General features: G+C 41.6%; 5 protein-coding genes, 1 non-coding gene and 1 pseudogene across 8 annotated transcripts; 3 read left to right on the top strand and 4 right to left on the bottom strand.

Annotated features, from left to right (window-relative positions):
- Positions 1–28,866: 28,866 nt before the first annotated feature.
- Abcb11 (ATP binding cassette subfamily B member 11) lies at positions 28,867–113,892 on the top strand. The gene is made up of 28 exons (XM_028882008.2): positions 28,867–29,172; positions 39,419–39,521; positions 40,854–40,875; positions 43,109–43,160; positions 43,880–44,118; positions 53,418–53,505; positions 54,660–54,793; positions 57,169–57,340; positions 60,256–60,380; positions 63,378–63,552; positions 68,728–68,841; positions 71,117–71,227; positions 72,564–72,689; positions 73,270–73,473; positions 75,891–76,061; positions 76,475–76,676; positions 77,535–77,604; positions 81,690–81,789; positions 86,608–86,769; positions 93,074–93,178; positions 93,267–93,428; positions 98,732–98,935; positions 100,989–101,230; positions 103,044–103,200; positions 106,131–106,328; positions 108,881–109,087; positions 111,464–111,610; positions 112,442–113,892. Exons 2-28 carry the CDS (start codon positions 39,446–39,448, stop codon positions 112,640–112,642), a joined length of 3,966 nt encoding a protein of 1,321 aa, XP_028737841.2. The 5' UTR covers positions 28,867–29,172; positions 39,419–39,445; the 3' UTR covers positions 112,643–113,892.
- On the top strand, positions 35,201–35,307 carry LOC114701826. The gene has a single exon (XR_003735879.1). It is a non-coding gene; the product is annotated as a U6 spliceosomal RNA (small nuclear RNA).
- Positions 38,553–39,115, bottom strand: LOC114701821 (annotated as a pseudogene).
- Positions 113,893–124,914: 11,022 nt separating the features above from the next.
- G6pc2 (glucose-6-phosphatase catalytic subunit 2) lies at positions 124,915–133,492 on the bottom strand. Its single transcript, XM_028881960.2, has 5 exons — positions 133,267–133,492; positions 132,619–132,728; positions 130,176–130,287; positions 127,548–127,663; positions 124,915–126,906 (listed from the first exon to the last, which is right to left on the bottom strand). The coding sequence occupies exons 1-5, from the start codon at positions 133,482–133,484 to the stop codon at positions 126,395–126,397; spliced, it is 1,068 nt and encodes a 355-aa protein (XP_028737793.1). The 5' UTR covers positions 133,485–133,492; the 3' UTR covers positions 124,915–126,394.
- Positions 133,493–143,758: 10,266 nt separating this feature from the next.
- Positions 143,759–156,484, top strand: Spc25 (SPC25 component of NDC80 kinetochore complex). 2 transcript variants are annotated; one of them, XM_037204853.1, is made up of 7 exons: positions 143,759–143,888; positions 144,742–144,891; positions 144,993–145,058; positions 149,205–149,351; positions 151,394–151,498; positions 153,578–153,676; positions 155,797–156,484. In XM_037204853.1, exons 2-7 carry the CDS (start codon positions 144,753–144,755, stop codon positions 155,919–155,921), a joined length of 681 nt encoding a protein of 226 aa, XP_037060748.1. In that variant the 5' UTR covers positions 143,759–143,888; positions 144,742–144,752; the 3' UTR covers positions 155,922–156,484. The 2 variants fall into 2 exon arrangements, with proteins under 2 accessions (XP_037060748.1, XP_028737795.1); XM_028881962.2 differs by having other exon boundaries at positions 143,759–143,935.
- Positions 156,485–163,159: 6,675 nt separating this feature from the next.
- On the bottom strand, positions 163,160–219,324 carry Nostrin (nitric oxide synthase trafficking). Its single transcript, XM_028882010.2, is given in 18 exon segments — positions 163,160–163,379; positions 166,002–166,091; positions 167,083–167,197; positions 168,099–168,124; positions 168,127–168,223; positions 170,984–171,072; positions 172,475–172,583; positions 174,024–174,149; positions 174,235–174,333; positions 185,443–185,568; positions 189,778–189,876; positions 191,933–191,995; positions 193,656–193,737; positions 194,492–194,547; positions 195,806–195,812; positions 197,417–197,500; positions 210,060–210,145; positions 219,187–219,324. Coding segments are annotated over 18 exon segments (1,518 nt in total). The 5' UTR covers positions 219,214–219,324; the 3' UTR covers positions 163,160–163,242.
- Positions 219,325–241,405: 22,081 nt separating this feature from the next.
- On the bottom strand, positions 241,406–492,917 carry Cers6 (ceramide synthase 6). Of its 2 annotated transcripts, XM_028882011.2 has the most exons (11): positions 492,583–492,917; positions 425,242–425,347; positions 417,238–417,368; positions 352,740–352,797; positions 304,367–304,417; positions 300,976–301,068; positions 284,468–284,596; positions 282,568–282,674; positions 250,298–250,454; positions 249,703–249,726; positions 241,406–247,068 (listed from the first exon to the last, which is right to left on the bottom strand). In XM_028882011.2, exons 1-11 carry the CDS (start codon positions 492,750–492,752, stop codon positions 246,919–246,921), a joined length of 1,176 nt encoding a protein of 391 aa, XP_028737844.1. In that variant the 5' UTR covers positions 492,753–492,917; the 3' UTR covers positions 241,406–246,918. The 2 variants fall into 2 exon arrangements, with proteins under 2 accessions (XP_028737844.1, XP_028737845.1); XM_028882012.2 differs by lacking the exon at positions 249,703–249,726.
- Between the last annotated feature and the right edge of the window lie 64,661 nt (positions 492,918–557,578).

Raw genomic sequence — 557,578 nt, 5'->3', positions numbered from 1 at the left:
AAGGGCACCTGTCTTTTGCTCTCCCTTTGTACACCAACAATGCCTTTTGTTTGTGAGAAGCCCGAGTACCATGGCTGGACCCAAACTAGGAGCTTCGTTGCTCGTTTGTTTTTCCCTGACTCTCCCAGTTGTAAAATGAAGCTGGACTAATCTTTTGCTCCCCTATAATGGTGAGGCACTCACTGAGTCACCGCAACATTCAGTGAATTCTTTGAAGCAAGGTTTTCCATATTTGCGGAGCACACATCCTTTTAGCTACACGTAAGACGTCTGTCTGGCTTGAACAAGTCGGGTGAGGGAGATTCCATGGGGTGACCGTTGTCCAGGAAAAAGAAAGGTGACAGTGGAGATGATGACCCACCAGAGAGAGTAGGACTTCCTTGTGAGAAACAAGGATGGCGCTTAATAAGAAAAATGTGACTCTTGAGAGGGGAGGAGGAGGGGTCTCCTTCCAGCGTAACCTCTGCAGTAAGAAAGTGTTCCGGAAGCATCCATATCACCCACTGACCTGAAGAAGAGAAGAATCCAGCCTACCCTGGGAAGGAAGGAGTGTTTCATCAGGATTAATCTGAAGGAAACTCAGGATATCATAGACGGAAGGTCTGGGTCTGGTTCTTTCCTGCCTCCCCCGCCCCATCCTGACCGGAAAAAGAATTCTTTGACCTACTTTCCTGAAAGTAGATCTTCAGATCCTCATTCCAGAGGATATCCTGAGCCCTTCGCCCAAAGGCCAAGAAGAACCTGGAGGAACAGCCTTGCTACACAGTCCCTCAGCTCAGACCTTCTTATTTTCCATTCACGCGTCTGTATGACAGTCCATAGAAATTGTTTCCCCAAGTCTTTGGGTTTTCATTTTTGAAGGCTCCCGGGCCACCTGTTTTTCTTGTCCTAATCTTTCTTTTGCTGTAAGGGTTTTAGCCAGGCACCTTGTGATAGGTGAGGAAAAGATATTACCTTTTCTCTCACTCATCAGCAAACTCAATGGTACTGTTAGGACACCAATTTTGGGAGCAATGGTTATGTAGAGTCAGGGGATGCAAGCCCAGGCTTCTTCTTCTTATGAAAGACTAGACCCCTCCACCCTTAAGAGCCTTACTTTAACTTAATTATGCTTTAAAAACCCTGTGCCCTTTGCACCCCCGTTCTGATACTTAAGACTTCAACATATGAACTTGAGTTACGCACAGCAATGCCTGTCTGTACGGATGGTTTTCTTTCTCACCATTGAGCACCTTGCACCCGGGTAGCACCAGGGCAGAGTGGGGGAGGGTGGGGGAGGTTTTGGGGCAGGGGTTGGTGACAGTGGCAGTTTTCCTCTATCACTGTTTAGTGCACCAGTTGAAGTGGGAAGTTTCCAAACAGCGTTTACCGACTAGATAAAGATTGCAGCTTTGTCTTAGAAGTACTTTCTGTTCACTTAATCTTAGAGAGTGTTGGCTTTCTCTTTTCATTTTCTTCCTTCCTTCCTTCCTTCCTTCCTTCCTTCCTTCCTTCCTTCCTTCCTTCCTTCCTTCTTCCTTCCTTCCTTCCTTCCTTCCCTTCCCTCCTCCTTCCTCCTTCCTTCTGTCTCTCGTGGTTGTGAAAATAAAAGGAAAACCAAAAAAAAGAAGGTCATCATGGAATCCGGAGTAAGCCTGATGGAAGCTGCTGCCTGGAACATGAATTTGGTCACCTATGCCCTGTGGCCTCAGGCTGCAGGAACAACCCCAAGTGATTGGTCGTTGATTTTGTGCCCAGAGGCTCCAGATACCTATCAGACACATATTTCCTTTCCGTTCTCTCCGAGTGCTGGATTAAAGGCGTGCGCCACCACCGCCCGGCGCGTTCTTCTCCTTTTAAACAATATTCTCTATTGATCACATAAGCCCTGTTGTTTCTTAACCTTTTTCTTACCCATTTTTTCCCCCATCCTTCAGCGCTTTATATGCCATCTCAGTTCATTCTGGCTTCCACCACTTCTTCCGAGAAACCAGCTGGTAATCTTGCAGACAATCATCTGTTTTTCTCTTGGTACTGTGTGTGTATATAGATGTCCAAGTGTGTGTGTGTGTGTGTGTGTGTGTGTGTGTGTGTGTGTGTGTGTGTGTTTGCAGGTATATATGCATGTGGAAGCCAGAAGCTGAAGTTGTATTTAATCACTCTCCCCTAATTCTTGAGACCGGGCCCCTCGCTGAACCTGGAGCTTATAAGTTCGGCTGCACTGGCTGACCAGCAAGGCCCAGGGAGCCTCCTGCATCCTTGGTGCTGGGGTTGGTTGCAGCTTGCTCTGTAGTGTTGGCTTTTTTACATGGATGCTGGCGATCCAAACTGTCAATGTGAAAACACAACTCCCACCTCCAAAGGGATAAGAGAGAGTTTACTCGTGAGCCAAATACCAGTGGCCACACACCGGGAACACAGATATATATACCAGGCAAAGGTCCTCCACTGATGTCTCAGGGGATGCCATCATTGGTTCCTGTCCCCTGCCCTGAAAAGTCCCACAGGAAAGCACCAAACCCTGTTCTAGAAACTCGGGTCGAAATGCCCCAGCTAACTGCGGACTCTTGGCTCTTGTTCAACTACTTGCTTGCTTCCCCCTGCGACTGCCAATTGTGATGCAGTTTTCCCGTGTTCATAGTCTTTAAAAATTCCCTGTAATATACCTTTGTGGCTGTGAGAAGTGTTCTCCAGGCAGTCTCTGGTGGCTCAGTACAGACTTTCAATTCGAACTTTGGCCCTGCTGAGTGAGTGGTCTTTGGGTCTTTACCCCGCTGTATGGATTTAGGTTACTCCAAATCCCATGTTCCAGTGTGGTAACGACTTAATGAGGTTTTTATAGTAACAAAACCAAGAAAGTCAAATACATTGTGGAAAGTTTAGGTAGGTGGGTTAAAGTGGGGAAATGACTGCTATGGGCCTCGGGATATATCTATATCTATATCTATCTATCTATCTATCTATCTATCTACCTGACAACCTTAGTCTTCTCCTTGGTAGAAGCTAGTGGTCTGCTAAGTTAATGCAATTTAAAAAGTTTTGCTTGTGAGTCACAGGGCATAAGATCAGATATAGAGTTGGGCAAGGAATGGCTGTTAAGGGGGATAAATAGAGTCCATGATAAATGATAATTAGTCTCTGACCTGCGACATTAGAAACTCCAAAGTCCCTGACGATCTCATCAATTAATCAACCTTGCAGAAGATTTGGCCAAAACTTTTTCCCAGGAGTTCTGGTCCATACTTCCTCCCATTGGCCAAGCATCAGCATATTCTGAGCACCCAAGGACCATGTGTTATTATTAAATTAACGTCTCACATTGCTAGGGAATGCTCCCAAGGATCTGATGTGGATGAGGCAGGACAATCTTCCAAAGACAGGAATACTAGTAAAGCCTTTAAGAGACATCATATCATTAAAATCTATTAGACTTTGTGATTTTGGACTGGATTTTTTGTATTTAATCCTCTGTATTTGACATATTTTAAGAGTAATATATCAAAACTTAAAATAATGAAGACCATCAGCCTAATGGAGCGAAGGTAACAGATGAAGAAAACACAAGGATATATATATATATATATATATATATATATATTTTTTTTATTTTTATTTTTTATTTTATTTTATTTTTTTTTTTTTTGAGACAGGGTTTCTCTGTGTAGCCCTGGCTCATCCTGGATCTCACTCTGTAGACCACACTGGCCTTGAACTCAGAGATCTGCCTGTCTCTGCCTCCAGAGTGCTGGGATTGAAGGCATGTGCCACCACTGTCTGGCAAAGACATAAGTTTTTAACTAACCAAAAATACACATTAAAATAAAAGGCTATATTGATTATATGTTTCTCCCTGTATTTGCAGTTTTTGTATTTTATGAATGAGCTCAACTGTAGTTGGAGTAAACAGACCTCTTAGCTTGCCACTTTTCTCTTTTGTCTACCTTAATTTCGTAGCTGTAGACTCATGTGAAGCAGCTAGCTCCAAATGTTAAGATAGTTGATATCTAATATCTAAATTTTCGTGATTCTTACCAGTGGTTATTGACTTGACCTATTTTATCATATTGATATCATCCAAGATTTAGTTTGGAGGCCAGTTAACAGTGTATGCTTTAATCCTAACACTGAGGAGGTTGAGGTAGGAGGATCTCTGTGATTTTTGAGGCCAGCCTGGTCTACACAGTGAATTAAATTCTAGCCAGGACTACATATAAAGACCTTGTCTCAAAAAAAAAAAAAAAAAGTTTTAGTTTGGAAAAGTCAATGGAGAGCCATGTTACAGAAAAAATTAGATAACAATATAGTTAGTATTTCTTTAATTTTTTAAAAACATGATTATATTTTTAAGTTTTATCAAATATTAATAACAGTGATAGGAACAAGAGGTGAGATCTTGTTAGAAATGAGAATTTTATAGGTCATGGAGGATGAGCCAAATCTTATTTTTTATTTTAATGGTTAGAAATGGAAATAGATTCTGGAAGGAGTCACTGTAGTATTGTCCATTTCTTTTTTATTAGCAAAATACAAATATTGCTTAACTTTTCTTCAATGCTGGGAATTGTATTCTAGGAAATCCAATGCTCATTTAATCGAGAAACATCAGCACTTAAGGTGTGAAACATCAGGAGTGCTGTTCTTAGCAATGGCTGGCTTTGTATAATTTGGTTAGGAAGAATTAACACTAATCTTTGGGTAGCCCCAGATCTAGTATATTGAGTTCAAGTTACAGTCACAGTCTTTATTTTTTGTATCTTAACATTTTTAACATCAATAGAAACATCGTGATCTAATTGACTGGATCCAGTTGCTATATAGAGAGAGATAGATAATTTTTTTGTCTTAATACAAAAATGTTTATTTGTTTTGACTCTAAGAGCTTGGATTTAAAATATAGATATCCTATAAATGGAATTTCTTGTAGAAGATTTAAAAAATAAGCTTTTATCACTTTAAAAAATTAGATTTTAAAATTCAAATTATAATGAATAATGAGAAAAATTTTTTTACAGTGAATACACTTGAATCTCTTAGATATGAATATAATATAGTCAAATTAATTATAAGTAAGGTAGGAGCTTGGGGTAAACAAACAGTCATAATAAAAACATGATTAATAAAAGGAAGTAATGTTCTCATTTGTAACCATTAAAATCAAGATTGTCATTATTTTGCTGTTTAGGAATATACTGAGTAAAACTTTAAATATAATAAACCACTAAAGAATCTAATTATAAAATATTGAAGTCCACATGGATGTGTTCTCAGATGAAGCTGGCACATGACAGATGAGAGAAAGGAGATCTAAATATTCACCTCTGTGGGAGTTTAAATGTAATTGGCCCCCATAGTCTCATAGGGAGTGGCACTGTGAGGAGGTGTGGCTTTGTCGGAGTGGGTGTGGCCTTGTTAGAGGAAGTGTGTCACTGTGGGGTAGGCTTTGAGGTTTTTTTATGCTCAGGATACTGCCCAGTGTCTCAGTTGACTTCCTGTTTCCAGCAAGCCAAGATGTAGCCAGCACCATGTCTACCTGCACACCACCATGATGATAATGGACTGAACCTCTGAAACTCTAAGTGAGCTCCCAAATTAAATGTTTTCTTTTGAGAGTTGCCATGGCCATGGTGTCTCTGCTCAGCAATAGAACACTGACTAAGGCAATCTCCTTGAATTTCACAGTACAGCCCTCAGTCAGGGGCACCTGATGCAGTCCTTTGCCTTCAGTCAGAACAGAGTCTTTGATGTGAAGTTATTTTAAATCTCTTCTTTGATGAAATCATTTGATTTTCTTTATCCATTAAGGAAGACTAACATTCTTAATTTTTAGTTATTTTATTTAAAAGTCCTTGTTTTTCTAAGCCGTTTCCATAAACATTATTGAAAATCCATCAACAAGTAAGAAAAATTAATATTTCACAATTTGTGACATATTTATTTTGGTATAAACAACACATGAAAAAAAATGATCATATGCATACATGACACAATTACATTAAATCTAAATGCACCCCGAAAAATAAAAAGATGAGAAGTGTAAATCCCCATCTCTGTAAGGCATGAAAAAGACTTAGTGGTGTAAATGATCAAAAGGCAAAATTTGTCATGTAGACATAAGGCGATATCATTTTTCCTTCTATGAGTTAAGTAGCTGAGGGGAGATGTCTTTACTGATGAAAACATTCTCAGTGCTACTTTCTGTTTGTCTGTTTGTTTCTTTGTTTACTTTTTTAATTTGTGGTGAGGCTAAGATGTATCTTTCATATCTGAAAGATAAAGGAAAGGAAAGAAATAAAAGTGTAGTTTTATGAATCAGGGTTCTTCTCCCAGTCCAGTGTCAGTCTGGAGTAGAGTTCCCTTTTTGGAGCTGGCCTGCTTCTTATCTTGGGTGAGGAGGCAACACAGGCCTGTCCCATGTAGCCATTTACCTATCATCTAGTCATCACCAATAATTGTGTGGTGACTTCTTCCCATGGCTATTCCTGGAGGCCCTTTGATCAGAAATGCTTCTGTCCGGTGTAAAAGTTTAACGACACAGATACACACAATAGCTGCTTTTTTTTTTTTTTTTAAGAAAACCTCTCATAAAGTGAGAACACATGGAATATAAATTGATCTATTTAGACCCTAAGAGTTGCATCATAGGAGTTGGTGATCATCAGTAGGCTCCCCTTGTCTAAGCTCTTAGCTTTACAGAAAGCAGAGGAGACAGGCAGGGCAACAGAGAAGCAGAGATAGAGATGGCTAAGACTTCCGTTTAACAGGAAGTACAGAGGCAGTTATTCCTAAGGTACTGCTATGGTGGCGTAGCTCTCCATTGTGTCTCCAGCTTTCTTTAAAAGCAAGGGAGTGGCTTATGACACCTGGGGGAACCAGTGCTTCTGCTGTCCCTTGGAAAAGCCATGTACTGTTCCATCTGACCCAGGAGCAGAGTATGGCTGAATCTAGGGGATTTCTGTTGATATCAATGGTACTTACCAAATACTTAATGGGTCTTAGGCCAGAAAAATAGAAGGAAAGTAACCCAAGGTGCCATGTAAGCCATACTCAGTAGGCTAGACTAGCCAAGGGAATCTCACCAATGATGCTTCAAGATGGATTGCAACATGGGCCTCCAGAAATATTAGAAATGAGAGGACAGGGACATACCTGCATGTGGCCACCTTTAGCAGACTAAGGAGTTTTTCTAAGATTTTGGGGACTTTCACCCAGGCCAAACTTAGATTTATGGCTTCAACACTGAAATAAATTTTTGGACTGGTTAGAATAGTATATTTTTGATATAGCCTTAAGCATGAGGGATAGAAAAAGAATAGGTCTCAAGAAAAAAATTATGAGACATATCCAAGTGAGAATATTGCTTTTCAGTGGAAAACGGAGGAGGATGTTGTGTCCTTTGGACATATGCCAAGCGGTGATATAGCTGGGCCACATGGTAAGTTTTAGCTTTTGGAGGATTCTCTAAACTGTTTTCCAGAATGACCAGATCGGTTCGCAATCCTACCATTCCCCACATCCCCTCCAGCACTTGTTGCTGGTTTGAATTTTGCTATGCCATCTGGGGTAAGATGAAATCTCAAAGCTGTTTTGTTTTGCATTTCCCTAATTGCTAGAAATGACAAACTTTTTTTTAGATATTTTTTTAGCCACTTTTCTTCTCATGAGAACTTTCTTTAGATCCCAAGCCTGTGTTTTGAGTGGCTCATTTGTGGTTTTGTTTGTTTGTTTGTTTATTTTGTTTTGTTTTTTCGAGACAGGGTTTCTCTGTATAGCTTTGGAGCCTGTCCTGGATCTCACTTTGTAGACCAGGCTGGACTCGAACTCACAAAGATTCGTCTGCCTCTGCCTCCCAAGTGGTGGGATTAAAGGCATGGGACATCACCGTCCGGCTCATTTGTGTTTTTGACTCTTTGTTTTTCTTTATTAACCCTGGACATTAGTCTTCCATTAGATGAATAGTTAGCGAAGATTCACCCTCATTCTTTGGCCTTCCTCTTCAATCAATTGATTGCTTTTTTAGCTGTACAAAAGCTTTTGAATTTTATAAAGTTCCACCTGTCAATTGTCAGCCTTAATTCTTGGTCAAATGGAATCCTATTCAGAAAGTCCTCTCCTATATCTGTATCATGCAGGGTACTGCCTATGTTTTCTTCCAGCAGTTTCAGTGTTTCAAGGTTTCATATTAAGGTCTTTGATTTATTTGGAGTTAGTTTTTGTGTGAGGTGATCGATACAAAACTAACTTCATTCTTCTACATGTTGACATCCAGTTTTCCCAGCACCATTTGTTGAAGATGCTTTCTATTCTCCAGCCTATGTTTTTGGCATCTTTGTCAAATATTAAATGGCTGAAGTTACAGGTACTCATGTTTGGGTCTTCAATTTTCTTCCATTTGTCTACATGTCTATTTTTGTGCCAGTACCATATTGTTTTTATTACTATGGCTCTGTAACATAACCTGTCTGGAATGGTAATTCCCCCAGCACTTTTTGCACAAAATTGTTTGGGCTATTTGGGGGTCTTTTGTAGTTCCATATAAATTTTAGGATAATGGTTTTTGGTTTTGTGTTTTTGTTGTTTTGGGGTTTTTTTTGTTTTTGTTTTTTATTTCTGTGAAGAATGAAATGGGGATTTTGATTGGGATTACATTGAATCTATATATGGCTTTTGGTAGGATGGTCATTTTCGTACTATTATGTTTACCAGTTTATAAGCATGCCATGTCTTCCTATTTTCTAGTGAGATCTGCATGCAAACAGATGAAACTAGAAAAGGCCATCCTGAGTGAGGTGACCCAGGTCCAGAAAGACAAATGCTGAATCTTATCTCTCCCCTGAGGTTGATAGCTCCAAGTCTTTGATGTGAGTATATAGTCTGGACTAACTTCAGAAATCAGCAAAGCAAAAGGGGACCACTGCAGGGAGCAATAAAGAGAGGATTATCAGTATCCAAGTGGTCTAAAGGGGGAAGAGGGAAAAATTGGGGGGTGGCTTTAGACAGGTGGGGGGAGGGATATAAATATGGAAGAAGGAAGGAGGAGGGTAAAGAAACAGTAAGGATGCTTAAAAAAGTCATAAGGAATCATACTATTAACTACTTAAAAATTCCTATAATACAGGTAAGTCTGCACATGCATATCTATATATAGTGCAAATGAAAATTTTCTCATCTGGGCTGACAATGCTATCCCAAGAGCTATACTATAGAGTAACTTACAAAACCCCCAACTCCAGGTGTGATATGCCCTCTTTTGAATTGTTGCTCAGGGTTGTCCAAGATACTCCCAAACATTATAGACAATAGCTACCGTAGGCAGAGTTTTTCTGTCCCAACCACCTGCTCCCCATCCCAGCAGTTGCTTCCAAATTACCACACAGAGACTTAGTATTATTTATAAATGATCAACCAATAGCTCAGGCTTGTTACTAGCTAACTCTAACATTTAAATAATCCCATTTCTATTAGTCTATGTATTGACACATGGCTCATAACTTTACCTGTCCTCTAGCATGTCTTGCTTCCTGGGCAGCTGGCTGGCATCTCTCCTGACTCTGCCTTCCTTCTTCGTTATTCTCAGTTTGGCTTTCCTGCCTAACTTCCTGCCCAGCTACCGGTCTGCAGCTTTTTATTAACCAGTGAGAGTAATACGTATTCATAGTGTAGAAAAGGATTGTTCCACAGCATGCTATTGCCCTTGGTTGACACCCCACCCTTACTCTCCCAGAGGAAGAAGGTAAGTCACTATTTCTGAAGACATTGTGCACTTTGGACACAGGACCCAGAAGATTAGATCTGGCCTGAAAGCTTCCTTTCTGAGGACTAGCTTATATGGGGACAGAAGGTATCATGTAGGCTTTCAAAGGAGGGAAACAACTAATAGTTTTACCAATCTATGGTGCTTCTGAACCACACAATGACCAGAATGGCAGGTATAACCATGAAGATGAAATGGTGACATACATACCTTGGTGGTAAACAATAGCTTCCCCATTGGACTTAAGACCTGTTCAACAAGAGGGAAGTCATATCTGATACTGGAAACCTATCCAGCTATCTGGGGCTAGTGAGGGTCTTGGAGGAAAACCTACAACCAACACTTTACTAAATCATCAAATATCCCTAATTTCATTTTAAATATTTATCCTAACTCCTACAGATCAGTGTAGTTCTCACTGCTCATTAAGTAAGATGGAAATCAATACAGAAAACTGCAACTCATCAAAATGCAGAATTGTGGAGTCCAGTCCCAACTGATTCATCTACAACACAACTCCTGCACCTAACCTTCAGGGCTCACTGTAGAAGAGGGGGTGTAAAGATTGAAAGAGCCAGAGGAACAGGAAACTTGTGAGACTGTGTCTCCTAGATACACCAGAGGAGCTACACCCATGAAGTCTCACCAACATGGCTGCCTAAACATGAGCTGAACAAGGACAGCACCAACAGACATGTTAATGGGGAAGGGGAAAGCTCACAGGCCTGAGCCCTAGACTAAGAGCTACAGGCGACTAAGGAATGCTGAGAACAGGAGCAATTATCTCCCCGGGGGAAGAACACAACAGTTCATTTTCCAATGCCAAACATGCCCTGAAAACTCGTATGCAAACAACATAATACGGACTATACAAGCTGTGTTTACATATTTATGAATATACACACAGTGAGCGGGTTATATTTACATAGTTATGAACACACACACATATATACAGATAATACATATGTGTGTACCACAACCATTAAAGAAAAAGAGGTCATGAATTTGAGTGAAAGCAAGATGGGGGGGCATGGAAAGGGTTGGGGGGAGGGAAGGAAAGGGAGAAATGGTATAACAGTATTATGATCTCAAAAATGTATGTTCAAAAAGGCCTGTCTAGGAAGAAGGGAAATTGAAGGTTGAGACACGATGGCATTTCTCCGCTGCAAGAAACAGTGACTAGTGGTGCGTATCCACGGAGGGAGCAACAGAAGTTCGTTGTTATTTTCTTTCTTTCTTCTTAGCCATACAGAGCACACGCAGAAGATGGGGGTTGACCAGCGTCAGCACCAGACTCGGGGAAATGGGATGGGAGAAGAGAGAACCGGGAACATTTTACAGAGAAGCTCTCCAAAGGAAGCAGCTGAAGGGAACTCCCTAGCATGTAGCGGAGCGAGGAGCTACCGCCTGTACCAGTGCTTCAGAGCTGGGTCCGAGGAGACAGAGAAGGGGAGCCTGAGCGTAGCATAGCCATTCAGGAGCTGGAGCTGATGTCTGGTCACAGCTGGGACTCTGGCTAGGAAGGGAAGTTACATCCAGCAGGCAGGTAGCATTCCTGTCATCTCCTGCAGAAAAAAAGAGTTGCCCCGACTCTTCAGTCAGCTGGTTCATCTTCAAGGCCTCCGGGCACTGAGGTAAGGAAGAGGGGTGAGGGGGAGAGGGGAAGGAGCTCTTTCCACTGCAGCTGTGAGAGGAAGGAGGCCATAGGGACTGGGCCATAGGCCCAGGAGGGAGCAGCAGGAAAAGGCTCAGGTGGTCTTGGGATGAAGCCGGGAGGAATGGAGTCATCAGTAGTTAGATTCAGCAGAAGTCTTCTAGAGCAAGAGACTATTTTGGAGAAGTGGAGCTTTCGTGTGGTAACATGATTTGGAATGTAGTATGAGATTGGCAGAGAAGGGTGTGATTGCCATTGCCTTCAATAATTAGTAAATGATAACCTCATACATGACTCTTTAAAATGTCCATTTCTTGCCAAGTCCGCTGTAGGAAAACAAGATAAGGCTGCCAGGCCACATTTTCTGAGATCACTCAGATAACCTACCTATTTCTCTGCATTGCAGCTTGCCCAACCCAAACTCCCTGCAATTAGAGTGAATGCAAGTCAGACAACATGCTCTTCGAATGTATCAAATCATCATGTGATTCACAAGGTCTGTGTGATCAGCCTTCTGCCTGAATGAAAATGAGGACATGGCCTCCCCAAGGTGAGGAGGTTTTTATTGTTGATATCAGGCAGAGAACAGCCAGAAGCATCTGGAAGAGTCCAGAGCAGGGAGAGAAAGCAGTGGACTAAACATGGTCAGTAGACTGAACCAGGTTGGAGAGGAGAGAGAGATGGGGAGAATGAGAGAGGAAGAGAAGGGGGGGGGCAAGAGAGAGAGACGCAAGTGGACCAAGAGAGAGCTGAAAACAAAGATGTGGGGGCCCACAGAGACCCCAGTTTGCGGCTTGTTTTCGTCCTGACTCGAGGTCAGAGAGTCTGAACATGTTTCCCCTCTGCAAGGCTGCATAATAGGATGTTTTGGCCAAAGGCATGGTTACCAGGTATCTTATACTTCAAGGCCTGTTTACAGGGTATTTTTTGCCATAAGGTGTCGTCACCAGATGTCTTGAGTACTAAGGAGGTGTTTACACTTGACTATACTTTGTACCTTGAACCATGATGTCCTTGAAAGGGGGACATCTTCTTGTCCCCCTTGCTTCTAGGTACATAAAGGCTATGAGTAATAAACTCAGGGTCTTCGGTATTGACCCAGAATCCTCCTGAAGCTATCCTGTGTCTGTCTTTTTTTTCCATCTACATCTATAGTTCATAGCTATCATTTCCCAGTTCCACACTCCTCCCTTCAGAACCATTCAACAGGCTGAGTGGGACTCAACACAAAGAGAGGAGAGGGCAAAGGGAGCCAAGAGAGCTAATGGCCAAAAGAGCAGGGTTGTATAGGAAGTCAGAAGCTGGGGGAGGAAAGCAGAGCTCATGGACCGGAGAAGTTTAGGGTAGGGTTCAGGGTAAGAAGAGCCAAGAAGAGCCAGGATGCCAGCATGGGACTCTGTAACAGGCACTTGCTAGGAGAACCAAGAGGCCAGCATGTGCTTTGGTATGCTCATAGACACCACAGTTAGACATTTGTCCTGGGGTTTCTTTTGGACCTAACAGTGTCCTCCTCTCTACCCATAGATCACAACATTATTTGCCTTTCTCACTACTTTCTAGCTAAAGTGGATTTCTTCTAGTTACCTTGTTCCATAGTTTTCCCTGCCTTGGGCAGTCCATACAGGCTGTTTTCTCCTTTTCCTTCTATCTTTCTCTTGGCCAATCCTTTTGACACACTTTCCTTAGACCAGTGTTTACTGAGTCCTCAAGCTGTCAGATCCCTTTGCTCAGCTCTGTCTCTTGGACATTTATGAATAGGTCTTATCAGATTTTTATTCACTCGAATGGTTATTTCTATGGTAGTTTATTATTTATTACTGGTTCTCCTTTGGACTGTAAGCTTCATGAGACATACCTGCTTTGCTTATTATCTCTGTCTGCAGTGCCCATCCAAATGTCAGGCTTTTCTTTGTTGACCAATAGTCTTGGGTTAAAAAAGTATTTGTTGAATGAATGAACGAAAGGAAGCCAGGTTAGGGGGAAGACACATCCTAGTGTGGTTCTTCTTAAGGAGCAGTGAGCCATTCAAGGCATGTGGTCATACATCCTAACAGTTAGTTAACCCCTCTGCCCTGGTTCTTTTCTTCCCTATGGGTGTCATGAATGTGGGTTTCCTCCCAGAGTCCATGCTTTGCAATGTAGGAATTGAAGACTGAGGTCAGTCAAGGATAAAAAGCCTTTCTTAGGCTTAAGATGAATCAGGAATTTCCAACAATGGAGAAGAGAAACTAAACCCACTGGATTGTTTAGGGACCTTTTAAGGTCATAGATTAAATAAGAGAAATTCATCAGAAATGTTAGGATAATGAGAATCAAATGAAAGGGACAAAGAATACAAGAAGTAAGACACAACCTGACAGCTTTGACAAAGCTCAGCTGCAGGCCCTTGAGAGGGGAAAATTGTTATTTTTGAAACTTTTTATTTTCACATTTCCCCCTTTATTGAAAATAGATTATTTTCTCATACAATATACCCTGACTATGGTTTCCCCCTCCCTCTACTCCTCTCAGTTCCTCCTCACATCCCCTCCCATCTGGGTCCACTCCTGTTCTGTCTCTCATTAGAAAATAACAGGCTTCTAAGAGATAACAACCAAACATAGCAAAATAAAATATAATAAGATAAAAGATAAACCATCAGTTCCAGACAGCTCAGACTGCTACACAGAGAAACCATGTCTCAAAAACAAACAAACAAACAAACAAAATCCACAAAACAATGACAATAACAAAAAGAAACCAAAATACAAACAAGCAAAAACAAAAAACATAAACAATCATATCAAGTTTGGACAAGGCTAACTAACAGAAGGAAAGAGTCCAAGAGAAGGCACAAGAGTCAGAAACCCACTCATTTACATACTCAGAAACCCCACAAAAGCACTGAACTGGAAGCCATAACATATCCACAGAGGACCTGGTGCAGATCTGCACAGGCCCTGTGTGCACTGCCTCAGTCTCTGTGAGTTCGTATGAACTTTGCTCAGTTGATTGAGAGAGCCTTGTTCTCCTGGTGTCCTCTGGACCCCTCTGGCTGTTATGTTCCTTTTGCCTCCTCTTCTCTGGGATTGTCTGAGCTCTGATGGAGACATCCCACTTAGAGCTGAGTATTCCAAGGTCTCTCTTTATCTCTCTCTGCATGTCTGGTTGTGGGTCTCTGTATTTGTTTGAAAGGGGGAATTTTTTTTTACATGGATTCATTGGGAGTGTGAAGAAAAGGGGATGCATTTCCTCAGAGGTGGAAGTTATAAGGAGTTTAGGGGCTTACATACTTAAAGGTAAGAATTGAGAAACAACATTGGAAATGATAAGGTAGTTGTGCAAACTTATTACACACACACACACACACTCACACACACACACACGCACTCACACGATATAGGCATTTCCCCCACTCATGATCCTATTTTCTGTAAATATCAGTCTGATCACACATGGTTCAACAACATGCAAGCCTAGTCTCAGTGTTAGAGACTAGGCTTCAAGATGGAGTACTTCGCTTATGACCCTGCAGATAAAAAGGCATATCTACACCCCTGCATTCAATAAGCTTCTTTCACTGTCAACTGTTTGGTGCTGTAGGGGTGATCCTTCTGTACACTGTGAATATGTATTACTCTCATTGGTTTATAATAAAGTTCTTTGGCCTATAGCAAGGCAGGATAAAGTTAGGCGGGACAATCAAACTGAGGACTCCCACAAAGAGGGGTGGAGTCGGGGGAGACACAAGCTAGCTGCCAAAGAAGCAAGATGCCAGAGGACCAGTAAAGCCAAGGGCCACATGGCAATACATAGATGAATAGAAATGGGTTCATTTAAAGTAGGAGCTAGTTAATAATAAGGCTGAACTATTGGCCAAGAATTTTGTAATTAATATAAGCTTTTGTGTGTTTATTTGGGACCAGGCGGTCGGGATAGAAAAACTCTGCCTCTGTTTACAGTTTGGAACCACCAGGTGGACCAGGATATCTTTTTTCTGGGCTTGAGGTAGGTGTATAAATCCCCAAGGAATTAGACAATATAATGTTACCTTGGCGGCATTGCCAAAACGTTAGCTCCTACTTTTAGCCCAAACTTAAGCTCATCATCATCATAGTCTTCTCAGTGAAGCTCTAGATAGACCATACTGTGACTTCAGCATGCTGCTAACCAGAATGGCTGGCTGAGCCAGTATAAAATGAGACAGGTAATTAGAAAGAGATTCAGGAAATGGGAGTGAGGAGGACAGAGATGCCTACTGCTTTACTAGTGGCTGTGAATGAGTAGTGGTGACACACCAGGAACTCACTTGAGGGAGACAGAGGAAATTAAACACCATTAAAGCCATGAGTCATTGGATTGGAGATTTGAGATGTGTCATTGAAGGGTCTCTTGGTTGGACTGCTTTGTCCTTCTTCATTTTCTTGCTTTCTTGACCACTTCCTAAATTACCTATGATAAAATCTCCAGAATATATATAATTGCAAGTGTGTGTGTATACATGTATGTGTGTGCTGTATGACAGTATTCTTGAAAAGACACACACACACACACACAAAATGTCTACTCATCTCAGATATGTAGCTAGCTATAGACCAAAGAAAGAATACAACTGAAGTTCAACTTAGTGGAATAATGAGTCTTATTGGGGTTCCTTATGGGAGTATGAGTGAGAAGTTAATTATATAAATGACTCAAAGATGACTACCTCATCAAAAGCCTACCCCAGCATGGAAAAGCTGGAAACACAATTCCTGGAAACCTGGAGCTCAGTGCATACTTGTAGGCAGCTCCACAGGTTGGGGACTGTCTTTTTCAGGAAGCTTAGCTGGTCTCTGCCTCTTTCGGGCAGCTCTACATGTCTGAGAGTATCTCTTTGCAGTTTTTACTGCTTATATAAGCTTGGGGGAGGGGTCTAGTGAATATGGTCAGTTTCAGGGACTTTTTGAAGCTTTTGAGTTGTTTTCTTCCTGAGCTTAGCAAGCTTCCCTTCAAGGTTGAGTATTTTTGCCTCTGAGAATCTCAATGTGTGAGGGATGGGTGTTCGTGAATTTATCCATACCTCTACATGTATGTCTGAAGCCCATGCAGTTACACATGAAGGGATATCCCAATGACAATGGCTTAAATAACAGAGGTGATTACTTCACAAGACATGAAACCTGGACATATTTGGGTTCAGGGTTGGTTTAATGGTTTAATGCTATCATCAAGTCCCAGGTGTCCTTATCCCCCCATCCTCAGTGTGTTACTCTTCATCATTTGCGTGTCACACCATGGTCACCAGGTGGCTACTGTAGCCCTTGGTACATGTTGAAAACAGGAAAAAAAATGTAAGTATAAAATAATCCCTCCTGTTAAAACTCCTAAAGGATATTAGTAATTATCTTTTGCACTGAACAAAACTGGGTCACATGTCTGACTCTATGCCATGGAAAGCAGAAGAGGGATATAATAACCATGTCTGGTTTAACTGGACCTGGGACTTGTCCTGGAGTCAGCTTTCCTTGAATGAATGTTTGCCTTACACTTACATAGACTTGGAAGACTTTTAGTAGAAAGCAATGAATGACATAAAGCAGAGACTTTCCAACAAGGTGAATTAAAGTAAACAGTCAAGTTCTCTAAGGAGCAGCTTGGCTTTGTGGACAGGGTGTGAATTCATGTACAAAAGACTGGACTTCAATTTACACTTGGGTCTCCTTGGGTAGAGCAGTCATTTGACATCTCTGAGTCTCAGTTTTCTCATGAATTGGAAAGGTGAATCTTAACCTTGGAGAGATTAAGCAGTGTGAATCCAGCCCTAGTTTAGAACCTGGAGAGCATAAGTTGTCCCTGAGGTTAGGTGGATGAGGTTAGCGTATCATTGGCAAGCACTGTGTGTTACATGCTCCTTGCCACAGAAACAGAGAACACCGTTCATTGATCTGTTTTGAGAGGGAGTAAGTAATGGAATATAAGGCGTTATGAGTTTTACTTCTGCTTGACAGATGTGCTCATTTCTATATTTACGTACAAGAGATATGAGGAAATGAAGAAGGAGAGCAGGAGGGGAGGAAAGGAAAGGGGGAAGTGGAGTAGTGGGTGATTGCCTTTAATACATACCCGTAAGTCAATATGGATGATACAGAAATGAATTCCTGAGAGCGCAGGAAGTGGCCTTCCACAGCCAATGAGGAATCTTGTTAGGATACGTGAACTCTGGTGTGGGGTTTGGGGAACTCCAGAGAGGGTGTCTGACTGTTACAGCTGTCACCCCACCAGTCCTCTCAGAGTGGATGCAAGTTGGGTTTGGCTTCATGTCTTTTTTCCCCCCATCTTAGTTTGAGGGTTGGTTGGTGCTGAAGACAGGGTCTCCACAGCCAGCTCCTTTGTTTTTGTTTGTTTGTTCATTTCAGGACAGGGTCTTGAACGGAAGCTTCTGCTTCCAGAATGCTGGGACTACAGAAGTGCACCATCACACCTGTTGGTTGACAACTTTCCGTGATTATTTCAACTGTGACTCCTCAATTATGTGGCTTCTGCCAGGGGGCCCCTTAAGCAGATCAAGCTACACAACTGTCTTGCTATGTAGAGGGCCTAGTCCAGTCCCATGGAGGCTCCATAGCTGTTGGTTTAAATTTCATGAGTTCCCACTAGTTTGGTTCAGTTGTCTCTGTAGGTTTCCCCATCATGATCTTGATGCCCCTTGCTCATAGAATCCCTCTTCTCTCTCTTTGACTGGCCTCCTGGAGCTCGGCCTGGTGTTTGGCCATGGATTTCTGCATCTGCTTCCATCAGTTGCTGGAGAAAGGCTCTAAGATGACAGTGAGGGTATCCCTGGTACATGAGCTGGTTTTTTGGAGCTCACTACCTGTGGTGGGACACCTCACACAGCCTTGAGGCAGGGGGAAGGCCTTGGACCTGCCTCTACTGATGTACCAGGCCCTACTGACTCCCCATGGGAGGCCTTCCCTTCTTGTAGGAAGGAATGGGGGCTGGGTTGGGGGGGGAGGCTGAAGGGGCGGGAGGAGGGAAGAGGGGGATCTGTTATTGGTATGTAAAATGAATAAAAAGTTTCTTAATTAAAAATATATGTGGCTTCAAAGGGGAAAGAGAAGCAGTGAATTAGTGAATTGGGTCTAGGAAATTCACTGCTTGACTGATTTTTTTTTTGTAACTTGACGAATTTTCTTTTTTCTAAGATGTATGTGGGATGAGGGACTCTCAACTGAGGGACTGCCTCCATCCTAATAGATTGTAGGCAAGGCTGTAGGGCATTTTCTGAATTAATAGCTGATGTGGGAGGACATTGCTCACTGTGAGCTGTGTCACCTCTAGGATGATGGAAAGCAGACTGAGCAAGCCACTAAGCAGCACCTCTCCAAGGCCTCTGCATCAGCTCCTGCCTCCAGGTTCCTGCTGCTTGAGTTCCTGCTCTGACGTCCCTCAGTGATGAACTGTGACCTGGGAGTTACGTAATGAAATAAACCCTTTCCTTTCTCACGTTGCCTGTGGTCTTTATCAAAACAATAGGAAGCAAACTAAGGCAGAAGCCTGTCAAAGGCCCCAGCTAGCACCTCTATCTCCCACTGACACCATAAGCACCATCAGGTCTGCTGGATCGTATGGTCCGGGTGGTACGGCATTCTGCACACACAGCAGCCTGGACCTGTGGAAAAGCCTCCTCCTGTTCCTGGTCCCACTCATAGCTAGCACTTCCCTGAATGACTTGATATATTGGCCAAAATAACACACCCAAGGGAGGAATGTACTGCTTCCAGAATCCAAATAAGCCTACTAAATGTTGTGCTTTTTTTCTTGGTGATGGGAGTGCCCAGGTGCCTCCTTCATCTTAAAAGGAATGTTTCCACATGCCCCACACCACTGGACTCCTAGAAGTTTCACCAAAGTAGAAGATCTTTGAATTTTGGTTGGATTTATTTCCCATCCTCTGATGCACATATGTGCTACCAGCAAGTTCAAAGTGTTCGCTACCTCCTGCCCACTTAGTCCAATCAGCAGAATGTCGTCAATATAGTGCACCAGTGTGATATTTTGTGGATGAGACCAATGTTCAAGATCCCTTTGAACTAGAGTTCATTTAACCTGGAGGTAAAACTGTAAACATAAACTGCTGGCAACAAATGACTTCAGTGGTCCTTATGCACAGGTACAGGGAAAAGGCATTTGCTGGATCAGCAGCTGCCTTCTAGGTACCAGGAGATGTGTTAGTCTGCTCAAGAAAGGACACCACACCTGGCCCAGCAGCTACATTTGATTGAGTTTGTGACAGTCAACTGCCACTCTCAATGACCCATTTGTCATTGCACAGGTCAATTAGGAGCGTTGAAGGGATTTGCAGTGGGAGCTCCATCTTTTATGTCCTCAATGTGGCACTAATTTCTGAAGGAATTTGGTGTTGTGTTTGGTTGGAGGACACATAGACCAGGTAGCAGAGGACCAGCAACTTTCCAGGGCTCTGCCATTAGCACTGCAGAGACATCCAGTCTCATGGACTGAACAACTACCAGATTCTTAGCCTTTCCATTATGAACCAGACCTTGTTGGACCTGAACCTGGACCACATCCTTAAGCCAGTCTAATAAATCTACTTTTATTGTATGTATTCATTCTATCAGTTTGGTTCCTTAAGAGAACACTGAGTATACTGTTGCAGCAACATTTCACAGGCCAAGGTTCCTGGTTCTTCAGGCGTCACCCAGCATTAATAAAAAAAGGCTTACAAGACTCTAAGCATCTATCTGGAACACAATAAAGACAATGTGCCTATCTTATTTTTCACTGTTTATGTGGTTGGAAAGTTTAAAGAAAGATAGACACAGAGTTCAAGAGTTTACTTGTTTGCTTTTCAAGACGTGCTTGACTAATTTGGCAAAACTGATCCCTGTTACCAGTCTACATTGTATGAAGTATGAACCACCTTGCTCTGAGCTAGGGAGTAGTAGACACCACCCACGCCAAAATTATAATCACTTGGCACACATCTCCGTGACCCATGCTTGCCTGTAAACAAGCGCCAGCAAAGGATCATTTCCAAGACTGATGCATCACAAGAGGGAGGTGCTCTGGATAAAACTCAGACATGAAAACTCATCAGCCAAGGCATCAGGCAGACTGGTGTAAGGGCTCTGGAGAAGTCCCACAAAAGACCACCATTCATGTACACAATCAGCAAAAGCATTTATTATCTCAAGAATAAAGGTACCGGCATGCTGGGACCACACATTCAACACAAAGACAAAATGGTGACCCCAAGAGAGGCTCGCAGGCTCCTTTGTTTGTGGGGGGCCCAAAACAGCTTGACCACACAACTTCCATGACAGGCTTAGAGGCCCAGACACAGCTTCTGTAACAGGCTTACTATCAGGTAACACTTGAATCCAGAAAAAAACCATGAGCTAACCCACCCAGGGAGGGCCTGCATCTAAGGGGAAATATCTGACATTCCAAACATTTCCCATACCTCTAGAAAAATGTCAGCCAATCAGGGTCCTGAACCCTAGAAATCCCCTCACCCCAACCTCTGCTGTGATAAAATGCCCACCATGCCTGGGCTTGGGGCTCTCTGCTCTCACCGCTGAGTCAGACAGATATCCCAAGCTTCGAGCTTAAAATTAAGGCTCTTTGCTTTTATATATGGGATTCTGTCTCCATGGTGGTCTTTTGGGGGTCCCCACAATCTGAGCATAACATGTGGGGGCTTGTTCTGGGATCCCCCAAGCCCCCCGGGACCACTGCCCATAGAGCCTGAAGCTGGCCAGTACGTTTTCTGTGTGTCCGTGTTTACGTTCCTGTTTTCTATGTTTACTTTTGTTTGGAAATCCTTTTGTAAATGGACTTTGGGGATATCCTTTTGTAAGTGAGCCCCAAATTTGTAAGTACCTGCAGAAGATTCTTTGGACGGGTTTGGATCCCTTTGGTAGATTTGTATTTGAATTTGATTTGTATAGATGGGGATGGCATGACGCCAGTGACTTCCTTTTGGGTTTGTCTCCAGGCACCAGGAGAGCTCTTTTGTTGTCTTGTGTGTTGTAATTTTGTTCTCTTCCTGACTTACCAAAACTATAGACTCTTATTTTAGGATTTTTGAGTTGGTCCGCTGACACTGTTTCCTTAGGAAAATGTTCTGTTTGCCTTTCTGGTGGAATGTCCTGCCTATGTGAATGTGTGAGAAATGTGGCCACAAGTATGTGTATTTTATGCCTGGGTTTATGTACGTGCTGTGACTCCAGACAGAAACTGTACATGGACAGCCTTTGGGGCCGGATGGCCAGCAGAAGGGACAGAGGGTCCCTTTGGTTGAACTGGGACAGACTAAGTGTTAGAATTCTGCCCTCACTCCAGCTACATGACTGCACATGCACAGTTCAGGAGTTAAGCTAAGGGTCTTATGTATTACACCATCAGTGTGCGCTGGTGACGTGCGGTGTGGTCACACAATCTGCACCTTAAAAAGCCAGATGGAGACCCCACCATCTCTCTCTCTCTCTCTGCTCTGCTCCCCCCCCATCTTTCTCTCTCTTTCCTCCCCAGGCCTGGTTCTTTTGTCCCTCCTCCTCTCCTCCTGGTAAAGCTCTTTGCTACTAAGCAACCCGGTTCTGTATGACCGTGACCTTTCCGTCAGTAACCAGCACCATTTATCATTCATTTCACTAAGAGTACTCCTACCCCGCATTGCTCCCTTGCTCTCGGACCCAGAGCACATGCAGCAGCAGGCAGAGAAGCACACTGTTGTGGTGCTGCATGTCTGGTGAGCAGTGGCAGCGGCAGGGGCAGGGACTTGGGTCACCACCGAGCCACTGGGCGCCTGGGCAGGCCAAGAGCACTGCAGGGCTGGACACAACAGGTTGGAGACCAGGCCCCTGTGCCGGGAGCCTGGGGGTGGAGACTTTGCAGTGCTGAGCAGGCAGGAGCTGGTGGGGGCCTCACGGAGCTCAGAACTTGCCTGACCCGGGCATACAGTGGGGCTGGCAGAGAACTGCCCCTCTGGGATCACAGTCAAGGAGTAGCCAACAGGAGCCCTCCCCCGGAGGGGCATGGAGTCCCTCCCAGTTTGCCAGTCTTGTGCACTTGAGAATCTGAGGTTAACAACAATCTTTTGTCCCCATGCTGCACGCTGGCTGTCCCCTTTCATGCTGATGGGTAGGGCTCCCAAGACTTGCCCTGGGGGCTGCCTGCCAAACCTGACCATGGTTTGGCTCCAAGAATGGAATGGAGTATCACTGCCTATGGTTGCTAAGCTACGGCTATGTTATAATGCCGCCATCAGGGCTACTTTGATCATTCAGATCCAATAGATTATAAATATTTGTCATCATTTAGAGCGGTTGGCTACAAATTATTATTGGTTAAAAAAAAAAAAGAAGAAGAAAAAAAAACCCTACTACTAGTTTCAGATGCTTCATGTTGGTACAGTGTCCACGTAAATTTAGAGTTATTCTTGTTATGGTATATGCATCTGTTGTGTTTGAAATATTTTAGCCATACAATGTATTCTAGACTACTGAGGGGAACCACAAAAATGACTAAGTTTCTGTGTTTAATAAACAAGAGAGGAAGCAGAAGACTGGAATAATAAAGAGAAGAAAAGGATAAGAGGAATTTGAAGTAAATGTCTGAGGAATCAAAAGAATGGACTGATGGTACATAGAAGGTTGTAGAAGGCCAGAGGGGATGTGAGCTATGTTGAGGTTTCTTGTACCTGCAAATACTGAATTTAAAATTTGACCATATTAGGTTAGTTCTGGTTGGTTTCATTTTAAGAAAAACCAAACAACAACAACAAAAACCCAAAAACAAAAACAAAAACAAAAACCCCTGATGATTCTTCACTGCAAAATGTTTATGTTAAAAATGGAGATATACACAAGTGTATGTGTTGTTTATGCTGTGGCGGTGCTCCTTGTGGCTGGTCGCCGCCCATGCCCATGCCGGTGGAGGAGTGTGCTGATTGAAAGAATCACAGCCATGGTTACCTTTTAGAGCTTTATTGGGAGAGGGGGGGGGAGAGAGTTGAGGGGAGGGGGGCAGAGGGAAAGAGGGAGGGGGAGAGGGAGAGAGGGGTGCTGATGGGAGGAAGGAGCAGAAAGGAGAGGGAGAGAGAGAGAGGAAAGAGAAGGAGGTCCAGATGGAAGGAAGGAGCGGAAAGGAAAGAGACAGAAAACGCACAGAGGGCCCACCCGCTTTTTAGGCTGAGACACCATCGAAGGCTGATGACGTAATTAAGGACCGAATCCTTACAGTATGTATATGGACAAGTATGTGACTTGGATTTAACTCTATATGTGTGAATGTAAGCTAGCTTTAACTCTGTATGTATGTGTATGTAACTTGGATCCAATTGTGGGTATGTGTGCATTTAAGTATTTTAGAAAAAACATGTTTTAAACAGCAACCACATAGCTTTCCTCCATCTTGGCTGGGGACCTCATCATGATGTAGGCAGCCATGTGGCTGACAACCATCTTTTACTAAGGTTATAAAGATCTATTCAGATTAACAAAAGCTAACTTAAGAGATTTACACCTAAGTACTTATGTCTTTGCCAAGTGTTCAACAAGCTTCTAGAAAATTTAAATAGATGGCTACATGTGTTTAATAAATAAGATATTTATTAAATATTAAAGCTGCACCTCAATGCTTTTATACACAAGAATATACCTTGCTCTGGCAGCTAAACTTTGTAGTGTAAGAGTCACCCAGGTGATATATCACCCGAAACTGTGATGCTCATTTCTTGTGATACAGCAAAACAATGACCCGAGCAAAGGGCTTGGAATAGCTTCTGACTCCATGAGTCTAGTTGGGGACTAAAAAAAAAATAAAATAAAATAAAAAAAAAATCAAAAAACCTTTGTACAGGGATAGCCTAGGACCACCTGTGTGTCAGATATTTGCATTGAGATCCATAACAATGGCAAAACTGCAATTGTGAAATAGCAATGGGAAAAATTTTGTAATGAGGGGGTCATCATCACAACATGGGGAACTATATTGAAAGGTCAAAGCATTGGGAAAGTTGAGAACTAGTGGCTTGGAGAATATTTCTCCTTACTCAAGGTCTATTCAGGCTTAAGAATGTATGTCTAGCCTCTTTGTCTTTGCTGAATTTGTTAAGCTTAAGCAATTTGGATAAACTGAGTCATATAAATGTTTTATATTGATTCTAAAAGAAACTTCAATTGAGAAATTGTTTTTAAGGCTCATACTTAACAGAGATAAAAAAAAGTCTCCTCCCCAATATCAGGCTTTTAGATAAAGCTCCCATTCCCTCAGGGGCTTGGAGAAAGTTCCTGCTTGCTAAACAGGGAGCCACCCCCTTTATCTTTGGTAAAAGGAACTTATGGCCCTTCCATTAACATATGGCTATTTTGTTTTGGTTTGTTTACTGAGCCTGTATTTGATACTATAAGAGCTTCAATTCAAAATCATTGTTTTTAAGGCTACCTTTTGTAGACTGTTAGAGAATACAAGTAAATAGTATCTTATAAATAATCAAGTTCTTTAATTGTAGTCATGCTAAGTACTGATATAATTAATTACAGGGATAAGCTTTACTTAGACCCTTGCATATGTTTTCAGGGTTGAGTTTAAAACAAGTAACTAGAATAAAAGTTTGTCTGTTCAGATATCCCTGGACAGCTCTCATACTTCAGAGATCTGCAGAATATGTTGATCTAAAAGCTTATTATATCAGACAGACTCCCAGATCTTAGCAGTGATCCAAGGTCTACAAAGAAGATTACAGGGCACCACAATGTCTCCAGCTGGATTATGGCAATTCTGACCACAGAGTGAGATGCCTTGATACAACACCTGCTGTCAGGACCTGACGAAGACTGTGGACAAGCAGCAGGACACTGGAGAATTGATTGCATTTCTTTTGCCTAGACAAACTAAGATCAGTCTTCCTCATGTCCCTCTTTTATAGGAAAAACTTTCTCCTTATGGGCCTGATGGCCAAAGAAGATTGATGTTGTTCTGATACTTGTGCCTCTAATGCTATGGAGACCTGGGTATGGACTAGTCGCTGTCATTTATAGAATCGGAAGCTGCTTGATCTGCACTCAGGTATAATTTATCCTTCTCAGATCTCTGATAGTACTGACAGCTAGGCTAGCTATAACTTCATCAGCTTGGCAGCATCAGACAACCAGATCCTTCCACAAGGCTATAGCCAGCTTGTTAGCTCATTTTTAAGAAAGTGTTCTAAGATATGAAAGTTTAAATAAGTCATAAAGGTTTAAATATGGATCTGAAAAAAAGGTATGAGGATATGAAAGTCTATACAAGTTTTGAGGGTCTAACAATGTTTTAAGATATATAAAGTTCTGAAGATATAAAAGCTTATAAACTTTGAGGATCTCAAAAAATGACTTAAGATATAAATGCAAGTTGTAAAGATATAAATAAATGATTTAAATTATGAAAAATGTTTCAGATTGCTTTCCCTTTCTATGATATAAAAGTTCAGAGCTTAACATTTAATAGAGTTCTGATAAGCTGGTAGAGCAGTGACTACTTACTGTTCAGACACAAGCTCAACATTTTAGATTTATTTTAGTTGTCATCTAAATATAAACTTAAAAGTGCTTTTCATCAGATCAAAAAAAAAAATAAAATCTCTGTCCAATTTATGCCTGGCTCTCTGCACAGAAGTAAAATGCATGTGCTTTTAACCTAAATCTGTATTTTTTGCTAGGACTCATAAAAGGTATGAGTTTACTTCTGCTGTTTTACAGATACCTATGACTTGCTTTGTCTATGATATGGTTTTCAGTACAGATTGGTAATCTTAATATATCTAAAACTTTTATGTCATTTTGTAAGATAATTTATACAGGCCTCAAGGGATTAAAAGAGTCATAAAACTTGGGTCCACTTCACAGAGGTTAGAAGGACTCCAGAAAAGTACAGCTTAAATTTTGACTACTTGTCTATTCCTAAGGATGACATTTTTTCTCTCTCCTGGTCTTGGGACTCCTGCCTTTCCCAATTACTAAAGACTATGGGCCTAAAAGTTCCAAATAAATTCATAAATTTTGACTTCTGTTCCTAATTTAAAACTGTCTCACCAGGTTTCCACTTGGTTGACAGTCACCTCCAAGCTTCAGCTGCTGATTACACTGCTCTGAACAACTCTAAGCTCGGGATTCACTAAAAGCTGATGTGGACCAGCCCAGCCAACATGATTGTTCCCATCTCTACAGCTAGAACAGATAGCCACATGCTTCTGACAGATGCCCCATTGCCCAGCCTTTGACTAGCTTTTCAGCATTTTTTGGAACCCTGACAACAATGCCCCAAAGTCAACTCAAAGCATTTCTACAAGTGAATGTTGTCCCACATCCCCTGCCAAAAATAGGTTGAAATGCTGGGTCAAAAAGGAAACTCCATGGCATAGGGGACAAAATGGTTAACTATAATGCCCATTGACAGACCAGGAAGACAAGTTCAGAGTTGTCAGTTGATAAATTTATTAACTAAAATGGTTCTGCAATTGGATAAGACACTTGACTCTCTTTGTGAAGAACCAAAGAGGTAATATATGACCTTAAAATATTATTCAAGATTATAATCTGGTTGTACTCAAAGGTCAGTGCTACAGGGCCTTAAGAATAGCAATAGACACAGATGTCCCAGACCTAGAAAAATCTGTGGTTCTTAGGTCCCAATACCCTTGAACCCCTGGGTAGATAGGACTCATGATTGAGTCCTGTCATTGGCACTTGTGAAGGAGAGAATGTGGGGGGGCCCAAAATAGCTTGACCACACAACTGCCATGACAGGCTTAGAGGCCCAGACACAGCTTCTGTAATAGGCTAACTGGTGGGTAACACCGGGATCCAGAAAGAGCCATGAGCTGACCACCCAGGGAGGGCCTGCATCTAAGGGGAAATACCTGCCATTCCAAACATTCCCTATACCCCTAGACAAATGTCAGCCAATCAGGGTCCTGAACCCTAGAAACCCCTTCACCCTAACCTCTGCTATGATAAAATGTCCACCCTGCCTGGACTTGGGGCTCTCTGCTCTTACCACTTCATCAGCAGAGAGTCCAAGCTCCGAGTTTGAAAATAAAGGCTCTTTGCTTTTACATATGGGATTCGGTCTGTGTGATGGTCTTTTGGGGGTCTCCACAACCTGGGCATAACAAGATGACGAGTTCTGAGTTTTTACAACTCATATTGATCTGCAGGGTGATAATAATGAAGCAAAAGAGTTCACAGGTGGCCATCCCCTGTTATTCTGTGCCGCTGGGCTGACATTTCATTCTCAGACTGCAATTCATCTCCCTGCCTCTGAAAGTCATTCTTGGCCTGTCTTCACCCCCTTAGGTAAACATGCATGCCACTGTATTGCAACATCCAGGCTTTTTGCTCAATAGCCATCTGCTGGCATGGTGGGCATGCTTTAGGAAGGTCTTTCTCATGGTCTGGCCTGGAAGAAATGAAGACATTCTAAAGAGCCACTTTGTGTCTCTCGATCTGACCATCAGACTACAGGAGCAGCACACCCCAAAGAAATGGAAATTTCCTTGAGAATCTCCCACTGGGAGAAGGAAGAGATACCAGCAGGGTCGGGCTTGGGGTTGTCTCTTGAGGTTTCAAACAGTTCTAACAACTAGTCAGACTACCTTACAGGAGCAAGACTGAAGCACAGTCAGTGGCGGGGGTGAGGGTGGAGGATGGGGGGGAGGAAGGGGAGAGGGAGGGGGCAGGACCACACCTTGACTGGAGCTGCTTAGATGTGCATTTCATTGGTGCTCTATTCAAACTTTGATCTCACTTCAAGAGCCCAGGGACTGAGTGTTCACTGAATAAAATCTCCTTTTTCTGCTTTCCATTATTAATTTGCATGTTTTTTATTGACTTATAAATGACAGGTGGCCAGCCCTGACTTGGTGTACATGTTGTGACCCCACATTCACAATCTTATTACTAACCCTTTGCAAGAAGGAAGATAAAAAATAAATAGCATTTTGAGTCATATGACTGTACTACTTTTAAAAAATGTAATTCAAATTAATAAGGAAGAAAAATAGTAAAAAAAAAAAAAACTACACTTTTTTCTTTTTTGTTTTTAGAAACAGATGGAGTTAATAGTAAGAAGGCAGAAAAGGAGACCTGGGTAGCTCTAAGCATTTATTTGCCTTGAGTCTTTGTTAATGGAAATGTGTTTTTAAAGTCACGCATTTCTACTGTGGCTGGTGGGTAGAGCTTGTGGTTACTGTCAATAACCAATCAGGCCAGGGTTCAAGGGTCACCTGTGTGCTCAGACCTCTGAGCAAGAAGACAATTGCATGATATCAATTCTCCACAAAGCCAGGTGGGCTGGTTCCAGATCACCAAGGACCCACAACCCCAGGATGTCACAAGGGCCACTTCAAATCGAGGAGAGAAGACTAGCAGAATTTTTGTCTTGTTAGATTTTTAAAGTAAATTTTTAAAATCAAGGGCTTACAAAAGAAGAGTCAGGCCTCTTCCAGGCTCTCTACCATTAGGCCTCATTCTAAGGCAAATAGCTCTTTCTAGAGCTTGTTGATAGCCTTGGAAGGTTCCTAGTACACTCTGGGTTTGGGGGTTACTGCTCTGAGTATGGTTGACCTTTCCTCTCATGGTGCTGAACTGTGCTAGATCTGGACTTTAGGGCATTGACCTATAAGCAAATAGTGTCCTGGAAAAGGCCTGATTTCTGTTCAATGCTTCATTACAATGTAAGCTGAACTTGGAAAGGGGTGTACAACCCTGACTTTCCACAGTGGAGTCTCTTGCTTCTCCTGGCTTCTTCACATTCACAACCATAGGTAAGTGACTTGCATTTGCCTGTAACATTTTAAGTCTATGCTTTCCAAGTCTTTTTTGTTGAAATCTCTGTTTATTGGGGTCGTGCTTCAGATTTACCCAAATCCTAGTGTTGTCTGATGAGGTGTGAAGGTGCATTGTCTGATGAGGTGTGATGAGGTGTGAAGGTGCATGGCTGGTTTCTTGGTACATTCAATGAGGAAGCTTAGTGACTGTCTTACAACAATGCCAGTTTGTACATCAGCTGTCTTGAAAAGTGTGTGTGTTTGTGTGTGTGTGTGTGTGTGTGTGTGTGTGTGTGTGTGTGTGTGAAAAATGGGTAAATAGATTGAAAAAAAAATGTATCACCCAAAGTAAAAATTCCAGAGAGATGCTTTTTAAACTTGATGCTATAAAGTTTGGTGTTATAAAAGCATGATCCTATTTGATCTAATTATCACAAAATCTCAAGCCTTACCAGAGACTTTTAAATACCGGTTAGTCTTTTCTGGCCTGAAGCTCTTCATAAACTTCCATTGTTCCTGGGATAAAGCCCCAAGACCCCAGTGTTTAAAGATCACAGGGAACCAAGGGATCAAGGGCAGCTCCAGAGGTGGCCTGTGCTCCCCTCTCCCCCAGACCCGCGGTATTCTTTAACCTTTGCCCCTGTTCTGTCTCTGGGGTCTGGGCCTTCCATACGCTCCTCCCTTCCCTGTCTAGTTTGAGTTTTTCTCCAGGGCAAATTCTTGGTGGACGTGTTTATTCCAGAGCTTCCCAAGCTCCTGCCCACGCAAGCTGCTGCCCACGCATCCCTTTCACGTACGGTCATCACACTTGCGGTTCTTCCATGAGTCTGTCAGCCGTCTTTTGCTTAGTCCAGAAGCTCCATGAGGGGGAAGCTAGTTAGAAGGCTGGAGCTCTAGGCAATATTTTAGTTGAAAAATCACATCCTTGAGGATTTTCTCACTGTTCTGAACTGACTTCATGGTACTGGAGTGGGAGGATTTTCTGTAAAGAGCCAGAGAGTTAATACAGTGAAGGACATTCAGTTTATGTCAGAGATACTCAGTGATGCAACAAAAGACAATAAAAAAATGGGTGAGTATAATAACAATATTCCAGTAAAACCATGATTCAGAGAGAGAGGGAGAAAGCATGCAAGCAGGTAGTCAGCTGACTGCCTTTATTGCAGTAGGACTATAGGATTCTTTACTCTGAAATCGGTTTCTGAGAGTCTGTTTCTCCTCCCTCCCTCCCTCCCTCCCTCCATTCCCCCTTCCCTTCTGTAATACCAATAGTCAGTTGTTAGTGTGGACCAGGCCTTTTGAGAAGTTCAACCCATTCATCTGCTACTCTAGTCTGGTATTTCCACCACGACACAGTGCATCTTGGCCACCATGAGGTGCACACAAGAAACTGGTGGACATTGACTTTTTTGTGTTCCCAGAATCTTTGCCCTGCACCTGCATGGCTCTGAGGACCCTGTGTCCGTCTCCCTCATCTGGAGTGTCTGCAGGGTCCCTCATTCAGGCTCTTCTCTGGATGCTATCACACCTCAGGTTCTCCCAGACAACCCAGGCAGATGCTTGTCTCTGCCTTTCTGCTCAGCAGTGGACTTCTACAGGCTGGTGCTAATGCTCTAAGATAGAAAGATTGTCGCTGTGCCTGTCAGTTATGACCAGGGTACTGACCTTCAGTGTTTATTCCTGAGTTGATAAGATTCCATCTTTTATCTTTTATCAACAGAAGTTGAACAGAAGCTTATGTAGTAGGCAAGTTAAATATCACATGTCATTGGACGGAGAAAGACACTGAGTTGTGGTCAATTAAGTCTTCTTGAGGGGTTCCTATTTAGGTAGTCAGGTCAGCCAACCACTGCATAAAAATCTTAATTTCTGCTTTTAACTGCTAGATTCTCTGATGTTTCAGAAAATTGATTTTTTTTTCCTGAAAGATCTTGGAAATTCTCGCTCTTTTCCTGAAAGATTTGGGGGAGATGAAAACAATTCAATATATAAAAATTCAAATGAAAAGGAAAAAAAATCTTGAAAGAAAGCATAAAATCTTGTTTTCAGCTCTGAATTTTCTTATGTTTGTTAAAAAAATTATTATTGCAAATTATGAAGACATTCTGATTATGGCTTTTGGCAATGGATAAAATAATTTCGGTTCTAATTAAGCATTAGAAGGAATTAGCTAAGAAAGCATTGTGACTGCTTCTGTTGATAAGGGAGACAAGACAAAAACAAGATAAACTTCTGAAGGAGGGGGCTTATCCTGAAGATCCTGGCAAACAAGTCTGTTTATCATTGAAAACTGGGTTTCTCTACAGCCCTCCAACATCCAGTAGCTGGTCTGCCACTTCAGTTAAGCTCTGTTATTCTCCTAAAACAAGCAACTGCCCAACACTAACCACAGACCTTACTCTGAGAACATACATAATAAAATGAAATAACACAAGAACAGTTAATAGTTCGGCCACAAAATGCAGAGCATGAGTGAGTGCCATTTCTTTACCCATCTTAAAGCATCCCAACTTGTTGACAGCATCTATTTAGAGACTCTCCCTTCTTTAACTGACCTAATGGAAACCCAAGTCCCATAACTGGACCTTTCTGACACTCTCTTACTGAGCTACCTCATGGCCATCAATGTGCTCTCCTCTGTCACTCAACCTGTTGACTCAGAGTTGTGTTCATGGTGGTCTTTGCTGAAGGACATTGATGATGTTATGAATATAGAAATCTATGATGGGAATAAAGCTTTGTCTTTGAGAAAATGTTTCATTTTCATAATAAAATAAAGACCACAGAAATGAATTATAAGGATGTCCAGAAAGACACAAACCATAGGAAACCTCATGTGTGGGATTGCCAAGGGGCTAGGATAGGAGAGTGGACTCAGGTTAGTGGGTTGACCACAATAACCCTGAAAGGCAGAGTTAGGGAAGGAGCGAGGGGATTAGGTGTAGAAGTGTGAAGGGCAGAAGAAACTTATGTTCTCTTCCTTTGTGGATTTTTACCAGTATCAGCTCATGGAGCTGAAGATGGATTAGTCAGGACTCAGAGATATGTAAAAAAAAAAAAAAAAAAAAAAAAAAAAAAAAAAAAAAAAAAAAAAAAGATTGACTTGGTGGTGTTACCTATAATTCCAGCACTAAGGAGGCAAGTTAAAGACCAACCATGGTTTACATAGTGAGTTCCTGGCCAGAGACCTATGTAGTAAGATCTTGTATCAACTCCCATTGTGCCCTCCATCCAAAAACACAGTGGAGCAGCAAGTAACAGCAGGACCTGTGAAACTCCAAACTCTGAGGGAAGGCACTGTACTTTTGGCCTCTTAATACTGCTGAAGATATATATGCACAGCAGCAGACAGAAACTTCTTAAATGACGGAATAAGTTAGGAAAAATAACTGGTGACTGAATGAAAAAGAACATGTCTTGCTGGTCTCGAGGGACCCCACCCTCACTTGCAGGGAGCCATTTAGTCATCATTAATAAACTATGACAGAACAGAGTTATCATTTTCAATCATTTCCCCTCAAGTTTTGACATCATTAATAAACAGAGTTTCTTACTCATAAACCTGTAACCCAATTTTTGAGAATCTAGAGACATATGACAGTCTGTGCTCAGGCTGGTTGTTTTGGTTGCTTCACGGACACCATAACAAAATGTTCAAGTCACCCTGGGCATTTTGCCATGTCTCAGGCAGTGTATCATTAACTCTTAGTGGTCAGAGTGCCCAGGAAAAATCTTCAGGCCCAAACTCTTGCAGTTATTATTCAAATTGTGACATAATACAATCAATGTTTATATTTATATCTTTATAGAATTAGTCTATGTCTAATCCTGGCATTCCATTGTTCCTTGGTCATATGACATTATAGTGGCTCTGCATGAGCTAACTTCTAAGAGAGGGAGGTCCTGACACCTCATACTTTTATCACCTTTCCACTCTGTACTTTGCTTATCAATATGTTTCTATGCGGGGCAGGGTTGTATGCCACGTGATTGTCTGAGTGTACAGTGGGAAGAGGCTTGTAATCTGAGCTGTGGCCAACTCCTCTAGCCCACCGGATCTTGTTGACCTTTTTGAATTTACTTTGTTTTGAATACCTTGTTCCAGTGTAAGTACAGGGACAGATGTTTCAAGAATGTCTCATAGCCTCATGAAGAGACCTCTGAAGGAAGACCTTCAAGTAGATAAGGATATCTCCCTCAAAGTGTGTGTGGGGGAGCCCTGGGTAAGCTTAGAAGCAGCATTCCTGGGAGAAGGCATAAATGACTCATAAAGAATTTTCCATCAATCCAACATCCTCAAATTGTACAAATATTAAAAGTGCCCCAAGTATGTAACAGGTGGATATGAAAACCAAAGGTGGCATGGCAGCCATCATGTGTCTCAGCTCTGCTGGATCTTTGTCAAGCAGCTGTGCTGGCTTTGTGACTTCTGCCATTCCATTGAGATGTGGCTGTGCCACTCACTATTTGCTACTGTGATGCTTCAGGGAGAGGGGGAATCATTGCCTTCTGGATCTACTATGACCCCCACAAGGCTTCAATGGATAGTTCCAGTACAATGCTCACACCAGTGGCTTTGGTTGAACTACATAGGTCACACAATGCAGCACAAAGTTATAAATCTGGGATAGGAAAAGTAGGGGTTAATAGGAATGGGAAGGAGATAAGAGAGGGGACACATAGAGAGAGACAGAGAGAGAAAAAAGAGAGAGAGAGAGAGAAAGACACACACACACACACACAGAGAGAGAGAGAGAGAGAGAGAGAGAGAGAGAGAGAGAGAGAGAGAGAGAGAGAATAAATAAGGACTTATTATATATCTCTCCAATCCATACTTTTCCTGGATTCTCCTCATTATTTCATTTAATCTGAATTACAAAAGACAGTACACTGTGGACTCATTCTCTTCTTATTTTGTATTTTCTTCAAGCTTTGGGTTCCAAAGACATGCTGTAGTAAATATGTTATTACGTGTCTCAGCATGGATCTCATATGATGTGAGCTTGAATCTAGGCTCCACCAGTTACTAAGCAGTAACTAACATGTCCTTGGGCATGTAGTTTAATCCCTTCATGCCTTAGAGCCAGTGTCTGGAATATATGGAAAGAGCTAGTTTCCATTTTAGGAGACAAGGATTTAGTGATTTTTTTGTTTGTTTGTTTGCCTTTATTCCCGAGCACCCCCTTCCTGTGTGTGTGTGTGTGTGTGTGTGTGCGCGTGCGTGTGCATTCACCCCATAGCATACATGTAGAAGTCACAGGACAATTTGTGGGATTCATTCTAACATTCTTCTACCGTTTGGACATTTAGGGTCTGGGGATTAAACTAGGGTAGTCAGTCTTGGTGGCAAGTACCTTTAGCTGCTGAGCCATCCCACTAGCCCCTGTTGAAGGGTTTAAAGTCAAGACATAATTTAGTTGTTTTTTAAATTATTAGGGAAAATTATAGAATTGTATATTCTACAACCTATCATCAACATTTTTAGGCTTGCTTGTCTTTCTGATTTGCTTGCTCTCCAAAGCTATTCAGTCATCTTATGTTTTCATTACCTGTAGAAAGAGAACTCTCCCTCCGCCCTCACAGCACTTTGTACTGTTGGAGTTCAGTCCACGCCTGTATTTTGGCCAATGGTTTTAGTACCTATTCCTGACCATGACCTAGAATTTCTTTGTTATGTTTGCAAAACCTTATTTTTTTCCCAACTTTATAGGTCTTCTAAAACCAGGAATGGATATTAATTGTATCAAATACTTTTTTGAATCTGTTAAACTGATCATTTGTCTTACTAAAACTGATCATTTGTCTTACTAAATAACCATCCTATGCTCCAAATCAACCTCATTTCACTGTATTTTGTAAGCTACTGAGTTACATTTAGTATATCTTGCTTAGCTTTTTAAAATCAATTTTCGGAGAAGTCTATTTTTTACCCTTAAAACATTCTTTGTCCGATGTCAATATTAAAGTTGCCTTATGAAATGAGTTGAGTATGTATCCTACTTTGTTATTTAAAAAACAATTGATAATGCTCACTTCAGCAGCACATGTGCTAAAATGGGATCAGCATAGAGAGCTTTAGAATGGCCCCTGAACAAGAATGACATGCAAATTTGTGAAGCATTCCATATTTTTGATGACTTTCTTCTTTGATTCGTCTATTTTTGTTTCATATAATGCACAAGTTAACTAAAACAGAAAGCTTCTTTCAAAAACCTAGAAAAAAAAATCTAATTTGTATGTAATTGTTATCACTCAGTCTTTGAAGTTTGATAAAACTTGTCCATGTCGTTAATCTAACCCTGTGTTTTTGGGGGGGTAGTGGTGGTTTTTTGAATATTAAATAAATGTCCTTAATAATTATTAGTTTTACATTTTAAAGTTTTCTTCTAAACAAAATGTGATCATTCATATCTTTTCCAGAAAATCAGTTTTATCCTGGTTTTCAAGTTTATTACTGTAAAGTCACTTATAGTATTTGATTATGATTTTCAGTTTTTCTGCCTGGTCTTCTGCCTACTTGTTTTCTGTTGTTTAGTTGTGACTTACATATATTTTCTTTGCATGTGTTGTTGAGTTCTGCCTGGTCATTGGCTATCTGAAAAGAACAGCTTTTAAATTGCTCTGTCTTCTCTATTGTTTTAAACCTTATTAATTTTGAAATCTCCCCTTTTCCCTTTGTTATGCTGAGGCTTGAACCCAGGGCCTCTATATGCTCTGCTACAGGGTGTCATGCCCAGGCTTGTTTTGGAAAGCTTCTTGAGAAGAATGGCATTCATTCGTTAACCTTTTAAAAGATTAAGTGCATTTAAGTTACAACCAAATCTTTGAGTGTCTTTTTATCAGGATCCCACAGCTCTTTTGTCTTTATTTTCATGTTCCAAGTATTTCCTAATTTTCACTGTGAGTTTATCTTTAGCATGCATGCATTTTGAGGTTATAACATATACAATTTTATTGGATACAAATGTGTACAGACCGGGAAATGACCCTGGACTCAGGTGGCTAGCAGGCCATTCGCATTAACCTGTTCCTCACCACCCTCATCTCCTCAGATCTGGCTCTCTTCCCAGCCCATGAACTTCTCTACCCCCGCCTCTCTCCCCTTCGCCTCCCCAGCTTCTACCTGCTCACCACAATGGCATTTGACTGTCTAATGCCGTAGGAACCGGGAGGTACGTGGTTGAGACCTGCCCTCACCAGTCTCATAACATGGCGGAGAGCTTTGCTGTGTCGGGCCAGGGGCTGGAGTCCCAGGATCCTGCTCTGTAGCCCAGGCTGGCCTCCAGTTTACAGAGATCCGCCTGGCTCTGCCTTCCGAGTGCTGGGATTAAAGGCGTGCACCACCGCCCCCGGCTCAATAACATTTTTAATCAACGGCCATAGATACCTCTGGGAATGAGCTTAACACATTTCATCTACACATTGGGCATCTTATTATTTCATAGTTTTACTTTTTGTCCCTTTGATATATAACAGGTTAAAGTCCATATCATGACTTGACAAACCATACGGAGGTATTTTGTTAGTTCTTGTGTTCATGCTTGGTTCTTTTTCATGGTTCTTTCTGGATAATCTTTTCTGACAAGGTACATCCTGTAACAGGTGCTTGGGTTTGTGAACTGAAACTCTCTTGGTTTTCAATGTCAGGATATCGGACAAAATGATCTCCCCCTCCCCAGGATAAATCATTAGGTTAAAAGTTATTTTTTTCCTCAGCACTTTGACAATGTTTATCTGCTGTCTTCCAGTGTTGGTTATTGATAAGAAAGTATCTGTCAGTCTGTTTCCATTGAGTAATGTATTTAATAGATTTGAGGACAGGGTGTAGTTATTCTTCCTGCTCTACTCTTTTGATTTAAATTGTCTATTGATTGATTTTTGTTTATGCTGATCAGCTCTTGGAGTGTTCACCAACTATTGCTCCTGGAACAAAACACCTTCCACAAACAACTTAAAAAGAGGGAAGATTAGTTTTGGCTCATGGTTTTGGCTAAACTCTGTTACTGGAGGCCGGAGGCAAGGCTGAATCTCATGACCATGATGGTAGAAATGAGTGAAGGGTGAGATCCCTCACTCTGTAGTGACCAAGAAACAAAGAGAGAGATGTGAAGGAGCTAGGACATGCTCCCAGTGACTCACCGTTCACAATCCCACCATCTTCTAACAGTATATTCAAATTCTGGATTTGGAAATGGATGAATGCATTTATGAAGATAGAATCCTTATTATCTAATCATCTCCCCAAAGCCCCATCTCTTGCACTGGGGACCAGGCCTTCAAGGCACACATGACATAACATAGGCTACTGTTAATCATGTCACTGCTTTTAGAAAATTGCTAGTAATTATTTCTTTAGTTATTGTATCTATCATTTCCATCCTCTGTGATTCCAACTAGATGAAGTTGGAAGCTTTTCACAAGTCTACCTTCAACTCTTTTATCTGTATAATATGCATATATATAATGCATGTATAATATATATCATTATCTCCTTATATAACCTTTATAGATGTGCATTTCATCGTGAGATATAACTCCATAGGCAATGATCGGCAGCGAATTTTCAGGGGCCTCCCAGCAGGGCAGAAGGTCCATAATAGAGCGACTCCACCTAGAGAGGGTCTCTTTACTCCCCTGTCTGGTGTGGGAAGCTTCTAGTCCTCTCGGGATCTAAACTCTCACACTCGTGTTTGTGTCCAGAGCCCATAGTGAAAACACCAGCTGCCGTGCCCTCCTTCTGCTTATGGTGCATGGAGATGCTTATTTTTATTGTCTTGAGCCTGGTCGCAATTTTTAAAATATTGCCCATCGTTGCTATATATCCGAAGCAGAGAAAACTCACAAAGAGAGCTGTGATTAAAACTTCTCCTAACCTGACGTTTTCTCCAGTACTTCCTGGGCTCCGGTTGGACTCCCCTTCCTTTGGGGCTCTGCTCACCAAAGTCCGCTGGTACTGCTTGAAGGACTTGGGTGTCATTGCACCAACTACGCTTAAGATGTCATCAGTCACTTTGTTCTCTACTTAGTACCTGGATGAGAATTTGTTAAAAACAAATAAAGCACGGATAAACAGAAAGAACAAATAAATTTAAAAGCAATCATCTACCCATCAACTAAAAAAACCTTTTTTTCTTTTTCTTTCTTTCTTTCTTTCTTTCTTTCTTTCTTTCTTTCTTTCTTTCTTTCTTTCTTTCTTTCTTTCTTCCTTCCTTCCTTCCTTCCTTCCTTCCTTCCTTCCTCCCTCCCTCCCTCCTCCCTCCCTCCCTCCCTCCTTCCCTCCCTCCCTCCCTTCCTTCCTTTCTTTCTCTCTCTGTCTCTGTCTCTTTCTTCCTTTCTTTCATCAGATAGTCATTTATTGAAATATTTTCTCTGGTTGTTTTTTAATGAGCTGAGCATTCCACTGCATCACTCCTGATGTCATCGATGATGTCATGAAGATGGAGGTCATCCACATTGCTGCCCACAGACTGTGCAGTACCCAGGGTCTCCTTAATATTTCCAGACAGTTCTCTGGCTAAACACAAGTGCTGCATCTGCTGGGCAATGTTGACAATCTGATCAAAAGTGGTATTTCCACTGTGTTTAATGTTCTTCTGCTTCTTTCTGTCTCTTGGTGGCTCTTTGAGGACCAGGCAGAGGCAGAGGGCACCACCTCATGTGGGAACAGGTAGAGGCAGAGGGTACCACCTCATGTGGGAACAAGTAGAGGCAGAGGGCACCACCTCATCCCGGCCTGTCTTTTCTGAATGATCAACTTCACCATAATCCTCAGACCTTTCCATTCACTGGATGCTTTGGCAATGTCATTACCAATTTTTTTTTTTAGAGACAGACCCAGGGAACTGATCTTGGGGGCCAAGGCAGATGTGGTGCCCACCTCACCCCCGGTGAACCTCAAGTTCACAACTTTGAACTTGGGTGGCATGGTGCAGGCGGCTGGTGTTTGATGAACCCGGATTCTGGATGACTGAAGAAAGTTGTAGTCTCCTCTGAGCCAAAAGCTGAAAAGCAAGAAAACCATTTTCAACTGGGTTAACTTTTGAAAAGTTGGCAAAGGTCATTTGAGTAGCAATGAAATCATGACTTTAACCCAGTTTTTTTTTAGTTTATCTTTCCTAGTATTTATTCTCTTTCACTGAAATGTTATTGAATTGAAAGATCTGCTTTTGTTTGAGATTGTTTACAGAAGCCTGTTTATTTGGCTACTTTGTTAAATAATTGCAGTAACTGTTTTATTTTACAGGGTTGTTGAGGACAGATCACAAATACCATGTCCGACTCGGTAATTCTTCGAAGTGTAAAGAAATTCGGAGAGGAGAATCATGCTTTTGAATCAGATGGATCACGTAAGTGGCCTTTGAATTCCCTTGAGTCTTATGCAAAGAAAAGTAAAGACAAAATGAGACTAACCCATCGACATTTCAAGATGCAGAGAAAAATCAGCTTCAACATGTGGAGCTATTATGGGCATCCACCTGACATGCAGCCTGTGGGGTTTCTCTAGAATCCATGTCACGTCCCACCTGAAAGCTCTATGTTGGGATGCACAACGTGTGAGTACGTGGAAGCATCTCCCATGAGAACCTCCTTCCCAGGTAGAGTGGGTTGTTCAGCCCTGGCCATTATGGTAACTTTATCCCTGCATCATTGCTGATCACTATGGCAACAGTAATAAGAGTTTCTGCTCCTGGTAAGAGAGACTGTGTGGGAGGGGCCCCACAGCATTAGTCCCTGGCATGTTGTCAGCACAGACTCTAACTGCCATTCACTGATTAAATCATACACTTCTGTATTTTACAGATAGAGAAAGTAAGACTTTGCTAACTTTTTAAAAGTTGGTAAAAATCACGAGTTATGATTCATGGAACCATGATTCTAATCCAGCTTTCCAATTCTCAAACCCTGTATCTACACTGTAATGTCTCTTCAGTCTTACTGCAATTGTATTAAAAATGTCAGTGGAACCAAGAAATGATGGCCACGGTAACAGATATTCCTTAGGGTTCTGTTCTCTGTGGCTTCCTTATGGCCCTGATACCCACTTCCATTTCCTACCGACATTTGCTCCACATATGCTGACAAAAATTACATGTAGCTCCATCTTATGGATTCTGATAGTGATGAAGTGTTGAAGACATCTTACGGCCAATTTGTGATATATTAAGTAGAAAGATTTTGATGTTTCTAAGGAAACAACCAACAAATTAATCCCCATTTCAATAGATAATTTTAAATAGTCATATTCACTTCAGCTAATTTAGAAACGGTAACTTCCATCAGGCATGGAGGCTCACATCTGTAATTCTAGCCCTTGGGAGTCTGAAGCAGGAGAATTGCCATGGGTCTGAGTTTGAGGCCACTCTGGACTACACAGTTCCCAGGCTAGCTGGCATTACAGAGTGAGAGACTCTGTCTCAAAAAGAAAAAAAATTCCTTTTGATATTCAGAAAATATCAATATTTTATGATCTGGAGAAAAATCCAAATATGTACTCAAAGCAGCAGGAGGGAGAGGGGGAGAGATAGAGAAAAAGAGAGATGGAGAGAGGTAATTATTTTATAGTATTCCTGAGTAAAAGTACTTCATAGACATGCTTTTGATTGACTAATGATTACGATTGTGTTGCATTTGGACATGATTTTTATTAACCTCTTTATACATTGTTTTCATCTTGACAGATAACAATGATAAGAAACCAAGGTGAGTGGCCATTTCAACAGCACAGCATCTTCTTTAGAATGATTTCAGAATATTCCTATAAATGCAGAGCGGAGTATTTTCATACACATCACTTCCCTTGTTTGGTGTGCACAATGCTTTCTTCCCTTCGAAGCCTCGTGGGATGTGCATTCCTTCCTGATTATTCCAGTCTTCTTCCCGTGCATCCCAGTCTACCAGAGAACTGCTAGTCCAAACAAGCAGGAAAGAGTTGAACAATAAGTGTGAGCTCATGAGTGCAAAGAGGTCCTCCAACTTCGTTTCTATTCACCCAGTGGAGACTATATAAACCTGAAATTGAATTCTTCAAGTTTTCTCTTCAGCATTTTGAGTTGTAAACAAGTGTGTGGGGCAGGATGGGGTCTGCATCAGAACAGAGTTCCTCACATGAGGGATGGTAGAAAATTAGTTTAAGAAGTGTGAAGTATTTCACGACAGAAGAAGATGGGAGCAGTGGTTAATTAACAGTGGGCTAGAGGGACTCAGGTGGCCCTGGTCCTCTGGAAGTCCCATTGGGAGGGCAAAAAAGAAACAGAGTCACTTTCTCACCTAGAGAAGGTCATTTTATTTTATTTTTCACACAACGTATTTTGATCATGTTTTCCCCCTCCAACTCCTACCACATCTTCCTCATCTCCCGAAACCACACAACTTTATCTCTCATCTCAAAAAAAAAAAAAAAAAAAAAAAGAAAACCTCACAAAAATGAAAATCAAGACAAACAAACAAAAAGCCCCAATAAGGCAAAGAATGTCAATAAACAAATAAATAAAAGGAATAAAAACAGGCCCACAACAAACTAGTATGGAATTCGTTTTGTGTCAGTCAGCTACTCCTGGGCACAGGGCCTGCCCTGGAATATATGCCTATCGACTCCATATACCCAGGGATACACACCCAGCGACACACAATTGGAGAAAATGGGTTTTCCCTCTGCTAAAAGGTATCAATTGCAATAGCTTTTCTGTTAAGGGTGACTTCCTGTGTCCTCTTCTTCCTCTCAGTGCTGGGACCCTATCTGGCTTGAACCAGTGCACGTCTTGTGTGTGCTGGCACAGTCTCTGTGGATTCACACATACATCAGTCCTGCTGTGTTTCTTAGAGTCCTCCATCTCCTCTGGCTCTTACCATCTTTCTGCTTTCTCTTCTGAACACATCCCTGAGCCTTGAGGGGAGGGCCTTGAATGAAGACATCCCATGTAGGGTCGAGTGCTCCAAAGCCTCTTCCTCTTTGAGGGTTGTCCACTTGTGGGTCTGTGTTAATCTCCATCTACTGCAAGAGGAAGCTTCTCTGATGAGAGTTGAGTGTTGCTCTGATCTATGGGGATAACACCACATCATTAGGAGTCATTAATGCTATGCTCTGTTAGCAGAATCATAATAGTACATTCCCCCCAGGCTCATGAACAGGGTATATTAATGAGGAGACAGAATAAATGGTATAAATTTAGAAAACATATTGCACGGTAGCTACTGAGAATGTATAACTTTTTTTTTCTAATAAAAAGAGTGGGTTGGAAATGAAGATTTGAGATGGAATGTGTGTGGCAGGGCAGATGTTATTGAAATCTCAATCATCTTGGCTAGGGAATGCCTTACTGGGAATGAGGAGACTCGGAGTGAAAATCCAAACTTTAGAGTAACTGTCCACGTGAGTGTCTAAGAAAGGTCATTTTGGGAGGGAGCACATTTGGCAAAGGCAAATGGGTAGGTGACTGGCTTCAGAAGAACTAAGATTATGTATATTTTATATCTCCTGCTGATTCCAGTTAGTGTTGCCTATACACACATAAGTCTATGGCTGACCACTGGAGTATGGTCAGCCATCTACTAAGGGTCTCATTCCTGAAGAAAAAGGATGCCCCCTCCCCCCCGCCACACACACACACACACACACACACACACACACACACACACACACACACCTTCAGATGCCACTGGCTGCCTGTAGCTCTTCAACTAGGTGTGGGGCCTTGTGACCCCCCCCCCATGCTGTAATGTTAGCTGGTGTAGCCCTGTGCAAGTCTTGTCCAGTTACCCACAGCTGTTGAGAATTCACGTGTGCAGACTACATTAAAGTACTGGCTTTGGCCAGAATTTCCCAGCCACAGGGGAAATTCTTTCTTATTAAAGAATGACCCAGGAAGTACTGAGTAGGGAGAATTTCTCACCAATTTTAGCAAAAAGACCTTTAAATACCTGTTTTTCTCCTCAGGTCACAAGAAAAAAAGAAAGGTGAAGATGTTCAAGTTGGCTTCTTTGAACTGGTAATACAACCACGCTGATTTATTTGGTTGATTTTGCAGCTGTGAGTTAGTTTGCACACTGGAGAAAGTGCCAGTTCCGTAGTCATCTTGGTGGTGATTCTAGTCATTAGCCATGCAGTCATGAGCTTTACCTGTGTGGTAACATGCTGATAGTGATTACAAGTTCAATGCCCACAAATCATGTTTAGTATCAGCAATGCTATTTGGAATAGAATCCGTGGACTCACAATTATAATTTGAATAAGGAAAACCATCACAATAACTCCCAAAGCAATAGATCATATATAGACATTCTTATTGGAAGTCTTTAGAAACTCTATAGCTTAGGGATTTACCCCAAATTTGTGTAGGATGGAGGCATTTCAAAGCAAATGGGTTTTCCAAGCTGAGAGCCAACTTATTGCATTGTTGAATGCTCACAAGGTATATCTACCTGGTAATGAATGGCATCTATGATGATGACTTGCAAGGTAGCAAAGTCAGTTCCCGACCTGAGGAGAACAGATTCAAAGATTTGGATGTAATGCAAGAGTCTAACGTTTTAGACAATTGATGGTTAATACTTCTGCATAACTGGTGTGAAGACAGCTGCTCAACCATGACTCCCACAAGTACCAGGTGTTGAGTGCTACTTACCAAAATCTAAGTGAAATTAAATAGGCCTCCTACCTCCCCTGCTTTTCTTATATAGATAATCTCTGAACCCTTTGTTTTTCAAGTTTCGATTTTCTTCATCGGTTGACACTTGGCTGATGTTAATGGGAAGTCTGTGTGCAGTGCTCCATGGAATGGCCCAGCCAGGCATACTTCTTGTTTTTGGTATAATGATAGATATTTTTATTGAGTATGACATTGAAAGACAAGAACTCGAGATTCCGGGAAAAGTGTGTATAAATAACACCATTGTGTGGATCAACAGCTCCTTCAACCAGAACATGACAAATGGAACACGCTGTGGGTAGGCGATTTTCCTTTTTCTTTTTGTTATATCTTAAATTATAATTCAAAACACCCAAAGACAATATTGACTGAGTGAAATGGCATTGAATAGAAAAGAGCAGAAAAGCAAACTTACTCATGTTGATAGAAATTCTTTAACCTTGAAGCTATTTCCATCCTTCCAGGTCTCAAAATATCAACAGACATCGCTGGTCAAATACTACAGAAACAATCACTTGGTTTACTATAAGCCTGAGCATGACACTGTCCGTACTTATTGCCACTAAGGAGATAATTGTATTCCTCTTGAGTCCCCTGGACAGAAGCTCCTTCCCCATTTGCCCATTTTTGCTCCTTAGCTTTGTCCCCTCTCCATGTGTCCATCTCCATAGGAATCAGTAGTTACAGCCAGCATTTCAGTTTCCACCACAGAAGAGTGGTTGGTACTGTGACAAGAAGGTGGCCCTGAAGCAGTAGCCAGAACGCAGACTAGCCCAGTCTCTGAGATACGCCCCACAGACCACTTGGTAATGAGCGAGTCTGTAGTACATGTGTGTCGACTCACTGTTGTGGCATGGACGTTGCACTCGCCTTGTGCTACCTCAGATGCAGAACAAGTTCATTGGCATGTATGAATCCATATGCTCAGGTCCATGAGTCAAAGGAAGGGCATATCCTTCCCAGAAAGGCACTTGGGATGGCTTCCTCAAATAAAATTTTGTTTCTCAAATTAATTTTTGAAAATGTTGACAGGGTTTATTTAAATTATGGGTCTTTCTAAATCATTAAAATTCTTCCATAATGTCATCTACTTTGAGGGTTTTTCATTCCTTCAATAAAAAACAAAAAACAAAAAAACCTTTGAATGTCAATTAAGTAACATGAACTTGTAGAAGCATCAGGGACACACTGTCCTGGGAGTCATATCTTTACTTTTGCAGAGCTTTGGTCTAGTCATTCTTAAAATATTAGTTGTAAACTAGGGGGTGCTAGATGATGAAAAAGCACAAGATTCTATGCACTGCATAAAATTATCCTTTAAAAATTAGTAAGCAGAGACTGGGGAGATCACTTATTGGGTATAGTGCTCTCTATGTAAACACGAAGACCTGAGTTCAGATCCCTGGCACCCACATAAAAATCAGGAATGGCATATCAAGTTGAGGTAGGACTAAGCTCCTCCCCTTGTATTAAGTCTGGGCAAGGCATCCCAGTATGAGGAGTAGGTTCCGAAAGTCAGCCAAAGCATTAGGGACAGACCCTGCTCCCACCACCAGGAGTCCCACAAGTAGAGGGAAACAGAACAGAAGCAGAGAAAGAGTGGATTGGGAAGAGGGTAAGGGGAGGTGGGCTGTTGCTGGAGGGCCTCTCTCCAGGTTCCACCAAGCCCCACAGTCCCACAATCCACGTATAAAATAATCACTCAGACAGTTATATTACTTATAAATTGTATGGCCGCGGCAGGCTTCTTGCTAACTGTTCTTATATCTTAAATTAATCCATTTCTATAAATCTATACCTTGCCACATGGCTGGTGGCTTACCGGCGTCTTTACATGCTGCTTGTCCTGGCGGTGGCTGCAGTGTCTCTCCCCCTTTCTTCCTGTTTTCCCAATTCTCCTCTCTCTTTGTCCTGCCTATACTTCCTGCCTGGTCACTGGCCATCAGTGTTTTATTTATATAGAGTGATATCCACAGCAGTGGGCGAAGAGGATAGGAGGAGAGGAGGGAGGGGAAACTGCGGTTGGGATATAAAATAAATGAACAAATTTAATTAATAATAATAATAATAATAATAATAAAATATTTTGAAAATTCAGGAATGAGAGTGTCTGCATCTGTAACCCCAGAACTGAATGAAAAGGCAGGAAGAGACGAGAGGTTCCCAAAGCTTGCTGACCAGTCAGCCTGGTCCATCAGTGAGCTCCAGGGGTGGTGAGAGACCCTGCCTCAAAGATAAGGTGAAAACGTATGTGTGCATCCCTCACACACATATGAACATATAGACTTGCATATATTGCACATACACATTTTACAAGGCAAATTTAAAAGTTAGCAAGCCAACTCAATTGGAAATAAATTTGCTGGCATCTGAATTTGTATGTTTTTCTAAGCTTGCAAGGATATTTTCTTCTGAGAGACTCAGCAGTTCCTATAAAGAGAGATTTCAATGAGCCCTTTAAAACTCTTCATTTCTTTTGAAGGGCAGAAATGAACTACTTTTTTGAGAATGATATCACCACAGCCATTGAGAACATTGGGCCACCAAATCATGAAAATAAATGTTAGGTCAAAATGCAAGACATTTCCAGCGCATCGGCTGCCCATAGAGATTTGTTAGGTGAACTGAAGAAGGAACCTAGCTTTGATGTTTACACCACAGGCATGGATAAGCAAGGAATCTCCTGTCTCTACCACCACTCAGTCGTTCATCTTACCAGGCTTTATACCTGGAATCAATAAATGTTGCAAACTGGAGCTTTCAGAAGAACGTTGGCCTCAGCTGAATTACCATGATACAAGTATTTAATTGACCATCTGATAAAGTATAATAAAAAGATGAAGCATTAAGAATGGTCATTTGTCTTTCCCTTTTAAAATAATCACATGGCTAAGCTAGAATGGTTTAAGGTATACCTTTCTTAGATTGTTCCTTTACCAGGAACTCTTTGACAAGTTAAATCTTTTATTATGAGTTATTATAGTCATCACTGTGAGTACTGTTTGTTTATCTTTTGTGGGGTAAGAACATTTTGAAAATGGAGTTGGGCGTATCCCAGGATAAGGGAGAGAACATTTTCTCATATATCAGTGGTTAAATGCCTTCCCAGTTACCTAACACTTTTAAGATCCTTTCTCAGAAAAACTCATTGTTAAGGATACACTATTGCATAATATAGCGTAATATATGTGTTGCTCTGGTATCTGTAAGACAAGGCAATAACTTTAGGGAAGTACATTTGCGGCCGGTGGCCTGAGCTGTTTCTGAACGTTTGCTCTCTTGAATTTTACATAGCTCTTTATTGGGTGGGATGTTAAAGCTAAAGTCCTGCAAGCAGTTCTTAGTAACACTGATAAGGGTTAAAGACTATCAGGTCTCCAAGTTACCAGAATTTCTGCTCAGAATAGTAAAATAGAAAGAAAGAAATCTGATGAGTGAGAAAATATCACAGTGTAATTTTCTTTTTTTTTTCCACATTAGAGTCTAAAAAAGATAGAAGTCATAAAATCTTTTTAACTGAATCATAGAAGAGATATTCTGTAACTTCTAGCACATTCTTTTGGCCACATAGACCCTGGTACAGTTTGGGAAGCACTATCTATATGAGGCTGAGGATACTGGGTGATGGAAACCTTTGTAGCCCTGTGACAGCTACCACCACTGGAAATCTGTCCATACCCACATATGGACACACTCGGTTGAAGTCTGAGTCTGAATCTTCGGTCAGATTTCAGCCTATTTTCTTGATAATGTGCACTGAATGTATGCATACAAGAACAACTTTCAAATTTGATACTTAAGGCAGTATATTTCTTCAAAACAACTTTATTTTAAAACAGTTACTATACCATGAATCCATCTGCTTAAAATGTGCCATGCAGGGGTTTGTTTTGTTTGTTTTTTGTTTTGTTTTGTTTTGTTTTGTTTTGGATTCTCAGAGTTCTTCATCTACCACTTCAACCAGTGTCAGGACATTTGCAACAAGAAGGAAAAAAGAAAATGTACACCCTAACTATTGCTCCCCAACTTCCCATCTGTTATGATCTGTTATGTGTCTGTAACAGCAATTGATTTCCTGTGTCTGTGTATTAGCTTATTCTTGAGATATCATAGAAATGGGCTCATGCAACATATGACCTTTTTAAGACTGGCTTTTAAAAAATTAGCATCATGTTTTTGAAGTTTTCCATGTTGTAGCATGAATTAGTATTCTATTTCTTTTTGTAAGTATTTTGCTATATAGATATAGTGTTTTATTTCATTGGTGGTAATTTGATTTTTTCTGCTTTTTTGCTATTATAAGTAATGCTGTTTTTGACATTTGTGTACATTGTGTGTGTGTGTGTGTGTGTGTGTGTGTGTGTGTGTGTGTATGTATGACTTCATTTCTTGTAGTTACATAGCTCAGAACAGAGTTCTGAGATCACTCATGTGTAATGCTTTGAGGAACTGTCAGGCCATTTTCCAAGTGTCTGTAACATTTTGCATTCTTCCTAATGGTGCATGAGATTATAATTTTTCTACACCTTCACTAGCAATTGTTCATTATTATCTTTATTTTGAAAGTGGTTATAGTAGGTTTAATGACTCCCTGTGATGTCTGGGTCCTAATCCCTGTAACCTATGAATATTACCTTAGATGGAAAAAGGGTCTAAGCAGGTATGACTAAATTAAGGATCTAGGCTAGGCCTGGTGGGACATGCCTGTAATCTCAACACTTGGGAGGCTGAGGTTGGAGGATTGCTATAAGTTCAAAGCCATTTGGTCTTCACAGGAGTACCAGGCCAACCAAGATTCCACCTCAACCTCCTCCTACCATACATACACAAATAAAAAAGATTCAGAATTTGGGGGTGGGAAAGAGTATACAGGTGTACTCTAAATACAACCACTGTTTTTAACAGAAGGAAACAGCAAGACTTGACTATTGAGAGGAGAGGTAAGGTGACAGGAGGAAGTTGGGACCAGGTTGTCATGTTCAATGAATGTCAACACATTCCAGTAGCAGAAGAAGCAAGTGAGATTCTGCTGTAGAACCATTGGACATAGTTTGTGGTACAGCTTGTGGTACAACTTTCTTTACACGATGATGTAGGTCCAGGGAAGCTTTCAGACTTCTGGTCTTTAAAAGGAGTTGAGTTACCAAGTTTGTGGGACTCTGTTATGGCAGCGATAGGAAACTCATCCAATACCCATCCTAGTGAGTGGGAAGTAGTATCTCACTGTCATCGTGACCCTTACCCATATAACGTTGGACATCTTCTGGGGACTCATTGGCCATTTACATATGTTCTTTAGAAAGAGTGTCTATTTAAATTGCCCTTTACTGAATTGGGTTAGGTGTCCTTTTATTATTGAGTTACAAGAGTTTATTTTCTAGTTATAAGTCCTTTACCAAATGTATGACTTACAGGAAAGTTTCTCATTCTTTAGTTGTCTTTTCAATCTGTTGATGGTGATTTTTCAAGTCCTAGATTTTTAATTTTGGTGACCTCTACTTTATTTTTTTTTCTTGTTTTGTTTTGATTTTGGCGATACATCTAAGAAACCATCCAAGGTCATGAAAACTCAAACCTGTTTTGTTTTTGTTTGTCTGATTGATTGATTTTTTTTAGAATATTGTGTTTCTGCTTATGTATTTATGTCTGTGGTTCATTCTGAGTAAATTTTTCCCTGTGATAGAAGAAAGGGCTTTGATTTGATTCCTTTCTTTACATAGTTAATTACTTAATAGTATTTGCTAGCAAGACTATGTCAACTTAATTTTTTTTCACATTGCATAATCTCAGAACCCTTGTCAAAATCAATTTAGTAAGCATTAGAGTTTATTTGTGGGCTCTCAATTCCTTCCCATTCATATACGCCCTTCTCCTTGTGCCAACAGTGCCTTTTAACTGCTGCGGCTTTATAGTAGACTCTGAGATCAGGAAGCATGAGTCTGCCAACTTGGTTCTTTTCCACTACTGTCTATTCTGGGTCTTTAGAATTTTTTTTAATATATATAATTTTGAGGCTTAGTGTATTTAACTTCGGGAAAGAAATAAGCCAGAATACTAGGGGTTGAATGGAATCTGTAAATCAATCTGGGAGAATATTGTTCTCTCAATAGTAAGCCTGGGATCCATTTATTTAAGTTATTTTTAATCCCAACAAGGTATTTTAATAATATAAATTTTGTACTATTATTAAATTTATTTGCTAAGTACTTTGTCCTTTTTGGTGCTATTACGAGCAGACATTTTCTGAATTCCATGGTGGATTTTTCACTGCTATTATATAGATATACAATTTAGTAGACATGCTAATCTCAACTTCTACAACCCCATTGTCCTGTTTATTAATGTCAATAGGTTTCTAGTGGATTCTTTAGAACTTTCTAGATACGATAATGTCACGTGATAGACAACAGTATTTCATCTCTCACTAGATGTTTTATTTTCTTAATTTTTTCCTGTCTAATTGCTCTGAGCCAGTCTCCCATACAGTGTTCAGTAGGAGCTGTGAAAATGTGCACCTTTGTGTTTGTCTTGACTTTGAGGTGAAGTCCTTCACCACTGAGAATGGTGCTAGTTGTAGGTTTTCACAAGTGCCTTTTATCATATTGAGGGAATTGCCTTCTCTTCCTGGTTTGAGGGCTTTTTAGTCACTAAGGGGTGTTGAGTTTTGTCAAAAATTTCTCTATTAAGGAGAACATATGGGTTTGGGTATTATGATATTCATATGGCCTATATTACTGACTGACTTTTATATGCTGAATCACCAGGAATACCTTGTACTTAGTAATGATGTGTGATCCTGTTAATATGCTCCAAGAATGAATTTGTTAGTATTCAGTTGAGGATGTGTGTGTGTGTGTGTGTGTGTGTGTGTGTGTGTGTGTATACATGCTAGTGTTTGTGAACTTGCATATGCAGATATGTATGGAGACCAAAGGTCATCATTAGATGTTTTCATCAATCGTTCTCCACCTTATTTTTATTTATATTTTAAAATTAATTTATGATTTGTCAGTTTCAGACATGTATATAACACACTCTGGGCACACCCATCCCTCCACCCTCAATTATCCTTCTCACAAGCCCTCTCCTTCCCCTTTCTTCCGATATGTCCCTATCCCTTTTCTGTCTTTTGTTTTGGGATTGGGAGCCACTGGCTTTAACCAGGGCCATCTGTGTGAGCACAGGGGTGAAGGTATCTGCTGGGGCACTGAGAACTCACTAGCTGTTTCATTTGAGTTTGGATCTTTCACTGAACCCAGAGCTTAACTTACATAGTCTGCTAGATGGTTGGCCAGAAAGCCCCCAAGGTCCCGTCTCTGCCTTCCCAGTGCTGGGGTTGCAGATGCATGCGGTGTGGCCAGCTTTTACGTGAATGGTGGGGATCACATTCAGGTTCTTGTACTTACGTGGCAAATGCGTTATCAACTGAGCATTTATTTCTTCAGCTTCCTAAGTGTTGAGGATTACTGTGACTATATTCATTAGACATATCAGCGTGCATGCATGCACTTTTTGATTTTTTTCTTATTCTTTTGGAATCAGGTAACTAACACTGGACTCACAGAGTGAATTTGAAAGTGTTTCTGTCAATTCTACTTTTTTTTAAGCTTTAAAACAAATGGTATTGATATTTAATTATCTGGTAAAATTAATCAGTGAAGTTGTCTAGTCTTTCCCTTGCTGAGTGGTTTGGTTATTGATTCAGTCTCTTTGCTGGATGTAGATCTGTTCTGATTATTTATTCCTTTGATAGAATTTTGAATTAATACATTAAAATTGCATGTATATCTTTGTACAAGGCTTTTTGACATATGTATACATTGTGGGGTGGCTAAATTACCCTAATTAACATATATATCATTGTCTATACTTTTTGTTATGAGAACACTTAAAAGCCCTCCTTCAGCATTCTCACTTATACGAAGACATAGTTACTAACTGTAGTTGTGCTGCACAATAGAACTCTTACACTTGTTCCCTTTGCTACCAAAGTTTCTGTCCTTTGGTAAAATTCTCCTGGTTTCCTCACTCCCAGTTCCTGGATACCACCTTGTTATTCTTTCCTGTGGGTTCCACTTTTTTAGACTCTCTGCATAAGTGAGACTGCATGATGTCACTTCCTGTGTCTGGCAAATTTCATGTCACAAAATGGCTTCCAGCTGACTGGGTGTCCTCTTCCTTTTGAAGGCTGAATAGTATTTTATTGTGTATATATAATATATTTTCTTCATTGAGGAATTGTTGGACACTTACTTTGATTACAATATAGGCAAGATTACTTTAAATCATGTATTGAAAAACAAAAGAACTGGAACTAAATTCATGAAAAATAAAATAAACCTACTAGATTTCAATATTACTTGTAGTTACAGCAATAGTCTAGACTGTGGTATTGGTGAAGGACAGACAGTATTCAGAAATCTGTTTACAAAAATAAGTACGTATATTATTTTTTAAATAAGGATGGAAAGAAATTCAATGGAGGAAAGATAACTTCTTATTATATGATATCGAGGCAACTAGGTGTTCATGGGAATAAAAGTAAGAACTATAAGAAAGTGAACTCAAGAGACCCATTGACTTAGATAGTTTTTAAACTGTCGATTTTTGTAGCTGTGTATGAGATCACTTTCACGTTCTAGGCTAGACAATGAAACTTTAGACTTGAAATCTGAAGCACAGCACATAAAAGAGAAAATGGTCCTTTCTACTAAGGGCAAACTCAGGTTACCAGGGAACAGCTGAAATCAAGCAGAATGGGGGCATGTGCACTAATGAGCCTCTTCTCTCCCCTTTCCTAAATAACCGGATCCGTGCCATTTAACTAGTTCTTAAAGACCAGGATCGCTATCAACAAATACGCTAATTCTCACATTACAAAAATCCCTTAGTTCCTGAACACAGTTTCAGACTGTTGTTTCCTCCTTTGCCTGGTTCTGCCAATCCAAGTCCTTCTGTCACAAGTGTCACGCCGTGACATCTCTGTGGGAGTGACAAGAACTGCTTAGGGATCCCTGCCATTATTTCTTCTTCAACTCACGAACTAATCCTAGTGAGAGAAGCTTCAGGGGCTGTAGTCAGGAGAAAGCTCCAGCCAATGGGAGGGGTTTTCTCTCCCCATAGGAATGTGACCGACACTTTTTAAAATGCCGCTCTGGGATGAAAAGCTGGCTTTCTTTCCTAGAGGTGTGAACAGGGAGCTCTTGACTGACTGACAGCTCACTTCTCTCTAGAATTGTCTTCCCAGGAAGCCCAACTGGCTGTAAAAATCCATCTCTGCATGTGAATAAGGAAAACAGCCAAGGTGAATCCCTGTGGGTCCTCTCTTCTAGAAACTGCCATGTGTTATTGCACAATTCTAGCATCTTTGTGTAAAAAAATGAAGAGGGTGAACATATTTGTGGTGTAATTGGTACTGTAAACTCTATTTAGGGATTTGAGTGGATCCTTTATAATCCTATACTGATGAAACACAATGCCTTTCTCCTGTTTAAGAGAAATGTAGTCAGACTGTGTTAAAGTCCAACAAACCTACCAATGCAACCTTTGATAGCTGGATCCTACTTGTAAATCTCAGCACTTTTCTCTCTCTTTAAGGTTGGTGGACTTCGAAAGTGAAATGATCAAGTACTCTGGCATCTACGCAGGAATCGGCGTGGCTGTACTTATCCTAGGATTCATTCAAGTTAGTCTCACCTCCGTTTTATTTACCGACCAACGTTTGGCCTCGTAGACACCATGATGAAACTGAAAGTGTTGCTTTTAGCTTTTTAGCCATCCAGAAGCCCTAAGAATCGCAGCCCTACTTATGAAGGATGTGAGAGGGCGGGAAGGTTTGTTCAGATGACAGCTGAGAGGGATGCTAGCCGTTGCTTAGGGAAACAGAGCAGCCATAACCAGGCTCGCGCTGCCTCCCTGACCTCCCCTATCTGCCCTGCTCTTCTCAGCCCAGGAATGAAGAGCTACTGTCTATCTGTAGGCTGAAGCTGAGTAGCATAGAGAAAGCCAGGCGTTGAGAGATTAAGAGAGCAAAGAGTATATTCCTTTTTTCTCTTTCTTTGCTGAGGTCTAACCAAATGACATTCCAGCCCCAATTCTGTAATTCTGAATCAGATTTTCTAGTCTTAAGTGATCAAAGGGTTTAAGGTTATTTACATTTATTAAAGAAGAAAAATAGTTCATGTTTTGCCACCTTCTGTAGAAACAAAGATAATGAATTCTCTGCTTCACTTATCGAAGGATTCCAGGTAACATTAGTTGTAAAGAAAAACTGATCCATTTCTCTTACGGTGTCTCCAGTTTTCATGATGCCTATTTTTTTTTTTATTTTTTTAATTAGGGGAAATGTATCAGAAATGAGATTCCCTGGTTGGATCATGATTTTTGGCTTATACTGTCCCAAAATCATTTTTTGAACACTGTGTGTGGATGCCTAGAGGTGCTTATCCACAAGGAGAAAGCTGAGAAGCAGTGTGCAAAAAGAGCAGATGTAGAGCATCTGTGTCTCAGTGTGGATGCCGCGTACCTGTTTCTCTTGATGTAGACAGTGAAACTCCATAGGCAAAACTCAAAGACGGTAGCCTGACCACTTGCCAGAACTGGAGTCCAAGCCGGATCTCTGGTCACCCCTGCAAATGTCCAGCTCACCTCCCCATTAGCAGGGGGGTGTCAGAGCTTATACCTTAGTCCCTAAGAAGAGGCACTTCGGGAATGACATCCCTCTTCTTTTCAGCTATTCCCAGCCATAACCATGGGAAGTGTCATTTGTCAGAAACAGGAGAAAGAATAAACAAATGTGCTTAATGCTGCCATGTTAACGACACCTTTGTCCACTTCCAGATAAAATTTTGGGTCATCACTGGGGCTCGTCAAATAAGGAAAATGAGGAAAATTTACTTCCGGAGAATAATGAGAATGGAAATTGGATGGTTTGACTGCACGTCTGTGGGAGAGCTGAATTCAAGATTCTCCGAGTAAGTAGCTGGTACAACTATGTTATAATGTATCATTTTGATTAAAAACAAAACAAAACCCTATGGTTATAAGTACTTGTTAGCCCAGCAGGTAAAAGGTGGAGGCAAAATAATCAGCAGTTCAAGGCCACTGTTGCCTATACAGGGTATTCAAGGCCAGCCTAGGCAATATGACACCTTGGTTTAAAAATTATCAAATAAATAAATAAATAAACAAATAAATAAATAAAATTAGACTTTCATAGGTGTGGCATTTTCATAAATAATAGCTTACAATACAGTTACTAAAACAGCATGTTACGGCTTTGTAGATCATTGGTCAAATATTAGACATTAATTATTACAGGAGAGAGTTTAGATATATGATGTATTTGAGATAAGGTAAAACTGAGAGACGGCTATGACAACCTACACACATATGGAAAAAATAAACTTGGAAGTAATTTTTTTGCTATGTCTATGGAGGCACAGAAACAAACCCCAAAATAAATTCTAAAAATTGCTTAAGAAAGTTAAAAAAAAAAAAAAATAAAAATAAACAAACAACAGTCTCCAAAACAGCTTACAGTAGTTGGACCCTGTGGAACCGAACTTTGAAGCTTTGCAAAAGTACATAAGTGCACTCTGGAGAGGAAGGAGGCAAGCATGATGAATGCTTAATAACTTGAGACTCTGTTTAGTTTGGGCTATACATACCCTCCCTTGGCAGCCTAGCTATTACACACACACACACACACACACACACACACACACACACACACACATACACACACCTCTGAACAATGCACCTAGCAACCCTGAACCCCACACCTGTATCGACTACATGTACAGATCTTTCTGAACAGCGGGTTAAGTTTCTCCTCTCCTAACAACCATCAAACTTGGGTGGTTTCTAGACAGTTTATCTAGGTACGAAGAAAAGAAGGACCTGATTTGCCTTTGAGAACCTGCTCAGTAAAGCCAAATTGTCCTTGGGTAAACTTTAGGGAAGCTCCTCTATTTACTACCTTATGCCTATGTGTAACTGGGTATGCATGTGATTCAAGTCAGATGCATTATAGGAAGAGACACACACAGTAGGAAGACTTAAACAATGCTCTCATCTATCAGTAAAAATAGGGAACCATCCAAACCATGCCCTTAGTAACCAGCCCCTCTTTTCTTTAGATCCCATAAAAACAGATCCCAGGCCATGTGACATGGGGCCCCTGAGAACTCTCAGCTGTGGCCTGCTGTCAATCTCGACAGTAGATTCTCTATACTTTGTACTGTCATTTAAGTCTGAATAAAACTATCTTGCTTCTTTTGCAAATTTATGTGAGACCTTATTTTCAGTTCTCTGGATAAGAGGCTAAGAACCTGGAAACACCTGGTTCAGATCTGTTTGCCAGTAACAAAGATAAGGGAGAATGGAAACTCGGGCCTCTAGAGTTCAGAACTTACTTTCTCTTGACTTTCTATGACCATCAATAGATGCTTGACATCACTAGAACACAACGGTTAACCTCTGGATAGTGTCTTGCGTTCCTTCTTGCTATTAAACATCAACTCCTATTTGCTCCATCTAGACAAGAGATTAAAGGGATGCTCTCAGGCTTATGAGTTCAGTGCAATTATATTCCACCGATATTCTGGAATACTTCATATCCTTTCTCTGAAGCTCTGGAGTAACTAGAAGCCTGGTAGGAGGCACAAGATGAGCAAGCTAAGAAGTGACCCAAAGTAACACATGTTGGGTGCTCATCACACTGAGTATTTATTGTTCTACATGCTTGTACATATCAATTAGTTTGATTCTCATTATTGGACACTAAGGTGACTTCTGCTATTATAGATAAGGAAACTGATGCACAAAAATTGAATAATTTTCCCAAGAAGAGCTTGTATTCAAATTCAGAGTGTGGTCCCAGAGTCTGTGTTCTTAGCAACTAGTTTTTAATGCCTACAAATAGAATGTAATAAAAGTAGACAAAGTTATAGACAGACAGACAGACACATATAATATATATACATACATATATATGAGACAGCTATAGAGAAAGACATATATAGACAGACGGACAGGCAGACGGACATATCCAGATTAATTACTTTGCTATGGAGACAGGAAGGCAGTACGAGTTTTTCCCAGTGGTGATCCAGAGTTTCGGAATCCATACCAGCTTGAAAGTTAAGACATACACAGCTGACTATAAGGAGAGCGGTTGTAATGTTCCAAGGTGTGAGAAATTTTCGAAGGTTTGGAAGTATTCCTCACTTCTCATTAAAGAGCAACAGTGGACAAAGACATAAGAGAAAGAGAGAGTGAACTGTTTCAACAAACACTTGAACTGACGGAATTCACTTGTATTGCTCTGCCTCTCTCTTGCTTCTAGTGATGTTAATAAAATCAATGAAGCCATTGCTGATCAGATGGCCCTTTTCATTCAGCGCATGACAACAGCCATCTGCGGATTCCTGATAGGGTTCTACAGGGGCTGGAAACTGACCTTGGTTATTCTTTCTGTCAGCCCTCTCATTGGGATCGGAGCAGCCATCATAGGTCTGGTAAGAATGTTTGTACTTTATTTTCTTTTGTTTTTATTTTTCTCCATGGAAGATTTACATTTGCAGTTTGGCAAAAGGCGAAAACATGATGCTTGGGTTCCTTCCCCAAGTGTTGTCAATGTGATTATCACTATATTGATTTCTAATGTTTGATTATTCCTTAGTATTAAATAATGCTCCACAGATGACGAATTAATGATGTTTTAGTAAAGTTATTATTTGACTATCAGCAATCTACTGCATTTATTAAGTGTCTTCTATTTTCTCAGGTACTTTTTAAGGGGTTCCGCACTCAGTATCTCTCATTCTTACTCAGAAGGAAAGCGCTAACACCATTTAGGATTGAATAAATGGAGGTCAGAGAAGCAAAGGGAGATATCTAGGACTTCACAGCTAGAAGTTCGAGGGAGCCTGATGCTGAATCCCACCCGGTCTCCAGCAGCCCTGTTTCTCCCCAAGCTCAGATGCCCGAAATGATATAACAAGTACACATAGATCAGCAATAAGTACTCCAAAAAGATTTCGGCCTCCACAGCTCGGCCTCCAGTTCACCTGAGCAGTTTCAGGGGTGGGGTCTGTGGACTCATCCTGAGTGTCTGTTCCTCACTTCTGTTATTCCAAGTGTAGGAATAGGGGTCACTGCAGTTAAAAGTCTTCCCTGGTTTGAGGAATTATTATTATTTTTTTAATCTATAGAACACATTAAAAAAAATCTTTAGATCACAAGTCATGGTATGAGACGTGCTGAGAGTTTACTATAAATAGAATTCAAAGGGAACTCTCGAGCAATACTTAGACATCGTTGAACAGCAGCTGTCAATCACCATAGTGATAGTTTCTAGTAAAGCCCTCACACAGCCACTGATGATGCTCAGACTTCCCGGGCAATGTAAGAAAGGGCTGAAAGTGACCGTAGCAGAGAGCTCACTTCACAAAGCCCTCTGCCCCGACCACTCACAAGTGAAGTTGACTGAAGAATAACACGTTTAACCCTTCAGAACCTCAGTTCCATCGTCCTTAAAACAAGGATAACAGCCTAAGTCACATGATTATTCGGGGTACCACCCATGGTATTCGTTAAGTACAGTGCCTGGCACAAAAACCTATTGTTAAAGAGATATTTTACTATTTCTAAAAACCCACAAGACCTTGCAAGCTTTACAACTACCTTTTTTCTACAAACCTCTTTCCTGACTTGCTTCAGAGAACCTCAAATTCCACTGAAGACCCTGATGGGCTCTGAAAAATGTTGTTCAGCTTTTATTTTTTTCTGTACTATTCTTTTTTCTTCACACCTGTGATAAATTGATATCCACATCCCCGTGGGTCACACACTGTGTTTTCACACCATAGAGATGGAATGATTGCCCAATCACCTCATTTTGAACCAGACTTCACAGTACAGTTTCTTGTGTCACCTAATTGCCTAAAAGTCTAGCTTCTTGATTTGGAATGTTCTAGCTCTGCACCTACCTTCCTTTGCAGACATGTCCTGATTGTCCCTGTAAAATGATACCAGCAACTTTGTTGCATGTAAGTCAAAGATAGGACCCACACACATACACACACACATACACATACGCACATACACACACACAGAAGTGATGGGCAGGCAGCATATGACACACTAACACTGGTTGTGAGTTTGTATGTTTTTGTCACACCTTTCTCTTTAGGATGAGAAACACAAGCAACTCTCAGATATTACAAAATGTATGCTCCTTAAAATCCCAATGTGTCTTATTATTGAGTAATGTGACTTTATAATAAAATTGATATCATTTATAACTCTTTAATGCTCTTACTACTTTGCAAAAGTGTATTTATTTTAGGAATAAATTAGATAAAGATGGCACAAAAGGTGTAATGTTATCCATTGAACTTGAACGTAAGTAAATGTCAGTGTAGGTGAAAACAGTCTTTTCAATGTACATATTTTAGAAAATGTGGACTGAGGAAATAATAAACATATTATTAAAGTTATCTTTATTATTTTATATTTTAGAACTCCGTATAATATTTTGCTAGTAACAGTTCTCCCAAAAGTCTAGGGGAAAAACCTGTTAGAATACACACTTTCATTATCTAAGTACTGTATATATTTTAGTTTTCTGAGTTAGGTGAGTTTCCACAATATTATCTCCCCCCCCCCTTTGTTTCTTATTGTTGTCTGGTTGGTTTTGCTTCTGACAGGATCTCTAGTATCTCAGACTGGCTTCGAACTCATTGTGTGGATGGGACTGACCTTGAATCCCAAATTCTCCTGCATCCACTTTGCACATGCTATGATTACAGGCATATGTCGCCATGCCCGGCTACCTTTCAACAGGACTCAGTCCAAATCCAATTTTAGAAAAATGACTTTTTAAAAACTACTAAACACAGTTGTCTTTCTCTTTTGTAAAAGTTAAAAATTTAGTAAACACTTTATATTTGAGTCAAAATATTAACTTGATGCTTTCTCCTTTGGAATTACCCCTGTAATGCTGTGTCACTGTGTACTGTGATTCTGTCATTCTCTACTCTGGATAACCATGTGCCTACATAGGCCTCCAGTCTTTGCCTCTGATGTTTGTAAATTCTACAATGGTTTCTCTCCAACAGCAATGGAATATATCATAGTTTGACTTAGGAACCTTATGAACATAACAACCTAAACGCTAGTTTTACCAGACTTGAGGGCACTTAACTCCATGAGAACACTTTCATTGAGATAGATTTTTAATGTCATTTTGGTATATCAAACTCCAAACACAATGGATGATGTTTAACACAAGCTAATCTTGGACAAGCTTTTTTCTTGATTTGTTACAGTGAAAATCCAATGTTTTGTTAAATCATGCCACTTGTTCATTTTGTTGAATGAACCATTGATGGACAGGCTATTTCTTTTTTTCTCCCCCTTTGGGCTTCAGAGTGTGGCCAAGTTCACAGAGCTTGAGCTGAAGGCTTATGCCAAAGCAGGATCTGTTGCTGATGAAGTTATTTCATCGATTCGAACAGTGGCTGCTTTTGGTGGTGAGAATAAAGAGGTTGAAAGGTTGGTTGTTTTGAACATCTGTTTGCTTCTTGAATTTCATAAATCAATCAGTTCCCTGATTTTCTTCTTCTTGTACAAAGCGGCAGATCTGCAACCATATAGAGCAACGTGAGAGAACATTTTTTCAAGAGGCGAATCAGCAAAAATTCATTGCCAGCGTGCTTTAAAAAGTCTGAAACATTGTTTTGAGTTCTCGTTTTCCCCTGTGGACCTTGCTATATAGACCAGGGTGGTCCCGAGCTCATGGTCACCTGCTGCCATCACCCAAGTACTAGAAGGAAAGGTGTATGCTACCACACCCAGTACAATGTATTTCTGGAGATGGTTTCTAGAGAGCTGAGATAGGCAAGAAAATTGTTTCAGATTCAGATGATAGAGAGAGAAGTGTACATATTATACTTCATGTCAGCTTTCAGCAGCATTTTCTGTCATTTAAGAAAAGCCTACCTGGCACAGAAATGCAAAGGACAAGAAAAGAAAACCCCAAAAACCTCATTAAAAAAATAAACAAATGATACTACACCACACTGAAAAGTTCCCCGGCACGAAGGGAAAGACAGTCATCAGAGAGGGAGAAACTGTGCATATACCATGCATCTGACCAGGGACTGATGAGGAGAACTGTAAGAAACTTTAAAAACCTCACTAGTAAGGTAACGGTTACTCCAACCTGAAAATGAGCAACGGAGTTAAGTGGACAGTTTGCAGGATGACACACAAACAGTCAGTTCTGTGAGAAGAGTGCCATCACCCCGGGTAGTCATCAGAGAAACACAACTCAAAACTAACCCGCAATTCTACCTCACACTAGCAAAAATAACTGTTGGCAAAATGGCCAAATATAATAAGGCCATAGAGGATATGGGGCAAAAGGAACCCTTGCCCACTGTGGGTAAAAATACACACTAGTGGATCTATTCTGTAAAACAGCAAGGACGTTCCTCAATAAATTAAAATGAGAAGTATACGACCCAACAGTCCCACTGCTGGGGACATACCCAAAGGAAATGAAATCAGCATGTGTAACAGATATCTGCATAGCGTATTTATTGTGGTGGTGTTCATAAGAGCTGAGGAATAAAAACAACCTTAGTGTCTATTCATTGATCAACAGATAAAGGAAATGCAGTACATACATACAGCAAGATACAGTTTGAGCATAATAAAACACAAAATGGTGTTATTTGTAACAACGTGCTCAGTCAAGTGAGAGGTTTACACAATTGCACTTATATATGTGGAATCTAGAAACGTTGCTAGCATAGGAGTTAAGAGGAGACTGATGGACGTCAGAGAGTGGGCGGGGCAACAGGGGGAAAGAGTGACCAACGGGTGTGAAGTTGGGAGCAAGTTCTGATACGCTAATGCACAGTGCAACAACATAGAGAGCAGTGTGCTGCATAGTTCCAAAAGAAAGAAGGATTTTGAAAGTTTGTCCTTGGGGTTTTTGTTTGTTTTTTCAATCTGTAGCCCATGCTGACTTTGACTTGCTATGTAGCCAAGGCTGTCCCTAAACTTGGAATCTTCCCCCTCTGACTATCTAGTCCTAGGATCACTAGTTTACTCCCACACCCAGTTGGTAATATATATAATATATATATATATATATATATATATATATATATATATATAAACATTTAACATTACTTGATTTAAACATTACCTGATGTGTACATGCATCAAAGCATCACATTTTTTCCCATCACTACATATGATGCTCTGTTTTTATATGTCAGTAAAAAAACTAATTTAATTTACATTTTCAAAGACTAAGGGAGCCTGGCACAATGACTCATGCCTTTCATCCCAGCACAAAGGAAGCTGAGGCAGGAAGATGTTTGCACCTATTAAAATTGGTTGTTCATCTGTTGGGGGGAAAGAAAAGAAAGAAGAAAAGAAAGAAAGAGAAAGAAAGAAAAAGAAAGAAAGAGAAAGAAAGAAAGAAAGAAAGAAAGAAAGAAAGAAAGAAAGAAAGAAAGAAAGAAAGGGAAATGGCAGCATGATTCAAACTGCGATTCCACTTTTTTCATTTTCCTAAGATTATATTTCATTTATTTTACAGGGAAGAAGGGTGGTGTGTGGGCTCAGGGCAGGTGAAGGTCAGAGGATCACTGCAGGAATCAGATCTGCCTTTCCACTATGTGGGTCCTGGAGATCAAACTTGGGTCCTTGGGCTAGCTGCCTTTACTCACTGGGTCATCTGGACAGCCTCAGAACATTTTTTTTAATTGAACATTTTTTATGAAACTACTGTGCTGTTAAATGCATTTAATAAATCCTATAATTTTTCATTTAACCAAACAAAAATTAGCACTGATAAATTATGACAAATCATTATAGAGACAAATTTTTAATGAAAGTAAAAACTTAATTTGCAAAAATGATGTAGTTATCAAAAATATTTTTTTAGCGGGTGGTGATGGCACACACCTTCAATTCCAGCACTCGGTAGACAGAACCAGGTATGTATCTTGAGTTCGAGGCCAGCTTGGTCTACTCAGCAAGTTCCAGAGCAGCCAGAGCTACACAGAGAAATTCTGTCTTGGAAAAAAAAAATGAAAAAGAAAAAAAAGATTTTATTTATTCTTGTAATTTAGTTAATATATTTTGAGCTTTTTGATTTGTTTGTTGGTTGTTTTTTGAGACACAGTCTCACTATGTAGTCCTGGCTGGTCTGGAACTCACCATGTGACTAGTCTAATCTGTTGATTTGGAGATAATTGATTATTTTCTGACAGAAAACCTGATATATATTCCAAGGAAACACTTTAAATGTAAGTAGTAATAGATCCCAAGCAAAGACAGTTGTCTTAAAACATTGTTTTGTCTTGGGGCCAAGGCTATCTCACTGTTCCCCATCCAAGCTGTGACCGACTTAAGTAGGGGTGTTTAGGGGTGACTATAATCCCTGAATAAAATTCTGCATCATGACCCATCTTAAATGTGATACCCTGAGCTGCTCCAGCTGGCATTGACTCAGACCTTTTCTGTTTACAGGTATGAGAAAAATCTTGTGTTCGCCCAGCGCTGGGGAATTAGAAAAGGAATGGTGATGGGCTTCTTTACCGGATACATGTGGTGTCTCATCTTTCTGTGTTATGCACTGGCCTTCTGGTACGGCTCCTCGCTAGTCCTGGATGAAGAGGAGTATACACCAGGGACACTGGTCCAGGTATTATTTGGTCTTATTTCCTATCTATGGTATTTCTTGCTAGTTTATCAGAAAAGTCATAGTAGCCATAAGGATTATTGCTTTAGTGTCCTAGGCAGGGAAGCCTCCATGGTTTGCTGACGTCCATCTGCAGGACCAGCAATATCAGGACCCCTTAGTGAAGAAAGCCTGAACATGTGGGCTGATGACCAGCCAGTTAATGATTTCCAGTTAACTGAAGATTTTACGGCTGTACAACAATGATCCTCCAGCTGATCCCAAAAGACAATATACCACAGAAATGGAAAAATCATTGACCTCTCAGCCAAGAATGAACAGGTCATAAAACTGAAGTTAGTAATAGTACAAGATATGTGCCTAAATCCTATGCTTGTGATAGGTGATGAGTTATTAACATGCCAAGTCAGTAACATCTTCAACTGAGTAAGTGATACAAGCATCTTTCCTAATTCATTTGTGGGATGTCATGCCATCAAGAATGTTATAGCTACTTTAATTCACAGTGTCCCTTTCAGTTAGTTACACCATAAGCATTTGCTGGGCATCTGCTGCATGCCAGATCCACCCAAAGCACAGTGGACAGGAAAAAGAATGTGGTTCTTTTTGTCCCATTGGGAAAGATAAGGAATAATTAACCAATCATGTAAGTGTATGATGGCAAACGGTGATGTGGGCTATAACATAGAGGACAGGGAACATTGATAGTAAATAACAGGGTCACCAAATGTGTCTGGGACAGAAAAGAATGTTCTTGTCGCCTCTGCCAATGCCTTTCTTCCTTAGTTTACCATTCCTTAGTTTACCATTTCTGAAGGTGGCCGCTGACTGCCTGCACTTTCCCAGCCACTCCTTGCACACTCATCTAGTCTTGCACACTCATCTAGTCTTGAGTTCTCTTTACAGCCCTGTTCTTTTCCTTCGGGACACTTGTGTCTTGGGAAACTTCTGCATCTATTTGCATTTATCCTTACCCCTTTCTGTCCTCAGACAGTAAGGCCCGTGAGGTCCATTGAGGAGGGAGGATGCTCTTTTTTTCATTGCTGTGGTGATGGAAATAGCTTCATGGAAGAGTTTTAAATAAAATGTTTTGGCTGCAGATTCTGGATGGTACAGGCACCAGTTGAACAATGAAAAGTATCAGGAGTTCACTACAAGAAAGTTTATCATTCAAAATCTACAGTTTATTACAAACACATCCCTAGGGAAACAGGAGCATTTGCATTGGCAATAGAAATGATTATCCAATGCCAGTCATTCTGAGCAAGATGACAAAGCAAAAGAATGTCCTAAAGTTTTTGTGTTTGAAGAACGGACAGCTGGCATAGCTTTGAACTTTGTTTAAAAATATTGAATCCGATAACACATGTTCAAGTGTCACATAACTTTCGAAAGACATATGGAAAGTGTTAATACTATCATCATTTGCCATTCTCCCTGCAACTTAGATCTGTTTTTGTACAGCAGAAAAGTTAAAGTATTGTAGGTCTAAAATCTGACTACAAAGTTTCGTCTCCTTCTTCCAGCTGCTTCTGAAAGCTTTAGACATTTGGGCTGGTGGGATGGCTCAGTGGGCAAAGGCTCTTTCTACTAAGCATGGTGATGTGAGTTCGATCCCCAAGACTCACAAGGGAGGAGGTAAATGGACTCAGGCAAGTCATCCTATGATCCCCACACCTGCACTGTGGCACACATGCAGCCCCCAACGAACAAATAAATCAGTGTAATTAAAACAATTGAAAAGCTTTATACTATACATTTATCAACCAAAGGTGCTAAGAGCCAAACTCAGCGTGGGCTGTTCACTTTGCAGAAACACACCCACTGGGTAAAGTTGTTCTTTTATTCTGTGCCTATGAGAAGAGAGGAACTCATGAATAAAAGTTCAGAGGAGAAATGAATTAGGAAATTGAAAGTTAAATATCCACAAATTCACCTGAAAGCTCTGAAGAGAAGTCCCTGTGTGTCACAGCTTCGATTGTCAGCTTTACATACCTGGAAAAGGTGCCTCAACTGAGAAACTGCACTCATTAGATTGGCCTGGGGGTATGTGTGTAGGACGTGGTTTTGACTCATGTCTTTGATTGCTGATTGGTATCTGAGGGTCCAGACCACTGTGGGCGGTGCCATTCCAAGGCAGGTGGTCCCGGGCTGTGTAAGAAAGCAAGCTAAGTAAGTCAGAGGAAGCAAGTCAGTGAGCAGTTCTGCTGTGGTCTCTGTTTCAGTTTCTGTCTTCAGGTTCCTGCCTTGGCTCCCCTCAATAATAGACTCTGACTTGTAAATCAAGGAAAGCCTTTCCTCCTCAGATTGCTTTTGGTCATGGTGTTTATCACAACAACAGAAAATCCAACAGTACACCTTGGTAACTGTCTTAACTACTCTTCAATTTTTGTGAAGAGGCACCATGACTAAGGCAACTTACAAAAGAAAGAGTTTATTGGGGGATTTCAGTTTCAGAGATTGAGTCCATGACTGTCATGATGGGGAACATGGCGGCAGGCAGGCACTGGAGTGGTAGCTGAGAGCTTACATCTTGTTCTGCAAGCATGAGGTAGAGAGAGAGAGAGAGAGAGAGAAAGAGAGACAGAGACAGAGACAGAGACACAGAGACAGAGGACAGAGGACTAATTGGAAAATAACACGGGCTTTTGAAACTTCAAAGGCCACTCCCAATGACACACCTCCTTCAACAAGGCCATACCTCCTAATCCTTTCCAAACAGTTCCACCAACTGAGGAGCAAGCATTCAAATATAGGAGCTTATGGAGCCATTCTGTAGCACGAATTCTTAGAAGTTCCTATTAATAAAATCAAATCTGGAGCCAGTATTGGGGTGAATGCCGGAAGATCAGAGAAGCAGAACAAGCCACAGCCACCTCACCTCGCCAATTCCTCAGCTGATCCTTTTTCCTCAGAATGGAAGCCTCTGAGTCCTCATCCGAATGGATCTCAGCTGAACTGCTGCTCAAAAGCCTAAAAGCTTAACCAGGCCTAGTTCCTGGTTTTCACGCCTTATATCTCTTCCTGCTTTCTGCCATCACTTCCTGGGATTAAAGGTGTGAGTCACCATGCCTGGCTGTTTCCAGTGTGGCTTTGAACTCTCAGAGATCCGGATGGATCTCTGCCTTTGGAATGCTAGGATTAAAGGTGTGTGTGCCACCATATTTTGGCCTCTGTATCTAGTGGCTGTTCTGTTCTCTGACCCCAGATAAGTTTATTAGGGTGCACAATATTTTGGGAAACACAATATCACCACATCATTCTTATTCAATCCACAGGAACTAGTTTCTAATTTTGTGGTTCTCATCTTTAAGTCCTGGCAATTCGACCATGAAATCACCTATCATGTGTGTTCATTCTGCGACCCATATGTTATAAGAAGCCAAGGGAAGCTATGAACATGGCCCAACAAAATATCTAAACTTACTTAAAACATTGAGATGGGGGGGCACCTTTTTTGTTGTGTTTTGAAACTTGATTGTATGACTTTCAGATGACAGTGCTGGTTGGACATACCTGCTAGACCTTCTCTGGGAAATTCGCCATTTCAGTAGATGTTTTTTATATATGGACATGGCATAATGTATGTCTCTAACATTTTAATCATCAGTTATTATCTTCCTATTCTCAACTTCTTCCTATAGTCCTCTGCTTACACCTTGCCTTGATAAGTGTTTCTTTTGTAAAGAAAAAAGACTTCCTTTAATGATGTTATGTGTGTGTGGCAGGGAGAGAGAGAGAGAGAGAGAGAGAGAGAGAGAGAGAGAGAGAGAGAGAGAAAGAGAGAGAGAGGGTTCTTGGCTATACTTCTATACACAGCAAATATGAAAGTTGAGTACTCTTGAGTTGAGTTAAATGTTTTAACCCACTAAACTAATTAACAATTAGATTAATCTAGCACAATTTGTGGTGCACAAAATTATTATGGCTTCATTGGGTGTAAATGGGAAGCAGTTCACACAGATGACTGCAATTAGTATCACTTGTGTACAGACAAAAACATGCTCTCTGGTCTGTTAGGGAAAGATGAAGAGGAACTGAAGGAGGCTGAAGTCTTTGGCTTTTCATTTAGGTTTCAGGTTTCTACAATAAATAATAATTATGTAATAGAGTAATACAAAATAATATTCACTCAGTGTATATAAAGCAACAGACACTGAGTGAGGTGTTTTATGTAATTACCATAAATTATATGCACAACTTCATTCTGTGATTGGCATTATGATTCTACCACTACAAAAATGAAAGGTGACCATGAGGTTAAGAAATAGGTGCCAAGTGGCATAGAGTATGACCTGAGCTCACGTCTCAGTGACTATAGGCCTGGCCCAGTAGCCAGTTTACCTTCCTCCAGACCTACGTTGTAAGGAACACAGACTCCAATTCCCTAGAAGAGTGCCCCATGCACTGCCCGCTCCCTGTTGTCTCTCTTCTTCCTTCCTACACACATGGCGAAAGCTATGATATTTCTAATGAAAACTTCAGCCTGGGATGTGTGCTGTCTACTACATGGACATGTGTCTGTCTTCTCTCATTCATGGCTTCTCTGAGAATCTCCATGGAGAAAACTAGGGATCAAACCCTTGTTTAGCCTGGCATTATAAGCTGTTTTGCCTGAAACAGTTTTCTCCATGGAGGTTCTTAGAAAGGCCATGACTCAGTAAAATAGTCATTGGGCCAAATACAGTCCCTATCCATCTTTTATACTTTATTGGGGCATAGCCATGGCCATTTATTTACACACTGCTAAGCTTGCTTTTGTACTATATAGTGTGTGTACACATGGGTTCAAAACCCATATGGCCTGAAGAACCTGAACTATTTACCTTGTGGGCATTTACAGAATGTGTTTGCTGGCCCCGGATCTAGGGTCCTTGATGAGGTGGAGGGGTCTCTGGAGAGGGTGGTCTTAAAACAGATAAGAACTATTCTTGTTAGCCTGTTTACACCACTCACTCAATTCTACTCTGTAGAAGAGTGATGCTCAGTTAAAAAGTATATTTTAAAATATAACTATGGAGAAATGCTTTACAAAGCAAAAGATATTCTATATAGTTCTGAAAGTCTGTAAACTACTTTAAATATTTCTGAGAATTCACACGGATGCTCCAATGATAAATGGCCTTGTTTACAAACTGGCAAAAATGTATGAAAACTATGTTTTTCTTTTCATTTCAGATTTTCCTCTGTGTCATAGTAGCAGCTATGAACTTTGGCCATGCATCTTCTTCCTTGGAAATCTTTGCCACTGGGCGGTCAGCAGCTACCAGCATTTTCCAAACAATAGACAGGGTGCGTAAAAGCCAAAAGAAATAGGTGGTGGGATGTGTGCTGCACGGGTTCTAAGAGCTGGGAACCCATCTGTGAGTTAGAACAAATTATGTTCCTACTCTCATACTCTTGCTGGGAGATAACTGCAAAGAAATACAGTTTGTTTGAGACAGGTTTTTACCACGTTGTCCTGGCTGGTCTGGTACTAGCAACATAGACCTGTCCATAAGATCCACCTGCCTCAGGCTTGTGTGTGCTGGGATTAAAGGTGTGAGCCACCACACCCAGCAAGAAATAAACATTTAAAGATAACATCAGGTAGTGCTAAATCCAGTAAGAAAGATAAAATAGGACTAAGTGTTTTGACTAGCTAGTGGGAGGAATCTTTAAATGGGGTTCATGGGAAGTCAGAGCAAAGAAAGACTTCCTGGTTGAGAAACTTGCAGGTTTGGAAAGAGCGTGGTGAGCTCAGGGAGTTAAGAAAGTCCAATATGAATGAACGAAGTGATCCAGGGCAAAGGCTAGAGGGATGCCTGGGAAAGGCCTTAAGGTCACGTTTATGAGCCTGGATTTTCATCTGGCAGGAAGTCTCTTTAAGTTTTTAAAGGACTTTGGTAGCCCTGGGTGGATTTTGCTGGTTAATTTATGGAAGTAGATTGAAAAACATGTCAGGTAACCACAGACCAAGAACAGAAGGAAAAATAGCACTGTGCTATTTTTCCATTTGAGAAAATGCCATGGAACAAGATCCATGGGTCACCTGAACCATGCTTATTTTTTGGCCAACAATGAGGTTGTCATCTACCTAAAGAAACTGTTTGGTGTTGTGAGTTTCGTAACCTGGAATACGCTGATATTTTCCTTTTGAAAAAGTTTGATTTTGTTGTTTTTAATAGTGTCTGTGTCTATCTGTCTGTCTGCCTGTGCATGTGTATGCAGATGCTGGTGGAGGGCAGAGATGTTAAGATTCCCTGGAGCTGGAATTAAAAGTGGCTATGAGCTTCCCATGGTAGGAGCTGGGGACTGAACTTGTGTCCTCTAAAGAGCAGTGTGTGCTTGTCACCACCGAGTCATCTCTCCAGCCCTTTGACCTTTTCTAATGCTAACTTCTTCTTAGGGCTGTCATAGTCTCAGATGACTGCAAAGGGTCCCTATGAAAACAACTGAAAATTCGGGCATTTACATTTGTTTTATTCTCCTTGGTAGACACTTGAGAAGAAGAAAATAGATTCCAGTATATCCTCTGATAGGGCTGTGGTCAGCAATTCCTGTTACCAGTGTGGAAGATGGAAAAAGTTGAACCTGGAGTGTTCCAAGAGGAAGAGGTGGCCCTTAGCCTTTCTCTGGCTAGCTAGAATGGTTGTTTTAAGTTGGTCTCACTGGTAATAGAAGAGTGAATTCAGGGTAGAGTTGGAATTTGGTAATATTTGAGAACATTTTGTGGACACTTAATTTTGCTCATTATCTGCATTGGCTACCAAATGTAGAGTGCTGCTAACCCCAGCCTAGCTGACCAGCTCTGTTATCCTGGGCAAGAAGCACTCTCAGAGGTTCCTCCCTGTCTAACAAGAGCATAACAATATAAATGGAAAGGGTACATTAAAACACCTTGTACTTTGCCTCCCATCATTTCAGTAATATAAATGTGTGTAGTATAGTACACAACAATAAATATTAACTATATTAACATCATATATTATGTATCAATAAGCATTTTTAACACATTGTATAACATTAATAATATATAAGCTTACAGTAGTAATTTAGCAAGTAATAGTAATTAAATAAATACAACTTACTCTCCGCTATTCTGTCAATGTCATATTCAACAATAATATATAGTAATATAATAATAATTCAGCAATCTCAACAGTAGTGATTAGTATCATCATTCTTATAAATATGGAATACGGAAGCAACTTATCTTTAGCATATCTTTGCAATATTTTATCCAGATACAATTCTGCTTTTTAAAAAGTTTTTATTAGATTTATTCATTTTAATTTTTCTGTGTATTTTGCCTGCATGTATGTATGTACACCACATGCATGCCTGGTGCCTGTGGAAGTCAAAAGAGAACATCAGATCTCCTGGAAATGGAGTTACAGATGATTGTGAACTACCTTCCACGGGGGCGCTGGTAATTGAACCAGGGTCCTTTGTAAGAGCAACAAGTGCTCTTAACCACTGAGCCATGTCTCCAGCCCCCGTTTTACTTTGTGAGTTAACTAATACTAAGACAGACACAAAATGCACTTGGCATGCATTGTCATTATATCTTTGTATTGCACTCCAGCAACCCATCATTGACTGCATGTCAGAAGATGGATACAAGCTAGATCGGATCAAGGGTGAAATTGAATTCCATAATGTGACCTTCCACTATCCTTCTAGACCAGAAGTGAAGGTGAGTGTTCACCTTTTGTCTGATGGTTTTATTATTATTATTATTATTATTATTATTATCATCATCATTATTCTTGAGTAACTCATTTCCAGAACCACACACTGATTTCTTAGTGCTGACTCAGTTCCCAGGAACAGAGGACAGAGATCTGTTTCTCTGGAAGTGTCTTTGTGTACTGTGCCAACTTAGGGACACCCTGCATTTCTAAGTGATGAGTGTATTGTGCAAATCCCTCTGGTTGGAACACAGTCTAGTACAATACAAGACTCAGGCTAAATCAACCATGTCATCCTCTGTTGAAACGAGTGGCAGATCCTGTCATTCTAGGTATGTTCTAGACAATCCAAACAATCAAGCAGGACAACTTCCAATCACTCCCTTCTTGGAAGCCACAGAAGGTGGAGCATAGTGAGGCAGGAAGCGTGACTGGCCCGGCTAGCAGCTGGGAGCAGCTTTGCCTCCCAACGGTAGGTTCTCCAGGCCGCTCACTGCATTAGTCCTTACAGAAGGTCACCTGGTGCTGTTGCTCTCCTGTATCTTGTGCTTAGCGATCACGCAGGGCACACAGTGAGGGAAATGTACTGTTTTCCAGAACCTACAGAACAAGACTGTTAGAGGTAACCCCACTCTAAAGGAAACTTCCATCCGCTCTCTTGAATGAACTGGCTTTGAAACGATGCTTTGTTTTCATTCAGAATTTAGCATCTCTGGTTTCCTTTTATTAATAATATTTCTGTTATTCTCACAGAACTGAATCCTAACACTGGCATTTAGTCCTTGCCCTTCACAGAGTTTTAGACCCAGAAACACAACACGCACATTTATTAGTCAAAGCTATTCAAGTCATATACTCATATACCATTCAAGCATATCATCTGCAAATTGGTTTATTTCTGATCCTTGGTCTATGAATTATCATTACACTTGTGACTTATAGGAGCTTCTTATTTAACTAGTTGAGATTGGCTCCTTGAGGTATCCTAGTATGTCAGATGTATTTTAAATTAGATTTCAAGGCATAATTTTAAAGGTGACCCTTGCTTATTTACCAGTGTTAATACATGGTCATTTTATTGTTGGTAAAAAGCTTTTTTCCAGACAGTCTTCTTTTATTGTTGATTGATGGATATATATGGATAGTACCATGGGGCATAAGTAAACACACACACACACACACACACACACACACACACACACACACACTCATACTGACACATATGCAGGAGGTATGGATACAATACACAAGTCCTCACAGAGCGTCCTCCTCATGCTCTAACTGCTTGGTTAAGGGCCCAGTGCCATTTTGAACTTAAAAAACAAGTTCTCTCCTTTGCAGATTTTAAACAACCTCAGCATGGTCATCAAGCCGGGGGAGATGACAGCGCTGGTGGGATCCAGTGGATCTGGAAAGAGCACAGCACTGCAGCTCATCCAGAGGTTCTACGACCCCTGTGAAGGCATGGTGCGTGTCTTCCAGAAACTTCTCAACACGCAGGGGCAGGCAGGGCAATGCAAGTGGTGATGTCATCAAATTGATTTCTTTTTTTAATTTAATATCATTTTACCTTTTTTTTTCTTCACATTTTTAATTTCAGCTTCTTTAAGCAGCACAGTTTTTTTTGTTTGTTTGTTTGTTTGTTTTGATGAATCAGATTTAGGAGTCAAGCTTTACTATAAAGCACACCTACAAGACAGGAGTAGTTGCTTACTTTGATTGTATCATTGGAAGTCCCTTTTTGGTCACAAGCCAAAAGACAGTAAATGTATTCAGAGGATGGTGAACTACTCATGAGACAAATTAAAAATGTGCCCATTCTGAGGTTAGCAATGAGAAATGAAGTGATCTGTACATCACCCGTGTTTCTGCAATGAATTTTTTATTTCTATTGCGTCCTTGTATAAACAGCCACGTTTCCATGGGAATTGTTTCTACTACAGCCTTGTTAGTCTCTGGTTATTCTCCCAGTGGCTAAGAATCATCTAACATTATGACTCAGAAGCTCAAAGGACTCCAAGCTATGTGACGCTCTTCTGCTCTCTAGGTGACTCTGGATGGCCACGACATTCGCTCTCTTAACACGCGGTGGCTGAGGGATCAGATTGGGGTAGTGGAACAGGAGCCAGTTCTGTTCTCTACCACTATCGCAGAAAATATCCGTTATGGCAGAGAAGACGCAACAATGGAAGAAATAGTCCAAGCTGCCAAGGAGGCCAATGCCTACAACTTCATTATGACCCTGCCTCAGGTACCTTCGCTACAGTCCAGGGGAACGCAGAAGGCATCAAAGGAACAATATGTCCTTTTCATTTGAATCCTTGGTCCTTAAATTCTTAATGGCATGCTCTAGATTTAGGCCTGGAAATGTACCGTGTTTTCCTTTTGAAAAATATGTTGTTTATATACTTGACATCTATCAAACTGAAGATCAGCCTTTCAAGAAAGATCCCTTTGGTGTATATATAATTTCCTTGTCTCCCTATTAAGCATGTGTTGGAAATTTTGCAATATTTGTCATGAAACAATTCTTGAGAAATGTTTTCTTACTTGTTAGTCACCTTTCAGTTACTGTGACAAAATACCCAAGATAAGGAAGTTATAAGGAAGAAAATGTATTTGGACATACGGTTTCAGTCAAAGGTCAGCTGTTTCCTTGGCTTGTGGTAAGATAGAACATAATTGAGGGGAGTGTGTAGTAGAGCGTAACAGCTCACCTCTTAGAAGACAGACAGAGAGAGAGAGAGAGACAGACAGACGGAAGGAAGGAAGGCAGGCAGGCAAGAGTCCTGATGCCTCTTTCAAGGGTATAGCCCCCTCCTGCTCAGTGGACTTCCTTTCACAGAGTTACTTCCTAAAGGTTCTGCTGTCTCCCGGTAATGCTACAAGGAGGGACCAAATACTTGATCAGAAGCAAGTGCAGAGAGGAGGGATTCATTCTAACAGTTGAGGATGAGGTCCAGCCATGGCAGGGATGATGTGGTGGCCTGAGCATGACACAGCTGGTCACACACATTTGTGAGCAGGAAGCTGAGGAAGGTGGATGCTGGGGCAGAGCTAGATTTCTATTTGCCTTTTCAATCCTAACCATTGGATAGTGGTCATCTGTATTCAGGGTGGGTCTACTCTTCGCCGATTACCACTTCTGGAAATGCCCTCAAAATGCATGCAGAGGTGTGCCTCCTAGGTGATTTCAAATCCCACCAAGTTTGCAACGATCATTAGCCATTACAGGGAACATTTAAGATCTAAATCATAACTACCACCGTCCCTATGATTCAGTTTTCTTGTGCTTACATGGTTTAACTATTATGCTTAGACCTGAATCTCATAAATTCTAAAGTTCATCACTACATCTCCATTCTGTATGCTCACCATGTCTACAAAGAGTAGCTCTGTAACATATCTACTGTATTCGCTATGGTGGTCTGCCAAGTCACAGGACAATTACTAATAGTATATACATGGCTTTTACTACATTGCAAGCTTTGTTCTAGCACTTCACATCTATTAACTCTAAACCCTCACAACCACCTTGCCAGGTAGCAACTCCTATTGTGTCCATCTGCAGATGAATAATGATGTTCTGTGAGGTCAATAGCTGCCCCAATTTCTTTGTTCAGCCATTAAGACAAATAGCAGTATTTGCCTCCTGGGGTTCTGTGAGGATTCCGTGAGACAACAGCTGTAGAATTTCAACACCATGCTTTATCTGTGGTAAGGAGCCCAACCCTTGGCTGATACTAAGAAAGTCAAGAATCTGACGTCTAATGCTCCATTGTTAAATTTCAGCATGGACTTAATCCTGTGGGATACTCAGTCAGGACTGGCTGGGACATTAAGGAGTATGAAATTAGTTTGATCTTTCATTCACAATATAAAAACAGCTTTGGCATTGTGTTTTGCTGTATGTTCAGCAGGAGAAAGGAGACAAAAATGTGATATGTGACTTAGTCTCCAATGTTGGATTTTTCAAGACTGATCAATTTTCATTCTGGTTGAAAATTTTTATTTGAACATAAACTAAAAAGGAACATCCACACAGTTCAATGTATTAACTATCTCACATGCAAATATATTGATTAGTTAATTCATTTTGGAAAGGGATATTTTATAGACAAATTTCTAAACAGTATTATTAAATAAGAAACACAGAACCAAATACAGAGGTAATAGCCAAAGAGATCAGAGCAATAGCCACTACTAGCCTAGCTTACCACCAGAAGTTGCTTCCACAGAGAGAGCTTCTTCCCATCTGACCTGTGTTTTTATTGCCTTCCTGTTCTGCCTTCTCATTGGCTTTAAGCCCAGCCACATGACTTCCTCATCACTGCCTGCCTATACAGACCTCCAGGTCTCTATGGCTGGTACTAGGATTAAAGGCTTGGCTGTGTCCTTGACCACACAGAGACTCTGCCTGCCGTGTGATTGGATGAAGGGCATGTGCTCCCACTGCCTGACTTCTGTTTATGGCTATGACCTCTGATCTCCAGGCAAACTTCATTAACATGCAAATAAAATATCACATTTCAGCACAAATAAAATATCACCACAATATTTCTTTCAATAAAAGTGGGATCTGTAATAATTCACACTTGAGAAAAAAGTTAGAAGGGGTACTGGATCACTGTCAGGAGCCATCAAATTCTTCTCCCTCATAATTCCTAGCAATTTGACACCCTTGTTGGAGAAGGAGGAGGCCAGATGAGCGGTGGTCAGAAACAAAGAGTAGCCATTGCTCGAGCTCTCATACGGAATCCCAAGATCCTGCTTTTGGACATGGCTACCTCAGCACTGGACAATGAGAGTGAAGCCAGGGTACAAGGAGCACTGAATAAGGTTTGTGGAGAGTCAGTTCGTTTTACAGACCCTTCAGGGAGGGAATGATACTAACAGGTCAGTACATCCAGTCTGAAAATTTATAAAATATTGGTCAATTACTATCTATTTTGAGTTGAACAGAACATAGCTGTGATTTTTCCCTCAAGTTGCAATATTAAATCATATAAAGTGTAACATGATTTGAATATCCTCTCCCCAAGTAAGCTATTGATTAATCGCCATAATCAGGCCAACCTATGATGTGATTTATGACTAAAAGAAACTGTTGGCTATTTCTGAAATATGCACAGCCTGTTTAGGCTGTTCCTAGGGTCTAAAACTGACTTCCTTGTGGACTCAGGGATGGTGTGAAGGTTGGTGTTGGTTCTGTCTTACAGTCTTGTTTAAGGGTACACCATGTCCTCTTACAGATTCAGCATGAGCACACGATTGTCTCAGTTGCCCATCGCCTATCAACAGTCAGAGCTGCAGACGTGATCATTGGTTTGGAACATGGAGCAGCTGTGGAAAGAGGCACCCATGAAGAACTGTTAGAAAGGAAAGGCGTCTACTTCATGCTTGTGACCCTGCAAAGCCAGGGAGATGAAGCCATCAAAGAAAAGGGTGTAAAGGGCAAGTACCTTTTCCCTTTGGCCTTATAGTATACTAAATAATTGACATCTCTGGTACTGGATGAATTTATACACTTGTGGGTATGCATTGCTTATTCTCCCAAGGCCCTGCAGACATTATGCAGTTGATAAGGGAACTAGATAAAACACAGAAGGCTAAGTTATCTGATCAAGTTACAGAGCTAAAGCCAAGGTCCTTTGCTTTTCAACTCTACCATTTTTCAAGTAGGATAGACAGGCTTCCTGGATAAGTCAAGCATATGGAGGATTGTCATTACTATTGTGTGAATTAAACAATGACTAAATATTTTGCACTTGTTTTCAAATGGAGATAGACACTTCAAACCCTACTATGCCTTCTTTTCCTCAATCTGAATAACCAGACCTGGGGGTTATCATGAGCTAATTGATCAACCACTCTTGACTTTCTCTGCCGCCTCCCATGTGGACTCATGAACAACGTTAGGCATAACTATTGCATATGTTTGACACCCATGAAGTCTGTAAACTTTGAAAGTTTGCTGGTTGTATCAATGTTTTTTTTTTTTAATTTTCCCAACTCTAGTGAGTTTTTATTAAGTTTTAAAATTCATACTGAAAGATACTCATGTCTATAGAGGGAACAGCCAGCACCCATTTCATACAAGTCAGTCTTGCTGAGTACTTTGAATTTTTTTTTGTTGTTGTTATTGTTAGAATGTGTTGGACAAGTTTCAAGTTTTATTTATTGCAATAAGTTAATAGGATGTTTGGGTATCCCATGTAGTAATTACCTTCTGAGCCAACAGTAAACTATTCTGTGTAAATACAGCCATGCTTATTGTGTGCTCTAAGGAATGCCTCATTTTGTGTTAAACAGGAAACGATACAAGCAAAGGTGGTCCCCTTGAGAGGACGTTCATCAGAGGGAGCTATCGAGATAGTTTAAGGTAAGCACAAGCCATGTGATTTTCAAGTTTTCTGATGTTTATGAGCCTTCTACAGTTGTAGTCCTTAGGCAATATCTCAGGTCCAAGAAGGAACCTTACGCAGACTCCAGGTCTTGTGATGTAAGAGTATGACAATTTATTTAACTTTGTCATTTCAATCTGTTGAGAGGAGGGCCATGATGGAGGGCTCTCTGATTAAAATGTTTATTGAGCTTAGAATAGAGATTTTTATATTATCATTGGTTTTAATTTTAGTTTTATGTGCATGGATGTTTCGCCTGTATGCATTTTTGTTCACCATGTATGTGCCTAATGCCTACAGAGGCCAGAAGAGGGAATTGGATTTCCTGGGACTGGAGTTACAGCTGGTTGTGACCTCCATGTGGATGCTGGGAAGTGAGACCTGGAGAGCAGCCTGTGCGTTCCCTTACTCACTGAGCCATCTCTCCCACCCCTAGAATAGGGATTTTTAAAACTACTGTGGCAGCCTGGTACTGATATCCATATACTTAGGAGGCTGAAGCAGGAAGATCACAAGTTCAAGGCTAGCTTGGACTACATCATGAGATCCTATCTCAGGAGAAAACATACAAATAATTACAAACAAACAAACAAACTGCCAGGCACCTAATCTTTCCCCACCAAACTTAACCACTGTTTGAAACACTCTCGTATGAAGGTCATCTTTACCCATTTAGCTCTGTTCTTTATCCTGAGTGAGAGGCAACTGAATTACTAACACTTCTGCTCTCAGAGTAAAGCATTTGGACTCAAATCATTCCTTATCGAGATGGAATAAAATGTGTCTTTTAACTTTTAAACAAGATGTCCCCAGAATGAGATATTCATTTTCCTGTGTTTATGTATAAAACTATTCATTTTCAAAACATAGTTTTGGAGCGTGCTGTTAGTGAGACTGTAAATAGTCATTTTTACATTGATTTAAGAATTTTATTTAAAAATTTTCTGATGTTAAAAGTTATGTATTAAGAATTCTATCCAGAAATAAAATATTCTGTAGTTCAATAAAAAAAAAAAAAAAAAAAAAAAAAAAAAAAAAAAAAAGAATTCTATCCAGAAATATTTGTCTGTGTTCATAAAAATATTGTTAAAACATTTTCTCCTTCAGTCAGAAAACAAGTAACAAGTTATGGTTGATACATCTCTCTGCCACTGGCCTCACCATTTCCAAGACAGTAAATGAAAGACTGCTCAGAACAAAGACTCAGTGTAGGTCTTTCGTGCTCAAGATGGCTACTTGTTTACTAAAAAGGAGTTAAAGCTGCTTAAAATAGAACATTCTGATAAGAGCTTCACATAGTCAAAACGATTTTATTTATTGTTAATTTTTAAGGAATAATTTACTAAATTATTTGTACCTATTTCAAATATAGATAGATTTTTTTTATACTAATGTATCTTTTCTTTATCTAAATTCTCAGACTTGGTTTTTTTTTTTTTCTCTCTTTAGAACAAATCTACTGAAGAAAAAGAAAAAATTTTAAAGTGTTAGTATTATTGAGCTGGAAAACAAAGCATTATCTTCAAATTACTCTATATAGTAGAAGATTTGTTAGGTACATTTTGTTACAGAATTGTTAGGTACATTTTGTAGACATGTGGCACTATGTTTGACCATGGCAGTATTTTTCATAGTGAGTAAAATACAAGAATCACAACTTAAAGAGCAACTACTTTCTTGAACACAATGACTGGGCACCTCGCTCCATCACTGGGTTAAAATGACATGTATCTTGTGGTCATGTCAACAAGAAAGTAAATGCTTTATTTATTTTGAAGAACAAAATTCTGTTCATTCTAAGTAGTCTATGATGAGAAACAGATAACTATTTTCACACAAGTATCTCTTATTTGGCTATATTTTCCACAAATCCTACATTTTAATGACTAGGACTAAAAAGCCAGAAAGACAATCTACATACAAAAAGTAGCTATTAACCTCCTGCAGAGAAAGATTTCTAACTTTGAATAAGGAGTTCTATTAAAAATATCTCATTGTAAAGGGTGACAAGATTTTCTTCTGGAAGAGGACTAAATGAAATGTTAATTTGTATCTTGTTTCTTGGGCTATAGTCTTTCTGATAGCTGAGTCTTACTTCAAATATATTTTAGGTTCAAAAACAAGTTAGTTGGCAAAAGAAAATAATTTCCTAAATAATAATGTTGAGAAAGAGAGAAAGAGCATTTATTTCCCCAAATTAGCTGTTTCTCTTTGCAGTGAAAAGTGGTAAACAACTTTTGACAAAGTGAGGATTTCTTAAAGAGAGTGTTGCATCATTTCTGAAAAGGGGTGTGAAGGAGTCTTACCATAGAGCTTCTGATAAGGCAGACTGGGGACCAGCTGGTAGGCAGAGCCCTTCCCCTGCCCACTTAGTGCTCATGGTCTCCTAACAGCCTATTGTGCTAGAGAGGCGGAAGGGTGCGAGGACCAGGAGAGAGGGCGATTTAAGAAGTACAAGATTAAGGCAGTAGAAACCTGAAGGAACTCACAGAAAGGTCTTCCTACATCCGGAACTGGGTATTAAACACAATTAAATATTGACATTCTCTCCTTTCTCATTTACTCCTATGTTGGTGTCAACTGCTGTGAGTTTGATTAGATCTATGGCTTTGAGTTTCACTCATCTCATATGCCCCATGACACCCTATGGCCACCCTGTGATCTCCAGGCGACACGGCCTTCTTCATAATCTGGAGATGTCCCAGCATTAGTTACCTAACCCAAAGAAATAACTCTATATGCATCCTCGACATACCACACCGAGGCAGAGTAAGGTCAATATCCCAGACATTAGGTTGGGGACAGTGAATCAGGCTTCAGGAATGCTTTTGTTCTTGATCATCATGGGGCTTGGCCAGAGTTTGAATGTACAGGATTAAAGAAGAGAGGTGACTTCTGTGAAATGTATGGTGTTGAACCCAGATGACTAAGAGGGAGACCATTCATGTAGTGTGGAAAGAGATTATCATAATGAAGTTGACATGTTACTGATTTCTTGGGAAGCAGATGGTGACAGGCACCATCTTGGCATTGTTTTAGTCTAATCTCCCCTACATACAAATAACAGAGGCCATATAAATTTTTCTAGAGTTGGAAGAGTTGACATGGTCCCCTCACCTCTATCGTCTCTCTTCTTACACTGTACTGCTTCAAATTAAGTCTTCAAAAACACAGACTTAACTATTCAAAATTTCTGCACAGCAACCCCCAGATTTTTTCCTTACACTAGCTGTAATTATATGCATTGCCCTCCTCTGGGATTTAAACTCCTTGAGAAAGACATCTGTGATTTGGCTCGTCTTTATGTCCCCTCTAGCACCAACGTTGGATTTTTACATGCTGTAGGGACCCAATAAACTGCAGATGAATGAACAAATACATTAAGCTAAATTGTATTTCAATAATTTTTTTTTTCCCTGTAGGCAGTCGAAATAAGCTTCGTCACACCTAACTTGGAAGCTCTTTGGCCTGGTTGCCGTGTGACCTACAAAACCTGGAGAGAGTCTCACTGGGGACCCTATTTTTCTTTGTTATGTCACTTATATCCAGGCGGCAGCACCCTTAAGGGGAGAAGGACAGAAGAGGAAGAGGGGGAGGAAGAAGGAGAGGTGGGAGAGGGAGAGAAATAGAGACACAGAGACACACAGACAGAGACACACAAACTAGACAGAGACTAAGAAGCTGTCCCCTAAACCAGAAGGAAAGACCAGTGATAAACCATCACCTTTGCCATGCAGCAGCTGGTAGAACCACGTGGTCTCCGAACACACTTGAGACTTGGGCAGTTTTTAGTAGGTCAATGGGAAGCTTTGCTCCCTTCCTGGTATACACTGAATCTGGACCCAATAGTGACAGAGCTTGGGTTTGAGAGAAATCTACCCGATTTACTCTGACTGCAGATAAACTTCACCAAACCTTACCTGGAAGCTCGCTGCCCTGGTTGTCGTGTGATCCACCAAACATTTCTGCTGATTTGATGTGTGCTGTAAACCGGGACACCCGTTGAGTCCCATTGTAACCTGTTTGCCATCTACAGCCTGTCTTGTCTTGCTGTTTTTTCCAGAGCTTCCATCCGGCAACGTTCCAAATCTCAGCTTTCTCATCTGACACATGAACCCCCGACGGCGATTGGTGATCACAAATCTACTTATGAAGACAGCAAGGTCAGACACCATTGTTCCGGGGAGGGTCGGGGCATGGAGGAGTCTTTCCCGGGTGCCCCATCTATCTTTAGGTATATATGCTCCTAGGTGTATAGTCATGGCTTACTAAATCAGACCAAAGAGGGGGACATTAGGACCTAGTTAAAACTCCATATTTTACATACACCCCTCCCCTGCAAAGAACACAGATTCACTAGTTAATTTCTTTGGAGAACATATATTAAGTTAAACTGAATTGTTAAGGGATAGCTACCAATTTTTAGATGAATAATTATTATAAATACAAAAAATATGTTTCTTAAACATACATAGCAAATTATTTTTTTTTTTTAAACTGTCGTGCGCTGACTTTTTAAAGTTCTTAAGAGATATATTCTCCAAATCCATTTTTTTTTTCTTTTTTTGTATCTCAAAATTTAAAATTTCTTTTTAATTGGTGAAGGTATTTGATAAAACTAGACCTTATACAAATTGTCACAAGTTTTAAATACAAAGGTACACTCATGAGAATGGAGGTATTCTGCTGTTGTAGACATTATCTTTTTTATAAGGGACCACGTGTCAAACCCCAAGTCTTTCCCCCCCTGGATGGACTCCCTTTTGACCCCTCTGTGCCCTTCATTAGAACTTCATCATGGGACTCTTTGTTTCTGAAGCCAATCTCTGTTCTCTTACTAAATTTCAGGCTTCTTAGACGTCCTTCCCCATTACGTCTCTGTTGACTCACCACAGGCCCTTTGTCCAGCACCTAGTATCAACAGGTTTTTGTTTGTTTTTGTTTTTAACTGGAATGAAAAAATTGAGTTTCTCTGACTAAAATGAAGCCCAAACTCATCTATGTATCAAGTTAAATAAGCCAGGGGATATTGTAATTACAAGTACATCCATCCATTATGTGTGATGTAATTTCAAAATGCCTTCAATAAAACCCCAGCTTGTGAATCCATTAAGATATCATTACAAACACTGGCTCACAGAGGAAAAATTTGGGATAAATTCTTGACTGACAGCCTTTAAGACCTTATGGAAGATGGGTTATTAAGGCTCTCTCCTGTCTTGCTCTATTAACATTGAATAGTGGTCTCAGTGTTGAATAAATTTGCTTCAATAAATTCCATAGACCCTTCTTTCTCAGGAGTTGGCAAGATGAATCACAATGAGGAACACACATTTGTAAGGATGATTTCTGGCCACAGAGAAATTAACTATTTCGTTTATGTTCATGGCACTGGGAATAAAAACAATTAAAATCCTTTGGATGGCGCTAGAACAACTTTTAAAAGATGCCATTTTATATTTCTCTTGTAAAGGAGATGAAAATGAATAGCAGGAAAAAAAGATGTTGAGAAGTTGGTATTATGTTGTTCAAGCTCCAAAAGGAAACTATCTGTTGTTCCCTGATATTGCTTGTGGGTACAGTAACTGTATCAGAGTCCTTTCGACTTGAAGAAAAATTTAAAGGAAACAACGTAATATAATTTGGCTAATGGAATTTCCATTTCTTTCTTTTTGGACTAATCGATTTTTAATCCTAAGGAGCCACTGTATGAGAAGGTGTGGTTTTATTTTAGTATTTCAAAGTATTTTAATACTTCTTTAAAGTCTTCAAGGCCAAGCAGGATTCTTGCTCGCCCTCATAATGAGGGCGAAGGCGGGCCTCACCTTCTGTGGCATGGGAAACGGTCTGTTGTGTTGCTAAAGGTCCTGCTTCCACAGAGCAATTACCGCCACCTTGTGGTCTCTCAGGGTATTTACAGAACACATAGCTGGGTTAAGGCTTCTTTTAAGTCTGCTGTTCAAAACTCTTAAGTGAGTGACTCGTCCAAAGAAAGGGTCAACTAGTGACAGGACTAAGCCAGTTCTCCTTCTCCAAGCTGTATCTTTAGCTTCCATAAATGGGACCAGTTGGTAGATATCCTGATCAGGGTAAGTTTAAGATTAAAGGACGTCAACAGAGTAGAGATTTCAGTCTCTGATATTTATGAATCTTCTTCAGTAAAACTAATATAAATGATATAGATAGATAGATAGATAGATAGATAGATAGATAGATAGATAGATAGATAGATAGATAGATAGATAAGAAGGAAGGAAGGAAAAGTGGAATATATATGAATCAATCTGGATGAGCTGTATTAGACACTTGTAGCTTCATCACTGTTGACTTAGGGGGTTTAGTCCTAGTTTAAGAGATAGGACAGAGATAAGACTCAAAAATGGCTCTCCATGCTCGCTTATCTAGGAAATCATGGCTTCTTTGTTATATGTACCATGTTATCATTAAATCTTAAAGTCATTATCCATGTAGGAGTCTCCTATTGTTAGGATACAGAAATGAGCATAAAAAAGGATAAAAAGAAGGACACAAAATTCCAGTAGGAACTTTTATTTTCCCCTGGATCACGTGGGAGATCTAAGAAAGAAAACTAGGGAAGCCCCGTTGAGCATGGAACCATCTATACATTAGGTAGGAGACCACTGTATCTTCTGGAATGACTCTAATTATTATTTATAAAGTATAAAAGTCTTTATATTAGTTTTTATTCTTCTATTGTTCATTTAGTTATAACAAATAAAATTCAATAACATAAGACATTGTCTGGGGATTGGCTTTCTAGTTTATGTACTGCTCAAGTTGGATATAACTTTCTTATTCTTTTTTTTTTTATTTAGGTTTTGGTTTTGTTTTGTTTTTTTTGAGACAGGGTTTCTCTGTGTAACCACTTTGGCTGCCTTGGAACTTGCTCTGTAGAACAGGCTGGCCTCGAACTCACAGAGATTTGCCTGCCTCTGTCTCCCAAGTGCTGAGATTAAGGGCATTTGCAACCATGCCTAGCAGATATAACTCTCTTTAAGATCAATTCTGTGGTGTGTGTGTGTGTGTGTGTGTGTGTGTGTGTGTGTGTGTGTGTGTCCAGTAACAAAAATTATTCACATTAACTAGTTTTGTTTATTAGTTTATTTTGAAATGAATACTACAAGGCAAAAATATTTCATATTGCCCTTCACTATCTCATTGCTTAAGGCGAGGGATACTTTGCTATAAGCACACCAGGAAAGGTTCCATTTAGTTAGGCTATGAGTATATGGGAAGAGGGAAGAATTCAGAGAATGTTAGCATGACATTTATGAGTCTGTGAGCATCCGGATCTGGACCATCAAAACCTACAAAGGTCAGTTTTGCCATATTGAAAGGCATCTAGTTAGCCTGACAGAATCCCAAGGGTGCAGGCAGAATCCACCACAGCCAGAGATAAATACTGAACTGCTCAGAGCAATAACAGTATCTACAGCCTGGCATTTTTGCACTGGTTCCCCAGCTCAATTCCCAGTTCCCAAAAGGAGATGAAAGGGGTCCAGATAATACCACCTTGAAGTAAGTTATGTCATGGGAGAGGACTTATGGGCTTAGGGAGCCTGTCTTCTCTCTAGTGGGCAGATGGGCTGAATGCTTGGGGTAAAGGGAATAGTTCTGTCTTCCCAGGTTGTTGGCCAGGAAATATCCTCAAAAAGCAATCTAAACAAAGCTAGTTACTGTCTGTGTGCAAAAATATGATTTATCCAACGCTCTCATTTTAATGAAATAGCTGAGGCCCAGAAGGTTGAGTGATTGGCTGTATATTCTGCAGGTGGCCAGACAGGGTTCTCCCAAGAACTCCATGCTTCCTCGGCCTGCTGCACAGGTCCTATCTCAGGCACCCGTCTCTGTGGCATTGATGGCCTGATCAGTAGGCTGAGATGAACGACTGAGCCAGAGGATCTGCTGCCTGAGCGAGCAGCAGTGTTGAAGGCAGCCAAGAGAGAACACAAAAGGGAGATGATGACAAATTCATTATCAGCCCCAGCGGCAGCGGTAATGAACCGGTCATCACTCCAGCCTTTCATTTAAACTCGGCTGGTAATGTGGTCCATGACTTTGGAAGAGAAGGGAAATTTTTTTTGAATCTTTGTGCCGTTTTCTGTTCCTGATATTTAGCTATCTGGAGGATAAATTAACTTGTACTAGTAAAGAAGGACATCCATTAACTATTTTGTAGAAGTATTTTTGTAGTCAATTTTGTATATTTTCAGTAGAAAAAGTTTAAAAATCAATATAAAGCAGTATATGCCATCTAGCATCATTTCTCAGAGTGGGTATTCAGTTTAACAAATCACTGAATTACACAGGCAAAAAGGTGAAAAATAAAATAAGGTTATTTTTCTTAAATAATACAGAATACTTGCCCTCAAGGGGATGAGAGTTACAAGCTGTGATATTTTAATACCAACTAAAAAAACCATCAGAATGGGGAAATCCTGATTAATTTTCATTCTCTGTGGGGGAAATGTGCAATTTAGAAATCCAGATCCAGTCTTGCTGGCTGGGAAGCACCCACGAAGGAAAAGCTTATTAACACAAGCGCTCCACCACTGTGAACTAAACATGTCTCGCCTCAGATACACTGGCCTGTCCCAGAGCTTCAGCCAGCTACTAGTTTGAAGAGTAGCTTGATATGTATGGAAAACATACCTCAACCCCCGCCCAAAGTTCTTAATGGGTAAATACTCTTAGCAACGTTGTTTTTAAAGTGAGGAGCTACTTTCAAAGATGCAAACACACTCTTTACTGCTTGAGAGTTAGTCAATGTGCTACCTTGAGTGCTATCAACTCGTGAGAAGCCCCGCCCCAGCCAGGCCACAGTCCCAACCAATGCCAGCGACATCTCAGGAGTCTTTGGAGTCACTCCTACTGAGCCAGCCTGTTCCTCTTAACCCCCTGCGAGCGCCAAGGGGTCTGAACATGTTTGGGTAACTGATGTAACCTTCTCTTTCCCCAAGGACAAAGACGTGCTTGAGGAAGAAGTTGAGCCTGCTCCTGTTAGAAGGATTCTGAAATTCAATGTTCCAGAGTGGCACTACATGCTGGTGGGAGCTTTGAGTGCATCTATCAATGGGGCAGTCACACCCATCTACTGCTTTATATTCAGCCAGATCCTCGGAGTAAGCAAGCACCTGGGCTAACTTCATCGTTCTGTTCATACCTTCTATTTTTAAATCACTGGGAAATGCCGTCTCTGATCTAATATCTCTTTGCTTTAACACACTTAGCTTTTTATTTTTTATTTTTTTGCTAGCTCTCCTGCCCAACCCCAGCTCTAAAGAATGAGAAATTCATACTCTTCATACTCTCCACCATGCAGAAGATAGGAAGGTGACACTCTCGTTTGGGCTGGCAAGGGCTCTCAGTCTCTACATCTATGGAAAATAAATATAGCTACAGATTGAGGCCTGAAAGAGGGCAGCTTTCCTGCATGGAAGGCATGTTTGTTGAATAATAATACAGAAGGATTTTAGGGCAGTTTTTAATCCCGCTGGTCCACTGAGGTACAAAGCTTGACTTAAAGAACAGGTGACTGACCATGTGTCGTGTGCAAGCCTCTGTTCTGCTACTGATTGCATTCGAATGGGGATGTGGGAGGAAGTGAGAGGGAAAAAAAAACAATAAAGAAGTAAAAATACAGCAGGGAGAAAGAATAAACTTATTTTAATTTTTCACTTCCTTGGAGTTCTGCTATTCTCCATTTGACTGTTGCTATAGCAACAGTGGCAAACACACATTCGGCATCATCTAAACACTTTGTGTGCATTGTATTTCCTAATAACTACTGGATGCCCAGATTCTTCTCATTGCTATTTTATAGAGGAGCAAACGAAGGCTCAGAGAATTTAGGGGATGGAGCACATGGTGGAGCTGGGATTCACATCCAGCCAGGGTGATGCAGAGGCAGGCTCTGTTTACCCCTTAGTACCATGAAATTAGTCATTAAAAGGCTGTTACATTTTCATAGTTCTCTCTCTCTCTCTCTCTCTCTCTCTCTCTCTCTCTCTCTCTCTCTCTCTCTCTCTCTCTCACACACACACACACACACACACACACACACACAGAGAGAAAAAAAGAAAAGAGAAGAAGAGATCAACAAAAAAGGAAAACCACATCCTTAAGAACATTATCAACTTTCTCAAGGACTTGCCAGCACACCACATTGTCAGAATAACTGAAAAACTCGCATTTTGTTCCCATTTCTACATCCCTCTCTGATAGAAATTAGGACCACAGAAAATAATGGATGTGACTTGTACAGAAAGACCTTAATAATCCACTAGTAGGACCTCCTGGGTAGAAATGTCCCTGGCCATTTTTTTTAATCACATGACTTTCAGGAAGTCAGGCAATTGGAAACACAGCTAGAATGAATTGAGTTTCTGGTTACATGGTACCACAATCTTTCATGTTGAAAAATCTTTTTTTTTTTTTTTTTTTTTTTTTTTTTTTTTTTTTCAGAGCTGAGGACTGAACCCAGGGCCTTGCGCTTGCTAGGCAAACGCTCTACCACTGAGCTAAATCCCCAACCTGAAAATCTTTTAAAATAATTAAATATATTTCTTAATTTCCTAGTAGATACAGTATCCAAATATAAACACATGTTCTTTTATTCGCCCAACAAGCATTTATTGAGAGTCTCCCTTAGCATCCTGCTAGTGACTTGAGAATACCATCACATTTACGATAGAGGACAAGATCAGGCCTAGCCTCTCTAGCTACCATTCCAGAAGGGAGAGGCTCTAGGTGGACCCACTGAGCCAGAGAAACATATATTAGTAGGAAGAGTACAGATGAGTCTGAAATATAGAAACCTATGCCTTGATGTTGGCTGGTATAAAGAAAACCTGGATGATTAGCTTCTTTACTACTTTTCTCTTTCTAAAAGTGTTTATTTATTGACAATTTCATGCACACATATAGTTTAATTCGGTCATGATCTCCCCTTTGCCCCCCTTTAGCCTCCTCCCATGTACTTCAGACTCCTTCTCAACAATACCCCTCCTACCTTCATGGTCTGTTAAATGATCCACTGAATTCAATTAGGGTTGCTTGCATGAACAGGAGTCAGTGTGTGTGGTGGGGGGTGCTGTTTACTGAAGCCTGGGTGGCCTTCCCAGAAGCTGTAACACTAAGAAAAATGGCTGCCCCTTCCCCAGCAGCCATTGACTCTACTAGTTCCTCACTTAAAAGTGAGATTTCATGAACCTTTCCCTAGTCCATACTGGAATGTTGATAAGCTTGATTTGTTCAGGTCAACATAGCTGCTGTGAGCTCATGACCATGATGGCCATGTCCATTCAGGAGATAGCATTTCACAGCTCTCCTTCCTACTGATCCTGCAGCTCTTACGTTCTTCTTTCTGTTACCTCTTCTATGATGTACTCTGAGCTTTATGTGTGTGTGTAGGCGGGGGTTGGTGACATAGCTGAATAAAATCCCATTGTGTCCACAAACCACATTTTCATTATCCAGGTCTCAGTCGATAGACATCTAGGCTGATTCCATTTCCTAGCTATTGAAAACAGAGCTGCAGTGAGCACAAGTACACAAGTGTGTCTGCAGTAGGAAGTCATCCCTTTGAGTACATGCGACAGCAGTGTGTCTAGGCCTGCTTAAGGTACAAACCTTAACAAAAGTGAGAGAAAGAGCTATATTAGCCACTATAGAAAGTGCCTTGAGTTCCAGGAGACTCTTTTTCCTAAAATTGGCTCTGCTACTTACTGACCATGTCCTCAGCATCCTGGAGTCACATCCCATTTCTCTGGAACTCAGTTTCATTACAAAAGCGGGCATTGACAAAGATGACCTTGAAGACATGTTCTAGCTCTAGTAACTGAATTGGCTAAATCAGGAAAAGTTAACGATTCAGCAAGAAGGTCTGCCCTCCTTGAGTGCCCCCTCTGTCACTGATAAAGACTTCATTCCCCATGACTCTTCCAGGCAGCCTTGAAAGTCCTGGGATGGCATTAGACTGGGCAATCAAACTTTTGGTTAAAGGTTCTACAACCAGAAAAGCAGGGTCTAGTTGCTGGAACCCAATGCCGGCTTGCCATTGATGTTCTTGTGGGGGTAACATTCACTAAGAGAATGAGGCTGAACAAATCAGTCTCTCCTCTCTGCTAGAGAAGATTATTTCTAATTTGTCTTAGCACAATCATCACACACTCATCATTAGACTCAAGATGCTTTCATCTCACAGGGTGTCATGAGTCTGTTGCTAGTCATCTTGTTTTTATCTTGACATACTTCAAGGATATATTAGTGTGTGGCACATGAGACCACACTAAGAGACGAGTGCCCATTAAATTATTGTGCACAAATAGAAACCTGGTTGCTAACCTACCTAAGCCTCCATATACAGCTAAAATACAATATATCTGTTTCTTTCCCTGGATCTGTTTGGAATGGAAAATTGCCAAGTGTTCAAGCCACTGTAGGTCAGATACAGCATTCTGGACGTGCATAGACACAAAAATCAGCCAGCCCTGAAATGGTTTGATGTCTCTGTATGAAACAAGAAGCCTACCTCCTGGGTTGCTGAGAGAATCCTAAATTAAATGAGGATTTAAGGAAATCCTAATTTAAGATTGGTTAAGCCATGCATTTGACCTAGCAAGAAGTTAATGACTCCTTTCCTCCTTAAACAAATGTCACCATGACAAAAATAGGAAGATGTGCTTCTGAACCACAGCCTGTCTAGAGACAGAGGGTTCTTTCTAGTGGGACAGTGCCTGTTGGGCTGCATGTCAAAACTAAGAATGTACAAAGAGCTCACAGAACAGGATTTTGTGGCAAAAAGACTATGGGTAAAATTCAAATTTTTGAACTGAACAGTCATGTAGGTTTTCAGCATTAGTTACTCTTTCTGGATTCTGAGAACATAGATAATCCCATAAACCAAAGGGCACAACCAGAAGAAACCACTGTACCTGAAGCTGGAAATGGGGATTTCCTCAATCACAAATAACTCCTAGATGCATGGACTCAGGCAAATGTCTTGGTCTTTGTGGCCCCAGTTTTCTATGACTTAAGGAGGCTCATCTGTAATCTACAGGGACAGTGGGTGGCTTTTGTGGGGAGAAGTCATTGGCACATAATAGTTGGAGGTTCCAAGAATATCTGTGTAGCTACTTTTTAAAAAAAATCTCAAATTTGTAAATTCTTTGAACTGGTTAGTTGCATAAGTCTGGTAGGAACTACTATGGTATTTTAGAACCCATTTTCTAGAAAGTATACAGGCTGTAGAAACTGTCCTAGAAATAGTAAAGTCTCACTAATCTAGAACCCCCTCCTCTCTCTAATCTCACTAATCTAGAACCCCATCCTCTCTCTAATCTCATTAATCTAGAACCCCCTCCTCTCTCTGCTTTGCAGTTTGTGTTCAGTCCTCAAACAGCTTTCTTTTTTTTTTTCAATTTTATTTTTTACCTTTTTCTCATTTTACAATATATTTCAAAAAATGTCATTATAGCTGCCTTAGCGGTAAGACCTGGAATTAAAAACAAACAAAAACCAAACCCTTTGAGCACACAAATGTCAGGTTGAAATAATGACCTGTACTGAATCATTACTACCAAAGTGTTATAGGTTTTAAGATAAGATGGATGATGATGCAAAATAAAATGAAAATGTGTTAAATTTGTAAACTGTGCATTGATGGTGAAGAAAGCGAGATGGTTTTGTTTCCTGGTTTCAGTACATCGGGTTCTGGCATCAAGTACTATTATTCGTTAAAGCATTATGTGTCCTGAAACCTATTTTTTTGGTTTCTGTGTATCACTTGAATCAGAGATCAGACATAGAGAAAAAAAATAGAAACAGATTATTTTTGCTTCACAGAAAAGATTTATTAATGCAATATTGTACATATTGTTTTTGAGATTTATTTGGCACATAGTAGGTATTCAGCAAATATGCATTGAATAAATTGTTTTCTTTGAGAAACTCTGTGCTGGCATTGTTCTAGCTACTCAAATTATTTCAGAACTGTTGGATTGGAGTACTATAAAGTACTTACCATGCAATCATGAGGACCCGAGTCCAATGCCCAGAATCCACACAAAAAGCTAGATGTTGTGGCACACACGTGTAATCCCAGCAGTGGGGAGACCAGAGGATCCTCTCTGGGACTCACTGGCAAAACTGACTAGTTCCAGGTCAGTGAGAGAGCCTCTAGAGGGAGATGAGGACACAGACACACAGACACACAGACACACACACACAGACACACAGAGAGAGAGAGAGAGAGAGAGAGAGAGAGAGAGAGAGAGAGAGAGAGAGAGAGAGAGAAAGAGAGAAAGAAAGAGAGAGAGAGAGAGTTCTTCCAGTGACTTCATTTGGTCTGAATTACAAAGATTCCTTGTGACTAAAATCCATTTCACTGAAGAGCTTTGCCATTACAGGACACTGTTTTCTTATCGCAACAGCTTGATTCTCTGCTAGGTGCTGAAGTAACTATCAGTTAAATCTTCACAGATTTAAAAATACCATTTACTGATCAAAATAGACCTTAAAGACTCAAGTCACAATTTCCACGGCCTTTGAGGAGAGAATAGTTCCAGTTTCCTGTAGGACAACATCAGGCTCAGATTTCACTTTTTTTCTTTCCTAGGCTAACATCAGTCAGTTGTGCAAGAGCTGGTTGCTTTAGAAATGAATATATATATAATATTTTATACTTATAAACTAGTTTATATGTTGAAGACTAGTAAAATATAGGATACCTGAGTCTAAAAAATTATCTTTCTTGTGTCCATTATAAGCAAAATAAGAGTTGAAATAATAACCATGTTTTCCCGCAGCCTGACATCCTCAAATTCTCAATAATGTCCTTCTGTCCCCTTTTGCTCTTTTTCCTCTTCTTTCCCTTCTTCCCCTCTTTTTTTGCCCCTTATTTCTTATTTATTTGGCCGTCTTTTCTTTTGTCATCGATGTCAGAAAAAAAAAAAAAAAAAGCTAACACCACTGCTTAAATCAACACAACGGGGGCTGGGGAGGACTTCTGTAATTGTTGCCATTGGTTTAAACTTCCCAGGGACCCTGCCACACGGGAGATTAAAAACAGTGCATCATAATGCTCATCACTAACTTTGGTTTGAAAACTAGTAGTGTGTTTAAAGTGAAGCCATTTTTTAAGTTTCACAGCAAGATTAAGAGGCAGTTCAGAGATTTCCCATATACCCTCTGCCTTCCTCAGCACCAGCACCCGAGGCCACAGTGGTCCATTCATTACAGTTGGCGCCCTGCACTGACATGTCACAGTCCTCTCACCTTTAGTATATATTGATATTGAGGTTCACTCTTACTGGACATTCTATGGGATTGAACAAATGTGAAAATTTAGTTGAACATATTCAAATGTATTTATTTTGTTATTAATTATAACAACAAACTTTCTTCCCTATTTATTGTCTTCTGCAGATTTTTTCACTCCCTGATAAAGAAGAACAAAGGTCAGAGATTTATCACATGTGTCTATTTTTTGTCGTCCTGGGCTGTGTGTCCATATTCACACAGTTTCTGCAGGTAGTTTTATTTTTCATCAAGTGATTTGCCTCTTTCTCCCTATTTTCATGTAAAAAATTTCATCAGAGACTGCTTCTTTATGTTTCAGGGTTATACTTTTGCCAAATCTGGGGAGCTCCTTACAAAGAGGCTACGCAAATTTGGTTTCAAAGCAATTTTAGGACAAGACATTGGCTGGTTTGATGACCTCAGGAACAACCCTGGAGTGCTGACAACCAGACTTGCTACAGATGCCTCCCAAGTTCAAGGGGTAAGCCTTGGGGGCGTCTGCAATGGATGCCATAACAAAATGACTTAGATGAGGCAATTTACAAATAACAGACCCATTTTTCTCATGGTTCTGTAGGTCGGGAAGTTTAAGATCAAGGCTGGGTAGGTTACATCTGGTAAGGGTATGTTCTCTCTTATTTGAAGATGGCACCTTCTTGCTCCATCTTCCTGTGGCAGAAGGCTAGAGGGGCTGGAATTCTGTGATCACCTTCTTTTATTCTGGCTTTATTGACTCTGTTTGGGAAGACAGAATTTTACAATCCAATCATGCCCAAAGGCTCCAACAATAATACCCTGCCGTGGGAATTAGATTTCAACATGAATCCTAGAGAAACACAATCAGCTATAGTATGTAAGTGTGAAGAGTAAGGGTCTATTACATAGATGTTCTGACCATAGAACATTCTGGGAATTATCCGTGTTTCCTCTGGAATGAACTGGTAGGGCTGGATAACCCAGAGCTTTGTGACAACAGCTAATGCAGTGTCCCTTAGCCAGTGCCTAGAATCAGTGTTCTGGCACACATCGGTATGCTAGGATTTGGGATTTCATCTTCTCAGTCTAGCTGCTGAGACATTTTCTCAGACATTTCTAAGACCCAGAAGTCGATTTCACCAGACTCAAGTGCGCCCCCTAGAAGTGGAAGAAAAAGGTGCATGGCTACGTCTTCACTTGAGTGTCCAGAGTGATGTTGTCTTTGAAAGATCCCCCTTGGGAAATGGGGAAAGAAGAGGCGGTTTCTGTCTAGACTTTCTCTCTCTCTCTCTCTCTCTCTCTCTCTCTCTCTCTTCTCTTCTCTCTCTCTCTCTCCCCCTCCTCCCTCCTCCCTCCTCCCTCCCTCTCCTCCCTCCTCCCTCCTCTCTCTCTCTCTCTCTCTCTCTCTCTCTCTCTCTCTCTCTCAAAGACTTCAAAGAGCAATATTTTCTGACCTAGGGACCCACAGAGACAAAGCTGTAGTTTCCAAATCCCACAACCTTGTTAAGAGATGTAACACACCTGAGTAAGATCAGTCTGGACCTTTATAAAGCCAGGATTTGGGATTAAAGTGATGAGAGCCAAATTTACCTCTCAAATCTCTGCCCACTTTTAAATGAGAAGAAAATGAGCATGATTTATGAAGCTTGGGAGAAAAACAAAAAACAAAAAATCTTCCTGTATTAGGAGTGCTGTCTGTAGTATGCCTCAACTAGCCAGTTTAACCAAAATACAAAAATGTTGTGTTTCAATGACCCTGAAATCATCTTAAAGGAAGGTTCCTAGAAACACATTACTTTTGATTCTCTTATCTTTTCTATACAGGCATGTTTTCTGTAGACCTAGAAGCACTCTACACAGGTTGTTTCTGCCTTTCTTTATTCCCCTAAAAAATTCTAATGGGAGCATATTTTCAGTCATGTATTCTTCTGCAAGGGAGTTTTAAAACAATGTAATACATAATTTTAATGAATGATGACTTTCATTGTTATTTTTGAACGCACATTAATTGTACAAATCAATGGGGTTCTTATGCATATATCATGCATTGATTATGTCCTTCCACCTTGCATCTCCCATCACTCACAACCCTCAACAATTTTCCCATTCCTTTGCAATGCAAATTGTGTGTGTGCATGTGTATATGTGTATACACACACACTAACAGGGACTACAGAAGGTCCAGTCCCTTGATAGCCCTTTCCCAGAGTCCGGGAAGAATCTATGACCAGCTGATAATCTAATCTTTGGTGATATTAAATGAATCTATGTACAGGAAACTCTTTAGTTCATATGCTTTATTTTTCTGAGTCAGTTTTCTCTCTACACAGCTTTTTTTTTTCCTGTTCTTATACTTAGCTCCTCTGTCCCTTCTCCGCCAGTCCTCTCGTAACTCTAATTTTGTCTCCGTCCTCAGCTTCATCCTGGTTCTTCTCCATCTTGGTTCCTTCCCCTTCCTCTTCTGGAACCAGTCTCCCCCTACCAGCAGCCTGACTCTTACTCATCCAAAGCAAAACTTCCAAGGTCCCCACAAGAGCCAACTTCATTTGCAACCCAAAAAGGGGAGTGAATAGAGGAGGTGGGTCAGGTAAGGCTTGGAAAAGTCAGAAAGGGAATTTATGTGCTCAAAATATATTCTTTTTTTTTTTTTTTTTAAAGATTTATTTATTTATTATGTATACAGTGTTCTGTCTGCATGTATGCCTGCAGGCCCAAAGAAGGAACCAGATCTCATTACAGATGGTTTTCAGCCACCATGTGGTTGCTGGGAATTAAACTCAGAACCTCTGGAAGAGCAGTCAGTGCTCTTAACCTCTGAGCCATCTCTCCAGCCCTCAAAATATATTCTTACAAGTGGTTATGTGAAACATTACAAGTCTATCATAAATGTGCTCGAACTACAATCTTACAGGTGGTTAGGTAAAAGAGTCTATAAGTCACTAAAATAAAACTGCCTTTATTTCCCTATGCCGCCATTTACTGGCATATATGCGGAGCTGGGAAGTCTGCCTCATAGCTACTTGCACCTGGCATGAAAAAACCCTTTTGTTCTGAGTCAATTGTTCTGGAATGCCATTTGGGCTGTGAGAGAAAGGAGGGTCTGAGCTCATTTGCACAAGAAACAAAGCTATGCCTAGGATGCTAGGAAGAATTGCAGGTAAATGCGCTGCTAGGAGTTCTTGGAAGCATACACAGCATACAAGAAAATCCTTGCCGGAACCAGCTAATATATACACAAAAGCTAAAATATCACCAAGACTCCTTAAGCCATGGCTTGACCTTCAGAAAAGTCCTTAATCTTTCCAAGTAGTAGCTTTTGTCATAGTAGCTGAATTCCATTATATTTCCCTGTAGCTTGCAGCAACACACCTTTCTTAGCTTCCACGTATGAGAAAGGACATGCAAGTACATCTAATGTCTGGTTTATTACACTTAGCACGATGCTGTAGCTCCAAGTGTTTTGCTGCAGATGACAGGATTTTATTCTTCTTTATGTGTGAATAATATTCTGTTTCATGTATATACCATGCTTTATTTATTTGTAGGTCTACTGATAAGTACCTAATCTAATACCACATTTTAACTATTGTGACTATTCTTCAGTAAGCATAGACATGCAGATTTAGATATATACCCAAGTGTGATGACTGGATCCTGTGAGACAGCAATTTTTAGTTTTTTGTTTTGTTTTTTGTTTTTTGTTTTGAACTTTCAGCTGTTTTCCATAATAGATCTTTTTGTTTGTTTGTTTGTATTTTTGAAACAGGAGCTTATGTTAAGCTGGTTACTGGAGCTGGTTAGCACAAAGAAAAGTCACAAGCCATGACAAAACCCAGTATCAGAGCTTTATTAGGAGGAGTAGGGGCAGAAGAACCAGGCCTAAGGGAGACACACATATAGCGAGCAAAGAGAGTGAGAGAGAAAGAGAGAGAGTGGGGGGAAGAGAGAACAGAGAAGGGAGGGGGAGGAGTCTGTGTCCAGCTTTTTGAGGGTTCCCATGAACATGTGCAGGCAGGCTTACAGAGCTACATCATGCATGTGCTGATTGTGTGACCATGCCACATGCACGTAATCACCAGCACACACTGATAACTTAAGATACAGACTCCTTGCTTAGCTCCTGAACTGCGCATGTGTGGTCATGCAGCTGGAGTGGCAGCAGAATCCTAACAGCTTACTATGTAGTTCTGGCTGTCCTGGAACTCACTCTGTAGACCAGGCTGGCCTTGAACTCACAGAGATCTGTCTGCCTCTGTCTCCCAAGTGCTGAGATTAAAGGGATATCACTCTTCAAATACAGCTTATACTTTTACATGCTGGCTGGCTAATTTTCTTTCTTCCACTTCTGGATATAAAACTCCATTAAACATCTTTTGTTAGGCTGATCTGGTAGCCATAAGGTCCCTTAGTTCTTGTTTTTTTTTTCTTTTAATTATGATATTTTCCTTTATTTGTATTCATGTGTTTATGCATGTGTGTACACATATATGGAAGTCAAAGGACAACTTTTAGGAGCTGGTTCTCTCCCTTCCACCATAAGAGTCCTGGGGATCGAACTCAAGGTGACATGCTTGGCAGCAAGTGCTTTTTCCAGCAGAACCATTTTGACAGCCCAAAATACCTTTAGTTTTTGACTAAAGTAGAAGGTCTTCATTTTGCCGTTGATTATGAAGGATTGTCTTCTTGGGCATGGTTGTCTGTATGGGCAGTAATTTTCTTCTAGGAGTTAAAGTACGCCATCCTGTGCTCCCCTAGCCTATGAGTTTCTGCTGTGAGTCTGATATCATTGTCTTTAACTATGATTTGGTGCTTTTCTTTTGAAGAGTTTAAAATTCTATTTTTGTACTCATTTTTTTTTTCTGCCAGACTTACTATGTTGGGGTGAGAATCTTTTCTGGCTGTATCTCTCTGGGCCTCTATAGGTAGGCATCCTGTTATGGGATGTTCATGCCTTCCCCAAGATGAAGGAAGCTGTCTGCTTTTGTTTTGTTGATAAGTTTTTATATCTTTAACCTTTATTTTTACTTCCTATCAATCAGTGATGTAGACCTTTGATCTTTTAATCCCAAAGATTGTGTAGTCTCTCTTCATTTTCTTTTTTTCCTTGTTTTTGTTTGAATATGATATTTTAAGAGAAACTTTACTCAATCTTTGATATTCTTTCTTCTACTTGGTGTAGTCTGTTGGTAAATTTCCAACCATATTTTAATTTAACTTATTGACTCTTCATTTTCAGAATTTTTGATGACCATTTTTCAAAATTATTATTCACAACAGTTAAAATGACTCAACATCTCATTGGTGAATGAATAGATAAACAAAATGTTGTCTATACATGAACCAAATGTTTATACCTTCAACAGGAATGAAATTGTAATGTGTAGCACAATGTAGATGAGTCTTAGATAAATATTATATAACCCTACTATATGAGGTACCTAAAATAGACAATTCATACAGACAGAGAGTACAATAACAATTACCAGTGGCTCAGGGGAGGAAGGTGAAGTAATCGTTTGATAGGTAAAGAACTTTAAAGATGGAGAGGATGAGAAAGATTGAGTATGGATGTGATGGCCACATACCATTGTGGTTTTTGTTTATTTGTTTTTGTTGGGGAAGTTGTTTATTTGTTTTGCTTTTATGTCCCTGAGTTATACACTTATGAATGTTTAAAAAGCTAAATATTGTCATATATATTTTATCACAACAAAAAAATCTATCTTTCAGTATAAAATAGCTTTTCACATCATAGTGTCTGGTAAAAGAGACCATATCTGAGATGGGCTGGTTGCTTTTGATTTGCAGGCTGCTGGCTCTCAAATTGGGACAATGGTCAATTCCTTCACTAACATCATTGTGGCCGTGATCATTGCCTTCCTCTTTAGCTGGAAGCTCAGTCTGGTCATATCATGCTTCTTCCCCTTCTTGGCTTTATCAGGAGCCTTGCAAACGAAAATGTTGACAGGATTTGCATCTCAAGACAAGCAAGCTCTGGAGAAGGCTGGCCAGGTAATCTTATGGACTTAATTTTCCTACTTATGGCTGAGTGGTTGTCAAGTAAACCATGTGAAATAATAAGTACAAAGAGACACATGTGCCTCTGCCTGAAAACTATGACAATAAGGCTTGACACATGAGTTTGATCAGAAAAGGAGAAAGTGTGGTAAGCATAGAAACTTATATGTTTGATTTCTTCTTAGTTATTTGTCCTACATTTTCTGTATTCTCACTTGCAGAGGTGGACAGTTCTATTAGAGTTGTTGTTGTTTTCTTAGCTTAATAATTACCCTGTAGATGAAGTTTTTCTGTGTCCTGCCTAGTCCTGCAGTTGCTCAGATCCAAGTAAACACACAGAGGCTTAAATTAGTTAAAACTGCTTGGCCATTAGCTTAGGCTTACTACTGACTAGCTCTTACACTTAAACTCAGCCCATTTCTGTTAATCTATATGTCACCACATTTTCCGTAGCTTTACCTGTGTGCCATTACATGCTGCTCCTTGGATGGCAGGCTGGTATCTCCTGGCTCAGTCTTCCTCTTCCCAGAATTCTCCTTGTCCGTTTATCCCACCTATACTTCCTGCCTGACTACTGACCAATCAGTGTTTTATTAAACCAGTATACAAAAGCATTATCCCATAGCATTACCCTGAGTCCTTGCAATCCACACAGAAGACATATATTTTCAACTTTAGCATTTGCTAGACTAGTGGCAAATGTCTTTCTCAAATACAATCATGAGCTACAGAGTAGAATTTAAGTACATTCCGATTTTAGGTATTCGAATTATTCTAATTAATATCTGAATGCAAGGAATAAATGAAAGGACGATGGCATAAGCATTTGTCAATTGAAAAAAAAAAAACCCACACATGCTGGGCATGGTAACATAGCCTGCAATGATTCCAGAACTTAGGAGTGAAGACAAAAGGATCAGAAGTTCAAGGCTATCCTCAGCTACACAGGAAGTTAGAGTTCAGCCTGGTTACTAGAGACGCTATCTCAAACAACAATAACACACTGGAAAGGAAGAAGGGAAGGAAGGAGGGAGATAGGGACTGAGGGATTAATCAGTCACAGATAACATGCATTCCTTTTGTTTTTTCTTTCTGATACTAGAGCTTGAGCATGGGGACTAGAGCTTACTATGCAAAGTAAGCACTTTAGAACGGAGCTATACCCCAATCCTTTTATTTACTATCTTTTTAATCTTTAATTTTTATACCTATCATCTATCTATCTATCTATCTATCTATCTATCTATCTATCTATCTATCTATAATATATACATATCATATATCTATAATGTATGTAGACATATTATTTTGAGACAGTGTCTTGTCAGGTTGCCAAGATGGCCTTGAATTCACACTGGAGACCAAGCAGGTCTTGAACTTAGGATCCTCCTACCTTAGCCTCCAAGCGTTGGTGTTCTGGGCTTTTACTACCAGGCCTGAGCCACACACTCATGCTTCGTAAACTCACTCTCTGTCTTTTGAGACAGAGAATACGATGCTGTCCAAGGAGACAAAAGCATTTAGATGCCAGTGTAGAAAACAGCATCTCCAGTGAGAGAGACCCCAGTTCATTAACAGTGGCCCTTAAACCGCATTTGACCACATGCTCACATGTAGACTGCAGAGTAACTCATATTTAACTTCAGTAATATTTAGTTAGCTGTTTTTAGAGAGTATGGTTTGCTCGACAGTCACTTTTTAGAAAGTAGTCTCTAGTAACTTAGGTTTGTATTAAGTGGATGTTTTGTTCCAGAAGACATTCAAAGACAGGGTTTTAGATATTTCAGATGAATCAGCAGAAAAAATTTAAAGCTTGTCCAGCACGAGCATCGGAGACCTTGTAAGTGGAGGCAACAAAGTCACGCTAGAACTAGACAGAGACTGGGTGTAAGTGACAGATGATCCCCATGGTCCAGTTGAGTTGACCCCCAGTAACTTCTCTGAGAGACTTTCTGCCATCTGTGACAAATCTAATCTGGGCAACGACTGAAATGTCGTGAAAAGAGATATTCCTTCTTGGTGATTCCTTGGACTCTTTGCTTTTCAGATCACCAGCGAAGCCCTCAGCAGTATCCGCACTGTGGCGGGCATTGGCGTGGAGAGGAGGTTTATCAAAGCGTTTGAAGCTGAGCTGGAAAAGTCATACAAAACAGCTGTCAGGAAGGCGAACATCTATGGCCTCTGCTTTGCCTTTTCGCAGGCCGTATCATTTTTTGCAAGTTCCTCCGGCTATAGATATGGAAGTTATTTAATCGCTGAGGAAGGGCTGCATTTCAGCTTTGTTTTCAGGTGAGGCCTTATGAGAGTGACGCTCCGGGGGACTTCCTGGATCTGTCACTTAACTTCCTTGCTGCCCAGCAAACCACTCCCTGAAAGCAGCTGGGTTTGTTCTCTTTCAAAGTTCCACGGGATGTGAGCTAACTCTTCTGGACTTGGCTGCCTCACAGACTTCTGTGTGTCTGTCTGTCTCCAGGAGGCCTTTGGCAGCAATCGAGCTCATTTCCTTCATGAATTATCTTAGAGGTTCATATTCAACAGAAAAAGCATGTCCTACACTGTGAGCATGTTCAAGTCTCTCCATATTTCCTCTACTGAGGTCTCTTTGGCAAAAACAAACAAACAAACAAAAAAAAAAAAACATAAACAAAAAACAAACATCTCACGAAATGAAGCCTAGGTTTAAGGATTTGAGAAATGAAATCACATTTGAACTGGAGGAATGAAAAAAAAAAAAAGATGACCATAAGCAGATGAATCATAAGATGAATTGTTGTAATTATATTTCTACTTGTCAGAGCTGACTGTCGAGGCCTAGAACAGGATGGGTCCCAGGGCTGTTGTATTTGAACTCTGCTCCTCCATTGCAAAGACAACTGATTTCTAGCCCTTCCTCTGAATGGAGACAGGGTAGGCTAGAGGAGGGTGTCTTTGTTCTTCCAGTCAGGGTCTGCTTACTTCCAGAGCGAGGGCCTGAGCACACGTGAGGGTGATAGTGGAGGGTAGTGAGGGCAGAGACAATCTAAGTCTGCAGGGCATGGAGGCATGATCCTCTCACCTGATATCATTCTTCCAGTACTTCCCTGCTAGCCCACTATACCCACATCAACCAGAAAAGTCTCTTCTCTCAACCCTTGCGAATTTAAAGTTACCAGCCCAGACCAGGGAACAGCAACTCTCGAGTTCTTTCTGTCCGTTTGTATGAGTATATAACAAGTTATTGGCCAGCATGTGAGAACCAAAAGCCTATAGAAAAATTCGGACTTTTGTTTTTGCTTTAAGAACCAGAAAGTCGTCTTTCATCATTTCCTACCTTCTCCCCAAAGCTTTCGTTCTCGGAAGCCTTGTCCTGGGCTCCTGGAGAACGCGGGTTTCCGACCCTGGCCTGGAAACAATCACTGATTACAAGCCGAGCAGTAAGAAAGATGCTTATACATCCCCACCTATCATCCCACCCACGAAGATCCCTGTGAAAGATAGCACTGATGGGCAGCCTCACGGGCTCCTGTGCACAACAATGACCGGCATGCACAGCACCACGGTTGTCTCGCATAACGAAGTTATTCCTTTGTTCATTCATTCCTGAAGTCCGTGTTGATCTAGTTAGCGGCTGGGACAAGCAGAAGGATACAGGCAACTGCATTTTCCTTACCCCGTCTGATGCCCGGCTTCTATGGGTGCTCGGCATAGAATAGGTACTTTCATTGCCTGCCCTTGTCACTATCTTTTACACACCTGTCAGTGACTCCTGGAATGTAAAATGGGAAGAAAAGCCAACTTAATCTGATCATCTTTCAAATTCCTCTCTAAGATAATTATTTTCAAAAGTCTCCTCCATTCCACTCCTCCCCACCCCACCCCCACCAAAAAAAAAAAAAGTTTTTAATGTGGTAGATCTAGGACTTGGAGGTCTGAGCCCCACCCCATTCAGTCTACTCCTTGACCCTTTTACAGAGAGCACAGTTTAAAAACTACTGATGTTTCTAACTCCCACAAGACCAGGCATGTCCAAAATGACTTGCTTAAGCTGCACCCAATACTTTTTCCTCTTAGGCCTTCATACTACCCACACCCCACCTCTCACTCTCTGGGTGTTTGATTGCAGGACGATCTCTTCAGTTATGATGAGTGCAACAGCTGTTGGAAGAACCTTCTCTTATACCCCAAGTTTTGCCAAAGCAAAAATATCAGCTGCACGCTTTTTTCAGCTGCTAGACCGAAAGCCTCCAATTAGTGTATACAGTGGAGCAGGTGAAAAGTGGGTAAGTACTGGGCTGGAAGAGGTGAATGGATGTGTGTGCATGTGTTTGTGTGCACGCGCGTGCGCATGTACATGTGTTCATGAGTGTGCATGTGTTTGTATACAAAAAAAAGCCATTGAAGATGGTCAGATGATGTCACTTTAGATTCTAAATTTTAGCAGCCTGTGTTCATCCATATGATCCCAGAATGGACAAACAATGGATTTATAAAGGTAAAGGAAGGAAATAATTGACATGAAAAATCAGGTATTGCATTGACATTTGGATAATACAACACGTAATTCTATCAGTTCGTTTTCCATTACCACAACTCAAGGATGTGTAATGTATACAGAAGAAGTTTGCTGGGCATGTTGGTATACCCCTGAGCTCAGAAGGCTGAGGCAGGATGATTGCAAGTTTGAGGCCAACCTGACTTTCATAGCAGAAAAGAGGTTTATTTAGTGCACAGTTTGGAGGCTGAAAGTATACGATCTGGTGGTTCCATCATTCAGTCCTTTAGAACCTCAGAACTACAATATATCATAGTGAGTGGTGTCCCTGCCCATTAAAAAAAAAAAACTCCATATGTTCAAGAGAGTAAAACACCAGTAAAACTAAGCTAAATTATGAAATTTTTGGTCAAGTGAGTTATTTTTCCTTTAGTTTGATAGAATTATTTTCTGCGAATGTTTACCCATTTCTAGAGTTCATAATTCAGATAGTGTTTTAAATTAATGTTTTATGTTATCATATACAATAATAGGGTTTGTCACGGTATTTACATACATGTGCATCATTATACTTTATGATGGTTTGTTCCTCTCTCTGACTTCCTACTTCCGAAGCCCCCTTCAAGTTGATTCCCTTCCTCTACCCAAACTGCTCCTCCTTCTGCTTTCTGGTTACACGTGTGATATTGCTCTCTCCCCACACTCTGCCTTCAGAGCTCTTCCTCCATTCTCCTTTGTAGTTTCATGAGCTACACACAGATACATATAAGTACACACCCACATATACATACATATATGATTTTATTTGTTTTTAATTATGTGTATAAATGTGTATTTGTATGTGGGTTTGTGCATATGAGTGCAGTACCTACAGAGTCCAGAAGAGGGTGGTGGATCTCCTGAAGCTGGAGTTACAAGCAGTGAGGTACCCAGCACGAGTGCTGGAATCAAATTCAGGTCGTCTGGAAGAGTAGTCATGCTCTTATACTCTGAGCCATCTCTCTGGCCCCCATAAATTTGGGTTTTGCATATAACAAAAAACCCCACAGTGTTACTCTCTCTGAATCTGACTTATTTTGTTCAATGAATGATTTATAGTTCCCTCTACTTTCCTGAGAATGTCATGATTTCATTTTTCAGGGCTATGTAAAATTCCATTATGTATATACTCTAAATGAAGTTATTTGTTGATGGATCTCTAGGCTGGCAAAGTAATCCAAGAACTGAAAAATAGAATTACATGAAATTGAAAAGCTTCTGCATGAAAAGAAAGAATCCCAGAGTGAAGGAACTACAGAGTGGGCAGGAAAAATTTCCCAAGTATACATCAAATAAAGGATTAATATTTAGGATATAAAAAGAACTATAAAAATTAAACTCCTTAAACCAAATTATCCAAACAATAAATGAGCTAAGGAGCTGAATTAACAGTTCCCAAAAGAAGAAATACAAATGGCAAAACATACTTGAAAAAATATTTGACATCCTTAGCCATTAGAGAAATGCAAATTAAAGCTGCTTTGAAAGACCGTATAACCCCAGTCAGAATGACCATCGTCAAGAAAACAAATGATAACAAATGCTGTCAAGGTTGTAGGGAAAGAGGAGCCCTTCTCCACTGCTGATAAGAATGTGAACTTGTGCAGCCACTATGGAAATCAGCATGGAAAACTGAATAGACTGTAGCAGGCTTTTTTTGGACTGCCAACCCCCAAATCATGACACAGAGACTTATTATTAATTATGAAAGCTCGGCCTATAGCTTAGGCTTGTTTCTAACTAGTTCTTACAACTTGAATTAACCCATTTCTATTCATCTAAGTGCTGTCATGTGGCTCGTGGCATTTACCTCTCCTCCTGCATGTCTTGCTTCCTTTGTATCAGGCTGGAGACTCCACCTTCCTTTCTTCCCTGAGACCTCTCTGTCCCCAGAAGTCCTGCCTAACCTCTTCCAGCCTAGCTACTAGCCATTCAGCTCTTCATTAAACCAATCACAGTGACACATTTTCACACAATGTAAAAGGAATATTCGCAACAGTAGACCTGCCGTGTGACTCAGCTATACCATTCTAGGATATATTCTTGAAGTCAACATACTACAGAGACATTTTCACATGTATGTTAATGTGGCACTAGTCACAATAACCAGGAAATGGAACCGACTTAGTTTTCCACCAGACAGTTTGAAACACACTAAAATATTCATCTCTGTGGCACAGACTCCAAAGAACTTTGTTTTTAATTCATTATTTTAAAGAACAGGGTTATAACAGTTCAAAGAATTGCTGGCTTCCTTGATGCATTAACTTTGCTATTCTCTTCCTCTTTTTACTATAAAGGAATAGGTGATAAGGAACTGCCCTTAGTTCAGAATGAGGTTAAGAGGTCAATTGCCTTTAATTTTTTCGTCTCTCTTTATGCTGCACCTGCCAGCATTGGGAAGAAAATGTCATTTTGTAGAGGTGTTCACTTGGTTGCTTGTTTTGAAGCAGAATGTAGCCTATAGAGCCCAGGCTAGCCTCCGGCAAACTCACTATCTTCCTCCCTCAACTTTCTGAGTTCTGGGGTTACCGTTGTGTACCACTATCCTGACTAGAATGTCTCCCACTGAGTTGCTGTTTCATAATGCATAGTTTCACACCGTTGTGTACACCGAGGAATCTTACGTATTCCAGGCTCCAGCAGCAGTACATGTAATTCCAGTCCTCTCATTCACAGGGCAACTTCCAAGGGAAGATCGACTTTATTGACTGCAAATTTACGTATCCTTCTCGACCCGATATCCAAGTTCTGAATGGTCTCTCCGTGTCTGTGGATCCAGGGCAGACCCTGGCTTTTGTGGGAAGCAGTGGGTGTGGCAAAAGCACCAGCATTCAGCTGTTGGAACGGTTCTATGACCCTGATCAGGGAAAGGTGGTAAGTGGTGCACACGCTTTGGGGGATTTCGCTTTCTGGGTAAGATCTGCCTGCCCCCAAGCGGTCTCCGAGGCTGCGCCTTGCCAGGTTAAACTGTTTGTCTTGGACACCCCCCCACCCCAGATGTTTCCATTTCCATCATTTGCTGGTTGGTTGACCTGACTCTGCCCCACAGCTTCTAACATCAGACTCTTTCCAGTTCCAGACGGCCTGCTGACCAGTTAGCAAAGAAAGCTGGACACTCTGCAAAGCTAGAGATGAGTGTATTTGAAAGACATTTACTTACCTGTAAATGGAGCAGAAAGTGCAGACTAATCAAGAAACTAATAGCTGGGGATGGAAAAAGTGCGCGCGGGGGCGGGGGGGGGGGTGAGGTGGGGGGTGAGTTGGGGGGGACAAGGGATACAATGATAAGTAAGCAAGACAGGCAAGCAAGCGTGAAAAACCTGAGACAATCCTGGTCCAAGAAGCTTAAGCCTAATAACAGATAAACTCACATTGACAAAGCCTTGGCAAGGATGGTTGAAACACTGTCAACTGCTTTATTACTTATTCTTCTAAGTACTTCTTCCTCTCGTTTCCTCTCTTTTCTCCCCTTTCTTCTCAGGTAATATACTCACCAGACGATAGAATCAGATAATAAAGATTTTTAATAAAAAGTAACACTCCCCTGTGTTTCTTTGATCAACTTCCTTCACCACTTTATTCTTTGAGTTCTAGTGATGATTACCTCTGTGTCTCTAGTTGCTCTGATTTCTGTCTTCATGATTTAACTAACTTAGACTCTCTGCTGATTTCTTTCTTTTTCCCCAACATAGCCCAGTACTTTTAAAAATGCTCCTTCTGATCTCCCTGAATAGTTTGATCTTCACTGCAACGGGGGCAGGTAACGTTCTGAAGAGAAACACCGAGAGAAAAGAGAGGCTCTCTTGCATAGAGCAAAGAAAAGGAGCGAGCAGATGTTAGCAGATGTTAGCCAGGAGGGTATGCAAATAAGGAGTAGGAATGATTGCTTGTGGTTCATGACCCTTGCCGTTAACTGATTTTAGATGTAAAGATTTTACTGTATTGGCAAGTATTTGGTGACTGACGAACCTAAGAAATGCATTGCCCTAGAGATCTCATCTCTACAAGGGAAAGAACTCCCTTTTCTAAAATGTCAGCTTTGTCATGTGTATGTCCAGGCAGATGTGAACTGCTGCAGCCTGACTCCACCATGTATGACCTCTCCAACATTAGCATGTACACTAAGCATGTTTCTCTTTTGCACACATTGAATTCTCTAGTCACTGGAAGGAAGCAATCATTTTTATGATTTCTTGTATTTAAGAGGCACAGTACATTTTGTAAGCTCATTGTAAAATGTATCTATGAACACTATAAGTAGGAAAATACTGCTTTAATCAATTTAAAAGAATCCTCTTTGCTTTTAGACAAGCTACCAAACACAGGTACAGTATGTTCAATATTTAATTAGGCATCTATGATATGTCCAACACTGTCTGTGGGAGATTCTTCAGGAACATGGAACATATCTTCTGTCTCCTAGGTGGTCATAATAGAGCACAAATACAGCAATTAGCAAAAAGCTCAATTTCTGACTCAGTATTAAATTGTTCTTACAGAAATAGATCCTATGGGAAATACCTCAGACTGAGCAAAGACTACTTCTTATTGAGGGCTGCTGTACTCATCTTTTTCTTTTTAAATAGGGTTTAATTTTCCATTGCTTAGAAGTTACCTAAAATATATCCTGCTCACATTTTTTGAAATAACCTTTTCCCCTTGAAATCATACAGTCAAATACTTTACAATTAATATGTTAGATTTACTCTAACTTTGGGGTAGAATATTTGGAATCTTAACTGAACCAACTTAAATAGCACATATTTTTGTGGTTGAACTTCCCTGACTTCTGGACTGTGAGTTCCCAGGAAACAGACATTGTGTTCTTACATAGCACACAGAGACTGTTTATATGGTGCCTCCTGGCTGATGGCTCTGTATGTGAGTGTGACTAAGTGAACAATTATATTTTCCCCTGGACTTATTATCTCAGCTGTCCAGAGAATAATGTCAATAGAGCCAAGGACACAGGTTTGATCTTCATGTCATCTAATAGCGTCTGTCTGTCTCTCTCCCTGGTCCCACCCCCTACCCCTCTCCCTTTCTTTCAGGAGACTCCCAAAGTCTCAGAATACAGTAAGTGTACATATCTGAACAGACTAGGCTATGCCAAACTATAAGGAGAATTTTTTCTCAACTAATGCTATTCTGAGATCCTTTCTCATTTATATAATACCTGTGGAGCCAGAGCTTGGAAAAAACAACATCCCAAGAGCAGAGTAATCAGGGTCAACTTTGAAAGCATATGCCTGTCAGAAACAAGTTCCCGAGGCCACAGGCAATGAGATGTATTCCCCCAGGTCTCTGGGGGTGTTCACTCGAAAGAAGGACAAATGCAATGTCCAGCACCGGACTCCACCATGGGGACTTCCCTCACGGCTGGCACTCTGAGACTTCTTGTCCTTTGCCGTCCTCTCTTCTGGCAGATGATAGATGGCCGCGACAGCAAAAACGTCAATGTTCAGTTCCTCCGTTCAAACATTGGAATCGTTTCCCAGGAACCAGTGTTGTTCGACTGCAGCATAATGGACAACATCAAGTATGGGGACAACACCAAAGAGATCTCCATGGAGAGAGTCCTAGCTGCCGCGAAGCAGGCTCAGCTGCACGACTTCGTCATGTCCCTCCCGGAGGTAAGCCCCAAGTCTGCCGTTCCTACAGGAACACAGTGCCGTGGAGAGGTAGGGTACCCAGAAAGGAGCCTCAGTTTTATAATGTGCAAATTCAAAATAGTATCATTTCTGTGACTATGAAATGATACTCAGAATAATTATCAGGTAGAGGGTCAAAGGCAACACAGTGTGTTTCCCAGTGTCTTGCATTGTCTTGGTCTTTTAAGTAAAACAAATGCCCTCCATCACCACATGCTAGAAAGTGTTATAATGTCAAACAAAATGGATGTCGTAGAGTTTGCTGCATATAAAACAATACCCATAGAACATGATGTAGCCTGGTAGAAAGAAATCCAGAGGTTCAACATGGGTTTGAACGCAAGCTTTCTCATTTACTGCCTGAGTGTGAAAATTTGGGATGCCTACCTATCCAATCTGATATTGCCTATTCCATCTGCCAAATGCAAAGAAACCCCAAAATATTAAAATGAGGGCATAGAGGTCAAAGGTCAAGGACATAGCTTGCTGGTAGAGCTCATGCATGATACCCTGGGTTCCAAAATCAGCCACACAAAGAAAGCCACAGCAGCAATTGATGGCCATCCTGTACTGGAAGCATGGGGATGGTGGGGTAAGTTGCATCTGTCTTGGTGCCTTTTGCTTTCCCAGAGCCAAGTCTGAATTTGGCAGTCTCTGCCATGTGGTTTTCCCTTCACCAGGCACCTCTCTTGGTGACTGTTTAATTACAAGAACCAAAGACAAGAAATGTAACATCTAAGTCCTAGGCTGCAGCCTTCCGCACTCCGGTTTTTACAGTACGCTTGGAAACTCCTTTTCTTCTTGGACTGTTGCATCTGTAAACTGTCTACTTGTGGTGTGCTTCCTTCTTTCTTTCTTTCTTTCTTTCTTTCTTTCTTTCTTTCTTTCTTTCTTTCTTTCTTTCTTTCTTTCTTTCTTTCTTTCCTTCCTTCCTTCCTTCCTTCCTTCCTTCCTTCTTTCTTTCTTTCTTTGCTTGCCCTTTCCCCGGTTTTCTCCAGTCCTAGGCTCCTGCCCTTCTTCTTGGCTGGGCAGCCTAACAAGCAAGCGTATTGAAATTCCTGAATTGAAAAGCAAAGGAACATTTCAAATACCCGTGTTTGCTAGTGTGCCTAAAAGTAGAGATTTTTTAAAAAAATTTATTAAAGCAGTATTTTCCTACTAAAAGTGCTTGTAGACATTTTACAGTGTGATAACAAAATATACCGTGCCTATGAAATGCAAGAAATCATAATGATTTTTCTTGGGTCTCTCCTGGCTTAGTTGAACTTTTTCCAGAGACAAGGAAGGGAAACATAGTTAGGCAGGTTAGAGTAGTGGACAAGGCAGAGGACCAGAAACTAGGTGAGTCAAGACTTAACCTCACATTTGCTGTTCATTGCTTATTTGTCTTTGTATAATTGTCTTGCTTCTCTACGCCTCAGTTTTATAATGTGTAAATTCAAAATAATATCATTTCTGTGACTATGAAATGGTACTCAGAATAATTATCCAGCACACCTTTAATCCTAGCACTTAGGAGGCAGAGGCAGAAGTATGTGAGTTTGAGGCCAGCCTGGTCTATGTAAAGAGTTGTAGGACAGCCTGGACTACACAGTGAGACCTCGTCACCCTGTCAAAAAAAAAAAAAAAAGGAGGAGGTAGGGGAGGAGGAAGAGGAAGAAGAAGAGCAGCAGCAGCAGCAGCAACAACCACCACACAATCCTTGATGCAAACTAAATACTGTATGAATGTTAACTATTTTTAACTTTGCCATGCTGGGCATCTAGCTAGACATTTCCTTTCCTAATTTCATAAAAAGTTCACAGCACACACGTATGCGAGGCCCTCACCCTGCATTTTGCAGGTGAGTTTGTGGCTCAAAGACATTTAAACAAGTTGTTGATGTTCACTAGGCTAGTAAGCAACAGAGTCTAACTTCCAACCAAGGCCTGTGTCCCAGAATGCTCTCCCAAGGGAAGGAGTCAACCAGAAAGCCTTTAAGGGCTTCTCTGTTGCTGGGATTAGCCTATCTTGCAAAACATCTTTGGATGAAAGTCTAGAAATCAGAGAATCTCAAACCAAAGAAGATCTCTTATGTGGAATCTTAGCTGGACATAGCAAGAGATCAAAAGTATAACCTTAAAGAAACGAAGAGACGGAAATCACTCCTCTCATTTTCCAGCCCGAACTTCATATATTTAATATTTCTAGCTAGATTTTATATATTTCATTACGTTCATTCACTGTTTCTAAGTTAAAAAAAAAGATGAAGAAAAAAATTAAACTCACAGAAGAGTCGTTGATGTGGGCTCCAAACCGCACAGGAGAAATGACTGTGTCCTCTAGTTTTCAAACTTGCTATGTTCTTTTTTTTTCTAGAAATATGAAACTAATGTTGGGAGCCAGGGCTCTCAGCTGTCTCGAGGGGAGAAACAGCGCATTGCTATTGCTCGGGCCATTGTCCGAGATCCTAAAATCTTGCTGCTAGATGAAGCCACATCTGCCCTAGATACAGAAAGTGAAAAGGTACGTGTTAGTTTTCTTAACTCTTAGGTCACTAGAGATGAGTCTTTGCTGGAAAATTTGTACACATAAAATGACACTATTTTCAGTTGTCTTATTCATTTGTAGTAGAAACTGACAATATTTTTCTTTGGAAGCAAAAGACAGTAATTTATAAATAACAGTCTAACAGGGCTATTGCCATTAAAAAGAACTGTACTTCAAAATAATTGTTCTATAAGGTACGTTAGGTTAAATGACATTTTTTCCAAAGGCAAACAGTTTTCTTACATAAATTGAAACAATTTATGTAATTTGTGAAACATAACATATTTTTATAGTTTTTAAATTATGTGACAGAGTAAGTAGGCTGTACACAACACCTAAAAGGAGGTGGTAGCCATGTGGAGTTTCCATAGTAGAACATGTAGCTGAGAGAAGAACATCCGTGAATTCAGAGTTTATGATCTACGTCTTTAAAATCGAGATTCTACTTAGGAATGCACTAAAGTGTCCTCCGTGAAGGGAGTGTCAGAAACCATTAACTGCCCCATGCTTTGCTCTTTGGTTTTATCTTAGTAAATTGGACAATTCAGTATTGTGAAATCACACAATGACATAGTATTTAGCTCATTCTTGCTTCACTGAACTTTCTCAGTGCGTGGGCTGCAATTTAAATAAAGCATAGATGCATTGTCTGTACAGCCATTTGCTTACTTCCCCTTAGTGCTCAGTCTTTGGGGTCACCCCTAAGCACAGAGCTGTTGCTCAGGTGGTATTTGAGATGGACCCTCACAGTAGTGGACGGGGAACAACGCTGCGTCTTTGCATTGACTCTCCATCTTCTTTTTGTAGACTGTGCAGGTTGCTCTGGACAAAGCCAGAGAGGGTCGGACCTGTATTGTCATTGCCCATCGCTTGTCTACCATCCAGAACTCAGACATCATTGCCGTCATGTCACAAGGGGTGGTGGTTGAAAAAGGGACCCATGAAGAACTGATGGCCCAGAAGGGAGCATACTACAAGCTGGTCAGCACCGGAGCCCCCCTCAGTTGACCCGACTCAGGACCCTCACACACAGATAATAAAGGATCAAGTCCAGGAGGGCTGCAGGTTGTGGTACTTCTACAGAGAATCATTAATGTTTTACAGATATCATCATGCACTGGGATCTAAGCTAATTTCGAGTGACCTTCAGTAATAATTCAGTTTGAAATGTCTATGTAGAAAAGAGAGAACCTAGGGTCAGAGGGAGTGAAAATCCAAGGTCAGGCAGCCGCTCACCTACTACCCAGTGCTGCTCTGGGTGGGAGCTGATTGTTGTCATCATCAGGACTTAGTGAGAGGACATGGAGTCCTCCTCTGGGACAGAGAACTAGCTTTTGACTTGTGAAAGCTCCTTGTGCACTGAGCCTGCTGAGTGATCCGCACTCAACAGTTGTTGGAAACAGATCAAGGTCAAGAACAGAGGACATAAGGCTATTGGTATTTCTTGATTAAGTTTTATTTGTTTTCTATATGGAAGCAAATCCATTTGCCTCTGATCCCATGGGTACAGAAAGGAGCACTTTCACATTCTGGAATCTCTCAGGCTGGAGGAGGGAGGGCAAAAATGAGCTAAGGAATAGAAGAGGTTATTAGTCAGGTGTACTGACCTAGACTGGAGACTCAGGGTGTTGGTGTCATCACACACTACAGCTGGATCTGCCAGTGTGGAGCAGGACTGTCTTCCCGGACTTCTACTCTTCATTCCCTGCCTCTGTATCGCCTGATGTCCCTTATTCCTATGAAATCCTAGTCATGGAGTGGAAATGCATCAGCTTCCGAAGTTGTTACATAATAATCTAGTTAAACATTGTAGAGAAACATCCACGTTTGTCATTTTCTTCAGAATACCACTAAATACCACTTCTTATGGTATCAAAGAAGGCGTGTAGCCTCAGGAATAAAGAAAATTTCAAAATCATACCAGGAAAGAAAAAAAATGTGTGAGCTAAATTTGTGACAATGGATTTCAAAGACAAGAGAAAACTGACATGTCACCTGTTAGCTAGGCAAAGACTGTAGGCACTTTCCTACCACAGGCCCCTGGGAAAGGCTAGGATAAAAAATTTTAAGGTTCCTTCTGGAAGGAGGAGGCAGAGAGACAGATGAGCCCAAAGTTAGACTTCTTACACAGGCTGAAAATTTGTGTAAATTTTGTGAAGCAGGCTGACAGTCCTTGTCCAGTTAGTTCCAGACGAACACCAGCTCCTGCCTCCCTTGCCCACAGGCAGGCTTGAGTGCAGGGACATAAACTACAGCTGGAGGGGTGAGTCATCTGCAAGAGATGAGGGACTGGGTAGAAGATTTCAGATGAACAGAAAATCGTGCAGCTGCCCTGTCTGGCAGGGCATCAAAGAATTACTCTCTGGCTGGAGCAATTGGTCAGTATAAAAAATGAAAGGTCTATGGTCTGGTGCTAGGGAGACAGCAAGGAAAATTCCCTGTCCACCCGCCACCCTACCCTGAAGTCCAACAACATGCTGCCACTGAGGCTGCTCTTCTCTGGCTGTTCAGTGTGTGTCTCTCTCTCAGGAGGAAACAGACAGGCTAGGGTCAGCAGGATACACTTTAACACGTAAAGCAAAAGCTACCACAACAGAGCACCAGAGGGAAGGAAGTGATAGGTAAGAGACAAAGCAGAGCTTAGGAAAACACTGAGGTGAGACAAGACAGTTCCGTCTGTTCAAATAAAAATAGGGGTCTATGAAAATGACTACACACACACACACACACACACACACACACACACACACGCATGCATGACACTCACATGCATGCACACACACACATGAATACATTATACATACACACACATTAAATATGTAGAAAACAGCTCGTGATAAAGAAATGAAAAATTAAATAACAGGACAGCTCAAGGCCTGGGCCATACTGTCTGTCATGGCAACACCTCCTCTTTTCCATCTTCCTCCCAAGTCCATCCTGCTTGTAATTTCATCTGCCCATGCCCCCAAATGAACATCTGCAGACAGAGGAAGACTGAGCTGGGATGTTTTGAAATGGACGATTATTGTCGCTGCTGTTATTTGTCATTTGGTGCTTCCTGGCAAATAACCGCAAAGGTGGGTTAGCAGGTTAACCTGAAAGGTCAGAATTGCTGAAAGTGCCACGCCGGGGAGGCAGAGGGTGGAGGAACGCCTCGAGTTATGGAAAAGAACCCGGACAAGTATGTTTCAGAATAATTGACTGCAAGGAACTAAGCCCTGTAGTAAACACAGGCCCCTCCTCAACTCTTGAATAAGGAAGACTACAACTCACTTGTTTAAGTTTGCAGAGAGGAGGCTGGGGTGTTTTCTGGGAGGTTGCCTGATTCCTGGGAAGGCATCTGTGGGGTGTGCAAGAGGAATGAATGAAGTTGTCCTGTTAAATAAAGTAATTCTAAGTAATTGATGAGAGGGAGCGGACTGACCGGACAAGTTGCTTCTGGTTGTGGTGTTTATTGCAGCAACAGAAGCCTGACGGATACAACTGATCCCCTGATTCTTTGTCCAAAGCTCTGTCAACTTTAATTGCTCTGCATCTGCTCTGCGTGCACATAGAATAAAGCATCTCAGCGACAGGAGACTTAGAGCTGCATGCAAACACGCATCTTTGGCAATGGGAGTATTCATTTAGAAATGGGGGGCCTGGAATATTTGATATTGTGTCCTAGTAGAGAAAAAGGCATGGGATTTCAGTTAAGAGTATTTTGTCATATATTAGTCAAGAGCTAAATTTCACATTTCTGTGTTAAATATCGGCAGATCTGTGAGGTGGCTCAGTGGGTGAAGACACTTGCTGCCAAGCTAATGACCTGAGTTTGATCTTCAGGCCCCTCATAGTGGAAGAAGAGAACCATAATAGACTCCTACAAGTTGTCCTTTGACCCACATACACATACCATGGTGCATGCATGTGTGCACAAAGGCATTCATGTGTATGTGTGCACACACACACAGAGGGAGAGAGATATATGTGCATATGCACAGTAAATACATAAATATAGTTTTTAAAGCTATTTACCTTTTAAAAAAAGAAGAAATGGTCAGAACATTTTCACAGGGCTGGCTTTGGGTCTAATCTCATTCATTTACCTAAGGGTTTGGTTGATTATATATTTCTTATGCATGCAAATCTCTCTGTAATCAGGCCACAGAAAGATGTCAGTAGAGAATTTTAAAAGAACTGCAAATTTCATTGCTGTTTCCTCGCATACTTAGAGAGCAATTTGCATACACACAGGCACCATTGTAAAATAGGCATTATGTTCATTTGTATTTTTCTGAATTTCAAGAGCAAGTGAATAATCTCACCTGCATATGAGATGACGAGTGAAAGGAACTTCAATAAACAACTAAACTCAATTGCAATTTCTTTCAAACTGTGTTCAATTAAATGCCCAATTAATTTAAATGGATAGACTGTAAATAAAATAATGCACATGATTATCATCTAATTAGCACTGGCCAGCATTAAAATGTGCTCATTAGTGAGTTGTATAGTATCCTAAGGCTCATAATTAGTAATCAGGGTGTACGTGATTGGCATGGGTAGCTGCTGGGATGTAGCTACTCAACCCAATAAATCAGAGTTAGGATGAAATGTGCCTTATAAAAGAAAAGAGGGATGCATAGTCAGCTGGTGAATCGACAGTTTTCTCCTCTCTATAATTCAGGTGCAATTCCTACTCTCAGACACAAAGAGATAAATCTAAGCACAACAGAACCTCTATAGAAAAAGAAAAATGTGCACTCAAGATGAAACAAGAGTCCCAGTAATTACCATGGAAGAATACAAAAAGGGGGAAAATGTACAAAAATACCCCTTTGTGTTCATTCGCTGGGTGTACGGAGTTCTATTATACGAAGTACAGACTCAAAGTAAAGATAAGCAAGGTCTTAAACTTTCATGAAAGTTGAAAATTCTAATAATCATTTCAACATGACTGTAAAGCATTTTGTAATTTAGAGAGTATACCTTGCCTTTACAATTTCAATATGTTAGTGTGAAATCATCAGGCTGCAGGGGACAGACACAATGGAAGTTTTATTTGTTGTTTTTATATACGTGAAGCCATCATGGCAGGTGCTGTTGATTGGCTACACTGTTTCCCTTTGTTTTCTCTATTACAAGGGCTGGAATTTCTACACCTTTTCAGAATCTCATGCAGCTAGCGGTCAGGTGATCCTGTCAGGCTTATAAAACACAGGCACTAGGCTCTGTGTGGGTTTTTCCTTCCTAAATAAAGCCTGGACAGGGAAAACAGCCGTTTCCCTTCTTGTCTGGATGCAAGCAGCCACACCGTGGTCATTTGGAGAAAGACTATGGCACACTATGGTAGCAGAGGAAAAAAGACAAAGCCTGGTTCCTGTTTCCCCTAACTGGTCACCAGCCTTGGCTGCTTACCTCAACCACCTTGATAAAAGACAAAAAGGCACATTTTGCTTGCATAAGGCCCTGGAATAGTTTGTTGTGGTTGTTGACTGTGAATAAACACAGCTTTAAAACAGGTTCTTATTTATGAGAATATTGAAAAATAAGTATATGGAAAACTAAGCTATACTATGCTTAAATGACCCTCAGATATGACTGATTTTTGCTTATTTTTTTTTTTTTTGTGTTTTTGGAGGCAGATTCTTGTGATTTAACTAAGTCTAGCCCAGAATGGTCTATATATCTCAGATTACCTAGAACTCATGTTTCTCCTGCCTTAATCTCCAAGTGCTAGGATGACTAGCATGTGCTATCATGTCTGACTTTTAGAATGATCTCAAAGTTACTAATTTAAAGGAGGAACCAGCTCATCTTCTTGTAAGTTACCATTGTGGAAAGGATGGTGGATGTTCCTGTAGCTTATTTTAGTGGCTTTTCAAAAATATTTCACCTCCCCTGCTTTAAATAAAGGAAGTTGTTAATTGGGTACTTCATATGACATGTTGGAACTATGATGGTTATATTCTCTATCCCTCATTAAGTGTATTGGGCTTACACTGGGAACATCTATGTTGTTTGAATCTTAAATGGTCTTATAATAAAAAACCCAGAGCCAGATATCAGGGTGAAAACTGAAAGATCAGAGAAGCAGAGCAAGCCACAGCCACTACATATTACCTCACCAACTCCACGAATCCTCTGAATGAAGTCCTCTGAGTCCTTACCCGAATGGGTCTCAGCTGAGCTGCTTTAGTTCCTGTTTCCTCACACCTTATATACCTTTCTCCACCCTGCTGTCACTTCCTGGGATTAAAGGCGAGTGTGCTTCCCAGTACTGGGATTAAAGGTGTGTGCCACCACTGTCTGGCCTCTCTGTCTAATCTAGTGGCTGGCTCTGTCCTCTGATCCTCAGGCAAGTTTTATTAGGGTACACAATGTGTCACCATACATCTGGGTTCCATCTAAAGGTTATAAACAATTGGAAAGAAAGTATATGAAGGAGAGGGCAGATTTGAAAGGATAGGCTAGAAAGACAGGAAGTCACATTACCAATCAACTCATAGCCAGTTATGGTCTCCATTCAGTTTTCTCAAGTCTCCAAGCTAGGAGTATTCCAAGGATCTATTAGGGCTACAGCAGATGTCTGGGAGCCAATGGACTCCTCAGGGTAAAGGCTATGGTGCTCTATGATCGCTGTGTATGACCCCAGGGCATGACTTCATCACTACACCTCCAGTACCCAAGGGCACTTGATTAATACTAACTGAATGATTGGAAAGTTTGAAAAGAAAAGCCCAATTTGACCCTGAGGTGATCTTTGAACAGTTTTTGTTTGCTTGCTTGTTTGTTTGTTTGTTGGTTTTTAGAGACAGGGTTTCTCTATGTAGTTTTGCGCCTTTCCTGGATCTCGCTCTGTAGACCAGGCTGGCCTCGAACTCACAGAGATCCACCTGCCTCTGCCTCCCGAGTGCTGGGATTAAAGGCATGAGCTACCACCACCCAGCCCTTTGAACAGTTTTTGAAATTGTTTTCTAATATTTCTTTTTCATGGTCATTCTCAAATGCCTTGGTATCATAACATTAACTGATAGAGTTTTGTTACATTCAAGAAGCACTTTTCAACAGCTTGAAAAATTAAAATATTACTTTATCTTTATATTTTTTAATTAAAATAATTACATCATTTCCCTCCTCTCTTTCCTCCATCCAAACCCTCCATATCTCTTTCAAATTTTTGGTGTTTTTTCTCAATAATTGTTGCTACATACACAAGTTTATATTTGTATATATTCCTAAATACATAAATGTACCTTGCACAGTCTATATATTGTTACTTGCATGTCGGTTTTCAGGGCTGATCATTTGATACTGGATAGCCAGTTGGTTGAGAGATGCATAATCAGTAAACTTATGAAAACACTAGTTCAAACAGAGTCACTTTCCTCCCACAGCAAACATCTCCAACCCACAAAAAAGTCCCCTTTTACTCATCCTAGTATTTTTTTTATATCTGCTAAGTATCTTGCTCTTCTAGCAAGAATTCCCATCTTAAGGTGTTGAGGAAGAATGGAATTGGTAATTTAATTATAAGAACAATCAGTGGGCATGAAGTCTATGAATATTCTCATGTTAATAATCTTGCCTCATTATATCAGTTGAATTATTTCACATCTTCATGTATTTCCTCTCATAGCCATAAAACTTGAATTTTAATTGGTATAGAATGTTTTAAAGACCAAAATGCATTTTATAGATCCAAAATTATTTAACAAAAGAGCAAATTTCAAATCAGATTATAGCCCTTTTAAGAATTGATAGCCTTGTTCCTTTCATTAAGAAAAATTAAAACAGTGTCTATGAAACACATTTGCCACAGCCTTTCCTATCATCTTTCTTGCTCCATTTTATAGAGAAATGGCAACAATATCCCTATAAGTCTTCCACCAGCACAGTGCTTCACTAGAGCAAACAAAAGAGGAATTTGAGGAAGCATTACAGTTTGAATCTAAAATGTCCCTCATAAGCTCAGTTTGTAGATTTTTGGGGTGTTGTTGGGGGTGGCTATAGAACCTTTAAGAGACAGGCTGTGGCTGGAGAAAGTGGGTGGTGGGTAGGGGTGGTCCTTAAAGTTGATAAACATTTCCTGTCACCACACTGCTTCTTGATTCATGGAAAGGTAAGCAAGCAGCTGCCACCAGCTCTTGCCACCATGGATCCACGTGCTGCCACGCCTTCCCCACAGAGACGCACTGTGTCCCCTCAAACCAGGAGGGCAAAGTAAGTCTTTCCTCCCTTAAGTTGGTTCTCGTTGGGCTTTTGGTGGCAGTGACGAGAAGTGACTGATATAGGGAGCCAGAGAATATTATATTTGGTTGAATGTGAACCCGAATCACAGCTGGAATGAACTTTCCAATCTTAGACTGTGCTCTACTCCACACGTTAGTTAAGGCTTCAGGAAATTATTATTCCGCTTAATGGATGATGTATCAAATCGCCTTCTCAATTCATACCTCTCTATCCGTAGATGAGTGTACTTCTCAGACTTCGTCAGAGAAGTTTCTTGGTGTGGTGGATGGTGGTTAATGTAGAAACTCACAACTGCTCCAAGAGAACCAGTGACTCTGGAATGCCCAGCCACAAATGGGACATCTATAGCAAACTGCCCCTCTCCCAAAGCCCAGGGGCCACAGAGGAAGATGAGGTGGATGGACTGGAAGAGCCAGAGACTGAGGAGGATTGGGGCAAAAAGCTGTTTTCTGACCTGTATTCATGAGCTTGCAGCAGGCGTAGTTGTCTGCACGTGATCAAACCAGTCATTCTAGTATGGAGGAGAATGGGGTGTTGTTCATAGTCCTCCCGTCCACAGCTGAGGCTCTATGGACAGTTTATTCCTTCTGAGTGAGGGAGAGTCACTTTTCTTTAAGACCGTGGCCCCTGGTGAGTTGACCAGGCTCCTCATACTCAGGAGTCCAGGGTCATACAAACCGGACTCACTCAATGCCCTAGTTTGTTTCCTGTCTTTGTATAAACCAGTAACCAGAAACGACTTGGGGTTGGAAGAGGGTTTATTTGAGTTGCAGGTTATAGGCCATCATTGCGGAAGCCAGAGCAGAAGGTGAAGGCAGGCAGGGGTAGATCTGGAAGAGCTTGGGGGAGGTGTGAATATAGGCTCAAATTTGAATGCTTGCTCTGAAGTTGAAGTGGACGTGATTGGGGAGGATTGGGCGTGGCCTTGTTGGAGGTATATTACTGGGGGTGGGCTTTGAAGTATCCAAAGCCTAAGCCATTCCCAGTTAGGATGTTCTCTCTCTCTCTCTCTCTCTCTCTCTCTCTCTCTCTCTCTCTCTCTCTCTCTCTCTCTCTTTCTCTCTCTCTCGCCTGTGGATCAGATATAAGTTCTCAGCTACTGCTCCAGTACTATGTCTGTCTGCTGCTGCCACACTCCCCATCATGATGGCCACAGACTCTTGCCCTCTGGAACCATGAGCCCCTAAATTAAATGCTTTATTTCATACATTGCCTTGGTCATAGTGTCTCTTCAAAGCAAGAGAAAAATAACTGAGAAGTATGATAATACATCATATGAAGCTCTCAAAGAATAAGTTTTTTTTTTTTTAAATATTTAGTAAACTTATACTACCTTTTAAATGGCCTCAGAATGACAGTCTAGAGCTACACTGGAATGTAAGACGATGGTGCTTGTCCAAAGTGATGACTGATAAACTCCATGAAGTCCTTTGTACATTTACTGCCTTTGAATTTGCTGGCATCTACCCACTGCATTCTAATGCTGTCTGGTATACACAAATTGAGCTATAACTGTGCCTCCTGGTTGGCCAGGATGGGAAAGGCATGACCACACGAAAACTAAGAGAATAAGATGCGCGGTAACACCTCAGGACAGGCAGAAGACTTGCGTCTCCTTGTTAAGTCAACTCAGTCTTTGGATAAAAAAGCATTGACAGCTCCGCTATTCTTTCACCCACCCAAAAGTTTAATGGCAGAGCTAGGAGTAATTGTGAAGAAAAAGTATCTCAAGGACTACATGTTTTTACTGTAGAATTGCTAAACTTAGAGATGTCAGCATCTGTCACAGGCAGTGGTGAGTAAAACACCATCCAGTAAAAGCAGGATGCCTGGTCATGGAAGACAGCCTGGGCAATGCCGTTTACAAAACAAAGCCTGGGGCTTGGAAAGTTGATTTTAGAACGAGAGTCAGAATGTGACTGAGCCAAAATGTGTGCTACAGTAGATAAGAGCTGGGAGAGGAACCGTGCTTTTCATTCAGGGGCGGGCTCTTTCTCAGGTACACATGTGTCCTGCTCTTCCTACGTGGTTCCCAGATGATCCCAGGGAAGGGGTTCAGCCCTCATCTGGCCCAGCACCGTTAATGAGATGCTGGGTTTTGGCAGTCAATGTAACCCCTGGGTTGTGCCACAAACCTAAGCCAGCAGGACCCCAACCACCACTTTCTTTCATTTCCCAGGCCTGTCCTGGCAGCCTCTCAGAGGAAGCAACAGTCGTTGAACTCAAGGCAGACTAGCTTCAGAAATCACGTGGCAAAATGTTGGAGGAAAAGAAAAGACCCTAAGAAATTCAAAATTTGTAACAGAACAGAATTAATTGGTTTTGCGCTAACCTTTACAACCTCAATCTTAGAGTTTTCTCCCTACTTCAGGGAGCTCACTTCTGTGCTGTCTAAAGAAATGAGTCGTGGTTCCTTTTAAATTATTATTGCGATCTTCATCAAAGGACAGCAGAGACAGTAATTAGTACTCTTCACAAACCAGCCTCACATTTGACATAAACTGCATTTGTCCTTTGCAGAGCCCCAAATGAAGCACTTATTCTTAGAATTTTCTCATGAGTTGCCACTGGAGTTGCTTCTGGATCTTTCTACCACTCGAGTTCATTTCAAGGAAACAGGAAGAGGACTTTAAAGCATTGATCAAGTAGCATCACCCGACCTTCATGGGGGAATCATCAGATGGCACATTAAAGATAAGGGGATGCTTAGGAATGGCTCCTTAGTTGCTTAGCAACATTAGATTCAGGTATTTATTCAAAAATGCTGCCTACAATTTACAAAGAGACCAAGACTATGAACCAGGGCAAAGTCTTCAGAGCAACTGGATACCTGGAGAGCTTTTGGAAACAGTTTCTGAATGACCATATAAGCACTGGTATCAGACATAAATGTATGCCAAACTTGGAAAACTTGGTCAGAAGGTCCTCCAGTTATCCAGAATATGGCCATGAATTATGGGTAAAACACATAGTTTTGTTGCCATTAGGTTCCCAAGACAAGGTGCAGGGAGGATGAAGCCAGGCTCCTCAATGACAAAGCTGAGTTCAGGGAGACCAAGGCGGCCAAAGCTCACAGGATGGAGTCACCGAGAATGGGGTCCAGCCTCTGCAGAGATACATCTGGAAAATGCTGCAGAGCCCAATATTAACCTGCTACAGATTCCCTACCTCACCTTAATGTAGTTTGGGGATAGGAGACAATATGAATTTTGTTTTGCTTTGTTTTCAAGGAAAAGCACCGTGGAGTTGGACTTGTAATACCCACTTCGGTAGGTACTAGACACACATTTAAATTAACTAAGAATAACATTTTATAATATCTGTGTTAGCTGTTCTTACGTCAACTTGACACACAAACTAGAGTTATCTGAAAGGTGAGAAACTTAGTTGAGAAAATGCCTCCATAAGATCTGGCTGTCATGCATTTTCTTAATTAGTGATTGATGGGAGAGGGCCCAGCTCATTGTGGGTGGTGCCATCCCTGGGCTGGTGCTCCTAGGTTCTATAAGAAAGCAAACTGAACAATCCATGAGGAACAAGCCAGTAAGCAGCACCTCTCCATGGCTTCTGCATCAGCTCCTGCTTCTAGGATCCTGTCCTTTTTGAGTTCCTGTCCTGACTTCCTTCAATGATGAACAGCAATGTTGAAGTGTAAACTGAACAAACCCTTTTCTCCCCAACTTGCTTTTGGTCATGGTGTTTCACTGTAGCAATAGAAACCCTAACTAAGACAGTAACCTTCCTCGGTTGTATTACCTGCGTTTTAAGAGCTTAGTAGCCACATGAGCCAGTAACTGCAATATTATACAGAAGCAAATACCTTTATCATTCTAAAAAATTTGATTAAAAACTTCTGGGGAAAGTAGTTTGAAGATATTTAATGAATCAAAACTTTTTAAATGATTTTTTTTTTTACTTTTTTTTACCAAGAGTTTTGTGTGTGTGTGTGTGTCCATTTAGTCTCAAATTTTATGTTAAAATTTTGGACCTGTAAAAACTTAAGAGTCTTGAATTTCAAGAATGTCTTATGATGTTTGTAAGCCCTCTGTTGTAGGGACATGCACACAGAGATGGCACCAACTTGACCTTCTAAGGGAGAAGCCCAGTCAATAGCCTATCAAAAGAAAGTGACTAAACACTCTTCTTGGTAGCTACTTTTAACAATGATAAATTCTCTTGCACTTCTCCTCAAATGCATGTTTGATTGGGACAGCTTCTTAAGCCACTTGTCTAGATTGTATCATCCTGACAGCTCATGATATTGACATTTTTCTCTTGAATATGCAGATGTGTAGACACCGTGAATAGATGGATATGGTGAGTCAAGTGAGCTCAATTTTTGCTTATTTCTTGTGAATAAATTGAAATCCGAAGTCTTCTCCATCATGATTAAAATCAGGCATTTTCTCCAAGGCTGTGCAGAGCTGTTCCTCTTGCTGCCTAAGTAATTTCAATCACAAAAGCAAATTGCCTCCATATGGATTCCTCCAGGAGATTTCAACTAGATGGAAAGGAAAAAAATCTCCTCACTGGGGAACTCAAAGGCTTCATGGTAGACGAGGGTCGAGTTGTTGGAGATTAATTATTGAAAATAAGCCGTGCCCCATCCCATTTCCCCTCTGAGCGTCACCCATCATCTAGCAGACAGCTGCGTAGATGATGTAGCAGCGTAGGGTAGCTGGAGAAAGCTCCTCTCTGGGAACCCACAGGGAATGCCCTGCCTATTGCTGCCCCAGTCCCCTCAGGCCCAGGTGAGAGCAGCTCCGAGTGTGCTGGGATGGAGGATTCAAGATGAACAGTCCTGACTCTACAGGAAACTTCAAAAGAAGGCTCAGAGGGAAGCAGACCTCTTCCATTTGCAGAAGATGTGGTGGGGCAGACAAAACGAAATGAGGACTATGGTACTAGGGTAGCCTCGTGCAGGGACAGTGGCAAGGAATGCGGAAAAATGAACAAGAACAACTCTCTCCCACTTCTTTCTCCCCAGTTCCCCAATCAACAGCAGGTGGATTTATTCTCAAGTAAAAGCTTCTTTTGCCCTGGGGTTTTCCCCCCTAAGGAATCAATTGCCTTTTAAAAAAGGACGCTAGTTAATCTGTCTTGTAAAACCAACAGTACATTTTCTATAAATACACTTGGAAAACAGTCAATTATTAGGTGTTAGAGATGTTATTTTCCATGATTACTATCAAATAACCTTCCCTTCAACTGGTATGTTTTCATACATATTTATGACCTATTTAATATATCATCACCTGAAGTAATTCATGTATAACACCCTTGAGAAGAGTTGCAGAGTATGTTGTAGGAGACCACAGGCTGTCAACATGTAGCAAAGACAGACTCACAATCTTTGAACTTGATCAGAAAGTCATAGTTAATCAACTTAAAGTCTAGAATTCAATGAGGAAGAAAAAAAAATATTGCTTAGAGTCAGTATAATACTACTAGCCCATAATTAACTTTCTAAAGTAAAGCACAGAGATCAGTCCAAATGAGCCACTGTGCAAGTATTTAATGGTTTTTCTGAGGTAGAAGAACTTGATCTTCCTGATTTTGAAAGACTGGACTCCTAGAAGTAAAATATGGGATGCCACAACAAAGAAAGGAGGTTTTTCCGGTAGATAGCAGTCCAGGGGCTAGCCTTCAGCAGGGTTCATTGAAACATTAAGAGGCCCTACCACGAAACAGAGAGCAGCAGGTAAGGGTTAACAGAGGCAGGCGCTTGCTCCGCTCATTTGCTCTGGCTACTCTTGTGTGTCACATACACAGTCATTGCTGGCCTGGAAAAGACTATTCTGGACCTAAGTCAAATAGATGTATAGGACTCTTGTACGGCAATCATGGACTCCAAATACATCTACCTGCTCTTACCGACTTTTTAAAATTTCTTCAAAATAAAGAAATAAATCATGGTCATAGAGATATGTATCAGAAGTCTTGGGTTCTATCGCTTCTCGGCCTTTTGGCTAAGATCAAGTGCAGAAGTCGGGTTCTAATTACGGTTCTAACATGACATCATTACAGGCAAGCTTCTTGATCTGAATGGACCTCCGTTTCTTTATCTGACACACTAGGAGATAGGATTTGACTGTGGACACTTCTAAAAGGCCCATGGGAGCCAGAAGCAACTAGGTCTTTATGTGATAGAGGCATCAGATACTGGAGGGTCTGTGGAATGCTACCGAGTATGATATATACTCGGGGGGGGGGGGGGGGGGGGGTAGTCATCATGCTTACTAGGACAGTCAGAATTCAGTCCCTGTCAATTGTCTACATGGGTGATGCCATATTGTCAGTTTTGTCAAGAAAAAAAATGGATGTGATTATTTCTGGTCAAATACTGTTATTTTAAATGCCACCAGGAAAACAGACTAAATCGATGTCTGTGGGTGGGGCGGGACCTGTAGCCACCATGTTGTGACCTCCGCAGAGATGTTTCCAGCATTTCTGCTGTGTGGTTCTACTGAGGAATGCAGGCAGTAGGTGATCCTAGGAGTCCAGAGCGCTGCAGGCACCTTTGCTCTATTTAATCTTCTTCTCCCTGGCTCTCATTAACATATGGACACCATAAGGGATTAGAGCCACCACAATCAGTGGGATGGATGCACTTTTACAGAAAGACAGCAGGTAAAATAAAGGTTCCGTGTGAGTCGGGATCTTGATGAAGTGATAAAGTTGTAATGTGGCCAGTGAGGTCACGGCACAGAGCAACCGGAAGCTCGGCCTGCAGCCATTTTCTCCCCGGCAGCTCATAAGGAACATTTTTGAGTTGATGGCAAAACCCAAGCCAAAGAGAACCCCAAGGTTTCTCACAAGTCCAGCAAAAGGCGTGCTGTCCATGTGGATCCAGTCTGGGTTGGCACACCACTTTTTGGCTATAGGCACAGACCACAGCAGGTCAATGTCGAGCAGTCTGAGAAGCAGGTAAAAGCCAAGTGCAAATAGGAAGAGGAAGATGTTGGTCTTCAGGTACATATTCAAGCTGGCCATGTGGATTCCTGGAGTGTGTTCAAAGGCTTCTGCTACTAGCATCCCTAGGGATTGCAAAGAGATACTGCCATGAGTGTGTGACCCTGAGCCCTTCAGAAATCTCTCCCCTCTGCACTGGGAGGGCTTTAGACACCCAGGTTCTAACAATTTCTTAAAGTGTTTTCAGACATTAATTGAAAACAGGATAGTCCTATAGTCTTTCCACTACCTACACTGCCAAGATGGATCAGTTAGAAGTCAGTAGCATTGAATGACAACCCATTTTACAGGCAGACCTCTAAGCAATACGAAGCAGCCACTAAGTGAAGTTAAGCCACGCAATAAGAACTTAGATAACTCAGAGTGTCTTGGCTGTGGGTTGCAGGGTTGTTATCAAGTCCCCCCAAAGCATGGTACATGACGAGATGGCTTGGAAGATGGACTTCACTTCAGTTACACCTCTTAGCAAAGCTCATCTCACTATGTAGTTATCCATTCCACCCGTGAGAGAGACTGTGTCAGCATGTGCACAGAGGCTCAGTGGAGAGAGATTAAATCACCTAAGCTCCCAATGGTAACATTTGTGTTAGTGGCTTGATAGAACTACCTCTGACACCAGCAAACTGATGACCAGGGAGCATCTGACACCACAGTGCACCAAACAAAGCAAAGGTGTTAGCAACTAAATATAAAAGACCATACTTACCACCAATGACTCCAAGAATGACCTGATGAGGGAAATGTGTTGCTATGAATACTCTGGAGATGCAGACGCTGATTTGAATCAACCAGAAAACACTCCAAAGGAAGGACCAGGCCAGTCTGTGATGGAAGAATAGACACAAGTGTGAATAGCAAAGAAAACATAACACCTATAAAATTAGGTGTGTGACACCTGATAGTCCTTACAGGAATCTTCCAGATATGACATAACACAATTCTAGAGTCTCTTTTTCAACAAGCCTTCACGTCTTCCATAGGATTCAAAAGCTTTAGCACAGGACCTCACATTGCTCAATGCTATCTTCCTAAGACTTTAATAAATGTTTAAAAGGAAGGCGTGTAGTCAAACTTCCAGCATGGGGGAAAGGTATGTGGGCATGAAGTCCTATTCCAACAGAGGAGCTACTGGCATTTGGTAGCCATGGAGAGGGGGAGAGTTAGGTTATTTTTTAAGAGTGTGACATCTGGTAGGTCCACCATGCTCCAGTCAGGCTCCACACCCAAGAATAGTTGAGTAACACAATTTGCTCTTGATGAGTTTAAGAGACAGACAGACAGAGACAGAGACCCAAATTGGGTTGCTAAGGAGGTAGGGGTGGATCTGGGAGAAGCTGGATGAGAGGAGATTTATATCAAGATACATTGTATACAATTCTCAAGAATTATTATAATAATATTATTCTTAAAGAGGAAGGCATTTTAATGACTTTGAAATAAGGGAAAAGGAACAAGGACGGTTCAAGTGTCTATGTGTGTGTGTGTGTGGGGGGGTTATTAGTGTCCAGAATAATCAAGGATAAACCATATAGATTTTTGTCCCCTGTCATTTGTGCTTCCTCTCTGCCCTGCACTCTCAGCTTTTCTTTGTTTGAAGAAAACACTGGAGAGGCAGCGTCCATTTAGGTGAAAAGCTCGTGAATGTTCCACTGAGCCCATGGCATCACTGTGTGTAATCTCACAGACTCTCAGGGGCCCTGATCATTGTATGATATATAGAAAAATAAAAAAGCAAGAAGATATACCATATCCATTCAATTAGAAACAGAAATGTACAGAAAAAAACAGTGTAGAATAGTAAAATACAATTAAAAGAAAGCTGTATTTAGTGCTAGGCATCATCAAATGGCTTATTGTTTACAACTAGACCAAAATGTAGTTGTAGCAAGACTGAAGATTAAAAAGAAGAAATGAGTCTGTCAAAGAAGAGGTACCAAGTGTTTCTCCAAAGGGAAGAAGAATTAACAAGTATTTGAAAATGTCAAGGCAAAGTGTAGGCACTCACTACATTTTCTTTTAAAGATTTAATTTATTTTTATTTTATGTGTATAAATGTTTTGCCTGCATGTACGTATAAAGTACCATGTGTATGTCCCTGGTGCCCCTAGAGGCCAGAAGAGGATGTCAGATCCTCTGGAACTGCTTTTATGGATAGTTGTGAGTCATCATGTGGGTTCTGGGAACCAAACCTGGGTCCCTTGCAAAATCAGCAAGTGCTTTTCACCACTGGGCTCTTCATCTCTTCATCTCTTCAGCACCCCCCCACTAAATTTTTATAGATGAAGAAAATATTGCCATTACAAATGTCAAAAAGGAATAGGAATATTTGTTAGAACAAACATATTTTTCTAGGATGGTTAATTCGAGGGAAGAATGACCCACATAGACTTATTTCTTACATTATTCAGCACTACTCTTAAGAAGTAGAATAATTCTTCATTTTAGAAGAAATTTTATATACTGGTAATGGTTGTATGCCAGATTTTTTAAAAAGGTTGACACATTTTCTTTCTATAACTAAATTTTGGTCTGCTTGTCAACAACATAACGTTTGAGGATTCCTGGTACCCAATACAGTTTTTTTTTTTAAATGGGTGGATTTTAATATTTGATTTCCCTTGTATGTTTCTTCTTCTAATCAAAATTGTACAATTTATGACTAAAGTGGTGCTTGTGATTGCTTTGATTACAAAGAATTTCAGAAGGGGAACAGAAGAAAAAGGCCAATTTCTACAATGGTATGTTATCTTAAAGTTCTATATGGGTCTACACATTAAGAAATCTGTTGGCAGTAAATCTAACATGTGAACTTAATTTTGCCTCTAGAATGTTTTAATTAAAAAGACTGCACAGATTTTAACAGCTAGAATATATTTTAGTGATCTTAAAAACACTGGGTGTTCAAAGTAGGAAGCATAATTTCACTAGATAAATCAATGCATTCAAGAGCAACGATGATTCTTAAAATTTTAAGTTAATCTTAAGGCAAGAGAACATGCATGCAAAAATGTTTCCTTGTGCAATTTTAGATGACTTGTTTAGGAAGCATCAAAATAATAATTGAATTTCAGAATCCCAAAGGCGTATTTAACAAGTCATTAATCAGATAAACATTTCCAACTCAATTATAAAAGTGGTAATAGCTGTGAGCTAATTAGGACATTATCTTAAAGCAGAATATTCATTTCCCACTCATTCTGCTACATGGGCTGTGAAAGAATAAAATAAGCACATTTCACTGAATGACTAAAAATGTATTAAAATGAATATTTGGAAAGGACTTCACATATTCGATACTGTCTTGTTAATGCTACAGAAGCTGGAGCAAGCTGACCTGTGCAGAGTGACAGAGGACTTCTCCAGCTGGCTGACAGTGAAGCTCAGGGCAGCTGTTACCATGACATACCAAACACACGATGAGCCCATTGCGTGACCAGATGGACTTCCTGTAATGAGCATTGTTTGTTCAAAAAGTGGTTAATTAGGTATCAGGAATGAAACAACAGGACGTCATATTTCCCATGAAAATTTCAATAAAATAAGATAAAAGAGAAGCCTTGTTGGTTATGGGTTAATATATACTGTATAGAAGTAGATAAAGCTTGAGTCAATTTGAGACTCAAATTCACCATTTCAAAAACTTTTTTTTTTCTTTAACAAAAGGAAGGAACAAGAGAAAATTGCTAGAAATGACAGATTTTTCCTCTTGGTCCCTAGAGTAGCCCACACTTGACCATTATATGGACAATAATCGTTAGAGTTAAAAATTGCTGTGTCAAATATAGGGAATGTGACTTCTCCAGACAATTCCACATGACATGGATATAAGAGGGCCATGAGAAGTCCTGACATGAACCTACAACATACATAATCAGCCATAACTTTGTGTAGTTCTACCTTAACTTTCTTTAATGAAAGTGCTTTACGTTTTAACTCTCTTCCTCTTCCAGATTTTCAAGGGGACTGAATGCTGCAAATCAACATATCCAAGTATAACTAAGAGCATGGCCAGTTGCACTCAAATCTAACACAATCTTATTCATTCTTTGTATGTTGTTTTCAAAATTGACAAGACAATTAAAGTACTTCTACTGGATCTTCAGTCGATTTATTTTCCTTCAGCTATCAGACTATTGTTGGTCTGCTGTGGTTTACCGATTGACTTACAAACAACTGTGGTGTGTACGCCGAAACCAGAATGTGCATATTGTGGCCATTGCACTGAGAATCTTTGCTAAACAACGAAGAATCCACTCCACACAGACACTAAAGGGGGGTGTGAATCTTGACAGAAAACACCTGCCATCAGGCCTTTCCTTATTACCAGACCGGATGCCTTTCCTACACTGCTAGTTTTACTTTTAACCATTTTACTTAGGTGCCAGACATAACTTTTCACCCAGCAGAAAGCCACTCAGGTTCAATACCAAACTATCTTGGAAAAACAAAGCACCAGGCACTTTTTTTTTTGTTGTTAAACATAGATGCACCTATTTTTCTCTGTAGGAATTCTTTTTCTCTCACCCCATATCCTGTGAAAAGAAAGAAAGAGATGCCAGGAAGTTTTAGGATAAATGAAAAGAGCATTTTAGTCACTCCAAAAGCTATCCATCAATCCATCTACCTACTCATCACATATTGAATACACAAATATACACAAAAATGAAATATATTTAATCCTTGGCTAATGGGGCATACAGTTGGAGCAGCCAGATAGCTAAAGAATTAATTATGATATTTAAAATGCTGTAATATATTATTATATATAATATATAATATAGTATTATATATCATATATATACTTTTATGAAAGCAAAGGAAGATATTCAGAAATTCATTAGGAGCTCATGCATTTAGGGTTTGTTTCAAAGGACTGTCCAATGGCAAGAATTTTATGCTGTTCAACAAACTATGATATGGCACAATACAACACTTTCACAAAAGCTAAGGCAATGTATATTATATACATATGACATATATAAACTTTTTACTCTCTTAAATTCAACTTCTACATATAGATGTCATACTTAATACAGACTCTTGTAAGTTAAAAACAGCCTAAGAAGCCTGCTAACATGCTACACAGTCAAGAGCAAAAAAGGAAAAAAAAAAAAAGGTAGAGACACTGTGTACTGGCTGCAGGAATACTAGGCAGTCCTCATCTTTCTTATAAAACATGTCTTTCCCTCATTCATGAGATTCTCGGAAGACCTGTAGCCATAAAGCCACTGAACAGCAGACAAATCAACATTTCTAGACCTTTTTTTTTTTTTTTTTGGTTTGGTTTGGTTCTTCTAGACAGGGTTTCTCTGTGTAACAGAACAAAGCCCTGGCTGTCCTGGAACTCGCTCTGTAGACCAGGCTGGCATCGAACTCACAGAGATTCACTTGCCTCTGTCTCCTGAGTTCTGGGATTGAAGGTATATGCTACCATATCCAGCCATTTCTAGACTCTTAATGTAGTTCTATGGGACTTTGTTCTACTTACTGTTTTTTCATTAATTTTCATACCAAACCATTACTTCAAAAAGTAAATACCCAAGTATAAAATTATTTGGGAAGTATTCTCCCCACATAATCTTTCATAAATAACAATATAGAATTTGACTATTCATAAAATTCTTTCCTCCCTCATTAGCAATTTTTACAATAAATGTTAAGCATCCCCACTGGTGATATTTTCTTTGAGATCCTAGATATCATATGATTATAGGATGCTAATCATGCATAAAGACTTAGAATAGCATCCATGAAGTGAGGTTTCTTTAATTGCTTACCTGGGCCTGTTTCACATGTAGTAGGAAACTGTTCAAGACATGGGCTTGAGTGATTTGGGTAAATCTGAGTTTCTTGGATCCACCAGTAAGGACGATGCCCAAATAATATCCTGTAATTAAATGCATACGAATTTCACATGTACTTATATACAGCAGTTAACTAAGTGGAGACTTGCGATTCTTGTAACAAATGACTCAAATAAAGAGTCAAGGGGAAAAGCTCATAATTTAAACACCCTGAAATAACTTGGGTTTATCATATAGCTATCATCACAGAGGATGGTAGTATCTGGAGTTTGGGCACCCTTGTCTCCCATAAACAGGGAAGTCCTGTGGGTGTTTTTGGGTGCTTAGAGTGGGACTCTCAAAATGTCCTTAGAATCATCAATTTCATCACTCTACTGTAACTTCTTGGCTAATCATAGTATATGTGTTACTGGGTCTTGGAATCACTTATAATTCAGTCAAAGTAAATATTTCTATACTTTTGGTAAGTTCTACTTATGAATCCTGGTGTTTCAAAATAACCAATTTGTTTGAAGTATATTCCAAGTCAAACTACATGTGCCTGAAACTTGATCGTTAAGCTAAAATTACAAATGTAAGAATACATTTTAGGAAAAAAATCAAACAAATCAGTAGTCTTACCACTTGAATATAAGATTGAACCAGTCCCCTATGACGGCCACCCATATCATCTTGGTTCCAACGGTCTGATTCAGTTGAAACCAAAGTGGGAAGTAGACAGAAAAGATATTCCAGGGGTCTCCAACATCGGACATAAAGTTTAGAAAATCGTAGTAAGCCCTGTAGTCTCTCTGTAGATGCTGAATAATGAGCACTCCACTCCTGTGAAGGAAATCCATCTTGAGAAGATGCGGGTCTAAACCTGAAGCCACTGGAACTGCGGAGCTCTGGGTCCGCCCATCTTTATATAGCACCCTTGTGATGTGCTGAGCCATTACTGTGACATGTGATGCTGACCATCTGTGGAGAGGGCATGATGGTCCTCCTCCCCCGAAAAGTTCATCTGTTTGTGACTTTAATTGGTGGAAAAGGTGCAGTACATGCTGATCCGGGCCATTTGGAGGGAAGCACAGTGGACTTCTGCCTCCTTCTTTTCTGTGAACAGCTGGATCGTGTTTGCTTGAAATTTTTCACACAGTTCATTTCCCTCAAGGGCAGACATTAGCAATCTCTATGCTTGGCTAGCAGACTACATAAATAATTATTCCGTGTCAAATAAGCCTCAAAGCTGTGCATTTTAATTTCAGATAGACTGGCTTTCTGTCTGTTCTACTACATCTTTTGGGAAAATGGAAGGGTCAACTTTTTATTTGAGAATTTTTATGATTCAACAGATTAATTTCTGATGATAGGTTTGAAAAAATGATTGGGTAGGTCTTCACGATCTAAGATGACAGGATATGTATGGAACAAAGAAGAGGCTACAGGGGTACATGAACTCAGGGGGGAAATGTGTTGTTTACATGTTTGATTGTGAGGCCAAAAAAAAAAAAAAAAAAAAAAAAAGCAGACTTCCTTGGGTAATAGAAATGTGTTAGGACTAAACTATTATTATTATTACAATGTTATGTATGTCTGTGTGTCTGTCTATGGGTGCACACATAGCACGGCGTATTCACCGAGGGTCCCAGGGCGTGAACCCAGGCAATCAGGCTTGTGGAGCAAACTCTTACTACCGAGGCTCTCCTCGGCTCTACATTGCTTTTAACTGACGAGAGAATGCAGTTGCGAGGTTTGGAACACGGCACTTGTGACAAAGATAGAAATCGACCACCGAGGGCTTCCCACCCATCAGGGACTTTCAACCATTTGGTTCATTGAAAATTGCTCGTTAGAAGTAAACGAGAAGCACCCAAACAAACGCATAAACTGGGGTGAAGAGAGTGGAGCGCGGCATGGAGACCAAGTCAGAGTGCAGTTCTGTTTCTGTCTAGTGGGGCTGGTGAGGGGTCCACTAAACCCTTCCAGGCGCTGAAGGTGTGGCCAGCAATGAGCTACTCATCCCTTCATTCAGTGGTCTTTGTGAATCAGCGTCTCCTCTGCCGGAAACCGTCTTCACTGGCTACAGCTGTCGCAGTGATGATCATCTAGAGCTATCCCATCATTCTACAGGATCAGTGTTATGAGCAGGCTGTCCCTATGGGTACCTTGCTGACCTCTGTTGCCTCCCCTGGAAGAAATGGATTGACTGGCCATTAAAATGTTTGGGGGCACTTTACAGTGAGCATAGTTCTTTTGATAAGAGGAAAATGGGGTGGGGGAAGGACTGGCCTGTTTCTAACATACATTGATTTAGTAGAATTATTCTTTTTTTGTTATTTAAAAAATGTGTTTTTTTTATTCATTTTACATACCAATCACAGATCCCCCTCTCGTCCCTCCTCCCATTCCCCCTCAGTCTTCCCCCTCAACTCACCTCCCAACCCTTCCTCCAAAAGGGTAAGTAAGGCCTCCCGTGGGGAGTCAACAAAGCCTGGTACATTCAGTTGAGGCAGGACCAAGCCCCTCCCCACTGCATCTAGGCTGAGCAAGGTGTCCCACCATAGGTAATGGGCTCCAAAAAGCCACTTCATGTACCCAGGATAGATCCTGATCCCACTGCCAGGGGCCTCTCAAACAGACCAAGCTACACAACTGTCTCCCATATGCAGAGGGCCTAGTCCAGTCCCATACAGGTTCCACAGTTATCGGTCTAAAGTTTGTGAGTTCCTACAAGCTTGGAACTGTAGATTTCCCCATCATGATCTTGACCCCCTTGCTCATATAATCTTTCTTCCCTCTCTTTGACTGAACTCCCAGAGCTCATCCTGGTGCTTGGTTGTGAATCTCTCCATCTGCTTCCATCAGTTACTGGATGAAGGCTCTATGATGACAGAGTATTCACCAATCTGATTACCAGGGTAGGCCAGTTCAGGCACCCTCTCCACTATTGCTAGTAGTCTAATGTGGGGTCATCCTTGTGGATTCCTGGGAATTTCATAATAGCCAGAACCTAGAAACAACCTAGATGCCCCTCAACCGAAGAATGGATAAAGAAAATATGGGGACCCACAGAGGCTCCTACTAAGACCTTACTCAAGGTCAGAAAGTCTGAGCTTGCTTTACTCAACAGGGCAGCATAATAGAATGATCTGACCAGGGGCATGGTTACCAGGTGTTTTGGTACATTGTGCTTTGATCTTGAAATGGGGAGGTCTTTTGCCTCTCCCCTTGCTGACGTATAAAAGGCCCATTATGAATAAAGTTGGGGCGGCTGGGTATTAACCCAGGACCTTCCAGAAGTTATCCTGTGTCTAAATATATATTTCTTCCTATTATTTCCCAATTCCTCACTCCTCCCCTCAAGAACCCTTAGACAGGTCGGGGCTGGCCCCTGACAGGTGCATATACACAATGGAGTATTACTCAGCTGTAAAAAACAATGACATCATGAAATTTGCAGGCAAATGGATAAAACTAGAAAATATCATCCTGAGTGAGATAACCCAGACTCAGAAAGACAAACATGGTATGTACTCACTCATAAGTGGATACTAGATGTAAAGCAAAGACTACAACCCCCAGCTCTAGAGAAGCTAGGAAACAAGGAGGACCCTAAGAGGGATATATGGATCACCTTGGGAAGGGGAAACAGAGGAGAGCTCCATGAGTAAACCAGAGATGAGGGGGGGGCAACAGAGGGTAGGGGATGGGGGATGAGAACATGAGGGAAAGGGATTGTTGATCTGGGGGAGGGATGGAGTGGGAGAGCAATGAAAGAGATATCTTGATAGAGGGAGACATTATAGGGTAAGGGGGAAACCTGGTGCTAGGGAAATTGCCAGGAATCCATCCAAAGGATTATTCTTAACTGGCAAGTATATACCTCAGGCTATCATGGGCAATGACCTTGTCTCATCCCAGATCCACTGAATGCTTGGTGGTTGGATCTCAGCGTTGGTCATATAAAAATACTCTGATTCCAGTGTAGAACCTGGGCTTAGAATGACTGAGCTCAGACAAGCCATATGCAGCATTTGCCTTGACCAACCCACGTCTATCCTTCAGGCCTTTTTGTTTTATATATTCAGGTCCTTTAATTTCCATAATTTCTTTAATGAGCCACGAGGAAAGACATAACTTCCCTTTATTCTTTTTCTAAGCAGTTTTTGAGTTACATAATTCATGATATTCATTTTCTTCAGAAGTGCCTCGTCCTTAAATCAGGGTACAAATGATATCAAATGCATTTTGTCTTACAATTAAAAATTAAACTTGGTGCTCATTCGACATTTTGGAGTCTATGGACTGGGATGAAGGTGACTGCCCATTTGCTCTTCATCTTGGGTATTAATGTAGACAGTCTCTGTGTCTCCAGAGAGCTCCAGTTCTGCAGATCGTAGGATAACTAACAGAAGGAAAAGTATCTCAATGTCCTTTTCCCTGTAATGCAATTTGCTAAATCTTTTGACTCTATCATGGTTCGCTGAGTCTTTTCCTGTCTTTGCTCGATGCACATTCTCAGCACCGCCTTCTCTGAACATCGCTCGCTCTCAGGTGTTCTTTCTAGGGCAACATATTCCTCTGCTAAGGCCGCCTGCAGAGAGAGAGTATCAGTCTGGGGGGCTAACATGAACACACATTGGATTTCTCATGCTCATGGGCAGTAGAAGTTGACGATGAAGGGGGTCACCATTGTTACAGTTTCCTCCATGGCCCCTCCTTGGCCTTTGGATGGCTGCCACCATCTCCGTGTATCTTTACACGGTGTCCCCACCGTCCCCATCTCTCCTTCCCTTTCCTGTCTTCGTGTTCCTCTCTTACTCTTTCACCCTTCCACCTCACCCCCTTTCACACAATTTGTGAGGTTTAATTATCTAGACTTACCACTGTTACTGTTGTTTGAGACAGGGGATCAAGGTTGACCTTGAATGACTTCTGGCATTATCTGTGTCTCCAAATGGGTCACTATCTTTACCCTTTCCAGCCAAAGTGCAAAGGCATCTCTAAAACAGCCATAACGAAGTTGAATTGCCCAGTACTGCATTTAAAAATGAAACCAAGGCCTGTGAGATAGCTCAACAGCTATGAACACTTGCTGCCAAGCCTGGCAACCGGAACTCAAGCTCAGGAACACACCTGGCTGGAGAGAAGTGAGACTCCGCCCACCTGGATATGCATACCCACCCACATACGTATAACACAAAACTCTCCTACACAAAGCAAGGGGTCCTCAAAAGTACACCATCCCTTCAGGATCAGTTGATTCTCTTGCTGTAGGGTCGTTCTTCACTTGATTTCTCTAGGCTTCCAACAATTAGAATTCTGCTATGCCAAAAAAGCACTTTCTGTGTGGAAAAAGAGAAAAAAAAATCGTTCTTAGTATATGATTTGGGTCCAGTCTTGGCCAAATCTTTTCAGTTCCTGGGCAACCTGTCACCTGCAATGTATTTAGTGGTCAGTGAACTTCCTGTAATCACATGCAAAATGTTTGTCCTTACTCACATTTCTTTGAAGAAGGTCACAGCTTTCAGCAGATTACCAATGGAACCCTGACCCAAACAAATTAAGTACAACATGAAGTTCACTGTCACCCCCGTACTGTCCGTGCGCCTGCTCCCAGGATCTCACCTTCCTGTTTCCTTGGAGACTTCAATACTCCATTCTCCCCAGCATGACTGGCTTGTGCTAATGATTTCCTTACTTTTAATGACTGTGTGGATGTGTTTTCTCTCACTAATGTAGCCAGTCTCAAAACCCGATACTGTTGCCCTGGTTTGAAGGTAGTTCTAGTAGCTCTCTCCACAATGTTCTCATTCTGGTTTATTTAAACGGTCCCTGGGTTTTAAGTAAACCCTGCTAGTTTCAGACTGCAACATGGAGGCCTTAGAGCAGACTTTTTTTTTCCCCAGTATGTTTTGCCATAGAAAATATTAAAACAAAACAAAACAAACACACAAGCTATGTTCTTGTCAGAAAATGAACTATTTGTCTCTGAGTTATAGTGCCCGCTGCAATTCAGCACCATTCAGACACGTTTGGCTTTGGCTGGCGCTGCTCATGTGTTGGCAGCAAAACAAAAATAGGCCTTTAATGTCTTCATGGCCATTATCCTTTTCTAACAAACTTATCTGCCTTTTCTGAAATAAATCATATTTGAGAACTCTCCAGTGTCACCTTGCAGAGTAAGTGGATTTATTTCAGACTCTAGAGTTGAGACTCTAGTGACTTTTAGAAAATAATTACCTCCATTCTGGCTAGCATCCCAGGAACCCTGGCATTCCATAATGACACTATTATAAATGATCTTGCCACAGCTTTCAGGTATCCCTTCCATTAGTCTCATTATGAACTACTCTCTAGAACTAATCATGACCCATACATCCATGAGCTGAGGCTTGGATCACAGGAGAAACCAACAGAATGGCCCATGGAAGAGTACTGTTCATTTTCTTCCTGGTGGAGCTAAGGTGTTATGTAGATGAACTGATGTCAGGTGGCCGAGGGAGCACTTACTCTGAAACACATCCTGCTCACCTGGAGGGCTTGTTCAAACCAAGGTCCCAGGAACCTGGTTCCAGAGTCTCAGATTTAGTAGTAATCGAGCAGGGCCGAGAGTTTGCATGTCTACTGAACTCCCAGACAGTGGGGTGTTATTGGGGGTTGAACCTTAGTTTTGAGAAGCACTGACAGGTTTTGAGTTTTACGTGTCCTGGGTAGGACAGAAGTAGGTCATGCAGCAAGAATCCTGTAGTCTCGTAGAGGCTGTGAGATAGCTGTATAAATACCAACGCTATGCCCTCAGACGTGAACAGAGGAGGAGAAACAGAACAGGGCGATGTAACTTTCAGTCAGTGCGACGGAGCTTTGTGGAAGAGGAAGCATGCGACTGGGCCTTGGACAGGAAGATGACATTTCAGAATACAGTGGAGATAATACTATTGTGCTAACATATTTGCATTAATTAATTAGTAGAGTGCATTTAAAAGCTGTAAGATAAACCACCCTGTTTCTTTTTTCCCCTCCCTCCCTCTCTCCCTCCCTTCCTCCTCTCCTTCTGTTATTTTGAGACTGGGTCTCGAGTTACAGCTCAGACTGGACTGGAACTCACTATGTAGCCCCTGCTGGCCTCCAATTCAGGGCAGCCCTCTTTCATCAGCCTCATGAATACTGAGGTTAAAGAAAAAAACCACCATGCCTGGCTTCAAGTGACCGCTTTTTACATTTAGGAGACAATTAAAAACTTTATCGGCGATTGAAGCCACGACCTCACACATGCTAGGCACTCTACCACTGAATTGCACTCTTAATTCTTCTCTTCCTTCTCTTCCAGGAGACAGGGTTGCATGCTGGCCTCAAACTCAAAGCAATTCTCCTGCCTCAGTCTCCTTAGTACTGGTATCAGCAAACCATCATGCCTGACTAGCAACCAGCTTCTTAGAGAGAGAAAGTAGAATAGTGGCTGCCAGTGCCCAGGAGACGGAGAATGGAATGCACTCTTCAGTGGACACGGAGCTATGAGAAACAGCAGTGGTGGTACAATGGTGTTCATGCAGCATCGATGCTACTACGCTTAAAAAGAGTTGAGGGTGTAAATAATACGTCATGTGCATTTTCCAAAAACTGAGTAGTTTTCTTTTGGCATTGAACATTTTCTCAGTATTGAAAAATGTCCTGTCTTTCCCCACTCTGACACTTGATATCATTCATCCTTCTTTCTAATTGAGTAATTTATTAGTGTAATTGTTTTAAATACACAATTCAATAGTTTTTAGCAAATTTATAGAGTTGTAATCAATCACCATAACCTAGATTTACTGCATCTCTGTCACCTAGAAGGCTCCTGTGTGTCCTCTGGCAGCCAATAGCTGCTGCTGCTGGTCCCCACAGCCACCCAACTGTCTTCTGGGTGGATCTTCATTTTCTGATAATGTCATATAAGTTCAACCACATAATATATATTCCTTCGCATCTAGCTTCTTTCATGTAGCATGTATTTTAGGAAGCTCCCTCCCCCCACCCCATGAATAAAGTTTGCTGTGAGCCTTTCACTCAATTTCCAGGGCCCTGAAATGATTGCTATTTTTTATAACTTTCAATGTTTCTTTTGTAGGGGAGAATTCTTAGTGACTTCATCAAACCACCATGCTGGGGGCTCAGGAAATCCTTTTTTTTTTTTTTCACTTTTAAACATAGAAGATGAAAGAGTCTAGTGAAATCGTGTGTGTGTGTGTGTGTGTGTGTGTGTGGTGTGTGTGTGTGTGTGTGTGTTGAGAAAGAATCTCACCATGTAACACTGGCTGGCCTGGAATTCATGTAGACCAGGCTGAGCTTAAACTCACAGAGATCACCTTGCCTCTGCCTCCCAAGTGCTAGATTACAGGCATGTGACATGATGCCTGGCCATTACTCCACTTTCATGGCTGTATTTCTATGCTGTTGGTTCTAATCCTCTGGAGAACCCTGACTAATCTGCTGAACAAGGCTCTGTCAAACTGACCCATAGGAACATTTCCACACTGGAAGATGTAATATCTTTTTCTCACCATCCTGAAGAAACCACCTGGGTCCCAGACCATATCTATTCCAGAGAAGGCAGCACTCAGTTCAACTCATGACTTAAGAGATTCACAATAAATCCTGCTTGGGTTGAAATGAATGGTATATAAATACAGTGATGGGGATGATGACAGTGTTCATGGGAAGTGACAGAAGTGTTCTGCTTTTCTCCTTTCAAAGACTCAGAAAGCTAGTCCCTGGGATGAGCGGCGGGGATGGAGGGATATTTTTCTCTATCCAGTCTTCCTGATATGAAAAATTTGACAAATGATAGCAATTTCTTTCTCATACTTTAGTTGAAAAGGAGCCTTGACAAAACATCAGTGGTTATGGCTAGGCATGATGATGTACACACACACATCTCAAGCACTCAGGAGGCTAAGGCAAAGGAAGAACAGAGATCAAGGTCAGAAGCCCGGGCTACTCAGGAGGCTGAGGCAGGAGGATTACAAGATCAGCCTGAGCAACATAGTAAGACTGTCTTTAAATAAAAAAGGAGGAGGAGGAGGAGAAGAGGAGGAGGAGGACTGGAGATATAGAGTAGAGTGCTTGCCTGAAATGGGCCAGGCTACAGGTCCAAAATTGAGTAAGGTAAAAACATAAAGAGAGGGAGTGAGAGGTCGTGGGGCAGGGGGTGGGGTGGGGGTGGAAGGGAGAGTTACCAAAGCTAGCCTGGACTACACAGTATGATCAAATAAAGAAACAACTCAACCTCCCTAATTCCCACAAAGAAACAGTGGTCATCCTAGAGTAAGTCACTCCAAGACCTTACATTGCTAAAGGCAATCTCTTTCTCAGTCCAGATTCCTCGGACATGGAGAATCTCATCACTCAACGGTCAACTGAAGAGTGGTGAAAGGTGAGCAGGCCCAGGGCTCCAGTAAGCACCGTCCTTGAATCTCCATTGTCAGCACAAAGCCCAGTGCAAGCATTATCGCTCCTTCAGCTGAAGACCCAAGACACCCAAGATGTAAAATGTAAGGTAAATGTTGCCACATATCTAAAACCAGATGTTATTGCAGCAGCATTCAAAATTAAAGGCCTTTCACAGCACTCTATCGATCTAATTTTTAAAATCTTTAAGATAATTTATAATTTAAAAAAAATTGTGTTTGTGGGGTTGGAGAGATAGTTCAGTGGTTAAGAGCGCTGGCTGCATTTCCAGAGGACCTGGGTTCAATTTCTAGCTCCCACATGGTAACTCACTGTCTGTAACTGCAGAACCAGGGATCTGATGCTCTCTTCTGACCTCCAAGGGCACTATGTACTCACATGGCACAGTCATACATGCAGGCAAAACACCCGTACACATCAAACAAACAATCAAAATTGTGTTTCTGGGGGAGCCATATGTACACGTGAGTGTCAGTGTCCATGGAGACACTTGGGTGCTGGGAACGCAACCCAGGTCCTCAGCAAAGTGACCAAATTGTTAATAACCGGTCCCAGGCAAGAAACTGACTTTCAGAGACACACTGTGTTGTGCTAAATGATGATAACTTGCCATGATTTCTAAGTCTTGATTTTCAGTTCTTGAGTTTAAATGGCCCAAATCTGGAATTCCTGAGATACCATAATCTTGTAGCTGGTGTTTGGATGCTTAAAGGAAACAGCAGTGTGGTGAAGACCTCTTAAATTCAAGCAGGGAGTTATTTTCAAAAACAATGTCAGAATATAAGATGAAAAAATTAATAAATTAATTTTTCAATATTGACCATCTCTAGTTCCCTGTCTTTAGAGGATGTATTCTCAATTCCCTATTTTTCTCAGTTTTACAAAGAGGGATGCAAATAGCAAGTCTGTTTCATCTGTAAAGTTCGCGTCCCCGTGGAAGTTTGCTTCCAACAAATCCTAGTTTACAATCTTTATTATTGTTATTATATTTAAAGTATGTGTTTTAAAATATCTTGGTGTCTTCTACCTGTCTATTTTCAAGGAGCACGGGTTACTTTGGTAGTGTTCTGGTCCCATTCAGTTTGAAGTTCTGCAAGATCCGGGAGCATATTGTTCTTGTGACCAGTAGGTTTTAAAAAAATCAACATCTGACTGGCCTTGATGGCTCAGGGTGAAGGGTGCCTGCTGTTCCTGTAGACTAGTGGAGTTTGATTGCCAGTGGCTCACAACTGTTCCAGAGGATCCGATGCCCTCTTACGTAAACACACACAAACAGAGAAATTAAATAAGTAAAATACTCAAGATAAAGCAATGTTAGAGAAGCTTGGGAAGTTCAAAGAGTAAGTTTTGGTAAATAGTTTGGTAACTTTCAGGATGTTGCTGCCTAATCAATCATAACTGGAGTCAGTTCAGGAATATTTTGTCATTTCCAAAATTAAATGAGTACAAAAAGTGGGGTATATATTCCATAAAAGAATGCAGTTCGATTTCAATTTTTACATTTTTCTTCCTCCTGTGGCAAGTCCCTCTTGCTGTCTCAGGACAGACCCAGTCCCGAGTCTGTCTAAGACAAAAACTACGAACCCCAGAATGCCCTGCTCCATAGTTGTCCGCGAGAATCCCCCAGGTCGATATCAACCAATCGTTGCAAGGGGAGCCTGTGCTGCCAGCCAATCAGAAGGCAAGTAGACTGGCGGGTAGCAGCGGTCCAGAGTTTGAAATCGAAAGTCTGCGCGACTGAGGAGCGGCTGGCTGGTTCCTGCCGGACCGTCGGGTCTGGGGTGAAGACGGTGGCGTTCCTGGCCGCCCAGGTCGGGGAGCCTTTCCGAAGGGCTGTGGGGCTCGCCGCTGGCGTGCGGTGAGGGAAAGGGGGCCTGGGCCTGCCGCCGTGTGTTGGAACGTGGGCCTCCGCTGTTGGCCGCGGGGTTCGGGTTGCGTCATCCGTCCGTCTGGTCCCCGCCTCCCCGCCCCCTCCCACCTCATCCGCCAGGGGTCTAGTGCAAAAAAAAAAAAAAAAAAAAAAGGAGACGGTGGGTCCCCCAACTTCTTAGGGTCTCCTTGCTTGCGATTAGATGCTTACAAGTTGACTGACACCAGGTCCTGTTAAAAATGACTTGGAAGGGTCACACAACGTATTTTGATACTGTTTTTCCCTTCCTCACCTCCCTTCATGCTACGCTCAGAATAGACTGATGCTCTTTCACCACACTTAAGCCCAAGTGGCTGGAGTTATCCTGTTGCTAACTACCGGACTGTTGATGGGTTTTGTTGTTTAATTTTTTTTTTTTTTTTTTAAAGACAGGGTCTGTCCTGGAGCTCTCTATATTGACCAGGCTAACCTTGAACTCAGATACCCTCCTGCCTCTGCCTCTTTAGTGCTGGGACGAAAGGTGTGCGCCACCATGCCCTGCTGTTTTTAATTTATTTAAACAAGCTCTCAGGTATTTCAGGCTGGGCGTGGATTTTGCTGAAGATGACCTTTAACTCCTGATCCTCCTGCCCCAGCTTCTAAATGCTGGAATTATTGTCTGCCATTATGCTGACTGAACTGTAGAATCACTAACCGTTCGTTCCGTAGCAAAGCCAAACTGTGGGCATATACTCGATTAGAATATGTGGCTTGTTTGGTGTCAGTAACAATTCTGTGTGTGCTCTGTTTTGCAGTGCCTTGCACAATGTTGGAAGACGAACTGGCACTCTTCGAGAAAAGCATAAATGAATTTGGAGATAAGTTCAGAAACGGCCTCAGTGATAATCCTAGTCAGGTGCTGGGTCTTAGGGATGCCTTCAAGGACTCCATTAGAGCGCTTTCAGGTACCGCACTTAACTCCCAACCGGCTCATTTTGCCGTTCTTATTTACTTTCTACTGTCACTTCAGTGGAGTTGAAATTTCCTATTGTAATTTGCCTTGCAGAAAAGCTGTCTTTGAAACTGAAGGAAGAAGAAAAGATGGTCGAGACGTTTCTGGAATATCAAAATCGTATGTGAAAAACTACTAGATCAGTTTTTAGATTGAATGTCCTTATCGTGAAACCTTCACACAAATGAGACAGTGTAGTAAGTGTTCATACATTCACATACATGCATACACACATGCATCAAAATCCTATTCTCGTCACCAGCTTAAAGTTGAATATCTTTACACCTTCCAGTACCATGAATTTTTTCAGTATTATATTTGAATGCTATATGAATGACATCATTGTATAATGTATTCTGTCTTTTTTTAATTAAGCAGTGTATGTGTATGCTTATGTGTAAAGGCTAGCCTTTAAAAAAAAGTTTGTTTTCACATTGGAAATCCCAGCCAAGGAACCTGGAGTTTCTTGGGACTTTGGGGTCTGGTTAATGTTCTAATAACCACCACTCTTTACCTCTCATTTCTATAGCTCTCCAGATATTTCAATACTGGATCTGTATCTTTTATTGAATCCTCATACATAAGCCATAAACCTGGGACCATGGGTCAGACTTCCATAGAGACATTTGGTTTAGGGACACCATGTTTTAAACACTTAAACTGGAAAACCCTTGCAAAACACACAGTGTGAATACAGACACACACACACACACACACACACACACACACACACACACTGTGGTTGAACAGAAATAACAGTTTATCTAAGGTCAAAGAACATTTTGAATATTTGATTGCTCTTGCCCTGGATTAAGGAAACTGCATAAGGTATACTCTTAGATTTTAGTAGAGATAAAGACAGGGAGACCATAGTTAAAATGTTAAAATATATTGTAATACTTGCAGTGATAATGGAATGCATGCCATGTGGGTATAGGCTCTGAAGAGCGTGATTTAATAAGTTGCAGAATATTTAATAACTAACCCTTAGTTCCCACAGTCTAAGCTGTTTGCACATTTTAACTCAGTCCTCACAACTTTAAGACATGTAGGTTCTCTTACTGGGTTTTTGTGAGAGGTTTTCTTTGGTGGTTTGGTTGATTGAGATGGGACATCACTTTCTTTATAGCCCAGACTGGCCTAGGACTTGTGGTCTTCCTTCTTAGTCTTGTAGCCTCACCTTGCTGAGTGCTAGGATTACAGGCACTGCCACACTCTCCTTACCCTTGTTTTTAAAAGAGAGAGACTTCTGTAATAGTACCCTAGCCTTGAATAAATTATATAACTATGAGGTATTTAGCAAGGGACATAGCATTCAGTACTTTTATATTCATTTGAGTCAGATGTGAATTATTTTACCTGTATGTTGAATTTTGTAGCCTTTCTCTTTGATTTGTTTTAAAATCAGATCTTTTGCCCTCATAGTTAATTTTGTAATTTTGTACCTATAGACGCTACTTTTCTGATTTTATAAGATTTCATTTTGTCTTTTAAGTATTTAGTAAGTTCAGGATTTATTTCGACTCCAGCACTGCTTAAAGAGAGTAATCTATCCTCTTGATGCTGGGTTTATATTTTTCTTGTCATACTAACTTCCTAAATACACCACAATTGCTTCCAGGGTCCTTGTTTCTCTGAGTTGCATATTAGTTCTTTAGTACTTTAGTACTGGGGTCAGGTGTATCTATCCACTGGGAGTACTGTGTCTTACAGGGCAGTTCTGTTCCTTGTTAGTTTAATAAGGTCTGTCACAGCTCCTTATTCTCACCTGTGTATTGTCAGATGGATTTACTGGCTATTCTTGTCAGATGGTCTGAGCCCGCAGTAATGTCTAGACTCTGGGAAGTTCTGATACCTTAGTAGTGTTTAGAAGAACAGTGTCATCTAGAATCCAGCTCAGCTATGTGTTTGAAACAAGTTGTAGTTCTTTCTCTACAGAGACTGTTTTCTTCATGTGGATTATTGTGTAGTTGTAGATGATAATTTGTTTTTGCCATGTTAAAAATGTGGACCCCTGTGGTGGTATTGTGTTCCCCAAAATATTGTGCACCCTAATAAACTTATCTTGGGTCAGAGACAGAACAGCCACTAGATACAGAGGCTAGAAAATGGTGTCACTCACGCCTTTAATTCTAGCATTCCAGAGGCAGAAATCCCTCTGGATCTCTGTGAGTTCAAGGCCACATTGGAAACAGCAAAGTGCGGTGACACACACCTTTAATCCCAAGAAGTGAGCTTTTAATCCCAGGGAGTGATGGCAGAAAGCAGAAAGGTATATAAGGCGTGAGGACCAGAAACTAGAAGCTTTTTGGCTGGTTAAGCTTTCAGGCTTTGAGCAGCACAGTTCAGCTGAGATCCATTTGGATGAGGACTCAGAAGCTTCCAGTCCGAGGAAACAGGATCAGCTGAGGAATTGGCCAGGTGAGGAAGCTGTGGCTTGTTCTGCTTCTCTGATCTTCCAGCATTCACCCCAATAACTGGCCTCAGGTTTGATTTTATTAATAAGACCTTTTAAGATTCATGCTACAGACCCCTCTATATAGTTTAAGAAATAGTGGCAGAGTTGGCACAGAGGCACCTACCTATACTACTTGGAAGGCTGTCACAGGAGCATTGAAAGTTCAAGGCCAGTTTGAGCAACTCAGTAAGACCCTGTCACAGGATAAAAATTTTAAAAGGGCTTGGGGGTGTAGTTTGGGGGTATGGAGTGTTTGGTTAGCATTTTTGAGAGCCTGGGTTTAACTCTAGTACAATAAAAAAAATTCAGTAGGAAGAGTAGGTACTTCATTTATATATAACATGTTTTCCCAGTACCTGCTTATATGATACATTTTGCTAATATTTTATCTTCATTGTATCTAACCATATTTACTTTTAGTGGATTGTTTATATATATATTTGTTTTTGTTTTACGTGTATGGGTATATTTCCTGCAAGTATTATGTGTGTAATACATTCATTCAGTGCCCTTGTGGGCCCAAAGAGGGCATCAGATCCCTTGGAAATAAAGTTACAAATGGTTGTTAGCCTCCATGTTGGTCCTAGGAACTGAATTCAGGTCTTCTACAAGAACACAAGTGCCCTTAACCGCTGGGCCATCTTTCTAAGTCCCTGAATTTTTTTTTCCCTCGAGAGTTTTGTATAATAGTTTGGGGTCATACTTACCCCCTCCCCCAGCTCTCCTCAGATTCACACCTGCTTCTCTCCCCAACTTTTCTTTTTTCCAAACCTTCAAGACTGATTTGTACTACCCAAATATTTGTGGATGTGTAACTTTCTGTGTAGTGGAGGATGACCTCCTGCCTCTCCCTCGAGTGCTGGGGTTACAAGTGTGCACCATCATACCCAGTTTATGGGGTGCTAGGGATCAAATCCAAGGCTTCCTACATGGTAGGCAAGAGCTCTACCACCTGAGTTATACCCCAAGTCCCATATGTTAGTAGTTATTAGGCTTTATGACACCTTTTTGTGTACAGCTGTTTGTGTGTGTATACATGTGTGCATACACATTTATAAGTGCCGTGGTGCATGTCGGAGGTAAACAGACAATTTACAGGAATTAGTTCCCTTTTCACCATGTGGGATTGAACTCAGTGGGCTTGGCAGTGAACACCATTCCCTCCCGAGTCATCTCTTGGGTGCTGTCACTGTATTTTAAATAAAACTAGCTGTGAGTGGAGACATGGTAATGTCTGCTGTGTTTTAGTTTCAGGATTATGCTAACCTTGTAAGATTTGCTGATCTTATCACCATTTTCTTCTGTCTTTAGTAAATTCCAGAAAAACTTTCAAGGCATTAGAATTAGCTCTTTCTGCAAAGTACCATGAAAAGCTTTCTTGTAGAGTTGGGCTATCTTCTGTGGTTGGCTTTACTTATACACTTATTTGGAACTACAGGGGTCATGGTCTTCTCATTTCCTATTTTGTCAATTAATTTGGTTTTCTTAATTTTAGAATCATTTTTTATTTTAAAGACAACAAATAAAGCAGATTCTCTTTTAACATTTATTTTTTTGAGTCATTCAATATATTTATCAATCAAAGTACTCTTTATGCTAGGGAGATAGAGGCCGAGGGATTATGAGTCTGAGGCCAGCCTTTGCTACATAGTGAGTTGGAGGCCAGCCTAGGTTTACACAGGCTCTGTCTTCAAAACAAAATAGAAAAAGAATCTGTTAGTCTTAGGAAAGGCAGTGCTTTTTGTGTTTTTCTTAGTTATAGGTCAGAGTAGGCCGTATGTATTTTTAATGCCATTTGTTTCTTACAGAGCTCTGTAAGCAGAATAAGCTTATTCAAGAAAAGAAAGATAACCTGTTAAAGATGATTGATGAAGTAAAAGACAAGAAGCAGGAATTGGAAGTGCTGACAGCAAATATCCAGGACCTCAAGGAAGAATATTCTAGGAAGAAGGAAAGTGAGTTTGTGGTTACATTTAAAATAGTTGGCTGAATTTCAAAGGCAGGATGGTTCACGGCTGTATGCATCTTGCTGGCTCTACTTCATGTCTAAATAAATGGATAACACTTGAGGGCACAGCCAGCCCAGCATCTCTGCTAGGTGTCACTTAATCAACCAAGTGGCCTTGGTTTTCTTTTTGAGACGATTGTTTTACTTAAAAGGCTTTGTTGAATTTCAGTTACAACCCAACCCTCATGTCATTATTACTCTGGTTGTAACTGAAATTGGACAAAGCCATTTAGTATCTTATGTAGTCTGGACAGGCCTCAAGTTTGTAATGAAGGATGCCTTTGGACAATCCTCCTGCTTCCACCTCCTGAGTGCTGGGATTATAGGCATGCTTACCATGCTGTACCTGTATTGAAGAATCCTTTGAAGGACTTAAAAGGATTCAACAAACGGCCCATAAAATCTCTGCCAGGCAGTTAGTGCGCAGACTCACAACTGGTGAGAGTACAGAGACTGTGTGGCTGCAGTGCTTGTCCCTAAAAGGGTCGTCTAATCCCACATACCCTCCTCCTGCCGAGGCTCAGGGAGCATCACAAGGAATGGAAGACCCAGAGCTTGGGGAGGAGTACTGTGAAACAGTTTCCTGGACATGACATGGCCAGGGCATGGACATGACATGGCCAGGGCATGGACATGACATGGCCAGGGCGCTCTGAATTCTCAGCAGCCGTGGTTCCCTGCGTAAGCTGGGTCAGTCAACATATGAGAGGACGAAGAGCCCGTGAGACCCCGCCCTCACAGGACTGCTGACAGTGTGGGCTGGGGAGACCCCGCCCTCACAGGACTGCTGACAGTGTTGGCTGGGGAGACCCCGCCCTCACAGGACTGCTGACAGTGTTGGCTGGGGAGACCCCGCCCTCACAGGACTGTTGACAGTGTTGGGGAGACTCTGCCCTCACAGGACTACTGACAGTGTTGGCTGGGGAGACCCCGCCCTCACAGGACTACTGTTGACAGTGTTGGCTAGGGAGACCCCGCCCTCACAGGACTACTGTTGACAGTGTTGGCTAGGGAGACCCCGCCCTCACAGAACTGCTAACAGTGTTGGCTGGGGAGACCCCGCCCTCACAGGACTGCTGACAGTGTTGGCTAGGGAGACCCTGCCCTCACAGAACTGCTAACAGTGTTGGCTGTCTCAGTGGAGTAACTGCTGATAACTCAGCCCTTGCTCCTGCAGGAAACTCCCTTAACCTTGGCAAGTGGCAAATGCAGGACGTGAAAGTGGGGGGGGGGGGGAAAAGGGAGGGCCCTGTTGGGAAGAAGCAGGGTTTCAGTAGGAGAAAGATAAGACAGGGTAATAGGAGGTAAAAAGAAGGAAAATCCATGTGGGGTGTGTGTGTATGTGTAAAACTGAAAGTATAAAAAAGATTCTTAATCTCTGTCTGGTTTATAAACACTCATACTACAAAGACCCTTTCTGTAAAAACTTTCATATTCAAATAAATGCTTTATTGAGAAAGGAAATTTACTGGCCTACAAACTCTTCAGATCTCTTGGAAATAGCAGTTTGGTTAGTGCTTTCTTTTACAGAGTTCTCATCCAAGACTAAATTGTGCACTTATACTTCTCATCTGCCATCTATTAGTTAGACTTACTTGTTAACTTTAAAATAATTGTAAACCAGCATGAAATAAGGCTGAATTCTCATGGGAAGCAGTTATGCCTAGAGTAAAATATCTTTCCCATGAAGCAATTAGTATTTATTTGTCTAGCTAGCAAACATCCACAACAAGCAACAATAATAATAGTGAAATCTTTTTTTAGGCTAGTTATACAAGTCCCTGGCCTGATTTCTGTATCTCAAGCTATATTTTTTCTTTCATCTTGAACAGAAACCCCTTTTGTTATTTGTTAGTTAGAAACTGAATAAATATAAACAGATGGATATGCCTGGCATAGTTTTTTAGTAGTTTTCAAGTTTCTTAAAATTAATTCAATAAGCCTTAAACTGAGAGTTACCTGAGATATCTAACGCTTTTTAAATTGTAGCCATTTCTACTGCTAACAAAGCTAATGAAGAGAGATTGAAACGGCTGCAGAAGTCAGCGGACATGTATAGAGATTGCCTTGGACTAGAAATTAGAAAGATTCATGGTAAGTTTTTTGCTGTAACTGGTATATAGATGATTAGAAAAGGGGGTATCTAGAGAAGAGAAGAATCTAAGAGGTATTTTCAGCTAAACTAGTAAAGACAAAGTTAGGTTTCTAGAAAATAGGCCATTTTTAATCATCTAAATATAAGTTTTGGTTCATTTATCTAGGATTCTAATGAAAGTGGTTGACATGGTTGTCAAAACACCACCACCAAACCATACAAATATGTCTTGTTTCACTGGCATTTATATCAGCTCCAGTTGCCTTAAGAATGGTGATTTGTGAATGCTGGTGTAATTACTCCTTCTATTAATGTAGTGTGATTTATTCTATCTTTTATCAATTGGATTGCTATGAGCAATTGAATTATTTTTCTAGCTTTAGAAATAGTGCATATACTTTGTCACTTGGGAGGATCCTTTCTCAGAGGGGATTTACTCTGTTAAAAAGCACATGAATATTTTTATAGCTATTATATACGTACGTATATGTTAATTGGTTATAATGGGTAGTATTTGGGGGCTTCCCAAGATCACCATCAGGCTTGGTGAGTCACTGAGGGGACTTAGTGTATGTACTGGCCTTCCATAATTCATGGGGAATGTATTTTAAGACATGTAGTAGATGCCGAACGAGTTAGTTGTGAATCCTATGTATATTTCCTCTGCGTGTGCATATTTAAGATAGCTAAGTTTTTACATTTTATGTATTTATTGTATTTTTGAAGTCATTTGTTGTGTGTGTACATGTGTGCCATTTGTGTGAGTGCGTGTGTGCTATTGCACTCTTTGGAGGTCAGAGAACAGCGTGGCAGAATCAGTTCTTCCTGGGTTCTGGGGATTGAATTCAGGTCACCAGGCTTAGTGGCAAGTGCCCTTCCCTGCTGAGCCATCTCAACACCATCCTTCCCCCCTTAGCTGTGTATTTATTGTTATTGTGTGTTTATGATGGCAGGAAGGGCTCAGTGTGTGTTTGGAACCAAGTAGCATTCTTTATCATAAACTGGCATATGTAAAGTGTTTCCCTGACCTGTGAAAGCTGGTCAAGCAGAGCAGTTGACCAGAGGAATGGATGACAACAACCTGCTGTCTTTAAGAAGAGAGTATCAGACGTGAAGGAAATAAAACTGACAAGCTGGTGTCCACTGAAGATCGATATCTTGCTTGGTGGCCTGGCAGGGGGAGGTGCCAACTCACAAATGGTCACAAAAGTACTCTTTGCCTATTGGAGACTAAGAGAAGTGCCCTCTTCTGTGTACTCGGGCAGAGAAAACCCCAAAATGAACCCTTTGTTTTGTTTAACTGAGTATATTACCAAATCTTCCCTTGGCATGCACATCCTTCCCAGTACTATTAACAGTCTAAATCTGGTGTACTGACAGTTACTTCATTTTGAAGTTGCATGTAAGATAAGTCTTTCCTAGGTTTCTGACGATTCCTTTTATAACTAAGAATTTTAAATAAGATTGCTTAACTTTTTATGCTATAGAAGAACTAAAATGTGTATGAATTTATATGTTGTGGCAGCCAGGAATATACTTCTTTGGCAGCATTTCAAGGTTTTTCGTTTTGGTTTGGTTTTTTTTTTTTTTTTTTTTTTTTTTTTTTGTCATAAAGTAACTAGAAAAATATAAAATGAATTCATTTCACAATATGGGTTTTATTATAGTAAGACACATAGAATGTAAAACTAAGCTGTTTTAACCATCTTAAAGTGTATAATTCATACATTAATTACATCTAAAGTGTTGTATGACCATCACCAACCACTATGGATTTCTATATTTTTTTTTATCACCCCAAACATAAATTTTTTTAAAAGCTCCCAGTAGCCTTTATTTTTTTTTGTTTCTGGGAGTTTATCTTATCTGTTCTAGCTGTTTTATAGAGTTGAATCGTGTAGTATTTGTTTTTCTGCTTCTTAGCATTGTAGTTCCAAGGTTTGTCCATACTGTAGTTATGTAGAAGAAGTTCGTTCCTTTTTATGTCTGGGCAGTGTGTGTGTGTGTGTGTGTATCTCCACTGAGAGCTTTGGTATTCTAAGTATTCTCATATTAAATGGTTTACTCTCTTTCTTCAGGTGATAAACTGCAGTTTATATTCACTAGTATTGACCCCAAGAATCCCGAGAGCCCATATATGTTTTCCCTGAGCCTAAATGAAGCTAGGGATTATGAAGGTATGTCTTCCTGTCTCTTGCTTGTGTTTAGGACCACTGCCCTCACTGTCATTTGACTCATAATATTATAAAATAAGGAAAGCAGTGTTTGCACATGCTGTTTCCTTTTCAGCATTTCTTCTTGGGGTACCGTTCGCTACAGGGTGTGAGAGTAGTTTGGCCATGTAGATTTATTTAGGGGTCCTAAAAAGTAACACCTCTCCAGAATGACACAGTGTCATGGGGACTGAAAACTTGAGACCAAAGTTCATTGTATTTCATATGTAAATTTGATGACCTTTGCAGAGAACTTTAACACTGTGAGTGGTAGTATGAATAGTTTAGTCATTGTCACTTTGTGTAAAATAATCAAAATATGGTAGTTTATTTTTCTCAAAATATTTTTAAAGGCTGTTTCATCCTGAAAAGTTTTACACATTCACAGTGTAGGTTAGTTACTGGTTCTGCAGCAGGTCAGAGAGTCATTCGTTTATAGGGAATGTATGTGATTGCTAACAATGTGAACACTAAGCAGGTAGAAGTATGTCTGTACCTTTTTAATTCTTCTAGTCCTTATATTAATACACTTTAATTTGTTGGTGTTCATAAAAATGATTCTCACCTGTGATATCATTTCATAGCTTGTATAGCTGGCAGATAGATAGTACCCAGGGTGCTGCTTGGCTCTGGGGCCCTGGTGATTCACTGTCATCTCATAGGATTCAGATTTTGAGGATCATCATTCACAAACTATTTGAGGATTTTCTCTTTAGTAATTGTCTTTTAATCAAATGAATACCGACTGTCAAAGAGCAAACCCCAAGAACCTGTTCCCTAGTTTCCACTTTTCTCTAAGTTGTGTATTAGTACATAGTCTGTTGGTGATGGCTAGTGTGAATTGTCCACCTGACAGAGTCTAGAGTTACCCGCCTGCTGTGAGTCATTATCATGACTGTGTTAACTGGGGTAGGAGGACCCTATGGTAAGTGATGCCGTTTCCTGGCTGGGAACCTGAGCTGGAGAAATAGAGAAAGGGAGCTGAGCATGTGTGCATTGCTCTCCACTTCCTGATCACCAAGAGACCAGCTGCTTCCAGCTTCTGCTGCCTTGACTTCCCCATGCTTGATTGACCTTTGAACTGAGGGCTGGAATAAGGCCTCTCTCTTGTAAGTTGCTTTTATCAGGTATCATATCCATTGTAAAGAAAACTTAAAGATACTCAGAATGTTTGATAGTGTATTAAAATGATACTCAAGAATACATTTTGAACCAAGTACTCTATTTCTCAGTTGTGGTCCTATCCAAGCAAACTCTACCAAAGCCAGAAAGCTAATGTGGTCAAGTTCTTCCTCCTGAACAAAGGAGGTGATTGATGTCGAAAGACGGGATCATTCCTGGGCAACTCTCACTGGAGATTTGCTCTGTTCTACCAGTGTGTGCAGCTGACATGAGGATCACTGTAACTTGTGACTTTTGTCTCTTTTAATTAGTGGACTAACTACCACTCTTGGAACAATAACCTTGTTTCCTACTGACTTCCATTGTACTTGTAAAAGTCTTAGATATTTCTTTCAAAAATCATAAATTACTAAGAATTGGCATTGAGGCTGGATGTGTTTGCTCTTGCCTTCAATCCCAGCACTTAAGAGGCAGAAGCAGATGGATCTCTGTGAGTTTATGGTCTAAGTAGAATTCCAGGCCAACCACACCTATATAGTGAGACCCTGTCTCCAAAAAAGAAAGGAAAAAGAAAAAAAGGATTGTCATTGAAAATTGTGCTTTTTTTCATATTGTGGCAAGAAACTTAGAAGTCAGACTACAGTTTTACACAGAAAATGACTTCTGATAGTTAAAATGTATATATGAAAGACAGTGGAAAGAGCTCAGTGTCACTCAGCGCTCAGTCTCTTGGATTCCATGCTTAGATTTAAGGTGGGACTGTAGTACTGACAGTTTGAGTACTTAGGGATTAAGCAAAGGAAAGGGCTAAAAGATAACTATAAAATTCAAGTGTATTAGTTTATGCTCAGAGCATTTTAGTAAAGTGTAATTATCATTCAGACAGCTTAAAGCCTATGTTAGAAACACTTCGACACACGTACAGAGAGCCCTCATTTAAAGCATCTTCTCTTTTCTTCCAGTGTCCGACTGCTCGCCTCATCTTGAGTGCCTCGCAGAATTTCAGGAGAAAGTCAGGAAGACCAACAATTTTTCAGCGTTTCTTGCTAATGTTCGGAAAGCTTTTATAGCTACGGTTTATAACTGATGTAGAAATAGTAGGTGACAGTTTGTTCTACTTTGTTATTGTATATATCCTAAAATAATTTTCACCTCTTGCCCCTCTGTGGTTCTTCAGTGTTTTTGTATGGTATGAAGGAAACTAGAGTACGTCATTCCAAAACATGCCCCTTTGGCTTAACACTTTTGAGCTAAAAACAGTTAAACAGCAACAGAGTTGGAAAACTGCTGCGCTCAATTTTCCTAAACACAGGACCTAAAATGATAAAGGTGTCTGGCTTCATACCCACAAAGAAAGATGGAAGTTAACTGCTAAAGAGGGCTCTTACTACTTCAGACATGACACCGGAAATGGACAAGCTTGCTTCATTAACTTATTCCTGTAAATGTAGTCTCCATAATTCCCCATCTGTGGAAGCCAAAAGCCAAACCTGCTGTCTGTCTTGTCACTTTGTCTGTAAAATCGAACTGTTCTCTGTTGAAGATGCTCTGTAAATGTGAGTTCTAAGCCTGTTTGGAGTTTTTTGTTTGGGCTCTCCTGTCCAGTGTGCATGCACATGTTAATAAACTTGATCAGTTTTCTCTTGTGAACCACTTTGTAACCATCTCTTCAGTATGAATATATGAGGATTGAAGGGAAATGGTTTCCTCCCTCACAGGTATGTATCTGTAATTATTTTCATTAAAGTCTTAGAGGGAAATTGATAAAGTAAAACATGCCCTTTAAAAACTAAAGCAAAAACTCATGAGATAACTTTGGTACAAGTACCTGCCTCCAAGCCTGATGACACAGGTTTAATCCCCATGACCCACATATTAGGAGGGAGCTGACCCCCCAAAATTGCTACTTCTGTCTGTGTCATGGCATGTGTGTCTGCATGCATGCACACAACTTAAAAAATTGTAAATGAAATATATATCCGTAGAATTCATTAATCTTTGTTAAGTTAAACACAGTAAGAGGTTAACAACAATAACTACATTTTGGTCCTTTAGAAGGATAAAGGATACAATACATAATTATACAATACATTACATAATTATAAAAGGAGATTTGCTTGGTTGACTTACATGATTAGAGATGGAGTAGTCCATCGAGCTGTGTGCATACCGGAAATGCCAAGAACTCAGTGGCTCCTCAATCCATGAAACTTGAAGCCCCAGAAAAAGGAAGACCAGTGACATAATAGCAGTCTAAGGCTGAATGAAGGGGTAACTAGAGTCACTGATGTCAGAGTCTCCATTGAGAGGTTAGTGTCCTTGAGCTGTGATAGCAGCAGCATTAGATGCACTAAGCACCTTCCCATGTATTAAGGCTGGCCAAGGTGACCTAGGGTCCCAAAGGTGTGTACAAGAGTCAGAGACAGCCCCTGTTCCTACTGTTAGGAGTCCCATAAGAAGACCAAGCTATACAACTGTAACATATATGCAGAGTACTTAGGTCAGTCCCGTACAGGCTCCCTGGTTGTTGGTTCAGACTCTGAGCTCCTGTGAGCTCAGGTTAGTTGATTCTGTGGGTTTTCTTGTGGTGTCCTTGACCCCTCTGGTTCCTACAATCCTTCCTCTCCCTCTTCTGCATTTGTTTCCATCGGTTGCTGGATAAAGCCTCTCTGATGACAATTGGCCTATGTCACACAAGATGGCCAGTTCAGGCTGTGCATCTGCTATTCCTAGGAGGCTTAGCAGGGGTCATCTTGGGAGATTCCCTAGCATCAGGTTTTTTCCTGACCTCGAAATGCACCCCCCTTTCCAGTAGTCTCATTCAGTACCCTCCCCCTTTATCTTTCCCAACCTGATTCCTCAAGTTCATAGCCCTACCTGCCCCAAATCCACTCATGAAATCTCTCCTATTTCCTTTTTCCAGGGAGATCGAGGCATCCCCCATCATGAACCCTCCTTGTTACCTAGTCTTTCTGGGTCTGGATTGTAGCATAGTTATCCTTTTATTTTATGGCTAATATCCACTTATGAGTGAGTATATACCATGTTTGTCTTTCTCAGTCTGGGTTACCTCACTCGGGATGATTTTTTTTTTTTTTTTTTTTTAGTTCCATCCCTTTTCCTGCAAATTTCATGATGTCATTGTTTTTTAACAGCTGATTAATGCTCTATTGTGTAAATGTACCATATTTCCTTTATCCATTCCTCAGTTGAGGAACATCTAGGTTGTTTCCAGGCTCTGGCTTTTTACAAATAAAGCTGCTATAAACATAACTTTGAGCAAGTGTCCTTGTGGTATGCTTGAGCATCCTTTGGATATATGCCCAAGAGTGGTATAGCTGGGTCTTGTGGTAGATTGATTCCCAGTTTTCTGAGGAAGTGCCACACTGATTTACAAGTTTGCACTCCCACCAGCAATGGAAGAGTGTTCCCCTTGCTCCTCATCCTCACCACTATTCTGACAGGCTTAAGATGGAATCTCAGGGGCTGGAGAGATGGCTCAGCCGTTAAAGGCTAGGCTCACAACCAAAAATATAAGATGGAATCTCAGAGTTATTTTGATTTGCATTTCTCTGATGGCTAAGGATGTTAAATATCTCCTTAAGTGTTTCTCTCCCATTCGAGATTCTTCTGTTGAGAATTCTGTTTAGATCTGTATGCCATTTTTTAGTTGAATTATTTGGTTGGTTGATGTCTGGTTTCTTGAGTTCTTTATGTATTTTAGAAGTCAGCCCTCTAATTTCCAAAATATATGAAATCTCAGAGCCAACCCTGAGTGACAGACACCTTTAACAAGGCCACACCACCTAATCCTTCCTCAGTAGTCTACCAACTGGAAAGCAAACATTCAAGTCTACAAGCCTGTGGGGACCATTCTCATTCAAACCAGCACAGGCGGGAAAATTAGTGTTCTCTGAACAGAAAAAAAGCTTAGGTATTTGGCATAACAAATACCAGTTGACTATAAAGCAAGTGAATACTTTTTATAGCAATTGCTATGAGGCCAATATTTCTAAGCCCTTCCTGTACATCTGCTCATTAGTATTCTCTCAACTTGTGAAATAGATGCCATTAACAACCTTATTCTGCAGATAAGAAATCAAATGTAACATTTACATAGCTTCAAGCACACAGCTCTTAAGTATTAGAACGGGGATTCAAACTCAGGTGACACCCGAGTCTGCAAGCTGTGCTTAGACTGCACCACCTGGTTTATGTGACCACAAAGTTGTCAACAGATGCAAACAAATTTGGAGTTACAGTTCAGCTTTTGTGTTTCTGTAGCTATATAGCAGTTAAGAAAATGAGCACTGGGTGGTGGTGGCACACACTTTTAATGCCACCAGTTGGGTGGCAGAGGCAGGCAGATCTCTTAGTTTGAGGCCAGCCTGGGTACATAACAAGTTCCTGAAGAGTTAGGACTAGGCAAAGAAACCTTGTCTCGAAAAACCAAACCCGGTAACCAAACAACAAAAACAGTAAACTGGTGAATATGTCTAGATTCTCTGGAAATAGTATTCAAATGGTAAAGCTGCTGGCTTCAGAACCTGGCTGCCCGAGAAGTCTCCAGGCTATCAAATGAGAAGCGTCCACTCGGGCTCTACAGAGAATGAAGATGTGATACAAAACAACCCCGCCCTCTGCTGTCTCTGTTCCCACACTCTGGTCCGAGTCCGCCTTCTTGTCCCTCTCCCCCTGACTTGTACATTCCTTCTACATGAATTGCAGAAAGACAGGAGGGCGTGCTGCTTTGATCCAGTGCTCTCTTATTCCTCTCAAGCCTGTTATCTATCCCCCTAGATCATCAAGGTACGGAGGAGTGAGTTCATGTCAGTGAAGAATATAACTAAGCTGTCTTTAAGTTATTAGTTAAAGGCTTGTAATCCTGTACAATAAAATGGCGACATTTTTTGATGGATCATAAAGCATTTTAAGTGATTAAAATTCCTTTTGCCATTATGAATATTAATTATGTGTCATGGAAAATGTGAGAAAGAAACAAATTGCTGTATCTTTGTGTTTGGACATGATGGACACATCAGCTTTCGCTCTGTTAATAAGGAAAGCACATAAAATGAAATCTTGATGATCAGCAAAGAGCTGGCTCTGGTTTCTGTGGCCTCTATTTCAGGTTATTAGCAGTACTAAAAACTGCTGACATGAGATATGTGCATATATTCCACTAATAAAAGCCTAGTTCATAGTTTAAGAGCATTAATATTAAAAATATTGTATTCTATGCAAAAGGCTTGAATGTATTATTAATTTTCACCCAATGCACTTTTAACTTCATCCTAAATCTAAGTCCACCCAATCTTGTCTAACTGGAAATTCCTGCCCTGTTAAAAGTATATTGAAATAGATGTACCCTAGCAAACTATATTTGCATTTTATTTAATTTACAGCTACAGTATTTGGAAGGAACAGCTTAAACCCAGACTCCTGCACAAGCTCTTTAAAGTATTTCCTTGAAACTTACACACGTTTCATCTGTCACATTCTGTAACCGTGACATGAATCTCAGATCACTAGATTTGAAACGAGAAGTTGTGACATTAGATCGGAGCACCTATCTTTCCTGCTACACATCGATGGGGAAGCTGAGCCCAGAGAGGTGTAGGGCCCGACCAGTGAGGTGCCATGGAAAAAGGAACTGAGCTTGGAACTTAGTCTCTTCACTCTGGGTTCCAGGTCACTACCCTTCATCAGGCTGTCTGCAGGACACTCTTGAAAAAGCCAGAGGAAAGGGAGTATACTAAGGGGGGTGGAGGGGACTTAAAAAATTATATATCCCAGATGCAGAAATGTTTTTCAGCAGCATCCCCAAACAAGGAGACTCTGCATTCTCACAAAACAGCACATATATAAAGGTCCCTTTCTGAAAATTTCATCCCAAACCATTATCTCACTTCCTATGTACAAAACAGTCTAGTCTGCAGTCATTTTCTACACTTTTTTTTTTTTTTTTTTTTTTTTAGCTCACTAGAGTGAAGCAGTAGTATACAAAAGGAACGAAATTCAAGCTCTGTTCGTTGTCTGGTGGACTGCCAACACTCTAAGTGCTGAGAGCTGCCACTAACGTGCCATTCAGGATGAGAAGTTTGGACAGTTTCTTCTCTTCGCATTATACTATCAGAAGGGCTAAATACGAGGGGGTGGGGAGGACTGAATACAGGGAATGGACATGAGTCGGGACACAGGACAGAAAGCTGATCGTTCACTCGCCTCTGTCACGGGCTTTTTGTTTGGGGAGGTGGATAAGTGCATAAAGCGTGTCTGATAGTGAAAGTGTAAAATGTAGCACGAAGCTTCACCACTCCCATTCAGAATGCCTCGTCTAGCTGTGGAGTTGTGTGGACTTTGGGTCTGGTTAATTTGGTGTTATGTTATTATTTACTTGCACATTTTTTTTTAATAAAATAAGGTTTATTTTAAAAAACCGAGTAATGAACAAAAAACAGTTTTGGGCTGCTTTTCTAGGTTTTATGTTCTGTTTCATATAATTAATTTTACTTGAATTCCTTGAGGTTTGCTTTCTGTATCAAATATTGTTGCGTTAGTTATGTGCTAGATAGGAATGTATTTTTTTTTGTTTTTGTGTTTTTGTTTTTCAAGACAGGGTTTCTCTGTGTAGCTTTGTGCCTTTCCTGGAACTCACTTTGTAGACAGCTGGCTTGAACTCACAGAGATCCGCCTGGCTCTGCCTCCCAAGTGCTGGGATTAAAGGCGTGCGCCACCACCGCCGGGCTAGATAGGAATGTAATAACACATTCACAATTGATGTTCCCCAATTTGAAAATTTCCCTTAGAAAGATGGTGAATTAAAGAGAAAATGAGGGCTCAGGAAAATAATGAGAGGATTTTAATGAATGCAAATATGGATGCTTTAAAAGGAAACTCTATTTGGCAGAGAAGTAAGATGTGTGGGTATCTCCATCGGCATCATGATTCTCATTCACTGGAGTGTGTGATCTCCACTTTCGGCAAGCTGCTGCCATAATGTGTCCATTATGCACTGCCACCCTTGGGGGAGTTGGCTTTCATTCTCAAGCTTTTAAAGGACATTTGAGGAAGCTGCATGAATGTCCCTTTTGGGCCTGTAATCTCAGAACTTGGGAGTTGGAGTCAGAGGTGGCAGATCTCTACAAGTTCAAGGCCAGCCTGGTCTGCATAGTGAGTTCCAGATAGTCCAGGGCTACATAGTGAGATCCTGTTTCAACACACACACACACACACACACAGCTGCTGTCGCCACTGCCACAACACACCAAACAACAGCAAAAGTTCCATTTTGACGGGGAATGGTGAGTCCCACTTTCTACTCCAACTAAGTTCTTACTGGTATTAAAGTTCCTTTCAGTAGGAAGCCACTTAGGATGTTCCTTCCACAATGACCTAGTTTCCCAATTGGCGAAAGAAGTTTCCATACAGGAAAGGAGGAGGCGTGAAATGTCACACACCACCTCTTCCTTGCCCTTCCTTTTTGTTTTTCCTCAGATCCCAAGCCATTTTTGGCTTGCATTTGACCTCACTCTAAGAGCTGGTGGTGGTGGGTGGGGCCTGAGAAGTCACTACCTCAGAAGGTTGCGGGCTCTGGTTAAAATTTCACTCTGCTCTGAGATTCTCTGCTGAGAGTCTAGACTTACTGTCTCACCCTCACTCCCAACCCGGTGAACTTTGTGGCCTGATCCTCATCCTTTATTCTGCTTCTCAACCCAGGTCTATCATATATGTATTCTGCTTGTCTGTCACTACTAGTTTTGGCTTTGGTCTGTATTTCTTTCTTCTTTCTTTCTTTCTTTCTTTTTTCTTTTTTCTTTTTTCTTTTTTTTTGCTTTTGAGACAGGTTTCTCTGTGTAGCTTTGTGCCTTTCCTGGATCTCGCTCTGTAGACCAGGCTAGCCTAGAACTCACAAAGATCCACCTGTCTCTGTTCCGAGTGCTGGGATTAAAGGCGTGCGCCACAACCGCCCGGCCTGTATTCTTTCTTATTTCTCAGGCTTTGCTTGACCCCTCATAGGCCTGCTGTATCTTGTTGCCACCCAAAACTAAAGAAAAATAGAAACCTAAAGCTTCATTATTGTGTGCTTCCAGATAATGACATGACTTCGGGCAAGTGGCTGAAGTCACTCTGGATAACCATCTCCATTTTGTCATGAGTGGATCATCTCTAGGGTTTTAAATTTTAGGAATTCTAGGAACCCATAAACTCCTGTGCTTTATTCAATCCAACTGCCTTTTATTTGACTGTTTCAAGCTAATAACCCTGAGTACCAAGCACTGGGACATGCAGGTAGGTCTCTACCACCCACAGCATAAGAAAAACTTGCAAAGCTGATAACTCGTCCTCTTTATTTGCACCACATCGTTTACAGACCATGTAAGGTCACCCATGTGTCCGGTCCTGTGTTATGACTTCGTAGCTGTGTTTCCAGCCTTTGGAGGCAGCTCCTCCACATAGGCAGCAGGAAAGTGGCCTTTCTTCCCATTCAAAGAGCCGAACCACCATCCTTCCCCTTTCTTCTCATGTAGGGTCACAATGTCTCCTGTGGGGACACACGCCGAGTCAGACAGACGGTTCTGTGCAACTTGAGCCCATGTCAAGCAAAAGTTGGTGAGGGTTTGGAGGAACATTCTGTATCCAAGAAATGACTTGGTAACCTCACTTGCTGCATTTGATTCAGATGGAGCAAAATTTACTGAGTGCTTTGCATAACACAGCCGCAATACAGAGAACGCTAAAGAGTGAAATAATGAACTACGGAGCTAGGCTGCGGGTTTGCATAAAATCAGAATCATGGTGGAGTTGTGCAGCTGGCTCACTTCGTGTACAGTGCATGGGGTGTCAGCAAACTCTTTCTTGCTGTCCATACCTTAAGGGTTATCCATGTTGGTGGCCATGAGAGTTTAGACTATTGGAAGTGTGTCTCTACGAATAGTTTTTTCTTAAAATTGCCTGTGCCACATTTGGATTCAGTCTTTTGGCAATTTCACATAGGAATCTAGCCTCTGTTCATTAATTTAGATAACTTTAGTAATAACACACCAATTTGGACATAATAATTTTAAGGAAATGAGTAAAAGCTCAAGTCCTAATACAGTTCTTATCTAATTTTCTATTGCCTTAAAAAAAAGTCACCATGGTCTTAGTAACTGTAAACTTGATGGGTGGCCCAGCATACTTTAGTTAAGCCTCAGGCATATTATTATCTGTATCTGAAGTGTCCCCTAAAGGCCTGTGTGTTGAAGGTTTACTCCCCAGACAGTGGTGGTGTTGAGAGATAACTGGATGACGAGGGTGCTGACTTCATTAGTGCATTCATATTGAATGGCCTACTCAAAGATCTGTTTGCAGGAAGGCCACTGAAGGGCTTGCATTGGAAGGTTATCTCATGTTCCTGGCCCTTCCCCTCCTTCCCCCCTCCATCTCACCCCCCCCCCCCAGCTCGTTGCTGGTTATCAAGGACTGAGTGGTTTTTCTCCCTTGTTGCAACCTTCAACTGTAAACTTCTCAGCCTCTCCACAGACCTGAAAGACAGCCAACAAAACCGAAACCTGGAAAGCCAGGAGCCAAAAAAAAACCCCATTTCTCTTCATCTGCTGTTTTCCTCAAGTATTTTGTCAGAGCATTGAAAAGCTGACTAGCAGGCTGCTTCCCATCCGTCAAAGTAGAACCCCCACCTCAGGACCCAGCAGCCGCTTTTCTTCAGCACCATTCCCAGGTTTGTCTTGGTCACTCTTCCCTGCTCAGTCACGCTCTGAAGGGACCCGAAACGGTCACAGTCTGATCTTCCCAATCACATTTATCTCCTTCTTCCCACGGGAGCTCGTTCTGATTTTGAATTCTCTCTCTCTCTCTCTCTCTCTCTCTCTCTCTCTCTCTCTCTCTCTCGATGAAATTTAAATAAATTCCAACAAACAACTTGCAATATTATTGTCAGCTTCCCCAGCCTCTGGTGCTATGTTTTGTTGAAAAGCACTACTTAGAATATAAAACATAGGTGGACTTTGCAACCAATAGAGAACTGATACAAACAATTGCTTAATGTAAACTTTGAAAGTTAAACTCCAGACCCTTGATTTCTTGAGTAGTCACTGAGAAATGTATTTTTATACTCATAGAAAAGGAAAAGTAATTGCCAGAAGAAATCTGACTAGCCTGTGGTAATTAGAAGATTCCCTCTAAGCAAGCATGCCAGATTCTCAGTACCCTGTTCTTCTCAGCTATAAAACAGGATTAACAATATCTGTCTTAGACGGTTCTGCAAATGAACTTGTCTTGAACAACCAAAAAAAGAAAAGAAAAAAAAAAAAGAGACAACGCATGACTGTTAGCTGTCCTTTGCTACAATATCCATCTTGATTTTCTATTGTTCTGGAAGCTATATCCTGGTCATGGATAGTAAACTTTCTCTTATGGCATAATCCTTTTTCATGGGCACATTCCTAGGTCTGTGTCTTAGCTTGGACATCCATCTATAGAGACATGCAGAAAGTGGAGGCTGGACATTTGTACTTATTTAAGAATGTCAGTTTATACAGTCTACCAGAAAACACTTCCCTGGGAAATATTCTGATGCAAACAAAGGGGCCTGATCCTTTAGAGTGGCTCAAGGTTCTTTTCCAAGATATAGGGGAACAAACATTAATCTGTGCATCAATGGACTCAGTTTCGAGAACTTTCTGTCATACTAAGGGAGACATTACTTCATGTTTCTGCAACTCTACCATCTAAATAACAAGAAGGCAGGGCTATATCTCCAATGAATTCCCATTAGTGGCTTTCTGCCCCAGTGTAGCAGTGTGGTTAAGGGCATGACTGAGTTCTGAGTTCAAATCCTGCACTGCCCCTGCTTGTGATTTTAGTCAAAGTACTGAACTTTTCTATGTGTCATTCTTCTCAGCTATGAAACCGGAATAAATAGTCTGTCTCAGGGAGTCTGTGAATAATAATTGAATGATATGCTTCAACAGTGCCTGACACATAGAAACATGGACTGACCGTTAGCTATCGTTACACGAGCCTTAGTTTAGTACACTTTATATTCCAAGAAAAATGACTGTAAGCCTCAGCCAGGAACAACTTGCTGCTGTCCCAGTAAGACAAGATTGTATTCAAAGGAAGCGTATCAACATGAAAACACAAAATATTTGAGAACAAGTCTTACCTTTTTCTAAATTCAACTCATCATCTTGCCTGGCTTGGAAAGTATACAAGGCCTTGCAAAGATGGTTGCTGCCTTGGGACACACCAGGCCCTGGAGTTGGGGATGAAAATGTAGTTACCATGTGGACTCAATAGGCAAAATGGACACAATCAGAAATTCTTGGTTTAACAATATGGTACATAGTTTAAATTTTCTCTAAAATTTTATAATTTTTATCTAATATTTATTCCTTGGTTCAATAAGCATCTATAATATACCCAACATGTGTATAAAGTATGCATATTATGTAACCAAGACCCAGACTATAACACAGGAAATAATAATTCTGGAGGGGAAATTACTATTACTATAGTAATAACAACAATGGCAATTTAAAATTATTTGCTTCTTTCCACATGAGCAACCAGGTGATCTGTGAGTCGAGCAGCTGTACATGAGTCAGAGAGTGAAAGTAACAAAAATGTCAAAAAAAAAAAAAAAAAAAAAAAAAAAAAAAAAAAAAAAAAATTATTTGCTTTCCACGTGAACATGGTCGATGTCATTAGGTGATGAGTGTGGTAGCTGCAGTTTTCTTTTTAAAACACAGCAGCTTTGCCATTCAGTAGAGACGGGGAACATTTGGAGTGCATGTGTGTATCATCCGTTGTTGACTAGGGAACTGTTTCTCAAAAACTCACTGGTGACTTTTGAGTAGATTGTGTGGACCTCAATGCCTTGGGTTTTGTTAAAAACTCTTTTGTCCATTTTTAATTAAAAAAAAAAAGCTGGAGAGCTGAGATTAAGGTATGTAGTTGCGGGACAATGACATGTGTGTATGTATTTATGTGTGGGCACACATGTATGCATAACTTCTCATGTTATAAAATGATTTTCCCAGCTTGCATTTTTCATGATTCCTTTCTGCCTTCTTTTCTACATTTGTACACAAAACTACAGACTCTAACAAATTCATCACTCTCAACTGAGAGGTAGATTTCCTTTTAGTAAATATAGGTAATTGTGGCTTAGAAATCCTATTTAAATATAGCAATGAACTTTACCCAGAGGACACAGTCTACAATTATTTCGGGCGCTGGATTACCTGAAGGTGAAGCGCTAGGGCTGCTCTGCCCGCCAGAAGGTGCCTCGCTCACAGCTTTCTCTAATCTCTTCGTCAAAAGAGGCCGGGATATTTTTACATAAGTGTGAGAGTGCTCCTGTGCAAATAGTTTTTTATAAAAAGAAAAGTAATTTTAAACAACTGTGTTATAAATATTCATAAAACACTGTTTTTTGTATGTCAATTCCTTGGTGTGTGTGTGTGTGTGTTTATTGGGGATGATGCATAAATAATCAAAATATTTCTAAGACCTTCTGTGTTTAAGTTTTTTTATTCCAGAGGCAAAATATCTTCAGAATGAGATGATTACTCTGTTTCATAGCCTGCATTCCAATTTGGAATGGGTCATTCACAGCAATACCTCTGGAAATCCAAGTTTAACAGGCCTCCAGTAAAATGACTGAGACCATTTTAGAGCTTCTGACTCTTCTTAGAAAGAGTACTGTCCCTTGGTCACTGGATGTTCGTTATACTTCTCCCTTCTGAATGTAATGAAACTAGCTACAAGCAATAGCTGTCCACATAACAATTCCCAGAGTGTAGCTCTGCACAGTCACCTGTGTGTGCGGTGGCCTTCAAAACCGTGCTCATACTATCCACCTTATATACTGTGTTAAACTGTGTACCATGGAGTACATTTACACTGTGCTAAGACGAACCTGATGCTTAGCGTAAGATCTCACAGTTTATATCTGTAGGGATACCAACCTTTCAAGTTAGTAGAAATTTTTACAATAGCACATTGTAAAGCTAAAGGTAAGGTATGAAGAGAGAGGAGAACACCTAAGTTTTTCGCTTGAGTGATTTAGTCTCATTCCAAAGGATGTGTTTAGTTGGGTTTGGCTGTCAATGTGCTCAAGAGGGTAAAAGTAAGTTTATCTTAATCACCTCAGTGAGAACCTCAGGTACACATACAGCCCGGAAGTCATGGTGGGCTTTCTTGTAAGCCCCTCCACCTGGCAAGCCCATTAAGATGTTCCAAGTGATCTCAGCGTTACCTTTTCTTTCCACTTGAAAATGCAGTGCTGCAGGGATGGCTGGGTTTCGGCCTTTGCTCCAGGTCTGCTAGCACTGATGACAGCTTGTAGGAGTTCGCTTGCAAAAGGTCCAGTTTCAAACTGTGCTGTGGACACATCATATGGCCATGTGAGGAAGTTTCGAGAGAACGAGGCACAGCTGGGTGAATAAAGGAATCTCAGGATACCTTTCAAAGGAGAGTTCTAGAAGCATACACACCCAGTTCATACGAATACACATAAAACACACTGAAAAGATAAGCCCTTTAACACAAGGTAGAGGGAAAGACTTGGTGTGTCTTGCTCAGTCTTTACTCCTGTAGCTAGGGCAAAGGAAACTAGTTAGATAAGTTTCTAGGTAGTCTGTGATGATGAACAACTTTGGACATTTTTTCCCCTGAGGATCAAGAAAGAAATAAGTGTTGATTACTCTCAGAATCATGAGGCAGAGTTTGAAAGAACTGAGCATGTCCCACCACAATATACGGGAGTTGTGTTTGCTTTTATTTAAAGAGGCACATCTTATATTGTCCAGAAGAGTTTTAGTAACATTGCTCCTCAAAACTGGAAACAACATTCCAGTAATAATCCGGGGTGTTTGAGCAGAAAGACAAGGAGTGACTTAAATTCCTAGTCTCTTCCTGTTCTGGCTTTGACCTTGAACTAAAGCATCCTAATTACTTCTTTGTAGGCAAAGGTCAGTCAGGAGCAATCAAATTACAGAATGAACACTGGAAGGGCCTTCTGCAACCCCCTCCTTCTCTCTTTTCCATTACTCCGGCATAGTATTCCTAAGTGTCATGGTCCAACTAGAAAGTGACTTTCTGAAGGAACGGCCTCTAAGCCTCGGCACAGTTTGCTTAGCAACGGGTTCACCTAAGATGAAAGCCAAAGTCCCCATGCCTCTGGGGTTAGGTCCCAGCTATGGCACATCCGAAAACATCAGAGAAGCACCAAGCTCTTAGGAGCAGCACTCTCCCAGCGTCTACAGATATCATCCACTCTGAATGCTTCTTTGCCAACGTTCTTGAATCAAACATGGCACTTCCAGGAGACCCTGCAACAAGTCAAGCTTCCTCTCTGAGGACCTGTCCCTGAATACTACGAAATACTACGGCATCTGTTCACACCACCAGTGTCCCTCTCCCCCGAGGGGAAGCTTGTCTAAGGGAGTTCTGTGGCATGTGGCGTCCACCACTCAAAGCTTCGAGCTTGCACACAGACATCACAAGCTCGGGGAATGACTCTTCTCTTCACTTCCACGTGAGTTAGGTTAGTTTGTGGGCAAATGATGCTAATGCATGCCTGATGCTGACCATGACAGCAAGACTCTGTGCGAAGACAAGCGAGGACACTGGTGCCGTGCTTTTTATGACTTCATTTTGGTAAATGCCATTTGCATTGAATTCGTTCATTGAACATTTTGTGCCATAACAAAAAAAATGTCCTACAGTGGGTTTTATGATTTCCTGTAAATCATACCCACATGTCATTGCAGCAGTATTTCATATCTCCGTTCCCAAGCAAACAGGTTTAGAGCTTTCTTTTCACAGAAAGTGTTTGGGTCATTTCTGTATCAGCCTTCCCACTAAAGGAAATCTATCGTGTGTGTGTGTGTGTGTGTGTGTGTGTGTGTGTGTGTGTGTGTGTTTGTGTACATGGATGCATGTGCCGGCTCTCACCAAACCGCTACTGAAACTCCCAAGTTGGGTAGAATTGTTAGATATCTACTTCCTCAAGAGAGTTAGGTTAGGTAAGAAAGTTCTCCAGATTTCTGTATCCTACAAGACATTACTAAAAATGTCTGCTCTCCCTGGATTCTTCTTGTATTAACAGGAGCCCACTTCTCACCACTCAAACCACAGCACCAGCCCTCTTCCAGCTCCTTCCCACTCCCACCCAATTCCTCCAAACATTTGCTTCTAAAATAGTTCCCTGTTTCCTCAGAGGCCTTTGCCACCCCCCCCACGCCCTCCTCCTGATTATAGGCCTATCTTTTTGTTTTCGAAGGACTCTGATGTCATCTGAAGGAAAAATGGAAAGTAGAATAGTATTAACAACTCCAGCTGCACCTCCACTCATGGTGAGGTAGCATCCCGATATGCCCAACGTTAGCTGAGAACTGAGGTAATACTTCTTCAACCCACCCGCTGAACAGCCCCACTCAGGTTGGCAGACCTAAGACGTGCTCAGAATTATTAGATACTGATATTAGCTTACATTGGGCAAAATCACCTGGTGCAAAGACCATTTCATAACAGAGGGAGAATATTCCCTCATAATTTACTGGACATTATACTGAAAGTGAAAAACAAAACAGCTGTGTGTGTTATACTATCCCACCACTGTAAAAGACAAATAAGTAGAACAAGATGTCCATCAGATTTTGAACTCCTCTGAGTACTGCAGTAGCATTTTCTGGGTAACAACGCATCCTCAAAGAGCTCTATGGTAGAGTATCCATATTCCCATTTGGCAGATGGGAACAGTAGCATTCCAGGTTTTTATGACCAGCAGCGCCAACTCCAAGGATCAGCTTCTGTGACTGGCAAGCCAGTGATTTGGGGACTGTGGTCACTCGTCAGGGTCAAACTGCCTATGGTTCCACTAAAGAATGCATCTAATTTGGAGACTTCTATTTAGAACCCAATGGTGTCTCTGTTTTACAGAAAGGAGAGCAAACACTTCTGGGTGGCAGGAGTTTTCCACATCCCTCCACCAACCCGCGCGAGGAGCTGGCTGTCTCAGTTCTCCCACTCAATTGTTCTGATTCAGGAGGAAGGAGCGGCAAGCATAAGAAGTGGGTTGAAAAACAAATATTCTAAAAATAACCCTTTCATCAGGAAATGCGCTCCGCAAATATTTACCTCGTCCATTAAGGCCGCTGCATCCTTCTGGCTCTTGGCATCAGAGAAGGAGGAGTTGCTGGAGAGTGCATTAAGCTTCTGTTCCAGGCCTGGAAATGAAACCACATTCTAGGTCATCTTTCACCCAGTCCTAGTGGGGCATAGCAGGGAACAGTACCTTTAAAGAGATCCTGAAGGCTAGAAGCCATATACGTGGGACTTCCTACACAACAGTGGGGGTGGGGGGTGGAGGAGGGGCTTCCCTGTGTAGCCGTCATGGGGCTTTCTTTACTCAATGGAGATGATAAGTGAACATACAGTTCATTTATTGCTACCCTTATTAGATGAAATCTGAGAAATGCTGGTGCTTAAAGAATCTGACTGGATTTTTCAAGACAAGATTTTGAGTTTCCTTTGACCCATTCCAGTATTCCCCACATTTACAGGATCCTGCTAGGTTCTTCCTCCTTGTTGGTTTTTTTTTTTTTTTAACATCTGCAGCGTCTATCTTGGGTTTCCCAGTTACATCAAAAGAAATCTTGTGGTCTATGCCAAGAAGCTGCACTATAAATGTGGGCTTGTTTTGTTGTGTGTCCTGCCTTTGAATTATTTCACATGCTAACTCCTCTGACTCCTGAGTATGGGATTTAACGTGAGTGATTGTCATAACATTTCAAACGTTAGAAAGAAGACAGAAATAAAATGCCCAAGTCATGTTTATATCACACAAGTTGTTTCTCATCCCAGCCACTTTGAGAGAAATAAAATTGTGCATTTCTAAAGCATAGCAGTGAACTACTTACATAGTTCTCACAAACGGACCAAAGTGTCTTTGTATACTTTTTTGTTTTCTTTATTTTAGTTTTTGAGATGGGGGTCTCACTCTATGCCAGGCTGGCCTTTAAGTCACTATGAAGCCCAGCCTGGATTCCAGCCCACAGCAGTCTTTCTGTCTCGGCTTCCTGAGTGCAGAGATTACAGGTGTGCACCCACACCCGACTCTAAATGTTTTATTAATGATGTGTATGTATATGTGTGCATGTGTGTGTAAGACATGTGGACATGTGTGCCATAGAGCATACGTGGAAATCAGAGGACAGCTTGGCACCCGTTCACCTTTACATGCGTTCCAGGGATCACCTCACATTGTCATGTTTTCAAGGCAAGTGCCCTTACCCACTGAGCAATTCCACCAGCCTCACAGGTGACTTTAAATTTTTTTTTTACTTTTATTCAACATACCTTAAATTTACTATGCAGTTCTTAGAAGAGAGGACCCCCACCCTACTCCACAAAAGCAGATGAACCCTAACTCCAAGTAAAGCTTCTGAGTGTGACAGAATACTTTCCTTTGTCCTGCATCTAAGGACATGGTCACAAGCCAGGAATGGTACAAGCTTGTATCCCGGTGCAGGAGGGGCAGAGACAGGAAACAAGTGCGAGGCCGGCCTGGTCTGCTCTATGTCGTGAGTTCGAGGCCAGCCCTGGGTCTGTGGAATGAAAATCACACACCTTCTTTTTCTCTCGAGGCCTTCTCAATGTCTCTTTGCAGTCTCAACAGTTTTGGTTTTATCAACAATTTCCGTCTCTCTTTATCCATTGTGTTCTTTGGATCCTCTTCCTTTAGAAGGGAAAAAAAAAAGATATTTAATAACTTAAAAGAAAAAATGAGAGTCACTACTCCTAGTTTTTCTGAGACTCTCCCTCATTACATTTGACGGTTTTTACCTCACCAGAGGGGGTGAGATTGAAAAATGAAGATAATCTTTGGTTCACACATTGTTCCACCTGTTTTAGGCCTGATTAATAAGGTCGCATCCTGTTCACAACTCATCAGTACACAGCTGAGCATCTTATTTAATAAAACAAATTACTCCTGGAGGAAGAGATTTTCCACGGTGACCTCAGCATCTTGATAAATAACTCTTTGCGGGATACTTCACGTTTCACGACATCATTGGCATTGATTCAAGCTCAAGTCCTCTAGTCATCCACTGCAGGACTCTGTGCACGCCTCAGGTTAGGACTGCCTCAGGAGTGGAACGAGTGTTTGTTGAATGCTGTGTCGGCTTGCTAGCCGGACGACTAGAGCCAGAACGCACGCTGAGCCCCGAACGGTGCTCGACCGTCAGTTCCCCAAACATCGTCAGGAGAACCAGCGAGTCACGGCCACACGTGTGCAGCAACAGCACAGGCACCCAGGCTGTAGACTTACCCGGAAGTGAAGTGGACGGAGGCCAAAGGGCGTTCTGCAGGAGAAAGGGTGCAGAGAAAGGAAAGGGGGTTCTCTGGAGAGTCTACCGGGAGCAGTAAGGACAATTGGCTTGAGCAAAAATGGTGGAAGAGAAAGAACGTGGCCTGTGTCGGTTAGGCCAGAGGTTACGGCTGAAGCCGCCAAGGTTTTGTGTTTTCGTTTTGCTTTGTTTTATTTTGACACAGGGTCTCACTATTTAGTTCGGTCTGTTGGGCTTGAGCTTACAGCAATCCTCCTGCCTCAGCCTCTCAAGTGCCGGTATTACAGGCATGAGTCACAGTACCGGGCGGTATGTGAGTTCTCATATTATTCAGTCAGGAGGTGGCTGAACACAAGTGGACAGCCACCCACAGAGGAAGGGAGGAGTTGTTAGGGGAGGGAAAAAAACCAGGCTTGTGGGTGCTGGGAAAGGGCAGTTCTAAGAGCATGCAAAGCTATAATCCTTTGAAGATGGAACTTGCAGAATTTACAGTTAGCTCCACACTGGTCACTGGCCCTCCACCTTAGGAGCTCAGATCACTCTCCTTGTCTCACGTGTCCCTGTCTGAGTAAACGTCACCGCACTGGATAACAGTCAGTTCATACTTACTGCCACTTACTGCCGAGGACTGTGAAGTCAGATGCCGGCATGCTGAGCTTTAAGGACATCATGACAGTCCTAGCCAGTCATTTGAGATAGATTTAGTTATACAGTTGAATTCTAGGGCAGTCAAGGGCAGGGTGGGGATTAGCATTGTTTTCAGCTTGATCTCTCAATACATGGCCAAGGTGCCCGCTTAAGGTTGACTTCTGCCACTCCATACTTACAAAGTAGTCGGTCAGTAGGAACTCAGATTTGTTTTCTGTGGACAGGATTGCGGTTTCTTCCATTAGAGCCTGGATGTCTTTCTCAACATCAACCTTGCTGATGGCACAGTGGATCTGTGTGTGGCTCTGCAAAGGAGAGCAGGCTGGGGAAGAACTGTTTCCTGTTACCCTTACCATGCACACCGGAAATGGATCAGTCTCCACTACTCACTGTGGTCAGCGTTTGTCCAAAAAGAGAAATATGTTGGCTGTACTGGTTTAAGTTATTGCATAAAAGTTGAATTCTTTCCTTCTCCAGCTCCAGCATGCTCTGAAGAGAAGAGGGGGAAAAAAATGAGGGAAGATCAAGCATGTGTTCTGCAAAGCTGGTCACCCTTCCCACACAGTCACCCCTCCCACACAGTCACCTACCCCACTGTGAGATAGCCTGAGCAAACTCTCCTGATTTGCCTCTCACTATGGTATATCCAAACTGCAGTAGAAGGAGATTCCCAGCACAGGGATATGACTTGCTGTCTGACTTAATACCCCCATTTAGGATGGATTTAACTCATGAGCTTCCCTGTGATCCTCTGCCTGCACACAGCATGTGGGCAGACCCTACAAGTTACCTGCTGTTTACAAAAAAGAAGAAAAAGATAAATGAAGGCATTAAGATGTATCTTTGATGTTTTAGAAGAGACTAAAACCTAAGAAAACCCATCTTCATATCTCAGAAATGGTGTTAGACACCAAATACTTTGAAAATTGTTGACAATACAAGCAAGGCACATTCTCCTGCCTGTCTCTGTACGAGTGCAGATAATATAATGAATGATCCATGGTTCATTAGATGATTCCTCAAAAGGATTGGAGATAGGAACTGATTAAAAAAAAAAAAAAGAGGGCCAGTGAGATGGTCTGACCTCTGTTACATGATGGAAGGAGAAAACCAAGTCCTAGAAATGTTCTGTGACTGCCACACATGCTTGGTGGAAAAAAAATCATGGTTGTGCTGCGTGCATTTGCATGCATGCACATATGTGTGCTTGCGCGCACGCGTGTGCGCGTGCGCACACACCCAAATATTTTTTAAAATTGATGTTAAGAAACAGGTTTATTTCTTAGCATCTTCTTAGCCTTGTTTGCATTTTGTAGAAAAACTAAAAGAAGGGGCTGGAGAGATTATTCAGTGCTTAAGAATATACGCTGCTCTTCCAGAGGACCTGAGTTCCGTTCAGAGGACCCACACCAGGCAGACCACACATACACACATAACATAAACAGAAATAAAATGAATCATTTTTAAAAAGGAAGAAAAAATGCACCTACAAGCCATCTGTTAGGTAGCTACCAGAACAGCTATAGCAAGTCTTCTTGGGCAGAATTCTTCTACTGGCAATTCCCCCATTTAGTGCCAGGCACTCAACCCATTTTTGTTCCTAGCATGGGATTTCTTCTAGAAATTTTAATTGGTTGTGACTCTATTACATGTTAGAATAAGCAGTAACAATAATAAAGAAAAAGAGGGCGTGCATTTGAGACAAAGTCAGCGGAGAGTTAACATAGGAGGGGGTTGGAGGGAGAAGAGGGAGAAAATGGTATTGTGTTTTAAGTTTTTCATTGCAAAAACATCTATAAATTAAATAAATAGATGGACAAACAACCAAAGGTTACACATTCTCCTGTCATGTTTTTCCTTTTTGAGACAAGGTCTCATGTAGCCAAGGCTAGCCTCAAACTTGCTATGAGTGACACCTATAGGATGACTTTGAACTTTTGATCCTCTTACCTCTACATGCTGCATACAAGAATTACAGGTGGGATTATAGGCATGTACCACCATCCAGTGTGTGTGTGTGTGTGTGTATGTGTGTGTGTGTGTGTGTGTGTGTGTGTGTGTGTGTGTGTATGGGGATTGAACCTATAGCCTTGTGCTGGCTAAACGAATGAGTGAGCTACATCTCAGCCCCAATATTCTCAGCATTTTTAAGTTAAGAGTTATTATTATTTTTATTTATGTATATATGTGTGTACCTGCATGAGTTTATGTATACCACATACATGCAGGTGCCTACAGAGACCAGAAGGTGTTGGATCCCCTGGAACTAAATTTATAGGAGGTACTGGGGACTGGATGCAGGTCCTCTGTAAGAGCAGCAAGTGCTCTTTTTATTATTATTATTATTATTATTATTATTAATTTTTTTATTTATATATATTATTTTACAATACCATTCAGTTCTACATATCAGCCATGGGTTCCCCTATTCTCCCCCTCCCACCCCCTCCCCTTACTCCCAGCCTACCCCCCATTCCCACCTCCTCCAGGGCAAAGCCTCCCCCAAGGACTGCGATCAACCTGGTAGACTCAGTCCAGGCAGGTCCAGTCCCTTCCTCCCAGACTGAGCCAAGTGTCCCTGCATAAGCTCCAGGTTTCAAACAGCCAACTCAGCAGTAAGTGCTCTTAACCACTAAGCCGTCTCTCCAGCCCTCAGAGTCTTTTTTTTTCTTTTGAGAAAATTGCTTTAATTGTTTGAGAATTTCACACATGCGTTTAATGTGTTTTGCTCAAATCCACTTTGTTTCCCTCTCCTCCCATCCCCTCCTCATTCCCTCCACCACTTTCCCCTCCCAACTTTATGTGCTCTGCTTTTAAGCCCACTGAGTCAAATCAGCGCTGCCTGCGTGAGCCTGGGTGTAGGACAATGTGCTGGAGAGTGAGTAGTCTTGCAGACACTGCATCCCTGAAGAAAACTGACTCTCCGGCAACCAGAAGACATCAGTTGTCAGTAGCTCTTCAGTTGGGGCGGGGCTTCATGAGCCCCTGCTCCATCCACGATGAACATTGCCTGGCTTGATCAGGTGTAAGTCCTACATGCACAGCCACAGCTGTTGTGAGTCCGTGTGTGCAACAGTGCTGTCTTTTCCAGCGGGTACTTTTGGGTGCGCATGTCCGTTTCCTCTTCACTTACAGCCATTCTGGCCCTCTTCCACGATGACCCCTGATTATTGTGTGTGCCATAAATGTCCCATTTAGGGCTGAGCACTCCACAATCCAATTCTCTGCACTTCGACCAGTTTTGAGTTTCTGCTTTAGCTATCTATTGCAAGAATAACCTTCTCTGATGGAAGTCACGAGATGAACTAATCTAATGGATATAAAGATGAAAACTCCAGCAGCAGTTTATGGCTGGGTTCATTTAGCAGAATATTAGGGTTTCCCCTAGGGCCTATGACCTAGCTAGCCCTGGGATTTTGACCTTGTTAGCAATATCATGGATGAGTTCTGTCTGGCAGAGCAGGCTTTAAATCCAGTTAGAAAGCATTTGATTACTCCCATAACATCCATGCTACTCCCACACCAGTGATATATCAATTAACAAGCTAATTTTTACTGTAACTTATAGCATTCGTAGTTGGATAAGACTGTTGACTACTTTTCTCCCCTAGTACCTTTGTGTAGAACATTCCAGCACTATGAAAGATAGCTAGCTGGGCAGTGGTGGCACATGTCTTTAACCTCAGCACTTGGGAGGCAGAGGCCGGCGGATCTTTGTGAGTAGGCCAGCCTGGCCTACAGAGAGAGATCCAGGAAAGGCTCAAAGCTACACAGAAGAACCTTGTCTCGAAAAACCAAAAAAAAAAAAAAAAAAAAAAAAAGAAAAGAAAGAAAGATAGCTAGTAGGGAACATTCTTTGGTATTATAAGCATATTTATTTGTCTTATTTTATGTGTATGAGTGTTTTGCCTGTACATATGTTTTTGTGTCACATGTGTGCCTGGTGTCTGAGGGTCTCTTTAACCAATGAGCCATCTCTCCAGCCCCCATTCTCTAGTTTTCAAATAACTATCTGGTAAGAGTGGAATCTCTAATTATAATCAGTTCTTGTTTTTTTTTGGGGGGGGTAGGGGACAATTTATTTGGTTTACACTTTCAGATCATAGTCCATCATTGGAAGATGTCAGAATAGAAACTCAAGCAGGGCTAGGCAGGAGCTGGTGCAGAGACCATGGACGGGGGCTGCTTATTGGCTTGAAGGCTTCCTGTGGCTTGCTATGCCTGCTTTTTTATAGAACCCAGGACCACCAACCTATGAATGGCAGCACCCACAATGGCCTGGGTCCTTCCCCATTAATAACAGATTAAGAAAATGCCTTACATCTGGATCTTATGAAGGCAGTTTCTCAACTACCCCCTTTCAGATAAATCTAGTTTGTGTCAAGTTGACGTAAGAATAGCCAGCACATATATCCACATATTTCTTCTGCAGAAATCTTTCCCGCCAATTGCCCAACCATGCTCTTTCCCTGACCATCCAGCCAATCCATTGGCTACAGCCCATGAACCAGTTAACAAGCATACATCAGCCCATTTCTCCTTCCAAAAAATGTCATGAGCATGTGTGCCGCCAGAAGTTCTGCCTACTGTGAAGATTTGTTTTCTCTGACAGTGCCTTTCAGGCTTGTTCCAGAAAGGAGCTGTACTGCTGCTACTGTCCACTTCTGGGTGGGTGGTGCCTAAATAATGTGCAGACCCACCAGTAAACCAGTCCCTAGGCTTCTCTTCCTCAGTTAACCAATCATGGGGCATGCCCTCGAGGCTACAGAGGCATGCTTGGCAGCAGATGGCATGGTATCAGTAGTAGAGACCATAAGCATTTGGGAAACTTCTTTTTTTTTCCTGCATTTTATTTTTTTTATTACATTTTTAAAATTTATTTTACATGCCAACCACAGTTTCCCCTTCCTCCTCTCCTTCCTGGGTAAATTGGGGGTGGAGTGGTGGTGGTAGAGGGGAGGTGATGGGGGATGGGAACATGAGGAATTGAGATGGCCAAGTTAGGGAAGGGATGGAGAGGGAGAGCAATGAAAGAGATACCTTGATAGAGGGGGCCATTATGGGGTTAGGGAGAAACCTGGTACCAGGGAAACTCTCAGGAATCCACAAGGATGACCCCAGCTAAGACTCTTAGCAATAGTGGAGAGGGCACCTGAACTGGCCTTCTCCTATAATCAGATTGGTGACTACCCTAATTGTTATTACAGAGCCTTCATCCAGTAACTGATGGGAGCAGATGCAGGGATCCACAGCCAAGCACTGGGCCCAGCTCTGGGAGTCCAGTCGAAGAGAGGGAGGAGGGATTGTATGAGCAAGGAGGGATCAAGATCATGATGGGGAAACCCACAGAGACAGCTGACCTGAGCTCATGGAAGCTCATGAACTCTAGACCAACAGCTAGGGAGCCTGTGTAGGACTGACCTAGGCCCACTGCCTGTGGGTGACAGTTGTGTAGCTTGGTCTGTTTGTGGGGCCCCTAGCAGAGGGACCAGGATCTGTCCTTAGCACATGAGCTAACTTTTTGGAACCTATTCTCTATGGTGGGATGCCTCACACAGCCTTGATGAGATGGTGAGGGTGGGGGCGTAGAGGGGTGGGAGTGAAGCCTGGTTCTGCCTCAACTTGACAAGCTTTGTTGACTCCCATAGGAGGCCTTACCCCTTCTGCGGAGTGGATGGGGGTGGGTGGGGAGAAAGGAGGTTGGGGGAGTGAACAGGAGGAGAGGAGGGAGAGAAAACTGTGGTTGGTATGTATAGTCAGTTCTTAATGCTAACCTGTATTACATCTGGGGCATCAGAGTCTATTGATTAAAGGTAAGAACATGGTCCCCATGTTTTATGTGGGATAACAAAAATTCCACAACTGGATTTTAATGACTTTTAGCTAACAAGGGTGGATAAGGAAGCAGGGAGCACGCACTGGTTAGGCGAGTTAAGGTTACGTTGATAGCTTTACTGGCTACTGTCATTCTAGAGCAAGGGAGTTCTGGACTCTAGGCACTCATTTGCTGATTTGTGGCTCTTGGAGTGGGTGGAGAAGTTTAACAGCTGAGGCTAGGTGAAGTGTTCAGGGGAGATTTGTAGGCCGTGTTGGAACAGTGCAGGCTGCACTCGAGATGTCCAGAGGACTTTGAGCTTTGACAGAGATGGCAGGTGCCTAAGCCAACATTCTCCACAGGTTGTTTCCATAAGGTCAAAGCTCTGGGGAAATTGGTGGGTACCATTGCTGCAAGGAAGAGGCATGGCTGGGTATCAAGGCTTTGGGTGAACAGGTGGGGTAGCATAAAGTCAAAGGTCAGCCCTGGCCTGATCATTTGATGTCCTCCTCCATCCTTGTGCTATTATTTAATCTGCTGTACACAGCCACCAACATTTGCAATCTGAATTTGAATTTTAAGTATGATAGGATTTACATCATATAAACAACATCATTTTAAAGATACAGTTCACTGTCCTGAAGAACATTTGCATTGCTCTGCATCCCTCACCAGCCCGATCTCCACGCCACTTTTCATCTGGTAAAAAAGGAAACTCTATACCCATGAAGTAATAACGGCCTATCCCTCCTCCTCCCAGCCCTGACAGGTACCATTCTACTTTCTTATTCTCTGAACTTAACTAATGTATGTCCTAAGCAGAAAGAATCATCATCTCTATTTTTAAAGTCCGTCCATGTTGTAGGTGTGTCTTTAAGGCTGAATGATAGATATCCTGGTGTATTATAGTATTGCTATTATTTGTTGGTATAAGATCATTTTAATGTTTCTTCAAATGGAAGCAACCAAACAATCAACAACAACAGAACACATCTGTGCTAACACAAACATAGACTTCCCCTCCCCATACTGACACGTTGATGGGAAGCCCGGAGTTACACACCTGCACAGCCAGCTGATTAGATGGCTGCACCATTTTTGTAAGTCATGGGAGCCAGTGCCTCTGTAACTGCCAGTGTCTCCTGAGACTCTAAAATCACAGGCATCAGCAAATCGAATGTGACCAACTGTCCTTTTGCCTTCCAGATAAAGAATTAAAGACACAGAAGAATAGCCTATCAAACAGATTGATTCCTCGAAGGCAGACTTAAAACTTCTCATAGCAAACATGTCAGACACATGCAGTTCATTGGTTTGGATCACCTCTAAAAGGAAAAAAAGTCCTTATCCTACTTTTAAAAACCCAGAAATCAGTTGTTCCAGTTGAGCAACACAGGCAAAGGACGTGGGGGTGGGGATATGTCAGGCTCCGGACACACTGCATTCTGGGGAAAAGCTGTTTCTTTACATCAATAAGTGCAGGACCACAAGCATCAATCTGAGATTAGAATAACTGGTGTCCTTTTGTAGAGATGGGGATGTTTAACAGCTTTAATTACATTTCAGGGAAATCATTAAAACGATTTGTGTTTGCTCCTGAGAAGAGGCAGAAATGAATTCCACTGTGCAAAGGGGAAAATCCATATCTCATTTAATGAGTTATTGCTGTCTAGTGTCTTGTTCTTTCTGTATAAAAATAGTTGACAGAGAGACAAGACATTCTGGAGGGCCTCCAGCTGTTTGATAGCACCGGCCAAGGAAGCGTGGTCACAGAGTTACCAAGGGATGGCAGATTTAGAGCCTGTCTGGGCTCATGTAATTCATGTTCTTCATTCATTCTCTCCAGCTTCTGCTGCTCTGGCCTCAGGGAACTCATGGAGGATCGTGGAGGGTTGCACTTTCATTTGAAGAGCTTTCAAACAGAAGATGCATCACAGTTTCCACAGCAAGAACTTCAAACTACAGTATGCCTAGAAGTCACCCGGACCCTTCCTAACATCACGCAGAGGTTCCGAGTCACCATGTCTGGGTGAATTTTAACAAGCACCCTGGTGCTTTGGGACACTATCTTAAAGACACACACACACACACACACACACACACACACACACACACACACACATTCTAAAAACCATGCAATGTTCTTCCACTCAGAGATAATCAGCACTGACTTGGTGCATTTGAGTACAGTGTTACATGTCTTCGTGGACTTAACATTCCATGCTTGAATTTATAAATATATGAAAGACATAGAATGTACAGAAACACGTGAGCCGGTGACTTGTGGCTCTAGACTAAGTGTATAGGAGTTAAGGTACTGCCAAGTGAGAACATGGTTATTGAGGGTTGGTGTGCAGCGGGAAGAACACTACAGGCTGTCTCCATTCAGGTCCCGTGAGTGTGGACTGGTGCTCAGGAGACGGAAGACAGCTCAGAGGAAGTTAGGATCACAGGGGCTCTGACAGCTACAGGAGAGGAAGAGCAGACCCCAGTGGCCTACAGCACAGTGGGGCTGGGACACAAGAGCGGTAAAAGAGAATCCTACTCTTCTGAGCATTGTGCACACAACTTCAATTCTGAAAAAACAACAAAAAGCTGAAGCTGAAAGAAGCTCCTTTGGAATGTAAATGAATGTATACCTTGTTACTGTAGCATGACTTTGCAGGGGAAGAAGAGAATTTCCACAATGATGCAATTAACATAAAATAATGAACTACTGAAAGAGGAGAGTGGAGAGAGGGAGGAGGACTCTTATTTTTCTAAGATAGGGTCTTGCTAAATGATATTGGCTGGCCTGGAACTTGCTGTCTAGACCAAACCAGCCTCAAACTTAAGGTAGTCATCCTGCTTCTGCCTTCTGAGCGCTAGGATTATGGGCATGGGACGCTCTTTCCTGGAGTAAAGGGGACAGATTAAGGAGTTAGAGCTAGTAAAATCCTGCGATAGTAACAGTGTCAGCAATATCTCACACCACCGAAGATCAGTCTGACGTCAGCTATGACAAGGAAGACCTGCTGCTGTCATCTACTGCTGTGACATAGGTACAGGGTGAGGAAGATGGAGGAGATACATTTTTTTCTTGTAGCCCTTGAAGGGTACCTAGACATCTGTCACCAGAGCAGTCCTTGGAAGCTGGCCTTCTGGAAAGCTATAGCTTCATTGGAAGTCCTAGGAGCTGAGGAAAGGTCAGAGTCCAGACTTCAGATGGATAGGGTTAGTATTCAAATCCTTCCTCATCTAGATCTGGAATCCACTCAGCATCAACAAGGGAGGTGCCAGGATCCTATGTTCATTGATAGAATTATCCATGCAGAAGTACACACTTATAATCTCAGTACTTGAGAGGCTAGCGCAGGAGGACAGCCAGGAGTTGAAGGCCAGCCTGGGCTACAGAGTTAGACCTTGTCTCAACAACAACAACAACAACATCAAAGCAGTAACTGGAGGAAAGAAGGGCTTCCTCTTGTGTCGTTTCCTTTCCTCTTTGGTCAGAGTTCCCATCTCTTCTCTAACTCTGCATCTACCCCTCCCTGAAAGTGACTGAACTCAGAAGACCATTTGGCCCTCCAGTCCTTGCTTGCTCATAGCCTTCCCTCTCCCAGTTCTCATTGGAGTAAGAGCATACTGAATCTCAAAACTATGTTGGGCAAGCAGCTTTGCCTCTTTAGCCTCACTTTTCTTATATATCAATGGGGAATAAAATTATTATTTTCCTTATAGGGTTGTGAAATAAAATACAATGCACATGAACATACTTAGTTCAACACTGAATGCTACACACTTGATACAGGTTAGTCCCTAGGTTACTTGTTTGTTTGTTTTTTTTCCTTTCAAATGTAACTGTTCTAAACATTAAAGAAAAAAAAACACTTTAGAACACATAGACAAAAATGAAACAAAAATAAATAATCAAGTTCTTACCAACCAGAGTTGATAATTGTTTCATATGGTTATGCTGGTTATTTTTTGTTTTTGTTTTGTTTTGTCAGCTTGCCATAAGCTAGGATCATCTTGGAAGACGGAATCTTAATTGAGAAAATGCCCCCATCCAATTGGCCTAGATGCAAGCCTGTGGGGGATTTTCTTGATTAATGATAAAAGTGGAAAGGTCCAGCCCACTGTAGGTGGTTTTACCCTTGTGGATGTAGTCCTGGTCTATATAAGAAAGGTAGCTGAGCAAGCCCTAGAGAGAAAAACAGTGAGCAGAGCGCCTCCATGGTCTCTGCTTGAGTTCCTGCCTCCAGGTTCCTGCCTGGGTATCCTCCATGATGGACTGTAACCTGTCAGCCAAACACATCCTTTCCTCCTCAAGTTGCTTTTGGCCATCCTGCTTTGTTGTAGCAATAGGAACCTAACGAGGCTGATGATAATGTCTGTGTTGATTTGCAAACAGATCAGCAGAGCTCTTCACACATATTTGAAGTCAATTTTAACCCAGGGAAGTGGCTATATTGGTCATCAGGAGCCATTCACAAGCTGAGTGGCTGTATACTGTAGTCCTGTTGTATGCCCACCAGGACTCCATTTCCCTGGTTCAACACAGGTCTGGACACTATATATCTGTTTACAAACATATCAACTCAATATATGTTAGGTATGAGTTGAAATTTTTCTACATGGATGTATAAATGATTTGTTTTCTGTAATATCATTATTTTGAGGTTAATTCCTATTTAAAGATAGGCTTGGTTTATTTATAGCTGGAAATTGGCCTACTTTATAAATGAGAGCACATTTTAAAAGTGTTCTATTGAAGGGCATGAAGATTGAGTGCAATGATTTCTCACCATCTAATTAGAAACTATCCTGTATTAACCATTATTGTGCCTCACTATTAAAGTATAGGTTAAACCTTTCTTCGGGATGTACCCCTACAAGGGAACTTCCATATTATGGACAAAGCCACATTTCTGTTTTCTAAGATAGTGTTAAGTATCTCATTAAAAAGGTTCAAGAATTCTTATTTTCTAACATCCTTGCTAATACCAGATATTATCACTTCCTAATTTTGACACATGATTATCTTTTCATGTGTTTAGTAGTGATTTTTCTCTTTGTGACCTGTGTATTCACATCTTTGCTTATCTTTGTCAATTTGACATAATTCGTTCTTTTACAAAGATTTTAAAAATTGTATGTGTGTGGGTATGGTGCCTGCACGTTTGTACGTGAACCACACACATGCAATGAGTGCAGAGATGAGAAGAGGTGTCAGTTCTACTGGACCTGGAATTACAGATGATTGTGAACTGACATGTAGGTGCTGAGCACTGAACCAGGATCTTCTGGAGGAGCAGCCAGTACTCTTAACCACAGAGTCATTTCTCCAGCCCCCAGAATTTGTTCTTTGTGTGTTTGTGTTACTAACAACCACTTTTAAGGTTTTGAGTTATTTATTGTTATATATTGCTTGTCCAACAAAAACGTCCAGTGCAGAAAACTTCATCCATGATCACTATTTAAGTCAGCTAACACTCCTTTCTGAATCTCCAGTACCTAAGTCTTAATTTATATTACTGGGATAGAACTTTTTGATGTTAGCATAGTCCCCACTGAGAATTAGGGGCAGAAACTCTGGCTAATGATGCACATGAACTTTCACTGGGGACCATGTTCAAGGAGAAATGGAGACAATGAGAGGGAATGTGGTCTGTCTGGCTCCATACTACAAGTGAGTAGCATAGCTAAGAAAGACATCAGGTCTTGTGACTGTAGATCCAACCTTCACTTCTGAGGTTACACAAAGCCCACCGGAAGAAGAAGACCATAAACATCTAACTTACCTTATAGCAGTTTTCCAGGGTGTTTTCCCACTTCAGTCTAGTAGAATAGCCGGCCATGTTTTTTTGGTAATAATTTTCATCTTCTTTTTCCAATTTTTCAGTTGATTTTTTCAGTTTGTTGAGGAGCTAAAGTAAAATAAAATATCAGTGTCACACAGTCATCCACACATTTACAAGAGGGCTCTTATCATTTCATGAATCGTACATGGCTCAATGTTTCTCACTTTACAGATCTTTATAAGTAATAGCTACTGCAGAAGACAAAACCTAGATTTTTTTAAAAAAAACTATTAATGGGCATTGAATGTCCTCTCAATATACTTCCAGTTTTGTGCTTGAAGAAATCGATTCTCAAACATGAAGTGACTTGTCAACACCCTTCACATCAAGAAGGCCAAATGACTGAATCCGACAATTTACAATGAAGGTCTGGGATCTCCAACAGCAATCTACTGGCACAATCTGTAGGTTTCTCCACTCCTTCCCAGGACAAGTAGAGACTTGTTAACTCATGAATTTTAAACCTGTTTCTACAGTAGGGTGCCAAACTGTCATTGTAAAGCTAGAGGTACAGTTTTGGAATGAGACATCATGGATCAAGCGTCTCATTTCTGCAGCATGAGAAGTTACTTCACTCTCCTAAGGTACAGGATTGTTTTACCTCTCTGATGGGCATGACTGCTCCCACATCACTGAGCTCTTGGGAGGATTCAATAAGGTAATATATGTGAGCTACATATCACACCATGTACCCGACACCTACTACAACACTAAACCTAAGATTCACGCCCATGTTAGCTTCAAGTTAAAGACAGGCAGACACATGGTTTCCTTTCATTTTGCTCTCCAAGGATCTGTCCCTCATAAACAGTACCATCCATGACATTGCTATTCTGATTGCTAAGTCTCTGGGAAATCAAAACTCCCTGGACCACAGTAACTTAAATGGCTAATGAAAGTGTCCAGACAAGCAATTCCATTTCTGAGAAATGAGGATTTGGATTGCACAAGTGATTCTCAGCTTTAATATTCTTAGGTATGAACTGGTATTTGTAAAGTGGCAACTTCTAGGGCCCCCAGTAGAGATATTCAGTCGTTAGCTAGTTCTGTAATGAGTTTGTAGTAGGTCCTCAGATGACTCTTATGCATTTGGTCCTTCAGCTACACTTGAAGGACATGGAGAACCCTCCTGATGTTAGCAGTTTCAAGGACAGAGATAGAGGCTTTTTTTTTTTTTTGGTTATTTTATGAATGACCCTCTTTATGTTTAAGGACATTTTGACTAATGTTACAATAATAGGGAACATTCATTCAAGATGCTGAATATTAATACTATTCACTTTATTATTCCAGTCAATACACTGCTGTTCTGTGATGTATGACCTATACAAGGCACATTCAGTTTTGTATTTCAGGTGTAATGAGCCACAGTATCCGTAGAAACATGAGCTTGTGAATTTTAACCTGATAACGATCCAGTGCCCTGATACGGGAAAGAAATGATGAGCCCAGAGGACATAGGAAGAACAGCCCGAGATAATGGTGGAGCAGGAGACAAGGTGAAGTCAGGGAAGGTCTTACCGGGTCACAGAACAGAGTGAAACCCGTATTCTGAAGGCACTAGAAAGCCTTCGAAGACTTTTCAGAAGAGAATGAATGTACATGACAGTAGTTTCAGGAAAGTCACCCTGAATGTGAGTGACGGCAAGAGCCAACACTACAGGCAAAGCCAGCCCACTTGCTAAGTACATCATTCAAGCAAATGACAGTCATGGCCAGGGTGAATGGTGACAGGGAGACAGGTATATGCCAACAAGTTCAAGAAGCCATTGGCTTAAGGGTTAGAATTGGAAGGCTATGGCAGCTAATGATATCCAGAGACCTGGAAAACATAGGGGAAAAGACTTATCTTAGGTAGAAAGAGATGATTTTTAGAGGTGCCAGGAGACAGTTTAGGAACAGGTATGGCTAGATATATAAATTCAGGCATTGTCAGTGTGGAAAGGAGAGTTGAAGCCTTGGGAGTATAAACATTGAGAACCTATTATTTATTGAGTGCTTGATATTGAGAATCTTTTGTTGGACACTGGAGACACAACAGGGAATTAAATAGAGAGACTCTGGGGAGAAATCCTCAGGTACAGCAATACATAAGGGCCAGGTGGAAAAAATGACATCCATAAAGGAGCCAAAGGTAAAATGTCCAGAGAAGTAAAGGGACCAAGAATGGGACACTGATAAAGTTAAAAGAAGAGATTGTCTCCAGAAGGGGAGATAAATGATGTACAATGCTCCTGAGAAGTTTGTGGGGTAGCTTGAAGAATGACTGGGGAAGTGGAGACAGCACAGATAACCCTTCAAATAGATCTTAGTCCAGTAGAGAGAATGATACAGTTGAATGGATAGGACCATGAAGAGTTGCCTCTGACTCTTCCTGCTTTCCCAAGGTAGGAGGTGCATTGGAATAAGTGGATGAGTGCCCCCAAATTTGTATGTTGAATTCTAACTTCTCTACATCATTGCATTAGAGATGTGAGTCTTCAGGAAGGGTCTCAAGAGTGGAGCATTCATGAATAAGATCAACAACCTTGTGAAATGAACCCAGAGCTCTCTCTTTGCCTTATGAGGCTGTGAAGAGATGCCTGAAGTCTTGGCCGTCATCAGAATCTGGGCCATGCTGGCTCCTGAGCTCCAGGATTCTAGAACTCTGACCACTCTGACTGTATAGAAGTTCAGTAAGATGTATGCACTGGGCAAGTGTTTGGGTGGCTTCCTTAAACTGTGTGACATTTTTATTTGTGGGTTAGTTAAAAGTCATTTTATTTAGGTTTTTGTTTTAAAGGCTATGAGGAATACATTCTGCTGTTCAACCTTCCCAGGCTATTGTAACGTCTTATAGCATCTTAAACAGACCAAGATGGACTTGGGAATTCAGAAGAACCATTGTGGGGCAGGAGGGGCCTGTCTAAGACAGGATGAGGGACGTCATCAGAAGAGGGTCTGAGGGGCCGGGTGACATAGTCTCAGGACACGGGATGAACTGAACTCTCCCTTGCAGATAAAGGTGAGTAGTGAGGTAAGAAACGTGGCAGTCGTCTGCGAGTGGGTGGGAAGGATGGACGTGGGAAGAGGACGGGGATCTAGGCTACCTTCCGGTGAGACCTGGGATTGTTGAGCAGGGAAACAGGAAGAAGTGCCGAGCGGTGCAGAGGGCACTCTGATGGTAAGGCACTTCCGTGTGCGTGAGAAATGGAAGCCAGGTCTGGGGTTCAGTTCTAGGACTTAAAACAAAAACCAAAAGAAACCAACAGAAAACAAACGCTAGTTTAACCAGTGACTGCGGGAGGGATCTGTGATGTCATCAGAGGCAAAGGCCATGGTTACAGACCCACTGTAGGAAGGTGGGTGGGGGTCACTGCCGACTTCCACCTCCCAGGGAAGCTGCTAATGAAGGAAGAGGAAATGCCCCCTCAGCTGCTCCAGCTTTTCTGTGGTTGCTATTGCTCCACACCAAGGAATAACAGCTTCCAATGAGGGCTGGGAAGGCTTGCACATGTCGTGGTCCTGAGAATCTCCACATATTATGAATTAGCTTCCTCCATGGCTGCTCATTATTCAACACTTGTTCTGATCATTTTGAGCTGTGAGGACTGAGACTGATATGTGAAGAAATAAGAACCTTCCAGTTCTTGCTAACAATGAATCTAAGTTACTCACCTAACTGTTTCTTCAGATGAAATGATAGAACCACTTGCAATGGCAATTTTCTTTTCCCTTCTAAGGATCTTTGGGACTGTAATGGTGCTGGCTGCTTTCCTTGGGGAGACTTCATGTTAGAGAAAGTGTGGGATGGTTTAGTTTCCTTTTTTTTTCCCCCTGGAGTTGAGGATCGAACCCACAGCCTTGCGCTTGCTAAGCAAGTGCTCTACCACTGAGCTAAGTTCCCAACCCGGTTTAGTTTCCAATACGGAACACATACTACCACAAGAGTTGGGCTAGATAATCTTATGCGACCACAGGCAAATTTGAAGCCCCTTTTCTTTTTTTTTTTTTTTTTTTTTTTTTTCAAGACAGGGTTTCTCTGTGTAGCTTTGTGCCTTTCCTGGGACTCACTTGTAGCCAGGCTGGCTCGAACTCACAGAGATCCGCCTAGCTCTGCCTCCCGAGTGCTGGGATTAAAGGCGTGCGCCACCAATGCCCGGCTGAAGCCCCTTTTCATGCTTGGTCAACCTACAGACCCCCATGGAGGGAGGGGCCAGCCAGCTCTCTGTATTCTGGCGGAGGGCAGGAAGCCACATCTCTAAGCAGTATGCACCAACTACCATGACGGCTCACCTTCTGCTTCTCCTTCTGGGTCACGGATTGCTTGGAGCTTTCTACAAGGTGGAAAAGTGCTTCATGCTTCTTGGTACTCATCATTAATTTTTTCTTAGCCTAGAGACAGAAACATACAAGCGAGAGAAGGGAAAAGAAAAAAAAAAGAAGCAGAAACTGCTCTTTAGAGAAAAGCTCTTCCATTTTGGAATGAGGTCTGTTGGTGAATAATTGTGAGTTTTTTACTTCTTTGTCCCCATCCTTCACCTCAAAATACGCCCCAGATACTACAGCAGCAAATGCTCTCATAGGAACCACTGTGTATTTTGTCATGATCGTGGGGATCATATGTAAGAGAGTTAGACATTTGCTAACTCGCCTTGAACTCACACTCCTCTGGGACCTTGGCCTCCTGAGCGCTGGAACTGCAGGCTTTACCACCACGTCCAGACTAAGAGTTCAGACTATAAAATGAAACCATGTTGGGCAAAAGTCCAGGACTCCCTGTCCTCGGGAATCAGCGGCGAAGCCTACTGCCTTCCTTGAAACTTGTGAAGCTGCTTCCACAGGGGAGCTCAAGGAACAAGCTGCTCACAGCCCCTTCAGCATCCCAGTCACACGCCTGATGATAAATGAGTGTGAGTCAAGAGTACTCGGTCCTTCAGAATTTGCAAATTTGTCTCTGAAGCAGACGTGTGCTTCACAGCTGACATGTGGAGCCCCTTCTTGCATTGAAATGAGGGAGGAAATGATTACAGCTCAAGAATTCCATGTGATCTATAATGACTTTGTCATTCTTCATAAAACAACAAAATCGTATTATTTGGAAAAACGGCTTATCAGAAACTGGGGAATAATAGGAGGTGTTTTTTTTTTTCTTTGAAGCAAACAGCTATAGAACATTGTCTCTAGCTTTTGATCCATTGTATTGACTTTCCTGTGAGAACTCAGTGTTGACAGATAATTGTTTTTTCAAAACAAACCTCTTCTAAAAAACTGAGAAAATCAAGAGCAAAATTAACAGTAAGTGTTTGGATGCTTTTTTAGACTCTGAGATATGTTCTCAATGTGACTCTCATGAGTCTCTTTTTATCAGTACATCTACCACAAAGGTAGGAATTTGTCTGCCTAGAACAGTTCTCATCTTGGTTTCTGGAGTCTTTGATTTCAGCGGAAGCTTCAGAAACAAGCCTGAAACCAGCTGCTTCCAAGGGCGTCTCTGGTTATTTGGTATAGGTGGCTACTTACTTGCAAAGGTTCTGTTGGGCTATTAACCTTTGGGAAATGAAAAGAAAGAGTTCAACTCTCAGAATGCACCTCTTCTTCAAGGACATGATTGGGGTTTCTTAGCAGATTCCTCAGCCTCTCATCCTTCTTACTCAAGCAACTCCTCCTACACAGGATTATTCTAGAATAATCTTCTGTACAGATGGACCTCATCTGCTGTTTCTGCAGCTTAAAAACCAATAATGGAATTCTCTAGCTTCTCACATCAAATCAAATTTTATCTAGAAGGATTCATGTGCTGTTTCCTGCATTTGTTATTGAGCCAACTAACTTTTGAAGTAACTGAAAACCAGGGGCAGGCCTTAGTGTAGTGTGCACAGAGGTAGACCATGTACACTTGTAGAATCAACACACATGTTCCCTTTGACATCACCACACTCCTTACAATGCCCTCTCCATAGCAAGGGTAAAGATCACTAACACTCTATACCAATGAAAAACCAAAATGGTGTTTGTTACTTCCCCTAAATTTCAAACTTCACAGAGAGACATCCAATATAGTATGATGGAAAAGAGCAGTGACTCTGGAGTCCAAGAACTTCTAAGACTTCTTGGTTTAACCATTAACCAGATTTAAAATCTTGGAAATAACCTTGACATTCCAAAGTCACGTATCACCTTGGCTGGTTAGACGATTGAATATACAAACACACAGCTCTTGGCACATAAGAAATGCCACATAAATATTAATCAGAAACAGTAACCATATTTTGAGTCATCTTCTGCTTTGGATTAGCTGAATGATGTGTCAATATGATAACTCAGGTGAGTTATTTTCTCTTCAGTTGGTGTGTAGAAAAGCATTAGGACACACCAATATGTGTGCACAACAGCAAAAAGTCCCATCCTGAAAACTGAGTTTATGTAAATGCTGTTTGTGTATACTTGCCTTGATTTGCTGATTCCAGTTGTTAATAACAAGATTTGCAGTCTTTTCAACTTCATTATCAAGCTATCAAAAAGAAAAAAAAACAGAAAGAAAAATTGTTGCTTTCTGGCTTAGTCACTGTTATTAATTAAATATCTATGAACACCAAAACTCATAGGTTAAACCCTATTTCTGCAGCGTCATAGCATTTGGAGGTGGGACTCTGGGAAGTGGATGGACCATGAGAGTGGAGCCCTAGTATATGGAGCTGAGCCTGTGGTGGTCTGAATGAGAATGACTCCCAGAGGCTCCTAGATTTGAATGTCTGTCTAGTCCCTGGTTGGTGGAATGTTTGAGTAGGATTAGGAGGTGTGGCCTACAAGCCCAAGCTGGGCCAGTCTCTCTTCTCTCTCTCTCTCTCTCTCTCTCTCTCTCTCTCTCTCTCTTTCCCTTCCTCCCCCCAAACAGGAGATAATAGAGACAAATGATTGGAGGATCAATACATCAACTACTAAATCTGTTGTAATAAATTGTCATAACACTGATTAATTTATAGTATTAAATGTAATTATCACATTACTATATGGTATGTAAAATATTTTATAATTAATAAAATATAGGTTTGCTTTGAGTTTTACTAAAGTTGCTGGCAAAAGCAGACGATTATATTTCTTTCAAGTAATTTTTGTAACTTTCTATCTACTACCTTATCTCTAGATAGGCCATCCATTCTGGTGGAACACATGCATGTGTGTGTGTGTGTGTGTGTGTATGTGTGTGTGTGTGTGTGTGTGTGTGTGTGTGTATACACACAAACACCAACTCTACTTCCTGATTCCACTTAATGCATTTATATTTCATTTATTCCCGTTCCTCTTCCATCTGAGTTTTCCCAATTCCCTTAGTTCTTGTGACTTACAACCAATATGAATAAACCCCTCTAGTGACTATTTTTTCCTTTTGGGTGGACTGCCTGCTAAGACTCAGGCACTTCCACCCTGCATTGACCCCAAACCCACGCATCCATCGGAGCACTGGAGCATTCGTTAACAGGCTCTGCATGCTGCCTGGAAGCGTTGTCTAAAGCGGCTACCCACTGTGGTAGACTGAGGAGGGAAGACACACAGTGAAACTGTCCTGGAAGGAAAGGTGCATGCCCAGAGCAGAAGACATTCTAATGAAGACCAGCTGCTCTGGAGAGGCGTGCCTGATGCGGCCCTTTAGTCTTAAGGATATTCAATTGTTAAAGCTATTACCTAGAAGTAATCTCACATTGGTAAGTAGAAAAGCATCTTTTGAAACAAATTGTGCTTATGGGACTGGGGTGTACTCAGTGATAGAGTTAACAAAGTTGAAAAGACCATTTAAAAAGTACCAAAAGTTTGAAAATAACCTCTAATTTTATCATCTCAGAGTAATTCTTATTAACATTTTGGGAAGGATCTTCCAGCTGAGATTCTATTATTTGATTTCTTTCAGCTTGCTTTTTCATTTAATACCATATGTGAAAGTTGCTGGCCTTGAACATACAGCTTCACCTGCCTCTTCCTCATGAGTTTGTTTCGTTTGTTTGTTTGGAACGTTTTATTATGCTGGGGTTTGAACCTAGGGCCTTGAGCATGCTAAGCAAGTGGTTTTTGGGTTTTTTTGTTGTTGTTGTTGTTTGTTTTGTTTTGTTTTTTTGCCACTGAGTTATACCCAGCCCTGGACATCTTGCTTTGAAGAGATGAAGAAGCTGACTCACTGATTTTCTCTTCTTCTCTTGCATACTCAGAACTTGGTTCGTTGGCTTTATTGCTTCCAACTCAATTGCTTTGCCAAGTTTTCTGGAAATAGAACATAAGGATGCACAACATTGTCTTGGGTTTCCATCTACTGACTGAATACATTTTTGGGGAGATGAGTATTGTGGTGTAGCTTATCTGTTTAGTGCAGGTTTGAAGTGGAATATTGGTACCCATCCACTCTAAATGTGTGACACCTCCCTTAGAGTAGGGGCAAAGGCGTGGGTGAGGGGAATTGCTGTGGGATGTTCTGTATGTCCTGTGGGAGCCCGTTCTTGGGCTCCTTGTGGCTTTACCCAGCAGGTCCTCATAGAGGATGATTAGGACCACAAGCCTGAGTTCAGGTGTCTGAGATGGTCTGCACTTGGCTGTGCTGGGAATGGTCTGTTTGTCAAGTAGCTCTGATTGGTCAATAAATAAAACCTGATTGGCTGTGGCTAGGCAGGAAGTATAGGTGGGACTAACAGAGAGGAGAAAAGAAAGAACAGGAAGGCAGAAGGAGTCACTGCCAGCCGCCCACCAGGACAAGCAATATGTGAAAATGCAGGTAAGCCACAAGCTACGTGGCAAGGTATAGATTTGTGGAAATGGATTAATTTAAGCTATAAGAACAGTTAGCAAGAAGCCTGCCACGGCCATACAGTTTGTAAGCAATATAAGTCTCTGTGTTTACTTGGTTGGGTCTGAGCGGCTGTGGGACTGGCGGGTGACAAAGATTTGTCCTGACTGTGGGCAAGGCAGGAAAACTCTAGCTACAGGGAATGGGTACCGGGACAGTGTTACTGGAAGCACTCACTGATGTAGGTCTGCTGCGGATTTCATGCTCTCTGAGGCCCAGGCCCAGGCCAGGCACTGCTGAGACAGCTAGAGACAAAAATGGGGAGCGGATGTCATTGCCTAGTGAGCACTGAGAAATCAAGCATTACAACCCACGAATTGCCTCCACCCTCATAGTCATCCCCTTGCTGGTGTTTCAATTTCTCCACGAGATTAAACTCAGCCAGTATATTTATTTGCACCACAGACATTATACACACGGCTTTCCCCCAATCCTTTTTTTTTCCATTTAGATTTTCATCTTTTATTTTATGTCTGCAGAAAATTAGGGAAACAAAGTGGCCAAGGAAAGGAGCAAGTGAGGGGGAGGAACTTAGAAGACCCTCACAGAAAATTTTTGCAGGTCCCTCATTTTACAGAAAATAAACCAAGCCTTGGAGGATATAAGGGACACAGGATTTGAGCCCAAGTTCCTGGCACATTGTGCGTGCCGCTCTTGAGGTTGGAGTCCAAATCCTGCACCATTCTGACTTTCAAGACAGCCTCAGATCTTTCCTGGTCCTGTGTCCAATGAACACAAAGAGGGTCAGTGCCATGTTCCTGGAGACATAGCGGGAGGCCTGATGTTATCTTCTCCCATAGCCGGACTCAGCTCTTAGGAGTCTGTTAGGTGTCCTTGGAAGTCAGAACAAATTGTCTTAGTTAACTTCAGGGACAGAGCCCCTGGCACTTTTGATGGAGAGGAAGGGAGGAAGCTGCATCCCGGCCAGAATTGAAATGGAGCAGAGGTGGTCCTCCAGCGGCCGAGTTTGCATCCTGCACTGGGACGATGGGAAAACCAGACCAAAGGCCAGGATTTCTACAATCTAAACCAGCACCAGAGAGTGCCTACTGTGTGTTTCCAATGACAGGAAACCACAGGAAAGATAAAACTAATCTACCTTCACATGAAGGGGGTCGGTGGTTGTTTGGCTCTGGTGAGGGCAGGGATGCAAACAGGAAGTAGCAACTTGGGATGTGTTGAAAATGTCTGACTTTGGTGGATGGTTAGTTACATAGTGTACACATCTGTTAAAATGGACCAAACCCTACACTTAAAATAAGTGCTGCTAGGTGAGGTGACTCATCCCTGTTATCCCAGCAACTGGGAAGTGGAGGCTGGAGGATCAGGCCATCTGAGGTTATGTAAGGAGCCTGCGATCAGCTTCAGCTACACAAGACACTGACTCCAACAACAAGTAAGTGCTGATTATTTCGTGTGAATCAAACCAAATATAATTGTGCTTATTAAGGATATGAGGAACATTTCACCAGAGAGAACCTCCCAGGTGACTGCACAGCTTCTGGACAGCCTGGTGGGAAATCCATCATGTGGGCCTCAGAAAGACCACAACCCAGTTCTGAGAGCAGGTGTCCCTGGCTCTGGTTTCCTTTGTGACCCTAGAAGACTCACTCGGCTTTTCTGAGTCTCACTTAACTGGAATTATAAAATAACACATTGGGATGTGCAAGCATCTCACACAGATTTTGATACTGAGAAACTCAACTAACTTTTATCACTACATACCACACCAGTGCTGGCTCACTGGCCATTCTGAACGTGTCTGCTATTTTGATGCTGTGGTTGCAATGGTGGGATTTAGGTGGTGACTGAATTACTAGAATCAAAATCAAAATGGCCATTCATAGAGTTTTCCTCCTCATTAGATGGTCTGCTAAGCACACTTGCATTATTTCATTTAATTCAGTAACTGCAGGGAATGGGTTTTGTTTCTGTTTTTATGTTAGTATATTTATTATCATTATTTATGTTTCTTTCAGACAGGGTGTCACAGTGTAGCTACACTGGTCTGAAATTCCCTATGTAGCCTAAGCTGACCTCAAATTCATGGCAATCCTCCTGCCTCAGCCGATTTACCTCATTACTACTGCATTCAGCTTCATTTCTGTCATAAAGGGGCATTTAGATAAAAGAGGAATTGTCCCAGGCCACTCACCTGGTGAGTGGTAGAAGTAGAGTTTAAACTGGGCAGTCTAGGCAGAAGTTGGTCTAAACCCAACCACACCACTGTGCTGACCCCTACCAATCAATGATATCCATCAAGATATTACCCTAAAGAGAAATGGAGCAAGAACCAGAGCCGTTTCAAAGCAATTTGCCATCATCACAACGGTGCCCAAGCAGGAGTGAGAAGTGTGGTTCTAGAAGCTTCCTTTCCCTCTCTCTTCATCACCATGGCAAGCCTCAGTAAGAACACGGCATGTTCAGAGTCACATCTGCATGCATTAGTACAGAAGTGCCTTAGCAAGTTATCAATAATGGACCATTTTATTGCTGCAAAATCCTGAGTGTGTGCCTCACATGCTTAAGCCCTTCACACAGTTTACTTCATTTATCATTCAGGCTGCACGTCACGATACAACCCACATACATACTCAAATACCCAGATGAGCGTGTCTGCACCCTGTACAGGAAGAAATGGAGACGCAGGGAGACTGAGACCCTTGTCAAAAATCACGGAGTTGAGATAATACAGAATTCACACTTCCTGCCTCTAAGACCTCTGGCTTAACACTATTTTCTAGATGAAAGAGCATTACCAAGCCAACTGTGGGCTCTGGAGTCACAAAGCTCCAGGAGGAGTCTAGCTGGGCAGTCCGTTAACTGCATCATTGGGGAGGTCTATTTCAATTGTTCAGACTCAAGTCCTCATCTGTGAGAGGGATAAACATAAGAACTTTCAAGGGTTGTTATGAGGATTAAATAGGAACATCCACTAAGCATTTGAGGCAGTGTCTGGCCCAGAATAAATCCCCAAGATCTGGAAGCCATGCTTGTGGGGATTGTACCTGCCATGTGTGTGTGGGAAAGCTGTGAGCAAGAGTTTTTCACTTTTAGTTTTTTAAAACAGGGTTTTTGCCTTAGCTTTGTCACGGTACTTACTTTTTCTTTGTGTTCTGTAGTGCTTTGCTCAACTTCACTGCCAGTTTCTGAAGTCCTTTGGCATAGTTAATCTCCAGGTTTGCCCTGTGAACAAAGGACTTGTTAAGGGGGATGTACTGGTCAGAATTACAAGACCACACATAGACAAAGACACACATGGGCTGGGCAGTGGGGGAGGGAGGTAGAGATGGATGATAGGTAGATAGATAGATAGATAGATAGAGGTGATAGACAGATGATATAGATAGAGATGATAGATAGATAGATAGATAGATAGATAGATGATATATATATAGATAGATAGATATATACATACACTCTCACACACATATATACTCAGCCACAGACAAAGACACAGAGACACAGAGATACAGACAGACACACTGCCACACAAAAGGTCAGGATGAAAATGCAACATCTTTATGAGGAGGAGATATCGATAGGCAGGATTCTCCTGTCTTTCGGCAAACTCTTAAGAATACCAGAGGCTCCCCAAAGTATTCTCCTTAACTGTCTTTCCGCCAGTGTTAAGGGTTGGATGGTGCCTCCCACAAAGCGGTTTGTAGTGCTACACTACAGTGTATTAGTTCTCTCTTCACCGTGTGACCTGACCAATGCAGTGTCAGCGGAGACGGCTTTATTTTAGCCCACAGTTGGAGTATACAGTCCACTGTGGTAGGGACAGCCTGCGGCTGGTCACACAGTGTCCACAGTCACAAAGCAGATAGAGCGGATGCTGGTGCTCAGCTCATGTGCTCCCATTTACTCAGTCCAGAACCCTAGCCCATGAGATCGTGCAACACACCTTGATCTTCTCACCTCGGTTAAACCCCTCTGAAAATGCCTTCATGGACATGCCCAAAGGTACATCTTTTATGTGACTTTAGGTCTTGCCAAGTTGACAATCTCAAGTTCAGAGATGAGGCCCAAACACAGTTTGATGTGTCCTTATGAATGGGGGAGCACTGGACACAGAGACAGGCGTGTGCATGGGAAAAGACGCCACGAACATGAAAGCAGGAGTCAGAGGAAGACCTGTAAGTCAATGTATTGTCAGCAAATCACCGGAAGCTCGGAGGGGACATGAGACAGCATCCCCAAGTCAGTCCACGGCAGGAACCAACAGTCTTAATCTCATCAGACCTCTGGTCTCCAGAACCATCAGTCTTGTCCTTCCAGTCACACAGGTTGTGCCACTTAGTTAGGAGAAGCCCAGAGGGCTGACGCAGCCAGTGAGGAGCATAGTTGTTGCTAATCCCATCAGCTCAAACTCTAAATAGGAGTTGGAAATAAAGTGATAAGTATGATTGAACTAACCATGTGGTAGCTTCAGGGGGATCCTGCTGCCTTGACCCCCCAAGTAGCTGACTGTAGGCAGATGCCCAGCCCAAGTGGCATTATTGTGGTGCTCATCCATTACTTTCTATGCAGAACAAGATAGCAGGAAATCGTTGGTTGTTGGAGAAATCAAATTACTCTTTTTTTAAAATTATTTATCACTTCCTAGTTGTAGGTCCATCTGTAGCTACAATGAAGTTATGTTCCTATTCACTTCATACACATACCGTCTCTCTCTTCTTCCCCCATCCTGGTTTTCTTTTTAAAAGATGACTTCTATCCACTTAAGTTTTTTTAAAAAAAATTAATTTTATTATTTGTTTGTATTTGAGTGTGAACACACCACAGTATACACTCAGAGGTCAGAGGACCCCTCAAAGGAGTCAGTTCTCTCCTTCCACTGTGTAGAGCCTGGGAATCAAACTCAGGTCATCAAGCCTGGTAGTGAGTGCCTTTAACCACTGAGCCTTCCCTATAGAGCACTAAATCTAATGAATGCATAGTTCTTGACTCACAGTACTGGGCACAAAACAATTAGTAAATATTAGTTATTTGATGATGCTGGATCAAAAGGATCTTTAGATATCCAAAGAGAGATAACCCAGGGGGAAGAGCGCAGTCCTCTATGCCGTTGTCTTCCCATAGGGGTGTCTAGGCCAAGAGGGGGATGCTGACAAGAACAGCCTCTCCCTCACAGTTCAATTTCACTTCCAGAATGTTCTCACAGGCTCTACAAAGAGGCTCAGAGACTGAGTGAAGGAGAGACAGCTAGCACAAGGAAATACTGCTTTCCTTAATATTGGTACCTTCATTAGATTCATAGGGAAAGAAGGTAGGTGTCGGGAGGAGGCTCTTGGCTTGCTTTCAGATGATTGGCAGTTTCTGAGTCTGGCCATCTCTGCTCCTGAACACCCACCCATATGCATTCTCTCTCTTCATTCCCCACCCCCTCTCCAAGATCTTAGGTTGACCTTGAACTTGACAGGGAGCTCAGGTTGACTTTGAACTCCTAATTCTCCTGCCTCTACCTCCTGAGTGCTACGATTAAGGGCATGTACCACATTGCCTAACTTTCACAGGCTTTCTCTCAAGAATGTAGAGACCCACCCAAGGAGATTCACTTGCCAAGCCAGACTTTTCTTGCATTGGTATCAATGTCAGGGCAGATTTGTGAGTTTCCAGATTAAAATTCCTGTCACCCTAGCCGGGCGGTGGTGGCGCACGCCTTTAATCCCAGCACTTGGGAGGCAGAGCCAGGCAGATCTCTGTGAGTTCGAGGCCAGTCTGGGCTACCAAGTGAGTTCCAGGAAAGGCGCAAAGCTACACAGAGAAACCCTGTCTCGAAAAAAAAAAAAAAAAAAAAAAAAAAAAAATTCCTGTCACCCACACATGAAGATTATGTATCCCAACAATGCCCTCTGTCCCACAAAGGGTGCCCACTTTGTCACTCTGCAGATACTTGGCCTGTGCTCTGTTTGTCCACAAAATAGCAACACCCAGCCTTTATTGGGCCCTTACACTATGCATGATACTATGGTAAGCATTTTAGCTCTTTCTTTTTAAAAGGTTTTTATTCTCGTTACTTAGCACAGGGAGGGGGCACCACAGCACAGGTTTGGAGGTCAGAGGACCCCTTGATGGAGCTGGTTGTTATTTCGCCATGTGGGTCTGAGACTCAAAGTCGGCTTGTTAGACCTGGCAGCAAGCCCTTGCCGCTGACTCATCTCTCTGGCTCATTTTTGTTTGTGTCGAACCTACAGTGACTTATATGGGGTAGACATGGTTTATCTGTCCATTTCTGGGAGAGAACACCAGGCCCCGAGTTGAGTTGGTCGCTCTACTGAGGGCACATGAGAAGGAGGTGATGCAGTTAGCTTTCAAACCTGGCCGATCTAGCCAGAGAACCTGCTGCTTAACCACGCTGCTCCCTTACTCAAGATGCGGAGAATGGCTGTAGATACCGCAAGGCGGGGAGGGGAATCAGACAAAAGTGCATTTGAAAACTTACAGCGCTGCTCACTTCAATGTTAATCACAGTGTTGTGACACACTGCAGCTCCCACGGTGTGGCCTCTAGACATGCCCCTTCCAGCTGTCCCAGCGCAGATGTAAAGACCCTCTGGACCCCCCAGGGCCTTTCTTGAGGCACCCATGTGTTGTAAATCAGTTGGTGAGTGGGGAATGGAGATGATGGGGATCTGGCTACGAGGCAATGGAGGGGGACTCTGGTCTCAAATGCCATCGGCTTAGCTAGTTGAGGTTAGGCTGAATGGGATCCAGTGTCTCTGACCAGCAAAATTGTGTTCTTTATCTCTACATGCAACTTATTGATGACCCCAGAGGACTTTAGGATCGGCCAAACAGAGCAGGCTGCAGCCGTCCACTTTTGCCTTCTAATTTCTGGTGCCCACCTGTGTCACCCCAACAGAGGAGTGTTCAGCAGAAGGAACTGAAATGACATGAGGAGGGGAAGGAGGAGGTAGTGTGGGACATCGTCCTTCAGGCCCTCAGTGGCTTTTACCTTAGCAGATGCCCATGACTAAATTCCAAGGCAATGACCAATTTCCTGTCCAATGACTCAATTCATCACTCTTATAGGAAGTCATGTTCTGAGAGACAAACACAGTGACATCTGTCACTTTCGTAAGCCTGAATGAGGGTGAGTTTGAAAATTGAAGCAAAGACTACCATGCGGTTTTCTGTGGTGTGTGTGTAAGTGGTGTGTCTGTGTGTGTCTGTGTGTGGTGTGTGTGGTGTGTGTATGTGTATATATAAGTGGTGTGTGTGTGTGTGTGGTGTATGGTATATGTGTGTCTAAGTATGGTGTGTGTGGTATGTGGTGTATGGTGTGTGTGTGTGTGTGATGTGTGTGTAACTGTGGTGTGTATGTGTGTGTGTGTGTGTGTGTGTGTGTGTGTGTGTGTGTATGTGTGTGTGTAGACATCCTAAAAGAATATCTTTCAGTCCTTTCAAGCGACCTACAGAACAGACTGGACCTCTGCATTTTCTTGAGGCAGCACAGGGACTGGTTTCATATTCTTCCTCTCTCTCCCTCTCTCTTTCTCTCTCCCTCTCTCCCTTACCTTTATTTCCCCCCTAAGACAGGGTTTCTCCGTGTAGCCCTGGCTGTCCTGGAACTCACTCTGTAGACCAGGCTGGCCTTGAACTCACAGAGATCTGCCTGCCTCTGCCTCCCTAGTGCTGGGATTAAAGACGCCACCACTGCCTAGCATCATCATCCACTCTCTTGAAGGGAGCTGCTTTATCATGTTTCCCAGTCAAAAAGCAATACTTGTGCGAAAGGAATCCAGAGGGGCAGAGCTTATCTCCAGTCAAGTCATGGGATTCTCTTTCCTTGTTAAAACAACCAGGAAGAAGCCATGAAGCACCCTGGGCTTCCTATTCTCACCCTCTGCCATTGTCTCCTTCCACTCTACAGACACCATTTGTAACATGAGTGAAGAGGTCTTGCCCAAGCAATGGCCTTTTCATGTGTGAAATTGATGGTGGCTAAATTCAGTTCAGAACATTCCAGTGAGTTTTAAAGATTCTGAGCCGGGGAAATGACACTTTGACTTTCCACCCATTTACATTTTAGTTTCCTCTCAGCATGCAAGGCAGGTCAATATATTTTTATTACTAATAATGAGAAGCAACCAATAAGTCAAAAACCAGTGTTGAACCTAGATCTTAAAATAAACCTTGCCTTTGACCCAGAGAAGGCACGTAAAATCTGTGGTTTCAGATTTAGTAGTTTTGATGCAGCAGAAGCTGTAAGAATAAGTGGCTATGTTCATTTCAGAGGATTCTGCTCTAATAAACTTACACAAAATAATTGTTTAAAGTCCTCTGGTTTCCTCTGTGTCTGTGAAAAATTAGTTAACACTGAACAAAGGTCTTCTCATGCTAAAGGAAGCAGGTGACCGTGCCTTCCTCTGAATTAAGGATTTCAGCAATCTCAATAGACTGTGTTCTCCCACACTGCCTTCCACCTCTCAGTTTGAGCCAGAACCAACTTCCAGTTGGGGCTGGGTGTACTGGTGTTTTCCATTCAAGTCTTATCATTTTTCCTTTAGAAAGGCAGCCACAGCTCATAAATCAGCTGTATGACTCCCAGAGGCTGGGAGTCATGGTGCACACCTATAATCCCAGCACTGTGGAGGCTGAGAAAAGAGAATCAAGAGTTCAAGGCCAACCTAGTCTACACAGTGAGTTACAGTCCAGCCTGGGCTATAACAGAGCGGTAGATTCAAGTTCAAATAAATTCTACGCACTTCCTAAAGGTTACCAAAGACGGTCATGGGGGCAAAGTGGGAGGATGGAGACAGTGGTTAACGAGGACCCAGTTGTGAGAGGCAGAAAGACTAGATGTAGATGTTTTGCTGCAGGCTAGACTGACTATAGGCAAGTATGTACACTTCAAAATAGCTAGAAGGGGGGGGGTTCAAAGGATTTCCCCACAAGGAAATGGTAAGCATATGCCATGTCATGCAGATGCTAATTACCCTTATTTATCCATCGCATACTGTATACATAATGTCAAATTATCATGTTGTTCCTAGAAATCTGTGCAATTATTATGTGCCAACTTAAAAGTTAACAGGCAGGGCTGGGGAGAATACTTGCCATCATGCCCAAGGCCCTGGGTTCAGGCCCTCAGCACTACCAAAAGTAAAAATTAGCAACTAACAGGGTAGCTACCGGCGATTAGAATCAGGTCAAAGCTCTGTCCCTCCCGTGACTCGGTGCTCTGACCAGCTATGGGACTGTTATCCATTGTCCTAATTCTGCTTCCGGAGAACAGCTTGTAAGAAGGCAAATGTGTGGCTGGGAGAGCTTCTTGGATGCAGACCTCAAGCTAACCGGCTAGAAGTCTCTGACCCTGAGGCTGCTCACTGCCAAGTTCAGTGTGTCCACTGTGCACAGGAATAGAAAGGAGAACTGTGAGGGAGAAGCAGACAAGACAGGAAATCTTCAGAGACTTTTAGATAGAACCTAAATCTTACTCCAAATGAATACTATCACACACGTAGGTGGAACTGTTCTTAATAACCGAGAGAAGGAGCGGGAGAGCCTCCATTATCAACTAATGGAGGACTGATAAAGATGTGTACACATCACTTTTGAGAGCCAAAGAGACCAAGGTTTGATACATTTAGCGCAGAGCCTGCTGTACAGATTATACTGGATAAACAGTCTCTTCTGTGATTTTACTTTCCTAGCTTTTGTTCAAAAATAACATAAACAGTACCATGTTGGCAAATGTCAAAGATACATCCATGTGTTGATTTTTGTCAGAATCAATGTCAGAATTTGTCCAACATGACTTTCTTAGTTATAACTGCCTGCAGGTACAAACCAACTCAGACTTTGCTACATCCATTCACTGGGGGAGTCTGTTGAACACTTCCTGCTCTGTACCAGGCAGGCCCTTTGGATACAAAGTCTCCCAACGTCTTGGATTTAGGGAGAATGAGGGCCAGTGGAGGGAGAGGGGAAGGAAGGCAGGAAGAGCTGCAGCCGAGGTGCGTGCTGATGCCACACACAGACTGGGAGGAGGCTCGAGACCGTAGACCTGAGTTAAAGACGGCCTTCCATAGTGAAGCGCTGAATGTGGAAGAATAGTTTTACCAGAGCCAGCCACGGAAGGCGAGGCTCTACCCACCGGGCAGCACAACAGCCTGTGATAACATCATGGCCCACTGGGTGGTGGGGATAATGTGGGAGAGGTGTAAGATGGAGAGGGGAAGGACCACAGGGGTGGGGAGAGAGAAGGCCGGAGGCAAAGTCCAAACCTCAAGTTTTTTATAAAACACCGTGGATTCTGAATTTCATCCTAAAGGAGCCCCTGAAGGGTCTTAAGCAGGATCAAGGTCACAGTAGAAAATACTTTGGAGACGAGAAGGCCCCAAATACAAAAGCGGTCCCTCCCTTTCTAGCACTGGAGCGCCCTGCTCAGCCGGCTGCCCCTGTGCACAGTGCGAACTGCGGGGTTTCAGGACAGGAACCCAGGACAAGACTAGGTCAATCAGGCCCCTCGTGCATGGAGCCTGACCTGGTGACGTCATGTTTAATTGGAACCTAACTCTTAACCCACGGTGCCTCACTCTAAATGGCCAGTCTCGGGCAGGGCAAATGAGAGCATGAAAGTTACAACCTAACACGACAGTGGGCGCCCTATGTCCTTGCTGATCACATACAGTCCTACAGATAGGGCCCAGGAGACAAGGCCAGGTAGTTGCTCTCAAGCGTTATAAAAGGTCCCCACTCTCCTCCAACACCCACCAGAATTTGCCTCATATTTTTCTGTCCACTTTTCAAAAAAATCAGTTATGGCCCAATAAATACATTTACCCCCCCCCCATCTTGGACTCCTTGTGCCAAGTTCCCAGCATGACAAGATACATTAGGGATAAGGGCAGGGCCTCAGCCAGCAAGTTGCGACAACCCTGCTTGGATTTGAAACGGGAGTTCCTCTGAGAGGATGCGGCCTTGGGCATCTTAATAAAAATGGATGAGAGTGGATCACACTTCTGCCTCCATCCATGCTACTCCCAGTCAGGCGCTGTTGTAAACAGGGGAGCCACACAGTGGCAAGACAATCTCCAAGATGGAAGACAGATCAAGAGACTTCTTCCAGAACAATAAAGGAAGCCATGGAAGGAAAAAAAATAATTTTCTGGCTAGAAAGGGAGTGTAGAGGAGAGACAGGAAATCTTGGCCATGGGTGAGGATAGAAGGAATGAGGACAGGCTATCTCTGCTACAGGCCTTGGCTGGGTATGGTCTCAGACATCATGGTGACGTCTAGGCATACCTGAGGTTCTTGTTAATACATCTGTCTAAGAGGAGAATCTGCTTCGGAGAAAAGCTGTTTGGACATTCTCACTCTGTGGTTCTAAAAGACATGTAGGAGTGTGTGTACCCAATAGTCTGTCACATATATATTGGAAACTCATTTAAGACTTGTATGGTGGGCTGGAGAGATGGCTCACCTATTAAAGGTGCTAGCAGCTCTTCCAGAGGACCCAGGTTCAATTCTCAGCAACCATATGGTGATGTACAACGATTTATAGTGGGATCTGATGCCCTCTTCCGGAATAAAGGCACACATGCGGATACAGCACTCATACGTAAAAGAAATAAATACATAAATCTTTTAGAAAATGACTTGTATGATAGTAAATGTCTGGAAGTTCAGTAGGCAAGGGAGCTGAGGCTGGAAGAAAATGAGCAGAGTCTAATACTTCCTTTCATGTTTTTAGCCCTTTTGTTGATAACAACTGCGATGAGTCACTCACGGTCTACTGCACGTACCCTTCTGCTTTTAATGTCCATGGTGGTGACTCTTCCATCTGAAAACCTGTTCCCGAGCTTCCTCGCAACGGAACAATTGATTTCCCATCGCAGCTGCTTTAAACATTAGCTATGGTGATGCGGGAAGCCAAACTCTCACACATGGCATCTGAAAATAATGCCCTTGTCCTTTTAAATATGGCCTGCAGTTGTGCTACCGTGAAGCCGAGCACTTTGACTTTAAACATAGTAGGAGCAGTCGAGGGTCTCTGGCTGAACCGGAGTTTGAGACTGCAAACCAGGGAAATGGTAGTAACTCATTGGGCAGAAGAAGCTGAGTGTGACGACCCCCGAGTTGTGGAATGTTCCGGTAAAACGTCATTTCACTAACCTGTGCAGTTCTCTATCACCTCCAATTAGAAGAAAGCAAGAAGGAGCTGAACTAGAGAAGGTGACGGTATCTGGGGTCGTAACTCCACTGTGAGTCCACTTCTGTGCATGCCTGAGTGCAAAACTCTGCTCAGCAGAACTGCATCCAGTCAGGACTCCCAGGCAAGGTGTCTGGAAATGTAACCCTCTAGGGATACTGAAATCCTTATTCTGATAATGTGGGTAGGACATTAAAAAAATCTTCAGTGATTATTTTACATATTTATTCATCCAGTCTGCAAATATTTACCAAGTGCCATGCATGATGTCTACCATCTGCGGGCCACAGGCTTTGCCTTCCTGATCTCCTGTGTCTTCCCCCTCATTTTGCACATCTACTATACTCATTCTGAGAATGCTGTTTCACTTGCCTTAGGAGGCTTTCCCACCTATATCCAATGCAAATGGAATGCATCATTGATTTGTATAAAATAAGCCCGCCCATTTGAGAGGAAACATCCCTGGCCTTGCAGCTGAAGGAAGACACTTAAGGACAGATACATATACCCCTCCTCTTGGGCTAGCAAACTATTGGAACAATGAACCTCAAGAAATTAAAATTTCCCAAAGCCTTAGGCTGGGACCCTGGTACTAACCAGAGTGGGATCTTGTCCCCTTGAAATAGTTTTAGTTCAGACTATCCAGTTTGTAAGCCCACCTTGCAGAACTGACTAGAACTGAGACAGTGCTGGGCCAGGGCTGGGCAAGACACACCTGGACCAGCACTGTTTAGTTATGCATACCTCCTGCCCTCGGCTTCAGCCTCGTCCTCATGTCAGTCCCCCTGGAGGTGGTCTTGTGGGTCACTGGATGTCCTTACTTGTATTTGCTTTCCTCAAAGTGGCCACATGGAATAAATATCCTTTCTTTGCTTTTCATAACCGTTTCTTTTGACACCTCCCCCCCCCCCCCCCCCCCCCCCGTGTGTGTGTGTGTGTGTGTGTGTGTGTGTGTGTGTGTGTGTGTGTTTACGTGTACTCAAGTGTGCCACAGTGTGTGTGCAGGTCAGAGAACAACTTTCAGAAGACAATTCTCTCCTACCATCTGGATTCTAGGGACGGAGTTCAGGTTGTCAGGTTCGGCAGCAAGCGTCTTTACCCCCTGAGCCTCCTGAGCAGCATAGTTTTGTTTTTGTTTTTCTGTCTGTGGTTTTTTTTTTTTTTTTTTTTTTTGGTATGTGTGTGTGTTATTTTGTTGTTGTTATTTTGCTTGAGATACAACCTCACTATATAGCCTGGGCTAACCTTGAACTTGCAATCCTCCTGCCTCAGTCTACCAAGTGCTAGGATTATAGGTAGCCACCCTTGCCTTAAACAAGAACCAGCCTTTTGTGTTCTGTATGATTAGGGAAGTAATTTCTGGAGTCATAGAATGAGGCACGTGAGAGCGAATGTGCCAGGTGCAGTTCAATCACTGGGCCTTGTGGATTAGTTTTGTCCAGTCAGCTCAAGCACAGGAGGAAGAGGTAGTGACCTCCATATTACATCGCTTGGTCTGATCCAGGGGTGTGATGCAGCATCCATCTTTGCTAACCGGCTCATAAGATTGCGGACTAAAAGCACACCATGAGGAAAACATTCATATATTAATAAAGTGCTTCTATCCACTAGAAAACAGTTCTCTGGATATATATCCCTCAGGTTAACTGCATTATCAAACAGTTAAGCATGCCCATGCACCTGGGCATCTTAAGTAGGAAGGGTCACTTCAAACGAACAATTATCAGGAGCCAATATAAAGTACCCCAGCAGTGGCATCCTGGTTGAGGGAAATGATCTGGCTCTTCCAGGTTAGCTTTACAAAACATCTGTCACATGGTTGTTCAGCATTATTCAAGGTCAATTTTATTAAAGCATTATACCCATACTTTGCATTTATGTTGTGCAGTTCTTAAACTCAGAAATGTGCTTGCTACTTTGGCCTACAGCATCCTATAGATTTTCAGATTCTAAATCTGGTCCATAAGGAAGGAAAACCATGAAGGGAGATATCTTTACTGCCCAAGGGTTCCGTGTTTGCTCCTTGAGAATGTGGAGATGGCGGCTTTCACACATTGAGAGGGCGGGTACTGGTCCTGGGAAGGGACTTCAAGAGAAACAAGGTAAGAAGCCAGGACTCTGGCTGTGGAAGAAAGTGAAGCATCAGGTGAACATCTGGATAAGGGAGAAACAAGAAGAGAGTGGAGAAGCAGTGGCTTCTCCAATCCTGGAAATCCACCGTGGAGCCTGCTGTAGTTGGGGCCACTGTTTTAACCTCTGTCACCTGTCTTCATAGCTGTCTATCTGGCACTAATTTTGAACTCTTGGACACTAAATAATCAAGACCAGATGACTACCATCTGGGCCATCTGCCTGGTTAATCAGTATATACTTCTTCCTGCTTTTCAGGGAGAAGAGACTTTTATCTAAGCAAAGAGTTGGATTTATAGGATAGTTAACTGGTCTTATTTAAAAATAATTTCCTTTGAGGCCAATAAAATATTTTCTTATAGATGAAACACTGTCTTGGATTGCACCCTCTCTCTTCTCTTTTGGAAAATTAAGGCAGTTTGACTATTAGAATGGAAATATATCTCACTTTATTTTCTTTTTTATTCCATTTGACAAACTTGTGTTTTTCTTCATAAAAAGTTGTTAGAGCTCTCCCAGTCATTCATTATTCTGATAAAGCTAATGTTTTCTTTTGTTATTGATTTGCTAATGAGGAATGCTCTTAATTCATGGTATCATTTTGTATGGCACATATATAAATTGTGTGTGTGTGTGTGTGTGTGTGTGTGTGTGCAGTGCTCTGGGGTTGAAGTATCACACATGCTACACAAGCACACCATCACAGAGCTTCATTGCCAGCCCTACAATATTTTAAAGTTGAAACAGTTTCCTTTTAAAACACAACAGTCTCTCTTAAAAGTGGCTTTAGAATATTTATCATAGAGATGTCTAGAGTAGAGCAAAGGCCCAGATGACCCTCTTGTAAGCCAACTCCTTTCTGTGGTTCTTTAATTTTAAGCAGACCCCCCCTCTGCCCTTTATTGCCTGAGTGAAATGTGCTCATTTTAGCCCAGTGAACAGCTTTATTCACAGCCATACTTAGTATTAAGAGGAGATATTAATAGTAAAAACAGTGGCTTCGTATCCATCCATTCATTCTTTAGAAAATGACTAAAAAGATTGAAGACCAGGCTCTAAGGCATTCTTATCATACAATGGGTAAGGCATAGCCCCTGCCCTTGGGGTGGAAGGAAAAACATAAACTAATAATCGAGGTCAGTGTGAAAAGCACAGTAATTGGCGTATACATCAGATGTAAGAGTGGGCCCCTGGGAGCATGATAAAGTCAGTTTGAGGCTAAGAGGCTTGGCTGAGTCTTCCTAAGCAGAAGTCCTCTGTGTGGTGTCTGATCTTTATGGCACCAGTTGATAAATGTTCGACGGAGGAGGCTCATTCTTCAACCCAGTTTCTCAAGCACCAGAATAGAACACTGTGTTCTGGAAAGCGGTGCAGCTTCTAATCACCCCTCCAGACATGTCGCTAGCTGCAACTACAGAGGAAGAATAGCTTGTTGCAAATGTGCATTTTGTACCTTTGCTGAAGGACGGATGTGATCTGCTTGCAGAAATTCTCTCCATTTTGAGCAAACTCCTTCAGGCTCTTGTATACTTTATTGTACTGGGGGAAGAAATGACAGGAAAATTATGACCACCTCCATAGATAGCACACCCATAATTCAAAATGCTGTTGTAGGGATGACTGCCATCGTAAAGGCCTGTGTGGCTAAGGGGGGCACACATTTTTGGATGACTGCTTAGCTTAATATTAAGTCTCCTCTGGCTGGCTCTGAAAAAAATCCAGGGAAATTTACCAAAATTGAAGCCGGCCTGTTTATTTCTGTCTATCTTAGTTACTGTTCTATTGCTGTGAAGAAGCACCATGACCAAAGCAACTCAGAGAATAAATCACTTAATTGGGAACTTGCTTCCAGTTTCAGAGGGTGGGTCCATGACCATCATGGTGGGAAGCATGGCATGAGGCAGGCAGGCACAGCATGGCCCTGGAGCAGTAGCTGAGAGCTTACGTCTGGTTCACAAGCAGGAGCCAGAGAACGTGATCCCAAGTGAGACTGGGTCCGAGGTGGGTTTTGAAAGTCAAAACCCACTCCCAGTGACACAGCTCCTCTGACAGGGCCACACTCCTACTCCTTAAATAATCCACCAACTGGGAATCAAACATCAACTCTATGAGTCTATGGGGCCATTCTCATTCAAACCACCGCACAGTCCTAGGTTTGTGTTTCTCAAAGATCACAGTCATACAGGAAGTAATGACGCCTACTCCATGCTTTTCTAAGTTACAGAGACACTAAACTTCTAATGAGCTCTTTCTGAGCAATGTTTTTTTTTTTCATTTTCATAATTTCTTTGGCTATTCATGGACATTTATTCTTCCATATGAATATTTATCTAATTATAAGGTTTTTGGTTTTTTTTTGACATCCCTGTCAGAATCCTAGTCAAAATCATATTATTGTGTGTTTATATGAATTAGAGGAAATTAACATTTTAAAATGGTATTTAGATTTGCCATCCAAGAACACAGTGAAAGTCTTTCCATTTGTTTAAATCTTAGTTCATGTCAATAAAACTTAGTAGGTTCTCTATAGGAGCTTCAGCTTTCTTATTTGATTAATTTAGAAATAACTCCTGGGATTAAGCTGTATTTTCTTATCGTTTCTCCTGTCTGCTTATAGCAAAGCAGAAACAAAGGCTCAACAAGGAAACCAGGGCCCTGGGCAAGCCAGACTTGGCTGCCTACTCGCAGAGTGAGCTTCTCTGCTCTCAACCAAATCTAGGGCTGGGGCTAGAGCTGAGCAGACACAGAAGGGTGAAGGATTGGAGGGACCTGGACTTTCAGAGTGAGAGTGAGGATAAGAGCCCCTTCCCACCAGGAGAACTGGGACTGGAAGGAAAGATTGCCAAGATGGACTGCCCTAAGAAAAGAGCCGACACCAACACACCATACAATCCAATTAAAAAAACGGGGTACAGAGCTAAACAGATAATTTTTTTTTCAAGACAGGGTTTCTCTGTGGAACTCACTCTGAAGATCAGACTGGCCTCAAACTTACAGAGATCCTCCTTTCTCTACCTCCCAAGTGCTAGGATTAAAGGCATGTGCCACCACTGCCTGGCTAAACAGAATTCTTAATACAGGAAACTCAAATGGCTGAGAAACACTTAGAGAAATGTTCAACATCCTTAGCCATCAGGGAAATGCAAATCAAAATGACTCTGAAATTCCATCTCATACCTGTCATAATGGCTAAGATCAATAAAACAAGTGACAGCTCATGCTGGTGAGGACAAGGAGCATTGCTGGTGGGAATGCAAACTTGTACAGCCACTATGGCAATCAATATGGCGGTTCCTTAGAAAATTGTGAATCAATCTATCTCAAGACCCAGCTATACCACTCAGGCATATACCCAATAGATACTCCATCCTACCACAAGGATACTTGCTCTACTATGTTCGTAGTGACTTTATTCTTAATAGCCAGAAACTGGAAACAACCTAGATGTCCCTCAACCGAAGAATGGATAAAGAAAATGTGGTATATTTACACAATGAAGTATTACTCAGCTGTTAAAAAAATGATATCATAAAATGTCATTGCAGGCAAATGGATGGAACCAGAAAAATTCATCCTGATCAATGCAACCCAGGCAGGCCCAGAAAGACAAACATGATATGTACTCATTTATAAGTAGATATTAACTGTAAAGGATAATCATGCTACAATCTACAGGCCCAGAGAGGCTAAGTAACAAGGAGGGCTCTAGGTGGGACATGGATCTCCCTGGGAAGGGAAAACAGATTTTGTGGGTGGATGGGGGTTGAGGGAGCAGGTGGGGATTGGAACAGGAGGGATCAGGCCAGGGAGAAAGGGATGGAAGGAGAGAGTATGGGCAGAAATGACTAGAATAGGTGGACATTTAGGGGGCGAGTGGGAACCTAGTGTAGTGGAAACTTCCTGGAACCTGTGAGGGTGACCCTAGTGAGGACTCCCAGTAATGGGGATATGGAGCCTGAACCAGCCATCCTCTGTAACCAGGCCAGGCTCCCAGTGGGGGGACTGGGACACCAAGCTAGCCACAAAACCTTCCACTCCATCCTGTCCTGCCTGCAACATATAATGGGACACCGATGGCTCAGAGCTTGTGGGAGTGGCCAACCAATGACTGGCCTAACTTGAGGCCCAAGCCAGAGGCAACCCCTGCCTCCATGCCTGATGCTGCCCGGATGACTAGGAACCAGAAACTAGATGGCTCAGAACCAACACAACTAACCCCCCTCTCCCCCCAAAAAAAGTCAATGAAATGCTTCTTAATGATATTCTGCCATTCTCATAGACAGATGGGTAGCCCAATCATCATCAACTTCCTCCAGCAGCTGAAGGGAGCAGATGCAGAGACCCACAGCCAAACACGAGGCAGAGCTTGGGGAACCCTGAGGACACAGAAGAGGGAGAGGAAGAATTGTAGGAGCAAGAGGTGTCAAGGACACCAAGAGAACATGGCCCACAGAATCAACTAAGCAGGGTTCATAGGGGCTCATTGAGACTTAAGTGGCAATCATGGAGCCTACATGGGTGTGTACTAGGCTCTCTGCATACATGCTGTGGTTGTTTAGCTTGGGATTTTGTTGGACTCCTAATAGTGGGAATGGGGGTGTCTCTGACTCCCTTGCCTGCTCATGGAACCCTTTTTCTCCTACTGGGTTGCCTCATCCAGCCTCGATGTGAGGGTTTGTGCCTGGTCTTATCGCATCTTGTTGTGCCATGTTCAGTTCATAGAACTGGGAGGCCTGCTTTTCTCTGAAGGGAAATGGGGGAGCAGGGGATCTGGGGGAGAGCAGAAGTAGGGGGGAGAGGACGTTGCAGGGAGGATATATTGTATAAGGGAAGACTAAAGAAAAGGCCACATCAGATCACCATCACGGCAGCCTTGGGGTGAGAACAGGGGACTGTGGTAAGGAAGGGGAACATGGGAAGAATGGCTTCCCTACGACTTCATCTGACTAAGAATCACTGAAAATGCTTCTACAGAATTGTACACACTGTGCTGTTGGGGTCACTGCAGTTTCCAATTTCTTAGGCCTTCAAAACCCTCTAAGACATCTTTTTATAGTCTTCTTGGGACAAGTTTTGGGAGGCCAGGACATTCTTAAGGGTTAAGACCTCAACTGTCTTCAGTTATGGTGGTGGAGCTATGGCAAGGCAGGTATCAGTCACCTTGTTCCCTCAAAAGCATTTCATCTCAACTTGGAGTTTCTCCTTGGATTTATTTATTGTATTGTTTTAAATGTGTAAGGATTTTGCCTCCAAGTGTGTCCCCCCCATGCCCGGTAGCTGTGCAGGTTAGAAGAGCGTGTTGGATCCTCTGGAACTGGAGTTACAGACAGTTGTGAGTCACCAGGAAGGTGATGGGTTTTGAACCCAGGTCTTCTGGAAGAGCAGCCAGTGCTCTTTACTTCTGAGCTATTTCTCTAGTCCTTAACTCAACTTGTAAAGAAAGGGGTTTTCTCAAGTAAAGCACAGTTCCGGCTTCTGTTGACTCAGGAGCTGTCAGCTGAAGGATTTGGAAGATGGTAAATACACCATATTTTTTTTCACAGAAAGTATTTGTATTGGAACAAAGTGGTGGTGAATGGACAAAGTTCTTCCAGACAGAGAAACGGCCAATGGTTCTGCTGCCTCAGCCACTCTGGTCAGATCATAGGTCGGAGGGATCCACGCCTCAAGTAAACCATTTCCTGAGATCCATTGTACCCAGACAATGCATCATATTGTTCTTAATTTAATGATAAGATAAAGAAGGATGTTCCTTTTATAACAACACGAGGTAGAATCTTTATCTTTGACCTGATGTTCAGTGTGCAGGCAACTCCCCAGAATTCCTGATCCGGACTGAGATAAAGGAGACTTCCTTAAATAAAAGAGATACTAAGACTGTTTCTATCTACTCAGCTGAATTCCTTAGAGTCAATGGTCCTGGACTTTTTATCATGTACCATTTACTCAAACTTGAACAGAAACACAATTTCTTTAAAAGTAGACTTACCTAAATGTTAGAGAAGATCCTGTGACTATCTAGTCCTGTGTGTGTGTGTGTGTGTGTGTGTGTGTGTGTGTGTGTGTGTGTGTGAGATCAGATAACCTCAGACTGTCTCTCATCTGAGGCAGTAAAATCTCTTCACCTTGGCTTTGGCTCCTCTGTCCTGGTCTCACTTCCCCTTCCCACCCACTCCCACAGGTCAGAGGGGACTTTGAAGAGGTTCCATGGGACACAGTATGGAAAGCACAGAAGCCAAATCTCTTACTTAGAGTTAAGACCCAAAGAGCTAAACATGACCTCATTAGACTAAGGACAGGCTTGTGCTTAGAAATGTCAGGCGGTTAAATCAACTAGACTATCCATTACAGCTATATGTCTGCATATAGCTAATAGATATAAGCAAACTAAGCTTACTCAGAGAGCTGATGCCCTGGTACCAGTGGCCCAGATGGCTTCTTAATATCACCAAGAAGCGAAAAAGGATTCATTCTAGTGAGAATCATGTGGAAAGTAAGTTTGAGATGTCTTTTCCTCCTTATTGAGCTTTCATATATCTTGGCCCTACAACATATGTATCCCAGGGAAGAACTCAATGCTGATGCTCTATCTCCACATGAATTTATTCAAGCATGCTCTTTCTCCCCTGGACCCTTAATTCATAAGATAACATATCATGTTTTTTTTTTTTTAAAAAATTCCCTTTATAAAGAATTAATCTGCTGGTAACCAGGATATTTAGGACATTTCTGAAACCTTAAAAGAAATCCTTCACATTTACAGCTGTTCTATACAGGCATGTCCTACCCAGCACGAGGAAAATGTTTCTGATGTACACTTGTAAAGCAAATTCTGTTGTTTAAGTGTTGCTATAACAAAAGAAACAAACAGCAAAGCCAAACATGGTCACCTAGGCCACCAGCATATGGAATGACTAGACAGCTGAGCTGGAAACATGATAAAACACTACTGTTGAACTTGGACCATTTGCTCCTTCTGACTTTACACTGTTTGAATGCTGAAAAAGATTAAATCCAATTGCTCTAGAAAAATACGTTATTGCTGTGGATACTCATATGGACTTTTCAAAAAGCATATAATGGTGATCTTCACAGAGCTCAAGAAGCCATGACACCGGACTTGAATTTAGCTGACCAAGCTTCTTGGTGCTCTTTCCATGCCAAGCCTGTGCACCTGACTCCATGTGAATTCTCACTCACTGGTGCTGATTATTTCAAAACACTGCCCCTCAAATTAAGGGCTTACTTGTACTTATCAGAGATATGTTTGGTATCTGAAGTTTTGTGGTAGGATTTCTTAAATTGTGAAAAACAGAGTACCAAGGAAACAGTACCATCTCCCATCTCCTCCTCTTATTTTCCAGCTGATGAAACAGAGGCCTAAGGAATGGAGGATGCTTATTACACATTTCACTGACACACACTGAAGATGCTTTGGACTTCACAGTATCTGTGCCAGACTCTATTTGCCCTTCCCCATCTCTCAGGGGAGTAGAGGCTCCCAGGAGCCATGGACCACAGCACTGGTGCCTTTGGAGTCCTTGCCAGTCACAGCTGGGGACCCAGGCTGAACCAGCAGGCTAAGACGTTCAAGCTGGCATGTGAGCCAGGTTACCAAGCTGAGGAGCAGCCTGGTCTTTGGGCAGCTGATTTCACAAGCAAACAGGCTGAGGGTGTAGGAAGCAGGGGTGTACTCTAACAGGCTCCTTTCTGGCTTCTTTATGAGTACCTACAATGCAAACATTTGGTGGTAGCTTGTAACTGTCGCTCAGTTTGGTTGTTACAGTCTTCTTTCATAGGAAGGGAGAAAGTGGTACTTTCCTTTCCTTTTCTTTTTTTTTTTTTTTAACATAATTGAGTCATTTCCTCTGGAAAGAATTTGATGCTATCAACTTCCTTGCACATGGAGTTGAGGAAGATTTCTTGTGGCATAGTTTTAGGTGTCAATGATAAGCTCACAGGCATCAAGGCTGGGAGCCAATTCTTTTCCTTTCTAAAATCAGAACTTAAAGAAAAAACGCTTAAAAAATAAGCTCCAGCCCCCTCGTGATTATTTAAAAGCCCCACGCAGGGTCTAGCACTCTTCAGCTTACTCCAGTGACAGTCATTTGAAAGCAGACGCGACTGTCATGACTCCTGGAGGCTGAAGGGCCCAGAGGAGCAGTTCATTCTCTCACGGAAGCATGACCCCAATGGTAGCTTTAAATGTTTTCGTACCAGGCCTGCTTTCAGAGTTCAGTAAAACATGTTTCACTTAGAATATTATTTTTAAATGCATAAAACAAAATACCACAGGGTTATAAGGAAATGGAACCACATTGATTATATATATATATATATATATATATATTTATAAAATATATTTTTAAGCTTATGATATTAGGCTAGATGTTTATATTAATATGCTAAATAACAAGTCTTAAAAATTACCAATATATCTAAATAAGGCTGAGAATAAGCAATAGTTTGTGATATCTACAATAACATGGTTATATTAAAATATCTGTGTTTTTTATTGTTTACACAGTTCTAGACACTGTTAGATTGTCTACTAAAATTGGATACTCAAAGTTGAAGAAAATTCTACATTTCAGTTAGAAACAGTGTAAATATAGATCCTCACCCCATTTCTTTAGTTATTTGACTTTGCTCTTGACCCACTGAGATTGATACACAAATCCATTGGTGTGGACCAAGTTAAGATTACAGCTTAATAAAGATGTTTAATCGTGCTTTGTGCAAAGCTAGGACCTTATAGTGTAGGACATTTGTCAGACAGTAGGAGTTTTTGGTTCTCTATAAAAAACGCTAAGTGTCTTCCGAGGCATTCATCTGAAATTCGTGCCCTTGTTTTAGCATGTTCCCAAACTGTGGAGCATTGTTCCCCCAAGTCCAAGCTGGGATTGTGCCAGGAAGTCAACTTGAACATTTGATAAAGCTGAAACAATTGCAAATAAATAAATAAATACTCTGTGGCTTTACAGAGTTTAGAAGTTCAGGCTGAAGGGATATCCGCCTCCTCTTGACGCCCGGATACCTTTGGTGGCAATGGGCCCATAGACATGGTTTTCAGTCATGGACAAGAACAAACATCCTTGGGGATGTTCAGAATAGGAAAAGGCATCATCTAGCACCCCAGGAAGTAGAGCTTTGAACTGCTATAGAGGTGGGGGGTACATAAGCTTTGCTACCTACAAAAAAAAAAGATTGTAGACTTTCAACCCCCTTCTTTCCTCTTTAAAAAAACTTAGTTGGTGCTCTCTCCCATCTCCCTCTCTTTAGTCTATTATACTGTCTTCGCATTGGCTTTCTTTTTAAATGATGGGTAGTACCAGATTTTTGCCTCAACTTATCCCACCCCTGTCCCACCTTACCACCCTGCACCAGGGGAATAAATCATCAGGTAGCTATGTTGAGACAGGAGATTTTAAAATGTAATAGGGAGCAAGTTCAAAGAGAGAAAACAGATTTCTCTAAAAGGTTACCCATAACCACCCAATGCCGAGGAGACTGAGGATCGGGTGCTAATGGGGTGTGTGGTGGTTCACTCAGTATCATCATCCATCACAGTGTTGGAATACTTCTTCATTGAGCTCATCTCTTTGTGCTTAACGGGGCTAGTGCTACAATATACTGGGCATTTAGGCATTTGCCTCCCTTCAGTCATGTGACTCTGGAACTCACACTAGCAGGTACAATTCCATCTCTCCTAACCCCATGCTTTCCTCGCCCTTGGGATAAACAAAAGGAAAGCGGCAGCCCTCTGCTGGTCTTACGGCTTCTTCACGGACCTCCCTTGCCTGTCCACAGGCTTGTTTTCAGTAAAATATATGAATGACTACATTGACTACAATGGCTGCAATTCCTGGCTTCTGAGCTCACCAAGTTGAGCTTTACAACACTGCTTCCTGGAGTAAGACATTGAAAATCCTCGATTACTTCTGTTTTGGAATAAATAAATCTTCCCTTTATTCCCATTGCTTCTTGTCTCCTAGGTCAAATTTCTGCCACTACTGCTGATGACCCTGCTGTGTTTTTGGACTTTTGATCAATTCTGTGTTTGGAGAATGCTCTCGGGACCGGAGCAATCACATTGGTGAATCGTTCACCAGGCTGACAGAGTGGGAGTTTGTTCTGTGGTCTGTAGTGCTTGGGATCTTGTGGTCTTAAACTATTAAACAATTTGATTAAAAAGTGGGGGCAGAGTAAGGGGTGGGAAACAGGACCTTCTTCCCTGACTTCATCTCTGAGCCAAAATGCACTGCAGACAGTCTGCATGCTTTCATATCTAGTCCACACGCAATGTTGGCACTGTTGGTGTGCGCCTTAATCCTGCTTTTTAAACAGCCCCATCTGGATCCGAGGATGCTGTATACTCATCCAAACCTTTTCCCATCAATTTGAGAATGAAAGACAGCTGTGACTGTCACTTTTTCGAGAGGGCTCTATTTTAAACTAAACCAAAGAAAAACTACAGACTTTTGTACCATAGCCAACATCTAAACATGCCTTCTTTCTGATTGTCTCAAATTTCTGCAGTTAAAAACCCTCCCACACACAGACCACACTGGTCTACTCACCGAACAATTCGTCAGTGGGTCCCTCATGTTGAAATGCTCTTTGCTTCGTCTTTTAGTTACGCTCCAGCATTCTGGACGCTGCTGCAATCAATCAGGTTGGGTGTGTTCTGGACTTCCGGGATTCAAAGGGCTTGGAGTACGTCAGTCCTTGTCAAACACACCAAGGAGGAAGTTCCAGCCCTGGACTTTCATCCAGTTTGTTTCCTGAAAAAGCAAAGAACAGCTCTGGGTCAAAAGAGCCCCTGGGAGATGGTGAGAACCAGTTCAGCAAACACTCACAGGGCAGGACACTGAGGCCTTGAGAAGAGGTCCAGAAGCTGTGTAGAGTTCCCCACAATCTGGATGTCCAGAATGACGGTGGGAGCTCACTTTTTTTTTTTTTCCAGCTTGCCTGTCCAGTCATGGCTTATATTTTCTGTGTTTTATGCTGCTCTGACCTTTGGGAACTATGCATGCTAGAGAGGTGAAAGGTGACTGTCATAGCTGTCTTTCATTCTCTAGTTGATGGGAAAAGGTTTGAGTGAGCATATCGCATCCTACTTGGATCCAGATGGGGCTGTATGATGGTTTACATCGATTGTCATCTTGACAGAGTCTAGAATCACCTTAAGAGACTAACCTCTGAGCATGTCTGTGAAGGAGTGTCTAGATTGAGTTAATTGAAGAGATCTGCCCTAAATGTGGGCAGCATCCTCAGATGAGCTGGGGTCCTAGCCTGGGATAAAATGAGAAAGTGGGTGGAGCACTAGCCTTCATCTCCCTGTGTCGGGCTGCAGAGGCAATGGGACCAGCTGTCCTCAAGCTCCGATGCCCCGCCTTCCCCGCCATGATGGACTGTGCTTCCAACCACAGGGCCAGGGTGGACCCTCCCTCCCTCCCTGCTTTTGTCCAGCACCTTGCTGCAGCCATGAGGACAGTAACTAACACAGCAGGTTAATTCCCAGTGATGACAAATTTGCCTGCAGTCCTGTCCTTGATATGTAAATTAACGGCCCAGACCCACATGGCCTAGCAAACCTGTATTTCTCCTGCCCCAATCCCTCAGAGCTCATACCAAACAGCCTTACAAAACTGTTTAACACTAACGTGTCCAAAAGAGACTGTCAGGAGGCAAGCCATTCAGGAACCACCTCTCGGGCCTAACTGAACCGCGATCCTCACTCACTCTCAGCCCAGCAGAACCAAGAGGCGAGCTATCAATTTAAGCCTGTGCTTGGCCTTATTTTTCTTTACTCAACGTGATGAGCAGAGCTGAAAATCTCTTGTCAGTGACTTATTTTATTATTGCCTTTTCTACACCTTTCCTGGTTGTCAGTCCCGAGATTTCTAATTGCCCATGGACTTGTGACAGTCATTTTGCAAGGCTGTGGACAGCTTTGCTCTGGCTTGTGGGCAAGGAAGCAGGGAACCCCATCTGACAGTAGCTCTGTCCACAGTGTCCCCTCAAACACTTCAGGTCTCCTAGCATCCCATCTACCCCTGCTGACACACCTCCATTCATCTGTCTCCTGGGTCCAGGCTTTCTAGAATGTCCCTGTAAATAGTGTAGGAAGGCACCAATGAGAGAGGAGAGTTCACAGGAGTCGAGAGGTGAAGTCAGGAGCCACCCTTCACATACCAACAAGAGTCTCTCCATTGGCTTAGCCATCACCACTGGACGTTACAGCCCTGGGCAGCCATTTGGAGACTGGAGTTGGATAGAAAATCTCACCATAGTGAAGAGATTCAGCGGTAAGAAACTCACATTCCCTTTAAAGTCTTCCTTAGTTTCAGAGTTATTATTTTTTTTTTTTTATAAATTTGACATGCCAGAGTTCCAGGTTTCTGCTCCATTTTTCCTGCCTTTTTTAAAAATTGAAAATAGATTTTTTTCATAAGATATATTCCGATTTCAGTCTCCTCTCCTTCAATTCCTTTCAGATTCTCTCCACCTCCCTTCCACCCAAATTCAAACCCTTTCTTTCTCTCTCTCATTAGAAAACAAATAAGCATCCAAAAACATAAGCACAAAATAAAATAAGATGAAATAAAAACAAACTGGTAAAGGATAAAACCAAGAAACATAAGATAAAGGACCGAAGGAAAGCAGTTCCTGAGATAGTTGAGACTTTTTCTTATTTATATTTTTCTTTCTTTATACCCACAGGCCCACTGGGTATGTATTATGCCTTTCAGTTTTGTGTTTTTATGGGATTCCTGAGTGTGTGAACAAGTGCGTCTTTGTTTCTTGTGCCTTTTCTTGGCTTTTCCTTCTGTTCTTTGCTTTGTTCTATTACAATGTGTTTGTTTTATCTTATTATATACCCTAGAAGCCTGTTTCTTTCTTTTTTTTTTTTTTTATTTTTGAAACAAGGTTTCTCTGTGTAGCCCTGGCTGTCCTGGAACTCGCTCTGTAGATCAGCAAGTCTTGAACTCAGAGATCCGCCTGCCTCTGCTGCGTGTGCTGCCGCCACCTGGCTCCGATTTGTTTTCTGAGGAGAAACAGAAAGGGAATGGATCCAGACAGGAGAGGAGGTGGTGTGGGTGGTGTGGTGGTGGAGGTGTGGTGGAGGTGAGGTGGTGGTGGTGGTGGAGGTGGAGAGGTGGAGGTGGTGGTGGAGGTGGAGGTGGTCGTGGTGGTGTGGAGGTGTGGTGGTGGAGGTGGAGGTGGAGGTGGAGGTGGTGGTGGTGGTGGTGATTGGGAGGAATATAATGAGGGGAAACCATAATCAGGACTTATTATGTAAGAAAAAAATCTATTTTCAATGAAAGGGGAAAAAGACTCTTGTTGAACATGGGGGAGATTGTCTTGCTCTTGAAGTTTGTATAAGGAATGCCGCCATACCAGAGCGTACTGGTGTATTTGGTATAACTGCAAGGGATAGGACATATCTGCCTCCCATCTGAGTCTTTCCCAGAAACTGGCTAGATTTTCCTTAAGCCTCTGGCCATCTGCTAAAGAAAACTGTCTCTGCCACGCTCCAGTGTCCCGCTCACAGACTCTAGTAAGCTCGGCAGGGTGTCCTGGCTGGATCTAGATTGACAATTAGGGTTTGGCTATTTGTTGGGTCTCTCAAACGGGTATTTGAATTTGCAAAGAGGTCAGAGAGGAGAATACTGTATCTTTTGTTTCTTCTCACAGTAATACTGTAAAATGACCCAGAAGCCATTAGTTTCAAAAGGCACAGAATTTATTTATTGACAGATCCTCATGTCAGCTGGTGGTTCCCAGGCTCTCCCTAGGCCCCCTCACAAGGAACATGGCCTTGAGGCATCTCTGCTGGGCTGGGCAGTGCCTGGGGCATCCGCTTTCCTGGGGTGCTGGGCTGGCGGTTGGCTGAGGCCGTATCTTATTAACCAGTAGCCAGAGCCTGCAGTTCCAGGGTCCATCAGAGGAGTATGGAGTCAGTGGGAACTCAAGGGCTTCTGAAGGGCAGACTCACAACTGACCCTCCAGTCACACTAGCCATGCCCACCTGAGCAAAGCCACCAAGGAGCCCACACAGATTCAAGGGCGGTGAGCTGAAAGTCCCTTGGCTAAAAGGACACAGACGCAGAGGGGGCTGGGAATTGGAACCACCTTGTCATTCAGTCTATCACAATGGCTGGTCAATATTTGTTCCTCAGGGACTTGAGAGATAAAGGAGGAAAAGACAGGAGGGAATGGCTGTTTTCCATCTTCCTTCCCTTCCTGAGCTCAGTGGGGTAGGCTTTGGTCATGGCACAGATTGTGAGTAGGTAGATAAAGGAGAGGGACACATTCACCAGAGGGTCTGCCTGTGGCTTTGGGCGAGGACACTCCTCTCTAACCTCACTCTCCTGTGGAGAGTGTGGAGAGTCCTGCGGGGGGGGGGGGGGGGGGCAATGGCATTGCAGTGTTCTCTCAGGGTTTCCTATCAGCTAGGCCTGAGACTGGCTGGTCAACCTTGACAAGGAGGCCAGGGCAGGTCAACCTGAGTAAGTGTGTTCTGGGGCATACGGGGAAGCCCCACACATTTGGAATTGGAGGCCGCCCCTGAGTCAGCAAGATGGGCAGAGAGCCGTATGGCTTTGGAATCAATGTGAACACGGCGCATTTTGCATTTGTAGCCACAGGGAAGGCCTAACACACTTTTTTTCTGAAGAATTTAGTGCCTTAGTATCCTTTCGGCCTCTCTTTTTTGCCTCTGGCTAGGTGCTTTTGACCTGGATTCATTTCCTGGCTTCTTCCCAGCTCAGGCCTTCAAGTGTGACTTAAGCTTGGCATTCTTCCTCCTTTCTCAGGCTGTGCTCAGCATCCTTGTCTACAGAGAACAAAATAAAACAAAACAAGCTACTGTAAAGGACTCCGTCTGCCACACTATGTGTCACATTCTAAGGGAGTTGACAATAATTTGTACATGTACTAAGTACTCATGAACCAAATGTTGGATATCGGTGAGTTGGGAAAAACAGGAGCCCAGACATAATGGAGGGTAAAGGCAATTCAAATCTGCCCTGAAGTTTCCTTCATAGCCAAAGCATATAATAAATTATGAATGACCTAAACATTTTCAATAGAGACGTAGCTGAACACCTTATGGTAAGAGGAATTCATGTTGAGAGGGTTTACCATGTGTCCCAAGATGCACATAAAAAGCTGGATGTGTCTGTGTGTGCCTGTAACCCCAGAGCCGTGGGGTCAGAGGTAGGAGAACTGATGTGGCTTGCCTTCTGTTAGCATAGTGCCTGGTTCACTGAGAGACCTCCTCAAGAGAGCATGGTGAGAAACTATAGAACAGGTCACCTGCCATTTCCCTCTGGCCTCCTCCAGCACTCACAAGCATGTGCCTCCCAACCTGTACATGTCCTACACATGCATGTCCCATACCGTGCATGCACATCTACACACAAACATACAAAGAAAGGAATATTAACTTTGGTAACAATTCTTTATAACATATGTAGATATGTATTATTTTGATCCTTATAGTATACATAGGGGACTGAGGCCTGGGACAGCTAAGTGACTTACCCAGGGTCACACAGGGAGTGAGACTTCTTTCTCTGCTGCTGGTGCTTCCATGCTCTGTCACCATGTTACGCTGCCACTTACTCTCACAATAGATACTAGCATCCAAAAGATGAGGATATAGTATGACCTACTCAATGTGCTGATTTGAACACACACAAAAAAATGGTTATCATTCTGTGATTCTAGGTTGATCCTTATAGAAGGAAAAAATGATCTAGGCACGTATCAATAGAGAGGTCACAGTACATCTCTGAAGATTTTGGATTATACGACTCTTAACTTGCTAGATCATGCATTTCTGTCTAATTTAGATATATGAAATGACTATGTGTTGCTTTAGAAACAAACAAAACAAGCAAAAAAATTTTTTTTAAAGAATGACAATTATGCTCCTGCCATTAAAGATGTATTTACTTTATGTGTATGCACATATGTCTGAGTGTATGTGTATGTACAGTGTGTGAATGGAGGCCCGCAGACAATGGCTGGTTTATTGGAAGTAGAGTTATAGGTTGTTGTGAAAGACCCTAACCCTTCAGGCTTACACACACACACACACCCAAGCCCCAGGAAAGTAAGGAACTAAAAAGAAAACTAGTTCCAAGGGCAACCTGACTCAGCCATTATTCAACCACCCCTGCCACAATGTAACAATGTAAAGAGATCTCTGTTAAGAGATGCGCTCAACTGTGACTGGGATAGTTGCAAGTGTTCCAGGAAGGACCACTGTGACCTTTGTGTAAACTCCACTCCTGCCCTGATACCCCCCTTGAGGTTTCAGGAAGAATGTACATGTGGATATGACTGTACCCACTCTGTGATCAGACCATGATCTTGTGAAACGAAACTGTATGGGAATTGTAATCTTATGGCTTTTGTGGGTTTGTCCTTTAAAAGTACCTATGTGACTACAGTACGATGCGACTCTTGCTCTCTGGAGCTGAGTCTGCCCGACTGTACAGCTGCAGTAAACACCTCGTGCTGTTGCATCAACCGGGTTGGAGTCTGGGTTCTTGGGGCGCCCCCTCGAGAAGGTAGTACCCTGGGTCTGGGGTCTATCAGTTGTAAGCTGACTGCTGTGGGTACTGAGAACTGAATCTGGGTCCTCTGCAAGAGCATCAAATGCTCTTAGCCATGGAGCCCTCTCGCCAGCTCCTCATTTCAACTTTTAACAAGGGAAAGTTGGTAGGAAGAATTTGTGACCCCATGGGTCGTCACTTCATACTTCTAGGGTTTTACAGCTGCTGCTCCTTCTTCCTGGAGACCCCTCTTTATTTACTACCTTGGGCTGATTAACTTTTACTTATCTTTGTGGAGTCCAGTGTGTGAGACTTTCCCCAGACAGCTCTTTGTAGTACTGGTATTCAATGCATGTACCTCTTTTGATTTGTTTATCCCATTGCATTGGATTACTGGTTTAGTAGTCTCCCCACAATGCTACAAATGAGATCTTTATATCCAAGTACCTGGAGCAAAGTAAATGCTTAAAAAGAATTGCTCATATTTAATTGAATTAAATGCTAAGAAAGTGACCCCCAGGGCCGGTTCCTATTCACTCACAAGGTGGGGGATGTCACTTGTGTATAGGAGTGCATCCTTAGTTATCCGGAAACTGAGGAGTTCAAGACCCTGAAAGGAAAGATAAGTGTGACCTTCTAGTCAGGAAATCTAAAATGAGAAATGGCTAAATGCACTAGGGAGGTTCTGACATGGATTAAAAATGGCCTTGACAAGCAGGAAACTGAGAAGCACTCCACTGGAGTCCCCAGGGGTCACTTAGAGAACTTTCTTGGAGATTTTTCTTTTTTTGCTTAAAAAGCTATAAACAAAGAAGAGAAAGAGTCTCCGGACCAAGCATAAAATCAAAGAGAGACTACGTTGGGGAAGACTGGGAGTCTAAGATGAGCTGTATCCTGGAAACCCAAGAACAGCTAGAATGTTCACTATATTCAGAGCAGGCCAAATGCACAGCGAGCCCTCACCCAGGCTGCTGGCCTGCTGTCACTGATGTCCGAGAGACAGGAGCAGCTGGCCAGGCTGTCAGGGCTCAGTGGTTGGGCTGGGCAGGCCAACTGGCCTTGAGTGGACCACATCCCCAAAAGCACTTTCCAGGACAACTCGGGGAAACATGGGTAGCATGCCTTGACATCTTCCAAGACAGATGACCCTTCTAAATTCCGGTGACACCAGTCCTCGGCCTGTTTGAGCTGCCCAGAAGCAGGACCTTCTCTGCAGCTATTAGGCATGCGCAGAATCATGAGCGGTGTGTGCTCGCTTCCCCAGTCACCTTACAGAGCAGTGTGGAAGCAACGTGATTCGATTAAATTACTTTTTATTTTGGCCTCTGCACAGGTGTGATTAGTTTACTTATTTCCCATATCTTCAAAGTTGAAAGAAGCATTCTAAGCCTTGCCTGAATGCATGATTATAAAACAAATAAATGAAAATGAAAAAAAAAAAAAAAAAAAACAAAGCAAGTGTTCACCCAACACTTATAAGTTTGTGAGAGAAAAACAAAATGAACACCAAAAAAAAAACAAATGGAAAAACCTTCCGTTCAATGAAGAATCACAGATGAGGGCTTTGCGAGGTAGTAGGAGCCTTGGGTTTGTATCATATGGTTGCTGTGAAGTCAGCCTCATTTATAACACAGAAGACAACTGAAAGGTTTATTCTGTTCCCATGGTGTGATGGCTAATCTTGGTTGTCAACTTTGTAAATCTGGGGGAAGGAAATGCCAATGGAAGAATTGCCTCCATCACAGACTGGCCTCTGGGCACGTCTGTGTGGCGTTGCACTGAGGGATGATTGATGGTGGCGGGCTTAGCCCACGCTGGGTGGTGCCATCGCCAGCTGGGCAGGCGGTCCTGGGTTGTATAAGAAAGACGGCTGTGCGCAAGAGGGAGAAACAGTGTACTCAGTAGTATTCCTCCATGGTCACTGCTGCAAGCTCCTGCCTGGGCTTCCTGCTGTGGCTTCCCTTTATGATGGACTGTCAAGTGTGAGAGGAAATCACCCTGTCCATCCCCACATTGCTTTTGATCAGTGTCTTAATCACAGCAGCAGGAAGAAAACTAGACCACACTGTGATTTTAAAAATTGTGTGCACTTATCGGCTGGGCAGCTTTAATCCAGCACTCAGAGAGCAGGCGATCTCTGTGAGGAGCAGCTTACAATAAAAAGCGCAAAGCTACAAAAAAAAAAAAAAAAAAAAAAAAAAAAAAAAAAAAAAAAAAAAAAAATCACCTGATTTCAAGTCTGAGCCCAAATGGTCGCAATGAACTTCATCTACACCAGCCAGGCCTGTATTCAGGGTGCTGATTTTTAACATTCATTTCTCATGCCCACATTTTATGTTCATTTTCAAAGTTCGGGTGTTGACAGGGGAAAAGTGTGAAATTAGATAGATTAATTTGTGCAAAACAAACGGGAGTGTGCTCACTTTTCTCATCCAAGCCCTTGGAAATGAAGATTAATGGAGAGCTAATTAGCAGGCTAGTGGTGCCACGGGGGTGACCTCCAAATCTGACTTTCAAAAGACGAGCACAAGCCATAGGACACAATGCAGATTTGCCCATGTGACTTTATGTCTCTACCTGATCACCTTTTAGTGTCCATGCTATTGCTTCCATTTCCCTAAGCTCTGCCTGGCCAGTCTTATAAATGACAATTAAGATGTATAGTAAAGCTAGACACAGGGGACCACACCTGTATTTGAAGCTCAAGAGAATCTGAGGCAGGAGGATTGCCTAGAGATCAATGCCAGCCTGGACTACACTATCAGACCTCATTTCAAAACCACAAAAATGAAATACAAAAAGTACACTGAGCTATCTATTATGGGGCTGTTAAGTCTCCAAAGAAAAATGAAAATGTTTGAATTTTTGCATATATACCTGAAGTGGATTTATTTGCTTTTCTCCCTCTGTCCTCTCTATACCTTATAAAGCATAAGTTTATTTTTATTTCTTATAAGTCATTGCTGGATTCTTGAGCTAGAAGCTTATAAAAACACAGAAACACTCAGAACTCAGAATGGTTATTTCTTGCGGTTCTTTCTGCAGCAGGAACCAAGGACATGGGGTGGATATTGGAGAGGGGGGGGAATCGTTTATTCTTCATTATTTTCATTTGCACATTTAGCGTTTTATATATTGTGATCTCATTGCCTGTTCAGAAACATACACTAATTCTCTTTCGGACCGTTGTACTCCCTGGGGTCTGAGGGCTCACAATACATGAAGCCTGTTTATCCAGAACTTCAGTTCAAACAGTGCTGTCTGTATTTGCTAAGAATATTCCCATTGGCTGGGCGGTGATGGCTCACATCTTTAATCCCAGCGCTTGGAAGGCAAAGGCAGGTGGATCTCAGAGAAACCCTGTTTCGAAAAAAACCAAAATAAATAAAAATATCTCCATTGTCTTTTCGTTCAAGCTGTTTGCCCTTCTCTCACAACCCTTCTGGGATGGTCCGACTGAAAGATCACTGTCTTTAATTTGCCTCCTTAGTGTTTTGAAGGACTACGACCCATTGGAATGGATTTGCTCATTCACTCATTCCTTGACCTTAGAGTTCCATTTTTTTTTTTTTCACCTCAGGCCTTATAAAGGAGACAGAGAAGATGACACTCTAATTCCTCAGTTCAAAAAACCCAGTCTAAAGGAGGCTATATTAGTTTGCGATAGCTCATAGAAGAAATCTTTCCAGGAATGTGCTGGGAGTTCCAGAAACCTACCCTGCATAGTGTGGCTGAGGACAGGAAGAGGCGGAAGATGGAAATGCTGGGAAGAGACGGTGGGCTTGCAGGTGCTTGGAAGGCACACGTTAATAGTGTCTGCATAACAGGACATGTTTTGTTATCGCTAGAAAAATCACAAACCTGTTGAGAATGCTTTGGGCACAGAGTTTCAAGGGACCTTGGAGAAGTGACGTGCCCTCCTGTCACTATGCAGTCTGCTGTCATAGGATCAGAAACATGTAAGCAGCTCACCACACACTGACACCTGGACCTGGGAGGCAGAATAAACAACTTCAAACCAGCAGCAGCAAACCCACAAACAGGCAAAATCCCAACCAAATCAAAGACCCACAAACCAGAAAGATCACATTCTCATTTTACAATAGAGAAACTGCTGCCTCAAATATCTGTAAACAACACTCAAAACATTAATAGAATTAAAAACCCTTCTATTAATAAATTGATTAAGATAATAATAACATGACAGGCGATCTCAAGTTCAGTAAAATTGTGTGTTCTTTTTTTCTGGAATAAATTGTCAATCAGATGTCTGTAATGAGCTATTATTTTAGTCTGTATTTTCTGCGAGTAAGAGTTTGCCCGGATGCAACCACACAACCACAACAGCCATCTTGAATGGAAAATGAAAACCGATACGTTACCACCATCAGTAGGTTTTTTTTTTTTCCACTAATGTTCTCCATAGCAACAGAGGCCCGTTGGGTACCAAGCCTTGCATCCAGCTGTCCTGCTCCTGTCCTCTCTTCCACGCTGGTCTATTTCTCCAGTTTCTGTAGCTTTTTGCCTTTCGCTGATTTGAAGATTAGCAGCTGGGGCCTAGCATGTGTGAGGCTTGAGTTTGATACTCAGCACACACACATACACACACACAGACACACACACAGACACACACACATGTACATACACGTATATACATACACATACACAAACACAAACAAAAACACATTAAAAAAAAAAAAAAAAACAAAAAACAGAAAAAAAATAACACAAGACAGACAACACGTAAAAATAGAAGATAAACACACGTACATACACACACATACACACACGTACACACAGACACACACACACGTACATACACACACATACACACAGACAGACACAGACGTACATATACACACAGACAGACACACACAAAAAGACACATACACGTACATACACACACACACACATACACACAGACAGACACACATGTACATAAACACACGTACACACAGACAGAAAGACAGACAGACAGACACACACACAGGATGGTGGGGAGGAGGGGAGATTCCCAGTCAATTATTTTATAAAATATCTTTCAAATTGGGTGTATCTGAGGATTACTCCGGGTTAGGAGCCGGCTCTACATGCCTGTCAGCAATGTCACGGAAGCAGTGTTTGCTGATATTGCAGCCATTCACATGACTCGGTGCTATGGCTGACGCTGTTCACCTGACTCAAGGGTGCTAGTCTGGCTTCTTCGTTAAGCTACTGCTTTAATCTTTGAAGTTAGTAAGTATTTTGGTGAGATGTGCCTTGAAATTAGGCAAACACCTTGCCTTTCGTCAAATTTTCAGTTAACTTACTAATTTATATTATGTAAAGCGATACTTTCCTGTTTTAGTCAATGCATCATTAATCTATTTTGTTTCACAAAACATTGTAGGTTGGTTCTACAAAACATTCTCTTCAAGTTGGTTCTGTGTGCTAACAGCATTTTCCCGACCTTCTCTGAATACCTCCTTGGTTTCTGGCTTACAGGTTATTATAAACCCAGTCAGCACTTTCATAGCCCAGCTTGACTCAGTTCCTTCTTTGGGGCTAAATATTAGGGAACACGGAAGGACAGAACGTAAGTAATGGACACAGGCTATGAAGAAAGAAAGCAACTTGCTTTCCTAGTTCTAATTCTGACATGAATTTTCCATGTTGGAGGTGTGGATAAGTGTGTAAAAATGTATTCGACAGTGAAAGTGTAAAATCCAAGGCAAAGTGCCACAGTTGCAAAATGGCTATTCTTTTTTAAAAAAATTTGTTTTAAATCATTCATTTTATGTGTGAATGTTTTGCCTGCTCATATGTGTATGCACTATGTGCTTGGTGCTTGTAGAGGTCAGAAGAGGCCATCAGATGCCCTGGAACTGGGGTTATGGATGCTGTGAACTTGATGTGGGTGCTGGGAATCCAACCTGGGGCCTCTGCAAGGGCAACAAGTGCTCATAACTGCTGAGCCATCTCTCCAGCCTTGCAGAATGCCTACTCTAACTGTATAGACATTTATGGAGATGTAGCAACTATGGGTCTGGTTAATTTTGGTGTGTGATGATTATTTTATTTGCAAGTTTTTTAAAAATCATTAAGTTTATAGTGATGATGATGATGATGATGATGATGATGATAGAATGCTGATTCCTTTTGGTGGAGGATAGATTTATGAGAAGTTAAGTAACTATGTTTTATGAGTGGTGGATTTATTCAGGAGACTCAATGGTTCCAGGTCCTAAGGTGGATAGATATACATACATACATACATACATACATATATACATATATACATACATACACACACATACTTACATATATATATATATATATACACACAAGTGTACAGATGTTTATTCTGACATTGCATCTATTTATTAAAAGCCATAGACAGATACCGACAATTGTAATTCAACTTTATAAGTTCGTTTACTGTGCCCGTCCCCTACACTTGTAACTTCATATTTGGAAGTGAGAACCTCACTTCCCTTAGCCTTAACGCATTTCTGCATTCAATCAGTTCTTCCAAGTGGAACCAGTTCTCCACTGTGCCCATTCTGACATCCGGGCTCTGACCTGGGTTCCAGGCTATTCAGGGACAGCCTCATCATCCGGCCTGGGCTCTGATACCTTGTGAGTGCTCCCCCCGCCCCTCCCCGTGTGGACAGCCCCTTCACTCAGTGAGAGCCTGATTCTCCATACCCATCTTGTCTCACTTGGCCCCAGATAGCCCACATTGCGCCACCATGACTCCATGGCCTGGCACAGAAACAGTGCTCTGTGCTCAGAGGTTTTCAAACGGGACAACTTAGGAAGAAGTAGAATTGGACAGGAGAGGGGAAGAGGAAAAGGGACTGTAATAACTACAGTTAGCATCCTTAAAAAGCCTTTCTTTCTGTTGCTAGAGATTGACCACAGGGCCCTGAACATGCCAGGCAAATTCTCTCCCCCCAATCCCTCTATCGTCCTTATCAAGTTTTCTCGGCTGCTTTGTACAGCCTCCTGTGTCCTCTTATCATGGGACTTTGTAAAAGCCTCTGCCCCAGCAGGCAGCATAGAGGTGACTCAGAACTTGGACAGCTATATACAATCACCACTCTTCAGCGAGAGTGTAAGAGGGCTCTTAAATTCCTATGCTTCATTTTCTTTATTCCCCCCCCCCAAAAGAAATAATAACAGCATCTAGTTTCATTCCCATATTATCAACATTTCATGGATATTTATACATGAATGGATTGTCATTACCTTTAATTAAATCTGTAAAAATCAACTCATTTCCTCCTATGTCACCTTTTCAGAGCTCCCATGTTCAGAAATGCATCTGTTATTTTAAAACATGAATGTTTAATAACATTCATCAATCACCTGTGGTATAATGGGCACTGTGGCTGAGGATGAGGATCCAAGAGCAGAAAGCGACGACACCTTTGCCTTCAAGAGGCTTACAGTCCAGCGGGGGGAGCGGCAGATAAACCGGTTCTGTCTTTGCAAATTCTAAGAGGTTGGAGGCTCAGATAAGAGCTGTAGGAAGGAAGAGCCAGGAAAAGCCTTCCAGGTGGGTCAAAGGGCTGGAGATGTGACTTCTGGCTCATCGTGAGACATCAGGTTGACCACACTGCAGAAGGAGCCTCTGGGGAGGGAAAGGATTGAGGTCAGGTGACTGTCACCTGAGGGACTGGGAGGATGCTGGGGGATTACTCTCTGCATCTCATTCCCTTTGTGTTAACCCCTTCCCAGGCCACTGGACTCACACAAACCCTAACCATTCCTCCTGGCTTCCACTTGTAGCTTTTCCTTACCTCATCCCAAAGCAATCTCTCCTCTGAACTTTTATGTCCATTTCTATCTCACACTGTGACATGAGAGTCACGGCACGTGTTGTATCCATGGAATAATTGCTATTTTAAAAAAGCTATTTACCTTGCCGGGCAGTGGTGGTGGCACACGCGTTTAATCCCAGCACTCGGGAGGCAGAGGCAGGTGGATCTTTGTGAGTTCAAGGCTAGCCTGATCTACAGAGTGAGATCCAGGAAAGGCACAAAGCTACACAGAAAAACCCGTCTCGGAAAAAACAACAACAACAACAACAAAAAAAAAAAAAAAAAAAAAAAAAACGAAAACAAAAACAAAACCCAATCTATTTACTTTTATCACCTAGTTTGGTCTACATAGTAGAATCAGCCTTATTTCTCTCAATGTTATCTTGAGCTGCTGAAATAAGTGCTCTTTGTGCCCCTGTCCCCAATTAGACTGAGGACCTCTTCAACCCAGCAGCTTTGTCCCTCAAGAAGCCCACCATAAGATCTCACCCAGAACTGGTGTTCAATGCATGTAGCAACTAATTTTTCTAGAGATTCATTTCTTTTATTTTATGTGTATGAGTGAACCACATGCATTCTTAGTGCCCATGGATGTCAGAAGAAGGCATCAGATCCCCTGGGTGTAAGCCTCCATGCTGGGGATCAAACCTGGGTCCTCTTCATGAGTAGCAAGTGCTCTAAACCATGAAGTCATCTTTTTGGCCCCCAAAACGTGGTTTCTCTCTTTCTGAAATCATGTGACCTTGCTTAACACTGCACTGACTCCTTTCAGAATATGTGCTGGCATGTTTAATCTTTGTAGGCTTCCAGGGTTAAGCTGAGGAAGGAGATACATATTTTATGGATTAGAATGATGCCTTAGCTTTAAAAAATTGAGTTTAGTCCTCTATATATGGGATTTCTTTTGCAAGTGAAATATTCATTACAGTTCAAGCCATTATTTTAAATATCTATCTTACTTGTCAATGAAAAGTCAACTACTATTGAAAACAAGGTCACTCGTAGTACAAATGAAGCGACAAACTAGAGGAACATTTCACAAATATGTATTCAACTGTAAGAGTTTCTTCATGTCTTCCCACTTTCACATCTGGGCATATGTTGTAGCACCTTGCTTCCTCCACTTGACATACCACGCTTACTCTTCAGTTGAGTTTCTACACACTTAAAAAAAATCTGTTCCAGTGCCCTATTCACTTAGCTATCCAGGCAGGCCAGGGACCCTCTCTCCACAATCCACTGTAGAATTGAATCTGCCACAACTGGCCACCAGATGATCTGCTCTTCAGAGTTACTATTAGTTCTGTGGGTTGTTTTAAACAAACCGAGGAATGAGTTCTAATCCCATCTCTGCTGCTTGATTTGCTGGGTGGCTTGAATAACTAACTCATTTTACCCTTCACAGCCCCTGGCTCCCCACCTTGCAGTTAACATCCAGAACTTCTAACTCCAGGTGCCCCACAAGCCTGGCCTCTTTGGATAATCACAGTAATAACCAACATTCTGAGATACTGGATTTCCTGAAGGTTCTCTTCAAGAAGGGCTTCTGACACAGTTGAGTGCACTAAAGAAGGTTGACTATAGGAGATCAAAAGTACAGGAGGAAAAAAAAAAAGCAAAGATCTGTAAGGAAAACGAAGGACGTGGATATGAGAAAAAGCCGGGGGCAAATTCAAATGCACTGGGAATCTTGGCTTCAGAATCAGACGCAGCCTTTAAAAGCAGTGTACTGAGCCTGGATGGATGTGCATATGCTCTGAAATCACTCAGCTCTAGGATCCAGTCTCTATGGCTTCCTAGCTACAGGGATGCTATTTAACTTCAAGGCATAGTTTCTGCCTGTATAGGTATTGCTGTCTGTGAGTTTGATGTTAATGAACCAAAGATATTTTAATATCCATTAATATTATATGTTTTAATACTACATTTGTTTATCTGGTTGATAAAGATGGGTATCACTCTCACAGGACTGTGCCTAAGTGTGTGTGTTTCCTAGGAACAATAGTTCAGTTTTTACAAGTCAGTGTGGGTGGTAACTTTATGGAACCTAACTAGTTTCAATAACCAGACTCAATCTTTTAGGATGGTTTACTGGAGATAATTTACAACTAGTGGTACCTAATACCTGGCACACAGTGAAAAAACAAACAAAAAACCCCGAAAAACGGGCTGAGTGATTTATTGCCCCCCTTTTCCCCATCCTGTGCAATGTGTGATGCTGACCAGAGCAGGCTCATTTGAATGCAGCCAGCTGTCAGGGAATCCACAACCAGCAAGAATTGTCCTCTTTGGCGGCCTGACTTCTCCAGAGAGGCTTTTTGGAAATTGTTCTCATCCATCAATTCACAGTCCGCTAGGTGTCTGTGAACTGCGCAGAGAAAGGTGTTAAGAACAGTAATGAAGAAGAACTACCTGCAGTCAGGACGTCTGCTCTCCTCCGCCGCCTGCCTGCCTGCCAACCTCTCACATTTTCCAAACTGCTTTTCTTAATGATCTGGAGTTGTTCCTGTCCGGATCTCACTGTCCGGAAAGCCGGACTGTCCAGCCATCGTTCTCCCCATAACTTCCTTTTCTTTGGCTCATTGGAAATACTTCTTATTTACGCCAAGGTCTATGTGTTCATCACTTTGTGTTATCACTGATGTCTCCCCATACATTTGCAGACACCTCTGTGACTTGGGGATTTTGAGGGCTTTTCTGATCATGGCTCTGGTGGGCACTGTTTTATTATTAAAGATGACAACCAACCAGACCATGCTACTCCTCAAATCCCTTAAAGGGTTCCTAGTGTTCTTACCCGAATCCACCCTTCGCATGGGACACAGGTCCCATGTGGTCTCTTCCCCCTAACTGTCCCATCTGTGTTATCTTCCATCCATGCTGGCCTTCCTGCCGGTCCTTGAGCACACAGGCATATCACTACCTTGGAGGTGTTGTGGCTCAGGCTTGTACTGCCTGAACAGCTCCTGCTCAATCAGTTCCAGCTGTTCCTGTCATTAAGATCTTACCTTGACAGGGCTGGGGATTTAGCTCAGTGTTGCCCATGCGACGCCTGTGGCTATTAAGTCTGAAAATCCCTGGGAAGTTACCAAAGAATCACCTGGTTTCTTCATCACTTTTCCTCTCTGCACTGTGAGAAAAGACCTTGTATTAAAGGCTACCACCCAATTTATATTGTGGCTCTCAGGATATGACACATTGGGACATACAGCTTTTAAGATAAATAAGGTCATGTAGTTGAGCACCAGTCAAGTATGAATAGTGTCCTTGTAAAATGGACAAGGGGCTGGGGAAATGGCTCACTGAGTAAGAGCAGGTGTTGAGGAAGGACGAGGATCTGCATCCAGCACCCAGTGTGAAAAGCTGGGTGTGGTGATGTGCATACCTGTTACCCCATCACTATCAGGAGGACCACTGGGGTTTGCTGGCCACAGCAGCCTCGGCCCAGATTCAGTGAGAGACTCTGTCCATGTAGAGAGCAATAGAACAGGACACCAGACATGATGAAATTCTCAATTAATAATAAAAAAAAAATTAAGGGGTACAAGAGAGGAAAGAATAGCCAGGCAGAGCATAGAAGATTTTTAGGACAGTGAAATTCTCTATGTGACTCCATAATGTTGGGCATATGTCATCAGGCATTTCTCTAAACTCATGGAATGCAGAACACTAAGAGAAAACCCTAAACTAATGATGGACTTGGAGTGACAGGGCCAGCAGCTGTAATACATGAAGATGTATTACACTGGTGTGGAGTGTCCCTAACAGGGGAGGCATGAGTAGCCAAGAGTATGTAAGGATATTTCTGTACCTTCCACCTCATTTCTCTGTCAGCCAAACCTGTTTTTAAAATACAGCCCATTAAATAACAGAAAAAGGTCTATTAAATAAAACCAAGGGCTTCTTCAACAAATTAACGAAGACTGGGCAGGCAGAACTTAACAGAGACACAGTTCGTTATCACTTCTCTGACTTCTGGCTAAGATCAAGCGGAGAGATTTATTTTGTCACAATCTGGAGCCTCAGACTCTAAGATCCCGGTGTCATAGGGCTCACTTTCTTCTGAAGCCTCTCATGCTGGCCTTCAGGTGACCTTTTAACTGTGACTTCATCTTTGTATGCGCGTCTGTGTTCCGATCTCTTCTAAATTGTGTGTGTGTGCGTGTGTGTGCATATGAGACTTTCATATATAAATATAATGTTTTGATCAAATTCATCCTCCATTCTCTCCCCTCTAACTCCTCCTAAACCACCACCACCTCTCCTCCTCCACTACCACACCTCCACCACCACCACCACCACCACCACCACCTCCACCACCCCCCCCCCCCCCCCCCCCCCCCCCCCCCCCCCCCCCCCCCCCCCCCCCCCCCCCACCACCCCCCCCACCACCACCACCACCACCACCACCACCACCACCTCCACCGCCACCACCACCTCCACCACCACCTCCACCACCACCACCACCTCCTCCACCACCACCACCACCACCACCACCACCACCACCACCACCTCCACCACCACCTCCACCACCACCACCTCCACCACCACCTCCACCACCACCACCACCCCACCACCACTACCACCTCCACCACCACCACCACCTCCACCACCACCTCCACCACCACCACCACCACCACCACCTCCACCACCACCACCACCACCACCACCACCACCACCACCTCCACCACCACCACCACCACCACCCCCACCACCACCACCACCACTTTTTCTTCCCAGTTTCATGTGCTCTTTTAAAAGTCACTGAGTCCATTCAATGCTGCCAGTATGGGCATGGGTGCAGAACCATCCACTGGAGCAGAGCTACCCAGACAGCAGCCACACCCGGAGAAAACTCGACTCACCCTACCCCAGCAGCCCCCAGCTGCCAAGAGGCCCCCTTTCTTTCATCTCCACAGCTTTGCCTTTCTCCCCAGAGTGTCAGCTACTTTGGGATGATGCAGTATCTAACCTTTTTAGATTGGCAATTTCCATTTAGCAATAGGTAGTTAAGTTACTTCCATTTTTTTTCATGGATGGGCAAATAACTCATTTCTTTATAGCACTGAATAATTTTTCAATAATCTTCTGTATGTAGCAGAATTTATCTGTCTATTCATCCACTAAAGGACACTTTGGTTGTTTCCAAGATTGAGAAGTTGTGAATAAAGCTGCTGTGAACATCTGTCTACAAGATTTTATGTGTCCATATTTTTACCCTTTGGAGCCAATACCAAGGAGAGTGACTGCTGGATTACTCTGGAAAACATGTTAATTTTATTATTATTATTATTGTTGTTGTTCTTTTTTTTGAGACAAGGTTCCTCTGTGTAGCCCTGGCTGTTCTTGAAGTCACTCTAGACCAGGCTGGCCTCAAACTTAGAGATTTGCCTGCCTCTGCCTCTGGAGTGCTGAGATTAAAGGTGTGCACCACCACTTCCTGACCAGAACATGTTAATTTTATAATAAACTCTCAGCTGTCTTCCGAAGCGGCTGCACTGTTTTGCATCCCCCCATTTCTGAGAGTGAGCACTGTTATTACCTCTAGCACTTGGCATTGTCAATATTTCAGTCAACTTACATGTATGGGGAGTAATCTTGCTGTTTTGTTCATTTTGTTTTGTTTTTTTTTCAAACAGGGTTTCTCTGTGTAACAGCTCTGGCTGTCCTGGAACTCACTCTTTAGATCAGGCTGGCCTCAAGCTCACAGAGATTCACCTCCCTTTGCCTCTATGCTAGGATTAAAGACGTACACCACCACCAAGCTGGCATGATCCTGCTGTTTTAAATTGCATTTTCCTGCTGATATTTTAAGTGTAGCTTCTTGTTGCATTATCTGCTTGTCTTTCCTTCCTAGATTGTATGTTCCCTGAAAGGAGACTGTATCTATCTCAGTTACAATTCTATCTTCATTCTCAGGAACAATCTGAGGCATCCTGTGGCTGCCTATAGTTTTGAATGGTCGAATCATACAGTTAGGAACCTGCACATTAGCTTATCAAATCATCTCATGGCTATTTCCCATGATTCATTAAAAAAACCTTGGTCATAGGTATTGGCGCTTAGACCTTCTTGCTGCATTTTCTAGCTCATTAATTCTCTATTATTCAGTGTCCCCTTCTATGGTTCCTCTCAGCTTGGTCCTAGTCATTGCTTTAGGCCCCCATCTTGAATCACCCCAAAGCATTTTTGGTTCTCTACCCACTACACCAGTAAGCAGAGTTGGGCCCACAAAAGGAAAAACCTTGATTCTTTATGTAGTGGGAGTCGACATGCTTTCTCCTTTCTCTTTGCTTTTCTCTAACAGATGGAGTTTTCATTGCTGATAGCTCACGACTTACCCATCTCTATCCCAACGGAGCACATTTTCTTTTTGTACTGAATGATGCTTCTGCAACATTGATTGGGCTGTGGGATGCACCAAGTCCTGGCTGAAGCCAGGGGTCCTGGCCTGATGCTGTGTGCTGTTTGCTGCCCCAGATCTTTGCTCTGCTGGGTGCACTGAGGTACTCAGTCCTGCAGTGTGCAGCTCCTGTGCTCTGCATGGTAGCTCTCTGGTTGAGTTCAGCCAATGGTGGCAGAGACACAAGGACACCAGGATCACAGCCCTCACAGCACAGCCTTTCCTCTACACGATTCCCTCTCATTGGCATCCGTTATCAGCACAGGGGGAGAAAATGTCTTTTCATACGCAGAGAGGTAGGTGCCTTATCTACTCTGATTTCATCTGGTAATCCAGCTTGTACCACTAAAAACATATTTTTCCCTTGCTCTTCAACTTATCTACCTACAGTGACTTGCGGCTTTCACTTCTATCAGCTTTACAGAATTTTAAAGTTTCAATGCTTAGGAACGATCTAATTTGTGTTAATTATGCTAGCATCACTGTGACAAAAATATTGAACAAGCACTTCAAGGGAGAAGAACTTATCTTGGCTCATGGTCTCGGGGGGTTCGGAATGTGCTTGTTTGACATCATGGCCCTGGCCAGAACATCATGGCAGCAGGAACATCCGTGAGGTTTTCACTTCATGGCAAAAAGGAAGCAAAGGAGGGGGCTGGGGACGAGGTGTCACCTTGCAAAGCTTGCTCTTAGAGAGCCACTTCCTTCATCTACATCCCACCCACCAAACGGAACCACTGTAAGGAACCGAGCTTTCAGCCCACGAGCCTGAGGGGGGCATTTCATATCCAAACCATGACTCTTAGTTTTTCTTGTTTTAGTCTTTGGGGATAATCAAAAACTGAGATGCCAAGACTTCAAGCAGCACAATGATCGGTTCTGAGGAACCACCGGAACTCCAGCAGGTCCTGCCAGCCTATTCCCTCTGCTGTGTCTCGTGCCTTCTTGGAGTGATGCTGACATTGTCGCCACTCTCTTGGTTGAAGCAAGGGCAGATTGGTAGATCAAGAATCAGGAGGCAGAAATAACATATATGCTCAGGTTTGATGTGATTGTCCTAGCAGGAAGGGGTCTGGGGAAAAGCAAGTTGCATTTTGGCTACTGGGGAACATGGTCCCAGTATTGGATTAGCCTCCCTAGAACCGGAAGAGTTCATAACGTCCCAAAGGATGTATTTTCTTAGAGTTTGTTTTTTTGTGTTTCAGAGAAATTTCCGTCATTGATGTCACTAGAATAACTTAATGGATTCTATTGCTGTTCAGAATGATCACTACATTTCTAAGATTTTTTTTTTTTTTTAGAAAATTTTGATTTTTTCGATGGTGTCTTGATGCATTTTGGTGCTATTTTATGCCTTTTTTGGTTTTGTTTTGTTTTTTTGTTTTTTGAGACAGGGTTTCTCTGTGTAGCTTTGCGCCTTTCCTGGAGCTCACTTGGTAGCCCAGGCTGGCCTGGAACTCACAGAGATCCGCCTGGCTCTGCCTCCCAAGTGCTGGGATTAAAGGCGTGCGCCACCAACACCCAGCTATTTTATGCCTTTTGAGATACTGCATGATATAAGCACTGATGGGAAGTGCAGTGTGGGAAAGGCAGAATCCCTCAGCAGAGGCAGAGGTGAGGAAAAGGTCTAGTGGTAGGGAGTCCAGATCCCAAGAAGATGTCATTGGCCAAGCTGTTTGAGGCACATGCACAGAAATGGGCCGCTTTGGGTACTGGTTATCAGTGCCTCCTTCACAATTTGGAAAAATCAGCATCATCTGATGTATTTAAATAGCTTTCGCTATAAATCATGATTCCAGGATGGAGGGTTCTATGCGATTTAACGTTGAAGATTTTGCATCCTAAATTTCAAGGAAATATTTTAGCATACGATGATATAACACTAGTTCTCAGTGATCACAATGATTGGGAGAATTGTAAGAGAAGACTGGATGGCAGAGCTCTGACAAAACCCCACCCAGGAATGCTTGATGTGTTCCCAGTTCAGTTGGTCGGGGCTTACAGTAAAGGACACTTTTGCTGTACTCTTAATGCTTATCTTTATTATGAAAGTGTTTCCAAAGTAAAATGATCCTCATAATAATGATTACTTCCAAAGATCAAGAATGAATAATTATATTTCCATATAAAAATCAGCAAAACACGGTAACAGTACACAGAAGAATTCTAATTGGCTAATGGTACACCATTTCACTTCTGACAGATGCTCAAGGACTGAACAGTCTTTAGGGAACAAAGAGCTTCCAGCACCTACCCTAGTTCTCGCTGAAAGTTGGAAAAGAGAAACACATCCCCAAATTAACCACCATCCTTTTCTATGACAGCAAAAGGCCATAAAGGTCACTGAAAATGACTTGGGTGAAGGAGTTATGAAAACTGTGAGCTTAGGGGAAATCAAACTGGAGTGTTTTCCACATTTATGTTAATTAACCTTTGAGCAAGAAGTTCCAGAATCACAACATTATATTCCAGAGTTTTGTAGCTAACATTTAAAAAAAATTCTTCACATTAAGGACAGTTTTACAGATAGCTTATGACATTTACTGTAGGCAAAAAGGATAAGAAATATGAATGAAATCAATTTTTTTTGACTGAACATAGAAACTATGATGACTGCTGCTGTACCTTGGTTCCCAGACAACTCACAATACAGGAAGCTAAGCATTCATGGACCTGGGTTCAGAAAACACATGTACATGGGCACAGGCTTTTTTTTTTTTCCCTCCCAGGAAAATGGGACCAGGCAGAGGAGGAGGTGTGGGAAGAGCCAATCTAAGGGTCACCGGGAAACTGAAAGCAGAGACATGTTAGCATTTGGCTTTCTGTTACCAGAGTTCCAGGAGGCCAAAAGGACTGTAAGTGAATGAGACAAGCAGGACAGACTCTAGGCTAACAGTACCCTCTCATCACTTCCTGGCAATCCTGAAAATGCCCAGTTCCATACAGATGTCATCCGGTGGCAGAGCCTTTTTAATTTGTTAGAGTTGGTGGGGCCTCCATGGACCCATCTGCCAATGGCATTCATTTCAAAGGCTCTTGGTTAAATTCAAGACACAAAATTATGCAAGAGGCTAAGGTTCTCATCGGGGTGTCTCCAGATTCCATTATTTATGATGATTTATGTTCTTCAATACAATTTTCTTTATGAAAAGTAGCTACCTTTAAGTATTGGTTAGAGGAGTTTCAACAGCTGTGACCAGGGCTCCCTCACATCTGCTTGGCGCCCCCTAGGGGCGAGCTGGTGCCATGTACACACAGGTAAACTACAGGGTCCTCCTTTGGCCCATTTGTTTCGTAGATCTAAAACGTGATTGGTAGAATGTAGCTAATTAGTCTATAGCATTTGGAGAATGGCACAATTTCAACTCAGCAAGAGAAACAGATCTTGGAAAGAATACATCTGGAAAAAGCCTTGTTTCACTTTTTAAAAGAACTGTTTGCAATCCTTCCTGCCAGGGACAGCATACTGGAAGGTGAGTGCAGTAAACAGGGCTCTCTCCATTTCTTTCTTTCTACACAACAACCTGAAAGAGCCATGTGATCACGTTCCTTTAAGGCTGACTTTTATCTTACTTGACTTTTTTCTCATTTGGATGTTAGAAACATTTCAGGGCTACAGTTCCTTATTTACTAAGCAGAAATAAGTTAAAGACAAGAAAATAAGCAAGTAAGAGCCTTAAGACCACAAACACCACATAAAATGTGAACACTTAACCTTTTATTTCCAAAGGTGTTGAAGCCTCTCTGGATATAATGACATCATTGCCCATAATGATCAATGGACCTGCATACACCTTTGGAGTAAATTTGTATACTTTTTACACTTCAAATAAAAAAAAATACTCAAATATCCAAGCAACTTTGGCATTAATTTCCACCCAAATGATTACTAATACAAGATGATGAAGGGGTTGGAGATAATCAAGGGTACTCATACATTCTCTCAGAAGAGCTTGTCAGCAAAGACATACGTAAACCACAAAGAAGTCATTTTTAACAGACAAACTACGACCAAGTCCCATCTTTGCTTAGCTCAAATAACAATGAGATTTAAATGCAAGGTGGAAGATTCAGACCCTTTCTATCTAAGATGAAGGAAGGCATTCAGTTTGCTCAAACTCAAACTCTACCAAGTATGTCACGTAACAATAGGGACACGTTCTGAGAAACGTGTCCTGCGCCGATTTTGTTATTCTATGAGCATCACTGAGTGTACTTACACACAAGCAGACAGTATTGCCTCTCAGTGCCTTTGGGACCACAGGAGCACAGGCAGCCCATCCTGGAGTGCAGCACTGTGGCTGAGTATATGGCTGCGTTCAGATGAGAATTTGACATTTGGAGACTCACCCATCAGATGAACTAAAGATCTGATCTAGCCTTGCTTGTTCCCTGGCTTTTCTGCCTTGTTCTTCTCTGTCAGATGCCAGGGGCATGATCAGAGGGGGATTGGGGATGTCCTCTGTTTGGCAATTCAGCAGCATTCGAACCCTGGGGTTAAATGGTAATCACCCTCATTTTTACAACGAACACCCGAATGACCCACAATACTGTCCTTCTGGTTGCTCCTCTCCTCTCATCGTCCACAGGACTAAGTTTGAGAGAGCGAACTGGATTTGGCTTAAGTGTGACAGCAGGTGCTCAGGGCCTGGGTTCTCTCTCAGGGAGCTCTGTGGATAAGAGGCTGGAAGGGTTTGGCTCCTCTCAGCAGGTGGGAGGCAAAACCAAGGAGAAGGGAAGTTTCTACAGTACATGTGAATGTATCTCTTTATGACAGGATGGATGAAGGTGAATCAGTACTAATTTGGTTTTATTGTTTTTTGGAGGAACATACGTATACACACACAAACCACACACGGCTATATCATTTATTGACTCAAGGCCAAATTCTACTTGATTTCCTACTCTCCCCCCACTAAATCTAGGTAAGCTATAACACTGGTGATCAAGTTACTTTTTCTAGAGTCCTTTCTACACACACCTTGGTACCCTGGGAAATGTGAATGCAACCAGGAGGAAGGGGACATCACCACAGACTATGATAATTAATGAGACCACCACTCAGACTAACCTACAACTGGATTTAGAAATCACACTTCTGACGGCTATGGCAGGGCATGGGTGGACAAGATTCCTCACACAGTGTCTGTGCTTAGTCTTATCCAGTCACTATGGGAGAAGAGCAGACAGAGATATATTCTATTCCAGGGAAAGCCTACAAACACCATTTCAATTCACCAAATGGAACTATTTTCTCTAGAATGCAAAAATGAAACAAAAATCTACAGACACAGTAGACGAACCGGTCAAGTTACTGGTGTCAGTCAGAAAGCACATCCCTAACTCTAGCAGGTTCAGAACTGCCTTTGATACGGGCAGAATCAACTTACTTCATTTTTACATACCTCTTCTGAATTTGTACAAATTGATCTTAAAATTCTTCTGTGCAAAAAAGGGTCACTTGGTTCAAATTCAAATATACTGTGGCTCTCAAGTTCATGCCACCCCTGGGAGGAGGAGGAGGAGGAGGAGGAGGGGCCCAGACACTTAAGCAAGATGGGCATGCTCCTTAGCTCAGCTCAGGAAAAGGCTCACCTCCTCAACACTGCTTTGTTTTCTATCTATCTGTATTTGTACAAATGCACTTTGGTGTCTTATCACTGGTCTCATAAACTCAAACACTTCCAAGGTTCACTCCTAGACACACAACTGTTTGGGTTAATAAATCAGCAAGGCTCAAAACACACAGTCAGTTGCCTTGTCTTCTACAGCAACAAGCAGACATGTTTCCAAGCTTTTAAAATTATTATCTGGACCATACCAGAAAATACTGCTTTGTAGTTGGGTGGAGAAAGATCTAACACTGCAGCCGGAGTTCTTTGGAGTCTTCTCTTAACTATTCACCCACAGGCTTCAAAGGATGGGTATGAAGATTTAATTTAAAAAAATCAAGGGAAATGTGGATGGCTCTGGGCAGGACAGACATACACTGCAGCATTTTGCTGTTGGCTGCTCAGTGCCCTGATTACTTTAGATTCCTGTTTTAGGTGATGTTTGACTTAGGAGTATTTGTATTACCATTGGATTCCCTTTTTACTAAAGATGAGATGAGGTAAAGTCCTTGGCTCCCCTGTGTGGTTGCCGTAGCCACACACCAGTGACAATGCCCTGGTTGGGGAGGAGGGGATGCTCTCATGAACTTACTCTTTGGTAATTTTTCTCATGGCTGTCACTGCCATTGTCCAGTAGAAGTTCTGATGTTCTTCTGGAAATAGCTCCACTTGAATAAAAATCCTTAGGGGTCCCCATGAGTCTTCAAAACAGTAAATGAAACAAACTCAACTTGCAGTGCAAGCCTGATGCTTCTAGCAATGAGAAAGTCATTGTGGGATGCATTTAAAGAGAAAGGCCAAGGGTAAATGGTCTTTCTCCCACTGGACTTATTTTTTTCTCAGCAAAATAAAACAAGTCAAATCCTAGATGAGGCTTTCTCTCGAGAGCTGGTGGCAGTAAAGTGCTTCACATGAAGTTAGTCTTTGCCAACTCTTAAAAGATTCCCTCTTTATCTGCCTCAAAACGTTCTTAGCTTCTTTTTCACACGGCAGGACGGAAGACTGTGCTAATAGAGTAGGAACTGAGGCAAGACCTGGTGGAAGTCAGTTGCTAGCCTCCTGTGATTCCCAGAACACAGAGCAAGTCCGCAGTCTGTGGGTCCCTTCCTGTCTGTGAGCTTAAGCTGGCCACACTGTTTCAGAATCAGACCACTGGCCTCACTGGAGAGCAAAGGAACTTTGTTCCCAACAAGGTCAACTCCCAACTATCTACCACGCTAATGAGATCTCAAGTTTGTGCATAAGAGACAAAGCAATTTCCAAAGAGACAAATCTATTCCAAAGCAATTTCATACAAAATCCCAAAGTGCCCTACTAGCTCTCTCTCTCCATTTGAACTGCTAATTGACCACAAAGAGTGACAGCTAAAATGCCTGGTTCATCCTGTTTAGACTCACACGGGACAACAGTCACCAACTACATGGGCAACTATAAAATGGGTGCAGAATGGAAAGAAAGCCAACCTATCGGGAACTGCGTGAGGATATTTCATGGGGTTTTACTTGGTCTAAGTGATAAGGTCAGCTGATGCTCATGGCACACTGGACTACAGCATGAGAAAGGGGTAGAAACAGATGGAGCATCTCCTTCACGGTCAGTCATGAGCCCAGAGTAAAAGGAGCGAGGGAATCCTTGCCTGTCCACAGATTTACAAACAAATCAAAAAAATAAATAATATTCCGAGACAAATGCAAACACTGTTTCCTTGTGTCAGTCACATACAGCATGCCTACATAGAGAGAATGGGATTTCTTCTTCATTCACAGACAGGACACATGGCAGGACACTATTCAGAATGCTTTGAGAATCCTAATTTTTGTCTCTGGTGATGAGATATCATGAAAGGAACCGCATTTGCAACTTATTAAATACTTCCAGGAACGAACAGTTCACTTTGTTGAAGACTTATAGTTTTGGGTAATTAGTCATCCATGGAACATGGACCAGTTATGAGATATCCGTTGGTACCACTGGTTCCGTTGGTTGTCGAAGCGTGTGGTTTCTTCCCTGCAGGTTCTGAGTCCTCATCTTCTGAGCTAGATTCAAGATCGCTCCGGTCATCCTTGGATACCTGCAGAATACAAGAATAGGAGTGTAACCAGCTCCTAGGACCAGCATGGTGCGGCATGCCCAGCAGCACATGCAATCTCGCATGAAGAGGAACTTTCTCACATGTTACAGAGAGGGTGGGGGGAGGGGGGGAGGGAGGGAAGGAGGGAGGGGAGAGAGAGAGAGAGAGAGAGAGAGAGAGAGAGAGAGAGAGAGAGAGAGAGAGAGAGAGAAACACTGCCATGGTAGTATGCTCTCCTCACTGGAGGGATGTAATGTATGCAACAAAGTAGGTTAGGAAGAATGTAAGTGACTTTAGACATCACAGAGCCTGAAGAGTATCCTTCATGATGGAGAATGTCTAGACCTCGAATCCCATCCCTACTCATAGTGATAGTGGCTTCTATGCTACTAGGCTGTCACTTTAGGAACTGGGTGCAAATGAGTCCATTTATGCACTAATAACCACATTCTACTGGACAATTATTTAAGGCTAACTCTCAATTACCATGCTAATAGAGATATTCACATCCTAGCTCAAATCATTAAAGCAAACCATTGCTATTTGGCATTGTAATTCATTGTTTTATATTTAATTTCCTTTTCTTTTTTTTTTTTTGCTAAAATTACTTTGAATTTTTATTTTAGATGTGACATAGTCACACATGGCACCCGAGGGCACTCTAAAGATCCTCTAGATGAGACAGGGCTTCAATATTTGCCTGGAAGAAATCTACTGGCCAGATCCTCAAAAGTCCTTTATTATATGCCAATTTCTTCAGTCTTCCACTTAGTTTCATTAAGTAATGAGGACAGCAAAATAAGACACTAGGATATGTGTCTATATGTTAACATGAAATGTGAAAAAAATCCTACTATGTAGCAAGGAAACATTATATTGATTTTTAAAACTGAAATAATTTGAATGCCCTTCTCTGTAAGTCTAAATTATAGCCATGATTTTAACCTAGAGGGTCTTAAGATCGTCAAGTAAGTGCACTGTTTATTTAATTAGTCCATTTTTATTTCGATACCATGTCCCACTGTGTAGCCCAGACTTGCAGCAATTCTGCTTTAGCCTCCAGAGCGCTGGGATTCTAGGTACCTATCCACATGCTCAGTTCACATAATTATTAAGTTGGATGGCCAGAGGATCTTGTTGGCGTGGCTTCATGGAAATCTTCCCTGCCTGGTCTTCAGTGATTCCCTAGGGGCTGGGCTGAGGGACTGTCAGAGTCTCTGGAAGGTGTTTCAGAATTCCTGGGGGCTTTTCATATCAGATCCTTTCCTCGACACTGTCACATCGACTTGAGAGCTGTGGAATCTACTACCTAGAAGCCATTAGGGAGTGAGTACGGCATCATTTGCAAGTGGGTAGAGATGGGCGAAAGTAAAAGCTGAAAACTATTCTTCCAATCTAACCAGCAATGGATTAAATATTGTACACAGATGATCACCAATTCAAAGCCCTCTGAGGTGAGAGTGAACTCACATAGACCATCTCACTCAAAAACAAAACACAACAACAAACGTAGATACCAAGGCAACAAATGATTGAGGGGATAAGAAAATCCCAACTTCAAAGGCATGAGTCATAAAGACAGTATTACTGTAAAGCTCCACTATATTTATAAGTCTATTTAGTCCCAAAGTAAGGCGCTAAGCAGAGAGCATTAATGTGCATGCCTAGTAGATAATTTTAAATTACATTTGGAAAAATCCATAGCTATGACACTGTCAAAGAAAAATGACAACTTAGAATGTCTCAAAATAATCCCCAGGAAGAGCCCACGGACAGGAGTCATCTGATTGTTAGGTGAGAGCAGCAGCGGCCGAGAAGGCATCCTGAAGCCAAAGCTGCAGGGTGTAATTAGTGATCATTTCTTCACAGAGATGAAGGAATAGCAGTTAGAGGGAAGATGACAGGCCTGGTGGAAATAGCAACCCCAGAAGGACACGAGTAATCGAATCTACCGCATCCTTCATCCTTAGTTATTATCAGACTCCCCGGAGTATGCATGTTGATTTAATTTGTGTCCAAATGAAGACAAGAAAAATCTCAAAAGAAACACGAGTTCATTTCAAAGAGTAAGAAGTCACCGGGAAAAAATGAACTTTCTCTCCGAAGAAATTAGTTGATCAAAATATTTTGGGATTATATAGGTGGTGATGCTGAGGACTGGCTCCATAGACCATGACAAGTTGCCCAGATGTCTCCTGAGGAGGGGCAGATACTGTGGACCTCCCTCGATGAGGTCAGAGGCTCATGTGCTACCCTCTGTTTTCGGACCATCAGGACATGGGTAACCCAGGTCTCCTTTTTGCACCACACAGATCAACTAGTTTCGTCTCTCTCATGTCACAGGGCTCTGTTTCAGTCTCTTAGCCAACATGTTAGGCACCAAGAAAAAAACAAAAAACAAAAAACAAACCAACCTCCCTTCCCATCTGATCAGCAAGATTTACATGCTCACATAAACGGGCCATGGTGGCACTCACTCCCCCGGTGTCTTTTGTAGTTCATGGAAACGACAACTGCCCCAAAGCTTTCCTTAGTGCCAGCGGGTTAGATGTAAGAAAATGACCAGAACAAAGCCCTTCAGCACCCCGCCAGCAGGCAAATGTCACCCAGGAAGAGAGAAGACAAGAAACTTACATGCAAAGGGTTCCACTTCCCAGCCTTCCAGGGTGGCAGGAAGAAGAGAACAAACAGGAAGTAAGAAAACATCCTGGAGAATGAGCTGGAAACGTCACTGCTCTAGGCAAAGGGGCTGGGGCTCAGGAAGGTTTATTTAAGTCAGCCCCATGGTTCCATTAAAAAACAGAGACGAGTCAATTTTATTGGAGAAGTCATGAATGCATTCACTCTTCGATTTGAGAGAAAGGCCAGCTTAAAAATGTGCCCATGACACCAAGCAATCCTTTTCATGAAAACAAATTATTAAATTAAATTTCTGCTCACTAGAAATAATCAGAGAAAGTCCAAGGGAGAAAAAGGAAAAAAAAAATCCACAACAAATAGTATGCCAACATTAAATCTAAAACTGTAGAGGCTGGGTGTCAGCATCCACAAAGTAACAGAGAAACTTTTAAAATGAACCAATAGGAAGAAAATATTTCGACTTGTGTTTCAAGGTGGTTTTGGAAGGAATAACACTGATTTTGATGAAATCAGAAATAAGTGATTTCAAAGGAGCCAAAAATACCCTGACATTTCTGGGACATATTGGAGAGAGTGAGTTTTAGCTTACCTTGCCTTTTGAAACAGCTTTGCAAGCTATTTTTACAATCAAGTAAGACCAGAAGCAGTTCAAGCCTAGTACTAGCATCAGTAGCAGGTTGAAAACCCACCAGGAAGGGAAAGGTCCGACGATCTCCCAACTTTCAAACAGTGTGGTATTTAACACCCTGAGGAGGAGAAGAAAGTCATTATTGAACACAGCATTTCATTTTGTTCTAAAGGAGTCCTAGTGATTTCCAGCGAGCACAAGGTCAATAGTCTCCCCCACCTGCCCCCCCGCCTCCTGGGGAGACAGCCTGGAAGTTAAGCAGGAACTGAGGACTCATCCCTTGCCATGGTGCCCTGATGGTGTGGGACACTGCGATTCGATTCTCTCTCGAGCAGCCTATCTGAAACTACTTGCTGTTTAAAACACTGTCATCATTTCCAGTGCGCACTTTGCTAGCATTGTGCAAATCCACATTCCTGTGTCACAGCCACCACCGCCCACCCTCCTGAAAAACTGAGACTCTGGGCCCGTTGAACAGTACCTCTGTCCCAAGAAACTTCCGTTCTATTTTCTGCCTCCGTGAACTGAGCTATTAAGGTCTGTTTGTGGAATCATGAAACAGTGGTCATTGGCTCCTTCTACCAACACAATAGCCTTAAGGTTTATCCCTTCAGCACCAAGTCTCAGGATTTCTTTCCTATTGGAGTATATGTGCACACCACACTTTTACATGGTCGACCACCAGCAGACACCTGGCTTACTTCCATCCTTTGGCTATTGTAAATACTGCTTCTAGGAGTTTGGGCTCAAACAAGTGTCTGTTCTGGCATACATCTTTCAGCTCTACACATAGGAGCAAAATTCCTGAATCCGTTTGATTTCTCCTTCACTTTCATCATTCATTGCTTCCTCTATGAATTTCACTCATCTTTTGGATTTCATTCTCTACTTAACAACTAATTTAAAAGGCCTGCGTTGTCTTCAATTTTTTTTTTTTTTTTTTTTTTTGGTTTTCTGTGGTGTGAAGAACACCACCCAATATTATACGGCAAGAAAAAAAAAATAAGGTGAACTCTTAAACATGTTCAGTTCAGTGCAGACCTCATTCTGCACACAGCAGCAATTAGAATATGCATGAGAGCCAGCCAGGCTTGCATCTGCTTGGGGCTCCATTAGAGGGCTCTTAATTGTCTAATTCTTCCCCTGGGAAAGAGCTGACAGTTGAAAGACATCATTTGGAAGCGATGCCCTGATGCCAGTATTTGAAAGATTTGTTTTTAACAGAAATTATGAAGGTATAATGAATGTATGTAGTTTTAAAAGTGTGTTGGAGTATGCACTTGAGTTAGGGGAAAAAAAGAGTAATTGGCTCTATACTCTGCCACAAGACCCAGCAGGGGGCAGCCACGAGGAACAGATGCATGCAGCCCGGTTCAGGGGCTCTGCTGTGTTGGCTTCTGCTGCTCTTCAGTCCTTGGAGACTGACTGGTCATCTGGACCCCTGTTACTGTCACATGACACCCCCTCCCCCACGTGACTTTGGGATCACCCCTCCGCCCCTTCTCAGTCCTCACTGGGCTGCATGAGAAGGTACCAGATGGCTATGGGAGTGGACTGCTCTTGGAGTTAAGGTAGGAGCCACTCACACAGGGCCAGAAGGAAAATATACAAAGAATTTAAACCAACAGCATGATGAGTGTTTTTGGAGAGGTTAAAAACGCCCTTTACGTTAGGAGATTTACTGTCACAAGTGGCGGATGAGTTCAAGGGAAAAGAATGCGAAACAGACCGAAGTGTGTTTCCCACTGCAGTTTCGACAACTCATTCAGGACTACAACGTGTCTAACACTCCGTCTTTAATCCTGTCACACTAATTATCTCCACAGAACAATTCAGAACAAACATATATTCAAAAATCCTCACAACAGTAGTATGAGACTGAACTTAGTAACTCAAAGTAGCATTATACTTTATATAGACTATACTGATATATTAATACTGGAATGAATATAAGGAAATCTATTAATATAATGTATCACATCAATAGTCCAAACAGGCACAAACCTAATTATTTCCATGGCACCATAGACATTTGGTAATGTCCAATTTTCCATTGCTGTGTTTTAAAAATGGACTTACTATAATTTTAATGCTCTCATATTAACATTTTAATAAACAACAGCTCCTTCTTTTAAAATCAGGAACACACGTGGAAGTCAGCTTCAGCAGTATTATTAGGGGTTCTAGTGATTCACAATGTCAAGAAATGAAATATTTTTATTTCAAATAGTTTGTGCCAATCTATAAATATTTTAAAAGTAGCAAACAATGAACATATCCTCTGATATAAAATATCTAACAAATTAGTTTCCATCTTTATTTCAGAAATTATGAAGTAAATCAAAGAATTAAATATGTTTTTATTTCTATTCTATGTTTTGTATTTGGGTCTCTCTTGCACACTTTGGGTCAGCAATTATGACTAAGTTACTTCCCTGTCCCTGAATCATATTTCAAAACTTTCTAATGATGGAAGAAAAAGTCATGGGAAAGAGGGAGGAAGGGAGGTAGAGATGGGGGTAGGAAGATTGGGGGAGGGAGGGAGAAGGGAGGGGGATGGGGAAGAGGGAGGGAGAAAGGGAGGGGGGACGGAGGGAGGGGAAAGAGGGAGGGAGGGGAGATGGGGGAGGGGGAAGAGGGAGGGAGGGGAGATGGGGGGACGGAGGGAGGGGGAAGGGGAGGGAGGGTGGGTGGGTGGGTGAAGATTAAAGCTTGTGGAATTTCCTTTGGTGGATCACAGAATTTTGTATTCTTTACATTCTTCTATTTTCCCAAAATTATGTCAAATAACTTAAAAAAATACTACTTGTTTCTGAGAAAGAGTGCATTGAGATAATACCTATATTGCTGCCTTGTTTGTGCTAAGTGGTTCTGGTCTCTTGAAAAGTCACTTTGCAGACCAGGGACCATCAGGTCTAAACAAGGCTCGGTGCCTCGGCCACGGGGGAGGGATCCACACACCTTACATTTTCTATTCCCAGCTGCATTCAGAACTGCATCCCGGCAGTAATATGTTTGCCAGATGTTTGCCGAGCGGCTCTTGGGTTGGTTTATCTGGCAACCACGTAAACAAGCAGAAGCAGTGTCTGGGATGATGACAAGACTTTGACTATAAAGCCGGCTCTGCTTCTTGACATGCACCCTAGACACCCGACACTACGCTTCATCGAGTCTGAACAGAAAGAGGGTCTGGATAGGCAGCCACATCCACTGCATCATTCTGCACAGTGTGAAGTAGCGTCCAGCTGGCTCCAGGTTGGGAGCCTGTCTCACCAACGCCACACACGGCTTAGTTTGAGCAGGGGCTGGTGACAGGGCAGCACTTACATTAATTTCAGAAAAGCTACATTAGAATGCATCAACTCTGCTGTGACAGCCATGGGTGTCTCTGAGATCCCACTCAAAAATAATGTGATTTCTCTGAAAATTGACTTGGCAGCTTGCAGAGACACTTGGGAAAATATAATCAGTATACAGCCCTCCAGGAGCTTGGTAAGGAAAGCTGCAGGAGACACCTAACATATGACACCTGGACTCTGAAAAGCAGCAAACCTACACTGTTCTGAGCAAACTGCCCCTTTTTTGGACAAGCTATTCAAATGGTGATGACAAGATCTTATTCTTTCTGAAAGGTTAGGCCTAGAAATATGTACTGTGATGGTGCCATTATAAACCCATGGTGACGGACTCCGGTGGAGCAGCCTTCTCTCTCTCAGCAAGGACTGGTCAGGGCAGGGGAAGAGGGAAGCTGACCGGAAACGTTCATGTCCTCATCTGGGTAGTGATTGCATGGGTTATAAATGCATAAAACTGTGTACACAGGGCAAGCTGTATCCTCGAGGTCTGTGCACTGTACTATAGATATGAATCCTCTGCCTAAAAGTGAAATGGGAGGAGTCTCTGTGTCAAACAAAACACATATGAAGATTATCAACTTTTAATTCCTGATTTGTGTAATTACTATAGTGGTATCAGGGTGTTGTTCCCCACCTCTCTGTTCAATGTATTAATTCTGGGAAAATAATATTTTTCTTTCCCAAATAATAGTTCTTTCCCAAGTAACAGCAAACCTCTACTGCTGTCTAACAAGAGTTGAGAGTATGGGGAAAAAAGGGTCAAGCACAGACCTCTTCATTCATTCATTCATTCATCATTTTATTTTCATTAAGATTAGGCTCACTTAACCACTAGATGGCACATCAGGCACACACAAAGCATGCTCACGTGGAATTACTCTGCCAAACCCAGGAGAGACAACAGTTGATCTCTAGGTGATACCCTTCCTTCTAAAAGTCTCATCAATCAATGGGATCAAGGGGTTCTTGTGTAAGTCTCTTTCTTACTACATAGGTATGCCTCAACAGATGACTGCAGGGAGCCCACGCAATTCCCTAGAGATAAGGAGACATATTGTTGACCACATAGATCTTGGCTGGGGTGTGTTATTTTTAATAGATTTTAATGAATCATAAGAATATAATTCACTTTGCCTTATGATGATTTCTACTCTGTTTTTACCTCTTATGGCCCCTTTTTCTTAAATTTGACTTTAATAGAAGCACATAGAATGTGGTGGTAGAATGCATATATTCCTGGGGAAAACTTTATAATGTTTTTGTTGTTGAGCAAAGAATCCACAGAGCAATATTATTTTAATAAAACATTTATAGCTGTTTTCATTAGCATCTAGAATACCAATACAACTTAAGGCATTCTGCTTTCTTTCGTTACTTCAGGAGTCTGGGAGACTCAGAGAAATTGCCACAGACATCTCATCTAGAGGATCCACCTCCAATATAAGAATGAAATATATGTGTATATATATATATATATATATATATATATATATGTATCTCATATAGTGACTTACAAAAGTGTGAATTTATGTTTTCTATCTTTTTTACATATAGTTAGGTAAACATTCACATGTTTGGTGCCTTCCATCATGTTTTTTAAGTACTTTAGTGATAGGAGTGCAGGAACACATAATGGTAATTGAGAGATTAAGCCCAGGAGGTCTTACTGTACAAATGTTTCAGGTAGTTACAGGTACTTTGTTTTTCAGTGCTGGGGATTGAACCCAGAACTTCCTATATGCCCAAACAGGCACTCTGCTGCTAAGTTATGTCCCCCATGCTGGGTGGATGTCTTGGGTGAAACTCTGGTTCCTAGCCATGGACAACACCCCCATCCTATCTCTTCTCTGTTCCCAACAAGGAATTCTATGTGGGCTTTGTGTTTTCTGGAATGATCTCTATTGAGAACCATAACAATAATTAGGCCCACACTGAACATCCAAAGAGAGCCAAGATTTATTCTCTAGGAGGCAGAGTCAAAGATTCATCTTGAAGAGTGCCACATGCCAGAGGAGATGCTTTGGAAGGTGAATAGTCAACATTGGGTTTCTCTACTTCAGCACTTCTGTATGGTCTTGACACCAGATTTCCAGAGAGAACTCAGTTTATACCATGCTGTGTTTTATCTCGGGCATAAATGTGAACATCATCTCCCAAAAAAATCTAAATAAGAAGTAGATCCTACCCAAGATTTGCCAATTACCTAACTATGTCATGCTGTGTAGAGCGGATGCTAACAAGCAAGCATTTTAAAATTATATTGAACAGAAACTACAGGTGCTGAAAATTTGAAGGCCAGATACTTAATTGTCTCTGTCTCTCTGTCCCTCACTCCCTCTCTTCCTTCCTCTCTCACCCCCCCCACACACATAATAACTCTGAGCCTAACCTATAACTTAGTTGAATCTTGGACATTCAAGACTTCGACAGGAATGCGTATGATTACTCCCTTTTAACAGGGCACCCCACTCACAGCTTGGACTTCTCCACGTTGCTGGGACAGTCAGCAAGTCTTGGCAGGGTGGCTTGGGAGTCAGATGCCTGATCACCTTGGACAACTGTTCCCCTTGCCTATCAGTCTATGGCAAACATGACTGTGATTTCTTTATCCCTGACAGGAATCTGAACTTGAACCACGGCCAACTACTTCTCTTTCATTTAAAAATGGATGTACTGATTCTATCCCTACCTCTCTACAAATCAGACATTCAGTCAAGTAAGTCTTACTTTTGCCCGGCCCTGGCTGGACTGAAGAGTTGGTCTCTTATCACATCTCAGTGAGTTTGTAACTGGTGACTTCCGGCTAGAGCAGAGGGTTTTCTCAACCCATTCTCCTTCCTGTGTTCCTCATCTCCCAGTCTGAGTCTCCCTGGCCATGCTGGGTCTTTCAGCATGATTGCAATAGGCTTGTGTGTTCAACCGTGTGTAATTTGTTGTTGCTTCTCTGTTGGTAAAGAAGACTTTCGCCCCTTCCCTTTTTTAACAGTTCTTCACTGAGTAATTACTATTGCTAAGTAGTCAAATATGCTATGCACATTACTGGATTTGATCCTTTCAATACCCCCATGAGACTTTTATCCTCATGGGCGCAAGAGTCAATATTTATTGGAAGTTGTATGTTAGAAACCAGGCTCAGGTGTCACAGTGAACTTACTCAATTCTCATAAAAGGTTTTAGGGTAAATCCTCATTTTCTTCCCTTGTAGGTACTGCTATCTCTATTTTTCCAGACAGGACATTGAAACCAAGAGAATGTAAATAACATGCCCAAGGTCTGGTTTGGCAGGTGGAGAGAGCTGAGATCTGAAGGACCTCATGTACTGTACTTGCCCCCAGGCCCCTATTGCTCACCCATGCACCCCAGCTTTCCTAGGGGTTTCTAGTTCCTCACCCTTTGCTTATGCTCAGAGCCAAGCCATCACCATCCCATGGCAGAGGCAGTGCCCACATGGAGCTGCTGCCTGGCATGTGGGCAGAACTTCTCCTTTGCCCGTTATTGCTCTGGCTTCCAGAGAGACAACTCTTGGTCTCATACTCTAGTTTCTAATAGTCATATTCTAGTTTGTTCCTGCCTAAATGACCAGAGTGGGCTTAATTTAATTGATTCCCCCACCTTGACCCATTTATTTAACCTTTAAGTCCCAATGTAATTACCTCTACTACTGAAAATCAAGTGATGCCTTTCACTATCACCTTGACATAGATATGAAATATTAACGATGTAAAAAATCAAAGACCTCTTTCTAAATTCAGCTCAGAAAACAGGCATGTCAGCCCTTGGCTGCTTCCTTTGATTTTCTCTTTGGAAGGGTCAAGACCTATGTATATCTCCAATATCCTTGACTTCAGGGGGTAAAAGCACATAAGGCCGACTCTTGTGGCCATGGGGAAAGCTGGGAGAGCAAAGGCATCGGGGACTCATTCCTTCAGAGACAGGGTCTTGCAGTGTAGTCCAAGCAGGTCTTACATTTATGGTGATCTTTTTGTATCAGCCTGCTGGGATTACAGGCCTATGCCTGCATCCCCAGGTCTCCCCTGTAAGGTCCTGTCTCCAGTATTAGTTGTTCAGAGATCAAATTCTACCTAGTTTTTATTTTTTAAATGCTTAATGAGAATTAGCACTACTTTAGAAACTGTGTGGGTATTGCAGGTATCATGTTGGCCCTAGCATGGGGCTTCACAGAGAGCTGGATGTGAGATGTTCTGGCCCTCTCAAAGAGGGAAACGATTTCCTAAAGCAGTGTATTAACTACATGTTGAGCACCCCTGTTTTGAGTATCTGGAATCCCAAATGCTCAGAAATCAAAACTTTTTGACCACCAACATTATATACAAAAAGTTTCATGTTTTAGGCATCATAAATTTTGAGATTAGAGAGGTTCAGCCATGAAGTTTATGCAAATTTAGAAATCTGAAACATCTGCTTACTAACATTTTCAATAAAAGCTACTAAACCATTACTAGGCTGATGTGAAATCACTAAAAATTTCAAAAAACTGGACAGACTTATCACTCATGAATTACATAATAGATGTAGCATATATTTCCTCTAGTGTACACGACATAGGATCCTGCAAGAAATCTAAATTCACTCAACTTGCATGCTGACAGGTAAGATCACGTGCTGATCCTTGCTCCTCCCTGTCTCATATCACGTGTCCTCTTGGCTCCGAGACTCTGATCCTTGGTACTTTCAGTTTCTGGACTCTACACTTCACACAGCATCTCCAGTGTTTCACTTGGCATCACCCACACAAGAAAACTCTGACCTGTCTGTCGTATGATCCCTTGTGTTAGGGTGTCCATCTGACACGGCCTGACTCCCCAGAACCACACCCAAACCAGGCTATCTCCTCTTGTCTGCAGGTAGTGTGGGCTGGAAAGAGGGAGCCAACTCACTCTAACCTAGACACCCAGACTATAAAGACTCTTTGTAGGCAGTGTTCCCCCACCCAATATATATACACATATGGGAAATATGTATATCCTCCTCTCTGTCTGTCTGTGATACTTCCTCTGTTTTGATTTAAGATTTTGAGGATATAAACTTATACTTTATCTTAGAGGAACGACTGGAAATCTTGGAAGTGCTGCGACAGTGAGTAGCTGTGTCACTGGGCTGCCATCTGGAGGAGTAGATTCTGTCCCTTATTTTCTATTGCATTTTGTTTGGCAAGGGACATATGGTAAACTCTTTAAAAAAACAAAAAACAAAGACTTAACCCCTCAGAGTAAGTCAGAGTTGATAAAATTGAATTGTGAGATGCTCAAAAACCAAGAGGAAACCATAAATCAAACCTCAAACTCTAGAAGAATAAATACAGAGATTTAGATATGAAAAAATTGCCCTTATAGGGTTTACAACTTTGAAAGAAAAATAACACAGGAAAAACTGCATTGAATAATAACAATGCAATTGACGAGCCAAGACAGTACTCTGGAAAAAATAACCGAAATAGTGTTAACTATTAGAATAATTGCTGTAGAGTATAATAGGCGAGTTTGGGAGTGTGGGCAGATGTGGGCTTCCTCAGAAAAGAGCTGACAGTTTGCACATTATGTTTCAACTAGAAGTCAAAACACTGTGTTCTAGGCTCAGGTCTTGCATTTGCCAATCGGGTGCCTTACTATTCTTGAGTACTAACTTGAGTTCTCTCATCTGAAAAGCAAAGGCCTAAGACAACTTAAGTTACAACATAAAAAGGTTCATGACATCTGGTCCCAGGTGTACCTAAAATTACTGATGGTCTGACTGTTTTCTCCATGCGAAAATTCCCCAAATGGACTCATATGGTGACTCACATGATACTCTGAATCCAGCCTAAGGAAGCCTGGAGGAAAGCAAAGGCTTTGTTTTGTGTGAGTAAAAGTAAGAAAGGAAGCAAAGAAAGCAAGTATAAAGACACATTTTCAGGAGGAACTCATGAAACACTCAAGGACTTGAGCAAATGTTCTATTTATGAGAGCGAAGCTTTTCCTACCTCTGGCTCCAGTGTACTCTGACACAGACTGGCTTTCTGCAGGCCACAACAGGATGCTTCAGAAGACCACAGCAGCTACAGGGATTCCTAGCAAACCCTCAGCCTAACCATGGTGCAGCTGCTGGTCCCACCCAGCCCCCTGTCTGGACAGCTCCAGCTTCCATATTAACAAGGCAGGAAGGAATGTAAAAGGCTGGCCAGGCGTGACTTAGCCCCAGAACTCAGTCAGAATCCACAGTCTTCTCCTCATATTGCTGTTCAATCTAACAAAACTTAAGCTTTTAGCAATGGATTTTTTTTTTTATCATGCTACTATTTCTAATTTTAAATCGGTGAGCGAGATTGGGGCATGGAGTCTGTAACCTGATACCACAGGACACAGCCTGGCATAATTCAGTCCAGTCCATCTACACACTTATTTCCAAGCCAATGCAGACTTGTTTGTTTGGTTTTCTCCTATGAGTTCAAACTTCTCACAAGGCAAACCATCCATAAAACGATACCAAACTGCACTCTGCTTCGAATACACGCTTGAGGGTCCCTGTTGAGCAGCTCACAAATCCTTGTGCATACTCTTTGTTCTCCTAGACAGCGAAAGATCTTGCTTATACATCAGGCATTCTACCTCAATATTAATGTGTTTGTCTGGTTGTCCTACATGGATTTGTAAACTCTTGAATGTGGGGCTGTGTCTTAGTCCATCTTAACGTCCTTCTCAGGAGCACAGTAGCACTGTGTGGGCAAAGAGGTGAGTCCATGGTTGCATTAATTTGAAGTAATATCATTTTTTAATAGTCAACATATTGGTCATGAGAAAAGATCTTAAGAATTGTGATTGCATTTGACAGTCGGAATTATAAGACAAGCATTTAGACATAGGATGTATGTTTGCACTGCGCTCTTGCACTGGACCCTCCAACGTCCACATTAAGAGACTAGATTTAGGCATATGACTCATACTCTATAATTATTTTCCTTAAAAAAGTACTTCTTGATTAGTTGATAAATATACATGAGATTTTTTGAAGTCTGTATAATATATCACAGCTTCTCAATATGTGGGTCATGATACCATGTGAGGGCTTGTAACTGACTGTGGAAAGACCCCAAAACAAAACAAAACAACAACAAACCAAATGTGTAGTGAACATGAGATGTTTCTGTCTGTATTTCGGCTGCGTTTCATCACATGACTTTACTGTAGCCTTGCTCGGAGCTCACAACATGTCACCACAAACATGTACACAGTGCTACAGAACATTGTTGCAGCCCCTCAGTTCAGACTGGAGACTACCATACACTATCAACTGCAGTGATTTTACTGTACAAAGAAAGCTCTCTGCTTATGTCTCATTTTATGCTACTATTTAAAAATTTTGAAGATGTATTTGATATGTGTGAGTGTTTGCCTGTATGTATGTATGTGTACCACAGTGTCTGTGGACATCAGAAGAAGGTAGACATTAGATTCCCTGATCTGGTGTTATGTGCAGTTGTGAGCTGCCATGTAGGTCCCGGGACATGAACCTTGGTCCTTGCTCTTAACTGCTGAGCCAACTTTCCAGCCCCCATATAGGTTTGATTTTAAAAGTTGCTGTTTTACTTGCTGACTTGAGCTTTATTGAAAACAAACAAAAAATTAAATGAGTTTGTCTTGGGATCAGAACAGAATTTTTAACTATTTCTAGAATGGCCTTAAACACATTCCTGCCATTTTGTTCTACACATTAAAGTGGTGTTTTCAACATTGTCAATATAAAACCAAGGCATTCATCAAGACTGAGGCACACTGGGGCTTCTCTACAGCCTGCAATACTAAGTGTCTAGCCAAGACTTCATTCTGTACGCAAAAACATACAAGTACATGCATTCCCATTAGTATACAAATTTGTTCTGATCTTTAATAGATGATAAAATCACATGTATTCCAAAGAACTGCTTTAAAATAAACTTCTTTATGCTTTATCATCAGTAAATGTTTGAGATGTATACCTACTTTATACACCTTTAGTCATGCAAAAATTTCCTGGGTTAAAATGGGTTGTTAGTGGGGAAGGTTTAAGATGCCCCAAACTATGAAACGTGTCTACTGAGACAACAAAATCAGCTTTTAATTGTAATGGTGCCTTTCTCTTTAACATTTAATTTTCCTTTCTCTGAAGAAGTCAGAAATTTGGCAATGTGCCTTATTCCTCAAAAGCCTGCTAAACAGGACAGTTTTTTTTTCCCACCCTGCCACTTGAACCACATAGGAGTGTCAAACCCATGATGTCTGGACTGTCTTCAGAGAGTACCCTTTCAGAATCTGGAGTGTAGCCCGGGCATTGGCATTTTAAAACAATTCCCAGACAATTTCAATGTATAAATAGGTTTCAGAATCGCCTCTGTTAAGCAAACCTTTCTTCCTTTTGTTCTCTATTTCCCTTCCACAATTTTTGTTTTTGTTTTTGTTTTTGTTTTTGTTTTTCGAGACAGGGTTTCTCTGTGTAGCTTTACACCTTTCCTGGAACTCACTTGGTAGTCCAGGCTGGCCTTGAACTCACAGAGATCCGCCTGGCTCTGCCTCCTTGAGTGCTGGGATTAAAGGTGTGTGCCACCAACACCCGGCTCCTTCCACATTTTTAAATCTAAAGTTTTATTATATTTTATTTAGTACAGTGGAACATGTGTAAAAGTCAGAGGATAACTTTGTGGAGTTGGTTGTTGTTTACCATAATTGTCACAGAGAATTGAACTCATGTTATCAGGCAAGTGCCTCTTACCTGCTGAGCCAGCTCTCTGGCCCTTAAAACCTGAGTTTGAATAACAGTTCTGAATAACTTTCTACTCATCTACTCCTGCTCTCGCAGTAGAGATCTGGTGATGACACCGGTCTCTTAACGTTTGTGTGTGTGACAGATTCTGTTTAACGTCCTCACTTTTCCGGCAGTGCCTTTGTTTACAGTTTGCTTCCAGCACTTGGCCACCCGCTCTTCCCAGTTTCCTCCTCTACAGGGACACTCCAAGCTCTGGTTTAAACTTCCAGGGTCTTGAAGAAATTGTCTTTTGAAGAAGAGGTCAGAAACCTGAGTCTTTAAACTCATTCAGAGAAGTAAAGCTGGTACAACGGAGGGAGACCCCAAAGCATCAGATCAAGAGGTCCCAAGGCAGGGGAGACTGTGGTGTCCTCACCTCTGCCCACAGGCAACTCATAGTGAAAGTGATTTCTTTTTTAATTAAGGAATTTTTTATTCATTTTACATACCAACCCCAGATCCCCCTCTTTAACCTCCTCCCGTGCCTCCAGCCTCCCCCCGCCCAGCGCCCCCCACTCCCTCCTCCAACAAGGTATCTAAACACCAGTCAGCCTGTGGCAACCCCTATAGGTTTGTGTTTTCCATGCAACAAAATCAATCTCCACGTGAGACAAGGCATTGTAAAGGTATCCCTGGTCCACTCTGGTCCTGAATAACTGACTTAGCCTCTGTTAAATACCTAATGAGTGGGTTCCTCTTTTAAAGACTTGGGCTATTATCAGTCATGTTGCTAAAGAGAGATCAGTGTTCTGTGTAGAGTACTTGCCTGTGCCTGAAGGCAAGTACCCTAGAGCAGCCACATTCTAAACACACCCTCAGTCCTTGTTCTCTTTAAGGAAGCTGGTCAGTTTAACTCAGCACCCAGCTGTTGGCACTCTGACAGATAACCCATAGAAACATAGTTTTCCAGTTACATAGAGTCCCCATTTCGGTTTGTCCAATACCATCAAGTTTTCTAAGTTGTGGAATGGGGCTCGTTATTTTCAAAATACCAGAGAAGGTTATATAAGAATAGATTGTAATGTTTTTTTTTCTCTTTCTTTTTGAGATAGGGTTTCCAATGTAGCCCAGGCTGGCCTCGAACTCAGGATCCTCTGGTCTCAGTCTCTCAACTGCTAAGAATACAGATTTTGCCACCATTCTCTACTCATGTTGATTATTTTATATACAGAATTCTTAGACAGTTCCTAACTCACTGTTAATTTTTCCTTCTCGCATTAAAATAAAAAACCCAGTATAAATCAAGGCCCCTGATGTTCCATATAAATTACTCTCCTTCTCCTGGGAGAGTCAGAGCAGGCCCTACATAGCGTAAGGCTCTTCACCAAGCCATAACTTCATTATCTACAATATTTTCATTCCAGAGAATGTCAACCAAGGTGTCAAGGACAATCATGATGGCTAGAACTAAATCTGCTAATGACTGACAAGCGCAATTAAAATAATCCTCAAACACTTTACACGAAGGTCCTCGGAGGTCCCTAGTCTGCTGCTGTTTTACATCTCAACCCTGGCACCTCTCTTCTTCCTTCTTTCTATAGCAAGGATAGGTGAGGCCACTCCCATTGGCAGGGGTCGGTGGAATTTCACCATCCCGGGTACAGTCTGGGCACTGGCAATTTAAAACAATTCACAGACAGGTCCACCACTCTTCCGACTGGCCTCTTTCTGTGACCTGACTTTCAAGGTATGTCTATTCCACTTTGTGTATCAGTCCAGGATCTCACTGTTAGCACTGGGAAGCATGAATTCTAAGATGGGAATGACTATGTGCCCGGGGAGATCTGTCAAGGCTCTTAAAATACCAGGAGCTGCTAGTTTTCGGTTAGTTTTCACTGTAAGAAAATGGACAGAGGAGACAGACCTTCACAGTGGCCCACAGGACGGCCTTGCTCACACTCAGATGGCTGAACTAAGCAGGCCACTCCTCACACCCGTATGCAGTGTTTCCACCACAGACGTGACCTTTCAGGGCTCTGTGCCACGACAGCGCTCATGCCCGTTTACCTCCACGACTAGTTTTAGGGAGAGCATTAGAGAGGCAACAGAAAAAAAGAAGAATGAGAACGTTAGAATCCTGAAAACAGTTATTAGAATGGTAGGCGATCACGGAGATGGAATTCATGTTGAGGCTAACACAAAGTGACTCTCGAAGCTGTTTAAATCCAACAGCGTAACAGGCAGCAACGTAAATCGCAATACTAACAAAATCCGACCGCGGTGCATTTTTATCATCACCCACCGTGGCTGCTCTTCCTCTGCAGTGTCAGGCAAATGGCAGTCAAATCAAAGCTCACTTTTTCTCTTTCTGACTAAAGTTGAGCCCCGGAGAACCAGAGAGCGGCCAAAATGTGCTCACTCTTGGGAATGAAACCCATTTGATGTTTTCAGAGGTCCATTTCACACCCCGGGTGGGACTTCTGGGTTATTTACATGCCCCTTGCAGCAAAGGCCCGTGCTTAGGATGTTATTGCTGTTTTTCAAATGCAGCACAGAAGGGCACATGACTGGCACAGCCTTGAAGCATGCCTGCCTATGGCACAGAAAAACATTCCCTTTACTTACAGTCTACTGCCTTGTTACTGCCACGCTGAACCCCACAGTCAAGACTGTTTGATGAATCTCCACACTGGTTTTCCATTTTCTTAACGCTGTAAATGCACATATAAACCGCCAACTTTGTACTCCTGGGCACCTCTGAGGCACCTCCACAGTCGAGTCCGTATCTAGCCCTAGTCCTGGTATACCCCCAACTCAGCACCACTGATTCTGCCAGTTCTAGCATTAACACCGAAACTGCAGAGATGCACTTGCAGCCCCAAGTTCTGCAGATAAATAAGGTGAGGCTAGAGTGAGCAGGTGACCCCGGTGCAGAGGGCAGTGAGAGTCAGGACTCAAACACACACCGGCTTTACCCAGAGTCTCCTCTGCTAATCACCGTCCCCTTTACCTCCATCGGTGGCTTCAGTCCTCAGCAAGTCACTTCAGTCATCATCACCCTATATGTCCCCTTTCCACAGCCCCCTCCATTACCGTGGCCACATGCACTAGCACCCTTCCAAAGGCCTCTGGCCCAGGTACTGTCTAGTACCACTCTGCCCTGACCCGTCAACGCCTCCCAAGGCAGGCCCTATAATACACACCAGGTCTCCTATGAGGCCTGGTTCCCAATGACCAGAAACAAGAAGACAATGTCAGCAGCAGAGGCTTGTGCCTGTCACAGTGAGGCTGTTCTGATAATCCACCATGTGTTGAAAACTGGACTACGGCCATGAACAATCTCAGAGTTGTTGCTGAACTCCAAGACGACCCCCAAGGATCCAGTAGGTGGGCAGGCCCAGCCTTCAGACGGTAGCTTCAGAAGCACTCCTCAGGCCAAGTGGCGGCCGGGGCTTGGCACAAGCTGGAGAGATGGATCCCAGTGGCAGGGGGCGGATCTTTACTGCACTGAGGCAAAGTGACTCGTTCCCACCTCCCAAGATGGTAAACTTACAAATAGTTTTAGGACAAAGAGAATTTTTCCATAATTAGGACTCGGTGTTAATATTTTCAGATTCTGCAGGCAACGCAGAATTTCAAGGGTTACAGAAAATACTAAAGCAGCAGAGGCCTCTTTCTGGGTTTTCTTCAAGTTGTGTTTGATTAAGGCTTCCTTTTACCTGCTGAGAGCCAATGCCGGGTGAAGGGTTTTGAAAAACACGTACATCACAAAAAGCCTGCTGAATGTTCTCTCATTGTGTACCCAGCGTACCTAACTTCTGGAAAAGGACAGAACTCATTTTTCCTTGCTCCTCTTCTGACATATTGAACTTTTCAAAATCAGCTCTGACATGGACCGGGAGCTTAAGGCACAGCTCTCCAAAGTTTGGTTCTGTCACTGTTCTCATCTTCAACGTCCTTTTCATACCATGCTGGGCAGTGGCATCATCTGTATCACGTGACATCTAATATCACATGACATCTAATGGAGGATTTCATTATTTATGCTTAGCAGGGATAAAATTTAACAACAGCATAAAATGACAGCAATAAAAAATAAGGTGTGTGTGTGTGTGGGGGGGACTCTATCTGCCCATTTTGCTAACTCCTTTGAGCAAGGGAGTATGAATCTTTTGTTCTCTTGTGCTTTCCTAGTTCTCACTTGCCTTTCAAAGTCAGAGCATCTTGTCACATAGATGGTGATGCAGTCCCTGGCACTGGTGTGTTTAATCTATAAACACTTCAGACTCTTCTGGACTACCTCCCTACCATGTTGTTCACACCTAAAGACACTAGCAGCAGCTCACACTCAACAAGTTGCCCCATTTGGATTGTGCTGTCAAGATGGCACTCACTGAACATCTCTTTACAAACAGCTCAGAGGCCATGTATGGAGTGTGCTTGCACTGACCTGCTACCACAATACCACTTTAAGGACAAAGGAAAATAGTCTGTTCTATGAATGCTGCTTAATGCTGAATTTAGTTGGTATATGGGGGCTTCATATTACAGTCCCTCATGCGCTGAAAAGATAAAGGGCAGAGTCTTTTTTACTACTATATCACACTTACTCGCCATTCATTTCTTTAACCCTGTCAATGGTCACAAGTGCAGATAATTTCATGCAGAATTTTAACTATACATATGAACAATTCATTGGTTTTAGACACTCTAAGAATTTATTTATAATCTCCCATTTCTCCTTAAAACTTTCCTGTGACTGTTGACATTAATGAATTTGAGAGAGGTGTTATATTTTATTACCCCCCCAAAATGACAAATTTTCCAAAGGTTGCTGCAGAATATTTCCCTTCACATGACAGGGGTGGGGGGACGAGTACTTGGGGGAGATGAAGTGTCTTTCAGTGAGCCAATATTGAATTTTCCATTGCTGGCGCTCAGCCACTCTCTCAGGAGGCACTTAATTGAATCAGTCTTGAAAGCTTTCCACTGTGTTTTTCCTCAGACCCTCTTATGGATTGCAGACACATTCACAGTGTGCAGGGCTCTAGTGGAAGATGCTGGCATCCTACTCCTCAGTCTGGCCTCTGTCACAATTGTTCATGCCTCTCTAAGAGGCTGCGTGCTCTCAGGTCAAGAGGAGGTTAAGACAGACAGGCGCATGAAGCAATGGCTCTTCACAAGGAATGGAACAGAAGCGCTTGGGAAGAAAGACACTGGACGGTCTTTAAACTGCAGGGAAACAGTAGACAAACTGCTGAGCATGAGAGCCAGAGCCACACGTCTCCCTGACAAGGACCAGAGGCCAGGCTGCATAACAGACTTCTTGGCAAAGAAGGATTGGAGAAATGGGGACTGATGGGAAAGAGCAGGCACCAGGGGCACTCTTCCAGCGTGTCTGACACCTCCCTGCTGGCTGTGCCCTGCTGTCTTTACATATGGACCCTTTCGATCTAAGACCCCATGAGGAAATGGAAGCTAGCAAGGAAACGTCTCACCACAGTGCTGCATCTGGATTACTTCTAATGTTTCCCATAGTCAGTCTGTGTTGTCCCGCCCTCCACTCCGCTCCACTGCCCTCCTCTGACGCCCACAGGTGTTGACAGGGTCTGCACTGACCCACTGGACACAGTGCTGCAGGGTGTCCGAGACTCTCAAGGCTCTCTCAGTGTGTACTCCTATTTAATACACAGAACGTCCTTGGGAGAGAAGGGCTTTATTTATTAACTTGCTTACAGTGGAGGTCACGAAAGTAGGGAGAAAGATTTATAAGCTAAGTGCACTGAATAAATTAGTATCAAAATTAAAAGCTGAACAGGACTTTTAATTCCTAGTCTAACACTATTTCCTCATTATCTCAATTAAGATACTAAAAAAAAAAAAAAAAAAAAAAAAAAAAAAAAAAAAAACAAACAAAACCAATCACTCCTAAGCTACGAGGAAACAGTTTTCAAATATCCTTGGCCAGTATGCATTCAATGCTGCAGCCTAGCAACCTACAGTATAGACATTTATACACTATATATATATATGTCTGTATGTATGCATGCATATGTATATGTGTGTGTATGCACTATATATAGTGTATATATAGTGTATGTGTGTATGCACTATATATATACTGTATATATATAGTGTATAGTGTATGTGTGTATATATAGTGTATATATACACAGTGCACACACACACATATATACATATGCATGCATACACACAGACACACATACCCATATATATACACACATCACTTCATCACTATTTGATTCACTTGACAGTGATAGGTTTAGTAACTGGACAATAATTAAGATAAATGTACATATGTATCTTCTTTAGTTTTTGTTTTCTGAAAATGAGGATACACCCTATTCAGTTTCACTACAGCATTTCCAAGCACACCTTGGATTTGCTGGTGTTCTACTGTCCCCTCATGCCACCTGATGCTATTTATGACTTATTTTGTCATCTGGATGTGGGGCCAAAGGTTTTTCCTTTTGTCAGCCTTTCTTGCAATGCAGACTTCTCAAACTGCAAGTTCTACAAAGTTGACTGGGTTTCTCGGAGTGAAAACTAGGATATTCTGAAAAAATCGAAGTAGAGAAGTTCCAGTTTCTACGACTTTCCCTTGGGTCTTTGTGAATAATTTCGCCTACCTTTCATTCAACATTAATGTTTTCTTGTTATTGTTTTTGAGACAAGGACTTACTTTGCAGCCCAGGCTGGCTTAGAACTCACTATGTAACTTGAATTGACCTTAAACTCACGATGATCCTCCTGCCTCTGGTTCCCTAGAGCTGGAATTACAGGCACAAGCCACCACATGCAGCTCAAAAATACATTTGCAAGATACTTGAGTGTTCTGTTTTTACAAAACACTGAACTCAGTGTTTACAGTTTACTTTGCTTTCTTATATCAATTTTTTCTTTCCTTTTGAGCTGTCGGCCTAGAAAAATACTTCTCAAGTGGTGTGGTGATAAGATCTCACCAGCACTTGATGCGCTGCACCAGAAATGGCTTTAGTCTGATGCTCACACACTCTTGGAGCCTGAAGTGGTTTGATTATAAATATTTTTCACAAGCTAACTGGAAGAAATGGAATTAGGGTGTCAGCCACCCCCTCCCACCCAGAGAGAACTGTTTCTGTACAGACTTTTAGTAGTTAGGAATGACTAAGGTGGTTTGCTACAGTGCGTGTATCTACATCTACCATGCCATCAACTGGGGGGTGGGAATGGGAGTGGGAAAGGCGTTTGTTAAAAGCATTAGATGACGTTAAACTGCACCAGGATTGACAGCTTTGAAAAAGCCCAGCAGAGCCACCAAGTCCAGTGCTGGCTGAATAATCAAATGCCACACTGTTATGGAAGACACATCGGTCTTGGCAAGCAATGGCGCACCTACACAGCAAGGAACTGGTTTACAGGAGAAAGCATGTGCTGAAGTGCTTTGGTTTGGGGGTAACTGACTCTCAATTTTTATCTGACAAGGCCTAAGCCTTATTTTATTTTTAAAGGACTGCTCTGTCTTTTGCCTAAGAAGCTGAAATTACAGTGTCATTTGCTGGGATAGTAATTACATGTTAAGTGGGAGAACTTTTGAAAGTCAACAATAAATGTCTTACGCTGTGAAAATCGCAGCTTGACTCCCACGTGCATTCTGTAGCAGGAGGCATCAAATGAATCGACCCTTTTGAATTCTTCCAAATGTGCTCCAGATGTGGATAGACAGATCACTAAATATAAACTTAATTGCTTTTTTCATTTCTGTCCTACTGCTAGGCAACTTCCATACCGAAGTGCTTGATACAGGACGAGTTCTTTACCATCACCTCTTCTCAGAATAAAATGCACTGGGTTTCTCTGAGCAGCAACTTGAGGGTATTTGGAAGAAACCTCAGCAAATATGCTCCCAAGTACAAGGTGATTAACCCCGCTGACACCGACAGATGGGCTCGTTTCATTCATGACCAAGTCACTCACTTTTAGAGTGGCACAGGGTAGACCAAGGATAAAGGCCACTGAGACCTCCCCTCATGATGCAGCTTTCCATTTGGCAGTGAGGAAGACAGGTGGCTGGCAGCCTCCTGCTGCAGTACCTAGGACACACCAGTTTTGAGCTGGAGCATGGCCTTCCTGACTGCTGGTCACCATCTTTCTTTGCTTCCATAGGCCCCCAACTTTTAGAACAAGTAGGCCATGATTACTACTTTTCCTTAACTACCCAGTCCCTCCTGCTCTCCAAGTCCCTTGCAGCCGTCACTTCCTAAATATTTCTTACTAGGAGTTCATGATCCCTTCTTAACTGCCAAACTGTAGGATCCAGAAACTTCGGAACCTGAAGGCATCTGACACCTCTTCCAATCCCCCTGTTTGCACATGAAAATGAGCACACACAGCATCAACATCAGCAGGGACTGCGTTGATTCGCCTTGATTTCCCCTAAAGTATTCAAGCTTTCAGTGTGCCTGGATGACCAATATGTATTTGATATCTTTATTTATCAAGCATGCATGTAATCTGTTCATATCATACGCAAACAATACAAACAACAGATCCCCTTTATTTCAACTCATTGTGAGGAAATGTAGGTCACGGACAAAATAAACAATGATCTCAGCTGTGAAGGGAGTTACTTTTAGAATAAGGCAAACTTGCCCAAACTTTTGAAGTATGGGTAGGACGCAAGTTAAAACAAAACAAAGAGACACAGACACAAGTCAGCTGTCTGATATAGGCAACCCCAATTCTAGGCTCCTACACACTACACTAGATACAGAGATACAGCTCATTGGGGACAGCGTGGGGGGGGGAGGCTCAGTCATTGGAGGGGGAGTAAGTAGAAGGTACCGGCTTAGGAGAAGAGAAAAGGGAATTTCTGCTGCCTTCACCATGTTTCTGCCTATCACCCTGAAATGGGGGAGACAACCTTCATCACAATAACTCCCAAATCAAGATGCAGAGTAAAGGGTAGAGCTCGTTGGCAAGATAAATCAGCACCAGGCACTGCACATGGTACTGGGCATATAGAGAGAAGGAGACAGGGTTCCTGCCTTGCTGAAATTTAGCCTTAAGTGTCAAAGGTGAACAAGGAGCTAATGACTATCAGATATCACTAGGACAGTGCTTTAGGCAGATGTCATGCGGCTGCCATAGAGAGCACGGGGCTTCCCTAAGTTTAAATGAGAAGAAATGTAGTCACATATCCAGGAAGAGAAAAGGTGGTGAAGGTCCATGAATAACTCACTACTTAGCCGTCTAAGCTCCATTTTCTCTGTTCCCTTCCCAGCAGCTTTAACCTATTTCTGGGAGCAACTGGAAGCTTAATGCGAAGAGAAGGGTGCCGACCCTTTCTGCAAAGTGCTGACTTTGCAAAAACTGTGTGCCTCATGTAATGTAGGTTTCCGGGAACCGTGGTGATTTAAAGCCTTTCTACACAGAGAAATTTTCAGTCAGAGCTTCACACACTCCGAGAATTGATGGAGTAGGATAAGTTCAAGTGGTACCTTCATGTCAACTTAAAATGTCCTTTGCTGTTTCAGAGGGATTGAGTATGGTAGCAGATAAGATACAAAACACCCTTCTGTTTCTACCAAAGATGAGGAAAATCTGGTGAGCTGAAATCTCAACTAATGGAAATATATTAATTAACGTAAAAAGTAATTAGATCTTTGTTCATTGTTATTGGTTAAAATGCTTAATAATAAAATCATTTAAAATACTTTGCTATTTGATGTTTAACATCCTTAACACTAGTTAGATATTATCATTATTATTTGTGTGTATGTGATACGGTAATATGTGGGCACATGTGCCAAGGCACATGTGTGAAGACCAGCAAACAAATCTGTGGAGTCTGTTCTCTCCTTAAACCAGTGGTTCTCAGCCTTCCTAACACTGTGACCCTTTAACATAGTTCCCTATGTTGTGGTGACCCATAACCATTAAATTATTTTTGTTGTTACTTCATAACTGTATTTGCTACTGTTATGAATAATAATGTACATACCTGTGTTTTCTGATGATCTTAGGCAATCCCTGTGAAAGGGTCATTCACTCCCAAGGGGTTGCAACCCACTGGTTGAAATCGTTGCCTTAAATATTTATGTGGGTTCTGGGGATCAAACTCAGGTTCCTCAGCTTACAAAGCCTGCACCTTGACCTGCTGAGTCATCTTGTTGGCCCCTTTAAAACCAGTTGTGACTGTGGATTTCAACAGGTGTGGATTTCAACAGGTGTGGTAGGTAGGAGACTGTCCTGAAACAGGAGCGACTCAGCACTTCCTAGATGCTATTGATGAACATTCCCACATATTCCTTATTTGATTAATACCCACTGCTAGGCAGTAAAATTACAGTTAGTAGAAATTCTATTTCATTAGCTATCTTCCACAGAATTTATATTGCAATTAAAAAGAAAATAATCTAAAACTCTTCATTAAGACAGTACTTCTTAACTGCTCAGAATTTTAAAACATTTGGGAATGTTTCATAAGATTATTACATGGGCACTAACAAACAACACGGTCAATATCATCTCTCTGGACTTGTTTCTCAGTCTTTTTCAACAAGTTTTAATAAATATTTCAGTGAGTTCTACCCCAAACATTTGCTCATAACTATCAAATACATAATTCAAGGATCACAACATAATGTGTGGGCCACCAACAAATCATTTAAAATGTTCATTTATTTCATGACAATTCATTTTAAGGTATCAGTTAGGACTATGCAGGACACAAAGACCCGGAAGGCACAGGGGTGTGTGAGAATTAACTGAGAGTTCATGGCCTATCCATTAGAAAGAAGAATCAGGACACTTAAGCTGGGTTGACGTGAATTGTGCTGAGAGGTCTGGGAGTCGTAACAGATCTGAAGTTGGGCACCTGCCACGAAGGTAAAGTGACTGGGAAGGATGGAGGAAGGGAACACTTACGTCATTAATTCTGTGTTGGGAGTGTTGTAAAACACACTGCATTTTCTTGTTGACAAAAGTCACTAAAGGACTGGGGAGTAGCCTTCCCTCCCTCCCGCCATAGAATTAAGAACAACACCTACACATATTTCTGCTGAAGTAGATAAAAACACTCCAGAGAACATCTCAAGGCTAAATGCATTTAGCGTCTTACTCCCCCAGCCATCTTATCTTACTTGAATTCTGAATTCTTACTCTAATTCCAAGTCAAATTCTTAAAGGTTTCATCAGAGTTGGCAGAATCCTTCCTTAGAGGACCAGGTAGCAAGTGTCTCATGCTGTGCTGCTGCTGCTGCTGCTGTGGATGCCCTAACCACTCAATAGTGACACTGCAGCAGCAGACGGAGGCCGCGGACAACACATGACAGATGGGTAAGGTTGTGTGCCAACAAAGTTTTATTGATAAAGACGGGCTAGCTGCTGGCTTGTCCTTCAAGCTGTAGTTTGTGGATTCTTGGTTTAGCCTGTCAATTGTGGAGTTCAGTTAAAATTGCAAAGGAGAGAGACAAAGTCTTTCAGCACACAGCATTTGCATACAACTAGCTTACCTTGAGGAGAAACTATTATACGCAACTGCTATTAAAACATGCCAAGTTACCCATCTGCCGAAGCATTTTGAGGTTTCACCCTTATCTTTCTGATCCACTGAGCACAGCACAACAGTAATACAAGTTTGAGAGTACAGTTCCCATGGGCTTTCTGAAGCCAGAGGACAAGTGGTTCCAGATTTGTGAACAGAGACTAATCTGTTTCTTATCAGCTACTCAGAAAAGCATGTAAGCCATGTTACTTTGAAAGATATATTTTCAGAAAGAAACCAAAGAAAAGGCCGATATTCCACTAGGCTTTGGATGAGTTTAAAGCTTGTAAAAGGAAATGGTGAGACCCCCGACAGGAAGTAGCAGTTTGTGAAGGCTAATGTTTCAAATGTTTCTGCTACACTGATACGGACAGTGCAGGGTCTGTGAATGTCCCAGAACTAAGGGTTTGGTATTTGGGATGTGCATCGAGATATAAAACTCCCCTGGGCCTCGCGGAGTTCCAGTAATAGTGTGTGCCCATCCTTGGCTGGATAATGAATCTGGGACTTAACAAGGATAGAAGCAGCCTAGCACACACCTGCTGACTGTGAGATTCTGTGAGCACTGGTGTCTCCGAGGTAGGTCACCTGGGATCCAGAAAAATGAGGCAAAGGGGGTGCATGTTCAATACTAATGCTCACTGAGTACAAAGAGAAGATATGATTGACACAAGACAGTGAGGGTATCAGGACTGGAGAAACAGAAAGTGTTTCAGAAGTTTATTTCAAAGTCACGTATGGTTCATTAGATATAGATAAAATCAAATACAATTAAAAACATACCAAGTTCACATATAACTTGACAACAATAGGACTTTCCATTTTAATAGTAATGATGTTTGAAAACAATATTTAGATGGTACCTTTATAAAGTACTACCACAAACAATATTTCACTTACTCCTTAGCTTTTCTGGTAAGATAGACACAATTATACTGGAGAATCTATGTGCTTGGTCTTTAGACACATAATGGGGATGAACACAACTCAAGGCGAATAGTTTCTGTCTTAGCTGTACCATGTTACTTCTCCTTCCAAGTCCCCCTGGATTTCCCTCTTTTCTTTACTAGATTCTAATTCATGGGTGGGTGGTGGTAATGTTTACAATATGATTTGACGGGAGAGGCAGAATGTCAGGAACTATTTTTAAATGACAGTTTATTTAACAGCTACTCAAAAGGTATGTCTTTCTTGGTGGCCTTAAAGAAGACTGTAATCTACTGTAGAAAGAAAAAAAAAAAAGGAAAACAGTAAGTGTTCGTTGAACTGATATTAGAAGATTAGAGTCAGAGAGCTTGGGTGAATCACTAATGAAACAATTCAAGTTTCTCTGTATAAGAAGGGAGAAATTGTACTCAATGAACTCCACAAAGATTTAGGGAGATCAACTAAGCAGAGATATGAAATCATTTGGAATTAAAGTGTCATTTTGAGCAAGGCATTATGATAGGTGCTGTCATGAGACTGAGCACAGCCTACTCCATGCCAAATTGAAATTACAGCTTCATAAAACACAGGAAATTGTAGGAACTTAAGGGGCTAAACATAAACGGAGTACAGGGAAAAAAAAAACCAGGGATCAATGAAAAGGGTCATTGCTTCCAGTGATGGGTGGGCTTAGTCTGAAAAAGGATCACGTCAGTGAGTGTTCAACTGCAATGGCTAAGATACACATATTTTTGAGCCAAGGGAAACCAAGCAGACATAATTTACTAAACTTTAAATGAAAGAGAAGCTATTAAGTGAATATTTGTTTTTAAATGATGGGCCTATCTATCAAAATGAACATTTGTATCTGGGCCACTGGTAACTGATGGTCTGATGGGAACAGTGCAGGAAGTATTTGATATGTATTCTTCAGGTGTTGGAATATGGATTGCAATGCCAAGTCTTTCAAAGCATATAATTATTAGACCTTGTTTAAATTTGGTCTTGGTTATATACAAAGTCATAAGCATGTACTCGGAAGAGATACAAAAAATGGAAGTCTTTCTGACTGTAGTAATCTTGGAGGTTCCTAAATTTGTACGGTCTTAACATATGGGGTCTCTTGTTGGTTGTTGTGAGATATTTGTTGATCTGTGGTGTAGAACAGGAGTTAGGTTTAGGACCGGGACTGAAACACAGAAAACTCGGGCGGTAAACACTGCAGTGTAGACATGGAGGGCATTGCTTTTAGAGGGTCTCATTTTATTGGAACTATCTATGCAGCAGCTAAATGAATGACAGTATGGTCTCTTGTTAAATTAGACTTCTCTCATTTCTCCATCCTGCAGATTGGAAAAATGCAAGTCTTGCCATGGGCTACTGGAGTGGGACGGTGTGCTCTGTGCAGACAGTCAGGAGGAACAGTGTCACTTTAATAGCCTCTTTCCAAAAGAGACTGGCAGGTGGGCGGGGACAAGGGCTGCACACAGTGCATCCAAAAGTTTCATTGGGGGAGTGAGTCATGTTGAGGGAACAACAGAACAAGGGGCCCATCGACAGTAAAACAACAGCAGACAATGATGTCATCAGGAAGGCAGCGAGTGTGTGGAGAGAGCTCTTCTCCTGACCCACTGGTGTGGGGTGGGGCTGGAATGTGGCCCAGATAGGCTCTGAATAGAAATCATCACCACTTCCTCGGACATTATCTCAGCTTTGAGAGAGGGGGATAGGGTAGTAGAAATGCATCCGTAGTCCTTGGCTCATTAGGCTGAAGAGGTCTCCCACAGGACAGATGAGTCAGTCTGGATAAAAAAGAATGACTCAAAGAGACAGAAATGAAGTCAAGCCAGGAAGGATAAGGGCAAGAAATGAGGACAGTGACAAAAAAATATTTTGTTCCACTGACATGACATGGCATGATGGAGACAATCATTGTAAAGGTAACAGTCTAAGAAATGGCGTGGTTGGTGTAACATCACCAACTCCCACAATGACAGAAATACAACCCAATTAAAAGTGAATAAAAGATGTGGAAGGAAATCAAAGCCATAACAGGGTATCACTTCATTCCCTTCAGAGTAACTATAATAAAAAAGACAAATCCTGGTAAAGGTGGTGGAGAGGGAAGAAACTTCCTCTCCTGCTAGTGAATGTAAAATGGTGCTTCATGTCCAAAGAGAAAACACTAAACACAACACTGGCAGCAAGACCAAAGAGAAGAACAAGACTCTTCAGGAAACTCGAAGAAAACAAATGAGGCTGTAATTTAAGGGAAAACCACAGCTCATTACAACAGATACCAAAGAAATCAGAACGTTAAAAACGTGTACTCCATTCATCAGGAAGATCTAAAGAAATGGATGAACTTCTTGACTCATCCAAATTACCAAAGTTAAACCAAGAGACCAACAACCTAAACAGACCCCTACCAGAGAGGAGACTGAAACAGTAGTCAGAAGTCCCCTCCCTCCCCCGGACAAAATGTCCAGGCCCAGATGGATTCAGAGCAGAATTCTACCAGACTTTCAGAGAAGAACTGTCTTTTTATAATGTAGTCACTTATATTTTCCTCAACTCTTCTCATTAGACGCATTCCCAATATTGCTAATGAGCGAGATGGGGCTTTTTACTTCTAAAAGGTTTTTCTTTTCATATCAAATAAATCATGTGACTCAAAAAAAAAATCTAAGATTTCAAAGCAATGGCTATGAATCTGACATTTCTGTCCTAGCTCTGTAGATAAATTAACTCATTTAGTGCTGCAACATGAAGAGATAGGGATCTTCACTCATAGGAATGAATGATAGGAATGCTCAGCACAATGATGAGAATTAAGCAGTGGAGGCAAGCTTGGAGGCCACACTCGGGTCGAAATGTCCTTACTAACTACGGTATTGTGTGGTTCATATGAGGAGTTGCAGTCAGGGGCTTAAAAACGTAAAGAGAGATGCCATACATCATGTAGCCTGCAGTCACCACCAAAGGCTGTGGTAAAAATCTTTTCTAGAATTGTCCTATCCAGTACGCTAGCTGCACGTTGTGAGCGAGCAGTCTGAATGCAGCTAAACTCAAAACAAACGGCACTGTGAAGTATTAGCTGTCAAAGATGTAACATAAGAGAATACAAATATCTCAATATTTTCAGTGTTGACTAGCTTAACATATTGATGTATGAAATGATTTATTTTGAACATGCCAAGTTACATAAATAAGCTATTTTAATGGATACCACTTCTTAATGTGGCTACTAGGAAACATAAGATTCCTATGAAGACCACCATATCATGGTGCTCTGGAAGGATGCTGGACAGACAAGTGAGGAGCAGAGGAGTTCTAGCACTGTGACATGCCCTGGCACACTATATTATTTAGCCAGCAGAGTCCTTCAGTATGTAACTCTTTAAATACAGAGTGGCAATCCAAAAGCCACAGATGTTACCAGCTAGCCATCTGATGCCTGTATCACAGATGCCTGCTGTAACCTACTTGCCAGATATTTCTACTAATATATGGTTGAAGTGTCTCAATTTTTATTTACTTTTTAAAAAAATTTTTTTTTGTTTTGTTTTTTGAGAGGGTTTCTCTGTGTAGTTTTGGTGCTTGTCCTGGGTCTCATTCTGTAGACCAGGCTGGCCTCGAACTCACAGAGATCCACCTGGCTCTGCCTCCCGAGAGCTGGGATTAAAGGTGTCCGCCACCACCACCCGGCTGAAGTGTCTCAATTTTTAATTTTCCTTGTTCTGTTAATGATAAAAACTTTCATGAAATGTTAGAACATAGTTCAGGGATAACCCAAGTCTGTTCTTGGGCCATGGCAATTCATATTTGGCTTCAGAATAAACTGTCTCTTAGTCTCTTTAAAAAGAAAATTGAGTATCTATTTTTCTGATATATCCTGTCTGATATATGATTTAGCCAATAGAGCTCTTCAGTATATGCAGTAAGATGATTTAAATACGAAATATTTATATTATTGATGTTCCCTAAATGTTTAGAAAATAACATAACTTGTAGCTTCTTCTTTTAAACAATACTGACAGCACGTACAGGAATTTAAACTGCAAGCGCCCTGAGGAAAACCACACCTCTAATTGAATGTTCAGTATATTGCTCATCCCAATTGCTTCATAAATCCTCACCAAATACATTAAAAATGGCAGGACTTGAGTTAAACGTTTACACCACTACAATTAAAACAGGCGAACAGCAGACGTAGGAGATCGGTAAGCCCCTAACGACCGAGCGTTGTAGTTTCACTCTCTCCGCCTTTTTTAAGAGTTGGGGATTGAACTTTGGGCCTCCCACAGCTCTGCAAGCACTGCTCTACCACTAAGCTCTATTCCTAGCTTGTTCCTATTTCTCCTCTGTTTCTCTTCTCTTCTGAGAGCAAGTCTTGGTGTTGCTTCGGGTGGCTCTGAACACGGGAGTCCTATCTCAGTCGCTCTGGCGGTTGGGATTAGAGGAGTACTCCGCCATTCCCACTTTCCTGTCCTCTATAGCCTGGCCTCTCTATGCACAAAACATGCCTAAAGCAAGAATCCTCCTGATTTCCACAGGACTTTCAGCACAGTCTTCTGTATACTGTAGAAAAATACGAGGAAGCAAGAGGCTGTGATAGTGGATCTCAGACGTCTGCCCAGTGAGTAGAAAAGTCACCTAAGCTTAGTTGTTGGGCACTGAGTTGACTGAAATCCTTCGCTAGTCGACACTTGTCTTTGGTGAGTTGGAAGAAGTAACACAAACCTGGAAGGGCAGGCACAGTGTGGCTTATAGTATGGTATCTGAAAACAGCAGGGCAAGCTCTGAGGGGAACAAATGCAGACTGTGTAGTCGAGTATGCAGATTCACCACAGTGAAAAGTGAAATGTACAAAGTGATTTGACCTTAGGAGAGGAAGTGGGACAGCAGCTCCCATGTATACTGGAGCATCAGTAGACAAGGTGGAAGCCACGTTTAAAGCTCATGATGTGGTCTGAGGTGGGTGGGTACCAAATAATACGTGTTGTTATCTCTCATGATGAGATTGGAAGATCCTGTTGGGAGGAATTCTGGGAAACAAATGAAGGGAAAACAACACATAGGAATAGCTGAAGGAATTATAGGTGCTTTCTGCAGAAGACGCACTAGAAACCTGCACATCCTGCAGAGTCTTCTGCTCGAGGTGGAATGCACACTTATTCTGTTTTCCATAGGGCACTTCTCTGAGCAAAGGAAGGAGTCCCAGACATTAGAGATTCTGGTGAAACCACTGGTCCTCCACCCTGGAAGCATGTGCAAGCAATACGCACACACAACATATTTCACACAGAGCTTAGAAGTCCGTGGCTTAGAAGTTATAAAGACCCAGATGTCATTTTATAAAAAAAGCCATTTCCCCCTCCTGGATGTCAAAAGCAATATTCTTGTCCTGGAAAACTGATTGTACTTACTACAAGCAGAGGGATGAGGGAGGAGTCAGCATTTGATAACCTGGAAGGTCTTTCCCCAGGGGAGGAGTCTGCAGTCAATAACCTGGAAGGTCTTTCCCCAAACTGTGTTTGATTCCAAAGGAATTTCAAAATAGTTTCACAATATCAAGTATTTGAAACACACGTTGTTATTGCTCTTTTTGTGAAATAGTGAAATAACAACGTTGCCCATTACACTGTGGCAGCTGATCAGGACCAAAACAGGTCATCAAGGCGCCAACCTGACTTCCTGGATGTATCTGGAAAGATTTCTCTTCACTAACTATACAACGGTCATGGTAGTGAATTTAACATTATTTCTTATATTACAAGAAATAGAAAATTGTTTTCCATAAGTTGCTTTTCAAAAGCTTGGTTACACCCCGGGTACCAGGTGCAGGAGCCCCCAGTGTTTGCAAGACATTTACAGTGGGTTACAGAGACTTTTCGAAGTGGCTCGCAGGCCATCGTAGCAGGTGTACCTGTGAGTATCCTCACTGACTGTGGGATAGGATTTCTTTGTTCTGTGGACCTATGCTCTAGGTAATTCACCAGTGCTTAAACCCCAAGCATGTGCATGTTTACTGGAGGGAAGAAAAGCAGGTGTCCCTCTATTTCCACTCTCTCTCTAGAAGGAAAGCAGGAAATCAAATCACAGGAGTGGTGCCTGTTTCTTCCAGAGTCAGGTTCTTACTCATCTGAAAATGCTTTCCATCTTTCTGAGAAATTATTCCTTACACGTTGTTTGAATTTCTTCTTTAAATTCTTATACCTAGTTATGGTAATAATTTTGAAAGCCCCCCCCCAACCCTGAAATGATTAGACACATAGTATTAAGATTACTTTGGTGTTCCTTACCTACATTCACATTCAACTGTAATAAGGTTTTAGTACATGTCTGTTGCCAACACAAGGCTTTGCTGTTTGAAAATGATTAACCTAAGTGTCCAAAGGGCTGTAAACCTCAAGGAGAAGGCGTATGTGTCTGCCTTGTGGCTGAAATGGTGTGGCTGTGTCAACGATGCATGAATGCAATCCTGATGATACATCTACTCATTAAAGGCCCAACTTTATGGTTGTTAGTCTTCTGTAGGACACTATTGCATCTTCAATGTAGTATCACACCTTCATTTTCCTACTTTATCTACTTCCATGTCTCAAATTTCCCATTCAAATTGATCTTTCAAAATGAAAGGGGGAAAAGAAAATCTACCATCAGTGGTAGATTTAAAGTGACGCAGCAGGTTCGTCTCCCCACGCCCAGATCAAGATTGACAACAAATCTACAGAAATGTCTGTCCAATGCCAACACTCTGCTATGCCTTTTCCTGAGTTCTTAACAAAGCAAAAGCCATCTAGATATTACGGAGCCACAGAGAATATCAGGGTTATTTTTAAATTATACTTTGCATTCCTCGTTATCTATAAACATAAGTGGATGAAGAGACTTATTTGGGTCAGCGTTGTTCAAACTTTAATCTAGCACAACCATCATGAAGACTTAGAATGACAGAGGTAGTCAGGTCTTACCTGTGGAGTTTCTGACTTACTGGACTGAAGCAGTGTCCAGGACTCTGTGAATCTGTTGAGTTCCTGGGCAATGCTGCTTCTGGCTGCAGGACCATATTTCCTTTCTGAACTCAGACCTCCACGGCTGAGGTTCTTAAGTCATATTCTAGACTAGTGTCTAAAAGAACAGTGGGCTTCTGAGGCTTCGTTAAGTCACATCCTGCTCTAACTATGCTGTACAAAGTATTAGTAAAGATGTCCATGGTCAAACCACCTTAAACACACCTGATCCACCAAAATATTAGTAAAGTATATAACTCTCCTCAAAGAAGAGATCAAGTGCTGTGTGTGTGTAAACCATATGACAACCTTGAGTATCATTGTAAAAAATGCCCTCTACAACATTTGAGACAGGGTATCTGGTCTGGAGTTCATCATTTAGGCTATACTGGCTAGTTAGGGAGCCTCAGGGATATTCTGTTTCCACCTCCCTAGTGCTAGAATTAAAAGCATGTGTTACTGGGGTGCTGAGGACTAAGCTCTGGTCCTCATACTTGCAAAACACTGTCCCAACACAACTATTTCCCCAGCACCGTTGAGCTGCTTTTTCAGTGTTCCTCGATGGGCTGGAAACTTCTTAGGAAGGACTTAAGAGTATAATTCAGGAGAAGAATGTTTGCAAAGTTTCCTTGGAGGGGTTGCCTTTATCAGGAAGATCGCCATACTCACCAGACAGGAAATATGCCCAGCCGCGTGGTGATAAAAACCATGGCGAACATGACAAACAGAAGATCACACATCTTTTGAAATTTGGCATAATTTGCCATTTTGGCAGCCTGTAAGAGGAAGGAATGCAACTTACTTAGTAACTGATAAAAGTTTCCTTCAGCATGCATGAGCCCACAATGAGGTATATATATGTATCAATGTTATAAATTAGTCTAGAGGGGCAACCATACGGCTTTCTCCACCATCACTTTGAAATGACTCTAAGTGAGATCAGGTGGGTCTGGAAGTGGACCTTTTTCCTTCCTCACTTCTTGCAGGTTTGCAGAGTCCACAGCACCTAAGCACTACAGTTAGAAACTGCAGATCTCTTCTGCACACACAACACTACTTTCTATGTCTTGGAAAATTAATTACTGGAAAAGACTGTTGATAGCATCCTTGGAGGCAGTCATTTAATGGTGCTAAGCAGTGCACAAAGCTATGAGAGAAATGTGTCTTAGGAGGAATTATCCATCACCCGAATGGAAGTCAAAATTATGAGCTTTTAATTTCATGAATACTTGAAGTATAACACCATGAATTACGTTAAAAGGAAAGTACTTCCAGCCTTCTTCTGGCTAGGTACTGCCAACAAGTCCTTTTCTTTCACATTCACCCATCAGCAGTGACAGCATCTTATTAGCAACAGCATCAACCTGACAGAGATGTGTATGCTATAAAGCCTAGTTTTCAATTTCATTAATTGGACATTTCCAAGCATCATCTATGATGTCAAAAAGAATCCAGGTTAAGAAAACCTTTTGCTTTAAAGCCACATACTTGGATTTCTGGATTAACTATATTTTTTTGGGTAATCACAGCTACAACCAAGCTGCATGCCAGAGATTTGCAGGGGAATTAACATTGGCTGAAGGTCCAGGATTGATTTCTACATGCAGGCTGCTGCATAAATGTCTACTTCTAAGCACACACAGGATAAATCAAATTATAACAGAATTTCAGAAGACTTCCTATCGCATACATTTCTCCTTTTAAAAACACCCTTCAGGTGTTTCAAATCGGGAGACACACAAGTGACCAGTCCATGGAGAACAGATTCATGAGGTTTAGCTTGAATCACTCAATAATCATGGCCACAAACTATCTTCTGACTTATGTGGTTCTTAGTTTCATAACCTTCGGGGGACCAGAATTTTTCATGAGGTTTTATACTCAGTTCAAATCTTAACTTATTGCCTCTATGAAAGATTAAATGTGTACATTTGTGGCTCTTATGGCCATAACAGATCATCAAGGAGACCTCTGTCTTTGAGGCAACAGAACCATGGCCCAGCAGGAAAAAAAAAAAAATGACTCCCAGAGTCACTTCTACATGAACTCTGTACTCTTTTAAGTTAATTTTGACCAGTTAAATAATTTCTTAGCATAAAGTCAAGTGAAAGGACTTATTTATGCATATAACATTACTGAGAATAATTCTGAAAGTAGTAAATTCTTTACAAATCTTCACTATAAAATTTATGATTCATATACCCTTTGCATTGCTCAAACCACTAGGATAATACGTATACTGGTAACAAAAGCACTTAATTTTAGTATGAGTACTAAACTGGGTTATATGCAGTTTGCAGATGAATCAGGGTGACTCTTAGAACAGAAACTCTATTAAAACAATGATTTTCCTGTTATAAAATCAACCATTCAAAGGTTGAGGCTTCCAGCTTCCTATTAGGCAAGGATGTTAACAAAGCTCACTCTGTACACACATTCTCATGCCGGTGTAAGCCATTAACACCCAGCAGTTTCAAACCACCAGCCAACCCAGTACAGGACTGCTGGCTCTGGGGACTTCGTGAGCTCTGGACTTTGTCTTCTTCAAGATGAAAGGGAAAAAATTTACCTCTAGCAGAGCATCGGCTGAGTCGTGAAGACAGAGGACCAGGGTCCCTGCTCGGGCCATGTTGTTGACATATGAAAAGCTTATCAAGAAAATGCTTACAAGGTGGTGCAGGAACATAACGCCAAAGTCCTCAAGGAAGGAAAAACAAAACAAAGTCAGGGTTCAGCAGCATCATGCTTTTTGCACACATCCCTTGGATCTCTAGGCCAACCTATGTGGAGAACCGCCACAGCTGTAACCTGGGGATGGAAGCGGTGAAGATGCAGCTCCTGCCCTTTCGACATTTCCCATCGACGGGGAGACACACAAGTGACCAGTCCATGGAGAACGGATTCAACACTGCAGTGAAAGTCAGATCACAACGGGAGGACTCGCCACAGGATTTCAAGCCGAGAAAAGCACTGCTTACACTCGGTTTTTGCTCTGTCAGGTTTATGTGCCTCACAAAGACCCATGCTCAATGGCTTAGACCCGGTCTATGGTGCTACCAGGAGATGAGCCAGGTGGGATGAAGTTAGGGTACTGAGAGAATGCTCTTGAAGGTGCTGGAACCTGGGCCACTTCCTGTCTCTCTTGTTTTCTGGCTGCCACCGGGTAAGTAGCTTTTAATACTATACGTCCCTTCCTCAATATACTGCATTGCTATAGACCCCAAAACAACCTCTGAAAACATGACCTAAACCAACCTTTTTTCTTACTAATTGATTTGCCTCAGGTATTTTGTCATGGTAACAGAAAACTAACAAACTTGAAAATCTTTGGGACAAGATTACATATCTACTTCTCTGATACTTAGTGTTTGCCGGTTTGGAAGACACACACACACACACACACACACACACACACATCGTAAATGAATCCAGAGCTTTGCATATGCTAGAGAGATATTCTATAACATTCTATATTCCCACCTCTCCATCTACTTCTTTATTTTAAGATAGTTCTTACTAAGTTGTTCAATCTGGCTTTGAACTTGCAATCTTCCACTGTTGGCTATGTGAAACCAAATAAATAACATATTCAGGTTTACAGTAATGTAATGTTCTAATTCTAATTATATAATTATAATTATAATGCTTATGTCTTCTTTGCCCCCAAACTCATGTTAAAATCCTAATGACCAAGATGAACGTGTTAGGGGGTGAGAATTGATTAGGTCATGACAAGTATTGGTGTCTCTACAAGAGAGGCCCAAGACAGCAACATTGTCCCATCCATTATGTAAGGACACAGCTAGAGGCTATGAACCAGGAAACGAGCCCTTACAGGATGCCAAGCCTATCAGTGCGTTAAGAATTACAAGCCTCCAGAACTGGAAGGAATAAATTTGCCTTGTTTTATAAGCTGCCAATATTGCATTTTGTTCTAGAAGTCTAGGCAGATTAAGAGGTAGTGACTGGTTTTGTTATTGCATAAATTTCTTGGAATGTGCATCTCACTGTTAGTGCACTTCACCTAGAGCATGCCTACTTGGTACCAAAGTACATGCTGGGTTTTCTAGTAGGAACAGAGAGGAATAGAAGCAATAGAGGAAACAATAAATATTATCTTTACTGGTTCCTTTTGGCTACTACCATTATTTTTTAGTTTTTTTATTCTTTTTTTTTTTTTTAAGATTTATTTATTAATTATGTATACAGTGTTCTGTTTGCATGTATGCTTGCAGGCCAGAAGAGGGCACCAGATCTCAATGCAGATGGTTGTGAGCCACCATGCGGTGGCTGGGAATTGAACTCAGGACCTCTGGAAGAACAGCCAGTGCTATTAACCTCTGAGCCATCTCTCCAGCCCCAGTTTTTTTTTTTTCTTTTTAAATTTAATTTAATTTTACATATCAGTCACAGATTCCCTTGTTCTCCCCCCCTTCCTCCCAGCCCACCCCCCATTCCCATCTCCTCCAGGGCAAAGACTCCCCTGAGGATTGAGTTCAACCTGGTAGATTCAGTCCAGGCAGGTCCAGTCCCCTCCTCCCAGGCTGAGCCAAGTGTCCCTGTATAAACCCCAGGTTCCAAACAGCTAGTTCATGCACTGAGGACAGGTCCCGGTCCCACTGCCTGGATGCCTCCCAAACAGATGAAGCCAATCAACTGTCTCACTTATCCAGAGGGCCTGATCCAGTTGGGCCAGCCCCAGTTTTTTATTCTTATGTGTTATATAAATAAATGCCCCACATGTGCAGCGCCTACAGAAGCCAGAAGAGGGCATCAGATCCTCTTGGAGCTGGAGTAGCAGCAGTTGTGAACTGCCTGGTATGGGTGCTGGGAACCAAACTTAGCTTAACTTAATCACTGAGCCAGCTCTCCAGCCTCAACTACCATTACTTTAAAAAATAATAATTTATTTGGTGAATAGTAAGTAACCATTCTATTGTTTAATCACTGGTATGAAACTATCCTAGGTAACCAACATCTGTGCTGATAGATTAATGGCAGGTTAAGAAGTCAATGATGAAATTATTTCTGGGGCTTCAAAGGTGATTTTATTTGACACTAGAGTAGCTACAGAGCACTTGTAGGTACTCCTCTCCAACACTCATCCCAGTCCTCACTGTAAGGTAACAAGGCTGCTCGCATTTCACCCCTGCCTTCACCCCTCCTTGGACCTTCTATGGGGCTATTCTCCAGCTTGTTCTGAGAAGGAGTATGGGCAATAGCCCCCGGGCTGTCATTCAGCCAGGCTACACTGACTTTTTTTTTTTTTTTTTTTTTTTTTTTTTTTTTTCCGAGACAGGGTTTCTCTGTGTAGCTTTGCGCCTTTCCTGGGACTCACTTGGTAGCCCAGGCTGGCCTCGAACTCACAGAGATCCGCCTGCCTCTGCCTCCCGAGTGCTGGGATTAAAGGCATGCGCCACCACCGCCCGGCTACACTGACTTTTTCTGACACAGAGGCATGAATAACCAGCTTAGATACCACCCTCAGTTCTCTGTTGATTTAAACTCATCTTTTTCTTTTGCTCCTGTGGAACATGGCAGGCTTGGGGCTTCTCTTCTGAGCCACCTTGCTCCTTCCTCTCTTTAACTACGTTGCAATCAGGGCCACTGTCACTGGTCTCCTACTTACCTGTCCTGGTCCCACAGTCACCTTTCTACAACCCAGAAAAGTATCTCTTCCTGAATTCTAGTCTCTAGTTTAACTCAGTTAAACAATTATTTTTTTAGATAGTCCCAACCCCTGTGGTTAAATCAATTTCTATTTTAACATGAAAGTTCAAGAGAATTATGACCGGGGACTGACAACATGATGACTCCTAAAGACCTCATGAACCTGACTTAGCTTAGTGGACAATTCGGAAGCACATTTGGAATGAGAGGCAACTTGCAATCTAGGCTCCAACTCACTAGCTTTGTGATTTCTGGCAAAGGAATCAACATTTGACAATGAAGATGCTCGATCAGATCTTTTTTAACTGTCAATTCTACAACTCTCGGCTTCACAGCTCCAGTGATTAACGCTCGAAGTCTTTAATCTGCTCATTTCAGACCTGTCTACCTTATAAAGACACCAAGAAAGTATACCCACTCAGGCATGTGTAGGGAAGAGCATGCCGAACCCATTCACTGCCCCCACCTGCCCTCTATTTTATACTCCAGGAGCTGTTGATGTCACTACACTCTGCAGTTTGAAGAGTTCCCCTCTACACCTTTAATGGTTTTAGCTTTGTGTTCACTTTGGTGAAGATGCTCAAGTTACTCTGGTTCCCAGGAAAGTGCCTTGCGTAGATGACAGCACAGAGTGACTAACACCGAGATGTAAACCATGTGCCAGTTTCCTCAATGAGGTCAGATAATAACTAAAACAAAAGGATTTATTTTCAATTAACTCAGCCTCTAAACTGGTGGTATGGTACTGACACCAGTGGCCACCACTGACTTGCCTCCGTGAACACTTTGGCCCACAACAGAACAAATTCATGCCACCTGCTAATCCACAGTCAGTCTCCCTCTTTAGATACAGCGAGGCTTCACATTACTTCTTAGCTCATAGACAGATGAGAAATGATGAGCACACCGAGTTGAATGAGTAACTGCACACAGGCACAACACAGCTGTTTCCGAAGCTACTGAAATCCTGACATTCTTTGCAGTATCCAGGGCTTTTCTGTGTTACTAAAGGCAGATGTTACTAAACTGCCCTGGTGATGTCTTCCAATGGAAGATGCAATCTGCTCCCCATCACCTGGAGGATGGTGTTTTACCAGACACAGTACTTCACAACAATGGCTTACCTAAAGCAGAGTTAACCATCAACTGGTATGTTAAACGCTTCTTATACAGGACCAAACTAAAACACACAGTGTTTGGTTCATGAGCACAGTGAGTTTATATTTGCCGAGGCTTAACAGACAGCGTCGGATACCCCAGCAGCCCAGTGCTCCCCAACAGTGCTCCCGCCTTCCCCACTGCTCAGCCCTGAATGGCTGCTCTCAGCTTACGGAAAGAGAAAAAAGGTTTTCTCTAGTTGATTTAAAAAATGAATACATGCACATTGATTAAAGCACTTATGGAAGGTTAGGGCCACTTACTAATTAAATCTCCTAATTCGTATCTGAGATAAACAGCAGTAACAATGCAATGCCTGTCAATATAACAAGGCACCTTCAGAAACAAAAGCTCTGTTTTTCAGATAAAATTTGCTTTGTGAAGATGATTTCTAACTATAAATCCCCTTGTTCTAAAACAAAAAAAGAAAAAGTCTGTTTTTATTACTGCTGGTGCTCACAGTTGCAGCCACAGCAGAGGATCAATTTCCATTATATACATATCTACACAAATAGGAATAATGGTCTTGCCTTACATTTCTACTTCAGGAAGTCTCAGACACATCAAATTCCTCTAATAACAGCCAGGCAGTGTCTTTTTTTCCTGATGCCATGTTACTCAGGTCCTGTCATCCCAGCACATTTCTTTAGGCAGGCACTGAATTTGATCCACATAACTGTTTTAAACAAATAGTCAATTTGGATTTCCTAGTTGTTACTGCTGGAAATGAGAGTGTGTCTGTAGACACAAGCTTGGCTCAAAGACTACTAGGCTTTAGGTTGACCATGTTTTCTAAAACACCTTGTGCAGGAGGAATTCAGACTGCGATCTATTGTCGGCTTTCAGGTTAGTGTTTGCTTCCAAAGAGACCAGCGCCGCCCCTTGCCTCAGCAATGACCCAAGCTACCTGTTTTGTTATTTTGTTTCTTGACATTATCGTGCTGTCCTCAAGAGTTCCCTCTGTGTGCCCTGACGTTCCCCAGAGCCTCAGCCACTGTGTCAGGGTTTCCTCACATGTTAGTTATCAGAGACGAGAAAAAAGGAATCAGGTGTGGTTTTGATCCAAATTCCATTAGAAAGACTCCAAAATAAAAGAACTGAAGAACAAAGGACAAGTCATCCATCTTTTGTCAAAATTTAGTAAGATAGGGCAGCTACCCCGGCGCCGCGCTCCCCCCCATTATACTTCCAAATAATAAGTATAATGTAGGCAACAAAACAGTGTCCCGGTATGCTTCTGTCGGAGACACCTGGGCACACAGGATCCAGCCGCCTGGGCTCAGTCTCCACCTGGTAAAAAAAGAGCCAGCAACCTCACTGCTCAAGGGAATTATATACACAGCAAAGTATTTTCCACACACAAAGCCAAAGAGACAACCGCTCATCAAGACGTAAGTGCCAGATTCTAGGTGATGCAGCTCCCTCCATGTCTGCTACGCTGGACAGTCTTTGAAATAATATTCTATCTTGGAAAAGGACCACAAATTCATCTGAATGGACCTGTCTTTATTAAGATAAAATTACATCATAAAAAGCTACCTCACACATCCTCTCTCTGTGTAAGACATTTTTTTCCTTAAATTTCCATTTGGGACTAATTGAATGGGAAAAAAAATCATTACTGAGCTGTCTCATAAAAGGAGTGAGGCCTCTGAGATTTTAACTGGGAGCTGCTGTAGACGCTCACGGACAGCGAAGACCGTAAATTCTTCTAAAGAACAAGACAAAGGAAAAGCCTTCTGCTCAGATGTGAGGAAAATATTTACTTTTCTTGAATCAAATAAAGTTAATACATACAACTAACAACTTGTAATTTTGCTCAGAGGGTAGAAATCAGGTACTTAAGACCAGTTACCCATTCAACAGATTCCAAAGGCTCCAGAAGACAGGACAACAGTTTGCAGCTGATGTCATCTGATGATTTCTGTCCTGTCTCTGTTTTCCTGTCTTCCTCTCCTCCTCCTCCTCTTCTCTTTCAAGACTCACTAGTTATTTCACTTCAGATCAGAGGCAGGGACAGTGCCAGAACTGTGCGTGTATTTCCTGGAACACTCATCCCCCCCCTTCTTTCCTCTTTGTCTTAGGTGGCTTTCTCAGTCCTGTAGCACAGCCGAACAACTGCAGCAGAGACCACCCACATTTACAATACTGCCCGGTGCTTGCAAAAAAATTCGATGACTCCCGCCTTAGAGTCATATTAAAGGACATCATATAAGAAACTCAGTTATGTTATACATTGTAGCAATTGCTACAAAGTAGTCTCTGCCTCCCTTTTTTCTGGCAAACAATGTGTAAGGTTATCAATTTTCATAGCTACTCTGAAGCAATCCAAACCCATTTGATATTACTCTTGAAGTTCATCTAAAACTATAAGGAGCTCATCAAAAGTCTACAACTTGAAGACAACGTGAAAGGTCAGCAGTGGCTTCCCGGCTTCTAAAAGCAGGAGCTGTGTGTCCAGATTCAGCAGCGGGTTCTTTGCGGCCGGAAGCACCAGGACTTTATGGCTTCTGGAAACAGATTCAAATGAAACAAGAAACTGCTGTGTAAGCGCTGCTCACTCGATCCGCCTCCTATACAACATTTATGGTGCCCTTTCAAGACTGAGAACTCATAATCTTGTCCACTGTGAATTCGTTAATATTTAATCTTTAATTGATTTTATTACAATAGAAAGGAGCACAATAAAATGTTAATTCGTGCAACAGAAACAGTAGGATAGTGCTACCAGTCATTTCTGGCGGGGTTAGCCAGAGCGTAGTGCTAGCTTGGCAGTGCCCTGAGCACGTCTTCATGCTCCCCCGTCTCTCCTCATCCAATCAAGCCCCTGGACCACTCTGACTGCAAATGACATCCGAGTGTTTGATCGAACACACATGCCGTTTTTCTCACAAGTGGTCAATATGCAAGCACCTGGAGTCACAGGGCTTTATAATGAACCCTCTGGGTTCTGTTTCAACTACCCTTGACCTGGCCATATTAGTTTGCATGAATTTTAATGAGAAAGAGGTCACTTCTGAGACATTAAAAAATATAGTTTATGTAAGTCTGAAGAACTCCATTACAGATACATCTCTCCATTTTCTGCACTGATCCCTAGGAACAAAGGAAACCCCCACCCTAGGAGCTCAATCAATAAAGCCCATCGGAGTTGAAAGCATTCAACACCATCAGTAGGGGGCAGTCTGTGCTCAACTAAAATCAGAGCTACTAGGATGGGACTCCAGCCAGCACCTCCATATGTATTGCCAAGGTCTTGAGGTCCAAATGACAATGAGCAATCAGGGACTCAATTTTGTGTTCCGTGGAGAGGGTGAAAAACATTCCTTCTAGGCTAACCGGTTGGGGATGGTGCTGTAAGCTGGCAGGCAGAGTTAGTGGAGCTCTTACTCTCACCAACTGTATCTGCTCCTTCCCACTCCTCCTCCTCCAGCTGTCCCAGTGCCCGCTCCCATATCCTGAATTCTAGCCGAGGAATTTTCTCAAGACTTCTTTCACCTCCATGTCGATCTCCTAGAGTAGAATGTTCACGCTCCTTCTCTTTCCAAACCCCATTTTCCCACCGACTACCCAATAAAGGCTTAGGCACCTTCTAATTTGCCTACTGCTTTGCCTTGCAATCCGAGGCTGTGATTTCTTGGTGACGGCAGGACCATAAGGGTAGCATTATCTGAGCTCTAGTCCAGAAAGGAACGATGGGAGGCAGAGAGATACCAGTTTCTCCAGTCACGCTGTGACAATGGACTGGAGCCAGATCTAAAGCCAGTGTGCATCCTCCAGAGCTCAGGCAGAGAGTGCCATACCCACAGCTTCCCAGGAACAAATGTGTGTGGAAAGATGACTGTGAGAAGGAGGCAGCAGAGGGGATGCTTAGGGGAGCCCATCTACGAGGGACACAGACACATAGAACAAGGACTGCTCCTGGGAGATGACAAGGCCATCATGAGAGCCAGGCTGCAAGGAGTAGCCTTGGGTGGGAGGCGTAGTTGTGGTCATACACTGTGTACCAAATAAAGCTTAACCGAGGATCAAAGGACAGACCCAGCCACTAGATTAAACATAGAGGCCAGGCAGTGGTGGCACACACCTTTAATCCTAGCACTCAGGATCCGTCTAGATCTCTGTGAATTCAAAGCCACCCTAGACTACATGAGACTGACTCAGTCTAAGAGAGACACAGAGCCAGGCAGTGGTGGCACACTCCTTTAATCCCAGTACTTGACATCTCATGCCTTTGCTACCAGTATTTGGGAAGCACACATGCCATTAATCCCGCCCAGCACTAGGAAGGATGTAATATGGCTGGGCAGAGAAAGGTGTATAAGGTGTGAGGAGGCAGGAACTACGCTTTTCCGCTGAGCACTCAGAGGCTTTTAGTCTGAGGATTCGTGGAGATAGGATCTCGCCTTCTATTTGGCCTGAGAATTCAGTAGTGGTGAGAAGTTTCTCTAGTGGCTTGTTCCTTTGTCTCTCTGATCTTTCAACATTTACCCCAATATCTGGCTCTGGGTTTTTATTATAAGACGATTTAAAATTTGAGCAATATGTAGTGCTTCAAAAATGAACTTCTTGGTACTTATGGAGGCTGGGAGCTTAAGGGGGTCACGACTCCAGGATAGTTAAGAGTTACAGTGAGCCAAAATGGAGGTTTTCCCAGACTTCTCTAGGATGACTTCCGAGGAACTCCCTTAGAGGAGGCTGAATATCAATTTCCCAATTGAAAATGGAGTACCCCAAGGAACCCGAGAGAGGCAGAACTCTTAAGGCCCTAGACTTCAGACACACAGCCTTGGGTTAGCAACACGGCCTGAATCCTGAAGTGTGGGTCCTCCTGGAATGCAGCAACCCTGAGATCCCCTGCAGTCCACAAGCCCTGTATGCAGATGAGTCTGTGACAACCCCAGGGCTGTCCAGCGACCAGTCATCTGACGGAAAGACCCAGAGATAAGATTCATCTTTGCAAAGGCATGCAGATGCTGGGTTGGCAGAAAAAGCCCCAAATCCCACAAACGCAGCACAGAAAACAGTTCTTCTGCAGGTTAGAGGACTGTGTTGTTTTCCCATGACCTTGAATGTAGCTATGGGTTCAGACACGTTTGTGTTTTTAGGCAGGTAGTAGCTTATTCAAATGAGCCACCTTTTTTCTTCCTTATATTTGGAAGGCCAGAGAGAGGGGGCGGGGCAGAAACTCCAGGCTGTCACAGGCCTGTGAAGAGGGCGAGGGGTACATGCTGGTGAGGTTAGTGAGAGAGATCAGTATCATTCCCCACTCATCAGAGCCTGGATGGGTGTCACCAGGCGAGAGCTTAGCCTTTCAGGAAAGCAGAAGGCCACTCAAAACAGTCCGAGGTACCACCTGAAGTCACTTTTAAGAAAGACCAGAATCTAGAGCCGCAACGCTCACACATCAAGAGTCTCAGGACACCTTTATATTCCTAATAAGCTTTGAAGATGTGATGCTCAGCCTGGCAGAAATGAAGTCATGGAGGAAAAGACCCTTCCTTTGGCTAATAACTACTGATGACAATGGTTCCCAGAAATTGAAAATTCCTAGGAATCTCGTGCTGGGAGCAGGAGGCGGCGGAAGCCTGGTGCCAGCAGAAGAGGAACTAGTCTCCTGGAACAAGATTTCACACAGCTGAGGAGAGACTGGAGCTAAGACAATGCTGGACCAATGATGTGTGGACCGCACCTTGACCAGAATGGCTTAGCTATGCAAAATTATGGCCCTTTGTTAAAACCCTAACGATAGGTGTGTGTGTGTGGGGGGGTGTGCACCAGCATGCACAAATGCACGCTTGTGTGATGTCACTAGATCTCTTTGAAAGCATTTCTTTTTGCTGTCACACCCAGCTTTTACGTGAGTACTGGGGATCCATACTCATGCTTGTGCAGCCGAGCACTTTACCAACGGAGCCGTCTCCCAGGCACCCTGCTTTCCTTTATCAATTTGTCTCTGTAATTGGCTTCTCGAAGACAGGCAGCCAAGTTTGGCTCATTAGTGCTGCCGTAGTGCAAGCTTCAACCCTAATAACTCCGGTAACAAAGGATTCCAAGGGGGATTTGTTAATGTAGCTCTATCAGCATCCATCCCATTAGAGGTTAAAACCGAGACGTTGAAGAAACAAAACCAACACACTAATTTTTAATAAATTCCACTACACGTCAACAAATGCTTTTACGGAAGATAACTACAGTCCCTAAACAAAAGTGCAAACAGCTGATGAGGCCAATGGCAGCTCTTTCGCATCACGACAGACCTCTTTGGTATCTGGCTTAATTCAAGAGAGTTGGAGTCGCACAGATGCATATGCTTTTGATCTGCTTTGAGATACTCTGGTTGAAGTAACTGACAAAACTCTAACATCACACAAATACATGGTCAAAAGAAGAGACGCTCTTAATAGTCTTTGGAGAGTTACAGACATTCTTTGATACAATACCACAATTTGACAAGTCTGATATTCTTAGGGCGTCAGTGTGAACCAATACACTTGATAGCCAGCTGCACTAATTGGTCTGTCTTTTGCTTTAAATGCTTGTTTCACTCACATGTGATTTTTACGACACCATGCGTAAGATGTTTGGAAAATGCTAGTTCACCTTGTTAACGACATTTTGTTATATAACATTTTAAAGCCACATTTGTTTATTATTTTAAATAATTTTTAAGTTAGCACACAAAGCAATAGGTGTTCTTCTGGGATTTTCATACACCTGCACCATTACAAATAAAATCTTTAGGTATTGAGAGGGTGTCGGGCTCTCACTGGTGGACCCAGGTTTTCTAGACAAGTAAGTTTTGCTTGAAACCTTAAGTTTTATCATTAATGAATGGTGCCAGTTGCTTTTCTTTCACCAAGTGGACTAGCTCACTCTGCACACTTTTATAAAAATGCTTGCTGACCACACAAGGTAGATCCACATTGTTTGCCAGCTATTTTTTTTTTTTTAAATTAAGAATAGTATTCTATGGGAGGGGGACAGCCAGATTAGCTTACAGTACGAAGAACCACCGGCATGTGATTCTTGAGGTGCCGTTGTGTTACTGCAACAGCTGCTCTCCATGTCGACGTCCTACTTCATGGCACACACACAATTTTACATGCACATCTGAGAACAGAGATCTACTCAAATGAATACTTCTAGTGCCTTATCCATAGTGTTCTCAAGTGAGACATTTCCACTCCAGCCGGTGTGTCGTCCTGGAGAACACAGTGACCACAGGAGCATCCTGGTGCTGCGGCCAGCAGCTTTGCCCACTGCCACCTTTACACATTTCTGTGCACAGAGAAAGAAAAATGGGATCTCAGTGCCCCTGGGAAAATGGCTTTGCCTTTGTGACCTCCTAAAAATGGCTCGGTGACGGCCAAGGACCAAGATGTGCCCCAACCACATCTTGAATCTCGCTGAATTTGATAAATCATCCTCACAGTTCTAGGAAATTATAATTCATCATATTCTTAATAGCTGCTCCCGTCAGGATAAACTAGGTTAGAGGGTAAAAACAAAGCCCCTCAAATCTCAGCGGCTTAGACAAAAGGTTTGTTTCTTACTAATGACATGCTTCCACTGGTAGGTGGGTGGATTAAAGGAAGAAGAAGAAGGGGTCTTCTTGCCAAGCATTCAGGGGCTTAGGCTCATGGAGCAGACCCATCTCAAATTGCACCAATCACCAGGAAAGAAGGAAAGTGAACCCTTCTGAGGGTCTCACCACAGCAGTGAAATAGTGTAGGGGCAATAGAAATCAATTATGTTCAGTCTAGTGGTCAGGCTGTGTGTGTGTGTGTGTGTGTGTGTGTGTGTGTGTGTGTGTGTGTGTGTGTGTGTACAATTCTAGACATGCCCAAGGGATGCAACTGGCAACACAGGAAGCTGCAGGAAAGCAAATGGGAACTGAGCATTGCTGGTGTGCCAGAAACCCGTCCAGGTTTGCATACTGCTTACTTATGCTTGCGACATCCCCACGGGCGGGTTCTAAGACCTCCTTTCTTTGCTCGGAAAACCAAGACACAGAAAGGCGGAGCAGGTCGCACTGGGAATGGGGCTGGGCAGGTGAGGGGCTCTAGCGTCCTTGGTTCTCATTCTAAGTTACACTGCCCTTAATGTTTTGCCTAGTCTAGGACAAACGAGAAAACTAAGAACTTTCTCAAGAAGCTGAATGTAAAGGTTGTCCTTTATTGTAAGATGGCCTTTTCTTATTATTCTAACATAATCCTTTCCCCCTATGAATTAATGGCAGCTGCTTTCCAGATTTTCTATTGGAAAAGGAAAGAACTATTCACGTTAAAGCCCCTCCCTTTTTATGATTAACTGTATTAATTTTGACCGGCTAAAAAATATAAATTTGTGAACTCCAGTTTGGATTACATTACTTCTCGGCTTAGATTTAGCCAAATTTTGGTTATTATGTTTCAGATACTGTTCTTATTTTTATCTGTCAAACACAGTGTTTGTTTAGTGTATATTGCTTCAACTCAATCTATGGCACCCTGAGGCCCTGTAGGAAGATTAAAGCATGCATTTCCTTTTACTCTAAAGGAAAGTTATAGAACATGGTAGCCTCTGTAAGACAGCTAAAAGTCCCACAGTAGTAGACACAAGATAGTTTTTGCAAAAAGTCATAAGAGAACTAAACAAGCCAGTTGCTAAGTTCTTCTTTTGCTCTATTTCATCCCCAAATCTCTCTCTGTCAAGATTGTTTGACAAGATTTAGTGTTCATCCCAGAACAAGAGAAAGCAGCAGGCTGATATCACCAGCCAGGATCTGGAGCTGCGCCTGAACAAGGATGCATGCCTGAACGTGAGCAGGGCCCACTGGCCAAAGGCCCAGACCTTTGAGCCAAACAGCAGCGCCATTAAAAGGGACACACGGTTTAGACATAAGCAAGCTGTTCTGGACTGAATAGAGTATTTATTAGCTTGCCTTGGAAAATGTAGATGTGCAGAAAAATGCTCACTGTGAACAGGTGCCAGAGCACAGAACTGGAACAGACAGCAAGCCTTGAGGAAAGTAAAGTCTTTTAGTGTTGTGAACCAAGAAAGTGCTGGATATTTTTGATGGTATCTTAACTATTTTCCAACAAAAGAAAAATATAAGAAAAAAAAGTAAGGAAAAAAAATCTTCAAGGTTTACACTGTTTTTGTAGCATATATTTAAATTCCAAGTCCACTATATCTTTGCCAGACCCTACCTTCTGCTAAGATTAATAGTAGTTTTCCTCACTGACCAAATAAGCAACAACTTTGAAATTAAGAGGACATATTCTTTTTCAACACATAGAAGGAATGAAAGGGTCTCTCCTCATTTTTAATCTCTAGATTCTTGGTGGAAAAAAATAATGGTGAAAAAACAAGATGACCATTTGACTATTAAGATCATTTTAGAAAGATTCATAAGACAACTCAGTAAAAAAATTGAATTCTAAATCTGAACATGATGACGCAAGCCTGTAATCTTAGTGCCCAGGAGGGAGGTTCAGGCAAGAAGTGTGAACCCAACTTGGGCTGCATAATAAAACTTTTCCTGTCTCAAAATAAACAACAACAAAAGTCGTGTGTGTGTGTGTGTGTGTGTGTGTGTGTGTGTGTGTGTGTGAATGATTTATAAACTGTGTTTATGATACTCAAAGAGCCTAAGTCATGAACTCTTAGCATTTACAAGCCCTGGTCTTTCAAGTGACCACTTGGCTTGCTGTGATTTAACAGGAGGGTCAGAGTATTGCTAATCATCTTTAAGGACCTCACACACAGCCAGTTTCCCAAAGCTGCTTTCACCCTCCACTGCCCGCAGGGCTTCAACAGGTCTGTTCCGAGATTAGGAAAGCAGGGTAATTTCAGACAGCTGAGTTAATACCTCCACACAGAAGGTCGAGAGTGTATCTGGCAGCTGGTACAAACCATCAATCACCAATGGTTGAAGAGCAGGTCTTCCTGGTGGGAGTGGAGTGATGTCAGAGCTGCTGGAGACCCACAGGGGCAATCAGAGGTGAAGGGGCAGATGGAGCTACAGTGTCTAGTGGCGGGCAGCAACAGAAGGAAACGTTTCCACATCAACACCTGTGCCAGCTAATAAACAGGTCTGGTGGTGGCTAAATGCCCATTTTGTGTAGAAACCAGAATAAGCTCGTTGTGCCAGGAAAATACGAAACTACTAGGACCAAGCGAGGAGAGAGTTGCCAAACATTCTAAAAGCTTGGGAAAAAAACAACAACATAAAGTCAAGTTCTAAATACTGACAATACTCAGGCCTAGGCCCAATTCCCAATTCGTGGTCAAATGATCATTTTCTGAAGTGTTTCCTACCTGATCTTTTAGAGATAATCTAAAAAATACAAAAAGCTATATACTTCAATGTTTGAAAGTAATCTGCCTATGAACATGGTTGAGATAATCCTATCTGGCTTACAACAATGTCAATTGCCTGAATACGTCAGCGCACTGAAAAGACAAGTTATATAAACAATGAGGATGCTCAAGCAAGTGGAGGGGGCTTGGGGACTTTTTGGAATAGGAATGTCTTCTAGGACTTGGAAGCAAAAGATGGTTATCCCCTCTCCAATTAATGTGGCCAACTCCATGTAATGGCACTCCTAAGTCTCACTAGGCAAAGGAAGACTCATAAAGCAAGAGGCTGGAAGGGGCTCATGTCGAGAGTACGGCAGGGCAAGGCAGGAGTTGTGGATGTGTCTAATCTACGAGTGAATCTGAAGACCTTGCTTGGCAGCCCTGGATGCTAGTTCATGTCCACACTGCATAGCCTCGGGAGATTTACGACGATTCACTAGGCATTAATTTTCTCCAGTTGAAAGATAAATAAAAGAAAGAATGTTCTGCATCTGTGTGCTATAGAAGCGTGACTTATGTGACTCCCAGGACAAATGAGCTCCTGGAAAAGCAAACACAAAGGGAGCTTAATCTGGAACCTGGCTCAGAGGATCATCAGTCTGCATGTTCTAACAACTGGAATAAGGAACGCTCGTCACATGACCAAAGAGATCCAGTTGGCATATCACCACTGAAGATTCTTTGAATGTTTCCAGAGTGCTTAGTAAAGTGAGTAAGGGAGCCACAAGTGTGTGTGTGGCCTAAGTGTGGCCTAAGTTGGTCTTGATGGGACCATACGTTTCTGATGAGTAGACAACATGTACTGATAAAAGTCAGGGGAGACAATCTTTTTCTTCCTCTTCCCCATCCCCCCTGCCTTTTTTTTGCTAGCTAGGCACATGACTGCTGCTGGAAAGAGAAAGAGTCCCACCCTTCAGGGCACCTGCACCCATGTGCACAAATACACACATAGGCACACACACACAAATAAATACATACATACATACACAGAAATAAATGTTTAAAGTGCAGTAACCTGCCTTTCTCCTTTCCATTGAGATGGATCTTTGAGGAACTGAGAAAAGCATGGGGATAGTGAGAAAATGGCATCATAGAGAAAGTGAGCAGTGGGCAGCCTAGTATCCTGGCCAGGGACCAGAATGAATGGATCCAGTGCTTGGAATTTCACAGGGACAGTCTCGGTAAAAGCAACACTCCAGTGGAGCAGAGGGCCAAAAGCAGAACACAATTCATTTAGGGAAGCTGTTTCTGGGCAATAGTTTGACACGAGAACAGCTGTTCTCAACCTGTGGGCCATGACCCCTTTGGCAAACTTCTAGCTCCAAAGACATTTACATTATGACTTTTAACAGTAGTGAAGTTACAGTTATGAAGTAGCAACAGAAATAATTTTATGGTGGGGGGGGGTCACCACAACATGAGGAACTGTGTTAACAGGTAGAATCGTTAGGAAGGTTGAGAACCACTGCTCTAGATAATTCTTTAATTGGAGAAATCATTCTGCATGTGGAAATACGGAGACTTCACTCTCTTCTCTGAAGCCATGCATTACAATTTTCCTTTTATTTAATCTGGAGACGATAAGAGCTTTGTTGGCATTTCTATACACATGTATTATAGTCATACATATATGTATGTCTAGGAACATGTATACCTATTCATGTATGTGTATTCAGGTGTTTGAGATAGAGTTTTCTGTAGCGCAGGCTGGCCTCAGACTCACCCTCACCCTCACCGTAAACTTGTGATTTCCCATCCCCACCTTACAGATGTGAATTCCTGTGACAATGCAGGAGCCAGTGCTAATCTAGAGCTCCCAGAACTCAGGTGATGCCTTCGAGACTCTTCACCCACAGGGCCCCATATGACAAGTCAAGCCCCATAGGACATCACAACTCTTACCTTCCTTTTGATATCTGTGAACTGGGAAACCATTAAAGACCAATAAAATGACAGCTCCAGGAGATAATAGTAGTGAAGGTCAGCAGTGAGTGGCTGAGGGGAAAAGAAAAAAGGGGAAGATTAATCAGAAACCCACTTTGTATCCCAAAGGCCACAAGCTCACTACTAACTGGCAGGCCAGCCTTATGCTGAATACATGCAATTCCCATCCTTTTCTTGGTAGACAATGGCACTCTCGCGGCTGCCTATAGACCACAGCTTGATACCATTAATTTCATTTCCTCTCAAACTCAGAAAGCATTAGCCAGCGAGGCAGTTTGGGATCCTATTCATTACCAAGTGTAACAACAGCGCCTCTGGTTCTTTTACATACAGCAGCTACAAGATTCCTTAGGCACATGCAGGCACATGGCCTAACACTTGCCCTCATGCACACGTGCATGCGTGTGCACACACACATACACACAATCCATAAAAATAAGTTTTTCCAACACTTTGATTAGCTATTTTTAGCTTTTTATTTTTTTTTTACTTTTATCGAGATATAATAAAGTGTCTTGGTTTATTAGAAAGAATAAAAAAAATCTCTGAAACTCTTCAAACATATTTACATCACTGTTCAGGAGGCAACAGTCTGTAGCGTAAAGGAAATGAATATTGTATGCACCATATGCCAATCATGGCATAATGGATGGCTGTCACAAGATGGCCCTTACTCACTCAGTATAGGCATCAAGGAAAACTCTGTCTGTCTCTTGTATTTCTGACAAGGTACATTACAGGATAAAATATTAGATCGGCAGTTTGAACTCTAAGTGACAAAGAAAATTACTGTAGACTGAACACAGGTGTCTCTACAAACCCAATGCAATGGGATTTGAAAGACAGACTGTTGGGCAGTAATCAGGTCATGAGACGGGGAGTTCTCATGGATGGAGCACAGTTTCTTCTTGCAGAATGACAGAGGCATCAGGGCTCAGGGGTACCTTGAAAAAAATCTATTTCCCACTGACACCCCTTTCAGATGCTGTCGGCAATGCAGTCTGGGAAAACAGGACCCTGGCTGGAGCCTCTGAGTCAAGGTCAATTTTGGTGTTGATGAGATTCTCTGCCTCCTGGCATCCTCATCTGGGAAAACGGCTCAGAGGGGTCACAGGACACGTTAGATCACATTTAGAAGGGTTGAGTTCACGTGAAAGCACCACGGTAATCAGCACTCATCAGGCGCGCTACAGTTGGTGAAACTCACTCACATGACTCACTCTGAGCATCCGAAATCTGTAAAATTACTACTCTCATTCCTCATGTAGATTATAGAGCTGGCAGAAAATTGCTATCAATTAATTCAGGTTTAGAGGCCACATCCAGGTCTAGTGGCTAGTGAGGCCCCTGACCACCACATTAAGGCTTCTCCCGCCCAGTGTGTGTTCTTGTAACAAGCTGTACAAGGGCCAGCTGCATATAAACCTCATCTTACTTTAATCTTTAAAATACACACCCATATAAAACTAATACACATATAACAAATAGGCACATTCACATAAAAGAGGGAATGTGTTTGAAATTGAAGTAGACTACTACTTTTCACCTAAAAATCTATTCAGTTACTTATGTAATATATGTGTTAAAGACATAATAAATATTTCATGAGTATGTTCAATCTTTAAAAGTGCACTGAAGGCTTGAGATAGACTCTGAACTGTCATCTGCTATATATATTTATATACATATGGCTGTATGCAAAGCATTATACTTGCATACATGCTATTTAATTTCCAATGCCCCCTACACAAGGAAAGTCATTAATTTTTATTAGCATATGGCACTTGTCAAGGATAACCACTGTTACCATAAGAGATCATGAATATGTCTAAGATTTGGGGAGCACTGTGCTGAATTACTCAGTATTAGCCTTACCAGTAGAAGATAATTCTCGACACAAATCCCCACAGATGGGATATCTTTCTTTCCATCCTAAGGATATTTTCCACTTTTAAATATAACCTTGTCTCCTAGCCCCTCAGACTTCCATGCTAAATCTATGGTGCTGTCTGAGAAACAGCCCACAGCTACATTCTGGGTCACAGTCCTACGAATTCATCTCAAACCACGCAACCGCACAGCTACAGTTAGAATGTGAAAGTTATTTCGAGCTCCATTACAGTTAAAAACAAGGTTAAGTGTTACATTTTATATGGCATTTGTCTCAATGCCTTTCATGTTGCAGAATTTACCTTTTAAACGTGGGACATTGTAGCAGCTGCCATGCCAACATTCCAATTAAGGTTTCCAGAAGCCCTTAGTACCCTTTTCTGAGGAAACGGAGCTGTGTGTGGACAGTGAAGTGCTGCCGGGGCGGAGACAACTGTGTGTGTGAGGGGAGCGACTGGTTTCCACCCTGCCTCAGTCTCTGTCACCCCAGGAACTCTCAGCTTTCTCTGACCGTATCATGCTGCTTATGCAAATTCTGTTCTAATCTAAATAAATCAAGGGATTCCAATGCAAACTGGAAGTCCATGTCCCTAGCCTTGAAGGACTATCCGGTGTCAGCCTCTACCAGTTGCAGCTCTATGGACAACACAGAAGATGTGGACTGTGTGTTTCCCATTGACCCCTCCGCACACAGTAAGTCCCAATGCCTCTAAAATGCAATCTCGAGCTAAGAAAACCGAAGGTGCTCACTGCAATATCTAGTTCCATTTGCTTCCCTTCTAGGACACATCTTGACAAACTAGAAAATTCCCGGTTCCACCTTTGATCTTTTTTAAGTTCATCCAAATGAACTGATCTAGGGATGGCAAGGACTTGTACTAAGATGACTGAATTCATGAGGAGATGTGAAAGTACAGCAGTGAGCAGAGGTGGACCCCCCACTCCCCACACACACTTCAGGGCTGTGATTTAATTTCAATGCTCATGCAGGTGTAATGGCATTAGAGCATTTTTCTGCATTTGGAGGAAGGCTGCTTGATTTACGTATTTAGAGGCCACTGCTAAGTTACAAAGTCAACAGAGCTCAGCAGGCCAGCTCCAGCGCCACACTTGAATGTTCATGTTTGCTGTGGAGGCAAGCCTGCACAGCTGGCAGACCTTCAACCTTTCCTCTGCACTGAGAAACAGGAACCCGCCACCCACTGAAGTGACTGCATCCTCTTCTTCAACAGAAGAACTCGCCACATTTATTCCACCTGCTAAACCACCAGACTTTGATTCTGCTCTTCTTTAAGAACACACAAAGCCTTGTCTTCACTAGGTTATGGTTGACATTCACGAGCAGGGGCAATACCAAAATGTAAGTGGCTACTCAACCTGCTGCAGCCTGTATGACACCAGGGAGTTAACCTAAGGAAAATCCCCTACATCTGTAAACCCGGAAGTCAGACCTCCTTACCTGGTAGGGGTAGTTATACCAGCAGTGTCTCGTATCCCACAACCAAGGAGTCTGGAAAACAAACAAAGAAATAGACTTTGCATGCTTTAGAACTGTTAAAACAATAGGCATCCCACCACACATGCTCTCTGGAATGGAGTTCTCTCTTACATCTGGAGATCTATAGATTCTGCTGGTCACTCATTGGTGTTCCTGCAATTTACCAACCGCAACAGCTATGTCTCCAGGACCAGATGCAAAAATCATCCACCTCGCTTATGGAAAAGCATTGCCAACAGTTGGTACATTCTATCCTGGAATTCCTAGGCCTCAGTATCTACAAAGCCATTTTCCTTACTCCTTGACCAGGGTTCGCTGACATGCTGCACTTCAGCAGGATGGTTCAGAGGAATCCTCGTGTCACCTTCCACCTCCCAACTTGGAGTCCTAATTTCTAAAACAAATCATTCTTCTTTGATGGCAACTACTTGCCTTATACAAACATTTAATTTAAAAAAAAATTAAGTATTTACGCAAATTCCAGAACCCACAATCACCAGCAATGGATTGATTTGAATTGAATGGACAGAGAGCTGAACCAATCAGTAACATCAGAATCAACATCCTCTCATTTTTCTATTAATGTTACCACTGGCTTTCCTCACCTGCTGTTGGCCATCAACTCTGCAGTACACATCTCTATTCACTTGATAAGCTTGTGTTGTTCTTATGATTCATCTCCCTGATCATCACTCCTGGGCCACAGGGGTGAAAACGGTTTGTTGCTGGCTGCTAATATTTGTTAGGCCTGTCTATGTCTAACACATCACGGTGGTAATTATGCATATTAACTCATTTAATCCTTGCAACAGCTATTGATAACTGTCTTATTTTTTTCAATAGGTGAATGCAGGCCCTGAGTCTGAAAACCCTTCCTAGGTCACATAGTTCAGTAGTTCCTCAACTGTAATAAAATAGAGACTAGTTCCTGTGACATGGAGTCAGCATGTCCCATCTGAGTCTGAAAAAAAAGGGCCATCTCATGGAGTACATTTTAAAATGTCTGCAAGTCTCTGTATTTCCTCTTCATTTACGCACTGTCCACCTTCTTTCTTTTGAGAGTTTTGCTCTGTTTCGGGTTTTCATTTGCCAACACTATCCACACTGTGTAGTCTTGCTGTCCTTGATTTCTTGGGGGTCTGAATTGTGTCTATTTCATTCATCTCTCTTATTTGTACCATTGATGTTTACTATTATGGGGTGTGTGGTAGTCTGAATGAGAATGGCTACTATAAGCACATAGATTTGAATGTTTGGTCCCTAGCTGGTGAAACTGTTTGGGAAGGATGAGGAGGTTAAGGGTGGCATGGCTGGAAAGGCATGTCCCTGGAGATTTGCTGTTTCAGAGGCTTCCACCAGGCCCAGTCTCTCTCAGTCTCTCCTCCCTCGACTCTCTGCCTCCAACTTGTAGACCATGACGGAAACTCTTAGCTACTGCTCCAGCACCATGCCCACCTGCCTGCCACCATGCTTTCCTTCATGATGGGCAGGGAACTCACTCTGAAACTGTAAACAAGCTCCAGTTAAATGCTTTCCTTTCTAAGTTGCCTTGGTGTCTCTTCACAGCAATAGAAAACTAAGACAGGGCAAAAATGCAGACCAAACGAGATGGAGTGTATTAAAAACACAATAGCGGCTTCAAAAGCTTAGCAAGTTATTATATTTTCATATCATATGGATAATATATGTTCATTGGATAAGATCTAGAAAAATGCCTAAATTCTCATTATCATTAACGTTTTTAATTATAGCATGTTTCTGGTCTTTTTTCCACATGTGATATAGATATAAATATAGATTTATTTTGAAATATATGTATATACATATATATACATATATACATGTTTTAAAAGTGTGGGCATAGCATTAAATCTATTTTGAAGTTCAGTACAATGTTATTTACTACCTTTATCACTGATAAAGTTATCTCCATAATTAACTGGAAATCCCCAAGAGAAACGTAGGTCATAAGCACATGCTTACCCCAGCCTTCAGCATGAATGCTCAAGTACACAGATCATCATGTCCTGAGTGTGAATGAAAAGGACTATGAAAGTAAGTGTGAGGCCTATAACAAGCTGGTAGAGCTTTCTGGATATATCAATAAGCCCCCAGGGCATAAGTATCAGCTGCTCCATATGCAGTGGTGATCTTTTCTATTGTAGCCATCCTTTCCTGTCACAGGCAAGACAGCAGACCCAGAACAAAACCCAGCACCCAGGGCTTCTCTTCCTCCCTCAGCTTCTCTATGTATCAGTTTTATTCTAAAACTGAAGATTCTCCCTGGATGCATCAGATGTTCAACATCTAGACCCACATCGTCTGTGGTCCTGCCAATGGACTGCCCTGTGCAGAGAACACATGTCTATCTCACACTGACCTCCTGTCACCTGAAGCACGGGCAAAGGACTAGACACTGTACATACGACAGAGCCACCAGGGCCCCAGCTCAGCCGGCCGGTTGTTTACCTAATGTTGTAACAGTAAGGTCCTTTTGCAAGCAGCGCAATATGAGATAGTAACGTCACACTTCTGCATGCCCAGTAATGTTTTCTAGACCTCCTCATATTATGCCCCTGAACATTGTGAGATCGATCAATCAAATGTCTTTCCCAAGGTATAGGCAGAAAACAAAACAGAACTCCACAGCAAAAGGTGATTCTCTTGTGCTCAGCATCTGTTGTCTTCAAATTTATACCAGAAGTGCTCCAAAATTGAAAACCTTGAAAATTTAACAACTTTACAAACATCACAAAATTCAAAAAGAGCTAAAATCTGGAATAATTCTGGACTCCACTCTTGGAGAATGCATATTCAGCCTATGGCTAGATTCTGGTATAGGAATCTGCAATTTGTAATAAGATTATCTTATACATAATTAAAAAAAGATTTATTTTTATTTTATGTGTATATGTGTTGTACCTCCATGTACGTCTGTGCACCACACACATGCAGTGCCCCTGAAGGCCAGGAGAGGGTGTTGGATCCTCTGAACAGGAGTCACAGACCACTGTTCACATCCAAATGGGTGATAAGGAACTGGATGGTGTCCTCTGCAAGAGCAGCAAGTGGCCTTAACCACTGAGCCATCTCTCCAGCCCCCACATATAACTTTTAATTAAATTTATCCCATGAAATCTTTTTTTTTTTTTTTTATCAATTCCTATAATCAGTTTCTCCATTGTTAAAATTTTAATGCCATTCCCAGGAGCCATGGGTTATTAAACAAAAGTCCAGACCCAGGCTTGTGATACGTCCTTATGAATTGTTCAGCGTCTCTCAAAGCCCATAAAACAGACCAATCTCTTAACATCACTCTTGGTTGCCCACCAGAATTAGATGGTAAGACCCTGTTGCTGAAGATACCACTCATCTTGGTTGCAAGATACAGAGAAACCAAGTTGGGACTAAGATGAAAGCTTTCTCCCCACTGGGTGGCCTTCTTCCTGTGCAGAGGCACTTTGCAGGCTTCTTGGGGAGAAAAAGCATCGGCATTTTCACCCAGCTGTGAACCTTGTGAACTACAATAACCACCTATCAGATAAGATATGCCCACTGCTGCAGTGTGGTCCAACTGTTGTGGGAGCCACTGACAGCTCTCTGATTGGATTTGAGGCCAATTCCACAGGAAGCAATTAATGTCTGGTACTGGAAACCTAGACAAAAACTCGCCAAACCACAACAATGACTAGAATAGCAATATATTCTGAAAAGTGTGATTGTAGCACTTAAATCCTGGGGGTAACCAAGAACCATCATATTTGATGTTAAGGTCCACTTAGTAGGAGAGAACTCATGACTAATACTAAAAAACCTGGCTTACTACCCATGGCTGATGAGGCCATGGACCCTAGAAAACCTAATACTGTCATTTTCTTAAGTGAGTATAATTTCTAAATGCATTCTTATAGCCACAGATAAGTGTGGCTCTTACCCCTCATCAAAGAAGCTTGCTTTTTACATCAGACAGAAACCATTACAGAAATCCACACTCATCAAAATGCAGAAATCAATTAATCATGGGATGCTCAGCCCCAAATGATACATCTACAACACAACTCTTAAACCTCAGTTCAGGGAACATCACAGAAGAGGGCAAAGAAAGGCTGTACACGGCAGAGGGCCAGGACATTCCTGAGAGACAGTTCCTTTCTGTATGACCAGGGGGCTGTACCCCTAAAATCTCAACAATATGGTTGTATAGACAAGACTTATACAATGAGAATACCAGTCAACATCCTAGCACAAATGGGGGGATTTCAAAGGACTCTACACCTAGATAAAGAGCTACAAGCAATTAATGGCTGTTGAGAGAGGGAGAATCAGCCTTCTCCAGGGACAAGTGCCAATCCTAAGTGATCAGCTCTAAACACACATACATAGGAACTACACTAAGGGGACCTGCCAGTTGTGTTTATAAACAAACAAACAAACAAACAAACAAACAGGTATATGTATGTATACAACAATAAAAAAGAATAGGAGCCATAAGAATGGTGGTGTGTGGGATGAGTTAGAGGAAGGGAAAGAAGAGATGATGAATGAAGTACAATATTCATATAAGAAATTATCAATAAATACATTTTAAAGAAGACATGAAGTTAGAAATAAGACTGTGTGGGAGACATTAGGGTGAGTCTGGGGGAGGTAGTGATGGATGAATATGATCAAAATACACTATATTAATGTATGAAGTTTCCAAAGAACAAATAAAGATATTACTTTTAAAAGGTTAAAAAACTTGAGAAGTCCCATAATTCTCAGTTTTTATTGTTTAGGTAGCTCAGGAGCAGCCTCTTCCTGCTTCACACCTGTACGTGTAAATAACATTATGAAGCACTGTGCAGACTTAAGGTTACTTAAACACATTATCTCATTTAATCCACATACAACTTGTCAGTAATAAAAAATGACACAGCTAGCAGGTGCCTGCCTTAAAAGATTTATAAAGAACATGGCGGCTCAGGGCTCATCACATTGCTAAAACACAGCCTGGGATTCAGTACGTCTGGCTGAGGGGTGAAAGTGCATTTCTAAGGCTCCTGAGTGATGCTGGCTTTGTTAGATCATGGTGGTACTTAGTGAGGTGATAGAGGATGTTAAAAAGGCTGATTCTCAACAACTCATTCTTAGTCTCCGATTTAGCGCAGAAGAACTGAATTCGTTCTAATAGCCATTTGCAGCAGGGACTGTTTGCTAGTCAACGACTTCTGGAGGCAGCCATTCTCACCCAACCTCCCTTAAAATAGCTGTGGATCTAACCCCCCAGCAGAAGGGCTGTGAGCAGAATTTCTGTGAGACACTTTGGGATGCTGTTCCTCACAGGGACTGGGAATAAGTGTGCCACACTCCTTCATGGCCATTGGAGGGAGATAATGAAAACTGAGCTTTGAGATGGAGGCTCTCCTGGCACTGGCGTCAGGGGCTCCACCCTACAGTCCTTATTCACTTACTTCTGTACTGTCTGTGCAAGATAAATTCCTATCATATCTCTCATTTCTGAGCCACTGTGATACACACGCACACACCCCAACCACACGCAATGGCACAGTCCAAATTTTAATATATGCACCAAGGTGAAGTATCATTGCAGAATCCACCCTGGAGGGGAGAAGTAGTAAATGGGCAACCTAGCTGGACAGTAGTGAAGGGTGAGTTGCAAACTCAAGCCAGCCAGGCCCTTGCATTGCCCTCCCCTCTAGGTGCTCTGGGTGTATGAACAATAGACAATTAAAGAAAAGCACGGGAAAAGCACCGGGTAGACATTGGGATTTATTCCACATTTTCGTGTATGTGGCTCTTACCCAATAACATTGAGTGCTGTTACATTGAAAAGACCTCTCCAATCCAGTTTAATCTACAGAAAATCCCCAGGCCATTTACATTGAGAGCTCCACATTATCAGTGACCAGTGAGATGCTTGGGCTTGCTGTCTCCATATCTGAACTGGTCAAGAGATATTGAAATTAACACTCTTTTTATTTTTTTAAATCTACCATGGACTGATGTGTGCTTCTGCTCTGAATCGATATGTAGATGCTTCAACACTCAACATCTCTATATTTGAGGTATACCCTTTAAATACTTTTCTTCCTCTCCACACACATGCTCAGAAGAGAGAGCCTGTACAGAATTCAGCAAAAGGTGGCCATCTGCACACCGGGCTGTGGGCCCTCACCAGACAGAACTGCCTGCCAGACATTCATTTGGAGCTTCCTGCCTCCAGAACAGTGAGGAATACATTTCAGCCAGCCAGTGTATTTTGTTACAGCAGTCTAAGCTAACACAGCATTATAAGACCACACTTCTCAAATGATGTTTGCCAGCTACTAAATTACAAGCCAACTGATTTCACTCTAAGCTAATTTACAAAGTCTCTTATTAAGACTAAGGTCACATTATAGTGTATGAAAAATTACCTTTAACACCCTCCATCTAAACCACAATGTACAAAGGGATTTTTCATTACATTATGCACATCTGCTCCCAGACACCGACTCAACAGCAAGCGCATTCATCAATAATACAGAGCCCCAGGGGAGGCATATGTCTTTTCACCCCCAACTAACCAAATCCCAGCAGCAGAATGGAGCCTTGGGTACTGCTGGGGCCCACCCTGAAGTTTTCATTCTCGTATATAAAGACCTGAGTGATATTTATTCTTTTACTTTTTGAAGAGTAAGTAAATCTAGGTTATCAGGTTTCTTTTTATCATTTGTACTATAGAGATCCCATCATGAATCTAACATAAAAACAGATAAGGTCTATTCACTTTACCAGTTTAGGCTAAAGAGAGAAGAGATGTTAAACAACCAGAGAAAAGAATATAGAGTTTACCAGGCAAGTGCTCAATGATTAAATAAAAATATAAACACACACATGTACATATAAGCATACATGCATATGATTCATACATACATATATACATACATTCATACTTTTTAAAGAAGTAGTGACTACCTGAAGCTCAGGGGATAATAGTTTTGTTCAAAGTAATTATTTTAATTTAACAAGAGAACATGAATAATAAGAATTATAATATGTTGCTTTGAATGTGTTGAATATGAATTATATGTGATGCTTTATCAAAGATGGGAAAGGTCTGTGGCATGTACTCAAAGTTAGCATCATAGAGGCAAAAGTTCAGTTTCCTCTTTTTACCAAAACTCCTTTCTGGCTGGGCATAGTGGTGCACGCCTTTGATCCCAGCACTGCAGAGGCAGAGGCAGGCGGATCTCTTAGAATCTGAGGTTAGCCTGGTCTACATAATGAGTTCCAGGACAGCCAGAGCTACATGGTGAGAGTAATAAATGTATGGCTCTTTGGATTATGCATGGGAATGCTAGAAAGGTACTTCTTCTTCTTTTTTTTCTTGGTTTTTCGAGACAGGGTTTCTCTGTGTAGCTTTGCGCCTTTCCTGGAACTCACTTGGTAGCCCAGGCTGGCCTCGAACTCACAGAGATCTGCCTGCCTCTGCCTCCCAAGTGCTGGGATTACAGGTGTGCGCCACCACCGCCCGGCAGAAAGGTACTTCTTGAGTTAAGGAAATATGTATTAATAATGCATAAGTATTGCAAATTCTTTTATAAAATTGCGTTTTTTCCCTGAAAACACTCTAACAAAGCAACATTGCAATATTTCAACATTATATCTGTTGGTTGTATCCAGGCCTTACTGTCAAAAACAGATATAAGGAAAATGCTTCCATGTTGGCAGTGAACCTATACTAGAAAAATCACTCTTTCTTCATGCTGAGTTCCATTGAAAGTTCCACATGATATTTTTCCTTTCAAATTTAGTCCAAAAGAAGAAATTTTTTAGCAAAATTTTATTTTTTAGTAAATTTTATTTTTTGGAAAATTTTAGTCCAAGGGAAAAATATTGTGTGTTTTTCTTTCTGTGAAAGCTTAGCATGTTTCCTCGACACATGAGAATAAGGTCACCTCCTGTGACATTGCATCTTGGCTTTGGGAAGTTGATATCTAACCCTGAAGCTCATTCATACCCACTGTGCCTATCTTTCAACATCTCTATTTATCTCTCCTTGCACCTGTATTTTTAGCAATATTTAATATCTATAAACACTCAACTGTATACTTCATTATAAATCATATCAATTCAGTATAATAATCTATATTTTATTATAAATTAAAACAGAATCAAAAGATACTTTTCATGTTTTGTGATTTTAAAAAAAGGTACAAGGAAACTGTATTTAATTGCCTTTCATCCTAAAGACTATGCTTGTAGGTAGAGCCTGGAATGTTAACAGGCATCCTTTTTCTGAGCCTGGAGACATATGACTATAAATCTACAAAGCAAAGTGGTAACTCCTTCCTGGAGGTGCATGACATCTGTGTTAGCTTTGAAAGTTCTTACAATGTGAAGATATAATTTGGACTTGACCCTGTGATAGCATATAAGGAAAGCAGCCTTTCATATCGATCATGCTTTAACACAGAGGCTGTTCTTCTAGATCTGGTCTTGCATGTATCTTAGCACATTTTGCAATCAATTTTAAAAGTAATCTAAAGATCTGCCAAGCACACATAAGTAGAAGATCCCAAAATGGACCTTGGCCCTGACGTCACAGCGCCTCCATGAAGGTTTTATCAGAAAAACAAAGATGAGGGAATGTGAGTGGTGTTCCTTTCAGCCAGTAGACCTCAGCTTTTCTGCCTCTGTTCAACTGGAGGGCTCCAACACACCTAAACGTCACAGAGTATGACGGCCAAGTTCTCAAGATCAGCATGTCAGGCCGCTTCCATCAGTGCTGATGTGGACACTTCTCCGTGCAACCACCAGTAAAAATCAAGGTGCACTGGTTAATCCCATGTTTAGAAGAGGAAGCTGGGGTAAAAAGACCAGACAAAGGAGAAAGAATATGAAGGATTTCTAGAGAGGAGAAAAACGGTGACAATGTCAACACAAGGGACGGCAGATGTGCAGGCTAATAAAGAATTTGGGAACGATGCCAACATGAGCGGCTATTAAGAAGCATAAATTAGTCAAAAGACAATTTCAGAATAACTTATAACATGTAACAAAGGACTGATAGCTCTAATATGTAAAGGAATTATACATTGACTAAGAGACTTAAACATACAATGGAAAAATGGAGTAAAGATACAAATAGGCAACATTTAAGTAAGACATGTTTATGCTTTAATATTAAAAGTTATAGAACACAATTGGACAGACTTTATTTCATTGCAATGCCTGGCACATATTTAACAAGCTTAATATCAAGGGGTCATGAGTGCAAAGAGAAACCAACACTCTGCAAATTAACATATATCAAGATCCTTTAAAATGTGCATGCCCTTGACCCAGCGTTTATTATATAAAACACACACACACACACACACACACACACACACACACACACACACACACAAAACATCAGGCCTTTTTGTAAAGGCGCTTGGTACATCTATTACAGCTCTTTTTCTAATAATGAAAGATTGGAATAAATATAATAATTACTAATATGAGGTTGAAATTTTCTGAGCCGGGCCTCCTTTGAAAGCAGATGCTGGGATGAAGGACTGGATACTGACTGTTGAGGAGAAAGCAAGATAGATGAGGAGGAAATGTGATGCAGCTTGCAGAAGTGAACCGATTCCTGCTGCAGGTATCACCATCCTTCTCCCACTGGGAAGCCCCTGCAATTCTCCCTCACAGGCATCCTGTAACAGTCCCAACTCAGAGCAGGGATGCCTGCGATGTGCCCACCCCTCCATCCCCTATTGACTGAATGCTGCAGTGTTAACTGCTCCATGTTTCCAGCTTGTACCTTCCTGAGCCTAACTGACCTCCACAGCTCTGGAAAAAGGAGAGTGGGGAGGCAACACAGCTGGAATATCCTGCGGAATGCCGTCAAGGATGCACGGAACTATTTATCCCAGCTGTGCTAACATCATGTGGGCCAAGGAGGATTAACATGACAGGCATGTTTTATGTGAAAATCAGATCACAAGAAGAGTCTGAAACATGCTTATAATACAGAGAAGACACTGTATTTGCTCAATATCCACGAAGGATTGATTCTGTGACCCCCTCAGAGACATTGACATCTGTAGACACTCAGACCTTTGTATAAATTGGTGGAGCATTTGCTTATATACTGCCGTGAATATCCCCACATAGTTTAGAGCCTCTCTAGACTAAGACTAAGCACAATGTCTAATCCAATGAAAGTGCTATAGGCCTAAGTGTTACACTCTAGTGTTCAGAAGACAGCAGATGTTCAGTACATGTGCAATTCTTCCGCATTATTTTTATTAACAGTTGGTTGAATCCCTGATAGTAGCAGCAGTGGATATGGAGAAGGAACTATATCACACACACACACACACACACACACACACACACACACACACACCCTAAAAACTAGCTATTTAGTAATTATCTCTGAGTAATGAGTTTCTCATGTGATTTCTTTTGTTTGTATTATCAATATTAAATTACACAGGTTGTCATATCTTTTTTTTGTAGTGAACAAGTTTTATTTGAATACAGTAAGTCCAGCCTACAAAGTTTCAATAGTCCTATAAAAGACATTTGCTCTCTCTATATAAGCGGCATTAACAGATTACTAATACATTGCCACCCTCAAATTATCTAATAATCATAATTAGCTTTAAATTTAAAGCTAGTGCAGGAAATAGCTGCTTTTGGGGTTCTTTTGTATTTATAGGTTTGTTTCAAGTATAAACATACTATTAATAATTTAATCCTAAATTTTCAATTTGAAATAGAATGTGAGACAACTAATATGAACAACTGATATAACGCAAAGCCTTACATTCATTCTTGTGTGCAAAGATTCCTCACCCTGGAGGCCCTACTGGAAGGGAAGACTCTACTGGAAAGTGTCACATGGTTGGGAGCCGTAAACATATGGAAGATAGTCACTAGATAGAGCAGAGGAATGCCCAGAGAAGATAAAATATATCCTTGTCGGCCGGGCGGTGGTGGCGCATGCCTGTCATCCCAGCACTCGGGAGGCAGAGCCAGGCGGATCTCTGTGAGTTTGAGGCCAGCCTGGGCTACCAAGTGAGTTCCAGGAAAGGCGCAAAGCTACACAGAGAAACCCTGTCTCGAAAAACCAAATACACATATATATATATATATATATATATATATATATATATATATATCCTTGTCTTTTGAAGATGGAGTCATAACTCCAACATTTATTCTATTCCCCCATTTCTGTACTTTATTGCCCAGAGTAGAAAAAACAAAAAACTTAGTTTGTGTCCTCACTTGTGATTAAACAGGCAGAATATACTTCTTGCCATTCTAGACTCTTGCTGGCTTGGTTGTCCACTGTGACCATGTAAGAAAGTCTATTCTTCACTTGTCTACCGATCTCTCCGGGCCATGTTCCTTGCTGTGAGAAGTCCAGCTACACTCACCTCTCTGCCTTATCCACAGAGCCCCCTGGTCTGGCACCTCATAGCTTTCCCAGTCTTCTAAGATCCAGGCTATTGACTTTCTGCCTCCAGAAATCGTTTCCTGTGGCCCTTTGGAGGTCTTCCTCTCTACCAAATTCCAACTTCTTTGAAAAGTTTAATACACACATTACTTTTCAGTTTTAAAAAGTGCCTCTAATATAGGTTTAGAATGTCAGGCTGTCTGGGATCGGTTGTCTCTTTGTCAGTTGCTCTGGAGACTTCTAAGCATATAAAAGCAGCAGGTTAGGAAGCCTTGCTCCTAAGGAACAGCGATGAGAGTAGCAGAGAGAGGCAGGTGACAAGTTAATTGATATTAAGAAACCCCTTCTGGTTGCCAGGCACGAGTGTCACTACTAGCTGTACTGTGTGAGATGCTCATGGGAAACTTCGCGAAAGCTATAAAGACAACAGACCCAAGTGACAGGACTGAAATTCAAGCTTCCCTCAACCATGTCCTAGATTTGTGAGTAAGACTCCCTACACAATACTTTCAAATTAAATAAATACTTCACAGGAAGAGGGAAAATTCTATTTTGGATCCCTTGATAGGCACATTAACACATTTCTACTTTACTAAATTATTCATCTCGGGAGTCTAGATTTCTTCATTTAAATTTCTTCAACTAAGACAATATATCACATCTGACTGATTGTAGGAACAGGAATAAAAATCTAGTTGATCTGCACTAAAGAAGAACACCACAAAACCACTCAAAATTTTTTAATTTTAGAAAACTGTTGTTTTTCTTTAAATGTCATTTGTGTTAAATGTAAAGGATTTATTCATGTTAATTTTAAAGAATTTTTAATTTAAAGACCTTTTTTCAAAAGAAAAATTTAAAAAAGGCCTTCAGTTTTAATTTTCAATAAACAAATATCAATAGATTTAATTACAGTGTCTAATGTCAATAATGTAAACAAGGCTCTTTAAGACTCTATGTAGTCTTGATATTGTTACATAGAAGGGTTCCAAACCTGGAAGACTGTGAACTACTTGCCTTGAGGCTGCCAAATCAACAGACAGAAATGGATTCAAGACTCTGACAGTCACCGGGAACAGACAAGTCTCAGGCCACTCCAAGGGGAGCTTTGACACATGGCAGAGATGATGTATTTCTTTGTCTTTCAAGCCACTGTGCTGCTGGCTTTGCTTGCTACTTTTACCTGACCACACAAAACACATGTGGCACAGATATAGCTATCTGCAAAAGCCCTTGTTCACAACAAAAGAGACCCTTGAGCTATTCAAGTAAATGCCATTCACCATATGGAAGGTCACAGTCAATAGTGTCTGGCACTCAGCTTGATGCATCCCTCCCCCAACCTTCTCAAAGGCCAGAGTCAAGCCAATAAGATTAAATGGAGGCAGATTCTTTGTTGAGGTGGCAGTATAGAATGTGATTAGATGATCTTTAGCTATGAGAGAGAACAAGAATTGGCCTTGGAAGCTGTTCAGATTAAATGTTCATCAGGACTTCTCACAGGTATCATTGTTTTCCTTTACATAAATTTACCTTGAGCTAAGTCCTACATACATAAAAATCACCTTAAGAATACTTCAAAGAGATTGCATTAAAAGGGTGTGAAAAGCCTTTTCTTCCGCTTTCTTCAAAACATAGATCACTCTAAGCTTGACTTTCCATGCATGTGAAATTTCACTTGCTTTGAAAAATATGTTTGTCTTCATGCGTGGGTATCATATCTGGAAACCCACAAGTAGCATGTCACATCTGATGAGCCACAGATTCCAACCTATTAAGAACAAACAGGTCTATAGTCTCTAAATTCATATCCTAGAAGAGACTATTAATGAGTTTGCCTAGAAATGCTCACAATGGCCATGGAAGGAGAGCATTTTATACGAATGGACATGAAGAGACAGCTGTGCCATGACATCATCATTTGAGAATGACCAGCACTTACAGTGTTAATTTATATGAGCAGAGAATATGATGAAGACAGAGAGATGTAAGAGTAAAGGATGGATGCTCCCATCTCTGCAGTCACAGAGAACATATGACAGAGAAGAGGAGCAGGAAAAGTACAGAAACCCTACTTCTTCAGGGTTCAGCCTGTCCTTAGCTAGCCAATGACACTGTCAGTAAATTCACCCATCAGGCTGCTCCTGTGTTGGCTCCAGTCATTTCTAAGATCTTCTCTAACCCTATATTTCACTGCCCCCCACCACCACCTCTGTTTACCGCTTTAGTTGGTGGCATGAACCTGGGAGAGTGGGGCCTAAAAACAAGATGGATTGAAGTCTCACGCAATAGACAACTTTAGTCAGAGTATTAGACATTATACTCTGAGGGTTAAGAAGAGTCACCTGAGTAAGGTGTACAATCACAAGGACAAGCCACATGTGGCAAAAACATGTTTCTCCACAGAGGCGTATATGAATAACAACACTGAAGTCCACTCGCTCCTCTCCGCTACACCTGGGAGATGTACACAAACACATTCCAAGAACAATTCTGTGTTTTGAAGAAACTGAGGTCACAAGACCCTTGTCTTGTTTTCTCACAAGCACGCAGAATTCTCACAGGATTCCATTTTTTTTCTTCCAAAAGACAAACCTGTTTTGCCACACTCTGACTGCACTGCCAACTCTGTCTATCCCCATGGAAAGCAAACCTACTATCTAGGAAGATCTCGGGTTCTTTTGTAGGGACCCTGTTATCTACTGTAACAACATAGAGGTCCTGAAGTACAAAGCTGTCACCTTTATTAAATACAACAGAGAATTATTAGTAATCAAGATAATAAAAAGCTTATTTGGTCTAATTTTATCATTTTGAGGAAAAACTCATGAAGTTGGTAATTGTTTCTCAGTGTGTCATCTTCTGTGAGGTTCCTATTCTATATTAGGCTTATTATTAAAGATTTAAAATTTTAAATTAAATTGTGATGAAAATTTGCAATTTTAATTTAGGAAAATAATTACCTCCCTTTCCTTACAGGCACTTTCATATATTAAAATTCATCAAAGGACTGCAACTTGTTTTTATCATTACTCAATATTAATAAGACAACTGATCAAACCATGCCCATTAAATGAGTGGTAAGTCCTCATATTCTACTTATCTCCTCATTAGTACAGAGAAATTATCTTATAGGTTGCCAAGTTAATTACAAAGAATTGATCTCCAAGCAGTTAAGTTTTGATCATCATTTTTGGATTTTAATCATGCATGTCTTCCTCTTTTCACAGCTTCTGATCTCCCCCAAATGTGTAATCAGTTTTTAGAGGGAGGTGATGCAAGATATAAGTAGACCAGACTGACAACTGAGCCATAGCAAGGGTGCTGAACTGGTACTGCAGTCGAGCTTTTCTGGATGCACAATAAAGCATCAATCAGTGGAGAGAGTTATTAAAATCAATGAGAATGGATGGGTGATGAATGAAACTGGTGTGATATTAATATGTGATTTCTCAAATTATGCTTCTATTTACTGGAAAACAAAAAAACAGGCCAACCAGTCATGCTGCCTCACTGACAAGTCTATATCCCTGTAGGTGAAATGTTTTTCTCTGTCTTTTGAATGCTTCTTTGTTTGGTTTACGCCTAGAGTATCTGTGAGTTTGCTGTCTATAATACGAACCTACCACTGTTTGCTTTCTTGTCATTTGGCTCATTCATGCTCTCAGGGTTGCACTTACTGCTATGTCAGATGTCTGGTTCTCCAAGCACACACGTTATCAATTACAGAACTTCCTTGTGCAAACAAGTGGGAAACAAGGCTATTACTGCAGCAAAAATTGGCAGTGTTTAGCAGTCCATGAAACTGAACCAAGCTGGAGACATCAGGCACCAGGCTAAAGTATACAAATGGCTTCATGGCTTCAGTCTACACTCAAAAGGCCATGCATGGCTCATTGCACGCATGGAGTAACCTTTAAAAGAGAAATGACTATGAGACAATGACATTTTGCAGGCTCCAATATAAACAGCTTTAGCAAATGACCTGAGAAGACACGTTATTTTGTTATCACTGGGAAGTATTACCTAGAAAATTCGTATCAGGCTATCATGCAATTACCACTTTAGAGATGTGGTCACCGAGTCAAACGACAATGCCATCCTAGATTTTCAAATAGTTTCTAAAATTTCATAACTGGATGGTTTTTGATGCCATGACAATATTTTTATCTCCATGAAGATAACTCTGTAATGTTTATTTTACTTTATATTATATTTTCTTTTATTGAAAATAGATTTTTTTCATATAATATATTTTGAATGTTTTTCCATTCCTTCTACTCCTCCCAAATCCTTCCCATCTCCCCTCCCATCTTTCCACTCTTTGTCTCTCATTAGAAAACAAACAGGCTTCTAAGGAACAATAGTAGAGTAGAATAGAATAGAATAGAGTAGAACATGATAACCACCCCCCCACACACACACACAAGAATAGGACAAAATAAACAATCAAAAGGAAAAGAGCTCAAGAAAATGCACAAGGCAGATAAAGATGCCACAAAACAGAAGCAAAGAACCCGTAGGGGGAGGGGGAGAGAAACAGAGAGAAAGAGAGACAGACAGAGACAGACAGACAGACAGACAGACTATAAAATTTTTAAAAAGATAAAGTTAAAAAAGAAAGACAAAGCCCTGGCACAACATTATGAGAAAAGGAGCCCCCAACGATGCCACTGAGTTAATTTTCTGTTGGCCATCTACTGCTGGGCATGTGGTAAACCCTTAAGACTAGCTTGGTCCTCCAGTGAGAGACTCTCTTGGAGAAAACTAAATTTTCATGTGCAAATGGTTATCAATTGGAGATAGCTTCTGGGTTAGGGATGGGGGCTATGTTCACTTCTCCTTTCAGCTCTAGGACCTCATCTGGTGCAGTCCTGCTCAGGCTCCGTGCATGCTGCCTCCGTCTCCATGAGTTCGCGTGTTCATCAGTCCTGTTGTGTTGGAAGGCCTTCTTTCACTGGCACCTTCCCACTCCCTGTGACCCTTACACTCTTTTCACCCCCTCTTCTGTAGCATTCCCTGCACCCCGAGGGAAGGGATTTGATGCAGACATCCCCTTTTGAGCTGAGTGTTCCAAGGTCTCTTACTCTGTGCATATTGTCTGGCTGTGAGTCTCTGTATTTGTTCCCATCTCTGCAGGAGGAAGCTTCTCTGACGATGGCTGAGCAAGGCCCTGATCTATGAGTATAGCAATGGGGAGTCATTTTATCACTCTGTTCCTTAAGTAGAACAGTAGTATTTGGTTTTACCCTTGGTCTATCTAGTCTCAGGTTCTTGGTCAACCAAGCATCGTCAGGTATGGGTCCCACCTTATGGAGTGGGCCTTCAGTCTATGCCACCACTGCACTAGCATGCAGGCAGGACACTCCTGTAGATCAAAAGGTTTGTAGCTGGGTTGTGTTCCTATCTCTCCTTTGGTAGTATGCAGAGTACCTTTTGGTACCAAGAACATAGCCTGTGTGTGTGTGTGTGTGTGTGTGTGTGTGTGTGTGTGTGTGTGTAGGTGAAGAGTCTATGTAGGCAACAGCTCTACTTCTTTGCGTTCACTGGGCTGTGTAGGTGTTGTCTTCAGAAATAGAGCCTGACCACCAGTTTGTGGAGAGCGACCTATTACAGTCTTGGCAACCATCTGGGTTGTCCAGTTGTTCCCATGGGACCCCTTTGGTCAACAGCTCAATTAGATGTAACCCATTCCCAGTACTGGGAGCTTCATTTAGTGATAGACATGTCCAGCTGGGGCTCTGTCTCCCCCTTTACTTGGCGATTTCATTTAGATCACCTTCATATATGTCTGTACTTTAGGAAGTTTCCATTGTATTAAGTTTCCATATTACTCCTCAAAAGGTCCTCCTTAATTTTAGCTATCTCCCTGCCACTCCTTCCCTCATCCCTCTCTTCCCTCTTCCTTGCTTGATCCTGTTCCAGTCCCCCAACCTCTGTCCACCCCTAACTATGTATTCGATTTCCCTTTCCTAGGGAGAGCCGTCCCCCACCTAGTACCTTACTCTATGCCTAACCTCTGTGGTTCTGCAAACTGTAGCTAGTTTATCATTGACTCAGTGGTTAGGAATGTAGCAAACTATACATTTTTAAAAATATGAATTGAGTGATAAGTCACCCAGTTTAGCTTCATCCTGGAAGAATGACTCTCCGTTTTCAAGTACTATTGGCTACAGACACAAATAACATTCAGCTTTGGACTAACAGTACAGGAACAATAACAAGAACGAACATATGTAGGTTCTGTCCCAATGAACAAAACTTAATCCAAGAAGGAAGTGAATCTAACCATTGTAACATCAATTGGTTTTATAATGGGTTCATTGTAATTTTGTCCTTGGAGAAACAAAGAGGACACCCAAGGAGAGGAAAATTACAGTTAGTCTAAACAGGAAGAAATAAAACAACTATCTAAATATAGGAAAATTTGGCAGCTGTGACAAGTGCCAACACTAACAAGATGGAGCTAGCAGGCCAGCTGTACCATGGGTTTTTGTTTTTTTTCCCCCAGTTTGCTTCTATCTACTTAAGTGGCAGTGCTTTAACCAACAGGACAAGAAATAATCAAACTGAATCCCAGGATGATTACATTTCTAAAGTGTGCCCAGGTATTCACTCAATAACATCCCCTCTTCCAGCACCTGCTCTGTGCTGTGCAGGGTCCCAGGTGCTGAGGATGCAGGGATGTTCCAGTGGGGGCAGAGGCAGCAGGCAAAATAAGCAGAACTCCACAGAGGTTTCCATGATGGCATCTGAAGACAGCAAACCGGGAAAGGGATGCACGGGAGGTGCTGCCACTGGAGTGGCCAGGAAGGCTTTGTGAATGACAGTTTCGGAATCATGGAGGGACTCACTGCCATGGGGACTTCTTCACTTTGATGTATTTACTGCCTTTTTTTTTTTTTTTTTTTTTTTTTTAGTTTCTACTTTTCTGCGTGTGATGGTTAATACTGGCAGGATGTAGAACCAGTTAGGAGATACCCTTCTGGGCACACCTATGAGGGATTATCTAGGTCAGGTTAGCTGGGGTGGGAAGACCCACTTCACTGGCTCCAGCACCACTGCATGGGCTGCAGCACTGGACTGAACAAAAAGGGGAAAGTGAGCTGAGCTGACACTAGCGTTCATTTCCCACCGCTTCCTGAGGGCGGATATAACTTGGCCCTACTGCCTCAGGTTCCTAATGCCACACTTTCCCTGCCACGATGGCCGACACCATGACACTGTGAGCCAAAGCGGATCCTTTCCCCTTTAAGCTGATTTTATCAAAGCAGTTTATCACAACAAGTAGACAAGCAAGGAGGTCCATAGGCAAATAAAGCATCCATCCAGGCAGAGGAGGCGGCGGCAGGAAAAAGGGTACAGGAATGGAACTTTTTGCTTTGTGTGTGTGTGTGTGTGTGTGTGTGTGTGTGTGTGTGTGTGTGTGTGTGTGTATACATGTAACAGTCAGAGGTCAACTGTTCTTCACCTTAGTTTTTAGAGACAGAATTCTCTGATGAACTTGGAGCACACCCATCTGGATAGTGTCGCCAGCCAGTGACCCCCAGGGACCTTCCTCTCTGTCTCCCCCATGGCATGAGCCGCCAGATCCCGCGTTAAGGTGGGTGCTGGGGATCCGAACTCGGGTTCTTATCCGGGTGCAACAAGTGCTTGAGCTTTCTCCCCGTGCTGAATTTTGGCTTTTCATTAGCATAAACTTCAATTAGCAGAAATAATTTTGTGTGACCATAAAGCCGTATCCTTAGATGTGTGATCTATTTCCACTCTAGTTGGAAATGTGTTGCTGTTTCCAAAAGATGTGTTGCTATTTCCATCATAATTCCTGGAAAGAGTATTCAGATGGGGTCAAGTTGACCTAGGTGGTAGTGGAAACTCAGGGCTGCCATTCCCTAGAAAAGGAGGAGAATGAAAGGGACAAACAAAAATGACAAAGCAAAGCACTGTAGACAAACCATTTGGCAACACGTCGTCAGCCTAAGAGGACAGTAGTTTCCTTTCGTCAATTGCCTACTCTATAAAGTGGCCACGCTGATTATCCTGAGTGAGTTTATAAAACTGAGTGTGTCGTGAGAGTTGGAAAAGCAAAGACATTCTAGGAGTACAAGTCAGTGACCGTGTTCCTTGGATGACTCTAGTCACAACACAGTGTGATAACAGAAGACAGTAATGAAGTGAGTGATGTGAAAATGAAGTCAGTAGAGAAATTACGTTGACAGTGTGGCCAGAAGCCATCGCTGTACCTGTACGTTGAAGGCACTGTGTGAGGAATACCTGACTTCTCAGTATATTTCTCTAGCCATGTGTCTAGTTCTTTTCATCTCTGACTTTGAAAAAAAGTAAAAAACTCTGCTCTCTCTATACATGCTTTCTGAGACAATTGTACATGTGGAGTCAGACTTGCTATGACAACCTCTTTGGTTATATTTCAGTGCAGCCCAGGAGTACAGGAGTACAGAGGCTGCCATTCCTGAGAAACAGTAGCTACTCTTCATGAGGGCCATGATCCTAACTAAGGCTAAGCATTTTTTTTAGCATTTTAGCAACTGACATTCCTAGACAGACTGGACGTAGCCCTATTGCAGCAGGACCTTTGGGAGCCTAAGGCTCTGTTATGTGTCACTGAGGCCAACTCCCAGGCTGACTGATCCGTATCATGCGAGTGAGGTGATGACCTTACATGCAAAGGTCAGATCTGAAGGCAATGACACCTTAACTCCTTACTGTGTTGATGAAGGAATTCTAGAAGAGCAGTTTGCTACTACCTTATCAGCTGTTCTGCTATCCCGGTCTCCCTGTCGACACTGTTCAGAATCTATGGCTCTGCCACTTCATGGGACCTGACGAACCTGAGAAAGTGAAACCTACAAGGCAGTCCTGCTGTTTATTTTAATGAAGACGCTTTCTAGAAGGGCAGCCACATAGTAGCAGGAACTCAGACAAGAGAAACTCAACAGTAGAAATAACAGGCATATTTCACCCATTAGAAAGAGGGGGATGCTCCAAGCAAAGCTGCCTGCTCCTCCATCTTTTCCTCCTTAATGGCTGATCTCCAATTTTAGGCTGAACATACTGTCTAAAAACAAAAATGGTATTTCTCAGCCCCCTTTTCCAGAGAATAGGGTCTCATGACTCTGTTCTTGTCTATGGAGATAGTATATGGGCACTCACAATAGTAACAACAGGTGGCATGGCTAGGAAATAACTTTACCCTGCCTACTTTTTATTCTCTAGGTGGTGGATATTTCTTTATGAGGTGGCTGGAGTTCAGCAATCATTTTGTGCCAGGGAATAATCTAGAGGATAAAACTGTACTATTGTGGTAGAACAGACAGAAAGTCCCCATGTCATATGTGGCACAGTGAAACCATCATATCAGATTCTAGACTTACTTGACATGGTAAATCTTTGTTATTCTTTAAGTCACCGAGATTGATTGGCTGATGGACTGTAATATGCTCCAAGCCTAATCCTAACTAAAAATGAGAGAAACACTAAGAGACATACAGAAACAGGGAGAGATGCAGGTGGCGTACGATACACACTGTGACTTTCCAATGCATTCATACCGTTTCCACTATCTGTCACGGGCACGTTGAATATGTGGAATTTTAAGTTTATAAAGAGGTTTACTAGCAGTTCAGAACCCCAGGTGTGGAAGCAATAAACACAATTCACCTGAACTCTGTACAGTGAAGGACAACTGGGGGGACTAATGACTTTATAGATTTATGAATGATTAAAGCTGAACGTGGAGAATAGAGGGTGAATGAGACTGATTCCCAGCAGGAGTTGGTGGATACGCTGTGTCGTTAGGAGACAGGGAGGAGGTGGAGGCGACAGCAGCACTTCTGACTTTCCAGTGTGGTGGCACAGGAACGTAACCTCAACACCCGGCAGGCTGGGAGGCCAAGTCATGTTGGACACACACAGACAACCTTTTGTTTTGTTTCTTTTTTAAAAGCTAAGACAGGGAAGGACAATGAGAAGTAAGAAAGGAAAGGGTGATTTGTTTTTGAACTTGACATACTCTTGGAATGTCTGTGAGTTTCAATTCAAAGTCTAAACGAAACTGGCAAAGGGTGGGAATACGGTTCCCCTCTCCCCCCATTTCTTTTCTTTTTTTAAAAACACATCAGATGATTTCACATCAATTACAGTAAAGCTCAGGTTTCTTATGAGTTCAAGGCAATTGCTAACCCATTTTTAATCTCCTTCTGGATTCTCTCTGTGTATCCTTCTTGGCTAACAAGCCACTGCTAAATACAATTATGCAGAATTGTTCCCAGTTCCCCAAAATAAGTTTCACAGCAGTCCACCCTGTGACTATTCCTTTCCCACACTCATTGGGCTGCAAACACCTGCTTGCTAGCCACCTCCCATGAGATAGAGAACTCTCTGAAGGCCTTCTCTATCGTTTCGGATCTCATGTGGCAAAATCTGTGCTCTGATCTGTGCTCTCCTAATTGGTTCATCCGTGGAGGCTTACACTCCCTGCCTCTCTGTTTGTTTCCTCTGTTCTCTTATCTGGGACACAGAAAAGAATCAACAGCATTCCTGCGTTGTCAAGGTGGATGAATTATACAGTGGTAGCTTTTACCTAGGGAAAGTAGATAAGAAAACGATATGAGAGAAAAAAAAAAAAAGAACAAGAACAAGAAAAACCACCCTACAACCAGCTAATTAACCAGACGACTTTTATATAAGGAAAAAAAAAAGGAAACCGACTTGCCCTTATCTCTGAAAACCTGTAAGCAAAACACACGAAGGATGCAGAATCAAGAGCCCAGCTCAGCACCGGCAGCAGGAGGCAAGGTTTAGCTCCCGGTGCTCAGGAGGCAGCACTGAGCGGGATGAAGAAAGCATCACGGTGATCCCACACACGGCTAGGCAGAAGCCCAATTTCTCAACACCTGTCGGGACAGCAGAGTGCTAACTCTGTTGTTCACTTACCCTCAGCTTTGCGCTATGACATGACCAATAGAACATCAGATGAGGTCAGCATCCTCCTTAGAGGGTTTTCGGAATACCATGACAAGAGCAGGGACCACATACTTGCTAAGTATTCCAAGCCAGAAATACTGCTTAACTCAAACTCTTTATAAAAGGAGAAAATAAATCAATGGCAAACTAGAATGTGGCAAACACACAAGCCTTACCCATGGCATCCGTGAATGCTTTTGTGAAGTGTTTGTGACATACTCTCTTATTGCTGAGAATTAGCAAAGATGATTGGATTGTGTAAACCACCTTTTAATTTGCATGACATCTACAATATAAACACAAGGAATGTATTAATACTTTCAAGTTCTGACAACATGAGAATTACTTTGAGCCCTGTGAAGCAATGTTCGCATGTTCCATGTACACTCTCAGGCCATTATATATACAGATGCAGGAGACTTGAAGAGAACAGAACCCAAGAAAGCCACTTTCAGCACCACCCCTGCCTCACTCCAATGTCAACTGCTTCCCAGCATTGCTCCACAAAGCAGGCCCATTGAAAAGGCACAACAAGAAAGTATATTACATGCTCCTTGGTATTTGTCCAGATTGAGTTTAAGAGTTATATCTACACAAGCACTGGTACGAAGGTTTTTGGCAGCTCTGGACAAGAGGCTATTCTGCATGATACTGCAATGGTGACAACACCACTAACTATTTGTAAAAGCCCATAGTATGAACAAGGCAAGAGCAAGCCCTAACATAAGCTGGAAGCTTTAGTTAATGATAGACTTTTAATACTGGCTTGTCAATTTTTAACAAAACTACTACATTAATAAGACAAAAATGTTAGTAATGGGAAACTGGGGATGGGAGGGAGGGGCATATGAGAATCCTCCGTTCTTTCTGTTCAATTTTTCTCTGACACAAATAATTTTTTTTTTTGTTTTTTTGAGTAGTTTTTCTGTGTAGCTTTGCGCCTTTCCTGGAACTCGCTTTGGAGACCAGGCTGGCCTCGAACTCACAGAGATCCACCTGCCTCTGCCTCCCGAGTGCTGGGATTAAAGGCGTGCGCCACCACCGCCCGGCTACACATAATTTTAAGGAACAATATTTACACAGAGCTTCTAAATCATTTGATAGCTAATTTAATACAATGTGTCGTCAGCAGAAACAATAATTAATTTGAAAATTAGTATAGCATAGGAACTCAGAGTGCACTGCTTTTCTCAGGACTGCGGATGTGACCTAGGGCCTCAAGTATGCTAGGCAAGTGCTCAGACCCTGGACATGTTTCCTGAGTTAGATTATCTAGTCACAATTTGTAGACATTGAAGTTTCTGGCTAACAATCTTGAGCAAGGGACATAATTTATGAGAATTTAAGTGATCCTATCAGTCATTATTGTAGGTGTGTGAATCCAGTCAACACACGAAGATCCTTGCCTCACCAGAGCAACTGAAAATAAAAATAAATAAAAGAAACTGCCAGATAAAGTAAATTATATGTTGCGAAAAAGTCATAGGTGCTCAGAGAAAGGGAGAGCAACTTAAAGGCCATCAGCGCTATTACGGGTGGCTAGGGAATCATTTCACCTGCTAGTGGAGGATATAATATTTCCCACCATCTAAGGGCACTGCGTATCCCATTCAGCCTCTCATAAAGGATCTTTGTGCCCAGTACAAAGGCAATGAATGCCTTTATGTCAAAGTGGCCTCTTCTAAGTAAATGCCAGTGTTTGGATAACTTCTATGTTAACAATACCTGCCTGATTTTATTTCCCGATGGTTTTTTTCATGAAATGCTAGAGCATGAGGAAATCTAAAATTTAAATACCTTAAGAAAAGACTCATATTTTAAGGTTAACAAACACTTGTGGGATTTATGGCTGTTTACTAACAAAAAATATCTTTTCATTTATGTTTCATTTCACTTCTGCCAAGGACTCTCACATGTTCCTGTTGATGGATTCTAGAAAACAGTTTGGCCACTGTGTGGAGATTACATGTGAAGAACAGAGAAGCTCAAAGAAATGGGCTTAGGCTGAGGGAAGAATTCCTCAGGTATGAAGCAGGTGACCCAAGGCTGCTGTGAGGTCATCAAGGGCCCATGTTTCTCCGTGCTCAGGGCCCCACCACTTCTAGGAAGGACTTAGACCCTGAAGTTCAACATTGCCCTTGGGGCCAGCTCATCTGTGAGGAAGAGGGAGGGGATGACAGAAGGGGGGGAGTCTCACTTGCCTTTAGGGAGGCTCCCTCTAGCTCCCTCTCTATGCCTCTTCTCATGTACATTACTGCTATCAACACACTGTCTAGGCTCTTGCCTGTAGATAAACGGCTTGTTTAGCTGAGGCTCTCTGTCCACTAGAACCATGGAGAAGGAGCCTCAAGAGGAAACAGTTAACCTGTTCAGAGGGTGAAGCAAAATGGCTGCCCTGCTCATCTGGCAGCTGAGTGGGACCATCACACATGAGGTGGGAATGGAAAATGCCTGACTTGTTCTGGAAAGCAGCACTCTCACGCTTTAAAGGTGGATCCAGAGTCCATCAGAGATAAATAAACCCAGCACATTTTAAGGTTAAAGAAAGATACAAATTTTCTTTTTTTTTTAAGTTTGCATTATTTAATACTGGAAGAATACTAGTCAATTATGATGAATCCACATAATTTTAGTGGAATTACTGAAATAACAATGTCAAGTACTATTTCAAGGCATGAGGATATATTTATCATGTGAATGAAAAAGATGCAATGCAACGTGAACTATGCAACACACATATATTAATAGTAGTAATGAACGAAAATGAATTTGATATAAATTCCAAAATACATATCCAGAAAATACATTGAATTTTAAACTAAACATACATTAAAATCCTGCCTTCCAGTAGCAGTTGTAGACTGCTGGATGACTCTTGTCTTATACCCTTTTCCTATGATCTTTTGCGTTACTTTAAAATACTTCTAATCCTTAATCGTACTGAATTTGAAAAAGTCTAGAGCTGTGATTCACCCACCATTTTAAAAGTGCTATCATTTTTACCTTTGGGGGAAAACTGTAAGTATGTCATTGAAGGGTAGTGTAGAAGCATTAATAAAAATCTATCACTCAAAGACATCAGTGTTCAAAGGAAGAAAACGCAGTGCTAACTAGGTGGAAACGGTATTAGTCTCCTAGAGATCAGAACTGAAGCAGGTACCAGGAAACCAAAGTCCTAACAGGTTCTTCGGACTCTAAGCTTTCATCATTGCTGCAGCAAATGAAACAGACACTCCTCCAGCCTTACCTGGATATTGCTAGCTCAGCCTGAGTATTTCTGCAGCCTACGGTTCCTACTTTTATGTCCACAACATGCTTGAGAGGCTGCTCCAAAGGCTTCTCGACTGGAGCGGTCACCCCACCTCTCAGGGTTTATTTGTAATCATCAACTTCTCCTGCAGGCTGGCACCTTCTCACCAGTCTTTCCCAGTGAGCTCTTTCTTACTGCCCTGTCTCTCCTAATTTTATTCATTTAATCATGTAACTGTATCAGTCAAAAGAAACCATTATGTGAAATTCAGCAACCACTTTGTATCATTTAACCTAACAACACAGCAAAGTATGTAACTTGTGCCCGGCACCCAGACGATGTTTAAAATTACCAAGAGAAAGGATATCCAATTAGTACAACCAAAATTCATGCTTGCAGGAATGAAAAATGGCACATAATTTTTAGAAATAGAGACAGCCATAAGTGATACACCAGGGCCCCAGGATCACAGCTGCAAATAATTATAACCAGGAACTCAGTTATTGTAACAGTTTTGATATTCTGCCAACTGTTTCATTAGCGCATAGAATATTCTTATTTAAAAGAAACAGCAGTGTCTGTAAGCCAATCCATTTTCACAAAGCTTTAGGTAAAAATGCTCTTTAAATTACAGCTGGTTCTTAGCACCATAAAGCCCCAACGAGAACGGCGGTTGCCTGTACATCGCATCATGCCAGCGTGCCATGCTGCACCAGTACAGCTCGTACGGACTTTCTGCTGCATCCCTGTGGGTGGCTGGCAGGGTTAAAGCTGATGCCATCTCCTGCTGCTCTGTGTATCTGGCTCACTGCGGGGACCTTAGTTTTCAAAGGTGCTGATGATTCTTAGCTAAATACTCCTGACAACTTCACACTGGATGCATGAAACAAAGACAAAACCTAATTCTAAATCCAAGGAGTGAAAAATGTCAAGATTAAATAAATGTGCTCTAGGAAAACAATAACCCCTGAGCTACAGACGAATAATGGGAGGAAATACAAGCAGAAGATAAGAGATGTGAAGTATCATTTGTAACCCTAAGAGGGGAGGAAGGTCTTGCCACTTAGAGTTGGAAACTGTGAGCCCATGAGCTCCTTTCTGCCGCTGCCCGTGACTGGTAACAAACAGCTGGTCTCCAAATAGGACACTTTATACGTGGGGATATACTTAAAATTTCCTCCTTGCATATGCCTGGTCAATCTTCAGCTGCTAGGCTAGCAGACGGTGCTAACCTCTAATGAAAACGATTTTCTGATCTTCACTGCATTACAGATGTAATGAAGGACATAAACGGTGGGAGTTTGGAAAAACAAACAAAACAAAACAAAGCAGGCCTTTCCTAGCACTTCTCTGTCAGGTTCTGGCTGTCCTGGATTTGGTTGTTCTGTTCCTATGCTTTATTTTCCTTGAGTCACCCAGTAGCCTTCCAGGACACAGGTGCTGCAGAGCTGTGGGAATGGTAGTACCCCAGATTGCTCCTAACCACCATCCAGACAGGAACCCCTGCAGACTCAAATGTATCCTTCTTGTTCTGCTGCATTAAAACTACTAGCCTTTTCCCATGATCATACCTCCATGCCCCAACATCAAACCCCAATGCATCCAAAGCTCATATCCTGCCAGAGAGATGGTTAACTTTGGAACTGCTTCCATGTCAAATATTTTCTGCCAGCACCATGACTGCCAAACCTCCCCACAGGTGCTTTTCAAAGGTTTCCCTTTTAATTCCCACGAATATGCTTGATAAGTTCCAATGGTCAATTCCAACTAGGGTAGGTTATGACATTAGAAAATGGGTAATTTGTTTAGGGAACATACCCATTCTGATTGCTAAGAACTATGAGAAAATTCCCTTAGGAGTTCTCATGAACAAGATATGATATGAAATAGTCTGATATTATTTCTGTGGTGTTTAGGGAAAGGTTTCACAAGATTCCTCTGCATAATGACTTCTAGCAGAAACCGATGGCTCCATGCCTCTTGGAATTTGTAAAAGCATTTCTGAAGGGGCTAGTTCTATGTAAAATCCCGGGGAACTGTGGTTAAAAGCTAGGTTTAGAGACCAGATGCCCTAAGTTCAAATTATAGTACCACCACAAGCTTGCTATAATAGTTTGGATAAATTACTTGACTTTTTAAACTTTAAGTTTCTAATCTGCCCTCATGAATTTGGGGAAAAAAGGTGGAAAAAATATATAACTTTTGACTGAGCCCTGGGCAAACAGCCCTTAATCTCCAGTAGCTATTTACACAATCATCCTCGAACTGTCTCTCACCTGAGACTCCATTAGGGAATTGAGCATGATCAAGACTGGGAAAAGGAGTCTCTGCTGGGTGAGCAGTCACTGGCCCCAGCAAATGGTTTCCTCTTCTATGGAGGGCCAGGAACCTTACACAGAGCATGATCTAGAGAGGGCTGCCTACAGTCTGAAATGAATAATGGCGCATTCAGAAACAAAGCCAGGGTATTTCTTTAAAAACTGCTGTAGATATGTCTTATCATGTCAACCTAAGGGCAAAAGAGGCCTGAGAGTCCTGTACAGTGTCATTCAAGTTGATCTTATTGATTCCCCCAAGAACTCAATAAAGAAAAACTTACTGTACACAGTTATAGCTGAATTATTATTTATATTGAGTCTAAACTACAGACTATTTAATTCTTGCAATGGCTTTACGTGAACCTTATTATCATCTAAATTTTATAGATAAGGAAACTGAGGCACAGAAAAGTTAAGCAACTTTTAATACTTCACTCTGTCACACATCTAGGAAAAAGCATGGCTAAAACTTCAGTAAACAGATGTGACTGACTCTGTTGACTCAGTGATACACAATACTACATACCACACCATCAGTTAAAAGTTACACAACCTGTACCAAAAAGGATGTGTTGGGGTGTCTTCTAGGGCAGTTGTTTTTGGAAGGCTTTATGCTCCTTCTGGATAATATAACAGTTCCTCAGGTAAAGCGCTGCTTGCTGCCTGCCTTTAGGTCAATGACAACTTTGGACTTGCCTCTGTCAGTACTGAACCTTTGTAACCCCTGGGACCGAGCAAGAGATAAATGTCCACCTGCCTCAATGAGAGGGAAGCTTGACAAGAAATTCAGAAGCAAAGATAGTACTCTCTTCTTGGAGATCTGGGTACATACTGGCCTTACTCGTTAAGCATGACTGTGGTCTAGCCATCCTTAACTAAGTTGAGTAGGCTTAGCTTAAAGTCTTGTGTGTGTCTGAAGGGGTCTTGGGTGAATCAAATTCCCTAACCTACAGACTCTTCATCTACCACAGGATACCTGAGATAGTAAGAATGTTATTTGTACTTTCTAAAAGTAAATCAGCCTATAAAAAATCTTAGTTATCGGTTACTTATCTTCAAGTAACAAGATGTGCAACATATTATAAAAGAAACTTTTCCACAAAAGTCTTAGCACCTGAGAGCTAAAGCTCATGCTGTAAGTGGCCACCAATATCCATCCAGATGTGCTTCTAGAGGCCTAACCTTTTGGATTAGATCATGTACTCCCTAAAATGAAATGTCAGCTCATAGACTTTATGACACACAGGATTTGTAACCTTGACTTTGACCATACCTTACTCCATTAACTCAAAACAAAATCTAAATTATTTTATATAATATCCTATATAGGTAGTATAACCATACTGATTTGTAATCAAATTTTCAGGACACTGATATCTTTGGATTCCTGAAATATATGGAGTGGGAAAGGGAATCCGAGTTTCAAAGTATGAGTGCTTCATAATTTAAAAGCAAAAAAAGTTTCTAAAAGATTAGTGAGGACATACAGTGAAAGGTACTGTGTAGGACAGCCAGTAATCAGCACCATCTCATTCCAGAACCCTTTCTTTTGAACAGTAATATGGTGCCAGCAGCAATCTGACAGCCACTTACAAGCGGATGATTTCTAACTATTTACCGAAGAGAAATATTTTCCATGTCCCAGGGCTAAGACAGGGATTTGTAAGTCCGAGCTCATTATTAGCTTTGGCAGGAATCTAGTGTCACAGTCTTTAGCTCTGCTGGCACCAGACACCATTTTCTTGCAGCCACAGTCCACTGACGAGATATCCAGCTCTAATCTTGTACTACAATAAAAGAAAAAAAAATTCCACCTGCACACCAATGTCCTTGTTTTACGGACAGTCCCCTGATGCCATCAGGACAACTGTTTTCTGCGATGACATACTATTTTTATCAGAGCTATCTACCTGAAAAGTGTCCCCATCAAGAAAGTAGAGGCTGCCACTGGAAACAGGAAGCCCACTGGGCCTCAACCTGGGCTTACATATCTTCCCTTTAAGGTTTCATTTGAAAAAAAAAAAAAAAAACAGTCATTTACAAATATCAGCAGGGTGTTTCTTTTCCTCAGAGGAACTTGAAAATCTTCAATTACCTTTCTTCTAATGATAGTTGGCTGTTTAAAAAAACAAAACAAATAAACAACAACAAAGTCCTTTCCTCATACTCACTTATTTCCAATGGCCTGTTAGCACGATTGCCCACCCGCCTTCAGAGAACTATACAACACCCAAACAGGCAGACTGAGGAGCAGAGGTATCTGTGGGGAATGGACCGTCAGCACTCTGCCCCAAATCAAATGTGCTTCTAGGTTTTCTTCTCAGCGTGGCTCTTCATCACCTTTGTATGATGAAACTGCACATTTGCAAGACTGCCTGCTGGTTTGAGAGAGTTGGGACATGAACAGCAGGAGGAAGAATGTGATTCCTGTGAGATACAGAAGAGGCCCTGAATGGACTGTCAGTAGAGGTGGAAAAGCCAGGCTTTCCAGAATAAACAGATTTCGTTGTTTCTTCCCATTATTTTGCCTATTTGCAAATGTTCAGATCTCATTAAACTTAATATGAAACTAATGGAAAGAAAGCTTTACGAAATTAGCAATTCATAAACTATTCCCTTTATAATGTCTCAATCAACCTATTTATTTAGAAGGTAAGGGCTAGGAATTTAGAGACCATTAACTAAATATGTGGTTTATTAAATACTTTTTAGTTTCTGGATTAAAAACAAAGCATCTAAGCTCAGATAATGACTGCGTGTTATCATTCCCATGATCAAACAGTAAGTTAGTACTGGAGAACTAGCACTCAGCTTGTGAAAAGAAACGTACTAGCCAGTCATAATTGCTTCCATTCTTAGTTGGCACGCCAATTTTAGAGGCAATGCTTTGATCGCTAACCTGAACAGAAGTAAAAATCTAAGAGGTCAACGGGCAAAGGGAGTGAGAATCACCAGATTCATGAGGCTGCTGGCCACAGATGCATTGAAGACTCTAATGACTGGTTCCCTAGAACTATGGTCCCTCAGTAGATCACACTTAACCAGTTTCCTGTCGGTGAATGTGAGTGCAATTCACAAAGTTAAAACAAAATTACTTCTTATATACATTTGAATTATATGAGAGTAGTTATGAACAAGGGAAAGGAAGAGGGAGAAAAGGAAGGGAGAGAGGGAGGGAGGGAGGGAGGGAGGAAGGAAGGAAGGAAGGAAGGAAGGAAGGAAGGAAGGAAGGAAGGAAGGAAGGAAGGAGGTTATCTGTATGGTAAATATCTATATGTAAGCAACAAGATGCCACCATTGCAGCAGGGCCTAATCTTATGATGTGCCTGATAACACAGATATCAGCCTCGTCTTCGAAAGCTTTGTGCTTGGAAAAGGGGTTGGGGTTAAATATATGAACTCGGATTAAAGTCACAGAAAATTTCTTCTTGCCTCAAAGTCATAAAATGAATATATAATTGCCCCAAAGGCTATAGAAGAGACAGTTAATCTGAATATGGTGATCCCTTTGGACAAGAAACACACAGTTTATGATGCTTAGAGTTTTGCTTGGTGATGACCAAGAGGAGGAGGGGAAGAGGAGAAACCTGCTCCCTGGAGAAGTCATGAGGACTAGACTGCTATGCAAAAGTGTATGACTAAAACACACAGCACCGTAAGTTATCACAAATCCAACTCCACCTTCATGGCCTTGGAATTGCTATACATGATCCTTAGCAAGTGGTACTGTTTAATAAAAGCTACAACATATATTAAACACTTGCCCCCAAGAGGAAGTTCTCATTCACTTACAAAGAAAATCCCCCACTCCACCCCCACCTCTGTACTTCCACTTCCTTTTATCCCACCACCCAATTTCCTGAGGCTTCCACACATGTTTATCCCAACACCACCCCCACAAACTGTAAGATTTCCACAATTCTGGAAGCAGAAGAAAAAATTTACTTCTGTATCAAGAAGTATGTTATCAATATAAATGATCTATGAAACAATGAATAAACGATTGGTACTTTCACACGCACATGCACACGTATATTTGGCAGCAAGAGAAAACAGAAATCATATTTAAAAACTACAGAACTCCTGTGAGGGATTTTTCACAGAATAACTCAAGGCCTATACTTAGGTATGATGTAAGTGCCATCAGCATAGACCCAGGGGATTTCTGGGAAACTCATTCCGAAAGTAAATTCAGATGATGCAGCTAGAGCCACCAGAGAGCATCATTGGGGGTACAGTGGTATGAAGTGGGGGAGTTCTTTAACCTGACCCAGGGGGTCATGCTCTGAATTAGCCTGGGGGCTGTATATAGGCTTCAGTAGCCCAGAAGAACTGATCTTTGTTGGTCAGGGGGAAAAAAAAAAAAAAAAAAAGGTGAAGAGCCATCCCCGCTGTGTTGGGAACAGGCAGGAGGGCTGGGAAAGAAACAAGCTCTGCCAATGACGCAGATACTGAGAAAGATTCAGAGATGGGTGGAAGGCACTTTACACTCTGGACATCTACCAGGGCGACAGGATGCCCTCTGGCATTTGTGTCTCCCGCTTTTCCTTTCCCTTCCGAGACAGTGAAGAGAAAACGGCACTTCAGACTATACAGTCTCCCTCAAATGGTCTATTTACTTTTACTACCGACTCTCCCAATGTCAGCTTCAACCCAGGAGCAAGGTATTATGTGGGGGCATCAGCTTCATTTTAAAAAATGAGTTCCAAAATGCTCAGTTCCTACTTCTTTTTTTTTCTCCTCTCTAGCTTTGAAGTTTGCTCAATTCATAATACGTATTCCATGAGTCTAACCCCTCTGCCATCCGATAAAGAGCAGATCTGGTGTGCATTAGAGACAGACTTCCAGGATCTATGCTTGCAGTACTGACAGGGTTAGAGGCGCACAGGGAGGCAAGCGACCAGCTCCTAGGAATCTCTGGGGGTCCCCTGTGCAGCCCAGGGTGGTGAGGAAGGCAGAGGCGCACAGCCAAGAGCACTGGGAAAGGAAAGGGAGGAGTCCAGCGCAATCCACAGTCCTGGTGGCTGTCTGAGCATGGCAGGCATTGACCATCCAGGTTACCACAGGTCAAACAGGTTTGCTGAAGTGTGTGTCCAGGCAGGGGTGGGGTGGGGGGAGCCGCGGACCTTTCCCATTAAAGAGAACACGTTCTATATTCTAGTACAGTAAGCAAAGCTTCCCTTGGTAGAAAAGTATGAAAGGATTTCTGGAAACCCTATGCACATACAATTTTAGTAGACACTGAGCATGTTTAAAGCTAAAAATGGTATCCTCCCACTACAACTGAAGGCAAAGTATAATATCATAGAGTAGGTTGGCATCGCAGGTTTTGACGCAAGGCTGAGCTGCAGTCTTCTTCCTTGGAGAGGCTGTTTGACTGTGGTGAAGGCGGGTGAAGAATCACACAGAGTGGGGCTGGATGCCAGCCCTGCCACTTGACGTTACTTAACCTCTCTGACATAGTTTTCTTTTCGAAATGGTGGAGCAACACAAGGCCCTGCCCAAGAAGAAGATCTCTGAACTATCACATTACAGGTCTCGACAGGCATAGCTTAAGACGCGAGGAAGCCAGCACTGCTCATGCTCCAGTACACATCTTCCTCCTTTCTCAAATCAGCTGCCCGCTCTCCTACAAAACCAAAGAGCTAAAGTCTACTTAAAAGTCAGCTGTACTTCCTAAGCATAAGCTTTTTGAAAAAGCAGGCTAAGGGGTTGGTTGGAGGCACAGCCCACCTGGATGAGGCCAGGAGTTCCATCTCCAGCACTGAAAACAGGGAGTTGTACCTCCACTGCACTATCCAAAACCTTCAAATGAAATGTAGGTGACCCTTGGATGGAAAATTGGCTTCTTAGTCCAGCGAGAAAAGATCCTAAGTGAAATAGCAACATGTTTCTTTAAACTAAGCAACAAACAGTCACTTTCTGGAAAAAGAAGAAGGAAAGAAAGTAGGAGGGTGGGAAAGAAGGAAAGCGGGGAGGAAGAGAGGGAGGAAGGAAAAGGAAAGGAAAAAGGAGGAGGAAGAGCTCTCTCTGTGCGTCATTTACTGACTTGCCCACTTACTGAGTTAAACTTGGCAGTCCTGGTGAATGAACTCCCAGTCTTGCGCAGGCCAGGCTAGTGCTCTCCCACTCAACTGTATGCCCAAGTTGAAAAGTCTTTCGAAACTTCCACTTTTTCTTTTCTCTCCTTTCAGATGTAACTTAATAAACTGCCAAAAGTCTGCTTGTGTCCTCTTCTCTCTCTCTTAACCTTCAGGCTCTTCCGTGCCCAAGTGTTCAAAATTGGCCTTCTGCCAACCATCCTTGAGTGTACCTAACACGACAAAACTGATGCAGAGGAGGAGGCAGCTCTCCCTGGAGCTGAGGCAAAAGCCACAGCCAGTACAGTCACTGCAGGGCTAACACGTGTGGTCATGCACCCAGGAGTTGTTGCGTCCAACTCCTTCCTCACACCGAGACCACTGGCCGTTTCCCAGCTCCTGTTCAACTGTCTGGTACTTATTTTTCTCCTAAATGGAAGCTGAAGTCCTGCCTGTCCCACATGGACGCGGGCGCTGCCTAGCACCCTGCCTGTCTTTCATCACCTGAGACCTCTCTTGCCCTGACCCTGGATACAATCCTTTCCAAGTTCTAGCTTTATCTTTTGACTCTTCTCCAGCATCATTTCCTCTCCCTGTCGCTTGTTCATCTTCATGGTCAATGACTCCTTTATCTTTCCAACTTTAGTCCACTCCTCAGCTCCCACTTTGCTGAACTTCCAGAATATGCACGCCTTCCTCACTCGAATCCCAAGAGGTCTACCTGCAGCACCACTGAAGTCCTTACCATGTGGTACCAGTTATCAAACATAACTGTGAGCATATCACATGTTCTATTGGCCAACATGTATAAAATATGTGACATTTTAAGAGAAAAATTTTATATCAGCTCTTAGCAAAATTGATTGATGGAAAATATGTTTTTCCACGGTGTTTTCAAGATAATAGAATAACATGATCATTTATTGCAGGTGCCTGTATGTTACCGTCTGGAAATTCTTGTCAGTTTCAAAGGAGAAGGTTGTCATGTTCTAAATGACATTCCCCTCTTCATATTCCAGTGAATGACTGCTGCACGGTCAGCAGAGATGAGAATGGGATTTTCACATCATTGCACGTTCTGTATCAGCCGGCAAAGATACAAGGGCTAACGTCCGGATGCAGGAGTATCACCTTACCTGGCAAAAAGTTCGCAGAAGTGACTAAGGTAAGGACCTTCACACAGTGAAGCATTTCGGTTTATCAGAGGCAGGTTTGACTACAAAAAGGAAGATGGCAGCCACCCACAAGCCCTGGAACAGGCTACTGGGAGCTGGGGAGTCCCCTGGTGTCTCCTAAAGGACGCAGCCTCAGCAGCCCCTTAGCTTTTACTTGCAGCAACAAAACAATACTGCTGACTCCAGAACCTGACGAAAACAAGTTCTGCTGTTGGAAGCCCCTCCATCTGTGGTGTTTCAGCAGCCAGAGTAAAGAAATACCCCAAGGAAGTAGTAAACACCAGGACAGAACACAGCAGCACTCAAGATGAAACTCCCTACCCACCACCCACCATCCACACCACACCACTGCTGCTGTTTCTTTGAAAAGTCTCTCTCCAGTCAGAATCAGAAGCTAAAAAGACACAGGAATCCAGGAGCTCACCAGTTCTCCAAATGACTCCGAGGCCTGTTCCGGCTCGAGAGCCCGCGGATCCACACTCTTCCTTTGAACTTGGTTACGAACAGCATGTCAGACATTTTTAAGGATGAAACAAGCTAGCCTAATGGAATACCACTTCTTTGAAACAAATGCTATGAGAACACAACGTGAAAAACAACATCCCAAATATATGAAAGCACAAATAGCAAAACACCTTCAAAATAACATGAAAGAGCTCTTACTAATTCAAAATCTGTCTCATCTGTGGATAAATGTCTGAACTGGAAAAGTCAAATATAAATCCATTCATTCTGAGTCAGCTACTCAGTAAAGTAGGGTATTTTTCCCCTCGCTGACAAAAATAGCTTTTCATAAAATGAGCCAGAAATGAGTGCCCTTTCCTCACAATGCCAAAAGGAAGAGGTACATTCTGTACTCCTATCAGCTTCTTGGCCGACCATTTCCGTGATGAACACATGAGGATAAAAGCTTCAATGGCTGTTTTGTGACATGTGGTTTGGTTACGTAGTCCAGGCTGGCGCTGAACTTGGGAGCTTTCTGACTTGGTTTGTTGGTAGCATGTGCTTTGTCCAGCTCTCAATGATATATTAAGCATGTTCTTTAAAAACTTAAAATATATGTTGAGAGGAAAAGAATAGCATTTCCAATATAATTCTGAAAAATACCCATCAGGTGCAACATTTCCACTCTATTACCCCAAATGCTAATTTGTCAAAGTCAGGTTTCAGGCCAAAGTTACTGAATGAATTGATGTCTCATCTTAGGAAGAAATGACCATAATGAACAAATGTCAAGGCTTAAATCCTGTTTTCAATTTCTGCATTGTTATCTAAAGGGCTATATTAAATTATGGCAAGTAATTTGTAATTCTGTAGTGTTCTCCCCCCCCCCCCCCCCCCCCCCCGTGTGTGTGTGTGTGTGTGTGTGTGTGTGTGTGTGTGTGTGTGTGTGTGTGTGTGCAGGCAAGGAGTCAACTTGTTGCATTCCATAAGTGCTGTCCATCTGACTTTGTGAGACAGCCTTTCACTTGACCTAGAGCTCGCTGACTTGGCTAGGCTGCTATCTAGTGAGTCTCAGGGACCTGCCTCTCCCTACCTCCCCAGCACTGGAATTATAAGCATGCAACACCACACTGGGCTTTTTCACATCGGTTCTGGGCAATGAACTCAGGTCCTCATGCCTGCATTTTACTGACTAAGTTATCTCTCTAAACCAGGCTGTTGTTTAGGATTGTTTGTTGGGTTATGAGGTCAGATTTGGTCCCCACCCTGGGTCTGAAGCTTCTACTGAAGGGACTGCAAGGTATGGAACTTCCCAAGTACTTGTGAGCCCAACCCAAAGCCAGATCTGGCTCCTTCCTGTGTCTGCTGATTTGACGGATGCTAGATGTGGAATTTCCCCCACCCGTGGCCATAAACAGAGTCAGATCATCTTTATAGACAAACCTTAACCTTTCATTAGATTTAAGAACCTCAAGGGCTCCAGCATGCCTTTTCGCACCTTGCACTCTGCCTCCTGAATGGGTGTGGGATCATTAGGATGAGCGTAGTCAACCTACCAGCACCACACTCCTAAAAATATCTGACTCTTCCTCTCCGAGCAGCCATCCACTGTCAAGAGCTCCTCAGTTAGGGGTGGGGGCCCATAGGCACCTCCCTATCCATGAGGGAATATTAGCTGGCTTGTTATTATGTAAGTCTTGCATAGGAAACTTAGCTCCTGTGAATTCCTGAGTGTAGTAATCCTGCTGTATGATTAGACACCGGTTCATCTAAGTCCTCCACAACCTTTGGCCCCTGCAATTTTTCTGTCCTCTCTCCCCCAACGTTCCCTGATCCCCAGAGAAGCTGGGATGTGGTGTGTGTTGGTGTAACGCTTAGCCAAAAACAAGACAGCCATAAAGCACAACTTTTGACCATCAAATGCCTGTGCCTACATTTCTATTTAGCAACATCAAGGTCTACTTTATATGGCAGCTAGGAAATTATCAGAAGATGTTTAAATTTTATGTTTTTATTGAAGCATAACTTAGATAAGCAAACTGCATGGATCTAAGGGCTGAGAACTGGATGCCCATCTACATATGTTTACGAAGATATGAAGGCACCATAGCCCTTAGTAAGAATGTTTCCAGGCTGGGGGTGCAGGTCAGGGGTCCTGGGCTTGATCTCCAGTACCAAAAGCAACAACGAAATCCATTTCCAGAACTCACTCTAGCAGGTTCCCCAATGCCTTCCTCTTCCCAGTGTAACTGCCTGTATTGATAACTTTGCTACTTTTTGATTTCCACTTACTCACAGATACTTAAATTCCTTCAACATAAGGCACAGTCTTATGCTGGCTTGGAATAGTCTTGGAAGAGTCAACCTAGTGAAGGTTATTGCCAAGCTTTTGCTTAAGGAAGCTTCAACAATGGCAATGTCAACCCCAGTCGGGCATGCATATTCCTTTTTGTGTTAATAAAGCAAGGGAGTTAAAAAAACAACAACAAAGCATAAACAGCCATTTGTCCCACCTTAGAGGGGACAGCAGTAGACCCAGGACCCAGGATCTGGGGCAACACACAGGTCTCTCATGGGAACAGAGGCTCGTTGGACAGGAATGTCAGATGCTCTGATCCACATCAAAGCTTTGTCCTAAGCACCCTTTCACTCCCCATATATCCAGACAAGACCATGAAAAAGAGCACAGTTGTCACAAGCAGAAGCGGTCCATGGCCTTATTTTTCCAGAAAGCTGATTTTAAGAGGAAAAAAAGAATCTAGCGGTTTCATTTTCATTGTTGAAAATGTTTCATGATGATTATTGTAATATGAAAGCCATTAGCTCTCAAGTTTTAGGAAAACACACTTGAATTAAAAAAAAATGCTTTGTGTGGAATGCAGCGTGTGATCTGCCTGTGTGGCAGAGAGGTCCCTGCTGATGATTCACTAATGCAGAGCAACTGTGCAGGTGCGGGCTCTGATTCGCAGATCGATACTTCATCTCTAATTACCCGACCCCTCCTGCGCACTACTACTTTTCTAGTCCCCATGGAAACGGGACATGAATACTAATGCAATCCAGTTGTCAGGCACTGCCTGTAGCCAGCGCGAGTCTGCAAAGCCAACTCGGTCACAGCATACCAACGAGGAGTAATATTTTTCACAATCAAGCTCTGCTCTAGACTCACGAGAAGTCCATGCCTTCAGGGGACTCAGAATGAATGTATTTCAGTGAGTGCTATTTTGGTTAACTTATGAAATGTATGTTTCTTCACACACACACCCCCCCCCCCCGCCCCCTTTAGTCCTGGAGTTTCTACAAGTTGATAGGACACTGAGTGACTGAGTGAGCTGGAAAAAGACTTACCAGAGTCAGGAGCACTTGGAACAATTACAGAAAAGTATGTATCACACTGTAAGGTCAGAGTGACCATTTGTACTTGGAGATCAAGTAATGCTTGACCTCAACCTCCCCCATATCCATTCCCATTTCATGGAGTCCTACAGTCTTCCTGCTTGGCTGCCTGGAGAAAGCTGTCATGAAATGTCATCCTCTCCAGATGTGCCCGAATGCAATGCAAGACAACTGTGTGTGTAGCGGGGTGCCTTTTCATGTTCTTTAGAGGACACTTCACTAAACCAAAGTGCAGGTATTACTGTAACTGAGATCCTATGAGCCATCACCTCAGTGCTGGCACAGTTCCTGTATCACCTGGAAAACTTTAGTTTGAGAAGCAATGGGCAATCTCACCCCAAACATATTCCCCAAATGTGCAGAATACTGTTGTTGTAACCAGCTGCTAACTGTGAATAGTATGTTAAAGATTTGCTAGTCATATCATAGAAATATAATGCCTTATGAGAGAAAACATGTTGCATTTTTATATTTCTATGAGAGAAAATATGTTGCATTAATTGTTTCATAAGAAGGATTTCTATACACAGTGTGTAGATACTTGAGATGATGCAAAAATATTAAGAATGCAGTAGCTAGAGGGTCTCAGCTTTGCCAGGATAACTTCAACAAGAAGGAGAGAAAACAAATGTGGTGCTTACATTGGGGACTTTGAATTTACTTACTAAATTGAATTCTGTGGTCTGAAGTAAGAGAGGCAGAGCAGTGAGTTGCCTGGTGCTAGTGAATCCCTGGATGTTATTCCCAGCATGAGGGGGGGGGAGGGGAGGAGTAGTGTTTTTCTTAATAAGGGACCCATCCTGATCAAATCTAGAGTCAGTACTTAAGACTGATAACCAGCAAGTGACAAAACCAAAATGCCTGTGTTTACATTCAGGCCCACCCCTCTCTGCTGACTGGATCTGTGACCTTGTACAATGACAGCCTGGAGAGCCCTGGGTTCTTTGCTGGTGAGGATGAGGATGAGTTATACAACACAGGGTCTGGCCTTCAGTGAGTGCTCAGGAAAGGGCGGCTATCACTCCTGGGGTGTGGTTAGCACCACTGGCCGTGCAAATTTTACCCTGGCTATTCACTAAGCCGGGAGCGTCTTCTAGTCATTACCACACCCGTAAAGAGTGAGAATGTTCTCAAAGCAGCACACAGAGCGAAGAATTTGAGTCATTTCCTAAAGTAGACCATATGAATATATGTGAGGAAGTGTGGCTATCACCACAGCTCTCAGTCCCCACATTCAGAAAGCTAAGGCAGGAGATGGCCAGTTTAAGGGGGGCTTGGGCAACACAGCAGGACCCCGGATTAACAAACAAACCAACCAACCAACCAACCTGCCTCTCCAACAGCAGCAAGAATACAGAGAGCTGGAGTTTTACCAGAATCCACAGGGGATGACAAAGTCTCCCCAGGGTGTCTATACCAGGGTTGTTCCAAGGCATCCCTGGCAATGCAACTGTGGAAAGGAGATCCACAAGAGGAACCCCAAACATTAGGGCCACAGGAATTAGGGCAATATGAACAGCTAGACTTTTCAAACCAAACTTTGAATGGGTGTGCACGTGTGTGTATATGTAAATGTGTGTGCACATGTATGTGTTATGTACAGAGGCACAATCACATGTGAACATGTGTGTAGAGTCTAGAAGTTACCATTGAGTGTCTTTCTCTACTTATTTCCATTTTATTTCTTGAGATATCATCTCTCACTGAATGTGGAACTCACTGGTTCAGCTAAACTGGCTGGACAGTAGACTCCAGGGTTTCTCCTGTCTCCATGCCTCCAGTCTGGGATTTATCCTGTTGTGTCTGGATATCGATATGGGTTTTAAGGATCCAAGTTCAAGTCTCCATGAATGGGAAGTAGGTATTATACTGACTGAGCCATCCCCCTAGCCCAAGGTCAAACCTTCTCATTTCTTTGCCATTTTAACAGGAAGTCATCTTACAATTACTATTTTCTCATATCAAAATTGTTAATAACTTCATGGTCTTTTGTAATATGGTATTTCATTCTAATTTCTACATCTGAGAGCTCTTGAATAATAATGTGTTAAAATATTTTTAGAAACAGTATCGATATTTCTGCTTTTTGTAAAAGAACTGGCTCCTTCATTCTTACCTGTTCCTTTGTTTATGTTGTGACCACGAGACAAAGACTTGCTACCTCTCTTCATGGCCAGTTGCATTCACTACTTTACTAGGATCATAAGTACAGCTGTTTTAGATTTATTTTCAAAGAACTGCAGGTTACTCTATTCATTTGATAATAATGTAGTGAAACAATAATGTTGATATTAGGTATTAAGAACATTTAAAATGGTTTGTGTTTTTAATAGGCATATAGATATTGATAATATTTTCATTGTGATTAAAAACTTTGCATATTCATACTTGAAAATCTTTAAGATTCTTTCTTCAGCATGAATTTATAGGAGTTGAACTTCCAGGTCGAAATTTATGAGCATATTTTTAATTATTCTGTATCACCATGTTGCTTTGTAAGCAGACTGTATCAATTTACCGTAACTGTCTCGGTTTCAGGTTCTTCACTGAATTATCAGATACACGCTGAAGGTGCTGTTTTAGACCACATGACTGAGGTCAGAGATAGATCAGCTAAATACCGGGGAGACTGGGTAACTTGCCTAAAGTCATAAAGCGGACTGGAAGGATAATTAGTCATGGAGACAGGAAAGGCACTGTGGGGACAGCATGACTCCAGGACCCTCTTCAGCACCTTCTCTGTGCCACACTACCCTGAGATTGTCACTCCTCGGAATGCTCTCTTGTTGGGAATAGGAGCCACAGCTGCTAAAAAAGGAAGTGGACCGGAACAAATAGAGACAGGTGGGTAAAGGGGTTTGAGAGAGAGTGGTGGGGTACAAGGAGAGACGAAGCAGTGGACGCAGCGCTGAAGTTTGATCTGAAATTTTGTTCCCAAAAGTACGTTAGCCCGTTAGTAAGAGTCCAGGCATGGTTACAGCAAGGTGTCACCGACTAGGGGGCCCCAGCAGTACATCACATCAATTCTGTTTAGAGGTTACAGTAGATTCAGAATTCCCTGCAGAGCCTGACTGTCAATCAGCAATAATTAGTGTATGCAGCTGTGTCTGGCCCATGGTCCATGCAATGAGGCCTATGAATGAGGTCTAACATAAAAGCCACAGAGTTACTTAAAACACTGTGAGGGTTTTGTGTGTGTTGGGGGGGGGGGTTATTATTTTTTTCTCGTCACTTCATTCCATGGTTCTGGAGCATGAACTTTGGACATGACAATATTGTATTGCAATGTCAAAAGGCTGAGCAGGCCTACACGAGCCTTCCAAAGCTTCATATACACTTAAATCAGGGATCTCAGAGAAAGTATCATTTTCCCATTTTCCAGGAAAAATGAGAGCCCCCAAAAAAGAGATTTCAGAGAGCAAAGTGTAAACTGCACCTGAATGTAGACCAAGTTCTTCCTAACTGGCCAAGCAGAGGGTAGCAATTCAGCCTTGAACTCTACCCACCTAAGTGTCCCATAGTGATATGTCTTTGGATTCTTCATCAAACCAGGTCAACTATTATAGCGGTAATTATTTGAACTGCTAGCTTTTTGAAAGCTGCATTCTAACTTTTCTTGAACTCAGTCAAAGAACTTAAAAACACTACCAGTTCTGCCTAGGGACATCAATTTTCTCTTCTGAAACCGGTTTTTCTTCCCCCAGACAAGACATTTAGGATACTTGATCTTTACAGTTCCTTCTCCCCATGCTAGTAGTCTAAGTCATGTGCACATTAAAAAAAATCTTTGTGTGCGTGTGTGCTGTATTTACAGACTCATCTGTCTGAGAGCAGGCACACGCCACGGCAAGCATGGAGACTCAGAGGACAAACTCAGGCCCTCACTCTCCTAATTGTTTGGGTCAGGGTCTCTTTGTTGCGTGATGCTGCACGTGTCAGGTAACTGGCCTATGAGCTCCTGGGGTTCTCCTGTCTCTCCTTGCCATTGCACTGTAGAAGCATCGGGAGAATGATCATGCTATACTGAGTTTTATGTCTGCCTTTATGTCTGGTCCTGAGCCGGCTTTCCTCACATCTCACACTTGCACAGCACGTGCTTGAACCACCAAGACATCGCCCCAACTTGTCAAGTGCACTTCTGATACAAGCACATGATGGGCCATGTTCAAAGGCAAAAATAAAATTCAGATTTCCTTAAGTGAGTGACTGTGTCCAAACAATTCCACAATTTAAAAATACCACACCCCCCAAAAAACCCTGTAAATGAATAGTCATTCTAACAACTGGTCACATTTTATTTTCACCTTCAAATAGATGAAGAGATGACCATTCTATTTCAGAAGCATTCCAAGTTGACCAACAAGCAGAAGATAACAACTGGAAATACTAGACCAGTAGAATATGCTATGGCCACATGTACCATAAAAGGCAGGGCCATGGTTCAAGTCAGACTCAAAAAATTCAAGGGCACAGGCAATGGAAAGAGTCTGGAAGAGAATTTCTCAACTGCAAGTTTTAGTGGTTAATCATAAAGTGTATACAACAGAGGGCAGCCGGCAGATATTTTGGTGTGTGCCGTATGCTTGTGTTCATGTTCACGACTGTGTGCAGGTGCTTTGGCACATGTGTCTGTGTGCATGTGGAGGCCAGCGGTCAGTGTCAGGTGTCTTCTTCTAGCCTCCATTTTCTATTTTGAGACAAGGTCTCCCACTGACCCTGGAACTTGCTGGTTCAGCAAGGCTAGCTGGCCAGTCAGCTCCAGGTATTTGATTAGCTCCGTCTCTCCAATGCTGGAATAGCAAAGGTGCACCATCATCCATGTCTGGATTTTCATATAGGTGTTGAGGATCCCAACTCAGGTTACTTATGTGGCAAGCATTTCATTGACTGAGATACTGAGAGGCCACAGGAGCACCATGGTGGACTTCTCCCAGCCTCTACCAGACCTGAGTTTCAGTTCAGTTTCAGTTTCAGTTTCTGATAAGGCAGGCGAGGGAGATATTGCGTACCAGGCATAATTCAGCACTTACAGCCCCAGTCAATCAGACAGATACTAGTGTGGCTGCTGCTCACTTGGCCATTCATGTTTAGGATGACCTAATCCCCGCCTGGCTGTCTATAAAAGGACCCTGCCAGCTTCTCTGGTCATTGTCATTTTGTTGTGTGCCTGACCCCTGCATGCAGGAATTCTTCTCTTGAGAAATACACATTCTTGCCCTCACGTACATGAGTGGGTGGTCTTTTGTAGGATGATCTATGAACCCTAACAACTTCTCCCCAACCCTTACAACAGTGTTTTTAAAAATAATAAGAAAATATAGTGTATTACTGAAGCACATTACAGAAAGTAAAGGCAACATGGGGAGGTTAGACTAGTCACCCAGATACTGTTCTCAGCTCAGAGCTGGATTCTGCAAACCCCACTTCTGCTGGCTCCACAGTGCCAGTGTCTTGCCAAGTCTGATCTCTCAGGAACACTATGGGGCTGGAAAGCAGCAGGGAGAGGATGGAAGTGGGTCTCTTCTCTTTTACTATCTTGCCAGTGACATACTTTAGCCCATGGCAATGACAGGGCCAGTTTTGCTCTCAGGGACACCGGCCAGCCAGCATCCCCTCTTCAGAAAGTCTTCTGGGCTCCTTGTGATTTTCAGTTCCTTTCTGGAATCCCTTGATCCTGAGTGTTAGTGTTTTCAAGCACTAAGGAAAGGACCAGCCCTTGAGATGTTTGCTACTGATTCACAATGGCAAAGGTGCTTACACCTGTGTATAAGCTAATTAGCATCGCTAAGTACTCTGCTCAGTTCAAAAGCAGACCATCTCAGAAAGGAGCAGTGAGCTGACTCACATTCAGGCTGCAAGCTTCTTACTGCACAGTGGGGACCACCAGCTAGCTCTTCAGTTGCTTTGATTTACACAGCCTCAGTGGTTCCCATGAGCAATCATTCTGTTGTTGTTTTAAACGTTATAGTAACTTCTAACACACTTCTTGTGGTTTCTCTCTTTACCAGGCTTTGATACAGAAGTTAGATACAGTTGTATGTTCAACAGTTTTTCTTTTAGTTATATGCAGGCATGTTTACAAAATTATGATACAAAAATGTACCAAATGGTTAAAAGCTAAAAACAAACTAGCCTAACATGTAGATCCTAAGAAATACCTTTTACCTATATCTTCATTATGTGTGTGTGTGTGTGTGTGTGTGTGTGTGTGTGTGTGTGTGACATTCCTGTGATGTTATATTTAAAAAGTAAAACAAGGAATTTAAAAATATTTTTAACATTCTGTCAAACAGAAATTTCCACCTAAAAGTGACTAAATCCAAACCAACCACCCAAACAACAACAATAGCCCAGACTGGCCATTAACTCTCCATCCCCCTGCCCCAGCCTCCTCAGTGATGGGATTACAAATGTATACCCATACTGAGCAATGGTTTGATTTATTTCAGGACCCCAGGAAGCATGCCAATTTGTGTGAGTAGGCTGCAGGATTTCAGAGCACCTCAAGTAACTTAGAACCTTCTTTACAAAAGCATTTGTCTCTGCCAATCACATGTGTGGATGGAGCTACCCGAGGAGAGTTTGGATAGATCAGGAGTCACATGTGTGGGCGGAGCTATCTGTGAACAGCACCTGAAGATCCAGAAACACTGACTTGGGGGTAATTCAAACTATTTAGGTATTTCTCATCCTAGAAATAACCCTACATAATAGTTTACTTAGAGTCTGTAAGATAAATGCCACATAGTCTTGACTTGTCTAATCTTTTAGGACAGAGAGGACACTTAGTGCCCCTAGAAGGTGAGCTACAGCTGACCTGTCTGATCTAAGTGAGGATGGAGGGAACCTGGACAGTGTAGGCTGCCAAACATTTTTCTAAAAGCCAAGGAATAATCCACACTTTTGATACCGGAATAAAAATTAGTTCATTGCTCAGTGATTATGAGAATTTTCCTACTACATTATTTGAAAAAATCTGAACACAAAGGTAAACTTGGGCTATGTTGGTAAAATGTATTGACTCTATGTTAAAATATTTACAATATTATGAAATTTTCATTTTAATTTTGAGGCTACATCCATATTTTTTTCCTCTTGGTTTGAGACAATAATACTGTCTTTTCTAAGTTCATAAAACTATTTAAAATATGTAAGTTTTTAAATTATTTAAACTGGAATAAAGATGTGGTTTAGTCAATTTAATTAACTTGACTAAAGAAAGAAGTCATGTGGAAGCTGTGCATCCTGGGAATGTGAGCAAGTTAGTTGTATGACACAGCAGTGTGTACTTAATTTGAAGCTCACCGTTAGTACACTATAGTGTGACCTTCAGAGTATTACCTACCCTCTCTGAATGGACCAATAAACAAGAGTGCTGACAAGACATTTACAAAGTTGTACACAGGTATTCTGACAACAGGATTCAACACACGTCTCTATCTCACACAATGGAGGCTCAATCAAGCAGTTCATCCAAATGAATGCTCTTCAGACAGCATTAGAGAAAGGACCTCAATACAAGTTTATTCATCCAGAACATGTCTAGGTCTTTTACTGTTGTTAAAGCATTTGTGATAGCCTGAAAGGAAAGCAGTATAAAACTGGTGAGGTCTAAGAAAAAAAATTTCCCAAGCAAACATTCTATTGACAAGTTTCTTCATGGCCTTGCATGGTCCACTGGCCTCCCCTCTTGATCCGCTCAGTCTGGACAAAAGGTATTTTCATGCCATTCAGTTTGTGTAGGGGCAGAATGAACTAGAAAGAACTAGATCTATGTCAAAGTGCTTCCTGTTCTGCTGTCAGATGGCCACACTTATCACGTGAGATAACGGAAACTATCCAAGGAAAGGATGGGACAGGATAAAAGAGTGGTCCCGGCTCCCACCACCTTCCCCTTACACCATCAAAACCTCTTACAAGCAGAAGCAAGCGTGAACCCCCAAACCGTGGTACTGTTAGCAACTTCACATTCTATGAAGGGCAAATCTGCCACATCACCTCAAATTCTATCTACAGCTATCTTCTCCAAGTAAGCATAAGATATCTTATGCTCATTCAGTTTTCCTCACTAAGTCTGAAAACACAGAGGTAAGTGTTCAAACTAAGCATGTTCTGCCATGTCTGTTTACTCCAGCTGCAAATCGGGAGTGTGAAGTTCATCCATTTACATTTGCTCAAATGACCCTAGACCAGACATTCTTACTAAGTGAAAACAAAAACAAACAAACAAAAAACAAGTAAGCCAGCACAGTTGGTTACCTAAGGGAATGGCAAGCAGTGAAAAGTTTCTAGGGAGCTTTCACAGTGCACAGTACCACTTGTTATAAGAGCAATCCCACAGGCAGGCAACATCTGGTAATTTAGACTTTAAAAACAAAACATATTTGAAAAGTTCACATCAGTATTTATAAGCTTTCCTAGTAACTTATGCTACTTGGCCTGTATCCTATTTTAGAGATATGTTTGTAATAAAAAAAAAACAAAAAACAAAAAACAAACAAACAAACAAAACAAAAACACTGATAGTACTTTGGAGGTTAACAGTACAGTGTACTTTTAAGATTAACTTTCTATTTTGTACCAAGTTACCAGGGTTAACACATCCAAGAAAATGAGAAGATAAATCTTCGTGAGTCTGGAATTTAAGCACCCTGATTTATCAGTACATTATCAGTATGAATGGTAACCACTAGGCAGAAGGAGGCTACACCTGATAAAGGAAGATTTTCGTACATTAATGGGTCCTAGTTCATGCAGCGGTTAGCATGCCAGGAGCAAAGACAACACAGGCTTACAACAAAAAGCTGAACTTAACCACCAGCGGTTGGCTCCACCCTGCTAATTAATGAACAAGGCTCTAAAACAGCAGTCTCTACTGGTGGGGATGACAGTGATAACACCCACCGCAGCAACCAGAGCTTTCAGGTCATGTGACATGCAATACTGAAATGCTAATCTCGTTCATAGCATCAACTGGACGTTACAAGTACTGATGCAAAAAAGCAGTAACCAGGCAGAGCACACTGAAGACTTCACATCCTCCCTGAAGAAACAAACTGCTTTTCAAAGCATTTCAGACATAAGTCTAAATGAATTTTCTGTAAATATTTTTATAAATCAAATTTAAATATGCACATAATTCTTAGGAAGGCTTTTATACTATTTAGAATATTGTTACATATTAAAAGCTAGACACAGGCCTATAGACACATAAGAATTATATGAAGTAATGTGACAGTGCCTACCTGTTTCAAGAACCAGACTCCATAGATGAAGACATAGAGGTAAAAGGAAAATCTCCACCTGTGGAAGATTAAAGAAGTTAAGACATTCAGTTTATATATTTCACAGTATATCTGAAATATGTGAGGAAAAAGTTAATTAAGTTTTCTCTTCCTTTAAACCAAGGAACGGACTTGGTAACGATCACTAGTCGAACATAAACATTCCTGAGTATGGCTTAAGGGAAATAAATATTAATCATTATTAGTAACTTTTCTTTCTGTAAGTTATCAAATTTGCCCACCTTTCTTCTTTCCCAGCTTGTCAATTTTCTCTGAATGACACACATGGAGGGATGAGGTTCATCGAATGAAGATATTTACATTTTTATTTACAAAAAGCATCTTACCCTAGTACTCAACTCCCAATTTTATTTCTTGTACACCATGAAAAAATTTTAAGAACTGTGTGTGTGTGTGTGGGGGAGCAGGCACATGTGCATATGGGCACACATGTATGTACCTGTGTTTGTATCTGTGGTCATGTGCCATAGTGTGTGTGTATGGTCCAGTGATGAAAATCAGGCAGGTTAGTGTGTAGCACACACCTTTACTCAGAACCATCTCTCTGGCCTTCCTGGTACTTTTTGAATGTGAAGAGCATACTTCAAAAAACTGTCCAGGATTCACTCCACTGTATTCATAAGGGCACTAGGCTGGTGGAAGCTTGGATTACACATTATAGATAAACATCTCTGTTTGCAAAGAATCTAAACATTTTAAATAAAGTAACAGTGACAGATTTTAGGAGATGATTACAATGATGTATAAAATCACTTGAGGGAAATGAGAATTACATTCAGGAGAGAAAGAGGGTTGGTGCTAGGAAACCTCTAACAACTGGCTTTGACCCACCAGCAGACACTAGCATCCCTCAGACTATCACAAACAGACATTTGTGGGCCGGTCTACTCGCCAACATTCTAAAATCTAAGGCACAACTACTTTAGGGAAGAGTTTTAAATTCAGAGTTGAAAGTCTTCAATAAGTAACATAAAAATATGAATTTGAGAAGGAATAACAAAACAGTGGCAGAGGGATTAATTCAATACCCCCCCCCCACACACACCAGAAAAGCCTTGACTCTAACCCTCACGTGAAAGCCCTCCTGTAGAGACTGATAGCTCGCTTCCATAGCGTGAACAGCAAAAATGGACCTCATTCACATCCATGGCCAGCTTTCTTGGTGGCTACGGGCAAATGTCTCTGTGTTTCTTTCCAGCTTGTGTACAAATTCTAGATCAGAATGTTAACCAAGACTGACATGGGTATGTTCAGCTACAGAGTTCAACCTGATCTAAGGCTTTGCTGTCACCATACTGAATTCCAAATGAGTGTTAAATAGTCCCCCCCCCCCATTTTATCTGGAATGTGCTCTGCAGATTATGTGGCTGTGATGAATAACACACCATCTTTTCATTTTGGGCAAATCTGTTAATATCCCTTGTCCTCAGTTCTATCTCGGGGAGAGTAGGGCTATTCCATAACAGTAATTCAAGGATCTGGCCACCTTTAGAGTAACCTTTATTTCAGTCCCTTTCTCTCCCTATCACACGGAACCAGTGTACATCAAGAGTTTGCTTTCCTTTCCTGGCCTCTGGAGACAACGGAATTTGCAACTGCTCTAGTAAATGATTTATAACAGCTGTTTCCATTTTGGCTATTGTTAATAGGCAATGATCAGACAGCTTTTATGTATAATAAAATTTTTATAGAAGTCATTGGAATTCTTACCATCATTTATATGTCTGCATTTTATTCTATCACTAACATGACCCAGTTTTCATAAGACACAGGTTCTATTACAGGAACAGTGATGCCTACCTTATTTGAATAACAAGTTGCAATGAATATTTACAAGGCAGACTTTTTATTTCCACAAAATATCTGCAGGAAGCAAAATTTGCAAACATTTTGCAACATGAAAAAAATACTTTATTTATGGAGTTTCATATAAGTTACACTTTTAAATGATTGCTGCAAGCTTGTTTAGTGTCCCCCAGACTTCCACTAAAATATCTCTAGGAAGAGGTAAGGGAAGCTGCATATAACCATAAATAGGAAGACATGACTTTTAGTCTCCTGCTAAGAGTAGGAAGGAGTATTATAATAGTAAGAGAATAAAATTAGGTTTTAAAAAAGGTTTTAGAGGGCATAGGGTGATACCTCAGTTAATAAAGTATTTCCTAAAAATCATTAGGACCTGTTTTTAACTCCAAGAATCCATGAAAAATTTTGGGCACGGTATCTGTATTTGTAATCCCAGTGCCAGGAAGGCAAGAGCAATTAAATAAACCTCCCAAAAAAATTGAAAATTAGAGATTCCTAGATCTTGATGGTGTGGTCTGGTCTAATCTGATTGGTCACCTTCAAGCCAAAGAGAAACCTGTCTCAAAGAGACAGCATTCCTGAGTTTGTCCCCTGCCTCCACCCCTAAACACACACATGGACACACACACACACACACACACACACACACACACACAGCACACACACACGCACGCACTCACACTTTTTAAGTGGATAGAGATAACATTAAACAAATCATGAGTCTTAAGAAAAGCAGGAAAATCTCTTTCTGTGTATATCCCCCTTTCCACACTCTTGGCTATCTTGCCCAGAAACCTAGGCTGGATGATGCTTTTCGAGGCAGCAGCAGGAGAATCCCCCAACCACATCTGTTAGTGATTGCTACTTCCTTTTTCAACTAGACAAAGGGAGAAGTACTCTGTACCTTGGTGGTTTCAGAGGCAAAAAAAAAAAAAAAAGATTTCAAGACAAGATGTTTTTGAAAATGTTGCATGCCAGGGGTTGGAGCTCTTCCATAGCTCACATATATAACAAAGGACACAGTAATGGAGATAGCTAATTTATTTGGAAATCTCTTAGTTCACTGAAAACTGTCATAGTCTAGAAATATCAACTTGCTACTAGGTTAAAGACTTCAAAGAGGACTTTTACTAAGAAAAAAAGGACAGAGAACAGGACCAAGAGCATCTTCTCCTGTGAACAGACCTGAAGAGATCTTTTGCAATTCAGCAACAACAATAATAACAGCTCAATACTGGCATGAATCTACCAAACGGTACTGAGTACAGCAAGCGAACTGCATGCTAAACAGCCACAGAACACTCTCAAGATTTCCTACAAAAATCTGAAGCCAGTTTTCAGAAAATATTCGGCATTCTCAATGTGATAAAGAAGACAGGACTTCTAGAGTCAAAAGTAGAAAGACAAAGGTATAAGTCAATTTTGAAAAGTGCTGGAGTAAAACTGAGATTACAGGTGAAGAAAAACAAAAACAGTTGGTACAGACTCTGAAAATGAAGCCTAGAATTACCACCCCTGCAAGGAAAGGATGAGTAGAGAGAAAGAACATGACGTTGTGTAGGTGGGGAAGTGGGGCAGACCTGGGAGGAGCTAGGGGAGGGGAAAGAAGATGATCAAAATATACAAAAAAGTTAAATATAAAAATTAATTAATTAAAAAAAGATATACACAGAAGAAATTCAATCACTGAAACAGATGGTGAATAATCCCAAGAGATTCTACAGAGTATAAAGGACTATAGATCTGGGGGTCAGAAAAAAAAATAACTTACTATAATGGTTTCTAGGAAACGATAAGTGAAAAACTGACATAGAAGTAATCATCAATGACACATTTAAAAAAAAGAACTAGAAAAAAAACCCAAGAATCAAATTATGTTCTAAACAAGACCAATTCAAAGCCACATTTAGAAAAAAAAATTGAATCCTACAGTAAAAATGAAATGAAGAATCCTTCTGTCTTCAGGCAAGAAAACAAAACATGTCAACACACAAATAAATCAAATAAAAACAAATCACCATCAGGGGCACAGATGGCTACATGGTCTTTAATTTCCCCTTCTTACCACAAATGCTGAAAATGGGAACCCTTGACTGAAGAAAGCCACAGCCAGCTGAGGTGCCTTTCATTGGTAAAGGAACTTGAAAAATATCCTCATAATCAAAGGTTGTGACAATGTGCTACTCTGAAACCTTCATTAAATGGTAAGTGTGCTGTGCTGTGTGTCAAATAAACACACATGTGGAATAAAAATCTCATTTACAATATTTCCTGTACCTTGACAAATGTACAGGATTTTTATAAATGTATAGATTTTTATAAATCTATAGATAAATAAAATACATAATTGAATTTTAAAAAAAGTAACTCTGGTCAATTTCAACCCATCAAATACAAAATATAAATTTAGAACTCAAAGAATATAATTTTTGAATAAATTATGCTGCATGAACTTAGAAATATACATAATTTCCCTAAAAAAAGATGATATAGATAAGAGGTAGATTATTGAATCTACTCTAAAAAAAAGAGATATAGAAATGATAGGATAAAAGGGTAGATTATTGAATCTACTCTGAAAAGAAAGGGGAGCTTATAGATATCATAAGATAAAAAGGTACATTAATGAATCTACTTTTAAAAGGCAACTACTAGTTTTAAATATTTTACATTGGATTGGATTCTTGTATATTGTATATAAATTATGTATATTGATACAAATTTGAGATTGATTTTGTTAGAAAATACTGTACATACATTTCTAACCTTGTTCAAGTTATTGTACCTTACAGTTCATTTAACAATGTAATACAAATTGCTAGTCCTTGAAAGTTATTATTACCAACTAATTAGGATATAAGAAATGCAAGTTAATAGTCATTACAATCGAACTTGTAGTCATATTATGTATATTTTCAAGGTTAAACAAAAATATATTTTAGATAGGTCATCTTCAAACACTTCAGAGATCTACAGAATATGGCATTTAAGACGTTTTAATAACATATATATTTTTTTAAGACTATGAGACATATCTGCTCCTGGCATCACCAATCTACTTCAGAGAAGATGATGGGCACTGAAGAAACTCCTTATGGAGTTTACTTTCATTATGGCAAAAGGTAGCCAGTGGCAAGGGAATTTTCTTGTCCTTGACTGCTGACAGTATGCTGTCCAAAATGGGCAAGCAGGACACAAAAGAAAGAACTGCCCATCCTTGCCAAGACAAGGTAGGAAGGCTCTTTTGAAAATTCTGCTTCACAAGAGTCTGTCAGATATGCTAGGCCTTTATGTCAAAGATGGATGCCCCAATGTTGCAGAGAAATCTTGAATGACTGTCCAGGCAGCCAGATGTTTCTGTCATTTCTCACATTTTTTGGAAGTTGCTTGTTTACACTTCCTGCTAACTCAGTTAATATTATATCCTTCTCAGGTCACTGAGGGAGTTGAAGATTAGATAGTTATAGTTTTCCTTGTTAACAAATTCAGAAAAAAAATAACTAAAGAGGTGTAAGATGTATAAATTTGAAAGACATCAAAAGATAGTTTTCAGTTGATAATACAAGTTAGGGTAGAACATAAATTAGGTATAACATTTTGGACTCATCAAGATAGGATAAACAATGGAGGTTTTTGTTTGAATTTTTCAAATGTTAATGGACTGGACATTGTTAATATAATTCTTGACTGTATATATTATATATACTTATTGTATATAGTTTTTCTTATATTAGTTATAACCTTCTTTTATTATTTTAGACAAAAGGGGAAATGTGGTGATATATTGTATACCCCAATATATCATGTATCCTAATAAACTTACCTGGGGATCAGAGGACAGAGCCAGCCACTAGATTAGACACTGAGACAAGACAGTGGTGGCATATACCCTTAAGTCTATCACTCAGGAGGCAGAGATTGTCTGGCTCTCTGTGAGTTTAAGGCCTCACAGGAAACAGAGCCAGGCAGTGGTGGCACACACCTTTAATCCCAGCACTTGAGAGCTCATGACCTTGCTACCAGTATTTGGGAAGCACACGTCTTTAATCCCAGCACTAGAAAGGAAGTAAGATGGTAGGGCACAGAAAGGTATATAGGCATGAGGAGATAAGAAGTCTCGCTCTGGAGGCTGAGGAGTTGGTAAGGTGAGCTTGGCTGTGACTTGTTCTATTCCTCTGATCTCTCAGCTTTCACCCCAATATCTAGCTCTGGGTTTTTTTTTTTTAATTAATAAGACCATTTAGCAATTCATGTTACATTTCATTGTCCAACTAAAGCTATGGTTCTTAAGGGACAACATAAAATATTTAACAACAACCAAGAGATGAATTCTGAGACTGTATTAGTAAAAACAAGGAATGAAGAAGCAAAACATTAAATTCACTGTTACAGAGAATACTGTTTGATAATAAGAGATATGCAACTAAAAATATTTTCATAATATCTTAAAAGATGAGTCCTCATTAAAAACTATTAAGCCAAAAATTACTCCTGTGCCTTTACTTAGGTAGTGTTCAACTAGCAGAAGTTGGATTTCTAATTAATTAATTTATTTTTAAGTAAAGCAAGAACTCCCAGAGATAAGGAAGCAGGACTGAGGACAGTCATCTCATATGTAGCCCGAGAAGAGCAGGGCACTAGTGTGGTTGGCAGAATCACAACCTGAATCCTACTTTCCACAAAGGACACAGACACTTGGTAGACCCCACCATTAACTCTCTATTCAGATCCTCTGTTGGCAACAGAGTTCTTGTCACTGGCCACACAGTCGGTAAATGACAAAATGAGGACACAAAGCCAGCACGGCCTCCGGGGGCACCTCTCAGAGCCTGCAGAATTAGCTCACACTCCCGTGCACAGAGAAGGCACAGAGTGTTTGACAAAGGCGTGCACTCAGAAAGGAGGGAGCTGAGATTAGGCACTAGCCTGTAACTGCCTTTGGGGTGACCATACAAGTTTCACTCTATTTAATGAACATGGCGATGTCTATTTTTCCTCCTTCTTTAAGCCACAACAATCACATCTTCTCCTTTATCCAAACTGACTTTTTCATATAACCTTTTCTGAACTTCCTTCTGGTCTTTACCTACTAAGGCTCTTGTCCCCCATAAGATACTGATTTAACACTAACATATCCTTTAAGCGTCTGATGATTCATTGGATCTTTCAGCTCTGAGTGAGAATTTGGTACCTTAAATCTTCTGCCCAGGACTAGCTCTTTGGAGGCTGTGTTCACACACACGGATGAGACACAGTTTCCATAATTCTCACACAGTCTAGAACAAGTGGCATTGCAAATGTACCTGCTGACCTGAAATTGAAGACAGTAACAACTACTCCTATGGGCTAGAATGAGGAGGAAATGAGGCAATTGTCAGAAGTAGATGGACAGACAGGTGATACATGGTACATGCTGAAGACTAACTTGTCATGTTCACAGTTCTTAGCAGTTCTCATGTGGAATGCATCCAATAAATGATTTCTAATTAATTTTTGTGACTAACTATATCTCAGTGCCAATGGTTACATAACACTACCTCATGAGAGTATGGTTCCCAGGCAGACGTGTCACGTCACATGGGAAGACCTGGGTGACAGAGGAAGCCTGAATTCTTATGTGGTTGAGCAGTAGGTCATGTGAAAGAGAGACTGTGTTGCCTTTTTATCAACTTTACGTATTCAGATCTGTGTATAGTTTTTAAAGGCACTTACTTACTATTCAACGTTACAAAACCATTTGCAATTTACCTACATTTTATCTATACATTTTACAAACACTCCAGGATTGGTCAGAATAAAACTCTGTGAGCCAGTAAGTTTCCAGGGCCACTGGTGTTCTAAGCACAAATGGCATGTGGATGCCCCGGCTATTGAGGGTGTACAGATGAGCATAAGGAGGGCAAGCATGGGTTGAGGGTGTACAGATGAGCTGGTGTGTGGGCTATTGAGGGTGTACGGATGAGTTGGTGTGTGGGCTATTGAGGATGTACGGATGAGCATAAAGAGTTGGTAATGCACAGGGTTTTCATGGGCAACAACTCACTCTTGTTTTCTAGTGATTTAATGAATTCCTGCTCAGTTCTCAGAAAAATGATCATGTAACAAAATTGGGGAGATCAAATCAAAGAAATTTTACCTGTATTTATGCAAATGACCAAATAGACATTCCTTAAAGATTTACTAAATGACAAGAATGTCTCATGTGAGTATGAATATTTACAGTCCCTCCTTTAGGGCCTGACAATTTACAAAGTTGTTTCTCGACAGACTATGGCTATAAATCTAAGTTTATCTAGCTACATCTATGTCTGTACTTTTAGCTTATAATCCAAAAGGGATTTTTATTTCAAGGTCATCCTGCCATAATGTCTCTATGATGAACAAGTCTTTCCATCTCAGAAAATCTTAAGGTGGAGACAGCATCACAGTGTGTCCCTTCTATAGGTGAGCTAGGCAAGAGAGGGCAAGGGAGACAGAAGAGGAACGGGTTGGATGTGAAACTCAGAGAAGGTTCCAATGGGCTATGAGTTTCCAGGGTCCAAATCTTCTGAAGACTGTGGCAATTACACAGAGCAAGACAACAGGCTGTTATTAACAGCATAAAGGGCCCTGCTCCAAATCATATAGTAGTGAAGAAAGAATTAATGGAGATGGGAGCTGAGGGTGGCCAGGCCCTTCCTAGTACTATCTGAGACTTGACAAGAACATAAGACTATAGGATTTTTTTTATATAATCATATATTACATATCATATATAAATATATATTTGTATATATGTCTGTATTGTAATATATTTCCTTTTGAATACAAAGGACAAAAAGATGTATCATTGAGTAAGAAAAAGAAATCATTATTACAAAATACCTATCATATTGCCAAAGTTTTGATAGTAAATTTATCTTTTGCAGGTATGCTCACGTTTAAATCTATATTAAAACCTTTTCTTTTTTATTGCTGCTTTAAAAAAGTTAGTAAAAATATAATCATTTCATTTTTTCCTCCCTCTCCTCCTTTGTGCCCCTTCCCCAGCTTCCTCCCAAATTCACAGCTTACTCTTCTTCAACCACTGTTGTTACACATACATACACATACAACCTGATGAGTTCGTTCAGTGTTGCCTGCAATGTATACGCTTCTAGGGCTGACCACTTGGTATTGGGATACCAATCAGAGGCCTCATTCAGGGGCCCAAGTTCTCCATCTCTTAGGAGTTGTTAATTGCTTGTAACTATTCATCTAGGGGTAGGGATTTCTCCTGTCTACCTTAAGATATCATTGTTCAGGTCTTGTTTAGGCAGCTAGGTTGTTGAGATTTCATGGGCATAGCTTCCTGGCTTGAGATATGTGTGTGTGTGTGTGTGTGTGTGTGTGTGTGTGTGTGTGTGTGTGTGTGTGTGTGTATACATATATATATATACATATATATATACATATATATAATCTGAAGATGTACAAAGAAGAAAGCAATTATACAGAAAATGGGTGTATGAGTACAGTCAGGAATTACAACTAGACTTCTAGCAGATCAGACACTCAGAGCATTACAAATGATGCTATATTAATGTGAAAACAAATTAATAACCAAAGCATTCACTATTTCCCTATAACATACATGCTATGAACTTCAAACAAGCAGAATCCTGTAGCAAACTGAGTCTCACATGGTCCCCTGTTCACACATATTTGGAACACAGTGGGTATTATAGTAACATGCACTCTTTCCCTATTGTATGATTGAGCATAGTGCAGTCTCCTGCTGTTCTAAAACCTCTTTGATGTGAAAGCTCGGGTTAATAAGGGCAGACTGCCAAAGGAGATAGGCAGAGTAGATGTTTCTAAAACCAAGCCAAGAGAGTAGGGCTTCTTGCTAAGGGGGTAAATAATTAAGGCCTGCAGTATTCTGTAAATGATGTCTCACTCTAAAATCTGGCCTATGTATAGCCAGAGTCCTAAGGGAAGGACTCTGAAGACAACTAAAGGGTCAGTTCTGGCCTTTCTGGCTTCCAAGAAGCCAATCCACCTTTATGTTCCTGGAGTGTTATGTTCCTAACACTCCAGTATCCCACTCCGTATGCCTTTTGAAATATCCGTTCTGGGCTTACTGCTCCCTTGACCTCCATTTTTAGATTGGTTAAATCCTACCTCCCCTACAGGGAGGGCCACTACAGGACCATCCTGCTCTCTCAACGCCTATGCCCCTGACCCCCGACTCTGAGGAAGGTTTGAAGAATTACTTTGCCACTGCTAAATATGCAATGTTTTTATTTTAATATCCTTTTATTTTTAAATTAAAATATAATTACATCATTTCTTCCCTTTCTCTAATCCCTGACAACCCCCTTGCTCTGTCAAAGTCATGGCTTCTTTTTTCATTAATCACTGATATTCCTAAGTATGTAAATTCAACCTACTTGGTCTATACAATGCTATTTGTGTGTATATATGTTATACATATGCACATAATTTCAGAGCTGACCACTTGGTATTGAATAACCAATTAGGGTGCTCCTCTCTGAGGAAGACTATTTCTCCCACACTCAGCCTTCTTGTCTGTAGTTTTGTTTTGTTGTTTTGGCCTGGAGTTGAGGTCTTATGAGATCCCTTCCATTTTAGCATGTCTGCTGGTGTCCTTGTTCAGGTCTTTAAACATGCATTCTTACCACCAAAAAGTCAAACAAGAACAGACAGAGCCACTACTGAGTGTATTCTCATCTATAATTCCACGTATCCACACAGAACAATTCTCTAAGTTTGTTCTTTTCCCTTAGATAATGAGGAAATGTGGCACAAAGAACAACCGTGGCATGGCTGATGTACCATGGGAGCTGGGGGCCAAACTCAAGATGTCGTCTGCAAGGTCTGATGTTAAAGTCTGTGGGTTCTTTCTGTGTACTCTATTATTCAACCACAGAAATAACAGCCAACACCAACTAACTACTAACCAATGAAGAATGGATAAACAAAGGAGGTGTGGCCTCTGAAACAAGGACTGATAAATGCTACAAGACACATAAAATTCAAAAGCATTATGATGAGGGAAAGAAGTCAGCACATAAAGCCACATATTGGGTAATTCTGATTATATACAATGCTCAGGAAAAACAGCTCTATGGAGAGAATAAGATAGGTTAGCGGTTCCCTGGAACTAGTAGTCAAAGTTGACTTGGAGTGACAGCAAGTAAGGACAATTTATATTTTCTGGGTAATGTTCCAAAACTGGATAGTGTTCCAAAACTGGTATAACACTGTCAATTTGCCAAAAATCACTGAATTGTACTCTCAAGACAGATGGATTTCATGCTATGTAAATTATGTCTTAACAAATAGGTTAAAACAAACAAGCAAGCAGGCAAACGGCACTGCCTCTGCTCATGGCTCTGTGCCCATTCTGCCTATTCTTGCTGGCTGCAGGTCTCCTATTCTGGCTCTCTACAGCTGTTCTACTTGTTTCACTGGGGAATCAGCTCATGACTCAGACTCTCTCTTGGACGTATTCCATATTATCCAGGGTTCTTTAGAGGAACAGACTGATAGAATGAATACACACACACACACACACACACACACACACACATATATGAATATACACACATATATATATATGAAAGAGGGATTTTTTTTTAAGAGTGGCTGTGGTCCAGCTAGTCCAACAAGGTCTGATGAAAAAGCCAGGATTCTGATAATTATTTAATAGAAGAGGCTGGATGTCTCAGTCAGTCTTCAATCTACATCAGAATCCCAAGGAAGTAGGTTCCAATACCAGTAAAAAAAAAAAAAAAAAATGCCTCAGCTGCAGGATAGATGAACTTGCCAGAGAGAGTGAGGGAAGTGGGAAAACGCAAAAGCTTTCTTCCTTTTCTGTGGGCTGCCACCTGAGTGAGGGTGTGGCTCAGATGCAGGGTGGCTCTTCCCACTTCAAATGAGTCAATCAAAAAAAAAAAAAAAAAAAAAAAAAAAAAAAAAAAAAAAAAGCCCTTGCAGGTACCCACATGCCTGAGTCTTAGTTGCTTCCAGATGTAGCCTAGCTGACAACCAAGATCAGCCATCACACATTGGAAATTCAGGGCAAACACCTACTACAAACTGGTGACCAGAGTGTTTCATGATGGAAGAAAGTCATTAGGAAATGTTCCATTTGGCATAATCTCAATGATGAATTCCTTCAAATTGGGAAAGATTTGGTGCTTTCTTCTCCTTTACTTCTAAAATATATTGCAAGGACAATTAGTTGACCTTTTTAACATTTTGCGTTATATCCTTTATTTTATCTCCAAAAAATCTGATATTTATAGAGAAAAATATCAGCTTTTTTTAATTAGAAAAAGAGTTGAATAAAAGAGTAAGAATAACTCTTAAAATCAAGAGATTGCCCTGGCTGACATATATGGAAAGATCAGTTAGTAAATATTTGAAGATCAGTGGACCAAGTGGGGGATAAAAAACCCAAAGGTATTATGTAGTATAATAAAGTACCCATAATCACTTAAAATGCAAGCATTAAAATGATAAAACCCATTTGTATCTCATAGGCTATATATCAGTTTGCAGTAAGCCAGACTTAATTGATTGGCCAGTTTGCCAACTCATATCATAGGCACAACTCAAACATACATCCAGAGCCACACCTGGAAACACACTTGCAAAAACAAACTTTATTGTACAATAGAATTATACCTTTGTAATGCTGTGTTTCTGAAATAGACACCCTTTTAAGTAACTACAACTTACAGCAGAAAGTGCTTCTAACTTTTCAGTTGGAAGGGAAACTGAGTTAATAGAAAAGACTAAACTCAGAAGAACCACATTAAGATTGGCTTATACAATGTAAAAATATACAAACCTTTGTTTTGCTTTCTTAGAGAGTGATGATTCCCTTACAGCATATTTGTTCCTAACAGCAGTTGCTGCTGCTGCTGCCGTCTTCTTCTTCTTCTTCTTCTTCTTCTTCTTCTTCTTCTTCTTCTTCTTCTTCTTCTTCTTCTTCTTCTTCTTCTTCTTCTTCTTCTAAATGTTATTTATTTCTTTTTGTTTGCTTGTTTTGAGAAAGGGTGTCTAAGTTATTTCTAAAGAAGTTAAAATACTAAAACATTAGGTAGATATTTAAGGTTTAATATATTTAGGCATTTTGTTATATGTAGCAAAGGGGAAACAATTAAGTATGGGAGTAAAGCATGACATGTTTTATAAGAATAATTATAAAACAGGAAAATGTGTTGAGACCAAGGCAGAAGGTATTGGTATTTTTCCCCCTAAAGATGATTGTGGTCCCAAATTAGGAAAGAGACATGACTGAGGGTGATGAGAAAGTTTGGACTAGTTGTGAATGGTTTGAGTAAGCTGCAAAAGAATTTCAGAGAGGCACAGGAATTCTTTCTTTTTTTGTGAGACAGGGTTTCTCTGCATTGTTTTGGAACTCACTCTGAAGACCACATTTGCCTTTAACTCAGAGATCCTCTTGCCTCTGCCTCCCAGAAAAGATTAAAGGTCTGTGCCACCACCAACCAGCAGCACAGGTTTTTTATAGGCAGCATAGAAGTCCTTGTGCCTACAGATAAGCACTAGGGGAACCTGGAATGTTAGCATACAGGGTTGTTCCTTTAAGAGAAGGAATATATAACCTGTTATCTGCCAAGAAGGCTGGCAGTGGACATGCATTCTAGCCTGGTGACCTTTGTGCTATCAGTGTGGTTGGAGTCCACACCAGACTTTCCCCCAGACCCTTATCATAAGCTTGTTTTTCTCAGTCAATCTAGAGCACCCATCTTTATAAGACAGTGTCCCATGTACTGTATGTACAAAGAGTTTCCATGTAGTCACATCCGATCTTTATTTAGCTTACTTTGTTCTTCAAGGTGCATGATTTACTGTGTACATGGGATTAATTATCACCAGCAAAGTTTTCACCAGATTGTGTTGTTCTTAAATAGCCTAAAATAAACTACTCAGGGTCAGGCTCCAGAAGTTTGAACCAATACCGACAACTTACTTGTATTGAACTGAACTATCTTCTTGCTTCTGACAGGTTGTTACTGTACTGGCCTTGGTGGTCACAGAGACTCCCACAGTAAAACATGAAATCAAGAGGTTCAGATTTTTGTAGACGCTGAACAGATATCAGGGACCACCGGCCCCAAATAAACTTTGATTCTCTGTATTCAAATTGTGAAGTTTTCCAATGAACACAAAGGCTTAAGGGGTTCAATTTCCAGAATTAGGAAAAAGGCAACACTTTGATTCTCCTGTTCAAATTGGGAAGTGTTTCAATACACAAAAAGTCTTTGGGTTCAAATCTCAGTACCAGGAAAATAAGCAAAACCAACAGAGCTTTCCTGGCTCTGACCTTATGGAGAACTGTGGTCTTCCTCCACCCACCCACACAGCTCTCTGGCACAGGTGGCCGATCCAGAGCCCAACATCGTCTGTGCTTTGTGTATTTCATTTTTGGGGGATTTCTTTTGTGCTATTTTATAATGATTCTATTTTGCCAAATGATTTAACCTTTTATATATTTTTAGACTAAAAATGAAATTCTTTTGCTTTACTAACACTGTGGGACTTCAAAGGGCCTTGGAAGTCAAAGGGTCATGTATATTAGATCTGCATTTGTGAACATGACTTTGTATATGTTCCAAGTACATGTGATCTCTAGAAATCTGATGTATTATTTGAATGCATGTTATCAGTTGCAATTCTACTATAATATTACTACATACTTCAAAAATAACCAAATTTTTCTGATTCCTTTAGGGAAAAAATAGAATTACATAAAAAATGTGGGGTTTTTTTTTGTGTGTGTGTATGTCAAAACTACTATGCAAAATGAAATTTGTTTTGTGTTTATTAGCTTGTATGTGTGTTTGTATGTGTATGTGTTTTCCTTTTAAAATCTAATAGCTTTTTCTTTGCAATTTTGTTTTACATCTTTATATAGTAACAGTTCATCATATTTCCACTATACTGACACATCAAAAGCCTTTTAGTTTCACTTCTGATCGCAGACTGTCAATCAATAAAATCTTGATATTTAAGACCTATAGATAGAATTGGATGTAGCCTATGGACCAAAGCAAATAAATCCAACCTACCGACTTGCTCATTTGTTTATTATGTTTCTTAATGTTGCCTGGAGTTCTGATCATAGGACTCCTTGCTCTCAGTTCTATTGGCTTTACTGTCCTGATGGCAATAACTTGGGGTGGGGAGAAAATGTCAATGTAGCCTAGCTTTGTTTTTAGAGATGCCCCTTCACAAAAGCTAAAATTACAATCAGGTCTGTCACAGACAACTGTGATAGAATAGGAACCTTCCAAAATGGCGATGTTAGAACTACGGCCCAGGTCCTGGGTAGATGTTACAAAAGGCCTAGAATATCTGCTGAGAAGGTGGCTTTTCAAATGTGGGTGGAGAGCTCTCTCCATTCTCAGTATGCTCTTTGGACACATTTCATTTCCTACTTTTCAGAACGAACCATGATTAGCCCAAAACATGGTATTACAAATGTCACCTAGACATTCACAGGTAAAGTCCAAGGAGCATCAGCTAAGAGAGAAGGAACTCAAGAACTCCAAGTTTCCTTTTTCTTCAATAGAATGGAAGGGTCGAAGATATGGCTCACTGCAAAGGACATCAAAGAGGGTTATGATGATATCCAGTGCCTGTAAACTAGTTTGAGGAAAACTATATATTTACAAAACAGCAGTTTAGAGAATGACATACCTGCAATATATTTCATTATGATTTATGAACTTCATCATGTCAAAAAAATTTTCTAAAACATAGCTATGCAGAAAAAATTAATGGAAACCTATTCAAACCAGAGAGGTCGGGGCTGCAAGGAAAGTAACATCTATATCCCAAACAGTGATCACCAAGGTCAACCCCAACCTCCAGTCCTCTATGCAAGCATGACTAGCATCACTCCAAATGTCACTAGATCAGCTTCCTGTCCTTGATGTCAGCTGCGAAGATTAGTGAACTCAAGGGAATGACATCCATCAATCACACCACTGCAGATGCTTATTCTTGTCTCTTCCCAGGCAGCAAGCAACATGTGTAAATTATTAGTTTAAGCCCTGAATACTAGCACTGTATAATACTGGATGCTTAATATAGTTATTTGATGTTCCTTATAAAATGTTTATTCACATAGGTAAGTTTATCTGGGTACTTTTTATTTATTAAAATTACAAACACTGAATTGAAGTTATTCCTTCCAGCAACAAGGTAATACAACTTTTACACTTCGAAGTCTAGTGAAAATACTTAAAGACTAAGTCCAGTGGAAGGCACACACTCATGTATGCTTTAGCTGCACTTAGAGACATGTATTTAAATAATTCTTTTGAATATTACTAAACTTTTCTGTGTCACTTGACCTGAAAAAGAATGAAGATCAGTTCCCTTGAATTTTATAAATGAGAAAAAGAAAATGACGTTCATTGCTCATGTTGTACAATACCCTTAATATTGGCAACTACCACTTTTTTTTATCACCATTAAAAATGTACGCAGCATACTCAACCTCTAGAAATCTGTGTAACTTCTCCAACTTGGCATTTCTTTTAAATTGTCATTTTGTGGTTGAGAAAGATAATAAGTTGGACTTCATTTGTGTTTCCTTCTTGGGAAGTCATTTAACATGTTCTATTTCTACATTTTTGAGCCCAAACTTGCATGTAAATATAAATCTGTGAATTAAATTTGGTTTTTAAATGTAGGAAGTTCAGGTCAAGACACTGGTGACTACTTGAGAAGAGTCAATTTCTTACTTTACAAACATGAGGGAGTGGGACTCTGGGATGGTTCGTCTTAGGAAAGTAACAGGAATCCACCATGGGTCTCTGTCTTTAGAAAGGAAAGCTCCACAAGCAATCAGCACATGAACACATAAGACTATCAATAAATATCACAGAAATCATGATCCAGCATCATGGAAAGAAACAGGTCTTTGCATTCAGAGTCCTAATTACATTGAGGCTAGTTCAAAATTACTTCCCAGAGTAGGCTGTGAGCTTCTGTGGAAGATTCCGGAGGGTTCTGTTCTTTCCTCCTGCCGTTCTGGGTGGGAAGAGAAAGCCACCTGCTCTGTCAGCTGATGTGGATATTTTATGCACCTCTGTGAGGGATAGTGCATCTAGGCAATTTGCCTCGTTGAATCAGAGGATGTAGGCGGATGTGTAACTAGTGCTGGGTGGTGAGGACTGTAAGGAAACTGACAGAGGAACAGCAAACTCCTCAGTTATGATTCTGTGTTTGCTCTGAAGTTAATAAAATTAACATGTGGAGTCTGTTTGGAGACGATGCTAACAGATACACCGAAGGTATTTTGTAGAATATTGGCAGAGATGGGTGGTAGTTAACTGCCCAGTGCTATAGAAATGTAGAAAGTGGATATAACTACTATTAATATGCAAGAATTACAAAGATACTAGAGCAATTCAATTCAATACCAAGAGTTAGTGAGCACAAGACATTCTGCTAGATACTTAAAAAAAAAAAAAAACCCAAAACTGGACAGATGACAGATGAGTTTTAATAACTTTCAGTTAATTGGCAAGATGAAATAACTATACTGATAACCACAGCTCTAAATGACATGTGAGATAGATGCCATCAAGCTTCCTCCAGTTCCAGAAAATGTGATGTCAGATGGTGGAACAAAGTTCTCCCGAGTGCTGGAGATTTATGCAAAGGTTCCAGAGCAACCCTGAAGCAATCTTGAAGGCCTTTCCTTTGCTCTAAGAGAGTTATAACAATTTCCTCATTCTAATTCAGAATGGGAAGTTGGGTGAATTAACCAAGGCTAGGCAGGCACAGGGTCATCTGTAATGTTTATGATGTTTATGGTGCTTGTGATGAGATGGCAAAGAGAGTATCTTGATGAAGGTTTCTATTACTCTGATACAACACCATGACCAAAATCAACTTGGGGAGGAACGGGTTTATTTTACCTTACAGCTTCTAAGTCCATCACCCAGAGAAGTCAGGGCAGGAATTCAAAGCAGGAACGTGGAGGCAGGAATTGATACAGAGGCCATGGAGGAGTGCTGTTTATTGGCTTGCTGTCCATGGTTTTCTCAGCTTGCTTTCTTACACACCCCAGGACCATCTGCCCAGGGAAGAAACCACCCAAATGGGCGGGACTTCCCACATCAATCACTGATTAAGAAAAGGCACTACAGACTGGCCAACAGGCAAATGTTATGGAGGCATTTTCTCAGTTGAGAGTCCCTCTTCCCAAATTACTCTAGCTTGTGTCAAACTGACATACAACTAGTCAAGACATAGAAGGGACTTAAGTGTGCAGTGCCGTCTATATGTAAGTTACACCAGCTCCAGTAGTTCAAAGATAGAAGCATTGGTGTATCTCTACAACCAGGCAATCTTGGGCTCTGCCAGGTACGACCAGGCTTTATCCCAGGGGGAGCTCAGTACAAGGCTTAGTCTAGTCCCACATTCTCATAAGTATCTGAAAAATCTTATTAATAGTGACAAAAAACTTTGAAAAGTAAATTATTATCTATAAATATGCAAACATCCTGAGCCAAATCACATATTAAAACATTATTAACAATTAAACTCTTGTTAAATTAATTTATCAGGAAGCTAGAAGTATGTCTTTGAAGATAATAGACAGTTAGCTGGAGGGGAAGAGGGAAAAATCTGTGTCCCTTGTCAATGCCAGGCTCTTGATGGCAAGAAGGTTCTAAGGGGAGCTTAGGATACAATGGCTTATCTCTATGTCAAATCAAATTTGACACTGTAGAAGTAATGAATTAGATAGTTTCCTTCTTTCAAAACTTCCTTAAAGGAAATAACTTTTTCTTTATTTCCCAAGAAAATCAAAGTTCATATCAAGTTCACAAATACAGTTGATGCTCTTTGGAAAGTGCCAGGTTTAGGGCTGGTCTGTAGTGGAGTGGTACAGTGTTTGTCTATGATGCCTGAGGTTCTACGTTCAATTCCCCCACATCCGAAAAAGTGCCACCAGTTCCTTAACCTCCTGGGAAGCTCATATCTATGCCTCCTGGAGAGCTCATATCTATGTATCACCAGCTCTACTTCCTGCTTGTACCAAGGATCTAATGGATATATTGGTTGTGCTTAATTAATTCACCTAAGACCTGTCCATCAGGTACCAGACATGAAACTTGAGACAACTGCTAACAGAGTAGTAGGTACAGAGGGCACTCAACACTAAGTCTTCAGGCACACATAAACAAATGGTGCACCAGTATCAAAGGAATGTCAACAAGCTATCACTTTCCAGAATCATCTTCTGAGAACAATGTTTTTTAATCTAAAAAGATACTTTTTAGGAGAGGGAAAGTCACTAACCTGTGTACTGTCAGAAATCTTTTAGGGCAAGACAATAAATTCCAGAAGCTCACAGTTGGTTTTACTCTGGCAGTGATTATTTTTAAATATAGTGATGTTTTCTTTGTTCTTAACTGTTCCCAAATACATTCTCATTTGGGGAAAGAGTAGAGCTCTGAGGGGAAAATACAGAAAGGCCAAGGATTTGCCCTTCTTTGTGAGGCAGTGACTCATAGGAAGCACCCCTAGGCTACCACTTCTAAACCACATTTGTAGCTGTCTTCTCTGTCTGGGGGGAATGGGAAGGAGAGACAGGCTTGTGTGAACAGGAAATGGGAAACATTGGGGCCAACCTACTAGCACTTCCTTTCTCAAACAAGTAGCCTGGGTCCTGTGTTCTACAAAGTGACTTCTTGGCCAATTTGTTTAGTCTCTAGAACCTCAGTTTCCCTAAGTGCTAAAAAGGGGAAGGGGACTAGAAAGAAATACACAGAGAGTAAGAAGGAAATCTCTCTACTACCCTATTCTGTACCAGAGAGGTGCTGTGGTTTGGAATTTAATAATGCTTACAAAGAAACTTGGAGATTACAGAGCTTTACAAATGTCAAGTGCTGCTATTACAACCTGCTCACTTAACTCTCTGTGGCCTCTTTAGGCACATGTTTCTCTTGTTCCTGAGGCGGCAACAGATATCAAGGGAAGTAGATTATTATGACCTGGTTGGAGGAAAACTCTTCTTGCCCACACGCCTCCTTTCCCCAAACCTAACAAATTCTCCCCACAAAACGTTCAAATTCCATATTAATTGTTCAATGTCAATGAGTGTGCTACTTACTATCACTTTAAAAGGAAATTAAGACACAGGATGATTAAAGGGTATTGCTCTATTGGAGAATATAAGATTAATAAAAATCTTGCAGAGAGGATTATGAGTTCAGTTCTTCTTTCTGTGGTGGCTGAGCAACTAAGATCTGTTTTCCATTAATCCTATAGCTGTATTCCCTATGGTTCTCAGAATGCCACATGGTATCTATAAAGGGTTTATATGTAGGAAGAGGCATCATTAGTCTATTAAAACTTCCCATTCTTTTAATAAACCACTTGATTATGCCAGGTATCATCTACAAAAGGTATGAATGTCTGGTAAAAAAAATAAACATTCTCCAGTACATGGAGGGAGAGAAAGAGAAAACCCTTTGTTAATTACTGTGGTATGAGTAACTGGGGGTTTCTTTCTTTCTTTCCAAAAGGAAGAGGTTGTCACACACTTGAGTTCTTACACAGTCTTTTATTTACAATGTTCTCTCTTGGGTGCTTTATTTTGAACAAAGAAGCATTCTTTCAATGAAGCCACTCAACCCCACCAATCAATGCTAGTTTGTGATGCTTAGGAAGGTCAGCTGACAGAATCTGCTATTTTAAGAAAGCAAAGGCATTTAGCAACAACAACAACAAAAAGCTTGGCTATTCTAGGGTCATGACCATGTAACTGTTCATATCAGACATGATTATAAACCACCTTTTAAGAAACCTTTTAATAAGGAACGCAGCAAGGAAAAGAGTGATGACTTAGAGATTGCCCGTATAGGTCTACAGGAAGAATGAGTGATAAAATGCTTGAAAGAGGTAAAGGAGTGTGGGCACGAGATAAAATTTAGAGGAACAACTTCAAAAATGGATGCCAAACACAACTTAAATGGGGTAGAAAGAACCAAGTCTGCTGCTTTTCTTCTGGATGATTCTGAAGTTTCCCCACTGAAGTCAAAGACAGAATGCAGACATAAATGCAAGCAAGTTACTTCACAAAAGTAAACGGGCAAACATCCCTATACAAGCATACAATTAATGCAATTAACATACAATTGATGTTACTTCATTTCCGAAAATGGACACCTAAGGGCTAGGGATGTAGCTCAGTTGATAGAGTGATTGTCTGGCATGCACCAGGCCCTGGGTTCAATTCTTAGTACTGCATAAACCAGTCATGGTGGTGTAAGCCTATGGTCCCAGTCCTCAGGAAGTAGAGGCAGAGGATAAGAAATTCAAAATCATACTTAACTACACAGCAAGTGTGAAGCCAACCTGAGCTCCATGCAACCTTGTCTCCAAAGGCTGGCCCCAGATTGTCTTTCATTGGGAAGCAGAGGACTTGCTTTACATAGGAAGGGACCCACGTTCACCTGTGTTTGGCATGTAGCCATTGAGAAGGCAGAAGCTTAGCTAGCACTATGTGAAAGTGAGTCAGAGACAGGTGAGAAACTGCCTCAAGGCTCAGCTCCTTGAGTTCTAGAATTAGAAAGAACACATGGAATAAACTTGGGGATCGAAACATCTATTTAGCAGTTTTACTATGATGAAAGAGTTCTCCTCCTCGTGTTTTCTTCAGAGCAAACAGACAATTGTACTGACATTCGGAGTCTATGCTCTGAACTTCAAGTGGTGTGTGCTAACAATGAGGTAGGGCCCCTAAAACAAGGCTTCAGTGCCTGCAGGGAAGGAGTCAGCCACTGGAGTGAAGGAGGGGTCTTTCCTGCAGTGCACTTGCACTTTGAGGCTGCTAGCCAGGCCATCCTTTCACAGTAACCTGAGCAGAACATTCTGCAAACAGGCCAGGAAATCAAATTTTTAAAAACGATGACTCAGGACAACAAACTGCTCCCACTTAATCTAGTCTCTACCCTTTAAGATACCACTGCGGATACTCCTGTGATCACTAGAGTGTCCTCAGTGAGGACCTATGCCAGGCCCACATTTTACACTCCACCCAACATCTTTCCTTTGTGGCTCAAAAGTAGAACCCAAGTCTATTAGTTAGATGCCTGAACATCTGTCAATAGTGAGTTTTGGAAGCTCTTGTGGTGATAATTTTAAGTCTTTACTTACATTAGAAAAAAAAGTGTAGAGTTCACTTAACTCTACTTATACAATCAAGTTTGCTATACACACAAAGCCCATCAAATACACACACACATATATGTATAAAAGAGAAGTATACATATATATACACACACACGTATGTGTATCTATGTATATACATACGCACATACATATGTATATACATAGATACACAGAGTATACACACACACACACACACACACACACACACACATCCACACTAGATCCTATTTGCTGTCTGTTAAAGAAAAGGTGGAGTTAGTATCAATTTAAAGCATTTAAATTCTCTTGTTGCAATATATCTGACCATACAATGATGTCAAATAACAGATGAAACTCATAATAAGTACTATCAGCCTTATATTAAATTAAAATTAACATTATAATATTGGGACTCAACTATTCAATTAAAATTGACACTAGAAATAATCGAAAGAGCTGGAGGATGGGGAGGTGTGTTGCAAAAAGATGTCTTCTGGATATGATATGAGCACTGCACTCATAAATTCACTGCAATTGTTGTTACCTGCACAAATTATGACTACCAACATATGAACACGGGTGGGGGAGAAGTTCATGAGGACCCACACCTCTCCGAGGGACTACTGGCAGTTAATGGTTAGGGGAGAGGAAATGCCACTTTTGTCGGTGGGGTGGCCTCTGTTGAGCTGTTCATGTTTTGGGAAATAACTTCCCACCTGTGCTCATGGAATTCTAATTAAACTCCATGGATCACACACACAAAAGCAATGCAAAAGCAGAAGAGCAACCCTGGGCAGAAGAATGGTTTCAGTGGAAGGGAGAATGAGACAGGGGAATGAGAGGGGATGAAATGACTAAAATTCATTATACACGTGGATGAGACTGCCAACAAATTTGAAAAAGTCAACATTTTCAAAAAGAAATAATCCAACATAAAGTGACACAATATCATAGAGGGGAGGGGGAAGAAAAGCAATGTTGGCATTTCTATCTTTAGCATCAATTTATTGACTTCTATGTTTCCCGAAGTGTCTCAACACTCAGCCTAGGGCTGGTCTAAAAGGTCCCTAGCAGAAACCACATGGGAAGAAAGCATGGCTCTAAATCTTAGATGACAAAATAGCCCCTCTCTGTACACTGCGCATACCCCCCCTCCTCAATATCTCAGCATCTGCCAGTCAGCAGCAGCTGGGTATGGAAGTACCAAAGCACTGCATACAAATAATCAGCCGCCTGTCGTCTCCTGTGATGCTGCTCCTGGTGCGAGCCTGAGCTCAGGTTCTGTAGCCCTCCCTAAGAGCAACGGTGGAATGGCTTGGTAGCAACAATGCTTCCATTTCTACAAAACAGCATGCCAAGTTCCAGCACAGGCAGCAGCCATTTTCATTAACTGGCCTCACTGAACCTGAGAATCAGCTGCAACGGGCATCCTCCCATCTCTGGACAGCACCGGGCAATTCTCTCAGTCTCACAGGAAGAGGCAATAATCCTTAGGCCCACTGTTCATCAGTCAGCGAAGTCTCATGTAATTTACTGTGCACAGCAGTTTAGCTGGCGAAAAGACAAACATTTCAATGTGTAAAACCAAGTAAGGGAAAATTGTAAATAGTGGGTAGTAGCTAAAATAAACAGTGCAAGTTAGGAGCCCTACAGGAGTTTAGAGAGGAACTTCTGGAGAAAATCTGTGTGAGAAAGAATAGCCATGTAACCATGGTGATACCGGGACAGGGGTGGGGCTTTGAAGCAGGGATGCAGGACTGACATGGAGGAGGAAAGGAGACCAGCAAAGTTCAGAGGCTGAAGCAGAAACAGGCAGGGGTATGCAGAAGAGGACAAGACTGAGGGCAGAGACCAGAGAGCACACGAAGCTAGACTTGGAATGGGCTGTTGGGAGTGTGGAGGACAGATCAGAGGAGGGCACAGAACAGCATATGGGTAGGAAAGGGTTAAACAGGAAATAAACAGAGGATGTAAGAAAGGGGGATATGCTTCTTATAATGTCTCAACTTCCCACATGAAAATATTAGTATGGTTCCTCCATTGTATTTTCAGGATGTAGCGGTATTTTTCTTTTTTTTTTTGTCACAGAATGATAAAAATAACCACAATAGGCACAGCTTACTACATGCCACATTCTGTAGGGCATGGCTTTTATCTACGAGCTACTCAACTCTGAGTGTGTATTGTTCTCTCTGTGTGATGAAAAAAAAAAAAAAACCACACTGTGGATAAGATATGTGAAATGCCTCGCTTGGGCTCATAGAGGAGCTGAAAGATGGCGTCTGGATTCAAACTCTCGTCTTTGTGCCTCATTGTGAGGTCTGAGAATGTAAGCTCCATCAAGGCAGAACACATGCTTGGTCCACTGTGCGGCACAGATTGTAGTCTTTTTTTTTTTTTAAAGGAACGAACGAATGAATGAATCTTAGCCATTATTCATTTTGTCTTGCTACCTAGTAAGCACCATTTGATGAATGAGTCACTAAACACAGCAAGCAATTATCAAATGCTTTGCATCAGATATTAACAATAAAAAGATTCAGGACACTTTTATAAACACTGACTTAAAATAACTCTTCTAAATACAAGGATGGTATTTGCACAAAGCATACTTTTTCTTAGGAGGAAACTATTCAGGATATTATCTGTAGATAAAATGAAATAATTATATGCATTAATAGAAGCCCAAGGGCATGAGCTCTAACATGATTTTAAGAGCCCTGAAATAAAATAAAAATAGCTAGCAGATAGCTGGTAGAAGTTGAGTACAATGAAAAGCAATGTGTCTCACCACTCCACATGCTTGATGACATGCAAAGCAGAGTAACAAGGGGTTGACAGTAATGATGAGGGCTCAGGCAGAGGCTCAGACTGGAATTCAATGAACCCAGTGGGTATTCTGAACAAATTTTAAACACACACACACACACACACACACACACACACACACACACACACACACAAATCACTGGGAAAACTTTTATGAGGTTCTAAAAAAGAACTTTGAAAGAAATAAATTATTCTATAAAGTTTTATAGCACAAAATACTTGCAGAATCCTTTGATCTGATTGTAGCTTTTATTTTCATCTAAAAGGCTTCTAATCAACTTCAAAGAGGCTAATATACCCATATGTGAAGAAAATGGGAGTGCTATCCCAATAAACAAAACAAAAACACTACAAAAAATGAAGTCCATGTATGAGTCAGATAAGAATTCAGCTAATTTAATAAAATAAAAATGCCCTCTGCCTATCACATTTTTTTCAACTTTTAAAATACATAATGTTGTCAAAAGGACAGTGAAAAGTAGTGTTGTCATGATTTGCTTATTGGCATAAATATACAGAAGAAACAATTGCTTTTCACCCTCAGATGTCCTTTGACTATCCTGTGGCTTTTATTCTTATTGCACCTTTAACATCTAATTTCTTCATCCTCACATTGAATGGACATGCCTGGGCCAAATTCAGTGAGTTTTGTGAGGATGCAGTTAGACAATGTAAGGACTTAGTGCAAGGTGAAAGACATCTCAGTTGATAAAGTGCTTGCCTTGTACCAGGAAGATGTGATTTTGATCTCCAGAGTTCACATCAACAAAAGCTGGACATGGTAGCATGCACTTAAAATGCTAGAGCAAGGCAGACACAGCCAGATCCCTGGGGTTCACTGGCCAGACCACCTAACCTTCTTGGTGAGTTCTAGGCCAGTTATAGAGCCTGTTCGCCTGTTCTAAAAGGGAGGGCAGTAGACGGCACCTTAGGCATACCACCTTAAAGTTGTTCTCTGTTCTACACACACACACACACACACACACACACACACACACACACACACACACACACACACACACGAGAACCCAGTATAATTCCTGGAAATTTATATCTAAGTGAAACTGCCAAAACTCATGCATTTCTGCACCTGTTCCTGGACAAAAGACCATGTGCACATGGATGTGGACAAACCAATAAGCACCATTCCCACCACACAAGCCTTCAAAAACTGGAAAGGCAAGCAGCATTCATGAGAAAAGGTGGACAAAGAATCCATTTTTCTCCATGCTTAGGCACTTTGACCCCACAATTTGGAAAGCTGGCAGTTCCAAGTGAGAGTACTTCTGGATTGGGCACTGTCATTCCTATAAGGGGCTAGGGCTCTCAGGTAGTCCATAGTTCACTCTTCAGAACCTGTGACCCTTACCTGGTTGATATGACTAAAGACCTCTGAGATGGGGGAGTATCCTGGATATTCTGGGTAGCCCCAATATAATCACAGGGGTCCCTAAAAAAGGCAGGAAGGTAAGATATTCAGAGTCAAGAGAGGAGATAAGAAGTGGACCACAAAGTTTTGGAGATATCTGAAGATGCCTTGCTGTGGTTTTTAAGGAGAAGAGTGTCCATGAAGCAAGGCATGCAGCCAGCTTCCAGTAGCTGGAAAGAGAAGGGAAAAGATTTTTCCCTATAGCCTACACAAGCAATACAACCCCACTGACACCCTGTGTGTATGCCAATGAAACCAGACCATCTGGCTTTCAGAACTTTAAGATAATAAATGAGTTTACGCCAATGAAACCAGACCTTTTGGCTTTCAAACTATAACATAATGAATGGGCATTTACTTAAGCTACTATCTTTTTTATTTTTATTTTTATTTTTATTTTTTTGCTAAAGCCTCAATAGGAACTAATGAACACACCGACACCCAAGTGGGTCAATTTCCTGAAGCTGTTGATGAACATGTATTTTTGTCAAAATACCCTTTCTACTCCCAGTAGCACAAAGCTAAGGAAAAATCTACCTCGGTCTGCTAAAAAATAAATAAATTTTTTAAAAAAAGGGTGGGGTGAGGTGGATGGTAAAGCCAGTGAATTAATGGTCATAGACCAATTTTGGCATGCCTGAAATGTCTCCTTCCCACTGTAGGCAACCTTTCACCCCAAACAGTTCTGCAGAACACCAGCCTCAAACCACGCTTTCATGCTGCATGCTGCAGTCAGTTTGATATTTCAATATCATTCCATCAAACCCTGCTCCAAAGCTCCACACAAACACTAAACACTTATCCTGATCAAGCTTCTGTTGCAGGATCCAGGGCTCTACTCAGCTTGGTCTTCTTTTTCCACCCGACTCTTCCTTATGTCAAAGCTTCACCCAACAGGCTTTCCCCACACTGTCCTGGGGTGAACCTCTCTGCTCATGCTCTGACCTTGGCTGGGGTATGTTTTCTACCTATGTTCCATATTCTGTTGGTTAGAAGTAGATGCATTTCTTTCCCGGTCTATCTGAGATAATACTTCCTCCATTGCATCCTCCTCTTTAACAACATTGTTCTCTTGAGGGCAATGGCCTTTTAAACCTAGAACCCAACAAAATATGCACTGGTAACTTGGAGCATCTATTTGTATTCTCACATCTTCTCCCTTCTACGTCCAAAGTTAGCAGAATTTTCTTATATATTATGTGACACTGTTAAAAACTATCAAACAACTAGTAGCTTTTCTCTTACAAGTTTTAATATTTTAATCTTGGTATTTCCTCATCTGATGCTCTCCTTTTTTATTTAAATCCCAGCCCTGGGACCTCTGTGTGGAAAACCTGTTGTTCATAAAGTATACATATTTCTCAGCCCACGGTACCCTCATCTAAAAGCTCTAGGCTGCCATTCCTTTGTTATAGCTTTTAGCATCCAAGAAATCCAAACTTGAAAAACTCCTCTAGAATCTGTTCTCATCCATCATTGTGATGATGAAATTAAAGCAAGGAACATTTTTTTTTTTTTTTTGCTAAGGGCACTCTAGTAGCTTGTAGTTAAAATGATACAATTTAAATAAATGTCAGTGGGAAAAGGTCTACTGTGCAAAATACACTTTCCTCAATGAGGGTTTTGGTGAATTAACAACACTGCATGTAATGTGTTAGAACTGCTGGCTGCATAGACCTCATCAGAACCTGTCAAGGGTAAACCACTTGTGTGCAAGAATGCATGGCTAAAATGTTGTGTATAAAGAGGGCCACTGGCATACTGTGGTCCCGTCCATAAAGCAGCAAGATGCATCTATGGAGGAGAATGTAGGCAAGTCATTTGGATTCACTCCTAGTAGTCATACGCTTTCCTTGCTTGGGGGTAAGTTTCTCAGATTCTCTAAGTCTCAGTTTCGATGCCTGTAACATGAGAACAGAGTGGGGCATTACAGAAATTAAATTAATGGATATAGGATGCTTATCTAGTGTCTACTACTAACAGTACACCTTCAAATACAGTGAAGGAGATAAAACAGTATACATACTGAGACTCCAGATCTATTTTAAGAAATACAGAATCTGAATTTACACTGAAAAATGTTTTACACTAGAATATTCTTCCCTGTTCTACTTTATCTTCCCAAAGTCTACAATTTTGTACTTTATTACAATTTTACTTTAAAACATTACCCCCAAGTGGTAATGCATTAAAAGGAACAATTTCTAACATATAGTAGAATTATATACACAGACAATATGTCTATGCATTAATATGTACTTATACTTATGCATATATTATGCCTGCTAGTTTAAATCACATACCTTCTTAGTAATTTTTTTCTAATAATATTACTTATATAAGTCTATTTAAGATTATGCATTGAACCAAGTTAACAACGTCAAAACAAAAAATTAAAGCACAGCCTTCATGCGAAAGGGCTCCTCTCTTCTTCTTCCATTACCATGACTTCCTCTGGTTGGCTAGAGAAGGACCTTGCAACAGTCAAGTACTTGTCCATTTGGACAAGGGGGTGGGTCAAACATCTGGCTGGTTATAAAGGCTCCATAAGTCATCCATGGCCAGCTGAAACCTCTCTAGGGATGGGTTCTAATTCTCTGATCCCTGTGGCTTCTCCTGAACCACAATGAGCAGTTAGGGTTTCCTTCAGCAAGGTCTTCACTCAACTCATGGTCTGTGTGTCAGCTTTTAACTCTAAGACCAAATATAAAATGTGTACCCTTTAACTAAAAATTCCATTTAAAAAATTATACTGAAACACACACACACACACACACAATGTACACACACAAACCATCCCTTGAAGCATTCTTTCTGTTCATTAGGAAAGAAGCAGTGGTTGGCAAATTAAATCTCCACAACATGCAGTCATTAATGGGAATGAGGTACATCCTCCTGTATGTTGTGACCTAGAAAGAGGGCTAATACATTGAGCGAGGTGGAGGAAGTGTTAGAACAAACCAGGAGGCATGGACCCTTTGAAAACAGCATTCCAGTTTGCCTGCAGCCACAAGCGTCTCTTCCACTGTGTCAGTTTGCTGCAGTGACTGTGTAATGAGAAGCAGAACAGCACAGTGGTGGGAGCCCAGGACCAGACCTGTGCTGCTCTACTCCAACCCCAGCCCCTCCACTACCAACCAGCGCCCCCTGCCTTTGCTTCCTGTCTTCTCTTCCTTCACATGGAGATAAGCCTGCCTCCCTCTAATGCATTAACAAAGTAAGTAAATTGGTCCATTTAGAATGAAGTCTTTAACCACATACTTATTAGGAGGAGAGGAACATGGAGAGGAAAAGGGATAAAATATAATAGGTGAAAAATGCAGAATACATACACACATATACATACATATATACGTGTGTGTGTGTTTGTGTGTGTGTGTGTGTGTGTGTGTGTGTGTGTGTGTGTGTGTGTGTGTGTATACTCGAGAATTATCCAGGTCTTAAATGAAAATTTGGACACACACCACACGGGTGACCCCTTGAGGGCACGATGCTACTTGAAGGAACCAGCCATGGAAAGGGCAAATATTATTGGGGCTTCTATTTATAGGAGGGACCAAACATCCAGACCCACAGAGACAGAGGGCAGAAGGGTGGCACTGAGGACAGGAATCCAAGAGTCAGTGCTTTGCCCAAATTGAGGGTGAATAATTTTTAGCAATGACAACAACAACAACTAATAATAATATCATCATCTTATCACCATGTTATACTTCTTTAAATGGAAGTCTAAAATAGACTGGAACGGAAAAGTCTCAATTCAAATTCTTTAAATTATGTTATATTGATCACTCTAAGTCATACACCACATGTCTTCACTGAAGCCTAACCTATTCCAAATTGCTTCCAGAAAAGCAAAGGTTGTTTTTTGGTTTGTTTGTTTGTTTGTTTGCTTTCCATAGTCACAGTTGATAACAGATAACTATCTGTGGTCAAAAGGCCACATGGAAGCCACAGGTTTGAACTGCCATCCCTTAGTGTGTGAGCAGTGGCCAAGAAAACCTTCCTCATGCAGACAGTCCTAGTAACCTTTCCTATAAGCATGGTGTTTGAGAGGACTGCCAATAAGAGATATTTTCCACAACAAACCACTTCTGATTCTCCCTCTGGATGACCTAGCCCAGCCTCAACTGTTGTTAAATACGGCTAAAGTCGAGGTAAATCACAGTTTGCTTCTTTCCCTAACTGTCCAAAATTTGAATCTTTAAAACTAAAATAACACCTGGAAAAAGAACACAGTTACCCAGGGAGGCCTGTAGCTCAGGATTTCGGAGGATCAGGCCTACTTATTTCCCTGGTGGGCTTGCACTGCACCTTTATGAGCTGATTCAGCCCTCTGGCAGACCCAGGAGCCACATTCCTCCTATGTATTTCAAACACTTTTCCTCTTTCCTCACACCCTGAGGCCAGTGTGTAATCATACCAATTACTGAAACCACAGCAGTGATAGTTAAAATCCAGGCAGACTTGCTATGCTCCAGGCACAGTGAATAGCTAGTTCCCTAAATGACCTGGCCTTCTACTGCCCAAGTTATACTTGGAGCAAAAGAGTTTTCCTGAGGCAAACTTGGCTTGGGAGTCAAGCCAGTCTAGGAGGCAGAGCCCCATGGCTGAGTGGTCTCATAGCTACCAGGCCTCATGGTCTGAGTGCTTAACTATTAGTTCATGCTTTTAGGGGAAAGCCAGTAAGACCAGAGAAGAAGCCAGGACACCAGTGACATGGGGTGGCTAGAGTGCCTCCTCCATCACTATCTTCTTAATTCCTTGCTCAACATACAATGGTCATTTAATGAAGTAACACCACAACGGACAGAACGGCCTTAACTTCACTGGTCTCTACTGAGTATGTGCAGCATCCTGCAAGCTCTTAACTTCATTGCTATTGATGGGTGTTGGATGGGAGGCAGAGAATCAGTGAGTCGTGTGTTCATATTTTTAAAAATTACTTTGTCATTGGCTTAAAAATAGTGCATATTAATAGTCCAGAATAATTGGGTTTCTTGTGGCATTTTCATACATGCATTAACAAAGCCTGAACCTTTCTGTTTTCCTCAGCTTTGCCGTCCCCCTTTAGAGCCAGGCATCTGCTGGCATGGGTCAAAGAACACACCACATGCACAGTCCCTTCCACCTCGAGTGGGTTTCTTAGTACGGAACCGACAGCTGTGTCTAGGACAGGCAGGGAATCCTGCTAGCTCTTGCTGCTAGTCTTTCTACAGAAAAAAAAAAATTATATATATATATCAAAATTGGCAGAGGGAACAGCCACAAACCCACTGATAATATTTATTTACATATTTTCTATTTCCTTTGACCACTTCATAGAAAAATTAAATTACAACTGCTGCTTTTAATAACACTATTTTATTTCATAAAACCAAAATCAAACAACCCTACCACCATATAGAGTTTCTAGTAGGTCTCTTTCTCTGTCAACAGCTAAGGTTAAAAAAAAAAAAATCTTCCTATCAAAGAAAGATAACAAGAACATCCCAATTTCAACGAAAGGATGACTCCAAGTGTGTGAAGAGATTCCCATTCAAATCGTTCTGTCCAAGTCACAAGTGACTTGGTCTCCTACTATATTAGTGAGCTTTTCCGTTGTTGCGATAAAATACCAAGATCCCAAGCAGCTTAGGAAGAAAGGGTTGCTTTTCACTTAATGGTTCCCGAGGGACGGAGTTCATAACAGGAGGCAAAGGCAGGGTGGCAGGAACAGACACGGAGATACTACATGACATCCACATATCAGATGCAGAGAGAGAGAAAAAGGGGCGGTGGAGCTGGGGGAGAGGGAGGGGTGGAAGGGAGGGGGAGAGACTATGAATGGATATGAGATCATAAAGTAGGGCAAGCCTATAAACCCTCAGAGCTGGCCCCCAGTGACAGGCTTCCTTAGGTAAGACTCCACCTCCTAAAGGTTAGGTGGCCTCCCCAAACAGTGCCACCAACTGGGAACCAAGTGTCAAATACACTAGCCTATGGGGAACACTTCTCATTCTAACCACCATGCACCACCATCTGTTCTGATGGAGTCTTTGGGATGGAGTCAAGAGTGCAAAGGTCAGGAGAGGGCTCTATAGTGAAATGGGGAAATTGTGTAGAAAGAAATTTGGAGACTGGGACTTGGTGAGACCACAAAGCTGTGTGCATGTGCCCATGCACTCACTTGTGGATGTACTGCTCACCAAAGAGCATTGTCCTATCTCTCATACTTCACACACAGACCCTACTGGGAAATTTGATGATGTAGACAAACAGTCTGAAAAACACACAGCAAAAGGGGCCTGATATTTTCTACAAATAAACAACAAACATCAAAAACATGGGACTGAAAACACCCAAGAAATCGTTTTCTTTAAAAGATCTGGTCTCAGGTTGTAGAGATGGTTCAAGTACCCACCATACAAGCATGAGTTTGGATCCCTCAAGGCCACACAGCCATGCATTCAGATCCCTGGAACCTAGGTAAAATCAAGGCATTGTAGCTAGGCCTATAACTCCAGTGTTATGCACAGAACTGTGGGGTGCTGCTGGTGAAGAGGAGAAACTGGTGGGTCCCTGAAGCTCATTGGCCAGAAAATCTAGCTGAATTTACCAGGTTCAGTAAGAGACCCAGTCATTTAAATAAAAAAGGTAAGGACTAAGAGGAAGACAACCAAGCTGATCTCTGGCCTCCACATGCATGTGCAAATACATGTGCACACAGCCATCAGCACACATTATACACACTACATACACAGAGACACCTGCACACACAGACAGACACACACAGGTCCAGCCTCACTGCAGCATACTGGTTGTATTCATTATGCCTATGATTCAGACACACATACACACAGAGCCACTCACAAAGACACACACACACACACACACACACACACACACACACACACACACAGCCTCACTGCAGCTCACTGGCTGTATCCATTATACCTATGATTTAGCAACAAAAGAAGAATGATCAGCACCCATGTTTCTCTAGAGAATGTCAGCTTAGGAATCCCATGCCATTCCAATCTACTTTTGAAGTTACACAGTCTGTAATGTACAAAAAGAGATAAGGATATAGAATCAGTTATGCACAGACTCTGGCTCTCATTTTAGAACCTAGGCAAAATGTGTAGCTTTTCTGAACTGGCCACCCAGAGTGAGGCAGTGAGATATAAGTAACATAACTGTGGTGATGAACTGGGTACACAATAAGCATCAATAAATGTTTATGTGATTATGATGGCAAGGGACCATCAAATCAACATTAAAATAATTACCAAACAGAATATTCATAAGACCAGGGAAAGCATTCATCACAGATCAGCACTCATTTTCCTGAAAGACAGTCAATTCTATACCATGGATGATAACAAGGGCTCATTAGGATGGGAGAGCAAATTAAAGCATACAAACAAATTGACCTTGTAGCATTGTAACCAACTATGGTGTTCCGCAATTCAGTTGCCCACAGGTCCTGTTTCATGAATCCCATCCTTCTCTAAAGTTTAAAACTCTGCTAATATGAAGGGTTGATATGTTGGAACTGTCTTCCCAAGGTGCATGGCTGACTTCATAAAAGACCCTGGGAGGCCACCCTCTTTGTGTCTCCTTAAAGTCTAGAATGTGAAGAAGCAAGGGGAGGTGACACACAAGTCCAGCTGCAGGTGGGCTCTGCGCCCTTCCAGTTCAGGCTGCTTTGGAATATGCGCGCGGAGCATTTTCCTCTTCCATGGCTTTCTTTACTAGCTCATTTCCCAGGCACTTTCCTGGTGGCTATGCTTACGTGTCAGCCACTTCTTCCTGTCTGGACACCCTCTGCATCTCACCTGTTGGGTCACAGATGCATACTCTTATATTCCAAATTTTACTGAAGGTTCTCATCATTTACAAAAAGATCTTATTCTCAGCACAGTACTGCCAAAGACATCAATCTGGCACGCACACAACCAGCATCCCCAGAGCTAGCCAAATCCGATTAAATTACATCTGCTGCTTTGCAAAGCAAGCCTGGCCAGCATTGTTTTCTGGTACATGTAAAGCCACAATCTCATTGTCAGTTACTTCCTAATATGCATCAGACAACAATGTAGAGAAATCTGCCCGCTCTGTGCCTCTCTAAGAGTCCGCGGCCATCAAGGACTCTCTTTACTGTGACTGCCCAGTAAGTGCTGAGCAAAGATGGCTGCTTCCCAATGATCCCAAGAACCTAAAGCTGTGGGGTGAAGGTGAAGGTTTTCGAAATTACTGCTGTTGACCTTGGCCGACCCAAGACCAAAGTGACTTTGCTTAACTTTATAATATTAAAAGGATGTATCAAACTGAAGTTTATAAGAACCCTGGCTTTCCAAAACTTTGTTTTTAAAGCCTTTGACGCTTGCTCTGCATACTCCACATGGTGTTTTTATTTTTCCTCCACTAGATTTCAACTCTTATTACTACTTTATTTTTTGACTGAGCTGATGAGGATATTTAGACCAACTTTTGCTAAACTCCATTTTTTTAAAATTCTGAAAGAAAAAAAAAAGCTGGTTTCTGGGGATGGCTTGGTTGATAAAATGTCTGCCTTGCAAGCTTGAAGATCTCTACTCAGTCTCCAGAATCCAAATAAAACATGTCAAATGAGGTGGTGCATGCTTGCACTTCCAGAGTTCTGGAGGCAGAGTGTACCTGTTAGTATGGCCTGATTAGAGAGCTACAAGCCAATGAGAGTGGACCCTTTCTCAAAGCAAGTGAGTGGTAAACTTTAGAATGACAACTGAGATTATCCTCTGGCCTACACACATACATGCACACACATGCATGCACATATACATATGCATGCACACTCACATGTACCTATACTCACATGTACACACACACACACACACACACACACACACACACACACACACACACAATCCCTAAAAGAATCAGAGATAGTAAGACAGTAAGACATTCTCAAGTTGTTAATCTAAAGGAAACTGGTACCCAGAACCTCAGTAGAGGGTCATGTTTCTTCTTTAGCAGCCCCTGGAGGAAAGGAGAAGAATCACCCAGTGTGAACAGTATTACAGGAGACAGTCCCCATTCATGATGGAACCCTAAAGGATTACATCCACAGGATGAGCATGAAATACACATAAGAACTGAAGAATCTTCAAAATCACCTGAGGCAGAAGCAGAATGTAAGAAAAAAAAGGGAAGGCTCTGTTGTCTGAATGTGAAACATCTCCAACAGGCTCATGCATTCGAACAATTGGTCCCCAGCTTAGAAAGGCTGTGGAACCATTAGGACATACAGCCTCACCAGAGGAAATGAGGGGCCTTCTGTAGCTCGCCCTACATCCTGTCCTCTACTTCCTGACTGTAGATGGAATCTGACTTGGCGGCTTCCAGTTCCTGCTTCCCTCCTGCTGCCTGCCCTTCCCTGTCATGGTGGAATGCTCCTATTTAACTGTAAGCCAGAATAAACCCTTCCTCTCTTTGGCTGCTTCTTGTCAGGTCTGTGGCCTCACTTATGGGAAAGGCAACTAATAGAGAGGCTTGGTATGGAGAAGTTAGACCACTTCCATGACAGACTTGACTGTGTGGTTCCTAAGCTTCTGGACCTGGTTTACAGAAGGAATACAGAAAAGTTTGGAACTTTGGCCATGAAAAATCCTAGAATTCTGCAAGTGGGAGTCTGTAATTCTGGTGGGAGTTGGGAAGGAAGGCCAGGATGCCAGAAGTACAGTGATAGTGAAGGACGTCGCCATGCATGAGGTGCAGAGGGGACAACAGTTCTATCAGGAACTTGACTCTAGGCCATCCTTGCTGCATCCTGGCAAAGAACATGGCTGCATTCCATCACTGTCCTGAGAACTTACATGAGGCTGAGTTCAAAAGTAACAGAAATACAAGGCAGTTTAACATTCAGTCTGTGGCATGCTGCTGCACACTTCTCTGATTCCGATGTACAGAGAGAAACAGAGCAAAAAGACATGAAGAATGTGAAAATAAAAGAATGAGACACTGTAATTCGAGGCTCACTGCTGTGGCCACAGCTGAAGCTCACTTTACTTGGTCTGGAAGTATAATGCCATGGACTTGGTTTGAGATGGCTCTGGATTGGCAGTGTCAGGAAATGCTGGACAAAACATTTCATCATTCTGGGATGATATCATCTTCCTCTTTAGCCTCCATAACCCAATATATAAATACATAACATTTATTATATAATATATTAAGATCAATGAGTACCACAACTTTAAACACTAAAGGGGAGAAAAAAGGACCATGGGTCAGAATCAGAAAAAGATACACAAACATAGGAACTATCAAATATAATCAACCTATCAGATTATAAAACAGTTATGTTTACTCTGTGTAAAGAAACAAAAGATGGAGGAAAAAGCATCTTCAGAGAATAGGAAATGATTTTTTTAAAAAAGCAGGATTTTAAAAGAGCAAATAAAAAACTATAATAGACAAGCTAAGAACCAGCAAAAGAAGGGATAAAAATAGAGACGTTTAAAAGACAATACATAATTCTACAAAAGGCCGGAGGTCATCTAACATAAAGTCACAGAAACAAGCAGATGGGACAGTATGGAGAGGAAATTAAGATGCAGGAGGACAGTGAGCTGATCTAAAATACATTTGACAGTGATGACAGAAGAGACGGGGTGGGTGGGAAACAGACAGTATTTCAAAGGGTAATGGTTTACATTTTTTCCAAAATAGTAAAAGTAGCAATCTACAGATTTCAGAATTCTAGAGACTCTTGGGAAGAATGTAATTATAAAATGTTTATATCTAAACCTAGAGTACTAGAAATTTAGAAAGATAAAAGGCTCGTGCAACCCATAGAAGGTAAAATGGCATTATGCTCCAAGGACTGACAGACTGGCCATCAACTTCTCCCTAGCAACCGTGTAAGCAAGGCAACAGTGGAATGGTGCATTTGTCTGCTAATAGCTAACACAGCCCGTATTCTTTCTGTACTCAGGAAAAAAAATCTTTGAAGGATAAGAAGGAAAATTCATTTTAGACAACAAAAGCTAGGATATTGTATCTCTAGTAAACCTCAAGGATCTTCAAACAAAAACCATGTGATTGCAAATGGAAAGTCTAGATACTGAGAGAGAGAGAGAGAGAGAGAGAGAGAGAGAGAGAGAGAGAGAGAGAGAGAGAGAGAAACAAAAGAGAGAATGTACATATACATCTGAAAAATATTATGTCATGCTTTCCAGGTTAATACTGATGCCTTCAAGTTTAAAAAAACAAAAAACAAAACACAGAGTGAAAAGCATAATAAAAATAGCATAAATCAGTAGAGACAGTGCATTTGAAATACGTCCGACTTTAAAAACAACTCTGTAATTTCAAAACTAAGAGAGAAGAGAAATAGAAGCACAAACCACAAAACAAGACAGATATAGGAAAAGGATATTATATCAATATGAGTGAAGGTCTGACAGAAAAACAGAAAACTGATTTCTCGGCTGAAACAAAATCCTATTGTTTTTTTATCGGGTATCTCTGAAATCAGACACACATGTGAAGCCAGGTCTGGTGGCGCAGAACTGTAAATCGTGGTTACCCAGAAGGCAGAGGCAGGGAACTGCAGGTTCAAGGCCCACCAAACTAGTGTAAGTTCAGGGTCAGTCTCAGCAACTTGGTGGACCCTGTCTCAAAACAAAAAGGGAAAAGAGGACTTGGGCTATAGCTCATTAGCAGAACTTCTGCCTGACACGCAGAAAGTTCTAGGTTGCCCAGCAAGTATCACAAAAAAAAAAAAGTAAGAAAGAAAGAAAGAAAATAAAAGAAAACATATCCAAAGCTACACATACCATGTTTCCAAATAGTGAGAGCTACACTATTTGGAGTACAGACAGCAGTGTTAAGAGCTTGAGTAAAGTTAAGAAGGTGGCTATCCAAAAACTGCTATGATCTTAGGTCTGGGGACAAAAGTGGTGTTGGATTGGAAAGGGACGCAGGAGGGGCCTCGGCAGAGAATCAGCTAGCCGATGGTGTGGATCAGATTTGTGAAAGAGAGGAAGTTCAAATAAAAGCCACTACACAGAAACAAGCTCACCACACAGCAGCACCTTATGTCAGCAGAGCACAATGAGCAGGAGATGACGTCAAGGAGGTTGGTGGTCAAGATCTAGATCCTTCTGAGCCCCACAGGCTGGTGATCCCGGGTTAGAAGTTACTCCAGGAGAGGTAAGACTTGCATGGGAGCTCAAGGTGGTATACCTGTGCCAGGACAGGGGGCTTGGTGGGACTTCAGAACAAAAACAACTGTCAAATGTAAGTGGACACACGGGTATGGGGCAGGGGAGAGAGTGCATAGAGAACCATGAAGCCATTCATTACCAGCAACGTGTGGAAGGATAAGGCCAGATAGGTGGTCTGAAGGGCGGATGGGCAGGGCCACTGAAAATCTTCCAGAACATGGTCTATATTTTATTTCAAACCCGCAGCCCATATTCCCTTTTTGGGGATATGAGGGGTGGGTCTCCTGAATGTCATGGGGCATATGTGGAAGTCAGGAGACAACTTCTTTCCGAAGTGAGTTCTCTCTTTCCACCATATGGCTTCCTGAGACTGAACTGAGTTCAAAGACAAGTGTCCTTACCCGCTGGGCTATCTTACCTCCCAGGAATTATTTACTTAAAAAGAGAGCAGAATATTTCTCATTGCTGCAGTTGTGTGGCAACTTTGAAATTTATCACACTATTCCCTTCATTGGAGCACAACAAAATTTTTATCATAGAAAGCTAAAAATAACAATAGAACTGGTACTGTCATTCAAGATGAAAATTGTATTACATGTAAATCAATGGTTTGAGCTAAGACACTGAATGACTTATTGTTAACTGTAGACACTTAATTAACATTTAATAATCTCAGGGTAATTTTTATTTGCATTACTGATCAGAAAGTTAGTATTAATTTCCTGGTACCAAAATTGCTAATCTCATATGATTTTATAAAAAAAAATATATATCCCTTACACTTTATACATTTGCTTTTTATTTTCTGCCTTCTTAATGAAAATCGTATCTTCAAAGTGAGAGTTTTGGATCTAAAATATCTAATAAGGAAACAATATGTGAAGTATAAGCAGAAAAATCTGCAAAGATACAAAAAGTGCCCTTTGCTGTTTCTGTCTTTTCCTCTCTCTTATTTATATGCAGATTTGGAGGCCACCAGGTTTAGAGGATGCATCCTTTAGACTTAAAGCATAAGTTAAATAAAAATGTCTAATGCATCACATCAGCCAAAGCTCATGAGAAATCATAAAGGCTTGAGAATCATCAGCATATGGGATGTGATGCCCAGGGAGTCGGGAACAGAAAAGCCTCCAATTCAGCCGTGATTTCCGACCTCAGCAGCTTTTCAACAACAGACAAAAAGATGCTCTAGTAACATGACAGCGTTCTCTCAAAGGCACCCACATGCAATTATCTTGGCCTCGGTATCTCTCAAAGGTACAGGCTGACTGAAGGCCCTCCCACCCAACACCCACATCATGACTGTGGAAATGACCAAGATGCTCTACTGGACAGCATCAGTTCTAAACTGATCTTATAAAATGTGTACCCCAAAGCTGTGTCAGTGCCCAAGCCACAAGAGCATAGCCCCGCCCCCCCAAATAGGCCTACCACACAAAGTCTCACTGAAATGATAAATGAAAGGTCCATATCAACCCCAAGTCTTTATTGTTGTTGTTGTTGTTATGATTTTTTAATTCGTATTTCATTTGCTTCTCCAGGCTAAAAGTTACTGAGTAGAATAATTTCAACTCTTGGTGCTTTTGGACTGAGAAAAGTAACCTGTAACTAACCATACCTCTCAACCTACAGGAGGCAATTAACTATTGTTCCCTGCCCCCTCCACCAGCCACCTCCACAGGCACACATACACTCCATACAAAGAAACTACAGAGGAGAATTCCATTTTCCAATCCATCCTCACAATTCTTGCTCCCTTTCAGTCTCTACTGATGAGCCTCTCTGTCATCTCCCTGGGACAAAAGAAGCAATCAGGAGACTCTGAGGCGACTGCCTACCTTCCTACCACCCTACCCTCCTGTTACCATGGATGCACTGCCCTGCTTGCCTAGCCAATAATTCAGATCTCTAACGTCTCTGTTCAGTTTTTTTTCTCTTTGCTAGATTATTCTCATCAGCACACAAACTTGCCATCATTTTCCCTTTGTTAAAATATATTGCTTAACCAGGCATAGTTAGTTTCAACACAAGAGAGACAGCTGCAGGAGGATTACCTGAATCCAGGAGTTCTGGTCTAGCCTGGGCAAGCTTAGTTAGACTGTGTTTCAAAGAATGAATGAATGCTTAACCCCACATCCCCCTGTAATTATCACCCTCTTTTTTCAAAGCTCCTCCCTCAATGAGGTTCTTAGGCACTCACTGTTATAATTTCTCCCATTTTCTCTTAAGCCCTTTGGTAGTGGTTTGTTTCTCCACTCCCTTTCCAGCTGAACTGCTCTTGACAGACACCATAGACTTCTGGATTGTGACCCAACCATCAGCACTGATGGACACAGCTGGTCCTTCACACCTTCTTCCCCAATCCCAGGTCCTCTTCTAGTCTCCTTTGTTGGCTTTTCGACTCTACTGGACAAGGTGTCCAGGCCAATCCTCACAAGTTTGTCCCTACTTCCTAACCTTCTCTGGGACGATCTCACTATGTCTCAGGGGTGTAAAATGCTACCTAGTCACTGAAGATTGCCAGATTTCTTTTGGCAGGCAAAATTTCCCCAAATCTTCAGCTCATTCATCTAGCTACAGCTGGCACCCCTCCACATAAATCTCCCAAATATTCCTCAAACTTAAAATGATCAAAATGAAAAGACAAGCTTCTGTCTCTCTCTCTCTGACGCTTCCACAGCTCAGTTCTTGAGAACTCCTTCAATCTTTTTGTTATGATTAAATCCGATGGTCATCTTGAAGTCCTTACTGCCCCTCACAGCAAACAATCAAGCTTGCCAGGAATATCTCTGACAAATATTTTTGGGATCATTTCTAGAAATAGATGCAAATATAAAGGACATGGAGGGAATATAACAGACCCAAATGGAGCAATACACTAGATCCCTGTGATGACAGCATTATGCTGATGTAACACCATGTTCACGTTTTCTAAGACTCGTGCTGAAGCATAGTCTAACAGTGTATGTAACTGGCTATAAAGGAACTCATCAAAACAAGCTAAAGGTAAGACAAACCTCCAAAGGCAACTTAGTAGATCTGGGTGATGAAGACTTGATACTCACAACACTCTTTCACAACATTCTTTGGTTTTAGAAACCAAAACTTTAAAAAGCATTTGAATACAATCTCTCACATTATTTCCACCACTATGACCTTAGTTGGCCCAGTCACCTGGTCTCTGTCGTTGCCAGTACACCTTCAGCTCAAGGAGAATACAGCCATCACGACTCTGTTAAATTGTTCATCACACCACATCTTTCCCAGCAGTTCCTGACCTATGGGCAAACCCCGAAGTCTTTACAGCAATGTTCAAGGCTATGCTCAATCTGAACACCTTGCCTCATCTTAGCTGGGCACCTTACTGGCCCCGCCTTACTGACCTTACATTAGTTGGTCCACACTTTACTGGGCACTTGCAATGGTTCTTCTACCCTGAATGGAGTTTCCTAATCTCCTTCAGGCCTTGTTACAACTTTTGCTTTCTCTGGACATGCTCCCCCACCGTCCCTGAATGCTCGAACCCATCCCTGATCCACACAGGCCCCTATCTCCAGCTTTTTCTTCCATAATACTTTGAGTCTATATATTTTACTTACTTGCTGAATCCTTCTTTTCCACTGAAATGTAAACCATATTCCAAGTGTTGTTCACGACTGCTCCACATGTGGTAGGCATTCAGAATAAATGAACAATGTGATACATAATATCTGGATGGCTATCAACTCAAACACCCATGTTGACTCATTGTATGTTCTGGAAACATTTGCTGTATACCAGTTATGTGCAATTGTGGCTAGGTATTCAAAGGGGGTGACGAGAGGTGATTCCCTGAAGGAATGTGCAGTCGAGAAGACAAAAAGGAATAATTAAGTAAGAACAGTGAGCTATTGGTATCAATTCTAAGCATGCTACACAAAGGAGAGAACGATACTTATGCCTGGCAAAAGGAGAATGGGGCATCATGCCTCCTGTCTAGGCTAGGTGAAGTCATGATGATCTGCTTCCAGGTCTGATCCTCTCCAGACACCTAGAACTGCACCCAGCAGAAAGTGGTGCTCAGTAACTAGCCATGGCTTGTACAATGAGGGTGGACTGAATCTTGCCATGGGTGCTTGTTAAGCAGGTAAAGCAGGAGGGGGGGGGCGTACTAGGCTGGAGTGGGAGACTGCATGAGCATAAGGCGAAGGGGCAAGGATGATTACACCATCTTCCCTGGTAACGGAAGCCCCCCTTACACAAGTAACAAGAGTGGGTTGGGTACTACAGGCATAGTGGTTCTCTTACCACCTGGGACAATTTGTAAAAATTTTATTGTTAGAAAGCCTCATGGCATTCCTAACAAGAGCTAAAACCTGTTCAACAAGAGGGTCTACCGAGTGAGGCGTTTTGTTGTTTGTTTCAGGTGATGATTTAAGTGCGACCACTAGTGACTCTTAGTGGAGGAAGAGCTGACACTTATCAAGTTCTGGCAAAGCAAGTGTTGGGAACATCTGTAGAGCTCCATTTTATTCAAGGTACCATTTCAACTCATAGTAAGTTTGAAGAAGCTGCTGGGCAACAGGTAGGGAAATGGTAGAGACAGAGAAGGAGAGAACACAGCCTATCCCTTCCAGGTACTGACCACATGTGCTCTGAGATTTTGGCCAGAGGTACGAACCTCCCACTGTGACCACAAGGATCTCACCCTGCTGTTCAGACAAATAAAGAATCGTGGCTTCAAATTATATTCTACTTAAGAAGTCAGTAAACCAGAAAAATCATGTTCTCACCTCAACAACCAATCATTTTTTGAAGAAGAAGGGAGAAGGGAGAAGGAAGAAGGAAGAGGAGGAGAAGGAGATGGAGGAGGAGGAGGTGGAGAAGGAGAATATGGAAGAGGAGGAGGAGGGAGGAGAAGGAGACTGAGGAGGAGGAGGAGGAGGAGGAGGAGGAGGAGGAGGAGAAGAAGAAGAAGAAGAAGAAGAAGAAGAAGAAGAAGAAGAAGAAGAAGAAGAAGAAGAAGAAGAAAGAATTGTATGTTTTACCTCTTCTGATAGAAGTTGGGGAGGGTAGGGAGATAGAGAGAGATTAGGGAATGGATCTAGGAGGAGTTAGGGAGAGGAATGATGAGATGAATATGATTAAAATTAAAACACACTATATGCCTGTATAGAATTCTCAAAGAATAAACATAACTATATTTTAAAACAAAACCTACCAAAACATTACAACTTTAGGTTCCTAGGGATTTGACAGAAATAAAGCCCAGATAAAACACATGGTAAGAGTGTGTACTCTTATTTTTCTTGAGCTCTTGCAAGGGGTTAAGCTGTCTATGAATTATTTCACTAAATCATTACAGCAATTCTCTTAGGTTTCTGAGATTATTAGTCCTGTGTTACAGCTGAGTAGCTAATGTCCAGGGTGAACTAAGGAGTCAGTATCATTGTCTATCAAAGGAACAGATCTTGTTTTTCTGCCTTGCAACTGACAGAGAGCTCAACATAAAGCAAGTATTCTAAAGGTGCTCACTGACCCCATAATTACTGAAGAAAGAACACTTAAAACCATATATGGGATGCTTTTGATTCAGCATATGAAGTATTTAGCCAGAATTCATGTACATGCTTCATAATTGTTGAGCAGACAATATTTTCTTGTTGAGTCAAATGGAAATGATGCCTCCAACTTCATGTCCTATTTTAGAACTGGAATAAAAAAGAACTGAAAATGGTTCAAGTTGGACATATTTCCATGACCAAAACTGTGAGAAAACAGAAAAGCACAGATCAGAAGTACAACCTCTTCAGGGTTTTATGTAGCCTAGGCTGGCCTTGAACATGCTATGTAGGGATGACCTTGATCCTCAGTAGCTCTGGAGTTAAAGACATGTGCCACCACATCCAGTTCATGTGGTGCTCCATACACCTAGGCCAGCACTATAGCAACTGAACTACATCCCCAGCCTGAGGAGCATTATCTTGATGAACAAAGGCAGAAAAGACCATTGAATGAAAAGGACAAGTAGATAACAGCATTAGAAAGATTCTGCATTGGCCATTTCTTGATATCTGTGTGGGGTCATTAACATGTGCTACCTGCAGCTTTCAGCCCCTCATCTCTTAATCCACAAGATACAGACATGACCACCTTCCTCATACTCTGAAAATTTCTCACTTGTTTCCTTTTTTTTCTGCAAACATGCACCAATGGACTTGATAAAAGCCAAAAGCCATTTCTGCTATCCCTTTCCCACCAGCCATTCACCTAGTCCTCGCCTCACCTTTACCCAGCCACTGAGAAGGGACAACGAGAAGGCAGTTCGATGAAGGCTCCTGAGTGAGTATGGAATCTCAGACTCACTGGGTCTCCAAGCGCCTGGAACAATAATGGACACAGACATCATAGGAAAGTCTGGCTGGATCTTATTACACGATGGTCACTTGTATGGCCAAGGGCTCCCTGGACACAAAATGTCCTTCTAATGACAGAAATTGTATAAGTAAAATTGAGATGTATCTCAGGCTGCATGCTTCAATACTGATTCTACTCCCTAAAGCTGTTATAATGTTCATATAGAGAAATCGATCTTCCTGATTTTTAGATATGGCACTCTTGAATCTCATTTGCTAGTTCACTCAGTACAACATGAGGCCTTAGTCCATGAACAAGAACAGCTGAATGCTCTTGTAATTCTGATCTAAACTGTCATGTCCCATGTTCCTCCTCAACTCTGAGCACTTAGAAAATAGGGATCTGGTGTCAAGCTGTAGTGGGTAGTCATTCCAGCTTTGCTCCAGAAGTTCGAACCCCCATTGATGCTTCGGTAACTGTCACGCCTACAAGGCAGGGCCAAGAAAGGGCCCTGAAGACCCGAGATCCAGATGCGCCACTCTCTCTGTTCCTGGACCCTGGATGGTGGAGGTTGACCGAGCAGAGTTCTCCATAGAACACCACTGGACTGCGACACACCTTCCCCAGACCCTGCAACCTACCTATGCCTTCATTTGTAAGTTACACCACTAATAAACCTCCCTTTTAACTACATGGAGTGACCTTAATAATTTCACCAATATCAAGCACTAAGCCCCTTCCATGAAACTGGGCCTCCATAATCAATGGGAAAATGAAGTAGATGAGATTCTGAGGGTACACGATTTGTTCTGGAATTTCTGGGACATTCCTAGTCTCAAGTTCTCACCAGACCACAGAAACTTGCAAGCACACTCATGCTTTGCTGACTGCATGTCTTGGGTTGGCTGCTGCTGTTGTTGATTTGGATAATTTTAATTTAACTTTATATTTTTTTGTTTGAGTTTCACTGCAGAGGACTGAGTTAAGAGTATAAGACCCATTATCCTTGGTCCTATATTCTGGCAGGGTTTTTCCCCCTGTAAAACATGATACAATAACTTGGCTCTCTTGTCCAATACATAGAGCACTAGACTTCAAGATAAACAAGGCAAAATAGGCATAGTGAATAGAAAGATGATAATTTAATTTAGCTTTATTTTCTTGACCTTTTGATGATGAACTGCCAGTGTCTATAGCATATAAACTCTGGGGTGTGGAGGAGCACTGTGTCAATTCTATGTATTATGATAGCCCCGTCTTACTTCAGAAGAGGCTGGAAGACCACCCGAGTTCAGGAAGCTACCTACTCAAAATCACCGTTACATGTCTACTAGAGAGAGATTTATATTTAGTGAGCAAAATGTTTTTATAAGAAAATACTTCGAGCTCAGTCACAGGTTGCTATCAGATAACACAAAACCGACTGTGTTCTTAAGTGAGCCACACTCAGTAACCACGGCATTTCTATGAAAGCAGGCCGAGTGGTAACACTGAAGCGGAAGAGCAGGTGGCCCTCAGTATCGAGAGGACAGTCTGAGCTGGTCAAGCAGGGCTCAGCTGCCTTTTGTCTGTCCTTGCTCATCCTTCTCCATGCTGACTAGAGTTGCACAAATGAGCACGCCATGATTTCTGCTCCCTGTGGCAGCCTTTGCACCTTCCAGGGCATTCTTTACCCTCTATCTACCACTGTCATCCTCAAATTTACTCCTCAGACAAAAAGCCCTCCCGACTTGCTTCCCCCCTTCCCCACCAGCCTTCCCTGGAACTCAAGCTTTCTCTAATTAAAGTCAATTTGCCAGTCCCCAAAGGTTCAAAGCAGTTCCTGAAGCCCAAATAACTGTCTCACACTATAGATATTTACTGGACTCTTCCTAAGTGCCAGGCTTGTGCTGAGCCATGGGAATGAAAAGGTTAAGTAAGGCACAGCCTCAGGACCCAGGGCTCCAGCATATTTAATACAGCAGAGATAGACGCAAAGAATGAGGAGGTCATCAACCACCAGCCCTGCAGAGCAAACGTCCTATGGGTATGGAAAGAAGAAAGCCAAAGGTTCTCCTGGTAGGGTTTCATCACCTTGATGGGGAGAAGGAATCCACTGTAAGCAGATAAGCTCTGCACCACCCCTTCTCTGTACCCGCTCTAGTCACAACTCCATATAGGCTCGGGAGCCAGCCTTAACCCTGTACAGGAGAAATAATTTAGGAAGAGCTGGCTACAAATCCAAGTTATGGCACCTGGGAGCTAACAGTCAGTGTGCCACTTCCTTCCCAGTTCCCTCATGGGTAAGAGGGCTCTGGACACCTAACGTCTTACATGGAGGTGTTGGTTCAATTTAGAGACCTCACCACATCTTCAGCCAGCTTCATTGAGTATCTCTTTCTCTCCTCTTTCCAAGACGTAAGACTCAGACAACCATTAAGTGCCCGTTGTATCTATAAGAGACTGCCAGATGGCACTAAAGCCCAAAGCTTGTGATTTCATTATACCTGACTAAATAGAGGAGTTATTAGCAGAACCTTCACAAATTAGGCAGTACGGTTGCGGTGTGGGGCTTTAATGTCAGTTCTGTTGACCCTAACCGGACTATGATGACGTAAGCAAGCATATGTGTGCCTGCACCAATAGCCTGGGGCACAGCAGACCTGCAGAACAGCACCCCTAACCTTACGCTGGATATCTGCTAAGATACAGAGAAGCAGCAGCAGGCTACTTTAAAATAATTCTTCTTCTGGCATATTTAGTGCTTTCCAATCACAATAGCTTTGCAGACACTGCCAACAGTTCATTTTTAATTTAAAATGAAAGTGGTACACCTGATTATCTTTTAGTTAAATTTCTTATTATATGGAAGGTTTACTAGAAACTTACATTTGGAGGGACCCATGAATAATCTAACCTGTCTCCCCTATAACCATCTAAAATCTGCCCAAATCCTCCCATTTGAGAACTAGCTGTGTGCCCTATTTCTCAGTCGAAATGCCCATCCCCCACCCACTATCTTACACAGCTCTACCGTCACCCCTTACTCAGTTACTAGGAACTGGACTCGAACCTCAGGAGTAAAGTAGCATTTGCCAACTTTGAAGACTATCCGTCACATCAGCAATGGCTGGGGATTCTTTAAGGACTCTAGGCTGCCCGCCCCCCTCCCCCCAAAGGGAATATGGTCACCATGAGCTAATCAGAGAGGACGATGAACAGCCAGAAGGGAACTAAATACTGAAACATAAACTGTCTGCCCCTGGCAAGGCAAAGCTGAGAAGGAGCCACAAAGAGCCTCCTGCCCCACAACACAAAATGTAATTCTCTCTCTTTTTCCTGTATTGATATTTGGTTTTGTTGTTGCTGCTTTGAGATAGGATTGTGCCATGTATCCCAGGCTTTCTTCAAATCCACTGTGTAGCCAGGCTGACCTTAAATTTACTGTCCTCCTGACCCTGCCTCCTAAAGATGGGGATTAAAAATAAGTGCCTCGGGACTGGAGAGAGGGCTCTGTGGTTAAGAGCACTGGCTGCTCTTTCAGTGGACCCAGGCTTGATTCCCAGCACCCACATGGCATCTCACAGCCCTCTGTAACTCCAGTTCCAGGGGAATTCAGTACCCTCTCCTGGTCTCCCTGAGCACTAGGTATATACGTGTTATACAGATATATAGGTAGGCAAAATATCCATACACAGAAAATTAAATAAAAATTGAAAAGTGGTGTAGTCTACACATTTAACAACAACAAAAAACAAAAAACAAAACAAAACAAAACAAAAACTCACCAAGTTTGGCTTGCATCAGTTTTCCTGATGGCAAATTAGGATACAAAATTCATAATAACTAAGATGACAGCAACAATGAGGTACTGAAGAAGAGGTGTATATAGGATATATATGTACACACACACACACACACACACACACACACAGGGATTTATATAGTTATATATAGTTATGGCTAGTAGTTTGGGGGGTAGACTTCATCGCCCTTGTGAAATGTCTGCTCACTCAGCTTTGTGAGCCCAGTGGAAAGGGAAGCAGACACAGCACTGTGCACATGACATGTACCCTATCTCATTTGTTCCCAGGATCATCCTCTAACCCACAGTTTACCATTACCTTTTTGTACCAGCAGCATCTGCTGGAGTGAATTTATTCACCAAGGTAACACAGCTTGAGCAAGAACCTGAACCAGGTGCATCTGACGTCTACCCTCAAATTTGTTCCAGAGCATTGCTACCTCAGCCCCTAGGACTGACACTGATCACGTTAAACATTGGGCACCTGTCTCCAGGAGCCACATTGACCTGCTAAAGCTCGTCATACTGTCCTGCCATAGCAGATGAGGCTTCCCCGAGGCCAGAGCCACTGGGCACCAGGCTTTGCTCCTCCCCTCTGGTAGAGGCAAACTGTGTCCTTTCAGAATCACTTGGGCAGATTTGAAACCTCCGTGGTTCAAAGATATTCACTGCATGTTCTGACATTTCTCATGTGGTGCTTCAAAAGCCTTGGCTTCTGCACACACAGCAGGCATCACTCCCTGCTGAAGTAGGACACCTTTTTTCATCCATTTCTGTCATATCCTTGCACAGCAGCAAGCCAATGGTCCCTAGGCTCTGGTCTCACATTGGTTTTGTATCTTTTTTTTCTCATGTGTGTGTAATGCCCCAGTCAATAGTTCTGCAGATGCACGCTGATTCTGCCTCCTTGGCTTCCACAGAATATAAGAGCTTCTTTGTAAACTGAAAGACTGCTGTCCTTGCATCTCCTTGAATCTCTCTTCCCTAAAACAACATGACTAGAGCTACCTCTTCTAAGAGAGGTAGCCATGGCTCTGAAGGAGCCACTGGTAGGGTTAGCTTTGAAAGAGTAACAGCTATTTGCTACTTTACACATTTTCTAAACTTGACTAATGCAGAAAATATGTAACATTAAAGGCAGTTCACAATCACTACATTCTTACTAGGTACAACACACCTCTGTATATGAACTCAACAACTGTATGTGGTAGCCACTATTAATACACATTTTATGAATAAATAGGCGTGGGGTTGCCAAACTATTTTTCCAAACATCCCACAGGGTTTTATTTAAAAGAAGGCTGGATTCAGACTGCCTGGCTCCACAGCTCACCTCATTACCACTCCACTGTTCCATCAGTTTCTCTGGGAGGCTTGTGAGAACATGTCTGCCCGTGTGAGTATTAACATGAATTTCATATTTGCTTCTGTATCACTTCCTCTGCAAAAACAAACAAACAAAACAAAACAAACAAAAAAACACTAGAGGAGTGAAGCAATTTGCACTGTGCAGAGCAGAGGGGCTTAGGAATACACACACACACACACACACACACACACACACACACACACACATCCACCCATGTGTGCACAGCCACTCATACACCCAGGAATGCACAGCCATGCATCCACCCATGCATCCGCCCATGCATCCACATCGCATCCACTGGATATTTCAGATAACCTCCTTTGATCACCTTCCAGCAGCTCACAGTCTGCAATCTTTCCTATACTCTCTTTGTCTGACCAGCGTACCTCCCAACTTCATTTGGTGACGCTCTAGCTCCTAGTGTGAGTACCTTCACAGATAGCATTGAAGGTAGCCAAGGCTAAATGGAGTCATACAGACAGGACCCTGGTCAGTTTGACTGGTGTCTTTATGAAAAGAGAGAGAAGTTCCTCAAAGTACTGGCCAAGGAAATATTTGAGAGAAACCAAACTCAATGAAATCTTGACCTCAGACTTCCAGCCTCCAGAACTGTGACAAAATAATTCTGCTCAACCCACTCAATCTATGGTATTTTCTTAAGGCAGCCTGGACAGACCAAAATGCCAACATCAACAAGCAAACTCAAGGACTTTTCCAAGCAAAAGCGTCTTAGTTATTATAGCAGTTGAGTATTTCTTAATCAGTTAATATGTGAGAAACTGGGCTGCTATTTTTATTAGATGTCTACATTTTTCAGCATATCATTGATGAAATGTTATTATGACTTATGTTATTTTGTTCTGTCATGTAATTTTACATTATGTGGCCATTTGTAAGGACGGGTATACCCCATCAACAAATAAATGACTACACCATCATTCGGAGGTAGATGACTCACAGATCCTGAAGATAAAGAATAGGACTGTAGGGTAAAAGGGCCAGCCAAAGAAATACATCCTGACCCTGAAACCAGAGTCAGTCAAAGAAACACACCCTGACCTTGAAAACAGAGCCAGTGAATGGAAGAAATATACTTCGGCCCTGAAACCAGAGCCAGCCCTGACCCTGCAACCAGAGCCAGTGGATGAAGAAATACACTTTGGCCCTGAAACCAGAAACAAAGAAACACACCCTGACCCTGCAACCAGAGCCAGTGAAAGAAATACACTTTGGCCCTGAAACTAGAACCTAAGAAACACACCCTGACCCTGCAACCAGAGCCAGTGGATGAAACAAATACACTTTGACCCTGAAACCAGAGCCAAAGAAACACACCCTGACCCTGCAACCAGAGCCAGTGGATGAAACAAATACACTTTGACCCTGAAACCAGAGCCAAAGAAACACACCCTGACCCTGCAACCAGAGCCAGTGAAAGAAATATACTTTGGCCTTGAAACTAGAGCCAAAGAAACACACTTTGGCCCTGAAACCAAAGCCAGTTTAAGAAACACACCCTAGTCCTGAAACTAGAGTCAAAAGGTTAAAAAGGACCAGTGAAAGAAACACACTTTTGAAGTTCTAGCCAGAGCAATAACATAACATAAGGAGATTAAGAGGATACAAATTGGAAAGGAAGAAGTAAAGCTTTCCCTATTTGCAGATGACATGATAGTATACTTGAGTGACCTCAAAGATTCCACCCAGGAACTGATACAGCTTATAAACACCTTCAGCAACATAGCAGGATACAAGATCAACTAAAAAAAATCAGTAGCCCTCCTATATACAATGGACAAAGAAGCTGAGAAGGAAAACAGAGATACATCACCCTTTACAGTAGCCACAAATGACATAAAATACCTTGGGGTAACACTAACCAGGCAAGTGAAGAACCTATATGACAAGAACTTTAAGTCCCTGAAAAAAGAAATTGAAGAAAATGTCAGAAAATGGAAAGATCTCCCATGCTCATGGATAGGCAGGACCAACATAGTAAAAATGGCAATTTTACCAAAAGCAATCTACAGATTCAATGCAATCCCCATCAAAATACCAACACAATTCTTCACAGACCTGGAAAGAATAATACTCAACTTCATATGGAAAAACAAAAAACCCAGCATAGCCAAAAGAATCCTGTAAAATAAAACAACCTCTGGAGGCATCATGATCCCTGACTTCAAGCTCTACTATAGAGCTACAGTAATAAAAACAGCTTGGTATTGGCATAAAAACCGACATGTGGACCAATGGAATCAAATTGAAGACCCTGACATTAATCTACATACCTATGAACATATAATTTTTGACAAAGAAGCCAAAAGTGTACAATGGAAAAAAGAAAGCATCTTCAACAAATGGTGCTGGCATAACTGGATATCAATGTGTAGAAGGCTGCAAATAGATCCGTATCTGTCACCATGCATAAAACTTAAGTCCAAGTGGATCGAGGACCTCAACATAAATCCAGCTACTCTGAACCTGCTAGAAGAGACTAAGTAGGAAGTAGTCTTGAATGCATTGGCATAGGAGATCACTTCCTAAATATAACACCAGAGAGAGAAACAATCACTCAATGGGACCTCTTGAAACTGAGAAGCTTTGGAGAGCAAAGGATACAATCAACAAGGCAAAGTGACAGCCTACAGAATGGGAAAAGATCTTCACCAACCCCACATCTGACATAGGACTGATACCCAGAATATATAAGGAACTCAAGAAATTAGACATCAAAGCGACCAACAGTCCAATTAAGAAATGGGCTATAGAACTAAACAGAGAATTCTCAACAGAGGAAACTCAAATGGCTGAAAGACATTTAAGGAATTGTTCAACATCCCTAATCATCAGGGAAATGCAAATCAAAACAACTCTGAGATACCACCTTACGCCTGTCAGAATGGTTAAGATCAAAAACACTGAAGACACCTTATGCTGGAGAGTATGTGGAACTAGGGGAACTCTCCTCCACTGCTGGTGGGAATGCAAGCTTGTATAACCACTTTGGAAATCAATATGGCGCTTTCTTAGAAAATTGGGAATCAATCTCCCCCAAGATCCAGCTATCCCACTCTTGGGCATATACCCAAGGAATGCTCAATCATACCACAAGAGCACTTGCTCAGTTATGTTCATATCAGCATTGTTTGTAATAGCCAAAACCTGGAAACAACCTAGACGCCCTTCAACTGAAGAATGAATAAATATATGTGGCACATATACACAATGGAATACTACTCAGCAGAGAAAAACAATGACATATGAGATTTGCAGGCAAATGGATGGACCTAGAAAAAATCATCCTGAGTGAGGTAACCCAGACTCAGAAAGACAAATATGGTATGTACTCACTCATAGGAGGATACTGGATGTGGAACAAGGATGACTGGAATGACTGGACTGTTACTCACATCACCAGGGAGGCTACCCCAAGAAAGACATGGGGATCGCCCAGTGATGGAGAAATGGATGAGATCTACATGAACAGCCTGGACATGAGTGGGAGCAATGAACGGCAAGGGTCGAGGGAAAGAGAGCAGGAGATCCCAGCTGGATCAAGAACAAAGAAAGAGAACAAGAAATAGGAGACCATGGTAAATGAAGACCACATGAGAAAAGGAAGAAGCAAAGTGCTAGAGAGGCCCACAGAAATCCACAAAGATACCCCCACAATAGACTGCTGGCAATGGTTGAGAGACAGCCGGAACTAACCTACTCTGGTGATGGGATGGCCAAACACCCTAGTAGTCATGCTAGAAACCCCATCCAAGGACTGAGGAATCTGGATGCAGAGATCCATGGCTAGGCCCCTGGTAGAGCTCCGGGAGTCTAATTAGCGAGAAAGAGGAGGGTTTATATGAGCGAGAATTGTTGAAACCAAGGTTGGATAAAGCACAGGGACAAATAGCCAAACGAATGGAAACACATGAACTATGAACCAATGGCTGAGGGGCCCCCAACTGGATCAGGCCCTCTGAATAAGTGAGACAGTTGATTGGCTTGATCTGTTTGGGAGGCATCCAGGCAGTGGGACCAGGTCCTGTGCTCAGTAAATGAGCTGGCTGCTTGAAATCTGGGGCTTATGCAGGGACACTTGGCTCAGTCTGGGAGGAGGGGACTGGACCTGCCTGGACTGAGTCTACCAGGTTGATTGATCTCAGTCCTTGGGGGAGGCTTTGCCCTGGAGTAGGTGGGAATGAGGGGTGGGCTGGGGGGAAGGGGAGGGAGGCAGGAGGGGGGAGAACAAGGGAATCCATGGCTGATATGTAGAACTGAATGGTATTGTAAAATAAAATGAAAGGAAAAAAAAAAAAGAAAAAAAAAAAAAAAAAAAAAAAAAAAAGAAACACATTTTGGCCCTGAAATCAGAGCCAAAGAAATACAACCAATCCCTTAGCAGGAAACCAACCAATCCCTGAGCAGGCAATCCTGCCAATCTCCCAGTTTATCCAAGCTCAGAGATTGAAATCTGACCAATTCTTACCCTGAAAATCTTCTCCCTGGAAAAACTCCACCCCTAAGAAGCCCTGGGCCTGTTCAGTTGGCAGCTGCCCTTCTCCACCCTGGCAGAGGCAGCCAGCCACTCTCTTGGATTCCTCCTTCCCAAATAAATCTCTTGAAAGAGTTTTGGGTGAAGACCTTCTTTTGCCACAGTGGAGCAGAGTCTCTGCTGGGAGACTCCCTAGTGGAGTGGAGCGGAGAAGCCACAGACACCTCTGCTGGGAAACTCTCTTAGCAGTGTGGGGCAGAGCTCAGCTGCTCAGACAGGAAGGACCAGGATTGCCATATCCTGTGGGGAGATCATCCCCCACCAAAACACAGCTTCAGGCATAGCCTGACCTCCCCACAGTCAGGATTCCTTTCTCCTCACAGCTGTAGGTACCCAGGATACCTTCCCTTCACAGTTGTAGGAATAGCCTGACTTCTTCTGACAGTCATGGTACCTTTCCCTCCAGAGCTGTAACACTTGCAAGGACATGGTGCTTCGGCAGCCTTCTTTGGGCAGTCTGACAGGTAGGTTCTATAAAAAGCTCACTCAAGCACAGTTCTCGAAACACAGGTACAGCACAGGGATGCACAGGTAGAACTGAAGGCCACTGAACTGGCCGATGGGCAACTCACTGTTCTCCTTTCCTTCCCAGATCTGCCATCTGTCTGTGGGTACCAGTCTACTAAACACACATCCACAGCACTGCTTGCCATGTATATTTGCGTGGGCACATGGATGAACTATGAGACTCTGGAAGTATTAAATGATAAATACTTATTTCTGTACAACAGGCTTTTGAGTAATTTCTCCTAATTTTTAGTGAATACTATACATACTTTTATAACCCTTCAAAATTGGTTATACCGACTTCAGGACCAACCTAAATCAGAAATAAATATATTTTAAAATAGATAAAACAGAAGGAGAAATGGTTTATGGGCTTAAAAATTGGGAGGTAAACATTCATTATGAATATTAGCCTTAATAAATTTGATTATTCCTCTTCTTTTTCTTCATCTAGCTCCATGTTGCATACAAGTATTTGAAAATTAGTATCAAAAAGACCATAATAAATTCAGAATCTAAAGTGAAACCAATGGACTAAATATAAGCAGAGCACAAATGTACTAAATAAGCAGCCAACTGACCAAGGTATGCCTTGTCTGATATTTTTAGCAGAAGTCTGTTTTTTTGCAATTAGCCAGTACACATGAGTGAGACGCCTGGCCATCTGGTATGGGGAATGTGAGGGGCTGGATCCCAATGGAAAGGCTGAGTTGACTTTGTTACAGACTGCAGGTCTAGAATAGAAAGAAGAAGCAAGGCTTGAAGCCAAAGTCTAAGGAGAGCGGTATACTGTCTATGAGCTACTACACCATGAGAGCGACACCACCGTGAGGACACAAAAGCTTCCATAAGTGCCAGCTGGGCTAAATGGAGCTATGTTCCCTCAAGACACCATGTCCCAGGAATACTGGTAACGGACATCCAATTCCAGATGTGTCCTGATGTTACTATGGTATGGGAACTCTGGGAGGTGACTATGCCAGACTCTGGGGGACCACATTGCCTGTCTTGGAATGCCAAAAGAAATACCAGTCTAGTTTTACGATCCCAAGGCAGAGCGTAGCAAACAATGAGCCACCGTGCTGAATTCAGCCAGCTATCTGTTGCAGTATGGTCCCAGGGTTTAGCAGAGTTTTACATTTTTTTTTTAAATGGCTGAAAGGGCTTTAAAAACCTAATACTTCATAATATGAAAATGATATATTCAAATTTCAATCTCAATAAAGTAAGTTTTCTTGGAAGTCAGCTATTCCCATTGGTACTGTCTCCAGCTACTTTGGAACCACAATAGCAGAACTGTAATTACGATGAAGGCCATGCTGGTTTCCTTTCCAGCTACTTACATGACGGTTGCTGACTTCTGGCTCCTAAACTAAAGCTGGCCCGAATGCAACCCACAGGTTATAAAGTATTTAAATAACAGTGTCCAATAGTGGTAGAAAGCAGGCACTACACTGAGAAGTGATTAGGCATCTATGTATTTTGAGTGATGGTACGGAGCAACCCAGGGACAGTTTCTTGTTTGTGGACAGTCACTCCCACCATCACAAAAGCAGCAATATAGCTCAATTCTGTGTTTTTCAAGAATAAAGATTCCAACTGTGTGATCAGATTTTGTTCAGACTCGGAATCAGTATCTAAGCACTGCTGAGCCTATATCCCAATACTGAAAGAAAGAAAGACACCATTGTTCTAGACCATAACAATTTCTTACTCCATCTCTAAAAAAACAACAACAAAAACAAAACAAAGCAGCAACAACAACAAACACTGCATTGGTGGGCTGGATACACAGCTTTGCTGGCAAAATGCTGGAGAGGCTGCGTTTGGATCCCTAGTATCCACATAAAAATGCCGGCCATGGTGGCACACCATTATGATTCCAACACCAGGGAAGAAGAGACAGGCAGACCCAGAAACACCCACTCAGTGAACGATAGGCCAATGAAGAGAGCCTGTCTTCACAGGGTAAGTATCCTTTGGGTTCTACAAATAGGCACACATTACACACGGCACCACCACCACCATCCACAATCAATAAAAATAACTGCATTCATTACTAAAAGCCAGCATGGACATCACAAGAAAGAAACTGCCAGTTTTGTCAGTAAATTTTTTTAAAAGACGTTGATGTAAAAGCAATTCTGAGTTTTTTCCTCTGGTAAAATTTGCTTCTTCCTAGAATTAGGAAGATAGGGAAATAGTTTACAGATATTTTGTTGAGGTGCTCATTTGCAAGCAAATATTTGGTTATGAAAACTTGGTAAAGGTATTTACCACATGATGTGGTTGGACGATCTGAAATTAAAGGGTCTAAGAGCCTTGGCTACTTGTTTCCCGGGCAACTCGCCTCCCGTTTCTCCACCCCAATTATTAGTTCCATTTCCTCTTTAAGGTCACAAGACAGCACTGTTCATTTATCCAAATAAAATAGCAATTTCACTCACAGTGACCAAATTGATGGCATGAAGACAACCGATTAAGCCTTCATTACCACTGGCATGTTCTCCCAAATCCAGTGGAATTAGATATTAAGAAAACCACAGGGCTTCTTTGAAGAACAAGGTCACATCTTCAAGACTCTGCCACTACAGAGTACCATCCAAACACCGCTGCATTTGGGGGTGGTTTTAATGTGTATTAATTCTGAGACAGAATTCCTAAAGAGAATTCTGTCAGGCGTCATCTCCTAGAACCTAAGTTCTGTTCCTCAGTGCCATGGAGAGGAAATTATCACTAATCTTTGATGCATGGTTATTTTTGACCCTACATTTTAAGGTTATCACATGGCAAGCTCGTCCTGCCAACCAATTACAGACTGCTTAAATGAAAGCCACATAGGATACTGACTCTGACATGGGCCAGTGAATGTGCTCCATGGCATTGAGGAATGCTGAAGAAGGTGCTGGGCGCCAGTGACAGGGAGGCTGTTGACACTAACATCTTACCCCTGCCTCTTTCCGATTCCCCAGAGACATGACACGTTATACTGTCCAGAAGATGAAACATGTAACTCTCTTAATTTTCAGAGAATGGTGGCAGTTTCCATTCATCCCAATCAGTGAGGGTGGAATATCCGTGTTTCTGAGCATTACTCACTGGAGAACTTCTACTCCGTCTATGCGCATTAAGTGGGTGAGCTAGACACTGGCCTCATTATCTCACCATTAGTGTGCACAGCATTATTCAGCAGGCACATAAGTGCTACCTCATACTGATGGAAAACAAAACGCAATTATTCCCTGAAGGGAGTCCACATTTTCTTAAATAAAAGCTTATTTAATAGAAAATTACAGATTATATATACATATATACAATCCATTATTTTTACTATTATCCATATATGTTATATATCCTCATTATCTGAAATCAGAAAATTTGTGTTCCCTGGCTCTCTAACGTGGTTTTAGGCCTGCTGAATAGCCATCATTTCTTTTCTCTTAACCAGGAGACAGATTAGGGAAGGGAGATGAATGAGAATGTTTTTGCACATGGGACACATATACTAAAATAAACATGTCTAAAACTGAGGTAAATACCCTGGCACATCCATTTGGAACATTCACTAGGTGATAAAATATGTCTGTCCTTGCTTTCTGTTGCTGACACAAAATACTGACCAAGGCAACATGGGCAGGAAAGGGTTTATTTGGCTTACTCTTTCCAATCCATCATGGAGGGAAGCCAAGACAGGAACTTGGAGATAGGAAGTGAAGTAGAGAGAATGGAGGAACTCTGCTTACTGGGTTTCTCTCTATGGATTTCTCGGCCTGCTTTTTTATATAAGCCAGGACCACCTGCCCTGGAGTGGCACTGCCCTTAGTGTGCTGGGCACTTCCACACCAACCATTAGCCAATAAAATGGCCCATGGGTCTGTCTACAGGACAATCCAATAGAGGCAACTCCTCAATTGATGTCCCCTCTTCCTAGGTGACTCTAGTTTGTGCGATGTTGAAAAAAATAACCAGCACAACTGACTGACCCTTTGTCAACTTAGCACACAAACTCATCATTGTTCAGCCATAACCTTTCCTTTGTTGTTTGTCCCCAATATCCCATGTTAATATCACAATATAAAATACAATCCAGCTTTTTAAATCCCATAGTCTTAAATTTTTCAACAGTTTAAAAGTTCTCCTAATTAAAAGTATCACATCTCTTAGCTGTGGGCTCCTGCAAAGTAAGCTACATATTTTTTAGTTCTAAAAGGGAAGAAACGACACTATTATAATCAGATCGAAGCAAAACCGAAGTCAAAAAGTGTAAAAAGTTCAGTCAGGTGTTTAGGACTCACTCTTGATCTTCTGGAGTATAACAGGCTTGTATACCTCCATTTCTCTAGCTTTGGAATCTACAGCACACAAAATTTGTCTTGTAAGCTCAGGCTGGTTCATTCCACACTACCACTATCCTTGGCAATCATCTCATCATCCCAGAATCTCCAAAACACTAGTCTCTGCTGCAGCTGAGGTTATATCTTCATCAGTGGTCTCCTGGCTTCTTAGGGTACCATGCTTCAGCCTTTCTCTATCTTTCCCTTTCATTCCCTGGGGCTCCACTGTAACTGAGGATGTACCTTCAGCAATGGCCTCCTATAGGGATTCCAACCCTGCATGGTGCTGAGTCTTAGCTACTCTGACTCCTTCACTCTTTCAAAACTATCATGTGGGGAGACTCTCACACATTACCAAGTTCTAATACCAGCTTGAGATATAGACTTGGCTCCCCCACTGGATCACAGCTTCTGTGTGCTGATCCTCAAGAAACACTTCCCAGACTTCCCAATGATGTTGGTCCCTTATTCATCATAGATGATTTCTCAATCTCAGCTAACCAGCATTGAATGTTTCACCAAAGCAAAGGTTTCACTTTTCAGTGGTGTTGGTCTCCTGTTAATCAGAGTTGAAATTTTAGTCCCAGTGGACCAGAAACCAGATTCTTAATTTAAACATATTACACACACACACACACACACACACACACACACACACACACACACACACACACACAATATGATAGAGTCTTTTGAGGGACTGACTGACTCTCAAACTCTCATCTGAAACTCAACAAGCCAGATCTTCATCATCTTCATTTCTTTCAGTATTATCTTCCAAGCTCCCACAAAATAGCCCAATTAAGCTTTCTCCCAACAACATGGTCAAATCTATTACAGCAATACTCCATGTTCCTGATACCAATCTGTTTTAGTTTGCTTTCTGTTGCTAAGATAAAATACTGACCAAAAGCAACTTGTATAGGAAATGGTATTTGACTTCCATGGTATTTGACTTACCCTTCCAATCACAATTCATCATTGAGGAGAGTCAAGGCAGGAACCTGGAGGCAGGAACTAAATCAGAGACTGTCTCAGTTAGGGCTGCTATTGTCATGATGAAACACCATGACCAAAGCAACTTGGAGAGGAAAGCATTTATCTGGCTTACATTTCCACATCACAGTTCATCACCAAAGAAGTTAAGAGAAGAACTCAAGCAGGGCAGGAACCTGGAGGCTGATGCAGGGGCCACAGAAGAGTGCAACTTAGTGGCTTTCTTATACCACCCACAGTGGGCTGGACCCTCCCCCATCAATCACTAATTTAAAAATGCCCTACAGGCTTGCCTATAGCCAGATCTTAGGAAGATATTTTCTCAACTGAGGTCCCCTCCTCTCAGATGACTTCAGCTTGTGTCGAGTTGACATAAAACTATCCAGCACAGAGACCATGAAGGAATGCTTTCTGATTTGTTATCCATGGATGGGTGGCTAAGTCTGCTTCATGCATAACTCAGGACTACCTGTCCAGTGATGGCACTGCCCACAGTGAGCTGGACCTTCCCACATCAACCATCAAACAAATAAAATGTCCCACAGACATGCCCACAGGTCAGTCGGATTGAAGCAATTCCTTGAGATTTTGAGATTTCCTCCTCCTAGGTGACTCTATCTTGTGTTGAGTTGACAAAAAAAAAACAAACAAAACAACAACAACAACAAAAAAAAACAATGAGTACAGCTTCCCTGTTTGACAACTATTCTTCTAGATCATTATTTTACAGGTAAAAACTCATGTACACACATGACCAATGTAATTCTACTTTATCCCTCATAGTATTCTCTCCACATTCTCCTTCACCACTTCATCCTTTCCTTTGAATTTTTTGGTTTGTTCTGTTTGTTTTGAGATAGGAATCTCACTTTATTCCACAGACTTAAGGAACCCTCTCACACCAACTTCCTGACTAATTGGATCTATAGGCTTGTACTATGTACCCAGCTCTTAGAATTTCTATCTTTGAAATTTTCATCCAGTTTTCCAGAGTCAGAAAATTTGCCAAAAATATTTACACTAGGCTAGCATGTAGCAAGCATTTTTCAGCTGTGGGACCATGTAGTAACTGAGATCAGTGACTCTCTCCAGAAGAGTGCTATTTTAAACCATCATCAGTTAATATTTGGTAGAGTCTTTGCATTGTGGGAAAGGCTAAGAAGAATGTGTGTGGTCTTTGTGCTCTTTAACTGTCTGTTATGATACATCTAAGAGATTAAGAACAGTTAAGTCATCACACAAAGCAGGAGGAGATTCCAATTTTAAACATCAATAATTGCAGTAAGTGTTCTGAGAATTTGAAAGAAGTTGTGCTCAGTCCAAGCCATGAGTCAGGCCATACTTTGGTCTGTGCCTAGGATTTGAGGAGTTGGTAAGGGACAGAAGGACAACAGAAGTAGTGGGTATTCTAGGCTAGGAGTATTGCATTAGGCATGTGAGTAAGACGTGGGCAATAAAAGCCCAGCCCTATGGAAGAAAGAGGTCATTTGGACTGACCTCCAATAAGCTAAGGCCAGAGTCTGGTGAGCCTAACACTAAACCTTCAGTTGTAGAAAAATCATCAAAGTTTTAAAGCAACAGACTGTGGGGATGGGATATTTTAGAAGGATGCTTTTGGAGTTATCGTAGTAGCAAAACAAGATGCTGCAGAGAGCAGAATGATATCTTGGTAGAAATACCTGCACTGGGCAGCACATATGGCTTAGGAAGCAGTTGTTGAGAGGAAATGATTCCTGGCGAGAATAAGGTAGAGTAAGAAAAAAAAGCAGCTGGAGACTAGGTCTGGAGAAGAAATGCATTAGAATCCACGGGGAGAATGCGAACAACAGTTCTTGGCAAGACAGAACTACTGCGAACCTAGAAGTCAACAACGGTGTCCAACAAGAGGTCATCATCACTGGGTCACGCACATGGACCAAGTGGTAGCACTGACCCAGTGGTCATCCCAGGAAGGCCCACATGCCTCCAAACAGCTGATCTCCCTGTTTGGATCTTTAGTCCCTGACTGTTCACATCAATCATTTAACTATTATTTAATGTGGACCATGGACTTATACACACCTACTCAGGTCATATCTGTCTGACACAGATACGAACGATAATACTATGGGTAGAGATCCTAACACATGCTTTACATGTTGCCCTCCCTCTCCATTGTGCCTGCGCATCGATCGCCACACCTCTAGGACTCATTTAGAAGTTTTTCTAACTAAAGGTTACATCGAAGTCCACTGGGGTACACAGGTTCATGCACCACATTCTAAGCAGCAGTCTCCACTGGATTCATGTATGTGTCTGCTTAGAATGTGGTGCATGAACCAGGGCTACCACCAGCACCTGCAGACCTGTTAAAGACACAGAACCTTAGCTGCCTAGTCGCACACAGGGACTCACACTCTGCACCTGAACAAGATCCCCAGGATACTGTGGCCTAGACACATTTGTGTTTAAGAAGAGAACTATGATAAGGTCAGTTATAGAAGAGGCTACACCGTCCTACCAGGGAAGTGAGTTGGACCAGAGGGAGAGAGCAGGTGACCTAGAGCACACACTGCAGTCCAACTTGACTCCCTCTCAGACTCACGGTCAGTGATGGAGTCCAGGTCCTTGGAAATGGTGCAAAAGACCAAGTCAAGGAGCAATTCCAGTGGCTGATCACAGCCTAGATGCATAACCCTGCCAAGAACAGCTACTAAGTTTATGTATGAGAAGCAGTTCACAGATTGTATCTACTTAGCTGTTCCCCACCACCCGAGATTTTATAAATATCCTACCCTCCTGATGATCCCATTTATTCTCTTCATATCTACCCAGCTGCAGGAACTTATGGTATGATTCTGTGTATCTCATTCATTCTCTTAGTCTTAATCATGCAATGCCAAAATACTTTTTTGGCTAATTGAAAGACAAACCTGAAAAAAAAAAAAAAAAAAAAACGCAAATGCAACTCTATTTCAAAATAGAAAGGGCTGTGACTAAGCACTGTTCCAACAGCACTACTGTTGAAGCAATTAGGTGTCAGGCCAAAGCTCCCCAGAGAAAGGGCTGGGGACACAGCAGAGGCCACATTCCTTGAGATGAAGTCCACATGGGGCCCTCTCGTCTTAGCTGCGGATATGCTCAATGTTTAGATCATCCTTTGATTTTTCTTAAGTGTTTCCAATATCAGCATCTGAAGATATCGTGGTGCATCTTCTAGTGTGTGTGTGTGTGTGTGTGTGTGTGTGTGTGTGTGTGTGTGTGTGTGCACTCATGTACTGAAGTATCTGTATGGGTTATGTACCTATGCATGCACGTGGAGGCCAGAAACAGATGTCTGGCAGGTGACTTCCTCAACTACTCTTCACTTTGTTTTTTGAAACAAGGTCTTTCATTCAACTTGGAACTCATCCATTCATCGAGGTTGGTTGGCTGAGAGGCTCCAGGCCCTGCCTCCCCTGTGCGAGGATTACAGCTGCATGCTGCCACGCCCAGCTTTTACATGAATGTTGGGGATCTGCATTCAGGTTACTCACTCAGCCTTCTGCCCAGCCCTCGTCTTTCATTCTTTCTAACAGCTTAATTAGCACATAGTTTACATGCCATGAAATGCACATTCTGCAAACAGAATAGACTTTTCATTATATCCCCTACTGTCAAGCAATGCCTCCTTAAAATGCATACATTAATAGAACACAGCTATTTCTTAAATCTCTACGAATGCAGGACTTTGTTATTTTCCCTTGATTAACATATCCGAAAATCTTAGTTTTATTAGTGGAAAATAACCTTGATAAAATTCTGTCTACTGAATCTAAAGTGTAGGAGTAAATGCCTTTCAGTGCTATATTTCAAAGATGACTGGTTGGAACACCACGGCAGGCCTTCACATCTAGTTCCTTGAAGGAAACGCATTAGGAAGTGAAGTTTATTTATTGAATCCACACTGGAAGTCCCAAATCCTTACAAACTACCGTTTCCTCAGATTTTCCTGAGCCATTTTTTCCACCAGGTGTCATGCTTTACGAAGGCTGCTGGAGTCTGCCAATATCTGTTGTTTTCCACATCTGGGTTGGCATGAAGACTCAGTCAGGTTTTTCTTTTAAAAACTTAAGAAGAAATGAACTTACATGCTCTCACAGAACCTGGTCAGGGTGCTGGGTTTTTCCTGGTTGCGCCTTTGTCGAAACCAGCGTTGAATGCTCCGAACATCCCAGTCCAGCTGCTTGGAGAGTCCTTCCAGTCGCTTCTCATCGGGATGCTATGAAAGAAGGCACCAGAAAAACCATTTCCATTCATTTTTCACTTACACCAGTTACAAGGTTTATGTTACATATGGTTGGACTTTCCCCTCTAATTTCTCCTGCTGGTATTTCGGTATTTAGAACTGAGAATCTCGTCCATCCATTCCAGGCATGAACAAAGATAAAACCTAGATCCCTCATTCCAAAACAGGACAGAAAAGCAAGACTCTTGCCCCAAAGCTTGCATATTTTCTTATCAGCAACCAGCAACCAAGAGAGGATGAACCAGCCAGCTGGCTGAGTCAGTTCCATCAGCCTTCAAGGGAAGAATTTACAGAGACATCAACAAGCAGTTCACGTTCTCAGAGGAAAAAAGAGTACACCTACATGTCTTATAAACAGACAATGCAGAAAGAACAGAAAGCACAGGAAACCCCCACAGGCATCAGCCAAGGTGCCGTTGCTGGTCCCACACACACTTCCTCTCTCATCTTCTCGCCCCATTCTTCACAGGTTCCTCGTATTCTCTTCCTATGTCATCCCTTTCACACACCACACATCTAGTCTTCCTAACACGACATATGACCGAAGGGACTAGCGTGGTGAAAAGGTCAAGGTGACCTTGAGACAATAGGAATAGACCCAATTCCTCACCTCACTAGCCATTCTGAGCCTTGGTCTCTTTATCAATACAAACAAGGGTGGTTTATGAACTCACAGGGGACTGTGGCAAGGACCGTGAAAATATACATTAAACTACTACCTGTTAGCTGTCTTCCTTCTCTCTCTCTCCTCCCTTCAACATGTTGAAGAGCCTCTTGCTGACAATCACAAGAGGGGAACCTACTGTAGAGGAAACTGGCCAAGAGAGCTCCAGTCCATTATTTATTGTTTACTTTCGTTCTGGTGATGAGAGGAAATAGCCAACAAGGAAGGAGGGAGAAGACGCACTGGCCAGGCTGGAACAGAATGTACACGTAGGACCTAAAAGCATTTCAGCAGCTCAAGGGGTCTGCGTCTCCCACAATTCATCTGTTAAAAGGTCTCATTTGAGTGAGGCGTGAAACCGTTGGGGAGAGGCTAGGTCCCAAGGGCGGAGCACTCATACTGAGACTTGATTGCTGTTGGCTGCAGCCACCACTGTGTCCTTCCACCCACCTCTTCCTCCTTCTTCCTTCCATCATTCGCTCTCCTCGCAAACCCCAAGAAATGGACACTATGGGCACTCAGATCGCACACTTCCAGACTTTACCAAACTTTACAAATGTGCAATCGAAATGTCTGCTGCTTAAATCCCTGGTCTACGGCATTCTATCATAGTAGCCTGAATCAACTAAGAGAGACACATACCCCTAAACCACAGCAAATGGCATCCAGTTACAAAGTGTTCTGATCTTGTGCCTATAAACGCAACCTGCCAACTTTCAGTTGGGCATGTGCCTGAGTTCCTTTCAGTGGTAATGAGAGAATCCACCATCTCCTTTTATGTCTCTCTTAATTGAAAATATGAGAGAGGCAGGGGGAGTCACTGCCTATAATATAATTGGTTGTACTACTATCCAATAAAAATGAATATTTGACAGTCATATATATATATATATATGTGTGTGTGTGTATATATATATATATATACATATATATATATATAATGTATTGTGACTATATTCACCCTCACTACCCTCTACTGTCTTCCTTACCTTGCCTCTGAATTTCTTGTTCTTAACTAGTCCCTACACTGTTGAAGAAAATGACACTGTCTCCAGCAGCAACCATAAACAGACGACAACTCAGGAAGGAGGTGGGACCTTGGGGACAGAAAAAATCTTCTGAGTTTACTCGTGCTCGGAGAAAAAAGACCTAAGGTTCACAAATCACAAACTAAAAACCATCTAACCCCAACACTGTCCCTGTTGGGTCAGTCTCCTCTCTTCCTCTCACAGGGAACCACAGCCAATCGGTTCTTGCCAGGGTTATTTTGCATAAACAAAACTGAATACATATTCTTACACCCCCACCCAACCACACAGGTTACTGCAGGCTGTGGACTTTGCTCTGGACTTGGGTTTTTCTTTTTCTTTTTTATTTATTTATTTATTTATTTATTTATTTATTTATTTTTATTTATTTATTTTTTTTGATTTTTTTGAGACAGGGTTTCTCTGTGTAGCTTTGCGCCTTTTCCTGGAACTCACTTGGTAGTCCAGGCTGGCCTCGAACTCACAGAGATCCGCCTGCCTCTGCCTCCTGAGTGCTGGGATTAAAGGCATGCACCACCACCGTCCGGCCAAGGGGTTTTTCTTTTTATAATGTGTCTTGGATAGGTTCCAAATCAGTTCAGAGAATGCCAAAGTGTAAGGATAGACTCCGCCTTTCTAGTCTGTCCTGCTGATAGACACTTTGGTAGCACCCAAACATCTCAGAGCGCTACAACAATAAGCTTGGTGTGTCGTAGCAAATGTTGGGGTTCGTTCTTGGAACTAAGAATTGCCGTTCCAAGGGGTCTGTGCTTTTGTGATTTTCTTTTACATTAAGAATTTACTGACTTTATTACAAATTCTTACAAGAAAGAATAGTCATGTCCCAAAGCCTCCATGTATCCTCATCTCTTCCAGTCTGATACATTAAAAGCAGATTCTCAATGCAGTTTTGATTTTCCCTTTGCCATGCAAGAATATTGTTCATGTTTAAAACCACTCAGACCGTGCTTCCAGGTGAAGAACAAGCTCATGCTCTGCCTAGTTTTATCCCCCTTTAACTTATTAACATTTTCTAAATTTATTTGTAGGATTTCTTCATTTATTAGAGTGATTAAATATTTTTCTCTACCCTAAACGGTTTTTTTTTTTGCCAGTATATCATTTGTTTTAAAAGTACAGTATTCTTTGCTTTTTAAAAAACTATGCAGGTATTTCCTAAAAATATGTTTGAATTCATCAATCTTCTCTGTAATTATTATTAGAAATTATAATTAGTCCCAGGGTGCATTTTGAATATATACTGCTATTCTATGGGAAGCAGGACTCTAACATGCTCCATGGCTACCCAATGTCCTGAAAGCACTCTTCCACCCTGACCCCACTAAAAGCTCATTCTGCTCTTCCTCTGGTCTGTTATCCGTGCCTCAGTAATACATGCTACATTTTACTCAGAGGTATTTATATTTCTATGTGACAAGAACTTGTATGACAAGTATCAGGTTGTTTATATCTAAAATTGAGACAAGGGCAAATAAACATTTTGTTATTTGTAAAACGATTATACCAATTTCTTAAATTAATGGAAAAGTTAATTAACATCTTTGTTCAACTTGCCTTTGATGCCCTCCAAGAGTATTTTAATGTTTTCCTCAAGCACTTCTTATACAAGGCTGTAATGTATACTCCTGTGGTGCTATTCTTCTTGGGTTTTATTATAAATAATGACATTCTTCTTATAATCTGTTTTATCATTTACATATAAATGATATGGTAATTTAGCCCTGCAATTCTTTTTGTTTTTGTGTGGTCTTAATTGTCTTAATTTTAAAGGTATATAATAATATAATAGTCTATTACCAGAATACAAGCTCCATAAACATAAAAAAAAAACCCTTTAATATCTTTTCCACTGGTACCTATATTGTCAAGACTCACAAATGCATTTTGAATGAATGAATATTTAAATAGAAAATGTTGCCTCCTCCTTTCTAATTTTAATGGCTTTTTCTCTTATCTACTTGCTGGCTCAAATCCACATGAGCAACACGTAAAAGTACCATTATTTCCTCCCCCTCCTCCCTCATCCTCTCCACCCACCACCTGTCAACAGTATTATCTTGGAGTTGGCTTCTGTACTGCTCAAGAACCCTCTCCTGCTGTTGGACTGGCCAGCACGGTCCATCCACTGCCTCCCAACTATTAAGTGATTCTGCAGTCAGAAGATTCTGCACCATCTTCCCCTGCTCAATTCGAGTTAGTTGTATCCTTTTTATACTGTAGGAACATACACTGTTAACACTCTGTTCTGACACCATCCCTCACATTTCTTCCTCTCTTAGTTTTACAGTTTAAATATATTCAAAACTCACAAACTTTCCCAGTAATCTTGTATAATCCTCTGGTTAGCTAAAATTAATGGCAACAATCTCATTAAGAAAGAGGAAAATGAAGACAAATTATAGAGAACCTGTCTACAATTGTATACAAGAATTATTTTATTATTTATTGTGTACATGTGTATGTGAGAGTGAGAGAGAGTGGAGAGAGAGAGAGAGAGAGAGAGAGAGAGAGAGAAAATGCTCACACATGTGTGTTCTCATGTACATGAGCAAGTGCCTGCAGATGCCCAGAGAGAACAGAGGATATTGGAATCCTCTAGAACTGGTGTTCCAGGCATTTACGAGCCACGTGACCTGAGTCCTAGGAACTAAACGCTGGGCCTCCAGAAGAGCAGCAAGCACTCTAAACCTCTGAGCTACTTCTCCAGTCCCTGTAAGTAGACAGAGGGAAGGAGGATCAGGACACCCTCATTTGAAATTACAGCCATCATTCCCTTCCCATCTGCAAGGGATCTTCCGAGGCCCCGCAGCACATAGGAAGTCAAGTTCATTGAAGCTGGGTCTCCATTCCAGCTTCCACACAGCTGCCATTGTGATCTGGCGGAACTCTGTAGTAGCACACACACACTTCCTGTGCTCTCTGCAGGAAGTCTAATGAAATCACTGGTCTCACCAAGTTGGACACTGGCGAAATAGTACTTTTGTCAGACACTGGAGCCCATCGGAGGTCTATAGGTGTTTCGTGTCTCCCCAGGAAAAGGGAGTTCAACACTATGAAACACAGCTTCATAACTGCTGTATATTTTTACCCTCGTAGCTTGAGAACCAATTTGATTAGGAAAGTGAGGTAGCTGGTTTCATAGCTATAAAAAGAAAATCCCCCCAAATTAAAAATATACTCAGATAACAGGATGAAACCAGTCAAAGGATAGGCACTCAAAAATATTCACTGGCAAGAAATAATCACTGGGTATATTTAAATGGGCTCAGCAATCAATAACTGTGGTCCTCTGGCTCCACCCCCAAACTCCAGAATCAGAAGCTCTCAAAAAAGCACAACGAAGCAGCAGTAATTCACCTCCTCATATGAGCAATGCAATTAAAAAAAAAAAAAAAAGCGTGGAAACACAGGCTGAAATAGACACCGTTTACTAAATGATGTGTGTGTGTGTGTGTGTGTGTGTGTGTGTGTGTGTGTGTGGTGTGTGTGTGTGTATGTGTGTGTATGGTGTGTGTGTGGTGTGTGTGTGTGTGTGTGTGCGTGTGTGTGGTATGTGTGGTGGGGGGGTATGGGTGTGTGTGGTGTGTGTGTGTGTGTGGTGTGTGTGTGTATATGGGTGTGGTGTGTGGTGTGTGTGGTATGTGTGTGTGTATGTGGGGGGTGTGGGGGGGTGTGGTGTGTGTGTGTGTGTGTGTGTGGTTTTACTCAATCCTCAGGAAAGCCTGTGAGTATGTTATCTGAAGATTTCTAAGGCCTCCAACAGTTAAGAAACCTGTTGAGAGCCCAGCTTTAGTAGGAAAAAGATACTGCTTCAACTTACAGACCTAGGTCTGACTCAGGCAAATACCAAGAGTCCTAATTATTTCCTAATGGTGGTAGGCTCTCTTTAGTGTTTAGAACATGATAGGTTTCCCTGTAGGTTGAGTGGTTGTTCTCTATAGGTTTTAAAATATGATAGATTTCCCTGTAGGGCAGGGAAAGGAGACACAGAAAAAAGACAGACAGATGAAAAATACAATGACTTATATCCATCTGGTGATGTCAGAGACAAGAGTCAGAGAAGATGACCAATGTAGTTCCATAGAGCATGGCCCCACATTTAGAAGGGAGCTTCACATTCTAGGGCTTATATCTTAAAATTCTACATCACTTTTGGTGATGTAATGTAATGTGTTCTTACAAGTCAAATCTAATGGGTAAAGGAGCATGTTACAGACACTTAAGAGTCTGGGCTCATAAATCAGAGGCTTACCCCCAAATAGGCACTTATTGCCCCTTTCCCATCTCCTATACCCCAAGATGCACCCTCTTCCTCTCCTCTGTCCCCTTTCTACTTATAGCTACAGCCTTTGGTTGTCCCAGAAGGGATTGGGAACAAGCAAGGGAAGCAGGGAGATGTGAGCCAGGGTTTGTTTCTCTCTGAGGTTTCTTGCGTATGGGGCAGAGCAGCCACCCCTGTGCTTCACGGGTGACTCAGCTAAGGTGAGCCTTTTGCCTACTTGTAATCTCGTAACAGGCGTTGTGATGCCCTTGGAGGTCACCATGGACGGGGGCAATGGGCCTGTAGATAGGAGAGAGGACTATCTGAACTTTGCCCTCAGTGCCAAGACACAGTGTGTCCAGCAGTAGGTGGAGGAAAGCAGAACATGGTGGTCAGCATGGCATGTATATACTTAGTCAGACAGTATCCCCAGGCACTTCTGAGGCTCTGTACTTGTTCCATCAATATCCCCTAGCCTACAGATATTACGGAACAAACCAAACACAGCTTGACAGGGCTAGGAATGTACCTCTTGTCTAGCATTTATAATGGCCTGGATTCGATCTTCAGTGTTGTAAGAGAAGAATAATGAGACTAATAGGAGAGATATTTCACTTTCATAAGGTAAGCTACATGGAAAGGTGAGGTTCTTTCCTAAATATTTATTTCCTCTAATAACAGGGTATGTGTGCCACGAGGCTGAACTTGGCAATCCAATGTCACCTCTCAAAACTACAAAAAGAGCTTTCCCTAAAGTTCCATTCATTCTTTTCCTACTTCTTATGGAGATGTTAAAAAAAAATACCTAATCTTTCTTCATATTTCTCTGGCAAACAGTATCATTTTTAAGAAGACAGAAAACTCCTGTAGACTTTTTGGAGGAAGGAAGGCAGCAAGATAAGGAAAAGTGTCTGGATATTTGAATTAACAGCAGCAAGACATGAGACTCAGAGTGTTAATGGCGACCACCACAAACCAAAGAGAAACAGCATTTACCTAACACTGTCAAATCACATCTCATCCATCTGTCTGATTCTCCCAGAAACTCACAGGGGTCAAAGGAACCACTGATAAAGAAATGCACAGAGCGTTGTACCCCTCCTGTTTTCTGCTTTCTTATCCAGCCAAGGGTGAGCAGAGGTAAGCAGGGATCTTAGGGGTTGAGAGGCAGGTGTGTGGGCTCAGTGTTGACTTGTTTCCTTTAGCTAAGGCTTCAGACGGAGTGTCCTTGGTGTTTCGCTTCTCTTCTTCTTTGTGCTTAAATATGTACCAATCCCTTGCCTCCTCCCTCCTCTGTTCTCTTCGTCTCACTCTTAGTTTAGGTTAAGTTTAACTCCATACTGAATATTTGATCTCTGTGTCTGTTCTGCACTGTGAGCCTATCTCTTCTGTTCCAACTCTGCTGACAAGTTCCTTCATTCCTTCACACAGCAAGTCTTCTTCAAATACGGCCTTTCACTGTTGCTCTGATGTGTCTATCACAACCCTTGGAATGTATGGGTGGTACTCACTATAAGCCAAGAGGTCCTATTTCTCACACATGTATATGCCACACTGTAAGCTTTGCCTGGTCACTCCCTCCCAGCTCTTATCTGTACACTTCATGTCACCTGAGACTGAAAAAGGCACTGGATTGGACTAACCTCTATCTAATCAAGACCTTTGCACAGAAAGCTTGTAAAATCAGCTAGAGTCAACCAAGATGCCACAAATGTCTTTTATCTACTGTTTACAGTTTGGGTCCAATCATAACACCTACATTCTCTCTGAGGACACAATATCCAATAGGAGGAAAAATTAATTGTCAGAACCCAGGAGAGAAAGGATGGAATGATTGGAGGTTAAGAGCAGTTCCCCAGAAAATATTCGTACCTTTGTTATAGCAGTGAAGACCTTTTCCAGAATGGCGTTTGGCTGGGCAATTTGTGGTCCACTGGCCTGGATGTTGAGGGCTATGGCACATGGTTTGGCTATGAATCTAAAGATTTAAAAGGAGAGAGAAAAAATAGTTCAGAAATTATACTTTTTATAACTGCTCTTAGTAGCCTCATTGATACATGACTAGGTTATCCTAATTAGATTCTTGTAAGGTTTTATTGTGACATTCACACGGGTAAACTATAAGGCAGACCTCACTTGAGGTCACCAGCAGTCACATTAAAAGAGAAATCCTTTAGGAACATTTAAATTCCTTGGCTGAGTATAGTGGCAAATGCCTTTAATCCCAGTATTTGGAAGGCAGGAAGATCTCTGTAAACATGAGGCCGGCCTGGTCTACAGAGTGAGTTCCAGGACAGCTAGAGGTATTTTAGAGAGATTTTTGTCTCAAAAACAAAACAAAACAAAAAGAACATTTAAACTCTAATGAGAGTTGGCAGTTCTAAGAAGACTCCACAGGTTAATTATATGATTCTTTAGACCACAAGAAAGCAAAGGAGAAGAGTAGTACTGCATGGAATCGTAGGTATACAAGCAAGATATATAAATACACGACATACTTTACAGTATTCTTACAAACACGTACAGTCACATTATTATACCAGAGTGCTCACTAAGCATCTGAGTTCACATGGAAGGCGTGTGCTTTCCATTACTCCAGTGATAAGTACAGCCATTTGGTTTCCATAATCAATGTATGTAGTACTGAACCCTAATCCCTTTCAGTTTTGTAGTTTCTGCTTTGTAGATCACCCCCACCCTGCCCCTTGCTTCTTTCTCCTAGGAAGCAATGAAGAATGTTAAATGGCATGCCACCCCAGACAAGCTAAAAGCTGAAGTGTTTAAAAGCGTGAGCCGGACTGTTTTTATCTGAAGCGAATGCCTATGCCAAGATAAATGGGAAGGATGAGCCTCATCTCCCATGTCTGATGTCTGAATGAGGCTCTGAGAGGGATGTGTAGTGCACAGGGCCCTGGAGGGAAGGTAACAAGTCTCAAAAAACTGCATAAAAGGAAAGGTATTTACACCTTCAAGGTGTTTTAGACTAACTATTCAAGAAATAAGTTTCTATACTTCAGTGGTGATGCTGAGTGTCTGCCACTAATTTAATATCATACGAGAGTATTACTAAGATAATTCAGTGGTTGCCTAGGGCAACAACCAATAAATGCATAAAACAGATCAGTCGTGAAACCTTAGATGAGGCTTATTTAGCCAAACCCCACAAGATTGAAGAACAGTAGACACAGGAGAGCAGCATGACAAAATGCTGAGCTGGAACCTAGCTTATGAAGAAATTCACCCCAACCAGAAAACAAGGCCACTACCTGTTGCAAGAGCCTGAGCCAGGAGAGACACACACAAAAAGCGCGCTATCTTGCTTGCTCCGCTAGGGTCTCTCAGGACAGAGCGGGAGATGGAATTACTACCTTCTCCCAAGCTGTAAGCCTCTGAGAAACTGGACTACTCTTCAGAGCCTTGCATTCTGGGTTCCTTCCAATGTGACACGTTAGTAATGTGTCCTTCCAGACATATTAGGAATGCCTTTCCCTTTTCCTAATAATTCCAGGTCTTCTCGGTAACCACAAAGCAACAGCTGAAGCTCCAACTGGAAAAGACACATCACTTAATGGGCAGTGACCACAGCCGAGGCCAGAACTTGTTTCTCCAGCCAAGTTTCCCGCTTGCTGGCCACTCTCACAATGCTTAACAGAAAACGTGAGAAGAAATGTGTGCTGTGAAAAAAAAAAAAAAAAACAACAGGCTAAAAGGGCAGACCTACCATGTAAAGGCTGAACCTCTCTCTCCTGTGACTGGCTTCCACTCTTCCTCACTGGATCTCTCCTCAGCCCTCCTCCTCTTCCCTGTTTCTAACATGCTGTGTTTAAACTCATTTGGGATTCTGCCCCCACTCTCTCTGCAACAACCGGCCAGATAAATACAAGGCATGGTCACTTCCTCTTTGTGTATCTCAAGCACGGGATAGGATTCCCTTCCAAGGAAGGTCAATGAAACAAGTGGCTGGCCATGCCAACCCTAGCCAAAGTAAATCCTAAATTCTAAGGATTCAGGGGAAGTATATTAGAGGAATGAAAGATGAGTTCAGAGAATTTAACTTGCTGCAAAGTGCGAAGCCATTTAAAATGTAAATGGCCCATGGTGAGTATACACAATAAATCAAACCACATGGATTTTTTTCCAAGAAGTTTCTGTGTCCTAGGATGCCCTTATTTATATGGACAGAATACTGTGAGCATTCAGTGAGTAGTTGATGGATAAATGAATGTGTGTTCAAGACCAATGGGCTGTATGTTTTTAATTCCCTTGAATATCACATCAATTCAGGGTCATCCAGTATTCTAGTAGTGGCCAATTCAGGGTCATCCAGTACTCTAGTACTGGCCATTCATCCAGTACTCAGTAAGCCATTCATCCAGTACTCTATACTGCAATTCATCATACTCTAGTACTGCCTTTCAGTATAGAACCATTTTTCTCATTGTCCCTATGACATCAACATTTCCCTCACATAGTGCTTGGGTAGGCTCACCCAATCACTAAGTTTTTTCTTGTTGTTGTTGTTTGTTTGTTTGTTTGTTTCTCAACAACTTGAGCAATACAGAAAAGCAAACACTTAAATTTCAAAATTTAAATTGCAAAAAAAAAGTTAATCCCAAATCCTCAAGAAAAGGAAGAACAGTTAACTTTATTCCTCATAGGTATCCCTGGTGAAAGGATGATATAGCAATTTCATTTGTGTTTATTCTCTGAAGAATTTGTGAATCATCTCCAGGATTTTTTTTTTCAGAGAACATATTAAATTCTAAATAAAACCCATGTCACAGCTATTACAATTTTATTACTTTCTGTCACAGTCCATTAGAGAAAAACAAATGTTGTTTCTAATGATAGACCAAAGAAAAGTAAGCATACAAAACACTTTCACAGTGGTGGGTGGGATGGAAGGAGAGGGAATGGAGAGGGAAGAAGGAAGAACGGAAGAACGGGAGGGAGGGAGGGAGGGAGGGAAGAAGGGAGAGAGAGAAAGGAGGGAAAGAAAGGAGGGAGGAAGGAGGGAGAGATACACACAAGGGCAATGGGCTAGCACACTTGAGCATGTGCGCTCTCAAGCTTTGGTCATTACCTCTACCAGGAAGTGCTCACCTAACTGCATTTTTTTTTTTAACCAAGGGCTGAAACACCGCCTTCAAAAGATCAAACTTCTATAAAATAATTTTACGTGCTACAGCTGAAAGTAAATATAATAAGGATGTAAGCTTTGAAAAGTACTGGTCTGCATTTGACCATGTATTTGTATTTTAAGCATGAATTAATCACCCCAGAACACTAGTAAAGGAAGCATGAGCAGGGCCTTAGTGAAGCATATACATAAAACATGACAGTAATCTCTGCACTCAAAGATATATATGATCTGGAAAAGGAGGTTATTGAAAGACACATACAAGATATATGACACTGTTATGTAATAACATTAAATAATTATTCTCGGTGGTTGCATGTCAGAAACTGTTAGTCCTTTTCAACAGTGGCATTCCCCACCCTTTTAGACACTTGGGGGCCTGTGCTGGTGGATCATCTACATGTTGATAAAATTGTATGGAAACCTCTCCTCTCTCTCTCTCTCTCTCTCTCTCTCTCTCTCTCTCTCTCACACACACACACACACACACACACACACACACACACACACACACACACAAAACAAACAAAAAAACAAAAAAACACTGGAGAAATCTCAATAAGACCATCAAATTGTCTGGTATTTGCTATCCTGGTTGTGATACTGTATACTGTTTTATAAAAATGTTTTCATTGTGTCTAAGTGGGTCAGTGTTTTTGAGATCTAGCTATACTAATTGTGTTAGTTATGGCTCCTAATGTTGTGATAAAAAACCATGATCAAAAAGAATGTTGGGGAGGAAAGGGTCTATTTCAGCTTACAACTCTCAGGTCATACTCCATCACAGAGGGAAGTCAACTCAGGCACCTGGAGACAGGAACTGATGCAGAGGCCATAGAAGAATACGGCTGTGTGGCTTGCTCCTCGTGGCCTGATCTGTCTTCTTTCCTACACTCCCCAGGACCACCTGCCCAGGAGTGGCACTGCTCCAGTGAGCGGGAACTTCCCCAAAGACTTTCTTTCCTACAGGCCAACCACATTGAGGAATTTGCTCAATTAAGATTTCCCACTTCCCAGCTGTGTCACGGTTTGTGTTAAGTTGACAAAAACCAACCAGCACACTAATGTTACAAGTGGATATCAATGTATGACTTTCTGGATGAAGATTTTAATGAAGAAAGAAAAGCGTTAGAAGGGGTATTCTGTTTCTAACTTTGAGGAACAAGCCCCTTCTGTCTTCACCAACCCCTTCTGGTCAGTTGTCTCTCCCCAAAGTCCAAGCAAAAGTAAAACCAATACGCTAGGATTCTACAGAGAGAACGGAAGCAAATAGGCTTGGGACAGGAGTCAGGTGCTGAAGCAAGCTCAGTGACAGGGAATAAAGGGGGTATGTGGAGTCCAAACCCCACTTCAAGTTCTTCAGGTTGCAGGTCAGAGAGAACCAGATATTCAGCATTAACGGTGAATCAAAAATAGCCAATATATTTGAAAATAGGAAAATACATGGGAAGGTCTTTGAAATCAACCATAATCCATTAATAATTGACGAAATAACCAAATCCAATTATGAGGAGGAACATATATCCCACCCAGACCATGCTAGACAGAAATCTAACCATGTACAAGTAAAGACTAGTCACCCAAAAATATGCATATGTCTGGCTAACGTCACAGTGTTTATTCAGATGTTAACGCTAATAAAAAGAGCATGCTGCAAAACAATCTGGAGGTGCAAGTTTAGACAAACTTGTGCAGGTGACTGAGTCAGTAGGCGTGTGTGTGTGTGTGTGTGTGTGTGTGTGTGTGCGTGCTTAAGCACATGTGCTACAATCTTATCTAATACAACATTGTTTCAAGAAGAAAAATAATTACTGATGTCAGGATGGAGAAGCAGAGCCAATCATTATAGACAGTTACCATGGGCTGATAAATTCTTTTAAAAACTGTTTTATACAGTGACCATGGGCTAATAAGCACTGTGTAATGTTTTATTTTTTCAAACAAACCCAGCAATTCTTTGAAGTAAACATCAGCCCTGCTTTACAGAAATACAACATACAGCTCAATGAAGTTAAAATGTGTACCTGGGTTTTTGCAGCTGCAGAGTTGAGGCAAAATATAGACAGTCCTGATATAATCTGATATAAATGGCTGTACCTACTCTGGGCTTGGCATGTTGAGAAGCTGTTTAGTATTTCTAAACACTGGTTACCACACTCATAAAGTGGAAAGATAAAATATACATGGCAAATTCTGGTGAACACCTAGATGATACATGCAGACTTCACACCAGAACCCCAATATTTGGCAACTAGTCAATATATTCACACTTTTGCCATGTTTTTATGAAAGGAAGCATGTGTTCACATGTCAGCAGGCAGCCTGTACTGGTCCTCATTCTGTCACAGGAAAACACAGGGCTGGCACAGGCTTGTGAGCGAGCCAAGAGTTCATGAGCTCATAATGTCATTGGCCACATCCTCTTTCTTCCAAAGTAGATTTCCCTTTGGAGAAATCATGCAGAAACTTCCTATGAAGGGTCAGGAAACCTCTCTGTTGTCCTTTTCAATTTTCTGTGAATCTGCAATTAGGTACAAACAAAAAGGGTTCCCTTGTTTGCTTGCTTGTTAGTCTTTTCCTCAGTGAGAAAGCAAGTAAAAGTGCGTGTTGACAACCCAAGTTCAGTCCCCAAGCCCCACATGGTGGAAAGAGAGAACTGACTCCAGAAGGTGAATTCTGACTTCCATGCGCGCACACGCGCACACACACACACACACACACACACACACACACACACACACCAAATATTAATGTCTTCCCCTTGGGGTCCTATTTTAGTTGACCACCCCTTAATCTTACATCTTCCTACATCATTCATTTTTATTAAAATGTAAATTTACTCTTCTTTTGTTGGCTTCTAGAGATATGCATAGTCCATATGCTCCTTAAACATTTAACAATACATCCTTCTCCTTACTAGAAATAAAGAGATAAAGGACCTGATGCCTACATGTTTTTCACGCATCTTTTTATTTTTGACTTTATGAAAAATACTCTAATGATTTTATTTTTGAAATGCAGCCTTGTTCTATTCTTTAAGGAAATGGAAGAAGTCATTGGGCATTGGTTGGTCCCGAGTAGAATGTAACCACTGGCAAAGACTGCTTGTGCTAATGGGTAGATGCTTTTTAAAGTCCCCAGAAGATTAATGAAGACTGTCTAAATAGCAATAATAAAGGTATCTGTCAGCCACGCCCACCCTAAAGCTCACTGAAAGCCTATCAGTGACAGAAAGGCCACCAAATGTCATCATCTAGAACAGAAATCTTTGTAAATCCCAAGTTGACCTAAGAAATGTCAAATATGTCCCTTGTAGCTACACATGTACAGGATTCTAAAGATTTTACATTACTTCATCATGAGTTCATTTCAACTACTGAAGACAGACTCTATAGAGTTTGTGAAATTCAAAAGAAACTGTGACTTTCTCCGAATAAGATCTACACCCCTACGTTTCACACACACAAAACAAGAAAGGCATTGTGATGTCTGCAGCAGATACACAAGTCCTGCATTGGGTATGGGACTCATGCAAAATCAGATCTTAGTTGTGCAGGCCAATGAAACAAAACCATGGGTGGTGGGTGCTCATGTGTTTCACGTTAGAAACCTTTTAGCTCTCTCTGTGGACCCTGTACAATCATGTCGTACACATTAAATATGTAAAATGATAAAAAATGTTTCAGGAAGAAAAAAAATGTATGGGATGTATTTATGTAGAAAAACGCCTTTGTAATCAGGAAAGTGTAAGGTTCTACTGCCGTGAGCCAGCTAATATTTGCCACGCCTGACAGTGCTGATGAATTCACTGTAGCTGCCAATGAACCATTGGAGACTAGCACACCTGTCTGAGTAAGGGTTCATTTTCACACTGTTCATCCCTGTACATGGAGGAGGAGACCACGGAGGGCACTTATGAAACAACACAGATCCACCTGGGCAGCATTCGTCAGTGTCAGCCTTGCCTGCGGACCTCACCAACTCAATCCCTGACCATCTAGCTCTAACTCCAGTCTTCGACAGGTCACACACAGGATCGCTGCCAGGATTTCAGAATTCTCAGTAACTGAGGTCCTCTTCCCTTTTACAGACACCTTTCTCTGGAACTCAGTCTCTAACGGGGTCTCCACACTGGTCACTCATCTTCCACACCTGACCAGCTAACAAAAGGGAAGCAGGCCTTTGACCTTCACCCTGTAGACAGGTTGTCCTACGAAGCCTGCACCTGGTAGACTCACCTTCAATTTTCATAATTGGCCCTGAAATAAAATGTGAGGTGCAGGGAACCCACGGCCTCTCTATAATGTGTTAATCTTTTAATTCTACCACAGTCGCCAAGTGCTTCCACACTTTATCTCAATTGATCCTCCAAATGTCTCCAAATTTTGTCAGTTGTTTTATAAGTGGAGAAAAGGTCCTAATGCATCATCAGTAAGCTGAACTAGAAAGTGACAGATCCATCCCCTCTTTTTCAAGCGCTGAGCTCTCCCAACACTCTTGACTTGTGAGTTGGTAACACATGGTCACAGTCTGTGCACATTTTTTTTTCTGAACTATACACCAATACCACTGTGCCTCACAGTCACAAATATGCTCATCCATGAATCTTGCTTGTTTTCCTCTTGAGCTATCATGGGAGATGTATGGTTGTGTGACGTTCAACTAATAATTCGACCTTATTTGTATGGTGGGTGACTTAAAACACAATGGCTCCACAGAACATTGCAAAACAAAGTCAACAATTCTTTGATGGGGATATTATAAGCTTCTGTATTAAAATTCATCATCCATATGGATTAATATCTCCCCGTAAGCCATACACCAGCATAACAGCCTAAGCTGTTATGTTAAGCACCATGTACCTGTTTCACAATAATGGATAACTAGGAACAACCAACTGTAGGAAACAGAATGAAGGTGGCACCCTTCACAGTGATGGGAATGTAAAATGAGAATCTGGATTCACAGCATCAGCAAAATCACTGTCTACTAGAAAGCTGAACCACTGTGAATCAGCACACTTGTTGTGCAATACAAGACAGAGAGGGCTCTCTGATCCTTGGGACTGCTGGGTCTTAACACTCCCACAACCCTCCCCCATTAGCATTTGGGACAGGGAGATTGCAGAGCCTCCGCTCTAACACCTCAAACATGCTCTGAAGGGTAGGTGGTCTGAAGCCCAGGGACGATGGCATGTGAATCAGGACAGTGTCCTCTGCAAGTCTACAGTAGAAACTCTGGGATGCTACCACCAACTGGGCTCTCATCTAGACTAGATTTATGTGACACAGACTCACAGAGTTTAGATCAGGAACTAAAGCAATGTGGGAGACCAGGGAATTTCTTTCTTCCCTTTCTCGTTTAAAGCTTCCTCTTGTTGGGTCTGATATCCATGGTCTAAGAACACTATTCCAAAGAAGAAGCTGTTATGTGAACTGGGGCATCTCTAAGCATAAAAAGAAGCTGAGAGTTTTGGAGACAGGCTTCCCTATATACGTGCAAATACCAATTTGACCACTTGGGAGCTGTGATATGCTGAGCTACTTATTTCCCTCCTGGAGAGAGTTTCCCTGCAGTACAACTGGATCACCTAGCTAAATGACACGTACAGTGACAGGTATGCAGGCAGGCACGTGCAAGCTTTCTTCCCTGTGTATGAGAAAACAACATATCAAAGATTAAAGCACTATTAATATTCAGCTTTTCTGGTTTGAGATCTTCATCTCCTAGGGGGTATAGGAACTACTGCTGATCCTGTAAGACTATTTCTTTCATGAAGAAACCCTGAACCAGTGCAGCAATGGAATCTGGGAAGATGAAAATTAAACAGAGCGCAACTTGAATCCAGTCACAGCAAAACAGTTTTCTTATGAGTCAGGAGGCAAAAACAAAAAAATACTTACTTTGCTGTTAATAAGGAAACCAGAATTTTCTCCTAAAAGGCAATTCATTCTCTTAATGCAATCCTGAATTGCTTCAGGCAAAGGACATAAATCTCTGTTATTTTTTAAAAAAAATTAATATCGCCCTATTTATTCTATACGTTCATGGATACAACTCCAGTGGCATGACCAGAAAGTGCCTGAGTGGACACAATGGTATTACAGCCTCAAATTCTTTGTTGGGAGCGTTTATGAGAAACAGCCCAAATTGGAAGTAAACCTCAGAGCTTATTCAAATAAAAGAGTGTGAAGGCTATCTCATTTAAAGCACAGTAGTAGACTGAACCAAGGAGGCATTTTCTGAAGGGCAAAAATCTTACTGAGTGAGCAAAAGAGTTCTTATCTACAGAACCACTGAGAAGAGTCATAGAATGTTCGGAATGATGATGGGATCTGTGTAACAAAAATGATATTTTACTCTTTAAAAAAATCATTTTGAAAAGCCAAAGTTAATTTTTAAATCTTTCCCTTTTACAGATTTACCAAAATAAAACTGCTTACAGGACATCTGAGCTGTATAGGACTCACATATCTGTATGTTTCAATTTCTCAGGCCTCATCATCCCTAATCAGGGGTTGGTCAATGGACCCAAGGGCACTTATCACCTGGAAGACATTTAAAAAAATGCAGACTCTCACGCTCAGATCCAGGCTGAGTCAGAGTCAGTATTTAACCAAGATCCTCAAAGGGCCCCTAAGAACAGTATTGTTTGAGCCAAGCGCTTCATTTGGTCCAATGCTTCTCAGAGTGTAAGTGTCCTACTAGCCACCTCAACTTCATCAGAAACCTTGTGACAGTGGAAATCCTCCAGCCCTGCCCCACCCCTACATTCAACAGCTCTGAGGGTGGGGCCCAGTCACATGGCTTCTCACAAAACCTCCAAGCAATACTGATGCAAGCTGGAGCTTGAAAGCACTGCACTAGCTTAGGCATGATCAGACTGGTCTAGCAGAGTGAGAGAATTCACTAAAGCAGGGTCATTTCACCTGCAGGTGGAGGGCCTAGAAAATTCTGCCTTAGAACTGAGCCCAAATGTCTCAGCATAACTGTCGACCAAGTAACACATCTCAAATGTTCCTTCATAGCATTCAAACACAGCTGTGATCAGCTCGATCTTTTTCAATCCAGGTAAAATTTCTACATAGATGGGGGCATAGACAGAATACAGCTATACAGTTTGGATACGTGAGAATAAGTAATATAGTAAGATAATTATATTACATTTTATTACTTCATCATATATTAATGTAGTAATACTAGAGATATAATTAACTCTGTGGGATGTAATCATGGCATAATAACTAATTAAAAATAGATCCTATTTGTGGAGCTATATGCATATACACATATGCTATCCTAAAAATCGTACACTAACCCAAAGAAGGATTGAACTATCCTCTTTTTCATCCTTCAGGTCAAATGTCAATCATCAGAAGCAACACAAACACTACACTTTCAGTAATTAGTTGTATCAACAAATATATATATATTTGTACACACACACACACACACACACACACACGCACGCACGCGCGCGCACACACACACACACACGTCATCTTTCTATCTTTCCACAAATGCTATTCTTTAGGTCTCTCAATTCTTATTTCCATGCCAAGTCCCTAATTTCACTTCCTTGTGTGCCCAGCACAGAGCAACACAGAACTACTCAGACAGAAGCTTAGTGAAGGCTAAAACCTAGCCCCACAATTACTATTTCTTTTCATTAAATGCTTTCCGTCCTGAAAAATGAGCTCCATGACTGCTCTAACTGTGCCAAAAATAACTTGGTGCGGTTTATTAAACAGCATTCCAAACAAAGTGAATATAAATCACCAGCTTCCTATGCCAATCACTGCTCATTAAACAGCATGATAGCAGCACATCATTAAGGAATGGGGAGGTGAGATTCCAGGTCCTTGGAGACTCCCTTTCACTATAAAAAAAGAAAAATACTACCTGAATCTATGAATAGAAACAACAAACTTCAAAACATCCATGAACTCAAAGTCCAACTTAAAAAGCAGCTGAGAGTGGCCTTGCAAGGGGAAGAACATGAAGAGAAAAGCACCAGCTCATCCACAGAGGGAGGCGAGTCCTCTTGCAGGCACTTGGCCCTCGCACTGGCACAGACGGCCTGGCCTTCTGAAGACATGAAATTACACTTACGCACTGGCTGCCATCCAATGGCACAGCAGGCTTGCATTTCAGATGCTTCCCTGTATCCTCACTGACCACTCTCCCAGAATACCCACTACACAACCCCAGGCCTTTCACTCTGCAGATATGTAAAGACCACTGTCTGCTGGTCCCTGCTGATGTCATGCACCAGCGCTCATCTCAAGATTCTCTAGATCCTCTGTACCCATTTCCAAACCTTTCTGCAACTCCCTGCTGCATTTAGACCTATGTCCACAGCTCTTATTCTACAGAACATAATAGTTAGTTGGTTCCTTGTCTTCTGCCCACTCTCATGTTGTATTTTTTACCCTTCTGGGCTTCATGACTCTTCCTGATCTTGTGTGAAAGAAGATAGAGTTATTTGGAGTAGCATCACAATGATGATGATGAGATCAGGGAAAAACAAGTTCAACAGCAAAATCCAACATCCTGCAGTCAATAGGGCAGAAATATAGAACCAGCCTTTCTCTGCTGGCTTCACAAATCGACTGTGTCAAAGCACGAACTACTGACCTGTGTGCTTCTTATTTGGTTAGTGATCACTTTTCATCCAACCAATGTCAAGGGGATTCTGTTAGTTTCATCCCACAACACTGCTTTCACAGTTACCATCATTCCCAGAATACATCTGAATACCTGTTATGCTGTATATAATTGAGTTTGGTCTGTTTAGTTAGTTGGGAAACACATCTAAGCTCTTGGTATGCCTCTGCAATACTTTCTCCCTCTTTATTCAAAATGTTATCTCAGTTACAGAGAGAACCACTTCCCAGCTGCCAGTGAAGGCTAACATCAATTAGTGTACTACAAAAATAAATTTTAAAAATGGTAACAGTTATCTTTTCAGAAGACATCAGACTCACAACAAAGAAGAAACAGCACACTAACAATGCCTTAGAACTTTGAAACTGGGAGCAGGTGACATTAAATGAAGTAACTGGGCTGTATTGGGAACCCCACAAAACCCTGGTGATTCATCGAGTTCCCTGCCATTGGAAAACATACACAGATCTCAAAGTCGGCCAGCTTAGTTGCCGAAGGCTTGTGCTTCCTCTGCATAAACCAGTGCTGTGCTGGTGCTGTGTCAAGAGTGAAGAGCAGAAAACTCTGCAAGGATCAAAACCAGGAGAAGGACCAAAGAAATCCCATCCTCACATTGAAACTGTGCTCTCCAATAAACCACTTCCCAGCACATGAACCATAGCGTGCTTCTGTTGCAGGATCTAGGGCGGCAGTAAGACCATGTCCATGCTTGTTTGCTCTGAAATACAGCTTCTAAGAAATCATAGACTTGTATTTCCATTTGACAAAACTCATGCCCAGGCCTGCCTGAAGGCTGCTCCAGTTTTAAGTGGGATCTTTCTATTGGGCTGTCAGAAATAAGGGATCATGGGGCTCCTGGGCCTTGGGAAGTTTGAAGGGGGCCTCCCAAACAACAGGCTGAGCAGTTTTCAACATCTGGCCTTGGAATGTCACTTCCTATTATAACACTACAGCATCCTGTCATTCACCTCTGACATTTGTTCAGTAATGTCTCATCCCAAATGCACCATAGAAGTTGTCTTAACTTCCTGGAACTTTCTGATGATCTGAGCAGGTATCTTCCCTTCCTCCCCCCTCTTAGCGTTATACCTCCCCTTTTCTACTTCCTGGACTTCCACGTACTTGCTGGTTTATCAGTCATAATCATATTTGTCTCATGGCACTTTGCAAATTTCAGGCCTACAGGGTGAACATTCTTTTAGGGGAGAGAAAACCACAGTTTGAAGCTAGACAGCTTAATGAACAGAAAATAAAACAAGAGTTTTGGTTCCTTACTGCCCGACACTGTCCAATACACTGGGATGTCTCCTTTCTATTGATGGCAACTTGAGAAGTCACCTGGAGTCTCCTGACTTACCTCAGTGTCATCACTGCTTAGCCTCCTCAGTCTCAAATTCTGTCACCAAATCAGAACCAGTCCCTGAAGACCTGAGCCTAAACCAATTCTGTCACATTTGATCTAGTAATTATAAAAACAAAAATTGACATATCTGTATGAAATAGAAAACTATGTCTTTTGATCTTCAAAACCACAGGTGAACAAAGTCTGTGAATACAGCAGGGAGGAAGAGTCTGGCAGCTCTTCCAAATGTATTATAACGCTAATAAAATATATATTATAAATGTCTGATACTTACTGATAGTGTCCTGCTGCAAAACTATATTTCCCAACTTCCCTTGTGGACTATGGGAGTCCTATCGACCACTCTAAGGGGCTGAATCCCATCTTGTTCTGTAGGCATTCTGGTCATCAGCACACATGAGAGACAACGTGCCCCTCGCTGTGAATAAACATGGTCCTGCCTAAGGTCAGACCAAGCCTCTCTTTCTTTCCTCCTTCTGTCTTTCTCCAGCTGCTCGTTGATAATCTAACACTTCACCTTGAAACGCTAAAACCATGTCCCTTTACAAAGAGATCTCTTCCCCACCCCTCATAACATTATCTCTGTATAGCAGAGTATTGCCCCAGTTTAAGATTTATTACACACAGTCACTAAGATTATTTGGAAAACACGACCAAGGCCAACATTCTAGTGAATGTCAACCATAACCAAAACGTTAACTCATACTTGGGATGTGCAGAGAGTTCCTGCCTAATCAGTACAGTGTCTTCACTGGATGCTGACTGGTGGCTATCAATGCTACCTCACTAAGCAACCTCCTCAGACAATGCCAAACCTGAGATGGTTTCATGGAGTGGAGCTAGGACACAGATGCTGGCAAGGGCTCCCATAGCGCTCTAACTGGCAGCCAGTTGGGAGATGCTGAGCACGTGCAAAACAATAAAGGGTAAGAATGGTGAAGGACCATCTCAGTTCTGCAGGGAGAGAAATGATACATCTCAAACATGATGGTGAGTGACAAGAGTAACCACAGAGGCTTCAAGTACACTAAGTGATCAGAGGCCTTATAGAAGAAGCTAGTGGACAATTGGGCAAAGGATCATTGGCTAAAAAAAAAAAAAATGATGGCATTACACAGCTATGTATGGATCCCAGAACTGAGTCCTGGGGATATATAAAAAGGCAAAGAAAGTAGGGAAAGGAGAGTCAGGAAGACAAAGAGACATACATGTGTCTGTGTATACACACATATACATAGATATCCATCCATATATACGTATTTCCAGCAAAGTGTTTAAACAAAGTGTCATTTGTATGTGAAGTGTCCAAAAATTCCACAGATTTTCAAACTCATTTCTCACATATAATCAAAGCTGCTTTCTTTGCTGGAGTCTTGAGGGAAGTGTTTCAATAATGATTTTACTGTGTAATTGGTTCAAAGACAACTTCAAAAGTCATGGAGCTCTATGCTGCTGCTGAGGAGGTTCTGCAAAGCAAGGATGCATCCCTCCCCCTCCAGGGTCCTGCAGGTCCAAAGGAAGGAAGGTGAGATAATTTACAATCAATCTTTAAGGGATGTGGTAGAGACAGCCCTGCTTTGCAGAACAAGGAGGAAAAATTGAAGCTCCATTTTCAGATTTAGACTCCCAACCAGACTCTTACAGAGAGTCTGGGGGAAAAAAATAACATAAACAACAATGACTAAGTGATGACACATCCTATAAGGTTTTATAAAGTTACCATGTGACTTCAGAGCACAAATGTCACTCACTCAGAAATTGCTGTGTCGCCATCATGTACTCTGGTGCCACTTCAATGCATCTTGACTTTCATTTTCCTTCAGTCTAACAGGAATTTGGGGCTAACTTCGGATGCACTAACTGACTGGTATATATCTGCTGAATAAACACTAGAAGGAACACTTTTCTAAATTTTAGGGACTGTCTTCCAACAAAGTATCAATATAGGGGTATGCCATATACTCCAACAATGTTACAGCATATTAATATGGATTTTAAATAAAATCTTAAGATCCAGGAACATTTTTTTGCAGGATGTTTAACAGTTTTTTTTTTTTAATTAGGTTTTTCTGGTGGTGGTTTTGAGATGGCATCTCTCTGTGTAGACCAGGCTGTCCTCAAATTCACAAAGATCCATTTGCCTCTGCCTCTGACTATTGGAATTTGATGCGGTTTGTTTGTTTGTTGTTTTTAATGCCTGTGCTTCTTGCTTTCCAAGGACTTTGAGACAACTTTACCCCAAGAATCCCTAAACAAGAGGAACCACTGATTTCAATGCCCCCTTTAACACAGCAAACAAAGCTTTATTTGCAAACGATTACTCCTTCCCACCGTATTACAATCACACTCCTGATGCCAGCAGTCACGCCTCCTGGATATGACCTGCACTGGGGGAATTTTTTAAAAAGAGGTCTCTTGTTCTGGCTCATCTGGGCTCATATGAGAACCTTCCCAACTAGCTATTCTTTTCTTTCTCCAACTTGCCATATTTCCAGAGTATAAATAGCACCTCTAAAACGCTCAGCTTATCATCCTCATATGAATGAGGGTAGAGGAAAAACCATTTTGTACTGTTTTTCTTCTATTTTTCAGGAAAAGTACTGTATTTTGATACATCTCAAGTCAAGAATGTAAACCTACCAGGAATTGTTGGTCAGTAAGGTTCCACAGACTCCCAAACACTAAGAACTGATGCCACTGCTCTGGGTTACCCTTCAGAACTTGATTGTATGATGTTGTTGCTAAAGATACCATATACTTGAATCACAGAACATGGAGAAATCAAGCTGGTACCAGTCTGGAAGCTTCATCAGTACTAGGTGGCTTACATAGCTCTAGAACAGTGGTTCTCAACCAGTAAGTCCCAGCCTGGGATGATATGCTCACTGGTGTAGTAATGGCACAAATGTTATGCAAGTACTCACCCACTTTATGATTAGCTTTAAGTCCTGCTCCATAAGATAAAACTCTCGTCTAGCACTGTTAAGAGGGCCAAGAACCTGAGTTGTAGTAGGTCATAGGGCATGGGGGGAGCCTACTACTATTATTTGATAAATGTGTATCAAATTAAACTAACTCTTAGGACCTTGTTATTATACCTACAGCTAAGTGCATCTTTCAACCCTCACCAGAGAAACTTCTTTTTGCAGTACATGGTGATTGACACAGAGGCCCACAACTGGTCAATGTACAGAGGATAAGAGATTGCAGAAGACATCCAGACCACAACCTCTCCTCCCAAGGATCCGAGGTCAACAAGGAAGAGGGGACAGAAATATTGTAGAAGCCAGAGGTTGTGGAAGACATCAGCAAATATGCTTCCCAGACACAACAGGGAGATTGAGTCTATAAACTCAGAGCAGCTGTGACTAATATGCATAAAACCAAGCCAGACAAAATCCCAGCCTGGAGTGTGGAGGTAATCAGTAAGTCCCACCCTTCGCTCAGAAGCTACTGGCAACTGATGGCTGCTGGTGGAGGAAGAGTTGGTTTTCTTCAGGAATACAGTTCCTGAGACACTACTCGGGCCCCAGCATCGATGGTCCTACACCCGTGCACATCCTAGCAGCACTAGGTGGACCCAATGGGTTAAAAAGGAGAAACAGAGAGACCACATGGAATCAGGAGGGAATAGTGAGGGATGGGATAGGGAGGGATTGGAGGAAAGCAAAGGATATGAACTTGATCAAACATATACGTGTAAGAAATTCTCAAACAATAAACAAAAGATGGGGGGCGTGTCAACAGGTAGCTGTGGCTGTCAATAGAAACCCTTACAGAATTCTGATGCACCAACCGCATTTGGAAACGTGCCAACAAAAGGGCCTAAGTCACTTTCTCTCAGTTCTGTGAGAGAGAGAGACAGAGACAGAGAGACCCCTCCATGGGCTGGTGTTTCTCTGAAAAGGTCATCCAAACAGTCAAAGGAGAGGTACAGCCACATTGCCGACTATTTCTCCAACAAAAGTGCCTCATTCCAGATGCTTTTTCTGGGCACAACTCGTACTTTTAAAAATAGTAGCCCAATTTCACAAGCAAGTTGGAACCCACTGATCTGAACTTCTAAAATACTGTATTCCTTCTGTTCCTAGTAATGCTCAAAGCATGTCTCTTAAATTCACTTGTCAGGCTACTTTTTCAGAGCCTATCACTTTCTCCACAGACAAAAGCCTGGGGGCCGGGAGCCCTGGAAGGGAGAGGACCATCCACTGGTTTGCTGACATGTTTGGACGGCAACTGTAAAGTACTACCTATTTCTATGTCAATTTTCTTCCCTTGGACAATCAGAATTACAATGAAGTCACTCTGCAAACCAGGCTGGCCTCAAACTCACATAGATCCTCCTGCCTGTCTCCCGAGTGTTGGGATTAAAGGTCTGTGTCACCACCACCCAATATTATCTTTAAATTTAAAATAATTTTCACAGTACAAAGTCTTTCCCCACACTGACCAATAGTTAAATTATAAGAAGTTACAACTAAGGAGATGTTCCCGTTACTTTAACTAATAGTTATGTACCCTGGATGTCAAACGTAACCAGAAAAAATAAAAAAGTTGTTTCTGTTACAAAATTGTGGAATTATGCCCTCTGAAAATGTTTCAACAGAGAGAATTGAACTGTTTGGTAGAATAATCAAATTAATTTGCGTTAACGGCCATAACAATTTTGAAGATTATTCAAAAACAAAGTGTAAAATGCTACTGCTAATTTTATTTCTTCTCTGCCAAATTCAGTTTTGACATTTGGTCAAGCCATTTGCCTCCCTATGACTCAAAAGTGAAATTAAGGTACAGAGTGATCTCACAGATCCATTTTGATTTTATAACCATTGTTCCTCCCTCCCAAGAAATTAATTCTATATTAGACCCTGACTCATCTTTACTCTCCACAGCCTATTGTTTCTCTCTATCTGAGGAACTACTTCCTGAAAGAAAAACACACCCCGAAGAAGAACCATGACTAATAAACTCTTCTCTTTAGCCCTGTGACATGTGTTCTCATAGCTGGATGAGGATAAATGGCAAGTAATCTGCTGCAATAAATAGATCACCTGTCTAAGGACAGGGGTGTAATAAATAGATCACCTGTCCAAGGATGGGGCTGTAATAAATAGATCACCTGTCCAAGGATGGGGGTGTAATAAATAGATCACCTGTCCAAGGATGGGGGTGTAATAAATAGATCACCCGTCCAAGGACAGAAATGTAACTTAGGGCTTGTGTGCTTCCCTAGCACACAAGGGCACTGGTTTTAATCCCCCAAACCACAAAGTAAATAAATAGGCAAAAATACAAACTCACTAAATCTTCTCCACAGCATCTGAGTTTGTAATTGTATCCCATGTCCACAGTGTTAAAACAAACAAACAAACAACAAAACTAGGGTCCGCTGGGAAGATGGTTCGGTGGTAAGCGAGGCTGATGCTTTGCCGTTAGGACCCCTGCTTCAGGATGTTCCCAAAAGCCTAGAACCCTAACTCCAAGGATTCAGGCAACCTCTTCTTGCCTTTGTGGACACCTCCATACATATGTGGGTACACACACACACACACACACACACACAACTAAAATGAACATTTTTAAAAACACAGTAGATGTGTGTGTGTGTGTGTGTGTGTGTGTGTGTGTGTAGGTGTGTGTGTACATGTGTTTCTGTGTCTTCATGTAGATATGTATACCTTGTGTTCGGAGTCACCGAAGACTGAAGGTCATGGATATCAACTGTGCTTCCTGAACTACTTGTAAATGAAAATAGACTGTCAATGAGCTGATCTAATATATCTAAGCACAGGCTGAACCAGAGGTGAGGCGGATACAATAGAAATACAGCACCACAAGGAAGGTGGCCAGCAAAAGGATGGTCTACCTTTCTCCTAGCAATTAAATCACATTTCTTTAGGAAAGATTTAAAGCTTGAGGCAGCAAACGCTGGTTTGATAGAATGTAAGTTCCAGGAGCTAAAATGCCCCCCCCACCAAAAAAAAAAAGTTTCAGAAAAACACACTCATGTTTTCCAGAGTCCTCAAAGGACATGATCAAAACTGAAAAATGACATGAATCAATACTCCAAGTTGTTATCCCCTTCTTCCTTTTATTCCCAGCAGGCACTGTGCTTAACAACAACGCAGTACCACAGGCTCTGCCTGCAGGGTTGTGTGTTAAGCATGGGGAGCCTGGGTAAGGATGGCGGAAAGGAGAAGCTGCCCCGCTGTTGTGGCCTGACTCACTTCCCTTTTCATTCCCAGGGTTATTCCAGGTCTACCTCAACCCTAAAACCCCCAAAGCACCAGGAACAGTGTAAACGGGACGAGGGGGAAACACGATGAAAGACAAACCAGAAATGGCGCCTACTCACACCGACCGCCTACTCACACTGACCTCCTCCGGAAGAACAGGCATTAGAGGAAAACCTGGCAAAGGCAACTTCAGCCAGGCAAGTGAGGTCGGCGCCAATAAGGTTATGCCCTTGACATGACAGGGTGGACATGGTGTTTTCCCTCTCCGGTCTTTCTTCCCACAGTCATGGTCCCAGTCCACGCAGAAGAAAAGCATCAGCCCAGTGCTAACTCAGGAATGTTTTATGAAATGCCTGGCCGCTCCTCTTCAGAACTTTTAAGGTCATCCAAAAGAAGTTAGGAAACTGTCACAGCCCACAGATGCCTAAGACATGACCTGTTGTATAGCTGTTTCTTCTGAACTGAGATGTTTTCTGTAGGCCCAGGGTGGGGGGTAGGAGATGAGGGGTGGGAGGGTGAGGAGGGGCATGGCCCTGAGAAACAACTGCTGGGGGTAGAGAATGACCAGCCAATGCCCAGAGTAGATTCTCAGGCCTGATCAGCTGCCTGCGTGCTGTGCAGAGAGCTCCAGGGCTGCAGCTATTTTGAGTTATCACCATGTCCATGCCAGGGTGGGCTTCCTAGTGATGCAGCTGCTTCTGAATAGTCTCTGCTCCTTTCAATGGCCCCTCCACTGTACTCCAATGTAGCAGCCTGAAACTCATTCATGGAATCTGGACTTTGGTGCAAGCATTACTTTAGATTCTCGGGGCTTCCCTTTCTGGAGGGAGCAAGCTTTTGTATGCTGCATTCCCCACCCCACTCCCAAACAACACCATCAAAAAACAAACTTTAACTGATTTCTAAACTATGAGAAAGAAGGCTTAGAGGGAGGTGTGATCTGTAACTAGACTTGCATCTTTTGAAACAGAGATAAAAGGTATGGAACAAAAATACTGTCCTCCTAATCATGTCTCATCCTACCATTAAGTGACGTGGAGGACACTCACACTGACAAGCAGCCATCACCACCACCCATCTCCAGAACTCTTACAAAACTGAACCTTCCCTCCCCATTGAAGCATAGCACTCTGACAACACCCCTTTGCCCCTGAGCACTGTCTGTGTCTAGGAAATTGATTACTGAGTGCCTCACAGAAGTGAAACCACGGAACAGTTGTCTTTCTATGACTGGTTCATTTCACAATGACCTCAAAACCCACTCATGTTGTACCATGTGTCAGCATCCTTCCCTCTAAAGATGGAACAGTGCATCGCCGGGCGGTAGTGGCGCATACCTTTAATCCCAGCACTTGGGCGGCAGAGGCAGGTGGATCACACACACACACACACACACAGAGAGAGAGAGAGAGAGAGAGAGAGAGAGAGAGAGAAAGAGAGAGATTTCTTCTACTTTTAGGTATTTTAAGGCACTTTTTAAAAAAAAATATATTTATTTACTTTACATCATGGCCACAATTTTCCTCTCCCTCCTCTTCTCCAAGTCCCCCCGCCCCAATCCACCCACTATATTCCCACCGCCCAATCCACTCCTGTTTCTGTTCAGGAAAGGGCAGGTCTCCCCTGAATATCAACAAAACATGGTATATATCAAGTTGCAGTAATGAGTCCCTTTATTTCTGATAGTTATACTATCAAAAATACTACTAATCATATTTGGCAAACTTAGAGAAGCCATTCATTAAAGTCAGTGACTTGTATGTGCACAGCCCAATTTTTTTGAAAGCTTTCAAATATTAAAAAAATAATAAACTAAAGATCAAGATGCTTCATTAAAATACAAAGGGCTCTATTTCCAGATGTAAGAAAAAGAGATGCTGCTGGAGGAAGGCACTGTCTAAGAAACAGCAGCAGAATATTGCCCACACTGAAGCTTTCTCAGTCCTTACCCCCAAAAGGCCAATGGCTGTCCAGCAGGATGGAAGTCCAGCTGTTGCTGGGAAGAGTTCTTGCCTGGCATAACTGAGGACCTGAGCTTCATTGCTAGCACCAGAAAAGAAAACAAAAAACCCTCTTCCCCAACACCATGCAGCTACAGACACCAGGACATACATAACAAGGTGAATCCTTTCCAGAAGGTTTCCACTGGGGAAAAGGGAACAAAAAGATAACAAAGGGTGCAAAGTGGAAATGACGGTTGGCCCAGAATCTTCTAAGCAAAATGACCAGCTAATGGGAAGCAATGGGGGGGGGGGCAGAAATAGTAGGATCTACAATATTTACTTTTAAAATATTCAAATGTACGAAATGACTTATAGATGTGCTCTAGAAGATAAAATTAAACCATGAAAGGTGTGGTGCTCTGAATGAGAATAGCCCCTACAGATTCATATAGTTGGATGTTTGGTTCTCAGTTGGTAGAACTGTTTGGGAAGGATTAGAAGGTGTGGCCTTGTTGGAGATGCAGCACTTAGGGTGGGCTTTTAGGTTTCAAAAGCCCACTCCAACCCAGTCTCAGGCAGTCTCTTTCTGCCTCCTGTCTGCAGATCAGGGTGCGAGCACTCAGCTACTGATTCATCGCTATACCTGCCTGCCTGCCGCCATGCTTCACCACCACGATAAATATGGACTAACCCTACGAAATTGTATGCAAGCTCCCAGTTAAATGCTTTCTTTTATAAGATGACTTGGCCATGGTGTCTCATCATGGCAACAGAATGGTAACTAAGAAAGAAAATGGATACAGGATGGAAAAAAAAAAAAACAGTAGACTCAAACAAGAGAGATAAATATAAAAAGGAACTTGAGCAATAGAAGAAATATAAAGTAAAACTTGAGTTAGATAGAACTATGATTATATCATGATGGTAACATAAAGACTGAGTTAGATTTACAGTAAAACCTTAGAAGACAAGTCTGAAGGATGCTGCAGCATTCATGAAATCCCTACAGGATGGCTGTATAAACAAGACCTGCATAATGACACCATATATTGCCACACCAACACAAATAGGGGAAATTTCACAAGACCCCCACCTCTAGATGAAGAGCTACAGGCAATCAATTGAGATTGCTGAGAGAGGGAGAAGCCTGAAACACATGTATCTACAATCAACATCAAATGTACCCAGTAGGGGTGTGTGTGTGTGTGTGTGTGTGTGTGTGTGTGTGTGTGTGTGTGTGTAACAATAAGAGTTATAGAAGTTGTCATAAATTTGGGAGACATAGGGGGAGTTGGAAGAGAGGAGAAGGAAATTAAGTAAATGTAGCACTCATATATAAAATTTTCAAAAAATTTTAAAAACTAAAATAAAAAAAGAGGAAGTGAGGGGAGTCAGTGTACCCTGGAAATAATCGATTAGTATGGATTAAGCAAAAAAAAAAAAAAGGATCATGGCAGGAAATGTCAAAGAGATTTTAGATTCAGTACTCTCCTTCAAACTACGGAGCTGTTACAACAACAGGAAAAAGAGCACTCCCGAAACCAAAAGACCCAGGTTTAAATCCCAGCTGCATCACTATGGCTTGAGTAGTGGTGCTCCATCTTTAATCTCTCTATGGGTACTAATTCCTTCTTTATGTGTAACTGTGAGAATTAATTAATGCTTGTAAAACACTGGGGAATCACCCAGCACATCAGGCTTTGAATAAAGGTCGGTCGTAAGTGTAATGACGGAGTGGTGTGTTTCCCGTGAGGCCATGGATGCCCCATACCCATGATGCCCCATACCCATGCACACCGGGGTAGCACTAGTTAGACTTAGAGGGCCGAGAGCTGGGAGCAGAACACACGGTGGGGCAGGGAAAGCGGAAGGATGGAAATGAGGGGTGAATATGATATTTCATTTACACATGTATGAAGTTCAAGGATAAATAAAAATTATAATTAAAAAAAAAAAAAACCTCTCACCAGGCATGGTAGTACATGCTTTTAATCCCAGAACTCAGGTGGCAGAGTCAAGCAGATCTCTGTGAAGTCTGCCTGGTCGACAAAGTAAGTTCCAGGCTAGCCATGGCTACATAGTGAGATCTTGCCTCAAATAACAAACAAACAAACAAACAAACAAAAAAAAAACTCATTAAGCATAGGGCTGGGAAGATGACTCAGTTGGAAAATGTTGCCAAACAAGCATGAGGACCTCAGTCCAAATCTTCAGTACTCAGATTTAAAAAAAAAAAAAAAAAAAATCCTGATCTAGTACAGGTCTGTTATCCCAGCACTGGGGAGGTGGTGGCAGGCAGGCAGATCCCTGGAACTCATTAGCCGCCCAGCCAACTTAGCCTGTAGGCAAGCTCCAGGTTCAGAAAGAGACCCTATCTCAAAAATCAAGGTGGAGAGTCACTGAGGAAGACACCCAATGTCCTCCTGACATCCACACATACACACACTCATGCAGACAAGTACACATGCATAGCACACACAGACATGCACACATAAACACCAACACCAACCCATACACACACACACACACACACACAAAAAAAAAAAAAAAAAAAAAAAAAACAACCTAGCAGCAACAAAACGCATTAAGTCCAGGACAAATGAATATAGGACTAGAACAACAAAAGAAACAGAAGGAATAATTTTAGTTTTATAAACGTCACTATATCCTGGTGAGATTACAGACATTTACAAATAAAGATAAAAACCAGTCAGGCCAGAGAGAGGGAAAGAATGGTAGAGAATCACAACAAGTTAAAGTTGCTATAGGAACAGAGTATCAGTATATTAGGCATTGTCATATTAAGAACTACCTGTAGAAATACATGATTTTGTGATTTGGAGGAAACTTGCAGAAGAAATATTGGAAGAATTTAAAGAAGCTGCCTCTATACCCAAGAGTGCTGCAGAAACTTTGATGAAATCCATGTTGGCTTTTAAAGTCAAATAGGAAATCTATTGTACACACTGGCTGCTAAGTACAGAAGTATCCAGTTTGTATGTGGTAAAGTGACATCATCGAGAAATCCTGTAAAGAAGCACATCTGGAAAGACGGACGGGTTAAAACCACAGTGACGTGAGGAGGTTGGAATACTGCAGATTCAGAGACTACTTTTCTTATCCCAAGCTAGCTTTAACTCCCTGTACAGTCATCTTTGCCCACCTCTATGTCAGAAATAACATCCTGTGGCTAATAGATGAAAAAAACCTTTTAAAATCTACTACCTTAGCAGACCACTTAGCATCCATCAACCCAAAAGCTGACTCTCATCTGAGAAAGTCTGAGGCCTATAAGGAAAGTTTCACCCATCTTACTGTGACGCCTCTCAGATGTACCCACTAATGTCTTTTACACTTTTCTTGACTTAAGACTTTGTTTTGTAAAAGCTATAAAACTTCATGAAACTGCTTCCACAGTGCAACATGAAATTTGGGGTAACCTAAATCTGAGTTGCCAGGCCATGATCACTCAAATTTGGCTCCAAAATAACTGTATCTCACTCCCTTTTAAGGTGAGGGCTGTTTGGGGGTTTTTGTTTGTTTGTCTTTGCATAGACAGTGCTTTTAAGGTGAAGAACATCATCTTAGGGGGGTTTCTTAACTACAGAAGCTAAGAGTATCTGCAAATGAATGCAAATAAATCATACATAGGCTATCACACACATAATTAAATTTTTACATCTAGGAATACATATGCAGAGAGAGAAAGTAAATACAACAAAATGCTAATTGCATGCTAGCTAATGAATATTTGTGAAAGTAATGTTTTGATTATATGACTCCTTCAGTTTTCTAAGTGTAAAACTTTAATGAGTGAGTGAAACTGTTGCTTTTTGTTATAAATAAGCTCTTCTGCAGTATATTTTGAAGTGCAGATACATAAATCCTTTGAAAAGAATTTAACAAAAAAAAATTATGATCTTTTCCCTGTAATTCTCAAGTGAGCGAAAAATCTAAGCACAGTTTATAATTCCTATTTTAAAAAAAATCACAAAAAACTTAAGGTTCTATTTTCACATTTTATCCAATTTACTGAATTAGCCGAGTGTCTGCTAATGAGCCTATGGGTTCTGTTAACCACAATGCATGGCACTAAAACTACATTTTAAAGCACATAAGTATCCTCAAGGATTAAAATAACATCTTGGAATATACAGCATCAGAGTCTAGCTATTGTCTTCCATATGAATCGTGAACATTTTCATAGAAAACAATTGCCTACATTTGAAAGACATTAGAAGAGATGGTTACATAAACTACCTGAATTTGTCTGGTTTGCCTGAGAGTAGGTATGCTGACAAGAATGCATGTGGGTTTTTTGGTTTTGTTTTGGTTTGTTTTGGTTTGGTTTTGGTTTTTTGAGACAGGGCTTCTCTTCGTGTCTCTGACTGTCCTGGAACTGGCTCTGTAGATCTCTGAACTCAGAGATCCACCTGCCTCTGCCTCCTGAGTGCTGGGATCAAAGGTGTGCGCCATCACCACCCAGCTTTTTTTTTTAAAGCATCAATATGCACACAACAGAAATCATATTAGAAGCTTTATTCTTAGAGATAATTGCTGTTTTTAAGCAAAATACGAAGTACTTCATCTGTATTAGCATTTTAAATATCATTTATCTTTTCTCTTAATTTTTCTCATGGTTGTATTTTAGGGCATGTTGTTGTAATTACCCCCTTTTAATACATAAGGTAATAAAGAGATCAGCAACGTAGAGAGTGAAACAATACAAAATAAATGCAGCTGTTTTCTGACAGAAATCCTCTAATGTGGTCCCCAAGAAGTCTATGCATTAAACTGGATCAGGCAGCTAAGTGCAAACATTGAAGCGTATGTATCCTCCCTTTCATCATCTCAGCCATCCTCTGAGAATACACTGAGATCACAAAGCAAGGCTTAATGTTCACTCCATCCCACACCACCAACCTTTCCAGCACAGATAAGATACTGACACAGAGTCACTGAGTGACAGGCACAGGACAGAGATGGAGCCATCACTCTCCCAAAAGGTCATCTAGTTCACAGACCCAGGGGTTTCCCCCCTTCGCAGGCTTGAATAAATGTGTGAAAATAATGAATGGAAAGTAAGTGAGTGCTGTGAATGTTTGTAATATATTCATAAATTAGATTGGTTAAATGACTTGGAATGAGAAGTAAATTCTACCTCAGGTAATTTTACCACAAAAATCCTTACCCAGGGAAGAGCACACCAAATTTTTATTCAATGTTGAATGGTAAGCCCTGAAAACATACATATAAGTAACATTATACAAACTGAGTAGGTTGTATTTATGTACATAGGAATATATATATATATATGTATATATATATATATTACATACATACACATAGACATATATGTATAACAATAACTGATGGAAAAAAGAGGCCGTGAATTTGAAAGAGGGCAAAGAGGAATATAAGGGGAGTTTGGAGGGAGGGAAAGGGGGAAGTGATGAAATTACATTATAATCTCAAAATATAAAATTGATAATTTTAAAAAGTAGAGAAGTGATTGTTACTCCTTGTCCTGAATACTTTGACTTTGCAGGGATAAACGTCATGACCAAAAGCAACTTGGGGAGGTAAGGTTCACTTTGGCATGAAGGATTCAGCCCATCACTGAGGAAAGGCAAAGCAGGAACTCAGGCAGCAACACGGAGGCAGGAACTAAGGCAGAGACCATGGAGGAATGAATGCTGCTTTCTGGCATGCTCAGGTACATTTCCCATAATGCCCAGGCCCACCTGCTTGCTCAATTACATTTCCCATAAAGCGCAAGCCCACCTGCTCTTGGATAGCTGGGCCCTCGCATACCAATCAACAACCAAGAAAATGTCCCACAAACATGCCTAAAGGCTAATCTAATAGAAGCAACCCCTCAGATGAGATTCCTTCTGCCCCGGTATGTCTGGGTGTATCCCAATTGACAAGAAACTAACTGTGACACTTCCTATGGGGTATGTTGTGTATATAAAGTGATTGAAGTATTATCTGTAGTGAAACTGTTTAAGAACCTTGAATCCTAGGGTGGGAGAGGTTGCTCAGGAGTTGAACACTTGCTGCTCTTGCAGAATTTCTCGGGGTTCAGCTGCTAGCACCCACAGCAGGTCTCTCACAACTGCCTGTTCTAGGAGATTCAACACCTTCTGGACTCTTCTGGCATCTGAATGCATATGGTGCACAAAAACTCATCAGGCATACATGCATGCATAGGAAATGTTTGCAGATTATCTGAGTTGTATTCTATAAAGGGAGCATTTGGTCAAGGTGGCAGGGGTGTTTAAGAAGCCAAAGGAGAGTATAGATTCCATGACTCCAAAAAGAAGAAGGGGAAAACAGGAGTATTTGGACCAAGGGTGAGTTAGTCTGAACTCTATTATATCTAGTGTGAACGTACAGCAGCAATCACAGTAAAGAAAATAGGATTTGATGTTTAAATGGCCATCTGAAAAGGAAACCCAAAATCAATCCAAAATAGATTCAAGACACAGAAAATCACCTAAAGGAGCAAAATGGCCTCCGGTCACGAAAACACTTGACAGAAATTTGATGGGAGACACTGTGGTATCTTAAGAAAGCAGACAGTGGCGGTGCTTATGGGAAAATGAAGCTTAAAGTGGACAATTGAGAGGCAGAATCGCAAGCGCCCACTCAAGCCTTATCTGGACAGAAAAGAACTTGACTGGAAAAATGTGCCGGACTGGAGATACAGGAAACCCAGCCTTTATCTTTTCCTTGTCAATTTTAACTCAGCCCAGGCCAAGTGTTTCAAGCCAGGAAGCTCTGCTATTTTATCTGGATTTTGCCAACTCTCCTACAAATGAAACATTATATGCCCAGAGTTAAGAATTTATTCTGAGGTACAAAGTAAAGTAGCATTTTCCAAACAAAGGTTTTATTTCAGCAATCGCGTTGTGTTTGCTCTGGTACAAAGTAGTCTATCTTCCCTTAATATAGTTGGAATACAAGAGATCAGGGTCAACCACAGAAGGACAGATGAGAACAAATTAGGACCCACAAGAAATAAGCTTAGAGACACACACACAGCTTTACTGTCAACCATCTAAGTACAGACAGCACAGTGACCAGCGAGTTCAAGTCAGCCCCTGCTTTACACAGTTAGACGGACTTGTTTCCCAGAGTGCTGAGGCCTGGAATAGGAGCATCAAATTTGAAATTCCCAAGAGTTAGAGATCTGAAAGAACCTCCCAAGGAAGGGAAGAAGGTAAAGAGAAGGATCTGTTATCTAACAGAATGGCAACTAATGTAGGAAGAATTGCTACCACCCAGAGGTGTTGATTCAAGTGGGAGTCATCACTAAGGCTGGTGGATAGGGTTTTGATAAGAAATTGGATGCCAGAAGAATCTTCAAAACTTACCATGCAAAATACTAATTAGTCCTGAAAGGAAACCAGTAAAATGGCTGTGATTAAAGCTATCATATACCAACGTGCCGGGTGATGGGGTTAACATCACTCACAGTGGATGGGTCAGCATCTCCCAGCTCAGATGTGATCCCTGAGAATAGCACACAACAGTCTTTCTGTGTCCTGAAAATGCATTAACTAAGGTTACTCATGAACAAACATCAGAAAAAAACCTTCACTCTGTATAATTGAAGCCCTGTGCTCTTTAAAACACCCAGGACTCCAAAGACAGGGAAAGACTGAGAAACTTTTTATCAAAAGAGTTCAAAAAGGTATGAAAATTAGATGCAATGTATACTCCTGGACAGGCTCCTTGAGCAGAAAGAAAAAGAACTATTGTTGAGTTTACAATGCTGATATTATGGACTGAATGCAGTTTGTTTCCTAAGCGTGAGTTTTGTATACTGGTCATATAGGAGAATATTACTGTTGGGGAAAGGATACGGTCAAGTGATTCAGAGTAACAAGACAACAGGTCTCCAGCTTGCTCTCACAGGCAAAGAAAAAGAGTCAAGATTTCACACACAACAGAGCAAATACACACTCTGATACAGTGTATTGCATAGGGAAATACTGTATATTGTATATACAGTAAAATACTGACAATGGCGAAACTTGGAATGCAAAAGTTCTATGTCCCATTTAGTAACACTGTAAATTTGAAATTACCCCAAAATTAATTATTGAAGATAATTAATCCAATAGAAAAATACATTGTTATAACTTTGGCAGTGTATTCAATAAAGAGAGGATATTTATTATGGTTTGCATGGATTTGTCTCCCACAAGTCATGTCTTGGTACCCAGATGTTCTGTTATGGAACCTTTGGGCTATAAAAGCTCACTGGAGTAGGCCACTAGGGGGAAGCCTTAAGGGTTATGATCCACTTGCTACATCTGTCTGCTACAACACCCCAACATCATGTACCAAGCTATTCCAGCAATGCCTTCCTATTGGGATAGACTGTAACCCCTAAACTGTGAGCCAAAATAATTCTCCTACCTTCAGTGGCTTCTGCAGGTATTTGACCAGAGTGACATAAAATGACAACATAATGTTAACATGAAAAAATTCTAACATGTTAAGGCACTAAGGCTTTATAGCATGGAATGTTAGTCATTTAATTTGTTCAAATCTGTTTTAGGTGAAACAATGCTTCATTCATTGTGAAGATTTCTGTATTTTGAGCAAGACACGGTAGTGTACACCTGGAATCCAAGAAGTTGGGAGGGAGAGACAAGAGGATCACAACTTTAGCACAACCTGGGTTACACAGCAAGATTCTTCCTAAAAAAAAGAGTGAAGAAAGAAAAGTTGCTGAGTCATAAAGATAAAATAATTTGGTTAATGATATCAGAAACAGTAACAGTAGACAAAGGCTATGTGGGTCCCTGTAAAGCCTTTCTCATGAAACCTGCTGTGGTGTTTGAAAAACAATGATCCCTATAGATGCAAATATTTGAATAGTTGGTCTCAAAGTTGGTGGAACTGTTTGAGAAGGATTAGGAGGTGTGGTCTTGTTGAAGGTGGTGTGGTCTTGTTGGAGGAGGTGTGTCACCAGGAGAGGGCTTTGGGGTTTCAACAGAGTCATGCCATTCCCAGTATTCAGAGTCTCTCAGCCTAGTGGCTGAGATTAAGACCACCATGGTTTACTTCCTTTATGAAGCAGAGCGGGTGACAGCGGAAAAGTGTTAGCAACTTCTCTTCTTGAGGATGTGAACAAAGTGCACGAAGGAGCTTCTCACAGCAACCTACAGATCACTGTGAGGCCATATAACTGAACCCACAAGACAATGGCATAAGACTATGCTCTAAAGAGTCCTGGCTGTATCATTAGAAACCTATGAGCTAGCACAATCCACACAAAGGGCAGATGTAGTTTCTTCAATATCCTATGGAAGATTTTTAAATGCATGTACTTATTAAATGCTTTAAAATTTTGCCAACTATTGTTAATTTTTTTTTCCAAATTAACTCACAAAAATTAAAATGGCCGGGCGGTGGTGGCGCACGCCTTTAATCCCAGCACTCGGGAGGCAGAGGCAGGCGGATCTCTGTGAGTTCAAGGCCAGCCTGGGCTACCAAGTGAGTCCCAGGAAAGGCGCAAAGCTACACAGAGAAACCCTGTCTTGAAAAATCCAAAAAAAAAAAAAAAAATTAAAATGAAGATTTCCTAAACCACTGCTTTGCTTTGACATCTTGGTAACTATATAAGCATTTAATTGGCAGGCTTCTGCATTGGTGACTTTAATTGGCAGTGTCTGCATTGGTAAGCTGATTTTTAAACAATATACAGCAAATACAAAGATAGCACTCGTTTGACCTTTTAAAATACTTGATACATAAATATATAAATATACTTAGCATCTTCAGTATAAACTATCAATATAAACTATCAAGATGTGTTCACCAACAAGTACATAGTGAACATCTCTGGCATTTATTGTGCGAATGTCATGTGGCCACCCCATCCTATCCTTTATTGGAGGGCGATGGTGACATAAACAAAAATAACAACTGCCCACAACTGAAGACAGAAAACACTACACGATACAACCTTTAAAGTGGATTATCAGCTAACTAGAGAGATAAAAAAAAAAAAACACATTACAAAGACAGGTTTGTGCTAAGGAGCGAGAATGACTGTAGAGACAACTAGTAATTAAATGAAAGGGAAGTCAGTGGGAACAGGAGTGATGTGACCGGTCAAGCATCACTGGGAATGTTCCAGACAGAGGAAAGCTCGTGGGCCATCTATCCACTGGGCCGAGATGAATACAGCTGGGAGGAGTGGCAGCTAGTGGGAAGCTGAGGATATCCAGCTGTACAAGAGAAATCACAACATTTGAACTCAACACTAAGCATGTTGGGAGCTTTCTGAATTTTTAAAGTGAGATTTGGCCTGAAGACACAGTTTTTAACCTGATAATGGTATTAGTCGAGAAAAGAGGAACATGGTGTTCTCGGTAATAGTGGGAGGATATAATCAAGTCTCTACAGGATCTGCAAGGCCCTCTGTGGTTTGAATGGCCATTCCTTCTCTAAATTTATTTTTGCTTCTTTTACCTTTCCCTTTTCAGTTGCTATGACCTCCTTTCTAAGCCCCACCCCTACCCCACCCCACCCCTATGCCATGGCAGCCACACCAAAATTGGTCTTAACTGCATACAGAATGCATTCAGTCAATGCTCACTGAATTTAAATACAAGTTAATTCTTTCTACATTGACTAGACAAAACTGTTTCCAACACACAAGTCAGCCACCCTCTTCGTCTTTAAAATGTTCCTCTATGGCTGCCATTTTTTTTCTCTCTCTCTAAAAAGAATTCCATCTGCCTCTTTGAAGAGTTTTCTTCCCCTGGCTCCCTCTGCCCACTGTAGGCTGATTCACCACATGTCATCCACACTTGAGACACAGTTATGAAATAACCAGGTCATCTTTCTCTCCCTACACTGGATTAGAAATGCAGATTGGACTGAGGGATTTTTGGAGACAGGTGTGTTGAGAGCATGAATTAACAGCTCACAACTTGGCAGACAGTAAGAGAACCATAAATAGCAGCAACAGGGACAAAAGAGAACACAGACACGATTTGCCAATATGTAGTGTAAGAAAAGGCCTCACCACTTAAGACCCTATAATAATGATTGCAAATTGTCGGAGAAAGAGTAGACCAGATCTGTGAAATTTAACTTAGCTGTAAAGCTGAAAGTACAGTTTGATTTACTAGACTTAAGTGGAAGCCTCCAATGTAGAAAATTCTTCTGTGAAACATGCTTGCTGACCATTCAAGACTCGGGTAAAAATCTAGGGCTGCCGCTATAAATACAATGGAGGATATGACGTAATAGTATTATACCAAATAATGAGGTAGTTCTTCTGGGTTTACAACGCTGGCTTTGGAGCTGGAATGTGACTCTCTCCTTCTCTAAACTCAAGCATATTGCTAAAAGAAAAACGGAGATTCTGTCTCTTATCCGAAGAGCCGACTGGTGTGAGACAGAAGAAAGCCAATAATCTAGGGACCATTGTTGTCAATATTCTATTTCTTTCCATGCTTGTCCTTGATTTCTGGAACTCCTTCCTCAAATTACCCTAAATCCAAACTTTCCATTATAATATTAATAATGTTCAAGTTTTCCACAGCGAAAAATAAGTCTTTTCAATATCAATCTCTGAAGTCTCCAGAAAGAAGATGGGGCCCCCACAATGACTCTACTCTGTCTAGAAAGATGCCATTGTACCTAAGAACATTACTCAATGATCAGCCTTGGACAGTTGCAAAATGAGATGGTCCACCATACTACACTTCTAATCAGAATCTCAGACAGCCTTATCCATTACTCTGAGACTGGCTGCAGACTCCACAGCTAGTCCTAACCATCTAAGCTTTCTTACAGGATCCCATAGAGACTATTGCCCCCTAAACAGCAGGAAACAATTCTAAGAAAATGATACCCCTTTCCCAAAGGTTTCATTTTTCTCAGGGTTATGCATGGATGTTTATAGGGTTGGGGGTGGAACAATAAAATTTAGAGTAAGTATTCTCCTTTAGAAAAGAAAAAGAGGAATGGATAGGTATAGTATATTAAGGTAGATTATTGTATCTGCTAGTAAACTGATTTAGCAAACTATCAGCCTTGGATAATATGCACTGATATGGATTCTTGTATATTTGATACAAATGTAAACTATTCTTATTTTCCTATTTAATTTGTAAATTGATACAAATGCAAAACTATATTTGTTCTATTGTTCATTTATTTCTACTCCTGTTTGAAACATTTTGTATATTGATACAAATGTAAAATTATATTTGTTATACTATATGTATGTTCTACCTCTGTTTAGGATATTTTGTATATTGATACATATTAAGGATATTGTTGTCATATTGCATATTGCATTATTTCTACCTCTGTTTAAGATATTTCTTGTATTGTCACAATTTTGAGGTCATTGTCCTTATCCAGTGTATTTACCTGTTAATGTGAAGCCTTAGTCCTTAGATTATTTAGGTAGAGAAGACTTACAGAACTATAGTCACCCATGCTTGTCATTTTTATAGTTATGTTAGTTAGGTTCTCCAGACTTACAGAAACATATGTCAGATGGATAGGTAATCTTCAGACACTTCATAGACCTAGAGAATATGACATTTAAATGTTTTGATAACTTAGAATTCTGTTGACATGAGACACGATTGCTCCTGGCAGTACCAATCTGATCCCAACAGAATGTTGGGCTTCTAAGACATTTCTGTTTGGAAGTTTGTCTTCTTTTTGGTACAAAATGGCCTGCTGGGCAAAAAACTGCCTTTGCCTTGACTGCTGACAGTATGCACGCTGTCCTTTCTGGACAAGCAGGACACAAGGAAAAGTGATTACTGAACCTTGCCAAGACAGGGTAAGATGATCTTTCAAAATTCCTGCTTCTAAAAAATGGTCTGTCAGATATTCTAGGCCTGTGGCCAATTTGGATGCCACAACAATGCTGAGAAACTTTGGGTGACTGTGCAGGCTGCCAGTTGTCTCTGTCTATTTTTGCAAGAATTTCGGAAATTGGGCTGGAGAGGTGACTCAGAGGTTAAGAGCCCTGACTGTTCTTCCAGAGGTCATGAGTTCAACTCCCAGCAACCACATGGTGGCTCACAACCATCTGTAATGAGGTCTGGTGCCCTCTTCTGGTGTTCAGGTACATGCAAGCAAGCAGAACACTGTGTATAGATAATAAATAAATAAATCTTTAAAAAAAAAAAAAAGAATTTCGGAAATTGCTTGCTTGCATTTTCTGTTTTCTCAGGTATTATTATGGTTCTTCTCAGGTCTTTGATGGAGTTGAAAACAAGATAGTTACAGTTATAATCTTCTCATATCTTAACTAGAACATATTAAGTACTAGAGTCAGAATCTTCAGGATAGGACAACTATTGGAGTAATCTTGGGAATTTGTCATTTACCTATGATCTGGACATTTAGTATGTTTTTCTTGTTTGATGTTGTTCATGTTGGTTGTAGATCCATTTTTGTTTATGTTATAACCCTTTGTTTTTCCTGAACAATACTTGATAATCGTTCTTATTGTATATAGTTTGCATTAAGTTTAGAATCTTCTTATTTAGACAAAAAGGGGAAATGTAATGGTATTTGCTCCACCCATGATCTTGGGCTATACGGCCTGAAGGAGGTGGTGCTTCTTGCTGTTGTACATGACCTCTTAAAAGGTAAAGAAAAAGGGTCACAAGGCTCTTCTCCCTGCAGCCCACTTCCTGGTGGGATCGAAATGCTAGGTGGAATCACTCCCGGTCAGATCAGAGGACAACATCAGCGGTCTACTCCATTCTGTATTCATGAGTGTATACCCTCAATTTACCCTAACAAATTTCCTTAATACTCTATGAGCAGGCAGTGAGACTCAGAAATAGTGGTGTGCTCACTATCAAGTCAACATTCACTATGAGAAGAGCTCTGTGTGGTGGTCTCTCAGGTGCTGGGGACAGTGTGGAGATCCCTTTTCTTGGAGGACCCTGGCTTAAATTAAGAGTGCCAGCTACCATTACATCATATCTAACATCAGACCATTATAGTCCAGAAAACATCTCTCACCACTTTATATGATTGTATTATCTCATGGGACTGATCTGTGAGGAGCACAGTGATGCTCAAATCCCCTGCCAGTCAGGGGACATTTTAAACTGTCAGGCTGACATGTACACGTGTCAAATGACATGTAGACAAGATTACTCACTGTTCTATCTCTGCACAACCAAAAGAAGGGGAAGAAAACCACCCAGGTGTCCTTTCAGGGAGGATTTATTAAGTGAGCAGGACACTCCTAATAGGCCTGATAAGGACAGTTCAGGGCAGGTGCTTGTGGCATTCACATTCACAGGAGCAGTAGGAACCAGAGACAGAACATGTATCTACAGTTATATACACACAGGAAGAAGTGTGTGCCTCCAGAAAGACAGGCAGGGCGGGATGAAAGTTTAAGTTCTGTGGAAGACTCCTTTGTACTCATTAAATTTCGGGTGAATATTAATTAAGTAATTAATACCACTGCTCCAGATGTGTACAAAAGCAAAAGCAAAATGGAAACAATCCCGCTCCCCTGCATGGGCCATGGGCAGATGAAGGAGCTGCATTCGGAAACAATGGAAATTACAGCAGTGTGGACAAATGAGTCAGATTACTTTGGGGAAAGAGCAGCTCTTTCATTTCTGAATATCAAAGTTGAGTGCACCATACATCATGCTTCCAAGAAAACAAAAATATGAAATGCCATCTGGGTTCAGTACTTGAAAGAACTACAGTTTGTTAACCGTGTTTGCTTTGTTGATACCTCTATCATTTATCAGAAAAGCCTTTGCTTCTGTAAATGAATCTTGGGGTCAGGACTGTCCTAGGAACAGGCAGAACCTGATAGAAGAACTGGACTTACAATTTTACAGTGACGGCTAGCTTTTTGGCTCCCTATTATTCATTTGAAAATGAAAAAAAAAGCAGATGATTTTGTTTTGTTTCACTTTCAATAAAACACGACTTTTGACTAAGTGTTGAGCATCTCTAGAAGAGAGAAGGAATAAAAAAGGGAGTGGAGTTCCAGTCTAAGGCACCAGACAGTAAGCTACAGCCACTGGATGTTATCTTTGCAGAACAGTTAGCCATACAATTGCCAGCAGAATTAAAAATGAAATAAAAGAGGAGGTTCAGGAGAGTGCCCCAAAGGCCAGGTCCCCAAACTCTAGCCCTCCTCTAAACAAAGGCTCCCATATTCTCAGACAATAGAGTACAAGAGAGCAACACAAGGCAGAGAGATGAGGTATGTATTGCTGTTACAGACCATGATTCCACAGGTCAATGAAGAGCACTCCCAAAGTAGGTGCTCTAGAGTCAAGAAAGGACACCAGGAAGAAATGAGATTTTTCACAACTTGGAGAACGACAGTAGAAATTCAAATACTCAAGTAAAGATAACAAGTGGTTTTTCTCTAATTTCCTTAAAATGTTTATGATTGTTAGCAGCAAAAGGTATAACATTAGTAGGCTTTTCACTATATGTAGATTCGATACACATGACTGTTACAGATGAGTGGGAGAAAATCAAGTGATTTCTTTTTCTTTTTTCTTTCTTTTTTTTTAGGTTTTTACATTTTACTAAATGTGCAAAATTAACTCTAAGTAAACTGAAAATGTATAATTCCTAGAACTTCCACCACAAGTTATTTTCAGAGGGGACCAAAAATCCATAGATAAGTTAAGGTAGAATAATAAGACAATTCAAAAGAAGAAATAAAAATAAAGAGGAGCAAAACAGGAAGGAACACAGAAAACAGTAACACAATGGTATATCCACAGTCATCATAATAATTACATTAAATATAAATGATCTAAACACATCCCACAGGCTGTTGGGATTTTTAATTATTTAAAAAGAAGCAACTGCATGGTGGATGTAAGAAATGTACTTGAAACATAAAGAAGCAGCTGCATTAAACATCGTATGTGCAATGATCAAAAACAGCTAGCATGGCTATATGAACTAAAGCCAATTCTGTATTTGCCTCTCTCAGCTTATAAACCTACATTAACATATGCATTTGCAATACTTATAAAGCTGTTAAATGGACTACTATGTTAACTGATGATTTATAAAATATATCAACTCTTTCTCTTTATAGATTTATCATATAAGACAAAATTGCTACAACTGATTTAAAAAACAAATGAGTAAATATAATTAATGCACTAAATGTCTAAGAAAGGTGTTAATCTCCAGATACACACAAAGGACTGTAGCAGAGTTTGGAGTGGTGTAGAATTATCACTACAAGGTACAGCCATGGTGGGTTAGAAAATGATGGGGTGGGGTGCAGAATTTAAATAAGCAGGAGTTAAAAGGGACTCTCAGAGGTAATTGAACAAATGTGCCTAGAATAAACATAAAGCTGTATGGGGTACAGAGAGGGAAGCATCTCACAACTGTATTTGACTATCTTTATAATTTAAAAAATTTTTAATTAAAATATAATTGCAGGAGCTGAAGAGATGACTTGGTGGTTAATTGCACTAGCTGCTTTTCCAAGGGACCAGATTTGAATACCAGCATCCATATGGCAGCTCACAACCATTTGTAACTCTAGTTCCAGGAGGTCCAGCATGCTCTTCTAGCCTCCAAGGGTACCAAGCACTTGTGTAATATACAGATACACCAAAAAAAAAAATCACCCATACACATAAAATAATAGCTTTTAAAATATATAAATATATCACTTCCCCCTTCCATTTCTTCCCTACAACCCCTTCTATTCCCCCTACTCCATCAAACTGATGGCCTCTTTTTCTTCATTATTGTTATGTATATAACAATAATGTAAATAATTATGTAAACACATAAATACATAAACACAATCTGTTGAGTCCATTTAGTGTTGTTTTGTGTATATAATTTCAGGAATGACCACTTTATATTGAATAATTAGAGGGCTGATCCCTGGAAAAAGCTAATTCTTCTTCTCTTGGCAATCATTAGTTGCCTGTAGTTCTTTGTCTAGGGGTAGGATCCATGTGCCATTTCCCCTTTCTGTGTTAGCATGTCTATTGATACTGGCATTATTCATGACATTTTATAAACACATTAATGAATTATGTTTATCACTGCATCTTACAATATAGTGATGGGTTAAGATTAATGCTTTGGAGTTGTACAAGGTGGATACATTGACCTAAATATTCTCTATATGAAACCGTAGCTTACAGGTACTCTACCTCTTCACTGCTTGGTTGGTTGGCTGGTCTTAGAAAAGGACATTAAACAAGGAGATAGAAACTTCTGCAACAGAAATTCATCAACTACCTAAAACAAATGGATCCATCAGTATCTTCCACAGTTCCGAACAAGGTGATCAATAATAACTAATTGCTTTAGAAAAAGTATAAAATGAAGAGAAAAACAGAAGTCTGAACCCTGAAATACATGTGGACCTTCACAGCTCTCCCTCACCTCATGTGTTTTAACATATTTCTTTTTGTGGTTTGATTTGTTTTAAAGAACAAAAAGCACTCTGCTGTAGGAATAACAATATTATCTCTAATTTTGTAAACTAGGGAGCAGACCAGAAGTTCTTCATCAATTTAGGTGTGCTCACTCTTTTAATATAATCCTTCCCTGGAAGCCAAAAAAAGAAAGAAAGAGAGAGAGAGAGAGAGAGAGAGAGAGAGAGAGAGAGAGAGAGAGAGAGAGAGAGAGAGAGAAAGAAAGAAAGAAAGAAAGAAAGAAAGAAAGAAAGAAAGAAAGAAAGAAAGAAATCAACTGAATTTTAGAGTTTATTAAACTCACTGACCAAAATAGATTTCACTTCATCAATGAATGGTAGTGATGAGTAAGTGGAGAGGACAGGGGGGAAATGACATACTGCTTCTCCCTGTCACTATGCCACAAGGAACATTTGGAAGAATGGAATGCTAACCACGAACCAACTGCCAAGGGTATAAATACAGCCTAGAAGGAGATGCAAAGCAACTGCCACAAAATTATGTTTGAAAATCAAGAGAGGGGTTAGGAAGGTAGTTGTCAACCGTTATTTATCAATGGAAAAAGCACTTGTCACATAAACTAAGGACCTGAGTTCAAATTCCTAGGGCTCATGTAAATCTGTAATCCCAGCACTCCTGCAGCAAGATGGAAGCAGACAAGAGGATCGCAGCAAGCTTGTGTACGAGCTAGCCTGGCGTACACGTCAGCAGAAAACAAAGACCCTGAACAAACAAGTTGGGAGAAGAGGATCAACGCTGGAGGTTGTCCTCTAACCTACACACACACACACACACACACACACACACACACACACACACACACACACACACACGGTGGGGTTGGGGCAAGAGAGATGAGGTTCTGGAGCAATGGTTCTCAACCTTCTTAATGTTGTGGCCCTTTAATACAGTTCCTCATGTAGTGGTGACCCCCAACCGTCGCATTATTTTCGCTACTACTTCATAACTGTAATTTTGCTATTGTTATGAATTGTAATATAAATATCCATGTTTTCTTGATGGTCTTAGGTGATCTCTGTGAAAAGGTCACTCATCCCCCCAAAGGGGTCATGACACACATGTTGAGAACCACTGTTCTAGATATTCACATGAGCAAAGTCAACTGATCTTTGACAGTGCAGCAAAAGGAATTCAAACAAGGATATCTTATCAATAAATGTGTTTGTAATAACCAGAAATGCAAAACTAAGAAAAGAGAAAGTGAATCTAGATACCTTTGTCCATAGATCCAACATAAAAAGAATAAAACCCCAGATGGAAAAGTAGAAAATTCCTACATAGCCTATAGCCTATGTGATCATAGTTTTCTCATTCAAGAAAAGTATAGTCAAGCATAGAAAAAGTTCATCTTCATTCAAATTAAAAACTTTTCCTCTAGAAGAGATATGTTTGAGAGACAGAGAAAGCAAGTCACAGAGCAAAACCCCTCTGCAAAACATGTCTGAGAAAGAAACTACTGCTACACAAAGAACATCTAAAACTTCACAGTAAAAAAAAAAAAACTGCTCTGCTGAAGAATGGACGAAAGACAGAACAGAAATCCTGCCCCCAAAGACATGCAAATAGAAAATAAGCATATGAAAAGAGATTCAATTCCATATATGCCATTTTAAATCATATATGTCATTTAAATATGCAGACTCTAATCCATTACCATGGCTGAAACTCAAAGATTGACAAAAAACAAAATAAAAAAAAAAAAAAAAAAAGAAAGAAACAATCTCAATGGTAAAGACTGTGGAACAACAGAAACTCTCATCTACAGCAAAGCAGTGTTGAGGAATAATCATTCTGTACACTGTGAAGATTTGTCACTTGGATTGTTTTAATAAAAAGCTGAATGGCCAATAGCTAGGCAGGATTTTGGGGGCAGAAAGGACGCTGAGAAGAAGAAGGGTAGAGACTTGGAGAGTCGCCAGCCAGAAGGAAAGGAAGCAGCATGGGCAGTACAGAGTAAAGGTAATAAAGCCAAGAAACAAAATAATAGATTGATAAAAATGGGTTAATTTAAGTTGTAAGAGCAAGTTAGTAACAAGCCTAAGCTATCAGCAGAGCTTTCATAATTAATAAGAAGTCTTTATGTAGTAATTTGGGAGCTGGCTGGCAGGACAGAAAAGTCTACCTACAGCTGTGTAAACAGTTTAGTAAATGGTCCTGCAGGTTCTTATAAACTACACATTTTCATCATTGATTTAGCAACTATGTTCCCAGGTATGGCTGAAATTCTAACCAAGTAAGTTGAAATTTTATGCTCACAGAAGTACAGTGTGTATGACATTTTAGAAAAGACAGTGGTGACTGAGAGGGAGGGACGAACAAGTAGAGCCCAGAAGCTCTGCAGAGTGGCAAAACTATTCTGTAGGGAACATAATGGATGCCGCACGTCACGGCACAGTCACTGAAATGTACAGAGAGAACAGCCCCAAAAGTGAGCGCCAGTTTCAACAATGGCCTTTAGTTTACCATGTATTGGTATGGTCCCATCAGTGGCAGCAAAAGCATTACATTAATAAAAGATATTACCAATAAGAAAAAATGGAGTCCTGGGGGAGCTCTACGCTTTCATTTACTTTCCTATAAACTACAAGACCAGACCGCTTACTTTTTACAAAAGCAAGGTGGTGTGCTACCTTTTATGCCCTTTGTGAATCTTAAGGGTCAGATTTTTAAAATAGCAATGAAAGATATTTTAATTTCCTCAGCTTGCATAAGCCTAAACTGTGTTATGAGGAAAAACAGCTGACATCCTACACCACCCAACAGCAGCCTGCTTACTGTGCTCATGGCTTATCTTCTCATTAACCTGCGGTGTGCTCAGTTGCTCACTTGTTTATTTTCATAATTAAAGTGCATTCTGACTGGGTTTGCTGGAGGAGTCATTAACCCACACACACACACACACACTGTTAAGGCTGAGGCAGAAGGATCACGTCGAAGACCAGCCTAGACTATATAAAGAGAAACTGTCTCAAAATAAATAATAATAAATAAAAATCAAGAGTCTGTAGAGTGGTGGCTACCTGTAACCCCAACTCTCAACCCCAAGTCTGAGGCAGGAGGATTGTCACAAATCTGAGATCAACCTCGGCTACATAGCCAGTTCGAGGCCAGCCTATGCCTCAGAAAATAGATAAATAAATAACCACAACAAACAAAACAAACAACTAAAACACTCCAAATAAAAAGCAAAGGTGTACTCTAGTGCCCTGTGAGAGCAAGAAATGTGGTTTCAGCCCCCAAAGGTTTATCTCTAGAAATAGCTCCCTTCCCACACCCTTCAAACTGGATGGCGCTTCATGTGGTTAGAAGTGCCAATAGATCAAGATGTAAATGCCTCTAATGAGAGAAATTTGGTTAAGTAGATGCTTAAGCACCTACTCTTATCTAAAAAAAAAAAAAATACACATAATTATCTTGAGAATTAGGTATGAGCTTATACATTTTTAAAAATTATTGCTGTAGGTATAAGCGCACGTGTGTCTGTGGGTACATATCACGTGGCACACATGCCGTAGCTCGCGTGTTGGGTCAGAAGACACTTCTGTGAAGTGGGTTCTCTCCTTCTATCTGGGAGTGGACTAAAGAGCTGAGGCTTGCATGGCAAACACCTTTACCTGCTCAGTCACCTTGCGGACTTGAGCGTGAATTAATAAATCCAACAGCACTGCTCCAGTTTGCTTTCCATTGCTGGGGTAAAAACGCCATGACCAACAGCAAGTTGGGGAGGAAGGGTCCCTTCGGTGTACAGCTTACAGTCAGTCCATCATAAAGGAAGCCAACGCAGTGCGGGAACCCGGAGGCAGGAAGAGATGCAGAAAACAAGGAGTGCTGCCTACTGACTTACTGGCTTGCTCGTCAGGGCTTGTTCACCACGTTTCCTTACACAACCCAGGACCATCTGCCCAGGGCTGACACCATCCACAGTGAGCAGGGCCCTCCTCTACCCCTCATTAGTGAAGAAAATTCCCTTACAGACTTGCCAACAAGCCAATCTGATAGAGGCATTTTCTCAATTGAGGTTCCTCTCCACACATGACTCTAGCTTGTGCTAAGTCAACAAAAAAATCTAACCAGCACCACCCTCAAGAAGTAGTTAGCCAGGGTTTGGAGAGATGGGCTCAGCGGTTAAGAGCACTGGCTGCTCTTCCAGAGGTCCTGGGTTCAGTTCCCAGCACCCACAGAACGGCTCACCATCTGATGCCTCTTCTGGTCTGCAGGCATACATGCAGACAAAGCACCTGTAGACACAAAAACAATTAAATAATTTTTTAAAGGTAGTTAGACATATCTAGCCGTTGTGGAGGAGTTCCTCGGTTCCAGAAGATGTGGGATTCTTTGTCAACTGTGCCAGCCTCCTCCTCCTCTGTGGCTACAGTGAGTGGTACTTTCTTCTAAGGAGTACAACATCCCTCTTGATGTTCGCAGATGGCACTTAGCACAGTTTTCTCAGAAGCTAACAGGTAGGCCTCCCTTTTAACTCTGAATGCACTGTTCAGTATTTTGAATATAGGGATATTTTAGATGAGTGAGTCTCACATTTGATCCCTGGGCCAGAAGCATCAGTATTACCAGAGAACTTGTTAGGAATGCAGCTCTGATCCAAGCCTGCTGAATCAGGAATTCCTGAGGTGGGTGTATCCCCTGTTCTAATGTCCCTTCCAGGCAACTCTTGGTGGCCAGCATAACTGGAAAGTTAATGTGCTAGATGCTCATCAATAGGAAAACAAGTCTCACCTTCCTCCTGCAAAGTTAAAGGACCCCAGGGTCTTCATGCTCATTTGAAGATGGCCACGGAATTACTTTTGATCCTACCCCCTACCATGGAAAGATCAGACCTCCAAGTGCTCTTCTGAGTCAGGAAAAGATTCAAGTTCAATGCCAACACTAAACCCAGTCTGCTTTCCCAGTTTAAAAAAAAAAAAAAAAAAAAAAAAAAAAAAGCCTCCCTCTGTAAGGGTCTGCTCCTCAACATTCTCATTTTGCACAGGAAGAAGAGGGAATTCTGAGAACATGGTACCAGTTCCCAGTCCCAGCCAGCCAGCAAGTAGGCAGGTGAAGGCAGGCTTCCACTCTCTACAACAAGCTTGTGCCCTACGTGGCCTTCATAAAAAGATCTTAGCTGAACCACTGTACTTCTGGTTGCCTAGTATCCACATCTATCAATTAGAAGTAAAGGCAGAATGTACTTGACGGAGAATTTCCTAAGAATGCCACAACTGCAATAAACGCTGGCCGTACTCACTGCCACTGCCACCCACACTGTTGCCATTATTCGTGGTTCTAGGTAGGCTGGGCACTTTTTAACCCATTACTGCCTTCCTTTGCTCCTGCCTTCTGATGTTTCCTACTGTACAGACTGTTCATGCAGCAGACACAATCCCATTCTCTATTCAGCTAGGACAAAACTCACCATAGATTAAACCATCAAAAGACTTGGTAAGTGGTAGATATTTTATTAGCAGTTATTTCAATCATCACACACATTACTTTTTTTTAAGATTAGCTTACAAAGATAAGCCAGATAATTATGTCAAATGTTCTCAGCCTTCATCTTCTTTGAATTTAAAAAAAAAAAAAAGCAGACATCTTTCTGAGGCTGGAAATTGAAAAGCTGCCTTCAGCTCCTTGCGACTGCCATGATCAAAGATAGAGCCTCCAGTTGTAAAATGAGAGAGAGAGAACTTGTCTCTGAGCAAATCCTTCCAGACACACGCCTGGCTGCCTCTCTTTGAAGCTGACACAGCCGAGATCGTATTTTTGCATGAATTATGTACAACATGAGAACAGAAGGAAGACCACTCACTGTGTGACTCATCGTACGAGGAGATAAAGGCACAACTTGTCCTGTGTGTTTTCAAGAAGGCTGGTACCCCGAGGTTGGCGAGGTACAGAGTGGAGGTTCTGAGCCTGTGTGATTACAGCAGCGAACCCCACAGGAGCTCAGGCGCCCACTGTCCGCTCTGCTTCATTCATGGGTCCCTATGCCACTGACGTCCAAGTCCATCCATTTAATCCATCAGAGCTGTTTAGATCCAGTGAGCGAATGTGAAATTAACATTTGTCTCAATTCATCTCAAGTCAAGATAGATTCAACAAAGCTGTTTTAGTTTCCCACTGAACTCTAACAGCAATCATCATTCAATATTCTCCTAGTCTAAACTTAAAAATCTCATTTAAGTTTTTACTTATAATGCTATGATTCAAACTTGAAAGCTGCAATTTATTTCTACCCTTGTACTCCAATCATGAATTCTACCAATAAAATTACTCATATTTATTGGATTTCTGAGACTTCCATCCTGGTCTATTTTCTATTACTATGGTGAAATGCTTGGAGCTGGGTAACTTATAAACAAAGCAGGTTTAATTTGGTTCATCATTCTGGTCCAAAGTCAAGGACCCACATCTGGTGATGATCAATCTGCTGGAAGAGTCTCAAAGTAGTGCATGGCACCACAAGGCAAAGACAGAGTAGATACATGGTGTGTCTCTTGTAGTTTCTCTCCCTTTTATAAAATCACCAAGATTCAATTATCACAGCTCTAATCTGATGATCGTAGACACAGGTGTGTAATCACCTCACACAGCCCTGCCAATAAACACATAGTCAGATTCTGTCTCCACAACTCTTATTACCCTACACTGAAGATTAAATATCAACACATGAACCCTAAATGACATCCAATGAACTAAAAACATATCCAATTAAAATAATCTGAGGGTCTCTAAACAGTGTTTGTGAAAATGTCTTTAGATGTACTTAAAACTTCAGCATAAATTTAAGTTATATCATTTTTCTAAAGGGAAATAACTTCTAAGTCAAAACTGGCTTGGGTACTGTCTTAGTTAGGGTTACTGTTACTATGATAAAACACCATGACCAAAGCAAGTTGGGGAGGAAAACGTTTATTTGATTTGTGCTTCCATATCACTGCTTATCATTGAAGGAAGTCAGGACCAAACTCAAACAGGGCAGGAACCTGGAGGCAGGAACTGATGCAGAGGCCATGGAGGGGTGCTGCTTACTGGTTTGCACCATATGGCTTGCCCAGCCTGCTTTGTTTTAGAAGCCAGATCCACTAGCCCAGGGCTAGTCCCACTCACAATGGGCTGAGCACCCCCCTCCCCATCAATCATGAATTAAGAAAATGCCTCAGAGACTTGCCTACAGCCTTATCTTTATAAGGCATTTTCTCAATTAAGACCCCTCCTCCTGGTGACTGATACTTGTGTCAAATTGACATAAAACAAGCCAGAAAAGGTAGAGTTTCACATCCATCAAGACCCAAGAAGATAACCTTCATATTGATACAGAAATAACTTAGTATTATTGGGTCAATAAGTAAACTTATACTTGAAGGAAACATGGGTCAACTTGGCCGTGGCTTCAATGTAACAAACACCTATTTAAGTCACACAACAGATTTAAGGTTTCCTTTCTTCTAAACCCCAAACAAAATGAGTTGTAGAATCAGAAAGTAAAGCTATGGGAGTTAAGAGAGTCCTGTGGTTTGCAAAAGGCCATGTTCAGACATGGAGTCAATGAAGATTGGTCAGCATTCACCCAGGCCTTCCTTTAATCACTTCACAGGTGGTTCACACCTCAACAATCAACAGCAGCTGATCAGATCGGACCAGGAAATGAAAAGTCCCGGGCCAAAGAGTCAGGTGCAAAGTCAACTGGCTGCCAGGGGTTACAAGCATCACTCCTTCATTGCTGCTGTGTATGTGTGCGCATGCCCCCATGCATAGACAAGAGGGGGTCATCTCCATCTTCATCCCTTGAGACAGGGTCTCTCACTGAACCTGGGCCCCAACCTTGTTTCTCACAGCTAGGCCGGCAAGCCCCATGGATTCTCCAGTCTGTCTCCCCAGGCTAGGGTTACAGGCTTGAGTGACGACACCCAGGTTTCATGTCTGAACTCAGGCCCTCACACTTGTGCAGCAAGAGCTCTTACTCATGGAACCATCTCCTCAGCGCCAACTATCCCTCATTCTAACCACAAGATCTTCAAAGATCCTCAAAACAAGTATTGTTGTGGAAGTTCAGTCCAGATCAGTGCTCAGCATCTACTTAAGTGACATGTGCTTCTGACGTGGCATGAGCTGTCCATTATTCCTGTCTTTATGATACCTGCACTTTCTTGCCTACGATTTCTAGCTGTAATTTACAGGGTTTTTTTGCTTGCCCGCAGGGCGGTCCTAGCATTTCAGTTTTACTCTGATTTGGATTTATATTTACTGTTTGGCATGACTTCTCCCAGTCCTCACTTCTCACCCTGAATTTAGTGGTTCACATCCCAGTGTCACACAGTTGAAGTTGTGCTGGTGTGTCAAGAGAAGACTATCTGTCTCTGGGGAGAAAAAACTCAGAAAACAGAAGATCAAAAGCAATCCTGTTCCTCGAGCTCATGAATCCCTTATCCTGTGCAGACATCAGTCTTCAGGTACCATGGTGACTCTGGGTAGTCTGCCTTAGCAAACAGGATCTGAAAAGGTAAATAAAGAAGATGCACTGGAGGCAAATAGCTGTTTCTGATCCTAACACTCCCACTAATATCACACAACTGTGTGGGTCTTGGTTGATCCAATAATCCTCAAGATCTGTTTCCTCATCTGTAAAATCAAGCATTTTTCTAAGTTCTCCTCCAGCATTAAAATTCTTTTACTGTAGTCTGCAGAACAGTCAAATGAATTCCCAGGTACATCTAAAGGCTTAAAATATCACCTACTGTTACTCACTCACACCATTTCTCCCTTCCATTAGAATCAACACTTGAAATTACATACTCTCTGTTAAAACCACAGAAGACAGCCTATAAACTTATACTCCAACATACATAAGAAAACAGTTTAGAGCCCTTGTTGATGGCTGATGAAAGCATTATGAAAAGAGTCGTGCATATCAACTTCTTCAAGTTTAGAGAAGCAGGACCCTTCAGCTGAGTACCTACTGTTGGCCAGAGACTGCATTACTTCTAGGCTCTCTCTGGAGTTCAGTATGTCTTTATCTAACAGGGTCAGGGAGCTTCTTTCATCTGCTCAGCATCACAGCTCTAATATGGAGCAGTATCAGAATTTGAACACAAAAACCCAACTCTGCTATGGCTCATTAATGAGGTTTAGCAGGGACATATCCTACCTCAGTCTGGGTACGCAGAACAACACTCAAGCCGCCTCCTATGCCACAGAATGTTCTAGAATGTTCTATTGTAAGCAGGCATGTTTATATCCTACTCTTCCCTGAAACTAGTGAGAAGTAATTCCCATAGGCATGTCTTCAATTTCATGTTTTCTTTCTTTCTTGAAGATTTAGGAAGAGAAGATTTATCCCCCAGGAACTGGTCCTAGTGTTAGTACCAATTATGCAGAGCTGATACATCCCTTATTGGCACAATATACCCTCTGTACACTCATCCATGGCCAGTGCTTAGCAGGTGCAAAGCCCAACTTCTGTCCATTCTTGGCATAAGCTCGCAGCTTGAAAAGCCCAGTGATGATGCCAGCTAGGGCTTTTCCTCAGTTAGATGAAGTGTAACATCCAGGGGTGCTGATACAGGGGAGGTCGACCACTTAAAGTTACAAGTATGCATACTCACGAGCACATGTACTTAGTATATCTAAAAATGTCATTAGAAATAAAACTTTATTTGTGACTACCATTTGAAGTTGGTAAATATATATATATATATATATATATATATATATATATATATATATATATATATATATATACCTGTCTTCAAGGGGTTAAGAAAAATTATCCCTACCAGACAGAAAGATATACTGTCTGATATGTTACTTTTTTAAATAAAGAAGCAGTGGAAATTCAGAGTATGATAGAAGTTGGACTTCAAACCACAGGGGAAATGCAATGCAAGAGACTGTTAAGACACTGTCTAGCCAATTAGAAGAAGAAAACTAAATGTAGAGTTCTCATTTCTGATACTAAAATTAATGTTCTCCTTTCTTGCACTGAAATTAATTCAACATGGATCAAGGAATTTGAAATATATACAGCCATGCAATACTAGAAGAGAGAAATTTTATTTTATGTAATGAATAAAATCACTATAAAGAGCAAAACAAGGGACAGCCCTAAAAAGGCAAAACATGGAAACGTGACATCCCAAATTGGGGGAGGTGGGAAGCTGAAAGGTGGGAAGCCTCTGATTAAGCTACATGGCACTTAAGCCTGGCCAGCCAGGGAGGGACAGAAAGAGGACGAGCAGTGCCATCTTGGCCACTGTAATTTTCACTGTGACTATATCAGGGGTGGGGGGCCCCAGTGGTAACTGAGAGATAACAGAGGAACTCTCTGCTGTGGGATGCTCTGTATGTCAAATGTGTTGCTCTGATTGGTTCATAAATAAAATGCTGATTGGCCAGTAGCCAGGCAGGAAGTATAGGTGGGACAAGCAGAGAAAAGAATTCTGGGAAGTGGAAGGCTGAGGCAGAGAGACACTGCCAGCCGCCACCGCCGCCACCATAACAAGGGAGATGTAAGGTACCGGTAAGCCACCAGCCACGTGGCAAAGTATAGATTAATAGAAATGGGTTAATTTAAGATAGAAAAAGTAGATAACAAGAAGACTGCCATGGCCATACAATTTGTAAGCAACATAAGTCTCTGTGTGTTTACTTGGTTGGGTCTGAGCAGCTGTGGGACTGGTGGGTGAGAGAGATTTGTCCCGACTGTGAGTCAGGCAGGACCAGAAAAACTCCAGCTGCAACTCTCTTAATGGGGATTAGTGAAAGGCTCGTAAAGATAAGACATAAGAGACTGTCTCACTCTCCCTCTCTCCTTCCCTCCCTACTTCTTTCTCCTTCTCTGCCTCCCTATTAGCAAGAATACGGCCACGTGCAAACAAGAGCTTCGGCTGTACACCAGATCTTCCAGGATGTTGACCTTACAGTTCCCAGCCTCAGAACTATGAAAATTGTTTAAATCACATTATTATTATTATGGCTTCTTTTTACATCTTAAAATGATTTAAAAAATGCTTGAATATGTAGAGAAGAAATTCTAAGGCTGTCTCTGAGGAGAGTGCTTCATGTCAATCATTTGCCTACCCTCCTATTTTATTGATGGGCACTTTTTTTTTTTTTTAATGAGACACATGCTGTGATGGGTAATGTTGACTGTCAACTTGACAGGATCTAGAATGACCTTGAACGTAAACTTCTCAGCAAGTGTCTGAGGGAGTTTCCAGACTGGATTAGTTGAGATGGACAGAGACACACCCGAAATGCAGGTAACACATTCCCTGGGGTGGAGGTAGGGGGTTCCAGGCTCGACTGAAACAGAGAAAGAGGGCTGAGCATGAGCACTCCCCTCTCTTTGGGTACCATGTGACCAGCTATCTCTAGCTCCTGCTGCTAATTCTTTCCCTGTCGGGATGGACCATGCCCTCAAAAGAAACCCAAAGAGCCAAAAGAAACCCATCCTTGGGAAGTTCCTTTTGTTGGGTATTTTGTCACCACAAGAAAACCAAGTACCATTCATGCATGCATCCTTTCCTCATCAGGTACCTTCTGAGGAAGTGCATGGGGCTAGGTGATGACCCAGGATAGGAAAGAGGGTTCCAGGGCAGACGCCAGTTCTTGTAACTGTTAGAAGCTGTGCCTCTTAGTCACTTTTCTATGGTCATGATACAACACCACAACCAAGGTTAAACTGACTGGCTTAAGTTTCAGAAGGTCAGAGTCCATGATGCTGGAGCAAAGGAATAGCTGAGAACTCACATCTTGATCCACAACCACTAGGCAGAGAGAAAGAGAGCTAACCAGCCATGACATGAGTCTTTTGAAACCTCAAAGCCTACCCACAGTGACGTACCTCCTAATCCTTCCCAAACATTTCCACCAACTAGTGACCAAGTATTCAAATATATGAGCCTATGGGAGCCATTCTTGTTCAAAATTACCACATTGTGATTTTTCTGTCCAATAACTACCCTAAGCAAGATATAGCTAGCCTCTTATACTACACATTCTTTCTGTACCCGGGAAATAGAAATAATAATAATAATAACACGGCTTGGTTTAGTGTGAAATCAAACCTCACCTACAGCTACTTATTTAACAAATAATATACCATATACTTAAAATTGTTCTAACCTCTTGTCTTAGGTTTAGCTAACAGGAATAGTGAGTCCAAACAATAATGTAGCTACTACTTATAAATGTTGGTTTTCTAGTTCAAACCCTTAGCCACACTTTCAACACCCAGAAAAAATATTGCATATTATCAACAATTTGTCATTAGACTCTCACTTCTATCCTTATATTTTACACAGCCATAAAATTTAATCATTGAGTTTAAATGCACATTCTTACTTTTCCTAATAATTTTACCAAATCCATAAGCAGTAAGTAAGGTTTCTAGAGTTTTAAAGCTATCCATCCATCCCCAATAGAAGAAAAATAAGGATATGCTACAATATAAAACTCATCTTCAAACATTTACTTTTAATAAGCCACCCTGGGATATCTTTATTTTTTAGAGATAAATGTATGTTCAAGGATGCAAGGGCAATGTTTCATTAATAGCTACAATTTACTTCACATACTATATGGGAAAATGACAAAATATTGGCAATCATTGAATGTAAGAGGTATAAAAATGGATGTGTCTGACATTAGATTTTAGCTTTTCTCCACATCTGAACAATTTCATATAGGTCTAAAAGTCTCAATACACAGCAGAAGAACCAAATGTTTAGCTAAGCAGAAAGACATGATGACATAATGAGGCTGGGAGGTCATTTTCCTTATAGATTACAGCAGTTTGTCAAAACTACATCAAATCCAGCAAGGCAGAAGGCATATGAGGATTGGGTTTCCCCATACAGTGCTGAGAGGGAGCACAAATTGGTACACTATTTCTTGAAAGGCTCTGGCAACATTAGCAATTTTAGCTTTGCATGTTCTCTGCCCAGCAATTTTATCTCTGTGTGCTGGTTTGGAGACAGCACCTCAGTACAAGCAAGCAGATATATAATAAAGTCCTAACATTGTCTCTGAAAGCATTTGTAGAGTGTCTGAATGAACCATGAAGCTGGCTCACAATGAAACACTACATCAGAATAAAAAGAATACCATTGTTCTGTACTTGCCAGCATTGGAAAATGCTCAAGACATGATACTAAATGGGGGAGACAGGCTGTTTTATGGCAGAATTCGAAGTCTGTCACTCATATTTTAAATCAATTTTATATCTTATACCTAAGTAAGCAAACTGAAAGGATTCTAGAAGGATATAGTCACATTAATTTCTAGTACTGGTCACATCTAGGGCAAGAACTGAGGAAACAATGAAAATCAGAACTTGGTCTTGTTTTCTTTCTGCATTGAGTTTCTCAATGAGATTAGAGATATATAAACATTTTAAACAATGTTTAAAGGCGTTATTTTAAGCATTCAAATGTTTCAAATGTTAATATTCAAATATTAATATCTGGAACATTATTAATCATTATAGACACTTGTTGTCATTTGAATTGAAAATATAACCGAAGATAGGATGGGTAACCTTTTCTTTCTCTCTTTTTTTTTTGGTGGGGGGCAGGGGAGGGGGGTGATTTTTGAGATTGGGTTCTCTGTGTATCCTTGGCCATGTTGGAACTCACTTTCTAGACCAGGCTGGCCTTGAACTTACAGAGATCCACCTGCCTTTGCCTCCCAAGTGCTGGTATTAAAGGCGTGCGCCACAACTGCCTGGCAACTTTTCATAAATAAGAAAAACTGAGAAAAATTAATGTTTTTAAGTGGAGTATAATTCTTAAATGCAATATAGTATAGTCTTCAGCATTTTATTTTCAAATAAATGTTTCAATAAACATGTTCAGAATACCAGGTCCAGGCTTATGGTTGCTTTGAGAGACTTATGAGGAATAGTGTGATCCCGAAGCATGTCAACACACACATCCTCTGCTACCATTCTTAACTTCTTAGCTTCTTTTTTTGTGCAGACACAGTACTTTTATCTCTTTAATAATGCCTTGTAAAGTGTTCGCACTAAACAAGAAAAAATTAGATACAGAGATCGTTCCAGAAATGCACAGTCAAAATACAGAGAAACACACACACACACACACACACACACACACACACACACACACACACACACACCCCTAAAGAAAAGAAAATAAGACTCAGTTTTGACTGGTAGCATGGACCAGAGCACACATTGTCCTTCACTGGAAACCAATGGCTTTGAGTAGAATCCTGAGTTTTATTGTATTAGGCTTTATATCTTCACACTGGAATTTATTTTTCCTTAATTTACAAAACTAGATCAATACTAGCAAGAGGATACTTACAAGAAAGGATGCTAAACAATGTCTGTCTCTTGATCTGTCTAACTAGTTAAACACATGGTAAATTCACCCTGAGTGGTGATTCAGTGATCTCAGTCAGGCATACTTTTGAGCATATTTCTGTAGTGTCCCGTTCATATAGACCCAAACAGTGTCCTACAACTGTCTGTTGAGATAGTGGTAACTACACATCTGAGAGCTGGGGTTCACACACTGCCAATACACACTGGGGTAACCTGGGATTGGGAGACCCAGGGTTCCACTAATTTTTGGCCCAAGTCAGAGTTCTATGCCCGAGTTCTAGGCTTTGTCACACACTGAAAATCAACAAAATGAATGTCCTCTTTCTCACTTCCTTTCTTGCTCTGAGTCTCACTTTCTCCAGATCTGAGCGCTGGCCTCAGGACAAGAAATAAGGTACTTAACTCCACTTGCAAATATAAGCACATCTCCTGTAACAATTTGAAGTCCACCCCATACACCCTCCACCTTTGCAGCTCCCATTCAGAGGAGCACCCTCACTCTTAGGTGGACTTTTAAAATGGGCCAAATTAACCAAGTGCATCCAATTTAGCAGAACTTCAGACGACATGATAGGCTTAAAGTTCCTTGGATTATCTGAGTAAAAGGGTTCGACACCAGCTGAAGCAGTGGACCGGGGACGGATGGAAAGAAGGGCTAACGAGTTCACTTCTGCTTCCAGTGCAACGTTTGTCTTGTCTTCGACTCAGAAAAGGGAGAAAACTGTTGGCCAAGCACAAGTCGGTCGTTTCAAAATTGTTAAAAACAATAACCAAGTGCATGTCTTTTTTTTTTTTTAATCAGAAAAAAGCCACAAACCATGAAGTTATCTGAAAATACTGAGAACATTTATTCCATGTTGTCCATTACATTTTCTAGACATTAAAAAAAGATAATGTTGAAGTTAGCAAACGTTGTGCTGAATGCTCCTAGTAACTCACCTTTGAGTCAGCTGGCCCCACTCATCATTGCTCTAGCAATGTGAATAATAGCAGACCAATTAGTAATCAGGGCTGAGGGCCAGAAGGTGACATGAGTCCCTTCACAACCAGTTCCACAAACCCCAGACACTTTAGATTTAATGACATGGTAGATTTTTAAGCAAGAAGGGAATTCAGATTTAGAATTGCAAGAGTGGGATCCGGCTGTCAAAAGGAGAGGGCAAATCCCAGCTGTTGGCCACTAGCTGCCCTCCAATCTGTCCTACATGGCTTGACAGTGTGCCCATGAGGACAGCTGAGGTGGAGCGTAAGGGGCTGGCAACAGGGAGCCTACTTCCCACTCAAAGAACTACAGCGGAAGTCTATCTCGGAGGGTGGCAGTAACCTCAGCATGGCTGGAATCTCCTAGCCCTTCCCTCCTTAAACTCTAAGTCATAGTCAGTTGACATGTTTGTTTCCGGGGTCTGGATTCCAAGTAAACACAGGTACCTCACCTTAGCGAAAGCCAGAGTGATGCTCTGTAAAGCTCAACAGAATCAGACTCATAGAACATATGGGTGATGGAGTGCTTGCCGGCCTGCCCCTGCCTCAGCGATGACAGCTGGTGGACACTCGCCACCTGTGTGTCTATTTTTGTGCACGCTCTCATCCCCTTTACAAGGCACAAGCAGCCGGTTGAGTGTGGCTGCCGAACAAACTGCTTAACGAAAAAGATGGAAGTTGCCACGGTGAAAGCAGGAGGAAAGAGCCAAGCACACGGTTTCAGGGGCATGGAGTCAGTATGTGGGAAGGAGCCAGGGTGCAGAGAACTGACCCTGGGCACCTGAAGTAGAAGTTCTCTTCTCCGGAGTCACAACCCACACTTAATGGGAAGCCTTCCGACATCCTTCATTAAAATATTTTTTGTTTTGCTTTTTGAGACAGGGTTTCTCTGTGTAGCTTTGCGCCTTTCCTGGAACTCGCTTTGTAGACCAGGCTGGCCTCGAACTCACAGAGATCCGCCTGGCTCTGCCTAAGCCTTGTGCCACCACCGCTAGGCTCTTTTTTTTTTTACATCACAGATCATGGCACCTGGATAACAGGGGGAGCAGGCTGCATAACTCAATCGCCAAGGAGTCTCATTTCTACGCACACTCTGGGTCTCCACAGGATGAGGCAGTACTGTTGTTTTTGCTGTGTAAATGCCCCACCCCTGGTGTGCTGTGACGCACACGAGCTCAGTGGGGTGAGGAATAAGGCAGAACATGAGTCCAGTTCTCCCTGCACTGAAGGCCACTCCACAAGGGCACTGCCTGCAGATCCATAGGCTCTGCGAAGACCTGAGTGCTAGAGTCCCTCTGTGGCTCTAGGCTCTACCATCTTGATCTGTGCATCCAAAGAGAGTTAGTGCTTTTCATAGCTGCTGTTATTTCTCAAAGCGTGGCCTTCAGGTTACGGGTGCCCCATACGATGTATGACAGTGTTGTCATGGGGCACTGAGCTCTTGAAGGGTTTCTTATCACCTTAACATATCTGTGTTTAGATGGGCTTCACCGGGTGCCTAACAACTCTGAGTCCATTTTATTGCTTTGCTTTTTAAAAAAAAAAATCTAGAAATAATATACTGTCTTTACTGCAGCAGGCTGTCCGCATCCCCCCTCCCCCAGTGCTCCACTTCTGTCTGACCCACAGAGACTGAACTAGTTTTGAATGAGTAATAAGTTGCAACTTCCTTCAAAGCAGAAAGGGCGTGATTCTGCTGAACTATGGCTAAGGCCATTTTTGGATCTGCCATTGTAAAAATTGTGGTTTCATCTCTGCCTCACTTCCTCATTTAAAAGACAACCCACCACAAATACTGTATTCAATCACCCCAAAGCACCCTCTGTCTGTGCCTTTTTCTAAGAAGTGGCAGATTTAAAGAACTATTTACATGGCTAGACATTTACAAATTACATTTAAATTATGGCAAGCTGGAAAAATACCCATGGCCGGGAGCAGGTGCAAATCCTCCCTGTATCTCTGGAGTTAGGTGAGGTTAGACACACACACACACACACACACACACACACACACACACACACACACACACGCAAATGTGAGGGTACACATCTGTTTCTCTAAAGGAAAAGAAGCAAATGTATTCTTTCCAACCCATATTGAATGCTTGTGTTTTTTACAAGTATGATTTCAATGGTACAAGAATGAAATCTTCTTTTTAACTTTAATGTTTTCATTGTGTGCGTGTGTGTTTGAGAGCGAGTTTGTGTACATGAGTATTGTGCCTGAGAGACCAGAGGGGCCACCAGATACCCTGTAGCTACAGTTCCAGGCCACTGTGAGCCACGCAGCTTGGGTGCTGGGAACAGAACTTCCGTTCTTTCCAAGAGCAGTACACACTCTTAACTGCTGAGCCATCTCTCCACCCCTGTTTCTTTTCCTCTTCAGCATCAAAAAGAGGTAATACACAAGACCTCAAATCTGAAAGAAATCAGAAAAAAATCAGTCTCACCGCCTTCCTATTTCTGGGAGGAATTAGTAGAAGAAAAGTGTCTCTGAGCTATCTGATTATTAATGCCCAAGCCCATCAAACTGTATTACATGAGTATGAAGTAGAAAAGGCCCCATTCTTCATGAAGCTGTTAGGGTTGTTTTCTGACAGCTACCACTTGGAACAGTCAGAATCTTCCCAGAAGACTCTTCCTAAGACTTCTTCCCTAAGGAAGAAGAAGAAAGAGAATAGGGAATGTGTAATTCAATGAGAGTACAGACAGCCCTGCCTAGAAAAGAGTAGGTCTGCACATAAGAGGGTCTGTGCATGTGTTCATCACGCACAGTGAGGTCAGCACAGTGAGACGTCTAGAGATCAGAGCTCCACTGCACCCCAGAAACTGAATGAGAGGAGACACGTGTGCGTGGCCAGAATAAACCTGCAGAGAGAGTAGTCACTGCTTCAGCAAGCCAGGCACTCTCATGCCAACCTCATACTCACCCCATCGGTTTTAAGAAGGAACTGTGTTTGGAGGGGTTAATTGGCTTCCAGGCCTGTAACTAGTAAGAAGCAGGGCCAGAATAAGGTTCTTATCCTTAATCAATAGGAATGCCTATTTTTATGTTTGCCATTACCAACCCATTTCCCTTGAGACTGCAGGCAATAAAATAGAAACGTAAGGATCCAACCAGGGCTGGGAGGTGGACAAGATCCCTGCACCGAGCCTCAGATAGAAATGGAGTTTCCTTAGAAAATTCTAGAGGAAGACTTTTCCCAGGAGCCAAAGGTACAGGATCCAGGGCTCACGTCTTCAAAACATATCGCTTTTGAGTAACCAAACAGTCCTTGGTGTACAGGAGTTGGGGAGGGAACTGTCTACAACCTCCTCCCTAAGGCACATTGCTTCAAGTCCTAACACTCTAAAGATTTACTCAACAGAACAAGGAACTTTCAGTTCTAGGGTCAAATATATAAATGGGTCTTACAGCCTGCCACTTAGTACCCTTGCTCCATGCCCCCCCCACCACCACAATATCAGTTAGAGTGGACACAATGTGTGCTTTAGAACCAGTTCTTAATTGGGTCCCCTTTCCATCTACTTTCCCACGCAGTCTTCCAGTACTACAAAGCAGGCACATACACTCTTTTTTTTTTTTTTTTTTTCAGTTGAGGACAATGAATTCCAGGGAATTCACTCCACTGCTACGTAGTGGGTAAAGGAGTGTCCAGACTTAAAGCCAAGTTGTATAATCATTTTTCTGCTATCTATCTGCGCTCCTCTTAAGTCTAGTTATGGCTTCCCATTTCTAATGAAGTTCAGGAAACATACAAAACTAACAATTCCAATGCCCCATTCCCCATCAAGCCTGCTGATGCTCCTGAAGATACGCCCACAGACACACAAAACCATTTCTCTCATAATCTCTACAATGCCAAAGTGACTGATTGTTTCTTTCTCCATTTTCCTACACTCAAGCTATTGTGTCAAAATTGCCACTCTGCTTAAATGGCCAAGTCACTTTATTCCACTTTGAAATGGTGATCTATTAAAACAAGATCTGTAGAGCCGCTCAGTCTGGCTGGTGGTGTTCTCTGGTCCTGGCCTAACCGCCCCGCGTAAGATTCTGGATGGTTATTCATGTCCCCTCCCTACTCTAAATGATTCCTCTCCTGCCTCTGGAGATTTCCTTGTGCCCCCTGTGCCTCTAAAGCATCTTCACTAATGGGAAGGAGAGGAGAAAGGGGAAGGAGGGAGGGAGCAAGGGAGCGAGGGGGTGGGTGGGGAGAAGGGAGGGAAAGGCATAGAGGAAAATAAAGAAACCATGCTTTCAAGCAGCTTCGGGAAGCAGGAATAGCTTGTAACCTGAACACCTCACAGATAAGATGTGACATTTATGCAGACAATGGCAAGTTCCAGCAAATGCTAGTCCTAGGTCACTGTGCAAAAGAGATCACCTAGTAAAGGAATGTCTCCCTCTAGTAATTAAAAACCATTTGGCTCTTTCGACCACACCCCACAATTCAATCCCCAGATACACTAGCACTCTGAAAGAGGTCTATTCTGAAAGCCACTGGGGGAAATTTTTTTCCTTTTTAAAAATGTCACAAATATTCTCATAGATGAATTAAAGAAAGTAGAGTTTTGTACAATGACTAAATACTCTAATAAATTTTCAAAACAACCACTCTGTAATATGTGTCTATTGACATGTCCAAGCCTACACAATATACAACTTTCATAAAAAAATTACATTCACATATTCAAATGTCCTACCCACTTGCTTACAAGTGAAATGTGATGCTGAATAGAAAGAGGCAGGAGAACCAAATCTGACCCCATCTCTCCCAAACCTCCCTGAGAGCCATAGAGAATGCTACCCTATTATCCTGGCCTGTTGTAAATGAATCCTGTGCCGGCGATAATACATTTTCTATAATCCTTGGATACTGGGGAACCCCACACTGAGTTCTTCTAGACCCTGAGGTCCCTCTCTGGGGAACCACACACTGTGTTCTTCTAGAACCCTGCACTCCTTCTCTGGGGAACCACACACTGAGTTCTTCTAGAACCCTGAGGTCCCTCTCTGGGGAACCACACACTGTGTTATTCTAGAATCCTGCACTCTTTCTCTGGAGAACCACATACTGTGCTCTTCTAGAACCTGTAGGTCCGTCTCTGGGGAACCACAGACTGAGTTCTTCTAGAATCCTGCACTCTTTCTCTGGGGAACCACACACTGAGTTCTTCTAGAAGCCTGAGGTCCCTCTCTGGGGAACCACACACATGTGTGGCTCCCTTCTCCAAATTCATATATTAAAACCAAATTAACAATATGATGGCATTAGGTGAAACTGAAAACATCCCATTGGATATGAGTTGATATCTTGTAGTTTAGGTGTGTGTTTTTCTATGGGTTGATTTATTATCATTTTTTAAAGATTTATTTTTATTACTTTCAATTATGCATGTAGATATGAATACAGGCGCTGGTGGAGGCCGGAGGCAATGGAGTCCCTGGAGCACAAGTTGCAGTCTGCTCTGGGCCCCTGACATGAGTGGTGGCAACCATACTCAGGTCCTCTGCCATAGCAGTCCATAACAGCAGAGCCATCTCACCAGCCCTTTAGTACTTTTTTTTAAATCAAAAGTTCAAAATTATAGTATAAATTAATTTGGGCATCATCTCCCTTCACAAAAAAAAAAAAAAAAAAAAAAAGCTATGCAGCCCGCTGGTTCTGCCCTTGTCTCAACGCTGACTCTCCATCTCATGCTCCACCACAGAGTCAAGTGTATACTACTTCCTTCTCACAGCTTCCCTCTATGGTGTAGACTCAGAGACCTCCCTAACAAGATGCTTATGGGGAGAGGCAGAAGGGAGAAAGAAATACGAGAGTACAAACATGACCAGATAAACAGACCAAGAGGAGGAAGAAGAGCAGGAGGAGGAGGAGCAAGATTACTATGAGGGGGATCACCACTTCTCTGCCAAAATTAAATAATGCCTGACTTCAGAAAATGCAAAGTGCAAGCAACTGATCAATGTTTGCAATGAGTAAATTATGACTCCTCTTTCACAGTTCATATTTCAACAGAAAATCTTCAAGTCCCCTATGAAATCTGCACTCTGCCAAGGACTTCCAAGGATCATTGTCTTTTTAGACAACTATCTGGCAACTTGCATCTATCAAGAATGCTAGAGTAGTTGTTCTTGGGACTTAGGAATGCTACTTCTAGAAAGCATACCTTTATGAAATCAATAGGAAGTGAAAGATGAACCTACAAGAATTAGAAAACAGCCTCCAAACCCAACAAAATTGATCCATCACCACTGTAGAATTATGTAATGAGTGAAGCGAGCCTAAGTAGGTTTAATTACAAAAGGAGTGTTCAAATTTATATTACCAGATGGCAAAAAGCTGTATACAGAAGCCATGTGTGTGCTTGTGTGTATGTGCACATGTGTGTCCATGTGTGTGACTTCATACTATTTGTTTTCAGTGAGACCACTGAGTTTATTAAATCAAGAAACCCACACTGTTTTTTTTAAGTTGCACAAAGTTAGCTGTGTTTCCCTAATTCTCAATCCTTACTTTCAATTGTAAAATTGGGCAAAAGTTAGCATCCAGTTTACATGGGCTTGGAGATGATTAAATGAAGTAAATCCACAGAGTCATAAACTCATTAGAGCATAAATATTACTCAGTATGATTATTTTCAAAGTGTAAAAAGCTACTCATTAACAATGGCCATCACTGTCGTAGTCAAACATCAAATAGAATAAACGATGAGCACAGTCGCAGCCTCGCATTCACAACCTAGGCCCTCAATCATCTGCAGCATCACCAAGGAGACACACCCCCAATGCACTGTGAAAATCGCCCCAATCTGCTCAATCATGCTACAGAATAAGTGGCTGGAGCAGTTGATAAAGGTTTCCTATCAGGAAAGGGTGACTTAAGGTAAAGTTAATGACATCACAGTTTGTTTTGGGGTTTTTGAGACAGGATCTCTTTATGTAGCCCAGGCTAGCCTCAAGCTCCTGATTCCCCATCACTGCTTCTTGAAGGCTGGGATTATGGGTGCACACCACTATCCCTAGCATGAAGTCATTCTGAAGGAGAAAGAAGCTACAGAATAAAATCTTAAGAATAAAAATCATTGAGGTATTACTAACAGGTGTGCTAGAAAGAGGCTTGTGTGCTTAACTTTAAACAACAAAGAGAAAAGGAAGGTGACATGAGAGTACTATCAAACCAAATCTGTAACCCCGATATCCTGACTCAGAAGTATTTAAGAAGTGACCACCAGATGATGGGGGGGGGGGAGCATAACAATACAAATGTTTGAGAGGTTTTACTTTGCAAGAAATTAATGAACAATTGCTTTAGAAAATCTGGTTCTGTCTGGTCACGGGGAGAGAAATGTAAACTTGAAGCTTTCAGGAGGCAGGGAGCACCCTGGTTCCAGCCCTTGCCCACAAGGCTCAGTCAGGTGGCTTAAGGAAAACATGGCGAGGTCTGGCAAGGCTGTGCAAGAAATTCAACTGGAACCCATCTCCCTTCAGCTGCCCTTCTCGGGTACGAACAACTACTTCTGAACTACTCTATAAGCTAGCCACCCCAGCGAAAACTACTCAGCCCTCCCTCCCCACGGGGACCAGAGAGCCTCACAGAAAAGCCCTCAGTGGAGTCGGGGGACTAATGTCATAACGTGTAATGTCATTAAGTCATTTGTAATAGCGTTAAATTTTCTCACAGACTTCCCCTACCGTACAGTCGTGTTCGTTAAGAACGAAATCATACCTTTCACCCCCAAGTCAACTTGTTAAAATAGCTAAATCATTACATATTACAATACAAATCTTTTATTTTGCTGAATGAAAAAGTTGTACTAAACTTTTTCAAATAACACTGTCCATCTTACTTGTTTACCCACAAAATACCCATGGTAATACATTTTTCCCAACCTGGGTAAAAGACCACAAACAAGAACCTACTTGTGTGAGAACCCAACCCTTGCCTCTTGTATCTCTCTCTATGGCACAGCAGGTGTTCACAGGTTTCACCTCCATAACACCTTTGTCTAATAAGCTAAATAAGGCACGTTTTTCGAGTTTCATATATAACACTGAGTTCACACGGAGAAAACGCTTGTGTGGAAGTTATCCCACTCTTCTGAACTGTGTCTGAGGACACCTGCCTTTTCATTCAAGGGTACAATGCAACAATATCCTTCAGTCCTGGACTTGATCCGCTACTGTACTTTTTCACGGTACCTTCCCTCACTCCCCCACCCCCAGCACATCACCCCAGTCCCTTGCCTTCATTTTCGCTATCCTCCTCTGCTCAGGGGTCCCAAGGCAGAGACAGAACACAAACTGTAAGCAGAGGGGGGTGGGGCTACCTAGACATTACCTTCGACAGAACTAAGGCAACTGTTCCCTGACGACAGTGGAAGAGAGAGTCATTCTGGGGCTGAGCACTGCTCACTGGACTGGTGTCAGCTCCCGAGGGATGGCACTCCTCCTGTGGTGTGGCACTGAGAGCCACCCTGTCAGCACTGAGCTACTACGGCTTTCTCACTCAGTCAGATGTCAGCTCAACTCGAGATTCTGACAAAAAGATGTCTGAAGCAAGCAAACAGCTGTGTTCTCTGTAGAAGCTTCCTTTTGGGTTAGCCAGGAATGTTGTAACGTTTCACAAGTGGTAACACCCCAAAGGATTCTTTTTGGCTCAAAACACAATTGAAAAATACTTTTTAAAAAGAAGCCAAATGATTGACTGGAGTATTTCTATGGAAACAACAATAAAACCACCTTTATTCTGAGAAAGCTTATTTGTGCTTGCCAAACCATGATGATTAGCCTCACTCGGAATCTCATGAGATAATAATTAACAATCTTCATACAGGAGAATCACAAGAATAAGAGATTTGGAAGGAAAAGCACCTTGAACCCTGTGCTTGCTAGGTAAAGTAGTAAGGAAGGGCCCTATACAGCTTCTACCTACTCCATCCTTTTTCTATCTGGAAAACTCAGCACAGAGCTACCAGGATCATCACAACTGTCACATCATCCTTGGTAACAGCCAAATCTGTCCAGTTAATTCATCAACAGGTGGATGGAGAAAGGAACTATACATACAGAACGGAACATTCTCTGACCTTTCAGAAGTCGTTCATTTGCAATAGATGAAGTGAAATGAGCCAGGTCTTTAGAGAATAAACACCATATGCACACACACACACACACACACACACACACACACACACCCCTTCCAACCTAACACAATCACTCTCATATAAGTAGAGAGCAGAATGGCAGTTACCAGAGGCTCCAGGTACAAGAGACTAAAGACAGAGGTCAAGGTGGCCCGAGTTTGGAGGAATGTCTTTTTAAGGTCTATGACACCGGAAGGCAATTGTGTCAAACAACACAGTGTGCACTGCTTAAAAGTTCCCAAGAGTAAATATTCACATGAGAAAACAGTAAGGATTTCTCAGGTGACATATATGTTTATTCACGTGACATAGTTTTCATTACACACTGCACTCCACGGCACTCCACAAATACACCTGTTTTCAGTTCATGTGGAAATAATAATAATAAAAAAAGATTCTTATGCCATAAGTAGCAAGAAGTATCTTTTTAAAAAAGAAAGCAACCTTGACTTGCAATGGTCATTTGCTTTTGAGGAATAAACAGATAGAAACCACGATCTGGGCCCTAGCTTGATGTACATGCAGACTAGGACACAGTAAAGTTACCTTTCTTAAGAATAATTCCAAGAAGTTTTATTTACAAACAGGAGTTCAACTGAACTTTAGTTCCGTTACTGGTGAATACCACAGCAAAACATTTGTTGTTGTTGTTGCTTTCCCAAGAGACAAGAGTTTCTCTGTGTAGCCCTGGCTGTTCTGGAACTCACTCTGTAAGCCAGGCTGACCTCAAACTCACAGAGATCCACCTGCCTCTGCCTCCTGAGTGCTGGGATTAAAGGTATGCACCACCACCGCCCAGCTTCCAAGCACATTTTTCAAAAGTAAAGTTGGAAGAAGCATTTGTTACAGTTCCCAGAGATGGTCTGCAGAGCCTAACCAAGCACTAAATCAAGAAATGGAATAGATGACAACTTTACATTATTAAATATGTTTTCTGTCATCAAGTCACCAACATAATATAATGGGAGACAGAATTTTCATCCTAAGAGATGCTATTTATCTGTTTTTTTTTTTTTTTGTTTTTTTTTTTTTAAGAGTTTTACTCTGTTAATCAGGTAGTATGTACATTGACTCATTCCATTTCTCCCCAGGGCAAATGGGAGTACAAGGCTGTTACTAAGAGCTGGGTAGGTTTGGGCATCTCACAGACTCAAGTCAGTGACCTTAGGCTGCTCTATTTTTAACCAGCCATGCTGGGCTACCATATTGTTCTCCATATGCTGTTGCAAAATGACATGCTCTGGCCACTGGTGCTTCCTCTATCACACCCCAACAGTGGCAGGGAAAACAGAAAAAGGAGTTATTCAATTGACAAGACCCAACTCAGTCAATTCATTAGTGCGGGGAGTAACATGTTAAGATTAAAGAGTATATACTCAAGTTTGTTGATTTTTGTTTCTGCAAAAGCGTTACTGGCTTTAATAGAAGATAAAGATCTTGGACAATCACTGATCTTCTGATATGTTCTCAATTTTGAAATAAATGACAAAGCATAGACTCTCGGAGAAATTATCTCTATCACAATTGGATTCATTAATGTTAGCCACTCCAGGACACTATAAGAAAGAAAAAGCTTCATGTGCATCATGTCAAAGGGTACCTAGCATGAGCTGTATCTTTGACAACAATATGGGCTGGCTCAGTTACACTGACTCCGGCCCTTGGTGGACACAAACAAGATGACTAGCACAGGCTAATAACAGAGTGTATATTTGGGTTTGACAAAAACCTACAAATGCAGAACCTCTGACTCCAGATACAATTACTCTCTGACTTTTAGAGAACTGAGCCTGAGTAGTTAAAGACACAGCTGTCACCACTAGAGGAAGAAGAAACAAAGCAGTCACTCTCCACCAAGTCAGCAGCATCCCACCGTACAGGTGTGACATTGTGTTAATAGTCTGAACATTAATCATAAATCCATTAAATGTCTTCTACTCATATCAGTGGCCTTGAGAAAACTCACTCCCCCTCACACACACAACACACTCACTCACAGAGACATATGTCATAATTGGCAGTTGAAGGTTGCGGACCCTTTTGTATAAACTCTTATCAAGTTATGAGATTATACTAGGAAGAAAAAAGTATTTCTGCAAAAAGAAAACCGAACCTTCAGTCTTTAGATATTACATCACGTGTGTGTGTGTGTGTGTGTGTGTGTGTGTGTGTGTGTGTGTGTTTTAGACAAAGAAAGCCAAGTGCAAACCAAGCTATCTTCATCTTTAATATTTCTCCAGCCTACTGAAGAGCCTGGAATCAGAATGGAAAAGAACGCTGGGGAAATGCAGCCTGCGCATATGGTTCATCAGCTGCCATGTTTTCTGTTCTCCAAGAGATACAACTTGAGATTTCCTTTCAAGTAGCCACACAAATGCAGACGGATTTCATGGGGTGTCATCCAGCAACTGTGCGGAGCCCTTCCAGTGTGCCAGCACCGGCAGCAGCCTGCTATTATTCCTGAAAGTCGGCTAGTCTTTGCAGAGATAGCAAGGTTAGACTTCTGTAAGTAAACATTTGCAGCCTTCAAACACACCCGCTTTTTCACAGTGAGTTTCAGCGCTGGATAGGATCAATGACATATTTGCACTGGATTCCAATCGTTTTAAAATAGAAGGACTGTCCTTTGTGCAAGACAATTTCAGCTCCGCAACAGCTGATTTAGTTCACAAGCAACAATACTGCCCATTGAAAAATGCACCCTCCTTAAAACAAATCATACTTTTTTGTTCCCAGGAAGCTCTGTTGCTATGTGCAGCAACAAAAGATACAAAAGATACATTCTGACATCCTCTACAATGGTTTTAGGCAAACCAAGAGTAAACAAGATAACAGCAGCAGCCTGAGCAACAGCCAAGGTGAGCTGGAGGCAGGGAAGGGAGATTGGAGTGGAAATGGGTATTTGTGATCTAAGAAATTCAGTCTTCACTGATGAATGGGGGTGGGAGGAGGAAAGAGGAGGGCGACTTTTTTTTTTCCAGTTAAAAGAAAGATGTGTGTGGTGCCGATTTTGTTTCACTAGAGCGTGTTGAATGCACAGCAAGGCAAAATCTAGTTTCGTGACTTAAGGCTGACTCAATGAAGTAACCTAAGTTTGTGTGCGAATACAATGGCGAGATCTAATCAAATTGAGGACTCATACCAAAAATTTCGTGACAATTCTCTCAACATTTCAAGAGTCTTCCGGTACCAGCAAGAAGCTTATGATTAGTCACGGGGTCCTACTATCGATTCAAATGACCATTTTGTGTGATGGGCACTGGTCCTGTTCTGCCCTCTTTTAAAGAAACCACTAACGATCCGGAGTGCTGTCGTCACCCATTTCCTAGAACTGAGGGCCTAAAACGGTGTCACGGATGGAAGCCAGGGAGCAAGCAGAAGCCAAAGGTCCGGGCAAATTCTTCTGCAGCGCGGCCCCGTCTCCCGCGTGCGTGCGGGAGTGGAAGAGCTGGAAGTGTGTGCGCTCCTCCTCCCTCCGGGCCGCGCGTCCCCATCGTTCCAGGATGTCAAGTGGGTGGCGGCTAGCCTCGGAGGAGAAGCCCAGCCTGGAAGCGCCGAGTGCCACTCTGATGGAGACGGCCGAGCCCCCGCGCAGCGGTTCCCCGTGGCCGGCCGCCGCTCACCTTTGTTCGCCGGCCCTCTCTAGGAGGAGGAAGCCGGGGAAGGAGGAGCGCGGGCGGCGACCCAGCTCTCCGCGGCCCCTTCGCGGCGCCCTGGAGGAGATCGGCGGGCGAGTCGGACCCTCTCTAGCTCCCCAGAGGCCAGCCCGGCTGAGGGATCGGGGACCCCACGGTGAACACAAAGGTTGGGAGGTGTGAGCCCGAGCGCGGGGGCGTGCGCCACGGAGCAGGCGAGTGTGCACGCGTGTGAGTGTGTGCAGGAGAGCAGGCGCTCCGGCCCTTCTTACCTCTCGAAGATGAGCCGCACCATGAAGATGCAGAAGGCCAGGGGGAAGGCGAGGTAAAGGTCCTCCGCCTGCGGGAAGGTGGCTTCCTCCGTGTTCTTCAGGTCTGCCCAGGTGACATTGTGCGGAAGCCAAAACCGCTCGTTCCAGAACCAGGCTAAGATCCCTGCCATCTTGCTTTGTCCACTCCTGGGTCGAGGCTCCCGCGCTCCTCCGAGCTCTCTGCAGCGCAGGGCGCCCGCCGGGGATGCGCGCTGGGCTGGCCCGGAGCCTGTGCGGCCGCTGCTCCCGCCTGTCGCCGCCTCCTCCGCGGCTGCTGCGCTCCCAGGCTCACGGCTGGCTCCGCTCCTCTCCTCCCTCTGGCCGCGCTGAGAAAGGGGCCGCCTTGCCTGTCACGTGGCAGCCTGGCCGCACGCCCTGATTGGCTGGTGCTCGCGTCAAACAGCGAGGCACACGCGGCCGGCTCGCCCACGCCCTGAAGGCTGCGGGCCACGCTCGGGCTCTGGACCTGTACCTGGTGCGCCTCCTGCACCTCTGTCCCAGCCCGGAGTTGGATCGCACACGGTCGGACCGCCGGCTCCTGCCCCGTTGCGGTTTGCGCGCTCTCGTCCTCTTCCCGTGCGCAGAGAGGCGAAGTGGAGGCTGGCAGGGGCCGGGCTTCCAGCGAGAGCCCTACACTGAGAAAGAACCGCTGAAGAAGAAGTAGGGGGCGCAAAGGAGGAAGGAGTAGGAGGGGAAGGAGCATCCTCTTCGGTGCGAAAAGGAAATCAGGAACTGGGGCGGGATAGTTTGGCAAGAGACTTCTGCCTCCAACCCAAGCCTGCCCGCCCCCCACCTTGACCTTCCTGCCACGTTTTACACTGCTGCTTCTCATTGAGTCTGGCTCCCCGGGGAATAAGGCCCCTTATTTCGATTTATGAAATAGCAGGAGAAATTAGTAATTTGTGATTAATTAATTGCTTAATGATGGGGGTGATGGTGGTGATGACAGGAGCTGATAACAGCAGCGTTATGTGAAACTACTCCACTCACCTGCAAATACAGCGGGAACCACCTTTTGACTTGGTGGGTAATGGGGGGTGGTATTTATTCCTTCTCCCCCTCCCTTTAAACCAAACCCTCAAGGCCTATGCTGTTGCCTCCAGATTCTCACCTGCTGTTTTTTGTTGAGCTTCCATTCATGCCTTCTCCGCCTTTTGAAATTACTCAAGGTCAGCTGTGATTGCAAAGGTCAGTTCTTGCCTTAGTTCAGGCTGCTTGACGGTATGGCTCAACCAATGAAAATGTATTGCTCATACTCCCAGAGACAAAGTCCAAAGCCAAGGCTCTAGTGAATCCAGTATGCAGTAAAAGCACACTTCGGGAACTCTTCTTGATAGGTGATTGTCTTCTCAAAGAATCTCTTGTTGCAGAGGCTGGAAGAATGCACCCTTGTATCTCTTATCTTACAAGGGCACTACCCCTATTCCCAAGCCTTTACCCTCGTAAGCTAATTACATCCCACGGGCTCTGTCTCCAAATGCCAATGCATTGAATTTTGGGAGAACACAAACATGCAGTCCATAGCAGTTATCTTTGGATGGCCAAAGTACTAATCTCCCCTCCAGACCTTTCCTTCCTGTGGTCATAGCTCAAGCCAAAAGGAAGGAGTCACTTTTTCCCTTCCCTCTTGGTGACATAGCTCCTTTCTAACATCACAAACTCTGCCCAAGTCATTTTAAAACCATAGTCTTCCATCCTCTGCCCCGGTTTGGCTGACATCTGATCTAAACAGCCAGCATTTCACACAACCACCTAAATCCCAATTCTGTCCGTGTTCCTCTGCTGTCTGCTCTTAACCATAGTGATGAATTTGAAATTTTTGTCACACAATTCCAGTACTTAAACCTGCTTCATCTCTGTTCTTCCCCAAGTAGAAGTCAAAGACATTATAATTTCATAAGACATTTGGCTCCTTATTATCTCTCTGATCTTATGTGTTCTCCTCCCTCCGCGTGGCTATCGTGGGTCCCTGTTCTTCATGGACCATACCTCCCATGCCCTCACACTTCATGTGCTGTGTGCATTTTTCTGTTCTGGAACATCTTTCCCAAAATATCTGTCTTCTCTTTCCTTCATTTTATTCTGGATAAATCCTTCTATTTGCCATCCAAGTTAATGTACAACCCTTAATCCCCAAAGCCACCATCACCATCAACACAACATTAACACCATTTGCTACCTTGTCTCTAAAATGTAAGCTTCAAACATTTAAAATATCTATCAGCCAGGTGGTGGTGGTGGTGCAAGCCTTTAAACCCAGCGCTTGGGAGGCAGAGGCAGGTGAATCTCTGAGTTTGAGGCCAGCCTGGTCTTTAAATAGATGAGTTCCAGGACAGCTGAGGCTACACAGAGAAACACTGCCCCCCCCAAAAAAAAACCAAATATCTATATCTGTAGCTCTGTATCTTTATAGATATATCGATAGATATCTAGATATAGATAGTCTATTTTATTAAATGTTGTAGTTTCAAATTTTAAAGAAAGTACCTAGTACATAGAGGACTCATTAAACTATTGACTAACTATAAACTAATGAATCAATGTTACCCTATCTCCCTCCCCAAAAAGGAGACATCTTTGGATGACGATAATATTTGAATAGTTAAATTCAATGTTCATGTATCCTTGTTACAATCATGTGAAGCACAAGGTGGGCACAAAGAAAGAGATTGTCCATTTCTGGGTAGAAGAAGGGAGTCTTCTTTGGAGAGGAGAAATCACCATCCGTATTCCAGAACATGTGTGAGCAGCTTTGCAACTCACCCTCTTGTGTTTCTTCTCTCTGTCTCATTCTCCTGGGTCCAGTTTCCTGCTTCTCTCAAGCTGCATTTCTACAAGACAAACTAATAAGAGAACAACAGATCATGCTTCTCTCTCACCCATCACCTTTGAGAATATGGTGGGATTTGAAGAGTATTATAGAGGATGGGTTTTGTCGGGCAGTTCTAGAAGGAGGATTTAGTACTTGTCAGGATCTTGGATGAGTCGATTAGTCTCTACAAGCACACATGTCCTCCTTTGTGAGCTGCATCAGGATGGCATCTGTCTTACCTCTAGCCATTATTATGAAGTTAACATGAGATTAGACATGGAAAAGAGTCTATGTCAATTCTTCACCTTCGTGCCCATACACAGAGAAGCAAACACCTGTTTTGCTTGTCTAGCATATCTCCCTCAAGAAATGGCTCCATCATACTACCTATCACTCAATTTCTCTGAAAACACAATAAAGTGAACCATCATTTCTTATCTGACTGTATTTTGGTTAATTCAAGGATGGCTCATGATAGCAGTGAAGGGTGTTCTGCAGATAATGGAGCTCTGGTCTGGATCCTACTTTGTAAACACTTGGATTCCAACTCAGAGAATATTGTCCACCATACTTCATGGTAGAGCTGGAAAAAACAAAAGCTAGTTTGCCACAGAGAGCGAAGTCAGACTCGGACAGTTAAGTGAAAAAAAATCTAAGACACATAGAGTCCTGTCAGCATTTAGCTTCAGGCCCACAGAGTACAAGAGTACTGATTGCCTTCTCATCTTTAAATTCCAAGGAGTGGTTTAACTTTGTGGAAAATTTCCCTATCTGCTTATATTACTGTAATTTTAACCCAGGAGTCTCATTATCCAAGACAGTACTCCAAGAGCACATGCCAAACTCTTAGAGTCCAGGGAAAGTTAGGAGAGGCAGCACCTTCTAGGAATGCCACTTTATATCTTTACAATAAGGACTTCTAATTGTTGCCCCAGGAAACCAAAAAGCAATGGACACCTCACACAAATATATAGCTGAAGGAAAAAATGAACAGCTGGTTGGTAAGTTGAAGGGACTAGAAAAAAGTTGAGGAGTTGGGGTATAAAATGCCTGAACTACAATTAGGAAACAGCTCTGTAATCTGAATATGAAGTGGGGTACTAAAATACACCTGCTTTCCCAGGCAACTGGAAACTATCAACAAAGCTAAGCCAGTTTTCTCATCCTTGGGTGCACACCCACATCTTAGCTCTTCCACATGCCTTCAAGTTCACATATAAGGATTCTCTACTTCTTGGGAGAAAGAGAACAGCCAGAAGTTTCCACGATTTCCCACTATGAGTTTGAGTGACACAAGATTGTAGTGCCTGTTCTACAGAAAGAACACACAGATCTACTTGGGTAAGAGGATGTACTCTCCTGAAAACCAGATAGCAATGCACACCAGCACCACTCAAGGCACACTAAACATCAAAGAAGTGCCCAGCTAGTGCTGATAATAAGGTTCAGAGGAAGAAGGAGGCATTCTGTTTTGAAATGGTGAAGGGAACTCCAATCAAGAGGGAGAACTGTAATTAGATTATGAGGAATGAGTAAGATTTTTAAAGAGCAGGAGCAGTGGGAAAAGGTGGGATAAATCTGATAAGAGCAATAAATAAAACATTGCTGATACAGCAGATAACAGATAGCCTTTAGTATGGAACAAAGGGATACACCTATGAAATTTAATGAGCCTGCGTTTTAGCTATGACTAGAGCATAGGAGCTGCTTTATAGTGCCATTCCTGCTATATAAGGCACACTTAGATTACACACCTGCTTACGTATGTTCAGTGCTTAAAACAAAGACAGTGCTAAAAGTAACCATTCAGTTTAAACACTCACCTCATTGACTATTTTTTTTTATATTTGGTATATGTGGGGGGGTGTGCAAGTGAGCTATTGTTAACCTGTTTTGTGCTGCCTGATATGGGAGCTGGGTACTAAACTCCAGTCCTCTGCAAGAGCAACAAGTACTCTTTAACTACCAAGCCAAAAAAAGGAACTGGTAATAATAGGGAATATTATAACATTGTTGTACTCCCTTGAGTCTAAGAGTTTGGCAAAGTCACCATATGTCTACAGTAGTTTGGGGTTTTGGTTGTTGTTGTTTTTGTTTGTTTGCCCAGGTGCCTACCTATGGAGATTCCACTCATACTGTATATGGTATGTGTCCTTGTAAATGATTTCAGCAATAGGTAGGTAGGATCTGTCTCTACAGTAGGCACATCAGTAATAACAATGAAAGAAGCTCAGTATTGTTGGTTGTTTCTGCTCTTTTGGGGGACCTGCCACCCAGCTCCCAAATAAATCCACACGCGAAGGCTTAGTCTTCATTATGAATGCCCAGCCTTAGCTTGGCTTAGTTTCTTGCTAGCTTTTCTTAACTAACTATTCCATCTACCTTTTGCCTCTGGGCTTTTCCCATTCTCTTCCTTCTGTAAATCTTACTCTTACTCCATGGCTTGTAGTGTAGTTGGGTGGCTGGCCCCTGGAGCCTTCCTCCTTCTCTGGCTCCAACTTCTTCCACCTTTCACCAGATTTCTCCTATTTATTCTCTCTGCCTGCCAGCCATGCCTATTCCTCTCCTGCCTTGCTATTGGCCAGTTCTTTATTTAGACCGTCAGTAACACAGCTTCACAGAGTTAAACAAATGCAACATAAACAAAAGTAACACACCTTAAAATAGTATTCTCCAATACAGCATCTTCCCCTAACTTAAAAAGAAGAAATAAGTATTATTTAACTAACAGCATTGGACTGATGATAAGCTAAGGTGTCAAACGTGAAAGGAACATCTAGCACACAGAACACATTCCATAGCATGTGTTCCTGCCTATCTTTAGTCTTTGTTCTTGTTTGTTTTTCAAGAGTTTTTATTTATTGTTTGAGAATTTCATACAATGCATTCTGATCATATTCATTCGCCTCCTCCAACTCCTCTAGTTCCTTCCCCACCTCCCAACCTCCTTAATCCCCTTCTCAAAAAATAAAGCATGGGGCTGGATCAGAGGTTAAGAGCCCTTGCTGCTCTTGCAGAGGATCCAGGTTCTATTCCCAGCACACACATGTTGGTTCACAACTCTCTGTAACTCCAGTTATAGGCAATCTGAAACCCTCTTCTGACCTCTGTGAGCACAGCATACACATGGTGTCCATACCTACATACACACATACAAGCAAAACACTTATAAAATAAGGTGAACAAATCTAATAAAAATTTAAATAAAATAAAACACAAAACCCATGGAGTCCAGTTTGTGCTGGCCAACTACTCCTGTCTATGGGACATGTCCTTGAGTGTGGTTGATATACCAAGTGTTACTTCATTGAAGAAAATTAACTTTCTCTTTAAGCAGCAATCAAATACCATTAACTCCTTGTCTAGGGGTGGAATTTCATGCCCATCTCCCCAGTTCTGTGTGCTAGACTTTGTCTGCCTTGAATTTCTACAGTTTCTTATGCATGCTGTCACAATATCTGTGAGTTCATATGAGCATCTGCCCTGTTGCATCTGGAGAACACTGTTTCCTTGAAGTCATTCACCACCTATGGCTCTTACAGTCTTTCTGTTCCCCTCTTCTACATAGAACCCTGAGCCTTGAGGGAAGGAAGTATGATAAACACATCCCATTTAGGACTGAGCATTCCAAAGACTTTACTCTGTGTATATTGAACAGCTGTAGGTTAATTACTATGTACTGTAAGAAGAAGCTTTTCTGAGGAGGGTTAAGTAATGCATATAGCAATATGGCATTTGAGGTCATTTTATTTCTTTGCCCATTTAACAGAATAATAGTACTAGGTCTGACCTATTTAGCTTCAGATTGTTCACCTCACTGAGAGTGTCAGATATGAGTCCTGTATCATGGAGCTGGCCTTAAATCCAATGTTTAAGAAGTGGTTGGTTACTTCCATAGCATTTGTGCCACTATTACACAAGAAAATGCTATATATCCATTAACTGATAAATGGCTAATGAAAATATGGCATGTTTACACAATAGAATTTCATTCAGCTGTTAAAAAATTAAGTTAACAATTTACAAGTAAATATATGGAACAGAAACAATCATCCTGAATTAAGTCGCCCAGACCCAGGAAAACAAACATTGCATGTTTTCTCTTATATGTGGATGTTAGCTTTTAACCTTTAGACATGTGTTTCATTCAAAACACCTAAAGAGATGAGATAGCTAGTAGGTGACTATGAAGGAATAGGCGATCTCCCAAGGAAGAGGAAATAGATTTTAGGATTATCAAGGACAGATGGAAAAATTTGAATTGTGGGATGGGGTATGTGAGGGCATATAGCAAGGTATAACTAACAATAATGGCCTTTTGAAAAAGCCATATGGAAACCTACTAGTTTGAAAGCTTTCTAAAGTATAAATACATAAAAGAAATTTATATATGGTACCATATAATGAGGGGGTACAATACTCCAACTAGACATAATATAAGTAAAGCCCCCAGTATCAGGCCAAGAATGGGTTACCTCTTCTTGAGTTGTTGGTCAATGAAGTCCATAGATGCCCTCCCCAAAACATTGCAGGATATTGCCAGTGCTATTGGTTACCCTCCAGAATCTGATAATAAGATTTTATTGTTGAAGACACCACATACTTACGTTATAGAACATGGAGAAGTTGAGCTGGTACTCAACTAGAGGCTTCATCCCTTCCGGCTAGCATTCACAGTGCTGAAAGATGCTGTTCACACTACTAGAAGAGAAAAGTCATCGCCAGTCTCACCCAGCTGTGACTCCTGGGAGCTCCAAGAAGAACCTGCCTGGCTTAGTCTTTCTTAAAACCATGTCAAGTAATATTAAAGATGGTGTGGGACCCCACAAAGGTTTCCTAGTGAGATTTGAGCTTGCTTTACACATCAGAGCTGCATAAGGGGTGTGTGGTTACCAGGTGTTTGGAAGGGTCTGCACATAGAGGTCTTTTGCTCCACCCTTGGCATTTCTGTAAATAGCACTTTAGAAGAAATGGAAAGGGCTGGTGGGTTTTGATCCAGGCCATCCCAAGGCTATCCTGTGTTTCTCTCCCTTCTATATTTCCATCTAAATATTTCTCACTTCTCCCTACTCAAGAGTACCCTGGGGAAAAAGTGGAGGCAGGTCACCCACATGATGGTTTTTCTCTTTCTCTTCCCTGATAGTTCCTACCTCTGAAAACTTGTGACAATTGTCAATGATACTGGTATTACTAGATAAAACAAACAAATGGTTAGATTGCTTTGTATCTGTTTTTAATAAAAGTCTGCATAAATGTTCATTTTTCTCCTGAAATTTAAACCTACAATTATGACTTGAGAATCCATTAGACTTTGTCATGATGTTGCAAAACAACTAAAGAAAAGTGAGAAGCAACCAGATTATTTGACTATGTCTGTTCAGTTAAGGATTAAATTGACATTAGTTACATGTGTAAAAATTCATACATACATTTCATCTCAGCTAACAGGTAGGGTCAACCATGATGATATTTTCTTATATATACTTATATATGAATAGTATTTAGAAGGTGGGCTATCTGATTTATTTACCTGATTCTACCTCTCACTGTGCAAACTGAAGAGAAAAAGAAAACTCAGCATTCCATGTGAATCAATTGTGGGAGGAATAAATGGTCTAAAAACTGCTTTAAATTATTGACTTTATATAGAAACGTAGTATTTCATGGCTGGAAGAAATCTAATTTGCCACTAAGGCCATCAGCCAGATTTAACAACTCTAACGATAAGAAGCTCACTGCCTAACACAGTGATCATTCAGTTTGGACATGCTAGGAGTACTAGAAAATATTGAATGAATACATGATCATGAGAAGCCCAGCAAATTCTTCTTAGTCTTCATATATGTAAGAGGGAATAGTGTATTTATATTGTCTAAATAGGCTTAGACCTCGAGGAAGGATTCAACTCTAGTTGCATCATCCTAAATGAATACAGTGCTTTTGACTAATCACTTCTGTATTATAGTAATAGGCATATCTGAGTGATAGCCCATGTCACCCTGTAGTTACTTGCATCTATGATGATTATAACAAAGAAGAACTTGCTTGAGGAGTGATCAATCATTTAACTAGTAATTTATGAAGAATCCAGTACTCCTTTCAAATTAAACATAGAAAGAGTGGCCCAAAATTATCTGAAAAAAAAATTTAACAGCTGGGCATCATAGGAATCAACAGTCACCTGTATTGATAACAGAAGAAAAGGGTGAAACTATATTCCATTCATTATATGGACACACACACACACACACACACACACACACACACACACACACACGTAGTGTAAAGATAGGAAAGGAACCAACTGGCCACATTCAAGGTGGAAATTGCTTGGCTATCTTCTAATCATATTCACTAGCTAAATTACTTCATGCCAAATAATAGCTTTAGAGAGTTCAAAATTCTCATTCATTCCATACCAAAGCTAGAAGTTGCTGTGAGCCATAGACTTGAGGAGAATTACAGCTCCAACTATCAAATCCATAGATGCCAAGAAAGCAGCATGTTCTGAGAAACAGCAGACAGTGACAACTAAAATGACTTCAGGGGCCAGGCAGGGAACAAAGTGAATGGCACTGAAAACAGATGAGTCAAAGGTCATACAGGCATTCAACTTCTTTTCCTCTTTGTCTTTTATTTCTTCACTGACAACATAATGACTATAGGCAAGTCAATCATATCTGCTGGCCAGGGTTACCTCTTTGTCTTTACACTTAAAAGACTATTTATGTGGGAGGTCATATTGTAAAAGCAATACTTTTATTAGTAAAGGAAGAAATCCATCTGAAAATGACAGTCAATCTAGTAAGGAAGATGGAAATCTCAAGAGTCATTTAGTGTATGTGAAGATCACCAGATTTGGAGTGTGTGTGTGTGTGTGTGTGTGTGTGTGTGTGTGTGTATGTTTAGCTGACTTTACCAACAATAACCTATATTTCTTTGGAAAACTTTCTTACTAAAGACTCAACCTCTTGAAATGTCAGAATTTTACATGTGCAATAGGGACAACACTTCATTCCACATGAAATGAAAGCAGGATTTCAGTGAGACTGTGTAGCATTTATTATAAACATGGGGGCATTTATTATCATTACTGTTACGAAATTTATAGTTTCTCAGAGATTTCCTTCTTCTAGGGAAGGAAGACTCAGATTTTGTGGAGAGAGTCTGCCCTCACAACAGGATGGGCCTTTACTTCTGAGGAGCCTCTGCACCCTGCTTGTGGTTCCCCACAACATTTCACCTTAGAGCTGCCGGTCCTTCTTAAACCCCAGTGACATTTTTACAGAAACACGTAAAGGGGCTGGTAGTTTATATAAATAACTTAGGAAGATACAAGCAGAAGAAAATTGGGGAAATTATGGTTTCACAGTCCTGTATTTCAAACTCAGGAGCTCCAGGAACAGGTGCAGTCAATGGGGACAGCTCTGTTCTAGGCACTTGAGAAGTAGATAAAAAGCTGGAGATGAAAACATGGTTGAGAGACCGGACACATGGGCTCCAATATAGAAAGACATCAAGGAGATCCAGAGACTGGGACCAAGGACAATTGACTAATATCTCTGGAAGTCTAATTTTATCTTCATAGAAGTTTGAAGCATTCAACAAAATCCAAAACCCCTTCATGATAAAGGTCTTGGAGAGATCAGGAATACAAGGAACATACCTAAATATAATAAAAGCAATTTACAACAAGCCAACAGCCAACATCAAACTAAGTATAGAGAAACACAAAGTGATTCCACTAGAATCAGGAACAAGACAAGACTGTTCACTATCCCCACATCTATTTAGTATAGTACTCAAAGTTCTAGCTAGAGCAACAAGGCAACCAAAGAGATCAAGGGAATACAAATTGGAAAGGAAGAAGTCAAACTTTTGTTATTTGCAAATGATATGATAATATACATAAGTGACCCCAAAAATTCCACCAGGGAACTCCCACAGTTGATAAATACCTTCAGTAATGTGTCAGGATACAAGATTAACTAAAAAAATAAAAAAAATTAAGTAGCTCTCCAATAAATAAATGATAAATGGGCTGAGAAAGAAATCAGAGAAACATCACTCTTTACAATAGCCACAAGTAATATAAAACACCTTGGGGTAACTCTAACTGAGGAAGACGTGTATGTCAAGAACTTTAAGTCCCTGAAGAAAGAAATTGAAGAAGATATCAGAAAATGGAAAGATCTCCCATGCTTATGGATAGGTAAAACCAAGATAATAAAAATGACAATCTTACCAAAAGCAATCTAGAGATTCAATGCAATCGCCATAAAAATCCCAACACAATTCTTCACAGACCTTGAAAGAACAATACTCACCTTATAGATGAAAAAACAAAAAAAAAAAACCAGGATAGGTGAAATAATCCTGTACAATAAAGCAACTTCTGGAGACATCACCATCCCTGACCTCAATCTCTACTACATAGCTATAGTAATAAAAACAGCTTGATACGGGCATAAAACCCAACATGTGGATCAATGGAATTGAATTGAAGACCCTGACATTAATCCACACACCTATGAACACCTGATTTTTTGACAAAGAAGCCAAAACTGTACAATGGAAAAAAGAAAGCATCTTCAACAAGTGGTGTTGGCATAACTGGATGTCAACATGTAGAAGATTGCAAAAAATTCATATCTACCACCATGCACAAAACTCAAGTCTAAGTAGATGAAAGACCTCAACATATAACCAGTTACACGGAACCTGACAGAAGAGAAAGTAGGAAGCAGCCTTGAATGCGTTTGCGCAGGAGACCACTTCTAAATATAACACTAGTAGCACAGATACCAAGAGCAACAATTAATAAAAGGGACCTCCTAGAACTGAGAAGCTTCTGTAAGGCAAAGAACATGTTAAATAGGACACAATGACAGCCTACAGAATGGGAAACGAGGTCAGAATGGCTAATCAAAACACTGATGACAGCTTATGTTGGAGAGTATGTGGAGCAAGGGGAACATTTCACCAACCTCACATCTGACAGAGGGCTGATCTCCAAACATATATAAAGAACTCAAGAAACTAGACATCAAAATACTGAACAATCCAATTTTTAAAAATGGGCTATGGAGCTAAACAGAGAATTCTCAACAGAAGAATCTCAAATAGCCTAAAGACATTTAAGGCATTGCTCAACATCCTTAGTCATCAGGACATGCAAATCAAAACAACACTGAGATACCATCTTACACCTGCCAGAATGACTAATCAAAACACTGATGGCAGCTTATGTTGGAGAGTATGTGGAGCAAGGGGAACACTCCTCCACTGTTGATGTGAGTGCAAACTTGTACAGCCACTTTGGAAATCAATATGGTGGTTTTTCAGAAAATTGGGAATCAATATACCTCAAGACCAATGATACCACTCTTAGACACATACCCAAGGAATGCTCAACTATGTTCATAGCAGCATTATTTGTAATAGCCAGAACCTGGAAACAATCTAGATGCTTCTCAACTGAAGAATGGATAAAGAAAATGTGGTACATATACACAATGGAGTACTACTCAGCAGTAAAAAACAATGATATCATGAAATTTGCAGGCTTATGAATGGAACTAGAAAATATCATCCTGAGTGAGTAAGCCAGACTCAGAAAGAAAAACATGGTATATACTCACTTATAAGTGGATACTAGATGTAAAGCAAAGGATAACCAGACTATAATCCACAGCTTCAGAGAAGCTGGCTAACAAGGAGGACCCTAAAAGGGATGTATGGATAGCCCTGGGAAGGAGAAATAGATGAGATCTCCTGAGTAAACTGGGGGCAAGGTGGGGGTAATATAGGGTATGGGATGAGGGGTGAGAACAGAAAGGAACAGAATTGTCAAGCTGGAACAGGGACAGAGTGGGAGAGTAATGAAAGAGGTACCTTGATAGAGGGAGACATCATGGGGGATAGGGAGAACCTGGTGTGCGGAAAGTTCCCAGGAATTCACAAGGATGACCCCAGCTTAGACTACTAGCAGTGGTGGAGAGGGTGCTTGAACTAGCCTATCCTGGTGATCAGATTGGTGAATGCCCTGTCATCATAGAGGCCTTTATCCAGTAACTGATGGAAGCAGATGCAGAGATCCACAGCCAAACACCAGACCAAGCTCCAGGAGTCCAGTTGAAGAGAGAGTAGAGGAATTCTATGAGCAAGGAGGGGTCAAGCTCATGATGGGGAAACCTACAGAGACAACCAAACCAAACTGGTGGGAACTCATGAACTTTAGACCAACAGCTGTGGAGCCTGCATGGGACTGGACTAGGCCCTCTGCATAAGCAAGACAATTGTGTAGCTTGGTCTGTTTGAGGGGCCCCTGGCAGTGGGATCAGGATCTATTGCTTGTGCATGAACTGGCTTTTTGGAGCCCAGTGCCTATGGTGGGACACTTTGCATAGCCTTGATGCAGGGGGAGGGGTTTGGACCTGCCTCAGCTGAATGTACCAGGCTTTGCTGCCTCCCATGGGAATTCTTATCTTTTTGGAGGAGGGACTTGGGTTGTGGGAGGGTTGGGGAGGAAGGCTGGGGGAAAGTAGGAGAAGGGATGAGAGGGCGATCTGTGGTTAGTATGTAAAATGAATTAAAATTCTTTTTTTTTTTTTTTTTTGGTTTTTCGAGACAGGGTTTCTCTGCGTAGCTTTGCGCCTTTCCTGGAGCTAACTTGGTAGCCCAGGCTGGCCTCGAACTCACAGAGATCCGCCTGCCTCTGCCTCCCGAGTGCTGGGATTAAAGGCGTGCACCACCACCGCCCGGCAAAAAATTCTTAATAAAGAAAAAAAATAAAGCATGATTCTCCATTTAAAATACAAAAAAAAAAAAAAAATGCCAGGCAATACACTAGTCCTTAAAGAACTCTTTTGCTCTAAATTTCTCCTTGCTTAGAGGGTAGAGGGCCAGGGAATAGAGTTTTTAAAAAAATGGAGGAATGGTAGTGTCTTAGTTATGGCTCAGTTGCTGTGAAGGATACCATGACCATGGCAACTCTCATAAAGGAAAACATTTAACTTGGGGCTGGCTTACAGGTAGAGCTTTAATCCATATTGTCCTGGCAGGAAGCGTGGTGGCACACAGGCAAATGTGGTGCTGGAGACATAGCTGAGATTTCTACATCTGGATCAGCAGGAGGCAGGGAGAGAGAGACAGAGACAGAGACAGAGACAGAGAGGCAGAGAGAGACAGACACAGAGACACAGAGACAGAGACACAGAGACTGGGCCTGGCTTGGGTATCTGAAACCTCAAAGCCCACCCACACAGTGACACACTTCCTCCAACAAGGTCACGCCTCCTAATGATGCCACTCCTCATGAGCCTATGGGGCCATTCTCATTAAAGCCAGCACAGGGAGAGTAGAGGTAACTACTATCAGAAAGGAAAATACTCAAGAAAGTAAGAAGGAAAACATGAAAATCCAAAGGTCTAAATCACTTCTTCCTTTACCAAGTACTAACATCTTCAAAGGACCATATCAAAATATGTTTCTAGCTCCTTCAAGGTTCCAGAGGAGGAAAACTTCCAAAGGTCTTGGACAACATGATGGTGGATTTTCCTAGCACATAGACAATTGCTCAGTGAGTTAACCAGTGTCCTTCCCTAGCCTTTTGAACATAATTCTGCTATTTTGAGTAGTGGGAAATCACTGGTGCTGTTGAGAACTGACATTCAATCAAAGGACTGTGTTATATTTCTTTCTCTCATCATCAGTTCTCACTAGTCAGTTTGTTCTCATGTGTGGATCCCAGAAGAAACTCTGAGGGAACTTCCCCTGCACTCATTGCTAACCTTTCATTTTGCCTTCAGAAGTATATCTAAGTCAGAAGTTCATGTCCAATTTGAAATAGCCATTACCTGACAATTATTAATGTACAGCCCTCTCTTCATACATCTCTATTTGGAAAGTACAAATAATGTAAAGTCATTCTCCTAAAATTAAAAATATTCATACAAGTTTGCATAAGGACCAAAGCAGGAAACTCTCTTTCACTGTTCACCACAGCACCGATGCTTCTATAGGAAAATTGTTTTGTAAACTTTTCCAAGAATGAATTGATCTCATTGAATTGAATGACCAATACACTGTAATACCGTCTGCTCCCTGACTGCATGTGACAGTCTAAAACTCAGGAATTTTGTGTGACAGATGTATAGACTGAGACATTTTTACTTGTCTTGAATGTTCGTGATGACTAAAGTCACTCAAATTTTGCAGTACAATGAGAACATAGAATGATAGGATTTAGAAATTAGTAAGATTTTTTTTTTTTAATCTGCTCAGACGTAGAAGATTCAGGCATTCTGAACTCACCAGCTACATATTTTGTCAGAAGATAGCCCCAGTGATACAAAATTAATAATGGAATCTGGAGGACCTGGATTTTCTTGAATATTTATAAAGAATTTGCCTAAGAGATTTCTTCTGTGTTCATTTGTAATATGAAACAGAGGTCAGATCTAAGTTTAAGAGAAAGTTTAGAACTTTTGATGTGTCAAATTGCCCTAAGAATATTCTTCCCGTTGGAAACAAAAACCACAAAATACTAATTAAGGGTGCTTAACAGCCATCAAATTTAATTATTTGTTACCTGTCGTGGTTTCATCATCATCTTATAGAAAGTGTGTGTGGGCATCCCATTTCATTACAGAACAGCAATTGCTGCACTAACTCAGTATTTTGGAAGTATTTCTGATATTCATTGGTATCAGAATGGTAGCCAAAGGAAAAACTTTAGATGTCACAGTAAGACAAATTTTCAATTGTGGTTTGCAAAATTAGTTTCCTTGATGTCATCATGCCTCAAATAAAAAGACTGTCAAGAAAAATGGGGCTGAAAAGGTGACTCAGCAGTTAAGATGACTTATTGCTCTCAAAGAGGACCTGGGTTCAAACCCAGTGCCCACATTAGGTAGTCCCTTCCCAAGGGATCTGAGGCCTTCTTTCAGCCTCCACAGAAATCTGCAGGCACATAGTGCACATAAGCTCATGCAGGCACACACACACACACACACACACACACACACAACACACACACACACACTCCATTGCTTTTCTCTTCTTCCACTTCTTGGCCATGAAGAAAGCCGTTTCATTCCAACACACTCTCTAACCCAAAGCAGAGATCAACTCACCTCATGAACCCAACCCCCTTTCTCTTTGTTAAGTGTCTCAGGAATTTGCTATTGTAATGGAAACATAGCTAACTTAATTGTATTTTAAAATGCAGGGTATGGGCTAGACGCACTGCTCAGTACAGCAGGGCCTGCCTGGCAGCTATGGGGCTTTGGGTTGGATCTCCCAGGTGTGCAAAATGAGCAAACAGAAGTGAAGGAAGGGAAAGGCCTGTGATTCATACCAGGCCATTCTAACTATGCTCCAACTACCAGGAGTGACCAAGCAACCCTGGTACCTTCCCTTCCAGTTAGAACAGAAAAAAGAGCGGCTGTCTTCGGGAGGTACCAGTGAAACTGAGGAGTAATAATTTTGAACAGGGCTGTTTACCTTAAATAACAAGTATTATCTGGGTAACTCTTATTTTTTCTTGAATTTTTTTTTTTTTTTTTTAGCCAGGTAGCTTCACAAAGCTACAGAAGCCAACAGAAAGCTTGAAATCAAATACCACTTTCTCTGGACCTGACGCTGACGCTGACCCTATAATCTAAATGTGCTACCTACTTACTCTATCAAATCACCCCATTTTATTATCTCCGTATCACTTATGGCCATCTGCAGTCTTTCTGGGTTTACTTATTCACTTATTTGTAACCTTGTCCCTACCAGGAGCCTGTAGGCTCTGGCTGGGCAGAGAACAGGTGTCTTGGTCACTGTTCTACCTCATGGTTTAAGCAACACTTGGCACACAGTGGCTGTTCTGTAAATCATTGTTGAGAGAATGAAATACAGATTGTCTTAATGTCAAATTTATCTTGCTCTAACAATATTTAAAACAAAACCACAGTGACATTTTTTTCTGCAAATTGAGCTAGAAAAATAGCCGTTTATGCAGGGCAGGCAATTCAGGGCCTAGGTATTTAATCAGAGTAACCATGTGAATCTGAAACCATACACACACCCAGAAGCCCCGACACGGAAAATATCCATCTCAGATATGTGGGACGGGGATCACTCATGGTGGACTCCGAATGGAGCACTTGGAAGGATAAGCCCCTGAAGCATACATATATGCAGTGTCATCCACTCTGCCGTGCTTCGGGGTCCACAGTTCCATGCTTGATGCTGCCTCCCCTTGGAACCATCAGATTCTCAGACGTGCTATCTTTACCAAGTGCTAGGAAACCCCCCTTTCGACAGTCTAGGGACTGGAAAGTGTTGCGGGTGTATTCAACCTGTTTGACCACGGACCACGTGTGTTCCAGACTAGCAATGTGGACCAACCCAAACTGTAAATTTACTTAAAACGTGGGATTTTGGGGGTGAATTTTTTTTAATCACTTGAGCATGCTGTTCTTAAGTATGAACTTTGTAGATGACAAAGCTCTGTTGCAATTTCCAAAAGTTAGTCCTTCCTGTTAGGGTGTACTTTAGGAAGACCTCAGGCAGTGCAACCCACAACCCTTAAAAGCACATGCTTGTCCTCTACAGCTCTCAAACCTGCAAGTATTCTCTTCAATGTCTACAGCTGAGGCATCCCCTCATGTTTTTCCAAACTGAGGTCAAGGGAAAATCTACTCCAATTCTTTGAGGCTTCCAGTAGGGTAAAGTTGCTAGTGACAATGAAATGACTCTAAACTTTTGCAAATTGGCCATGTCAAAAACGTTTCAAAATAGCCTGCCCGACATACACAGATACAACACAACATAAATAGTGCCTTCATACCAGGAGATCTAGCTAGAAAGCATGAAGCATATATCACAGTGGCTGCCACAGTGCAGTACATGCATAAGCTTAAGGTTAATGTGGGAAGTTTTCTCCCTCTATAGATACCTCTAGGGTGGATCACATTTTGACTTACATTCCAAGGACCCAAAGTCTACATTTCTGGAATATGGTAAATTTAGGGAGACTTGGCCCCATATCCTAGATTCCTACCGTGTTCTGGAACTTCTGTGTTCTGAGCTACAAAAGCCAAATCTACAATCTATACTCCTGTTAGTCTTGCTTGGGCCATAGAGTGGCTTGGTGAATGATTTGCCTAAGAATGCATGTATGCATTATATCCTTGGCTAATTTTAACTTTCTTAAACATAAAAACGTGGTATCTATGCCTCTTACACCATTACAATGGACATTTTAGCTGCTTTTCTGGGATACACAATCAATATTCGAGGAAAGCCATGGCTGTTCTAGAAGACATTAATTTACAAAATAGACATTTTGATAGGATACATTTTCTTTTTGGAAAAAGTTCTGTTTTGTCTTCTTGCAAGATCTGCATTCCCTTTCCCCCATCAAGCCACAGATAGCATCATCTCCTTGGGCTTCCCAAGGCTGGTCAAGATAAAGAGGTCAGATACCCAATGTTGTTTCCCCAGCTTCTAGATCTTTCTGAGAAATGCCAAGTAGCTATGCATTGTGTCGTCATAAATGTCAGTCATGAAGACTGCTTTTCTTCAGTAGCAAAAATGAGCAGCAAATAATTTGATAAACTTTGTCTTCAGTAATAGAAACTCCTGTCAATTTTTTCAAGATTAGCAATTTAAAACTGAGGGGAACAGAGTGTGGCTCTGGAATATAGCAAAGCCTAGTATGATTTAAACCCTGGGTTCAATCCCAAACACTGAAAAAACAAATAGCAGGTGAATACTTTTTAAAAAAATGTTGAACCTATGCCTTAAAGTGGTTTGGGGAGGCAGGGTCGTTATAACCATAGAGTACCCTTATGCACATCCCTTGTCAGTCTACCTTGAGGCCAGAGATAGACTCCTTCTCCTCCCACATACAGTTTTCAGCCTTAGGAACCTTTGCCCTCCCTAGAAATGACTGCCAAGAATCACTTGACCTCTGGTTTAGAATTTAGGCATAAATCCTAACCTCTCCTCTCCTCCCCTTCCCCCTCCTATTCTTTTCTCCCCTTCCCTCTCCTCCTCTTCTTTTCTCTTTTCTTTTTTCTTTCTTCCCCTGCACTACAGGAAAATAAATATTAAACCACCCAAAAGACAAAACGAAACAAAAAAATCTAATTCAAATAACCCTAATAGAACCCCAGGCATGATAGATGAGGATCCTGTGGATTTTTGCTCAGTGTTCATGGCTTTCTTTTGGAGCAGTCCCAAACAACTCAGAAGAATGCAAGGTAGATCTGGAAGGCTTGTCTGTTGGAGTACATATAGAAACTGCTTGGTATATGAAACATCTGTAGTGTAATTTGGCCACACTCAATATAAAAGTCTCTGCCTGTCTCTTTCTTTCTACAGACAAATCTCCCCCATCTCCTGATTCATCTCCTGAAGCTGCCTCCCAAACCATGTACCACTCAGTACCCTTCTAGCTCATTTTCTTCTCCCCATTCACGTAGTTTAACACGCCTTGCTTTCTTTCATATTACTTCCTCCTATGTAGATTGCCTCTCCTCTCCTTATTCTCCACTGATTATAACTGTAACAGTAAATTAATTTAAATCTCAAAACTTGCTGGGATTTTTCCTGGGTCATAGAAGGATTACAAACAATCCCTCCCTGTCTGGTGTTACACAGGACATTAATAGCCTTCCCAGTTAGGCATATTGTCTTGTCTGTTAAGTTTAACTATCTCCAAGCAGGGGGTAGTTCTTATTTAATTTCTGTCATCCAAGAGTCTCACCAAGATGTGTGTACATAGTGAGTGGCCAATAAGGTTTAGTCTTACTGACTTTCTTGGGAAAATAACAGCTAAGAGCAGAAGAGTCACAAGAACTGTGGAAGAGTTGAGGGGCGCATTTGTTCATTTTCCATCACTTGTTACAAAATACCTGGGCGAATCAACTTACACGGAGGAAAGGCTTATTTATTTTGGTCCATGATTTGAGAGGTTTCAGCCCATGGTCAGTTGGCTGATGAGACAAAGCCTATGGTAGAACAAAGCTGCTCAACTCGTGGTGGCCAGTAAGCAAAAAGAGTGGTGTGATGTTTAGTCTTCATAGTCAATTTGATTGGACTTGGAATCATCATGGAAACCCTCTGAACACGATCTGAAGGTGTTTTCAGGGAAGACTAATGGATCAGGGAAGACTCACTATGAATGTAGGTGACACTGTCCCTGGGCCTGGCATCAAAGTCTGAGTAAAAAGAAGAAAGCATCAGCATCGTCTCTCTCTGCTTTGTGACTGCAGACACAATGCGACCAGTTGCCCCACACTGCTGTCATGGCTTCCCTGCCATGATGTGTCTTCTCCAAACTGTGACCAAAACAAACCCACTGTCTGTCGCTGAAGTTGCTTTTTGACATGTAATTTTTTACCACAAAGAGAAAAACAACTCACACAGAAAATTGGTGTTGGAAAGCGGAGCTGTGGCTGTGAGAAACCCGACTATGTGGTTTGTGGGTCTTCGGAGCTAGTATATGAAAGCAAAGTGGACAAGTTTGGAGTTGTGATCTAGATAAGCCTTAGGATGATGTAAGCAAAGCTTAAAGGACCATTCTGGTAGGATTTTAGAAGACCAGGATGCTGAAAACAATGTGGACAACGGAGGCCTGGCTTGTGAGGTTTCAGAGGTGAACAAGGGCTCTAATGGGATCTGGGCTGGAGGCCATTCATGTTGCATTCTGGCACAGAATCAGGTGCATTCTGCTCATGTCCTGAGAACTTGGGTGAGGCTTAATTCAGAAACAATAGACTAATTTGTTTGGTGGATGAAGCTTTAAGACTGGATAACATTCACAGTGTGTCATTTTTATTGCTTATTGTTCTCATGCAGGTCTACATAAAAAGAGAGCAATAACTGAATGGAAAGATATGAAGAATATGTAATCTGACAGGACCGTAAACACCTTTAAAGTTGCAGGTAAGGCAGGCGCAGAGAAAGCTGTAATATTAAAGATACTAGCATCTAAAAGACAAACCACAGGCTTTGTGCTGGAACAACGGCAAGATCCTGCTCTCCAAAGGTTCCAACTTGTCAAAATGCAAAGTCACTTGAAAGGGGAGGGACTGAAGTGAGAAAATTGCCAAAGGTGGTCCCTACTCAAGAGCAATGTCCTACATACGCATTGTCTAAGATTCGACCACAAACGCACAAAAAAGTGATGCCGTCGCCTCCCAGCATGTGAATTTTTGTGAAATACTGAACATCCACATCCTAACAAGGAGTCAGAAGGCTTGGGCAGAAAGCCCAGCTTCACCTATTAGAAGATAAGTGGACAACTTTACATGTTTAAACTTGAATTTCCTTCCCTGAGCACTTTTACATACATGCATAATCATATCTACCTCACTCAGCAGCTGGAAGAGGTAAGTGAAATGACTTAGCATAGCGCCCAGCCCTCCTGAGAATTTAATATATTACTTCTCACCTCCCGTGCTTCTCCTCTACACTCTCCCTTCCCCTGTCCTTATCATTAACACCACTTGGTCCCCTACTATTCCTGTTACCACGCCAATGCCATACAGGCACGGCCAGTGGTGGGATATGAAGCCATCTTTTATCTCTTGTCTACCTATCTGCCATATCTGGGCTAGGTAGTGTTAGAAATGGGTGTGGTGTCTCAGGAAAATAGCCATGTAATTGCAAGTATTTTGGCAGAGCAAAAAATACTTACCTTTGCAGAAAGGTACAGAGCCAAATATCAAGTAGACAAGACACACCTTTAGGCAAAGGGGTCCTGTTCCCGACTCTGAGCAGTCAGACTTGGCCTCACGCTCTCATGGGATGAGCTAACTGAAACACTGAGCAGTTGACAAGCGAAGCGTGACTTTTGAGGGTGTGATGGAACCTGGAACCCTTACTTTGATCTTTTGCCAGATGACATCTTTACAGATGTCCTAATGCTGGATTGTGAGCCTGTTCCTCTAAACCTGGAGCTCACAGTCTGAAGCCCCAGGACAAGCTCTCAGATCTGGGAAGAGTAAACCCATAGGCAGCCTTGGGGTGAGGGGTGCAAACCCAAGCCTAATGTAAAGGAGATGCCGAGTGTAGCTGATGCTGAAACCTCTATTCAACTTCCTTGTTTCATTTAACCTTTTTATAGAAACACACACACACACACACACACACACACACACACACACACACACACACAGAGTAAAGTATATGTCCCACCATAGGAAGTTTTTTTTCTTGCAAATAGTTTTGAAATTAGGGTCAAGTGTGGCTTCGATGTGTGGGTTAAAGGAGCCTGGGAAATTTTCTCTACAGTTTAGAGCTATGGCAAAAAAGAAAAATTCCTGTCTGGGTTAATCCTTTTGTTCTGGGGAAACTGACTCACTTTTCTTGAAGCCAGATTAGTGAACGTCTACCCACTGTGTTGATAGAAACTGTTGATAGAAACTATTGATGAATAACCTAAGACTCCATGTTTAATCCTGGACTTCAGAGTTTGTGCTTTATGTCTCCTCCTTTATATTTTGAGACAGGATCTCTCTTTGAATATGAAGCCCATGGGTTCTGCTAAGCTGGCTAGCCAATAAGTTTCAGGAATCTATGTGTCTACAGGTCACTCTCCACTCAAGGATGGGTTTACGTGCCTGACTTTTTATATGAGTTCCGGGGATCCACTCTCAGGTCTGGGTGTTTGTTGAGCAAGCATTTTCAAATGGAGTCATCTTTCCCGCCATGCCATAGAAACTCCCGGGTTGCTGATCTGTGTTTCTTCCTGTACAGCCCTGCAGCTGTCACTTCACTTTGTTGGGAAAGAAAATAGTCAATGTTCATAGCCCTTGAAAAGTTGTCTTTATATTAGCTAGCGTATGGGTTTAGCGGGGTGGGTGATTTTGTTGTGCTTTATTGTCATCGAGGACTGGATGATAAAGGAGAAAGTGGGAGGGTCAGCTTTCGTGGGCATTGTCATTCTCGGGAAAGACAGTATGACTCTTCTGCTAGGCGACAAGACAAAATGTGTCCCAGAGATGGGATATGAGTCTTTGCTCTCATGTCTGCGCTGCTGCAGGAGAAATCACAGTCCTTTGTGGTGTTCTTGGAAGCATGGCTGTTGGCATAGGAAACAAAGATGTGGCAGTAGTTATAGGAAAACAGATGACTTTGTGGACAAGAGAGACATAGCCCTCTGGGCAGTGATGGCGCACGCCTTTAATCCCAGCACCCGGGAGGCAGGGGCAGGCGGATCTCTATGAGTTCGAGGCCAGCCTGGGCTACAGAGTGAGATCCAGGACAGCTGATGCTACACAGAGAACTCTGTCTCAAAAAACCCCAAAACCCCTCAAACCAGAGACAGAGAGGGAGGGGGAGTGGGAGATGGAGAGAGAAAGGGAGTAAGAGAGGGAGAGACAAAGGGAGTGGGAGAGGGAAAGAGAGAAACCAAGGAGCTTTCTTAACCACTGAGCCATCTCTGGCACACTTTTTAATGTGTGCCAGAAATTTAAATAGAGTATTTTCAATTTTATCCTTTTTCAATTTAAAGCTGGAAAGAATTGAGGTCGAAAGATAGCATAATATAATGAATTCTTTCTTTTTCAAAGAACCAGTTTTGGAAATGTGGTACTTTGAATGAAAGATATCCTTCCATATACTCTCGAATTTGAAGGCTTTGGGTAAACTGTTTGGGGGAGGCTAGGGAGATGTGGCCTTGCTGTAGGGGGTGGGTTTTGAGGACTTATGGACTTGTCCCATTTTGAGTTCACTCTCTTCCCTTCCTGCTCATGGATCATGACATGAACCCTCAGCTTCCAGCTCCACCCACCATGCCTGCCTGCTGTATCACTTCCCTGAGGGATCAGTGATGGACTCTTAACTCTCTGGAACTGTAAGTCCAAAGAAACCCTTCCTCTATAGAGAAGTTGCCTTGGTCCTGGCGATTCATCACAGCACTAGAAAAATAACTAATACAGGAAAGCAGCTAACTTCTTTGATTTTTCTTTCTATGTCGTAAGACCACAAGCAATTTATTTATTCACTGTAAGCCTCATTTATAAAATACAGGTGTGTAAGGGCTGGGACGGTGGCTCAGTAGGTAAAGTACTTCTTATACATGAATGAGGACTTCAAGCGAATTGACAGAACCCACATTAAAAGCTTGGTGTGGCTGCTGCATACCTGTAATCCCCTGCTGGGAGCCAGAAACAGTAGGATTCTGGGGACTTCTCATCAGCTAGTCTATCTCACTTGTTTAGCTATAGGTCAAGCAACAAACTCTGTCTTAAAAATAATTGGAGAGAGATAGAGGAAAACACCAGGTATTGATTTCTGGTGTACACAACACACACACACACACACACACACACACACACACACACACACACACACACTAGCCTGTGCATCTGAACACACACTTGTATACACATGCATTCACAGAAATTAAAAAGAATATATACAGTTAACAGACTGAATTTTCAAAAACAGCCTGTGCCAATACAAATTACATCTCATATGCTGCTCTCATGAAGAGACGTTGACTTCTTGAGCAAGAGATTGGATCTTTCTTCTTTTCTATTGGTTTGGGCTGAATTATCAAACTGTCTCGACCATAAGAATATGCCAGAAGTGATTGAAGTTGCTTCCAGCTAAGTCAGAAGGTGATAAACACTGAAAAGTATGCTTTCTCAACACTTCACTTAGGAACACAGTCACCATGTTGTGAGGACGCCCACACCACCTGGAGAGGCCATGTGTGTTTCACCACCTTGGCCTCCAGCATTCTCTGACTTCTGATGGTTGCCAGGTCCATTCCCAAAGCTCTGGGTGCAGACACGAATGTGGTATGTTCTGTGTGAATCCTGAGCTACAGAAACCATAAAGTTTTGCTTGTGAGCCTTAAGTTTTTATAATGTCTTTTGCAACAATAGACAGTAATTATAGCCAATGTCTGGCAACACTGTAAGGGTGGGAAGAAAGGACATAATGCTTCATACAGCAGTGAGTTTTCCACTTATGTTAGAGATTTGAATATAACAACAACAACAACAACAAAAAGGCCATTATGGAGTGAAACTTTGAGATGAGTGAGGTCTCTCAATAAACACCCATTTTGGTTATCTTAGTAGGTACTCAGGTGTAGAGAGTCCCAAGTGCATGAGGAACCACAATAGAATTCAGAGGGCTCTAATTTTGTGCTTGAATTAGCTTTCACAGGTAGATTTTGTTTTTCCTCCTCTCTGATAAGTTCTCCCCCAAATTCTGAAGGCAGAAGTGTGGGATGAGAGATGCAAGATATTTGTGGGAGTTTCAGTCATACCTGGGACCCTCACAGCTTTTAGCCTACCATCTGGTGGTAAGCCACAGTCTCTGACAGAAGCTAGCTTCAGTGTGAAAAACAATTGCTTCTCCTGTCAATATCTCTCCAGGTAATCTCTCACATGCTGATCTAATATTGGTTTGGGGGAATACTTCAATTAGGTAACAGAAGTTACAAAAGCCTTTTGTGAAGCCAAACTGCTTCCTGGGAACTTGGGGACATGCCCAGTTTGTACTGCACCATGGGGAAATTGCAACTCCATTATCTTCAGTTACTAGAGGCACTCAGAATTTTAATGTGGATAGACCTGGGTCCTGAAATGTTTTCTAGGGGTTTCAACAACCAAAAATCTTCAACAGGAAAAGGAAAGACCCATTTTTGTAGCCAAAAATTTCCCTTGTCACACAACAGGTTATAAAATATGGTAAAGTTTGATGTAGAATAAGGACAGTGAAAGAGGAGAAACATAGTTGTTTTCTGATCCTGAATGGATGTGGTGTAGAACTGCGCATTCCCTCAGATTTTAAGCAATTCCTTTTTAAGCAAGCAAGTAGAAGAATAAGACTTTAAGGTGGTATTCAAGCATAGTGGCAAAGTAAACTGTTAAATGCTGTTCCTTTTAGTTATTTTTTAACCTTCATCATATCCCATATACAATTACAATTAGCTACCACATACAAGGTGCTTTATTGTGTTCTAAGTACTGTACTTATTAAAAAAAAAAAAAAAAAAAAAAAAAAAAACACTTACCTGCCATCCAAAGACCTTGCCCATTGCGTGGCATTGCATCTGCTCACGTGTTTGAATACTTGGTCCCCAGCTGGCACAGGTGGTCCCCACTGGCAAGCAGAAATGGGTTTCTAGGGATGGGCTTTGAGGGTAACACCCTTTTCTCTTTCTGATCCACCAAGCTGTAGAAGCCCCTCCTATCGTGTCTTCTACACCACAATGGAGTGTTCGCCCTAAAACTGTGAGCCACACACACACCATAAGCCCTTTCCTTAAGTTGCTCATGTGAGGTAGTCCATGACAGCATCCTGAAAGGTAACCAGCGTGCTGTTCCGTGTTATGTAACGCACATTTCTTAAGGTCAGAGAGTGGGGCAGACTGTCTCTGCATTTTCCAGCATTCCCAGAATACCATGCATAATACATGTTTGAGTCAGTGTGTGAATCAAAAAGAGGAAGAAAGAAAGAAAGAAAGAGAGAGAGAGAGAGAGAGAGAGAGAGAGAGAGAGAGAGAGAAAGAAAGAAAGAAAGAAAGAAAGAAAGAAAGAAAGAAAGAAAGAAAGAAAGAAAGAAAGGAAGAAAGAAAGAAAGAAAGACCAAGGTAGCACGCTCTGCTGAGTTCCTGGAAGGGAGCTGTCTGTACCACATCAAGGCACAGGTGGCTCTCACAGGGTTAAAAAGTGCCTTGGCACCGCCTTCATGAGAAAAACCGAGAGCTGCTTGAAATGCAGAGGAACATCTCCAAGGTCAAAGTTGTGAAACCAACAAGGGCAAAAAAGGAATAGTGATAGGAGCCTGCCACCAAGGAGGGAGGGAAAAAAAGAAGGGGAAGAGAGAGAGAGAGGGAGAGTGAGAGGGAATGAGTGAGTGAGGGGGGGGGGGTAGAAACCAGGGAGCATTCTGGATGGGATGTTTAAAAACATGAAGAGATGTTGAAAGTAGAGTGCCATGTGACTCAAGTGTCTGAAAAAAGATAGAATAATCCACACTCGAACCCTAGAAGCATTCTTCAAAGCCCCCCAGTGTCTCACATCCTTGAATCGCACCTTGAACAGTTATCACTAACATACACAGGAGGCGGATTTGAAAACAATCTTCTCTCTCTCTAGTGGCTCAGGCTGGAGCTAGTTGACTCCAGATCAAACAGGTGAAATTTCATCTTTTAGAAAAAATGTAGGAGGAATCCTAGAAATGAACATGATGGAAGTGTGTTATTTGCATGTGTAAAAAGTCATAATAAAGCCTATTATTTATACACTGAATGTATACCAGTTAACAGTTACAAATAAGTGAATGAACAGTTCTGAACTAACATTCTGATAAGTTGCCCCTTTCCCCTCACTTTTTCTTTCTAGATTTTTCATTGTGTAATTACTAACATATGAGACTATAGCTTCACAGTATATATATATATATATATATATATATATATATATATATATAGTTTGTTTGCAAATGTATAATAATTATTTACTGAAATTTCTTAAACACTTAAAACATTTACACTTGACTTTCATCTCTGTTATTTAATCTCAATTAAAATTTCTAGGATATTTTGTGCCATTCCATGGATCTTTTATCAATCATTCTTGAGTTGATGAAGTCAAAAATCTCATAATGCCAAGTTTAAAAATTATGCTGTCTATACAATTTAAAGGTGAGGCTCCTGAGGATGGAAAGAGAGCTCCATAGTTAAGAGTATTTGTTATTCTTGTAGAGAATGGGGTTTCAGTTCCTAGAACCCACATGGCAGCCCATAACCCCTGTAACCCTAGTTCCAGGAGATCAGACTCCCTCTTTTGGTCTCCGCAGGCACTAGGTCCGCCTGTGGTACGTGTACATACATGTAGGCAAAATACTCATCCATGTAAAATAAAAATAAACAAGTCTTTAAAAAAATTAAATCTCCTTAAAAACCATAGCTCCCCTTTAAGTATGTATGCCAAACCCCCTGCTTCTGTGTCTACAGTTTGAAAGGCATTTTTTTTTTTCCCTCAGCACAGTTGGGTCTCAAGCAAAAACATCTAGTAGTAAGATGGCCATCATCCAAGGCCACAAGGGAAATATGATGACATATGATAAAAGCTTGTGTGTTTTTCCTGTGAACACCACAGGCAGCAACAATGCACTGTACAGTTCAAGTGCACAGAAATAAGAACTCCGAATGTCCATAGCACAAAAAAATATGAGTTCCATAATTTTCTCACACGCAATGCATGAATCTGACTATCACACTGTGTCCCATAAATACACGACAATTGTTAAGTGAAAGTATAGAAATACATACGCCTTCTCCCTGAAATGCCATCCTCATTGCTGGTGGTCAGGAGAAAGTGTGAAACAGGTAGGCAGAACTGCCACTGCTGCCTGAAGCCAAGCTTCGTGTACACACAAGTCGGTAGCTCAGGACCCCTTGTCTTAGGGAACCTCTTTGTATTTTCACTGTGAGGCTCAGAAGCTTTCCAACTAGCAGATCGGAATGCTACTGCTTCCCCCCCCTCCCCCGCTCTCCTTCCCCCGTGGGGGTTCCAGAGATCCATTTCAGGTTTGGCAGCAAGGGCTCTCACTTGCTGAGAGAGCTTGAAGGCTCAGTTGACCATTTTAACACCTCTCTGCATTGGCATTTAAAGTGGGGTCTTAGGCCTTCAGCCGGTATCCACACCAATGTTATGCTTAGCAAGAACAGAGCCACTTTTAAAGGTGTTTCTGTATCTAACAGAAGGACAAACACAAAAATATGCTAGCTTGAAAAAATGAGGAGTTCCCCTCTCAAAGTCCAAAATGTTTTGACTTTGTGTGCAAAACGGAGTCCGATTGTAGACTCAGATAATTTTAGCTTTCCCAGTCTAGGATGGGTAGCTCTTTAGTAAACAACAGGTAAGGGTGTGGCTGGCAGATCCTGAGAAAGTTAAGATAGGACTTTGGGATTCCAATTTGTTTGCAAGCCCAATAAATACTCCTCTTAAAAAACGTGAATTAGTTTAGACTCCCACTAGGACTCTGCTGAGATGAAATTCAAATAATTTTTTTTTTAAATGTAGTGTCTGTCCCCAAATGTACTGGAAAGGAGAAGTGCAAAGAAGGCGATCTGTAAACACACAGATTGATTCCGCCCAGGTCTTCTCTTTCCCAACCTCCAGTCTCAGAGAAGCTGAGAAAGGAGTCATCTTCAGCTCCCACAGTGGGAGGCAGGCTCTGCTTCATTCCAGCCTGGGTTAAGGTCCCTGATCTTGATCAGCCTGAACGAAAAGAAAAGCACCCTGAGGAGCTGGCCAAATCTTCTTACAGAAGCAAAGCACGTGAGATTATGGAGCAAGAGCAAGCGTTCTCACTCCGAGGAGGTGTGGGCGATGCAGGCTTTGGACTTGAGGTTAGATCTGGTCAAGTGCTGAGGGACGAGAAAGGACGCCATGTGAGTAGCGGTAAGAGGAGGAAGAGGCATAAGGGAAGTAGTGAGCCAGCATGCCAAACTGGGAAAGAAAAATGTAGGGCTGGTGGGTCCAAGTTCAGCAGTGTGGAGAGGCCAACATTAAAGGCAGAATCAGTCTAACCAAAGGCCAATTTACTATCAATCTAGGAATATTCCAGCCCTAGAAGGAAAGGCATCACTAAAGCCTTTCCAAATGATCTCCATTTAAACACTGAGACCCTTTTTCCTTACTCAGGACTTGGGGGAAACTTTCACCCTCTCTCTAGAGCAGTGGTTCTCATCCTGTGACCCCTTAATGGGGGTCCTCATGTTGTGGTGGCCCCCCCCAAAGTTATTTTCATTGCTACTTCATAACTGTACTTTTGCTACTGTTATGAATCATAATGTGAATGTCTGTGTTTTCCGATGGTCTTAGGCAACCACTATGAAAGGGTCATTGGATTCCCAAAGGGGTCACAACCCAAAGGTTGAGAACAGCTGCTCTAGAGCATTCTTCAAAGCCAGAGCTACTGAATTATACTTCTGTTTCAGCACTATCATATTTTATCTGAATCTGTGTTCTCTTCCTCTCCAATCTGGAAAATATTTTAAAATAAGGGAAGACCCAGTGCAATTGTAAGCCCTACTGCCAAATACAATAACTACCCCATAATAGGTGCGCAATACACACACATTGAATACGTGTTGTTGATGGTGTCCTTGTTTCCTGTGTCATTTCCTGGCCATTGCTCCCAGCACAGTGCTTGTTCACAGTCAGTAGTATGAAACTTACATAATGGAAGCAGCTAAAATGTTTACAGTCACCTTTTAAAGTCTTTCGCTTACAACGCCAAAGGTATGCATTAGAGTCCAAAGAGCTTAATGTCCCTCTTTCCCCAAACAAGACCTCCTTCTTAGCTACACCTGAAGTTACAGGAACCTGCAAGATAAAACTCCCTTAAAAAAACAAAACAGATAAACAAAACCTCAGCATAATATCTCAAATCATTAGCATGAGTCTGCTAGAATCCACTTCCACAGGGACAGACCTTTCCCCAAGTGTGGAAGCCTTAAGGTGAACAGAACACAAAGCCACGCAGACTCAGACTCATGTCCTGGCACATCCAGGTGTGACTCTTTGCTTATCGTTCCATTTGATCTCAGGTTCCATCTTGGTTTCTTCATGTAGAATATACAGATAATAAAAGTACCTACCATGTGAACTTCTTGTGAGGATTAAAATGACAGGTAATAAATCCTAAAACCATTAACAGAGTGTGTATTTGCCAGTGGGTACTTAATAATTGTCAAGGCTTTCCCCCTAATATACGCACTGATACTGTCACTGACTTACCACACGTTAGTTGGTGTCTATGAGAGGACAACCATGAGAACATCTTTTGGTGTTTTTTGTTTTTTCCTAGACAGGGTTTCTCCGAGTAGTTTTGGTGCCTTTCTTGGATATCGCTCTGTAGCCCAGGCTGGCCTTGAACTCACAGAGATCCACCTGGCTCTGCCTCCTGAGTGCTGGGATTAAAGGCGTGTGCCATCACCGCCCAGCTCCATGAGAAAAATCTTACTTTAACTTTTTAAAAAAGTTATCTTGAAAACACCATTTAATTGCTGATAGGGAAGGTCATTGTTTGGCTCCTTTAAGAAGAAAAAGATGGATCTTAGCTTTTAATAATAACATCTGAGCTTCCTGTGAGAGTATAGCAACGTGGTTGCCAGGGAAATGTTTTGTTTTTCTTTTCTAGCCTGAGAAAGAAACAGTCATGTTTTTACACATCATTTTAGATGTCTGTCATGTTTAAGGGCTTTTGTTCAAGGAGATAAAGCAAAGGTCAGGTCAGCCTCTCATTGTACAAAATAAAACAACCAAGAAAGAGCATCTACTGCAGAGAGAAACTCCAAGTAGGCAGGTGAATGCTGTCGGGCTCAGCCACAGAACAGGAAAATGCGGATGTCACACCTAGGACCTAACTTGAACAGCATCGTGAGAGCGAGATGGATGATAACGGGTAGACATGGCAGTCCTTGTGCTTTCTCCCAATGTTTATAGGACTTGAACGGAGGTGTTTCCTCTCTTCACCTAGCTACAGCAGCACAGTTCTAAGCAAACTGCCTAGCTGTGAAAATCAGAGGACCAGTCTTCCATCCCTATTCTGTCTCCAGGCACTTGTGTGACTCCAGCCATGTTGCCTAGTCTTTCTGTCACCTAGTAAGAGAGACAAATAAAATCACTTACCCCACTGACTTCAAGGAACCCTTCAAAGATCAAAAGACATAATAATGTGGGGTCAGTGAGATGGCTCAGGGGACAAAGACACTTGCCACCAAGCCTGATGACCTGAGTTAAATCCCTGGAATCTGCACTGCAAAAGTCAAGAACCAGATCCTTCCCACAAGTTGTCCTCTGAGCCCCACATACAAACCATAGCATGCTTGTGACTTTGTGAACAAAGAATGTGAACACATCTGGCACATGAAATAGCCAAGTAACGAATATTAGCTGAGACAGTGCAAAATTTAATGATCAGAATGTAGTTCAACCTCCACATTTTAAGGGTAAATACCTTTGTGGCAAAAGCAAATATATTCAACAAATTCAGCATAATCTACCTGAAATGAATAATGTGTGTCAACTCTGGGATCTGGTGTTAGGCACCACCTGGTGGCAGTACATTATTGAGCATCTGTAAAAACTCTGCAGGAAAATGTTTGGAATAAAGAGGAAGATCAGGAGAGCTCAGACAGGTCCAGACTTACAGGAGCTGACACAGGACTTGACGAGCTTAGCCCTGGATCCATGAAGTAGACTGCAGTGGCCATGGCACTCCTTGGCTCAGCTGTTGCTAAAACAGAAGAAAATCTTGCCTTCTATTTATTTTAACTCTTTACTAACCAGAACAGTGCTCAGCAAGTACATTCAATGCACAAAAGGAAAGGTATGGAGAAAGGGGGAGGTAGGAAGGGAGTGAAGTGTCTTGAAAGAAATTTTATAATCCATCTAATTCTCTCTGTGCTTTTATTCTGCTTAGCACCCCGCCCCCACCCATTGGCCAATTCAAGTTTGTTTGTGTGAACACCAACCTTGTGCCAATCGAAGTAAGTTAATAGAGCTAGTCTGGGAGACATTAAAAGAATAATGCATCCCTAAGGGTCCTTAGTCATGGAACAAATCAGCCTAGACTTGAGTACTAGGAGTAAGACATAGTAGGACAATTAAGGACCCAGGGCAGTGTGTAGGACATCTAAACTGTAATCTGCTCTCAAATCTGTCCTTTCTGGCCTCAGTTGGTGTCTATCAACCTTCGGGTGCTAAGTGTCATCTACCTCCTAGCATAATGGGCATAAATGGGGAAACGTTTCCCCTGAAGGCCATATTCTTTATACCTTGACTTTCACTGTTCTCATCTTCAAGTCTCCATCATGCTCCCAGCAGTATAGCATGCTCAGGAAATGATTTACTGGTGACTAATTTTCCCAGCAGTGTAAGGATATTTGGGAAACAGACTGGGTATTTAATATCATTAGTGAGCTTCACAGGTCATAATGGAGTTGGGCTCCAGTTACAGTGAACTGCAGAAATCTTCAAAGCAGTTAGTCAGCCCCAGGCTTCCCCATAAAGTCTCTAATTGACACAACACTGTGAAGGAGAAGTTAATATGATCCTTACTTTGCAAATCTCTGAAAGCAGGAACTGTGGGCTGGAAATGGAGCTGTCTAGTGGAGAGGGTCCCTTAGCCGGTGCCAGGACTTGGACTCTATCCTAGATGCTACTGGGTAGAGGGAATTCTTGGTAAAGTCTCACAGGCACATATGCACACCTCCAAAAGGGATTCAATATAGAAAACTAGAAGAGAAATCATAGAATATTTATAGAAAACTATTCTTAGGGGCTGGAGAGATGGCTCAGTGGTTAAGAGCACTGGCTGGCCGGGCGGTGGTGGCGCACACCTTTAACCCCAGCACTCGGGAGGCAGAGACAGGCGGATCTCTGTGAGTTTGAGGCCAGCCTGGGCTACCAAGTGAGTTCCAGGAAAGGTGCAAAGCTACACAGAGAAACCCAGTCTTGAAAAACCAAAAAAAAAAAAGCACTGGCTGTTTTTCCAGAGGTTCTGAGTTCAATTCCCAGCAACCACATGGTGGCTCACAACCACATCTAGTAGAATCTGATACCCTCTTCTGGCATCAAGTTGTATATGCAGATAGAGCACTCATCTACATAAAATAAATAAATAAATCTTAAAAAGAAAAATATTTTTAAGAAAGTAGGATGCCCAAACATGCTGTCTGTGGCAACGAGAGCACACTGAGAAGTCTTTCTTCTGCTGCTCCATTTTGGAAATGAATGTACTTGAGGTGTCTGACATATGTTGTCAAATTTCTTTTCCAAGCATGATAATCACCTTTAATCTTACACAAGTTCTGAGAATGCCTGCTTGGCTTCATAAGTCATGACATATTTAACTATCTTTGTTACCTGAACACACAGGAAAAACATTTCAATTGTTTTGTATTTCCTAGAATATTTTTTTATACGCATAGTAAATATTTCTCTTCTGTGATTATGGTTTGGATATGAATTGAACCCCCAAGAGCTCATGGATTGAAGGATTCATTCCCAGCTGGTCGGGTCAGTCATTAGAGATTAAATGACCACTTTAGTTCATGAATATTTTAATCTTTTGATGAATTTATAGGTGAACAGACTATTAAAAAGTGGAGGCAAATTGGAGGAAATGAGTCACTGGGATGTGCTGTTGAAGGGTCTGTCTTTGGCTGGCTTCCTGTTCTGGGATTTCTCTGCTTCCTGGCCATCAGCAGGTCAGTAACCGGGTTCCTCCATTCCCTTCTGTCATCATGCTTTATGCCACCACAGGGTCAATAACAACGAGGTATCCAGCCATTGTGAGACCTCTGCCACAGTGAACTAACATTTTCCCAGTGAAATTGTTTCTGTCAGGTATTTGACACCCAGGGATGAAAAGACTGGCTAACATATTTATCTAGTCTTATTTGGTATTTTCCTCTTCATCAAATTTAACATTTTGTTTTTAATAATCATTAACATATAAAAAGAAATATGATAAAAATAGATTATTATTATTAGCTACACTTTTCATTGGAGGCAATAAATATCATAAAATTACAATCCATGGGAAGAGGAATCATGGAACATTCTGTGAGAGTTCATATAAAAAGGCAAGGACCCAAGAGAGGACAAAACCCATTCTTAAGCTGTTCAGGCATTAAATGAATCCTAGGGAATGAACTTGGCTGTGGCGGGATGAGAGGAACAGATGAGGATATCTTAACCAGAAGAAATAAAAGCATATGGGGGTGTTTATCAAGATCTTGCTATGTAACCCCGAACTAGTGTCAAGGTCATGACCCCTGTGCATATCTGGCCAGCATGCTGGGATGGCAGGCCTGTACCATCATGTCCAGATCACAATCAGTTTTGGAGGGAATGCTAAGGAGTAGAGGTTCTGTGAGAATGTTTGGAATTCAATGATTTAAAAATAACACATAGCCTTCGATGGCTTGATAGAAATAGATGTGTGGCTTTGATAGGAGATCAGCAGATAGGAATTTGAAAACAAAGATCTTCAAGGCTGTTTTCCTATGAAATGAAATGCCCTAGAAAAGAATGGAAGACTTTACTATCACTGAACTTAATTTTAGTTTGAGCTTTGGTAAAAATGAGAAATTAGTGGACTCATAGGCAGAAACACCCTGAAATCCCCTCACCCTGATGTATGGAGCTGGGATCAGATGACAGTGCCCTGAAATGACACACAGGGAAACATTTTAATGTTGGGGATTCTCTGGAAAACACTGAAACTAACTCCTTTGTGATTTTTGTTGCAAAGATAACCTTGTTATTGTTCAGACAATGTGTATTTGGGGGAATTTTTAGCCAAACTTCATTTTTATTTTTTAAACCAGTGTACAAATTCATTCAGATCACTTGCATTTGTTTTTGATTTGACCCATCTCTCTATTTTTTGATTATGATAAATTATAGTCCACACTGATTCTCCATTTTACAAGTGAACTTTCTTCTGGAGTCTTCCCCAACTTGTTTATCCACCATTTTCCTGCTGTCTCCCACTTTCCCACGTGAGGCTGACTAAAAAGACCCTTCGAGGGCAAGTGTGGAGAGGACATGGTGTCTTTGGCTTCTGCACAGTCATGCCAGCCAGTGACAGCTTTCACTCTCCTCTCTACAGAAGAGCCAAGAACAAGGAAGCACACACAAAACTTGGCTGGCCATGCAAATGGCGGCCACTGAAGAACATCTTGTACTTTCACTTTCTTTCTCTTTGTTATAACTTACAAGCATTATCTCTTGGGAATGGAATGCCAAGGTCTTACTGTTCTAGTCTCTCTTAGAGTGCATTGTTCTGGGAATCGGGATAACAGAAATATTGTTAAATGCCATGAAGATCCCTCAGCTACATTGTCTAATAGCCTTCCCACACACAGTTCCTGTAGACACTGACATTTCAGTTTTATATTGCATTAGTTACTGTACTCCTTGCTGAACCCAAATGCAACCTAATGGAAGAGAAGTTTATTTTGGCTCACAGCTCAGAAAACAGGGAGAGAAGACATGGGAGTGGGAAAAGTTTGGACACCAGTAAGCAGAGAAAAAGGAATGCTCTGGCCAACTGGCCTCTTCCTCTTTTTCCTTTTTTTAAAATTCATTTAGGGACCTCAGCCTGTAGGATGAGGTCATCTACATTCAGAATTTGTCTCCCTCCTCAATTAACCTCTCTGAAAACACCCTCACAAATATGATCAATTTGAAAATCAAATTAGTTTCACAATGAAAGTTAACCATCATTAGTCAACCCCTTATCACCTGGACACACAAACACTAACCACAACAGCTAGACCTTTCCTGGTACTTTGTTTTCTGCATGAGTATCTCTATTAGGTCTGTTGCACACTTTTCTATTTGAAATGTGTTGATAAGAGCTATGCACACAATGGGCCCCTATGGTTCCTCCACTTATGTATGAAGCTCTTCACATTCAAGCTACCTCTTCATTGAACTATGGGAATGCAATGTAACCTGGCTGAGTGTCAGACTGGCCCTCAGCTGCTAGTACCCTTAGTCTGTAACCTCAGTTTATTCTTCATTGAAGTTATTATTATTATTATTATTATTATTATTATTATTGTTATTGTTATTATTTGAAACAGAGTTTCTCTGTGTAGCACTGGCTATCCTGGAACTCACTCTGTAGACCAGACTGGCCTCAGATTTAGAGATCCGCCTGCCTCTGCCTCCTGAGTGCTGGGAATAAGGTGTATGTCACCACCACCACCCAGATCTTCATTGATTTTTTGACTTCCTATTTTGAATGAGTTTTCTGTTGATGGAGAATTTCTCTCCAGCTCCCGCCAAGTCCCGCCAGTCCCGGAGCCCACTTATAAAATAAACACACAGACTTATTTAAACTGTTTGGCCATTGGCTCAGGCCTAACATTGTCTAGCTCTTACTCTTTTTTTTTTTTTTTTTTTTTTTTTTTTTTTTTTTTTGGTTTTTTTCGAGACAGGGTTTCTCTGTGTAGCTTTGCGCCTTTCCTGGAACTCACTTGGTAGCCCAGGCTGGCCTCGAACTCACAAAGATCCGCCTGGCTCTGCCTCCCAAGTGCTGGGATTAAAGGCGTGCGCCACCACTGCCCAGTGCTCTTACTCTTATATTTAGCCCATTTCTATTAATCTATACTTTGCCACGTGGCTCGTGCCTTATCAGTACCTTACATCTTCCTTGTCCTGGCAGCAGCTCCAGCCACTCTCTCCCTTCCTTTCCTGTTTCCTCAGTTCTCCTCTCTGTTAGTCCCACCTATACTTCCTGTCTGGCTATTGGCCAATCAGTGTTTATTTATACAGAGCGATATCCACAGTATTTCCCCTTTTCTTCTTTTTCAAAAAGGAAGGTTTTAACTTTTACATAGTAAAATTATATATAACAAAACAACTATCAAGCAAGAATTACAGTTACAATATTAAAGAAGATATCCTATCTATCTTATATTTGTGAGTTTAAGGTTTTATATCTAACTTATCTTTTATCATAACTAATGAAAATTGTAACTATCTAGCTTCAATTACATCAAAGACCTCAGAAAGATATAATATTACCTGAGAAATGGGAGAAGGATGCAAGCAACTTTCAGGAGTCTTGCAGGGTAGACAGAGACAGCTGACAGCCTGGACAGTCACCTCATGTTCCTTTGTAAAGTTGGGGCATCCGTCTTCAGCCCACAGGGCTAGAGTCTCTCGTTCATTCCTTTCAGTGTCCTATAGAATGTCTGGCAGTCTCCTCTGGGAAGCAGGAACCCGAAGGACCATCTTGTCAAGCAAAGTTCAGTGGTCATCCTTCCATGGGTCCTGTATGTCCAGTCAATCAAGCAATCCGGGCAAGAACAGTTTCTTGCCCAAATGGCTATCTTTGCCAAGGTGAAGATAAATTCCATATGGAGTGTCTTCGATGTCCATCCTTCTCTCTGAAGTAAATCGGTGCTGCCAGGATTTCTCACTGCCCAGAAAGTCTAAATTTTTAAAAATATTTTAAATGCCAAATTCTGTAGGTCTTTGAAGTATTTGAAGATTACTTATCTATCTGAAATATATCAATGTATACCTAGAAGACTTAACTAACATGGTACAAGTTTGACTATCATAGAAAACTGATTATTAATCTGTATTTTTAATTATCAGTACAATCTAAATGAGTTACATAAACATAATACCTCAAATGAGAATAGAAATATATATATACAGTATAACAAAATTAAGTTTAAACTTGTATCAGTAAACTAAAATCTATACCAATGTATAACATTTTAAACATAAACCAAAATCTATACCAAATGTAAAACATTTTAAACAAGTTGTTGTTCTTTAATAGTAGGTTCATTAATCTATCCTTTTATACTATCATATCTATATCCTATATGTCTATATCCTATTCCCTTTTCTTCTTTAGAAAGAGATTGCATTTATAATCAACCTGTTTTAAATAAAAATATTGGTTTTTCTCTGTTCCATACCAGAGGGCTCTTCTGATATAGGACAAAAGAATCTTTTAACCTTTTATTTTAGGAATATGTCTGGGTTTAGAGGGGGAGTGAGCCAAATCCATCTCCAAAGCCAGCTTGGTATATTTGGGAATTTGGGCGTAGCTTCTCTTACTACTTCCTGCTGGAGGGAAGTGCTGTATCTTATGGGGACACAAAGAAAATTTTAGGATTATGGAGTAGTCTGTGAGGGTGTATTGTCTGAGCCAGTTGTCTTGAAATGGTTCTAGATGTTAGATCTTCTGGGCCATGGTGTCATTGGAGACCTTTCAGGTGGTCTTGGCTGGTCAAACCTGATGTATCTTAATCTGGAACAAGTCCATAGCCTCTGGCTTTCTGTGAAAACAAAAGTAGAGCCTCCTTTCCAAAGCAACATATCCTTTCATCCAAATTTTGCAGTCAAGGTACCTTTAAAGTATACATTTTGCCATAACTCAACAGCTTTTACAATCAAAATTTTTTTTCAGTTATGAATATCAAAGGCAACATAATCCAGATGCTCTGTGTGATAGCCATCTTTATGTGGCTTATTACCTTTACTGTTTCTTTAAAGACTTTGTTTTTTTAAAACTATTTGTTTATATAACTGTATATATTCATTTTTCTCTCTCTTTGAAACCGACGTACATTGTTACATACATTGTATAAACTATTTCATCTGAATCAGTCTTATTGTGAACCTATTGCTTTAAACTGCAGAATTCTAAGACTGAAATGACACTGTGGCTGCTGGCTCTGCCCACTTCAGCTTCCCAACATGGCGGTGGTACATCTTCCACCAGCTCTGGGAGCCATCAACTCTCAGAAATAATGGCTCTATGCTTTTATCAAAGCAGCGTGTAGCCCAGAAACCGCTTTTTGCTTTGTACTAGCAAAGGCTAAATCCACCATGCAGCTTAATGTGCCACTTACAGAGGCCTCATTCCCACCATACTGCAGGTCCAGCACCTATGCCAGGAACCCACCATAGTAGATAGTAGCTCAAACACGCAGGCTGTCGCTAACTTGAAAGAGACAACTAGGAACTGTTTTTAGCTCCATTTTAGAATCTTTTTACTCAGGTTTTAGGTGGAAACTCTTGCCAACACGTTGGGCGCCATTTGTAGCTGGAGAATTTCTCTCCAGCTCCCTGGTTCCCTACAGTTTTCAGAATTCTTCATTTCTTCTACTTCCTACATCCCCCTTGATTAATTCAAGCACCAGATCCCTGTACTTGTTTATCCCAGACATCAGGCCAAAAGCTTGTTTTGATGCTGGGAGGGCAGGGGCAGGGGGGATGTTTTCAGACAATAAGGGTCATCTGTCATTCCCTTTGGGCATATTTCCCCAAATAATGCTTACTTCAATAGTTTCTGAAAGTAAGTGTTGCTGTGATAGTCACTGATGTTATTTATTAAGCTGCACTGATTACTGTTCGAGAGAAGCCATGAGGTACAACAAAACCCACTATAAGAGTTTATTAAGGGAAGGAAATAGAAAGGATGTGCATAGGCCTATGGAATGACCATGCAGGAAGAGAGAGAAGGAATAGGTGGAATCCACTTTTATAGGTTCTCCCCCACCCCCGACCCCCTGCACATGCACATATGGGCTTATGTAGCTACATCGCACATGCACATAGATTACATGATCACACAGAGCATGAATACGTCAGTCATAAGGCCCTAGGATGACTAAGCATCTTGCCTGCGCATGTGCGGTCATGTAGCCGGCGGAGTGGCTAGGAATTCTAACATATGAGAATTAGAATAAAAGCCTATAAAAAAAGGAAACTATGACACTCAAGCATGATAAGCCGACCACAATTTTCATAAAGAAGCTAAGAGTTTAGCTCACCTAATCATTCCACACCCCACCATCATTATAGGAGCTGCCAGAACTGTCCAGGACACTAGGACCAGGTCCAAATCTACTCTGAGCATCTCATTCCCTTAGGTGGCATCTCCCCTCATGCCCTGCTTTAAGCCACTTTCTCTAGCTTGTTCTGTCCACCCAGGTGACCTGGAGTATGTGCCATGCTGTTGCAGGGTTCGCCAATACCTGACCTCAGTCTCCGCATCCTCCTGCCCCACAGTATGACAAGGCTTTTCCTCTTAGGTCATCTACAGTCTAGTCTGGGCTTCAAAAAGATGATCATAAAGCAAGGGGAGAAGGAAGGGGTGGCAAAGGAAAGCCATCAGCCTGGATATGTCTTTTGTACAGGGACTCAACTGTGAAGTTTTACTGAATAATTACACATAGCTACAGAGATACTGATAGGCTTCAAACATAAATTCATTACAGAACTTTATTGTTCATCCCATCATTGGAAGTGAAGTCCATATACAGGATGAATTTATACTTTCTATGATTTGTGGTTATGGTAACTAGTATATTTTTGCTTAATTGTAATTTAAAATAAAATGTATGTCAATGATAACTAATATACCATCAAATTATTTTAAGTATATTACTCTGTTATTTCATCTCTTGTTATTTTATTTACTTTTATTACTATTATCATTACTTTTTTCTTTTTGGTTTTAGGGACAGAGTCTTACTACATTGACCAAGCTGGCCTCAAGCTCGTTATCCTCCTGCCTCATTCTGGGATTACAGCCATGTGTCACCACAACTGGCTCAACATTTGATTTTCTCTTTCTCCTTTTTGTTTTTAAATATTCTAGAGCCTTAAGAAAGATTCAAGTGGCCCCAGTTCTCTCAGGGTGCATCTCTGTTGAGTCTGAAGTCAGCGCAGACCGACAACACAAAGTAAGTTTCAGAACAGATTAAAATCTGTCCTCTTCTATCTTTATACCCATTACCAGAGCACTTGCCTTGCTGGCCTCTTACACAAAGAGGATGTTGCAATTCCTTAGCACTGATGTCTTTTGTAAGCCTCAAGGGAGCCTACACCTCCGTCTAATTTATCCTGTTCACTAAGGTATCATGCCCTGCACTCTGCCAGAGGGTATGGAAGGAGGAAATTGCTAAGGACAATCTCTCTCCAGCCTCTCTTGAGCAGGGCCACTCCACCACAACCTTCAGAACTCCGAAATTTCCCACGCTGTGTTCAGCTTTAGAATTCTCTCTTCTGTTTTTTGTTTGTTTTTGGTTTTGGTTTTCCTCATACCCAACCAGTTCTACTCAGAAAACGACTTCATTGCTGTAAGCAGAGATTTCTTAGAAAGAAAATTCAAAAGAACCTTTGGTAATTGGATTTGCATATTTACATTTGATTACCAAGAACTTACAAAGTATATTTTGAAATTTTTCTATAGTGGAATTCAAAATTAAGCCCTTGTTTCTCAAAATTAAAATCACTTGCTCAAAACTTGCAGCACACAAATAAAGACCTGACCCTCAGGTTCTGTGTTTGACTATAAAATAGGTAAAAGGTAGTGATTTACCAGTGACCTTTGATGAGTCATATTGTGACATTCTAGATGCCTTTTTCTTCACATTGATGACTAAGGCTGAGACTTTAAAACAAGGAAGGAAAACACAACATGCAGATCCTGACTGTAATAGGAGAGATTTATTGAGCCCAACCAAGTCCAGCAATGTGGAAGCCTCGTTCTGACACAGAAGCCTTTTCCAATAGCACGAAACTTTGCTCTGAGCTTTTTACTTAGCCACATGCTGATAATTGTGCTTGGAAAATTATCCTGTTCTCAGAGTCTATGTGTTTTCTACCAATTTGATTTCATGTCAGGTGTTTGCCATGTATTTCTTAATCCTTGTCAGGATCAAATTTGAAAACTATATTCCAAAGTAATTCCCTGCTAATTGTGTTACTTTTTCTGTGGAGTCACCCAGGATACAGATGACAATGTTAATTAGAAACATTTCCACCCAAATCTAAATTGATGAGCCAATGAGTTTATTGGGTTACTTACAGGAACTCAGGTGACTCCAGCAGCTGCATAACCGTAAAGTCCCACTCAGCATGGGTAGTGACCTGTCCATAGCTGGAGTTCTCTCTTTATATCACTTCTTGACCATCTGGTGAAGACATGTGCAGCTGGGAAAAGACTATATGCATCTGGCAGAAAGCAGAGGAGAAAGGAGAAGGGAGTGGCTATACTCTCTGATGAGGGAGGATCTGATAGCCCCTCCCTCCTTCCAGGGAATAGAAACAAGTCCGATCTTGTGAGAGTCTTCGGCCCGTAATCTTGCCTGCTCCGATTTCACTATGGCTGTAGATAAGTCCTGCCAGAGCACAGTATTTCACCTCACTAACTTAGATAGCACAATTGAATTACCTAAAGAAAAAAAAAATACTAGTGTAATAACAGTAATGATGGGATCTAGAGGAAGCAAGAGAAACCTAGCTGAAAGAATAACATTTGAAAGTGGAAAGGCTTAAAGAAAACACAAATTGGGGTTTGGATTATTTTTCCCAAAGAAATTAAGTGGCGATAATTAACACATGTGATAAGTCCTGAAGAATAAAGAATTGAGGAGCAGAAGGTAATTGTGAAGAGTCCAGTGAGCAAGAGGGTTGGGCAGCATGAATGTTGAAGACAGCAGACGAGAGAATCTTCAGAAGCAAAGGTAATATGAGTCAGACGCTGAAATCAAGGGTCTTGGAGAGGCTTTTTTATTTCAAAAAAGCTGGAGAAAATGGTAACTACAGGCCCTTCAGGGATTGATGCACATTTTACAATATAATTTCTTTTTTCTTCAGATACAGACAGATAAATTCATCCAGTAATGTCTGAGAAGGAGTAAATAAAACTTTACTTTTCATGGTAATATAACCCAGCAACATAGTCCCTCAAACCAGAATGGAAGTAGCCTTGACTTGGCTTGAATCTTAATATTTTGGTTAAATTTGTGCCCGTGGGTTAATTAATATAGAAAAAGATATTTTCAGAATGGAGTTGCCATGTTAACAACATGGTTGGTGTCTCAATGTCTTATGTTCTCTCTCTCTCTCTCTCTCTCTCTCTCTCTCTCTCTCTCTCTCACACACACACACACACACACACACACACACACACACACACACACACACACACACACATAAATAGCAAGAGAGAAAGATGGTACATCTGGATCTTCTCATTGGTCAGACACGTATGCTTCCCTGGAAAGCACGTGTTCTGGGGGGAGAAGTTGCAGTGAAATGATTGGCTGATGGCCTGTTGGCCCTTCCATCAAGTCTCTCTACTGTGTAGATCAGTAGTTCCAGCTGGAGTGAGCTCTTCTTTGATTCCTCCTGAAACTGCCATTAACCTGTCTTGACCTTTCTCTACTCATCGTAAGTGGGAGAAAAGATTCCATTCTTTGTATAGCTGGCAAGAGGGAAAACAAACAAACAAAAAAAACAAAAACAAAAACAACAACAACAACAACAAAAAAAAAACAGCAATTATCATCTGTGATGAGAAACTTCCAGATGTGGATGTTGTGAACATTCCTTCACTGAAAAGTCGAGGCTGCATTTATATTCGTGACTACATAGCCTCTTCTCCTGTGGCTTGTTCAGATCTATTATTAAGAGGTGCAGACTCCCAATATCAGAGCCCAGGAAGTTTTAGGCATTGGCATCTTTGATAGCAAGTGCCCTGATTCCACAGAGCTCCTAAAAAGGGCTGGCATTAACCTGCCCTTTCCTAGACACTTGGATTCATTTTTGTTTTGTTTTTAATCATAAAAATCATTACCTATTGTGTTAGTTACTTTTCCGTTGCAATGATAAAATACCATGAGCAGAGCAACTTATAGGAGGAATTTATCTGAGCTTATGCTTAGAGAGAGAAAAGAGTCCGTGATGTCAGTACAGAGGCGTGGTGGCTGGAGTGGGAAGCTGAGGGCTCACATCTTGGACTGCAGGCATGAAGCAGGGAGGGAACATTCACTAGAAAGGACATGAGTCTTTAAACTCTCAAATTCCACCCCCAGTGGTATACTTACTGTAGCAAGGCCACACTTCCTAAACCTACTCAAACAGTGCTACCAACTGGGTACCAAGTATCCAAATGTTTGAGACTATGAGGGACACCTCATTCAAACTACCACACCAGTGTTAGCCATAAGTCTTGCAAAGCTAATGAAGATGTTCAAAATCCTGTCAGTGTAAAATTGCACGTGTAGTTCTAATGTTCTGTTTATGTCTTTCTCCCTTCAATTGACCTGGGCACCTATCACTGCATTGTTGTATAAAGAGAAACATTTTGTTTCTGGAGATACTAAAACTCTGGAAAATCTGAGAAACTTTAAAAAAATTACTAAACTGTCAAGAATTTCATACAATGTATTTTGATCATATTTGTTCCCCTCCGCCAACTCCTCCCAGGTCCACTCTTATTTCCCTACTCATTCAATTTCAACTTTTCTTTTTTCTTTTAAATTCATTGACTCCAATTGTATTGTGTAAGTACTCTTGGGTGAGGGGCCTGCTCTGGAGTGTGGTCAACTCATCAGCAGTCACACCATTAAAGAAACTGATTCTCCTTCTCCCAGAAACTTTCAAATACCCATAGCTCTTTAGAATATTCTCAAGGTTATTGTTTAATGAGTATGACGTTTCAGCTTCAGAGGATGAAGAGTTCTGGAGATGCATGGTGTACATGTTTGGGGAAGCCTGCACATGGATGTGAATGTACTAGGTACCACCTCACTGCATCCTTCTCTATGATGAAGATGGTAAATTTCATGTTCTGCATATTTAACCACAACAAAAAGTCAGACACAGCTGCCTAGGAAGGAGGTTTAGGATAGACATGGATTTACTTTTTCTGTGTGTGTGGCGTTCATTCAGTTCATCAATTACCATAGTTACTTTTGTTTTATGTAAGCCTATAACTGTATATTTATAGAGAAAGGGGATGGTTTAAAAGGAACTATCCCAATTGGTGACAAAGGTATTAAAAGGCCTCTTTTTTCCCCCTTTGGGATTTATTTTTCATAATCAGACTGCTATGATTTATGTTTAAAAACAGCTCTATTGATACAATCCACCTATCACAGAGCTCACCCTTCTTGAGTGTGTAATCCAAGGCCATCCATCTATTCACATTTTGTGTAACCACAGCCACAGTCACTTTAGAACACAAATCATCTCCATGAGTGATACTAGTCACTCTTCAAGTCTCATTTAGATTTTTAATATGTAATGAATGCATTAGATTGCATGACTTTGAGAGCCTTTTCCCCCAAGACAGGGCTTCTCTGTGTAGCTCTGGCTGTCCAGGAGCTCACTCTGTAGACCAGGCTGGCCTTGAACTCAGAGATCTGCCTGCCTCTGTCTCCTGTGCCTCTGCTTGCATCACCATTGCTTGGTTGAGAGCCTTTCTTGTACATACACACCACACCCCCACACAGACACCCCCCGACACACACACACACATTAGGTTTATGTGATAGTACTCTGTCCTCTCAACTTCATGGTCTGTACTTTTTTCCTCTGCCTCTGAACTTTCCAGATCAGCTTTACCAAAACAACCAAAGGGTTTTTAGGCAAGAAAAATCATTGGCAAGTCATGCCATTGAGCTCATCAGATTTTTTTTCTTTAAAGTTACTGGGGCACAGCCACTATCATTGATTTTTCATTTCATCTATGGTTGCTTTTGTGATTTAGTGGCAGGGTTGAGCAGTTGTGACACTTACCATATTGAAGAGAGACTAAAAGATTTGCTATCCAGCCCCTTTTAGCAATTTATATTCCTTTTGTACATTAGCTTTTACTAAATAGATGTCTACCTGATGATAGCGTGTGTCTGACATACTCTTGTTTCCATTTAGAGGCCGTATCATGGCTGGTACTTACCTTGTCATCCTTCAAGGCTTTGGGATACATAGAAGGTGGGCTCAGGTTGAGAGGCCAGAGAGTCTTGTCTTTCGGTTGCTAGTTTGTGTTCTAATGAGCTACTAAAGATTTTACATTCCTCCTTTTTCATCCTTGAAACTGTGATAGCAGTAATACATCATGATAAGGCTATTGTGAGGGTTTTTCAATAAAATAATGTATTTTAAGGATTCGATGTGGTTCCGGAGACATGGCAAACAATCAACACATTGTTGACAGTGATGTTACCCCACTGTGATTGTATGTTGTTTTTCCTGTCCCTTTCTTTTCCTCTACTTATCCAATTTCGTTTATGATTAATGTATTTTCCTCTGCATTTTCTGGCTTTGAGTGTGAAGATCAGAAAGTTGGGGTCCTTTTGATGGTGAATAGAAGATGGCAATGGCTGTGTGAATTACTGTTCACGTTGTCTGTCTTAGTTATCTTGTGCTAGGAACGCATCAGCTTTCCCCAGTAACCAGTTAAGGTCAGCGAAGACTATGAATGATTACTATAAACTGGTAACCTTCTTGGGGAGTGGGTGGATTGTTTTTACAAAGAGAATGACCATCATATACTGTGCCTAAATGCAAAGAAAATACAGATTCAACAAAGTTAAAACAAACATTAGGAAAAAGTTTGAAGAAAATTTGTCCGCACCCTCAAACTAAGAGAATACAAAAGTCAGTGGAACAGTATACTTTGATAACAGTATTACTTGATGGAATCAAACACTCCCTCATAATACTGTATTAATCATCTTCTATGTATCAGGCCTTGTTTTAAATGCTAGGCAAATATTAACTATAATAATCAGATCAAAATCTCTGCCTTTGTGGACTTACATTCTAGTGGGGAGTGGGGAGGGAGTAGAAAGCTACACAGATGGATGGACAGATGATTTATAGCATCAGGAAGTAGCAGTTGATGCAGGTTAAAAAAAGCAACTGGAAAGGAAACATCAGCGTGAAAAGAAGATGGAATGCATGCATTTTTAAAACATAGAACAGCTAGATGTTATTTTGAAAAAGGATGGGAAGGTTCCAAGGGGATGGCCTAGAGGAGCAACCTGGGAAGAAAAAAATGCAAGCAGAGGAAACATGCGATGCAAATGCCCCAGGTAGAGATATGCCTGTACTCAAAGAGCAGTGTGAGCCTGTCCGACGGACAGAAATAATGGTAATATAATAAAGCAGACATCCTTTCTTGAGTCTTCACTGTTTTCTAAGCAAGACAACACACGTTTAAGTCATTATTATGTGTAATCTTAGAAGTCACATGATGAAAGCATTGTTGTTATTTTCATGTTATAAACACATAGATAAGGAAAGCAAGAGTCTTAAAAGGTTGAGTAAGAACCAGAAAGATGGCTCCACAGACAAAGGTACTTGTCTCAAAGGCTTGGTGACTTGAGTTTCATCCTGGAGTTTGTGTTAAGATGGAAGGGAAAAAACTCACTGAGAAAGTTGTGCTCTGACTTCCACACACAGCCGCTGTGCATGCATCCACACGTTGGACACACATACACTCTAACAGTGGGATTAACAGCAAAGTTTTAAGGCTGAGTCAGTTGCACGGATTACACAGGGTAAGAAACCACTGGAGTTCTCACTTGCTGCCACTCAGCCTTTGCCCGTTTTGGAGGTCAATACGGAACGAACTCACCTTTGTTCTCCCTATTTGTCTGCACTGCGGATTTCCCTTTTGAAAAGTATTTTATGAATTCCTTATGAATTTTATACAATATATTTTTTATCATATTCACCCAGCTCCTCCCACTAACTCCTCCTAGATCCACCCCTCCCCATTACCTCCAACTTCTTGTCCTTTCTCTCCCTCATTCTCTCTCCCTTATACTCTCTCCCTTTCTCAACCTCTCTCCCTTCCCCCTTCTCTCTTTCTGTAAATAAGCCATCGAGTTGAATTTGTACTGTTTATGTACTTTGAAGTGTGGGGTTTGCCTTTCATGATCTTGTTTATTGGGAAACTTGCCTTTGGATTGTTTTTGAAGTAGATTTAGAGTTGAAAATATCAGCAGTCTACCACAGTCCCTTACCGCCTTTGCAACAATCCTGGTTTCTGCTTTCTCCTGTCTTCTAAATTCTGGTCTTCCGTTATTTTACCAGCTCTGCCACTGTACGCGAACCAGCTCAGCCTCCAGGAAAATCTGCTCAGGAGAAGCCTCATTCTTACCGATTTTCTTCCTCCAGGACATTAGGATGGAGGAAGATGGCTGGGGTTTTGTTATTGTTTTTTTTTAAACTTATTTGTGACTCCAATTGTTGACAATTCTTCATGAAGACATTATTTCTGCAATTTATTTTGATAAGTCCCTTCTTACTGTTTTCTACAAATGTAGTTTTGAAGATTAACCTTAGTCTTTGATTGCATTGTGAGGCCCCTCCAAAAAAGCCCTGTACATATACACACAACAACAATAAGCCCTTAAATCCATCAGAAAGAAAATTAGATGTGGCCAGTGCTGGAGAGGTAGAGGCAGGCTGATTTCTGGGGCTTACTGCTTCCTTTCCTCCACACATGCACAATTTTCTTCTGGAAAAGGGATTGTCCCATCTCAAAGTAGGCTTGGCAGGACAGAATTTCTCCAGGTATTCACAAGACCCTCACATTAGAAAAGATGATGATCATGACAAAGAATCTTGTGTCAGTCTTTGAACTGAAGTAGAGAAAATATTGAAATCAGAGATATTCTCCCCTGAGGAGATTTAATTTTGTGACCCATTTGTTAGTAGTCTTGGATTGCAGGTTAAAAGAAGAGAAAATTCTGTGTTTTTTTTTTTTTTTTTTAAATTTTTGAGACAGGTTTTCTCTGTGTACTTTTGGTGCCCGTCCTGGATCTTGATCTGTAGAACAGGTTGGCCTTGAACTCTCAGAGATCCACCTGGCTCTGCCTCCCAAGTGCTGGGATTAAAGGCAAAACTCAGGGTTTTTAATGTTCTTCTTTTCAAAGGACATTCTGGTTTGTTTGTTTGCTTTAATGTGGAAAGACAAGTATGTTGATCAAATGTTTGAGATTGATAGTTTAAGTTTAAATGGCTAAGAGCCAATATGTTAACCAATTCCTTTGGAAGCTAAAGCTTCTTTTACTTTTTAAATCGTATGGAAAGAACAGACATAAGGAACCCCCAAGCTCATTTCAGCACTTGCCCAGTGGAAACAAATGCTCTCGGCTCATGACTGACAAGGTGATTGACGCCTGTAGAGACAGCTCCACTCAAATCTTCATTGTAAATCACTTGAGATTTCTTTAGCTTTCTAAAGAGACGGAATTAATATATCCCCAAGTAAATACAGCTCTACAGAATTTCCTCTTCATTCTTTTATGTGATTTAAAAAATAAATGCACAAGTAGAATTATAAGTCTTCAGCTCCCATCACCCAACTTCAACTTTAGTAAGCAAATGGATAATCTTATTTCATCTATGTCTTCCCCTCTTAAAACTCTTAATACCACTGTTGCTAGTAGTCTAATCTGGGGTCATCCTTGTGGATTCCTGGGAATTTCCCTAGCACCAGGTTTCTCCCTTACTCCATAATATCTCCCTCTATCAAGATATCTCCTTCATTGCTCTCCCACTCCATCCCTCCCCCAGCTCGACCATCTCATTCCCTCATGTTCTCATTCCCCTATCCCCTTCCCTCTATTGCCCTCCCACTCATCGGGATCTCCTCTGTTTCCCCTACCCAAGGTGATCTGTACATTCCTCTTAGGGTCCTCCTTGTTTCCTAGCTTCTCTGGAGCTGTGGGTTGTAGCCTAATTATACTTTGCTTTACATCTAGTATCCACCTATGAGTGAGCCAAAAAAAAAAAAAAAAAAAAAAAAAAAAAAACCAAAAACCTTCTTAATACTTTTCCACCCAACTTAAAACAAATTGAAGATAATCTCATCTGTACATGTAGAATTCCTCCTTAACAAGATATTTTCTAAAGTGTGCAATAAGTCAATGTTAACTTGAAAGTACTATGACTCTTTTTCCATATACAGTTATATAAACAAATAGTATTTAAAAATAAAGTCTTTAAAGAAACATTAAAGGTAATAAGCCACATAAAGATGACTATCACACAGAGAATCTGGATTATATTGTCTTTGATATTTCTAACTGAAGAAAAACATTTGATTATAAAAGCTGTTGAGTTATGCCAAAATGTATACTTTAAAGGTACCTTGACTTCAAAATTTAGATGTAAGGATATGTTGCTTTGGAAAGGAGGCTCTGCTTTTGTTTCCATAGAAAGCCAGAGGCTATGGACTTGTTCCAGATTACGATATATCAGGTTTGACCAGCCAAGGCCCCCTGAAAGGTCTCCAATGACACCATGGCCTAGATGATCCAACATCCAGAACCATTTCAAGACAACTGGCTCAGACAATACAGCCTCATGGACGACCCCATAAGCCTAAAATTTTCTTTGTGTCCCCATAAGATACAGAGCCCCCCTCCAGCAGGAAGTAGTAAGAAAAGCTATGCCCAAATTCCCAAATATACCAAGCTAGCTTTGGAGATGGAATTGGCTCACTCCCCCTCTAAACCCAGACATATTCCTAAAATAAAAGGTTAAAAAATTCTTTTGTCCTATATCAAAAGAGCCCTCTGGTTGGTATGGGACAGAGAAAAAACAATATTTTTATTTAAAACAGGTTGATTATAAATTCAATCTCTTTCTAAAGAAGAAAAGGAAATAGGATATAGACAGATAGGATATAGATATGATGGGATAAAAGGGTAGATTAATGAACCTACTATTAAAGAACAACAACTTGTTTAAAATGTTTTACATTTGGTATAGATTTTGGTTTATGTTTAAAATGTTTTACATTGGTATAGATTTTAGTTTATTGATACAAGTTTAAACTTAATTTTGTTATACTGTATATATATTTCTATTCTCATTTGAGGTATTATGTTTATGTAATGCATTTAGATTAGAATGGATAATTAAATAGATTAATAATTAGTCATCTATGATAATCATACTTATGGCCATGTTAGTTAAGTTTTCTAGGTATACATAGATATATTTCAGATAGATAAGTAATCTTCAAATACTTCAAAGACCTAAAGAATATGGCATTTAAAATATTTTAAAAATTTAGACGTACTGGACAGTGAGACATGTCTGCTCCTGACAGAACTGGATTTACTTCAGAGAGAAGGATGGACATCGAAGACACTCCATATGGAATTTATCTTCACCTTGGCAAAGATAGCCATTTGGGCAAGAAACTGTTCTTGCCCGGACTGCTTGATTGACTGGACATGCAGGACCCATGGAAGGATGACCACTGAACTTTGCTTGACAAGATGGTTCTTCGGGTTCCTGCTTCCCAGAGGAGACTGCCAGACATTCTATAGGACATTGAAAGGAATGAACGAGAGACTCTAGCCCTGTGGGCTGAAGATGGATGCCCCAACTTTACAAAGGAACATGAGGTGACTGTCCAGGCTGTCAGCTGTCTCTGTCTACCCTGAAAGACTCCTGAAAGTTGCTTGCCTCTTCCAGTTTCTCAGGTAATATAATCTTCTGAGGTCTTTGATGTAGTTAAAGCTAGATAGTTACAATTTTCATTAGTTATGATAAAAGATAAGTTAGATATAAAACCTTAAACTCACAAACATAAGATAGATAAAATATCTTCTCTAATATTGTAACTGTAATTCTTGCTTGATAATTGTTTTGTTATATGTAATTTTACTATGTAAAAGTTAAAACCTTCCTTTTTGAAAAAGAAGAAAAGGGGAAGTGCTGTGGATATCGCTCTGTATAAATAAACACTGATTGGCCAATAGCCAGACAGGAAGTATAGGTGGGACTAACAGAGAGGAGAATTGAGGAAACAGGAAGGGAAGGGGAGATTGCCTGGAGCCACTGCCAGGACAAGGAAGATGTAAGGTACCGATAAGCCATGAGCCAAGTGGCAAAGTATAGATTAATAGACATGGACTAAATATAAGAGTAAGAGCTAGACAATGATAGGCCTGAGCTAATGGCCAAGCAGTTTAAATAATGTAAGAGTCTGTGTGTTTATTTTATAAGTGGGCTCCGGGACTGGTGGGACTTGGTGAGAGCTGGAGAGAAATTCTCCAGCCACATCTTGACTTCTTAACTTACCTTCACTTTTATTTTTACTCCATAAATGATAAAAGCAACCATGCCTGGGAGTTGGTCTGTAGGAGGAAAAATCAAGAAGCTGTAGATCCACAGCTTACATAAATAACTGTTTTCTTTGCATCTTGTTTGAACATTGTCTTCTGCCTTTGGAGACTGTCTCATTGCAGCTTTGTGGATACAAACTCCACTTTGCAATTGTTGATGTAACCAACCGTCTTATTAAATAAGAAACACAGAAACAATGTAAAAGAGAAAGTCGAGAGGTCAGAGCTCAGAGCTAAATCTCACCCTTCCTTCTGCTGTCCCAGCTTCGCGAAAAGAGACCTACTTCCTGTCGGTTAGTTTTTTTTTAAAGTATGTTGTTCTGCCTTCTCATTGGTTGTAAACCCAAACACATGACTGCCTCGTCACCGTCTGAATGTACAGCCCCCTAGGTCTTAAAGGTATATGTCTCCAATGCTGACTGTATCGCTGAACACACAGAGATCTTATGGATTAAAGGCGTGTGCCACCACCGCCACACTCTTGCTATGGCTCTAATAGCTCTGACCTGAACACACAGAGATCTTGTGGATTAAAGGCGTGTGCCACCACCGCCACACTCTTGCTATGGCTCTAATAGCTCTGACCCCCAGACAACTTTATTTATTAACATACAATCAAAATAATATTTTAGTACAATTTGATTACCACCACATTTCCCCTTTTCTATTTTAATAAAAAGAAAAAAAAGCAAAAGGTTATAACTAACAAAAGAAAAACTATATACAAAAGTACAATAACTATATACAATATATACAAGTAATAAATACCTAAACAGGTATTTGACAAATCAGAGAAAATAATTCCATTATCTATCCTACTTTGGTAAATCCAAGATGTATCTAATGCACTTTCTATCCTAATTAATTTTCAACTATAACTAACTAATTTTCAACTATAACTAACTAATCTTCAACTCCCTCAGAGACCCAAGAAGGGAATAATATTAGCTAACAAAAATAAAAACAGGAAGTGCATGCAAGCAACTTCCAAAAAATTTTGTGAGTTGACAGAAACAGCCAGCTGCCTGGGCAGTCACCTGAGGTTCTCCGCAGTGTTGGGGCATCATCTTCAGCCTATAGGCTTAGTGTATCTGACAGACTCATTTGGAAGTAGGATGTACACAAGGTCAACAGTTCAACCTCACATTGGTGAGAGCAGTCCACGTACCAGAAACACCTGAATTCCACTAGTGTCCTGTCATGATTCAGGATTTTAAATTCTGGAAATTGTTGACAGTTTTTTAATTCAGCTGTCCATTCTTCTTGGCTGTGTATATATGGCTTCATCTCAGCATCCCCTTCTTCTCCACATCCCTCTATTAAATGCCAGTCTACTTTCGAGAGCATGAGCTTTCAGCTGCTGTTCCATTGTACAACAGAATCCATTGGCCCTCTGCCTGTTAAGCTGCTTTGAAGAAAAGGGCACGTACCTTTTCCGGATGCGAAGGCCACTTCAGGGATGGGGCCATATTGTCCTGGCCTCAGAAGATGCCTTTTGATAAAGCCATAACCACACTTGTTTTGGCAAGAATCAGTAGACCCTTGTTTCGTGATCTGTCTGTCCATTTTGTCCTGTTGATACGAGGATACTTTGTTGTCCAGTGGCTAACTTTTGCCACAATGAAAGTTGACTCCATATGCAGTTTCTTCAATGCCATATTTTCTCTGAAGTAGATTAGTACTGCCAGGAACCGACATGTCTCAAAAAAGAAAAATTTTCTAAGTTATTAAAACATTTTAAATGCCATATTCTGTAGATCTCTGAAGGGTTTGAAGATGACCTGTCTAAAACATCTCTGCTCAATTTTTAAAACATATCTAATATGACTAAAGTTCTATTGTAATGTCTAACTACTAACTTCATTTCTTTATATCCTAATAGTTGTAATAATAACATTCAAGGATCAGAAATTTGCATTACATTGTTAAATGGATGGAAAATACAATTAGAAATATACATATAGCATTTTCTAACAATATCAGTTTCAAATTTGTATACAATATAAAACAATCCAATCCAATGTAAAGTATTTAAAATTAGTAATTGTCTTTTTCTTTTCTTTCTTTTTTTTTTTTTCTTTTTTTTTTTTTTTTAAACAAGAACCTTAAATCTAATCTCCTTTGCTTAGCCTTTTTCCTAACCCTTGACAATAACTTGTAACCAACCCCCTAAATACTGAAAATTATCCCAGACCAAAACCATTAAAAGACCAAAAAACCACCCGCCCACACACCTCTTTGGAATGTGGGCGTCGTATTCTTAAAATTGCTTCCTGCTGGTATGGCGAAGTTTTCTTTATCCTGAAAGAAAAATTTTAGGTTAATTGTCAAATTCTAGGAGAGGTAACTATATCCTTCATTATCCAGTCTGTGTATAATGCCAAAGTTCAGGTTTATCTCAAGTCCTTATTCAAGTAGTCTTTGAGACTGGATCATCTCAGCTAGTCATCTCAAATTTGCTCTGAGCACCTTGTAGTTCAAAGCTGATCTATGGATGATGTTTGTCAGCTTAATGATATTATTATTGTCCACGTGGAATTGTTGTTGTTGTGGGCCCATCTTCTTTCTGGAGACTTCAGTTGATGTTAGGCTGCCGTGATTTCCTGCAGAAAACTGATAAGAGACTCGACACAAAACATATATATGCAGCTAGCCTTTTTTCTAGAATTAGTTAGTACTCTATGTGTCCATTCATATCTTAACAGTTTAAAATGTATATATATATTAATCTTGTAAATTTTGATATAAAATTTATACTTTGAGAAAAGTTTAAAGAATCAGAATAGAATCAAAGAGTTGAGATTAGTAATAGAATAGTCCTTAATTAATTTGCTTTTGTCCTGTACCATAGCAGAAGATGGCTCTTATTCTGGCATGATACAGGGAGTTTGCATTTTCCTTTTAACAACATGCTTGAGTTTAAAGAAGGAGAGAGCCATTCTCCAACTCCAAAGTCAGCTTTAAATTTTAATTGAACTGGGACTGTTAGAAGACCAATAGTGTTAAATCTTTAGAGAAAAGCAGAAACAAACATTTAGGAAGACATAAAATTTTTTAGATAATATATACCCATACACCGTTTCATTCTGTTTCTTGGATAGATGATTTGTCACTTTTCTTCAGTTGTCTCATTTGTCCAGTGTTCTTCAGATTCCTTAACCTTCATTTCCTAAAAGACAAAAACAAAAACCTTTCCCCAAGACTAATTTTGGGGATGTTCCTTTTTGCAAGTTATTATCTGATTAAATGAAAAGGCATGTTTTATTGATACAAGTTAGTTTAAATTGGATGTTCATGCTGGTTGATGAACTATCACCTCCTCAATTAAGAGGTCTCTCTTGTTCAAATCGAACCTTTATCAATTTTGATGTACCACAGCTTATCTTCTCCTGTGAAACAAAAGCAAAACCACGTCCCAATGTAATACATACCTGGTTTCCATTCTGAGTCAGCACATCCTTAAAGTATATAGGCTGATTTAATTCTGTAGTTTTTTCTATTATCCAATGTCTCTCTGCAGCTGTTGTTCCTTTCTCATTGGCATTCAGAAAATTCAAAGTTAGAAGAGCATTATGTAGTCTATTTCTGGGGTTTTTGTTACCCATTTCTGTTTATTTAGCATATCCTTTAGAGTTCTGTTTGATCTTTCTATAATGACTTGACCTGTAGGATTATGTGGTATGCCTGTAATATGCTTTATATTGTAATAAGCAAAAAACTGTTTCATTTTAACAGAGACATATGATGGAGCATTGTCAGTTTTGATTTGTGCAGGTATACCCATGATGGCCATAACTTCTAGCAAATGAGTGATTACAGAATCAGCTTTTCAGAACTCAAAGCAGTTGCCATTGAAATCCTGAATAAGTATCGATGGTGTGTATACATATTTCAATTTTCCAAATTCTGCAAAGTGAAACACGTCCATCTGCCAGATTTCATTCCTCTGAGTACCCTTTGGTTACATCCTGCTGGTAATGGCATTTGATTGTAGACGGAACAAGTAGGACATTTCTTTACTATTTCTTTGGCTTGTTGCCAGTTATGGAAAAATCCTTTTTAAACCTTTACTATTGACGTGATGTTTTTTATGAAATTCTGAGGCTTCCAGCACATTTCCTATCAATAATTTATCAATCTCATCATTGCCTTGTGCTAGAGGCCTGCAGACCAGTATGGATCGAATGTGAGTTATATATAAAGGATGATCCTTTTCCTGATTGTATCTTGTAATTGAATAAATAGTGAAGTTAATTCTGAAGCATCAGGGATAAATTCTGCAGTCTCAATATGTAACACCACTCTTTCAGCATACTGAGAGTCAGTTACTATGTTGAGAGGTTCTGAAAAATCCATTAATACCAACAGAATAGCATACAATTCTGATTTTTGAACTGAATTATACGGACTTTGAACCACTTTACTTAAATTTTCTGATTTGTAACCTGCCTTTCCTTCTTTGTTGCATCTGTATAAAATGTACGAACTCCAGATATGGGTTTTTGCCGTACATTTGAGGCAAGATCCATTCAGCTCTCTTTATAAGATCAATTCTATTGCTTTTGGATATTTGCTGTTAATTTCTCCCAAAAAATTACTGCAAGCTCTTTGCCAAGGTTCACTTTCTGTCCATAATTTTTCAATGTCCTCCTTAGTTAATGGTACGACAATTTCTGCTGGGTCTATGCCTGCTAATTGACGAAGTCTCAATTTTCCTTTGTAAATCAAGTCAGAGATTTTTTCCACATAAGTTTTTAATTTTTTATTTGGTTTATTTGGTAAAAATATCCATTCCAATATAATATCTTCCCTCTGCATTAATATTCCAGTAGGAGAACGCCTAGAAGGTAAGATAACCAAAATGCAATCCAGCTTTGGATCAATACGATTCACGTGTCCTTCATGCACTTTCTTTTCTACCAAGGCTAATTCTTTCTCAGCTTCAGGTGATAATTCTCTTGGACTATTTAAGTCCTTGTCACCTTCTAAGGTTTTGAACAAATTAGTCAGTTCATCATTTTTTACCCAACAATAGTTCGTAGATGAGAAATGTCTCCAAATAATCTTTGAAAGTCATTAAGAGTCTGTAGTCTATCTCTCCGAATTTGCACCTTTTGGGTCTAATTTTTTGTAGCTCTATTTTATATCCTAAATAATTAATAGAATCTCCTCTTTGTATCTTTTCAGGAGCAATTTGTAATCCCAGCAAGGCAAAATTTTCTTTACTTCTTCAAACATTATTTCTAAAGTATCTGCATTTGAGTCAGCTAGTAAAATATCGTCCATATAATGATAAATTATAGATTTAGGAATTTTTTACGTATCACTTCCAATGGCTGTTGCACAAAATATTGGCACAGAGTTGGGCTATTCAACATTCCTGTGGAGGACCCTCCATTGAAATCTTTTAACCGTTGAGAATTATTATAAGTAGGCACTGTAAAAGCAAATCTTTCTTTGTCTTTTTCTTGTAAGGGTATTGAAAAGAAACAGTCTTTTAAATCAATAACTATGAGAGGCCATCCTTTTGGTAACAGAGTAGGCAAAGGCATCCCAGATTGTAGAGAGCCATTGGCTGAATTACTTTGTTAATTGCTCTAAGTCTGTTACCATTCTCCATTTACCAGATTTCTTTTTAATAACAAATACAGGAGAATTCCAAGGGCTGGTTGATTCTTCAATATGCTGAGCATTTAACTGTTCTTCTACCAGCTCTTCTAAAGCCTGGAGTTTCTCTGTTGTTAAAGGCCATTGCTGGACCCATACAGGCTTGTCTGTTAACCATTTTAAAGGTAGAGATGTTGGTGTCTTTGGAAGATCATCAGTTATTGTGCCCTGTTCTTGTATAATATGGATGGCTGGTGACCACTCATTAGAACAATATCTTCTAATATTTCTCTCAGTAACATGTGCTAGTTTATGATTTGTTTCTGAGATTGGAGGGATGTTAATCTGAGTATTCCATTGTTGCAACAAGTCTCGACCCCACAGTTCATAGTTATGTTAGCCACATATGGATTAATTTTCTTCTCTGTCCTTCTGGACCTATACATTCCAGCCATCTTGCACTCTGTTTCACCTGAGATAATGTCCCAATTCCTAACAGTTGAACGTTTACCTCCTGAAGAGGCCAAGTTGGATGCCAAAATTCTGGTGCAATTATGGTAACGTCCGCACCTGTGTCTACCAGACCAGACAACAAAACACCATTTATTTTTATCGTTAATTTTGGTCTTTGTTCATTAATAGAAGTTTGCCCAAAAATTTTCTTTATGTTTTCTCCTGAATTTTCTATTCTCTCTGTTTCATCATCCTGACCAGCGTGATTTATTCCAATAGGCATTTGGTTATTTAATGCTCTCCAGAGCAGGCATTTCCTCTATGGCTGCAGGAAAGGTTTGAACTGGATTTGCACTGGGGCCTGCCTGAGGCCCTCTGGAGTTTCCCGAAGACTGAGGCAAAGGATTACCCTGTCTGTCCTTTGTTGATCTACATTCGTTGGTCCAGTGTTTTCCCTTACCACACCTTCTGCATACTCCAGAAGGAAGGGCCTTCTGTTGCCATTGTTCCTTGAAGAAACATTGTTTCTGGAATGACCTGTCTACAGTCCCTTTTCAAATGTCCTTGCTTTCCACATCCAAAACATCTAACACTCCTCAAACCTTTTGAAATTACTTCTCCTACCCATGTATCATCATGCTCATCAGCTTCAACATTAATTGTTTCTCTAATCCAATCTTCCATAGGTGCAGATCTTGCCCTTAATGGCCTGATTATTGTTTTGCATGCTGTATTCGCATTCTCAAATGCCAAAGCTTCAATTATTGCCTTACCAGCTTCTGAATCGAGACCATTCTCTTTACTGCTGAAGCCAGTCTTTGTAAAAAATCTGTAAAAGACTCTTTTGGGCCTTGCTTCACCTTTGTAAATGACTCAGATTTTTTTCCTGGTTCCTCAACTTTGTCCATGCATTCAAGGCTGCCGTTCGACATAAAATTAGGGTTTGGACATCATATAAACATTGTGTTTGTGCTGAAGCATATTGGCCTTCGCCATAAGCTGATCCTGGCAAACTTGTATTCCTTTATCCCTCCATTGTTTTTCTATGTTTTTAGCCTCCTCCTTAAACAAGTCAGAAATTGAAGTCTCTGGCTGGGTTCCAGAACACCTTGTGCAGGTCCGCCAGTCCTGTGGTACTATCCTATTATATGTTGACCAAGAGTTTAACATTTGCTTTACATATGGGGAATGCATGCCATAAGATACTATTGCCTCCTTAAACCTTTTTAAATCCAACATTTCAATTGGAGCCAATTATTTTGTGTAGCCATTTGATCAGGCATCTGCTGTACGGTTACAGGATAAATTAAGGGTGACTGTGTGAAAACAGGCTTTCTTTCTGCAACCTTATGATCCCGACTTGAAACAACTTCACTGTTAATTTCTTCTGTCTGAATTTTTACAGGTTTAGCAAGTTCTTCTAAAGCTGTTATCCTGGCACTTAAATTGACTATCTTTTTAAATATTAAAATGTGGATTATTATAGTGATAAGGTGCATAATTCCACCAATACTAATATTATATAGTTGTTCCATTGCCAGACTGCCTAAAATTTCGAACAAAAACCAATTTTCTTCCAATGTACACATAAAACCCATATCTTTTTTAACGTGGAAAAAAATTCTCTTTTAGATAGTTTCCTTTAAAATATCTGATATATTATGACTTACCAAATCTGCGTAGAACAGTAGAAATCCGAGGGATTTTCAAAACAGCCACCTAGTGTCCCAGGTGTAAATCCAAAGAGAAAGAGAGAGAGAGAGAGAGAGAGAGAGAGAGAGAGAGAGAGAGAGCAAGAAAGCGTAGCTGGCTAAAGTTTAAATGCAGCCACGTGTTCCCTCTTGTGCCGAATCAAGGCTTGGGTCTGGCTTCCTTAAGCTCCGACCACGTGCGTTGGCTTTACAGGCAAGGCTCTGTTCGGCAGGGCAACTCTGAGTTGTTTGTAGCACCGGCTTTAAGCAAGCAGGATTTAAGCAAGCAGCTCACCGATAGTCCAGCCTGAGGTCAAGCAGAACTAGACCCAGGCTCGGACTAAGAAGCCGATCGCCGCCGGCCGCCGCGTGCCACCGCCGCCGCCGCGGGCCGCCTGCCGCCCTTGCGGAAAGCGGACCTGCCGCCAAGCCAAGCAGTTTTTAATGGATTCTTGTCACGTTGGGCGCCAGATGTTGATGTAACCAACCGTCTTATTAAATAAGAAACACAGAAACAATGTAAAAGAGAAAGTCGAGAGTCAGAGCTCAGAGCTAAATCTCACCCTTCCTTCTGCTGTCCCAGCTTCGCGAAAAGAGACCTACTTCCTGTCGGTTAGTTTTTTTTTAAAGTATGTTGTTCTGCCTTCTCATTGGTTGTAAACCCAAACACATGACTGCCTCGTCACCGTCTGAATGTACAGCCCCCTAGGTCTTAAAGGTATATGTCTCCAATGCTGACTGTATCGCTGAACACACAGAGATCTTATGGGATTAAAGGCGTGTGCCACCACCGCCACACTCTTGCTATGGCTCTAATAGCTCTGACCCTGAACACACAGAGATCTTGTGGGATTAAAGGCGTGTGCCACCACCGCCACACTCTTGCTATGGCTCTAATAGCTCTGACCCCCAGACAACTTTATTTATTAACATACAATCAAAATAATATTTTAGTACAATTAGATTACCACCACATGCAATATTTAAATGGAAGATTTCAAGATTCAAGAGCCATGGCCACAGATAATGTTTGCTCACTGAGCTATACCTGTCACATGTTCTCAAAGAGATGTGGGTGACCGAAGAAATGGGAAGAGAGACCCCAGGAGGCAGTGACTCTGGTAAAAAAAAAAAAACAAAAACAAAAACAAAAACAAAAAAAACCATCCATTTCTCCAAGGGAAGAGAGGAGAAGAAGTGAAGGTGGGTGTCAGGAGCAAGGGTGAGTTCAGTGGTCAGTGCATACATGGTGCTGCTGGGTGGTCAGCCACAATGCCAAATGTCAGCATTGTCGGTTGTCAAGACTGTAGCTGGGCTGTCAGGGAGAAGTTTCTAAGGTGGTGTTTCAGTTCATGGGCCATTCTTTGAGCATTCCTGTTTTTGTTATTGAGAAATCTAACCGGTGCACCTGGAGTTCACTGTTGATATCAGTCTTCTCAGAGGGATTCTAAACCATAAGCTATAACAAAGCATAAAGAAGGTGGGTGATGTGTGTGCCTGTACTTCCAGCTACTTAGAGGCTGGGGCAGAAGGAGTTTGAATTCAGGAATTTGAGTTCAGGTATGTGAGACATAAGGGACACTTTTCCAGGGAAAAGAATAAATGAATGAAGAAGGAAGGAAGGGAAGGATGGAAGAAAGGAAGCAGGAGAAAGAGAGACCAAATATTATGCTAAGATTATGAAGAAAAATAAGTTTATTAGAAATAAAATAAGTCACTAGGATGATAACTTTTAAGTAGTAATTCATCAAGCATTACTTTCATTAAAGACAGACTGCTCTTGATGTTTTCAAATGTGGTGTAAATGGAAGAAAAGAGAATCATTTCTATTGTAGCTGTGTCCTGTGTTCAAAAGCAGAAATTTGTGATCATTATATTTTTGTTAAACTACGTATAAATACTACTCATTGGGGAGAAAGTTCTACCCCTACATCCTATAGAAAGAACCCTTAGCTTTTGTTCATGTTCTTTCACACTCTCTCAAGTCTCCATCTGCTAGACTATAGACCACATGACGGAAGGTGAAGTGCCCATCGGCGATAACCTATGCAGCCAGAGATGTCATCTCTAAGGATGAATATGGTTTATAGGCCCAGGAAACCATCCAGACACGGGGAAAAAGACAATATAGAATTTGCTTGTCAGCCTGCTTTAAAAGCAAACGACAGGAACAATTTTTCTTATTCCCTCACTAGCCCAATATGAATACACGTTCATTAGCAGGCCGATGTGTGCCGCCTGGAAGGTGCCCTTTGTAAGAGGGGAATATTAAGTCTCTGTAGAATATGCCGCCGCTGATCACGGTTAGCGCCACACCTCTTGTCCTGGTCTTGTGTGTTGCGGTTTTCCTTCCTCAGCCGGTGGCCTCTGAGTTTAGCAGAGGTCTCCATTCACCACCTCCTTGTGTGTTTATAACCATTTCTCTGTATTTTCTAGCCCACCATAGAGCCTCAGACATTGAGGGCATTCTTTAGATTGCATCGAAGCACTCTCTCTACCTCCTCCCCCCACTCATTATTTTCATATTATCCTCAGTGATATCTTGCCAACATTTTAGTTGCCTGGGAAACTTTCTGAAGGTACTTGTCCAAAGAGTTACACGGTGGAAGACTGGTTTGCTTATTTTAGGAAAAATGTAAGGCACCCACAGGAAATACTACAATTGTGTGAACGTTTCCTGATAGGGACATTTTTCTTTCTTCTAGAGAAGTTAGAGAGGTCAGGTACAGAGAAACGCACAATTCCTCTATGATTAATCCTTCTAGCTCATGCTGTCCCAGTGCATTCTGGGCACTGAACCAAGTGGGATGATTTCCGAGCTCTGCAAAGTTCTTCAGCTCCAGATGTGATCTGGGGGCTTTCTGGTAAAGATGTTTCCAGAATGAAGTGGGACCAGCTTAGCTTACTACCATTTATGACGTCCTGATGGAGAGTAGGTCCTAAGGGAATTCATGACAGATTAGTTCTTGATGGGAAGTAAGCAAACAAATGAATGACTGATTACGACAAGTAGCCGAGAAAGCCCAGCGGATAGCGGGAGGGCAGTATGGTTCAAGCAGGTAGTTAGTGGTTTAAAGTTCCTCAAAGGAAAGGCAAGGCAAGAACATTCTAGGGACATCACAGTTTTATGCGTGCACGCGCACACACACACACACACACACACACACACACACACACACACACACACACCACTGTTTCCCTCAGAGGTCCATATTAGCTGCTTGCATGCTTGTAGGCCAAGAACATCATTGGGTTTCAGCTACCTAGAGTAGTATGGCGTTACAGTTTTATTTTCAGGCCCAAATGTTTTCAAACATGACTCCTTTCTACCCCCAGCCCCTGGAAACCACCAACAAACTGTCTGACTTTATAAATATGACTAATATACTGTCTTACGTAAGTGGAGCAGTGCAATGTTTATTTTCTCTTGACTGGCTGATTTCAATGAGTGTGATAACCTAAGGTTGAGAATGCTGCGACACATATTGAAACTTTTATTTTGAAGCTGAGAAAATGTGCAGAATAGCAATGAGAAGTCTGGAAGGCTGGGGCCAGCAAGACGGCTCAGCAGGGTAAAGGTACTTGCCATGTAAGTCTGCTGACCTGAACTCAGTCCCAGAAATCGCATAAAGGTGGAAGCAAGGAACAGAATCCACAGAATTGTCCTCTGATCTCCACATGCACTCTGGTGTCACATATGTTCACACACACACACACACACACACACACACACACACACACACTCACATACACATATATACACACACACAGGAGAATAAATGCAATTTTAAAAACTAGAATACATATGGCAAAAAAAAAAATCAAACTACATGACAGGCTTTAATTGAGAAGTAAATCTTTCTCCCCTTCTCCTCAGAAACCTAGTTCCTCTTTCTAGAAACAAGAACCATGATTAATTTCTTGTGTGTCCTTCTATATTTTCTTGTGTTCCTGATTTATGAGCAAAGGGAAGCTTATCAGGTAGGGTCAGACTCATGGGCTCGTTTCAGGCACACAGGCCAGTTACTTAACTCAAAGCCAAAGAGGCCTCCCAGCAGGTCAAAGTCAGGGGCAAGAAAGAGCAGTAAGGCTCAGACTCAGGAGGCAGGGCTGTCAGCTCTCAACCAAAGCCCTGTCAATGGCCATAGCCAAGAAGGGGACCAAATTGCTAGACAGGAATATCTTCATCCTCCACATGGCAGATCTCAGGACATGCAGCATGGAAATGTTTCTTTGTTTGTGAACCTCTGGGTACACTGAGTCACACGAGGTTTCCTTTTCAGTATTTTCAGAAGTTTATTTGCTGTGAAACCCAATTTTTTCTTGTATCATTTGTCCACCTCACTTTGAAGATAGCTGTCCCCACTATTTGCTAGTGAGAAACAAGAGGGAAGCATTGTGCCCCTTCGATAGATAGGCTAGTTGACTTTCTGAGTCCAGCAGTTCTGCATCTGTGGATTGAACTAACTACACAGAGAGGGTGTTTTTATTTTAAATCCTGTATTAAACACTTTTTTCCTATGCCACATTCACTAGGCAACAGAGGATAATAACTATTTATATAGCATTTATATTAGGCAAGGATCACAAGTCTTTGGGAGACCATTTCAAGTGCACATGAGGCTTCTCACAAGTTATATGAAAACACCATGCCATTTTAGAAGAAAAGGCCTGAGGGTGTTCAGATTTTGGCATCAATGAGGTGATCGAAACAACCCTCCACAGAGAGTAAAGGGATAGTTACACTCTCAGCACGTTTGACTGACAAGATACGTGCCATATGCTATCATTTCCTTAGGTCCTTCTTTTCTCCTTCTCCTCCTCCTCCTCCTCCTCCTTCTTCTTCTCCTTCTTCTTCAATTTGCTTGAAAAACATCACTTTTCAGGGCTGGAGAGATGGTCCGGTGGATG

Source organism: Peromyscus leucopus, chromosome 4, assembly GCF_004664715.2.
Source record: "Peromyscus leucopus breed LL Stock chromosome 4, UCI_PerLeu_2.1, whole genome shotgun sequence".
Lineage (NCBI taxonomy): Eukaryota > Metazoa > Chordata > Mammalia > Rodentia > Cricetidae > Peromyscus > Peromyscus leucopus.
The sequence above is the reverse complement of the archived record's forward strand: the minus strand, read 5'-3'. Positions and strand labels throughout refer to the sequence as shown.

What these genes read in the sequence shown, in the direction of transcription:
- Abcb11 (XM_028882008.2), top strand. Translation starts at nt 39,446, where the DNA reads ATGTCCGACTCGGTAATTCTTCGAAGTGTAAAGAAATTCGGAGAGGAG. An exon ending in ACAAATGGAACACGCTGTGG is followed by an intron (nt 44,119 to 53,417) that starts GTAGGCGATTTT and finishes TCTCTCTTTAAG; the next exon opens with GTTGGTGGACTTCGAAAGTG. An exon ending in CAAAGAAAAGGGTGTAAAGG is followed by an intron (nt 76,677 to 77,534) that starts GCAAGTACCTTT and finishes TGTGTTAAACAG; the next exon opens with GAAACGATACAAGCAAAGGT.
- G6pc2 (XM_028881960.2), bottom strand. Translation starts at nt 133,484, where the DNA reads ATGGATTTCCTTCACAGGAGTGGAGTGCTCATTATTCAGCATCTACAG. An exon ending in TTCAATCTTATATTCAAGTG is followed by an intron (nt 132,729 to 133,266) that starts GTAAGACTACTG and finishes ATTTAATTACAG; the next exon opens with GATATTATTTGGGCATCGTC. An exon ending in TCCTCTGTCACTCTGCACAG is followed by an intron (nt 127,664 to 130,175) that starts GTCAGCTTGCTC and finishes CTTCCATCACAG; the next exon opens with ACTGGCCTGGTCCTTCCTTT.
- Spc25 (XM_037204853.1), top strand. Translation starts at nt 144,753, where the DNA reads ATGTTGGAAGACGAACTGGCACTCTTCGAGAAAAGCATAAATGAATTT. An exon ending in AGAAATTAGAAAGATTCATG is followed by an intron (nt 151,499 to 153,577) that starts GTAAGTTTTTTG and finishes CTCTTTCTTCAG; the next exon opens with GTGATAAACTGCAGTTTATA. An exon ending in TGAAGCTAGGGATTATGAAG is followed by an intron (nt 153,677 to 155,796) that starts GTATGTCTTCCT and finishes CTTTTCTTCCAG; the next exon opens with TGTCCGACTGCTCGCCTCAT.
- Cers6 (XM_028882011.2), bottom strand. Translation starts at nt 492,752, where the DNA reads ATGGCAGGGATCTTAGCCTGGTTCTGGAACGAGCGGTTTTGGCTTCCG. An exon ending in TCACAGATATCAAAAGGAAG is followed by an intron (nt 284,597 to 300,975) that starts GTAAGAGTTGTG and finishes TCCTTCCTTGAG; the next exon opens with GACTTTGGCGTTATGTTCCT. An exon ending in GGAAGTGGAACCCTTTGCAT is followed by an intron (nt 247,069 to 249,702) that starts GTAAGTTTCTTG and finishes TGTATTCTGCAG; the next exon opens with GTATCCAAGGATGACCGGAG.